Source organism: Corvus moneduloides, chromosome 6 (assembly GCF_009650955.1).
Source record: "Corvus moneduloides isolate bCorMon1 chromosome 6, bCorMon1.pri, whole genome shotgun sequence".
NCBI lineage: Eukaryota > Metazoa > Chordata > Aves > Passeriformes > Corvidae > Corvus > Corvus moneduloides.
Window position 1 is genome coordinate 14,167,876 of NC_045481.1, and position 469,601 is coordinate 14,637,476.

General features: G+C 40.8%; 5 protein-coding genes, 3 long non-coding RNA genes and 1 other non-coding gene across 20 annotated transcripts in view; 3 read left to right on the forward strand and 6 right to left on the reverse strand.

The window, feature by feature from the left end:
• Positions 1-581, reverse strand: part of BDKRB1 (bradykinin receptor B1) — a 3,577-nt gene extending 2,996 nt beyond the window's left edge. Inside the window, exon 1 of the mRNA XM_032113136.1 lies at positions 465-581. The gene's annotated coding sequence lies outside the window, so the exon portion shown is untranslated. The remainder of the gene's footprint in view (positions 1-464) is intronic.
• A 3,749-nt stretch (positions 582-4,330) lies between these two features.
• Positions 4,331-28,852, reverse strand: BDKRB2 (bradykinin receptor B2). Of its 3 annotated transcripts, XM_032113134.1 has the most exons (3): positions 28,774-28,845; positions 19,022-19,212; positions 4,331-7,241 (listed from the first exon to the last, which is right to left on the reverse strand). In XM_032113134.1, exon 3 carries the CDS (start codon positions 7,237-7,239, stop codon positions 6,097-6,099), a length of 1,143 nt encoding a protein of 380 aa, XP_031969025.1. In that variant the 5' UTR covers positions 7,240-7,241; positions 19,022-19,212; positions 28,774-28,845; the 3' UTR covers positions 4,331-6,096. The 3 variants fall into 3 exon arrangements, with proteins under 3 accessions (XP_031969025.1, XP_031969024.1, XP_031969026.1); XM_032113133.1 differs by lacking the exon at positions 19,022-19,212 and having other exon boundaries at positions 28,774-28,852; XM_032113135.1 differs by lacking the exons at positions 19,022-19,212; positions 28,774-28,845 and adding an exon at positions 7,529-7,738.
• A 62,545-nt stretch (positions 28,853-91,397) lies between these two features.
• Positions 91,398-132,619, reverse strand: C6H14orf132 (chromosome 6 C14orf132 homolog). Of its 2 annotated transcripts, none has more exons than XM_032110989.1 (2): positions 132,515-132,619; positions 91,398-99,389 (listed from the first exon to the last, which is right to left on the reverse strand). In XM_032110989.1, exons 1-2 carry the CDS (start codon positions 132,539-132,541, stop codon positions 99,165-99,167), a joined length of 252 nt encoding a protein of 83 aa, XP_031966880.1. In that variant the 5' UTR covers positions 132,542-132,619; the 3' UTR covers positions 91,398-99,164. The 2 variants fall into 2 exon arrangements, with proteins under 2 accessions (XP_031966880.1, XP_031966879.1); XM_032110988.1 differs by having other exon boundaries at positions 132,512-132,619.
• Positions 132,620-146,170: 13,551 nt separating this feature from the next.
• On the reverse strand, positions 146,171-175,890 carry LOC116445015. Its single transcript, XR_004240624.1, has 3 exons — positions 167,486-175,890; positions 160,114-160,289; positions 146,171-146,643 (listed from the first exon to the last, which is right to left on the reverse strand). It is a non-coding gene; the product is annotated as an uncharacterized LOC116445015 (long non-coding RNA).
• Positions 175,891-180,476: 4,586 nt separating this feature from the next.
• LOC116445014 lies at positions 180,477-346,688 on the reverse strand. 6 transcript variants are annotated; one of them, XR_004240619.1, is made up of 6 exons: positions 346,216-346,688; positions 322,799-322,888; positions 270,886-270,942; positions 248,029-248,147; positions 214,494-214,788; positions 180,477-186,692 (listed from the first exon to the last, which is right to left on the reverse strand). It is a non-coding gene; the product is annotated as an uncharacterized LOC116445014 (long non-coding RNA). The 6 variants fall into 6 exon arrangements; XR_004240622.1 differs by lacking the exon at positions 322,799-322,888 and having other exon boundaries at positions 346,216-346,685; XR_004240618.1 differs by lacking the exon at positions 270,886-270,942 and having other exon boundaries at positions 346,216-346,684.
• Positions 346,689-351,922: 5,234 nt separating this feature from the next.
• Positions 351,923-358,731, reverse strand: GLRX5 (glutaredoxin 5). Its single transcript, XM_032111640.1, has 2 exons — positions 358,385-358,731; positions 351,923-353,306 (listed from the first exon to the last, which is right to left on the reverse strand). Exons 1-2 carry the CDS (start codon positions 358,686-358,688, stop codon positions 353,128-353,130), a joined length of 483 nt encoding a protein of 160 aa, XP_031967531.1. The 5' UTR covers positions 358,689-358,731; the 3' UTR covers positions 351,923-353,127.
• Positions 358,732-359,022: 291 nt separating this feature from the next.
• LOC116445240 lies at positions 359,023-364,115 on the forward strand. The gene is made up of 2 exons (XR_004240715.1): positions 359,023-360,031; positions 361,711-364,115. It is a non-coding gene; the product is annotated as an uncharacterized LOC116445240 (long non-coding RNA).
• LOC116446234 lies at positions 361,135-361,408 on the forward strand. Its single transcript, XR_004241100.1, has one exon.
• Positions 364,116-371,617: 7,502 nt separating the features above from the next.
• SYNE3 (spectrin repeat containing nuclear envelope family member 3) lies at positions 371,618-437,160 on the forward strand. Of its 4 annotated transcripts, none has more exons than XM_032110758.1 (18): positions 371,618-371,706; positions 393,271-393,428; positions 396,425-396,597; positions 397,026-397,335; positions 402,364-402,525; positions 403,242-403,586; positions 404,766-404,902; positions 406,812-406,959; positions 407,708-407,890; positions 408,142-408,285; positions 409,259-409,393; positions 410,339-410,500; positions 411,222-411,385; positions 412,282-412,408; positions 412,584-412,739; positions 413,373-413,522; positions 414,761-414,799; positions 426,177-437,160. In XM_032110758.1, the coding sequence occupies exons 2-18, from the start codon at positions 393,285-393,287 to the stop codon at positions 426,372-426,374; spliced, it is 2,877 nt and encodes a 958-aa protein (XP_031966649.1). In that variant the 5' UTR covers positions 371,618-371,706; positions 393,271-393,284; the 3' UTR covers positions 426,375-437,160. The 4 variants fall into 4 exon arrangements, with proteins under 4 accessions (XP_031966649.1, XP_031966648.1, XP_031966646.1 ...); XM_032110757.1 differs by lacking the exon at positions 371,618-371,706 and adding an exon at positions 371,938-372,149; XM_032110755.1 differs by lacking the exon at positions 371,618-371,706 and adding an exon at positions 372,790-373,199.
• The last annotated feature ends 32,441 nt before the right edge of the window (positions 437,161-469,601 follow it).

Sequence of the window (469,601 nt, forward strand, 5' to 3'; positions counted from 1 at the left end):
CCACAAGCCTTTTAATAATTTAGAGCTCAAAATGTTCTCTTGACAGAAAATGCACTTTATTTTCAGTAATTTCTGTAAGTATTTTTAAGTATTTAGTGCTAATGGACAATTAACCACATGAATGGTTTTCAGCTTCTGTACTTAACACATTCCGGTCATCTTTTATACAAATAATGACATATTTTTCTTACTTTGAACTGATTTCTGATGAATTTCCATGCACAGTGCATCTATCACCCTTTTTACTATTAATACTCATCAGCAAGTTAGAGCAATTAGGTAAAATGGATCATGGCTTTATACATAAACTAATACTGACTTTCAGAATTACTTTCAAGGTGAAAAAGAAAGGGTAAGTCTTACTAGACTGCACAGATCAGAACTGAGAGCACAAAAGATTATTTTTTAGATAAAATATAGAAATTATTTTAGTAAAGAAAATACATTTAAAAAGATAGGCATACCTTCTCCTGGTCCTTCCTGGCAATTCAGGCAAAGTTTCAAATTCAGAAACAGTTGACAAACAGCAGTAGAGAGGTTACTGAGAGAATTCAAAGATGCATCCTGAGGCACAACTGAGTGACTGAGGGCTGTCCTGAGTGTTTTGTTGGCCATACACCATGAGCGTGATGTTACATCTTGGAAGAAAGCCCCAGGAATTTTTTTTTAACTTCCCCACATGTCAGCTGTAGTAATTTTCAAGACATGTGAAATATTTCATTCTCATTGTGAAATAATACAGTCCATATGTCATGACTCTTGTCATCCTGTGACCTCTAATGAAAGCTTTCAAATTGTCTTTGGCAATTAAAAGTTCCTTTGTGTGAATAGCTATGTTTGTACCAACAATAACTTCATTAACAGCTCTGAATTGCCTTCTCAGTGTCAATGCACACAGGGAGAAGCTTAGAACTAGGTTTTTGTTGTGGTAGGAGCTCCTTTTCCTGCTAGACTTGAGGGGAAACCATGCCAAAGAGCAGGGGATAAAGCAGGACAGATAGGTGGAATGGCTGCTGAAACATGAACCTAGCTAAACCCCCCTTCCACTGTTTTTGAAAAGCTTTGCTTTTTGCACCCCTCTATAGGTGTCCAGGGCATGAATCTCTGTGAATATGACTTCTCAGTAGTGCATGATGACTCCTGTATTTTCTCAGGCTTGCACCCACATAAGTTTCTTTTTTTTTTTTTTTTTTTTAATTACTTGCTGGTACCATGAAGCCTGAGAGTGATTGTTTATAAATTATTTTTATCTTTTTCATTCTGATTGTCCTCTGATTAGAGGAATATTAGAAAAAGATAATATCTATTGCATCTCAGACTTTAAATGCAAATCTCTTTTAAGTATATCCATGCAAAAAATATGGGTTTTCAATTAAAAAAACCAAAACAATGAGAAATTATCAAGGGACTGGAATGCTATTTACTTATAGGAAAATATTCTTCCCATTGGCTACTTAACCAACACATGCACCATTTCTCTCAATTCTTATGCCATTATGTCCATTCGTTTGATAAGTAAGTTAAAATGAAAAGGCAGGGGAGGCTGAATGGTGATACCTTGTAATGAACTTCCCTATCATGAAAAATACTTTTATTCCAAATTTTTATTAATTAAAAGATAATAGTTATGCAAGCAGTGCTAAAATTGATAAATGAAAAAAGTTCCAGTTAACACCACTACAATGGAGAAAACTCTAAATGGCTCAAGATTTAATATTTGGGGCTTTTTTTAATAACTTGTAAAATTTTTATTGTTGGCAAAGACTTGAATTTTTGAATTACACATTATGTAAGGAATCCTAATAAATCACAGGAGGAAAATCTTGAAACAACCCATCTCACACTGACTCATGAAGGTAAGTGCAATATGTCAGGAGATCTTCGTCACAGACTTTCCAAAGCCTCCTCTTTGCTTACACGACTGCATTTCCGTGTTTAAGTTACTTTTTCCATAATTAAGAACATTTAAGCAATAACAAGAAGCTTGGAATTTTTCCTTGCTTGGACATGCATCTCTAGGAGCTGCCAAGTTCCACATTTACTCACAGACTGAATAAAAAACTGCAGCTGTGTCTAAAATTTATATGATAAATAACATAGTCTTACAAAACTTGTCACATCAAAATGGGATCAAAATTCTCGTTTTGCAAATCCAACTCCTCTTTGTAAATCTAGTTTCTTATTTTCTGTTGTTTTTCATTGCTATATTTGGAACATTTTTCAGTAATGGAGAGAGATTCAAAATTGGAAGTCTATGCATTTAGTAGAAATAGTAAAATGAATAGGCACTGCAGTAGCTCCAGCATTTAAAGATCTTAGAACAAGTCTACAGAAGAAGATGTAACTTTATACAGAAAGGGGATTTAATTTACTACTTCTTTACAACTTCATTCTTCTCAACCTATAGAAAGTATGTAAAAATCTGACAACATTTCACAGTTTGCACAGATGTAATGGACCATGAATTGAAGGAATGTGAAGGATTAGTTGCACAGATGTAATGGACCATGAATTGAAGGAATGTGAAGGATTAGTTTGAAAACATCTATAAGAGTCCATAGTTATAGTAAAAAACTTATCTGTCTATTGGCACCTTTAGATCAGGATACTCACAGCATGTTGGTTTATGTTTTAAGCTTACATGATCTTCAGTCACACTGTCTAGGCAAACTTTCCTGCAGAAAGCAAACATTCTCTAGAGCTGCATAAAAATTTACAAATGCTAACTGAGCCTCTCTGATCATAATGATTAAACAAATATGTTGGTGAACTTGGAGGTAAGACTCTTTGCTTGATTATTACACACATTACAAGGTAGACAAATGTCAAAAATCCCAAAGGTCTCCAGAGTTCTGTCTCTTAGTCCAGTTCAGCCATTAAAAATCATCTTCTTAAGATACCTGGAACCTTTAATGGTTGGGCCAAATTATCTTTTTGGATCAGCATGTTTAAACAGTTTGATTTTCTTTACTGAAATGGTTTGCAAATCAGCTTAGTTATCTGCTATAACTGTTCATCTGTTCTGGAGCAGCAGAAAAAGTTTTTGATATGACCTTTTGATGTAAAACTCTTTGTCCAGCTTAGTTGGATTTCTTCACGTGTTCTATAGTGATTGCTAAGGAGAGCTTAAACTCTGGTGCAGTTATTTAAAATTCCCAAAGAATGATCATGGTACCATCACAGTGTGGTAATAATCAAGCCCTACTAACTACAGTTTACAGAGCTTGAAACAGCAAAGTAGGAAGGAGCCAATATAGGTTGGAAAACCAGCAATGCACTGATGGAAGAAAGGAGTGTAAGGATGGTTCAATGGCTAAAGGCTGCTTAGGGATTTGGGAGACCTGAACCAAGATCCTAACTTCTCCACTGAAACCAATGCCTAAAAAAGAGCAACTTTCTTCTGTCTGCATCAAGAACCAGCTGCTTGTGTAACAGCTTTTAAACTGTTAATTTTTCATTTCAAGTGAAGCCAATAATCCACTTGAAAAAACGAGAGTGGAGAAATGAGAATTATTCCTGCCTGTAGATGCTGATGGCCAGAAATATCATCTGGCCATTCCTCTGGCGATGGTCCCCACTTCTGTCAGGCTGAATCGGGAGTCAGGCATTTGCATGGCAAAAGTCTTGATAACAGTTGTGGCAGTCTCAGGTAAAAGAGAAGATGGGATCATATGTACAATGGGGACAGGATGAAGAGGAATAAAAAGATTATATGATTACTCTTTGGCATCTTCAGCTCTGAAATTCTCAGGACAAAGTCTGACCTAATTTTACCAAAAGTTATTCTCATATTTTGTCATGTTTCTTTGAGAACAGAACCAAGCCAAGTGTGACTGGAAACTGTCAGTAGGTCAGATAGGGCTTGGATGTTACACTTTATTTCTTGGGGGTTTTTTGTTGCCTGTATAAATGATGCATGTGAATACCACAAACATGCCATCACACTGAAAAGTCAGTAAAATGTAAATTAAACAGTCTGTGACAGTCTCTGTTTTGTGATGTGCAGAAGCTGCTGCAGGGGCTTTCCATTGTTGCTGGTGTCTGCATGGGACCTTGAGTTATCAGCAGGCAGAGAAAAGCTTCCGAAAATATTTCGGTACCCTTAGCTGCCTTAATTCAGATTTTAACTTCCAAAGGGACTGAGAATGGTCAGCACCAGTCAGAAATGGGCCCTGAAAAGAAAGATCTCAAAGCAGCTAAAATTCTGTTGTTTCATCTCACTTTCCTTTGGTGTAACAGGAGGTGAAGTAAATAACTGGAACAGTTGAACTTCTGACAAATCATTCCTTAGTAACAGGATACAGGCTGGAGAAGAAAATGCCAGGAAGTCTCATTTCTCAAAGTACTTTATTTTCTTTTGTACATGCTTACTGCATAGCAAAAAATGTCTATGTATTTACATTGTTTAAATTAATGTGATATTAACACAATAACATTTTTGTATTTTACTACTCAGTACCAAATATTCAGAAAAAACTTCTGTTGCCTGAGTAACCTCTGCATGGAATTCCTTTTGTGTAATGGTTGCTTGAACAGCATGCTCATGGATGAGACAATGTGATAACACTGGATATAACAGAAAGCATTGCAGTGTTTTGTCATAGTTGTCCCTCCTGCTTCAGACAATAAAAAGGATGAGCAGTAGAAGTATTTATGACATAAGATTATACTAGGTTATCAAAGAAAAGCTGTGGAAATTGCCTATAAATCACATAGGGTGATCTAAATCCTGTAGTCTTTAAAGCACGTCTGCACACTTCTAATTAGCAGTTCAGTTATTTGAAGGTTTAATACAAATTTCCCATCTTAAATGAACTTTATTTCTCCATTCAAGCTCTAATGAGTAAAGACCATGTAGTTGCAGTCTGAGTTTGCTTATGTCACCAAACTTCATTTCCCTTGGTGGCTTTAAAAGCTGTAACCTTAAGTGCTTTAAAAAGAAAAAAGACTGTTAGTTTCAGCATACACTGGATCATCTTCCACTCCATTTAGATCAAGGTTCCTAGAGGTTAAAGGGCATACAGACAATTCAGTACACTATGAGCTTTCTTATGTGTATAATCAACTTAGATCAAAAATACAGTCCAATTAGGGAAAAGCTATCTTGTATTAAAATCTCACAAATCAACTCTACAAATAAAATGTAGGTATTACTAGAATCTGAAAAGGCCATTCTTGAATACTCTGAACTTTCAAGACCCCAGTTATCTTCAGTTAGATTTCTAATGTAGTTAGGTGATGCTCTCCTTCATATTCTCAGTTTCTTCCGCTTGTGAGATTATACCAATTGTGCTGAGATTTAATATATCCGTTAAAAAACATTAATTATGCTTTGTGAATACTAAAAACCCAAGTGTCTGAACTGAAGTGTAAGCGTGAATGTAAATAGCATTCGCTCACTCAAAAGGAGTAAATTAATGCTTTCACTCCAAGGTAGAAGGGGTAAAGAATCTTCTACAAAGAAAACTCAGCTAACTGCATGCAGCTGGATGCAGCTTCCTTTCCACTACAGCTTTACCTTTTTTCCAGCTACTTTCCATACACACTTGCTCATGTAAATCTGTAACTAACTGGAGCAGTTGCAAAAATGCACTGCTTGTCAATGAAAAAATCGGAGAGTTTTGGATGATTGAAGAGAGAAATTAAAAACCCAAAAGATGGACACATCTAAAAATGGATTCACTTAATGGAACTTACTCAAACACAAGCCCCTCCCAGATCAAAAATCTTATCTAACACACTATTGTGGGTACCATAAGTAGCTGCACAATCCTGACAATAGCTTCTCTACTGGGGCTCTGTTCAGAGAATTGTATGTACACCTTAGAAATGGAAACATTCCAAATGATACATGAGCCAAATATTATTCAGCCACGAAAATGTAAGTAAGCCACAAAACAGGATTCAGTCATGAAAAACATCCAATAACATTAGAAGCAGGTCTCTTTATGGAATTTCCAAAAAGATCAAACCATTGTTTTCCCTCATATAATGAACACTAGTACGTGTTTACTCTGTGGACTTGTAGCAGATGGATAGGAGCAGAGACTGATATGTTAGAAGGCATTCTTCCTGTAAGGATTTCCTAAGATTATGCTATTGGGATAATGGCAAAACAGACATTTTCTTTGGGTATTCGCTTGAAATGGAAGTTCTTAAAGTGTCCAGGGAATTTTCCATCTGCACAGACTGTAATTTTCTGCACCTCCTTGTGAACAAGTCCTTGTAGAATTCCACAGCCTTCTTCTGGAAGTTTTTCCCAACAATCACATACAAGATTGGGTTCAGGCAGCTGTTGCTAAAGGAACAGTACGTGGCTATTTGGGTCAGTATGTCATTGATGTCTTCCAGGCATTTGAGTGTGGGTGAGAAGTAACGGATTGTGTCGGTGAACGTACTGATCTGGAATGGAAGCCAGCAAATGATGAACAGCAAGAGCACAGCAAGGACCAGCATGGTGGCTCTCCTTTCTGTCTGGACTATGTTCATTTTTCGTAGCTCACTGCTTCGTAAGGCTTTGATGATTTGCACAGTGCAATAGGTAATTACACAGAATGGGAACACAAACCCCACAATATTCAGCAAGCAGTTGTTTGTGAGCTCCCAGTAGCTGGATGGGTAAAGAAGAGCGCAGGCTGTGATGTTGTATTCTTTAAAATAACTCAGATTTCGAAACACCATTGTAGGTGAACAAATGAGCAATGCACATGTCCAGATTACAAAACAATACCATTTGGCACAGACAGTTCGTCTCATCCGTCCAAGAGACATGGTTTTCACCAAGGCCAGGTAGCGGTCAATGCTCACTAGTGTCAGGAAATAAATGCTAGAATATAAGTTCATGTAGCTCATAATGTTGATGGCTTTACAGAGAAACAGGCCAAAAGGCCAATGAAAATTATTAGAAATATTAATGGCCCAGAAGGGTAAAGTACAGACTAACATCAGGTCAGCAAATGCCATGTTTGCTAGGTAAATTTCAGCCACTGTGCATCTACCCTTGTGGAAACACAGGACGGTGAGCACAAAGGAATTTTCTATTGATCCCAGAATAAATATAAACCAGAGGAATGCAGGCTGAAAATCCTGTAGCCATTTCCATGCATCTGCACTGACACATTCATTTTGTTTTATCTGATGCACTCCTGAATTATTGCGGAAATCTGGTGTACTGACTCTGAGCTCCTGGGTGATTGTGTTGTACAGCTGTGTAACATTTTCAGTTGTGATGGAAACCATTTCTGTGAAGAGAAAAATAGGTGACATGAGATTGCTACATCTAGCTCATTGCTGCAAAAGACACTATAAGAAGATCTGTCTCTGCTTTTCCTGATGTCCTAGAAGCAGAGCTTTTGAACAGGCTTACACCTCCCTGGTTTGCTTTCTGATAGACACAGGGCATGCCTGTGGAATGTTTCACAGGCAGCATTGCTATGGACTGCCTGGACAAATTTTAGGCAAGTGAAACAGAGGGGATGTAGCAACAACAGACATTGTTGTGAATGGGTTAACAGAAGAAAACATCTACCAGCCTTTATTCACCAGAACTGAGCTGCAGCAAGTCTTTGTTCATTCTTTGAGGATGTTCATCATTAGTTTGTCTTCTTATCTTTTTATTTCATTAGACATGGTCTCCTAAAGGACAGGTGTACCTTGGGTCTCAGGTTGCTCTTGGTAAAGCCGCTAGTTCTGTGTCACATCCTGCAACATTCTACACTCTCCCCTGCAGAGCAAGAATTGAGTGGAATTCAGTGGTGCTTCCTCCCTGAAGAACACCGTATATTTTTCCAAATATTATGACTGTACTATAAACAGACATTTAGTTTGCAGCTCTAGTTTGCATTGAGAATGCTGTGGGATCAGTGTTTGCCAGCAGCATGCCTTTCTCAGCTTCGCACTGAAATTGTCCGTGTATTTCTGTCTCTGCGTTACAGTCTCTTTCTGCAGCCAAGTCACAGAAGAGATAAGTGGTACAACTTCACGAGAGAGCTCAGTTTTAAGAGGTGCACAGTGGGTGGGTTGGCAGTTTGGCAGAGATGGTGGCCATCATATAAGCCAGGACCTGTCTGTAGTCAGGCTGCAGTCAGCCAGCTTGGGTGCAAGAGCACAGTCTGAAAACCAGAATGCTGTAAACATTCTACAGATCAGAACAGCCTGGGATCTTACAGGGAACTATTTACAGGCAGAAATGTCAGATGTGTACTTGAATGCTACTAAAACCAAACAGAAGTTGAGTGTGCAGCATCACTCACTACTGATAAAATGTTAACTGTGTTTTCTTCTTGTGCTCTTGGATAATGAATGCTGAGATATTATTCAAATGAGAGATTGGCTTCCCAGATCAGTACATATAATTCTCTGGACTGAGTGACAGAAAAACTGTCTTTTTCCAGGTCTTTATAATAACCACTGTTTGTATTATCATTTGATCGGAAGATTTTCAAATGTATTTTTAATTAAGACATTTGTCTTAATTAAACGTGACAGTGAAAAGGGACACTTGCCATTCCTGAAAGGATGAGGGTTCTCATTTGTTTTCTGGTTGCTGGAATTGTTGGCTGGTAATTGTGAGTGCTTAATATGCATACAGAAATTTGGCTATTGGTTGCAGAATTGATGAAAAATGGTGGTCATATTTTGCATACTTTGTGTTACAATGTAGTCCTTAAATACCTCAAAGCCCAACGTGTGGCTGTGAGAGATGCCACTAACAAATTGCAAACAGCAGTTTCAAGTCCCTCTTTCTTTCTACGCTGGCACTTTTCATTGCAAAAACACGTGGGAAGTGAAATACTAACGGATGGCCAACAAGAGGTCATCTGGGAATAGAGAAATTCTGTTGCTTGATGAAATTATCAGAAATTGTTTCTTCTGCTGGTAGTAGGCTGTGAACCAGCAAAAAAAAAATTGTAAGTGCATTATTTTATGCTTTGAGGTTGGATGTATGGACACATTTAATAAAATAAGCATTAGTAATTAAGAGAGTGGTCATAAAGGCCATGTTGGCCTTTTCTGTGATTTTCATTTCATTCATTTACAGAATTTAATTTACAACAAATAGCAACTCCAAAACTGCCTATTGATTTATCTGTATTTTCTCTGCAATTAATCTCTTTTAGATTTTGGTTTTAGAAGGGAAAAATCTAGAATGCTTTAAAATAAGTTAATTCTATCATATTACTGTGGTCTAAGAACAGTGTGCAGGGACTAGTTAGGATGCCACCAAGTCCATGACATGGGGCTTCTGGCAGCCTGCCACCTTGGTCTTTAGCTCAAGTCCTTCCATAATGCATTGCTAGAAATGGAGGAGCGAACAAGATAAAATGTGCTAATTATCAATTTACAAACCCTAATGTTTGGGGTTAAAATGATGTGCTTGATGCTATTCTGTATAGCATCTGAAGTATGTGATTGCTGAATAAATTATTGACAAAGCCACAGCTTAGAGAAGGCAGTGATTTGCTGTTTTCTTGTCATATTTCGGTGAAAATAAATGTGATCCTTTCACACATTCTCTACAAATACTTTCTGTGCAATGCAAGACAAGCCTAATATCTCACCAGGGACTTTCAATAAGATTTTATGTGACAGTTTTGATTGAAATACTGCCCAGCTGAAGTTATCTATCATTAGTGGTTCTGAGGGACTCCTGTGGGGGTTGAATTTGAACCTGACGGAGTCCACCTCCTGTTGTGAGTTACCTCCTCCTTGGCAGTCTATAAAACCCACTGTCAGTCATTATCTCGTGTTGTTCTGGAGTATTTTTTGCTAATAGCATTGGGAACAAATGACAAGGTTTTGATGGGAGGGGGCTTCAGGGTGCCCTGTGTGGGAGGCAGTTGTGTCCTGGCCAATGCTGGTGGCAGCCAGCCCTCACCAAGGCTGAAGGCTTTGGAGTCGGGTCATGGGGGATACTTTGGGTGTTGGCCAGATCCTGCCAATGCTGCAAGTGAAGAACCCCTGCAGAGGGACTGGGAAGAAGGGGTTAATCAACTGTTGTATTGTCATTACAAGCAGGTGGAGAAAGACTCCAGAAAGGTGGTGGTCACCCGTGCCATAGCCTGAAACTCTGAGGGCTGGGCAGAGTCACTAGGGCACCTTGGTGTCTCTTGGCAAACTCATGGGATGTCCTGCTGTTCAAGGACTGACCCACACATACTGCACTGGAGGGAGCATGCCAGAAGACAGGCAGGAGTTAGTCAGCAAGCCAAGGATGACACCTGGAGTCCCGCAGAGCGGTTAATCTTAGAATGTGGAAGGAAAGTCCCCTGCTGCAGCCATACATGCTGGGGCCTATGAAAGTTCTTGAAAGAAAAGAAAGGGAATGTGATGAATTGGAACAAAAAGTCCTCTAAGGATCAAGAGATATGAGCTAAGGAATGTAAGGACAGGGGGAAAAAGGTCAGTGATCAGTTAATGCTGCTACTGGATTAATGCAAGCTCCAGCACAGCTTTACTCCCCAAATGGGATATGCTGCTTCAGGTGAATGATTTCACCATCAGTTTGGGTCTGGATGAAGCCCTACAGCTACTGAACTCCTGACTTTATTAGTGATGACACCAGTGTTAATCTTTCCTTGTACTATGCTAAACATTTTCTGTATGGTAAGATACAGTGAATAACTAAATATCTCATGATGGTCTCAGTCATGTCTTATACAAGGACAAGTTCTGAAATGTGTAATAAGAATTCAGGTTATTTCAATGTTACCTGCAGTAATCTACTTCGTGGGAGCAAGAGAGGGACTTTGTAATGCATATTTTACAGCTGTTGTGACTTTGCTGATTACATGTTTTGCAGAAACAAGGTGTGAAATTTGTAATTAGTATATTCTGAGATTGTTGCAATATTAACCTTGCTAATTTAGACCTCAGAGACAAGAGGTGGAGCCTAAAACAGATAAATGCTTTTATGATGTCAACTGCTATAATATGGTTTGCTGGAGCAAAAGAGAGAATATTAAAAAGCATAGGTACACAGTCCTGATGTTTTCCTACACAGTCTGATTTGCAAGGGCAAAGGATAGAGTGGGCCCAGGGCCCCACTAGTCTTCTCCAAATGAGGAATTTCTTTGATGGATGATCATTCATGATGAAAGTTGCCTAGAAAGCAGCTAAATTTTCCATTTATTTCAGGAATTTCTTAGCAAGGCTGAGTGAAGGATAGGTATGACACCCAGTCTGTAGCATCCTTAGCAGAATTTTACAATTATCTAGTTTGCTTTAAGTGCTGTCAGTGGCCAAAAGTGGTTTTGGAAACATACAGTTGGCTTGGCATACATACATACAGCCCCATGTACAGCTGGGTGTCAGTGGCACAGAGGAGAGGAAAAGCTGGGAGAAAAAAAATGGATTTGAAGGAGTGGCTGCAAACTGAGAGAGGCACTGGCTGACTTCTGGCATGGTGATTTTTTAGAAGACGTGTTAGCTACAGAAAGAAACAAGCAAGGGCTGCCCCAGCCTCTCCTGTGACTGTCTGTTTCTGTGCAGAGCCCAGCCTGCTTTAATGCTTTGTATTTTTTGTGTGAGTTTGTCCTGAACATCTCTCAGCCCAGCTTGGGCAGCCAAGTGTCCCCTGGTGGTTCTGATTTGCCAGGCATCCTTGCTTCTTCATGCTAATGCAAAAGCTACAGTAAATGTAACACAGGAGTTGCCAGGGCCGTAAGAGGAAAAAGGGTATCTGCCTGACAGATCTGCTGTGACTGAAATGGGAAACAGCAGGAGTTTAAAAGCTGCTGTAGGTAAGGGAGGCCTTCCACAGTGTGGTCTGTGCAAGGAAGCCTGGAAGTCCTGCTGACTTTGTGTAAGTGCCACTGCTGCCCTCAGGAGCTTCGAGTGTAAACCTGATAGATTCAGCAAGTTGTTAGGAGGCTGTAGGATGTCCCCTAAATTGCCTCATTTGCAACCGTCAGACAGGTATTTGCTGGCCAAGAAAGGTAAGTTTTATTTTAACAGCTTTGGAGGATTTGGTTGCAGAACATCTATTTGCGAGGAAAAAGAGGATTTTTATTTAGTAATAGGTTATAACAAAACAATCTCAGTGCATAATTTCTCCTTCAGCTCCACACCGACAGGTCTAGCAGGCCTGAAGGACATATGATGGAATGGCATAAGCAGAGGCATTGCCCAGCAAGAACCCAAAGGTGTGCTGGAAGATTGAGCTTCAGTGGTGGACTCTAACATTCAGAATTTAGTATCAACAAAAATACAGGTGACCCATCCTCTTTATAAATTCTATATCTCCTCCATAAGGTTTATTTTCAAAGCTTCTATTTCAACCTGGTCTTCTTGCAACCTTTACTCCTGAAAAAAATCACCTTTGTCATCTATCCCCAGTTCATTGAGACTCTTGTTTCCATCTAATCCAAGCCCAATGGGACTGCTCATACCCTTCTCTTTGGCTTCAGAATGGGTTTGTATCTTTGGCTGGATGAATACTGGAAGGCAAAATTGTATCACTCTTGTGGCATCTCTGAAACATGTTCTGAAACGTTCTCTGAATGTCCTTTTAATTCTGCGTTACTGTGGAGGCATTAGTTATTTTGGAGAGGTAGAGGAAGTATGGGAAACATTCCTAAAATGTTCTGCTTTTACGGATCCCACTACATTAATTTTTAATATCCAATCTTTGTATAATGAATCCCTAATGGGCTTTAGCATCTTTGAGGTTGTAGATCAGCGGACACTTTCTGTGGCCGTGTTAACTTAAAGGTTTCTTGCTCTTCATTCACCCTTCACTGTCTCTTTCACCTTACGGCTGCTCTCATGGTTCATGAGGCTTCATGTTGAACCAGATTCAGGAACTTGACTGGGACAAAAATCACCTTGTAAAAGAAAAAATTCTTTTAAACACAAGCTCCATAGTTTGCCAGAAAACTAAGGCAATAAAGAAAATATACAGAGGAGCTACCTCTCAAAAGTGTAATTTTTAGATTTTATTTGTTGTGTAAGCTTGAAGCCCACCATGGAAAGAAATTATTGTTCTGCAGTTACCATTAAAGGCATCTACATCAACTATGTTAGGAAAAAGGTGGGGGGAAAAAAAGTTGCTCTGTGAAAGCAGTTATTTCAATAACAATGAGACCAAGGTGAGAAGAGGCTACTAATTTTTCTCCCTGTGTGGGAGTTGAAGCCACTCAATTCCAACTAAAGAAAGGCGTGGAGAAAGTAGAAATCCAATCAGGTGCAATGAAGCACTTTGCATAATGCTTTTTTTTCTACGTGGAAATCTTGAATGTTCTTACTTTAAACTCTCCAGGGTTATAATTTCCTAAAAATAATATCCTATACATTTTAGCTTTCAAAACCTGGTATGTTATTTTTCAATGGTCTTTAGACAGTCCAGTCAATAACTGTGATGATTCTGGCAAAGGGTATCATCTCTGTGTAAAATAGTTATAACTGAAATGGATAAGAACAGCGTCGTTGGACTGCGGTGAGAACTGGAAGAAAAAGGAAAATATGAATTGGTTCAGAGTACTGTCCTGATCACAGGACCTTTGTATAAGGGAAAGGGCTCATCTCATTATAAAGTTTTGATTTAGTTCAGATTTGGTGATGATGTTTGAGTCAGTCCGTGTTTGATCCCTACTTGCTGCCATCAATATTTTAGAAACTTTTCTACTAAAGATGATCTACTAAAGATGACCTCCAAAATATTGCAAATGTCACCAAAGCTGGATTTTGTTGTCATTCTGAAAGAGTAGATTAGGACAAGAATCCTACTTAATCTGAAGTGAGAAATAATATTTTTAACACTAGAGCCTCTTTCAGGATCAAAACACAGAATCTGCAAGTTTCTCCAGCCACTAAATCATTAAATTTCAGCCTTGTAATCCTCAGAAATTTCGAAGACACAGCTGTAAAAGACCAGGGTAGCATAGTCTGACCCAGCTTTGAGCAAGAGGTTGGCCTACAGACCTTCCAACCCACATTATCCTAAGCTCCTTAATTTGTGCTTCTTGTGCTAATAAATGAAAATTCCAGTTGGATTAAGGCTAAAAAATAAAAAGTAGAATCATAGAATTGGGTTGGGTTGGGTTGTAAGGGACCTTAAAGATCATCCAACTCCAACCCCCCTGCAATGGGCAGGGAACCTCCCCCTAGACCAAGTCCCTGGTTACTTAAAGCTGAATTTCAGCAGCAAGTGCCCTCATTTGTTGGAATTTTCTACCTCACTGAGATGCCCTTGCTCAGCAATGTTCCTTAGGAAGCTGTGTAGATTTTGTTGAGAGTGCTATGGGAACTGGCCTTCCCAAAAGTATTTTTTTTAAAATTATTTTTAATTTTGGAACACAAAACTGGTTCATCTAAGTCACAGAAGGAACCAGAGAAAAGTTTTTCTTGTATTAGTAGATTTTCATCAGGAGGAACAAGACAGCTTGGGTACCAGGAAAGCAGAGCCTGCACAGCCAGGAGTTGAGAGGCCAATATTGGCAACTGAAATGTGCTGTGTTAGTCGTCTGCATCAGGTCTACCATGCGCCACACTGGGCTGCTGGAGCCAGCTTTCAACCTGTATGTACTGTTCTGTTTACCCTTCTGGTCATTAGGGTGCTTCAGTTATGTGGTTAGAAAAGAAAGAATATCCCAGAGGAAAAAGAAGATCTGGAATAATTAAGCAGAGACATTCAGGCAGCGAAGCAGGAGGGATGAACTGGAAATTGAAATAGAAATCTACATTTGTTGACAATTTGGTCTGGCATATTAATGGGGAGTTTTGCCTTTTTTTGCACAGAAAGCCTGAGGAACTGCATTCAGTGTGTATAGAGGCAATTAAAAAATTTGGTGATTCTGAGGGAAAGTGGTAGCCAGGTACCTGGAAGGCAATTCAGGTGCTTGGATATTGGCATTTTGGAAAGTGCAGGCTGTCTGGGATATCTGCATGGGGTTGGTATATGGTACAAGACCTCTGAGAGATCTTCTGGAGACAAGACATCCTGGAGTTTCTGAAGCACCCAAGACCTTGCAGGGGCTCCTTTACCCCTTGATGTTAACACTAAGATTAGAGCATGGGAAGCATAACTCCACTGTGAAAATAGCAAATATTTAGGCTTAATAGAGCATTATAGACACTATAAAATAGAGCATTATAGCTGTGAAATGAAATGCAGAATTATAGCAAAAGAAGATATGGGAAAGTTTCCTGGGAATTAGTCCTTTAAAACAATCCAAGTTTTCAGAGATCAAAAGGATAAGCTGCTGATTTCTCTTGGAAGGAATGGTTAAAATGTTAGTTTCTGATTTTTAAGAATTAAAAAAAGACAATAAAGGAGGCTTAGGTCCATATTTTAAATGAACACAAGTCTGATGTAGTGCTCAATGTATTGGACCTTGACTTAGTACTGGTTTTAAGGAAAATTTCTGCTGGTCTTTTGGGAGTGCAGGAATGCTGTGTAAAGCTCTGTGGTACCTCAACAACAGCTATCGTAGATGAACTGCAGGCAAAGTTTTTGGTTTTATTCTTTTGAGTTTCTTCTGACAAAGTTATTATCTAGGAGAAAAAACCCAAACCTACATCCATACACTACTTTTTGCTTACTTTCTGACCTTTTAAAAATCTGCATGTTCACAGCACCTTTCTCATTCCTGAGACGTCTGTATTCCTCAAAGCTGACATAAAGGCCACCCATATTTTAGTTTTAAATAACTATCTCAAGGGCAGTGTATGCTAAAATTGTTCAGCAAGAAATAACTTTTTAAATTAACCATTTTTCTTGCAGAAATATGTCCTCTTCGTTCTCAGATTTACAGAGAAGAGAAAACACATATTTAATCAGAAATTTGCTACCATACAGCTCTGATCATCTATCATTTCCATTGTAATATTTATAAATGCCATGTATTATTGTAATAAATAAGCAGTAATTTTACTAAGAGTACTTTACAAAAGGGAGTGGATTCAGTATCTCCTGTGAAAATTTCTGATATGGGCTGTCATAAGGCTTCATGGGCACATTCAGTCAGTGGCGAGCACAAGGACGAGGTGGAGGACTCTCGCTACAAAGATTCAGTTGCAGTTTTGTTGCATGTGTAAACTCACTGGGCTATTCTTTGGAGCTATGTCACTCCTCTTGTATGGAAATGTTTCACAGATCCTGGACTGTAGAATATACCCCAGCAAAACTGCTGTTGGCCATACATGGAGTGAGAACATTCCTTTTGCAGAGAAAGTCCTCATCAAAGCATCATTAAATTAAAAAGGGAAGGGTATAAGCAAATAAGTAATAGGAAATGCCAAATCCATTGAACACTGCTCTGGAGTTCTTATGAAGCATATCATATCAAGGCACTGCTTGGATGAAGCAATGAAGTATGAAGATAAATCCCTCAGCTGTCTCTTTTTCAAAAATAAACCTTCTGCTAATATTAGAGAGGGTTTGTCAATAAAAGTAAAGGAGGTCTGCAACTGTGGGGCCATCAGGAAATGCAAATGTGATACATACAAAACGTGCACAGTGACATGCTCGCAGCAACAACTCTCTAAGTTAAATTTAGAGCTGAGTACCTGGTTTAGCATTTTGTTTTCCTGAAGATTTCTATTATGTTAATGCTGTGCAGTTTTCCCCTTCCCTTTTGTACATGATGGATTAGTAAATGCAGTAGAACTACCCTGAAGTAAAACTTCCCGTACTTCTCAGCCGCTTTTATTATTGTAGTTCACAAGCAGAAAAAGAAGTTTAATTCAAAAACTATCCAACTGCTCTGAAAAAACGTATCACTGCCTTCTACCTCCTCTCAGCACACACTTTGATTTCTGCTGTTCAAACATCTTAGAAAGTTTAAGCTGCTCTGATTTACAGAGCTATTTTTCCCTCATCTCCAGCTTTCTCAAGACAGTATATGTCTACAAAGAAATGAAGTATATGAAGGTCTTAAATGTAAATGTTAAAAAAACAAAAGCCAGTTTGTAGTCATTGGGCAGATGGAAGATCTATTTCCAAATCTCTATTCTGTTTAACTTGGAATAAAATCTGGAAATTAGGTGATTCCCACACCTGTATACTAAGAGGCCACAAGCTTATTGAATAACGTTGAATGAGGTATTTAACTTTATGAAGCTATTTCCAGTTAGTATATGTACTTAAATAAATATTGAATCTGAATCTTCCATCTTTGGAAATATCATTAGTTTTGAGGTTTTTAATGTCAATCTCACAACTCCTTCTCCCTCTCCTTGTGAATACTTGCTGCTTTTCTCAAGTCTTTAATTCTTGAGGATTTTGATCTTCTTGGACCTGCCCAACTCCTTCTCCTTTAGACTTAGTGTGACTCTGCTCCACAGCCTGGTGTCAGGAGTCACCAGAAGCCTCGTGTGTCCCTGAACTGAGATGATAACTTTCTGACTAACAGCAAAGCACATAAATCTTACACAACACAAGTAACAGCTGGATCTACATTTTTTCTGTCTGTATTGTGGTGTGTTTGCTCAAAATGTTTTGAAAACTGAGAAGGAAAATACTCAACCAGGAGAAAACTGACCACAAGCTCACTCTGCAAGGCTGGCAGGGTATTTTGGTTTGGTTTTTTTGGCATTTCCCATATGAGAACAGGTAAGGTTAACCATGAGTGCTCATCGTCCAGAGCTCAGCCAACAACTAGCATTTAGGTTAGTGTCAGGAGAGTGAGAAATCTAGGAGCTGCAGTAGGAGTGGGACTGCAAAAGCCCTGCAGGAGTGAAGAACAGTCATCCACATGAATTTATCCTTGAGAACATTTTCATGGGGACCGTGCATGGAGCAAGATTCAGCCCACACCTAGAGTTCAGGTTAGGGCTCAGGGAGTCACAGGCTATGTCTGCTCTTTCAGAGATAGGGTGAGCCCTGTCAGGCTTGTGCATGTGTTTATCACGCTTCTGACACTGAGTCATATCAGCCCTCTGTGTTTTCCCATGTATGTGATATTGGGTCAGCCTACTCTTGTGTACTGCTATCTTGAGCTTTGTTAGCTTTTGCTTTCAGAAAGCTCTGAGCATATCACTGAGCTTAAGGTCTATCTGCTGCCATGTCTGACTTGTGATCTTTTGGGTTTTGTTTACTTGATTTTCATATTTGGTTCAAAACAATGTTTTGTATTTTCTATTGTTACCTGGAAGGCCTCCTGTGAACAGGAGCTATGATCAGATTGTGGTTTGCTTACATTTTTAAGATTTGCAGAGTTTATGCTCGACATTGGATCTGTTGCTGAGATGACCATCTATTAACATAATTTATTCTTGTTCCTAGCTGGTTCACTGCCTATCTTGATAATATCTCCCCCAGCTGAACTGTCTTGCAAGCCAGACTGCAGATTTGTACAGGGAGAGAAACAGTCAAAGCAGTGCTTGGAGTGAAAGCAACATGCCTTGGCCTCAGGAACCTCACAGGGCTCCCTGTTGGGTGTCAGTGACTGCTGGGAAACCCTGTCTTGTCCTGGGGCTGAAATCTTGCATGTTCCTTAACACTCCTGCACTCATGGTGTCAGAATACCAAGATGAATGATCACAATTTGCACAAATTAACTGAAGTACAAAGAAAAATAAGAGACTGTAAACTTCCTGAGTTTTATAATATGACCTGTAGATTTACCAAATTGGAACGAAGCCAAAGGTGGTTGTATCTAGTCCCCTGAGCTCTGCAGGCACCACAGGAATTTTCTGTTGTAGACAAGGGATTTCTGTACTCCATCACCATTACAAAATTCAGTGCTTAACACACTAGCATTGTGAGACCAATTTAATATCCATTGCAGGAGTCTGATACCATGTGAAATGGCAGGTCTGATGGTATCAAACAGTACAATGCACCTCTCAAATGGCAGACAATACCCTGAGCCCAGTGAATAGCTAAGGTATCCAGTGATAAAGAAATAAAATGCTAGTGATCATATCAAGAGTAGCTTGTGCAGCTAGATTATATTTCTTTCTTAAAGCGAGAATTTCCTGCTTTAGAAAACAGCCTTTCCTGAAACCCAGATAGCTCAAACTTACTGCAAGAACCAGGACAAAACCTGCTAAGCTGGAAAATAAAAAGGTGAGTTTTCACCTGGCTGATGACAGCTTTCAGGACATGGGCTGGAGGAGCTGAGCCATTCCTAGGGTGGGTTCTCAGAATTGGTCTTGGGGTTCAATTAATTTAGTTACAGTCTTGATCTCAGTATGAAAGACAGAAGAGCACTGATGAACCATGCCAGTAAATTGCTTGATATCTTCATTACAGAGAACAATGGGAATATCCTGCAGAGAGAAGTGGACGATATTAGTAGAGCCTCAGAGGTGGAATGATAAGAGGAAAAGGCTATGAGTCCTGAGGCATACCAGTTCCCAAGAAGATAAGTGAGTGATGCTCCTTTGTCCTCCCTGCTGTAGTGGAGGCACAGAAGAGCTGCTCAGCAGTGCAGAAACCTCCACTCACGGCTCCCTCACTGACGTGCACACGTATGTCCTCTAAAGCTTTGCTCTTTGATGCATTACTCCCACCAGACCTCTTCAGCTCAGTTTAGCCACACCTTTCTCTTAGCAATTGAAATACTATTCTTTTCCCTGGGTAGCAGCATTAGGTTCTCATGACTAGGAAAAATGTGAAGGTCTAATGGCCAAATAGCATTTGTCAGCATTGGTCCCTCTGAGCATTAAATACTTAATGGAAAGATTTGCCTTTCATATGAACTGGCTCTGTGCCCTGAAAGCACTTTACTTCTAGCACCTTGAGGACATTTTGACAGCCATTTAGGAAAAAATACGAGATTTGCCATCTTGAGTGCCTCCAGTCACTATAATAATTACACTATTGTCATGTATTTGCAATAATGCAGCATTTTCTGCATATTTTTACCACTGGCTGTCACAGGTGTGGACTTTGAGGAAAGCCCAAGTGTCTCCAATAGCAAAGAGCTCCCAAAGAAGCTCACGGTATGTGGGACTGACTGGTTGTTGTCCCAAAGTCTAATACTGATTACTTTGACAGCAACTGCCTTCCTCATTTCTTATCATACAGGTAACTGATTTTTTACTCTGCTGTAGTTACAAAAGCATAGAAAATATTTTAACCTGTCACATTATGTCTGAAAACCACATTTGCAACTCCTCAGTCATCCCTTCCAGCAGCTGGAAATGTTTCAGTCACTATTTTGCTGTTTCCATTGCTGAGACACAGCATGGCTCTGTGCAAGCAGAGGAGTCCTTAGCACAGAAGACGCCACAGGCAGAATCTGTCCTGTAAATTAGTAATAATGCCTTGTGTTTTCTTAATGCCTTTCACCACAGGGATATATGGACAGCTTCGCTGCGTAATGGTGCAGTTTCCAAACAGCACTTCAGGCTCTGACAACAGGATAGGCTAGAAAGTATCTAACTATAACTATATAATGCTTAAGTGAAATTACAGCTTTATTTTTGAGCAGGTGGAATTCAGAAGACATGATATTTACATTCAGGTTACCACCTCTAATGCATGGGTTTCTGAAGATGGTCCTAGTTTAATTTAGATCTTCTGACAACAGCTACACTAAACTATAAACTTAGATTTCAACCTCCTGAATAGGTTTCCTTGTGGATCATCTCAGAGAATGATCCCCAGCATCACTGATTTGTGTCATAGAAGGCAATACAAATGTGACATGATATTCATTGTCTTTACAATGGCAGGTTGTCTTTACTAAAGGATTGGAGGGTTTTGTTTGCTTGTTTATTCAAAATTTCATATTCTTTTAAAAACTAAAATCAGAGTGTGGCAGTGCAAGCAATGGTGAGTTCCCTTCTGAAGGAGAAGACTAGTCTGTAATGTGCTTCACTTCTTAAATTATAAACTTTAGAAAACCATTTTGCCTTGTCCTTCCTCGGTCAAACACTAGGTCCTGCTATGTTGTTGTTATTTCTTGAGCAGCTGGGACAGTAATTTCATATTATTTTTGTGTATCTGCTCCTCACTTAGCCAGTACATGAAGTATTGGCAATTGGAAAGAGGTCAGTTTTCAGACAGCATAGTTAGAAATCACCATATTCTATATATTGTACAGAAAAGCTCAAAACCAGATGTAACTGTTAGAAATGGTGTGTAATTCACACTATAGTGAATTTCAAACCGTATTGCAATTTTCTTGATAGTAACAGCAGATAAAAATTAGATATAATCCAAATGGAGCCCGTTTTTCTACAGAAAACCCGGGGGAACTCTACTGACAACAGTTCTTGAGTGAGAATACACCCTGTTTCTATTGAAAAGACTAAGTATTTGAATACATGCAGAAAGGGATTTGGTGATTAAACTGTATAAACATGGATATGACTTTCAACACTGAGAGATCTGGAAGGTTCAGGACACTTCTCCAGTCGAGAAGTAGTGTGGTTTACAGTGTCGATTTACAACAGTCAGTGTTTGGATGACAATTTTTTTTTGCCTTTGCATGCTTTGCCAGTGTTGAAATTAAATTGTGTGTTAATTTATTGTAATTCCTTTGTTAGCAACAGGAGATGACAGAGCTCTGCTGGAACCTGGTGCAGACAGTTTGTTTTCCACTCTGCATACACAGCTTTTGAGCACTGGTGTTCGCAAAGAAGATATGTCCTATCTGCTCTTTCCAGAATGTCAGACCCAACAAAAAAATACAGGGTAACAATTTAGTTAGAGAGACAGATTCCCTTAGCATATGCTACATTTACTTCAAAGAACTACTGTACCCAAAGCTAACAAAAAGATAAGGTTTAATGTCTTTGTTATTGGCACAGACAGTGGGATCAAGTGTACCCTCAGCAAATTTGCCAATGACCCAAGCTGTGTGAAGCAGTTGACTGACACACTGGAGGGAAGGGATGCCATCCAGAGGGAAGGAATTCCACCCACAGAGAAGGGATGCTTGAGAGGTGGGCCTATGCAAACCTCAGGAGGTTCAACAAGCCAAGTGCAAGGTGCTGCCCCTGGGTTGGGGCAACCCCTGATATCAACACAAGTTGGGGGATGGAGAGCAGCCCCGCCAAGAAGGACTTGGGGTGCTGGTGGATGAGAGGCTGGACATCACCCAGCAAAGTGCACTTGCAGCCCAGAAAGCCAGTTGTGTTTCGGGCTCCATCCAAAGCAGAGTGGCCAGCAGGGTGAGGGAGGGGATTCTGCCCCTCTGCTCTGCTACAGTTAATGGATTATGTTTTCTGGTACCTTAAACTCACATATTACTACAGCTATGTAGGAGATACTTTTTAAAGTGTTGGAGGAGGGGAACTTTCTTTTCCATTAAAATGACTATAAAAATAGAAAGTTTCTGGAGAAACTGATTTTAAAAGAAAGATTTTCACAAAAGATTTGGGTAATTTAACAGAAAATATTTTAAAGATGTAATTTCTTATCTTGAACAAAGGAGAAGATGTACTGATTGCTCACAGTTTAGCAGATGACCCAGACCCACTCTTGCTCTCTCTGGCCAACTAAAGAATTTAATACCTTTACAAAATGGAGTAGTTCCAAAAAAACCCCAGAGACTGCAAGAGCCCAATTCACTACAGTTTATCCCTCAGGCACTTGCTTAAGAAGGAAGATGCCTCTTTCAAAACCCCTTATCAGTGATCCCCATTCCCAGGCAGATTTATCCTCTGTGTGTGCATTTGTTCCGTGGGTTGTTTTCTTGCTTTTGTTAAAAATGTCAAGACCCTTCACCAGTTTGTCTCTAGAACAGAAATGTTGTCTTCTGACCAGCTTTGTTAATTTAAAAAAATATTCTGATTTAAGTTAATCATGTCCCCTTTGAACTTGTGTACCATCACTTTGCCACCACTGTAGAAGAGAAAGCACTGCGTAGAATTGTGTGTGACAGTTTTCTGCAGCAGGCAGCAAAGGCTCATGGCAGGATTTTAGGGCAGGAAGATGTGAAGGGGAAATGAGCGGATGTGAGTTCTGGAAGGCAACATAATGCTTCTAAGTGAAACAGAGGAGAAGCCCTGCTGTTGGGAAGAAAGGAAGGATGAAGAAGGAGAAATGTTAATGTTGAAATGGAAGGAAGGAAAGAAGGGAAAAAGAGGAGTTTAATTTCTCAAGAGGGAAAAGAGTTGCAGACCAAACAATGAATAAGAATTCTTTCCTAAGTCAGGTATATGCCAGGCTTATGAGAGCTTTATCTGGGATTTTGATTTAAAATGTTAGAAAACTTAGGTAGTTTATACAGTTTGGATCCGTATTTTACCCAGCTTCAAAATAGTCCAAAATCTGAAATTGTTTGATTCTTGTATTTAAAGTCAAACTTCTCTTTGATTTTTTAAAGTTAATTAACCAGAGTATATTTATTCTAAGGCAAATTTTATCAATATGTTCCATTGAACCCTTTTTTTAAAACCAGAGACCAGTGTGCAGTGAAAACTTCTTAACCTGTTGGTAGAAATATATGATGTAAGAGTAGAAAAATGGAACTCCAGATATCCCATACTGTATAGTTATTAGCTGTAGTATGATTTAAATGCCAATTTTTAGACTACATTTATTGTAGAAGAAAATTAATTGCTGTCTTCTTACATTTCCAAAAAAGACTGTTTCCAAAGCATTGCTGGAAACACCTACACAAAACTGTCTCCACTTTGTTACTTCTACTTCCTTCTACTTCTGGGAAATGTCCCTTTTGCTGACCCAGCTGACTGGAATTTATGAGCTATAAGGTGACTATTTTAAATTAAAAAAAGTTTCTCAGAAGAAAAATATAATCAGAAGGTGAGGTTGCCTTATGCGACCTGCCTCCACATGCTGTTTTTAAAAAAAGCATGTGTTATAAATTAAAACTTCTGTGACCAATATCCCAGCCATTCATGAACTGCATTCATGTCTGATTCATTATGACTGCTTTATTTAGATTGCACTATTATCATTTTGAAAATGAACTTGCAACTCACAGAGGAGAAAAAATACCAGTATGGAGAAAGCTTGTAAGTTTTAAACTGGTTCTCTTGTTCTGGTAAATTGCTATTCCAAATTCTTTGTCTTATTTGAATTTGCTATTTACTGTAAACCTCTAACAGTTTTCAGGCCTGGAAGCAGATAACTGCTTTTGCTTATTTATCTACCCATGAGTGTTTTGATATTAATAGATGGACACATCAGAAATGTCTGATGAAAATATTTGCTGATTGTTTTGTACAATGTAAAAAATCTGGGAGGAAAGTTACGGAGGTTTGAGGTCCCCCTAGCAATGGGTAGGACAGGACTGCATGAATATGCAAAGGAACATGTATTTTACTTCTCTGACTAGATGTTAATAATTCTAAATATATGTTTGTGTGTATATATATATATATATATATGAATGTCTATGTGTGTACAGGGAGAGAATTTCCACAAAGCAGACATTTCCTGGTCACCTTCAGAGCCTCACACCTTTCATCTACTCTTTTGTTGTTTACTTAGGGAGAACATAGCTTGTGTGCACTCCCAGCACAAGAAGGACCAGGCCAAGAAACCTTTCTAGGTGATGTCAAGGTGAACAGCCATCTGTGAGCTGGTCTGGAACAGGTAAAACAGGATTCTGCACGAGGAGCATGTGGGAGGGCTCCCCAGAGTACAAACAGCGTAAAGTGGGTTTGTTTCAGGTGACTCGATCTGAAGAAATAAAGAAATAAAAATTCATCCTTGAGCTCAGGTGTCAGACAGAGATGAGACTGTTATGATACATAACCTGATGACACTAGGCTGGTTGTAAGATTCATTGGCTGAAGTTCAGTGTTGAACTGAAGCTGTACAGTTACAAAGGCCAAAATGTGACTTGAAGTGTATTATGTGTCCCAGAACCAGGTTTATCTATGTGATAGGTAAAGGAACAGGTATGGCGTACATTTTTTGTAATCTCCTAATTTCACAGCTAGGAAAATCAGCCTTTCACAGACCTTTCCATCTGGAGAATAAGGCCAGAAAAAGAGAATGTGTCAATGATATGTTTGTTAAGCGGGCTACCTGTGAGCAAATTGCTCATTTCTGCTGATACATCCAAAAGACCTCATCTTCTATAATTTGTCATTACTTTGCTGATGCTGACTTGGAGGGCACTGCAAGCAGTCAGTCCAGCTGAGGATCTAGCCTGTGTGCCTACTTGTATGACTTTTTTGCATCCCTCCATCTTGCTGTTTCTTGTTGAGCTGTTTGCTGCTGTCTAGCAGGTAGAACCAGGAGCACAGCTCTGCAGACACTGCCATACCGGCTGTGTTACACTGATTGCCAGAGGCTTTGGGGATAATCAGCGTGCAAAACTCTTGCAAGCTTACAATCTAAGCAGAATCCAAATATAATACAGAGTAGAATATGGCTTATTATAGGGAAAGACTGCTGCAGAAGGAAGTGAGAGGTGCATGCAGAGCTGAGCCGAAATCTAGCAACAGGTAATGCAATATTTCTGTCATCCTACTTACTTGTTTAAGGATCAGGTCTCAGGTTTGAAGTATAAAGGCTTAATAGCTGCTTTTTGTAAAAATGCTCAAGGTACCTGATGAAACATTTCCAGTTTATTGGCCTGCCTGTAGACCTTCCCATTACCCTTCACATCAGGAGAGTGGCATATTGCTGTGCTCCATGTATGTGGGTAGAGGGACCTGCTGTCCTTCTTTTGTAACCCATGACACTTCAGAGCAGCAGCCCTTCAGTCAGTCAGACAGCTGATAGGAAATCTTACAGCCATGGCAAAGGGACAGACCACCTCCGCACTGGGGCACGGTCCCAAAGGGCTTATTCCTTTCTGCCAAGGCAGGAACACGGCAGGAGGAAAAGCACCTATGACCAGTTCTGCCCCTGGGCATGCATGCATAAATCCTGTTAATGTTAAAAAGACCTGGCCCTCTACCATGGATCACTCACATTTTTGTGGCATTTAACTGTAATTTCAGATAACATGAGTGGTTAAAGTGGATTTCTGCATTTTGACAGCTCCATTCTCTGCAAATTAACCATAGTCTGAAGTGTGTTCTTTGCAATACTAACACCATTCTGGCATACCTTATTGTGCAAAGCTACTGAATCTGCAAACCTGGATGATCAGATTTATTTGCAGGGTTCACACAAACCAGCCCAACCTTGCTGAATCAAGATAAGGAGTTAACATGTAGGGGACTTAAATATAGCACAGAAGCAAAAGTAAGTCAAATCCACGCTTTCAGGGAACATCAAAAGTCCTGAAGTATTTTAGTGAAGTTTGATATAGCAGCTTTGCCACAATGTCTGAATGCTTTGGACTTGCCTGTCATCAGACTGAAGATAGGTGCTTTGAGCAGGCAGCTTTGCCCCTTGTGTTTCTCTGGTCTGTATCTCCCACTTGTGCCTGTTCTCCAACATTTAACACTCCTAAGTGGGGTGTTAGACCATGACCAGAGTCCCTCAGTCCCAGTTCATTATCTTTACTTCTAAGCAAACTAGGTGTCACTGCTGTGGTGATCACAAGCAGTTACAACTTGATCTGTGTAAAGCCAACCTGCAGGGCCCAAATTTAAAGTACTGCTCTCATCCTCTGTGCTTCCCCACTGCGGCTGAGCCTACCTGGCTCAGGGCTGGCACAACACTGGGATGCCCTCTCCTCCCTCTATCCCTGCTCAGGGGCACCCAGCCGAGGGGAGAAGCTGGTTCAGCCATGTGCCTCCACCCTTTTGTGAGTCAGCAGCCAAAGACTGCTCTAGGGTGTGATTCCTTAGTAACTACAAGTTACTAAAGCCCAGAAAGAGCTGGCAAAGGATAGCTTTTGCCTCCACTTTAAAGTACCCTGCTCCTGTACAGCTGTGTATCAGCCAGGCAGAGGCACAATTTTCCATCTCGATGTATGAAGTATGTTAAACATAAGAAGGAAGGAAGATAAGCCTTTTGATAAGGTAGGGGGAAACTCATCTGTATGGAGTGCTGAGAGGGAGTTTTAAAAAACCATTAGTGAAAAGAGAACAAGGCTTATGAGTAGTTTTAAAGAAAAGTAGAACTTTTAGCTAAATGGTATTTTTCCCTGTGGGTTTTTTTTTACTTTACACTGATTAGCATTGCTAATAGGTTCAGGTGTACTTTTGCAGTTGATTTGGTTACTGAGAGGGAATTTGTTTTGAAAACAAAGCTCTATTCTTTGATAAATTTTCCTAGACTTGCAATATGAATTTTTTTCCTACTGTGACTTTAAAAACAGTAGAATTTGAGTGTTGAAGGGATTTTTACCCCCTTCTTTTAGTGAAAAACAGATTATCAAATACTGGTTATTCTTAAACAATAAATTTTAGGGTCTTCATAATGAATGTCCTAAAATTCTCCCAAATTCAATTTGTTTTCTGCCTGAGAACATACTTGAGCTATTACACAGCTACAAAGAATTTTTAAAGCTGTTTTCCTGTGCAAGGATGGGATGTATATTTCAGGAAGCTCTAACTCAGTAGGAAAGGCGGTTCTTTTGTTAGTTTGTCAGTACAAAATGTTCAGGTAACACTGAGTAACTCAATTAATCTTGTTCTCACATGTCCTAAAAGGCCCAGAGGAAAACCTGACAAAGATTTTCTGGAGGTGTCCCTGGTCTGCTATTCCAAGGTCTTTATTAACTTAGGTGTATTTATCCCTTCTGTTTGTGTTTTCACTATTCACACTGAAAACAAGAGAAATACATCTGGAAGTCTATAAATGAACCTGGAGTGCAAAGATGCTTCTCTTAATTTTTTCTTAATGATTGCACATTATCAGAGACCAAGTAAAAGTCATATGAGTGATGTTACTCAGTATGCTGATACTTCAATCTTAGAGGGTCATGTGAAGGTAGAGATTTCTGTTACTCAGATAACTGTCTTCTAGTTTCTAAGAAAATATGTACAGCTGTTTAAGATAAAAGTCTGCCCCTATCTTAGGAGACAGCATCTGTAAGATTACATACAGAAGGTTAAAAGAAGAATTCTAATGGCTAACTATTTGAACACTTCTGTCTTTATGGCTATTTGCTATTATTACACTAAGAAGGCTGCTTAGGATACTGAGTAATGGAAAAGGAATAGCTGAAAGTATAGCATTTATTTCAACCTTTGCTCTTTTTGTTACATGATTCTAATTACAATACCACTACTAAGGTCTTTGTTTTCATCAGCAACTTAAAAGTCAATCTCCTACTGAATTTTTCTTTATTTGCATACAGATTTTTAAAAGAACCTAATAATGCAGCTGTCATCCAAATGTCATCCAAAATGTCATCCAAAACCTTTCTTCTTTGTAGTATAAGTTTCAAAGGTTTAGCCTTTGCCGTTCAATCAGTGCAGATGAGACCGGTTAGCAGTGTAAGGTACACACACATGCACTTCCACATCCTGCCCAACAAAGTTTACAATCAAAATAATAAACAGAGACAAAATTATCAGCATGTACAGAAAATAATTGACTCTTTTTTCTCCTTGCTATTTTGTAGGTAATTTCTCAGCCACAAACAAAGTTAGCTGCTTGTACTTCCTGATTATTTTAGTGAAAGAAACGGCATCCATGGTGTGATCACAGACATGAAGTGCAATCTGGATAGGAGAAATCCTTACCCTCCAGTACATGGGACAGTATCTGTGGCAGATGAAATACCCTGTGGCTTTGATACATTGGATACTTTGAAATAAAGCATTTTTCTGTAAATGTTATAGCTCTGCAAAACCCAACAAAAATCACATTAGCAAAATCACATTAGCAAAAGTTATTTTTCTCCTCCATTTTCCTGGAACAATAATAATATCGGCTCTTTAGTCACTGAACCAGAAACATACTAAGAATTCAATAAGTGGTTTCCAAGAAGAACAAACCACACTGAAATTAAATAGTAAGAACTTTTCATATGAAAGAGAAGTGAAAATACATACCTTGACTGAAAATTCACCGCTGAGCAGATGCAAATGAGTTAAGTGCAACACCTCTCTGGGAACAGCTCCTTCTCTAGTATGAATGAGTCTAACTTATGGTTTTGCTGCCCCTCCCTGAACACAGCAGACTCATCCCTCTGTTGATGACATCATATTCCTGGATTTTCTCCCATACTATATTTTAAAAACAATGTTTATCTACTGTATCCAGTATGAGACCACTGATATTTTAATATGGGTGGCAAACAACACAAACACAGCTAAGATACTGATGTTCCCCAGTATGTGTATAAAACAGTCATGTGTTTGTACAACAGCTTCCAGAATTGTGCATGAGCTTGCACGCACAAACATACAGCTCTTATCCTGATTTGGGGTAATGATGAGAGCATTTTTTATTTTACTGGTGTTAGAGCTAAACAAGTCAGCTTTCTGGAGGACTTGGATCTTTAAAACAGAAAAGACATCTTTTTTCTCATGGGAAAAAATTTACTGTTTTTATTCTGGAAGACACTGCTCTTCCTCTCTGACTCCTTGGTCTGCTGAGAGCAAGTACAGAATCCACATACCACTTAAATATTTAAATTGGACCAAAATTTCTTCAAGGTTATGGATGAAGTCTCTATATGAATCAGAATTATAGGCAAACACCAGAACATACCTTTTTACTTACTACATTCATTGACTTTTATTCTGGATGTCAGTTAATTAACAGAGAACTAATTTTAGACTATTTATTAGAGGCATAGCTGGTTTTCCTCTAATATTCATGCAATTAAACTGAAATCTGAAATGGCAACCATAGTTGCAGAATTCCACACAAAGGACACATCTTCATTCAAAGGAGGAATGAACAGAGAAAAGAACGGTCCACTCCCTTAATTTGCCACAAAATTCTAATTCCGAAAGTGAACAATTCAGGAAAGATGCTGGTCTATATAGTGACCAGTGGTATCTACCAGTTAACATATTTGGCTCCCACTCTCCACTGCTTTGTCATTTACAGTTCTAGTGCAATACACTTCCTTGGTGTGTATTCTGACAGGAATCACTGCTTTGCTTTTCAGTCATTTTCCTTTTCTTTTTCTTTCTCTTTCTCAGAATCTGTCATAAGGGCTGCTTGGTACATTTTCAGTCTTTACTGGAACTAGTTGAGTCATGCTCTACTATCAGCAGTACCTCCCCCTGGTCTGTCCCTGATTTCCCTGCACCAGTTCCAGTTTGGCTGGGTAATCTTGAGACTCACAATCACAAAGATCTTCATTCTACATTTTTTTTCCAGTTCTTCTTTTAACTCATTATGGACTTGAATAAAAATTTTAGGACCACCTCTAGATTTTTGGTTTTTGGCTGGTCATGGATTTAATATTAAATATTAACATAATTTTGCAAATACAGTGCCTCAAAACTATGCTTTGATTTTAAGACACATTTTATGTGTATATAGGAGAGACTCTGCTGTCTCATTTGTAATGATGTAATAAAACCCAGCTATAACCAGATCTACTCAGTTGCACCTGAGGAATGTGGATAACTTCTGGAAGAGCAGGAGAGGAGTATTCTACAGCCATTTCAGGAGGCTGAGGCTGGTGTTGCCAGCAGCCAGTCTGCTGTGGAGGCTTACTGAATGGTGAAATAAATGCATGCAGTCATCTCAAAAGCTTTAGAAAGGCAAAGCTCTGCAAAGCAGGAGCTATTAGTCTATACACACAAACAGGGTTGCCCCATCCCAAGTGCAGAATCCAACACTTTCCATTGCTGAATTGGTGATTCTCCCTCTCTCTAATTTGTTGAGGTCTCTCTGCAGGGCCTCTCTCCCCTTGGAGGAGTCAACAGCTCATCCCAATTTAGTGTTGTTGGCAACACTTAGTATCCCTTCCAGTCCTGTGTTCAAGTCATTCATGAAGACGTTGAAGAGCAGAGAGCTGATGATGGAGCCCTGTGGAACCCCGCTAGTGACAGGTCCCCAGTCTGATGTCACCCCATTCACTGTAACCCTTTGTGCCTGACCCATGAGCCAGGTTCTTACCCAGTGCACCACTCAATTATCCAGCTGTGGGATGGACATTTTGTTCAGAAGGATGTTGTGAAAGTAGCAAAAGCTTTTCTGAAGTCCCAAAAGATTACACCTACTGGCTTTTCTAGACCAAGTAGGTGGGTTAACCTGTTGTAGAAGGAAATCAGGTTTGATAAGCAGGACTTTCCTCTCATGAAGTTGTGCTGGCTGTGACCAAGGATTGTATTGTCTTTCAGGTGTTTTTCAACATCTTCCAGAATAATCTTCTCCATAACTTTACCAGGCACTGAAGTGAGACTGACAGGCCTGTAGTTTCTGGAGTCCTCCTTCCTGCCCGCCTTGAAAATCATCACAAAGTTCACCAACTTCCAGTCAGGTCCATATTCCCGAGATCACTTGAAAATCATTGAGAGAGGCTTTGCAATTGCCTCAGCCAGCTCTTTGAGGATTCTAGGATGAACCCCATCAGGCCCCATAGATTTATAGGGACACAGCTGGAGCAGCAGATCCCACACAAGTTCAAGGTTGACTGGGGTTTGATCATTCTCACAGTCGTGGTCCTCCAGCTCAGGACACTGAGACCCCTTTAGTCCATCACTGGTGCTGAAGACAGAGGTAAAGAATGCATTAAACACCTCTGCCTTGTCCTTGTCCCTGTTTTTGAGGTGGCCATCCTCATCCTGGAATGGGCTGCTGTTGTTTTTACACTGTCTGTTGCCATTAATATATTTGGAAAAACTTTTTATTGTCCTCCACATTTCTGGCAGCTTCAACTCCAGCTGAGCTTTGGCCACATGAATTTTCTCCTTACAGTGGTGATCAGCATCTCTGTATTCCTGCTATGTCACCTGACCTTGCTTCCACTGGGCATACACTCTGGGTTATGTGGGAGCATTGCTGCTCGGTTAGCATTTGTCTGGGAGAGATATGTGTGTGAACATTTGACTCTGTTAACTCAAGACAGCAAACAGTGAGTAAAGAGTAAGTATAAGGGGAGAATTGGTTGCCTAGGTAGTTGTTCAGGACTGTTGCAGCACTTTCTATGAGAGGAAATTATTACCATGTGATTTTACTTATTGATTTCTGACCTTTTCCAAGCATGTTTTGCTCTTTTTGGCCTACCAAGTTTGCATTCCAGATTTGGAAGAAGGAAGCAGTCCTTGGCTTTTTGACAGGGACTTAGAACTTTAATTGTTGGTGTTTGAGCAGAAGTCCCCGGCCCCCATGTGAACAGGCGACTTGCACTATTGGCCATGCAAGTTATCTGAAGCTACATTCAGATAAGTGCTGCTCTTCAAATCTCTGTGTGTATATGCACACACTGATCAGTCTCCTAGAAGAAGCTATTTTTGCAGCTAAGTCTGTGTATTACTTCCCCTGCAAACTCAGTGTTTTTCCAAGACTCACTGATTAAAATTAGCAGCTGAAGATGTTTAGGTAACTTTCTCTAAAGAGGATAATGATTAATTTCCTTTTCCTTGCCCTGAACTGATCTGATTCTCCTAAATAAATTGTATCGGCACAGTTTTATAGCAGTTGTAAGGTTTTTGTGTCATCATTGAGCCTTAACTTACTGGGATGTCTTCTGGTTTAAACAACCACCCATTTTGGTCAGTTATATTTTTCTAGAATGAGAACAGCTTTTTTATCTCCTATGTGTTTCTGGCCCTTCAATATGTTGCATTTATTTTAAAACCTCTTTTCAGTAATTTGTAAATACACAGGTTTTTTTCCTTTCTACAATTTAAGAATTATGGTACTTAGGGGGATTGAATTAATCAGGATCTAGAATGTGTATGAGCTACTGAAGGACTGTACAATCAGTTCAGTTCTAAAAGACCTCTAAGGAGATAAAGTTTGACTACAGATGTAGAGAATATCAACAGAGAAGCAAAGACAATGCTGATGGAAGTACTTGCAGCTTACTTACCAGGAGAAAACCACTTTTGTTCAAAAACTGGATCTTCTATACATCGTATTGTAGAGGTACACAGCCAGAATTAAACTTCTTCAGTTCTGTGCAAGGGGCAGCATTCATCTTTGGAAGTAGCCAAGTGGATCTCATGCTATACCTTTGCAAGCATGTACAGAAAACCACTAGGAGCCATGAATGCTCTGGTGCTCTTTTAGCAGTAAAAGTCAGATAAGCAGCCAGAAGTTGAATCTGCACTGGATGAGATGAAGGAAATGACACTGGAATGAACAGAGAAGGCTTTTCTGTAGCTTTTATAGGTCTGCTTAGGCTGCAGCAGGAAATGCTGCTGGAATGAGAATGATTTTTATCTGTACATCCAGAAACATTGGAAGGAATATCATTGTAACCACAACATTTGGCCCAGCTTCTTCTCTAGCATTAATCATGGTTTGGCTGCACATCCAAGGAAGGGGTGATTACCTTCTCAAGGAGCTGTCAGTCCAATGTTATGTACACTTATCCTCGCGGCAATGCCAGGCACATCTCTGCTACTGAGTGGTGACTCTATAGCTCTTCATCAAAGGAACAAACCAACAGAATCAGAATTGCTTCTCTTTCTTGCTTCCTGAACATTTTTATCTCACCAAGCTTCTCCTAAGGGTGCCACTGCATGCTAATGTATGGGATTAGCTCTGACATATTGTGCCACAGGGTGTTACTCTTCAGGTTATTCCTTTTCTGCTGTTTTGCATCAAATTTTTTTCCTTTTTTCCTTTGTAGACATTGGGTGGGATTAATTGCAACCACTTAGCACCAGGAAAAAGATTTAACATCCCCTAAGAACAAACAACAAAAAACCTCCCTAACTGATGTTCCTGGATTGTGCACCTATCCTCACAGTTGCTGAAATCCTGTAAACAATGTTACAGATGTACTTCAAATTAAGTTCCCCCTTCAGGAAGGAAATTTGCTGGTTCTTCTCATTAAAATCAGACTATTTTTCGCTCTTACTGGAAGTGCTCAAATTGCTGAGTTCGTCTGTGTCCTGAGAGAACTTTGCAAAGGAAACCTGCTGCTTTCTGTATTCAGCCCTGCAAACATAGAAGTTATGTTGCACAAGCGAAGCAAACATCCTATTTCTGAAATATCCTTTGGATTGGACATATCCAAGTTAACTGTTGTAGTTCAACACTATGTCACTTTCATCTAGAGATTAAGGAGACTTTTATTTTTTGTGTGCCTCCTCAGTTGCACTGGGCTTTGTTAAATTTGCCAGTGCACACTGTTCCCTTCCTGATCTTCTCAGACAAAATTTCACCAGTTGGTTCATTTTTTAGCTCTTTTGTGCTAGTCCTTTTAGTTCCACTAAGAGAGACATAATGCAAACACAGGAATCAAGGTCTCTCTGGTGCATGAGTATGAAGTGCAGCAATAACCATTTAAGTTAGCTGATGAAAATTGTATCTGTGAGAATGGCTGTGGTAGTAGAGGTTATGAGTGCCCAAATATGAGGGTGGCTGTATGATCTGCCCTTTACTAGCAGAAGGGATAGCAGTGAAGCAGTGTGGCACAGTAGAGACTGTCAGAATTGGGCAACTTGTTAGGGCAAAAATAAGAGAGCCATGTAGCCTGCTTCTTTGTAGCCTGCCTTCCCTGCAGGTGGTGACGGGTGGATGAAAAAGTCTTGTTCTCATATGCATGGAGCATTTTCTGCACAAACTCAAATAACCTGCGCTTTCTGTGAAAATCTGCCAAAAGAAAGACTGCTGTGATTGCAGTTGAGATGCTGTGATGATTGGACTGTTTATATTTTATTTATTATTTTTATTTTGAAAAGCTAATGGATTTTCAGTCAAAAGCAGCCCTATACCTCAGGGAACAATACATTCTGTTTATGTCTGGGTCTTGTATTTATATGAAAACTCTCCTGACTTCCCAGATTTGGTGAACTGCTGCAGTCTTTATAGACATTGAGGTCCATACAGGCTGAACCTAAGGGAAATTAAGGTTTAGGTACAAATATTCTAATGCAAGTTATCTGCACGTTGAAGGCAGTTGATGTTTTTGCAGTATACACCATAAAAGAGCTTATTTTATTGGCAACTTATTTTTGTAACTTTCCATAGGTAATTTTATTCTGATGCTTTTTGTTTTACTCTCATTAGCATGTAGGTACTGTTGTCTCCTTATGGCATTGTTTTGCTGACAGGAGGACACTGCAATGCTGATTGATGCACTCTACTGAACTTTGCAGTGTCACACACTGATCCTTCAGGTGATGAAAAGACACAGCTCCTCTTGTTGTCTCGTTCTTAGGAGCTGCATTTAAATGGCACAGTCTCAAGCTGAAATTTTAAGATATATTGCAGTTCCAGACAAACTGACTATACTCATGAGCTGTTAGCTTTGCGTTCATCCACACACCTACCAAGTGTTAATACAAATCACTTATAGAGGAAGGGATGGGTCTTACTTTTATAACACTTCCAAAGCAGTTTGCTTAGTAGAGGATTTTGAAATTAATCCAGAGGTGTTTTCCTGCAAGGATGGAACTGATTAGTGCTAAAATCAAGTGTGGGAAATGGAACTTTCAACTGGGCACTTTGTTGAGCCAGAAGAGTGACAGGACATTTTGCTTTTGGGAGCAGGGTGGTCATGAGCTGCTCAAGGACTTGAACCACAGGCTGACTCAGGCACCGTATGCAGGGAACAGAGGAATCAGTGGTTTAAACCTTTTCTGTGTCAGTAATGCAATGAAAATTAAACAGATGTGGCCATCATAACTTAGCAATATCCAAATTATCTTTCTAAAGTTACGTAAGGCAAGGATTTGATGATCATAGTAACTAAATCCTAAAGAGGAGTAGCTCCAAGTTGTTCTGGAGCTTCAATATGAAAATTGTTATCTTTGTAAACTTCTTATAGTGACAATGGGCTGGCAGGGACTAATTCCTGCTACAAATAGTGATATGTGTGAATTACTTTCAGCTTTTTCTCAGTGTCCAGTAACAGCCCCTGCAATAGCATGCTTGATTTAATTCTGAGCATTTATTGTTTTCTGGGGGAGGGTGGGGAAAGGGACACAAAACCACTGGATTGCAAGAAAACTCTGTGATACTGGAGAAGGGAGAGGTTATTTTTGTTTCTGGATAATATGACTCTTTGGTTTCATATTCATAACCTCCTAGAAACCTGTGCCCAAGTAGTCTGATGGGGATTATTCGTGTGTGACATTAAGGATGATGAATGCTGTGTTGTCTTCTTGGTTTGGGCATCTTCTGGCTACAGAGCATATTCATGTTTCAATAACAAGAAGAAAAATAGCACTGGGCTATAAACTCATTAAACCCCTCTCTTCTACTAGAGCACAGGCCCACAGCTAGTGAGTCACCCCTGCCATGATCTGGGTATGAGCAGCACATTCTTCAGCGTTTACCAGTTTTACCAGTGTTAATTTTGCCCTGTCTGTTGTTGCATGTCATGCTTAACCCCTGCTCTGTTGTTCCTTTTGCTCCATTTACAAACATGTCTTTGCATTTATATTTATTTCATTCCAACCTTAATAGTGCTGTTGCAACCCTCTCCAGGGCTAAGCTGATGTAAGAGTAAGACTGAACTAATAAAGTGGACCCATACGCTTCTCATTTGGCTGAATATTATAATCCTCTGTCCTGAAGGTGCGTGCCCTAACTCTAGCAGAAAAGTGATTTACTAAATATTCTTTGTAAACAACTGTAGAAAACAATGTGTTTCCACTCCTTACTATAATACCATGGGGCTTGCTTATTTATTTATTTATGAGAATTAATTGGGTACAGAAACCAAATAATTGCTCGTGTGTATTTTTCCACACCAAGTGGTAAGTAGTAATGAGAGATAGGACAGCCAGGAAGAATGCTGGATGAAGCAGTGAGATTAAAGGGATCGTAGGAGCAAGAGAAAATAAGCAAATTCACCTTGATACCATTTTGTTGCCTTTCCCCAGTCTAACCATGGTCTGCTTCACAGCAGTGAAGATCATATTTGCCTGAAGTCAAACAATACATCGTGTATTGTCTATTTATTTTTCACTGCTACCCAGAATGAGTAGACAAGGAAAATTAAGGTTAGCATTTACTCTTATCCCCCTTGATTTTAAGTGAGACCACAATAGATTTAAATTGTTTATTGATTCAACATTCTTTTTTAATGCCTGTAGCTAAATGCTTATTGGGTGGACAATCCATATTAACCATAGCAGAAGAACCAAAGGGAAAGACAGGATCTGATAAATTGCATTCTGCTTATCTTCGCTTTAGTCCTGAGAGTACTGTGGAGAAAACTCAATTGTTTCCAAGCACACAAATGAGAAAGTGGTTGGGAACACTCAACACACATACAGCAAGGTCAAATGATGCCTGATGGTCTGGATTGCCTTCTCTGATGAAATGGCAGCTGACTGGTTGGAAAAGGGAGAGTAGTGAATGTTGTTTATCTTGACTTTATCAGGTTATTTTATCCTAATTCTATGAACTATATTCTTACAAATGAACTGGGTAGGTATGGATTTGTTAAGGGAGCTACAGAGTACATGAAAAACTGGATGAGCCACTGGGCTCAGAAGGTAATGGGCAGTAATTCAATGTCAGTGTTTTGCCACTGCTTAATGTGCTCGTCAACAACCTGAATGATAGAAAAGAGCTCCTGCCAAGCTTAAGGATGACACCAAGCTGTGGGAGGGGGGGAGGGACAGGATACTGATAAAGGGAAGAGAGACCTCAAAAGTCTAGAGGAGCTGGGTGATGGAAAACTTGTCCAATTCAACAAAGATAGGAGCATCTGGGGTGAACAGCCCCATGCTCAGTACAGGCTGTAGGTGGGCTAACCAGGTAACAGCCCTGCAGAAGATCTCGAGCTTCCTAGTGAGCAGCAGGTCCAACACGAATCAGCAGTGTGTCCTTTAACAATGAAGTCTTGCAGCATACTGGTCAGTTATTAAGAGCATAACCAGCAGGTTGATGCAATTTTTCTCCTCTGCCCTGCAATTTTGAGGCTGCCTCTAGAGTCATATCTCCATTTCCACCCACTCCTACCCTCAAGAGAGATTTACAAACTGGAAGCTGAAAGGAGTCCAAAGAAGGCTCACTGAGATGACAAAGGAGCTGAAATATGTGACATTCTAAGAGGAGGCTGACGGAAGTGGTTTTCTTAATACAGAAGAAGAAGAGTTTGAAGGGGAATACTTGCCACGTAAAACAGTGTAGTGGGTGGTTGTTAGAAAATAGAAATCCAGACTCTTCTCAGGTGTCAATGCTAATGGACAAGAAGGAGGGGATAAGAAATGCATCATGGAAAGTTCCTATTTCCTATTGGGAAAAGATTTGTTGAAGAATGGAACATGTCACACAGAGAGATTGCAAAGTTTCTGTCCTTGAAGATACTCAAAACTCATCCAGACAGAGCTCTGAGCAATCTGATCCTCTAACTTTGAAGTTATATTGCCTTGAGCAGAGGGTTGAGCTAGCTGACCTTCAGACTATTTTTAACAAAATTCTGTCCTTCTGTGAAATTCTGGCAGTTCCAGAGATGAGGATCCTATGAAAATGTGAAAAGATTTTTAGGACTGCTTCCTTCGCAGACCTGGTGTCTATGTGCACGTCTTCCAAGCACTGGAAGTTCTTACCCTTTGTCTGCCGTACTGTAGAAACCTTCACTGAAGTTTTGTTCTCTGTGTAGGTAGCTGTATTCTGTGATGCAGTTATTTCTGCACCTTTTCTGCAAGAAGTTATAAAGATAGCGTTATGAAGCAGGTTTCCCACTATTTAACAACTCTTTTCTAAAACTTCTCTGATATACTATTGTTTTCCCCAGCTGGCCCTCAGAACTGGAAAAAACACACTTTTGAAACAGAACTGGACCTCTTTCTTACCACTATCACAGAAGAGCCATACCATTTCCTTTCTTCTTAGCCATCCCTCAATGAAACATTCAAGGACTGCATTAAATAAATGGGCAATAGAAGCTCATAATTTATTTTTGCCCAGGTTATAACAGAAAACCTCCACTTTTTCAATTTAAATCCACTCCCCCTTGTCCTATCTTTACATGTACTTGTTTTGGGAATAAACCTCTCCTTTTTTCATGATTTAATCTGTATGAGTAACAAACTTGGGCATTTTTAAAAATCAAACTCACTATTTTTTTTTTTTTAAAGCTGATTATCAACTGTCCAGCACTTTCACCAGTTTCTTTCTGATCATTCCTCTCTTCCTTAATGAAACACGACTTACCGACTTTGTAATCAGCTGTAATGACAAAAATATGTGCAAACATAAACACGTGCAAGACAATGACAACTGAACTGCAGAAAGGATAGTCTGAAGCATAAAGGTGAGAAGATGAGTTAATCTCTTTACATTTTCCCTTTACAAGTCTCTTTGGAACAAAAGCTGCTTGAGTTGTTTTACTGTTGCTTGTTAGATTTTAACAGAGCTCAGAATGTGAGGAGCCTTTTGACTGTGGTATGAGAGGCATCCTTAGAAGGAATAAATATGCTGGCTGCAGTCTGTCTGGTCTGTCTTGCTGGGTGCTGATATATATAGACACCTTCCCTGTTTGGCCTTCTGGCTGTGGAAGGGCAGGGAAAGGGACTATCCCTTTCTTTCCTCCAATAGTGAGGGGACTTCAGCTCTGAAGGGATGTGTTGGCAAGCAGATACGGGAATACTACACCTAGCTGCTACTACAGCAGTGAGTGGAATGACACATGGTACCTCAGGGGAGGATTGGATTTTCCTTAAAAGAAACATAAATAAAACCCCCACATTTCTGCCTTTTAGATTTCATGGCCTTCATACAAACACAGCAGTATCACCCTAATTCTGTGATATTTGAGAGCTTTAATAATCCACTCCACAAAACTATAGATGATCCAGGGAAATGTCTCAGATCTTCTCAGACCAAATGTGGAGACTCTAGAAGTCTTTTATCTATGGGGGAGTGCGTGTAATATTTCCCTTGTTCTTTTTGCTTTTTACAAGTAACACTTTTTACAAGGGGCCTCATGCCAAATACTAGAATATCTAGTGTGCCTCTGTCTGTGTGTCTGTCTGTACATTTCTAAAGAAATTTTAGCTGATTTTTCACAAGCATAAAGGTGTTATAAAACGCTGGCATATCATATCTCCCTTGATTTTTCATCACTAAATATTGCAGTTTCTCTTTATTAGTCTGGTTTTACCAGAGTTGCAATTCTCCAACCTCCTCTCTAAAGTTTTATTTCTCTTCAGCCATCTCCAGTTCAGCCTTTGCTCAGAGTATTTAGTTTCCTTGATGATCTCCATTCATTTCTTTAGGTTCCTGTCTGTTTATTGTATCCACGTTTTAGCATTTGGATAATTCTGTCAAATAAAAGTTTCCTAACGATTTCCACAGTAGCCTTCTCTGACCCAGTCAAAAAACTTTTACTGAAAATAGTGAGAATACTGGGTCTGTTGATGACTGTGAGATGCTCTTGTGCAGTTTTACAAAGGGGGGAAAAATCAAAATCTTTTATACTGTATCTGAGAAGTATTGGCTGAGTTACATCTTTTTCTTCATGAATCTAAATCAGGATAATTCCAATGATCCAATCTTAGATGCAGAATTAGTCAACAATTTATCTCTAAAGGACTATATAGGTGCAATTGAGCCTTTACATGACTTTGTCACATAGGATTAAGGATGGAAAATCATATATATATTTATGAAAATAAAATTAATTATTTATTTAAATGGATGATGATAGATGATTAGATTAGACTAATGATTAGACTAAAATATATTAATCATTATTATTTACTACACAGTATAGATAGCTATACCTGCTAATACAGGGCACTATTTATTGAAGCAATATCCAAGCCATGATATCAAAGTCAGCAAAATAATTATGAAGTAGAGATTGATGTTACATACCCATACCAATGACCATGAGCAAATCTCTTTTGCCCAACCTCAAGGAGTAACCTGGAGAGGGTTCTCCCCTCAAGGGAGAAATTTCCACACACACTCCAAGAGGTGATATGTTAGAATATCCTATGGTTAAGAAGTGGAGCAGGGGTTTCTTAGTATGAAGTGACTGTCAGTCATATGTCTCTAGGCCAGCTGTGCCAGCTCAGCAGCTTTAGATAAACTATCAGCATTACAACGTTTTGGTTGCTTTATCAGGAGCTTTCTCTGCCACATGCTCAGTGGTGACAGTTTCTGTCAGGAAATGTTGTTCTTCCTCAGAGCATTTAACTTTCAGACTGAGTCAGACTGGTCTCAGCATTCCTCAACACCAAAGCAGTGTGATGCCCCTTCATCCAGCACTCGTAACTTCTGCAAATATTGTACAGTTCCAGCTCTTTTGCCTCCAGTTAGGCAGGGCATCCTGCTACAAAGGCACCATATATGTGTACACATATGTGAAAGAGGAAAAAAAAGGCAAGGCAGGACAGGGAAAGACCCCTCAGTATACTGGAAGAAAGACACCTTATTAAAACTGAATTGCAGACCACCTCACTTCAGCTAGGTAAAGACAAGATATACACAGGTGCTTAGCCAATTATTCCCATCTAAACAGCAGTTTCATGAGATAAAATACAAGACAGAGAGTATAGGGGTTTACAAGAGAAACATAAGACAATCACATTGTTTGAAAGTATGTGACTATACTGCGATTTATTAAGGAAACCATATCTAGCAAGACAAAAGAATCATTCATTGTTGAGGCAGTGGTAAAGCTTGAAGAAAAGTAGTGTCAAGTTTGGGTGGCCTGATCAAAGGCCAAAAATCAGAGATCTGAAAAAATTTCCTATACAGAAGAACAGAAGGAATTTGAGTTCTTCAGTTTTAGGAAGAGAATTCTGATCTCTCGGGTGAGCAAATGGTGTTGCAAAAAGACACAGGAGATTCTCCCAATTTTAGACTATCAACAAATCATGGATGTAAATTGCAGAAAGAGACATCCAGGCTGAATGTCAGAAAAATTCTTCTGGTAAAGACAGTGAAGCACTGACATGTTTTTTGTAGGAAGCTTTCATCGTTTTAGGAACAGCTATGTCTGATTGGCTGTGAGGGAAGAGGATTTTCTAGGTGGTCTCTTGAGGTTCCCTCCAGTCCCCTGACATAGCAGTTTAAAGACATTTGATTAGTTTCCTGTTTTATAGCAACAAAGAGAATGTAGGCTACTTTACCTAAAATCAGAACCATCTTTTAAACACTTTCAGCTGATCCTAGAGTGCTATGCCTCTATTAGCTTATAAAGCTGGGATTAAGGGCAGTGGTAGGAAAATGTGTTTTATTTTTTGAGATGCTTAAAAATATTTTTAAAAAATTAAAACCTCAAGTAGTTGTATTAAAATATAGGGACTAAATGACAATGTAAGTGAATTCTTCAGCATCCTCCTTCAAGTAGAAAATAAGTTTATTCTGAGATACTGCATTTCCCACTTTAGCTCCTGTCTATTCTAGCAGGGTTGAAGCTCTGACTGAGAGATGTGGTCTGACAATTGCTGGGCCTGCAACACACTCTTTTTCAAGCATCTTTCAGTATTGTTAAAACATGAGCATCTCCTCTAACTAGACAAATATTGTCATCTTGCACAATGACTTCTCTGTAAGGCAAAAATAAAATATACCCTGTTGTACCAGCAATTGAAGGAAACACAAACATTTAGATGATAGTGTACATGAGGGCATCTGGAAGCCCTTTTGTAAGTCATGGAAAAGACCTGGATATAAGTGGTAGATGTTAACCAGATTGTCAGCTTTTTAGTAGGGGTAAGGAAAACCTGTAGAAGTAATGTTTTAAAGAGTTGCCATTCCTTCTGTCACTGATGTAATTTGTCCAGATGTATTTTTGTCACTTATTTAAGGAATAAGGAATCCTTTCTATTAAAATTGGAGATCTTACTTTTTTTCCATCAATCATTCATATTCTCTGAGAATGTGGTAATCCCTGTGGAGAAATTAACTGCAAGTAAAAATCAGCTTTGGGAGGTGTCACTGCTGCTGGAAGACCATGCTAAAGGAAACTAGTTTTATCATTGGGGATAGTAAGATTTTCTCAAGTTGCACCCACTGCTGTGATATCTGTGATCTTTTGTGGTTTTCCCCCACAATGGTTAGTATCATGCACCTATTTTGCAATAGAGGATATGTTGCTGATAACTTCTGTAGCTTCGGCTGTGTAAGCAGGTGGAACTAAACAGCAGGGGAGATTGCTCTGAAAATAGAGTGCAGAGTAGCTTGTTTCTTAGGTGAAGTTATATTTGAGCACCCTTATGACCCTCTCTCTGCATTCACTCAAGCTCTGTGATAGCCAGGTCACTCTAGCAATCATGACAAACTATAGAAATCCTCTCTGAGGTCAACTGGTCTGAAACACTCGTGTTTCAGATAGACATCTGCTATGACTGAGATGCTCAAAAAGGCGGCTGCATTTCAAATGAAGATGGTTGTAGTAATAACTGCAGTTCTGGCATACTTACCCTCCTACTTTTGGATGCTAATTAGTGGGAGACAAATAATGCCTGAAAAATAACATCTGTTTAAGGACAAATAAAATACAAGTCAATATATGAGTGCTTCAGAAGGATGCTTGCATCCTTCCTCTACCACCCCAGCAATTTGAGGTCTGAAAGAAGGCACTGCTAGAACATACTTTTAACTGCGCACACACAGGGCTGAACAGATTGTTGTTTCCATTCAGCACACGATGCTCATGCTGTTTGCTCTGCCTGTACCAATCTCAGGGGACTGAACGCGTGCCTTTCTCATTGTTGCACAGATGTGTTTTGAATCTTGCAGGAAGAAGTTATTTTAGGACATGGTAGTTCTCCAGGTGAGACTCAATGAATTTACACATTGGTCATCTTGGCTTCCTCCTTCCCCTAGAAGGTTTTGACTAAATCATTTGTTCTTCTAGTCTACATAGTTTGTAGACTCTCCGTGATAAGGCTGTGATGAATTTGAAAGTTATAAGCAGTCAGTTCTTCTTACATGTAAGAGCAGCTGTATCACTTCAATCTGGGGCACCAAACCACTCTTAAATTGCAGAGTAGGTGTGGTATACTTGAAACCTACCAAGTCTCTCCTAAAAAACAAAAAACAAAAAAAATAGAAGTTCTGTTGGCTTCTGTAGATGTCAGTATTAAACTGGTTCATATTTCTGAGGCTGAATGATTTATAATGACCATAATAGTCCTGAGGGTAGAGATATAGCAATATAGCAATCTCCATCTAAGCTGAAGGCAGAACCTGGTAGAACAGATTGCTTCCTCTAATAAAAAAGGGGTTTAAACAAACCCTAAACAATATAAGATATTAAGGTAGAACAAGATCAACTCTATTTACTTTTCTTCTAGCTGTGTGTGCAAATCTATCCTTCTCACTTCAGAAGCATGTGCTCAGGAGAAGGGTATTAGGTAAAATAAGGACAGAAAAATAACTGTGACAGAGTGAATAGTATTTGGAGATGGATTTAATTATCCAGTGTATAATAACTTCCTTTAAATGCTATCCATTTTGTTGGCTTATTAAGGAATATGTGAGATTTAAAGTGCCCTGTCCTATATCATCATAATTTTAGCCATGTGTTAAGGAAGACAATGAAATTTTGGATCTTTCAGGTTATTGTTTTATGCCTGAGGCCCCACAGGTTTTGGGAACAAAACCCGTTTCAAAGCACAATCCCTTATCAAGGAAGGAAGCACGGGGGTGTGCGGGGGTGGGTTTGTTGGACTAGATGTCCTTCAAAAGTCTCTTCCAACCCAATATATTCTATAATTCTTTGAAATTGAATCCTGATCCAAGTGGCATGATGACCAGACCCAGGACCTGTCTAGCTGGGACATGTCTGCCCCAAGGCTGAGGTTTGACATTCTGCCACTTACAGCTTATCAACTCCTTCAAACATCCTCATGCTTATTTCTGCTCCTGTAACAGACTGTGCTGCCTTCTGTTGTTCAGGAACAGCTGTTTGCAGCAAGTCTGACTGAAATATTTTGGAGAACCGGTCTGGTTGAAGGACTACAAAAACCATACATGGACAATTTATTTTAATTCCCTCTCCACATTGCAGCATGAATGATCCAACAGCATTTGCCATCCCATTGGCTGCCTCAATGCAAGAGTGCAAGGCAACATGAAGACTCTGCCCTTTCTTCCAGTTAGAAAGTTTAGTTATTGCAGATATCTTGGAGGGATGTAAGGACAGATTATTACGAATGTAGATCAGGCTGCTAAAAAGCTATATGAATGCTGCCTACAAGACATTGAAATAAACCATTTGGCTCACCTGTAACCACTGCTGCTATTGACTCCTCTGTTGCAAAAAGCTGTCAGGAGTTTGTCTTAATGCTCTTCTGATGGTTGGGACAACAGCATTAAAAAACAACACCATGACAACCTGTAAACACTGCTTTGGAGCTAACATAGATGGAGTTTATTCACCTCACAAAAGTACTGGCTCTGATATTACAATCTCAAATTACAAGGGCTACTTTTTCACACAGCAGGTATTACCCTGAAAATTTGATAGTCTAAATCTCCGTGTTGCTACAGGATGTGAATTGTTGTTGAAATATCTAACTCATGGTTAACTGCGGTTTGTACTTCTGAATGTACTAAAAATCAAGATACATATGCAGATATATTTGCATGCACTTGCATATGTGTTTGTGTACATATTTTCATAAGCAAAAATACATTAGGTATAGGTTATATCTTTCTGATTTTATAGCCAGAAATCTATGCACACTCTGATTCTTTTGCTCCTATCACTTTTCTTTTACCATTAATCTGATCTTATTCCTGTCCTCTTCTAGTCGGACTTGATGCACAAAATCTAGAAAAACATCCTGAATGTCTTTAAGAAGCAGATCAAACTTCAGCCTCAGAGTCTTCATGGAACGTGATACTTCTGCCCACAGCTTGTTCTGGTGACAAGTCTTAGAGCACAGCTGCAGAAGTTGAAGCTGAATCTGCACCTGCTAACCCAGCTCTCAGCCAGCAAATATGCTTATACTGGTTAAAAAAGTGCTACTGCTCAACTGCTGAGTCCTGCTAAGGCAGGAATTGCATCTGAACTCCCGGTTTGCCTGCATATGTCTTCATTAAACACTGTGGTTTCAGTAGGTCTGAGCTAATAGGTGGGGGCGTTTGCCACAGCTTTTTCTGAGAATAGTGTTATCCACTGGCTTCCTTGTAATACTCTGGATGTGGGGGTCAGAGGTGGGTGAAGATGAATGTTTGAGTGAGAAGGGCTGAGAGGGATTTCTTTTGTTTTTGTTTATATTGCTCATGTTTATACAGATGACATAACCTCCTTTTGAAATTCAAAGAGAGCATTACTGCAACTTGTGTATGTGTATAAATGTTTTCAGCTACCTCCAAACAGTAATTCAGTACTGATGCTCTGAGATAATGGAAAGTTGAGGTATGCAGGCAACAGGAGGTGGTATCCTTGCCTCATCAAGCACTGTTAGGTCACTAAAAGTTCAAGTCCTGAATGCAAAGGAGTGGCTTTCTAAGCAGCCTCCGCATGAGCAAAGAACCACAGCACTTTTGTCTCTCAGAGACAGTGAGTTGCAGTCAGAACTTCTCCTTGCCCTTTGGCAGGGACAGTTACTCAAATATCCTTCATCATGAGTTTTCAAATTTCAGAGCGAAAGAAAGTGTTAGTAAGAATGCTATTGCCATTTTAAAATTTTTTTTTGTTTTTAATTAATGAGATCCTCTTCTGCTGGGAATATATATGTTTTTTTCCTTTGTGTATAGACAAGTAGATAATTATTTTTCCTGGCTTCTATTTTAACGGTACCATTGAAAAGGGAATAAATTCAACAGTGAATCAAAATACATTTTATTTACCCACAGATGGGGTTAAGGAGAAGAAAAATCTGATTTTTTTTCATCTGAAGTGTCTGATTGAGAAGAATTATATTAGTTTGAGTGAGGAACATGTTGTACATCAGCTTTGTCCTGCCCATCCTATGGGGATAGAAAAGTTCCATGTCAGTCACAGCTGGAACTGCTGCAGCTTGTAGCAACTCCAGAGGTTAAACAAAAAAATTGGATTAATAATAGATTGACTACTGGTTAATTAATTGTGGTCAGCTGTTATTTTAACTTTTGTTCCTCCAGTTTTAAAGACAGAGGCAGACAAGAGTTATCTATCACCACTGATGAGCATATCAAACAGAAAACAGGTAATGACTTCTTTCACAGTTTCAAGTGTGCCAGTTGTAAAAACATTAACACTGAAAGGATCATCCTTTCATGTATGGAACCAGAATAAGTGGCCTCCACATGATGAAATGACATTTTGGACAATTTTCACAAGAAAAAGAATCAATTGAATCACAGAATCAATTAGGTTGCAAAAGACCTCTGGTATCATTGAGTCCAACATATTTTAGCCCAGTTTCTGTTGGATGATCTTGGTAGAAGTGCCAGGGTTTTTCCTGGTTCTAGTTGAGGAACTGAATATTAGTAAAGCAATGATGTCTCTTAGACTGAGCTTAGAGAGCTCTGTTAAAGTATTTTTTAAGCTCATCAAAGGTCTGAAAAAAGTTGGTAGGAAAGAGGCCTTTTATGGATTCTCTTGCTTCTCTCATCACAAAAGGCAGCTGATTATTAGAAGTTCATTAAATTAAAAAATCTACTTTTGTTTTTTTTAAGATATGCTCTTTAACACCTGGGCCTCACTTAAAATTTGCAACCATACACTTCATCAGCTGAGGAGCCAGGTGCACCTGACAGTTTCTCACGTGGGGGAAAACTGGGTTAGTATGAAGCTGTTGCACTGAGGAAAATGCAAGGGATTAAGGGAAGCCAAAGGGTGGTCATCTCCCTGTAACGCAGGCTGAAATGTGATGTGTTCTTCATTAAAATCTAATCTCAAATGAAATCTGCAATAGTGCCTATGCTAATTGCTTGTGTTCTGTGCTATTAAAACACATCAGGGACTTGTTTTTCATTGTTTTGCCTCTTCTGTTCGACCTCCATGCAAGTAGTTACAAACAGTAGTAACAAGCCAAAGCAGTAAATTCTGTCCCACAGCTGTTGTTTCTCAGGCTAAAACTCTGAGGTACTCAGTTGTACCAAAACGTTTATCTCAGAAGTTATTACTTCTGTATCATAGGATAAACAAAAGGTGGATTTTATAAAGGGAGAAAATTACCTCCTTTGAGGCTGAACCAATATTTGTGTTCTTAGCACTAACTCACAGACGGAAGTGCATATTTGGTCATACACCTGGATATCATTAAAAATACTAATGTAAATATTCCTCAGAGACATATTGTCAATGTAAAGTAATGAAATGTACTAGCCTGCAGACAGGCACTAAAGCTTGTCTCAGATTTCTAATGCATAGAGTAGTGGTTGCTATAATAAAAACATGAATCTAAGACACAGTTTCACTTAATGTTCACTTATCAGAAGTGAGACTTGTGATAAAGTAAGCAGCAGCTGGACATGAGCACCTTTTTGGGACAGTGGCAACTGTGCTGAGGCCATGCAAAGGCAATGCCAGTGCCAGCTCAGGGTCATGTCTGGGGCTGTGAAGGGCTGCCTCATTTTCTTGGCTTTGTCTCCTAAATAACTGATGCCTCTTCTTAAGACAAGACCTTGAGGAAACTGCTTAGCAAGCCAAGGGGAAGGGGGAACTGCATTTAAATTCATGAGTGCTCTCTTGCCTCAGTTTTCACTGCTCTGGTTTTCTCCCAGTTTACAGTTAGTTTTTAGTACTTTGCAGGGCAGGCAATATTTAACTCATCAGTGGTCGTACAGAAAAGATCAGCTTCTCCATATCACCTCCTTTTAAACTTTGCAGCTTCTGTGGGGGTTCTTGTTTGTTTTGCCTTTCCCCACAGGGCTCTCCTTGCTGCATTTGTGGAGTACTGTGCATTTCTACTGTAGGTGCTGTTTCTGGGGGAGGTAGAATTGCACACCTGGCAAATGCAAGCCAGGTGCTTCAGGTCCCACTTTTGTCTGGGTTAGTTGCGGACAGAAGGTGAGAGGGAAACAGCTGAGGGGGATTTTTATCAAGAACTTTTCTTCTTGAAAAGTGGGAAAATAGTTACTTTGTATAAATGTGTATTTGTATTTTATTATGAATCCATATTCCCACTGCCTTCCACAGGTTCTGTTTAAGCCAGGAGAAAGGAAAACAAATGTGGTTTAAAATTCCCCAAAGATATAAAGACAGTAAAGCAGCACTTTTAGTGACACTTTCAGATTATGTCTATTTTCCAATTGAGTCTGGGGGCAAGTGTCTTATAGAAGCTAAAAATTTATAAACATTTTCAAAATATTGTCCATTTAAAAATCTACCTGATGGTACAGTTAAAAAGAAGAATTTTTCTAGTACTAGCATAAAACCTAGGTCTTCCTGTTTTCAGTCTTGGGACACACTGTCATCCCAGTCATCAAGTTTTTCATGACAACATTCTGTCACTTTAGAAATAAGACACTCACTCTGAAGTCTTTCCAACAGAGAGCAGACTTTTGTCCTGTTTAGCAGTTGATAGAGCTATCTTCTTTCTCACAAATTCTTTTCACTGGCCCCCTTGGGACAGAGATCAACAAGCTTCAGCCACTTGGCACTTACCATGTAACTGTGGCAATGTCCTGTTCCTGAGGGACAGGTGAGTGCCACAGCACCTGGCACACTCAGTCTCTCCAACCCAAAGGACCTCAGGCATTTCTTCACTCTTACTTTTGCAAAAGGCCTGTTGCTTGCACTTAGTACAAACACTTGTATAAAAGCAAGTTTAGCGAAGGCAAATTAGCTTTTTTTGTTTTCTTGCAAATTTATGGTGGAAGAATATAGAGCAGTTTGAAAAGGTGGTATAAGGATGTAATTAATCTTGGATAGAGGCAGAAATGTGAAACTTCTAGCTCTTGTGGTGTTGACCTGTTGCCCTGTTTTCATGATTACTAGTGTTTGCCCAAAAGCCTCAGGTCCTGGAAATAAGAGGAAATCATACACAAACCTGAAATTTCTTAAGGAAAAAAAGTTTCTAGCTCCCCTGGAGACAGACCATATCTAGGATAGATTTTATGATTTAAACTTCAGAAGTGAAACACCTGGAGACAAACAGAAAAGTGGTAACTATTTGTTTTAATCCAGATCTGTGACAGTTGTATTTGACAGCACCATTTTTGTGTGAGAACAAGCAACCACAGATACATGGCCTCTGTGGAGGGAGGAGGCCCATTTTACATGGGAATTGACTCTACCTCCATTTTGGATGTTTTCCGTCTTCTCACTGCCTTAAGCAACAGTCAGAGCAGACTACCATAAGCTGATGATTCTAAGTCAAATGAATTAATTCCTTGGTATTATGTATTTAGCACAGTAGCTCTTTCAAATAAATCTTGGTAAAGCGAGTAAGTACCAAAGTAGCTTTGAAGACCGGGACACCAAGGCAAAAAGAGCTCAGCATGCCAAGAAAGTGCAAAGCTATCCTTATATTCATGCAAAGCAACAGGGAAATTTTTGAACTGGAAAAAAAGTTAACCTAAAATGATATAAAATGTCAGCCTACTTCATGGTAAGTTGCTCAGGATGAGTCACACAGAGCCCTTAGGGAGGGGGAAGTGGAATCCCCTACTCAGTTAAGGTTGTATAAATAGGCTGGTTGATTTTTATTATTTTTTTTCTTCTCACATTGGATTTGTTTGCGATCATATTGGTGAACCACACACGTTTCCTTATTTAGGCCTCTTTTCTTCATTAGTTTGCTGAGCTGCCTGGAACCCAAGATGGTTGTTGTTGTAGAGACAACAATCTGTGCACACCAGGAAAAAATTTAAAAAAGCACAACCAAATGTAAAACACCTCCCCCCCACACACATGAAAAAGAGAAAAAAAGATTAAAAGGTGGTTAAAATGAGTAAGAGACAGGTTGTGAATTCTTGAGTCTGTGTATTGCTTCATAGGCAGTGAAATGGTATTGATGGAATGTGTAAGAGCTAAGAGACAGCATATAAACCAGATTCCTAATGCCATCATAATATTGTTTAGATGCTTCTGCGAAAAGTAAACCTAGGGAATGAGCAAATTGCTTTTGAGAGGTCAATCTGAGCTACATTCGCTGAAAGTTTTTTAATAGTGTAGCCTGTTATTTCTCATTTCCATTCTACATGAGCTTCAGGCTACATGCTGCCAAGGGGGCACCTTAAGTTTCAAAAAGAATCTCAAGGACATAGGTTCTAGCAAAGGCAGGAAGAGGAAATGTCCCTTCTGTTTCCCACTGTTAGGACAGTAGTTTCAGGAGTTGTAGAATTGTGTTTTGTTTTTTCAAGCTAAGGACTTCCCCCCCAGAACTAATCCACTGCACCTCAGCAAAGAAACAGATGAAAATCTGAACTCCTGGATATCAAAAGAAGAGACCCCATTCTCTTCCAGGGAGATTGTACAAGATTTTACATAAAAACTCTGAGCTGGCTGATGCTGGACAGGAGCCAAGAAACATGGGGGCTGAAAACACTCTCTACCTTCTGAAATCAGAGCTGAAAAGTTGCATATTTTACTTCCATTGCAATTCTGATCAGATAATTTAGATGTTTCTCTTCCTCTCTAAACACAGTTTCAACAAAGTGGGCTGGTTTTCAAGGCAACCTTTTTCTGATTATGCGTTGGAAAAGCAGGATCTCAGCTCCTAGAAACTTGTGAGAGATAATGAATGAATTGAGAATACAGAATTGCTCATTAGCAGACGTCGAGTTAGAACAGCAATTTTCATTACTTTTATTTGTCTTGCACCCTCCTTTTGTGCTATTGCCTTACTTTTCAAGGCATACATGAATGAGGACAGTGAAAGGGGATGTGAGGCAAAGAAACAAGCCTCAAAATTTGAGTTGTCCATGCCAAAAATTAGGGACTAGAATTAAAACAGAAAGGAAAAGGGAAATCTGCTGATCTTCCTTTATAATTAATTGGCCTCATGTATGACTTGATCATCTGGTATACATCTCCTTCATAGCAGTTTTCATTTGATTTCTCCCCCCCACCTGCCAGTATGTCAGGTCAGAGAGGAATGATGGCTCACTGCACTGTGACAAGTGTGCTTGAGTCTGTGAATAAAGTTATAGGGAGTCCTGGTAAAAAGATGTGGGGTCTGGAGAGAGTTGCTAATCTGGAAGAAAAGCTAACTGGATTGTTTAGCTATACAGCTAAACAAGTACAAAACCAATTCTACGCAATTTATTCAAAAGGCATAAACAGCGAGAAGAAAGAGAAATTTAAGATGATCTAAAACAACTTTGAAGTAATAGAATGACACAGATATTTTGGATATACTCTGTAGAAGCACCAAACCTGAGATTTGTTGTTGGTGAACAATATTCCCATGGCAAGAGAAGGATGATCTACATATTTGGTTTCAGCTCACAAGTATTTGATCTGGAACTGTTCTGGAGTAGAAGAAATGAACTGGAATGTGCTCAGGGAGAGACAACTGAGATTGTCAACATGAGCAACAGAAGTACACACAGAAGCTACATGTCCTGCTTATTGTCAGACGTTGTCTCCCACAGAACACATCTGAAAGCTTGCAGAGGTTCTTGACCCCAAACACCCATCAGCCATTTGCAGAAGCAAAGGTGGCCCAGCATGAACAACAACTTTCTCCCATCAAAGCCCAGCTGAAACTGTAAACCAGCAAGATTTCAGCTTCATGCTCCTCGAATCTGGCTGAGCTGCCTTTTGTGCCAGCCTGTGCTGACCATTCCCAGCTGATCTAGAATCTCTTTTTCAGCCTCTAACCAAATTGCTTTCAGATGGGTTTGCTGGGTTTTCGATGAACAAAGGGACTGAGTTACTTCCATTAAAGTTGATGATGCCTTAACGATGGTTAAAACAGAAATCTGGTTTTGTGTCAAGTGAGGACATCCTCACCGTGGCCACTCAGTGGCTTTGTTCATGAGCCTATTAATTTTATCCAGACTAGACTGACTTATATTAAATATAGGATCAAGCCAAGTATTCAACATTACTTTTTCTAAGACCTTGTAACTGTGGCTATTAAATGCTCATTAATGCATGACTTCAGTGATGCTTTAAGATTCTGTATCTACTTAATTGTTCCCAATACCAAGACCACAAGGTCCTTAACAGGGCTCCTGGATGGACCCTCAGCAGTCACAAATGGTAATATCATGAGGTTGTTTTAACCTGAAAGGCAGTGTGGCTGCTCACTGTGCTGATTCTTGTGCTCAGTTCTCCCTGAAGAGAGAAGCCACTGGACAGCTTCTGTGCCCAGGGAGATCCAGCTGAAGTGTGAGGGTAATTTCCTGACCTTCTTTGTTTGCCTGTTTTCCTCCATGTGTGATAACTAGCTGATAAAGAAGAGAGGTTCAGATGTCCTATCACATTACAAGGGCTGCAGTTGAAAATGCTGCAATGGCCAAATGATGAGAAGTTAGTACTACTAGGCTAAGCAAGAAAGATGATTGCAGGTGAATATAGTCAAATTTGGAAGGTCGGTAAATAATATTAAGCCTAGAGGGGAAAAGAAAGCTGCTCCTAATAGAAGTCAGTGGAGTGAAATTCCCATCACACCGAGCAGAGATACAGGATGGAAAACAGAGGTTAACAGAGAGCACAAAGCAACTGTGAAATATAATTGCATTTAATCAGACCAAAGTGACTTTAATTAGACCAGCTAACTGCTCAATTTTACTTCACATTCATTTGAACATAAGACCTAGTACTGGAAATTAGCGACTAAATTTTTGCATACTGTCTTGGACTTTTGTCGTTCTTTTGTTAAGGGGAAGAAGGAGAGGGAAGTTGAATTTCTCTCCTAAAACAGGAAGGCACAATCATTAAACCAGCAGTCATTGAGAATAACTGGGTGGAGGAAGGCAGATGAATATATCCTTACAGAATAAACAGCTTTGCAAGTGGAAAAGGTTCTGATGTTTGATTAAGGGGTGGAGGTGAGATGTTTTAAATTATGGGCAAGAGGTGTAGGAAGTAATACCATGACGGTAAAATAAATTGATAGCTGTCTTTGGACTTGTAGGGATATAAAAGTCCCTCGTGTGATGAATATTTTTGTTGTATTTGCTTCACTGGTAGAGTGGGATATAAAAGATGAGTTCTATTGCACCTATGGATTCTCTTCAAACCCTGTGTGGTGGTTGGAAGCTCAGAAAGGCTTTCCAAAGCCTTATCTATTGTCTGAATGGAATCATAATGACACTTGTAATGGTAGTCCCTTATGGATCATTAGAAGGAGCAGTTCTGAACGCTGGAATGAGTGCTATGAGTGCTCCTGTGCTAGGATAGCTGAGGTTCCTAATGGTTCTCCCAACTGCAAGTGGAAGTGAGGACTGTCTAAAAAATTTATATATATATATATATACACACATATATACATACACACATATATATATTTAGAAAGCTAATTATCTCTCTCCAGTGTTTTCAAATGGGCTGCGAAGTTCTGTGTAATCCGTGCAATGACATGGAAGATAAAGATGAGCAATTAGTTGCAAATACGTAGCTAATTAGAGAATAAACTGAAGGAGAGATGAACAGGACCAGTCCCAAACATGGAGCTGTTTGGTGCTCCTGGAATAAGTATCTCATCAGTTGCCTTTACATGGAGCAAAGGACTTCAAACTGCCACTTTTTCTGAGCTACACTGCAAATTAGGATTTGCTGAGAAACATACTGTTTTATCACAAATATGTGCAGCTCAAAATAAATTAATTAAGGAAGGAGGTTATAAGGAAGCTATACTCAATTTCCATGTCATGAAACTGCTTTTGTGGTCATGACACAATCTGACAGGGTCTACTAGCATATGGATAAAAGAAGTGGATCTTGGAGCCTTGCCAGTGCTACATTACAGATTTTATTTCTGTCAAGGGAAATGGTCATTATCACTTGCAGTGTAGTAGCCATCACCATTTATTGTGTTATATTTAAGAGAAAGTAATATTGGAAAAACTTTTGTTCATAGAAAGGTGGGGGTTTGGAAGAAACAGCCATTGCTTTGAGGGAGATTTCTGATCAAAGAAAGAAACGTGGTGGAGGATCCTTGTGTCAGGGCTCCTCTGGTGTTCCAGCTGTTAAAAAGTCAGCTATTGAAAACAACAGACATGGTACTTTTTTCAGCTTGGGGAACCTTGACAGTGCAAGAACACTGTAGTTGGTAGATTGTCAACACCAAAATGCCAATGACCGCAATCAGAAGATGATCCAAGGTGGGAGGTTGAAGTGGATGAAATTCTGAAGGCAGTAAGTCAGAGTTAGAATGAGAACTGCAGTGAGTGTCAGAGATGCTCAGTACAAATGAAGGTGTACGTGGGGAGGAAATTAAATGCCCTGTTAGAGCTGTCAAGGAGTTTCCTTTGGGTAATGATAAGTTGTACTGGCTTTGGTGGCTTTGGTTCCAAGTAATTGATTGGGTCAACTTGTGGATAGTGCTGCAGAAGGCAAAAACAAATGACTTGGACTGAATGAATCAAGTATTTGTTGCCAAGTGTCAGATTAAACAGCTGTTTAAATTACACTGAGCCTCTGTACTTTATTTCTTCAAATACCACCCCTTCAGGGGATACAGCTCAGAGGAATCTTTTTCTTTCTTAAATCTGAAAGGACTGCATGTCTACTGTGTGTATCACACTACTTTGTGGGAAAACAACCTCATCAATCACAGGCCCACCAAAGAGAGGATCGTAAGCAGGATGCCTGGGTGAGTGATCTAATACAAGTGGGGATTAACACAATTCCCACTCCACAGAGCTCAAGGACTAGGCATGAGTGAAGTACTGGGCAAGAAGAGGTGCAGGCTGGAGCAGCCATAAACTTCACTTTTGTTCTATATACTTTCAGGATTGGGCGTGGATCTAGACTGTACCCCACTCAACTAATTTGGGAGGTTATGAGTGCAAGGTGGGGAGGAAGGCGGAGGACTGTCTTTTTGAAGCCAGTGTTAGAAGGCAAGACATGAGAGGAAGTCTGTGAGACTGGGAAATGTGTGTGTTTGTGTGAATGTGTTGGGGAATAGGTGGGCTTGTTTGACCTTTTTTTCTATTTTTTTTTTCAGGATGTATTTTTCTGATTTTGGATCTGTCATACTAGACCACTTGATACATCAAGTATGAGGTGAAACCACTTTGTAACAGACTTATCAAATGAATCAAAAGTTTCCTCTTACCCAGGATTGCTCAAGGATGCTTGTTACCTAACATTTGTAACTATGTTTTAAGAGTCTGCTTGTGGGAGTTCTGACTGTTCTGGCATGTTCTGGCATGTTCTGACTGTTCTGGCATGTCTTAAGTCTTGTCTTGTTAATTCTTTGTCCAGACACAAAACATAGAATATTTCCTTCTAGAAAGATGGAATCAGCTTAAGTCATTGATGCTGAATTCATTGGGAAGGAGAGGAAATGAATTAATACTGTATTTTACCTGAAAGAAAGATACTTATCTGGCTTTGCAGACATTGTAAATATTGATAAAAAGATGCATTTAAAACTCTTGATTATTTTATTGCTCTCCTCCCTTATGCAACAACTGAACCCCAGCCAACAGGGTCTTTGAAGGAGGGTTCACTTGTTGACCAAACCTCTTCACGAGTGTGTTGTCACGATAGACTATCACAGCATGACTCTACCGCAAAGAAGTACATAACTGGTGGTTTGACTTGCAGACAGTCTGGTAAATATTGTTTGCTTTTCCTTAGTTTAGCCTTGCTGTTTCACTGTTCTGTGATACATTGTGCAAAAGGAGGGTTTTCTTCTGGAAACCCAAAGACCTATTAGTGTCCTGTTTGTTACAGCACAGTTTGCTCAGCAGTTTGGCTACCAAGGAACATGCACCTTGAGTAGCTCACTGAAGAGTGTATTTACTCCTAAAGTGAAGCCAAAGCGTTTTCACACACTGTCACAGCAATTGCTCCTGTTCCAAGGCAGGGCTTGATCTCCTGGTGTGTGCATGTGGGGTGGGAGAGCCTGCAAACAACACTGCTCTGGTGGTATGTTGTGGTGGCTAAGGCCACTTTACACCCCTCAAGTTACCTTAAAAGTAGTCTCTCCTTACAACACTGTGCCAGAAAGTTCTCCCTCTGTCTAGATTCTGCTGGTCACTGGCACTCTCCCCCCTCCCCTCCCTTTTCCCATTGGCCTCTGTTCTGTCATTCAACCTTGCCTCTGCCCCCTAGCCCTCAGACTATTGGTTTTGGATGCTCTGCCTGCCTTTGGGAGCTCTCGGGATAAAACGGGCATGAGCTTTCGAGTTGTTCATTCTTGCCTCCGTTCCCTTCGGGTGTGTTGCCATTAAACGCCTCGGAATTGCACGCAGAGAATCCCTCTCGCCTCTCTGTCTCTAGTTTGTGCACAGACTGTGGGTGTGAGCGGCTGTTCACAACCACCTGTGAAGGTGAGACTGTGTGCACCCATAGGTGCTGGGAGAGCGCTGCCTAAGCATGTCCACGAGGGACCCAGCAGGGACAAACACGGCATCGATCCACCGAAACCCTCACTTCTTTAGTGGTACCTGATACTTAGCAAAATACTCATCCTGTGGTGTGTATATAAGGAAAATCCCTGATGTGGAGCCAAGGAGTAAATATATGTCTCAGTTTATTCTCCACGTTTCAAGCCAGTAAATTTAGTAAAGTACCTGCATCATGAGTATTTGAGATGCAGCAATCTACAGTGGTAGAACTTGGAAATTGAATTTTCATTTAGGCTGCATTAGGGTGCAATCAAACCTTTAGATAAGATGCTGTCTGTAGGGTGGTGAAGCAAAAATATGACAGCTACCTATGCTAGATCATAACCAGAACTCAAGGCTACCAAAGTTGTTTAAAGTTGAAGGCTGGTGAATTGCCATCGCTGTGCTTGGCTTTGCCTTTGAGTGAAACAGAAAAGCAATAATGTTCAGTGCTGTGCAGAACCTTACTTTAAGAATTCAGGATGACCTGACATCCAAATAGCTCATACCCTCAAGAAGCATTTACTTATTTTCTTTTTGAGGTTTTATTTTGGACAGAGAATTGCTTTTAAAGGCAGAAAGGACTGTATTTTTTCTCTTATTATTTGGTATAAACTGCAAGTAAATTGTATATGTCCCAGGACTACAGTATAAATGCTTTCAACAGACTGGCTGGTTTGTGATTCTTTTATTTGGCTGGTTTGTTGGGGTTTTTTTGTGTTTGCTTTTCCGTTTTTTAGTTGTTTTTTTTTTTCTTTTCTTTCATTTCTCTTTTAAAATAAATTGAAGTGGGAGCATTGTTTATGTGTATTTATATGATGGTTCCCTTGTTCAGCTCAGTTTATGCAAGCAAATATGAAAAGTTCTCTGTGTAGCACTGATTCCAAGCAGCATCTGAGGATGGTCTGCCTGGATGCAATGGAAATACTTGACACTTGCAGGCACAGAAAGAAATGGGTGCTATTGTTGCTGACTTGATGAGAGAGGTGGTATATGGACTAGTCACATTACTAACAATGTGAAGCATTGCCACAGGCTCTTCAAAATCTTCCTGGACATCCATCACCTTTACAGACAGATGGTACAAAGAAATAAAGGGTTATTTTTTTTATTTTAAGTCATTTTTGGTTTTAAGTCATTGCTAATTTAAGTGATCCTAACAGCTGAGAGCACCACCCAGTACTCTGACTGGTCACCCTCCAGGGGCTGGGGTCTCACAGGGGCAGGTCTAGAAGGTAGGTGGGAGGGTCCAATTCATTCTCTCCATCTACAAGTATCCACTGATGTGTTCTGAAGCTTGGAACACTGATTTGCAACTCAGTGTCTCACAGCTTGCATCTAAACTACTTGGAATTGTTTTCATGGCATACAAAGATCAACTGCAAAACTTCACTTCTGTTATTGAGCGCAAGGCTTTGAGAAATATGAAAGTTTAGCTCGTGGAAGTGAACTAGAAAAGATTTCAGATTGTCCACCCTAGGCTTAGAAACATGAAACCTGCTACAGATAGAAATTGCAAGTGCATTTTACTTCAATTAACTTTTGTCTAAAAACATATGTATAATGAATGCTTTTCAAATGTATTCAAAATACAAACAAATCTTTGCTTACTTCTATTAGGAAAGCAATTTGTTTGCTGGAAGCAAAATGGAAATCCATTTGCCATATAAACAAGAGAAAAAAATCAAAAGCTTTTCACTTTTCAGCCAACATGAAAGAGAACATATTTTCCCAATGCTGTAGTACATGGGTGTTGGCCAAGGGGTATATAAAGTAAAAAGACAAACTGGTCTAAAAATTCTCTAGAGAACAGAAAAAAAAATAGATTGGTATAAATTATTTTCCTTAGCTTTTTTACAGTTAATTTCTTGTCTTATTTGTTCAAACCTCTGTAATGGGAATATTAGTATATTGGCAGAGAGCATCAGATTTGGTATATAGCAGAGAAGTAATGGCAAATGAATCCCTAAGGTTTAATGCAACGGTTCTTGTTGGTGGAAGGCACATCAGCTCTCACCTTTGCTTATGGGGAGAACGGTAGATTTACAGAATGCAGCCTATTTTTTCTTGGCTTCTTGCATAGCACAACAAATGAGGAAACTGCTCTTGGTGGGGCAGTGATGATGAAGCATATATTTAATATGCAGGGAGGAAGTTAATAAGGTGGAATTGTTCCTTCCCATTTGAACCCTGAACAGGGAACATAGTGCTTAAGAAAAAAAATTGACAGACCTTGGTGAAAGTTCTGTTTAGAAAAGGTCCACTGTAGATCAAAGGATGTAATTTCAGAAGTCCCTGGATCTTGCAAACAAAAATTTCTTAAGCAAATAGTTGCATGCTGTAAACTTACCAATGGAAAGCTTTTGACTAAGAAATTATCTTCCCCATTGAAGACTATAACAAAGTGAGAAGACAAAAATTGTGCCAAGTCCCCATGTTTTGGAAAAATCATGCATTTACATTTAGCCTATCTCCTGTATTGGCACTTGGGGTGTTAATCCCCATCAACTCTCTGCTCACTGTGCAAACTTACAAAGTTTCTTTCCCTGGCCCAGGTTGTAAATGTGATCCTAAAGCCACCACAGAAAGGAAGGTTGGGCAAGGCTTCCTTTGTTCATGTGCTATCTCTGGATGTACACAGGCACATCCTATTTGGCATAAAGCAACTCAGGTGTTATGCCAATTTTTAGCATTTTATTAATCCCTGATTTTAAAAGATTGATCTTATTTTAGTGAGAACGGGTTAACCTCTGCCTCACAGTTCTGTTAAGTCTAGAAGCTTCTTGTACCCATTTGGACAACCACAGGAGCTAGAAACCCTTGTGGTGACCAAAACAAATAAGTGCTCTGACTATAACAAATTTCAGAACAAGTGATAAATTAGTGTACTGATTTCTCAGCTATTTTAATACTGTCTGAAGAAGGTGCATAAATAAATAACAGCTGAATATACTTACTTTAACAAATTAAAATTGTCTGTGATATTTTTCCAAGTGCCACTTAATAGAACTTAGGAAATTAATAGCAACAGTAAAACTCTGCTCAGGAAACATCTGGAGAGTCACCTACTCTTTGTTCCTGAGCCCCCTTTCTTTACTTTTGTGACATACAGAGTTAATCAGAGTCAAGAGGGTTCCTTGTGCACTTAAGTCAGGGGCATGATCATTTCCAAAACAGTGCAGACCCCACCTTCTCCTGTGCTGTGCGAGTCTGAGGTTGCCTGGCTCCGTCATTGGATTTCTGTTCCCATTACTACATGTAAATATTAAAATATTGTTAAGCGATCCAATCTCCTAGAGGCTATTCCGTGCCTATATGTTGCTGGATGGAAATGTACCTTCTTGGACAGCTTGGTTTCTGTTTTTCCCTGTCTCTCTCCCATGCTTGCCTTGGGCTGAGCTAGGTGATCTAAAAGCCTATGAGAGAAAAAGAAGTGACATGCGCAAGGTCTGTGAACGGCGCTTGGAGGAACCTGCTCTGCCTGAAGAGGCCCCTGCTCCTTGCAGTGGGGTTGGATCAGCTGACCTTTAAAGGTCCCTTCCAACCCAAATCGTCCCATGATTCTAGGAAAAGCTAAGAAATTTTTATCTCCAGTACAAGCCACTGCAGGTTCCTCAGAGGCTGAAGTAAAGCACAAATCAACAGGAAAAAATGGTTCAGATTTCTGTGAAAACAAAGGGCCCAAATAGAACTGGCCTTTAGTTGACATAATAAAAGCTACTGAAGGTCCTATACTAATTTCTTCTCATAATCAGCTTTTTTATGGGGAGAACCATATGTGTCTGGCTGTTGTGTCTGATAAGCTTGTTTTAGGAAAACTATTATATGATGGAACTACTAGCAACTGAGAAAAAGGTCTCAGGAGGAATTTAGATTCCTGTATTCACTTTGTTTTTCTTCTTCTTCCCTCCACATGTTTATTTATGGAACAGCTGAATCTGGGTAACGCATGAAGTGTCATGGAAGGGCTGGAGACGCTTTGCTATTCTGAAAGAAAATTTAATTTCTTCAGGCAGAGAATCCCTCTTGAGAGCCCTGAAATTATACTGAATGGATTTAACGTCTTATTCTCCCCTGCTTTATGGTTTAGTTTGGGGTTTTTTTTGTTGCCAGTTTTCTTCAAGTAGAATGTGATAAATAAAAAATAATTCCTGTCCTGTTAATAGGAGGGTGATCTCTAGTGCAGAGTTAAACGGAAATATACCCACACTTCTGCATTAATTTAATCTGCTTTCATTAACTCAGAGTAGGTCTGCTTATTTTTTTCTGATTCATGGGGTTTTATTTTTAGCATCCTTCTCTTCCTGTCTTTGGGGCCCAGATCAGATAGATAAAATCAGATTTTTTTTCTTATTTAATAAGCCTTTCCTGTAAAACAGCAAGTCTTGAATGATTTCACCAAACAATTGGAAGAGACTGGAAAGAGAGGATGTAACAAAGCAGGATCAGGGTGTGTGCAGCACAGTCACCAGATGCAGGGATATTGTCTTTATCCCAGCACTTGGAAAGGTACATCTGGAGTGTTGTTTTGGTTCCCACAGTATGATGAAGACGTTCACAAACTTGAGAGAGCTCAGTGGAGGGCCAATAAGCTGTTTAGGGGGCTGGAGCACAAGATGATGATGATAAATTAAAAAAGTAAGCTGGACAAAGCCCTAAGCAATGTGACAGAGTAAGACAATCCCTAAACATGAGTTTGAAGCTGATTTATTATATAATTCTATGATTGATGCAATCCAGATAAACAGGATACTTTTTATATACTCTGTTGTTCAAAGTGTTTACAATAAATGGTGAGGTAGAAGAAATAGGATTAAGGTTTTATTCATTTTAAGGAAACTGGGAGAGACTAGCTAAAATGACTGCCCAGATAAAAAATCAGAGGCTTTGGCTTGATGCCATGTAAAGACAGAAGACAAAAGCTCTTAGAGAAGAACAGCTGTGTTAAGGACATACTTTTGGGATGTTTCAGAGGGGTTTGATGGGTGGAGACGAGTGTCCTGGTCAGTAGAACAGGAGCCTTTGGAAGTTACAAAGAAATTAATTGAAATTTTAAAGTTGTTGGATATCATATTATGTATTCTGATGCCCAAATACAAACATATTACCCAATCATTTGGCTCTTCACCTTTTTAACTGTATGTACATCTATGTACATATATACCTCAAATATATATAAATACATATATATATATATATATACTTATATAACTAGTATTGCTGGTCATAACGCTAATAATTTAACATGATTCAATGTTAAATGTGCCTTTTCTAGGCATGTATTTTATTTTATCCCTGGGTTTGGTTTGCATTTATGCAAACTAGGCCATGAAGAAATTGTGATGAACTACCAGGCCACATTAAATTATCATCAGACATCTTTTACTAGCAAGGTAACCAAATGAAGAAAGCAATATCTAGCAGTGATGACAATTGCCATAACTCTCCATATAAATCTGGGAATGCTAATGATCCCATTAGTCTGGTTCAATAAATCATTGATAGGAAGCAGCTTGAAGTTTGGATTCCAACTTCTATTCCACAACAAGTCATATCTGCTGAGATGAAGCAACCACTGGAACAGCCTGTTCCCTTACATTCTGGAAATGGTCCAGCTCATCTTCAAAGCCCAGTTCTGATCTAAACAAATACCTTAATTTTCCTTAGGAAAGCCTCATCTATGCTTTGCTCATTTTCTTGTCAGGATTTTCTTGTCAAATAATGGATCTTGGCAAAGTTAAGCTTTATTACACATGCTAGACATTTTGTTCCTTTCTTTTTGTCCTTGTTTTGGCAAAAGAATTGGGATATTTCTAAACATTGGAAATCCCTTCATGTCTCATTTTTTTACGAGGTCAAAAAATTAATGAGTAAGGCTGATCTTGGGGCAGCATCAGCATATGTTTCACCCACAAGCTATCTGCAAGTTCAGAGGGGCACTTTTTTTATTTCTTTCTCACCAGACCTTTCTGATACCAAAAACTGCGTAGCCGTTGGAAGGCACCAAACTGCATTAAAAAAACCCAAGCCAAGCCAAAACCTAAACCAAAAAACCACAGCTGGATTTCCAAAATTTCAAGCCATATCCAGGTAGTAGCTCAAGTACAAGTCAGTGAAATCATCATGACTTGCTGCGTGTCACTTGCCTCTGAGCAGGCTGGGTTCAGGCCCTGGGGATGGCACCAGGGCACAGACATCAGAAATACGTGCTGGTTTCCAGTGCAGCAGCCCCTGCCCTGATATGTGTGTGCAGAGACTGCCAGACCTTCAGGAGTGCACATACACGTGCACACACGTGTGCTTAACCAGGATTTATAAGATGACCTTGATCGTATTCCTAGCGCAGGGCAGCTTGCATGGAGTTGGCCCATCTGTGGGGAGAGTCTACTGAGTACCAGGGTGTAGTGGTTTGGCCCAAAATACTCATTACTGTTTATCTTCTGCGAGATAAGAATTAGGAGAAACGCAAAGCAGGCACCAAACTTGAAAGAATATAAAGAAGTTTATTAACAGACCTAAAAGAAGAAAAAAAATCATACCACACCTTCAGAACACTTCTCCTCCCCCCACCTTTCTCCCTTCTCCCACTGACAATGTAAAAAGACAACCCTTGAGATGTTCAGTCTGTTTACCACTTCCATAATAACCTTGTTCAGTCCATTTAGGAAGAGGACTCTTGCCCATGCTATGAACACATTATCACAACGAGATAGCGGCCCACTTCCAAATAACTTTGTTCAGTCCATTTAGGACTGTGAGTCCCTTCCCCCGACTTGCAGCTTTTCCCACAACTGCTTTTGAGGGTCCACTCTTGAAGTTTTTTGGGGTACAATTTTAAGGTTGAGCTGTTCAGAAACAAAAGTTCTCTACAGTCATCTCTAGGAGCATTTCATCTCTAAGAACAGAGGCCCTTCTCCTTCCCTGGCAGCAAAGGGTCTTCCTCATCTTCATCTTTAGGACTATCTCTGGGAGCATCTCTAGGAACTGAGGTTTTCTCCTTTCCCATTTGGAGCAAAAGTCCTCATCGCTTCCATCTCTCCCTGTCCAAACTTCTCATGAAATTACAGCTGTGTCAGCATCTGCCTATCTCAGCGCAGGTGCTTTTGCTCACAAGTACAAGTTGAATGCTCCACCTCCCATGCCTTCATGAAATTACAATGGGTACTCTGATATAGCATAGCTTTACGACAGACTTTCAGCTTTAAGCATTTCCTGTTTCTCTTCCCTCAGGTTTTCAGCTCTTCACAGCACTAAAAGGGTTAATCTCACCTAGGCCTGGCAGCTGGAATGTTGCTTATCGCTGTTGGTCACATGATCTCTGCCGGACATCGGTGCAGCTTCAGCTGAATCTTGGCCGCCCTGGAGGCGGGGGGGAGCCGAGCTGCTCCGGCTGCCCACAGCAGGGCTGGGGGGGCGGGGGTCCGCGGGTGGAACAGGGCCCATCGACTCCAGGATGGCCGTGGCCCGGCCCGGCCTGGCCCAAGCTATAAAGCTTCACCAAACAGCTGTACAAAAAGCATAAATTTTTGGTTCAGACAGAAATCTTGATGTGGGACTTCTTCAGGCTCTTCAATAGGGCTTGATGAAATGCTTCCATTTGTTTTTGGAGATGTGTTCCCAAGGGAATGAAAAGTTGGAAGATGAAAAATGCTCTTCAGCCATACAGATTTTAGTAGAATTCTGAGAGGTGTTGTGTTTAGTGTTTGGACAAGGCACTTTTATGCAAAAAAAATTAAATTTATGGATGTGCTGCTCCCACAGGGAACAATGCTGATGAGACTGGAGTATTAGAAGACTTGAAGGGCCAGGAAAGGGAAGCTGTGACAAACTGAAGGCAGTGCACAGAAAGTAGCCAGCGTCCACTTGTCAGAGCTTTTCTTAATCACATACGTCTTGTTGCTTGCATCTAGGAATGGCAGCTGCCTTACCTGGAGTCTGCAGTCAAGATACCGTTTAGCTACATGATCCTCAGGACTAAAACAGCAATGTCTGAGAATTTTTAACCCCTAAGTTGCACATGGCTGGGTGCTGGTAAAGGACAGCTCCAGGATCTGTGCTTCTCTCACTGGTGTCTTGTGCAACCTCAGGGCAGGAGCTAGTTTTGCTGCTTGTGACTATGCAAGGTTTGGATTAGTGGCTGGTCTGCTCTATGCCAGGTTCCCAGCTGATAACCAGGTCAGCTGTGGATAACATCAGATTTTCTAAACTGTCTCCTTCTGAGAAAAGAATGGGTGTTTCACAGGAATAAACCAGAACATCATCCACTGATGACAATAAATTTCTTTCTTTGGTGGTCATCAAGCTTGCTGGGATATTGGAGCTTGAAATTAGACAAATTGGATATCAGTCAGGCCAGAAAGGCCACCTGAACAGGGTGAAGTGGCAAGTGACTTACAAGAACAAAACTTCATTTACCACTGAAGGTGTGCTGGAGTAGCTCTGGCACTGGTTGTGCTCTGCAGGTACCTGTTGAATGCAGGGCAATTGACTTCCAGGGCTCAACTTCCCAAGAAATAGGCACCAGGCAATGTGCTGTGGTTGCTAAAAAGCAAATCAGGATCCCTGTGGACTGTCATATCCTGTTTATAATTTCTTCTTTTCTATCTGCATAGAAAAATGAAAAATGGGTTGTAAATATGCTGAAGATCTGGGACTGGGGAAAGAGTTTGTCCCTGCTGGTGACTACATGGCAAGATCCTAGATGCAAACAGTGAAAACTGTTCCTGATGTGTGAGAGCTAAAAGGGGCTGAGTACTGCTGCTCCGTGTTTAAGTCAATGAATTTTCAGCCTCTTGGCTATTCCCTGTCTGCATCTGTCATTCCTGCTGAGTGGTCTCTTTCCTGTAGAGAGCTTGTCTGCCTTTGGTTGTGTTTTATTGCTCCCACTGTCCTTCTATTAAAATGGGACAGGTTTCTGTACTGCAAGGGAAAAATAGTGATTGCAGCAAGTGAGGAATAAGCAACAACCATGGCCAATGCTTCATCTTGACTTAATGCAAATATCCAAACAAAAAAATTCTCAGTAAGAAAGAAGGAAAAACTTCACAGCAACAAAGAGCAGAATCTAGAAACCATGAGACTGGATGGGGTAGCAATTCATTTATTATCTTGGTGTGCTTTGAGGGAGTGCTTTTGAAATATGCATAAAAGGAATTAATAGAGTATATAAATGATAAAAAATGTTGTATAGTATTTTAATTTGTATGCAGTCTCTCATCTTTCACTTCAGGGAGCTCTGCAAACAAATTTTCACCTAGCCTCTTCATTTGTGTGTGAGGTGGTGAAGTATTGTCTCTATCTCACACATGAATAAATTATGATGCAACACCAGATTTGAAGAAAGCAGCTTTTGCAGACCTTTGGGGTCCTGTTTCCCTGTGAATTCTGGCACCTTTGTATGCCAACAGCTCAGGTGGCTGCAACTTTAAGGCTGGGAAGGGAGTGCTGCTTCTCTGAATTGCAGAGAAGCCAGAAAGAAGGGAGTAATTGAGGAAAGTTGAAAGAGATCCAACAGTAATGTTACAGCTGGATTTTTGTATTTTTTATTTAATCCTCCTAGGTTTTACTGTTTTGTTTTGTTTTAAAGCATACATTTACATTTTCAGTTTGGAAGCTGAATTCCCCCTCACAGTGTTGTTTTTACAGCAAGACTAGAAATCACGCCCCAGTTCTGGAACTTTCAGAGATTTGGACACACTTTTCTGGTAACACCATTCTTCAGCTCCACAGCAAACACAGGATGTGTATAACATTGCTGACCAGGTCCTGCCATTGGGTGTACAATTTTCCCCAGATTAGTATCTGTCTCAGAGCCCCAGACTCCAGAACTGTCTCAGCAGGGTATGCAGAACTGAATTTCACTACACCAAAGACTATGGTCTGGACACAAGAGGGTGGCAGCTGGTGATTTTTACAGGAGCAGCTAGGTCTACTAGGAGTATCCTTCCTCTTATGCTTCTGGATCTTTGAGTTGCTGAAGGCAACATCCAGCCTTTTTGCAGTTCAGCTGGAGGCAAATGCACATCAGCAGCATTGCTGGTCCACTGCCTGAGGTAACTGCTTACTTTCCCTGTGTCCAGAGTTGGCTTTGGTCTGATCAGAGATGAATAAGAAGGGATGATGCAGACCACTTTCTCCTTCAATAGCATGTGTTGTGAGGGTCTTTCATCTTAGGGATAGAAATAAGGCTGCAAACTTCAACTGAAGTGTATTTGTGAGTACAGATGAGGGCTGTCTGTCTCCCTATGAGTGATGCATAAACCTTTCATTTTCCTTCTTTATGTTGTACTTGAGTTTTTCCATAGCAGAAGTGATGCTGAAAAGGAGGTGAGGACTGAGCTAGCAGTACAGCAGACTTACAGTGTGACTGCAAGCCTGGGAGAAACATCGCAAACATCAGCAGCACCAGAGAAAAATATAGAGCAACTGGTAAATTCAATTTCCACAATACGTTAGATTCTTCAACCCTTTCTACAGTGAGTAGTGATTCTTCATTACATTGAAGAACAGCTGGTAAGGAGAAAATTGATAAGGCTTTAGTGCTCTTGCTTGATTATTGCTCCCAAAGACTCTGTGTCTTGGCACATCATGGTTCAAGAAGATAAAGGAACAAACCACATTGCAATTAATTTGGCTTCAATTTACCATTTACATTAAAGAATATATCCAGCTTCTTTCTCTGCTTTTGCATGGATCTGATGGATGGATGTACTTTGCATGCATGGAACTGATGAGGCTTTTCCCTCTTTCCATGGTAAGACTGTTGGCAGACACTGGCAAGCCTCTTGCCGGATTTCCATTTTCTCTTTCTCTTTATTTTTTTTTCATTTTTTTGTTTTACTTTGTTTCAAATTGGGGTTTCCCATTAGGAGGTCTGGCACCTACTGGCATATTGCCATACAATTCCCACACCTGACTGCTATTCTGCCACTGTACATCACAGCACTGTGGTTTCCCAGAGGTCAGTGGAGCCCATTAACCGTGAAGGGTCACAGTCCAGTAAAATCAAACATGTTTCATGCCAATCTTTTATTCTAACTGCCTAATTTTCCAGTGCTTCTTCATTATTGGAAAAAAAATTGGAATGGAATTGGAAAAATAATTCTTAGTTTTGCCATACAGTAACTTTCAGAAAGATGGGAATGACTTGAAATGAAAATACAAAATAGGGAGTAAGTAAGGTGGAAGAGATTCTGACTATTACTTTCTTAAAAATATTTTGTTATTCACAAAGTTTGGCAAATTTTTTTTTTGTGGAAAATCCCACTGCAGTTTGTCAGCTACTCCTAGCAAAAGAGAAGGGGCCATGTGGGAAGCCACATAAAGGATTCACTGATGATTCCACTGAGCTGGTGGTTTTTGTATGAGGTTTGCCTGCACTGTCCCATCTTGCTTGGAAAATGATTCATTTAGCACTAAAGACAGTTGAAACTAATCACCACATAAAGAAAGGGGAACTGACGGCATATGCCGGTAACAAACTGATCCACGGTGATGAAATTTAAAGGTTAAGCACAGGTTATTATTTAATAACAGATGACCATAGCAAATCATCACTGAAAGTACACCCAGAGTGCTCTGATAAAAGGCTTAACGTTATCTAGTATCTTTTCCATATTTGCAAGTACATTTTAAAAGCTGTACATAAAAAGTGTCTCCATAGTAATAGAGAAATAAATTAAGAAAACTAAATTACAATTCTGAATTTTGCTATGAAGCTATCCTCTGCTTTTCATCAAGATACTGAAATCTGTAATACTCCTTCTTATGATGCACATCTCAAAATCCCCATTGGCCACAGCAAGAAGTTTTGCTGCTGGGCTTTTTGCTGTTGTTTAGTGGGGGGAACAATGACCCTTATTAAACTCCTAAGTTTCCATGCATACATCTGCACCTCCAGTGCAGATGCACAGACATGTCAGCCTGAAGATTTTCAGTAGTGTATCATAAGAGTCACAAAATATATTAAAAGATTTTGTAGCTAAGAAGCATGAGGGTCAAACTTAATCCACGCTTACAGCAAAATTCCCATTACTGTCTGTGGTGCTGTTATAGAAGAGTTCTGAGCTCAGAGGAAATAGCATTTTGCATATTTGTTTCTAAAGGAGAAACAAGCCCAGCCTGTTTTCTGTGTACTTTACAATGCCTGAAGCTGACAACATTGCAAATTCTAAGCAGCTGCAATCATCACCAGTCACATCTGCAAAGAAATCTCTGTTAGTGTGATAATAGATTTTTATTCTAATCTCTTGCCATATAAACCTCAGCTCTAAGTACTTAAGGGGTTTTTACTGAATGTCAGCTGAGTAAAGGAAAGATGTCACCTTGGGAACTTAAGTCCTCAAGAGTTGGTGATGTGATACTTCTGGAGGGACAAGAAGGCTAAGAGGTAATGAAGCAGAAGGGCTGACATGAAGATGAAGTTGGCCTTGGCAGGATTGTTTGTCAGCGTTTGCCTGCACAGCCCACTGGGGAAGGAAAGGGATGAAAAAGAGGATAGTAACAGAGAGACTCAGTCATAGACAGAATTACTAACCAGCTTAACTGTGTTTTCTGTGTGGTTTGTATTTTCTGATGTGCAAGGAAAGGGGAAAGCTCACACATAAAAACTTGTAATGCAAAGTGACTGCTTCCCTTCCTTTTCCTGCCAGTCTTGATTTTCTTGTATGTACTCCACTCCTTTTCTAACCTGTTCACATCTCGTGTCCTCTAGCTCTGTTCTCCCTCCCTCATCCTATCTACTGTGATACCTCTGCTGTTATAACTCCATTCCTCCTCTGGCTTCCACTCTTCTGCCTTTTGGTTCTTCTTCCATACCCCTCCTCTCATACACTGTTTCCTCTGTAGGCACCTGTCCTATTAGACAATTTAAATGGCTAGAAGGGGTCTGCAGCTGAGGGAAAAGGTATTAATGCAGTAAATATAATTATACTGTATTCCACAGCCATAGGGAGGAGGAGAGAAGATCCAGCAGGCAGGAATTGTGCAGCAAGATTGATCTATTTAATTATTTTACAAACTCTTTTATAGACTTTTTCTTCATAGTCTAATTGGACAAAGGATCAGTCACCCCTTAGGGGTGATTGGCTAAAATCCTAAAACATCCATTGTCAAAATATTTTTCTACTGTACTATAAACAAGGCTTTTCCAAGGTTGCAGGTGTTCATGGTTTAGAAACTCTGCAAATATCTTCTGTGAGAGAGAAAAGTCTCTCACGGACTTAGAAAATAGCAGGAAAAATTCTTGCTAACAGCAATATTGTATCCACAAAAAGGAAAGGATGTCTTCCAGCAAGGGCAAAGAGAAGGAAAATTAGGAGTGTTTAATATCTGACACTTCAAAAAATGAAGCCTAATTCCTCTCACAAGCCCTCCCCAATTCCCTGCCTTCTTCTGCCAGTATCCAACTATGGGAGCTGGCTATAAAAGCTGCAGTAATGGAGATATTCAGAAGCAGTGTAAAGTGGGTGAGAGCGAGAGCCTGGCCCTGTGCTGATCAGGATCTCACCCTCTGCACTCCGGGGCATCGCTGCTCTGGTGGTTGGAAAGGTGAGGAAGGGAGAATCTAATGGGTCAGACAATCTGAGTACTCTGAGTACTCAAACATCCTGCCTGTGAGTCTTGCCTCTACCTTTGTTGATGTATATGCTGTCCTGAGATGTTTTAGGAGGAGGGAAGCCAGCCAAGCAGGTACAGGACTGAGTACTAATCCTGGACTTCCATTTCCCTGGTGTGCCCCAGGCTGCAACAAGTTTTTGTGTCTGAGATAGGAGAGTGCTGAAGCCTTCAAACCCACTGGAATACTAGGACTTGAGGGTATTTTCCATTAAGGTTTTGTGTGTTGGCTTTTAAGTCACTGTTACTTTTTCAGTAAATAATGGAAGCCTATACCCTTCCCTGTACTTCAATGCTACAGAGAAAATACAACCCATGCAAGAATCATAACTTCTAATAAGCAGATCTGTTTGGTGGGGAAGGCTCATAAAAGATATATTTTGAGAAAATACACAGTTCTAAATCAAGCTTATTTTTCAGAATGGCATTAAAGTGATGGTTAACAACCTCATGAAGAGATTTTTCTGTAGCACACTGTGAATATTAAATATTTATGGCTAATAGATGTGAAAGGTATGTGCAGAGAAAAAAGCAAGAGAGAGTATGTGTGTTGATGTGGAGGAGAAAAATAGGCTGTTGTTTGTTGTTCATCTCTCAAATAATTTTAACCTTATCATACATGCAAATTACAAAGGAGAGCTCTCTCTTGTGAAGGAGGGTGCTGGAAATGGTAACAAGGGAAGAAGAGCTGTCCACAGCTCTACTTGCCCAGTGACATGAAGGAGATAAGTGATGACTGTGAGGAATGGGGGCTGTCCTGCCTTCTGAGGATCCAAAGGTCACTGAGACTGAATGGGAATATACTCGTATTTTGTCTATGTCCTCTGTGCCTTAATAATCCTAACATGACATTTAGTTCCCATTTAAGGAGGGAAAGAAATAATTAGAGAAAATATTTTAGTCCTAAAAGTTTAAAATTTCAAAGGGGTTTCCTTCCTAATTGATCTGTTTGTGTTTTCTCATAGAACCTGAAGAACAGGGAACTACTGGCAGTTTTGGTCACGTGTGAAAGTTCTGATTTCTGACCAAACTGAGGATAACTGGTGTCTACCTCTTTATGAAATATGACCTGGATTCCAGGATTGTACTTTTGGATTGCTGAGGAGAGCACTTCCATGTGCAAATTCAATCCTGGAAAATCAGCTTCCTGCTGTTTTGATCAGCAGTTCTCCTTGCTGTGTTCAGAGTGGTGTTTGCTGGCTTTTCTGCAATAACTGGGGTGACAGTGAGAGACAAAAACCTCTGTGTGACTTGTGAAGAAGCTAAGGATTACTGGTGTTCTTCTTTAATTTTTTTTTTTTATTGTAAATAATGTCAGGCTTCATTTTCATGTGCATGCTTTATTCGTCTTGTTTTCAAGTTAAATGAAAGAGTCTTTATGTTGTAGGTTTTGTTGCAAAATGGGAATGGTTAAAGGAATAGGTTCCAAATGAATTACATGAGAAATCTGCCCATTCGTCCATCTGTAAATATGTGTGCAAAGTATTTCTGAAACTGAAAGTTAAACTAAATGGTCAGCTGATTTTATTGACATGGCTTTTTTGCTCTTTTTTTCTGAGATGATACAAGTCATCCTTGCTCTCTGTTCCCTTTTCTCCTTCCAAATAACTTTTCTAAGCCAAACCCAGTGTGTATTATTAAATTATGACTATCGAATGAATGAAAGCCTGTGGGCATGTTGAGTGTCTGCCATTTTAGCAGGTGTATCGATCCTTGAAAACATCTACATGAACTGCTTTGGACAAAAAATTTCTCCTCTATTCAGTTGGAACAGTCAGACACTTGTTTAGTTAAAATGCTAGTAATTATCTGCTCAAGAACCTCCAGCAGCAGCAGAAATCCTGGGGAGTCAATAGGCAGCAAGGCATGGCAGGGACTGTGCCTGCTCCCACTTACTGGGAGCTTGTAGCCAGACACCTCTTTCTGCCTCACAGGCTGACACATATGTTTCAGAGTCACTGCCTGGAGAAACCCCCCAAACCAGACGTGTGCGTGCTACATGGGACACCTACACAGTCTGGCTTGCTCAGAACAGCCACAAGTTCAGTTTCAAACTTGAATTCTCTCTGAGTGGGAAGAGTGGCACGCTTCTGTTGGGATTCACTTTTGTTTTAACTTGCTTAATTTGGGTCAATAGATTACAAGGACAAGGAACTAAGCACTTATTCTTGAAACCTTGTGTTATAGTCCTGCTGTGGTTGGCTGGGCTGAAAATGGATCTGGACAATTGGTTCTAAGACAGGTTGTGAAGATTCTCCATGGGATACCCCAAGTAGTGCTTGCATAACTGAAATGGTGAGCATGGAAAGACTGGGGGTCTTAAGGTATCCTCAAATTCCTTGAGTATTGAAAACAGACAAAATATGGAAAAAGATTATATTTACTTTTATTCAAGAGATTATTTCAAAAAATGTTGCTGTATGGATCTTGAGCATACAGGAAATGAACCTGTGCAGGGAAATGTCCTTTGATTTTCTGCAAGTGACATACCAACTTCACTTCCATAACTGCACTGAGGTGTATCCCAACTTCTCTGCTGTGCTTGGATTCCTGGGCCCTCACCAGCTGCTCCCACTCTTTGGCAGTGATGGGATGTAGTGATGTTCAGAGTGTCCAGGACACCAGGCAGGATCTCCAGCTGCCTGAAGGTGCATCCACATTTAATAATAAACTTTCATTTCCACTTTTGGAATTCAGAACACTGCCAGGTTTCATCTGGAGTGAGGTTTGGTAATATAAAAATGGTTCTAGAAAGTCCTCTCTAAGGGAGAACTTTTAAAAGGATCAACAAATTGGAATGTCTTTCAGTGAAGAACCTGAGAAATGAAAATGAATTAAATGTGCTTTAAGGTCCCTTCCAACACACATCATTCTACAATTTTATCATTCTGTCTGATGTGGATCAGCCATTTTAATGCCAAAGCATTTATACCTTGCATGTAATTTATGATCTGAGAAAATAGTTGAAATATTTACAGCCGGGAAGTCAAAGTTATAAAAGCTGCAATTTGTGCCTTGCTACCTCTCACTACTTCCTGGAGAAAAAAAATAATTTCCCTTTTTCTCCAAATATTTTGTTGCCTTGCTGCTTTATATTAGAATGGATTATGTCTTCAGGTTTTTGTTTGATTTGTCTTTTTCATGCTGCCAAAGAGTTTTGCTCAGAAACTGTTCCAGTGCTGCTGATGAGAAAAAAATTATCTCAACCAATAAATGACCATGAAATGAATAATTTATAAAATTTATTTATTTATTTAACATTTAGTGTCAATCTTTTGTGCAGCATAAACAGGTGATGAATACAAGATGAAGATAAGAACAGTCTCATCCAGACTGGTGTAGCCCTTGTTATTTATGCTAACTGCAAAACTAGCTGTGATTATCCACTATGCTTTCTATTAAACTAAACCCTATAGAATACCTACCCTCTGACTGATTCATTATTTCCACCAGTTCAGTATTAATGTGCAAACATGCAGTCTTTATGACCAAGATTTTTCAGGCAATATTTTCCCATGTGAACAAGAAGAATGTTTCTGAAATGATTTATTGTCAGATCTCATGCTAAAGATTATTTCGTGCTTTGCACTTGGGAGTTATTCTGCAGGGCATAGTTACTCATATCAACAAAAGTTAAATCAAAAACATTCTTTACCCATTAGGTGTATTTTCAGTGCTTGTAGCTTCATTAGCTTCTAAACCCATAGATTGTACTTGTTGCTGCATCCTGTTTTCCATCAGCTCAGCACTGTAATAATAGAATTTCCATATTCCAAGGTTTGAATTCATGATACTTGGTTTAATCCAAGGTAATGTAGGCCAAATCTTGGCACCAGCCATGGAGAATTGGTCATAATATCTTGTTTAAATTTGCCCTCAGATTTTGGTGAGATTATTTAAGTCTTACTTGTGACTCCCTCTACAAGCATTAATCCAAGTATCTACTTTGGGTAAGTATTTTCAAGCAAATATAGTATAACCATAGGGAATAATTAGATTATCTGGCAGGTTGCCATGTTCTAAAAGGAATGTGCAAGGCTTGCAAGTGTCTTTCAGTTTCCTGACATTTGACTCTGACAATGTACATCATCTGTTACTGGTAGCAAATTGTGTCTGGAGCTTTCCTCAATGCTCTCTGTGTTCCTTGAGTATATTCCATATAGTAAAACATCAGTATGTTCTTTCTGTACCTTCCACATGGCAAACCAGTATGAAAGCAGAGAGTTAAGTCTTATGAATCGATTTGATAATTTTGGCCCGCTCTATAGTGTTACTTTTTTGTTGTTGTAGATTATCTGTGAAGTACGTTGTGATGGGTATGGTGTTTTATTACATCCTGGGTACTTAGTAAAATATGTAATTTTTACTCCTTTCAGTTGCTTTTCTATTGAAAGTGATTCCTCCTTCTGAGATTAGTTTTGCTCGGGCTGTGTCACTGGGGGGCTGAGCATTAGTGTGCTACACCTGAGCTTTCCTCTGTACTGTGGATACACCTGTATCCATTTTGCAGAAGAACGGTCTCAGTAATCATTTTTAAAGGAGAGCAACGTCAGTGCATGGAGGGGTAGAGTGGTGTGACTCTGTCTGAGGTAACACTCAAAGGCTTCTCTGCTTTCTTACAAGATGAGCACTTGAACTGTGCAGCAGTTTGCTTCAAAAGCAATGCTGAGGATAATCTGCCATAGCACTCTCTTGTCTTGGGAAGGGTAGGTACTGCCACTCCTTCTGAAGATCACTTGAACCAACTTTCTCTTCCTTTCCACCCTCATAAGCAATGAGAAGAATGGGTTTCCACTGTATAATTTAACTTAAAATAAAATCAATTTGCATGTATCAAAGCAGAAGACTGACACAGAATTTCACTGAAATTATTTAACACGCTACAAGCAAATGACATCTATGAAATCATTAATCTTTTAATATTTCCATCAGAAACAAGGAAAAGAAATTCAAAGTTGATAACGATATGCTAGAGCTGAACCTGAGGACAAGGATATTAATTCAGCATAGTTGAGCTAATTCTTCTATTTTCAATCTATCTTTTAGCTTAAAATACTTTTTTTCAGAAATTTCAGTATGAGATAAATGTGATGCACTAAGAACTAAAGCTGTTACAACTCTCTTTGAAAGAATTTGTTTCCTGTCTGCTCCTAGTATTAAAATCTGATGCATTTGGGCTGGACACATGCATGGATTTTGTCAACATGGAATGCAAAGCAAAGGACTTTGACATGCAAATAACAGACTCCTTTGAGGGCTGCTTGTAAAGCTTATAGCACTGAGGTCAACTCCAGTGTAGAACTAGCCAAGGCAATGATTGTCTGTCCTTTGGGATTTCACCAATAAGCATTTATTCATCTGAATGGGAAAATGTAGTGAATAGTCAGTAAATGACCTAAAATGAAAAAATTAAAGCAAAGCTTTATTTATCACACTTCTGATAAAACTATTTCTGCTCTCCCAAATAGCACTTTGTGTGGCTCTGGCCAGTGTTGGTGTCACAGCTGCACTCAGCAGCACTAGAAATCATACATTACACTTCAGAGCTGGAAGTTCAGCAAAGTTCAAACGATTTTGAACAAAGAGATGTGCACCATTGATTTGAGTTCATGAACTTTTTTCTGCTACTTACTCATTTCTTTCTTTGAAGGAAAATCTGATTAAGAGCAAACTGTAAATGCTTTGCAGCTAAAAGGAAATGTGTGTTATATCCACAACTGAGTGCCTGATACAGAAAAGAAAAGCTCATTGGTGTATCTGTGCTAGTAATCCCTCTTACTGTGACATTGCTTGAGAGAAGCAAAAGAGCATGTTAGACTGATTATTTTTCTTGATACCACTTTGGCTGAATAAATTAAATTCTTATAGAAAAACCACTTTTACCACTACAGTTACATATCCACGTGTGCCTTTGCTGATCATGGAAATCACCTTTCTGCAGAACTATTCCTGTCTTAGTAAGAATAATCAGAGTAGAAATATGTCTTTCCTTTTGCCAAGCCTTCCCCCCAAAATTAGGATTTCTGATTTGACTTTCATGCTTTTAAAGAAACATTATTATTTTGCTTTCCTAGTGTCTTTGTGTTTGTTTGCCCAATAGGCTGAGGTGTACTTTTATTTTATGTTAAGTACCCAAGTAGTGCCTGGAATTGTCATATACATATTTAATACCTTCCTTTGAAGATTCACAGCTTTTGATGGCAGGGAGGAAGGCCCTTAACTGCAAGCCCCATCATGTGAACTGTAAGTTCAGAGCATTGCCTCAGTGTTGCTGCTTGCTGAGATGTTCTGCATCAACCTTATCTATTTCCCCCCCCCAACAAAATGAGAAATCCAGGGAAATGATGCTCCCAACTTTAGCACCACCTTAGCACCAAGTTAGGGGTTGCCCTGCCCAGGAGAGAAGAAAATACCTACAGTTTTCCATTTCCCTTTCCAAGTGTTATCTTCTCCCTGCTCCCTTACACACCCAGTTTGTTTTACTAATCCATGCTCCAACACTTAGGGTTTTCATCCAAGCAGAATACTTTTACCCAGGGCTGTTGGAATGAAATAAATTTAGTTGCAGCCTTATCTTGTTTTATTTCAGATATGCCTGGTCATAAGGGCAGATTTGGTATTCTGCAGTTGAAACTTTCTAACTCCCCCATCATGCTGTTGAAAACTGGAGATGGTTCTTGGCCATCTCCTGCACACGTGAGTTTTTCAAAATACTTTGATATCCTCCCATGCAAGCTGCTCTGTATCTGTATTCTGTGAGAAAGGGATGGAGCTGGTGTATCTCATAAGCACGGGGGAGCAGCCAGAACAGGGGGTGCACACAGGAGCAGGAGAAGTGGTGTGCAGCTTCAAAAGTCAGTCTAGACCTTTATTCTGTCCACAGCACTGGCTGATGGTCTGAACTTATGGAATAAAATAAGAACAGTCAACATGTGGAAAATTCTTCCTAACTTCAGCAATTTTAGGTTTTCTTAAACTGATCTCAGTATCTCTACAATCTTACTAAATACCTCTAAATAAATCTGTCCCCATGAATGTGTCTGCTATAGGCACTGGTGGAAAATAAGTATACCCAAGTCAGGTAAATATTTTTTGCTTGAATCTATTTCTAAGTATTGTTTTGGGGTTGTTTTTTCTTTTTATTTACAATTCCAGCAATCAATGTTTAGAGCAGACACTTTAAAAAAAAAAAATTGCTATGTGTTTTATTGTATTTGTGGACAAATCTAAGAAATTTCCACTTAAACTTTATCCTTTATTACTTATTTTCACACAATGTGGACATTTTGTGCTGAGCATTTTGACACTGAGAGGTGTCTGCCGGGGCTGGAAAGCACCCTGCAATCATGGTTCAGGGGCTTAGTTTGAGACCCCTGCTCAGGTCTTTTGTCATGTACTACATTGTGGTGCATTTTGGAAAGCAAAAGACCATTTCTGCAGTTCGCATAGTCAGACTGGGAAGAAAAACCTGTAACAGAGAAGGAGAACAAGAGGGATAAGAATCACAGCCCATGTAGGGTTACTGAGGACATTCAGAGGGACAGAGCTTCAGGAAAGCTGTAATGGAAAGCATTCCTAAGTAATTAGAAGCCTCGAACATGTTTTAAATTATAAAAGGCTTATGTGAAAGTGAGCAGCAAGCAAGAAGCTGCTGGAGGAGTGTCTATCTAAACATCTGTGTTTAAATTTGCCATTTCAAATGAGAACAAGAACCTGTGTCTGTGTTTGTCTGGATCCAAGGCTTTTTTTGCTACCCTGCTGTTTGCAGAGCAGTTAACACACAGTTGGCTCGAAAGAAGGGACTTGTGATGAAGCCACATGTTGCTGACCCCAGAGCAGACTCCTAACCAGGTCGTGTCCCAGTGGGCCACCAAATTACCATCTGAAACTTCCCCTTTTGCCTTAATTGCTATAGAACATAGAATGTAAAGCTGTGTGAGCAGAGATGACTCTGACACCACACAGGCAGGTGTGCTTCCGCTGGATGTTGATGGTTTAGTGGAGATTAGCCCAAGAAGTGGTACAGTTTCTGTCCCATCTCTTCAGGAAACAATGTGACTTCCATCTGGTCCTCTCCAATGGACAGTGGGTAGGAAAGCACATAATTTCACCGTGGTCTTTCAGGTTTCTGTGACAATAATAATCAGATTTAATAAATGTTGTGCTGCTATACTAGGTTGAGGGATATTATAGATAAATTTTCAAAGGGTGTTTCTGGAATTGTGTGGCTTGTGCTTGACATCATCCCTGCAATGTGCAGCACAGACGTGACTGGTCTCGTACCATGGCAGCCTCTTTCAGAGAGACTGCTGGGATGAATTAGCTTGTAGTACTCTTTGTGTCAGTCCTTTGGTATGTATAAACTGTGCTAGGATTAGTTTCTGACATATAAAAATACCCAGTAACCTGGACAAAGAGCTCTGCCTAGGAATTTCTCCTAGGAAATTAGGAGAGGAACCAGCTCACTGTCCTGCCTCCTATTGCTTAGAAAACTGCAGTTGACTTTTCATAGACTCTAGCCAAGAAAAATACTTTGCAGGGCAGCTTCTCTATAAAAGTAAGTAGAGATAGGTGTGCCTCACAACAACCACTCTCATGTGTGACAGGTATTTAGCCTAATCTAGTGGTTCATGCTCTGATTTCTGCTTCTGTTTACAAAGCTCTAAATAAAGCTTAGAAGTATGATAATCTGTGTGTTTGCAGCAACTCCCAGCACATGTATTTATATGCACACAGGTATTCATACAGGCTTCCTGCTAGAAAAGGCCCTTGCGTGCTTTTACCAAGTGCTCCAAGACAAGTGTCCAGGTTTTTACAACTGCTTAGCTCACTGGATGCAAAGACCTTTCAAATATTTATATGAAAATATTTCCATTGGATTGCTGAGAGTTTTGAACACATTTGGAAATGCCCAGAGATGATCTGAGGTCTCTTCAGTTTTGCACCTACTGTTAAATGCTATGGGCGCTTCTTTCTGCTATATTGGTCTCACCTAATTAACAGAGAAAGGGTCCTGACTCCTCTTGAGAGCCACTGTCATTTCATACCTCTTTAGAAAGTACTGGCGTGCAGGTAATATTTTTTTTCACCCTCACTGAATTCAAAACAACTGATGTGAATCACCACAACTCCCCATTTCTGGGGGTTCATACTGGGACCAGTAAACAGGATGGTGTTTGTTAATTACCATGGAAAAGCAGCAGGGGAAGAAATCCAGATGGACTAGCCAGCGTTCGCTACATCCAAGTGAGTATAAACAACATTCAGAGATGAGAGAGACAAATGCAATGTGCTGTTTATGGTCAGATTAAAAGCATGGGACAAGTTCCAACTACTGCTGAAAACAGTTTGGCAGGAAGGGTGTTTCATCCCATGGTGTACCAAGGGATGTACGTTTGTGAGAAAGGTGTGTGCTTCCCCTTGCCTTGCCCAGGACCTGAGGAGTCTTGAGGTGTTTACAGCAACTACGAGGAAGTGTACAGAACTTGTTTCCCCCTGAAGTGGCCTGGTATTTGAGTTTTAATATTTCACCAGCTCTTATTTTGATGTACTATTTCACCAGGTCATATTTTTAAGTATTCTGAATGTTATTTATCACTAAAGTGAACAGTCCAGACCTCTCTGTGCTGCCAGGAAATAGGGGTACTCAGTTATGTTGCAGCACACAGGGAGCAGAGGAAACAACTGACCCCACCTCTTCTTTCCCCAAGCTCTGGCATGGCCCCAGGGCTCTTCTTCTGGGGAAGGAGATATTGTAACAGGAGAGGGGGGTGTTTGTCACTCTCTCTGGCAGCATAGGGTTCTGACCTGAAGCATGTGAGGTGATTTGTGTGACTGTGATGCGGCAGACACAGGAGTGTGACCATCTGCCGATGATAATATGCAGTAGCAGGTTGGACACAGAAGCCAAGCAGCAGGGAGATGATGGCCCCTGGTCCACCCCCTGACTCTCATCACCCCCACAGGGAGGTGAAGTGCAGGTCATCCTTTATGTGTGAGAAAAGAGAACTGCAAACCCTAACTTCCAGTCCACAGTATTTGAAGTAAGAGAATAGCACTGCAAGTGACATTCTTGTTCATAAATTCATCTAAGTATAATTTCTAAAGGAAGAGGCAAATTAGCTGGTAATTTATTTTTCATTTTCATGATGTACTTATGTTTTGAGGGTCAGTGGTGTCCGAAACTAGCACTAAGCAGACACAGATATGTACTGTCAGTGACCACCTTCACGATGGTCAGTGATTATTTTAGTTCACACACCAGAAGGGCTGACCATCCCTTTTCTCAGCATAGTTCAGTACCTCTGCTCCTGGTTGTGAGATATGGTGGTGGCTGTGTGGCTGGGCAGTCCTGTCTCACTTACCCCTCCACTGATCCAGGCTGTTGCTCCATCTTGTCAGCAATGAATCTTGGGGATAAATTTGGCTGTGATGTATGTGCTGTGGCTGTATTGTGCTTGTGTAACTGGCAGAGCTGATGGGACAAAACTTTTCTCTTGTTACCGCAACAGTGTGATTGTGCTGTGTATTTTCTCACCCTTGTGTTACCTCAAAAGAGGAGGATGATGCTGGAGAATAGTTGGATTTGCTCAGTTGAGAATTTCCCTGCTAGAGGAGACCTTTTGGACTATATGCAGTTGTGGCATCCAGTTCCTTTACTTCTTCCTTGTCCAGGTTTAGCATGGAGGATAAGACCAGGTTATGCTGTGACACGTGGCCTGTCGTGAGCTATTTAATCTGCAGATTTTGTCCCCACATGTGAGGTAGTACTCGGCTAACTGGTACTCTGGCCAAATCTTTTCTTTTGACAAGCAATTTATTAAGGAGATAAATAATTGCTCAACAAAGTGAAATGGTTTTTATTAGCATAAAAATTTGCATTAGAAACAATGAAGAAGCCTCAGTATGCACTCGAATTTTATAGCAAGATTTTTAGCTCTGGGATCAGAGTATTAGGGACCCATATGTATCTAAACTCTGTTTCTAAGAAAGTATTTTCATCTCAACTTTCATAGATGAACTTGCTTCTACATGGAAATGCCTAGAAACCTCTCCAAAATAGGTGGGGACCTAAGTAGTCTTTTGGGCAGTTCCATCCATATAATTAGGCACACTCAAAATTCCTTGGGCTGGAGACTTTCCCAGAACATCCATTTCATCTACGCTAACAAAATGTTCTTTTCATTTGGAGAGACCATAATTTAACATGGTCAAATTTTAACTGTATAAGCATGGGGAACTTAAGCAGGGACTTTCTGTGAAATTTGGTGACAAAACAAATCACAGCCTTTTAGCAAAATTTTACAATTCTTTAAGTGTTACCACAGCATTTAAAATGAAAGTGACAGGTGTTCCCTGTTCTTTGATAGCTGTGACCACTACCATCATCACAGAGTGGTCTCTTGGAGCTATTTATTACATCACTATGCTGGCTTTGAAAAACTGTTTGCCAGCTCTCTTCTTGTTTAAAGATGATGAAAACCTTGATAATTTCTTCTTCCCTGGCAGAGGCATGGTTTGGGAAGCAATGTATAAACAGGGGGATTCAAAGTCTGGTTCAGATATGAGGAGTAAACAGGACAGCCAGCAAGGCCAAGGCCTCCCAGCACCGAGACTGTTGCCTCTCTGGCAGACCAAACTTCCTCTCCGTCTGCTTTCAGCACAGACTTAAAGAACAATTGTCATTATTGCTCTCTTCCCTCATATTGCTACACTTTTAAATACAGCATTGCATTGCATGAGTCTCCAATTTCCTCCATGCTATTGAATTCTATTTTCTGTTACAAAGTTGGGACAATACTGAAAATACTGAATGTTTATTTTCAGAAATCCAGCCCCAGAGGAAACAATTCTGGTTTTCCTCTTTTTGGCCATCTGCCTTGCTGATAATTTGTTGTGTTGCAGAGAAATCTTATTTTTAGTTAATTCTGAGCTGCAGCATGTGGCTTTGTTGCCCAGTACTGTTTTCCCTGTTTCATGGTAATTTACCGTTTCCATATAGTCATGTTCCTTACAGTAAACATCTCTCTGAAGAAGTTTGTCTCCCATTTCACTTCTGTTACATTTGGGAATATGCAAAAAGTCTCAGGTTTCTCATTCAGGGTGGAAATTGCAGTCTTGCTGAATCTGAAATTATAAATTTGTATTTATTTTTTTAATGCCCAACATATTTAATCACAGAATCACAGAATTGTTTGGGTTTGTAAGGGACCTTAAAAAAACATTTAGTTCCAACTTTTCTGCCATGGGCAGGGGCACCTTCCACTAGACCAGGTTGCTCAGAGCTCCAGCTTAGCCCTGAGCTTCCAGAGAGTTGGCATCCACAACTTTTTTTGAGCAAGCTGTGCCAGTGCCTGACCATCTTTACAGGAAAACTTTCTTCCTAGTATCTAATTTAAACCTACACTCTTCCAGTTTGGAGCCATTACCTCTTGTCCCCTAACTGCCCTTGTGAAAAGTCCCTCTCCTGCTTTCTTGTAGGTCCTCTTTAGGAAGTGGAAGGTGCTAAAAGGTCACTCTGGAGCCTTCTCTTCTCCAGGCTGAACAAACCCAACTCTGTCAACCTGTCTTCACAGGAGAGGTGATGGAAATTAAAATAATGAAGATGAAAAAAAACCTAACAACCCTGAACCAATAAACAAAAGATCCCCAAGCATACAGTCCTCTTGCTCTTTTCAAAATACTAGAATAGAGTATTTCAGTTGGAAGGGACCTAAAACTTAAAGGTAAGTTGTGGATGCTGTAGGCTTAAGGAAAAAAAATTAAACAAAAAACCCTAAACCCCCCAAAGTGGCTCTCAACATCTATAGTGATCAGTACAAGATTTAAGATAAGAGCTCCCTCTCATTAAGTTAAGATTCTGAGGTTTCGTGAATGGTGACTACCAAACTGTAGAATGAAACCTCACAGTTAGAAAGGGACCAAAATTAAAAGCAAGCATCATGTAAGAAGGTGACAAAAACCCCACACAAACCCCCCTCCCCCCCAAAAAAAAACCCAAAACAGAGGAGAACAAAACAAATATAGTGGCAACACAGAAGATGCACTGAATATATTTTTAAAATAAAATTTATAAAGCAAGGAAAAAGTTTGATCAGAGATATAATTTCCACTAAGGTGGTATTTCTTTTGGAGTGAAACACCAGAAAGAGGAAACCTTTTATTGTTTTTTCTTGCCCTAGTGAGACAGGATATCGCTCATGGAAAAGTGGGAAAGCAGTGTCGAATAGTGGCGACAGGAAACATTACATCATCAAATCTCTTTTAAGGCCCACTGGTCTTGTGGTGGGTTGTTTTAAAATTACAGAGCCACTGAAGAACAATAGGCATCTATTTGTGAGCCAAGCATCCTTATGCAGAGAATTTTCCCCTCATTGCCTTCAGGGATGCAGGCTCCCATACCAAAAGAGGAAAAGTAGTAGCAGGATGTGAGGAACAGATTCACTCTTTTAATATGTTGATTCTAAAGGGGAAAGCTGAGTCACTATTCTGCAAATAGAAACATTGACAGGTATCATGGCAAAGCAATAAAGGAGAATATTCAAATTCCCCTGGGTTTTGAGCTTGCTAAAGAATGATAACTTGGGAGACTTCCTCTCAGTCATGAACTTAGAAATTTTCGGGGCGATATGTGAAATTAAGGGTCTGACTCTGAGCTTACTGTTAGTGGCCTTAATCAAGAAGGACCCTCCTGAAGCCAGCATTTCACTGGGTACAATCATTTGAAATGTGTGTGGAGAAGATGAGTAAGATTATCTTTTGGGCATCTGCTGAAAATACTGCTCAATTTGCTCCAATCAGTAAATTATGATGCTATTTTGAATAATGGAAACCAAATTTTCATGTCCTTACTTTCAATGATTCTCAGCAAACTACACAGGAAGCCACTGAAAATAACTTTTCTGTGTTTCTAAACTGCACAAGAGAGGAAAGCTTCAAGGCTCTGTTACAGACATTCAACAAATCAGAGGAATCCTTAAAAGGATTCCAAAGCCAGAGGACACTTTGATTATTTTACTTGATCTTGTATATAAATAGACCACAGATTTCCAAACAGTGCTGAATCTTTTCCATAAGTGAGTGACATTTATTGAGAAGGGCTTTTCAAAGCAACGCTTTGCTGAAAAATGAATATAGGAGAAGAAATGCACTATATTTTTGTTTCAATATCTATAGTTTGTGAGTCATCTCTACGTAACTAACATGACTGTATCCTATGTGACTTAGGATAAAGCAAGCAGTAAGGGGGTGGTGAGCGCCTTCTGTGAATTCCTCATGTAGTGGTGAACAGATGGGATATAAATAATGTTGTTTTCATAACCTATAAAGAAAAAGACTCATCAGTCACTGCAACTGTGATGTGATATAAGGATTAGTTCATAGTAGATAATGTAGCATTCCAGGAGAAATCTCTAATGCTGTCTCAAGGCTAAACTATTACATTGCACACTATTCATTACTGTTGTAACAGAAGGGAAATACCTTGGTTATGATTATCTCAAACCTACTGGTCTCTCAAACAAGATAGGAAAAAGATCACTTTAGATTTTGATTGTGCAGTTGTAGATGTTTTTCGTGAGGAATAATGTTTCAGTCTCATGTCTCAGCTTTGCAGCTGTCCAGGAAACTCAAGTACTTTTCCAGGGTCAAAGCATCTTTGAAGAATGGAAGGCATTTGTAGTGTGTGCAGCAACATAACTTAAAGAAGACAGGAGAGAAAAAAGAAGGTAAGTAAATATCACTATAGAATAAAAATAATTCTTACAAATTGTATTGTGTTGAGGTAACTTTCTAGGTTAAAGGAGAAAAGGAACTTGGACAGCCTCACATCTGGAAAATTAAGCAATAGAGGCTTAGAGGTCGTTATTTCTTGGAAGCAGGTAATGATTTTACCTCTGATTTAATAGCAAAGAAGAACAGTTCATAATGTGTATCAGTACCTCATATCCAAGCTAACTTGTTTCTAAGACTAAGATACAGACCCTGCAAGGTTTATATGGAATAGCATTTTGCAAATGAAAATCCAGCAATCAGAATTACTTCAGTTCTCATTAGAACAAGACTTTTTAAACAGTTTTCTTTCAGAAATTTCTTTCCCTTTCTTTAAATTCCACTCACAGAAACCATGATGCCATCCTCTGACAGCCTCACAGATTGCACTAAGCCAATTAAATTATACAAACCCTATGGTTTGTGGAACAGACACTAAAATCTGTTACTCCAAAAACATATTGTCTTGAATCTTATTATTAGAAAGGTTTCCACCCTGAAGAGGTAACACAGTTATAAATAATATAGTTTACTGGAAAAAGCATATGGCTGAATATTCTAACAGTGATAGAAATCAAACCAGTTGTGAAGTTGTACTGATTTCTTAATGAATTTCAGGTATAAATCTACTAATAGACAAGACCTAGGCTTCCAAATGGCTTAAAAAGAGTTCCATAATAAAGCTAAGTTTCTGAATTCTGTCATCAGTGTTTCCATGTTTAAAAAATCACAACAAACCAACCAATGAAAAAGAACCCTAAAACTCTGAATTCCCAAAAACCTTCAAATCTCTCCTGGAAGCTGTCTAACCTGGGAACTCTCCAAGTGTCTGTAGGTTCTTAAAGTCTGCTTTGGGACATTACCCAAGGGATAGCTCTTCTGATGGTCCCAAGTGGGCAGCTCGTGTTCCATGAACCATAGATTTCACCTGTGAGATTCAGAGCACCACTAGAACTAACTAACTATGAAAGACTAAGATATTCTATTCTTTCTCCTCCTTCTCCCCCCCAGCAATGTCCAGCATTCATTGGTCAGAGCACTTACCTGGATGTGGAGGAGAGCAGCTCATATTCCCCTTCTGCACGTGGGGAGGCAAACGTGTTTCTGAGGTTAAGGCTACACTCACCGAGCTGTAGAATACTATTGGCCATACTCCCATTTTAGTGCTTAGATACTAAATAAAGATTAATTGGACAAGAGAGCAAGCGTTTTAGCAGTTAGGAAACTCAGCTGGGAGTAGACAAGTCTTAAACTATTTCTCCAATCACCAACTGCTTATTTAAAGAAGGGTAAGATGAAAAGCACCAATATGCAGTTTTGCAAATAGTTTATTAATGCAGCCACTGAGACTGTTTTAAGTTTCCTAGAAAATGCTGTGCAGATTTCCAACTGATGAATAGACATCTGAAGTAATTTAAAGGTTTTCATGTCTTCTCCTAGCCAGTTTTTTTCTATAGTGATGTGGACTGGATGTTAACTCTTAAATACCTTTCCTGAGGTGAATTGAGAATCAAAATCAGAAGTAGGCAGAGAAGGTGAGGCCTCTTTTTGCATGAAAAGAATTATTGCCTTCAAATATCCACAGCCAAGTGATTACGCTTTTTCAAGTTGGTCAAGAGAGGAGAAATCTCAAAATGATACTGCAGTAACCAGTAAGACCAGCTTAGGTATGTAGAACTCTTCAGCTGACTCACCTTGGCATTAAGTTTCAAGACCTGCTTCAGAAATTAGTACATTTTTCATTTAATCTGAGCTGTTAACCATATGGGTCCTACCATTAGCTGAATCTTGGAATCTACGCTACGAAAACCTTCAGCTGCAAAAACTTCAAGGTGATCAAGTAATAATCAGTCTTTAGGTTGCATCAATTTTCACAGTGGAGACTTGAGATATCAATTCTGGCAGGTTTTCAGTGAAATATTAACACAGGTGTTAGCTGAACACATTAGGATAGATTAACATGATTTTAGGTATGCTAAATAAAGTGGGAGAAGAGAACTGTGTGCAATGACATGATACTTAAATAGTTATGAAAATAGAGTCTTATTTTACAATCTCTGTTGTCATGAAAAACTTGCAACATTAAGTGAGAGATGCATGACAAAGGGAAATGAAGTCCCTTGGAAAGTGAAGTCTGTTGATGGTGTCCATAGGATAAGTCAAAGTCACACCCAAGTTGCTTTTGCCATTGAAGTGTCAGTCACACAGCTGCTCCTAGACTTGTCAGAGTTGCTCTTCCAGCAGGCTACAAAAAGTACAATCTATCCTTCAAGGGGACAGTCAGAATAAAGCCTCCAGACAAAATTTGCCTTTCTGTGCTCAGAAGCTGCCTGGGATTTTTTTGTGGTTTTGTGTTTAGTTTTTTTTCCTGTTTGGACTTCTTTTGTTTTGCTTTGTGTTTTGGGTTGGGTTGTTTGTTTGTATTTTCCTTACTAAGTCTTGCTATTTTGCTATAATTTTGTCTCTGGGATGTGCATGGAATAGGCAATTGACACCTGCAGTGCAGGAAAAAAACTCCCGATGTTTGGATTTTTAATTTCCAGTTGTGGAATGGTCCTGCACTCTAGTTCTGATTATCTGATGTGATAGCATTTTCTGTGGCTTGTATTATAGGATAGGGGAAATAGCTAAGTGGTTTGAGAGACATTATCTTCACTTCCCTGGAGTGAGTCATAGGGTTTATCTGAACAGGGAAGATGGGGTAACCTGCAACCAGCTCCCCAGGTCGGCTGTGTGAGGCAGCCCAGTGTCTGCCCTGGCAAGCCCTTGCACACCCCCAGGCAGGAGCTGGCACAGAGCCCTCATTCCCAGCCCCATGCTGCACACAAACCCACAGGAAGCACAGCAATTCCTCATCAGAGCAGCCCTGCTGTGGTTTTTGTTAGCACCCATGACAATTTCCTGTTCTGTTCAGACAATCAGTCAGTTAGAAGAGGAACTGTTTAGATCCCTAAGTAATTTGTTCATGGTGCATCAGGTTTCTGAGACATCTCTTCCCCACTTAGCAAGAATTAATGCATAGGAAGTACAGAAGCACTGAACGAAGCAGGGGACTGCTGTTGAGCTATAAAGTATGGATGGTTCTCATCTAACTGAAATCAGCCTCATTGGGGGAAACATTCTTGACTGGGCACTTGAACACACATTAAAGCACATAGATTAAAAAAAAAAAAATATAGCATAATTGGACACAGTATGCTGTTCATATACTGATAAATTTAAAAATTGCTTCAGTGGCAAGATTATATTGAAAATTTTAGCACATGAACATCCAAAGCTATTTATAGTTAAGCTGTCCCATTGTACCGCACTAAAAACGCTCTGATTCTTGTCATATCAGAGGTCTCAACATCTTATAGGTAAAATCAAAGCTAAAATAAAACTACTCTGAAATAGGACAAAACATCATTGAATTTTATGTTTATTTGGTTTTTTCAAATTTAGAATGGATTTTTTCCCAAAACTGCCTGAAGAACAGAAATTCTAAATTGTGATTGGAAGATGGAAAAATCAAGGTTTCGTCTAGAGTATCCTACAATCAGAAGTGAGGCAACTGAGACAACAACTTTAAGAGTTAAGTCCTACATATCCTTGAACTACAAAAGAAACAGGAAGGTAAGGAAAATTCTTACAAGGTCAAAGTTTGAGTTTGACTTTAGGAGAATCTAGTCAATATGTATTTCAAAAGAGGGGACCTACCTGAAACAAAATTAAGTCAGTAAATAGCAAGCACAAATTATTAGAGAAGGTTGCACAGAGCATAGAAATGGATTTGGTAAGAGCAGCTGGTGTGGTCACAAAAATTATTTTAAAAACACAGAAGTATGAGGGTATGAGGCTTTCAAAGGAATTAATGGGTAATTTAATTTACCAGAAAGTGAAAGAAAAAAGTACTTTAAAGTAATTTGTTTCCATCAGCTGTTATTGCAGAGGACTTTGAGGTATATGTACTCAAAGAATTTTCAAGTAGCAGATATTGATAAAGATCGAAAGATTTTGGGTATTAGCACAAGGTAAGAAATGAAAAAGTAGAGAGATTAAAAAAAAAAGAAATTAAAAACGCCAGGTGCTTGGAAGAAGAGCTGAGCTGCTAAGAAAATAAAATTCTCTGTTTAAAATTGTTTGCTGTGCTGAAGGCCCTGGGAATAATAAATCACTTTACCTATCCTTTAAGGAATCACTTGGGAAATTCAGAGAGCAGTAAACCTTTTTTTCTGTACCCAACTAACACCTGTAGGCATAAAACCTTTGTAATTCAAAACAGAAATGACAAAAAAATCTTCATAAAAGGAGTGTTTTTCTTTCCTGTAATGGGCAAGGATTGTTCGAATATGTAAAGGAAATTTGAGTCAGTTGATCTCATGTATTCAGAATCATAAGGTCCATCTTTACAAAATTTAATACAAACATTGTGGGTGATTTGCTTAGCTCATAATAAGGTCTTTGCAATCAATAGCAAAAGGCAAGCTGCTGTGTGAGTCCAATGTTTCTGTTATGACAGAAGGCAGTGAAATGGATGGCAGGTTGTTTATAGAACTTCACCTACACCCATACAAGATGTGCACATGCTGCAGTCAAAGCTGTGAAGTCACTTGGTCACATTTGAATTGATTATTTTTATCCCAAAGAAAACTGTAATGTAGCATTAGACACAGCAAAATCTGTCAGTTGAAATGCTATAGTGGACATGCTCTCTTGGGCTAAAAACCTGATGTTCTTTGTTAGTCTCACTACAGAACAATTTACATTAGCAGACAGCTTGTTTATATTGATAACGCTGCGCAAAAAACAGTACCAACAATTTCAATTGGCTTTATTATGCTGAGCACACATAGCTGAATTTTTAAATGAGCGTTGAACAGAACATTCTCTTCCATTTCTAGAGTATATTCATTTCCTAATATTGTGCAGAATTTAGAAATGAGCAGAAATGAGATCTGTATGATTCCAAATGTTCAATGGAAAAATGAATTACAATTAGATATTGCTGTAGTGTAGATATTGCACTGCCTTACAATCTGATGGGTAAATTCTGGAATATGCTATGTTGCTAGATTGATAAAGACTGGAACTAGAATAAAACATGCCTTTTTATTTTTTAAAGGAATTTTTGTCAGACTTGCTATCAGCATTGGTTCATGTATCTTCATGATCCGAGTTCGCTGCATTCACAGGTAAGTCAATTTTTTTATTTTAAATTGTGCTTAGGAGGTCCCTTAGCATGTCCTTTTGTCATTCTTTCAGCAGATCTGAACTCAGCTTGCCTCAATGACTCTTTAGGAGAATCATGAGGTAAGGCCCATAACAATCCATATGCTGTATTGCCTTAGCAAAGCCAAATGTTTTCCTTTCTTCCTATTGCCACTTCCTGCCTTGATGAAGCTTGCTGGATATCCTACAGCAAGGTCTGATGCCTCCTTTAGTTCCCCAGAAGCCTTTGGACAGGAGTTTGGGGCCACACCACACAGCTCTGTGAGACAGGATGGCCAAGCTCAGCTGAGGAGAGAACTGGCAGAGAGCAGTGACACAAGGGCTTGTGGTACAAGGGCTTCTGAGCTCATGTTTGAAGAAAATGAGACATTTTATTTGGCTCCCAGGTGTGTTGAGGCACTTCTTGGACTTTGAGAGCTGGTAAATGCATTTCTGCAGAAATAGCCACAGTGTTCTTTCCATGCCATATATTCAATAGAGACGGTTTCCCAAGGCTACCAATCCAAGCAGATTTGTAAATTGCAAGAAATTACTCGTGTCAGAGTATCACTGGAGGTAATAATTAAATAACTGCAATTCCACACTTCTAACTACTCTCAAGTAAACTGAGAACAAAATGAAAAATCACACACCATTATCAATTTGAAGAACTTTATCCAAAACCACAATTTCCATCTGATATTAACAAAACTTGTCATTTTTACCATAGTAAAGGAATGAACCAGTACTAAGTACACACACAGTGAAAGCAGTCAATAACTGGAAAAGAACATAACAGGAGCTTAAAAGAAGCCATATCTCTCAATAAAACTTACTAATTACAGTAAAATTGGAGAAAGCAGAGGGCATTTCAAAGTTGTCTTCCTCTTTACAGATTGAACTCCACAATTCAAGAACGACTACAACAGTAAAGGTTTTTCTAGAAACCAACCCATGTATTACAAAAACAATACACAGAATCCCTGCCAACCTGATAGTGTACAAAACAGGGTAGCAGAGAGAAAGCACAAGAGAATTAAATTGCCCAGGATTATTAAGAAAAAGTAACAGTGCATACTAAAGGGCTCCTGTAAAGCTGCTTTACATGAACTGAAGATGTAATTTCCATATGACTGTGACTTTGTGCGAAGCACAGATGCTTTCAGAAGAGTCATTATTTAGCTTATCTTTGGGAAAAAACTCCCAAATAATTAGGCAGTATTTGAGATAACTGAAAAACAAATGTAACAGACTACCTCACAAAGCCAACTACCAGATTTATTTACATAGGCTTCACATTTCACTGAGACTTTGTACTCCACTCCTTCTAAACTTCTCAACTTCAGAACTGGAAGAAGACTTAGAGAAAAAATATTTCTCAGGTTAGGTACTCATACTAGGAAAAAATAGTGCAACTATTTGCTATATTATATATCCTTCCAACATATCTATCAAAATATTTTGACTTGGTTTTATTACCTTCTCATTTAAAAAAATACAGCATTCTGCTTTCTTTCTTGCTTTTGTTTACGAAATTACAGACATCTTTACATTTAAAATAAAGCCCCAGCAACCCACAGCTAGTCCTGCAAACTGATCCAGTGGAGCAGATGTCAGAAGTATAGAAGTGTTATTAATGCAGTTGACTCCAGGTGGAGGCAAAGGTCCCTCTGGATAGAGCAGCGTGCAGGCTCAGGAACTTTGATCATCCTTATGAAGGCAGCAACTGAGAGTAGTTTTAGGCCTAGACCTGAAACAGTTCAATCTTATTTGTTCATTAGTGGGAGTGAACTCCTCAGGAAATGCGGTATCACCGTAATGGCTGCAGTTCAGGAAGCTCCCAGAACACAAGGCTGCATAGCTCCCTCAGTTCTGGCAAAAGAATGCACTTTCTTCTGGTCACAATGAGATTTCTAAATGCTCAATCTGGCTATTGCAGCTTGGCTGTGCATCCGAGAACTGCAGGTGTGCCTGGATTTGAAACGGCTTAGCACATTGTGGCTGTTTTCTTTATTGAATAGGCTGCTCTTTAATGGCCCTGACCTCACAGTAAATCACATGGAGCTTTTCTATTCTCCTTAGGGCCCACTCCCACTGCCCTCACTTACCCCAAGAGCATTACCACTGACTGCTAAAAAAAAAAAGGACTTTGGGTTGGGAAAAGCTCAGTAAATGCTGGCTGCAGAACAATGCAGTGTATTTATAAAACCCGAATATTTGAAAGGTAACTTCACATTGTATGGATACTGACAACACAGTTATCAAGCTTCATGGCCAAGTCTTGCTCTTCAGCTTAGGGGAAACACTTTGTGGTTTGCTAAGGCAGATAATGATTAAGATTTTCACCCAAGAAGAGATCTTGTGTCACTGTTTTTTGCCCTCACTGTGCAATGTCCTTACTGATCACTAACCTTACCCTCAGAGGTCAATCAAGGAGCTGGCTAACAAGGCCTGAAGAACACTGCTGGCTTCCAAATGCTCATATGCTCTGATACCAGGGAATGAAAAGAATACAGACAAGACAAGGGGAGGAATAAAATGAAGGTATAGAGACAATGTGATGGTAACAGTGAGTTTAAAGAGATGGATGTGAGTTCATATCAGGGTAATATGGGGGGGAATGAGGAATGATACAACATAAAGGATTGGGCAGTGGCTTTGGAGACATTCTGTGATTCTCTAGCTTGTTTCTGTTCTCAGCATCTTTAAAGTCTGGATAATAGTAAGATCTCCTTTGAGACCTACTGGCAAAAAACCTGAAGATTAAAATGAGACAATGCTACTGTACAGATGATACTTGACTCATTAGCATTCCATGCTTAAGAAAATAGGGAGGTTTTTGCTTTTGCAGGAAGACTAAGTAGAGCTTTGAGAGGTAAATCTTATATGCATTCTACCAACACAGGAAGCTTTTTGAGTATTTTCCATAACCAAAAATAGTAGCCTGGGAAAGACAGAATGGGTGGCACAATGGTCCCAAGACTTCCCAAAGAGGAGACTATTTGTGCTCACACAAAAGGGCACTTGCCTTGCTACCAACAGCTCAAGTCTGCCTATGTCACTCAGGAAAACCTGCCTTCAGAGACACGTCCTTGTGATGATTGTGACACGTTTGTGTTATCAGGGTTTCGTTTCCAGTTCCTGGCTGTGTTGGTGTAATTTCCAAACCAGCAAAAGTAGATCTGGTCATGTTGTTTCAGTGTAAATGCTCTGGGAAGGGTCACAATGAGATAAAATTGTCATGCATTTTGTTCTGCAAAGGCAAATATTCCCCTGGAATCGCTTAAGTAGGTAATTGGACAATTTCCTCCTTCTTTGTGCCTGAAGGACCCCAAACTAAAATGGGACATGGCTGGTCCATAGCTATTAGGAGCTCCCTACGTTTCCAGAGAATAGTGGCAACTTCATTTTCCTTGTCTTGAGCTGGAAAGACAAGGTAAAAGGTGAAGATGGGCTGTATGAGAAAACACAAAAAGTTAGTGTCAGATTAAGGGCAGTAGGAGCCTTCAAGGCTCAGGATGCCTTGACTGCTTTAGGATGTTCTCAGATGAGGGGTAAAGGGCTAAATACACATTAAGTCACCCCTATTTTGACCTTATGGTGACTGAACAATGTGCCAGTAACAATATAGCTAACAGAATATTGATCTCTGCCCCTTCTGTGAATGGAACCAATGTGCTTGTTTCCCTGAGGTGAGGAGGGACATGCTGTACCTGGTGGTTTAGGTCACTTACACCCAGCTCTGGCTGTGTGTCCAGGAAGCCAGCAGGGCTCAGAGGGACACAGCAGCAATTAATGAACTGCTCAGCTCTGCCTGTCAGAACCCTCATGTCTGACATTATCACCGGGGACCTCACTGCCCTTTCCTTCCTGCGCATTAACCACATGAAATCCAATTCTCCAGAGCTCTGAATGTTTCAACAGCACAGACACATTTTGATCTGGGATTCTGATCTTTAGTCTGTTTATCTCAAATGGAAATCACCCTTAAAAAGAGCAATTTTCCAGATTCTACTCTGTGATTAGCCACAGGAAACTCAGTCAAATTACACTGGATAAATGGACAGTGCTACATGAAATTAATAACTCTCAGCAGCCTGTAGAGAAATGTGAAGAGGATATTAACAACTGGAATTGCTTGGGAATAGCAAAACGAAAGCTTTTAATAATAGACAAAATACATAACAACCCACAGACTACAGACTCCTGTTTTCATTTGGTCCCAGACACAAAGGTGTATTTTTTCCTTTATTTTCAAATGGGTTTGCAGGGTAAGACTATAATGGCTGGCTGCTTCAATCCACTCTTGATTTGGGGTTGGTTATTACAGGCTGCTCAGCAACTGGGTGGGATGCTGACTGCCCTCAGCATTGGAAGTGAGGATTTTGGAGCGGGGATCTCATTACTTCTGAGATATATATGATCTCCTTTGCCCACTGAAAAGACTAAATACATTGTTTGTAGCAGATGAGTCTCTCTGCTACTATTGCATCAGTTTCAAAATTAGTTTTTCAGTTTTGCAAGTGTGTTGACACAGAAATGCACGGTATTAATGCTGCGGGCAAGCCCAGACTCCTACTTGCAGATAAAAATACAACAGGAATAGCTGTGTGGGCTTGCCCATTCAGTTCTCCTTTCTAATGTGCCGTTGCACCCACCTGAATAATTGTTCAGCCTTTAGTCTCTCTGCTGTAGTGGCTGCACAGCTGCTGTGTTGAGCTGCTGGCTGCTTTGGAAAAAAAGAATTCTTTAGAGGGAGTTTGATTATTTGGTATGTTGCCATAGATCCCTAGAGGCCTTGGCTAAAAGAGAATCATTAGGGCACCTCAGTTTGTCTTCCTGCTTCCCATGGCTCATTGATAACTTTGCAGGGCAAAGTTGCTTCTTGTGTTTGTATGATGATGTTGCAAACAGAGCTGGAGGTTAAACACCTCTAGAGGCAGAGCATGTATAAAATGGTTTGCTTTGCCTACCACAGAATGAATTCCAATCAGGATTTTCTAACTGCTGTCTGTGCTAGACATTTTTAATTGAAGCACTGATGTTCTACAAGAGGAATCCTTTCTCAGGCTGATACACAAAGTGCTCAGCAAAGCACAGAACCCTCTTCTTTTACAGAAAGGCTTCAGAAAACAGCTCTGGGGAATGTGTTTGGGCTTCCTCATCACTCCTCAGTGAGTGACAGCAATTATCCAGCTGCCTGGCTCCAAAGAAAGGAGAAGCTACAGTGCTCCAAGCCAAGCTGTGTTGACAGTTCAAGAGGCAACATATTTCACAGGACCATACCTGTGAAACATCAGCCACTTCTCCATTCCCCTCTGTGGCTTCTCTGAGCTTAATGATGGATTAGTCCCCTTTTTCAATGGTTTAATTTAAACTTTCCCTAACCTCCCAGAAGAGAGACGTGGTTGTAGTGGATGAAGCCAGAACACAACATCCAGAAACATAGCGTGCATATTGTCACTATCAAAGTAGATCAGAACTTGAACCAGCTCTGGCCACTGCAATTTAGGGATCTTCAATACACGTGACAATATTCCACACAGACCCTCACAAGCAGTATCCTTGTACCTGCATCCTAAAACTAACTTTTTCTCCTGACAGAGAAGCTGTACAGTTAGTGGGCAATTTAACTGTGAGGCAGGAAATGCCTGCACTTGCTGCTTGCAGCCAGCTGGCCATGTCACCCTGTCAAGCCAATTACTTAAATTAAAGTTTTGTCCAGCCCTTCTTGACAACACAGCCTCTAACGATGAAAATATGTATGATGATGATCTGGAGGCAGGAGGTAGAACTCATTGTTTTCCAACACTCCTGCTACTACTATCAATTCCACACGAAAGTAGGGCATTTTCTTTAGGAAAAGCAACACAAAAAGTGTCACTTGGTTTCATTAGTAGAATAGTGGTTCTTTGCTGCTCCCACTCTGATGCTTTTCTTCAAGGTTAATGAGTTTAGTCCAGTGCTCTGGGAGAGAGATGCAAACATTGCTAATTGCACTAAGATTAATATTCTAGGCAATACAAGCGAAGAACTCCACTGGCAAATACATTAGGCAGCAGAATAATCCCACTGGGCAAGTACCATTGTGTCAAACTGGTTTTAGTCATGGTGGAAACGTTTTGCTCTTTATGCAAAAACGCTTGCAGGATCTGGCCTAACTAGACAGCCTGCAGGAACAATGAAGAGAAGCCCACGAGCAACTGATACAATTACAAAGGCAACAGAATATCAGAAAATGGTTGGAGACAGTATATTACATTAAACAATATTTTCATGGTCCTGCATGTTCACAACTTCTCCTGCTCAAATCTGCTTTGGAAACTTCTCTGCAGCTTTCCAACAGCTTCCTTTCTGCTTAGCAAGAATAAGCAAAAACAGACAGGGTACACCATTCAAGCTCCCCTGCTTTTCATTGTCCTCTGGCTATGAAGGAATTAATAACTATTTTAGGAAATGAAAATCATAATTTTTCTATCATTCTTAAGACTACAGCTATTTTATTAGACAGAATTACCTTTCTTTCCCTCTGATCTTCCAGAACTGGGTTTCTCAAACTTTTTTCCCAGTACAGGTCTTGTCTGTCCTCAACCATCTTCACAAAATCTTTCCTCCAGAAGGGGAAATAACAACAAACACAGAAGCTCATAATTGTTTTTCTCAGTCTCAAAATAACCGAATTTCTTTTCTCTCCACTGCTAGCTCTGTTTGCATCTTTCCTAGCTTTAAAGGACAGTTCATAGAGAGGGAAAAAGTACACACAGTGACTGCTGAGTGGTTATAAATACTCATTTGGGGCATGCTGCTTTGACTCAAGTAACTGTCCACCAGCCCTACAGGAAAATGGGTTTAAAGAGAAAAGAGGAAAATCCAAACCTCTCTATACACTCAGCAGCTCTTAGCCCAGCCTCAAGCTCAGTGGCAGGCAAGTGTCAAAAATAGTCTCTGCAGACAAGGCTTTCTGGAAGTAGGGTAGTAGCTATATGAGACAGAAAGCCTAGACAGTATATGCAGACATAGAAGAAGAATTTGTCTGCTGCTCTCAAAGTGCATACATTTTATGTATTTACGTTTAATTTTTAAGGGGGAAGAGGAAGATTTCCATTTCTTTTTTTCTTTTCTCAAGATTTTATAATCTCTCAAGCAAAGAAGGCTACAGCTTGTGTTGAAAAGATACAGCTCTTGAAAATGAACTGCCCATGAAAAAAATGCAGTAAAAATGTTGCCTCTCAGTGGAACAAATCCAAAGCATAATCAGAATCATTACCTAAATCCAGCTATAAAAAAATCACTTCCAGGACTCCCACCCAGAGATATATTAATACTGAGATATAAGTACTTGCACATCTGACAGTTACTACTTTTCTTGTGTAGTTCCTATCCCAGGACATATGTGACTCTTGAATTCACCCCCTCATGAGCACAGAAGTGCCCAACCTTTCTTTCCGTTTTATCTTTCTCATACACATATTCACTATTAATTAGGCTTCACAATTTCCCCATCATTCTTTCAATACATTAATAACCTTATGAAAGTACAAAGCTGCTGTAAGAAATTTGGATTGCAGTCAAATGAGATGAAAAGTGTGGTATTAGGCTTTTGTTTCCTGGAAGGGACACATATACAAACCACAGCAATCCAGTACCTCTAGACAGAAATAGGACCTTGTGCTGCTGCTCTGTTCATCATTTCCTCCTCTGAAATGCAGAGGGTCTGCAGAGCAGCAATAGCTATGCCTCCTCCCAAACAGCAGACAGGTTCAGCATCACTTTATTGATTATCAGCTCCAGTAACTGTTACTGGAAGGCAAGTAATAGACAGCCTGCATCTGCCCGTCATGGCTCTAAGACTCAGGATTTTGAACACAGCCCAGGAGTCTATGGCCATGCTGAAGACTCACACATGATGAACTTGGACTTCATCAGAACCAAGCCAATGCCAACCACTTGGTCCATCTAGGAAATTAAGATGTCCAAAAAACATGACCTGGAACAATTCCATACAACATTATACCACAGTAAAAAATGCACAAAAAAACCAAAAGAGCTGACACACTGCAGAAGAGCTGCTAGAAAAATCTACAGTAGAAAATAAGCACTTTCTATATAAATATCTCTCTGTATTTACTATACCCAAGTTGATCTCTCTTTTATTACATTTCTATACAAAACTGGTATTGGCTCTGCTCTCAAATAAAGCTCTCACCTCCACACAACTTGCATCCAAACTTTCTGCCATCAAGACTTAACATGATTAACTTGCATTTCATTCCAATGACCGTGGCAGCACTTAATCAACAAAGTCTCTACTATATGTATTTATATAGCTATACATGTATATATACACACATACATACATACATACACATGACAAATACTGTTGAAGTTTTCCTTTCTTCCAGTGTTTGTAGTGACAGTCATCCTAGAAGGTGAAGGCATACACCACTCCCACAACCACAATATTTCCAATTGTTGCTATTATTGCAATCCATAACAATATGGCATCATTTGAAGAACGGGATGTCTCTTCTGGTGGATTCTGCATGGAAGAGGCTGCATGGACGTTGGCTGATGAGTTAAACAGGGAGTACTCTGTACTAAAGTCCTCGTTGGGTGAGTCCATAAAGGCTCCTCCCATAACAGGAAGCTGTGAAGAAAAACATGGCAAAATCAGACTGAAAGCTATTATCTGCTTTTGCATTGTCCCAAAGTCATTATTAAAGACTAACCATTAAGTAACTTGCAAAATTACGGAGATTTCGTGTACATGGTGCTAACCTGTCAGGAATACCACAGGCTATAAAATTTCTCCCATTTCTGTTAGAATCAGTATTGTTGCAGAAAACCTATATATAATACATGCAATATACAGAAGAGCTAGCATGCAGGCTTCAAGTCAGCCTAAGTAATCATATGCATTTAGAAGAGATACACATATACACAAAGCACTCACATACCAGAATGTGAGTTTATAGCAATAGGATTGTTTTGTGACTACCAGCAAAGCTATCATGTCACTGCAAGACATTGCACACACACAGTGAGGATCTGATGCAGAGAATTTGTTCTCCTTTTATGTATCACTCAGAACTACACTTCATGTAGAGATCATGTAGAAAGTTTTTTATGGTAAAAGAGGTAAAGTGTAGTCAGTGCACTAACTTCACTTGCAAAGCATACCACTGCAACAATCCAGGATACAGTGGAAAACTTCAAAACTTTGAAAGGCTCCATCACAATGCAGTAAATTCTAACAGTTTCTAGCAGTGGCTGATTTCTAACAGTTCTTCCACACCAGACTTCTCCTACTGGGAAGGACAAAGTCACTTTGGTGCTCTTAGTGGATTTCTCAATGGTATTGGGAAATGTTCTGGGTAAGACAGCAGTTACTCAATACAATATGGAAAAGATAAAGGAAGAAGAAACTGTTTAACATTGTCCTTTTACACGTTCCAATTGTCTTCCCAACTTCATCCTAGATCACAACACATATTCTTCATGGTTCAAGAACTATTTTACCTCTACACACTGGTAGTCAAATCATCCTTCTGCAAATGAATGGATTCCTCATTCAGGCAAGAGAAGGATACCTACTGCCGTATAAAGACCATTTACTACTAAAAAAGGTTCATGCAAAAGCTTTTTGCTTCTGTCCTTGTCTCTTGTATGTTTGGGAATGCAGAGCTGGGAGAGTCTCCCCTGACTCACTGAGTGCAGGCTCCAAGTCTCACGTAAGTATATGACATTGTTTCAGAAAAAGCTGCAGAACATCTACTTCCCAAATCTATAAATGCTCAGGACACACATTTCTTAATATCCTGTAAAAGAGCATGAGCAGTGTGGGTATGGTAAAGCCCCAAGTCTCTGCAGAACTCTGTAACTAAACTCTGTGAGGATTGTAGTAGGTTGATAGACCAAACCCACGGATTTATTGGATTAAAAAAACCCCCAGAGTCATATGTCTAAATCTCTCTGCCAGCTTGTCCAGAATGAAAAAATTCAATCAAGGCATCGATGATTGGTTTGATCTTAAGCAATGAGTAAAACCTAGACATCAGTGCATCCTACCTACATTCCCCTTTCAGATCTGGTAGGAGTCCAGGGCTTCAGGGAAAGCTGAAAAAAAGTCTGGGAATGTTGTCCTTAAGAAATACCCTTGCTGCAACACCAGCCAACCTTTCCTTCCTCACAGTGGTTTCCACACTGCTGCTGGCATCCTCCAACCTTTAGACACAATCTCCTGTTTTACACCCTGTCAGTAAGTGCATTTGGGGTTTTGGTACTATTTTTCACCTTTCTCAACAGGGCTCTCTTCTACTCTAACTTCAACACTACTGCCAAAGCCACCATGGCCTATGAATAACAGAGGAACAAGCCTTGCCTTCATTCAGCCATATCACAGAATACATATCACAGAATACCCTCAGCCCTAAGCTCCCCTGTCAAATACTAACTGGGCTGAAAAATCATCTCTTTTAACACTCTGTCCTTCATCTCCTGCATCACGTTTTGATTCTCTGAGTAACCTCTCCCTTTGGAACCAAGCTACACCCATTCCAGCTGTGTGCAGCTGTGCTATGGAGGCTGCTGAACTGGACAGTATGTGAGGATAAACCATCTCTCCTCTCCACACTGGATGTAATCTACAGACTACACCAAAGACTTTAAGAAGTCTGAGAACGAAGTAATTTTTTCTGCTTGCCATGCATAACGTTTTACAGAGATATAAAATTCAGGCTCTTTTTCAAAGCTGACTGCTGAACAAATTTCATTTGTACTAGAAAATATCATGTCACATTCAAAATTAAACAGAGAATGATGAAAGACCACAGTGGATATGTCATGCTACCTAATCCACATTAAATAAAATTATCTTTGATATCAAATATGATTAGACAAAAGCAGTTTACAAGAAACCAAGCAGGAAATTGCAAAACTAAAGTTCGATACGTTCTCCCTTCATCAAAGATTTTTGCTGGCAGTTTCAACACAGTGTGGTTTAAAAGAGAGCAAAAGCTTCCATTTTGAAAGCCCAGATTGATGTTTTAAATCCAATTCCACCAGCCTTTTTTATGTCTTAGGATTTGATAAGGAAAACATTTCTCAGTTTAATCAAAATTTCTTTTTATGTAGAGATTGCCATAAAAGGCAGGTCTGACTTCAAACAGAAGTGTATTTATGCAGCGATGATGCCATTTAACAGCTACGGAGACTCTAATTAAAGATCTCTGCAGCAAGTGACAGGAATACATTTACCATACATTACCAGAAAAATGCTCAACCAGAGGTGCTTGCCTCCTTAGCAAACCATTTAAGGCTCTCAGCATTTAGGATAGTCAATTCTGCAAAATCTTTCAACTGAACAATCATCCCAAGTACAGAGGTACACACACATGTGCATGTGCCCAATATAGTGGGAGGTCATAAGCACTGTTCTGGTGGTTGATACCTGGGGTTTGGGCCACACATTCTGTGCTCTCAATGAGTTATTTGAAATGACAAGCTTCCACCCTGTTAGATCCCCTGGTGCTGTCACAAAGGCAGGGAGCGTCCATGTAGCAGCACAGCTACACAGCACACTGTAAATGATGTCAAATCTAAATCTCCTTGTACTGTCTAAGGCTCAAACAAGCTGTCTGCACCATCTGAGGGGAACACATGGTGAAACAGCTCTGAAATCTGAATCTCTGAAAGGCTTAAGGTGACCTGATGTAAAGCACTGACATTCAGCACCTGGCACAGGCTCTTTCTGTAAGACTGACTCCCAGTTTTTCTGTTTGTAGGTCAGTAGCACTTCACCACAGATCTGGAAATAAACCTTCCTGCCAATTTCCCATTTGCAGAAATCATCTTTTGCTAAATGTGCATTCCCCCTTCTCACTGCTACAGCGGCCTCACATAAGAGCACGAGGAATGGCCATATGGTGTCCCACAGAAAGTCCATCTCCCTTGTGTGTTAGCTCCAACAGTGGCCATAAATAGATGCTTAGGAGAGTAACAGCACAACAGGAGAAACATGTCTGATACTACCCCTTAATAACTCACAGCCTCTGACTGTTTTCAGCTTAGGAAGTTCTTAAGCCAGATACTATTGCTATGGATTTAATAACTTGCAAAGAATTTTGCTACCATGAACTTGTCCAGCCTCTATCTGAGCTCATCTGAAGCTGAGCATCCTTCTCAGTCTGGGCTCTTGGTGCCACTTAATAGTCAGGGCTGCCTAGTGATTAGAGTCATGTAAATCATCCTTGGGAGATATGCCATCTCACCACGGGAGGGAGGGAAGCATGGATGATTAGTATCAATGGCAATCTATCTTTTTGGTAGATTAAATTCAGTGAAATGAATCTCTACCACAGTCTTGATGTCTTCGTTCTCCCAAAAGGTACAGTATCTTCCCTCTGCAGTCTTATTTGAGATTTTACATTAAAGGCTGTGAGACCTCCAGACCTGACACTAATGGGAGTTGTGAAGTGCCTGTAATTAACAGTAGGCTAATGACAGAAACCTGCAGTGCTCTCTGTGACTGCTCTTTTTTTCTGCCTGTGGCTTTACAAAGCAAATATATGCCAATTTACATCATCCAAAACCTTCACCTATGTCACTGCCATTACAGTGACCTGCAGTCTGTTTTAGCCTCAGAGGGTATTTATAGTCCAGGCAAGGCTGCCACTCTCCCCAAGAGCACTGGGCGAGGAGGCCAGGGCAAAGGGTTAACTGGGAAATATGACAGCGAGGGACATGACAGGAGCAGATGGCGAGGGGTAATGCTGTAGCACAGTTTGGAAATGAAACTCCTTTCCTAGTGACTGTGTCGACATTGTTAAGTAGCATTAATAGTACATCGCTTGCTAAATGGCTTCTGGGACTGGCAAAGAAAGAATTGAAACCATTAAACAGCAATAGGCAGAAAACCAAACAGCAAAATGTCAAGTGGTAATGAGAACACCCACTGTGCTGGATACCTCCCACTGGCATGCTTTGGGGTCACGAGGAGAGCAGGCTCTTGAACAGTTCTGTGATACACTTTCTAGTTAGCAGAAAAATCCTATTTTATAACCAAAGTGATTCGTAGGAATGAAAAACAGCGTGTCAGGTACCAGTCACTGATACTGTAAGTATGACAGCATTCTTAGGCAGCATCACATAAAATCCATGCCTTAGCAATAACACTGCTCCATTTCTTTGAGAATCAGGTGTCTGACATTTTTTTCATAGTCAGCTAGAGAATTGTGACACTCAGCAGCTGCTACCTTATTGGGAACCCAGGTTTGGCACAGATATTTGAAAGCATAGCTGAATCTTCTAGTAAGAAACAAAGAAACCTCAGCAGCAGCTTTAGCAGCTCTGCTGTATCTTTGCCCTGGTCTCACCAAGCATCACTCTAAGAATGGGATGCTGAGAAGTGAAATGTCACCACAGCTCAGGCATTGTTCTGTAAAATCCATGTTTTTACTTCCAAATATCTAACTTCCCAGTGTTTCTTTTTTGTTAAATTTTTAAATAGCATATTTTTACATGATGGTATAATTTGAATACATAAAGTGAAATTATTATTTCCTTCTGCCCTGGTAGCATGTGATCACTGCAGTATTTGTGTCTGAAAACATTTCACCTGCAGTCACAAAATAATCTGACACAGTTGCCAAAGGCAGTTGCAATATATAGGTTCACAAATCCATCATAGCATCTTAATTCTTAAGCTCTTTTTAAAGAAATATTCTTTACTAAACAGATACCCCACATGACCAGTATTTTCCCCACACTAATTCTCTTGTGTCTCACAAAAACATGCATATATATATTCTCCTTATCTAAAGCATGCATTGTAAATGAAGATGTCTATTGGCTACTATTAATTTACAGGTAATATCTGGAGAACCAAGTTCTGTTCACTGTTTGCCAGAATATCACCCTACTGCTTACAATGCAAAGAGTGGGTGCACACTGACAATCAGGACACTTGTTCTATGTTCACTGCAAGTGGATTAGCTTGAATGCATTGAACTCACACCCAAAATTAACCACCACCTAAGGCAATCCTCTTTAATTTAATTAAATACATCTAATTCTGAAGAGGAAGAATCCATGTAAATGTTTTATGCAGTTAGCTTCAAATTCTCATTTTAATTAATTCAGATTCCTGCTTCACCCTGAAATAAGTCTTAGGTTGACAAGCTTAGAAAAACAGCTGCTTATTTTCAAAATATAGTTGTCAAAATGTTCACCCTACCAGTGGCAATGGAAAATTTTCACTCTAACATGGAGACATCAGGATTTCACCTGTTATTTTAATCTTGTCTAAAACTTTCCATTTTAACAATCTCTGCTTTTCTTCCAATCCATTATATTCCTAGGACCTGTGCATTACTTCCTCCACTGCTTTCCTGATCCATGCCAGGCTAGATACAATGTCTTTGTCCTTTTAGATGATAGCACTGTTCAAAGTTGTACCGTATCAGCAGTGTCTCAGATGCCAGAGGTTCGAGCCTAGCTGTTGAACCACATACACTGAGTTACCTTCATCAATAGGTGTCTAAACATTCAGGAAGGAACAACCCATCTAAGATGCTGCAGCAAACACTTCAATTCTGAATTTGCTCTTGGCTGTAGAAACCAGTTTCCCCTAACTAAGGTATTCCCACAAGAACTGGGCTCAGCTGGATTGTTGGCCCGAAGCTACCACTTTTATGAGCACAGGTCCTGTGCAGGCTGGAGCACCTCTCTGTGGAAAGTTCCCCTGCTGAATCAGCTGCAAAAAACAGTGTAGATAACTGGCATGAAGGTAAGTGAAAGTTTCATTCTCATATTTCTGCATAGGTAGCATCCAAGATACCCTAATGATAATAAACATGCTGTGATTCCACTCCTGCAATTTACATCTGCCTAGTGCCTCCTTGAAATAGCTTTTCTTACTTCAAAGACCCCACTGCTCTTAAACTGTTATTCTCAACCAACTGCTGTTGGATTTCATCTTCCAAGTGTGTAAGTCTGAGAACAAATAAAAGCCTTTTTAATAAAAAAAGCTTACAGTAGCTGATAAGTCTCAAAAGGATACAGAGAAGTTTCTCATTTCACCTATGGTCCTAAAAATTTCTCCTCTCTTTCCAGCTAATGCCAGCAATGACGCATCAAGGAAAAGAGTAAGTTATGTCAGCACTGAGCGGAAATTCAAATTTCTGTGAAGAAGCCACAACTCTAAGTCACACATAATTTATATTGTGAATCTGTATACCTTACATTGGAGGGAGTGGTGAATATAACAAAAGCGTGCAGGGCAATCCAGCAGACTGTGCTTTAAACTGTCTGAATGCCCATGGAACAACGATTAAAGCAGCACTAGCTGACCTTCTGTAACTAATCCAACTGATGTTAACATCCTATTTTGGACACCACACTGGGAGAGAAGATGTCTGGCCCCCATGTACAGTTACAACTTTCATGCTTCCAGGAGAACATGAATATAAAATGAAAATATAAATAGAGGGACCCAGAAAGACAAGCATTTATCAAAATTGAAAATCTCAGTGGGAGGCTATAAAACTAACCATCAATGTTATCAACAGTAGGAGCTATTAAAATCTGTTTACGATTTCCCAAAATGGCAAAACAGAGGACATTTCAGACCATGTGTAGTCATACTGGGAAACACAGGGAGAACAGGAATTCCTTTAAAGATAAGAGCAATCTGCAGAGCTGGAACAGTTTCATACAGAACGTGATTCTGGAAGAGCTTCAAACAGCAAGCCTGTGAGTTTAAACTCTTCACTAATATGTGAAAAGAAAGAGGTACTGATTATCCCACTTACTGCTTCCAAAATTTTTGGAATTGGTGACTTCAAAGCCAGACTACTGGATTTAACTGGACTTAATTGCCTCCTGTTTTGATGCAGGCTGGCAATTTCTTTCTGGTGTCAAGTTCCTCTATTACAAAAAAACCCCCAAATCAACCAACCAACCAACAAACCAAAAGAAAAAAATAATCTTGGGGTGGGGGGAAAGGAATAGTACCTTGGCATAACGTTTTGACATCTCAAGGGACAGCTTTTCTCTAAGGACACAAGGCTGTATCACTGACAGGAAGCAAGCACATGGCTGCAGGGTATCAGTGGAAGTTTCAGTTCTTGGGCAGAGAGTAAGTGGCTTTCTATGTGTCAGAGGATAAAGAGGAAAATAAGAGTAACACAAGCTGATTGTAATGGCACTCTGTATCCGCTGAGGAAAAGGCATTCTCACCATGAACAGAAAAGCCACATTAGGAGGTGTAAGTGGAAAGCCAAAGAGCAGAACTCAAGAATGAATGTATTGGAAAATAACTGAACAAAGCCTAATCCCACTTCTCAAAGTGAAAAAGGGCTGCTCAGACCCTTCCTCCACCGTAATCTTTGCAGCCCTGTTCACCTCTGACAAAATGGTGATGCCTCATTATCAGTTTGGTGATGTGGCCAACATACCTAGGTAGCAAAGAAAGAGACTGACCTTCATATTCTTTTGATTTTCCTTCTGCTCCCTCTCCCTTAGCCTAACAAGATGCTTAGGCTGTTCTCCAGGGGGGCGTGGGGGGATGTGTGGAGAGATGGGAATTGGCAGCCATGCACAACAAGGGAAGCAATGACACAATTTCAAAAGTAGAACTAATTCCAGATGAAAAATTGTTTAATCATTAGTCTTCAGGCATGGGCAAAGTAAGAGTTTTGTAAATCACTGTATCCTTCAGTATTTCATAATCAGAATGCTTTTCACAAACACTAAAAGAATTTTAAGGGACAGGTTTATGGAGCTAGAACTAGGAGGATGCAAAATTTTGGATATCATCTTATTCCGCTAGAGGAAAAATAACAGCACAGAAATTCCTCTATGCTGCATATGCTGACCCCTGCTCAAACCAAAACCCAGAAGCAATAAAAAAATCTTGCATGCTCCTCCAATCCCTGCTACACAGCCCATGACAAATTAATTGGCTGAGATTTAACTAAGCCACACTAACAGGCTTAGCTCTATTTCATCAGAGAAATTACTTACAATTCTATGCAGACTCAAAAGTTTTCAAACCTTTCAAATTATAGATCTCTTGTATCTTATGTTACACAGTGATGGCTGTACTGCAAAGACAAGCTGGGATATATTTATCTATTGAGAGAAGTAATTCCTACCACTGTAGCTCTGCTGTACCTAATGATGTGATAAATGCCTCATTTTCAGCACCTTTGAGATAGCCACCTTGAACCTATCTTCAAAGATGATAAGAGTTAGGTCACTGTAATAATGCAAACACACTGGGAAAAATATTATTCTATGATGACTTCCAGAGATTAATTCTCTTGTGGAAAATACTTGCAGGCATCCAATAAAAAGCCTCAGAATGGAAATTAAAACAATTTAATAGATTCGACTTATTCCATAAAGATCATTTCCTTAAGCTTACATATTCTATCAGATTCTCTGAAAAAACAGCAGAGAGAGAAAACTGGTAATGATGTGTGCAATGTTATTTTGGCTATGCAGCATTTTTATCCAACATTTTTTTCCTACTTATTTTTTTCTTTCCCTTTCATTCTCATGTTGGATTATATCTTCAGAAACAAAGAAGTGGGGAGGGCTGAGGTATGCTGAGAGAATATTTGAGGTATATCTCTCATGTCTTATTTAAGGCTGTTTTTGTAAACATTTTTGCTTGCATACTTGGCACCTAGTTCAAGACACACAACAAGCCCAAGATGCAAAAAAACAAGGTATTCCAGTTGAGATGGACAAAAAAAGAAGAAAAATCTGACACAATGCTAGTCCTCTTCATGTGTGGAGGTGTTAAGGGTAGCAGCCAGCATAAAGATCAAGTAAAATAGAGAGCTGCTTCCAGAAAGAAAGGAGGACTGCCAAATGTCCCTACTGCATACACTTTGTTTGATAGAATACCAACATGTGTAAGGCTGGCATCCATTGTGATCCCATCAGGCATATCAGCCTCAACATATGGCTTGAACAACCTACAGACTACACATTCCCCTCAACTCATTCTGTAAGTAGCAGTTTATAACTAAAGAGGCACAATTTGCTTAAAAATTAATCCTATTCACTTGCATTTTTGTCTCATGAGTGAGCCAATCACACAATACTCAAGAGAATAAAAATTGGAAGGTGAAATAATGTTGATGGTTTCCTAATTTCTAGTATTTGAAGAGTAGTATTCATTGGGCTAAGAAATGTTCCATCCAACATTAACTATTTGCTGAATATCATGAAGAGAGTAAAAGCTCAATCACATGAAAATCTTGAGTGCTTAAGAACTCAATGCCACCAAGCAAGTATTTCAACCCTAGGATTTACTGTTCCCACAGCAGAGCCCAAGGAAGAGAAGTAACATGTGTTTCTCTTCCCCTTTGGTGCAAGGTCAGCAGGCGTGATGTGAACACAATTCACAAATGGCTTAAAATAAGCCTGGCTCACTTTGCTTTGAAGCAAAAGGGAAGCATCCATACGGGACATTTCACTGTCTCTTTGTGGGGCCTTCATCAAAGTGTGAGAACAGCCAGCATCAGAGCCAAATATTCCATATGTTCTCACAAACCCAGATACTCACAACCCAGGTTTTGCTCATGCCACAAGACCATCAAGGGATGATTAAGTGTGGCTGAACTAGACAGCAGCTGATGACAGCTTTATCACGCCAAACAAACACAGAACAGCCAGGCCATCTGTGTTTGTGTGCTTATGTTTAAGATTATTCAAACAGTTCAGAACACCTGACAGAAAAATATAATAAATTATGCATCAAATCTTTCTCTCTAGATAAGTGTGTCTATATACGTATAGGCAAAATAGCACTCCTCAGTGCCTGACATATACATAGGATGGGTACAAATCAATGTTTAATTTATTATACTTCTATTTGTAATTTGACACTTGTGCTTTGAAAGCTAGGTGCTGCTCAGGATAATTAAAGCCATGTATATGTAACTGTTCCCCTTGGGAAATTGTTGTTTTCCTACCCAAAAGTGATTCCTGCAAAAGCTTGTTCAGTTATTCTTGTGTTATGGAAGGCTGAGCAGGGAACAAAGAAAATAAAGTCAAAATGTATTGTATTTGCATTTTCCTCTCATTTCACTCAGTGGAATAAGAATTATGGAATCACTGCTGGCCTGGAGAACTGGAACAGTTTAGAGAGAAGTGATTTGGTACTCTCCCATGCCTGATGGAAGATGCAAGTTCACATTCCCCTGGCGTCTTAGCATCTCAGGATGTTTGGGGAAAGGTTTTGAAAGTACATAAACAGGAGAGAAATATTATTGTCTTGAACTTATCAGCTGTCCCTGAGTATGCTGCAGTTCAGGTACTGAAGAAATCCCCACAACCAGAAGGGTGCACCAGTTGAAAATCTTTCAGGTAAAAGGTGTTGAAAAGTAATCAGAAAATGGGTTGGCTCCAAGGTCAGGAGCTTCCTCCACAGCCTGAGAGCCAGAGCAAATGCACAGAGTCCTCTGCAAGCTGAAGTTCAGAGCCTTCTGAACTTCAGATGGTCAAAGCTACAAATCAACAAACAGCTAAGGGATACCTTGGTGCTTTAAGAGACAGGTTCACACTGAAGCAAGACACTTACACCCACATGGACTTAGATATTTACACATGATGTAATTTACACAATTTTGTGATGGTATCTTGCACCTACAGAAGCAATCTTAAAATAACCCATCTGGCATAAAGCAGTCTAAGATTGAGAATAATTATTGGCTGCTGGAACACAAAAAGTAAGGTGAAGTATCAAGCAAGTGAACTGCACCAAAATCCAAAACTCTGTTTTCTTATACCCTTAGTACAAGTCCTACAAAACCAGTTGCAAAAATAAATAAATAAATAAATAAATAAATAAATAAATAAGAAAAAAGCCTGGCAGAAGCAGAACACTCTCAAAGACTCTCAGCCCCAGGAGACGTGCACATGCATGGCAGTGCAGTTCCCAGCCCTTGGCTGGGTTCTTCAGTCCAAGCTTATATATTCAGATAATGAACTCCCTGATCTAGATTATAATACTCTTACCCATGCTGAGGTTTTATTTATGATCCCTCTGAACCCAACTTAAATAAAATATCACTGTCTCATTTTATCAAGGCAGCAATGAGCGTACCATAAAAAGATTAAATGATGGAGAAGACAAAAATTGGAGCATTCACGTAGATTCTCACCAAGGAGCCACTGGTTCTGAGACAGGTGCAGCTCAGCTAAAAATAGAGTTTGGTATCCCTGCATCATTCAGTGCAGTCTTAGAACTTGATGGAGCACCTGATAAGGGAGACATTTTAAAGACAGGTAACAGGCAAAGGAAATTTCATTGGAGGTAACACTAAAACACTCTGAAGGTTTTTGCAGCCTGGGAAGAAAGAGTGCTCTCCCTCACCCAGTGGCCTGACAGGCACCCATCTGCCACAGAGGGACCTTCCCCAGCCACATGAAGTCTTCTGAATTGCAGCTCAAGCCTTTTTCAAGATGAGCATCACTCGTCAAAAATCCAACACAGGAATATTAAAAAGCAGCATGGGAGTCGTTCAGTGAAACAGTGCAAATATGTAGTGCTTGCAAAAATGCAAGCATTCCTCTCATCTTTAATAATTTCTATTTTGAAATCCTGGATTGAAGATCTTCGTTTCAAAAATACCTCCAAGAGACTTGTGCATCCCACACCACCATTCTGTGTCTTGCATGGATAAATCCATAACACAGTGAGGCACTGAGAGCTCAGAAAGAAAATTCACAAAGAAAAATTATTACAATGGATGCCCCAAGAAAGAATTAAAACCATCAGCAAAAAAAAAAAACCCACAGAGAGGGCTTAATGCCACCTGGTTTGCCCCCTCAGAGCAGCCTCTTTAAACACATTCTCAAACTCACCATCCAGTTAAAAGGAGGTAAATTTAGGGACTTAAACTGAACATTAAGAGATCCCTTGAGAAGACAGCTATTGATCTCAACTGGCAATATATGGGAAGGTAAGTACCTAATCTTAAGGCAGTGCACACAGTGCTTATTTGAAAATCTGTACAAAACCTCAAAAACTTACCTCATTAGGTTCTGGAATAGGAGCTTATTTCCTACTCCTATTTAAGGTTATTTTCTACGTATTTCCTACTCATTTAAAGTTTCAGAGTTGCAGTAAAAAAATGACACATACATCTAAAATTAACTACATAGACACATCTTAAATGTAACTAAATCAACAAACTAGCAACACAAGGAATAGCAGACAAAAATGAAAGGATTTTTCAAAAGTTATTATAATGTCTTTAAAGCAGTTCTGCATATTGGAAGTGCCCTGCAAGTCATGAGTATAACATGAATGATTGGACTAGGAAAGCATAGTCAGAGGGATAAAGACACATTAGGAAACAAAGAGGTGACCATAATAAACAGATGACCACGTTTACTCAAGATAAAATGAAATCAAGTTAGAAAGTTTAAAACATTAGAAATAAAACAATGTTTTCTATGTATTTGTGGGTAGGGCTGAACTCAAGACGAGCTTTTACACAGAGTTTTTCCAAGGCCTGAGTAAGATCTTTGCACCACGGATGCTAAGCTGAATGTTTTCCTCCTAGCATAATTCAATACCTGATCAATTCTCCCTTGAAAATAAACTAGAAACCATGCTGTGAGACATTTCCTGACTAGGAAGACTACATCATTGATCTCTGCATTACATCCTACCAAGTACCACTTACCAAGTTAAGACATTATATATTTATTGTCAAGTATATCGAATTAATTACAGAATAAAACCACATTTCATCTGTCCTGTTGCTCAAAGAGCATTGTAGAAACATAACTGATAAAATGCAATACATCAGTGCAAGATGACTGTCCAGATTCAGAACAACCTGAAACCAGAAAGTCTTCCCCTTGGGAAAAGCTTGAGCATACTCAAGAGGGTAGAGTTTTATTATCCTGAAGAGAATCTCTGAACAAACTTGTTTGATCCAGCCTGTAATACAAAACACACTTTTATGAAACACATATACAATGACAAAATGCAGCAAGTCAAACCCCTCAGAAGGACCTCAAGAAATGTCACTGTGATCCCTAAGAAGAACTGGGTCCCAGTAAATAAGAGAGCAAATGCAGCACGGTTAAACTTTAATTATATTTGGCTCCCTCAAAACAGATGCTCACAGACAGATTTCTGTTTCACCCACTAATGACTGTCATACACAATCATGTCACTGATTTCAAAGGGCTGCAGGGTTCACACGCTTGTAGGCAAAACCAACAAGACACAGCTAAAGAATATTCACAAAATCCAACACCCAGCTTCATCCAACAGGGATATTCAGACACTGCAAGAGAGGTAGGAGAACCAGACTTTGTCATGCTGTTTCAGGAAGAGGAACAATTGTCAGACTGCTGGTGCCTGTTACAACCTCTGCATGTACGAGCAGTGGCCCTCCTGACTGTGCTTGGGAAGCCACAGTGTGCTCCTGTTCACTCTCTGTTCTGGGTTCCTGGATCATCACATACTGATGAAAGGATAACAAGGTAGTGATATGAAAAGACAAACACAGGTAGGCAGGGGTCAGAAGGAAGAGGTGCATCACAATAAGTGCAGGGGAAGGAAAGCTGTTGGGAAGTCATACCGGCCTTGGGTATTTCACATTGTCCCAGAGTACACCCCCTCCCAAGAAATCTGTTTTTCTGATTACTTCAGATATGACCCTCATAAGATTTTAGAGTGGGCCTTGGTCAACTTCAGCTGTCTGTTGCAAGATCTACAAAGAATACAATGAATGGATGCACTCATTCCCAGTTTGAGGCTGTGTCTCTCAAGCTTGGGTCTTACCAGCTCAGATGAGAACACATCAAAGTGGAGTTTGAGTGTGGAGCTTGAGTCTGGTGTTATGCAGTACTGCTGTCATGGACCTCATTTCATTCATTTTTATTAAAATCAGCTTGTTTTTCTTGCAGCTTAAATAGGGAAGTAAGAGGAACCAGAAACAAACCCTTCTGTCCCACTCCTTCAGTTCCGGGGGTGGACGGAGCCTTAGTGTGACTACACGCCAATTCCTACATACATGTAAGAGTCACCACTGATTTTAAACGTTCTTCAAATACTAAGTAGAGATCAGACTCCATCTGTGTAACTCAGCTCTGCCCACAGCAGCTCTTTTTTCCCCACAAGGCACTAAATTACTCCAGCACTGAGATAACAAAACCAGTGCCACCATCTCCAAGGTGAAAGCAGAGCCTAGATTTTGCAGAAGAGTAAGCTGCCACCTCTCACTTTCCATTATAACCCACTTCCTTCTGTAATTCTGCTGTGCAGGCACCATCTGTTTCCCCAAGGGGAAGGTGCTTGCTCTTTGAGGAATGTAAAAAAAATGTTTTGAGACCACAAGTACTCCTTGTCCATATATTTACACTCTCTGTAAATCTCACCAATACCCATCCTTTCTATTTCAAGCTCCTTACAGTGGTACCACAAGAAAAGAGAGAGAGAAGGACTATTAAAAATTCATCCAATTCTTGCTGATCTGATGGAGAAAAGGAAGAAATAAAATTTCTAGAAAGCATTAGAGTGCACAACTCATTACTGAGGAAATATTATTGGGTCACTCTGGCCTTTAGAATGAACCATTACATTTCAATGAAAAGTATAGTCCATATTGTGTCGAGAAAACCCTTATCTATTACTTGGAACAAAGCCCTGGCTGCCAATTGATTGTGGCCTGTGAAGGCTCCAAACGAGATGGGCTTTGAGCCAGAATCTGTTCACATGCAGAGGAACATCAGCAAAACCAGCCAGTCAGGATTTGTGTCACAACAAGATCCCTGCTACAAATCTGATTATTTGCACAGTGAAGGAGGAAGAAAAAGGAAAAGTGGAACTAATTTTCTTTATGAACTTTAATCTTCCCCTTTTATTCATATTTAAACTTCCTTCTTGCCTTATCTTGTCTGCTTTGATTGTAAGCTCTTCAGGGCTTTTTGCACATTTTCAGTGTCCACCACAAGATCAGCTAATGAGTCTTTAAAGCATTAGTAGGTTTCACCTCACTTCCAATTCCAAAACTGCCTTAATCCTCAATGGACTAGTGATATTCTGATGTTAATTTTTAATCGTTTTCATCTAGAGCTCGTTTCACTAATCCTTATGAATCAATGGCTTCACAACACTGAACAAATTCAAAATACAGCAAGCTGTTCTCCTGCTGGAAGAACAACAGTAAAGTCAAAGGCTGATTTTGAACACTTTTCACCAAGAGGCTAAAATACAAGGGCATGCTCATTCTTCTTTTCTGAAAACACAGTGGCTTTGGTCAAAGCCTGCTTGGCATTCTGGGACTGAAAAGTGCACAGCTGACCCCTGCTGATCTCTAGTTCCGACAGCAGAAAAGCATGAAAATGCAGCATTGGCATCTGCCAACTGTTCTTGGGCATCCACAGACAGAACAAGATGAACCAATATGAGTTGAGAGCCTTAAAATATTATCTGGTCCATATTATTTTCATCTTAGGCCTTCATTTAAGCCTGCAATTTAGATGATGACATGTTTCTTTCCTTTACATAAATGCAGACGATATTTTGCACGTGAAAAGTTTGACATTAGCAGAGTGAATTATAGGGTTATTGATTTACTCTGATTTCTCAAAAGGTTACTGTGATTTTTCGCTGATCAAGAGACATGATGTCACTAAGATAAATGCTTCAGGTGCTATTAACGACATCTCCCAGTGAAACATCAAACATTTTTACACAAAGTGCTGGATGGTTACTTTCCATTTTAAATCCATATTAAATTCCATATTAAGGAAAGGTTACTTCTCATGTCAAAGCAGGAAGTCTGTGACCTTAATGGTTTTGCTTTGCATTATAGTATAAATGTAAATGCTTGACTTAAGCAACACTGATGTGCTACTCTTCACAGCTCAGAAATCAAGCATTAAAAGGCACATGTAAGAAAGCTTTTTCCAGGTGGTAGCCTTTACATCTGCTGGCCATCTTGTTCTTTCAAGGGAAAGAGATATGAAGGAAAAGAAGCTACCAGCAAGACTAAATGCAATTTTAATAAAAAACGAACTGCTATTTTATATCATGATTTCAGATCATTATGATATCATGATACAAAATGATGAATGGCAGATTTGTGATGACTCTGCCACTTTTTCCCATAAAGATACTGAAACTGAAAAGAAATTAATCTAAACCAGACTACTGCTTACTGGACCCAAACCACTCTAAGCATATCTGACATAAAACACAGAGGTGATGACTTCAGTTCAAGACGATAGCCCCCTCTTTTTAGACACCCTCATTCATATGCCACACGATGGCATCTACCCTCTCCAAAGACTTGGAGGCAGCATAGAATGAAATTCTTGTCTTCAGGACTCATGCATTTGTTGAAAACATACAAGACAACCTCATCTTTCACACAGCCAACTACAAACTCCTACTGGGTAACTTGAGCTTGTTGCTCAAAGGACTTGACTAAAACGATGGAGTGAGGGGGTGCAGAAAAGCTACAACCAGTTATCATTTGATCATGGAAGGCCTGGAAAGGGGAAAATACATCTTTAGTCCACCTTGACATACATGTATAAAGACACAATTTTGGTGACAGGGTAAAAAAATCTAAACAAAGATTAACAACCTGCAATGGACTATGCAAATGAAGTCCTTGTAATGCAGTGATGCATGAAATCTGGATCTGAACACATGCTTTGGAAATCCAGATCTGAAAGCAGATGCATGTGTGATGGCACGAGACTGGTTTTATGTCAATTAGTAAAAATGCTGCACTGAGGGAAGAAGAGGGGGATGCTGGCAGACAGCTGAAAACAGATGTGAACAAGCTGCCCTTTCCCACTCACAGGGCTGACCTGGGTGCTCAGGAGGACTGCCCGACCGGTGAATGAAGAAGCATGGGAACTCAGACTGCTTCAGTGAAAGGAAATTTGCACAAATAAGGATATCCACAAAGCAATGATTCCTTTCTGTCAGATTCACTGCATTGCTGCTGAGGTGAGAGCATTAAAACTAAAGGGCTAACAAGATTTACTACCACTGTAAGCAGCTTTCAGAGTTGGGTTATCTCAGTTATTTAAACTAATTAATCTCTGGTTTTTATTGATTGTCATTTTAATTGATTGTTCTTTTATTTTTTTTGGCTTAACCCCTGATATGATAGACATTGAAGAAGGCTGGCGAAAATGAGATACACACAGACTGGTGTTAGGCTCCTCTGTAACCCAATTCATTGCTTAGAAGAAAAGGGTGCTGCTACCTGGAACAGAGTAGCTGGATGATAAACAGCCAGTGACTGTGGACCATTTCTTGGGAGGATCACTGACAGGCTGACAGCTTTCAGATATATATGGATTCATGTATGGGAACAGAAATTTTTTAATCTAGGTACTAACAATTCTAGTAAAATATAAGGATCCCATAGGAACTGTGGAAATAAATAAAAAGGTCTTGATCAAAATCCAAGAATAAAGGAATGGGAGCAGGGCAAAGATGTCAATGAGACAGAAGTCCAACTGGAAGGTTACACGCACCAGCAGTCCAGCCATGGCACAGTATTTCACAAACTTTAAAAAAGGACAGTTTTCAGCTGGTATTGTGGAAAAAACAATAAAGTGGCTTTGCTGTATATGTGAAACTAAATGCAAGGTTGAGGAAACATGGGATATATGGGAAAAGGCAGCCCTGAAATATAAAAAGTGATTAATAGACTAGATCACTGCAGCTGGAATTAGGTGAGATTTCGAAGGGAAATACAGAAGGATGGATGAGATGGTTGACACAAGTGTTTATCTATGGTATAAATGCTCCTCATTTGAAGGCAGATAAAACTAATTGAGACAGATGAAGAAAATGCCTAACACGAACTAAAAAACGATTGCTTGTTTCTTTGGGTAATAATTTCAACTTTCCAAATCTTCATAGCACTTCCAGTTTGCTCTGCATTCAGCAAAGTGCAGAATGCACATCACCCGCTTGTTATTTCCTCAGCTTATATTTTTCCCTCCACAGGTCTGTGCAAAGCTAATTTGCCTTTTACTTACGGATTCTGAGAAGTTTGTGGGCACTGCATTCACACTGCCTGCTCTGCTGCAAAAGCAGCTATCACCAAAACACCCCTGACACTGCCTGCAAGACATATTAGCAAGCGGATTTACATCTGCTTGTGACTCCTGTGTATTTTTTTTTTCAATTCTACTATATGTGTCCCACATACGACAATTTTAACACCATTTTCAGCATTGTTTTCCCTGGATCACATCTGTATCATGCAGGCAAAGCCTGCATTTATTCTCACCAATAATTTACAGCTGCTCTCAGCATCGAGCACTCAATGCACAGAGACATGGACCTGGGAGCAAATATATCAGAAACATCCCTTCTCCTGGATTCCCCTTTTGCTCTTCAGTTAAAGGCACTTCTGCTCTGGCAGAAGGGGCATTCGTGCTGGTGGGCAGTGGCAGATGGGCAGCAGAAGTGCACTCCCACCCCGCACCCACTCCTGCCTCCCCACATGCTCCTTGGAAGGCAGGGACCACTGCTCTGCCCAAGACTCATGAACAGAAGGCTGCCTGCTCCTGCACACTGGTGGCGTGGCCAGGGCTAACCCTGTCCTTAAGTGGCAATAAGGTCAGGTGGCATCCTGTCGCTGTGGGGCTTTCATGGGCAGGGAGGAAGGTGTGGGCTGGCTCCCTCTGGTCAGCATCAGGTTCACATGATGTGAATGTGCATATGCCCTCACTGCGGCTTTTCTTCCTGCTTTTTAACAGCAATTGTTCCCATCAACCTGTCTCTTTGAGAATGTGTCACATTTTCCAGAAAATAGATTTGGAGGCTATCTAGTTGCTCCTGTGAAATAGATTAAAAAGAAAAAAAGTCCAGTTCTGGAGGATTCAGGTTTTTGCTGAAGGTTCTGACAACATAAATCCAGTGCCTGGTTTGGGTAGCACGGCCCACAGTTGAATTTGACTTACAAAAATAAACATAGCCCAGACTGTATATGAAATAAATACTCCTACTGCAGAAACAGTATCACATTTGAAAGATGACTGGGAACTGTGCTGCCTGAAGCACTGGTTCCGGTAATCCCAGGGATCACAAAAGCAAGTCTACTTTATGATTAATTAGAAAAACAGAAGAAAAAAAATAGGTGGGAGGAAAAAAAAAAAAAAGGCCAAACATGCTGACTGCTATGTTTGGAAGCTACAATCAGGTGCCTCCAGGGAAATGCAGAGCTCTCCTAATGATGAACCAGTGAGACTGACATTAGGAGGTACCACATCCAGGTGTGAGATCCTACACAGAATATAAGTTACTGAATGAATAAATAAATACATCCTTAGTGGTTCTCAGAGATAAGCACCCAACTTATTTGATACTAGCTGATGAGGCAGCCAGAAAAGAAACAGCACCATCACACAGAACCATGGCAAAGGAGGGTCAAATGGTGGCAGAGATACTCAAACTCTGCCATGTGTTATTGTGACTCAGGAATTAGGTGCAGTAGCCCATTAAAGCAAGATGGCAGTGAGAAAGATGAAGCCTCCCCAAATGAGAAGAAACAAAGAAGGATAAGATGTTTCATCACAGCTCTGAACTTACGCCCCTGAAAGCGCCATCCATGTTGAGCTTTTAAGTGCACACAGCCATGCTGCTTCCCACACACTTCAGAAACAGATGGATAGGTAAGTCCCAGTTAGGAACACTGACTGCAGGCCAGCCTGATTACAAAGCCCCTCTGTAGCTGCCAAGAGACAGCTGCTAAGGGGCAATTACCAATGATCAGGCCATGTAGCCAATCTGCTGTGCTCAAGGGATGATGGCTCTCAACTCCAAGCCAAAAATACAGCTCCTGCCATGAGATGCTTGTTCTGTGTGGTCCCCTCCGCAGCTTTGAGGAGGAGGAAAGCAGAGACAAAAGGAAAAACAGAGCACAACATCCATGTCCCCAAATGCTGTGTCTGCACGAGATATTACAGACTCACCCTCCTTCTGTTTATCTGGGATTGTTCCACTTCAGCCCCCAAAACAGGTCATAGATTTTAATCCTATCAACTTTCTTGACTTACTGATTTTTTTGCATATTTATTGTCAGCCACTGTTTGACTTTAATAAAGATTTACTGACTAAATACAACAAGTTTCATGCCCACATTTCTGGGGATGCAGTGATGGAAAATATGAGCTTGTGCATTTGTTTCTTGGATAGCCAAGAGAAAATGTTTATATTTTCAATTTCTTTTCCCCTCCACATTTTCAAACAAAACAGGAAATCAATCTCTAATTGTTATTTCTTTAAATGTTTGCTCAACAATGAATTTACTTGGCCTTTTTTACAGTAAATATCACTTGCTTACATGTGAGAATTACTCATCACTGCCGAGCGGGTAATAAAATCAGGGAATTAAATGGCAGCAGTGGAGAGGAATCAGCATGTTCCTGCATTTGGTGAGCTACATCCCATCTTGGTACAACCTCACTCAGAAGACAAATGTGTGCTTTCACCAGGTAAGTATGTGGCCTTGACCTTAACTCTTCTACTAATTTAACAGAAAGAGAGTAAAATTCTCAGGTCAAGCAGTAGGTTGCAAACCACACAGAAAGTGCTGACAGAGCTATTTTACCTGCGCCTCAATATTTTTCAAGTGACTGATTTTAGAAATAAATTGCTAACAATGCAACTGCAGGAATATCATGTTTATTTATTCTCACATCAGTGACTGAGAAGCTGTAAATAGGTGTGACAGCTGCTGCATCTCCTCTGTTGTCATCACTCTGCTCCTCCTGTGAGACAGGCAGTAAACAGGATGACTACTATGACTGACAGGAGCATAGTATGATCCTGAGGCAAAGAGCTGTACATGAGCTCTATTGCTCCTAAACCGATGTCAGGGTTTCTGTCAAAATCAGCACCCAGAAAGACGCTGCTTATTTTTGGGGAAGAGCACACCCTGTTCTGCTTGTTGGCTGAGCCTTACTGAAATGGTGCAGAGTCTGAAAGTCCCAATTTTCCAAGCTTCTGTAAGATCACCTGCCAGATTCATTTTGAAGGAAATGACACCATAGTTAAAAAAACCAAGCAGCAAAACAAAACAACATAAAAATTAGAGCTCCACAGTCATGAATCCAGTACCAAAAGACAGGGCTGTAAGCTTCAAGCTATAACTTCATTAATACCCAGAAGAGGGATGCTCTGGGCATTACCTGCCGCACCACCTGACTGCACATGTGGCCTAAGAAGGATTTGCTGCTTTGCTGCTGCAGCCAATGGCTAGTTTAAACTTCCACACTAAAAAAGCGCCAAACTGGGAATCAGTGCTCACTAAGACACTTATCCCCTCTGTGGCATCGTGGGACAGTCCTGCCTTCCTCTCTGTATCCTTTAATTTCAGGCAAAACTTTACACTCTTCATGAAAAGTTTTGAGGTTTATGAGAAGGAAAATCACATTAGAGGTTGAACTTAGTAAGTTGTAGGTCACTTCTGGATGCAGCAGTTGAACAACAACCCTGAAATACAACAAGCAACAGACACAGCTGTACTGTCTCTGTTTGCCACCCCAGGTGTGCTTGCCCATGCTGGGCCAGCCTGGCCACGCAGCAGCTCTCAGCTATGGTCCCTCAAGACCCTGGTCGTGCCACAGTCCTGCTGGACAGAGCAGAGACACCACAGATCATCACAGTGTTGGGGTGCAAGGTCCCAGTCATGTCTCACCCAAATTGACAGTATATGCCCAATGGCTGCTTATACTGTAGTGTCCCTGAGATCTCTAGAGTAAGTATGGAGATGAACCCATACCTTAAATGTTACATATTTCTCTAAAAAAAAGATATCATGGATGTGGTGGAGCCCAGTTGAATTACCAGCATAACCTATGGGCAATACAAGGTATGGAATATTTTTTTAATAATTAAAAAATCTAACACTAAGAAATTATTGAATCTGTTTGCATTAATGAACTGATATTCTTGATTAGGCAAGGCTAAATTTAGAGTGTAAAACTATATGATTAGTTTTCTAACAGCAAAGACCAGGTGGCTAAACAAGACCTAAGTCTCCTAAGTATATTTATTGTCCTTTAGAACTCAGTTTTAAGATTTTTAGTAACAGTTGACTGCCATTTCCAAAGCCAGCAGTTTTAGAAGTAATGAGCTATCCTCCAGGAGCTGGCCAGCATTCTCTACACCAATTCAAATCAGACCATGTTGTGTCCTCAAGGAAGACAGCAGAGTTTGGCCAAACCTACCTTTGCTTCCTCTTCTCATTTCCCTTCACTTGTCAGCATGACCCATGGCATATGCTGGCACCCGAAGGCTTTAAGGCGCAGCAAGGGATTGTTATCATGGCAGCCCAGACAGCAGCTTACATCAGCACGTTGTCTTCTGCCTTCTCTATGCCCTCCCTTCTGCCAGCCATGAACCGTGCAGACCAGAGGTCAGGAGACAAATGTTTTAGAGGCAGCAATGTTTATTTAGTCATCCAAATACCTGTCTTTAAAGCACTTTAAAGGGTATTATGTACACTAAAGTGATAAGCAAGATATGTACCATGAAAACCACCCATGCTGAAAACTACAGCTGGCTGGGTAAAGAAGGTTACCTGTGAAAGTATAAAGGACAGTTGTAAGAGAAGTCAGGAAGTGCATGTCTCTTCTCACACTTGATAAGATTACAGGAGAAATGAGTTGCAAAACTACCTTGGAGAACAAGGGAGAGAGTGAGCACAGCAATTCAATTTCTTCTGCTTCTGTTTCATGTCCTTGAGAAATGCCAGAGAATGCACCAGGAGAATAAAACATCTGCCACCCTGACAACACATTTCACCGCCTTGCTCATCTGCACAGTTTCACTGCATGTTCCATCAGACGGCTCAGAGACCAGCTCAGAATGAACCATTTCACAGCCTGGATCCTATCACAGAATAACCATTTGGCATGCCTTTATGTTAATAACCACATATTCAATGAAGGTGACCTCTAGGTCTGTGAGGGGAAAGGTATCATAGGACAGGCAAAGAGAGAAGAGTGTTTGTGAATGAATTTGAAATATCTTTCTCACAAGTGACTACTGGGCTCAGCATCTAGAGGAGAATTCAGAACTTTTTAGATTGAGGTTGTAAGCTGCTCTGCTCTAGCTGAAGAACAACCAAAATATAAAACAGAGCAAAGGAGGTGACATTTCCATTCCTGATGTTTAGAATCTACATCAAGTGCCACTCAATTTTTACTAACTTGCAGCCCAGTAAAGACATACTAACAGGCTTCTATCTTTAGTAAGTCAACTGAAAAGTTTCTGCCATGTTGCTTACACTTTCACTGACTGTAGCATTTTAGTTTGCTGCTCTGATGCATTTGCATCTCTTGTCCCTGAACAGGAGAATTGTTTATTCTTTTGTGCCCATCTTCCAGAACTAAATTCAAATTTCTGTAGGACTTGGACTCAAGCTGGTGCAACTATAGCTTCTGAAATAATTTGTAGAAGGTAAGAATGGAGGATATGAGAGATGAAGAAAGAAGATATCCAAAGAGGACAGCATACCTGAGTTGGAAGGAAAACATTTTACATGGGCACATGAGAGAAAAGCCATGAGAAAACTCCTGAGAAAAATCCGTAAAAACGTGTGTGGTGCATCAAGGAGGGTAAGGTAGAAAGACAAAAGGAGTAACCCAATGTATTTCAAGTGGAGCTCACTCTTAAAGAAGAGCTATTATGATACCTCAGAATGCTTTGGCACTTACTGCAGATTATCAAGGTATTTAATTATATATTTCTAATCTACTACTATCATCTAAGCAGAAGGGAATTTTAGAGAATTACATACTTTAGGCATGCACTTAATTAGGGTCTTAGAAATTTAAAGGTGATCAGCTGCTCCAAGTCCTTGGGTTCAGCTGACATCTCAGAAATCCTTTAAAACTTTGAATTTTAATATTTTTTGTTTGTTCCTCAGTCCTGTTGTTACTTTTTCTCTCTGAACATACACCTCAATACCTCTACACATCAGTTGAAGAGACACAGCTGTCTTTTTCCCATCCATGCAGTGACTCTGGTGTTAGTATCTTTTATCAGTCACAGAACCCAGTACACCATCCCACATTTTGCAAGTGCTCTTCCAGCTGTTTTGGCAGGAAAAAAAAAAGAAAGCCACAGTGGAAGTTTGGTTTTGTTTTAGCTATGCGGGCTCATTTCTAGGGTGTTCCTTCTTTTGTAACATTTGAAAGGCTTGCAAACAAAATTACAACAGAACCAGCTGAGGTTAAAAGCTTTTAATACTATTACTTTTAAAAACATTTCCACACTAGAGATAATCACTTTGCAAAACAAAAGGAAATGCCCCTGTATCCAGCAGCCTGCTTCATAGAGGTGCTGAGCTTTTAATAGTAATGCTTTCTAATTAGCTGCTGCTTGGCAGGTTTGGGCTCTGGCAGCTACCAGGAGTGTGCAATTCAGCTTTCAAAATCGGAAGACTAAGGATTCAGTGTAAGAGTAGGTGTCATTTCAAAAGGCTGGTGCTGTGACTGTGACAGACTGAGGGCACTGAGTGGGTGTGTGAGCCACCAGGGGAACAGGCAGGCAGCGAGTACCGCTCACAGCACCAGTTCTGGCTGCTGTGCACTCGTGGTCGTACTCGCAGGGAGAGATCTTCCACCCTGTACTGCCTCTGCTTCCTGTAACCCTGCCAGCACTTCAAAGCACACATTCAGTAAGTGCTCAGTGCTCCTGGTCTTTGTGTCAGAGCTGGCCATGTTTTCTGCTCCTATTCAGAGCCCAGTGTAAGGACAGGCATTCCTTACTGCAGCACCAGAGTGAATAGGACTGCACACCCTGACCATGCAGCACCTTCAAAATAGATGTGAAGGAGTTCACACACTTCATTCTGACCCTTTTTTGTTCCAGTCCCAGTAACTCGCATATGCCATGTCAGGATCCTGTTTGCCAAGGACTTCTTCCATTCCATGGAAATGAAACAATCCCGATGTGTTAACCAGCACAAGTAGATCAAGCCACTGATGAGTAACACAACTATCATCAGTTTACAACCAACTTTCAAGTATGAACTTCCTTTCATACTTGAGCATGTATCTGCTGGAAAGAAAGTGTTTATAACAATCACAGAGAGCCATCAGTATTTCAAAAGACACCATTAAAAATCATCATCCCTATGAGCAGAGGAGGTGGTTAATAGTAATTAAGGATACTATACTGATCAAACCAAGATTTCTGTTGAAACAACAGACAGAGGACTCCAATAAACCTCACTAGCTCAGGTAGAAAATGCAATTCATGACTGAAAACACTTTCAAGGAAACTAAATTCCAGCAGAGAGATGTAGCAAACTAAGAGAGCTGGTCACTGCTGAATTTACTTGGGTTGCTGCTCTAATTTTCTGCTTTCCACATCACTGCACTCCATTTGAACAGTCTAATCTTTGATCAATGATTTAATTTGATGGTGTATGGTCACCAAAGCATCACACTGCTTTACTTAATCCTATACAATGCTTTGAATCATTTGGAGTGTTTTGCTTTTGTCTGTTACGGGAATGAGGTTAGGAAGGTGGTGAAGCCATTCAATTTTCAACAAAACTTAAACCAGAATCTCAACCCCCATGTTTGCAGCTCATCAATGAATTGAGAAATTCATCCTAGATTAGCCAAAACCAAGATAACACCAACAGCACCACCACTGCCACCCCCAATATATAACCAGTTAAGATTTTCTAGCCTATGGATTCTGAGGACCCAATTGGGCTATCCAGCTGCTACCCATTAACTCCATTCTCATCAAGTCTGCCAAGAGGATTATTGCTCAGTACAGGACAGGGTTGGGTTCTTACTGTTCAAGAAAAACCAGGCACCTCAACAAGCAAGATGTTTGGCATGAATGTAGTGCTTCTTCGGTCTTCATTCCTCTTACCTGCCATCTCTAGCTATTCTCTGTGTACAACAGGACCCAAGCTACTGCTGCAATCAACTGTGTTGTGAAATGCTTTATGTCTGTAAAACATGTGAATGTCTATTTGCTATTATATTACAAACCTCCTTTCCACACTCAACAAAGATGGAAATATGTGACATCTGCTGGTTTTGAAGTTTTTAGCATATAACTGCTGAAAATCATGTAAATTATTAAAAAAAAAACCCAAAACACAGAATGTCACAGAATTCATCTCACAGTTAATGGGCACATGAAACACAAATTATTTCCAGTTTCTTCTAACCCTCATTGTGCAAGGGTACACAAACACATGTGCCACATGAGTCACATCCTACTTTCCCTTCCCCACCACCCACTTCCTACCACATCCTTCTCTTCCAACATTCAACAGCTACTATGAGAAATTGGTCGTGCTATTAATTGACGAAAGCACAGTCACTCCAAAACACCTAATCTCAGGGTTCCCTGAATTAATAATATGACCAGTAGTAGGCTTCCTCTTGCTCTCCTGGGATATTTTCCTATGCATTGCAAAGCATTCTCTCCCCATCTGTGCCAGACTTTAAGACCCCTCATTTTAAGCAAGTGGACGGTCCTGCTGATGTTACCGGAACAATATATATGTGTTCCAAGTGCAGTAAATGTTTAAGTGTTTTGCTGGATTGGAATCACTGCTTTTAACATCTTCTGACAGCAATTACAAGCACAATCCCAGAACAACGGCTCCTTCCAAAGTGCAGTAGCAACACTTTATAAAAACAGTATGCCCAAATCTCCAATGAATTTTCAAAAGCTTTGCTGGAACAGAAATTTCTGCTATAGAAGACTTGGCAATGTAGTCTCCAGTGTTACTGCAGCGACAAGAAAAGTGCAGGGATTTTTCTGGTTCCCCACACTAATAAAAATCTAATGCAATTGTGCCAAGCAGCCAGCAGAAAGAAAATGATTCTCACCTCAACTGTTGGCAACATCCTGTATGAGGGCACTGATTTCTCCACACAGAACAGGATTTCTGCAACATCTGGATTACACAGCTGGTCCCTCTGGCTGTGCTATACCACAGCAGGACATTGGGACTTAAGATTGAACCAAAGCATCTGAGAACTCCTTAGTTACACTCAGATCTGCTCTTTCAGCCTCCTGATGCTTTGATTCTATTTATTATAGGTCAAGACATTCTGGAGGAATCAAAGAATTCTAGAGAGAATGACTTTAACCTTTGGAAGAAAGCAGAGCTGGTAAAGTAATGGTCAGTGCCCTATTATGCAGATAAGTGAGCACTGAACTGGTTATGTAAAAGAATGACTACAAGATTCTAGCTAACATTATTACTGTTTAATGCTATAGATCAAAGAGGTTTTGTCTTAGGTCTTAGATTGTAATCAGGACAGCTTTTGACAAGGAGTTGTTCACGCATCTTTAAATCCCAACTCTCCATTGGTTTGGCATAGAGCTTGCTTTTTGGTGATCCCACTTTTTAAAGAAAAAAATCAGTCCTAAGCATACACCAGTAATGTCAAAGCTTCCAAATGGCCACCATTTAGCACTGTCAAGGATGGACTCTCCAAGTGCAAGCATGACTGAAAGGTCTTTCTTTGGAGCTTTCTTGGTGGCACATGTATGGACACAAAGACACATGCAGTTCACGTTGAGCAAGCAGCCTAGATTCTGTTTTGAGCTGGTGGGAATAACCTACCAAAACCACAAATCTAAACTCTCTCTTTTTTAATACCTTCAGATTACCCTGCTGTAAGAAAGAGCACACAGCTAATAAAGGCTTTGAATCCCTCTTGACCCTCAAGATGGAGAAGAGATAAAGAAATAGTGGGAAAACAAATGCAGTATTATCCTGCACTCTGGTTCCTCTATGCTGATACAGCAGAGTACAGCAGATCCTAATTGTGTATTCTCTAACATAGAAATCTCATTAGAAAGGAATTAAAGGATACTGGACCTATGTCTGGCATTTCTGGAAATGCAGCAGCTCTCTTCAAGTGGCCAAGCACACTCTCTATGCACACACCAGCTTTGCAGCATGCACATGGGCTGTCCATGTCAGCTGGAAAATATGAGTATAAAGCTGGTGAAGGGTCTGGAGCACAAGTCTGATAAGGAGTGGCTGAAGGAGCTGGGGTTGTTTAGCCTGGAGAAAAAGGAGGTTCAGGGGGGACCTCATTGCTCTCTACATCCACCTGGAAGAAGGTTGTAGCCAGGTGGCGGGGGTTGGTCTCTTCTCCCAAGCAACAAGTGACAGGGCAAATTTGAAACAGCCTCAAGTTGGGCCAGGGGAGGTTTAGATTGGATATTATTGAAACATTTCTTCATGCGTAGTGTTGCCAAGCATTGGAACAGGCTACCCAGGGAAGTGGTTGAGTCACAAGCCCTGGAGGCAACTAAAAAATGTGTAGATGTGGCAGTTAAGGACATGGTTTAGTGGTGGACTTGGCAGTGCTACATTAATGGCTGAACTAGATCTTAAAAGTGTTTTCCAACCTTTAAGTGACATAATGACAATGATGCTATGATTCCATAAGTCAAAATGAAAGGCTATTTTAAATCAAAGTTTGCAGAATCTGCTATTATAATATTTTCTCGTAACTAACTTGCATGACATTATTGACCCTAAATGAACTCAGTTTATCCTGTGTATTCCAGGGCTTTTCAGAAGTTATATAGCTCTTAATAATGTATCTTTCATGTGGAAGCATGGACTTGTTATTCTGACATGGCAATAGGGAGCTATATGGTTTCTTCAAGATGCACCAGCGCTCACCTCCCTTTTCTGGGGAAGGTGACCTGGATTACTGCCAATGCAATGAAAGGTTTAAAGTGGCTTGAATGATCACTGACCAGACCTGAAGTCCTAGAAGAGTAATAGAGAACACAAAAGGAATGAAATTTAAATGAACTTTATTTTATGATGGTTTTGCTTTCCGTATCAAATTTGTTCATTTGTTTCTCTAGCTCCTGAAGCATGGCATCATTTTTCATATTTAAAACAAATCCCCATCACTCCAATTGAAACAAAAGGTTATAAAAATACAACTTTGAATCATTAAACACAAAAAATTCAACTTCCTGTACTTCAAATACTCAGAAATTGTTTACAAATTGAACATGGAGAATCAACATCGACTAATTATGACTTAGTAAAAAAAAATCCACAGAAACGGCCATATTCCCAAGGCTATTGCTACCTTTTCCCTGTTCTAAACATATAAGAAGAAAAGACCATTTATCTAACAATTAAAATTTTATTTTTACTGTAGGGAGACGTACCCGACCATAAAAACACTGCAAATTAAGGAAATCCAGTCAGTGCTCATTTTCAATATGAAACAGAAAATACAGGAAATACTTCAGGAAAATTAAATTGCAAACATAAATCTTGAAAAACGTATCAGTAACATTTTGACTGCAGGTGCTGCCCAGCTCATATTAATTTTGATCATACTGAAGACCATGACATCATTTTTTATTCTCCGTCTTCCTGGTTTTTTTGCCACTAAAAGCTTCTATTTTTTTCAAGTTGAATACATGTTTCAACCCTGCTCCCACTAACATTTTTTTCATCAGCTGGCTGTTAAATGAATATTAATTTTAGTCTGTCAGAAGCAGGGAGGGGGGCAGCTCACCCCTGGGCATCTGACAGCAACCCCCTAACCCCTCCTAAAAGCATTGAGTGCTCTTAGCCTGGATGCAGCACTCAGCACCTCCCAAAACCGGGCTTTTATGCTGGAAGGAAAAGTCTCTACCTATGAGAAGTGGCTATTTCTGAGGTTACCTAGACTACAAGAGCACTCTGAAATCACTGAACAACACACAGAAATGAGCCAGTCATGCAGCTTAGCAGTGGCTCAACATCTTTGGCACAGCATCTTGAGGTGTACAGCATTAATTAAAATATGGATTTAAAATGGAAACCCACCACTAGCTAATAGGCTTTGACTAGGTCTGAGTCCTGCTCATTAGCACACAAGACCTTAAACCAAAGTCAATTAGAGCACCAGCAGAACAGAGGACACCTAAGCCTACACAATCAACTACTGATGAACACACTGATGCAAAAAGGCTTATTTTAACAACAGATTTAATAGTTACAGTCAAAAGCTGTTCTTCATTGCATAGCTAATAAATACAATACAGCTGAGGTGTTCAGATGTGGTTGCTTTGGCTGCACCTAGGAGGCAGCCAGGTTTTAACTCTCCATAACACACTGTAGAATCACTGAGGCTGCAAGTGGTAACCAAACTTACACGCACCTTCTGCTTCTGTGTTTACATCAGAGGGGCTCTAAGGTACAGGTCATTTATGGTGTCTCACAAGACATCTAGCAAAGCCAACTTGGGTCCACAATGAGCAGTGCAAAGGTGTGATAACACACAAAAGCAGTTTATAGGAACATAAATAGTCTACAGTATCCAGTAAAAAATAAATTAACTTGAGAGGTAACCATTGTTTGTATGCCACTAAGCATCTCAGTTCAGGTATTACCTATTTTTCTACAAAATATTAATGTATCTGGTATTCATCAGTTAAAATGCAATACCTGCTGCAGGTGGATGATAATGAGAGTGATAAAGATGCTAATGAGAGTGACAGCAGAGTATTTTTAAAAGTGATTATGAGCAGGAAGCACAAGTCAATAATTCTCATGTTCTCACACATCTGTTACTGAAGATCTCACTGGACCACACCACCAGAGATGCTACAGAAATGATTAAAAAAAAAGACAAAAAGATATAGCAGTGAAAAGAAAGCTGAAGAAAAGCAATACCTACATTAAAGGAGTGACACACTGGAGGTTAAATGCCATTATGGTGACAGGACTGGAGAGGGCTGACAGTTCAGAAGGGTACAAGAGGCCTGTGATGGGCAGTAACAGAGATAAGTGCAGCATCCATATACATGGTGACCTAACAACTGGATTAATTTCCTTCAGTAGAAAAGGAGCCAGCTCTCCTGCAGCTCATGAAAGATTAATTACACAACTATCCCCTGGAGGAATTCCCCACATGCCCTGTGCTGTGCAGACCCAGTGAGCCCTGTGCCCCACTAGGAGAGACCTGACAGCCCTGACTGGTTCCCACCTTCTCACCAGCCAAAGGGCTTCGTGGCACACAGCTCCAAGGTATTCCATCCTTTCTTCCTGAGGTGTATTGCCTCACCTTCACCTCACACGGAAAAAAACCTATCAGTTGTCACTTCTTGTGACAAAGGAAAATAAATTAACCCCAAAGGATCAGGGAGAAAAGCAAATCTTTCAGTGTAAACTGTTGTACTAATAACCTTAGTAAAATACATTTGCACTGGGAACTGTTCTGAGAAAGCCAAAGAAACAGTGCTTTGTGGCTCTTCCAACACACAGGATTAGCACAGAAGTTATGTGGAATATGGGACAGCAAGCATAAGGGAGAGTACAGAAAGGGAATGGGCAGCACTAGTCCCAGCTTTGGCATGCTCCATTGTGATTATGGGTAAAACCTGCTGCTGTGCTGCACCTGTTTCCATGCTATGAGGGCATTCCACTCGAGCTCAGTGCTTAGGGAACAAAAGATGGACACATGGAGCTCACTAATTGTGCTGAGAAGGACCATAGGAAAATGATCTGACACATACAAAATTTCCTTTTGTATGTGTCAGATACTCCAGTTCCCAGGAAGATCTTGTATCAATAGAAATGATGCTTTCCTCCTCCCCATTGTGGTTTTCCTTAAAAAAAATTCTTAGAAACATGTCCAAAGGGAAGAGATGCTTGGACAGCCAACTGCTACCCTGAGAAAGGCAGAGCCTGACACCCCCTCACAAGTGGACTTTAGGAAGGGAACAAGACAAAACAGCCATTGCATTAATGAAACAGAACAACAGGGCAAGGATTAGATTTGGCTTCCAACAAACACCTCCAGCTGAGGTCAGCACTCAGTGTAGCAACAGTGCAGAAAGGCTTCCCTGGCCCCTACTACACCTCTAAACGGTGAGTTTATTGTTTTTAATGTTTTCTGGCAAAATCACAAACTTGGATCCAAGTCATTCCTGAAAAAAGCCAATCACACTTTGGTACCCATATAACTAGAAAAATATATCCTGGAAAAGGTAATGGATGGTCATTGAGTGTGGCTTTTTCTCAAGTGCAGCACTATCTGTCCGTTTAAAAACCTAATTCACCTGGATTCACCATGATGATTTTTGGCTTTGGGTGGCTTATAGCCCTTATATACTTCTCAGTATATTACGCATGAGTACATTGAACACCAACACCCACGATCATGCCTCGAGCTGGAATCCAGAACTAAGCTGCAATTTAAAAAATTTGTTCATGCAAACAGAGGAGTATTTCTATACACGCCAAGCTGGATTCTGTATGCGTAGACAAAAACTTAAAAAACCCCAAACCACAGATGCACATACAATCGCAGTACGGAATGGAAGAAAAGAACCGAAAAATCGCATCTCCGATTTTCATTTACAGCCTAGCCTCGGAAGATGAAGCGATGATGCCTCGCCTTGTGCAGCCCGAGGCCGCTGGCAGCGCCCCAGGGGCAGGCGGGGGAGCGGCGGAGCCGCGCTGGGCCCGCCGCCGGGCGCTAACAGGTGCTGCGCCCCGAGCTGCGCCGGCAACTTCTCAGCAGCGCTGCCAGCTCCAGCCGCCTTATTTTCTCCCTTTCTTTCCTCCTCCTCGCCCCTTCCCCAAGGAGCGGGGCCGCTCAGGTTTACCCCCCCCCCCGGCGACGCAACTTTGGAGCGGAGAGAAGCCGAGCGGAAAGCAGAGGAAAGGATGCGCGCCCCGCCGCTCCCGCCCCCGGCTCCCGTCCCGTCCCGCCGTCGCGCACCACCTGCGCGGCCATGAAGGAGAGGTCCATGGTGCTGCCGCTGGAGCTGCTGGAGGAGCTGGCGGAGGTGCTGAGGCTGCCGCTGCCGCTGCTGCTGCTGCCGGGGGCGGGCGGGGCGCGGGGGCGCGGCGCGGGCACCGCCTCCCCCAGCAGCGGCGGGCGCGGCCGCGGCAGCGGAGCCGACACCGGTACCAGTTCCAGCTCCGGCGGCTCCCGGCACGGCACGGCACGGCACGGCACGGCACGGCACGGCACGGCACGGCGCGGCTAGCGAGCGGCTCCGGCAGGAGGCGGGGGCGGCGGCGACCCGGCCCCCGCGCTGGGCTGGGCTCGGTCCGCCTCCGCGGCGGGGGGAGGCCGGGGCGGCTGCGCTCCGCCCGCCCGGCAGCACCTGTGGGGCGGCCCCGCCCCGGCCCCGCTCACCCTCCCGGCCGGCAGCGCTTGCGGCTCTGGAGCTGCTCGGGACCTCCGCGGCGGGGCCAGCCCCAGCCGGCACGGAGTCCCTCGGTCCCCGGAGGCTGTTTGCCGACGCGGAATGGCTCCGGAGCCCCGGCCCCGTGCGTGGCATCCCGCTGGCAGCGGGCGAGCCCTGGTGCGCGGGGAGGCTGCGGCAGCGGCACCGCGGAACCCTCAGGCTGGGTCCCGCCGGCCGGAACCGATGACGGGCGAGTGCTTGGGGGGCGAAACCATGAGTGATTAATGCAGCGACGGGCAGATGCGGCTCTGCTCGGCTCTCGCGGTGTGTGCAGGTCCTCTGCATCACACGCGCCTCTGAGATGCGCACCTGGCGGTCACAGTCGATTTCTTGCCCGGCTCGCTAATTCATCAGCCTGGTTTTAAAATACTCGACTAGCTCCCTCTCTCACTACGGCTGAAAAGAACTCCCGACGGCTCAATCTTACACCTTTTCATGGCTGAGCTGTTGGAACTTCTCAACTTCTCCTTGTTCCCAGAATTTACTGTTCAACACTACACAATAAACATATTTTGTCTCTTTTCTTATGCTTTTTCCTGTGCCTCACAGACACTGTTACCACTTTAGCATGAAAATTCAGTGGATTCATTTACTGGTTGGATCTGAAAACCTTTGGCACCAACACAAAAAGTAGGATAATAAAAATGTACATCATAATGCATGGAAAGCTTTTTTGTGTGTTTATTTTTTACCCTTTTGACATGTACATGTTAGTTTCATCTTCAAGGCTGATGTCTTTGACCGTGTTTGTACTACCTCAGCATATTGCAGGGGTTTGAACAAAGGCTGATGAGAATATGAGTGTATGCCAACATTAGAAGTGCATGGAAAAATCAGCTTTGCACTGAGATTTTAAAGTCTGGAGGAAAAAATAAGCCGTGCTTCATCATGTGTACTGTGAACTCCATGCTATTTTGCCTACTGTTGCACTGCTGCAGCAGGAGGTGATGGAAAGAAAATCAACTGTTTTAAATCAGTCCTTTACTTCAGTGACTATTAATGTGTCTGCCAAAAATGCTTTTATGTCAAGAGGCCCATTAAGTAAACAAGTAAAATCCCAAAGAGACAATGTAATGTTAAGATTTTTTAATTCAGCTGTGTAAATAATGGAATTGTCTCTTTGTAGAGTCTCTCCAAAGTTTTGAAAGGATATTGATGTGTGTGTCAGAAGCCATAAATTAACCTCAAAACAGTGTTAATCTTTCATCATCCAGATAAATTTTAAATGCGCTGGGTAAACTTCTCTACATAGTAAATGTGGCCTGGTCAGTCACTGCATCTGCAGCAACAGAGAATAACAAAATAGTTCACAAGAATGAAAATATAGTTACATTTCCAAAACCACAGTGACTTCTGGACTTGTTTAATTCTATGGAGCATGAGAATTGTAAAACAACAGAGCTGGAAAGAATCTCAGGAAACCGTCTAGTCCATGCATCTGCTTAAAATACTACCAGCAACTCTCCAAAGAGGGGGTTTATCTTTACCCAATCTCTTCTTTAAATGTCTAACAAGGAATGTTCCATTCCCTACCAGGCATGTCCATAGATTTATTCCACTGGCCATTTTCTAAGGCTGTGTCAATCAGGGACATTAAGAAGAAATTACTTTCTTTGGAACAACCACTTGCCTTCTGAAAACTGCTCTTTAGTGTTTGTCATTTACCAGTCGTATGGTATTTTGGCCATTTCCTGAAAGTGCTCAAGGAGGATTGCTACTGGTACCAAGATTTTCCAGTCAGGTTTCCAAATATTTTACTGTGATGTTCAACAAGTTTAGGAAACTAATGCTAATGAACATCCATACATTCCTTTAGGTGCCACTAAATATTACTTCCTATTCTTGATCTCAGCTAGGAATTTGGCTAAATTACCTTGGAAGACTGTGTCAATCACCAATCAAAACCAGTCTTTGTAGAAATACTTGCAGAGAAATTGCCCCTTTACCTGTTAGAACTTTTTAACCTTCTTCTCTACTTGGAGGAGTTTTAGGTTCACTAGAACAGCATTTCTATTTGCAAAAGACATCCAAACCATCATTATATTTTGTTCTAGAAAATTACTATTAATCACTGCAATGTCCTCAATCTCCAAGCTACTAATTTATCATTCATATTTCTTAAGCTTGACAGAGGAAAAAAAAGATTACTCTTCAGTTTTCACTTTTGATTTTCCTCTGGTGTACTGCCTTGTTTGTGGAACAGCATGGTTTGTACTGTTTAAGCTGCAAATAATTTCTGAGGAACACTAAATTATTTGTGTTTGTAGAACCATAAACCATTAAGGTTCAAAAGACCTCTAAGATAATCTAGTCCACCTGTTAACCTGACATCACCCTCTTTGCCACCAAACCATGTCCACAAGTGCCACATCCACATGCCTTTTGAATACTTCCAGGGATGGTGATTTCACCAATTCCCTGGGCAGACTGTTCCAATGCCTGACCACCCTTTCAGTGAAGAATATTTTCCTAGTATCCAATCTAAACCTCCCCTGGTGCAAGTTGAGGCCATTTCCTCTTGTCCTGTTACTTGGGAGAAGAGACAGACTCCCACTTCATTAAAACCTCCTTTCAGGTAGTTGTAGAGTACAATAAGGTCCCCCCTGAGCCTCCTTTTCTCCAGCCCAGCTCCTTCAGTTGCTCTTCATAAGGAGCTCCAGACCCTTCCCCAGCTCTGTTGCTCTTCTCTGGACTCGCTCCACTGAACACAGAACTCGAGGTGTGGCCCCACCAGTGCTGAGTACAGGGGGACAATCACTGCCCTGGGCCTGCTGGCCACACTACTGCTGACACAGGATGCCAGGATGCCATTGGACTTCTTGGCCACCTGGGCACAGCTGGCTCATGTTCAGCTGCTGCCAACCAGCACCTCCCAGCCCTTTTCCACTGGGCATCTTCCCAGACACTCTGCCCCCAGCCTGTAGCCTAGCAGGCAGTTGTTGCGACCCAAGGGCGGGACCCAGAACTCGGTCTTAGTGAACCTCATACAATTGGCCTCAGCCCATCAATCCAGCCTGTCCAGATCCATTTGAAGAGTTTTCCCACCCTGCAGTACATCAACACTCCTGCCCAGCTTGGTGTCATCTGCAAACTGACTGAATGTGCCCTCAATCCCCTCAAACCAGATCGTTGATAAAGATGTTAAACAGGACTGGCCCCAACACTGAACCCTGGGGAACATCACTGGTGACCAGCCACCAGCTGGATGTAACTCTATTTGCCACCACTCTTCAAGCTTTTAATTATGATACTAAAAAATACAGAGCTTTGTTTCTTCCTCTTCCCCCAAAATACATTTTGGATATAAATTGCTTTATAATAGCTCTGTAAGTTCTTCTGTGAGACAAATATTTTAAATGTGCTTCTGTCTTTCAGTAATGATAATGCAGAACTTGAATGAGACCTGCCAGCTGTCCTGCCCATCTTGTGTCTGACTTTCTCATCAAAATATCTAGACCACTTAAAAAGATTATGCCATGACTTGCTATTTCTGTGGACAAACATTGTAGCACCCAGCTAAAAATGCAGACACCATTGTATAACATTATTCTTAAAAATAAGCAAAGATGCTCTTTAAAGCTGTTTGCCAAAAAGACCACATTTTTCAGTACAGTGGAACACAACTCAATTAGAGAACAGTTTGGTTTGTCAGTTTTCCTGGGGCATAGTAGGAAATCCTTTCTTGGGTTGCATGTGCACATAAGCTCTGCCTTTGCTTCACAAAACAGACCTAACAAAATATGACAATTGAGTCTTGCTGCCAAAAAAGATTTTAAATGGGCTTGTATCTGTACAGCCCCACTTACCATATGTTGTATTTAGATACCTTAGGCAATGCAGTACCAATTTTTAGCTTTGCATCCTGATACCACATTTAAATCTTTCATCTATGCAAAGGGAAACTAAGTTCCCACTTTAAGGAGAGACAGTAATATTGGTTTCTTGCTGCAATTTAATACACTTATATGCTATTCCCTTTGAGCCCCATTTTAAACCTACTGTTGCCTCATTGCAGCAGGTTGCAATCACACAGGCCAATTCATTCCCTTAATGAAGAATCAGCCACAGTGACATGTGGTATCCAGTCTGAAGACAGAGTTTGCTGTCTCTGATGGACTCTTGCTGTTCAGCATATCATAAAGGAGGCAAAGGATGCTGCAGTCTGTTTCATGTGAACTCTGGCTGGACTGAGTCACCAAAAGGGAATTAATTCAGAAGCATCTTTTTTCTTTCTTTCTTTCTTTCTTTCTTTCTTTCTTTCTTTCTTTCTTTCTTTCTTTCTTTCTTTCTTTCTTTCTTTCTTTCTTTCTTTCTTTCTTTCTTTCTTTCTTTCTTTTCATTCATTCATTCAGGAACTGAATGTTGATTTTTTTTGCACTTGGTCTTTCAGCAAAAAATGTTGACACCTGCAAATTAACGCAGTACAACCCTTAAATTTCAAGCAGCCAGTTTCACTTTGTGGAATGAAACTGCTCCATCTTGCTTCCCAGGTCCCCTGGGCAGTACTGAGACAGTTACTCAGAGAGTCACTGTCAAACTAGGAATGGAGGTGGTTTGAACTGGCCATTAATAAAGAGTAGACACAGATGTGTGCTTAAACAAATACTCCTTTAAAAAGCATGAGTGCTTGTGTCCTTGTGGCAGACTGATGCATCCTCTAGTTCCAGACCCAGCATCCCCTCCTGAGTGAGCATAGCCACTCAGGAAAGAAAGCTTTTCTTTCACAAAGGTGGGCAAGTACTATTCCTCTTTAGAATATATTGGAAGGGGCTCATTGTTTAAAAGGATAAACCCAGAACAGGGAAACTTTGGTTCCCTGACCTGCCAAACCCCATGAACAAAGCAGGTCCTGGTTCCCTGGGTGCATGTCTTTAACAAAAGTCTGGCATTGGGAAACAGACCTGTTTCTCAAACCACGTTGAAGTCAGATGTCTCTGTAGAAGGACATGTAAGCATGTAAGTCACTACAGAGGAGAGAAAGATCTTGGAGGACTCTGCCTGTAGCCCAGTGTTCCAGGCACTCCTGTGCAAGCAAAGCAGTCTGGAGCTCACACTCCTCTGTCAGGACAGCTGGCTTTTATATTAGGTGGTGCTGGGCAAAGAAGTACAGAAATGACTGCAGAAGAAGACAGGCACTACAATGCCATCTGTCCAGCCAGATAGCCACACCTACTGCATGTAAGCTCATACTTTCTTTTCATTTACAGAGGTAAATGGGATTACAATAACAAAGTTTCCTTTTATACACTCTACTCTTTGTTAACTTCCACGTCAACATATTTTAGTCATCGAGAAATGGTCAGGATGAGGCTGGGGTTTTCCTTTCATTTTTTTTTCTCCACGGTGGAAATGGGTCTGGCTGTATCAGCAAGGGAAGCCTGGAGGTCAGATTTATACCTACCAATTTCTACTGCTTGACAAACAAAAATATCTTTGTAAGTCAGGGTTGCATCATCCCTGCTGACCTTCTGATATATCACAGTAATCACAGGAGGCAGCAACACTGCCCAACAAATTTAGTGTGGATTACGTCCCTTTTGATTGCTGTAAATTCCCACTATCAGCAGCTGTAACATACTAAGGGCTCACTCACACAAAACATCATAAAACTAGTTAGTGCCAAATAATTTAGAGACAAATTAAGTTTGTAACTTTCTTTGTGACTCTTGAATTCCCACAGATGCTCACACAAGAATAATAATAGTCAGATATTACCCTCAAATCACTTGTGGGCAAAATATTCTTCACAAAAGAGATTTAGATTTAAAACTCTTCTAAAAGCAGTATCATTAGCACATGGATGAGCCATAATAGTGCTCAAATTCCTAACAACTCAGGCCTTTAACTTCACGTAGGATTTAATTCTAATACGCAAGAAGGCTTCTGAAGTTCAAGGAGTTTCTTCTGGTACTGCTGGCACTGCAGCTTTACAAGCAGACGACCCAAATTGCTGTGATCAGGGGACAAATAAAGAAGTACCTGAACATAAATACAAGAAAAAACATTGCCTCCTACTTCACTTCCAGTCTCCACCTAGGGAAGGATGGGCACTCATCCCTGTTAGGAGTCAGCACTATCCAGAGAGCCCCAGCCAGCTCCTTGGCTAAGTCTTGAAAAAAATGTCATTTTTTGTCTCATTTGTGGGAGCTGAAAATGCAACAGAAGGGGCAGCAAAAGCAAAATCTGGCTCCTCAAACTAGGTCAATCTTCCTGGCCCACCCCTGAGCCAACCCCCTCCCGCAGGGAGGCTGGGGCTGCTGTCTGTGTTTGCAGCCTGGCCTGCACTGGGCACTGCCAGTCTAGAAAGAAGTTGAGAGAGAAGAGGTGACAGAGAGGTGGGAAAGTAATCTCTAGGGAGTTACCTCTCCTCAGTGAAGATACACATTTATCACAGACATCAAAGCATCTCTTGCAGCCCTGGGACTGACCCCTTACTGTTGTAGTGGGTAGATAAGAGTAGGGGATGTATAATATAGCCCTCCTTCTCAATTACAGTCTTCTAGATATTTTGCTACAGAACCATTTGTCTTGGAGATTGCATGTTCAGGTAATGGCTTCAAATCAGTTTATTTCATGTTACATGACAGAAAGATTCATAATGGATCTGGCAATTCGCACTAATTTAAGAAGCACTATTTTTAGAGGAAGGCAAAACAGAAAATGCTTCATACTTATACATTATTAAAAACTCTCAGCCTTTGAAAACATTTATTCCCACCCCAAATTTACATTAGCTGATACAAAGGAATGGATAAAAGAGTGCTGCTAGTAAGGCTAGAATTCCCAATTTGGAGTGCATTTTGCCTGCAGTAGCCTCCTCTAACCCTGAAAGAAAAGCTGTTCTGTTTGTCATTGAGTTCTGTTTGTCATTGAGTTAAGTATCTATAAAAAAGCTTCTAACAGTGTAAAACATTTCTACTGGAAATAAAGGCTACTTTTTTACTCCATTCAAATAGGCTTTTCACCTGTCCTTAGATCATGCAATCTGTTCAAGGAGAGCCATGGGCTCTGCAGTATGTCCCCCGTCACAGCACATTTGATTTCTTGACATTGACACACTCTGGACACATTGAAACAATATATTCACCAACCATAATGTGAATTCAGTTCTGAGTAAGAAATGTCAACATACATTTAAGAACCATACTCCATGACATAATTGCCAAGATGCTAATTAAAAGTATTGGAAAGAGGGCATATGGCCTTTAGAAGGACAATTTTATGGTCCCCATTGGAGTTCTCAAGAAAATTAGTTTGCAAAAGGGATGACCCTGCAAAACTATAAACATGTGTAGACTTTAATTTTTTAAGATAATCAAATATCCAGAAGACGGCACTGCACAGAACCTTAAGAAATTATCTACATCAGTCCTCTGTCTTGAATGGGGATCAGTTGTTATGTGCCAGCCCTGGTGGGCCAGTTCTTTCTCCTTGCTAAAGAGGCCTTCAGCTTCAGGCATAACTCCTGGAAAAGCTGGGCTGACACTCAAATCCCTGGCACCCCACTCACCTTGAAAAATAAAAGCCACAAACAGGCAGTTTCAATCATAAATGCTACAGCTGCTGTTGAGTCCTTTTTGCTGCTGTATTTTCTCCAAATGCTATGGTCTCTATATATTGTCCTACTACACTGTTCCCAAGTGAGTCCTGCCTGTGAAAAGCTGGCTCTGGTGGGCTCTCAAAGAGCAGGAGAGCATAATACATTCTCATTTTCCTGATACACACTTGAAAGAGCCAGTATTCTTTGAATAGGTTTAATTCTTCATCTTATTTCACACATTAGAGAAAAAGAGGTTAAATATATAGTGAGGTTGCCCAGTAGCCCTCTAAAAGGGGCAGAAAGGGCAGAGGAGAAAAGGTAGGGGAATTATCTAAGTGAGGCAGAGGGTTCATAAAATAAGGCCCACTTATAAAAGCACAGCACAAAGGTTAATTGAGCACTCCTTCAACATGCTTTACAAATATAGGTAGGCTGTAATGGAAAAACAAACTAGAACACAGAGGTCGTGAGTGTATCTACAGCACAGGTGCTGATGCTCTCCACAAGCCCATCCAAAATCAGAAATGTTGGTGAGCACTCAATAGTTCAGGGTCAAGAACAAGCCTGTGGAGGTTCTAGTGCAGAGTGGCCATGGCAGCACAGCACCTTGCTGGTTTTATCAGGTTGGGTCTGGCTTGGAGATCTTCACATGTTCTGAAATACTGACCAAAGACCAGGTTCTAAGCTTGTAGCAGAACTCAGATCTCAGGAGTTCTTTGGTTTTAGCATTGAGTTCAAATTACTTGCCCACTGTACAAAATAATAAGAATAGGATTGTTTAATTCTAGAATATTTTAGAGGCAAACAACAACAAGAAAATCCCAGTAATATCCCATGGGCAGAGGTAAAAATGTTGAGACAGCTCTGGCATGGAAAAGGAGGAAAAGGGAGGAAAAGGGAGAAAAAGCAGGAGCTATGCCATGATGAGGTCTGCCACGAATGTGCTATGAAAGGAGCAGTAACTGAAGCATTTTTAGCACCTACTAGACTTAGTAAGGGTAAATAGTGATAATGGGAGAAGGAAATGGATTTTCACTACTCAGATGTGGACTGGAAAACATTACAGGAAGCTAAGAACCATGTTAAATACAAATTTCCATTTCACAAAGCCTTTCTCAGAGCATTTTGTTTAGACTTGGGTCTGGCTGATGGGGAAAACTGACAAAATTAAATACAATTTGGGTGAAAGCTGTAGTTGAACAGAACTGCAGAGATTGTGACATAATAACTGGCATGTTCTGACATGTAACCCGATCTTCTAAGAGATGTAAGCTTTAAAGTGCAGAAGTGCTAAAGTGAACATTTGGAGTGCAGATAGGGCATACTGTCAGATACTGCTGTGCTCTATTGCTGGGTTGAAGGCATAGTGTTCAATCTTCTAAGGAACAGAAAAAGTAAAAATGCTGAATGGAGACCATGAACATCAGTAAAGGAGGTTTCACCAAGCTCAGGGGTCTGTAGGAGGGCTCTGCAGGGAAAGAAATCGGTGAAGGCAGTGAAATCTCACCATACTAATGCAAAATAAAAAAACTACATTAATGAAGAAAAGAGGTAGAAGGTATAGTAAAGAGTTATAATTGCATCAGGAAGTGAAATTTTAAAAATTACCAAATTAAGTGTTATTGCCTTCTGACAGTTTGGTTGATTTTTTTTTTTAATAAGACTTGAGGTGAGAGAATAGGGAAAGGCTCTGTGTTCATTTTATAAAGATCAATAGTTTTTCCCCTCTTTTCCTGGAACACCGACCTCATGAAATACTCAAATTGAATTTCAGTGTTTCTGTCACCTGACAGTTTTCTGATGCAGTCAGAGTTTGTCCATGGTATTCAAAAGTGAGCCAAATTTGGGTCATCATCAGCCATTTAATTTTGCTTACCAGTGAGGCAAAGCTAATGAAGACATCTTTCAGAGCAGTGTAATATGTGTTTAATGTGTCAGCACTTGTGAAATTGAGTTCCCTTCTTTAAAAGACGCAAGGAACTTTTAAATGCAAGGAGGTAACATGACGTGTGAACATTGCCACGTTGAACTTTGTTTTGAACCATTGAAACATTTATACCACATTTCAAACATTCCAGCATGTTACCTTACAGTCAAAGGGTATCACAAGAAAATTCATCTTGCCTCTGATCTCTGTTTGAATGTTGCTGAAGTGAAGCTGATAAAGGAACTTCAAAAGGAGTGTAAATTATTTACAGGTTCTGGGACTTCCACATTGGAAAATACAATTGGGAAAAGATAATGAGATTTCAGTTCTCCAAACACTGAAAGACAAAAATGCTACATCAAAGATTCAGCTTCTTTTATCTTTATATGGCATTATACAAACAGTAATTAAAAATGCAGTGAGAAGTAGACACCTAGGGAGCCAAATAAACTCCTGATGTCTTTCATTAAGTGCCTTAAAATAGTTTTTCTTTTAAATATTGTGAAGCATTATTTTCACCTCTGGGGCATCTACATAGGTTTTTTCTTCTACATATCTTGAAACATTTCACAAATACAGTGACACTGAAAGCTAGAAAAGAGGATCATCTCACTAATCACTCTGGAGAACAGTGCCCAGCATCATATTATGTATATCACACTTTGAGACAATGTTCCATAAGCTAATAGTTTTCAAGAAGCTTTTCTTAAATTTGAACCTGTGAAGATACATAAGAATTTTTTTTTTTTTGTCTACACATTTTCTACCTTTTCCCCACAACTTCAAAGAGTTTTCACTCTTCCAAAATGTAAGGCAGCCCCATATGCCCATGATAAAGCAGAAAACCTTAGAGCTTTATGAGACAAGTGTAGGGACCCCTGTCCAATCCTCATCAGGGACATTCCCACATCACAGAGAACATCAGTACATCTGGCACTGACTGGCAAATGAAGTAGAAAGATCCAGCTCTTATTACCCTGCCTGAAAAACATCTGCAGATAAGAGACAGGTCGATATGTTCTTCCCATCTGAAGGCAAAATCTGTCTGATTTAGGAGCAATAATTGTTCTGGGTTGTGTGGCAGCTATTTTCAGATGCTGATCCTCTTCTGACTTGTCATGATTAAGGTGTTGTTCAGCCTTCCTACTTCAGAGGTTCCACATAAAGGAAAATAACAACTGGGCACCTCTGTGCAGAGGCTTCCATTGGCAGACAGAAGATGCTTGGCAGACAGAAGGTGCTTGGCACCAGTGAGAGGCAGGAAGAGGAATGTTCTCTGTCACTGCCAATGCTGCATCTGTGGAGAGGGTGTCATGGTCTGTGCATTGTAAAGATTTTAGAAACAACCAGAAACTGTTCGTTTGTTTGTTTGTTTAAAAATGAAATTATACAAACAGAAAAAGTGAGGCGATCTCATGTGCAAATGTCACTGTGACAAGTGCCTCAGCTTATTGGAGAACCAGTTACCATTCCTGACACATAAATACCTCCCACTCATTTTATGAGTGAGACACTTCAGTGGTGTTGTCTGTAAATAATACAAAATAACTTGCTTACAAGAGCAGACATCAGTTTTTTCCTTCCTCCCACTTTCCAATGCTTGTCATGCCCAGCTTCATTCACTTCAATTAAAAGACCATGAACTCATTAAAAGGAGATGATAGAGAAGTGCAGAATTCAATGATGGAATTCATGATGTATGTAAGCAATGCTAATAATAATTCCTTGTTGAAAAAGGAAGCTACTATTATGATCAGCAAGGATTACACTTTGTTTGCTGTCCCCAGTATTTTAGGTCACAAAGCATATTGCTCCCTGAATGCCAAAGCTGACCCTAGGGCTAAAACCAATGGAAAATGAATGAAAGAAATTGGTTTGTTGTTTTTTCCTCCCTTCTCTTGGAAGTAAAGTAATGAATGCTGAACAGACAGCAAAACAAATAATTCTTTCCTGGAATGGAGCAACAAGAATCCTCCTTAAAATAGGACAGCAATGAATCTGGAAGAGCCAAATCTCTCTAAAGGCACTGACCAAAGAAAACTGACCAAATTCACACTTTTCTGGTTGCTGCCAGCTGCAGAATCCATGTGAGTGTCCCATGTCCCTTCTTTCCCCATCTGGTCTGTACAAAGAGACGCTGCTGTTCACCCTTCCTGGATTGCACCTCCTTCAGAAGCTGACTTTGCAAGACTGGTAGAAAAGGGTCTGTCATCTTTCAGATAGATTGGGAGATAATGTTTTTCTCTTCCCAAGAAGAATTCATTGCAACTGTATTTATGTCAGTTGAAGAAAGGGAAAAAAAATGTCAGAGGAAACATAGGTATTGAGATTACATACTGATGTATCATTTTGGGAACATGAAAACAAAGGTTCTGAAATAGGAAAATTGTTCCCTTTTTCCTTCTTCCGCTTGCCAGAGCTATGCCACTCTTGCACCTTTGAAGTCCCTGTGAGCTACTGCATCAGACATTATTAGATCTTGTGAGACAGAAATTCTTCATTAATAAGCTGGTGAGGCAGTGGAACAGGTTCCCATAGAAGTTTTACATGTCCCATCCCAGAAAATGTTCAAGACCAGGTTGGATAGGGCCCTGAGCAACTTGGTCTAGTGGAAGCTGTCCCCACCCATGGCAGGGGGGTTGGTACTAGATGATATTCAAGGTCTCTTCCAACCCAAACTATTATATGACTCTACAGAGAGCAACATCTCCAAGAAATGCAAGCTCCTTTTCTGGTGGCATATGTCAGAGCTTTTTGCTTTATAACAATATTAACTTATTTTATTCTCTTTTTTTGGTTGTCATTGTGTTTTACTTTAACAATATACTGAATTTGCCGTGAGCAATTAGACTTGGACTGGTTTTGGGAGAAGTCCCAATTGACTCTTTAATTGGTTTTGGCAGAAGGGTTCCAGTGGACTCATTGCAAATATTTTGTTGAGGTGGTTATGATGCCTTAGGTTTTAACTTTCATATTTTTCAAATCCTATACTGCCTAGTGTGTAACTCTGAAGTTTCTTGTAGCCTGTTAATTTCTGCTCTCTCACGCTAGGTAGACATAACAAAGCCTCTCCAGGCCTGCTCTCCAAGAACACTCAGACTGTCTTAGGCCAAAATGTGTAAACCTAAAGTCTCTGAAAGGAGGTGCAAGCTGAGGGGAATTACATCATTAAACTGAAGCTTTAATTGGGGAATTAACCCTGATATGCAAATGAACCACACCTATAAAAGTGTGAAGAACTCGTGACCCATGGTCCATCTTGGGGTCTATCTTGGCAATAGCCTCTGGCTCCCCAGGGGGTACCTTTGAAGGCCTTTCAAACAAATACCTACCTTATTCCCTTACTCCTGTCTAGTCTCTGTTTTTAGGTGGCCTCTCAAGGCATCAGTTAAGCCGCAGGCAGCTGCTCACTTGCTCCCCCACCAGCAGGACCAGGAAGAGAATCAGAAGGGTAAAAGCTGGAAACCTTGTGGGCTGAGATAAAGATAGTTTAATAGGGAATGCAAAAGACACACACACAAGCAAAGCAAAACAGGGAATTATTTCCCTGCTTCCATGGGCGGGCAGGTGTTCAGCCATCTCCAGGAGAACAGGGCCCCATTACATATAACAGTATCTTGGAAAGACACCACTCCAAATGTCCTCCCTTTCCTCCTTCTTCCCCCCACTTTATATACTGAGCGTGATGCCATATGGTCTGGAATATCTGTTTGGTCAGTTTGGGACACCTGTCCCAGCTCTGTCTCGTCCCAGCTCCACATGCACCCCCAACTTCCTTGCCAGCATGGCAGTACAGAAAGCAGAAAAGGCCTTGGCTCTTCCTAGTTCACATGCTGCTGTCAAGAGTATGTATCCACCAGTTAAGAGTCCAGTGACAAACCCAGATAGATGAATATCCACAAACAATGCTAGCTGTCTAGTTGCAACAGGAATAACACAGAACTGCCACCATGATTAATGTCAATCATTGTTAAAGGAGGTAACATCTGAGGTATACAAAGAGACTTTACTGACCAAGGAGTCAGCTCCAGAGAATGAGATCCAATGTCATCTTACCACGCTCACATCAGAGCTCTTGTATTCAAAAGGGAACTGCTCTTTGATGATCCTAAGGTGTCCCAGGTTCTTCTGCTTTCTGGGAGAAGGAGAGGCTCTGTCTTAGAGTTACACAGCTCGGACCCAAACTGAAACTTATAATGAGAAAGAAACAAAATGCAACAGACCTATCAGGTAGAGGGCTGACCTGTAGGATTTAGTTGTCCCCCAGGCTTTTGTCTGATTTCCCATCCTATTTTTGACAATCTACAATCAGCTTAGTCTGCCTCTTAGTCTATTAGTTACATAATTTCAACAGAATGCTTGAGAAGAGTGTCCTTAGAATAATTTCTTTGTTTGAGAAGCAAAACATTCACAGGTATCACTAAACAGGTTTTCACACTTCACAAGGAAAGGAACTATAGCTCCTAGCAAGCATTTGAGCCATCCCCGTCTGTGGTGGCAGCAAAAACTGCAGTGCACCAATTGTCCCAGAAACATATTTTGTGGGGAACAAGAGTTGTACCTGTAGCTGCACTGATGGAGCTGATGAAGCTACTAGAGACACAGAAGACTAAACAGGACCTGAAGAGACCATTCTGTTAATTTGCCCACATTGGGACAGAATTCAGTGTTCTCCTGAGATGGATTTTAAAGATGAAGACGTGGTGAAGATCTGCAAACTCCTCAGGGACCTATTTCAGTGTTAACTACATTATTTGTTAGAAAGCGTTTCCTAATACCTAATTTAAGGCTTTCTTTTTGCTGTTTAAAGTGATTGCTTTCCTCTCATCCTCAGCTGAAATGAAGTATACTTCATTGCCTTCCTTTTCATAGCAAAAATTCAGAGGTATAAAGACTGCTATCATTTTTCCTTTATTTTTCCTCTTTCCTGTAGCTCAACAACAAATGTGTCAGCCTTTCTACACAGCTCACACTCTCTAGACCTCATGGGCTTTTCCTGACCTCTTTTCATTTTCCTGCATCACTCCTGAAAACAAAGTCTAGAATGGGATATTATGCATCAAGGATGGACTTACAAGTGATACCCCAAAACATTTTTGCTTTAGCTCTACTAATAATGAAAAAAATGTTTGTATTGAAAAAGAGAGTAGACTATCTGTGCCTGTACAGCATCGAGTAAGTGAAAGCTTCTCCTAAAGAGCTCACACACAAACATGGCATAGTGACATGGGCAAGAAACAGTACTAAAAGAAAATTAATAACCAAAAAGAGAAACACAGTACTATAGTCCTTAATAGATGCTACATACTCTACTTCTTAGTAAAGCTAAACCAAAGATAGATAATGAGGAGGACACTTTGTGTCTCCATAGTTCAGAATCTGAGGAAAAAAGCATGTTTGGTTGCATATTGTAAATATACCCTATATTTATTAAAGCATGCAGCCCCTTGGTAAGGGGAATGGTACATGCCTATCCAAAGGGAACATCTCACAGAACAGCTCACAGAAGTATCAATGTTTTTGGCTGAGCTCCAAGCCATGTCACCTGTCCAAACTGATCCATCTTTTGTAGACCCATACATAATACCCATCAAGTCAAATAAACTATGATCTAATCAAACCAGATACAATGCCTCTATAATGAAAGAAATCACCTATGAAGTCAGGACCTGAATGAGCATAAAAATACCTACAAGAGGGACAGAAATTATTTTGCTGTGGCAGGTGTCCTACTCCAAGGTTTAGTATTTTGTTCTAACCTTAAGGAAAGTTTCCCTCACTTTATTGAAAATTTAACAAGGTTAGGCTCAAGTGTGTGAAGAAAAATCCTTTTTTTAATCTCTCGTGCAATGAAAAATGCTTTTCATTCCTTTTGAGAAAGTCTTCCATAAAGCAAGATGGTGAGGTTTATAGTAGAAAGACAATGTTTTTCTATGAGGAGTTGTAGAGAGCAGTAAGATCCCTTCACCTTCTCTTTTCCAGGCTGAGCAACTCCAGGTTGACTCACAGTCTATTTTCATATCTTGTGCTCCATTCCCTCAAGTATCCTACAAACCCTCTGCTGGTCTTGCTCTGCTCCATAATGTTCACATCTGTCTAGCACTGGGGAGGCCCAAACTGGGTGCAGTACTCCACTACAATAAACCCTACAATAAAGGTGTATATTTACAAACATGGATCGCTCAGTGTTATTTGACTCTAATCCACGCCGATGGTTCTAGTAACAAGAACCTGGATTAACCTCTCCTTCTAGGGTGGGTTGTAACAGTGAGCCTGACCTAGTTTTCATGAACCATTTTGAAACACTTGTTCAGATCTCACGTTTTTAGGCATGTTCATTTATATCCAAGGCTTTGACACTCAGCCTGTGCATTCACACTACCCATGTAATTTGCTCTAAACATGGGAAACATTTTTACAGAAGTCAGAGTGTGTTTGCAGATTATTTCTGAAAAATAAATTGTATAGATCAATTCTTCTACTTGCTGTAACTTTGCACACCTCTCCCAGAGTCTGGCAAGTATGTATTTTGACATTTTAAAGGCTGTGGTGGTGAATGGTCAAGTATTTAAATTTAACTATTTACTGATGTAGAAACTGGAGAATGTATCTCTGCCCTCCCTATTTGGCGCTATATCTACTGAGTTTGCTCTGCATCATTTGGTTTTGCAAGGGCAGTGCAGGGACTCCATGAAAATAAAAGGAATAGTCAGGTCCCCAATAAACCAGTCATGGTGATCAGGAGACTCTCCAAGGAGAGGCATAATATGTGCTTACTTGGACACCAGAGGAAGAATGAATATTTTAGGTGGCTTTCAGGGAAAAGAAGGCATTATTGCTGTTTCATACAGTATTTTATCTAGCAGACATGGGCTGAGACGATTATGAGATTGAGCTGTGCCACTGAAAGGGATGGCCACAGAAATATCTGGCTTGTAAGCCTGTGTAGCAACTGGGCAGACATGCACATGCTGTCAAAATGAAGGTGGATCTCCACCTTCCAGAATGAGAGATTCAGGGAATCTGCCAACAGCACGGGCAGACATTGAAGCATTTGTAGAAACTAAGCAGGGTTTTAAAGGTGTAAGTATTACACATAGGATAGCATCAGATAATTCTTTATCCAAGTCTCTCCCTTCCTGTCTTTTTTTAGTGTCTCCTAAATACTAAACTAGCTTATTTTGGATAGTTATTCTCTACTCTTCCTCTTGATCATGATACATGAAATAGGGTAGATATTGGTTAGCTATCAAAAATTCTTTACTGTGAGGGCGGTGAGGGACTGGAACAGGTTGCCCAGAGAAACTGGATGCCCTGTCCCTGGGAGTGTTCAAGGCCACCTTGGATGGGGCTTTGTTATCTTCTGTTTTGTTTTGTTTCTTTTTTCTGTTCTAGTGAAAGGTGTCCCTGCCCATGGAAAGGGGTTGGAACTGGATGAACTGTAAGGTCCCTTCCAACCCAAACCATTCCAAAATTCTATGTAAAAAGAACTCAACACAGAGAGATAGAGAGCCCAATAGGGTGCTTGACCATGGTCAGACAGCAGGAACACGGACTTGCCGGCCATGATTTCTGTTGTCATACTAAGGAATGCTGCTACATTTTATGGGATAGTCCCTCAGATCTGCTGAGTTGGTCACATTTGAAGTCCTCAGAGCAAGACACCAGGGCCTCAGGGCGATGGGTCTCAGGCATTCCTTAAACAGCTGGACCAAGTATTACTGAAGATGAACACACACACCTATTTCAGGTGGAAATTGGGTTGTTATTGTTCTTAGAGTTTTTGAAGGAACAGATTACCATAAATACATTTTTATTAAAGTGACTGGGATGTTGGAATTTTGAAAGGTAGGAGCAGGCAGTCATTCATTCAATGGATATTATATGCACTTCATATTCTCACACAGGTAAAAATTAAAGTTTTGAAATACAGAACCCAAATCAGCTACACTGGAAAATGCAAATTAGATTAAATTCAGAGTTTTCAAAGTGCAAGAACATGAATATATATGCATACATAGCATATTATTTAAAATACAACATTACTATGATATGCTACACATATATATTTTATATTATTTATTTTATGTGCTACTTGGGATGGTGATAAATGATCTTGTGCATTCACCTTCCAAGAATTCAGGTCTGGTTTTGAGTGCCTCTGGCAGATATCTTTAAATCCTTGCTTTCTTTTAGAAAATAGGGCATGATAAACAAGGGGACTTGTTTAATGTGCCAGTGCAATTTTTAAAGTGGTTCTTTTCAAGAAGACCCAAAGCTGAGAGCCTTTTAACAAAAAGTGTCCTGGAGATACAGGCTTGAGATACTGTCAGATTTAACAATCCACCTTTCATCACTTGTCAGATACTGTTGTAGGAAAGCCCATTTAGAAATGTCATGTGGTAGAGCAGCTGTGTAGGTGTACACTGGATGTCAGAACCTGTTTCCATTTGCTGTCTTTCCTCAAAGTGCTCATTAAGGGACCATAGTCACCATCTTCTAGCATTGCACTTCTGGGTATTAAAGGCATTTATGCATCCAAATAAAATATTTTTATACTGTGTCAGATGGCACAGGTTACAAACTGCAATTTAAAACGGTGGTTACTGTAACTTCATTACTGAATCACGTCATCCCAAAAAAAAGCAGTGGACACAAGAAAACTAGTATGAGTGTATATTTTTGTCAGATATGGCATGACTAAATATGCACCATGTAGTCAGTATGTGATCTGATTAAATTTCTTATTTTTCCATGAGACTTGTAGAGAAAGTGTTGTTTTCTGCACCGTCAAAAGCTCAGTCTCACAACTCGGTGCACTGTTCTTGCCCTCACTGATGGTGTTTTCTCTGAATGTTTCCAGTGAAGCAACAACAGCCTAGCAACATGTAAAATGAACTCTTCTACTTCCTGCAGTGGTTTTAATGTGACTGGGGAGGCTGCTCAGTATGCCCTAGTAGGTTGTTAGTAGCAGGATTTAAAGCAGCTGCCTCTCTTTCTCAGATGGCTACAAATTCTTGTGTCTTAGACAGCCTTTTCAATACCATTTCTAAAAGTCAGTGTTGGGTACTGTCAATATGCTAAAAAGTTTTGATGCTGCTTTTCTCGTCCTCCTGCAGAAACGTATTTTAGCAAGCTTGGGATTGGGACTAGCAGGAGTGCCTAAAGACTAGGAATATCTCACTTTTTATAGGCCAAATTCCGTTACATTCTGCTTCCCCTTAAACAAAAAGCAAGTGGCACATACCTTTAGCTTTTCAAACACCAAAAGTTTGATCATTATTAAAACCGAGACATGAAAGATTTTCTCAATCTGCCTAAAGCTAGAGAGTCGTGATGGTTTTCCAGAATATCTTCCTCCCTCCCCTCCCAGTAACGTGGTTTCATTCCCTAATACTAACACGAATGGGAAGTGCACTACCTTCTCTTCATGGCTTGAGGGGGTCATTAGTTTATTACAGATGTTCCAAATTAACCTTCTACCCCAATACAGCCAGCTGTGGTTACACACTGTGCAACTTCAGCATGATAATATTTGCTTTCTAAAACCCAGGATGTTTTCAAAAGTAAATTATCATCTTGTTTGCATCATTGTGTATTGAGAAGCCTTTATGAGTGTTTATGAAAAGGGCAGGAAATGAGAGGTAAAATTGTCTGTGTTTCAGAAAAGTTTATAGTTTATCTAAATTTCCTGGCCTTGAGGAATTTAGTGTCTCTAATTCAGCGCTGCAGTAGAATTAATTGCCTTGGATATTCTTTTTAATGTGAATGTAATGCTCAGACAAATACAGCTATTGAGAGACCTTGTATTGTTTGGTTCACTTGTACAGGCAGAGAGCCTGGAAGTCCTAGGCATGAGCTGGGGCTCCACTTCACTCACCAAGGCTCACACAGGCTATGCACAGGCTGCCAGGTTGGCACTTCCCACATCATGTTCAGCACCCCTGGTTCTCTGCTGCAGATTGGGAACCCTCCCACTTTTTTCCTGTGGACCCAGAGATGACAGGGTAAGGTAAGAGGTAGTGGCTAGTGGAATCTGGTATGTGCCATCTTAGAGGTTTATGTGGGATGCCACAGAGGCACACCAGAACATGGGCAGCAGTAATGCTCCCCCCTCTGACATCACAACACTGCACAGAGAGCAAAATGCCTTCCCTGCTTTGCAAAGCTGACAGCCTGAGTGTCTTGAGAACAGACTTAAATATTTACTTGCTACTACACCATCCACAGATTACTCTTCTCTGGGGAGTTGTCATCAAGCCTTTAATGCAATATTCAGGCTCATTAACAGCCTGTGTTGACAGCCTAAAAGAAAGAGGTCAGAACCCAATATTCAAATGTATGATGTCTGCACCTGAGGAAAAAAGCAATAACCAGAAAATATCCGCTCTCAGAAACAGTCTGTTAACAAGAGCCATGCTGATGGCGCAAACAAAACATAAATGAATATATCCTACATTTTAAAGGGCAAACCCCAAAGCCAAAAAGCAAAAGAAAGCCAAACACTTCATGAAGTCTGATAGAAGCAGCTATTGCTATCAATTACATGCAGTAAAAACTAAACAAGAATGGTAATAGACATGGACAGCACTATAAAAGTTCCAGAGAGACAAATACATAATAGCTTACAGGTAAGGGACTATACAAGGGCAAAAGCCTAGCTTAAAGTAAGAAAGAAGGGGCCAAAAAAACCCCAGAGACATTATAACAAAATACTAAATAAGTAAATATCAGTCAACTAAAGTCACGGATCCTGGCTTTGTTGCTAAAGCAGAATTACCTTATGTGGCATCAATTAACTAATTCTTTCAACCTGACAAGATTACAGAATTAGAAGGATCTCGACCCTCTCTTCTACCCCTACTCTGCAATTTTGGTAGGAACTTTTTCATTCTGTTTTAAACTTGTCCTGTAATCAAAATTCCATATCCTTCCCATGAGATCCTTCTGTTTCTCTGGCCTCACCACATGGATGGCTAATGCTTATCTTCCTTACAACAATTTAATCACATATTCCTCATCCTGTTCAAAACCCACACTGGAGCAGGCTGTTCCTGAAGAACTGCACCCCATGAGAGGGACCCACCCGGGGCTGTACCTGTGGGAAGAACCCTGAAATGGAGCAGGAAAACAAAGTGAGGATTATGGAGCAGCTCAGATGAAAGGTTATGAACTGATCACTTGCCCAATTCCCATCCCCTGTGCAGCTCAGGGGAGAGCAAGCAGAGCCAGTACTGGAGTTGAGCCCAGGCAGAACAAGTGGGAGGGGGCAGAGGAAGGTGATTTTAGTTTGTCTTTTCTTCTTACTATCTAAATCTATTTTTAATTGGCAATAAATTGATATAATCCTCCTCAATCAAGACTTTTTGCCCATGACAGTAATTGCTAAGCAATCTCTCTGTCTCAACTCACAAGCCCTTTCATCATATTTTCTCCTCCATCCCATTGCGAAAGGAGAGTGAGAGAATGGCTTGGTAGGCATCTGGCAGCCAGCCAAAGTCAAACCACCACACCTCCTTGCAGCCATCTCTTGAGCATTTAGAGAACATTATTATGTCATTTTATAGAGCAGATGTACAGTATCTATCCTCTTCGATCTCAAATGAAGGAAATTTTAACTAATGGTAGCTTTAGAGTATAGAAAACAATGAGCAGTAAGAATTATTGCTCACCTGAGCCTTTCCTTGGCATTATTTAGCATAAGTAAAGCTTCTCAGAAAGAGAAGAGCAGGATAAAACTCTTCCGAAATAAGAGGTGAACTGGAATTTTCTAGAAGCATAGTTCATAAAATGAGCTTAATTGCAAATAACAATGTTATTAGACGCACTTATCATACATAACTGTTATGGTAAGCAGGAAGAGCTTCCCTCTGAAACAGCATTCCTTTGGGGATGAATTCATAATCAGATGACTGGCCACAAAAATTATTAGGTCTTCTCAGAAGCTTTAATGTTTGAACATCAGGGAAGCTAGCAAAATTTTCATCTCTAATGTACTAACTATCATTTAGTGATTTCTAAAATACAGTAACATTCCTTGATTTAAATTACTTTCTATCATCCTAATGGGTACACATTTGTTTATTAATTTATTGTATCATACTGTTTTTCCCTTTTTTGTATTGGAGTTTCTCATCAGAATCTTGAGGTTGATGGGGTCTTTTACATTTCACAGTAATTTTTTTACACTTCACAGTCATAAAAACCCAGTTTTGAGGGTGGGTGTCCTTGAATGCTCCTGCTTCCCTCCTTGTAGCAAGGAGTCAATATTCTTTCTTATCTTCAGTTCTTTAAACTAAGCAGATCCCATTGGTCTATTTCTTGTATGGCCACACTCAAAAGTGTATCATGTAGCTGAGCTGAATCTTTGCCACTGGAAGAAATTATTTCACATATTTTACAAGTTTTACCCTTGCCAATGGAGCCTAGGATGGCATTTCCCATTTTTGTAACATGACATGGTTGACCAAAGTCCATACTTGACCAAAGCTTTTTCTTCAAAATTGTTGAAGAAAGTTGCTCCCCATCCTGTATCAACAGGGATGATTCATCCCACTCGTATAGCATGTCTTTGGATAATTTTAATTCTAGCTTCCTTTTAATTTCATCCTATTATTAATTTCATTTTCAAATTTGCCAGGAACATTTTTGAACTCTATTTTTGTCATCAAAAGAATTTCTGTCTTTAGTGACATTTGCAATTTTAATTTAAGAATTAATTACTAGAAACTAGAAACCATCATCTTTAGTGCATTGCAAGATGAATGAGTTTGAAATCCTCAAAAGAATTAAGATTTCATGTCATGCCACCTCTAAATTTTAATGAAGGTCACACAGATGTAACTCAGTCACTTTAGACTGATGAAAGCATAAGTTATTTACTTATCTTGAGATTTTTGGTGTCTCAGGCTACCCAAGGGTCTAGCCTGTACAAGGGTTTATCTCTTAACATCAGGAGAACATGCAAATGACACCAATAGAGAGGGGTTTATTCCTGATTCTGTTCACCCTTCATGCTATTGTCTGGGGGAGGGGGGGTTTAACACTATTATATTATTAGTATTGATATTATTCAATTCCCCCTTAAATTAATTTCCCTGTTAAAAGATGGATTTCATTCAGTTGGCATGCATTACATTAAGCAAGGAATTCAGCTAAGTTCTTTAGGGGTTCTGTCTGTCCTTTTCATTAAACAATAAATGAAATTGTTTCAAAAAATGGTCACTACAAGTTTTGCTCATAATACATATTTCATCTTAGTTATTCAGCACTATGGAAAAAGATCAGTCATTGTTCAGACATCTAAAGTAAAGGCTTATTTTTTCACTGAGATGTTCTGGAACTATTTGGAGTGGCTCAGATTCTGTCCCCAGTCCAACAGAGTTTCTGCTTGACGATGTGGGCTCATCCAGACTGCTGGAACCCATCTGCCAGCAGAGCAGGGCTCATGAGAACATTTCTGTGCACAGGGGGGATGTTGTGTGCCTGTCAGATCCAGAGCTGTTGGCAGGAAGGAACAGATTCAAATTTGGATTTAAGCTTTAAAACCAGAGATTTATGTAATTTGATGGAAAGAGAACAATTTCATCATGCTTCTTTGAAGTAATTAGAAACAATTTTGGAGCTAATTTCTGTGCATAGAGAGATTTCCTGGACTGGTGTTATCTGTGCATTAGGCCATAATCCCAAAATTTCTTGTATTTTTGCTTTACTGTTATGGCCTCAGTGGAATTAGCAAAGATACTTACATAACTAAAGTCAAATACATAAAAACAACCTCTTGGTATCAGAACCAAAAGATGAGTAAACAAACAGTGGCAAAGGGAAGATAATGCTTTAAAGACTGTCGTACCTGAAGAAATTAGCATATTTTCTTCATTTTCTCTTTTCTCGAGTGATAGAACTTGTCTTGCCACTGTGTATTAAGAGAAATGTGTGAGAGGAAGCAAGAATGCTATAAAGATCCTGAAGCCCCCTGTTCCCAAGAAAACTATCTTTCCATCAGACCATAAACAAAAATCAACCCAGGCTTGTTGGGGTTTTTTGTTTGTTTGTTTAGGACTGAGCTAATAATACATCTTGTCATAATTGCATTAAGTCATGTGCTTACATTTTTGTTCAAAGAGTATTTTATGAATTCGAATGTAAAAGAAATCCAGGGGAGGGAAAGCCACCGAGGAGCTGGAGACCTAATCTTGGGATGCTTCTGCCCTCTCGTGGCCATTGTGACACGCGTTCTGCAGCTCTTTACTGTGTAAATACATCGCATTTATTCTTGTTCACACCCTCGACCCTTCTCTAAGCAGGTCCTCAGTGTGCCAGCAGGTGGCTGTGCCTACACAAGCTGAGACCCCCTCCACGCCTGAGCTCTCTGCCCAGAGGAAAGCAGAACTCTTTGGCCCTATAATTTTACTTACAGTGGAAAGAGGGGCAGGACCCAACCAAAAAAAAAACCCCCAATCCACCACATAAACCAGGTTTCTGATAAATTTGTATTTCTCCAGCTGCAAAATGGAGATTTTCCATTATAATAATGAAAATCATTGTTAATGTAATATAACCATAAGTCTTGGAGGAAGGCTAAGCAGAAATTATTATGAGAAATTTTGTTATATTTTTGGGTGCATGCTTTATTTTAGGAGAATTGGCAATTGCGCCCAGTTCTTCTTATTATCATGGTTTAGTATTGGCATCTGTTGCTGGGTGTGGGTAGCTGATGAGTGCAGGTACCTCCTTTGTGTCACTGGCGCTGTTTTTAGCATATTTGGGCAGAACATAAGTGGGTTTTGTTTACTCTGTCTCTGGCAGTGGACCCTTTCCAGAAACTTGGGGAGATTTGTTGGTTATGGTGTGTGACAAGCTTTGGTTATGATTCCAGTAGTGCTGAGTTGTGGTTTGGTGTAGACACTGTTGATAGTGGAGGTATATTTTCTGTGTGATTGGATTTTATTGGTGTAGCTGTGTTCTATCCATGGGGACCAGGGTGGGTTTTGGTTGCAGGTTTGGGGTTGTTGCTAATTTTTTTTGTCTTATAACTTTTATGGGGGCTATTTGGGGAGGGATTTGTGCAGTTTAGGGTAGAGAGAAGTCAAAAAGTAGTTTAATTTAAAATAGCAACTTTGGGAGTTGGAGATAAAGGTTTTCTTTCTGAAGGGAAAGGACTCTAAGAAGAGGTATAATCTTCAATCTTCGGTTTACAAGACCAAAGTTCTTATAAACTATTAGAGTAGTTTTAGAGGTTAAGTAATTTGTTTTCTAAAGCTCCAACAACAGGAATAGGATTAAGGGAATTATGAAGTAGGTGAGGGAGGCAAATTGTCTGATGATAATGAATGGATGTTCTACTGCTTGGCTACCTACTCATCTGAGAATAAAGAAATTGTCTACTAGGGTTTAGGACAGGAGTTGTGATAGGGTTGAAAGGTTATTCTATGTTGTTTTGATTTCTGTATGTGGGGGACAAGGAAAGACTCCTACAGAGGTGGTGAGAGCTAGGACACATTGTGTCACATTACACTGCAAGAGCTGCAGAGCCACCATGGCAGAGACATTGGCTGGCTGTCTGGCTGAAAGCCATTGCCACTGCTCCAAACACCATCTCAGGCCTTGAGAGACACATTTTATGGTGACATAACCCAGAGAGAATCAATTCAGACAAGGGGACTCATTTTAGAAGTAACCTTATAAACTCTTGGGCAACACGGTATTGAGTGGATGTATTATGTGCCTTATCTCCCCCAGCACTCTGGAAAGATGGAGAGGTATAAAGGGCTGCTGAAGACTATGGTAAAAGCATTGGGCATAGAAGCATTGGGATGTAAACTCAGCAGATGCCACTTGGCTGATTAACACTACAGGATCTGCCAACCACTTTAGTCCTGCCCAAAAATACCCCTACACAATGTGAGAGGGGACAACATTCCCATACTACACATAGGGAAGTGCCTGGGGAAGTTGATGTGGATTTTTCCTGCCATGGGAAAAGGCAAACCCATTCATGGGATTGTCTTTACCCAAGGACTCAGGTGTACTTGGTGGGTAATGCAGCAGTTGTATGTTGCAGGAATGGCCTGAACTGGTGAAGAATGAATTTTGAGAGGAGCGAGGAGTGTGATGACAACCCAAGCCGGGCTGGTGACCAACAATCAAGTATGCTGTTTCTCCTGTCCTGACCACTCATCCTGATGGAATGGAGCCCAAGTTATGGATCTGGATGGAAGGAGAAAGGCCATTAAAGAGAATATAGTGTCTCTCTGTGAAAGAACATGGGATAGTAGTTAATGAAAATGAGGATGTATGTGCAGTTTAAGCTGTATGCATGGGAATGCAGCACAGTTTCACCTATATGGGGCTCTTAAAAGGTGAGCAGATCCAGCTCCTTTCCTCTCCAGTCGATGAATCTGTTCATGGGTGGCACTTCAAGAGTCTCCATTGGTGTGATATTACCTCCTGAGGCAGTTGATGCCAAGGATACGAGGGGCCTCTAGGCCAGTCTCACTGGGGTGCTTTTCCCACTTGTCCCCTGTTAAACTCACCTTGGTGTCTAATACAGACAATTCCTGGCAACTCCCTGTCCCTCCAGAGGTCCAGATGGGTTCTGCACTCCTGTGTCTTGATGGCATCAGTGTGCACCAGTATCCACTAAAGCTTTGTACTTCTGTAGATCTGATGTGCCAGGCCATCAATTCCACACAGTCCAGTATGTCTGGTCCTCCCTTTCTTCCTCCTGGCCAAAGGCAGGGACCCTCTATTCCTGTTTCTGGCGGGGAATCTTTGTGATGCCAGACCTAAAGTCCCCTCACCAGCATTAAACATGTGGCAAACAGTCATCCTTTTTCAACTTCTGCAGGTACCTGAACAACCTTGCTCCATGTTTTCTCCTCATGTGTGAAATTATTATAAACAGTATGAAGAATGTTTATTTGACATTGAAATACCAGCTTTATTATCCTGGCTGGTCACAGAAGAATTGTGTACTAATTGTGTTTTTCGTATACATCACTCACTGCAGCTGCAGAAGATTAGGGTCTATATTTTGTCCATGACTTAAGTAAGTACAGTTATCAATTTATAATGAGTTTTCTTAATGATTAAAAATTATAGAAATTAAAATTTTAAATTCATTTCCATAACAAATTGTTATCTTGCCTCTTTGCAAACAAAGAGTAGCCGAGGAGCTGATGATTGCTTCTGGCCATTCTGGCCCCTTCCCTCCTGCCCTGCATCACGGGCTCCCTCATACCCTCCACTGCATCCAGAGGGCACTCTGGCATCAGCTGGATGCTCTGCAGGATTCCTTTAGCACCACCAGGTGTCCCTGCCATTTAAGAAATCACCATCCGAACCCTGCCTTAGAAGACAAAACGCTTTTTTTTTTAATCAACTGGAACAGTGTTTCCAGAATGGGCAAAAATGCGAGGAGCATCCATCCTCCCTGCCTCCCTCGCTCTCTCCCTCCGTCCCCGAGCACAGACTGTGACAGAACCGAGATGACTTTTGTCCATGGGGGTCCAGGCTGTGACAGCCTTCCAGCAATACTGTAGTACGCTTACTGCCTCTGCTCTTGTCGCGTGTCTTCGAACAGAAATGAACACGAGAAAATACCTGACATGACCGTGAGACATTTCGCAAAGACAAGTAGCCTGGTACCATCTGCCCACCTTCCGTGGCAGCTCTGGGAGTGTGTGTAGCTGCTCCACCGGGAATTTCCACGGTTCCTGCACATCTTCCTTTGGTCCTTGACCCTGGGAACGAGCATTCAAGCCCAGACGGACAGGGGCACTGCAGAGGTCCTTCCAGCCTTGTGGGCTGTCTCAGAGTCTCCGGTGGCAAATGTCTGAGGAAGGAATATAATAATAGAGAAATACAAAATGATTTTTTCTCTCTCCTATTGTCCCAGACTCCAACTCTCAGTAAAGTCCTTCCCATGCCTTCAGAGATGCCCTTTCTGTGCCTTATGTTCTTATACTGCAAAAAAACCATTTGAAACTACTGTCTTTAACTGACCTGTACAGTGCCACACCACAAGCACCAATGGATTTTATGAAATAAACTATATTCAGTACCAATTGGATCTATTAAGCTTCCTTTTCTCATCTCTGTGGTTGGACAGAGGTATGCATACAGGTCATGTAAAACTGCCAGAAAATGATGAAAATGAAACGTCAGAATCAGCCAAGAGTTTCCTCACCTGGGTCAGCTGCTGCATCAAACAGCAACCCTCTGGCAGAGGTGGATTTTTCCTCTCAGCCTAGACCCCTCTTGCTCACCTCCCTTTTCCTGCTGGAGCTCTGGGTCTCACAGTTAAAACAGCCACATTCCAATTAATAGGGCAGAAACACCAGCCTTTTCTATCATGAAGAAAAGACTCCTGAATCACTGAGATGTCTCAAGTATGAAATATTGTGCCAGTTTTTTCAACTGTTTACTTCTGTATTCCTGATTTCCACATTAATTTATTTCTATGCCTATCTCAACTCTTCTTTCAAAAGCATTGATAAAACTAATTGCTAACACACATTCTACAAATCAACAGAGATTATTTTCAAAATTTGGATGTAATTTAGCACATCATGTGGCAAATATAAACCTTGCTACTATGAAATTATTATTTTAAGAGCTTTCTGAAATGTATATACCAAAGTATTTACACTTTAAAAACCCTGGTCCAGAGTTGGTATTACCAGACCCTGTTTCAGCATTTTTAGGTGTGAAAGATGCATTAGATCACTCAATCTGGCAGTTAAAAAATAAATTTACTCATGAGAGGGCTTAAAAGGAAAATATTTTCTTAATTTAATACCACACAAGTGAGGCAGAGACATTTATAAATAAATCATAATAAAAAGTTGTCTTCTCTGAAATGATAATTTGAATTTCGTTATAATTTTCTGCCCGAGAATTTCACAGTAAAGGGTAGCTGTAGTTCTGTAGAGACTCACATCAGTGCCAACTGGAGGCATCACTTGGTATTACACAGTTTCTTTTCTTGATAAACAAGTTAATAGCAAATACATATGCACAGGCTATTGATGCATTTACTGAAACATCACCATCTAAATTTCTACCAGCCATTCTCTCCAGTGCTTAAGCAGACAATAATCCCCTGAGTGAATTAGATGCCTCATGGTAAGTGCATCATTTCTTCCATGGACTAAGCCAGAGTTGCTGTGTTTGCAGCCTTTTACACTGCTCCAAGAGAAGAATGAGTCAAGCAGGTTCAAAAATCAGTTGGAACTCATGTCCCAATGTTAAAGGGCTAAAAAACAAGGTAGAGAAAAAAGGAAGATGTGGGATGCTTTCATTAATTCCTCCTTCTCTAGGATTTAACATATTCCTTCTGTTGTTGGGTGTTTAGAAGTGCTTCCAGACCACAGTATTCCTTTGGGTGCTGCAATGGCATTTATGGAAGCCAGAAGGAAGCGATAATGTATAAAACTTTCGGCAAGAGCGTTTTAAAACACAGACCAATTTTGTGCCATTTGAAAAGCGTATAATAGGAAAAATCAAGGCACTTTTCTAAAGAGGACTACATTTGTAAACCAGAAAGTGTCGTCTTTATTTCTTTACATTGATGTATTGCACAGACATTGCCAGAACCAAAGTATCTGCAAACAGGCTAATTCCAAGATACCGTTGTAGTTTAGTATTACTTTTTACATGTAGCAAATCCCCGGACAGAGAAAGGCTTAGCAAGGACACATATGGAAACAAAACCCCTTAAATGTCCTCAATACTCACTCCATAAAGGAATCAGACAGGCAGAAAAATTAAAAATCATAGCAAAAAGAAAATTGGAAAACCAAGGTATTTTTTTAACTGAAGTCATTCTAGAGAAAATTTTCAGTGCGGAATTCCCCTGTCAGACACGCAGATAGCAAAATGCTCACAACTGCAGGTTAATCACAGAAGCACCATGGAGACACATCAGACAGCAGAAAAAGCCCTCTGCTCATGTCAAAGGGAATGTAGGTGTTGGAGAATCCTGCTAAGCAAGCAACAGCCCTGTACATAGCCTTTCAATTTTAGTTAAATTTTGAGTCACAGTGATTTGGATATACAGGAACAAAACTTTTTCTTAATCACAGTTAAGGACCCCAGTGAAACTCAAAGATCTATCAAAGACAAATGCAAAAATAAATTAGGACCTGGGTTTACAATAGATCATTATTATATAATGTTAGGTATTATTATATCATATAGGTAAATTTTGCAATGGCTGTCTGCCAAATGAAGGTCCCCACTGTAGTAAGAGCTCAGCAACAACAGAAGCCAAGAGAATACACATGAGAGAGAGGCATTATTAATGGAACAGCTGCAGGAAACATTTCTGACAGAGCTGGCATCTTATTAACTACTCCTAGTCCTATGAAGAAACAGGAAACTGTAATGTTCATGCAGCTCCTTGTTTTGTGTTGCTGTGGCCAAGGGAAAAGAGAACGCGTGGGTGGATTTTCCGGTGGATGCATAGTGCAAGTGAGATAAAAATTCTGATTAAATATTTAGACTCAGGGAAAACAAAGGTGATTTGGGACATAAACTGAGCTGTGTTCTTGATTAATAAGGAAATGGTAATGCTGCCTTCAGCGAGTAGAGGGCAGCAGTACCATTTGCTGCATAAATATTCTCCTGTAGACTATGCTTTTGTAATAGGTGGACAGAGAAGAATGGGAGTCCGTGTTATGGAACAGGCAGCTGGAGGAAAGGGAAAGAAGGAAAGCAAATAAGTACAGTTCCTCTAGCAAATTCAGTTCAAGGAACTCATAGTATTGCATTTAGCATACAAACCAATATCCATGAAAAATACCCCTATTTTTTTTCCAAATAGGACTTAATTATATTCTGTGCATGAAAAGAATGAATTCTGCCTTAGGTCTGTCAAAAATATTCTGGCCATTATGAATCTATATGGAGCCAAGAGGAAGGCACACAGTGCATGATAGAGGGAATTATCAGGCTGCATGCACACGTGTGCGTACCCTGCCTAGACCAGGGGTAAGAACAAGGCTGGCAGTCATGAGTCTGTGCACAGCGCAGCAACAGCTCTGTGTGTTTATGTGGCAGAGTGATAGTTAGTTATTTGATATTCAACCAGGTTTGAGAGTTTGCCCTGCCATTCTCTCCCCAAAGTTGTCCCTGGTATCTATGTGTGAATGCTTTTTCTGTTTTAACAGCCAGGAAATTAGAAGCCTTCAGGGGTTGGAAGCCTGATTTGTGTCTTCCTCTGAATTTGGATAAGTGAAGCTGTGACTCCTGTCCCCAGCTGTCAGCCCTGCTACACACAGCAGAGAGGAACAGATGACAGCCAAGTACTCAGAACAGCCAAATAACAACTGGAAGGATCTGCCTGTGTTAATCTGGCACAAAGCAGCGATGCTTTTGGTTGTTTAACAAGTTTGGATATCATGGTTTATACCATACTTATGTAGGTTGATAGAGTGCCAGAGGTCTATAGGTATAGATCAGATACATCTTCACCTACAAGTACAGCATTAGCCAGTAGGGGTTTATGGAGAGCCAGTGGGTTGGCTGGGTGAGCAACACCAGGACATCCACTGGGAATGGGAAGGACTCTCTACATGAACAGGGGCATGAGGCACAATGCACTCCACACTTGTTTCCTTTTACTTTTTTCTAGCAAAGAATGACTCATGTAGTTAATCAGGATTGCTCTGAGGTCTGGAAGTGGCGTTTTTCTATTTTATCCCCATGAAATTTTTCTATAATTTTTTTTGAGAAATTTCTGCAGAATAAAACTAAATCTACCAAAGGTTTAGCATATGGACAGCCCAGACATGCCAAAGGATAGAAGCAGATAATTTGTTCATAGATATGTAAGAGGATTCCCATAATTTCTTTCATAATACTTTGCTTGATTTTTTTCTTCCTATGTTTATAACAGAAATGGGGAAAAACCAACCATTGTTTAAATTAAATCTGACAAAAGGATTCTATCACAACTATTCAGCATCCACTGATGCTGGGCTGCTGTTTAAGACTGACCTTAGCTGACCTTTGTAGTGGGATCATCTAATATATTAATCATTAGAAGGGCTGCACTGTTACACAGAAGGAGAGAAGCTGGTCAGCATTTTGCAGAAATCTGTGTTTTCAACCATTGTTTTACCACAGATCAGCATAATCAATTTTATCAGTTTTATATAAGCTTATCCTGGCTCACACACAAGGTAAGTGGTTGCCTCAGGACTGACATGGGACACCTCATCCAAGCTGGACAGAATTCTTTCCTAATACTAAAAGTTTCTGTTGTTGATGAGGCATAGCAGTGACAACTGCAGCCATCTAAGGCTGACCAATGCCTTCTGGTAATTATTGATTAATTCACTTCTGGACTGCACTGTGATTGCTAAGTCATGGAAGTTTCAGCGATCTAGGCAAGATAATGACATTCAAAAAGGAAAAGACGCATAGCTTCCCTTTTGCTCACAAATTAAGACCACTCTGAACTCAGATCAGAAACTACAAAAGACAGAGCTTTTCATTACCTCTTTCCCACAATTTCAGTTTCTTCTTAAAAAACTTTACTTCATCATTTGTTTTATTTCATCTCAATAGAAATTACATCAACAATAAATGACATGCTTACAAACTGTAGCCATGAATTTGGTAGGGCATGATGAGTTGATATTTATACTTAAAGGATATCTACCATATTTACAGAACAGCCTGAACATCACAGGCGTCACTGTGACCTAAAGAAAAACAGAGGAATACATAGAAAGTTGAGCCCAGTGAGTTTCAGATGAGGGATGCTGAGAACCAATGGGTGTAGCAAAAAAGGTTTCAGGCAGGGAGGGGCAGAGAGTTTGGTTTCTGGAGGGACTTAATTTGGTGTGCTACTTGATACTCGGAAATGCAAACTGTTGGAAAATTTGCTACAGTCTTCAAGTTCCTAACAGTGCACTTAACATCCACATAATAAAAACAGACCCTGCATGTCTGCCTGAAACATTACAGCATTTTGGTACCAGCCACCTCTTAATGATCAAATTTAGGTGAGGAAGACACTCATGTTCCTGTTAAGGTCTACCTTTAAAGCCCAGTTGTACTCACTCCTTCCTCCCTTCTTCCACACATTCTTTACACATTTGCATTTACTTCCTTCTGCATAAAACCATACTATTTAAGTACTATTTGCAGTACTCAGAGATTTGAAACACAATGTTGGTAAATTATTTAGCAAACAATTAGAGGAAGGAGTGCAAACAAAACCACTAATTTCCAAAAGTATCTTTAATTGCTTGGTGCAGTCTCAGAACCCCAAGCAAATATTAAGATAATTAATAGCTGTCAACTTGTCAGTCACATGAAAAGCACCTTCAGTCAATTGTCAAACATGTCCCTCATTCTTCAGAAGGTGTGAGCACAGCTACCTGCTGTTTCTTTCAAGGTCACATTGACTTCACAACACTATTCCCATGGTGTAGAAGTTCAAATCTATTTTGATAGTTCCTTTAGAATTTCCAAGCCTTTGTTCAGCAATCGCTATCAATGAATGAAACACTTTATATCTCCAATGAGTACTTCAAACATAACCTTTGAATAACCTCCAATAATTGCATGACAGATGACGTACATATGAGTTTGGATGCAAAAATTGTTCCAACAGAGTCCAGACAAGCACAGAGATGTAGAATCTGTGATCAAAAAGGCAAAACAAGGCACCTGTCCAGAAGACAGCTGTTCCCACGCTTTGTTTTGCAGGAAAGATTTTGGCTTATCGGATTTAGATGTATCCTGTCACTAGCAATATATTCATGCCTTCAATAACTACTTAAAGTATTAAATATAACTGCAAATTGCTAGTGTTGTGGATCTTTGGGATTCTTAACATCCTGTGAGGTGTGCCTTCCCCCACCCCTTTCAAGCAATAACCACTAGTGGAGGATGTGATAGCTGCATCCACCTTACTCTGGACTTTGGGGGCAGATGGCAACATGGCAGCCAAGCGCTGTCTGGAATGGTGACCCAGACGTCTTGCTGGTATTCAAATATGACCATAAGTCACTCATCTTTCTCTATAAATAGCAGGCAGCCCAGGGCCCGTGGAGCTCTCCTGTACAGCAGCGGGCTGCACGCCAGGATCTCTCCTTGAGCAGGGACACCTCTCAAGGTTGCTCCTCCAGGTCGAGAGATCCCTTCCCACAACAGATCCTCACTAAGTGATTAATAGCATGATAAACTTTGACTTCTTATGTAAGTGGTCTAAAGGATTAACCATGCATGTATAATCCTTTCAACCTAAACTGTTGGTAAATCTGGGACTAGGAATGACCAGCTGTGCCTAGGCTGCTCTCTGAGAAGGGTTTTAGAAAGCAGGACAGTCTATTCTGAACCCCATGATTCAGTGGGAGTGGTGTTGTCTGACCCTGTTCTCTATGCAGTAATTAATCAAGTGTACCTTGCCACCAAATCTTGTTAAATCGCTGTCGCATTTACCATTGAACATTAACGCACGTTAGATTGATAGAGTATATGGTGGATTCTGTCTTATGAGTGAAGTGCATCGCACCAAGACACAAAGCTTATCAGTCCACTATCTGAACAAGAAAAAACCAGAAGGAATATTGCTGGAGGTATGCCAACACTTCCACCAAAACAGCACTCTCTGGGAGGAGTGCAACTCCAAAGATCCACTTTCATTTTGGTACATCCCCCTTAACCTCCTAGGAGGCAGAAAGTATCCATACTTTTTTTTTTTTTGTTTACTATTGGTTTTGCTAACTTAAAGCTGTAAATCCCCTTCAGTTCTTTTTCTGAGTATTGTTGAGCATTACATATTTGTACTTAACCATTTCTGCTTTTAAATACAATATAAGTGTGATTTAGTGCGTTTCTGTGAGATTTCATTGCTCTGACTTCTTAGTGAAGGAAAGCAGCATTATCAAGATGGGGCTGGACAGTCTGTCTTCTGGCACAAGACTGTACACAAATCCTGGCATGGTTATTTGCATGTGGAGTGTTTCGTGTATTAGTGCTAAATATAAAGACTGGCACAGAGTGCCTCACTACCTTTCTGAAGGAGAGCATGCCTGTGTGGATGCTGCATTAATCCTGCGACCTGCAAAGGGAGAGTGCAAGGATTAGGCTTCTGAAGAAATTAGGCACCCAAAAGAAGTGTTATTTCAGCTGCTTTTATCACATGAAATCTTACACCTCCAATGCTCAGGCACTGCCTAGCATGCCAATGACCACCTCTGTAAATTCAGACTCCTTGTCTCTGAGCAACTCATTTCTGTCTCTGACAGAAGGAATTAAAGAAAAAAAAAGGGGGGGGAGGGGGGAAGGAAAAAATGGAAAAAAAGCTTAAAGTGTCTAAGTTTAAGTAGCTCAGAGCTATTTCAAAGGGCTCTGAAATGATCCTGTATTTGCCAGCCCTGTAGGAGGAGGCACTGGGAAGCAGAGTATGGCTTCCTCTCACTGCCAGCCCATTGGCCTGGGAAGAGTCAGCAGCACATCAGTGGGCTCCTGCGGCTCAGTTGCTCAGTCCTCTGAAAATGTGCTGGCTTAAGCTTCTGTTTGCTCAGGACTTCTGTATGGCACTGCATGGAAGCCCAGCCCTGGGAGTGCAACTTTGGAGACTGGCTTGTGGTCCATTTGCGTATTCTTGTGAGTCTCACTAGAAAGATTTGCACTTGCATCCTCAGAGTCTGGAGGCAGCCCAAAAGAAATCAGCATTGAACCTAAACTCATTTTTGTCTCTGGAGCTGATGCTGCATTTTGGGACCTAGCTCATGCCATATGCAATATATGGTGATCTTCTACCCCAGAGTAGATTTACTGCAGGATCCCTTTCTCAGGGTGAGAAACAGCCTTGGCTTTAAACAAGGGGACACAGCTTTTCAGCATCTGGAAGCTTGTAACATCAAGTATGGTAAGGGCTCCCTAGAGAGAGTTTTCACTGTCCATTAACTTTTGCAGTGTGTCAGATTTCCAGTGTAGTTGGAGAAGTCACTATGGAGCTTGGGGTGTTAGGACAGAACACACCAATAAGACAATAAAATTCTCTGGACTAGCTAATGTGAGCCAGAAATCTTGGTTGACTCTTCTCTGGTAAAGTCATCCTGCTCGTTTACAGCTAGCAACAACTTAAAAACAACTCACACAGACAGGAAGAAGTGCATTTTGCCCAGAGACGAGTTGGAGTTCCCTGTTGCTGGACAGCAGCAGAGGCAGCAGCTGGGACAGATGGAAAATCATGCTATGAGTGTAATGCTGATCCACGAGAAATGGTTTTGCACATTCTGCAGCATAGTCAAGTACTTTTGCAACTTTCTAAGAGACCGGGGAAAAAATCAAGAACAAAACTTGAGCTGAGGTTTGAGGCTGCCTATGACTGGTACAGTGAGGTGATCTTTTCATTTCTTAGCCTTTGCAGAAGGAAGAAGGCTGTTATCACTGTAGGACCAGGCTACAGACTTGGGCCCTCATCACAGACCTCTAGCAGATAAAGCGGGGTACTGCTTAAACATTGTCTTTGTTTAGGACAATTTAAGGGAGTGGACATTCCAAAATTAATTACCTCCCCTCTTGCTTTAACCCTTCCCTTTGCACCTATGGAGACAAGTGTGAGTAGATATAAGCAGAAAAGTTACTGTTTACTAAAAAAATGAAACAGCAACAGGCAAAATAACAGTAAATAATAACTGGAAACAAAGTTGCTGAATCTCAGGGCAATGCCCCTCAATCTCTCCAGCTTTGGCAGCTTTGTTGACAAGAGCGGCTGAAAGACTCTGGTGGCTGGGAAACTCAGGCGCCGGAGAACTCGGCAAACCTGCAGAGTCAATTCCTCTGCCTCCTCCTCGGCTGGCTGGACCTGGCTGGTGCCAGCACTGCAGTTTCTGAGCCATTCATTGGTGTGTTGTAGGGCACAACTGGTCTCTCCAAGCACCGAAACCAGCACCTCCCAGCCTCGATGGCTCTGGCTCCACACTGTGGCTCTAGACAGGTATTGTGAAATTTTCTTGAAGCAGTTTAGCATTGCAAAATGCTTTCCTTGCAAGCAGACAAGGAGCTCACAGAGAACAAAAGAAGGCTTCTGCCTTGCCCTGTCTCAGCTTCCCCTAAAGAAAGAAAGGAAAAGGGCAAGAGAATTCTGCCTGAGCGACCCTGACCTTAAAAGAACCTGCCACACTGACCTCTGTGGTTCCGTGTCCAGCTGCCGGGTCTTAGAGAGACAGTAATAATTTTGGGAACAGGTAGATAGGGAATACAATAACACTTTGGGTTGCCCAGGACAACGTTGTATAACCTGGTGCTCTGGTAGAAAGATGATCTCCAGTGAAAAGGAGTTACAGCCAGATTACTGTTCAGTAAGACCTCATTCCTCATATATGCTCATAGATGGTTTTTCTATTCACTAAGAATAGAGGGATAGATGATATGGATGAGCCCTCATAAATTGTCTTTGTCCCTATTTTCACTGTCCAGAGAAGTGGAGGATTTTAAAACAAGTGGAACTCAGGAAGTGTTTATTGTAGAACACTACTCTCCAAAACTGCACATGCATCTTTATGCACTATCAAGTGACTACTTCCCACTCTTGTGCGCAGAATTCAACATTCATTTGTGTTTAGGTCTTGTACTTAAATTACATTTACATTGTCGTTTTGAAGGGAAGGGATTTTGTAAGGGCACTGAAATCACTGCACCTGCTCTTTCTTCCTTGAAGAAGCCAGAATGGTATAAGGAACATCAGTGTACACTAAGTTTCATCTGTGTTAAGATGTCCATCTTTCTCAGAGGAGAAGATAGATCGCTCTAATATGCAAGGTTTTGTAATAACAAAATGTCTCGCCTAAAATTGTAGCTTAGTTGGTAGATTAGGGAGAAAGAATTATTCCCATGTAGATTCTAACACTGTATTTTAATAAATGTTTTAAATAAAGGGAAGGCCACTTCCCATGCAGTTTTGCTTTGTTCTAATGAAATATTTACCATGCTGTAATTGCAGTCCATCCCTCAGGCAGAAGAATACTGCCAGCCATGTAATAAATATTCTACCATGCCTAAGCTAGGATTTTTGGAAAAGAAATTTCTCTTAGTAGGTAAGAGTTGTTTGATAATGGTTTCTGAGATGACCACTAAGGAATTTGTTCATTAAATGGATTTCAGAAAGAGCAGAGGTATAAGATTCTTCACACATCATCACATTTAGCTAATCATTTATATATTCAAAAAACTTTACTAACTATGCCTCACAGAGGAGAAACAAACCACATGAGTCAAATCACCAAGTTACTTCTCAATTCCAAAAGCACTTCATAAAATCACCTCCAAAAATACAGGAAGCTCTTTTGAAAAAAGAAAGAACAGGAAAGCTAGAGAGCTTGTGTGCTTGCAATGTGCAGAACCAGGTACTTCCCCACTGCCATAATTCTGCTGCTTGGCTTAAATCAGCTGAGACCCTAGATCTCCCTTCAGTCAATGCCAGAGTACATTTTTTTTCCTTCCAGAACTATTCTAGAGGCAAAAAATCTAGTTTAATCATAACAAAGGACATCAAAACAAGCCTGGATTTATTTCTGCACTACACAAAGTCTGTGGTCAATGTCCAAGGATAAGGATAGTGCCCTCATTTTTGAGTCACATCCACAGGTCTTTCTCACCTCTCTGGCCACCCCTGCCCTTTTGCACTAGTGCTGATATTGGCCCAGTATCTTCAGACTCATGCTGATACTCAATTTCAGTTTGTGAAAGCTAACTGTAAGTACTCCTGTAAAACCAAATTACTTGGAATAGTGGAAGTTCATGCGATGCTGTAGAGAAGACAGAAAATGTCACAGGAACTCTCATACTACTTCCTATCTCTATTACTGTTCACAGCTTCTCTCTTCAGGAAAAAAACAGGATGGGGACAGGCAGGGAGAGAGAATGCAGCAGGAGAAAGAGTGAAGCTGTTCATTTCTCTCAGTTCCCTCTCTCACTCTTTGCCTTTCTTTCCTGGGCTTTGATTTAATACCTTGATCTGAGAAATGGAAAAGAACAGAGGATCGCCAGAAGGTAGCAATAAATATGCAGCAGTACTTTTCTGCCTTTAGTTTTCACCTTCATTCATAGCAGAAAAATTGCCTCAACACATTCTTCCTTACAGAATGGGGAGGAGGACACTTTATGCCAAACAGAGATGTATTTGTTTCCTCTTAAAAGAAAAGATCAGCCTCTTACTTCTGTATTCAGAAGCATGTATTTACAGAGTTGTTATATCGCCTACAACCAGACTTTAAATATTTATTGCTTGTGTGGCTGAAAAATAGTGCAATCAGATTACAAGAAATCCTCCACAGATTCTCCCTCTGACAATATTTCAAGCCATGGGGGAACACACACTACAGCTAGCTGGCAACTTACTCCACAAGCAGCTCTGCAGGGACAGATCCTGCTTAGATGCTGGGTTCCTCCGCAGCTGGGAGGGGAACACAAGCCTAAGGAGCCCAGTGCTTCATATCTCACAGAAAAGATCCACAGACTCTCAAACCAAAACAGAGGGAAAGGATCATCAGATAGTAATGTTCAGTTTTGAATATTCTTGATGCACGACACAAAGGATCACCCTGGGTAGGGCTTTTGGACTGCAGTCTGTACCAGTCAGTCGACAGCCTCCGTGTCTGCCCATATATCCACAGAGGAGACATCCTGACCAGCAATGAAGACAAAAGACACAACGAATGCGAAACATTCATTTGGACAGACTAATACTACAATTCAACAAATATTTTCCTGTTCAGGAGCAGCCACCAGTGTCACTGCAATAGGGAACAATATCCCAGGAAACTGCAGCACATCTCAAAGGACCATCCAAGATTTGCACCTTATGTGCCACCAGTGCTCAACGTTCCTCTCCAGGACACCACTGATGAATTCATCTGTATTGGAAGAACAACTTCTAAATCAGGCTGTCTTAAGGATCAATCAAACCTTTCCTCAAACACACACTCACTGTACAGTGTGGGTTTCCTCCACAGTCAAGCATGATCTGGGGACTGTGGAATACTTTCTGCCCATTCTTAGGGAAGATGGAGTCAAATGCAAAATGCTCTTCAAAGGTTTCAATTAAAAATATTAATGAGATTTTAGATCAAGGCTTCTAGATTTTAGTCATCTTCATGGGAAATGGCAAAGCTTTAACTTTTCCCTGTTTATGGTGTTTCACTACACCTCAAACTTAGCTCTATAAAGGTGTCCAGTCTCTACTTAATTGTCCACAGTGCATGCTGCATTGTACAATTTTTTTCTGAAGTGGAAGCTCTGAACCACACTGTTAAACACAGGAAATTTATCTTTTTTTTTTTTTCTAGAAAGACAAGAAGTACCTGCAGAAAAGTGCAGATGCATAAGTGACATCTTAATACATATGACAAGTCAGGAAACTTTTCTGCTACTTAATTGATCATTTTTCTTATGAGTATAGACAAGAGAAATTTATTTTAGTTTTGCAGTTTCCAATTTTTCTTGTCTGGTCCCTGCAGTTATGAAACTCCTGATTTACTTTCATGCAGAGTGAGAGGGATCTTTTCATGCCAGCACTTGGCTTGTTCCAGGAAAAGTGAAGTCATTACCCGTGATACTCTGTAAATACAGAGAGATGAGAGGAAAGCACACCATTCTTCTCACACATGGGTGGAGATGGACCAGCTGAAGTTACTACGAAGAGTATGAAGAGCTCTGTTAGCACTGATGCAGAACCCACAACTCACATCCCTAGCTGCAAGTATAGGGATTCTGAACTAAATGACAGAATTACTCCTTGCCTCTCCTGCCCTAATATAGGACAGAAAAAATACATTTTCCAGTGCATTTTCACTCTTAGAAAATATGCAAGAATGCAGTGCTATTTATGGCTTTCAAAAGGCTAGAACAAGCAAAATGTTGGCAAGGATTTTGCACAGAAAGGGTCAAACCTGTGTTATGAGGTAGCCATAAAGAAAGGAAATAAAAGCATCATGCCTTTCTTTAAAAGCACAATATCAAAATTTAATTTCCAAATACTGCAAATGAAGAAACTATATAAGAAAATTGTATGCTTCAAAGCACATAGGCTAAACACACACCAAAATTAGAAACACTGAAGAGGATGGCAAAATGTCACGTCTCCTATAAATGAAAGGCTAAACTAGCCAGCAAAAAAGGGTTGATAAAAGCAGTGCAAACGTTGAAATAATGCCAGTGAGATGGTAGAGAGAGAGGACAAGGGGAGGTGGCCGGCAGTGAGCATCCTGTGCTCGGAAGACATGCTGGGAAAATGCCAGAAACAAGTGGCAGACAGGATTTTCATTCTGCTTAAACTAGCTTCATTCCTTGAGAGACTCCACTGTGCTGAACAGGGTTATTTCAGTTTTACTCCTGAGGGTAGGGGCATCCTCAAAAACTCTTTGTGCCTCTGACAGAAGGCTGGTACTCCTTAATTTGCCCAGTTTTGTCAGATGTTGTAGTGGTTTTAATGGCACTGGTATATTATCTGGGTGAGATAAGGGGGTTCACAGCCTTGGCAAGAGGTACCCTCATGCCTTTGCTTCAGCGGTACCCCAGCCTGGGCAGAGAAGACCCCCTCCTATTCGTTACCCACCACGTGCCCAGAGGGCAGCTGTCACAGGGGACTCTAATGGCATGTGGTTATTTAAACAAGGAAAAGCCAAAGATTTTCATGAGTTAAACTCATATGTAACAGCTATAAGTATATTAATAGCTAAAAGCAACACCGATGTTCACTGCAGGAAGATTTCCTCTCTCCTTCTTGTCCCAGGCTCTATTACACAGGGAAGCCATGGGCTGCTTTCACCTTGCATGAGCAAATCAAATCTTCAGGGAACAGCTTTAACAACTTACTTCTCCAGAAAAATCAGAGCCCTTTTCTCATGGGTAATGGGATAAAAAAACCCCATAAAATCAACAAATGTCCAGTGCCCTAAGATACAGCCTTTTTCCTGATGTCAAGGGTGAATCTACTGTCTTTTTCTTCTCTTTGGACAAAACACTTCTCTTTCTTCCTAGCCTAAACCTTTGCCTCAGGTTTATCCCTGTGCAGATGAAGGAACAGGGATAAGCAGGGAAATTGCCCTTGCCCCTTCCTCAGCTGCCTCCACAGACCTCCAGCTACCACATCACACTCGCAGCTCTCCTCCTCTGAGACCACTTCCCTGTGCTTGCACTTGGTAGAAGCTGGCTCTATACATCTTGTTTTCCCAAGCACTCCTTGCTACCTCAGCTTTGGGGTTTCATCAGCGTGTCATCTCTGCCCCAAATGTATCTGCCCTTCTCCAGGATGCCCTGCAGGGCAGGGTGCTCATGTGGCAAGTTTCTGTCTCTCTGAAGCCAGGGGAGGGCCAGGGCCAGCACAGCTGGTCCCAAAGCTGAAGCGGCTCTGCCCTGACCATGACCTTTGGCCTCAGACACAGGTGTAGGACAGAGTTGTGCAACAGAATATATAATTTTCATCACAGAATGCCTTCAGGCTGTTGTCTCAAGCTTGGACTGCTTTTGGGGGCAGCCACAATCACTGCAGTGTTCTTCAAGGGCTTCCCTCTGCCAAAGCAGTCATTGACAGTGTAACAGTATGTTGATATACCCAGCAAGGAGAATGACAAACAAATGTAGTCCCCAGTGAAACACAAAGAAAAATTAATTAAACATGTGTATAAAAATAATTACATGCTACGTAAAGACACATGCAAACTGACATTCCACAGATGACTCATACTTCCCTGCTCTTTTTCCAGTGTTTCCTTGAAGCCTGCTCTTAGCCATCCTGAGCAGCGTGTGTTTGCTCACAGAATCATGCTGCCTCCATTGAGGACACTCGCCTGATCCCAAATCCTCCTCGCCACCAGCATGGCCACATCTGCTGTAACAGAGCACATAAGATCTCAAGACCAACCATAGATCTGCCTTTGTCTTCTAGGGCTTTTCCAATCCCCTGAAACAAAATAAAGCTCAAAACCCATACAGAAGCACAAACAGGCAGATTTTTAGGACATCAGCTTCTTTAAAGACTGCTGCAAAGGTTCAGTTGGATTAGCTGTGACCTTGTGACCATGAAATCAGCTTGATCACCATCACTAGTTCTGTAAGACTAGCGCACCAGGAAGAATGGGACAGTACCAGACAATGAACAAAAGTGATTTCTTTTTTCTAAGCAGCTTTATCAAAAACCTCAGAGGCCTCATTATAAGAGACTCTGACATCTCCACCCCTCAGGTCTTTCTCTATTAACCAAAGTGTGTAAGGAAGGAATTTTAGACAGTCCTTGCAATGCAGCACTGTTTGCAACATTCAGTCAGTTTCCTGTATACTGATCTTCCTTTAGGGCTCAAAGTGTTCCACCACAGGCTCTGATGTTTGTACTTCAGTCCAAGAAGTTCTGGTAGCTTATACCACCCTGCAGAGTCCTCTCTGTATCTGCCCTGATACTGGGTCTCACTCACCAGCCTTTTTTGCTCCCAGCCAGAAAAGCTCTGTTGAGGGGTAGCTGTATTATCACTATGTGGTGGGGATGTATTTTTGGCAAGGTTCAAATGAGCAAAGGAGCAGAGCTGGTAGAAAGGGCAAAGCATGCCAGGTATACAATAGGAACATCCCACAGCTGTTCTGGCTGTGGGAAATGATGATGCTCAGCACAGCTGGTGACACTGGTGGATGAAATGGGATCAGAAAATAAAATAGAGCCTTGGGCGAAGAAGAGGTTTTCAATTTAAATCAGGCACATAAAGCAGAGAGAGTAGCCGTTTAAGCAAGACTGTTTAGCTGTGATGTTTTGTAAGGGATGGACAAGGCCGATGTTATGAGCCAGCAAAAAAGAAGGGAGTTGCAGAAAGGAGAAAAGGGACTGAGAGGGAAGTTAATGAATGCTCTGGGACATTTGTTCCCTTCTATTTCAGAGAAATACTTCTTTTAACCAGTAATAACCTCCCTAAAAAGCGAAATGGACTGAGTGTTTCAACACAGCTGCAGGACACTGCCCTGCTCCAGTGAAGCACTTCAGCACATACTTACTTTCAAGCTTATGGGCAGCCCAGAAAGCCAACAGGACCATGCACTTTTTTGGAGAGAATTATGAATATAAATGGTCTGCTGGATTCAGACCTGGGAGCTAGAGTCTGCCTTCAGCTCCAGTCATGTAACTTCAATAAAGGCTGGACTGACAGCTGGGAAACACCACCCTGCATGTACGTGAATGTAATGAGAAAGATCTTACCAAAGGAAAAACACTGAATTGAACTAATATATTTAACTTTTACATAATAAAGTTATAATTTTCAAGGTAGTTTTCAAAGAGCCCTTGGATATATGCTGTATATCCTTCTCCTTCTACCACTCCTCAGGAAATCATGGCTTCTAAAAAGTACTTATTTCTTACAGGATTCTATATGTTTTGGTCAGTGGAGCTTGAATTGATTGATACAAACAGATATGTTTTATTTTTACAGCTGGATTATTTAATTTCTTGTCTTAAATCTACTTCTCAGCAATAGCATATCAACAATGTTATCACTCAGGACTTGATGAGTAAAAACACATACAGAAGGAGGAAACCATCTGGCTGAAAGGAAGACTATCCATCCTCTGTACAGGGGACAAGACTATAAATAAAAACCTACTGATCTGAAAGGATATTGGAAAGTACCAGCCACCTCCTGTTTTACTGTTAAGCCACACTTCAGTACTTCCTTCTGGAAACTGAGCATGGGCTGGTGGAGGAACACTCTTCATGCCTATTGATTTTTTTTAGTTTCCAGGCAGTGGAATTGCAGCACGAAGATCACTGTTTTCAGACCTTTTACCTTATTCTGCAAAATGACAAAATGGTATACAAAATTTCTGAGCTCATTTGACAATTGCAGAGATGTCTCAGAACTAAAAGTGGGTTTCAGCTGGTATTAATTATGATATTTTAATAACATGCAACTTTTGTCCTCTTCAGGTTTCATGGCATGAAAAGAATCCTACTTTTGCCACTAATTTTGTAAGGACCCTTTATTTTCAGACAAGCAACAGTGTTTGAATCAATTCAAATTATTAACCTCTACTAATGAAGGTCAAAGACAATGTCATCCCTCTGATAAGCAATGCTGGAAAACTGGTAATGGATGAGGAGAAGGCTGAGGTACTCAAAAAGTTTTTCCCTCAGTTTTCAATGGCAACCTCTCTTCCCACACCTCTAGAGTGAATGGACAGCAGGGTGGGGATTGGGGAGCTAAGTGCCTCCACTGAAAACTGAAAAGGGGCAAGTTTTAGATCAGATAGGAAGGAATTCATTACTGTGAGAGTGGTGAATTTCTGGAACAGGTTGCACAGAGAAGCTATGGATGTTCCATCCCTGGATGTGGTCAAGGCCAGGTTGGATGGGGCTCTGAGCAACCTGGTCTAGTGAAAGGTGTCCCTGCCCATGGCAGGGGGAGTTGGAATGAAATGACCTTACAACCCAAACCATTCTGTGATTCTATTCTGATTGTTAGTTTTGTATCTCATTTAGTGTCTGAGATGATGGGAATATCCCAGCAATTCCATGAAGGATTTGTGAGCACTCCAGGCACTGTGGGTGAAACATGCCACTACTGCAATTCTTACACCACCATGTCATGGAAGTGCTCACAAGTCAAATAAGACTCATATAAGTGACTCTTAAAATCTGAGCTGCACTTAAAAATTGTCTTTAAACAATCTGAGAATTTTAAACCAAACAGAGTCAAATTTCAGGGAAGAAGAGGATCAGCCGTATACCCAGGCCTTCCTCTGTGGTCCTCCCACCCACCCTGTCGCATGGAGGTGGCAGGAGTCTGAGAAACACAGATGCAGAAAACTGCTCCCTTTTCAAACTCTATCAAGAAGTGAGGCAGCTCCTATGAGGACTGGATAAGGACTTTAGGATTGTCTAGTTTGCAGAAAAGGAAGCTGAGGGAGGATCTCTACACCTTCCTGAGGAGAGAAAATAGGGAGGAAGGTACTGAACATTTCTCCCTGGGATCCTGTGATATATGGCCTGGGAATGGTGTCCAGCACTTCATCAGGGGAGGTCCAGAGATGGCATTGGGAAACATTTCTTTGCCAAGAAGGTGGCCTAGAATAGATCTGCAACAGGCTTCCTAGAGAGGTGGTTGATGTCCCAAATCTGTCAGTACTTAAGAGGCATTAGGACAGTGCCCTTAGTAATGTGCTCTAGCTTTTGGACAGTCCAGATGGTTGTTGTAGATGCCTTTCAACTAAAGTATTCTATTCTATTCTATTCTATTCTGTTCTTTTCTATCCTATAGGAAAGTACCCATACAGGAGAATATGGAGAGTAGGGATTGCAGCATCACACAACCTTCTCTGGGCAGTTGGCATGGTCCCATTTAGGAAGATGCCTTTTCAGGTAACTTGAGTCAAAGCAGTGGTGACTTCTGGGAATGAGGATGGCACCAGGTGCTCCCAAGGGCCCTTCAAAGCTCCTGAGAGCTTTCTAAAAAGATGTATTTTGAGGAGAGACATTCAGGACCACCTTAAGAAATCACTGACTGCTTTTCTGTTTTATGTTAGGCTACTACTCGGTGATGGTTTTTTTTCTCTGGACCAGTGAAACCAGACAGAAAATGGTGACATTTCAAATTTTGGGATGTTAATTACTTGACTATTATTTCCTTTCATCAGGTGTAGAGGGCATTGAACGCTTGGTCTGTCAGGGTACACCAAGGGCTGCTGCCCCATGGGAGAAGGTCAGCCAGGAGCTGAGCACTGGCTGTGGTCATCAGATTTTTTGCCTTGCTCTGTAAATTGAAACTACAGTGCAATGCACTGCTTCAAGGAGTTTCACAGCTGGACTCTTTTTTTTCTAAAAACAAAAGAATGTAATATTGTATGCAGCACCATATCAGGGTCACTTGGGCCATATGAAGAGTCTCAAGAAATAACACCCGTGTTTTGTGTAAATGGTCATATACTTTCAATCTAAGCTTGTAGTGAGGTTTGCATAATTGTATAGTACTTTAGGATGTGGTCTATTTCTCCTCTTGATCTTTAAAACAGGAGATGGGTATGTACTAGAAAGAGGCTTATAAAACTTAAAAAGCAACAAAGGATGCAAAATCCATTTGCTGGTGTTTGCACAGCTCAGTGAAAGTGGACATAAATATTATTATACAATCAAATAGAAATAGTATGTTGGCTGATGATGAAATATAAAGGAAAATGTAAAACATTCAGCACTGAGATTTTTTTAAAACCCTTTTAGGGAAATGCTTAGTTTCTGATAGACAATGTAGATGTAATATTCCTCCGTGGTGTTTATTCTTTCATCGGTTAGGCAAGCTTTAGCATCATTCTCATCCATCACTCAATCTGAAACAAATCAGCTGACTTAAGGTAAGGTCAATGAGACAAAGAGAAAAAGCTCATTGTACAGGAAATTTCTTATTTTTCCCTGTTTGATTAGCTGCATTTTTGCGGCAGCTGAATTGTCAGCTAACTGTCAACTAATGCCCCAAACCTGCAAATACATATTCATATGCATATTAACTGTGGAGGAACTGAGCCCCTTAGTCTGAGTTATGTACATGAATAGTCTTAGCAGAGTGAGCTTCTAAATTATGTCCTGCTGTGCATTATACAATGTCAGTAGGGGTGTAAGAATGATAGTTGTGAGGTCTCACTTTTGAGTTTGAATCTGCTCAAAATATATGTGTCTGACATTGTTTTCTTTCAGCTAATGCAAACATTTCATATACTTCTCAGTTTGCTGACATTTGTTTGAATATACACAGCTCTAAATGATGGAACTTTGTCCCACAGAATTCCAGAAATAATGGTATCAAATTATAAAAATACTGCTAACTATGTGCACTGGATGCAAAGAAAACCACTATCTTTTCCTGCTCACAAGAACAGAATAATACAACACTGACAATATAATAATTCCTTCCTTTTTCATCCAGTACCAATGCTTTTGTATTAGCCATCATTATTACAGAAACAAGAATAGCATCTGCAAAACTAAAATTGAATTTGTCGGTAAGTGGGAAAAAAAAGCAGCACATTAAAATTTGAAAACATATATAGTAAATTTTAATCCATATTTTAAATTGACAAAGCCAGAATTCTTTATAAAGCCTTTCCCATTAATTTTGCAGGAAGTAAAGGTGAGAAATCACACCCTGCTACACAAACATTTTATTACATTTACCCACCACCAATATCAATCCACCATAACACCACTGCTCCTCAGGAGGGTAAGTGCTGGGGAAAGCAGCCCCTGTGCATTACCTCTGGCTGCCCATGGCTCCCATATGGTGCCCCTTGCTAATGCTTTTCCCTTAACACCTTGTTGGCAGAGATGGACAATGCCCAAGACTTGTTACAATGACACCTTCACGATACCGAGGCCAGATTAAGGTAACACGATATTTGATATGTTCCTGCAGACCTGGCTCCAGGAGCCATTTGAGTTCAACAAAGTCTCAGCATCATGAAAGAAATCTGCCTGAGTCTAAATGGTGACTGAGCCTGTGGAGAAGAACCTGGAGTCCAGGTAATTAACTTGCATTTCCCAGACTATGAAGAATGATGGGTGGGAAAAGGGTTCCCATCAGCACTCTAGACAGGTGGCTTTGTCATTGTCAGCCAGAAATGGATGGTCCTGCTGCTATTTCTGCCGTGCAAAAGTCACTTTGTTCCCTGTTCTAGGAGATCAGGAAAGTCCAGAGCTGTTTACTTCCCTCAGGGGAAGGAAGTTCTGCAGCTGCCACAAGAGGGTCAGCGTGGTGCATGGGTCACCTTCAGCTGAACTGGGACAGGTTGCAGAAGGGTCCCGGTGGACATAGCTATGTGCCTTTCTGTGAACAAGGCAGAATGTCCTTTCACTCCACAGAGCTTGACTTGGGATCCAGGCTTTTGCACAGAACACTCTCTCTTGCACACTTTTTTGGCTATATGGGCCAGTTACAGCCCAGCCCCACCCCCTGGGTGTCACAGAGGCTGGGTCAGTGTGAGACCACACAAGGAGGATGGTGTGTGGTGTGCTATGCACGTGAACAGCCACCCTCCAGGTGACAGCTCCATTATGTACAGCTAGATCATTGGAAACAGTTGGGTGCTTTCAGCTCTACAAATTGCCTTTCACTCTCTGAGTCCCCAGGTGAAATGCAGATAAGCAAACCTAATGCCTAAGACAAGGAAAGTCTTATTGGATACCAGATGGCTCATATGTAGATAAATGCAGATGGAAGCATGTAGCATTTCAGTCTGGTGTGGAGGTTTTCACATTGAATAGGTTTTGTTTCTCTTGGATCAGTGGTGGGGAAAGAAACACTGAGTTTATAAGACCTTTTGGGATGAGCCTCCAAAACACACAGCCAGGCATAGAAGCAGTGCAGGTTCTGCAGAGTGCCTGCAGTGTATCTGCTGGAAATAAAGGTAAACAGATTTCTTCGTTATTGATGTTGCATAATGTGCTATTTCATACACTTGTAAATCTCTGTAAATCTGTGCATTCTGTTCCAAAGACAAAGCCTCTAAGTAAACAAGAGGTGCTTGCATGTATGTGCACTGTGTTCCTGGGCTGCCAAACAGTACTCTTGGGAAGCAAGCCACTCACAGTTCTGGTCAGTGTTTTCTTCAGAAGATTGCTGCTGAAATATTTTCAATGTGGTTCTTTCAATTAGACATATTTCTTCCAGAAACTTTCTAGGGAACAATAACATCTTTTCTCCAGAATACTGGCTATCCAGAAACAAAGTACTCCAGCTAAACCTCAAACTAATTAGTAAATTGTGCAGTGCTGCCTCCCTGGAGTTTTAACTCAGTTAATTTTTATCCTTTCCTTCTATGGACCAAGTTCTCTGCATATGCCGTAATTCACACAGAAATGGTAGTTCTGACTCAGAAGAGATGAGACCTCTTGACACATATTAGATCTTGGGGCATTTGGGGTGAGCTCCAGTGTACAGATTAAGTGGAAATATAAGACACATGGATTTAAGCAACGCTTCATACTGAAGTTCGGTTGTGATGTAACTGAAGCTTTCTTTCATATTTTGATGCCTACTGAACAAAATTTTACCTGTGGGCCAGGGGTGGGATTTTTCTGGGAATTCAACAAGTGATGTATTCCCAAGATTGTCAGACAGTAACATGATGATGATTACTGACTGTCCTTAAAATAATAAATCTCAGGCCCGTAGTAGACTGTTACATCACAGTAAAGCAAAACTACTGCTTCCAGAGGCTGCCAGGCTGAGTTTGTGCTCAAACTCTCCTCAGGCACAATGAGCCACACACTGCTGCAGAGGTGCAGGTGGAAGGAGCAGAAGGTACATAACTGAAAGGACTGCCCTGACAGCCAACACACAGGATGATACATTCCAGTATAAAGATGTGGTTCCTGAGAGTCAAGTTTTCAATATCAGTTGTAGGAACCAGAGAGGAGGGCAGTAGCTTGTTTGTCTTCTTTCTCCCCATGTTGTTGTGTGTAAAATGAATAATTTTATCTTCTCCCTTCTTGAAAGTCTTCTGTACCCACTAGCCAACGCACCAGATACCAGTGGGGACAATGTCACCTTTCTGTCACCTCATGAAAATATTTTTCATTCCCACGACACAAACCATCAAACTACATATCATATGTAATCATATTCTTAGTTGACTGAAGCAAAAGGTGATGCTTTAATATCTTTTTATGATATTGGATATTAATTTCCTTCTACTCAAATGCAAAGATGGAAGTTCCTGTCACTAATGGACTAACATTCCATTTTTTAAAATTTACTTTAGAAACTATTTGCATTATGTACAAGTCAAGCCAAAAATGAGACAGTTGGATTTTTCCTTGCCAAAGTAGATGTGCAATTCAACTCTTGAAGTTTTATTCAACTGTTCATAGAGCAGCTATTGACTATAAGATATTCATGACATATATGTTACCTAGTTGAATAGTTCTTACAGGTGCATTCAAAAAAAAGCATGAGGGTAATTTGGCTCCAGCTGTCACTGAGCGAAGAGCAGGCCTGCCCACAACTTCCTGGGTAGGCACACCTTCAGGTCCTTGTATAAAATATTCCTCTTCCACTGTCATTCTCGAAAAAATACTTTTCCCCTATCAGTGTTCATGAATACCAAATAAAAGGTAAAGAAATTGCCCTCGAAGGAAACTCTTCAGTTTTATTTAAATGAATACTTAATGAATCTACTTAAGAATAACTTGCCCCAGGATATTTCTAGAACTATCTGTGAACAGAAACCTGTAAAGCAAAAATATTAAGTGCTAAACTTTTTATGGAATGGGATAAACCTTTCTTCCTCTTTCAGAGGAATAAAAGTCCTGTGGCAAAGCACACTGCACAGGGCTGCTGCTGGGGTAGGATGATAGTATAACTGGACACACTGCCTACATCATGACTAACAGGCAAAGTACAGCAGAGGAAACATGGAATCCTTAGGCTCTTGATCCACCATTTCAGCTTATTTGGGCTATTTGCAGTGCCTGTCTTGTTGAAGGTGCTGGCCCGTGTCTGAATAAGTGCAACTGCGATGAGCAGCAAAAGTTCCTACTTTACTTTAGTGGGTGAGGTATCCTATGCTGTTTTACAATGCAGAGCTTTAATCTGTAATATTAGTATAAGCCCTTAATGAGATTTGATTCATTAAGCATCTTCATGCCCACAAGAGGATGACAGGTACTACCATTTGATGCAGAGGGAGACAAAGAGGTATCTGGCATGAGAGCTCATCTTTTGACTCAGAGGCTGACCCTCTAGAAGATGAGCACGAGCCTCAGGCAGATTGCTGTGGTGTTTGCTGGAAATGGAGGGGGAGAAATTCAAGAGAAATATCTGCAGAGAAGGTCCTGGCAGGCAGGGGGTGGCCTGAAGTTAGGCTGGTGCCTGGAGCATGTGCAGGTGCTCAGAGCCCCAGGCTGTGAGCAGCAATAGTTTAAACAGAAGAAAAAATGCCTAGTGGAGCAAAATATATTTTAGCCATCAGGATGATCAAAAAGTAGAGTTTTCTGATTCGTTAAAATTATCAATAAGTAACTATAAATTAAAAAACAAGATCACCTTCACTGAGCTACACTATCATGTGCCACTACTCTTTCTTGTCTTCTCTGAGACCTGCAGCTCTACCAGCACCATGCAAACACAAATGTTTCCTCAGCCATGCTGGAGTGCATGGCACTGGCTTTCTGTGCTGTTTTCTGCTTCAAATCTCTGCTCGTTTTCTCACCTCTCTCATCTGTCATGTTTTCATTAACATAAGATTATTTTTGCTCTACTTTCCTTCAGTCTTCATATTGGATTTCATTGTAATTTATTTACTGACCTTTTTTCTACTCTTAATGGTTTTGTTATTGACTGTACGATACCACAAGAGACTGAACACCTCTGTTATAAGAGGTGCCCCTCAGAATTTTCCAGGCTTGGTTTTATATCCTGCAGTGAAAGTCTGTATTTTTGAGACCATTCCTAGAGCCTGGAAAATGGTGAAAAACTCATTCTTGATTCCGGAGGGACAGGTCTGATTGCTAAAATTAATGAGACTCTAGGGTCAAAATTTTCACAGCTCTAGCTGACTTCAATACCAGCTCTCCTTATGCATCTGAGGATGCAATCCAAATCACAAGTCAGTAAACAATTAATTGACCTATTTTTAAGAGGATATGTCAGAGTTAGTGGGCAATGTACTTAGGCAGCTTGAGGCAGAATTGAGGTCTCATATTTTTAATGCTTCGTATAGTTATAGGTACTGAACTCTGAAGAAAAATGATGATCATCATCATTGTACATTCCTGTCAAAAGCACAAGTCAGAGAATTTCACTGCACCAACTCAGTTAAAGCACATGTCAGAGAAGCATAAAGAGTTAACGATCCTCACATTTAAAATACACTCTGTATTTACAATCTGGATTTCACTTAAGCCCCTCACTATAGGCTCTATAAATTTCTCTTTTCAGCTGTATAGACCTCTGCTCACTTCTCTCAGCAAAAGTACTTAGAGAGCGTGACCAGATTTTGAAAGCCACAAATTCTATGAATTTTACAATATTTTGTGAGATGCCTCAATATTCCTTACATTTGCTTTTTCTTTTTTATCTATAAATAGAGCCTTCTTTCTGCAACCAGTCTCCAAAGGTCACCTTACAATGTTTTGCTATTTCCCGTATTAAGCAGCAATGCTTTTCAGCTGACATTCCAACTTCAAGTCATGCATATGAGCATGACGTGAGCTTGCTTCAGACCACAGTGAGAGGGCTGCAAACAAGACTGCTGTATAATTGCCGAGAAAAATAACATCCATTGTCAAAAGGGGCACTTCATCAAACAAAATTTAGCTGCATGAATACAAGTGTCTCCAAATATTTGGTTCATGCTAAAAATATAGCACATTTATTAAAAATATATATTTATAAACATTGGTATGAACAGACACAGATGTTAAGCAAATGAGAAAGGAAAAATAACCATGTAGTGTATTTCTCCCAACATTTTATCAGGTTTAGGCAGACCTTGCTCAATGGGATTGTTTTTTTCATGATTGCACCATATGTTCATTCTAAATAAAAAGCTTGTCAGATTCAATGTAAGTAAAAGCAAAAACCAAGAGAAAAATCCATTTGACCTAACAGACACATGATCTGTGCTATGAAGCTATCTTTGAGTTCAATCTTTGTGGGTATACAGCAGACATTTCTAATTATATATAGTGTACAGTTTCTTTCTTTTCCTTTTTTTTTTCCTTTCTTTTTTTTTTTCTTTTTTTTTTAAATTGTGTTAAAACAACATATCCCTGGTGGATTTCTTCAAAGCTACAACTTATATAACTGCAGTCATTCTCCCCCAAACTGAAAACCAAACCGAAAGGGAGAGGGCAGGAGAGAAGAATTAAGCTTATTACTGTGTGAAAAAGTCTTATTAAATTAATTGTGCTTCAGTCTTCGTTGCCTGCAGGCAGTGCTTTTATGATGTGTTAATATAATACAGAGTCAATTCTGATTAAAGAACTTGTCAATAGTCAGCAATGTTTGTTGTCACTCTTAATGGCCATTTTATCTGGTCTATTTGCATGCCTTCTAGTTTACAACGTTGTGTAAATATACACAAAAATGATCACAATGAGGTTCAGAATTGTCCCAATAATTCCAAGCATTGCCAAGATGGTTTCTTCTTTGCTTTCCTTTTCTTGACTGCCTTTATCTTCTTCATTTCCACTAGTGATTACCATCTTGGTGGCCAGTTTCTTTATCCTTCCCTTCAGGATAACCTAGATTTAGGAACAAAAACATCAAAATCGATTATTAGTTGGAGTATCCAAACTCATATTAATAGTGGAGCCAACTGCAGAATTTATGCCCCACAACACATTATATTAAGAATTCACTTGAAAAGGATTAGTATTTTTATTAGCTTTTTTAGTAAATACTTAATTAAAATGATAGTTCAGCTAGTCTGTGGTTTACTTATAACCCTCTGTTTATGTGCCAGCAATCACTCCTAGCACACATAACTCCTCCACAATGTCATTATAAAACTGCTCAGAAAAGTACCATGAAGTGTGATTCCTCCAGCATCAGTGGGGACTTTTCCTGCACTGGGACTGCAGGAGGTCATCTTGCCATGCTGAAAACCCCAGATTTACACTCCAGTACCAGGAAATGAGTGCGGGAAATAAAACTGGGAAGACCTTGCTTCTTTTTAATAGAAAAAAATCATTAAAGACAAAGGCATTTTGTCTCCCAACAAGAAGGAAGACAGCAGTGACTTCTTAATAAATAATTCAAAATAAAAGCAAAACCAAAATAACATCCATCTTGGCTTTTATTTTCCTCATTCTTAATGTACGATGAGAAGTTACTTGCAGTGCAGTGAGCTGAAATGTATCGATCTGCCTGCAGGGAGAATACAGCCATTTCCCAAGCAACAGCCTGAGTCTGAAAAAAAGAAGATTCTTCAAATGTGGGACAAGCCCTGACTTCCAGCACAGCTGAAGCCACAAGGAAGCTCCTTGGGTCTTCCTGCCATGGGTAAACATCTGATTGTTCAAATTAGAAATGGATAAATTCTTATCTGTGTTTATCTAACACTGCAAATTTTAATCACATGGGCAAACCAGAGTGTCCCAGAAAACTGAAAACGGTTGGCTGGTTTCCCAATGCCAACTGATCTGCCAAAATCTGGGTTCAGGCAATGCCCTGCTGCTGTATCCCAAGCTGCAGACCACATCCCATTGTGTTTTTGCAGCAGAAAGGAGTAGGAGGGTGTAGAAAAAAAAATTCCTCGCCAACAGCTCCCACCTAAAAGAGGGATTTGATTTGGTCCTTTAGTGGACCCTAATTCCTTCCTCCTCTAACTCACCGAGCAAAACCAGTAGCTCCCAGGCAGTGTACATGTTCAGGGTGATGAGGGCTCCCCAGGAATGCACCACCACCTCTTTGGGCATGTCCCCTCCAGCAGGTATCATCAGAGGAGAGTCCTGACCTGCAGCTCCTCTGAGCTGCTCCTGCACTGCACAGCCACAGAGCAGCAGCCAGAGTACTGAAAGGAAGGAGGGGACTGGGAGAGGTAAGGAAATTGTGCAATAGAGAAACTGAAAGGAAAAACTGAGGATCCAGACAAAACAGCCTGTATTTTTGTCATATCTGCATGTTGTTCATATATAAGACAGCGAGTTACTGCTGGCAACTTCCTAGGAAGTGTTTGATTCCCAGCAGGTATAAGTGATTAGTGGCAAGCAAGGCAGAAGTCAGGCTCTGCAGAAGCCTTTGTACTTATACTTGTGTTAGCAGTTATGCGTTTTGTCTTACTATAACCAGTGGATCAGAGGAAAAAATAGCAAGGGAGCCAGTAACCCGAGGGTACCCACAGCAAACAGCAGCCAGCAGGGGCAGGGGGCACCAAGGAGAAGGGCATCAAGCCCCAGGGCATCAAACATCAGAGCATGATCATCCAGAAGATTTTTGGATAACCTGTCCTGGGAAAGCAAATCTTCACAGGCATCAGGTACCTCACAGGGATATGGCTCCTGCCGTCCCTCTCCAGATTCCCTTCCAGCCCTCAGAAACTCTGTCTCCAGAGTTCCTTCAGCCACAGCCATCTCCAACTCTTCCTGCAGGACCTAACACCTTCTAGCATCGGAAAGGTTTTGTCATATTTGCCCCAGCTGGTGTCCAGAGGAGGGTTTGGCTGCACCTGGTGGCTGTCCTCCCTATCTTGTTAATTGCCACCCTGCAGTCAATGGTATCCTAACAAGCAACTTGTCTCTAGGAAATCACAGGAGAATTTCTACCAAAGCCATTTCATTAACGTCACAACCTAAGTTCATCCACTCCATGTGGCACCAGACCACAAACCCACATCCCAGGCTATGACATGCAGCCGTTACTTCACCCAAAGAACCACGAGTCATTTGGATACTGTGTTCTTTTCCCCTTCAGTAACTGGAAGTTTTTCCCTCTGGTCAACTGTTTGCGTTTCACTGTTTATTTGAGAAATCAAGTAGGATTACAAATATAGTCTGATAAAATCCCAGGCCTGGAATGCAAGGATTTGAGGGGAGAGTGAAGTTCTTCTGGCTGGTTCCCACGAGAGCTGAACACTCTTGATTCAGCACTCTGGTTCCCACAGAAATATGATCATACTCAAGCATTTTGTGGGTCAAGCCTTTCTGGCTTGAAAAAAGCCAGAGAAGGTGTAATTTGACTCTGCATCCCGTGGTTTGGGCAGAGTTTTCCATTCACATCAAAAAACCCACAGAGAGTGGTGCAGAGCCCCAGCTGGGGTGGCTTTGCGCTGCAGCCACTGGCACTCTTAACTTTGGTACAGTGACCCTGCACCACATACGCTAGGAAATCCTGATTCCAGCATCTGACCTCCTGTTATTAGCATCCCTATTCTTTTCTTAATAACCTTTGCAGCATGAAGTCAATATCAAATTCTCTCCTGCAGGACGCTAGATCCTAAAATTAACATCAATCTAAAAGGTAGCTAAATAATTCACAAACAAAGGAGACATATCAAAGGCCATTAGCTATAAAGACAAAGCCTCTGGCTTAGCAAATCCTTGAGTAGTGAATTTTTTGTAAGCTAAGAAATTATTCTGGGGAAGTACCACCACATCTTTGCCTTATTATTAAGGTCTCTCCCAGGCACCCATTACTGGCTAATGAGAAAGGCAGAGGTCCTTGGGCTGCACAATCTCTGATCTGACATTATACAATCACTTTTTTCCTCTTTGCAAGTTGTATTTATTAGCAAGGAGAGAGTGAGTGGTTTCAAATCAGGTAACATGAATCAGAGTGCCAGGTTATTTCTGTCCCACTAAGGGGCCTTAACTGAGGGAGAAGTCCTCAGTGTGATGCAATGAAATATGCACAGAGAAACTGGTGTCTGGAATGTGATGAACATGAAGGAACAACAAAGGGGCATCAGCAGTTAAGAGTTTACACATGGGGTGATGCACAGTATGATTTGTTGGAGGTCATCTCTATGTCCCTATGTGCTGTATTTGGCTCATGCTATGGTGTAGCCTGGGACTGCATAAACTGCATCTTTTTTGGATGAAACTACACCCAAAAAAGTGCTGCAGGAGTTCTTTATGTGCTGTAAAAACAATGAAAGAAATTTTCAGCCCATGGCAGTAGAGTTCCAGACAAAAGCTAGTGTGAAGTAAAAACCCCAAAACACACGTGGTGTGGGCACTGGCAGCACTGGTTTCCCTGGAGGGATTGCTCCAGTGGGTCGGCACTGCTCGCTATTTTATACACCACCTAAGCTACAAGAGAGACCACACAATGGCTTGGTATTAAGAGGAATTTCACATTCAACTAGGACATGACTGGGACCAAATACAATTATATTAGTACTTTGCCAAATATAGCACTGTTGAAATCAAGGTAAGCATTGACTTTGTACAGTGGGAGACTAGAATCAAAATTACTTCTCCATATGTAAGGACTGACCTTGGGAGAAGAGTAGCACTCTCCTAATGGCAGACTCAAGCCTTCAACCTTCACAGATCTTATGCCCAGAGCGGTATTTTTGCTGGCTGGGGTTTGTGGGTGTTTTTTGCTGCTGGGGAAAGACTTGCTGTCAGTTTTAGTATAATTACCCCAATTAAGAAAATAGAAAAGTCATCTAGCTTTCTGAGTACCTTTTCTCAGTCTTTATTATTCTCTTCTAGATATTGATTTTATTTATTTGACATTATTTAATATTTTTATGATTCTTATGACACATTTTTCCTTTTATATTTTTCTGGTGGTACTTTGTGCTTGACAGAAACATTCCTTTTCCTTACCCAGAACCGCTGCTAGAACTGCTGAGATACGAGGGAGAGAAAACACTAAATTTACCATTTTTTTAAATAACTATCCTTCTTATTTAATTACTACCTCATTAGGAAAGAACTTTCTTGCCCAATCAAAATTAATTTTTCTACATAAGATTCGTCATTAACCTAACATCAGCCTTTTGAAAGTATATGTATTCTAAAAAGCTATCCATTAAAAGATAAATATTCTGTGTATTCTGCACTGCACATGGGAGACAAGGACAGTTCAGTAGTTAGGACACTCCTTGCACTATTTATCTCCTTGCACTTCTGCTGGCTTCTATATATCTACAGGAAATCCACGTAGTCTCTCTCTGCCTTAGTTTTTCATCCGTGGGATTCTTTGAAGAATAGGTTATTCAGCCTACAGCAGAAAATTGTCCATAACAAAAGTGAGGCCTCACAAATATTTCCAAAAGAGGGACATGCTAACACGAAAAGTTTCAAATCCAGCTGTGTTATGAAATAGACCCACTACCATCTCCCCAAATCTGTGGGACATGCTGCACATCACTGCCACTGCAAACAGTCTGATGAACCAAGAACAGCATTTCTGGCAAAAGATCCTTTTTGCATCTCTTCACTCAACAAGACTGATCTAAAGGTGATGGCTTGAAGGCAGGGCTTTGGAAAAGGCAGCAGCAAGTGCACGTTTGTGAATTTACTGCAGTATGTTTTTGTCACATCAAAGATACAAAGCACATCCCTCACAAAGCACCTGCCCTGACATATCTGACAGCTTTTGAATATGCTGGCACCTTGACTTGATCTTGAAAAAGTTTCATAATCTTAAATCATTTCTCCTCTAAGTCATTATTTATGAGCTCCCCAAAGAGGCTGTGAGTGGAGGGCTCAGCCAGCAGAATCTGAACTCCTGGGAACCCAGAGAAGGGGGAGATCGTCCAGGCTCTCCCAGGGCCCTCAGTGCTCCTCCTGATCAGCCCTGTGCTGTCATGTATTATCTTGAAAACCTTGAAAAACAAGAATGGAAATCTCTGCAAACCTCCCAGGGTCAGATGCTCAGCTGGTACAAAGCAGCCTTCCTTGCCCCGTTCAGCTCAGCCACCTCTGTTTACACCAGCTGAGGATCTGGCTCCTTGTTTTCAATCTACCTTGAATATCAGTGAGCACAAATTTTGTATTCTTAATCCATAATCACAGACAATCACCAGCCAAATTGTTTTGATATTTAAACTTGTTTACAGTCCCCAGGCTATTAGTTGTGATGACACATTAAGAGCTAAGAGAGCTTTAATTTTCTGAGGATAGTTCCACCCTCTGGGGATAAGAAACATGCAGCGGAAACTTGTTTTGATTAGCAAACTGAAGAGGGCACAGAAATCATACAAAGAGGAGTGTGAGTTCCCTTATCTCACAAACAAGTGCTCTAATTATCAAACAGGAAGGAGAAGCTCCTCGAGGATTTAACCCCACCTGAACATCACAGCCAAGTGCATTTTTTTTCCTTTCCTCCTTATAAGAACTTCTAATCTCCTTTTCCTCCAAGGGCAAACTTGGGAAGTTGGGTGATTGGCTCAAGTCCTGGACAGTCCCCAAGCAAGATGCTGAGCAGGGCATTAATTGCTGCTGCTTGTGATGTGCGGGAGGAAGGCACGCTTGGCACACACATTCGTGCTTGTTTGCTGTTCTTTTTCTAGGGGTTACATTGTCACATCCTCACTTCTGTGATGACTTTGTATCTGCTCTTGATCCTTGTGCTGTTTTTACTGGACAGTCCTCTCCTAAACTCCAATAACATAGGATGCTGTCAGCTATCAAGATCCTGCTCAGAGAAGCACTGGTAGGTGCAGGGAAACACATTTGCATTTATTCTTGGAGTTGGATTTCAGGGAACTGAAAGGCATCATGTAAATGCAAGATAAGGCCAAGAAAAGCTCTGGAGTCATCAGAAGCTTGACTAAAAGCTCATTCAGACACAGCAGTGTGCACAGAATATATGAATAGCAGAGGAATTGAAATGGAATGAGCAGAAATTAATAAACAGTAGAAATCAGTATACCTAAGAGAAGCAAAGACCTGCTATAAGAGAAGGGAGAGGGGAAACAAGGAAAGGTGCCCATGGGGAGGTCTTTCATTAGAGGAAAAAAGATCAGAAAGAGCAGGAATGTGAGCCAGGTTCAATAACACTCCCCAGCAGTGAGCAGAGAGACCAGTGCCTAAAGTGAAGGGATGTCTCAGCGGAGAGAGGACACAAGCACTTGTGTAGTCCTCAAGCAGGAAAATAAACCCACATCAGACTGCTGCTATGCTGCAGGTTTTAGTCAGTGGGAAATACTTGCTATTTATAGCACTACAGTCAGGATATTTCCAAAGGTCTCAGCAATGTGAGACCCCCTCTAGAATAAAGGGAAGCACTCGGCAGCAAAGAGGTTATTCTGAGAGGGCAGAATTTAAATAAGTAATGTATTACAGGGCTCATCCTGCTCTCCACCTTGGGTCTGATCCAGTTTGTTTTGGCAGCAGTTTTTGTCCCCCAGGCAGCTTAGAACTCAGGAGTGGGAAAGGACTTGCAGCAATTTTTGCAGTTTTACCTTCCTTCTCCGCATTTATGTTTCTGGGACTACTCACAGCCCTGATATGCTCAGGATACCTAAGCTCTGTCGTAAAGAAACCAAGTATTTTCAATACAGATATCCTTATCTTAGAAACAAAGCTATGCTCCATAGCAGAAAAATAATTCTCAAGCACCAAGCTGTTACTACTGTGCAGGCAGTGCCATCCCCAGACTCGCTGACAGCCTTTGGTTCCTCCACCTACAGCAAGGCTTCCCACGTCAGGATTCATAAGGCTTCATGAGTCCTGGTTTCCTAGATTCTGAAAGGAACAAACCTGACCAAAGGGAGAGCAAGTTACCCTTTAACCCACAGCCCTTTCCCCTTTGGTATGAGATGCACTATGAAGAATGAATTGTCATAGATCAAAATTAACAGTCTATATAAAACACAACCAGAAGAAGCATTTATGATTAAACGTCCAAATTTAACAAGTCCAGAGGTTATTAATTTTCTGTTTCAACCTAAACAGTGGTGAAAATTCAATGTGTTTCTGTTTGGTTTAGACTGGCCTATTTTGTGTTCACAACCCATTTTCCTGATAGCACTTTGCTTGGTTGCTCAGTGCCACTGCTCAGAAGCAGAATTGTTTGACTCTCAGTGGTACTGCAGCACACACTTGCCATTTTCCTCCTTTTACATACTCTTTATTTCTTTTCAGACCTTTAGATTTCCTCAGTAATACTTGGGTAAGCATTGCTCAGTTTTGTAAGAAAAACTCTAGTGGTCCAACTTCTACTTCTATTTGTTGCTCAGTAAAGTGAAAATTAAATCCTGGCTTGTTGGAAGTTAGTGACAATATTCTCTCACATTCACTGAAATCAGAGTTCATGGGTTGTGTTTCACTTTAGGAGGCAACAAGAAAGTCTTTAAGCTAAATAAATATAAGCATTGATTGAATAAATAAAAAGCAATCACTTTATGCCAGGAGTAGTCAGTAGTTAAATTAGTGTATGAATGCAGCTATTTTTAGTAACGTCTTATTCTTTGACTTTGGTACCTGATATTGTTGTCTTTCTGGTTTGGTATTCTGCAATCCAGACTCTTCAGTGAACCTGTCATTACAGTGTCCTCTAGCAACGAGGTCAAAAGATAACTAAGGGACTTCTGAAGAAGTATCCATTTGTTGTTTGAACTTGTTTTTCGTTCCTCATTAGGCAATTCCGGACAAAATGAGTAATTGGCTTTCTTTCTTCAGGCCACCTAGAATGCTGTAAGTCTCTTACCATATCCCTGTAGCCATCTTTTTTCAAGACTGACAAATCCCAGTCTGTCTAGTGGTATCCTCATACAGAAGCTATTCCACACTTTTGATTATTTTTCTTGCCTTTCTCGCTGGCTTTTCTGTTAATATGAAGGAGTTTTAAGCAGCAGATGGCAAAACCTTTCTGTGCTTCAGGTATTCATGTCCAGCCTGTCAGCTGAAGATGTACTGTCCTTACTCCAAATATTTTTTCCTTTACACATATCAAGGTTGGCAGAAAGGACACTTTTCATTCAAAGATTAAAAAAAGAAAAGAAAAGAAAAGAAAAGAAAAGAAAAGAAAAGAAAAGAAAAGAAAAGAAAAGAAAAAAAAGAAAAAAGGCTAACATTTCTCCCTCCCACACAACGGAAGTTATGATAAAGAGTAGAAGTTTGAAGCCAGAGCTCTCTCTTCTAGTCTTTTGCCCATCTTTCCTGAGATTAACAAAGCAGAACAATAAAAATCTATCACGAGCACATTTGGATGCTGAAAAATTCAGATATAAAAAGTAAATAAATGAATAAATAAGCAAATAAATAAAAAGTGTAGAAGTCCTAAAATTTGCAACTTTTTTCTGGATTAAAGTAGTATTAGCTGAAAAATCTTTGTGAAAGAATGAGATGCTGAAGTATCACTATAATTTCAGACCTATTTTTCTGTTTCAAGGGCATCTCCAGGCTTCTCTTTTAGGAGCAAAAATGCATTGAAGCCCTGTACAAGAAAAAATGCAATATCCAAGTCTCAGAGAAAGATAGGTCTCTGTTATCTGCCAGAAGGCACATAACCTCTGTCATAAGCTGTTTGAAGATCTGCCCTCACAACTGCATGTTGGAATGGAAACTGAGCTGCTTCAAAGACATTTAAGAAATATTAAGAGAAGGGAAAGTGATATAAATTTATATTAATTTTTTGCTATATAATATCTCCAAGTTTAGCCAAGGCCAGGAGATAATTTGGCCTGTAATGGATCAAACTACCTTTAGCTCAGATGTGACCCCTCCTTACAAAACATGTGTGCACCAGAAGAGCGTTCAGAAGCTTGAGGGATCGAGAAGAAGAGTTTCTCTAGGAAAGAGCTGTTAGTGTGTGGGTAAAACAACAATCTGTAAAGCCTAAAATCTCTGCTTTTACTTCCATCTGTATTTTTATTCCAAAATTGATTAGTAATTATGGCTACATTAAGGGACACTACAAATAAATCCAACTGATGCTTTCTGATTTAGGGAAGTTGTGTTCAGGGTTTTTTTTATAATTTTAAAATTATAACTGTTTGGTTTGAAATTATACTCACCAGCCATTTATCTCAGGAAAAATATTTTTTTGGAAAAAAATTCACCCACTTTTGCTGTTTATAAGAATGATACTTGTAAACCATTTGTTTTATCCTATAAAAACCTGACAAACATTTCTGTGAAATACTCAAGTATCTTTACTTTGAAGCAAGGACTGCATTCTCAATTTTATTGTGGCTGAGATGGTTTGATATAAGTGCTGAAGAAGGTTTTGTGAGCCTGAAAATATGTTTAAGTGATAAATTTTGTAAAAGAAATTACCTCTCTTGTAATTTCTTTTCCTATGTAATTACTCTGCTAGCTTGGTGCATCCTTGCAGCACTCCAATAGGTTGAAATGACATTGATAGTTTTCAGTAAGAAAATTTGAACAGCAGAAGGTTATCATTTTGCTTTTAAAAATAAATTCTTTGCAGGTTTTTGTAATTAACTTACAAAGACCACCCAGAAATGCCACAATTAAAGGTGATCCAGAATGAATTCAGCCTCCATCTCTTCATGCGTTATCAGGTAGGCTTTAGCAAAGCAGCAAATTTCAGCTTCAGTCAGAGCATCACACGTTTGCCATAGAACAAGAGAAAAAAAAAAGCTTTCTCTTGTAGAATGGTTCGATTTTATTTTTTTTTGGTCAGAATTAAAGGTGTCAAGAGAATCTGAGAAGAGGAACAGCAGTCTTTTGTCTGCAAATGTTAGACACTGCTCTGAGGAACAGGACAAGTTGCTCACACCATGCTTTTCAAACCTGTTCCCTGGTCTGTGTTTCTGGGAGCCTGCCTTGGGCCTGGGGGTTGGAATACATGAAAGTGGAAACTACTGGCCAGTAGTGCAGGGGAAGGTAATAGGAGCTGCAAGATGTGCTGCCAGGTCCTCTGAAAAATTTACATTAGACACCCACAATTATGGATACTTTTAATCTTGCTCTTTTTTTTGCCTTAGGTTACCAGCTGTACTAGGGAGCCATGATATTCAGAATTGCTATTAAGATGCTATAAATGGAAATTAGTCAGTGTTTGCACGTGGCAAGGACTCGCACAGTGGAACACCCCGGAATGCCCCAGCGGGAAATAATTTTGCCTTCACAGCAGAGTCTGAACTATGCCTTGAAAAGAAAATCAAGTATTGAACTCACGAACTGAGTCATTTATTATGCACACCAAGTGAGACTCGGACCCTGTGCAAAAATAGTCTGTGACTGATGCACCTGTGCAAGGTGGCAAATTAATGGAGTAGAGACAATTTTGCTTACAGCATTTCTTAGCTTCAAGTGCTGAGCTGTGCAACCTTGATAATGTTCTTTTCACATACTGTTTAGTGTGTAATTATTACCTGTATCAGCCCAAATTTTAAAATAGAGCACTTCTCTATTGAATGCCTCTTTTAGGACACAGTTGCAGCTGACTTTTAAAGGTTCCAATACCCTGCAACTCATGCTGAAGGCTACTGGCACTGTCACAGCAACACCATCCAAACTTTGAAAATTTCAAAGCCTCTTTCAAAGCCCTTGGACGAGCACTCTAAAATGGAGGCAGCTGAGAATCCCTTGCCACTTGTAAAATATTAGATGTAATAAGATAAAATAGCAGATAATTTGAGGAAGAAGCTAGTTTCTAAAACAAAGTTATCAAAGTAGGGTAACACTCCAGGCAACCAACTCCCACACCTTTTATCATCATCATTAGTCATTTATATTGCAGCAGCATGCAGCAACCCCTGCTGACGTCTGGGCTAGAAACCAGACACAGATAGTGAGAATGATACCTAGCCCAAGCAGCTTGCAAAATTACAACAGTAAGAAGTATAAGAAAGGGAGGGAGGAAGAACAGAAGGTTGAAGTGGGTTGCTGAAGGTCGATTTGCACAAACTGGCACAGCCGGGAGAGTCAGGGCTTCAATCCACGGGAGCAGCTGCCTCTCTGGCTCATCCTCTGAGTGAGCATGGCATGGGAGAGAGATGGTAGCTCAACTTGTGCAGGTCCCCTGCTCCTGGGGAAATGAGCTGGCTGTGCTGGGAGTAACACATTGGGGAAAGCACAAGGGCAAGGTGACACATGTCCTCTTCAGGTCTTGGGGTAGAACTCTGTGGTACAGTAGAGAACTCGGATTTGGGAGTGAAAAGGTCACAATTAACTCACAAAATGGTTTGGCAAGGCCATTGGGATGAGCAGTGAAGAAAATATCATGGGAAGAGCTGGTTTTCCTAACCCCTGTGCGCTGGCACATTGCTTTTGCACTGGCAGCAGCTGTTTGCTGCAGGGAGTTGTGGGTGTCACAGGGTCACAGGCTGAGGTTGGGAGGAACCTCTGCAGGTCACCTGGTCCAACCCCCTGGTCAGGCAGGATCACCTACAGCCAGTTGCACAGGACCATGTCCAGGGAGTTTTTCAATATCTCAAAGATGGAGACTCCACAACCTCTCTGTGCAACCTATTCCCCTGCTTGGTCACCCTCAGGGTTACATGCTTCCTGAGGTGCAGAAGTTTCCATGGTTTAGCAAAAGATTTCACCTCACCTATGAAGCAGAGCCACTTGGATCCATTTCTTTTTTCTTATAGCTTATTCTTATTCTCTTTAAAAAGATACTACTGACGTGGCCATGGATCTGGAGAGATTATTTGCATATGTCTTCCAACTCTGTATAGTATGCCTAACAACCCAAATCTCTGTCTGCAGTGGGTACTGTACTATATAAGGAACATATTTTGATAGCTAATGTAATGCAATGTACACATCATGTGGCCTCAAGGTCATGGTAAATTGTATCTGTTTATATGATGCATCTTAACACACTCTAATGTAGTGCTAGTAATTTAAAACAGTGACCATATAAAATGTGAATAAGACCAAGAACACAGCCACAAATTTCACTGACTTTCTGTATTAGGAGTATTCACTAGCATATTGGTAATTCTTCATTAGGATTTAGAGTAAAGAATGTATATTTTGCCACATTTTTCTTCAATGGACACCAAGTCAAATTCCATTCACAAAACCTTGAGTAAAATTACTGCTAAAAAGAAAGCTAATCTGGATTTATGACCCCAGAACAGAGAGCCAAGTTTAATCCTGATTTTTTTTAACATATAATGGATTCGTTAAAAATATTGCTTGCAATAAAGAGGCTGCTAACATAAATAAAATATTCATAGTATCTGAATTATGCAAAACTGGTCATTGGAAATGATTAAGTCTCAGAATCCTTATAACTCATAGGGAAAGCACTGAGTCCCACTGAACTGGTGTGATAAGTAAATAAATAGCAACTTGCCTGGAAACAGTAGATTGGATAATGTTTATTTTCAAAATAAAGTGTTTATGTGTTATAAATTGTTGCCCAAGGTGTTCTGTGTATTCGCACAGACCTGGATTTTATTCTAGCAGCTGTCATATCATCTCCGTAGGATTGATGCTTTCTCCATTAAGATACTTTGCTCACATTTGTAAAGTATCCATTTGGCTTTACTTGTATTTTTAAAGCCAGATGATCCTCTAGGGATATTTTGATCCATTTCTTTCCCTTTCATGCTCTAAGGCAGCATCAAGGAGTGAGGGGATGAGCTGCCTTGGAGAACTGACCATACCAGTGGAAAAAAAAGCTTATGGTCATGAGCCATCTAAAACCCATGGAAAATGATAGCTCTGTTCTTCAGGCTCTGGTGAGAAAAAGGACTTTCCTCAGGAAACAAATCTGGGAAGTGAGCACTTATCATAGCAGAGACATTCAGGTGTTTTCAGTTCATGACATTTGAAGAAATTCTAACAAATAGAAAAAAATCAAAGATTAAAAAAAACCCCAACCACTTAGGCCAAATTTCTCCCAAGGCTATTTGAAGGCTGAACTAAATATTAATTCAGGTTAACCTGAAAATGCTGATCAGAATCATTCATACTCTAAGTGAAGGTTTGGATTCTCTTCACTATGTAGGAAAGAAATGGAAGGCTGCTTGATGGATAAAAGTCAGTGCTGCTCTGCTGCTGCTTCTGGACTGAGAAACGGCCCCTCCTAGTGAATACTCACACTGGTAAAGATGATTAACCTATTTGAGGACACCATAGTATTTCTAGACATTATGATTTTATAATCTATCTGTAACATAGATTAAGCAGGCAATCATACTGATAAATGTTAGAAAGGAAAAAGATTGCGTGACTGAAAAATTGAATGCGCAAAGTGCTTTAAAATACAGTGTCGCTCTACCACCCATCCAGAAAACCTGAGGCAGACGAAGGTGAAAAATTTTGAGAAGCAAACCCTTTTTCTTGGTTTCCAGATCAGCACCCTGTTCTTTGGACCACATTTTGTCTCTGCACCATCTGGTTTAAACTGATGCAGCTCAGCTTCGGTTTATACTGGTTGAAGACTTGCAGCATAAGCTTTTTAAGAAGTCACTTTGCAGCACCAACAATTTAATTCAGCTTAACAGAAACATAGAAATAGAAACAGTAACATGGCTTTTGACCTTTGCTGTTGGCTACAATCAAACCCATGCAACAAAGAGAGCAGAGAGAAAATGTTGGACATACACTCAAGAGGAAAATAAATGTTTGGTCATGTAACAAAGTACACTGGAGAAAACATTCAAGAACAATTCATCGTGCTGAGAATATTATTCCTATAAGGCTGAAAGGGTCAGTGTCATCTTAGACATTATGTGCTGTACAAGTGCCAGCCAGAGAAGAAGACCTACCCACAGGCCCTACACCCTTGGGCAGGTCACTAAACACTGACAATTGATCTGTGGCTCTAGAGACTCCAAGGAGGGGCACAAAAAACCACCAAATAAAATGTGCAAAATGTCTTTTTGCTATTACACAGACTACCTTGCTGAAGATGATGAACAAAGCCTTAATAATGACACTGTCCTGTCAATCCAGTGTTAATCAATGCCAATGATGAATGAAAATAAATTAACTCAGAAAAACATCCTTAAGTTTCCTCTCTATTTCCTCCTGATACAAGCTTCCAAAGATTTGTCTTTGTTTGAAGTAATTTTTCTCCAAAGAATTCCCAGCTGGTTAATTGCTTTCACACAAGCCTGTCTAACTTAAGAACTCAAGCTAAGTCCTACTTTGCTTGTCCTATCAGTCTTTAGTTCCAAACTTCACTGACACATATGGCACATATGGCACCGACCCTTGTGCTCCTCGCAGGGATTTTGTGTCGCCCTCTAAACCACTCTTTTTTAGCCTGACACCAAAAGCCGTGTTGTGCATGCCGCGGGTCCAATGGGTGATCGCTTTTGTCACCCAGCCACCTTTTCTGTTGAGTTTGGCATGGGTATTGCCTCAGCCAGACCACAGACCTAGCTCTGCATCTCCGTAAGCCTTTCAAGCTGCTGTCTGAGATTTGAACCATACTTCTCATTTCTTAAGAACTCCAGATGTTAAGCACACTCTAATAATTCACATGGAAACACTGCACAGTGACTGGTGATTGAAGTACAGCCAGTTTTGGAGTGCAGTACAGGCAGTGACAAACCAGAGAGCCATGCCAAATGGTCCAGAGGAGAGGAAGGGATGCAGATTTTTTGTGAAGAGAGACTATGGCAAATTTGTACTGAGAAATATCTTATTTCATGAATCCAAAGACGCAACCCTTCTTTGCCAAAAACTGGGGAGCCTAAAAGCTCGTAACTCTACATTAGTGCAGCAATTATACTAGCTTTCCTGTACTTTAAAAACCAGAGATAAAAGTTTAATGTTTCTGGCTTTGCTTCTTAAACAGAAAGTGAGAGTTACACTAGACAAACTCCAATTTAAAATCTCAGCGGGGCTGACAGCTGTGTTGAAGAAGAAAGATTTTCACAGTACTAGCTTGTGGATTGATTTTAATAATGGACATTTTCTTTCCATAGATCCAGTATTTATACTCTTGTTGTTATTTTAAAACCTGCCTGGGGACACATAAATCTGCCTGTATCATAATTACATTTACCTATATTTCATGCCTATAATCAGACTAGGACCTATGGCAGAAGCCATAGGAATATTGGGCAATCTATTCTGTATGGATAAGAAAGACTCCAGGTATTTTTCCAAAAAAGATAACCTATTTTATGGATATTAAATTAACTTTGTCAGTTTTTCAGGAATGTAAGGTTTTGTCAGGAGAAGTTTTTGGCTTATTTCTGAAAGTAAACATTATGGGGACTCCTGAGTCTTTTTTCTTGAGTTCATGTGTCTCTTTCTTCCAGTTGCTCCCAAATTCTTGTTCCTTTCTCCAGTCCTTGCTTCCCTGGAGCTTGCAGCACTGCTGCAGTTCACTCTGTTTGGTAGTAGTGGAAAAGAAGACAGATGCAGACTGGTCAAGTGCTTCCAAGAGAAAGCTTAGGGTTGTACAGCTCATAGCTACACTGGAACCCCCAGAAATAATCCAAGAATCAGGTTTTTTATGGAAACCCACTGGCAGTGTTTTACTTTTCATACTGCTGCTTCTTGAACTACAAATGTCAGAAGCATATCTGTAGTGCTGCACTGCTGCAGGCTGGCTTTGGGAAACCCTTCATAAAAATCTGTCAGTGAGGCTGGGTAAGTTCCCTCCTCTCATGAAGTCATCCATTCTGGTCACAGCTACACTCTGCACTGTCCCTGGGGCTAAAGTAAACATTACTGAAGAGAAAATGTGCATGACTTACAAATCCACAGCACTTTGCCACATGCAGATATTTGCAAATATTTAAGAACAGAACAGCTTTCTCATAGGTACCTGCATGTACACCATGCTTAACCAACAGGTGCCACCTTCTGTACACTGCACAACCAGTTAAGAACAAGTTCTTCTACACTGCGCTTGCTATTACAATTTTGGTGGACACTGTTGCCTATCACAGGAAGGATGTTTGTGTGCCCAGAGCACCAGGTGGGGACTGAGGAATCAGGGTCTCTGGGGTCCAAAGGACACCTTTATGAGCATAGGGACACCCTTTGCTGTTGGGAAGTTGGTCAGCATGAACAATTCTGGCTCTGAGAAATGGTGTCTTTCTCCTCCCTGCACAGCAGCACTCTCTCTCCAGTTTTATGTTGCTTGGACAATGCTGTGCAGAGCTACTAAACATTTTATTAAAGCACGTGATTGCCATCTTGTCAAAGCAGTGTATGGGCTGCTTCTTCCTCACTGTTGCCAGGAAAACAGGGATTTGCAGAAATGACTGTGCTTTATAGATGGCATATTGCCCTTTATCAAAAGCCATAATCCCTCTGTTAGCACAAATCTCTGTTGCCTTCCTTCTGTTTTCTCATTCCTGACTTCTTGTAAATGCTAATTTTGATTTTTTTCCTGTGTCATTTTACTGCCAAAACTGTAAACACTAGAATATTACTAGGCATCACATCAAAGCAAGATTTACAGATGATTGGTCTTCATTGTTCTTTAAAATTTTAGCTTTTTTTTAATAGCACAGTAAACAAGATATTTAAAGCTTCCCAAACAATGCTTATAAATTCATCCTGTTGCAACTTTTCCAACTTGCAGTCACTTATAATTGACATCAGCTATTTCTCTGCTACAGTTACAGGACTGCTGTGCACAGGACTGTGCCTGAGGTAACTCCCACCTAACCAGGTGGGAGCAGAAGTCTCCTAGAAAATAAAAGGCCTGCAACCTCATGAGGAACAGCTATCTCAAACCACAGCCACAGTCCTGCTACACCCTTTAGGTGCACTCTGAAACTCATGCCCTACCCTCTTTCCCCTGCCTGTTGCTTAATCCAACTAGATCAATGCCAGCTGGGTACATTTATACATATTGTTTAGTGCAAGTGTAAACAAAGACCTAAAATGGAGTTGCGCTGTCATTTTACAAGGAGAAAGAAGAAATCAGTTCCTTTCATTATCGATCATTTTCATGGAGTTTTGTGGCTGACAAACAGGCTGGTTGAGAGAAACAAAACAAGAGGTACGTTAAATCTTGGAGATACCTAGCTGCGGAGCAGTAATTCTCATACCAGTGGAGACGTGTGTGCAAAGGCACTGTGCAGAGACACATTTGCTGAAGCCCCAGATATGTGGCAGATAAATATCTGAAACAGGAAAGGAATGGAAAGTAACTTTCAGGTGAAGACACAAAGTGCAAAGTCAAGGTATATTCGTATTTTCTACCACAGCAACTTGTACGAGTGGTGAAGATGAAACCAGCCAATGATGTGATCCAGCTGTGGAAGAAATCAATGGCACAATTCTCACTGACGACCACCAGGTATTGGACTAGGCTTTGAAATCAAAAATTGTCCAGATGAGCAACTGTGAGAGAAAAAATGTAGTTTGTTGTAACCTAGTCACCCAAATTGCTAGTGTATGTACCCTACAGCCCTGTGTTAGTCCCTGCAAATGACCCACCTAGTAAGTTGTCAGCTCCAGTAACCTCAAAGAAGAAGACCATGCAACAATGAAGATTCACAGGAAGTCCCATTCTCTTGTCAGTCCTACTCTTGTTTAGTAACAGCTTATACAGAGAACAGCCCCTGCACCATGCTGCAGCATGGCTTTCTAGCTGAAGTAGTTAAGGAAAAGCACAGATACACCCAGAGAAACATCAGTAAAGATCAGTGGCAAGTGATCCTCTCTGCAAAAGGCTTTAAAGATAATGAAAGTATTAATCATTAATTCCAAAAATCAACATAAAAATCCACATGTAATTCTGCTAACTGGGACCAAGTATGTAGTAAAGCAGACAGTGAAATCAGTTAGTATCTTTTTGGCATTCTGTGCTTGCAGAATTAGTTATGGGAGTTGCATTCACTCAGCATTTAATTCTCTAGAAGAGGCTGTTTCTCTTATCATTTCTTCAATATCTACCCCTGTCAGACCCTGATCTCAGTAACTGATATTAGCTGCAATCTATGTGATAAGCACAGGACAAAAAGGTTCCCAAATTTCAAGTGCATCCTACTCTTGGTAGGATTCACTTTCTCGGATGAGCTTGTGCCAAGCCTCGCAGCCATTCAGAGCTTCTGCAGCTCCTGCAGGTACAGCAGGGCCAAATCCTGCCAGTGGCTCACAAAAGCAGCTGCTGCTGCTGCCTTCTGCCCACAGCCGAGGACAGCACAGAGCTCTGCTCGCCTTCACTGCTTTCCATGTGTCCTTCAGGACATGAATTGCACATGTACTGTAATAGATCCAAGAAGTTTTCTTCGAGTCCATGGTCTGTACAAGCATAAATCAACATCTGTGTTGGATTCTAGGTTATGTGAAAAGCACCAGCTTTGCATATTTGTGCTTTATCACCCAATCAGTAGGCTAGAAGTAGTAAGTCCAAATCCTGAGAGGGTTAAGCCAGTCAAACTACATCAGTGGACACGGTCTGACAGGGTAGGCATTGTTTGGCATGTATCTTAAGCTGTCAGGAAGAGCAGCCAGTGAGCAATGCAGTACTTGACCTGTCAGCATGGTACAGATCATTTACATAGCTTTTCACAAACATTAACAGATTAATCCTCACCTTGGGACGCACAAGCAAGGTTCAGTAGCCCTGACAAACAGATCTGGAAGCTGTCTCCCACTGTGATTGTAACCTGATTTCCAGGAGGATCAGCATCTTTACATCTTGTAAAAGCAAAGAGGATGGGACGTCATACCTCCAGACCAGGAGAAAAAGAAGTGTGAAGCAGATAGCAGCTTTGGCCCAACCTCTTGTGTTTGTGGGGGACTGGGGCTGTGGGGACTTTCTTAAGTGCTCTATCCTGGCTCCTGTTCAGTTCACACCAGCTGTGACAATCACAAGCAGGATGGTATCTCTCACCCTGGCACTGAGGACATGGGCGCGTTCATGTGCAAAGTGCTGTGTTTCATGCCCAAATCGTAAAGCAAACCAAGCAGCTGAAGTGGAAATGTCCTACCTGGTTGCAATTTCCCTACCCAAACAGCTACCCAAAGCATCTTAGCTCATCTCAGTGGGATTGTTTCATAAAAGTAGTAGTCATCATATGAGTGAAAACTGAATTCTGAGCACAGAGCTTGGGCTTTGCATTGAGGAGCAGGGAGGATCTGTGATGGATGCGGCCCACAAGATCTTACTGACATGCCTCATAGACCTAGAGACAAAGTGGCCCATAAGGCCATGCTGGCTGGGTTTTTTTAATTTCCTGAGAGACCTGTGCACACATCACTTATGCAGCTGAGAGGTCTGGTCTTAGCAGTGTTACTGAGGGCTGAGGAGCTGTCTGTAACCCACAGGGGACTGGGAGATCAGGTCCCTGGTGAGGCAGGACAGGGTGTGATCCCACAGGTGTGTCCCCTCACAGGAGGGACATGTGCATGTATGCACTGAGGGGGTGAGAATTTTGGTTTATATCCACATGCAATGCATGGATGTACCCAGATGCACTGTCGTGGAGTTTAGACGTGTGTCCACATGGACTGGGATAGACACAAAAAGGATCAAGGGAAGATGAATCCATACAGGCATCTGATAGAGATGTGGACAAGGAGGACAGGACACCAAATTCTTTAGACATACAGTAATTCATGTGCTGTAACTTGGTAAAAATTTTTAGCTGATTTTAACTGAAGGTCTCTGTTTTATGAAGGAAATTGCTTATTGATCCTGTCTGTCTACATCATATTCACACTGTGCTATTCATATGCTTAACCTGGAGGGACTCGGAAAGGTTGTTTCTCTCTTCACACACAACTTGACTTCTGCAGGGAGACAATGCACCTCCACGTGAGGCTGCAGCAAAAGGTAGGAAGAGTTTGTGAGATAGGGAACATTAGTGTTCCTGATATTGAAATCCCTGTGGTGCCAATTTGGTGTGCCTTCTTCATATACTCAGAATATCTACTGAAAGCCAGATGAGCGGTCACAAATTAATTTGGAGATAGATTCAGCAAAAGCATTGTAGGATTCTCTCTGTACCATTACACATGGTCTGCTTATGGTTTTTTTGGGTTTTTTTAGTGATGCTTTTGATCTCTCTCCTCTTTTGAGACATTGCAGATGTGATTTGTGGTCTTTTACTAGCTGACTGAAATTCAGTGAGGAATGGAGCAGATACTCTGGACCCTTTGGCATTAAACATCCATTGTGTGGTCTTCAGGGTGGAGACAACAACTAGACTGAAAGAGAACAGTGATCCCTTAAAATTCCTTTTGAAAACACATGAAGAGATGCAGAATTTGTGGGGTAACAGTTAGGAACAGAAATAATCGACAAGCCCTTCTTCAACCCCCTCTAAAGCACTTGTGATATTAAAACCATGCAGTGAGGTACATCACATTACACAGTCAGGGTGTTCCCAGTGATACGACACATTAAAACATGCTGAGCATTACATGAAGTAATGTCAAAGATGTCATTACCCTTATGCTGACCCAGTAATACTTCAAAATTTCTCCACAGGAGCAGGTAGAGTGTAGATTGTCATACATTTCCACAGCAGTGTTTTCAGAACACATCCAGCTGTGCCAGGCTTCAAAGCATTTTGGTGCAACATAAAGCATTTGCTATGGAATGAGGCCACAGGAACCCAAACCAAATGGATATGACATCACTGAAACTCTTCCTTATAGGAAAGGTTTGTTTTCTAGCTTTTCTTAATACATATAGAGGACAAGTACTGTGTTCAGCAGCACAGAAACAATACTATCCTAAGGCCATTGTGTTCATCCATTAAGAGCCACTTTCAAGAATGCTTTAAAAGCCCTTCTGAAATCCTACCTTCTCCTGCTAAGTATTTTGTAGTGCTTCTGTATTCAGTGAACAGTTACATTTACTGTGAAAACCTCGACAAACTCCCTTTTACCCAGTGTTTTGTTTAGATGCAAGCTATGGAAAGGAATTCCAACACACAGCTCTTAGACAGGCTTGTCATCAGCTTTCCCATTCAAAAAGTTACATGGTTTTGTTTTCAAACATTAGGCTTGTCTTCCTTAAAGGAAAGTTTCTTGCATTCTTAGTAGTTCAGTAATATCTCACTTTGCAGACAGTATTGCTAGGTTTTGGGATGTGTCAAAATAAAGTCCTAATTTTTTTCATCAAATGTATCACTGTTTCACATGGAGGAGAAAGTGTTGCTTTTCAGTATCTTAAGACATATGCATAAAATGATTAATCTCAAATTTTCAGAAGTTAAGAATATGGACCGCATTAATATTCTCTGGAGCTCTTACAATGAATGAAATTCATTATTTATTTTTCATTATTTATGTTGATGGGCTTAAGTTGTTCTCCAATATTTCTTAGCTGAATAAAAACCACTTTACCTGTCAAAGTTAGGTAATTACTCAACTCCAATAATTAGATTTACTTTCCTGACTCTTAATGTTGTAGAAAATAGGCATATATTATAAATCTCATGGTCAGATCCTCAAAGGTATTTGGATCCCTTACTCCCTCTGATTTTAAAAATAAGTAGAGGCCATGTGATACATTAAGTTCTTAAGCACCAGTATGTGTTTGAACTCAAACATCTTAATGTACTCTAATACCCAAGGTTCCAGGGAAAAAATTGCCAGCTTAGCTAGAAAAGACTTTCAGAACTTCTTTTATGATATTTACAGATAACATTAGGTCTAGTTTAGTATGGAAGGTTGAGGTAGGCTGGGGATGACCCTCTGCACCATCACTGTGGATGAAATTAGATTGCAGGTGATCCTTCTGGCTGCCCTGAGCTCTGTGCACTGGAGAATATTATTTTGAAGCAATTTGTGTAAATCCTTACTATAATGGAGTACGTATTGACAAAAGCATTCCTTTCTAACATTTTTCCATTATAAGCCAGTAAAAATAAAAAAATGTCAGAAAAAATAAAAGAGCATACTTGGTGCAGTAGGGTCCATTCTAAGTTCTCTTCTTAACACTTCTCAGAAATAAAACCAAAGTGAGATGAGATTTCCAGTAAAGTATTGTTTTTAATCAGACTTTCATATTCTTCTCTATTAATAGGTTGTTGAATAATTGGGTAAGTATTGTACTTGTCAACATCCAGAGTCATGGAACACCTGGAGCTGCACAAGGTAAGGCAGATACCACTTAAGCTTCTGGGATATTCTGCTGGAATTCGGTACTGATTCCAAAACTCTGGCACATTTGCAAAAGCTATTTTTCCTTCCTGACGTACAAAATTTTTCTGACTTTGTATTAAGATGAAAAAGTCATATTTTTTTCCCCCAACTTGAAAAGTAATTTTAGCAGCTAAGTACTTTCCATACAAACCATCTTTTCCTTTTTCATAAAGAGGATACAAAACTGAAAGATTACCTTGGACAGAGGAGGCATACCAGGGTTAATAAGAATCCCTGTTAGGTCTTATATTCTCTCTTTCACCTCTTTTCCCCACAAGTGCTGGATTCATAATGACATGTGTGAATCCTAGATAGCAAATCATAGGTCTTTTTATGTTTTAACTGGATTTCTTTTCTGGGCTAAAATTTGATTAATTTACCAAGAGCCTTCAAAACCATTACATAGCCCCACAGCTGTCTCTAAACACTGACAGCATAACCAGGTACATATGTATGGCCCCCAAAACCTGTATGGCATGTTTAGGATGTTTCTATTTAGTTATTTTCTGTTTAATATAGGATCTACTTCCCCTGTGAAGAAAAGCAATTACATAATTAATGGTTACATTCAAACAGAATGGCTCAGGAGAGAAAAAAGGATTTTTAGGACAACTGTGTCAGACTGGAAAGGAAGTACGCATCAGTAATTCCCTTTCACATTTGATACTTCAGCTAGTATTAACTTAAAAGTCCAAATGCAAGTCATTAAGCAAAAAAATGAACAAATGAAGAGCAACCTTGCAGGGACAGTGATGAACTGAGAATAAGGACATTTGGGTTCAATTCCGAACTCTTCCCTTGCCAGTATAGCTTTGGGCAGTTTCTTTGTTCCTCAGTTCCTTATCTATTTAATAAGGATATTAATACTCGATTAATTCTACTCCTTGCCTGCATGCCTTTTGAAGGCCTCTTGAAGGTTTTTGTAGTAAAAAGTACTACTTCTGGTATCTGTAAAACTCAGAAAAATAGAGGCCTGCTTTTTGTTGAAGACACAAGAAGAATTAAAGGAGGGAATCACCATCAGAGATTCTGTTCTACCATAGACCTGGTGAGAACTGCGGCTGAGTTTCAGTAACATGCGGCTATGCAATATGTAGTGCTAAAGATGACCCTTCAGAAAGCTTCTGGTTAAAGAACTGACTTGTGAGAGCCAACAAATATTGGGACAGCTATAAAAGACCTAGTGAAAAAAATCACAACAAAACACTTCTCTGTTAAAAAAAAAAAGTTGTAAAATTTCACTGAGAAAAACAGATAAATAGATAACTGTAGAATTTATTGTAACAAATGGAGGTCTGATTAAAATTAAAGTATTTTCAAACATATTGATTTTTAGAACTTTTCATTTTTTAAAAACATTTCAATATTTTATCCTGGTTTATGAATCTATATCATTCATATATGATCTATAGAAATTACTTGACCAAAAAATATTCTTTCTATGGACATTTACACTTAAAAACCGAAACTTTAAGATTCGTTTGAGCTTTGTTTTGGATTTTTTGCAGGCCTCTCAAAAATCAGGTTTTTGCTGGATCGTGAATCAAGAGAGCTCAAGGCATTCTGAGTACAGGAACTGCATATGTGCCACATTTTTCTTGACTAGAAATAGTTGCTGTAGGTGTGGAAAACATTTCCACTGCTCAGTATAACTTCCCTGACAATGCAGATGGTTCAAGCTTTAATTCACGTTGTTTATCTAAAGAAACCGTTCAAAGGACTGAAATGAAATGCAGGTGTTCCCAGCATTAAACCTTTATTGACTAGAATCTTAAAAGAAAATGAAATTACTAATTTTCCTTGCTTTAGAATTGACGGGGAAAGCCAAATGCAGCTGTTGTGCAAGTTTTTAAATTATTTAAAATGTCACTAAAGAGTCTTAAGTCGCAGCAAATCTTTGACAGAAACGTATGCTGAAGACAATGAACACCCTGTATGATGCAAACCCTTCTCTCTCAAAATAACACACTCTTTAGAAAAGAATCCACTATTCTCACTATGTATATTGTAGGGATAAAATAAACAAATGAACCTATTACTGCATTAGTGTACTGGATACACATTAAGGTGTTATGCTTGCTTTTTTTAAAATATTCTTCTTTCTACCACAATGCATAACCTCATGGAAAAAAAAATCCTATGCAAAAAGGAACTGTTCTTTACAAATGACAGTTAATTAAATATTGCTTGTTATGTAATATATATCTTAATAATACAGACATTTATAAGCATGCAAAATTGCACAGAGAAATAAAATCCAGATGATTTTATCTTTCCTATTTCAATATATATCTATATTCTTTAGGAAGTTTACTAAAATTATGATTTCATATTTTGTTTCTACCATAAAGACAAATGTTCCTGGATCAACTAAAGAGCTCAACATCACGTATTAACTAAAAAATGAACATATTTAATGCAGTAAAATGCTGGGTAAGTATCCTTAAACCTAATAATAGTGAGTATTTTGTAAGATCAGTGATGTTTCAAATGAATCAAGGATGGGTTCCTGGAAAAATTGAAAATACCTAGTAGCAATGTTAATACTGTCAGAAAAATAATAAGGCAATGAATGATTCCAATAAGAATACACTTGTTCAATTCGGAGGCCACTAATAAAGGTAAATTCTTGCATACTCTGATAATTTTTCACTAACAATGTATCTGTACAGTTCCATGATCTTTAAGAATGTAATTAACCTATTTTTCTTTCTCTAATTACAAAGTAAAAGATTCGCATAGGTAAAAAGAAAAAATATTTTCTTTAGAAGGGAAATCCAAGTTATGCATGAAGCCTAATAAATTTGTTGCCATGACAATCAAAGAGCCTGATCTTATAAAATCTTTCAGAATTTATTCACATGAGTAGTTCTTACTCACTGTGCTAGTTTTGACCTCTCCCGTTCTGAGTGACCACTGTAAGAGGTGGAGCCCAAAGTCATGGAATAAATGAACACAATGGACATTTTGTGAACATTTCTAGACATTTTACAAGGGTGGTCCATAGACTAAGGGAATGTTATCTGCATGTTATGTGTAAATATGGGAAGGGGGGTTGATTAATGAGGATGTATTGGATAGTGTGGGACCTGAGTATGATGCAATTGGTATAGAATAAGGGATAGAGAATCTGCTGGGTTTAGCTGGAATAGAGTTAATTTTCTTTCTAGTAATTAGTTTGAGGCTATGTTTGGTGCTAGAAACAGTATTTACAATACAGAGATGTTTTAGCTCTTGCTGAGCAGAGCTTCCACAGTGCAAAGGCATTTCGTGCCTCTCATCCCACCCCACCAGAGAGTGGGCTGGGGGTGCACAAGGAATTGGGGGGGGTCACCTGGGACAGCTGACCCCAACAGAAGGGGTACAGTACAACATTCTGTACTATATGGGATATTCTGTACTATATGGTGTCATATAAAACATGTAAAACAGCATATAAAACAGGGGAAAGACAAAGGAAGAGGGGAGGACTATTCAGAATTATGGCATTTTCTTCCCGAATAACCATTACACAGAATGGAGCCTGGCTTTCCCAGAGATGGGTGAACACCTGCCTGCCCATTGCAAGTGGTGAATGAATTCCTTGCTTTGCTTTGCTTGAGTGCATGTGGCTTTTGCATTACCCATTAAACAGTCTTTGTCTCACCCATGAGTTTTCCCACTTTTACTTCTCTGGTTCTCTCTCCCATCCCACCACGGGAGGGTGAGCAATCAGCCCTGCAGTGTAAACACTGGGTTTTAACTGGGGTTAAACAATAACATTCATGCAAGTTATAGAGCTGCTGATGTGAGGTTTGCAATGGGCAACTTGAATTCAGGATGCAGTCCTTGTTCACATAGAGAGTTGAGGGGATGGCTTCCACAAGTAAGAGGTTCTTTCTGGCAGTGAAGATGACATTCATGGGTTGTGTTGTCCTTCCTTAGTTTTGCTTATTGGTTCTTACACTAGTCACACATTTTCCATAGTAAAATACACAAAAATTCTGCTTCAATGCTCAGATATGTGTGTTTTGAACCTTTATTCCTAAAATCAACGCTGATTCCTCTGTACCCTACTGAAATATTTTCACACTACAATGTGTTTTTTCATCTGTGCTTCCACCTGCTGCAGTGATTTGAAGAAGTTGCATTACTATTTTCTCTTTAAAAACAGCCTTATGGAATCCTTCATCATACAAGAAGGAAATTTATTGGGAACTACCACAAAATTACATCTTTTGAATAGTATTTAAGCTCTGATTCTTGTTCATGAGTCCTGCTGTGGCCTGGCTTTTGTGCTTTGACTTTATTCATCCTTCCCACCCTGAAAACCTGCTGCCAGGAGCCTGTCATCTCCATACCCGGCTGCACAGCCCATGAGAGCTGCCACACAAACCTGCTCCTGATCTTTTTCCAGCTCCATCAAAAGCAGTCAGATTTCCAAGGGGTTGCCCTCAGAGTGGAGGCAGGTCCTTACCACAGTTTACTCAAGAACCACTCAACTTTTCCTCTTCCAAACTCAGTGATCCACCAGGATGTGTAAGAAAATACATATGTTTCACATTGCCAAAAACCTTTTAGTTCTACCCTAATTTCTGAAGCAGAGACCCAAATAATCCAGCCTTCCTGGAAAAGAAACCTGTTCTTCCAACTCAGTACATTCATTGTACAATTCCTGATCTGCTTGACAATTTCTTGACAATGACCCATGCATTTGTAATTCAGGTAGTTAATAACATCTCCTTGCGCTCCCCTAGCACCTTTCACCCAGGAAGATGAAACCACATTACAGCTGTTAACAAAAAGTATCTTGCAATGCCCACTGAAGATATTTCTAATAATTCTCAATACTCCTCTAATACATAGCAAAAATTACTTCATATAAGAACATCCCATACTGGATTTGTTTATTTTATGACCTGGATAATAATTCACTGTGGTCATTTTCGGCTTTCTGATGTGTAAGAGAATCTGTCTCCCACTGTTTCTAAAACACAGCATCCAAGTCTGCACTTGATAGGTGTTTCCCATGGAAACAAAATAAAATAGATCTTTTGTACCTGCCAGTGTTGCAGACATTCAAAACCTTTCTGCAGCTTTCATTTACTAAAATAATATAATTCAGGACCATTCTTGCATTGACATAGGATTTCTTTTACCTCCCATTTTTGCCTTCTAGTGGTCAGTGCACAACTGAGGTGCAGGGAAGGTATAGAACTATGACCCCAGAGAAACAGACAGAGCAAGAGAAAGAGGAGGCAGGAGGAGGGGAATGGAGGGAGGGAGGGAAAAAGAGAGAGAAATGTCAAAGCGAATTCCTAAACATCCTCTTTAGCATGGAAATATGTACAATACATATTTCTGCAGATGTTCCAGCTGCAGATGTTCCAGTCCAAATGCAAATGACAGCACAGGTGTGCACAACACACACACACACACACACACGGAGTCACAAAGCGAGGGAGAAAGGCAGAAATTATCTTACAAAGCTGCTGCAGTAATCAGGACACTTGCTCCTGAAAATAACCATGCAAACAAACATTCTTTGTTACCTTTCTACATTTTTTCAATATTCATTTCACTATTGATATTATTTTATACCTCTCACCATATCGGAAAGATGGTTATTATTAAAAGGAAGGAAAAAGGCCTTACCATGCAGTGCATCAGGAAGAGATGAGAAGCACAGAGCATGCTGCAGAGATTAAGCTCAGCATGGCATTCAGATATCCTTTGGAATTGAAGAAAATTGTCCAACCCATTCTTCCTAACAAAGCGGACAAGTTTTCTCTAGGCTTGAATTTTTCACCAGAAGACAGATCCTTACAGTGCATTATATTTTCTTCTTCAGGAGATATATTTCCTCCAGTTAAGTTTCAGCTCCGCAATGCCATTTCCAATCAGCTCTAAGAAGTTCTTCATTCCCAGATTCGCGGTGTCATCAGAGGGACTCCAAAGAAAATCAAAGAAAGAAAGAAAAAAAGAAAATAATACCTTACCAAAGCCCTGAAATTACTATACTGAAAAGGAGAAGATATAAAAATCCCACAACACCCCCTCATTTATTCTATTATCTAGGTGTTTCACAACAATCAGTACTACCTCTTTGGTCTCATATATGCAGTGCTGATCATTTGTAACATAGGAAGAGGCAAAAACTTTCCCAATTTACACATGATGCATTTTCATTACTGCTGCTCAACTGTGTACTACCAAGCAACCCTTTTCATCCTAAGGCATCTTTAAAACCATGTGACAAAAACACCAGCTCTCCCTTTCCTTTCCCAAAGAACAAGAATATTAGAATTTCCAGAAAAATGTTGGAGAAGGTCTGACAAATAACCCAAAAATACAAATCAGATCTAAAAGCAAAACCCTTGAAGCAGGAGGCTTCTTGAGCAACGAGGTACTTTGCCTGAAGAATTTGGGGACGCACGCATTAAGTACCATAGGGAAGGAGAAAGGGGGAATGAACGGTGGCTAACGGGGTGTTTGGAGAAGATGGGGTGGGACCAAATGGGTGTCAGGCAGGAGTGGGATCCTGAGTCACCCTCAGCCTCCTGCCTGCTTGCTGACAGCAGCTCGGGCTTCCCCTGCACTTTCTGCAAAGCATATTAATTGATTCTGGTTGCTGAGCAACTAACTCTGGGGAGCCACATCGAAGGCTCCGGTTCCAGCGCAGCTTCAGCAGCAGCAGCAGAGAGAGGGGATGGTCTCCCTGCCTCTCTCCTCCTCCCAGGATCAGTCACCCTACCCGGATGTCCTTAGCTGCCCTGCAGAGAAGCTTTGCAAAAAAAAGGAAGAAGCCCCCAGTAGTGCAGCAGGGAGAAGGGGTGGGATGCTCCTCCAGCCTGCACTGCACTGGCAGGACTTGGGAGAGCAGCCCCACTTCACGCTGACAGCAACACCCCTCTGCCACCCTGCTTGGGGTGCCTGGGCCAGTGGGGCTGGTAGCCACGGGAAACCCAACCAGCTATGTCGACAGGTAGGTGAATCAGGGTGGTGCAGCAGCCTTCTGGAAAGCAAATATCATCTTCAAGATGTTAAAATGACAAGTCACACAGTTATCACAGAAATATAGAATATCCTGAATAGGAAGGGACCCACAGGGATCATGCAACTCCAGCTCCTGGCCATGCACAGGACATCCCCAAGAATCCCACCATGTGCCTGAGAACCTTGTTCAAATGTTTCTTGAATTCTGTCACGCTGTGACCACTTTTCTGGGAAGCTTGTTCCAGTGCCCAACCACCCTCTGGGTTAAGGACTCCCTCCAAATATTCAGTCTAAACCTCACCTGACACAGTTTCATGTCATTTGTGAGTTTCTAGTTGAACATGTGGCCACTTAAGCTCAGTCCCTGCCATAACAGTAACTATTGCTCATTCCTGAGCTCTTTATCATGTTGAACTTCAGACAGAGCAGACACTTTTCTGGCTGAAAGAGTGCATTCTAAACCAGAACCACCATGCAGAGGAATTTCCTAGGTATCTTTGACACTTTTTTTTGAGACTGAAAAATGGATCTCTCTGACAAAACCTTATAATTGCTTTAACTGATACATTTAAGTTCCATGGAAGAGTGAAGCAGCAAAGAGGCCATTTAGTTTTGGTCCACAAAAGAGATGGGATAACTGAGTAACTGGAGCTGGCTCAAATGGGTTTCTCCTACAGTACCTCAACTGATGGCCCAGTAGGATCAACGCAGAGGATTGATGCCAAGGGGATGGACCCTGAACAGGGCCTGACCCCTGCAATTTGTGGAGAGCTTTCACTGACTTCTGTGGCTCTAGCGTCTGAAAGAACACCCCAAAACACCACGGTGTCTGAAACAGGACATTTCTCTTGTAGTGTATAAATCCTTAGTCAGATCATGGCATTTGTTCAGCACTGACTAAGCTGAACAGGTTCCACAGGTAAGATTTAAGAAATGAAAAGACCTCAAGATTTCTCTCCCTGTGACCTGGCAGTAAGTGCAACACTAGATCTTGGCCAAACTGCTCATGCATGATTACTGTCAAAGATCTGAGCTAGATCAGCTCCTTATTCTGTTATAGTGATAGGATAAGTTAAAGGGCAAGGCCATGAGAACTGCCTTAGCTTGCAGTCACACAGCATAATTGTCTAATTCTCCCCCTGAAAAAATCCAACCTCTATCTAGTAAGACCTAGCTAAGTGGCAAACACCAGGTGTTTGTGAAAAGGAGAACAGTTATCTTAAGGAAGAGAGTAACATTTCTGACAGTAGCTTAGCTGCACCACACTCTGCTTTCATGCTTTATAAAGAAAGATCTACAGTTTAGCCTCATTTTCTTAGCAAAGCCAGATGCTTCACATATATTCAAAGCTCAGGAAGTATCATTAGATCCTGTTAGCAGACCTGCTGTATGAAGCAGATTACAGAACATATTCAGTTCATCCAACATGTTTATTGATATGAGCATATACTGGGAATTCCTAATCCCCCAAGTACAACACCCAGAGAAATATGGGACCATTTAGACCAAGGGAACAAAGAGAGGTGGAGAGATTTCACAAATTCTTGCAAAGAAATGATTAAGTTGATATGAATGTATTTCACCAAACACATAATAAAGAAAGATTTCTTTCAGCATGATAACTTGTAGTCATTTTATCTTTCCACTATTACTCCTTTACATTCATGCTGATGCCTATTGTTATCCCCAACAGTACAATCTTTAAAAAGTGTGACAACAAAGTATTAATATTTTAATGTGCTTTTTTTTGTACTTTATTTTTACAAGGTAGAATACCAAACAGTGTTGAAGTTCTCTGTATTGGAGAAAATATCATTAGACGTTTCAGGGAAGGGCAGGTGAAGGTCAAAACAATAAAACAAAACAACCATAGAACAAAAGCAAGTCAACAACAGGTGATTTCAAAATGAAAGCAAACTAGTGTGTAAGAAGGAGCTATCAGATTATTAAAAAAATTAGTGAGGTAGGTTTGGAGATGTCGACATTTGGGCAACTTTTTACCTTTTTTTTTAGCAAATATAAAGCTGCTTAGATAAAATTCAGTTTCTTACAGAAAGCAAGTACAGTATCTCTCTTTCACTTACACAAGACTTGAATTTAATCTCATATAAATGCCTTTTATTACTCATTGAAAAGGCTGGCTAATGCATATGTTCTATTCCTATTCCATTTTCTATGTATCTTTTCTCTTTCCACTTTTATATCCTTTCAATAGTAGCATTATCCTCTTTGAGAAAATGGATGTCCTGTGAGCTGAAGGACCAGAGCAAGCTAGGACCCAGTCAGCCCTCATTCCCTGAGGGAATGGTATTGCTGATGTCCCATCAAAACCTGGCAGCACCTTCCATGGTGCCCCCTACTACAGGACCTTGGATACCAAAATAATGGGGACATGAAACAAGCCATGGCACCAGGTTGGGCAAAAGCCCATTTCTGATCTTAGACTGTATTGCCAGCACCTGATAGTGTGAGAAAGTCCCCAGGGAGACAAACAGGAAGAAAAAAGACACTTCTGTCAATATGTTCTAGTCCAGAGTGTAGGTAAGGGCCAAGTGGAAAAATGGCATTTGAAGAAAGCAAGTGGGTGCTGCAGCAAGCACGAAGTGGTGGCCGAGGCCAGGGAAACAGGGCCTTTCTCTGGATGAGTGAATGCCTGTGCTGCAGGGACAGAGGGCAGCCAGGGTGGATGGGCTCCTTACTGTGCTGGGCAATTGTTCTCCTCTAACCTGAAGCAAAGCAAAGGCCCTTGGCAACCTGGAAGATGGGGGCACAGTCTGTCAGACATTTAAGAATTTGAAGCAGAAAAATCTCTTGGGAATCTCCCTGCAAGTCAGGAACAGGGAGACCAGAGAGCTGGAAGCAGAGGTGGACCAGCCTTTCTCCTTGTGTGCTCAGACAGCTTCTGCAGTGCCTGTCAGCAGCAGGTGCCTTCCCGCAGCACAGTGCAGAGGCCATCAAGTGACACAGGAAACCTCCTCCCCAGCTGCCCCAGCTGCCTGCCACAGCATGGCCCACACACTGAAAGCAGATGAAACACCTTGCTTCCCAAAACATTAGCCTTCATCATCAATCACAGCTTAATAATATAAAGACCATCACTTTTTTCCTTGCAAGCCGAACCTTCTCCAGTACCTGTGATTCAAGAAGTGAATTAGGTTTTTAAATGCGGTATTGTATGTAAAGCGTACAGTAATTTAATTAGAAATACAAAGGTGTGTCTGCATAATGAAAATTCTTTAACATATGAAATAAAAGTTGTAATTCAATTATTAACCAAATTTTGATTAAAAACTTGTGAAAATTATTTGCAAGTAAGTGTTCTGAGTATGTTCCTCATTTTGACCTTTCAATATCCTGTGTCATATTTGCTATTCAGTCAATTACAGCACAAACAACTGAATTGATTTCTTGCCTTTTTAGTTTAAATGCCATAATACACGCAGGAGAGTCTGAATCTCAGTGAGTGCATTTCCAGATCATCAGCAATTAATTGAAAAATCTTACCATAAGAAATAGACCTTCATTCAAAAAAATATCCAAAGCATGACAGAGGATATACACATAGTTTCATCTATCTGCAGAATATTTAGCATCCTTAACCTCTATCTTTAACATATTTTAAATATAATGTTATTGTAATAATTATTTTCTATATCCTATATGGCAACTGGTCTCTTTTTTTTTCCTGGATTCCATCAACGCAAATCATACGAGGATACCATAGTTGTCAAAAACTTGCAACACTAAGAAAATAGCACATGGTAAGTAAATGGTAAGTAAAGTCAGTAAAATGAAAAACTTTTAAGATTTGCTATTCTCTTTCTTTCTAAATAAATGCTGCTTTATTACAACTTAACTGCCAGCTGACTAAAGAATAATTAAAGGTTACAGCTTGTGTGTGATAATTGTTGGGTTTGTTCATACTTCCACAAGTTGGTCTGAAACAAATATTAGTGGATCTGACTTGTATTTCATTTATGGAAAAGGAAACCTCTTACATTCACTGATTTCAATGAAGTTACCCTTAATTTACATCGGTGTAGCCAGTACAATTGATTGCAGTACTAATTTTTTGTTCATTGAAGAGTTAGCTTCAGTTTACATTTGTTATGTATCAGCAATATAACACTGCTTCCTTACATCACGCTAGCACTAAAAATAGCATTTCAATACAGCTGTATCAAAAATGTATGCACAAAAATATGACTACCTGGCTAGTAGCGCAGCCACTTCCACTGCAGAAAATATATACACTAAGCATCTTTTTTTCTTTAGAAAAAGAAAACCTGTTTTGAAATAAACTTCTTAGGATGCAAAAGAAATACAAATGAATTTCAACCCATTTAAAAATTGATATCTTGTCCTAGACTTACATTCAGTATATGCAATATACAGTGGCAGTTGTATTTTTGGGGGGAAGTCATTGATATTGAAAACACAAGTTAGATATCAAAATAGAGAGTTTTATCCTAATCCTCTGCAATAGGTAGAAAAATACTTCCTTATATTTGTGGGAAGATGACTGAGCTGTGTTCTTAGGAGATTCCTCCAGTCTCAGACAGAAACTGCTTAGCCTGTTGCACCAAATAGAGGCAGACTTGCCCCTCTAATGCTGCTGAAATGGACTAGTTCTGTGCTTACATTGCCACTCCAGAAGACAAGTACTATTTTCTGAGAGGCAATGATGTGTTTGCAGTGCCCGTGTGCAAAGTGGAATCTCATTAGAAAAACAGTAATCTTGTTGTACAGCCATGTAGTAGGATAGGACATGCAATGCATGAATTCACTGAATCCCACGGGTGATCATCTGCCTGAAATTCTTTTCTAGATAAGTGTGTTCACACGTGGCAAAAAAAGCTCCCAAGCAGCAATAGTTATTACTGCTGAATAAATATTCACATTATTTCTCAACAGGCAGTATACCCACTGGGCAAAAAAATAAGAGTATGCTAATGAGGGATTAGACAGACATGGGCTAAATTAGTCCTACTACAGTTCTGTTAAGCTCTTGGGTGTGTATTACATGACACTACTATTTAATACCCTAGAACAAAAATTTCTCTCTCCCCTCTTTTTTTTTCCTTCTTTTTTCCCCTTTCTTCTCTCTTTTATTGTTTATTTGGGTTTATTCTTTTTTTCCCCTTTAGTAAAAGAGGTGGAGATTTCCTTTCCTGGGTTAACTTCCAAGCATTAAGAAAAGTAACATAACCTGAATATTTATAAGATTCACACCTAAACCTCTTAATTACTACACAGGATGGTGCTGGAATTAATATTGCATAGCAGCAGAAATAGTCCTAAATTATATTCAACTCTCCAAAATATACAGTATCGGTGTTGTCATGATAGTGCATAGTATTTGAATAAATGCACCTTGAGGAATTTGACAGAAGCCAGATTTAAGTAACTGCTGGCGTTTCTATTCTGAATACAGCTGATCTCCAGAATACCAGTTTTCTGACTGGTAAAACCTCTCAAATGCCTGTTCATTCTTTGTTTCACAAAAGATGCAGAAGCCAGTTTGGTTTTCTTTTTGCCACTAGTAGAGGTGTCTTTGTAAGCATCTTTCTGGTGAAAGTCACTGGGAACAGCTCAGAAAGTCTCTCAAGTAACAGAGAATGCCCCTTAGCTAGTGGGGGAAAAATCTCCATCAGCAATCCTCTGCCAGGCTCTTTTAAGTCCTTCCAAAATAGTCACTCCATTGATTGGTATTTTGAAAACTTTACTGATTAATAAGGTCCTGGTATTCAGAAGGATTCCACAGAGCTAAATGATACCAGCAAAATACAGAAATATAGATTCACAAGGCACTCTGAGCTATCGCCTCTTAAAAAGAAAAACCAGCAAAACAAGACAAATCAAAACCAGCCTGAACATGTTAACTCTTTATGATATATCTATTTCTTAAATATCCCAATCGCTTTCAGGCTTTTCCTTGGAGCTGGTGTCTGTTTAATTAATTAATCACAGTATTTGCACATCTTGAATGCTTTGTTTTAATGTCTCACTCCCTTCTGTGGATTTCCCTGCTGTGAGATTTTAATGAGAGCCATTTCTCATGTTTTTATGCAGAATTATGATACGGAGGAGAAAGTGATAATAACTCAGTCTTCTGTTAATTACACTTCTAATTATTCTTAGAAGTTTATTTATAATTGTGTCTGCCAGCAGGATTTGTTTCAATTATCACAGCCAGATTGGAAATGGAGCTTAAGTTAATTCTTTCTGTAAACAACCATATTTTACAACAAGCAAACAAGAAGTATTAATATTTATTTTTAACTCAAAATACTTCCTTCTCTGACAGTCATTCTTGTAAACAAAAATCTTAGAGAATCGTGTAAAATTTTTGCCCTTCAATACTAATAATATATAAGGTAGAAAATGTTCTCAGAGGACACAAAAAAACTTAATTAAGACAAAACCTATTTATGGTCAAAGGTTTTTCTTTTTTTTTCTAAATGGTAATAAGGGCTTTTATGTTAAAAGTCTTCAAATGAAAAGCCTCACCTCTAGAGGCACAGCAGTGCCATTACTCAAAGAGAATAAGTGTTCTTTCAAGGGTGAAAGGGAAAGAAATATCTATTTTTGATGCTTTTAGATTCCCATTTGCAGGCTAGGAAACCCCTTGTTTACCACAGTATTTCTACAACAATGCAGACCTCATCTGAAAAGTAAGCTGCCCAAAGATCTCAGTTCAGGAAATCCTGTTTTCAGGGAAAAACTGTTCAACAAAACTCATCTTTAGAAAGCACAATCCTATACATATTATTTCATTTTTCATATGAAATAACATTGTTTTTACCAGAGCAATCAATCTAGAAGTATTTATAGGATGACTGAAAGAGATTTAGAAATGGACATTTCAGTATGCACAGATGATTGAAATACACATTCTCTTCCAACAGTATTAAGTGTGTAAAAGTTAGGGTTTAATTTGGAGTGAGATTCATATCTTGCCTATGGAAAGAAGTAATAGCTATTGTATAGGTAATGGATTTGTAACCTGACAGACAGAAAACGACAATGTGCAATACTGCATATTTAAAATCTAGAGACAAACAGTTTGCCTTCATATCGAACATGTTTCCCTTCGACACCGGTCCCCTGCAACCCCCTGCTTCCCCACCAAAATGAGCACTGGAAGAGAAGCCTGTGGGACTTACCTGTTTGCCTTCAGAAGATGAAAAAGTTTAAACCATCAAAGTTCTTGTAACAATCAGCCACTAGCACTTAGCTTATGTGAAAATAATGACATTCTTCCATCTTTTAGATTTCTCAGTAAGTGAAAGCTGGTGATGGATGCCAGCAGCCTTGTTAAAATATCACTGTAATCCGTTCTGGAGATTGCTTAGAAAACCAAGTCATAAACATGCAGTGTCTATAGCTTCACAAGCAGCTCAGCATTTTCCAAGCGTGTACACGTCTTCCTTTTCCAACACTGTACTTCACAGAGCACTCTACCTATCTTCATTTGAGTAGAAAGAGCACAGTTGTTAAAAGCAAATCCTGTGTGAACAGAAACATTCTACGTGTTTGTTTTCTCACATCGAAGAGTTATTATTTTAGGAAAGGAGACACCCGTTGCGTTTTTTGGTTGCTGCTGTTTCCTCATCAAGAAAAGAAGAATAAAAAAAGCTTCAAATAGAGTAGCAAGAAGCAAAGAAGAGGATACAGCAGTTCAAGAAGCAGCAGGCAAGGTTGGGTGTCTTGTGATTGCTTTGAGTTAATACTCCTCAGGGGGAGATGAAAAAAGCACGAATACAGCAAAATCTGTCTTACAGAGTAAAAATCTGTTGTATAAGCCAGTCTCTGGAAAAGTAAAACAGCATGTGCATTTACTCCATTAATTTCTAGCATGCCAGCATGCTAAGGAAATTGATAGCTTTCTGTTTATTAACAGCAAACAGGTAGGAAGGAGGAAAGAGAATTCAGTATATGTAACTACTGAAATTGTTTCTGCTCTCCTGAGAAATGTATCAGATGTATTGAGGCTGTGTATGTGAAAGCAGTATTTATCAGTACCACAGAAAATGTTATCGTTTACCAGTATTTTCTGGAGCATATGTGGAGGATGAACAATTAAGAATGCTGCATCCCCTAGATGCAAACAGCACATTCGTGACTGGTCTTTCTATAGCTTAAACATAACAGGTGTTTGGGCTCTCTGGAAAATATGACTATGAAAGCCCTTACAAGAATCATAAGTGCTGAACACTTTGGAGTAACTGACCCAATTACTGGCACGAAGTGATGGGATCTTCAGCCTAAAAGCCCTAGTTTCAAATCTCACTGAAGCCCATGAAAATAGATTTTGAGAGGCTGTGGATGAGGACCTTTGCCAGCTGGCTCCTGTGTCCCTGGGCATCAAAATACAGCTAGATCACAAAGTCACCAAAAACAACTTGGAAGGAGCTGGTTGAAACCCTGCTCTGAAGTTGTCCTGGATGTGACAGTGTGATGCTGGGTCTGAATTTGCTCAGATAATATATGCAGCACAAACACATGCCTGTTTCCTTCAGGGCCAAAAAGAAAACAGTCCTTTTATTTGTCTGATGAGTCCAGTCACAGACCAAAATGCCACTGAGCCAAATGCTATTCAAGCATAAAACAAAGAAACTCCTCAGCTGCATGAATTTACTGTCCAGCTGTCACCTTTCATACTTTCCACACATACCACCCACCTGCAGCACCACCAAATCTTGCAGAACACAGCGTTCTTGACTTTAAAGCTTTCTAGTTATTAACCCTGCCATACTTCGGGTCATCTTTCCCCTTAGCAGAGCTTGATCTAGCCCTTTCCAATCAGTGGAAATACCATATTTTGGAAATAAAAAAAAAAAAATTAACCCCTCTTTCCACTATCCCTGTTGTTAGAGAGGCTGGAGTCAAAGTGTATCTGCATGATACACTGGAAACATGAAAAATGGGGAAAAGAAACAGAGCCATGTTTCATATTTTCTGGGGAACTGCACATGCCAGATACAGCAAATACCACATCCTTGGCACAGAAATCATCAATAGCTCAGGGCTTTGCCTCAAAATGCTGTAGCACTTAGTTTGCATGTTCCTTTCTTTTCCATAGTCACAATTCTGCATTTTTCTGCAATCTTGAGTATTCTAGGCTTACATATTCATAGAAAACTACCTTCCATTTGAGGGAGCTTTGGCTGCTGATCCTGTAGAGGAAGAATTTGCTCTTATCTCCCTAAGCAGTAGATATGCTAACTACTCTGTTTCTATATCTGATACCCAGGTGGAAGGCAAATATTCTTTCTAGATGCACAGCAACCCCACTGACCCTGGAAGAACCATAGATAGGAAGGTGAGAACAAGAGTTTTTTGAGCATTGCAGAGAAAATCCCAGCCCATGGCCCAGTCCAGCAACTTTCAGCGACATCGTGAGTTGTATCAACTCCATTCAGACCCTACTAGGTCCTTAAGAAAATTTCCCTCTTCCTTGTCAGCTTTGCAATTTTATTGGATGTTTGAGCCTTCCCACTGGCACAGGGCTGCTTTCCAGAGCACCACATGCAGCACCCTCGTGACGAAAAGGCAGTAAAGCAGCAATTGCATCATCTAACACAGCACATGCAAGCAAACAGCATTTCCACCCACAGAGAAGCTGCCACTGGTGCAGCATGCAGTGCTTTTTGCATGCCCACCATACACTGGGCTGAAACTACAGAAGAAGGGCTACGCCACTGCAATAAAGTCTCTGGTGTCATATGGCAGAAATCTCAATGCACATCCTGTTTTCAACTCACAGTTGACTTCTAAATATGCTTGCATTGTGTATTTTTAGCTTGCCCAAGGTTCCTATTTTGGGTTACCAGCCTGAGAAATCTTTGAAGAGGTCTGATGTTGAATGAACTTTTGAAAGACTGGTGCATTTTAACATTGGGCAGTAGGAGAAAAAAAATTAGAATGACAGATATAAGATATCAGTAGCTTCTTCCAGAAACAGAGGTCAGTGGCCATGAAATTTGTCACTATCTTGTTAAGCATCAAGGACTTCAGTGTTTTGACACTACAAAGTGCACCTGCCTCTGGTAATTATTTTGAATGTCTGAATTATCCCTCTTCCATCAGATACAATAATCTTTGTGCAAAGATATTTGCCTTATATTCTTTACAAAATACTTCCAGCACTCAAAAATACATTTTGGGAATAGAGGTCAACGTGTGTATGTCCCAAAGGCAGGATATTAATAACACTGGAGGATCTATAGTTTTCCATGAGACATGGCATTTCAGCTACTGACTGTAAAAAATTGAATTTGTTCCAAGGGTTGTTTTTGCATAGGAAGGTGACACTACCCTTGCAGAGGACTTATGGGTATTCCCTTCTCATCCTGGGAGAGTCTGACTGTCCCAGGAAGGACTCTGAGCATCTTCAGTGCCTTTTGAAGGTCAAAAGGGACTGAGTAAGGGTATATAAGCTCCTCAAGGAGACAGGATCCTAACAAGCATAATATAATGCTGTATTGTGTCATCTGGATTTTCTTATGTACTATTCTAGCATGATAAAAGCCTTTGACAGACTGGGATCAATTAATTTTATGAAATACATGCACCAAAGACCTCCAAATATTCTTTTTCTTTGTATCCTGTTCAGAGAATCCTCATCAAAGCAATTCTCTCTCTCCATCTTGGCAAGTTGTTTTCACTAAATAATATATCCCACACATTTTCCTTGGTGAAATGTAATCAAATGGTAAAACAGTCCCAAGACCAAAAAGAAGATACTAAAAAACAACTACTAAAAGTTAGCACTGTCCAGGGTGCAAGGTCTTGTTAGAAGGAACAATAAACAAGAAACACAAAGATAAACAGAGGTGGAAAATGGTGTCTTTAACAATAACATTACTTTTATTTCTAGCCAGAAACATAAATCCTGATGCACTCTGTGCATATCCATATTCATATCTGGAATAAATTTGCTCAAAGAACAAGTCCCAATACAGGAGATTGAGGAAGTTGAGTCTGCAGCCCAGGGTTCAGTTGTGGCTGAAGTTCACCCATATTTTAAAATAAAAATTTGTGATCACTTCTACTCGCAGCAGCAGCAGCAAGAAATTAAAGAACTGTGTTTAATTTTGATTAAGCTCAAACAATTCTTTTATGTCAGATATTAAATCAGTTCTAACACTGCAGAGCTGGACAGGCTGCCATTGGGCTATCTGGTGTTCCCTGTAAGAGAGTAGAGCCTGTATTTAAACATATCTATGTCATGCCAACACATGTGTCAACATGAATCTAAACTAACAACTTTTTATTTACTATCCTGTGCTCAGTATAAGTACCCAAATATCTAAGTCAAGCTTGAGGAAGAGGCAGAATTTTTTTCATGGTTCAGGGACAGAAACCCTTTATCAAAGGAAAATTATTCTGGTCTTTCAGCTGCACTAAGAGAAGGTTACAACACATTCCTTTCAGACATCATGCATGTGATGAATGGGGAAATACGGCAATAAGCTGCCAGGATATATCGATATAATGCCATTTTTTTCCTCAGATTTTCATGAACTCTATAGGGTCCAAAAGTACATTACACTCTGCAGTGAGCTAAGTCCATTAACTCTTAAAAAAAAAGTTCTAAACTGCTCAATCACCCCTCAGAACCCTGAAAACAAAAGATAAATTACAAAATGGAGGTGAAACAGAAAGAGGATGATTGAAGGCCAACTCAAGGATAAAAGTAGTGGTGGAAAGCCTAAGAGCAGGGCTAAAAAATAGGCATGTCGGGGGGAAAAAAAGATCTATAGGAAGAGGGTTGGAGAGAACTGGGGTATAGGTTGAAGAGGGAAATGTATGACAGCATTGAAACTCGTATAGAAAGGACAAAGGTGTGAAGCACACAGCCTGGGATCCTGAATTCAGGTAAGAAGGCAGAGGATTCCCCAAACTGCAATTTGATCATGTCATGGAATTAGCTGCCTAGGTCAAATTCTCTTCTGATTTACTCTCCAAGATCCAATCCTTGGCAAGAATTGGAAAAAAAAAAAAAGAAAGTGAGCATTATTTAGATTGTTCATATTTTTAAACAGGTTTAGCCATCTTTCTGCACTAAGATTTTACTAAGATTTCTTACTGAGGGCAATTCTTTCCATTCTTCTGTGTTTTCTACATGTTGTATAGGTGCCTGGTATCTAGATACCTAGGACCAAACTACTTTCTCACTGAGGACTGGGTTAAGCTCTTGAAATCCGAGCTGGAGCAGCTTCAGAAAATACTGCCTCACCCTTTCAATGCCATTTGCAAACTAAAAGTCACCACCAACAAGCTGTCAAAGCTCAAAAGTATGGAAAAGTTAAGCGTGGTAGCTCTTTGACTTCTTTTGACTCCCCAAACCACACCAGTTTATATTTTTCCTTGCTTCAGTTTTAATATCATGCATTATTTTCCACCAAGTGCTATTCTTTTGAGTCCTCATGAGTGTAAGTACTGTCCAGCTAGAATCCCAAAGGGATTACAACCATGGGTGTAATGGCAACAAGTATGGAACTATTATATTTTACAAATACAAGCTTATAGGTTAATTCAGGTAGGAACAAACCTCAGGAAGTCAATGTTTGACCCAGTTTTGCCTGCTTGTCAGAAGTACCCAACTTGCTCCCAAACTTATCTGTAAGTGAAGATTTTTACTTTTGCACATCTTGAACAGATGGGAAAGAATTTGTTTTATTTCTTCTCAATTTTTCTTTGACTGCATTCCTTCAGGAAAAGACAGTGCTTAAGTATTATGAATGTATTACAATCATTCTCACTGCATGCTAGACTGTAAGGTTCATAAAACAAAAATAAATGAACCACACAATGATTCATGCATTGCATGAGGAAGATTTTTGGAGTTGTGAAGAAAAGATCACATATGGAAGATGCAGCCCAGTCATCCATTCATACAACATTTGCATTATAGAGCACCTGTGACCAGTTCTTTCTCCTGAGCCCTTCAAAGAGTATGTGCAGTGACATTTTTTAAACTTTGTTTGAACAAAAAGAATGTTTGCATCTCATATGACTCATTAACTCTACAGAGCCATAATGTATCAATCGAGCTACATATAAAGAGGAATATAATAGCACAATGAGTCTGTAGTCCTATTTCTAATTAACATGGCTTAACTAGACACAATGAGCAATCTCACTGTGTAAGCACACTCCTGTGACTGTCATTTTAAAAATAATCTGGAAAGGTTCAAAGGATTTCAGTCCAAAAACCTGGTTCATGAAAGATCGTGTGGTTTTTCCCATAAGCTTCAGGTGACAAATGCAGAACCTTGGACAAAATCCAACTCAGGAAATTGCCTTCTAACTACATAAAATAATTTCTACAGTTTGAATTGAGTAATGTATTTTCCTGTGCACTCCATCTTAAGCTCTTGTTGTTGGGCAGCCTTTAGTAACATGAACATTTTACACAAGAGTTGTTTTGAATTCTAAATACTCCTAAACAGTTAAATTTCATGAAATATTTTAGCAACTGGTTTCAAAGGAGCCATAAAAGCTCAAGCTTTTCTATTGCCATTTTATGTTAAAGAATTAACTTCTTGTGCTAACACAGCATCTTCCTAAACTCTGTATTTAACTTCACAGTGGGTAATTTCTTATTCTTTTTATATATTTTTCTCCTACATATGTTGGAAAATAACTTCTTTTATAAGCTGTCTTGTTAGAGTCTGATTGGGAATTCTTAGCATATGGAAAGAAAAAACTTGTTTCTTTGCTTTTAGCATAGCAGATCTAATGAACAGTATGTTTTTTGTTGTTTACCATTAAACTGAATTAGTTAGAGGGGGACAATGGTCAAAGGGTGGATACTTTCAGCTCCTTGAAAATGTAAGCAGAGTCCCTGAATTAGCTTGTAATGCTATTATGAGCCTGAAATTTACAGGAAACATTAGGACTAAGGTTCTTTGAATATTATGGCTGAAGGTTTTGGAAAAGCTTAACTCAGCAAAGACACCAGAGACCATGATCCAAGCTTGCTGTTCCACGATAATTTCCCAGCTGAACATTATCTGCCTCTCTCCAACAGCAGCCTCTGGGCAGTGACCCCTTCTGAGGAGGCCCCACATCTCTGCTGGCTCTGTTCCAGTAGCTTGAACAGGGTGAGGTCTACAGTCAGTGAAGGGGGGGTTGGCTGTCTTGGTGCACAAGGAGTGTCACACTAAATCACTTTTAATAGGTTTTGTTTTGCAGACACATGCCTAGACCTGTTGGAAAACTCAAACAGTTCCATAAATGTTGAATGACTTTGTCCCAGAAGATGTGTGTTTAAAGGCTACACCTTTTTGTAAAAACATAATTCCCACACTTCACTTGTGAGTTTTCCTCTGTACTATAACACCTAATCCTGGATGAAAAATATATTTCTATTATGTGAAGAAAAATTATCTCCTGTGACACCATAGCCTGTAAAGTTCTTCTTCTCTACATAGGCTTATTTCCTTCTAACTGCACATATTTTTTCTGCAGTCAGTTTTAGATAATCATATTATTCTCTGCTAAGTTTTTCAAATTATATATCAAGTGCTTATTTTATTGAACAGCTGCCACCAAATAGTCTTAAAATGGAAGATTAAGATCCTCAAAGTCAGTCAGCGACAGCATTATAATTGTGTATACAATCTTAATACAACCATGAGTGTAGCAGTTTTGAATGCGATTTGCATACACTACTTCATCAGTATGGGATCTCCTTATGATTTTAAAAATATACGTGAAACTCAGCAGAAAATAAAGACCAGGTAGTATTTTCACAGACAAATTATGGTAAATGGAAAAATTTTTGTCCATGTCTTTTGAAATCCCATCTATTTAATAAATTATAGCTTCTAATATGTGCAAGTGAAGTTGGGGAGGTGGGGAGGAAGGACGAACTGGAGGTGTCATGGGATAATAACCATATTTTAGAGAATTGATAATCTATGAGGAAGGTGCAATTTACTAGAAAACTTTAGCCCATAAATGCAACCCTAGTATGATACACAGTAAGTTGCATGCTCAACAGTCTTCTTTAAGGTTTGGGGTTTTTTTTCTTTGCAACTTTAATGGTCTTCTAATGCTCTTTTGTGTTGCTTTGTTTTGTAATTTAATATATTATACACACGCTTATGAAAATAAGAGAACCAACTAGGAATATATTCACAAAAATATATTTTGTTTCATAGAGTGAAGAATAATTTGTATGAACACATACCAAGAACAAATACCTAGTTCTGTAATTTATTTCATCTCTGACATTGTATTTCTCTTTTTAAAATCTGCTGTACAAACTTTTCCCAACCAAATCTCATAAAGTACAATACCATTTCATGGGTGATCATTTTATTTCTGATTTAAACTGTTTCAAGCTGAACAAAATAAACCAAATTCTTTTCTCATTTATACTGTATTGCAAAATTTTCTTAATAAGTTAGTATTTAGCAGAATTCCGCAAAGCTTTTGTGATGAAATCCAGAACAAGGAGAGAACCCTCACTCATATCAAATTTACAGAAATGTTTCTTCCAATACGCCCATTTCTTAGAATGCTGTTCATCTCACAAATCTTACACTTTCAAGTATGTAAATATCAGAAACCACAGTGGTATTCATAACAAATAAAATAGATATTTTTCCACTTTGTTTTGTTATCTTTTTTGTTTCAGCTTTGTCCTTCAGCAAGTTATTTAAAACTTCAACTTTTTCTGCTCTAAGAACTTATTTATTCGTGTCTCTCCTTGGTGAAGTTATAAGGCTAATTTATATGCAGCAAACACATAAAAATTCCGCAAGAATCTGCATAAATATTTTTCTATCCTTTCATACAATATTTCATTGTTACAGTACTTGATTTCTCTATAGTTTTAGCAGAATACATGCTCTATACCTCTTAATAAATCATAAGAGAATACCTCTTAGATAAGAAGAAAGAAAAGTTTGAAATGCTGATATGAGTTTCCTATATAAAAAAAAAAACCTGTTATTTTTCCTATTTAAAAAAAAAAAAAAGGAATAGCTCCTAAAAAAACCCCCTCTATCAATCTAACGGTTTTAGAGTTCATATTATGCATAGCCTAACTCAACACACAGCAGAGATGCCCTGCCCATCAACAACTGGAAAGCTCTATGGTTTTCTATCAGAAGGGCATGTTACAAAGAATAAGGCAACAAGCAAATTTCATCTTAGCAATTCTGTTGGCCTATGCTTGAGGAAATTATAGCAAATAAATCTTTTTTTTTTCCTCTAGTCTGGAATTTCCCATGCTCTCAAAAATGATTATAAAGGGTTTTCTAGGTTTTTGCATTTAAATAAAAAAATAATAATTGATCAATTTCAGGAAATCTATGAACTTCTAAATTACTGTAAAGTAGGGCAGATGCACCAAAAGCACCTTTAGAATGGTGACTTTTAGTTTTCCTGTTTCAGCATTAAAATTTAGAGACAAAATTCTGTTCTATTTCCCTCTAGTGACTACTTTCATTGTAATAGGATTTCATTCAGATTTATTGTGAAGTAGCAGAATGGGAGATGACCCCTTAAGGCAGTCACTCATTTCTCTTGTAGCAAATTATGTAATTCCTGAATTTGATATCCAGTGCACATGGGGCATAAGATATACTTCAGTTAAAAAGAATAGGGATGAGGATCTAACATAGAGAAGGGCTTTACTGAAGTGCTCTAAAATGGAATTTCTGAAGATGTTTTCAGTTACGGTATCTGCTGCTCTGTGAACATGTTTTTTGAGATCAACTTCTGTGAATTCAAGTGAGAATTACCATTTTTCTCCAGTTAGGACAGGTTTTAAATAGTATGAATCAATTACTTCCACATAAAAAGGTAGATGCCTATTTGAGACACACTTCTGCCTATCTGGGGTGATGCTTTTGCAGGCATTGGAAATTTTGCTCCAGTTTTATGACCTTTGGGAAATTTTCCTTATTTTTTCATTCTTTGCTGTTGGGAATTTGTACCTCTGCATAGAAATGTAATAAAACACCAATTCTGAGAATAACATTGCCAGAATTTTCTGCCCCCCCCCCCCCCATTTTTCTTCCTATTATACTCACAAGTTTTATTAAAATAAAAATTAAAATTTAAAAAAACAACAGTGCAGGGAAAAAAATTTACAAGAAAACAAAGGCGTTTTTTTTTCTTTTATGACTGCAAGAAGAAACATTTAGAAATTCCCACAAGGAGTAATACAAGGCAACACGAGTAATTATGTGTTCAGGCCTACTGTCATTACTAAAGATTATCTCTTGTATTCCTTGAGAAATATTTTTGACATCAGATCATTGAATTTAATGAAAGAATCTTCATCTATAATTCTTTGCACAAGATGCTGTGCAAACCCACAAGCCCAGACACCAGCACTGAGTCTGAATACCTTTTTCAAAGCTGTGGTAAGATGTGGCTGATTCCTAGGTCATCCTTTCCATGTGTTTCTGAGATTCCAGTCAACAGATCACTTTAAGCCATAAAATGTTCTCCCTGGCACAATGTTCTCTTTTCCAGAAAATTTATTTGAAATGGTAAAAAGTTAATATAGAACTAAACAAACCTTTGCACAACTTAGTAGACCTTTCCTGATGACATTTGAGACCCAGAAGACACAATTGATTGATCTTTCTGGGTATTATGCCTCTAATCACTGTGGCTGGATAATCTTTCCCCTTTAGCCAAACGTGTTAAATTAGATCTAAAGCATTAGTAAGTCAGTTATGTAGGTTCTTCTTGGTTTCTTTTGGTTTTGTACTAACCAGGAAAGAGTACTCCAGGTTGGACAAAAAATTTTCCGTCCTTCCGACCCTCACTGCATTAGGTTTGCCTACAGCCCTAATACATCTTCAGCTGCCAGTGAACAAAAACATGATCTATCCACATGCATCTTTGCCTGTCTCTCGTCAGGTGCTCCACTGAAAACAGAATTATAGGAAGTACTTAACAGAAGACCCTTTTGTAGTGAACCCATTATCTTCTGAAATGTCTTTATTTCAGTGCAACTGCCTTTCCATTCACTTGATTTGTATTTCCTGTCACAGTCAAAGGAATTTCTATATTATTTTCATTACATAAATCCGTCATATGAGATAGGTTTAATAAAGTCAAAAATATTATATTTTTTTCCCCTTTCATCTTGAGAAAGAATACTTTTTTGAACTTCTACATTGATGATGAAAAATTGACTGCAGTTTTACAGAAGAACTTACTTATTAAAATCTGAATTAATCATATAAAAGGGAAATCCTCATTGCCCTATAATTTAGTAGCCACAAGATCTGAAAAGTGATTTTATTTGTACTGGGTTCTGTCTTTGCTCTCATAGTCTTGTTTATTTTTCTCTGCAATAATACTACTTCTGGTCTATGAACTACCCTGGCTATAACATTTAAAATAATAGTTACATGGGTCAGAAAATATGTCCAAATGTTTCATGATTTCCTAAATTCAAATCAAAACTTAACTTCAGGTTTTAAGAAAATAAATGTATTTTTTGTCCATTTTCAAGGGGAAAATACAGGTCATCTTCTGCTTAAGAAACCATATTGAAGTCATGGGATTTATACCAACAAATAATTTGACTCAGAAGGTACCAGGCTTTGAATGCTTCAGTACTGCCTAATTTAATTATTTAGCAGACATAAGTCTACATATCTTGTTCAGCTCTCAATGAAAAATAAAACCAAGGACATATTCTCTGTGTATCAAAGATAACTGATATTATTCTGAATCCAGGTGATGTAGGAATAAAAACCTGCTAAAATGTTGAAGGTAAAAGGACATTGTCATGTTTTGAGTCTGGTCACAAAGATAAGGTGGACGATGCATTTTCTGGGCCACCAGCAAAAGTATGAAGAACACAGGACAGGTCTGAGGTGGACTCTTTCATCATCCAGACCACTTGGAAAGGAGGGAAACAGGAACACATTGGTAACAAAGTTTTATGGTGACATATCCATTTCTACAAAAGGCAAAGAAAGCAAGTAAAGGAAAGGGCCTCTGATTGTGTTTCTGGCCAGCCTGGAAGAACAGGTTGAGATTGTGCAGACGCAAAGCAACCTGTCAGAGTGACCATGAAATAGATGACAGAATTAACAAGCCTCAGACGGTTCGAAGGGAGAACACAAACATCATAAATCATGGAGCTTAGGACAGCAGAGTGCAATAAACACTTGGAGGTGGCAGTGCTAGATTTTTACATAATGTCAGTAAAAAGGGGAATAGGAATTGGAGAGAGCTGGTAGTGCTATTAAAACAAACAAAAGGAGCAAAAAAGAACAATTCATAGGCACAAAGTATCCTGGACTAGAGTGTCAGCAGTCTGGGAATAATGTGAGAAAGGCGAAACATAGTGACAAGTAGGAGAAAATACTGCATATTTATGTTATTAGTATTAGAATATTTTAAAAAATGCTAGCCTGTTCCTCAACAGGAATCTTGAGAAGGTCACAGTGTTAATGTCATCTTTGCTTCCATTGTCACTAAAAATGTCAACTGTGATCTTACAGCTAAGAAAATGAGCTGCAGAGATAGAGATGAATAATAAAACCAGAACAGTGACAAACAGATTGGAAAATAGGTAAATGAGAGGTTCTAAGATAGCCTCAGTGGAAATTCTCTGTAGGTATTTTCCTTAAGCCTGCCTTTTGTCCCGTGGATGATAAATGATTATGTTTTGAAAACCTGTCAAAAATAAATTAGGCTCCACAAAACTTAGAAACGCTACTCTTACATTTAATTTAAAAAAAAAAAAAAGGAAAAGAGAGGATAGACAGGCTAGAGGAGAGAAAACCACTCAGCTTACTTTCAATTTTAGAAAAATCCTGCAATGAAGAGTCAAGCAAACCATTCAAAAACACCTAAAAGACAGAAAAGTCATGACTGCCTGCATGGACCTTTGAATATCAAATCATAGTAAATTAATCTAATTCTTTGTATGAGATCAGATTTACTAAGGTGTAACAGTGAAAAGACAAAAACAATGGGTCACAAGAAGAGTTGTTGGTCACAAGATAACGTGAAGTTGGGTGGGAGTGTCATGCTGCTGAAGGGTAGGAAGGCTCTGGAGAGGGATCTGGACAGGCTGGATCCATGGGTCAAGGCCAATGAGGTTAACAAGGCCAAGTGCCAGGTCCTGCATTTGGGTCAACAACAACCCCCTGCAGCTCTGCAGGCTGGGGGCAGAGTGGCTGGAAAACTGCCCAGCAGAAAAGGACGGACCTGGGGTGCTGGTTGACAGCAGCTGAACATGAACCAGCTGTGCCCAGGTGGCCAAGAAGGCCAGTGCCATCCTGGTCTGGATCAGCAATAGTGTGGCCAGCAGGCCCAGGGCAGTGATTGTCCCCCTGTACTTGGCACTGATGAGGCCACACCTTAAATCCTGTGTTCAGTTCTGGGCCCCTCACAATGAGAAAGACATTGAGGTGCTGGACCGTGTCCAGAGAAGGGCAATGGAGCAATAGTCCTGTGAGGAGCAGCTGAAGCAGCTGGGGCTGTTTAGTCTGAAGCAAAGGAGGCTCAAGGGCAACCTTATCCCTCTCTACCACCACCTGAAAGGGGGTTCTGGCCAGGTGGGGGTCAGTCTCTTCTCCCAAGTAACAAGCAACAGGATGAGAGGAAATGGCTTCAAGTTGCACTAAGGGAGGTTTAGATTGGATATTAGGAAAAGCTTCTTCACCAAAAGCGTGGTCAAGCATTAGAACAAGCTGTCCAAGGATGTGGTGTAATTACCATTCCTGGAAGTATTTAAAAGACATGTGGAGTGGTGCTATGGATATGGTTTAGGGGATGGCTTGACAGTGCCAGTGATGACTGGACTTAATGATCTCGGGAGCCCTTTCCATTGTAAATGATGCTCTGATTCTATAAGTCAAAATTAAACTTCACTGATTTGAGTATCCTTTCTCTGACAGAAGCCACTAGCAGTTGTCAAGGAAGAAAATAAAAAAAGCATAGTAAGTATATACTTGACTTTTATGTGGTAGGCTGTCCTGATTTCAACAAATATGCAACTTTATGACTTTCAGAGCTGGAAGTTGCATCAACAACTATTTTAGGATATTCCATTCAAAATGAAAGTATATTTAAATACAATATTGCAGAATCTGATATTATAATATACTGTCATAAATCACTTATATGACATTATAGATATAATATAATAGTATATACAGAGATAATACCAAAATTGCAGAAGTTTCAAGCACTGAAAGGTCTAGAAGTCCAAATAATCTTAAAAGGTTAAAGAATATTCCTGCAAAACCAGGATTCATATTAGAGGGAAAAGAAAAGAAGTTCTACACTTAAATTACACTACACAGATAGAGGATAGGAAATGACAGATCTGCTCTGCCATAAGAGATCTAAGGATTAAAATGGATCAGATACGAGCACATGCCAATAACATTGCCAAAAGCAAACCTACTGCCTAAATGAAAGGCTGGCTGTAAGAGCTGGTACAGCATCCACTGGAGTAGGTTCTCAGTTACAAGCACTACTCCTTGAGAATAGTCTAGATCATCTGAAAGGAGTTAAGAGAGCAGAACGAATGACAGAATTCAATAAAATATTGTTCAAGAAGAGTTGAATGGGTCATATAATCTAAAGGAAAGAAATCTGAAAGGAACTTTAACAGTTTTCAGATGTGAAAAAAGTAGCTGTAAGGAAGACACTAAGCAGTTCTCCATGAACACTTGGGATAAAGCAAGAAGTTTCACACATAAATACTAACAAGGAAAATTCAAAGCCAGGCCTTGGAAAACTTTTGCACAACCAAAGTTGTTCACAAAACAGCTCAGTCTCCATCACTGGAGTTTATCAAGGAAAAGATAGACAAACACCTATCAAAAAATGCTTAGGCATAAATGACGCAGCTTCAGATTAAGGGAGTTGGCATCCTGGGTCTCTTCCTGTTTTATTTTCTGTGTCCTTTCAGGTTTTTCTCTCTCTATTTTGCAGAGGCAAATAACTGCTAGAACAAATCATCAATGGATGTTGTAGAGTCTCAATTACTTCTAGCTGCATTTGGAGATACAAGCCCTTCCTATGAAATATACTGTCTTGCAACAGATAATATATGTGGCTTTATGCAGAAATGACTGACAGTGTCTTTGTTTTTTTTTTCTGAAGGAGATTAAACTACAGGGTTCTAATGCTTTCTTCTGGCCTTACCATCTAGACATTATAAACAGATTAATTGAATACTGTTGAATACTGCAACACATTGCCCAGAGATGTTATAGAATCTTCAGCCTTGAGAAATATGCTGCAGTTGACCCTGCTTTGAGCACCGGTTTGGACTGCACAGTCTCCAGAGGCCCCTTCTAGTTTCAGCTCTTGTGATTCTGTGAGATCCTGTGATTTCTAGATTGCAACTACATTAAGTGCATCTTATCACTGTGAATCAAGCGAAAACTCTCAAGCATTCAAGAATGAAAAGAAGAAAATTCCATGTGAAGAGCATTTTCTCTCCTGTAACAGTCCACACGGCTTTTTTTTCTGATGTATCCTAATTATTTTTGTTCCAACTGGATTGCTTTTCAAATGAAAACTAGGCTGTTTTCTGCTGTTACGAGTGTGGAAAATGAATCTGGTGAAAGTTACAGACCTTGGGAGATGCAACCCTGTATGTATGTGATAAGCAGTGATACAAAAAAGTAGAAGGTGGTTTGGTAAAATGGAGAACATGATGAGATGCTCCACGTGAATTGGAAATAAAGACCAATTTAGCACAATAGTTTAGAATGGATAATATTAAATTTAAAATGAGAAAAAGAGAAGTTTCCAATGGAATATGCTAAAAAGAAAAGTAGACAAAATACTGGAAGATGTTCAATGTGCAAAGAAAGACAGGGAATGGAGGCAAAACCAGGAGGAATCAGCTTCCACAGCCCAGTGAGGCTGCTGTCAGATTCTAGGCCCTCACCATTGAAATCTGGAGTTGTGACATATATAGGTCACATCTTTGACTGATATAAACCCAACCATTCTGTGAATAAGAGTTCTTCAGTAATGGTTCTTTTTAAATGCTGAAAAAGAAGGCTTGCCTTTATCCCCAGTGTAGCAGGTTGGGTTTGTAACTGGGTGGAAACACCAATTTAGTGTAGTGGTTTGGTCCAAAATACTCATTACTGTTTATCTTCTGCGAGATAAGAATTTGGAGAAACGCAAAGCAGGCACCAAACTTGAAAGAATATAAAGAAGTTTATTAACAGACCTAAAAGAAGGAAAAAAAATTATACCACACCTTCAGAACACTTCTCCTCCCCCCATCTTCCTCCCTTCTCCCACTGACAATGTAAAAAGACAACCTTTGAGATGTTCAGTCTGTTACCACTTCCATAATAACCTTGTTCAGTCCATTTAGGAAGAGGAGTCTCTCTTGCCCATGCTATGAAAACATTATCACAACGAGACAGCCGCCCAGGTTGGTTCTCTGCTCACATGTGAGTCCCTTCCCCCGACTTGCAGCTTTTCCCACAACTGCTTTCGAGGGTCCACTCTTGAAGTTTTTTGGGGTACAACTTTAAGGTTGAGCCGTTCAGAAACAAAAGTTCTCTTCACCCATCTCTGGGAGCATTTCATCTCTAAGAACAGAGGCCCTTCTCCTTCCCTGGGAGCAAAGGGTCCTCCTCATCTTCATCTTTAGGACTATCTCTGGGAGCATCTCTAGGAACTGAGGTTTTCTCCTTTCCCAGTTGGAGCAAAAGTCCTCATCACTTCCATCTCTCCCTGTTCAAACTTCTTATGAAATTACAGCTGTGTCAGCATCTGCCTATCTCAGCGCAGGTGCTTTTGCTCACAAGTACAAGTTGAATGCTCCACCCCCCATGCCTTCATGAAATTACAATGGGTACTCTGATATAGCATAGCTTTACGACAGACTTTCAGCTTTAAGCATTTCCTGTTTCTCTTCCCTCAGGTTTTCAGCTCTTCACAGCACTAAAAGGGTTAATCTCACCTAGGCCTGGCAGCTGGAATGTTGCTTATCTTTGTTGGTCACATGATCTCTGCCGGACATCGGTGCAGCTTCAGCTGAATCTTGGCTGCACTGGAGAGGGGGGGGAGAGCCGAGCTGCTCCGGCTGCCCACAGCAGGGCTGTGGCGGGGGGGGGGGGTTCCACAGGTGGAACAGGGCCCATCGGCTCCAGGATGGCCGTGGCCCGGCCCGGCCTGGCCCAAGCAGGGCCTGGGCTGGGCCCGCTGGCCCCAGCACGGGGCCCACAGCCGCCTGTCCCAGCACCAGAAATGAGACAGAGTTATGGGGGGAGTTTCCTATTCTTAAGTGTGGATCACAGAGGCGGTCACAACTTTAAGTGGCTTAAAGAATTGTCCATATTCAAACTGGCCAGCTGATAGGTTCTGTCAGGTCACAGAGGAAGCTGTAAGCACCCCTTTGCAAGAACATCACTTCCGGGACTATGCTTGCTAACCCATGACAGCAGAAGCAGGACAACCTAACTAACCCTCTTCTCTGTGAGAGCCTGTATTTTCAGAATAAGATTCACCTCCTTTGATTTATCTGATCCCTCAGAAGAAACCACAGACATAGACAGTACAAACAAACCCTTCTCATGATGCAAGGAAGAGATAGATACTTCTAAATGGGAGTGAGAATCACAAAGCAAGCACTATATTAACCAGAGGTAATAGTAACAAGATGACATGGTGTCCCCTTATCGAAACTTTGAGCTAAAAGCTTGTGCAAGCCTGACAGTTAGAGACTCAAACCATCTCCTGGACATTGGTATTTATATCAAGTACTTTGGATATAATGTACTTGATATAAATGTTTCTGTTCTATAAATGTTCTGAAACAGAACACTCCTTAATTCACTTAAATGGCTGAAAAATGGATGTGGTGATTATAATTTATGTTATAGATTAGAAGTCAAGTGCTCTCACGCAGGTTATAGGAACTCTGAATATGAGATCTTCTCCAGCCTAGTGGCTCAAACTCAAAATTTCCATCTTCCACCAGCATGGCTTATCAATTTTAGAAGCTTTTGATGGGAATCGCTTTCCTGAAGAAGCTCTGTCATCATGCAATAAAGAATTCACTGTTCCCATAAACTAAGGAATTTGCTGCTCAAATTTACTAACAAATTGAGAATGTAATTTCATTTGAAAATGAAAAATAAAGGCAAAGTCACTGTTAAAGAGAATTCATCTGTGAATGGCAAATTGCTTCCCGAAGCAAATGCACTCATTACGCTCAAAGAAAGGATGAGATCTCCCACAGTTAAATAAAACTAGTAGGAAAAATAATTGCTTGATAAATCAGAGTAATTAAATTTTGCACATGTGAATGCTACTGCACCTCTGTCTTCAGTACAACAAGGCCAGCCCTGTAGCAGAGAAACAGCACATAAAGCTCAGCATTTACTACCTGAAAAATCTATTACTGAAAGAAATAGCACACCTCCTCCCTTTTAACTCTTCATTAATGAGGAATGGGAAATCTTGCCCCACAAAGCTTTTGGGATCAGAGCAGACAAAAACTGTGGTGGTGTTATCTAGCTCCAGTTCACCTCTTGCAAACATCCCATCGATCATTAGTGTGTCTTCTAGCATTTAAAAACCACAAAGCGATAGACTCTGCTTTTCTTTGGGAACCTGTCTGACAGGTCATTTGTTAATTGGTCTGCCTTATATGTTAATTTTTGTATACCAGGTAAATAACTGTTTCCCCTTATAAACTGCCATAGGAAAAACACCCATGAGGCCTTTAAACTTTATAGGTACTCTGATTGCTCTGTATTGGTTCTGAAAAGAAGCTTCTGCTGCTATCCTTTCAAATTCCAAAAGTTAATTCCTGACCATTCAAACTATTTTTGTGTTTAGGCTATTTAAACACAGTTATCTACATTTAGGCAGGCACACATCTGCCTGCTGCAGTCAGCAGTAATCCAGCCAATACAACCTAGTGCACAATTCAGTTCACCCCAACCAAGGGAACCAGCAGCTGCAGAGCTGAATCATTCGCTCAGCTCCAGTGAATCCAGCCTTGATCTTTATTGACTCTAATAAGGGCTTTGATACGGAGAGCTCAATCCATTGCCCACACAGAAGGAGCCAGTGCCATTTGAGATGGACAGCATAACCTGTCTGTCCTGTTGGCAATACATCTTGCAGAGCTGTCAAGGTGCCTTGCATACTCCAGGGCATCTGAAATGGCAGCAGTTCCTGTGTGGGGGTGACTGAAGCAAGCCTTTAGGCCACAAACAGACTCCTGCAGGTAGGCATAACAAATTTAGGCAACTCGGTTGTCAGCTGAATCTCTGGAATTTAGGAATTTGAACCGCTTTATCTGGAAAGGCCATGATACTGCCACAGTATACGTAGCACTCATAAGAAGTAGCTTATTATGGTTTCCCTCCTATTCAAGAGACTGACAAGAGAAAAGCGCAGCACAAGCTCATTCATACATGTTCCTTAGGAGTACAAGGATGCATTGCATATTCTGTCTTCAGAACCAGTCAAGCAGAAAGCACCAGCAATTACTTTCACAAGAGTTATAGAAGAGTGATTTTGGGCTTTAGGGTCATTTTAAGGCACAGCTATATAATCAGATTTAGATGGTCATAAGTTAACTCCACGTTTTATGTCACCTCAGGTTCGCAGTGCATTTAGACACATTATCACAGGATAACATTTGAACTAAAAATTCACACCTCTCAGTTTATTCATGCAGGCTCAGTACATGGCAAGCTTGGCTATGATCCAAGCTGGAACTGGCCTGTGCTTCAGATTCTTGGGCAGACATGGTATTAGATACTAACCTTTGAGTCTGTAAGTATATTCAGACCTGTGGTGAGCCCCTCACTGCAAGATCACCACAAATTTGGTACATTGAAACATCAGGCAACAAAAGACACAAGAAGCACTGAGAGAGCATATCTATGTAGAAACACATATTCACGTTTTGACAGTCCATTTTTGACAAAAGAGAAGTTGCCTTTTATTAAGAGATCTAAACAAAAAATGGTAATTTTTCCAACAGCTTAATGTTCTGTAAATATGAGTTTCCTGACCAATTTCCTTAAAAAAGTTCAGACAATCCTATTACTCAAGTGATCTCTGCATTTAGCCTCCTTTTAACTTCTCCACTGCAGCATTTTTGTAGGAATTGACCATAATAAACATGATTATGGATGCAGTTTACACAGGTATAGTTCCTGATATAACTTATCCATTTGCTGGTTAGCTATTCTTTTAGACTAGATACTGCCAGATGACTGAGCGAGTACTTTGAGCTTCTTCCCAACGTGCCTCTTGTGTGTATGCGTCATGTCTGGTAAAAACTGTAGTGTCCACAGAGAAAAGAAGACATGTAGCAGATGCTCGACTGCATTTCTTTTCCTGCTTGACTGCAGTGACTGCTCTGAGAAGTAAACAATCCACTCGGTGAAACAAACTGCTGCAAATGCTCACTAAGGGTTGTATCATTTGATTATTACCTTGCTTATTCTCTTTCCCTAAACAGGTTTATTTAAATTCCCCTACCAATCTATGTACTCCTGAATTTTTATCAGCTATATCTCATCTCTCCAGGCACAGCCCACACTTCCTATTGCTCCAAGACTGTTTTATCTATACATAGGATAGGATTTTTTGTTTGTTTTTGTAAGATACTTATTCTTGGAATTAGTTCCTGCTTTTTTACTAAGGGATGGCATGTTTTATAAAGTATTCAGTCTCTAAATCAGACAGTGAGAGAAAAAAGTATGATGTCTCCCATTTTCAGATTTGAAAGGGCAACTAATGTCAGAAAACAAGATAAAAAAGGGGACCTTAAAACAATCTGATTCATGAAGACACTGCCTTTTAATCTCAATGTCCAATTTATGTCAGTGCACATGCAGGGTGAAGATTGCAAAGTAAGACTAATGAGTATGGCAGAAACATATGCAGTAATTCACCATCATAACAAAGCATAGCACAATTATCAAGAATTTCCTGTAGACTTGCCATGATTACATGGAAACAAATTGTTTCGTCTGCTCAGTTAGAAGTGCAAGAATGCTGAACCAAAACCCAGAACGGGATTGTTGCCACCTACATGCACAAATCATCCTTTTAGCATACAACAAATGTACAGTTCGTCTTTTGTTTTGGGTTTGAACACTGAAATTGTAGTCATTCAGTGCATGGCCAAATGGGTCTCCATGTTCTGCAACAGGACACATCACAAAAACTATGAGAAGAAGAGGCAGTTGGCTGCAGGGTTAAAGGAGTTAATGGATGTAATCACGATACCTTTTTCATGCTTGCCAAAGACTTTATTGAAGCAAAAAATTCAAGTAGGAATGGAAGGAAGGGAAACCTTTAATTAGTTGGAATTTACTTACTTAAAAAAACCTCATCTCTGCTGGGTGTATCTTCCTGAGAAAACACTAACATCAGCATCACTTTGTGAGTAATTGGGTTTGGTCCTGCTCCTGGTGTTCAGCTACCTGGAGTACAGTTTAGGCTGCTGTTTATTTGACTCTCCTCCCTGAGGACCACTCTTCTGTAGGAGAATTAAAGCTATGCAATGCTTACACAGACATTTCTTGCACTTCTGCTGGAGAACAAGACCCATTCTGAGTAAGCACTAATAATAGACAACACTGCAAGTAGCTGCTTGGGGCTCACATGCCTGAGAGACATAATATTAAAGAAGAAGTAAGTCACTGCTGAAAGGAGCAGATAGATTGCATTTGCTATCACAGATCTCTACTGTGTTTCAGTGATCATGCCGCTTAGGTAAAGTGGGACTCTGAGAGCTAAAGTCTAATTAAAATAAGTGGGCGTTACATAACCATGCTCAGAAGGCAAATTTTCTGCAATATTCCTTTGTGACTAGAAGCTGCCTTTCTTTAAAGCATTTATACAGCTCAAGCTCTAACAATTTAATGGTTGGAAGATAATAAGGAGATAAACTAGATTTTGGTACACAGCAGTCAAATTAATTCCAGGGGTATATGTAACTCTTAGCACTTAAGTCCCATAACCACATCATGACCCATATCAATTGTAAGGTCCTAGTTTTTCAGGGAAGGTTGGATAGCACACATCACACAACCCCTTTTTAGAAGATGACATCATGCATCATGACAAAAGTCACATTTCAGGGAATACCTTAGCTCCACCAGGGTATCCACTATGGCCAGGGCTGCATTGCTGAGGCTCCAGGGATGCATCTGGCCCAGGGAGTGAATTTAACCTTCCTGTCCTTTCTTTTGTTTTGTTTTAAGTGGTTTTCCTCTGTTGCTTTCATGTTTTTCTTCCTCACATCATTTCCTTTATTGCTCTTGTTTTTTCTCCTTTTTCTCTCTCTCTCCTGGTTACTTCTAGATTAGCTCCAGGATGGGAGGTCCCATGGGGAGCCCCACTTGGCCCCTTTCTGCTAAATACAGCAGCCAGTCTTGGCAAAGTGAAGACATTCTTATCAGAAGCAATGGCGAACACTGCTGGGAGGGTCTGCTTTGGGTGTCACAGGTTGGTGATAGTTTATCACACTACTGCAGTCCAGGTAACAGTGCAGCCACTGTGCTCTGCCAGCACTTCTCTGAATTACACCCATGAAGGAACCACGTAAGGTACAAAGAGCTAAGTTGACTCACTGTGTCAGAGCCTTGTTTGCCAGCATTGCTTTCTTAAGGAATGCTGCACAAGACTCAGTCTCCAGTGAGGGGGAGCCTGCTGCAATCAACCTTATGGAGGAAAATATGTCAGCCTCAAATTAATTTCACTGTATGAATGAATTCTGCCAAGTTCCTGGAATTTTCACAAACCAGTTTAACCTACCCTTAATTTACTGATCTACTTTTTAAAATGTAAACAACTTTCAAATAAGATTTTATTGCATTTGAATATAATTCTTGTCATGTTCTGTACTTTTCTGCTTCATTTCCAAAGAATGTTGTGATGATTAACTCATGCATTATGTGATGCCATGTGCAATGCTCCCTTGTGACAATAACTCAAATTGTTATTTTCATGCTATCTTCCTGTCTCTCACTCTTATTTTATTTTTACTCTATCCTTTTACTCATTTGAACAGAAATGTTTTCCAGAATATATTTCTGTCTCCTTTTGCCAACTGACTGCCAGCTCACAGTCTAGAACAACGGGTAAGTGAAAGCATCCAGCTACCACAGCTTTGTTTCCAGTTGCTACAGAGCTCACTTTCCCAGGAATTCTCCTGGACCTTCATCTGCAGACCTCAGTCACTCATCAAAACATCAGCAAGTTGTTTGTGAGCTCTTTGAATGCCTGGCTAGCCGATGAGGCATACAGCAAGGGTTTAGTTCAAACAAGCAACGACCAAGCTCCTAGCTTTACAACTTTGTTATATTCAAAATAAGATGCAGCACTTCTTAACCTTCATTCTGGACATCAATAGAGAAAGAGAGCTTCTGGACATTAATTGATCACGTATTGGATTGGAAATTATTTTTTAGAATATCAATTATTCTTAACCTGAATAAAGATGCAGATAGATCCATCTCATTTTACCATTTGAATAGAAGAAATAGGGCTAAAATTTTAAAGTCCCATAATTCTGACAGTGACGTAGGAACTCGTGTAACATGCATGGAGAAGCTACAGCAAGTGAAAATCCTGAAAAATCTAGGAGAGAAGAAGCTGACAGCAGAAGACACGCAATCAAGGGAAATTTGAGGATTTTTTTGAAATCTAGTTGTCCTTGATCACACCAGTAGCAGCCTGTTACTGTTCACAAACTCCATATCCCAAATCTATCTAGAAAATGGTAAGAAAACTGAAGATAGGAAAATTCAGCTGTCAGGAGCAGGCACAGATTAATCACCTATTTTCCACCAAGTGTTCCAACGAAGGAGTAACCAGAATAAAACCTGGAAAGTCTATGCAAATAGATATTTGAGGTTAATAGCTCTTGTAAGCCTATCCAGGGCTGGCACTAGGAAACTCTGTCATCCCATAACAAGAAATACAGTCAAAAATGATTAATTAAGAGTATTAAGTCCCCCCCCCTTGTGAGGGCAGAACTGTTCTCAAAATACTTTAAGCAGTAGTTCTAGTTTAGCTTTAAATACACGAAACAATGGCTTTACTATTCCTTGTCTTGAAATCTATCCAAGTTTAGAATTCAGTATCCAGTCCTCAGTGGCTTTTGCTGTTCTCTACTTTCAGTTGAGATATATACAACAGAAAAGTGTAATTTACATTAGGTGGCCCTATATGAGTGTGCTCAATCAGTAAAAATGTTTTCTTTTCTGCATATAGAGGCTATATGGATGCAGCCTCAACAGTTGCCAGACATTAGGATGGAAAAGGCCTTAGTCTTTCACATCACAACCTGATCACCTGTTCTTTTATCCTATTAATCCCACAGAGAGAACACCCCAAGGAACATCCCCAGTCAGACTGTTCCTCCTTGCTGTCAAGGTCACTTGTGGACGTTAGTAGATATTCATCCTTAGTCAGTAAACTGAAAGACATTTCACTTTCTTTGTACATCCTCATCTAATAATGCTTCTCTCTGAATTGCCTCCAGTTCACTGCACTGTTAATTAACTTTTATGCACTACCAGAGATGAATGCATCTCAGCAGTGACTTAAGTGATTTCCCTACAGCTTGTGTTTCAGTTTCCATTCATAAAACACTTCAACCTATATTAGTCAAATTTTTCTCCCCTTGTAATGCTTTTGCATTTCCATAGTATCTCTATGTATGTAAAGTAAAAAAAGGTCAGAGAAACAGAGGAAGTAAAAATTTAAATACCACTATTTGTCTTTGCCTGAAATACTCAGTTAGGGAAAAAAAAAATTCTCTGTTTGTCAGCTCTGTACTTTCTATGAGTCATTTGCATTATAAACAACAATATCTGAGCCTTGCCTTAAATAACAATATAAGAGGAGCTTAGTTGTTTAGAATATTGTTTTCAGCCAAAGATTCATGTTAAAAAAAACCAAAACAACTCAAACCGTGTAAGCATTACAAAACATGTCACTGTAGCAAGGATTTCTTTAACAGCCTGCAAACAGCACACAGCTTTTCCTGCACATTTTAAGGCCATATTTAGAGTTCACAAACACTTTCAGTTTGTTCACCTTATTATTAGAGAGACCATTTGCAAGAGTAAACAGTTCATACACTGTCTGAACCTCTTAGCATTACAATGAACATGGATATAAAATTATTTAGTTATATAATAGCAGAATATGTCTGACTTACACAAATGTTGAATCATTTAGAGTTTAAAGCAGAGGTTTCCCAAACTGGTGGTCTACAGACTTCTGTCAGTGGTCTGCAGCTGAAGGTTTATGGCTGTCTGGGTACACAGTATTCATTTCCTATGGATATTGGGGAGAGAAGAGATTAATAACAAACAAATTGAATAAGAAAAAATACATCATTTTATCAACAGCAGTAAAACATTTTTTGTTAAAGGAAGTAGCCCTACAATTTCTGTTAATAACTTTTGCATTTTATTACAATTTTGTCAAACAGGTTGTTTATACTGAAATTTTCTTTATCAGACTGTTTCCTCTTTTCCAACCAAGTCATGGGAAAAAGACTGCACAAGATGCTATTTACAGGATATTTGCAACAGGCAAAACACCATGAACTCAAAAAAAGGTAAAAAAGAGAAGTGTCATCTAGCTTAGGAAGCCTGATGACACTCATGATGGCTAAAATGCAAAAAGTGAATGTACAAGAATTTAAGCAAGAAAAGGGAGGTAAACAATTACAACTTAATGTTTTGGGACAAAATCAGGAAAGACATAACCATCTGGTGCTCAAAGACTTCACAAAGAGGGATACTACAGGTCCATGAGCCTGCAAAAGGAAGATCAATGAAAACATGGGTGTGCTGAAGGGCAGAGAACTTGCACTGAAAAGGTTAAATGCCTTTCTTGCCTTTGTCTTCACAGGTAAAAGCTGCTCCTGGACCTTTGTGTTTCTGCAAAGAAGAGGAGCAATCATCAGCAGGGGAGCAGTAGTCCAGGAACTGCCTACAGACTGGACATACTCAGTGTAAGGGGCTCCTTTAGTTGTCCACAGAGATCTCTAGCATGACTGTGAGGTTACTGCCCATCACCTGGGGAAAACTGCAGCAATCAGAGGAGGGACCTAATGAGTGTAAACAAGGCTAACATATGTCCATTTTAGGGAAACGATGGCTACAACAGATACCAAGCCACAATCCAATACATAGGGACCCTAACAAACTCAGGAAACAGGACAGCAGAAACCTCATGAAGTTCATCAAAGTATCACCTTGGAGTTCTAAGCAAAATAAATTATATCTTTTTGGCACATTTTGGGGTAAAAACATGATTGGTTTTAGGATAGGCCCAAGTATGTTTTTTAAACAAATAAAATGTTCAATATTTATGTTTTGTCCTACTCTAGGTAAAACATGTCATATTTCAGTACACATAATTTCCATAAACAGTTGCAATGCTCAAGAATCAGTCCATATATATTTCTTTCCCATGGGCCTCCTTGTTTGACACATCATGTTACAGAATCCCCACTGTAGCAGTTGCTGAATTTGGCACAGTATTATATATAGATACAGAAAACCTTTGGCCATGGTTTTGTTAGACCTGCCTCTGTGACTGTCACAATTCCCCTTTATTCTTCTGTCATTGTCTGCTCATCTTATTTAACGTCATCATTCTAATTTCCATGCTAATAAACTCACATTAAAAGCCACAGATAAAAAGAGGAACCAACATGTACTACTACACAGAAAATATACCTTCAAACTGCTGTCTTGCTGTCTCAAAAACACATTTCAAATTAGGTTTTCTTTCTTTTTTTAAACTAGTGATGGCTAAAATCAAGTTCAGGAATACATTCAAGAATATTTTTTTATTAGAACATAAAAAATTTCCACTGCCACAAAGTGGAGACTCAATTGCTCAACAATCACAACCAATTCCAAACTTTCTCAGGTCTAATGAAATCTCTGCTTTAACTGTATTAGTTATCCAAGTAGTACAACTTGCACTGCAGGATATAAAAGATTCATGTCAGTAGAGATTTAAGCTCAGAGAAGTAGAACAATACTTGATGGTTAGTGAACTGCATTGGAATATTCCTTAAAGCAATTTCTCTTTTTCTATGTCTATGTTACAATATATTTTATTTCATCCAAGCCAAGTGAAAACTTCAAATACTTAAACAAGCTAGGGGTTTACTGCTACTCCAAAACTCAAGAAGAACTTGTGGACATCCACACTTGTTTCATAGAGAAACTGCTTTCAGAAAAGCAAGAAATTTTGATATTTGCTGATTAGCCCTAAACTTATAAGGAATAATGAAAAAGAACAACTCTAATGAAAACAGCGGATTAAGTAGGAAGAACCTTTCCAGAAGTGTAATTTTGGATGCTGAAATACACTGTAGTGAGAAGGAACCTGCATGAAAGATACACTGCATTTCTTTCCAAAGCCTCTGTTTTAGTTTTCACCTAGTGAGACAACAGTGAACAATGGAACAATGGAAACATTAATTATATTGGCGTCCCGTATTTCTATCTTTAAATAGTTTTTCCTCTCAAATATGTAATTCTAATGCTGCATTCTCTGAATATTTTAAGCTTGATTATTGAGCTCCTGCAACCTATTTTATACTGTTTGTGCCAGGCAATAACCCAAAAGAAGGAAAACAAGCTAATACTTGGAGAGGTGCTGTGAGAATAGCTACCTACCCACATGTACATAACCAGAATTCACAGTGCCATCTATGAAATCTAATGCTTAGGAAAGTACAAAAACTTTGATTCAACCATCAGTCTGTTGTCTGAGTTCACCACAAATTTTCAATTTACTCCAGTTACCTTAGTGTCCACAGGAAAAAAAACTTGTATTCTATTGACCCCTCCCATTTTTTACACTCTTCAGATTGTTGCGCAGCTTAGGCTTACATACAGTGAGGTCAGGCAGATCAAACCTGGCAAAATTGGGGCTTTCTGCCAGATTTGATAGACAACATCATTCCTTTCAGAGCAAACAATTCTGTCTTCTCAAGCCTGTGGATTTCCTTTCATTGTCTATCATTTTGCTTTTCACACATATCATACTTACCCATGTATATTTTTACCTAACCATACTTGCTTGGGCTACAAGCACATGTCCTGCTTCAACCTCACTCTATTTTTATCCCTATTCCATGTTGTTAGCAGCTGCCTGTTGGGACTACTGTTCCCACTGTAACTCCAAACCTGTTTTGGTACACACAGCTCCCTGTTTCTCCCACCTTCAAAAATCCAGCATGTTCCAATGATAGTTTATGCTGCCACAAGGATTTGTGCAGCCCCACACCAAACCATGTCAGGGAATCAATGTAAATCAAAGTTTAACAGGCAGAAAAGCAGTGAGACTCTTTCTTCAACAGTGATGGATTATGTCATCTTCAGCTACTTATATTACTATGGCATCAGCATTAAGAACTCTAGCTTCAGGAATTCTGACCAGCTCTGATGCATGAACAATTAATGTTCTAAATATCCCTTAACATACCAATCTTGTTTGAGATCACAATGTCTGGAGCAGGAAAGTTTAATCCTCCCCAGCTTCAGCCTATCTGCAAGCAGTCCAACTTTTTATTCCCAGGACATGTCTGGGAAGCATCACAGCATGTTAGCTCAGAGACAACAACCTCTTCTCTGTCATTGCCTTCTCCAGTGGGGAGTGTGATGTATCCAAGACTTGGGATCCCTGGTTCAGCTTAACCTGAAACACCTCAGGAGCTTCTCCCATGGGTTCTCTTTTCTTATGCATCCCTTATGCTCTCTGTTCTTCTGTGAGCTGCAATTTTTAAACACTGTTGAGACAGACAAGAGTTACAGGCCATTTTATTTTTGAGATTGGTGTGGATGGACAGAAGAGAGACATAAATTTCAATCTTTCTCTAGACTTCATTTTTGTTCTTTAACAGTTTAGTCTCCTAGTTTAAATAGATAGATAGGCAATTTGAACTTGAAGCGTCTGTTGTCTCAGGAAAAGCATGATCATCATCCCTCTAAGTATTCTGCTCATGTGTAGTGATCCATACCAGGCCTTATACTTTGGAGGGTTTGTGGTTCGAAATGTTAATTAACAGTTATAGTCCATTTCCATATGTCTTCCTCTAAAGGTTACTGCAACAACATTTCCTGAATATCCTTTAACAATTTAATGGTAGCCTGGCAGTGGTATCATGACAAATAAATTTAACTGACATACAGGTTGCAGTGGCAGAATACAAAGTATAATAAAGCAATGTACTTATTATAGAAATGTGACATGAAAAACATTGACCTGTGGTCCCAAGTAATTTTCATAAGACAAAAGCTTTCATGGTAATAAAAACAAATCAGTCAATGTTCTGAAAGACTGATATAATAAACCATCAGGAAAGCTATTCATCTGTGTTAACTCCATTTAGCAAAAGAGGAGTCATTATTATTCAAACTTTGTACTTAAAGTTTGGTGATAACTTTAGCTGCACTATGACAAAGTAGCCTTCTTGATTAATAGGAGATACCTCCAGAAATGGCAGTGGGACTCAACATGGAAACATATGCTACCTTTCTGATCATATTGAACAAAACCAGTTTGACATTAGGAACACAGGACTGGACTTAAATGACAGAATATTAATCACAGAGAAGCTACAAATAGTGCAGTGGCCCTGCATGAAACATTGCCATATCCAAGAGTTCATATATTGACAAGCAACTAGAACATGAGGAGGATGGGAGAGGGGTCAGGAGTGCAAATAATTTTTATGGGAAGGAGAAAAAGAAAGGAAAAAAGTTCTTTCAGTCCATGAATCCCAAACTGATTCTCAACAAATGCATACTACACTGCTTTTCGAGAGAAACAAAATTGTGCTTTACAGTTTTATTTTCAAGGTGAAGAAGTTGTATTGCTATAGCCACTGAGAAAGAGAGAAATTAAGTGAATTACAAGCAGTTTGAGGTAAAGGTAGGAAAGAACCACAGGTTATCATTATAAACTGTGCTTTCTAGACGTAAGTTCATCCTTACACACACACTCAGCAGACATCATTTCTTGAGGAGCTGAAATGTCATAATGATTCTCTTCTTTATGAGCCTCACTCATTTGCAAGCATCTTTGTGGTTATAAATGAGACAGTATTTGGAAATATCAGGGTACCAAATAACTAGCTGGAAGTTTTTCAGAATACCAAGAAGATCTCCTTTTTATCCACTCCTTTCCTTACCCTGCACTGAATTTTGGAGACTTTACACACTTAACAAACCAGTTTTGTCTTTATCTATACCACAAGCAACTCCACCTAAACCCAGTCAGGGTTTTTTTCCAATTGCACAAGGTCCACTCAAGTATGCATAAAAGCCAAACACAGACTGTCAGCTGGGATTCTGTGGAATATACCACAAAAAGTTGTGAACTGTTTATTTGAGAAGGGATAAATAGGCATGCAGTGCAGAATAGAAAAGCAGAAAAAAGGAGGTAAATGAAAGGAATGGATTATACAGGCAGAGCTGAAAAAGGCATTACAGATAAAGATGTGCAACATCTCCGCCTGATTAACAAAATATAAGGTAGTCAATCTATGACTGAATCTTGCAAAAAACAAGGGTGTTTGAAAGTTCTTCAGAGGACTTTTTCCTGCTGATGCAACATGAATGGTTAATTATGATGAACATAATACGGAGGGATTCCACTTGAATTCAGATCTACCAGGCACCACACAAGCAAATTGGTAGACAATTTCATGCCCTGTCATCTTAAGATATGAAATGATAGGGGTAGACAATGAAACAGATCTGAGAAAAAAAATTAGACAATACCCGTGTTATTTGATCTGTGTTTAAAACAAGATTGTCAATAAGCCTCCCAAGACTTCCAAGAACAGCAGCAGGTGCCACATTAAAATATATCATAGTAAGAAAATTAAGGACTTCACCCCCCAGAGAAGACAAAGCACTCAGGTATTCTGGACTGCAGGGAAAAATCCAGTCTCAGCAAAGATGAAAAAACTACTATCCATCTTTAACCAAGTGTAATATTTAATAGTGACTGCTCTTTAAAATCTGAATGACTTTTCAAGGGGAAATTTTAAATACTCTAGTATTTTTTCATATAATACATCTTTAAAAAATAAAATTAAACTTCCATTGCAACTGAATTTACATAATCTAGATAACAACTGTAGTTTCAATTCCCTAGGAAGAATGAATATAAAAAAGCATCATCTGATTGCAAAAGAAGTTTCCTTTAAGAACTAGTTACTCATACTATTTATTAAAACATTTTATATACTTATATCAGTTACTACCACTTGGATACAATTAGGAAATCCTGTACTTATTTATGGCCATTATTCAACTTTTCATGAAAAAGGTAATTTATCATAAGCATTACAAGCTTATGATAAATTAACCTTCAAAGGGACTCTTCAGACTTACAAAAATAACATATCATCCTTATTTTTAAGCCTCAAATTGTGCAGCTGATATGAAATAAAAACAAAACACAAAGAAAAACCAAACCAAACATCCCAATATGATATTTTGTCTAACCTTTATAAGAGGCTAGTTGAATGGTTTTTTCTCTTACTGTCACTCTTAGATCAGCTCCTTGTTACAGATTTGAACATGAGCAGTGAACAGAGAACAGCAGAGGGGCATCTGCCATTCCCCAGCCTACATCCCATGCTGTGCCTTTCATGTAAGTTCAGCAGAGAAGCTCCCATCAAGAAAGAGAGAATGCAATGATATTTTTGTATTTCTTTGAAGCCAATTGGCTGAGTTGCTCAGTTGCTTATAGCCTACATAAACTCCAGGGGGCTGGTTCTTGTGGTTTTCTTGCTAAAGAAAAAAGGTGGTGTGCCTTCTTCCCAAAGGTCAGCCCTGCATCCTGTTCCTGGCTCTCCAAACTCATTATCTCTCTGTGCAACATCTTGTCCCGTATTCTTTCTGCTCTCTTTCTTCCCCATAACATAAGCACCCCCAAGCTCAATCTTGTGGGCAGCAGGATCTGGTTTTTTACAGTGCTAAGAAACCTTGAATCAGCTTAATTTAGAAATATTTCTCTGCAGCTTTCTCCAAAGGGAGCAAATAGGGTGTGTGATCAGACACACTCTTTCTCTATTCTCCAAAATGAAAAAAATACATAGAAGGGTGAAGTAGATCTCCTTTATCACTACTGTCACAGCAACTTAGGGAAACTGTATAGACAAACAGAATGTAGACTAACAGTGAATCACTTTGCTCTGGAAGGAATTATTCTCTCTTGATATCACCTGGAAAGAGAGGCAAAAAGGTCTCATAAAGTCAGATAATCAGAAATAAATTTAACAAGATAAAGCAGATGGATGCTTGTCTTGCCATTTTATTGTTTTAGCTTTTAACTTCTGCACAAAGACCTCTGCAAAACCTCAGAAAATTCAGCCAAGGATAGTATGGCTGTTGACCCCATTAAGGGAGTACAAAGATTGTAATGCATTGAAGAGTTTCAAATCCCCAGTCTCCTAGATGTTTTGCAGATAGGGAGAGCAGCAGTGGGACATCCTCTCTCCAGGCAGTAGCTCCTAGAAGGTGATCACAGTACCATGGCCCCAGTCACAGTCATTCTGCAGAGATGACTTTCACTGCTTTTCCAAAAACACTTCTCAAAAAAACCCACTCTTCTTTGCCATAACATAAGCCTTTGTAAGAACTCACAAGTGAGTTAGTCAAAACTACCCACGGTTACAGCATAGGCCCTCTGCACATTTGTGAAGTGCAACGGGAAAGAAGTAGCCACTGCCATAATTAATATGTTTATCTAACATGTGTCCCAACAGCAGGAAAGCTTTACCTTTTCCTCCACAATATTCTCCATGACTAGGACAACAATAGTCTCCTTGTGCCATATAACTTCTTCAGCCCAGCCTAATGTATGCCCAAATTCAAAAGAGACTACTTTATTTTTATTTTTTCCAGTTCAAACACTATGAAAACTTCAAACACACAAACAAACAAACCTTTTACAAATAAATCTTAGCTATTCTACTGAATAATTTGACCTAATACCAGCCTGATTGATTACCATACCAGAGTGTCTGTGACATTGATATATTTTGAATTGCCCTTATAGAGGGGATAACTGTTTACAGGATATTATGTATATAAGCAGTTTTTTCTTTTAGTCTTAGCTCTGTGAACAGGGCTAACCCTAAGGCAAAGCCTAAGGCAGAAAGTGAAATACATTTTTTAAAGTCTGTTTGTTAATTGAGCCTTAAACTGCTTTCCTGTTCCTTGCCAGTTTTATCCTAACATAAGAACAAATCAATGTTAAGGCAGTCTGCCAGATGCTGGCCAACTCAGACTACTCTGAGCCTCCTCTCTTCCTTGGCAGCTGAGATCTCTCAGCACTGTTCAAATTTTGCTCAGCATCTAGCAGCATTCAGCCCTAAATGGACTGCAATCTGCACATGAATATTTTAATTACAGGCTGCTATGCAAAAAGAAAACAACCAGCTATGCACAGGCCAGTCAGCTAAGAACTTGTAAGCTCTGTGATAGCAATGGATTTATAATTTCAGTCTGTTTATTATGCTTTTGGCATCTCCCTCTAAAATGTTGTGTTTAAAGGCACTGCCAGCTAGGTGCCTTGTTTGAAAAAGAAAAGTGCAGTTGTGTTGTTGCCCTCCTGCAGTCAGTGCAGAAACTGATGAGAAAATGAAGGAATTTCTCAGACCACATACCTGAAATTCCCTGTTTTCCTGAAGGCCATCGGACTGAAGGAGGATGATCAGTAGCTTTCAGGAAAGAAAAAGACTGCATCTGGCAGCAAGAGGAGGAGGGCAAAGAAGGGTTGAGTACCAGCCAGGCTGTTTTCAGACCTGGATCAAATGTACTGGAGTGACATGAAGCACCCAACTCCCGCCTACTTTCCACAGTGAGACTGCACAAAAACAGGCTCTGCTAGGGCTGGAGTCATTGCCAAAAGCAGCAACTATCCAGGCACCCTATTTTGGCACTTCACTTCCCCTTTAGGACTCTGTGATTCACTGCCTAGGGATATGGACAACCAGAAGATAAAAGAGGAAGAGCCAGGAGTAAAATAGCAGGGAGGAGTTTTCTTGGAGAGACAAAGCCTAAAGGGATAAAGGTGAGAGACAGGCAGTTATGGGGAGTCTACATGGAGATTTGAGCTGCAGTAGGATACAGGGGGATGGTGAAGCTGTTAGGATGGATGTGAAAATGGAGTGAGGTGACCCTGGCAGAGATATCTTTACACCGTTGCCAAATGGCCTCTAAGAAAGATCTTGATTGAACAGTTACCCAAATACCTGCATTGAAAGGAAAGAAGTTCGTAATCAAAGACGAAACAGCCTAAAAGAAGTTTTCAATATTTTCTCCTTGAGTCTCGCTCTACAAAAGTAATTTTTTCATCTCTTTACCAGCCTACCAAACAGCCAGACAAAGCTGGAAAATAAGCCTGTTTGGAACTACAACAATCAAGGTAATTTAAGAGGAGAGAGAGAACTGCTTGGCTAGTTTTTCTCATCTTTATTTTTAACTTAGCAGTGAAAGGGAGGGAGAGTTTCTTGATAACAAAAATAAAAACATTAATGTCTTTCAGAGCCATCACCATCTCTTGAAAAAGGCTTGGCCAGAGTGTAGGTAAAAGCTGTGAGACACCTCAAAAGATAACGAATCTGACACTTGCATGACATTTCCAGTATAACACTGAACTTCTACTTTCCCACTAGACTGAAAGGTTCATCAGCTACCAGATGCTTTTAAGCGCTTGGGGGAATGAAGAGAAATATTATGTTTTCCTGTCTAGGTGCTCTACTTTAAACTGTCTATGATCACACCTTTTTCCTGTTAAAAGCCACTGTACATTGCTTTAAAAAAACTTCAGGGTTGCCAAAAAAAAAAAAAAAAATCAAAATTCAGTATCATCCTGCTATCAATTCAGACCTAGTCTGCTTTTCATCAAAAAGCTTCTGTATCTCCTAAAAGCTTTGATGAACCTGATGAGAGACAAAGGTTGAGACAGAGACCAAGTGAATCTCAAGCACTTAGTAAAGTTTTGTTCTCACACTGAATAAACTGCGAGAGAATTGCATTGAAGTTTGTTGTAAGTTTGATGCTTGTTCATGTTCCTAAATCAAAGAAAATTTCAGAATGTTTGGTCACAGACTTTTAGAGGCCATTAGTTTTACTAGACTTTATTGCATGCACACGGTCTCTATAAAAATACCTAATAAGACTGAAAGAACTTCCACATCTAACATAAATGTGCTCAAATATAGGAAAACAAAATAGACCTGAATATGAGCATTTCTAATCCAGTGGACAATTCATGAGCTTGGACTGTGTCTTTGTAAATGTATGCCTGATAATATTTACAACTATGAAGAATAATATCATCATCAATTCAATTTTTCCCATCTTTGGATAATACCTTCCTCCTAGCAATGTCTTGGATGTCTTTCTATAAATATACACAACACTTACTAGATCCTCTATACTGTTCAAGACAAAACTTATTAAAACATTTGGTAACAACAACCCCCTGCAGCTCTAGAATGTGGGCAGAGTGGCTAGAAAACTGCCCAGCAGAAAAGGACCTGGGGTGCTGGTTGACAGCAGCTGAACATGAGCCAACTGTGCCCAGGTGGCCAAGAAGGCCAGTGCCATTCTGGAATTCTGTGTCAGCAATAGTGTGGCCAGCAGGCCCAGGGCAGTGAATTGTCCCCCTGTACTTGGCACTGGTGAGGCCACACCTCAAATCCTGTGTTCAGTTCTGGACCCCTCACAATGAGAAAGACATTGAGGTGCTGCAGTGTGTCCAGAGAAGGGCAGCAGAGCTGGGGATGGGTCTGAAGCACAAGTCTTATGAGGAGCAGCTGAGGGAACTGGGGTGTTTAGTCTGAGGAAGAAGAGGCTCAGGGGGGGACTTTATATTCTCACTACAACCACATGAAAAGACATTGTAGCAAGGTGGGGTCAGTCTCTTCTGACATGTGTCAAGTGAAGGGTCAAGAGGAAATAGCCTTAAATTGTGCTTAGATTTCTTTTTTTCTCCCCACTTAGAGGGCTTAGGCATTGAAATTAGTTGCCCAGGGAGGTGGTGAAGTCACTGTCTCTGGAAGTATTCAACGAGGCATCTGGAAGTGGCACTTGGGGATATTGTTTAGGAGTGATTATGGTGGTGCTGTGTAGACAGTTGGACAAGATGGTCTTGAAGGTCTCTTCCAACACTGATGATTTTGTGATTTAAAGAGGTGGGGTTTTGAAGTCATAATAAATAGCAATAGATGGTTCTTACATGAGTGTATGGCTGAATTCAATCCAAAGATTCTCTTTTCAAGGTGTTAGTGTTAAGCCCCTTGAGCAAATTACCTCTTTTATCCTCACTCTATGGCCATTAGTTAAGCCCTTATATTTATCAGCACTAGTAATCAAAAAATCATCAAGTACAGTCAGAGACAAGCAGACTTAATCTCTAGATTCAGAAGTGTTTGCAGTCCTTGCCAAGTAAGGCCTGTCCCTCCTGCTTTAGCATTAAGTTGCAAAATAAACGATCCCACAAAATTGCATTTCTCAGCTTGGGAACTGCAAACAAAGCCCAAGTGAATGAGTATTTATTAGAATAAGCTTGACAAATAATGACTTCCCACTTCCCAGACTATCCATGATATATCTATAGATTGCTATCTGTGAAACCTCCTTAATAATATATTTTGTTACATGGAGATTGTTGACAGGTGATGACATGGATGTTCACTGGAAAGGACTTGAAAATTAGAATTGCGATATATATATTTATTTTCCAAAAATTCCAAATTGTAAAGATTGAGTTAGGCAGATGAGTTATTTTGGTTTTGTTTGAGGGGCTTTTGGCAGAACTATCTGCCTACAGAACAGTTTCTTGAAAATTGGCTTAGACCTGAAGAAAAACAACCTAAAGCTATGTAGCAATAGGCGTGCAGGACTGAAATCCCTCTATCAGCACACACATTCATGACTTTTTGATGATACAGTCAGCATCTTCCAGCGTTCGAAGTGAAGCTTGATCAAGTCTCCTCTTTGCCACAACTTGTCAACAGCTAGTTTATTTCTTTACATTTGGTGATTATTTTGTAAATGTTATGGGTTTCCAAGGCATCCAGCATCTTGCAACGTATCATTGCATTTTCCATTAAAAATGCTGAAAATTAAAACTGCCAGCTAAAATATGTTTTAGAGTCAAGTTAACTGGTCACATCTCACTGATCAATGTCAAGGTCAATTAACTGTGAGTTCACACGGTCCACAAGGAACAAGTCCCTAAACCCAGAACATTCAGAATGCAGATGAACAGCAGATGTGGAGAAGCAAAAAAAGAAAGAATTACATGAATACTAGTTTTTCTATGATTATACTATGCTCAGAGTTTACAAGGGGGAAACTGTTCCAAACACAAAAAATGTAAGAAATTAACTTCAGAAAAGAGGAATAGGTAAAACACACAAAAATCTTCCCAAAAAAAGCTGATCTAACTCCAACTGACTTAGAATGATTCATTCTCTTCACTGAACCTTTTTAGAAAAGCAAAATAGAAGACATGCAAGCTTCCAGACAGATCCTTACAAAACGGCCAGTAACAAAACACTCATTTTCTGGTTATCTCAACAGGACAACAGATTACAATTGAGTGTAATTTCTGTAAATTTTAAAAGAGAAGCCTGAGACAGAGAAGTTGAAGGAGACAGGAGCAGTGTCTATTTCTCACCCTCTATTACCTCCTTCAACGGCTTTTAGAGGTGGGAGATGAACTCTAGAGAGGGATTTATCTTATACAGGTGTCAATGATATGCATGCTTCTCTCTAGAAGTGTATCTTGAGCTAGTTACCTGAAGCTCTCTAGTGTGGAAGGTATCTTTTCAGCTTTATACCGGCTAGCGCTTGTATTTCAATGCCTTAGAAAGCCTTGAGCAGCCTAGAGAGGTAGCACGGGCGATCTAGCACTTTAGTAGCTCTAAAATCGGTACCTGAATCAGCTGCAGAGCAAATACCATCAGCAGAAGCAAAGAGGGAGAAATATAGCTCCCTGCTCACTCAATTCCCTGCAGTTAGAAGCTTTCAAATGAGACAGACAACCAGAGATGTTCACAGGAAAGTAGCTGAGCTGAGAGAGAGGGGGGAGCCTCCCCTCGATCATCTTTTATTAGGAGAAGGGGAAAGGGGAGGACTGGGGGCAGACCCAGGGTGACCGGCCAATCAGACACTGTCTGAGTTACATTTGGCTTTGCCTGCGCTTGGAACAAAGGAGCTCGGAGCGCCTGGGCAGGAGCACGTGCCTTTGGGAGGGGGAGGCGAAGCTCAGAACAGGCAGCAGCACTCTAGAGGAAAGAAATACGTATTTTTAGGCAGGATTCACCCAACCTATTTTGCACATCTGCTTTACAATACAATTAGACTTTGTTCAAGACAGTCCTGTTCCTTATTGTCTATAAAGGGAATCTCAAAGATTCACTCAGAAGCTGAAGTTTACACTAGAGATCTCTAAGATTAGATATGCCAAAGCTTACCCCTAGGGTCTATAGAATAGCATACAAACTTGTCTGGTATAGAGGAAAGTGAAATCTTTGCCAGAGGAAATGGCAGGAGTGTGTCGCAAAAAGAACTATGAAGTTTTCTGTCTGATGTCTGCAATCAAGGTGACGTCTGGCTCACATCATGCAATTTGCCTGTTTGACCTGAAGAACTCAGATCTACTTTTTGCAAAGCCCAGGTATTTGTTCTCTAAGGCATAAATCTATAAAATAAATTTTCAGAAGGCTGAGAAGAGCAAATCTCACTTTCCAGACAAGTCACAACCTCTAAATAATCCTTTAAGATGGTTATGACAGGGACCGATGGTCATGTAAATGGAAAGAGCCAATACTGATCAGATTTTTTGAAAGAACAAAGCAAGGTCCTGGCCCATGAAACATATTAGGATGCTGCCATCAGAACTGAAAGAATAATTTTCAGAGTGTCCTTGCACATACTATTATTACTGGGAGCTCTCCTTTCTGTATTTCAGTTTGGATTGCCATCTCTCCCCAGGAAAGCCACCATGAATCACTCTGCAAGCCATTCATGTCACCATGTATGTTCTCTGAGACCTGAGCCTATTCATGGATGTAGCCTAAACTCCATCTGTGACTTGGACCATCCCTCCACTGAGTTCTGGAAATACATATTTCAAAATTGCATCTTTATACCCGTTATGAAGTTTGGAATTTCTATCAGTAGATAAACAAAGAAATTATTATAAACAAATTTTTATTCCCATCCTCTTTATTCCCACACAGTGTATTTAAAGATTCCCTTAAGTACATTATCAAATACACAATAAAACCATAGCCAATGATAATGATGAGTGATGAGAGAAAAGTGTCCTGGCAGGTGTCTAATAGAACAAAGTCACTCAACAGGAAGTATCTGGTACCATTTAGTATATATATCTCTCAAACCCATTAATTTTTTTTCAGATTTCAATATCCAGAAGTCATCAATTCTATTTTTTTCCGGTGAATAAAATTTTTCTTCCTTTTGTCCACAATTATTGACAAGACTATTATCTAAATGAGTATTAGCTCTTTCTTAATTAGCAGCCAATTCAGCTGTGACTTGCACACAAAACCTTGTCTATTTTAATAAATGGTTACATTGCTTTACCACTGCTGAGCAATTAATTAACTCAGAAACTGCATTTGGTTTTTTATGCATTTTCCTGGCATTTGCATTGTGTACTAACCCATGCCACTGTCACATTGACCAAGAGTTTTATTCCCAATTTAGATTGCTTATGAATATCAAAAAAAAAAAGAGTCAATTAATGGCTTGGAACAGGAATTCTTCTCTGACACCTATTTTTCCTACTCTTCAAGAGCAGCCAGCTGACATCTATCTGCCTAAGTGGAGTCCAGTTACCTGCTCGCATGTCTGGAAACCTGTGCAACTCAAAGTAATATTTTGCTTTCCGATCATTCCCCCTGATTTCCTATGTTTATTTACTATGAATAAACAAGGCCTGGGACCTCAGACCCAATTCCTTGCAGTCATTCACAGCAGTGAATATAACACAGATCTAAGCCTTCACAGAAGCTGCCCGTGATATTTGTCAACTTCAACAAGCTGTACTAACTTAGACCAGCTTCAAACCTTGCTTAGGGTATTTTACATCCACTTTGCCATAGCATGCACGATTACACAAGCTGCAGGGCAGAAAAGTGAATAATTCAGCCCCCTTTCCTCCTCCGCCCACATCTTTCATTTGTATGTAAAGCACCTACTCCATTCCCAGAGATATATAGCTAGGTAACATAAGCAAGCTAATGAGGTATAGCCTTGAGGCGTGTCAGCTCTATGTGCCTTAAAAGTGCCTACCTTTCCAAACATAGAATTGCTATGTAAATACTGTCCCTGGGTTTTTTTTAACTAATAATAAAACCACATGAAAGTATAGTACCATGTTACCCACTGTTTATAAGCTCCATGCAAGATGAATACATAGCTTGAGCAGGCAGCCTGCACACCCTGTCCTGCCTACTAGGGTTTTTAGGATTGGTTTTTTATCATGCATCTCAGGAAATATTTTTCTTATCTATGAGCACTGTGCATAGGCTGTCAGAGCATACTGCAGTCCTTTTTCATGTGGGGTTGTTTTGACTTAATAACTCAAGTAGAAGAATGCAAGTAATTTATATGAGCACTTTGCATTAGAGTATTGAATGCATTCTGGTTTTAATTAGAAGGAACAAGAATTGGTTGCAACAAGATCTAAATGCCTGTTGCAGCCCAAAGGATATCAAGGGTTCTCACATTAAAACTGGTGCATGGTAACTGATTCTGATTCATGTCTGTCCACTCTTCAGTGGACACTTCAGATATTTCATCTGTGAGCTTCTCTTTTATCACTGTGGCCCGTCTTTCTTGTCTCTACATCCATATGCATTCTGTTGGGCTTGAAGCTTGCTCTGAATCATTCTGTTATCTGATTCTAAGGAAATTCACACAGCGCTTCAGAAGATGCTAAGTGCTTACCTTTTTCAAATTAATTTTGAAACTCTGGGCATCAAATAGTTTTGTCTAAGGTGAAAGATTTAACATGGGATGTACCCAGGCAAATGCCAGCATCATCCCACCAGTAAGGACTGTCTGTCTTGTAATGGCACCTGCTCTGTCTTTATCAACATCACACAACAAACCAGTAACAACCCTTCAAAGCATGTCGTTCCACTAAGCATTTAAGGGGCTTCATAAACCACAGTTTATACACAGGCACAGACATGCCTGTGATAGTTACCAATTTTCAGACAACAACTCTATGAGTTAAGAGGTTTCATGAGATATTTAAAGTTACATAGCAAGAGAGCTGGAAATAAAGTTCATGCATTCAACTCCTAGCATGGTGTTTGCTACTTAACAATCTTGTCTTAAACCTAGAACCTGACTGGAACAGCAGCAGGATGCAACTTCAGTGTGTAGACCCAGTTTTGCTCTAATCCATGTTCCCTTTTACTTTTAAGTAAAGTGCTGAGAAATCTAGCTCAAAAAAAAGGATGGGGCTAAATCCTCAGCAGGGATAAACCACCTGAGCTCCATTACAAACAGTAGCTATCTTGGTCCTCAGCATAAGTAAAAGATTATTATTCAATTTTTCTATCAAGCAAGTAAATATAATTTACATTCTTTGTAGCATGCTCTCTTTTAGTGGGATGACAAGGACTCTATGTAGATGAAGTCTCTTTCACTAAACTGTCAGTTTATTAGTTAACAGGCATTCTTATCTGACTGTTAAAACGTTGATTAAATGTTTTTTTCACTTAACCACCCTATTTTTATTCATATGCTAAATACTCTTTCAATGATCATTTATTTTCAAAATCACAGAATCATAGAATATTTTGAGTTGGAAGGGACTCAAAGGATCATCCAAGTCAAACTCCTAGTCCTGGTTCTATTTTACACACAGAGAAACCACTAGAGTACCAGAACAAGCTTTTCTCAAAGATTGATCTACCATACTTCCTGAACTGGTAGGTTTGATTGCTGATAAAGTGAATAACCTTAGAAATTTTATGGCGTTCCTCAGTAAGCCTCACTAAAGTTCTAACATTAGCATGCAGGCACATGTGTGCCTTAACCCCTCAGCTGCCACTCAAATGCAATCCTGCTGAAATAATGATAGCTGCGGTGTTTCATCAAAATGTAAATTCCATGGCAAACGACTGCTGTGATAAATGACACGAGCCAAATAGGAAAGTCCGCATGGGAGCAGGCTAAGGAACCCTGACTCGTTCGTTTGTAGCTATTATCAGTGCCTGAGGAGCAGTGCAGAGGTTCCTTAGTCCTATTGCTGGGATGGGCTGACAGAGACCTAGGAGTCACTTGTCTCACCCGAAGCTAGAGAGGCACTGTGGGTTTAGATTAGCATCCTCAGCTCCTGAGCCTGCATTTAAATAAACATTTCTCTTAATTCGGAGACACGACGTGAAGCCTCTCTCCCTTTCTTCCGTGCCAGCCGCTATTTTGAGCCCTGATTTGCCTGCTGTTGTGAAGGTGGCCAAGAGAGGGCACCCGGCCCTTGGCTACTCCGCTCCCCCTGTGCGGGCCCAGCGGCTCCGCTGTCCGGCAAAGCTTCTCCCCGGCCGGCGGAGAGGACGGACGTGTGCCCTGATGCGCAAGAATCAACCAGCCACCGGGCAGCGAGCGCCCGAACGCTATAGGAGAAGGGAATTTCTGGCCTGGCTGCACAGGTGTCCCTCATGAACTGGGTCCCATGCACGGATGAACGGGCGCACGAATTACTTTCTCCAGAAATACCAGGTTTTGTTGAACAGCGAGATGAATCAGAAACAGACCTGGTGGATTTCATGTCTCAGGTGCTCCGGGAAGCAAGCATGTGTGCTGGTGCTGAGGCTGACAGGACAGGACAGGTTTATTTGCTTGCCCTTCTTGATATAGTAAGTGGCATTTGATAAATCGTTGTCAGACCACTGAAATCTAATAACATAGATCACGACAAGATGATTACAGCCCCTGAACATTACTAGCACTACACGAGTGAATAACAACCTTGCCATTTTTGACAAGGGGATACATAATCCTCAGGGTATTCAGGGACAAGGCGTGATTTCCAAAACTTGGTCAGGAAAGGCATTAAAAATTATAACGTCGTTGGCTGTGAAGCCTTCCCTGTGGATTTTAAAGATTTGTGGCTATGATAAATAAAATCACTCTCTTAATCAACCCTTTCCAGCGTAATTTATGAATGCACTGTTCAAAACAGCGTATCATAACAATACGGAAGAAGGCTGGTGTAGAGACACATTGATGCATATATACATATTAAAATACAGATATTGCCAGTACAAGGATAAGATAAAAGCAAATTGACATAAATAAAATCCTCTTAAGGACATTTTAAAAATACAGTTTCTTAACACAATATACCTGCCAAAGTATTCAATGGATTTTACATCATGTCAGGTAATAGCTAACAACACTTTCAGTTGCCCAGGAAAGCTAGTGATCAATGAGTAGAAACACAATTCACTATGCTTGATAGGTGAGCTAGCAAGGCAGTAATACTTCTGAGAAAATGTCAGGAGTGATATGTGCACACTCTTTCTGTCTTGAGTGCTGAAGCCTGACCTGCTTTCAAAGGCAAACTGACACTATAATTAAAAGCTTTTTCTATTGACATCAGGCAGAAATTATCAATCACCTTCCAGAAGAAGGCAGGTAAGATTGACCAATAAATATACATTTCCTCATATTTTGCAAAAAAAAGGATATTAAAGTTAGACTGGTTTTCATACCTCAAAAAACCTTTTCATCAATTGCAAAGAAGACATACACATATACAGATCTCTCCTTCAAAAGAAGCATACTGAAAGTAGCTACTAGATCCAATTTAATATCCTGTTATTTTTAAATACTCTTCATAGCAGAAGTAATGTAACCACAAAACATTTAAGTAAGACCTGGAATAATCACTAATCTGTACAAGTTCAAGTGCAGAAATCCGTGATGCAAAACCTCATCTGCGAGGCAATACCTGCCAGTAGTCCCACTGAAAACAGAGCACAGTCTCAGAAAAATGCTATTGAGGGAATGACACAGGGAAAAGAAAAGCTTGATCTTTAAAGCATCCAGTTTAAAATTCTCATAATGGCTTTCACGGATAGCCCTGACTGCTGCCCCAAGCTCCCACCACATGTGCCAGCACCTTACACCTGTGTTAGCAATGCCATTTCTCTTCCCCAGGATCGAACATCCACCCAAGTTTTTGCTCCCACCCTGAATCCTCACATCGCTCCCCCTGGAACCAGCCTCAGCACCAGCTGCACAAGCCAAGGGCTAATTGTGCTCACAGAAGCACAGCATCAGGTCCCAGTCAGTGCTCCTTCTAGGACACCGCCTGGCTCTTCCACCATGCCCACGCAGGCTGTCTAAATTAGGAGCTCTGCTTTTGTTCTAGTTGCACTGTTAACACAAAAAAAACCCATGACTACAACAAGGGAAACATCATTTTGACCCGTTCTTGTGTGTCTCAGTACCATCGCAGAGCAGCTCAATGACTAAACTGTGACTCTAGGGAGAGGTCTCACCATAATGCAAAGCCTTCGGCCTGCTGGCCTGAGAAACTCCTCAAGACACAAAGTTTTCCCCAATGCCTGAGGAAGAGGAGACAAAAATGCATTCGTCATCAGCGAGTTGTATTGTCCTCCAGGTCTGTCCTTATCCCAACTCTATCTCCTCCATGTAGAGGCCTACCAAGACGGACAGATGTCCCTGTAACAAAGTTTGGCCCCTGGATGCCTGCAGGTGGCCAGTACGCCATGGTGGCCATTCACGCAGAGAAGGGAGGGAGGCAGGCGCAGGGTGAGGCAGCGGGAGGGCAGACCAGGAGGGAGGCCTGGCAGGGCAGCACAGCAAGGAGACAGAGCCCAGGCAGTGCCCTCCCTCACAGGTACGGTCCCAGCACCTCTCCTGAGGAGAAAGAGCCAGGATGAAGGCATTCATGAGGTTCCTGTCCAGATTCAAACTGGACCTGAGGAGAAAGGCTCTGGGAACTGGTGGAGAGGCAGCAAACCCTTCCTGGCAGTGTTTTCAGGTGCTGGGAGGAGGCAGGTGGAACTCCGAGGAGCCTCTGAAGCTCCAGTGGTGCTTCTTATCAGGGAGGATGCCCTGCTGGCCTGTTGGGCATCAGCTCACTCACTGAGGCAGAAAAAAGGTCCCTGTCTGTTCAAATCAGGTGCCCCCATACTTCTCTCACTCTAATGTGGATGTATCTAAACCCCATCATATAAAAATACCTTGGGTGCTGAAAAAAACCCACCTCAGAACACCTCTATTTTCAGACAGGAGAACAAACCGAGTGACATTCAGCTGCTCAGAGTCAGACATTTATGGCAGGAGGGCAAAAAGACACTATTCTCATAACCAAGTTGAAAACCTAAAAAGAAAAAGGCAGCCACATATGGCACTTATGCAAAGTGATGTCTGAAGTGCACCTACTTTCTCTATAACTATTAACATGGGGCAATTATTACAAAGCAGTTTATCCAGAGGGGCCAAGACTGTGCTAAAATCAGTTATGAAGACTATACAAGCAAGTAAATGGTGAGATCCCCAAGGTCTGGAGTGGAGGTGCTTAGGAATGTAATGGAAAAAGGTCAGAAGCTACAGCTGCAAGAGCAGGATAAACACAGCTATCTACATTTTGCTTTCATGTTTTCCTAGATAAACATATCTGTAGGTATGTGTCAAAAATTGTCTGCAAACTCGTGGCAGGTACATCCTTGTTGTACCCATGTGACATAAACAGGCTTCCTTTGTAAGGTTCTTCATTTTCACTGAGGTTGAGACAAAAGCTGCAACCTGCTTTATTGGGGAGTTGATCATACCCAGGCCTAAAGAGACACCTTCTGCATTGCCACTGACTGACAGGTAGGTATCTAATACATCAGGAAAGGGAAGGAATGCTGGCTGAGAAGCTGAATGTGACCCGACAACTTTCCCCCTCACCTCAGAACTATCAAATGTATCCTGGGCTGCTTCAAAAGAGGTGTGACCAACAGGTGGAGGGAGGTGATTCTGCCCCTCTGCTCTCTTCTTGCAAGACCCAGCCTGAGTGCTGGGACCCTGTTAGAGGCATGGACCTGTTAGAGCAAGTCTAATGGCTTCACATTGAAAGGGAACAGGTTTAGATCAGATAGGAAGAAACTCATTATTGTTAGGATGATGAGACACTGGCACAGGTTTCCCATAGAAACTGTGGCTGCCCCATTCCTGGAAGTGTTCAAGGCTAGGTTGGATGGGGCTTGAAGCAACGTGGTCTAGTGGAAAGTGTCCATGTCCATGGCAGGGGGGTGGACCTAGATGATGTCAAGGCTAAAAATAGCTTTTGTGTAGCCAGGGGCTTTAAATTTTAAGAGTGAAGACTGCTGCTGTATTGGCTACATCCAGCTAGTGATTTACAGTGGTAATTCTGAGTACTTTAAAGGAGAAAGAATATGAGAAAAAAGAAAAAAAAAATATGTTCCTACAGAGATTTTGGTTGTCTGCACAGCACCAGAGCAAGTCATTTGGGTGGAAGCAATAAAAGAGCAAAGTCGTTAATGGGAAAGAGGCAACATGCATAACCATCTCAGAACTCTATCTCTGGGTTTCAAAACTGCTTCCCCCACATGCAGCTGCTTCCCTCCAGCACCTATATGGAAAACATGATGTGGCTAACTCTGCTCTTCAAAACTGCACTGCAGTTTAATGCCTAATAAAAGCAGTGTAAAGTTTCCATATGGAGCTGAACAGATCCTTGCAGACCGCAGAGGATAGGGGTCTATCCACTGGGGCCACTCTAGCTGAGTTACAGAGGAACTTTTAGATTTGTTGCAACTGCTGCTCATCCTAGAGAGAGCAGAATAGCGTCCTCAGGAGAAAATGATTCCATTTTCTTCCAGAGGATTTTACCTTAAAGACCTGCTGCTGTGTATTCTAGGAGTGAAATGAGAGAACCCACAGTGTTCTCTGAAGTTTAATTTGAAGAATGTAAGGGGAAAGGAGAACAGCTTTATGTCTGACTTGAAAAACATCCCCCCACAGTGTTTGTAGCCCAGGTCAGCACAGCACTGGAACATTTTATTCAGGGACTAAACTAAAGAAGTTGATTTCTTGCCCAGGGAAAGAAGAAACAGGAGAGTTTCTGGAGATAAGCAAGGAACAACAACAACAAAAATTTTAAACTCCTTTTGGTTTGAGTCATAGATGAAGTACTTTTGATAACAAAGACAGATGTGTGGGGTGTGTGTCCTGATCCCTTATCGCACCCAGACTTGGCTGGTAGCAGATGGGAGCCCTACTCCAGCAGCTGGTTTGTGTCAGCCTGAGGCTGTCCCAGGGTGGGATCACCCATGTACAGATAGCTGTGCCACATCAAGTCAGAGGCTGTGAGGATCAGAGCAAGATAAAACCCTTCTACTGTGCAGTGAATCTCAGAGAAAAATCTCTCTTCCATTCACCAGACACTGGGAAATAGCAGGGGAAGTGTGTGTTTCGTCTTTTTAGTCTAGCTACACCCACTTTGAAGGCTCTGAAAAAAAGGAGCGAGGAGCCGATTTGTGAACAGACTACCTAATTTGATTCAAATAATAATATAATAAATTCTCCATTTTTGTTTGACCCAAAAGTTACTTCAGCTTAAAAAAGAGACAGAGAGAGTTCTCATGTTATTAAATTTTATATCCATGTCAAGCAAGCCATAGTTTCTGGTTTTCCTTATATCTTTTACTAGTTCTTGAAAGCACTTAAAAAAAAATAGGGTCATACATGTGGAAGGAGGTAATTTGCCATGAACAGGATGGAGCAGTGCTTATGCACAGTAGTGCTATTTATGATGTTCTTTGTTTTCATTGAACAATGCACAAGGACCACTTATATCTCAGTGAGTCAGAGCACACAAATGTTGCCTACCTGTTCTATCATTTCACTTTTCCTTTGTTTCCCTGCAAGCCTCATGCTTCTGGAGGTAAACCGTGGCACAGGAATCCAGACAAGGTTCAGCTCACCTCAGCAATGCAGCTGGGGTTGCACATGTCCTCGGCTGCAGTCTCTGGGTCCCCATTCTTCACGTTTGACCAGAAAAAAAAAATACATTACCCTTAAAGTATATTAACCATACAGGACCGACTATTATTTCTCTAAGCTTGCCTGTAGTTTAAGCATCAGCATCTAAGCTGTGTGAAGTATGAGATTTGTTTCCTCAGAGAATGGGGTTCCATCCATTGCACTGATCTCAACTCCACTTTTAAGATCCTTTTAACCATCTTTTTGTGTCCTTTTGCACAGTTGCATAAGCATGTCTGAGACATGACATACAAGCTAAATAAAGAGGTTTCCATTCACAAATCTGACTTTGGCACAGAAATTTTGTGTTCAGGCAGGCTGTTCCATTTGTCCACAGCATTTTTTCAGAAGCTTTTGCATCTGTTTTGCAGAATAATTCATTAAATGTGAGGCTAAGCAGCAAACAGGAAAAAACCCAAACAAACTAAAAATTTAAAATATGACGGACATATTAGTTCTCAACACAATATTTTAGCTTGTGCTATGAAATCTAAATTCTACTGTGGAGATGTTATGGTGGTACCAGCCACAGATATAGCAAGCATATTCTCTCAGTCTATTAAAATATTATGAAAGCCAGGCATATTTAAAGAAGCTTTTAACATACTAGTTGCTATACATTGCAGGCAACATTTGTAAAATATTAACTGCTTTATTGCTAATTTTGTTTTGAGCCATATATTGTTTAATTAGGATTTTACTCAGGAGCAGATGGTTGTCTTCATTAAATCATAATATATTCTACCCAAATAGAAGCAGCTGTTTTTTTGAATACACTATAATTTATTTCCTGCATGCCAGAAACCACTCTGCAGGGAATCCAGGCTATAATCATTCAGTTTGTTTTCACTGCAGCTTATTTACAATAAACTTTGAAAGTTTTTAGAAAACAGAAGTCAAATGTAGGTGACATTTGTTAGCAATAGCAATTTTCTATTATTGAACTTGGTATTAAATCTATATTCACAGAAGTACTTCCAGCTGTACATAAATGATAGTCCTAGCATGCTATGTGTTGCATACCAACATTGGTACAAGAAAACAGCATGTAAAGAGCTTCCAAAATATATAACAAAACAGACAAAAGAAGTTTAGTCTTTAGTTTTCCCATTTGATGACAAAACCAAAAAAGAAACGTGGATGATAAGAAACATCATCAGAATCCCAAAGACTCTCTCTGGCAGCCAGAATGAATCTCTTACAATTTCACTCAACTGAGCTGCAAATGCCACATGTACCAAAATGGTTTGTAATTCTTTTCAGTGCATTTAACAAAAAGTTTTTCTTAGGAAGGCATTTTCTTAAATTACTGGGTTCCTGTCTTCTCTTTACAAAAGAGAGCAGAGTTGGAGTTCCCAGATTACATTCTTATCGCTTCACTTACCATGCACTGATATGCAGAATCATCAGAGAGCTCAATTGTACAGGTGAGGATCAAGAGCTCCTGCTCTCCTATGCTGACAGATTTCTGGCAGTTTCAGTCACAGAACCTATGATCTCTCGGCACATTGAAAATTTTAGATGTTCCTCAAAGCCTCAGGAATTACTGAGGTAGAGCAGGACTCTAGATGATAACTTCCAAAAATACATTGTTTAAATATGGGTTGACTATTAGGCACCTATCTTAACATTCTTTGTAAAGTATTACTCCTTCTTCTGGATTCTTGTTTGTGCTTCTCTCTTTCCCCTACCTCTACAGGTCAGCTTTTCTGCACCCTATTTCACTTCTCATGATTTTTACCCCCTCCTTCTTTTTTGACTGAGACTCTTTTGACCTTTTTGTCTGAATTCAAACAAATTCTTCTACATGCCATTTCATATTAATTTATATATTATAAAGATGGAAACTAGCCACTAAACACCTAAGCAGGCACTGTGCATGTATGTGTGTGAGCACTGAATTTAAAAATTAGACAGTTACAGCACTTGTAAATATCCTGTACAACCCTTGTTAGAAGAGTGATAGAAGGTCTGGTTTCACTAATGACAAGTTCAATTTAGATTCCACATTCCTTCTTTAGATTTGAAAAGAAAGTAACAGTAGATAACCATATCATATCATATCATATCATATCTTAATTTGTCTAATTTTCCAGAAATATAACTACCTCATTCTAAAAGTCCAGTTTTATTTAGATGAAGCCAGGGCATCTATACACAAGAGCATCTCAGAAAAGTGTATGTTGTGATTCAATGCAGAGACAACCTCTGAAACTAGAGGCATATCGAGATATATTTATCCATCAGAAGTTTTCCCCAAAGAATCCACTACTGAGTTGCCTTAGTGTGCTAGTATTTTCTATTTTCAACTCAAAATCAGTTTAGAGAGAAAATATTATTTCAGCTTGTGTGCTTGTTCGCAAATTGCCTAATCCAAAAGATAGAAATTCAGTGACTGACTTCTAAGACAACATTCAGAAAAAGGCTTTCAAAAGAATTAGATTTTCTTTTGGAAACAAATTTGATTTAGAAAAAGTTATAGGACGGGAAAACCTATTAATCTAAATTAAAGGACACTAATTATTTCAAGAAAAGTGTCGTTCTCAAAACACTGCATGACCATGCCAGAAGTTCACTGAGCCTTTCATCACTTTGTCACTGATTCTGTTAATGTGTACATTTTACCATTCCTTTTCTAGCAAAATCTGAGAACAACATTTTTCAGCCTTGAGTACCTAGCATGTTTCTGTACCAGCCCTTGTAAGGAAGAGAACAGCACAGATAGACCATGGCACCTCACTTTGGTAGGGGTGGGAATAACAGTAAGCAACAGTGAGGACAGAGGATTATGACTGAGAAATACTTCTGGGAAAAGGAGACAAACTGAGTATTCAACAAATGAGCAAGCATCCTATTACACCCTCCTGGTTGTCTGCACCAGGTCTCTGCACAAGCCTTCTCACCCAGTAAGAAAATACTTTCCTCCATTGCTCTTTAAACAGCAGAATTGTCTTTCTATACCTTGCTTTTAAAACAGTTCTTAAAGGAACGGTATTACCTCAGGGAAGGTACCAGGCTCAGGAAATTTCTGTTCCCAAGATGACAGTTTTATATATTTACAAACAATTTAAAAGCAGAGGGCTGCTCTTTGCAACCGTAACCGTAGGAACAGAGACCAGCACCTGCATTGATAGAGGACTGGGATTCCACTCTGCATAAATTACCTCAGCCAAAAAATGCTTACCTACTGAGGCCATACAATTAAATAAACATTATTCCAGTAACTCTTTACGTCAGTGATGTGGAGCAATCTCCTGCTGTCAGGGACAGAACTATAGCATCACAAACTTGTGGCTGTCAAAGCCCCAGATTTGTTTAACTTAACAGAGAAGCCACCTCCCAACTGTTCTTCCCATTTTGTTTTCACTTGTCTTTCTCTTTTTGATGCTTTTCATCTTTTTCAGCCATATTCTTCATACTCCCCTTTCTTGCACTTCTCCTGCTTCTCTGCAAATAATGTCGAGGAGAAACCAACCTTAAGGTCACTGATTGTGGGGAGGGGTTTTTTAAGGTGACTTCCCTGCTCAGAACTGCTGCTGTTCATGTGTCCTGTCCTCTGTTAGAAAACAAAGGATGATACACTGTGCTATATCCTGACATGTATCCCCCATACTTTAAGGTTTTCTATCTCCACTACTGGCTGAGACACCAGACTGCCAATTTTCATGACTAACAGGGAAATGGCACCACATGTCCTAAAGCTAAGGGCTGTATTGATGAGCCATATGCATTATGTGGTGTCTGCAGCACACAGAACAACATTTTGTTCAGTAGAAAAAGTGGTTATTTTGGATTACTCTTTTTAATGTAGGATGGATGTGAAAGTAAATAAGCCCTACTCACTTCTTTCAAAGATAAATTTTCTTGTACTTCATAGTAATAAAAATATAACTGCATTTTCTAATGCATCTGGCAAACACAGATAGAGTGATAGTAAAACTGACATGCTGAAGTAGCAGTGATATGCTAAATTTGACATCTTACTCTTGCTAATGCATCAGGACACCAGAACCAATCATTCATAAAGTCTCCTTTGAGATTTGAGGAGATCAGGTTGAAGCAACAGTCAATGGTTCTTGTTTTACATCTATTGGAATGTAAAGCCAAAAAAAATCCAAGTATGCAAATACAAAGAATCTACTAAGCAAATTGTGTTGTAGTGTTAGGCTAACAAAAGCAAAAAACAATTTAAAATATCATTCATACAATCCTATGTCCAAAAAATCAGAACATTCACAAAATATTCATATTTTGAGCTATTTTTCTTGTAGCCTGGTATAACTTCCAGACATTTGTCATGAAATGATTAGCTGATATAACTCCTTGTATTTTAGATTTCATCTTAGTTCTTACTGCTGGAAAGTCGGAGAGGGGTAGAGAGAAATCCTGCTAAACAGCATTTACTTTCTCAAATAAAAAAATGTTCAGTCTTCAGTCTCAAGGTGCCTGATCACCTTGCTACAATTATATGAATTTACTCCAAGAGTTTCTTTTGAAGTGAACCAACTACTTCCAACCAAGACAAAACTGGAGCATAGTCTGGAGAGCGTTTCACTCCAGGGACTGCTTGCATCAGGCAGGAGGAGCAGGATTGTGCCCAGCTGGGATCTCTCCATCCTAATGAGTCGTTCAGTCATTTCTCACCAGGCTTTGAAACCCCTGTACTTTCCTGCCACCTCTGAGTGTGGGCAGCACACCGTTTGGTTTTAAAACTACAGGAACGTGCCTCTGGCACACTGTGACACTCCTTGGAGTATTTAAGGAACTGCAGAAAAATTACCTCCAACACTCTTATTTCCATCTTCCCTCAAAAAAAAGAGACATTTTGGAACAACAAGGAACATAAAGAAAACTGCTGTGGAATGAACTGCAGCTATTCATACAGTGTCAGGTGCCATTCACCCCCAACACTCTTCTCTAGTTGTCAAATATGTATATGAATAGATGTTTTGAAGTGTGTGTGTATTACTGGGAACAGGATGCAGACTGTGTGCATTATGCTTGCACAGTGCTCAGCACAACAGAGGCTCAGTTCTCCCACAATTTCTGAAAGCTGTCTTTATTAACCCATTCTTCAAGTCTCACAACAGCAACAACACACCCACTGCACAGCAGATGCCCATTCTTCTCTGTATCACGGGCAAAATCTCCCCACATTGAACACATGACACATTTATAAAAGCTGTGCTTCCACACAGAAGCTTCAGACCTTGTGCTTTCGTGGTGGCTCTTAACAGCTCTTTATGAGAAGGTGTTTTTTAGGACTTTTTTTTTTTTTTTGAGAGATGGTAATTTTCTAGTTACCATTGATTACCTTCTATTCTTGTGGAATGACAATTCTTAGAAAGGGATGGTGCTGATTACCCCCTAGTGTCTCCCAAAAGCTCTTGATCCAGATTTAATACAGATTCATAGAATGTTATGGTTTGGAAGGGACCTTAAAGATCATCTAGAGCCAGCCTCCCCTGACATGGGCCGGCAGACCTCCCACTAGACCAGGTTGTTCAAGCACTTATCCAACCTGGCCTTGAACACTGTCAGGGTTGGGGAATCCAGAACTTCCCTGGACAACCTGTTCCAGTGTCTCACCACCCTCTCGGTAAAGAATTTCTTCCTAATACCTAATCTAGACATCCCCTCTTTTAGTTTGTTCCCATTACTCTTGGTCCTATCACTACAGTTCCTGACAAAGAACCAACCCCTCTTTGGCTTCCCTGTAGGTCCCCTTCAGATACTGGAAGGTTGCTGTGAGTTCTCCATGCAGCCTTCTCTTCTCCAGGCTGACCAGCCCAAACTTTCTCAGCCTGTCTCTGTAGGGGAGGTGCTCCAGTCCTCATATCAACTTCGTGACCTCCTCTGGACTTGCTCCAACAGTTTTGTGTCCTTCTTAGATTGGGGACACCAGAACTGTACGCAGCACTCCAGGTGGGGTCTCACAAGAGCAGAGTAGAGGGAAAAATCCCCTCCCTCAGCCTGCTACCCACACTCCTTTGGATGCAACCCAGGCCATGGTTGGGTTGGCTTTTGGTGCTGCATGAGCACATTGCCAGCTCACATTGGGTTTTTCATCAACTACCACTCCCAAGTCTTTCTCCTCAGGGGTGCTCTCAGTCACTTCTCTGCCCAGCCTGTGGGTGTGCCTGGGATTGCCTCAACCCAGGCATAGGACTTTGCACTCTCTTTATTGAATTTCATGAGGTTTGCACTGACCCACCTGCCCAGCCTGTCCAGGTCCCTCTGAATGCTATCCCTTCCCTCCAGCATGTCAACTGCACCACACAGCCTGGTGTTGCCAGCAAATTTGCTAAGGTTCACTCGACCCCACTCTCCATGTCACCAACAAAGATGTTGAATAGTATTGGCCCCAGTGCTAACCCCTGAGGGATACCACTCCACTGGTATTCATGTGGAAAATGACCAGTTGACCACAACTCTTTGCATGTGACCATCCAGCCAGTTCTTTATCCACTGAGTGGTCCATCCACCAAATCCATGTGTCTTCAATTTAGTGACAAGGACGTAATGAGGGACAGTGTCAAATACTTTGCATGTGAAAGACCCCATGCAGGGGCAAACAAAGCAAAAAAAAAAAAAAATCAACTCTGCCTTTATGTTCAAACACTTGCATAGTTGGAGGAAAATTACCAGAAAAAAGACTAGACCAAAAAGACCTCTGAAGCTGACACCATTCTGTTCTTTGGACACACACTGATCTAACTCATATTAAGCAAACTAAAGTAATAAGGAACGACCCGAGCGGGAGAGCGTGATCAGATCAGTAGCAAGAATTTGGGGTTTTTTTTAATTACTATATTTATTACATTGGTTGTCTGAGTTCTCTCCAAGATAATGATGCAAATGCATCGCAGTTCAGTGCAACACAGGGACTATCCCAATTGGAAGGACCTCATTTAAAATACGCTGGCTAAGATCTTGTAGCCCTTGGTTGCATTGGGAATGCACAGCTTCAAATTAGCTCCAAAAATGCTGTACAAGAAAACCAGAGTCATCATGTTTATTACACTTTGCTGAGGCTTGGAGTGACTTTGTGCTTGCTGTTGCATTTCAAAGCATACCTTGTGGTTTTAAGTCCTGTTTCCTGAACTGACTTCCAGGTATTTTCCACACTGTTGGCAAGCTCAAGGATATAAGAATTTAGGGATACTTATTACCTTGTGAAACACCTAACTTTACCTCAGGCTTTTACAGAAAGAAGTTGAGAGCTGAGTTCCTACAAAACATTTCCAAAGGCTGCTGACAATTTGTTGCATATTTCTGCATTGCCTTTTAAAAGGCAGTGCTTGGAAGTAATGTTCTATTTTCCTTGAAATCTCAGCAAAAATTCATAAGAGCAGCAATAACAAAAGAAATGACTGAGCATGATACTGCTTGATGTCTTAACTCCCTGCATCACAAACAAATTTTTAATTAGTGCAAGTTTATTTTGGTATAGAAAGAAGCTACTGCCCTTGCTGATCAGGGTTACAGACTGAGGATCAATGGCGATATACTTTACTGCTTGAAATTAAGGGCAGTGGCCACAAGTAGTCACCTTATCACTTCCTATCCACTTCTACCACTTCCTTAATGTATCAGCTAAACCTTCGTAACTGCCCATCTGAGTGTCTCTCATTTGCCTCAGATGCAAATAAAATGTATTGTGAAGGACTAATTGCATACCACTTGTCACATGAGCTGGTATCTGACCATGTGTGTGATTTTATGTGCACATTAATTGTGAATCAAAGCATATCACTTTAACCCACCACACATCTTCTGAATGCATCAGGCCAGGGAGAGGACCTTGGGGGATTCTGTAGCTCAGCTGATGTAGGGTAAATCATCAAGTCATGGTAACACCAAGTAGTTGTTTTCCATACTCTTGGAGTCTATGAAGGCCCTGTCAGAATAATTTATTCCACATGGAGTATTACATATAATACTCAAGCTGTGCTTCAGCTCAAATTCTGCAAATGAAAATAGTTGTGTGAGAGGCATTGTCAATACAATCCACTCAAATATCATGGACCAGGCTCAAAATAAATTAAAAGATTGCCAAAAAGTTCTGAGTTTTCTTACGTGCCTCCTGGATTTGTTTTGATTGCAGTTTTTTTCTAAATCCCCCTAGAATATTTTCACTTTTTTTCCCCTAAACCCTACATGCTGAAGTCATGCTCTTTAATGAAAGAACACGGAGATGCTTGAATTTTCATTCAAGAACAGGGATTAGCAAAAAGCTATTAATTATCATGAGGCTTTAGGTAAAAGTGTAGAAACTATAAATGCAACAAACAAGGCAACATTTTAGCAGCATGCACTTCACCAAAGTCATATGTGAATAGGCATTAGAAATAGTAGCACTTTAGAATAACAGCAGAGGATGAAAATCCACAACTAAGCATGATATTTTCTTGCCTGGGTTTAAGGGATTAAGAAAATAAAAGCAAGGCTGGTTTTAAAAAGTTGAGATTCTAGTTCACAGAAAATCTCTGAAAAAATTTTGGGTGAACATTATCAATTTGTATTTCCACAGAAATAGATGGCAGATCAGTGATAAAAGACAAACTGCAGTTAGCCAAGGAGAAAAGACAGTCTCGGACTCTGAGACACAACCTGAATTTACATCCACAGACATTCACAAAAGTCAGGTTTAGCATCATGAACTTAACTTCCCAGGCAAGAAGAAACAGAGGCAGGCTCCACCAGCACGATCTAACTTAGCAACTCTTTTCAGGCCCTTGGAAATCTTTTTCTCTCAGGAGGAAGTCTTAAATTACGAGAGAATTAATGACCATCAACTTCTGAGTGGCCTGAGATAACCCTGTTAAAAAAACACCAGCTATTTAACATTGTTGCTTTAATGGTGTCACTGGTTATATGTCAGCATAATTGATGCTCTGTCACTTTAACTTAATAAGTAGTGTAATTGATGCATTATTACTTTAGTTCTTCTTCATTACAAAGGTTATTAAGGTGCACTGTAAGTTAGAGTAATTGGACATTTCAATTGCATGGCTAAGGAGTTGGAAATAAATAGCTCTAGGATCTAGCACTGATGCTTACCTTTGAAATGTGCATCACATTTATATACGTAAAAATGGATTGGTTTTGTCAGGGGTAGAGAGGTGAAAAAATATTAAATTAAGATGGTGTTTAACTTTTTGGATTCTATTTCATATAAGTTTGCAATCCATCTCATTTGCTCTTTTTTAAAGTTCCACAAGTTTCTAAGCACTCTAGAGATCCTGAACCTCTGAAAGAGTCTGGCATAGGGATGTACTTTTCCATTTTTCACAGATGGCTCTGCACTGCAAGAACTAAGTATTGCAGAGATAAGGATCTTTGTTCTGCAAGTAAAGATGACCTTGTCCTGTCCACAGTCTGCCTGACAAAAGCAGTGTGACCATAGGTGCCACACCCAAGGCACCTCACTAATGCAGTCAAAACTAGTTGTGTCCAGACCTGATCGCTTGTAACTCCACACCTACCTACACCAAACTATGGTCTCAAATATTTACCATCCTCTGCAACATGTGGGAGACCAGATCAGTCATGCATTTCAAATTGCATCCTCAAAAAGGCAGCAATCTCTGGTGGGAGAAGAACGAGTGAGTGCTGCACAAACCTGACTGAGCACCACGCGTCAGTCCACCCATAAGGATACCAGCTGCATATTGAAGCCACCAAGTTTCCAAGACTTAGCATAACAACTTTTTTGGCAAACCAGAATGAAGCAGCAGTTGTAGTATGAGAGACTGTCAGTAGCAGTAACCTTACTGAAAATTTTTATGCTAAATCCCATTTCATTTGGAAAAGGAGATTTTACAGGTTGATTCTTATTTGAAGAGACAACCCTGCCATGGGGGATTTCAGTGGCAGCATTGAAGAACTGCAAAGACAGGAAACAATGAAAGAATCTTCTTGATTGAGAGATGAAAGATTTTCAAATTAATCATCTTCTGTTGCTGACATTGAACTAGAAGGACTTTTCTGGCTTCTATGGGGAAGAAAAGCAGTGTGTTTTCTCTGCCCTCTGATTTTTTAGTGCCCCACTAAGTTCCTAGACTTTAAGACAGAACATAGAAGACAGCTTATGCAGCTATAGGGCATAGGTTATTGTGATGAGAGAAGGCTGCCTCTCAAGATGATCTCAAGAAAATGGCTTGGCACAAATAAATAATAGAGTTTGATCCCACAGGTAAGACTTTATGTAAGTTATTTTACAATACTAAGTGATCTATCTCCCTCTATTGCTCTGTGGCGGGAGAATGAAGAAGAGACACAACTATATTACCTGAGGATGCAGTGAGACTGGATGGGATAAACTAGTCTATATCATAATACTAATGAAATCACGAGTCAGGAATTAAGCTGAACAAATGATTATTTTTCATTCTTCATGCTGAAGTAATTGGCATGTTAAATCACATATGCAGAGGAAATATTGCAGACAATGTTCACAGTCATAAATGTGGATCTTGGTAATTAAACTGGCATAAACATTGCTTTTATATATGACTGGACTCACACTTTTGCAAATAGCCAGGCCATCCAACAATTTTAGAACCACCATATAAGTAAATAGGAAGAGTATCTATTGTACAGTATTGCTGTAAACTACAAGAATCAATATTCCTGGTGAAGCAATCATTCATAGGAAGGTACAACACAATGGGCATAGCAGAGCATAAGTGCAAAAGATGGGCTTCATTTAGTATAACCGATGCCTTAAGAGGCCATCTAAAAACAGAGACTAGACAGGACTAAGGGAATAAAGGTAGGTACTGCCAAGATGGACCCCAAGATGGACCATGGGTCACGCGTTCTTCACACTTTTATAGGTTTGGTTCATTTGCATATCAGAGTTAATTCTCCAATTAAAGCTTCAGTTTAATGATGTAATTCTCCTCAGCTTGCCCCCCTCTCAAAGGCTTTTGGTTTATACTTTTTGGGCCTAGGATGGTCTGGGTGTCCTTGAAGAGCAGGCCTGGAGAGGCTTTATTATGTCTACTTAGCACGAGAGAGCAGAAATTAACAGGCTACAAGAAGCTTCAGAGTTACACATTAGGCAGTACAGGATTCGAAAAATATAAAAGTTAAAACCTAAGGCATCGTAACCAGGTCTTCCCCTGAAGCTTGCACATCATTGCTACAAAAGGTTCCATTAGTCTTTTATGTGCTTTTTACATATGATTGTTAATCCTTTACAGACTATAAATATAACTTTTCATCTGCATAGTTTACAGGAACACATCTACTTCTTTAAAATAAATTCTTTGCAAGGTCTTTCATCAACACGTACTTCATCTTTTGCAATTGTGAGTTTACATTAACATGCACTAGTAAAATACATTTTAACACTGATTGACACTAGTTCTTAAGCCTTTTTTTATATTTTGTCCCCTATGCCTATTTTTCTGACAGCCAAAAGAGCTTCCCCTATTCCTGCCCTCTCAGAAACTAATTCCCAAAGACCCCTTTGTGCAAGTGGGGGGGTTGAGAAACACTCCAGTTCAGTTACAAATAACTTTAATCACATCCTTGTATCACGGGTCCCTAAGATTGCCAGAATAATATTTAGTCTAATTGATAAATAGCAGAGACAACTAGTTCTCTCTGGCAATGGCTTAGTTACATGGACAAATTTATTTGAACTGCCTGAAAGAGCCTAACTCAATCTATGTTGGATGGCCAAGCAGACTGCAACAGCTTTCAATCCCCCAATAGTCAGGGCTGAATCTGAAACCTGCTTCAACAGAAAAGATCCTTTTCCAAATTTCTTGGCTTAATATTCGGACTGCATGGTCTAGGTCTTTGCAGCCATCACAGCTGGGGATACAAAGGAACATTCCTACTGCCAAGGTGAAAGACCCCGTTTTCCAAGGTTATCTCAGTACATCTCATTTTATGACTTTATATGGGCAATGCACGTTGGTGACAGATATTGTTGTCCAATGATGACCCTGTAAGGCTGTATTTCAGGAAAACTGTGGGGTTTGGCTTAAAAGGGATATCTGCAGTACTACCATCAAATGACTTTCAGATGATCAAACAGACCTGAAAGTAAGTGTGACTTTCTGAATATTTTGGTGCTTAATTTCTGCAAAAGTAGAACGTAAATGTTGACTGCACCCTGTCAATCTGCTAAGTAATTCAGAGAGGTTGAAATGCCTCTTCCAGCAATGCATGGAGCAATTACAGGTTATAATCATACTGGTATCAGACTGCATAAAACCAAGAATATGTTAACATTGTGAGAGTCTAAGTCAGCCCAAAAACTTATTCATTCTATTCTAGTCAAACTTGTTCCAAGGGCTTTTGAAAACAAGGACCTGGCACTACTTTTTGTTCCCCCAAGCCAAAGCACACCAAGTGGCTATGTAAGTATTTCATTTCATTCTAGAATTAACATCTCCCACTAAGCATTTTGGGAAGAGTCCTACCACAAAAACTAGCACAACAGCAAAAAGAACTGGTGGTTGATTTCAGCTTTTTGTAGTCTCATTGCTCTCCTTACTGGGTCATCTTACATCTTCTGTATGTCACAGGAATATTCAACAAGTGGAAAAAAAAATCAACTTTCCAGGAACAGTGATTTACTATGTGCATATATGATAGGATCTGAACCACTGGATTTATACCACCGGAAAATATTAACCCTAGAGTTACACAAAGCTGGGGTTAGGGAGCTGCCCACTTGCAAAGAGAAGAATGGAGCTGGAGGTATCCTCCCAGTAAAGGCCTCTCGACTTATTTGGATCATCCAGGAAAGATACTTTAAAGTACTGTTTCTAAAATTACTCTACAGATAGTTGTACAAGGAAAGAGAAACAGAGAGACACGAAAGCTGTTAATTGTTCATGTCTAAACCAGACTAATATAACTATTAAAGGGGAAAAAAAATCAGATGGTGATCAACAGAGTATATAACACAACAGTAAAAATATTTCCATCTGTGAAATTATAGACCTACAAGAGCTTTAACTTTTTAGTATGGTGACATTTCCCCCCAATATTTCTACAGCAAGTTTCAGATTTCCCTGAAAACTACATTTGTAAGTTAAACATAGTTTTGGTTTACAGTTAATATGCCTTGAGTTTGTCTCGCTTCACGCCTCAGAGAGGCTTTGGGAACAGTGGAGTCTAAGCACAGACCCAAGCCCTCAGCAAGGCCTTGGCCAGTGTAGGAGGGAGTGGGGAGCACTGGGAGAAGCATTCTCAGAAACACACTCTGCCTTATTTTATAGGGTTATAATTTTCTGTGTATGAGCATTTGAAACCACTTAGTTTTCCAGCATGCACATATAAGCAAAACCCTGTGATTCAAGATAAAATGCTTCAAACAGGACTTCATGTCATTTCCCCTGAAGGGTAAAGGACCAGCAAAACCTTCCAGCATGAGTCAAGTCTGGTTTTATAAATGCAGCTAACAAAGGAGCGAATCCCCTCTGACAAGCGCGTGAGGTGTTTGTGCTAGACAAATTAGAGGTACAAAGCCGTGTGTTTAATTCTGACTGAAAGCAATTGAGAGGTACAAATTGTACCAGAGGAACTTTCTAAATTGAAGGTAATGCGGAAAAGAGACTCAAAAAAACAACACTAAAATGACCTCCACACAATGACAGTTGAGAGATGATAAAAGCTTAGCAATTTGGAAGAGGGAAAAGGAACAAGGCAAGGCAGGAGGACAGGCAGAGAAGTAGTCTGGAAGTTTTTAATGGATAACTTGTTTTTGGGAACACAAAAGCCCTGCTGCCATGCCTTCTTGGATTATTTCCACTGTTACAGATGAACCCACAGCTTAGTGAACACAAAAGCCAGGACTTTTTTCTTTGGTTCCCCTCTTCTTTTTAGCACAAAGAAAGACAGCAGTCATGTCAGGAAAGATTTGGTGGCTTTAATTGAGCTGCAGTTGTATCCTTTTCTGTGTTTTCTATCATGTCAATTTTCCAAGTGGCCATCAAGTTTTTGTCAGCTGAAGCAACCTAAATATACAAGGGTGACATTTAGAATAGCTCCAGGATTTGCCTTCCTCCTGGCAACACTATCAAGAAGGGCTTTAAGCATGCTTAAGTTGACTTTAAATCAAGATGTCAGTTTTGAAATCAGGCTGTCTTTGGTGTTCTTGTCAATAATGCTGAATTTGACTTAAGTCCCATACACCTTCATGCATTAACCAGCCAGTATTTGAAGCTATGTTCCTCTAGTACACATCACAGACTTTTGTCCTTTACTTAGGATTTGGGACATTTACAGTTTGATAGGGTGACATTTTTTTCCCCTTCTCTTTTAATGGGAAAGCCAAATGCTTTGGTAGGACAATGGGGGCTTTATGATGAAAGAGATTAGATTTAGATTTCGACTGGATATTAGGAAGAAATTCTGTACAGTGAGGGTGGTGAACAACCTGTCTGGAACAGGTTGCCCAGAAAAGGTGTGGATGCCCCATCCCCGGAATTTTTCAAGGCCAGGCTGCATGAGGCTCTGAGCAACCTTGTGTAGTGGAATGTGTCCCTGTCCATGGCAGGAGAATTTGAATGAAATGATCTCTACAGTCCTTTCCAAGCCAAATCATTCTATGATTCTATGAAACATTTTTCAGCTTGAATTTTGGGGAGAGTGGGGCAGATGTTGCATCAGAACTAAGTCATAATAAAAAGTGAAGATATACGAGTCTTTGCATAACTGTGTTTATGTATCTTTGGGTCTCTTCTGTGGCAGAGTTGAATGCAAAATGGCTTCCCATGACCAAACACCTTTGGACACTTTATGTGTCTATTGTGAGATGCTCACAATGCATAAAGGCCAAAAAAAACCAAGAGTCCAGGAGCTCTCTGTAGCAAATAGCTGCTATCTGGACAGAGAAGGCAAAGGTACAGGATTATTCCTCTTTCCTCTTTCATTAGTTCTGGGCTATTGCATTATAGAATCACCAAAGTAGTTTGTTATCACAGGAGTTTTGGGAGAAAGTCCAAAACACAACATTAAGGTTCAGCTTTCTAGGTCTTAGCCATAGCTCTGACCACAACTCTCCTTCTGCTTCAACCCATAAGGAATATAGCAGCACCTGTGAAATATGGTTTCTGACTCACATTTCAGAAGTCAGATATGTGAGGACCTCAGCTATCCAACTGAGTATTTTGGCTTGTTTCCATACCTTTTTATACCTTTTGCATTTAACACTATGAAGAAATATTTCAAAGTTTCTCAGTTCTCATAAGCTGGCACTGAAGTCAATGAAACCAAGACAATTCAGCCTGAATATACAAACTGCACTTTTGACTCGGGTATAAGAGACAATTAATCCAGATTAAGGGAGAATAAAGGGGGACAGCACAGTAGCTATTGCAGAATCTCTCCCACAGGGAGACAGGAAGAGCATTTACAGGAGAGCTGTTCTACAACAGTCATCACTCAATACATTTATACTGCAACAACTTTTACAGTTAATTGCATGGTACAGACAAACTTCTAAAGCAAGAAATTAGCAATCATTGTGAACAGAACTTGAAAGCTGTTTCTGTTCTGGATTGAAAACAACGAACTCAGAATATTTGTTTTCTGTACACTTTTCTCATTCCAGAATACCCAGGAGTATTTCAGAATATATGGAACCTTAGGTACAGGCACACTCCGAAAAAACTTTCTTAGAAAGAAAAGAACACCCCAAAAAAAGCATCAAGAGGTAAATTTCATAGAATTAAAATCTGACTATGGAATAGATTTAGTCAAAACTATAAAAACCCATTTTACCCAATCCTGTAAGGAAGAGAAGCTTTAGTCTTTCACTAGCATAAAGCAGGTTACAAATATGAAGAATCTGTAGCCAAATGGAAGCAACTCGGTAATAATATACAAGATGAAACTTTTAAATAGCAAACTCAGCATTGCTGTGACAAAAAAAGTTCATCAAAACTTCATGGAGATATTAGATTACTTCTCCAGTCACTTTATTTAGTGAATTCCCATTAATGTCAGTTTTCTCATCACAACTGTTTATGGCAGTTTCTTCCAAAATGACTTCTCAGTATTCTGCAGGAGTTCTAATCTAAATATAATGCCAAATGAGCCCTGAAATAAGTCATGTGACCAAAAATGACATTATTATTAGGAAAATGCATTTTAAAAAATATTATTTTTCCAACATCCATGAGGACAAAAGCTAAGGCAAAGGAATAAAAGATTAAGCCATCAAGCAACACCACACAACACAAGTCGGCACATCAGCCTGAACTGAGTCCTCCCATACACTCATGTGTATAATAAGCAGAAGGTTAAGTTATCCTACTTGTATTCCTTGCCACAGTGGGACTACCAAAACAAATAAAATAAAGATTTGTTGAACAACTATCAAAACTGGTGTTTGGAGATAGGCAAATTCAGAGTAATGATTGTATTGTGGTGCAATGCTCCACATACAGAAATAGTCTTGGGATGGAGACTTGTACCCAAGGCAGAGTCAAATGGAAAGATTAATTTTCTTGTTGCTTTACTGTGTTCTTGTAATTTGCTTAAGAACTTCAAGTTTTCTATAATGAAGTTCAGTGGAGATGGGAGCCAGGGTAAAATGATGAATGGTTGAATCTTTGGGGAGGCAGAAATGCAGCTGATGTAAGCTATGCTTTTACTTGGCAACAGGTCTAAAGGAAATTCTTCTGTCTCTGTTGCTGCACAGGAAACGCTCTTTTGTAATAGAATGAAGTTTGACAGTAAGAGTAGCTTGTGCCAGGGTAGAGTTTGTGTTCTCCTTGCATCTATCACTCACATGGCAAATAGCACCACACACAAAGATTTTTTTTGTAGTAGTATAAAACCATAAAACTTCGCTAAAGCAGCCCTACATTCTATATTTAAAGCAAAATATCTTTGATTTTACTGAAATGAGGTTTTTTTGGCGGTCAGATAGCTTGTTTAACATGCCACTAAATAAACTGAAATTTTAGCAAGTATACAAATCTGAAAGTTGTCTCTGGCAGTGTGAGGAGAAACAGCACAAAGTCTTCACAGAATCAGAGGCAATTATAGCCCAAAGAAGCATGCATGAAGCAGGCATTCACGTTTCATAAGATCATCAAAAAGTTCGCAGGCAAAGACCCCAAGAGATTGCCAAGCGCACATAAGGATGGGATATAAACTATCAATTATATTTAAACAGACAGAAGTTTGTTTACCTTGTACCTAGAGCTCTCCAGGGATGGAGATTCTGCTGTACGCATCCACCTACTTCACTACCCTGTGTTAGAAGGAGGTTAGACTTAGGAGGAACTTAAATTATCTCATTGTACAATCCAAACCTCTTCCATTTCTTTTATCCCTCATACATAAAGCCTTCTGAAATCTTTAAAGCTCATTCCTATTGTGAGGCAGTCCTCTGCCCACCTTCCAAACAGAAGCCGTCTCTCCTCAGTATGAACTGATGTCCCATCTTACATTCTCTCAAGGGCAGGAGTTTGGCTTTTTTTTTGCTAATTGCAAGGTATCATGTAAGCTGGTCACTCCTTTCCAAGTAATAATAATGCATTCTCTTGCCATTCTCTTTAGCCATTTAAATTTAACAGACTTTCAAAGTGTCTGGTGTCCTTCTGAGCCATGTCACGTACAGCAGAGCGAAAACTCTCCTGACAGAATATAAAGCTGTGTACTTTTCTATTATAAAGTACTGCTCCTGCAAACGCCTCCACATTCTGCCACACTACTGGGAAAAGTATATATATTGCTAATGTGTTTCATTTGGACCAAGTGAGTAGCACTTTTGTAATCTCTTGCATGCATATGAGTCCTTTTAAGTGCATTAACTTGATTTATAATAAGCAATAACATAATAGGGATATGAGATTCTGAAGTTAAATCAAGGTTTCTTAATAAAGTAAATATTAACTCTGATCATAGACGGAGAACTGGAGCACAAGATACCTCATCTGAAATGACATAATCAATGCAAGCACTAGAGAAATGTGTAATTCTCCAGACTCCTCTTTGCGCATCTCCCCTGTGTAGTGTCTGTCCTTTTAAATTAAGAAAATAAGTCTTTTTTAAAAATTGGATTAGGGATTCCTAGCATGCATTTTCATGAGGTAAGAGAAAAAGTTTGGACTTTAAATTTCAAATGCACTTTAAAAATAGCTGAAGTGCTTTCATAGTTTTGCAAAAAAAAAAAGTTTTAAAGCATCCATTTTCATTAGTTGAGATCCATTTTGACTGGAAATAAAATATAGCACTACTACTTGTTTCTTAAGGATTTTTATATGACCCCTCAAAATGCAAAAAGCTCCAAGATCAAGCTATCATTTAATCTCATGATTGTACAGCTGGGACAAGAATATCAGTGTTCTCCCACATAAAGATATAATAAGGAAAAAGTATAGTGCAGAATTATGTATGTCTGGGTAAATAGAAATTATGTTAGTTCTCCAAAACGGTCAAAATATCCCAGCAACAAACACAAAAGTAAAGCAGTGCAGTCCTTAGGGCGTAATCTTATTTACTGGTTCCCACTGGAAGGTACTGCATCCCCTCCCCAGCCCCTTCCTGAGGGGTTTGCAAGGCTGATCCATGCAAAAGGATCTGAGCGGGTTTCTCCACACCTCGAGGTGAATGATTTCCCTGGACAGTAGGCAGACAGCAACCAGTATTCCTGCTAAATTAGTCCCAGAAGGGGCCAACTGGACATCATACAGCATGAATTAACCACTTCTTACTCCTCCCCTAATCCGTCTTTATTATAAGCCAGAAATACCTGAATTGAAATCTTGGTTAGAGCGAGATGAAGTGACCAATGCAGAGCAGGATTGCTAGGAGAGAAACAAGCTGATGTTTTGGAGGAGAGCTCAAATAAGTCAAACAAGCATGGCAATTTAATTCATTCAGAGCTAGAACACAGAGCAGAAGCCATTGCCAGAGGAGGGAGAAATAGTTAAAGGATGCTTACAAAAAATGCCTGGCTATAATACCATGTCTTGGAAAACGTTACTGCCCCAGTAGAATTAAGAAACCAGTCTGTCGCAGGACCAGTTGACACTCAAGTCAGAGAATCCTAGAAAAAAATTAAGGAAGGCCTTGGTTGCAATTAATGGCAGAGGACAGTCTGATAGAGAGGAACTCAGCTGCAATAATGGAGTATTAGGACTGATCATTTAACTCAAAAATACTGAAAAAAAACCAAACCAAAACCAAATATTTTCACTGTGCAAAAATAAAACTTCATTTGAGCTGAGATCATCTAGAAGACCAGATTGCTTCTGACCCACATTACAAACAGCGAAAATATGTTGGGGACCTTTCCCAAGAAACAGACAAAATCCCTGCCCAGGGACAGTTTCCCTGGCAATACCAAAAGGCATGTAACAGATATTTAGAACAAGAAACAGAAAATCTGCCAAATGCCCCCTGCCGGTAACATGTGCCAGGGCTGGGGCAGACACAGGCAGATCAATGCAACTACAATGGTGTAAAGCAACTCAAGATTCCAGGAGCTGGGGAAGGAGCAGATGATCAGTGCTGTGCTCTAAAATGGAATGTGAATAAAAGCTGCTTTTTCTGCAAGATTAGATTCTGTAAATCTCAAGGTGATACTAATGAGAATCTATTTTATGCAAATAGCAAAAAAAAATTCCTCATTTGAATCCCAAGCCAGGATTCTTGTTGAAGGTGGAACTGCCACAGAGGCTCTTTGAGCTGTTGTCTGTCTGCAAACAATAATGTGAAGAAAGCTGGTTCGACTGAACACCTTGGTTGTATCCAAAGCATTCTCATCAGGAATGCAAAGGCTAGAAACACTTTGCTCCTTATACAGCCTGATGTGGGAAATAACTTTGTAAATTCTAAGTGTTAATGAGCATTAAAGGCAGGATATGGTGATCTGTATTCACAGACTTGCAGCAGCAAGTTTCTAGTGATGTATGAAATGAGAAATCCCCGCCTCATGCACAGGGAGAATTATACAGAAATTGCTATTCGGTCGGTGGTGTGCCACACTCAGGCTTGCTTCACACATACTGTTCAACTCATAGGAACGTAGAAACACACAAATACATTGTGCCCAGATGTCTTTGAACATTTAAAAAAGTGTCATTAGAAGACTGTAAAAATAATTACAAATTTTAAACCAAGCCTTATATTCTTTAACATCCATGTGATCCTGTCAAACCATTTTGTTTCTGCTCCTCTAGGATGCCCATACTGCCTTTACAAGCTCAAGAGAGGCACTGGCTCAGGGTAGATTTGAGAAAAAAATTATACGATGGTAAGTTACTTTGAAAAGAAAACTAGTGTTAGAATTAGCTAGAATATTAGAATGTTCCAACTTCATGTTGGAAAGAAATTATTATCACTTGATGCTTCTATATTTCCTCCAGACCCACATGGTCTTTATTAATGAGAAAACAGCCACAGATTCAACTCTGATGCCCTCAGTGTCTGGCTGCTGCACTGGAGCCCAAAAGCCACACATTCTGAGGGCACAGCAAACCTTCTTCCAGAGGCAGGTTCTAAGCAGACAGCCACGTGGGAGCTCCTAGATAATTCCCGGCCAAGGTTTTAATACAGTTGTAATTCTTTTGATGAAACCTTGAAACACAGAAGGTTGCTTTGTGTGGGCATTAGAAGACTTTCTCTTGGATAAATGGGTTACCTCCAGATTCTTGTACATTACTCATATGTGCCCTACAAACAGATACGTTGGCTCTTCTATGCTTGAGGATCTGATACTCAGTTTTCAGTTAATTGTAATTCTTTACATCAGTACAAAGTGGGTGAAAAAAAAATTAGAATAACTGTTTCCCTTGGCCTTCATTTTTCACTATTAGCAGTTAGCCCACACGTGACATTACTGTTTTTTACTCAGGCTGTCTGGTCTTAATTTTTCTCTTCCTATATCTCTATCATGTACCAGAAAGATATTTGTTCCTAATGACAGTCCTTTGTAATGCCTATATTTTTCTTTCTTTTTACATTTCCAAACAGAACTGGATGATATTTTTCACGTCCATGTTTTCCCCACCAAAAGCGTAAATTTATTAATGTCCCTAGAACCTTTAAATTCAAGTTGTCTCCTTAAACTCCATAAAAATAAATTACCAAGATTTCAAAAGTCAACACAGTTTATTTTGACATTTTCAAACTTCCTCGCTGCAACTACTGCTCACTTCAGCATGTCCTTCCATTTTGTACACACTAAAACCCCTTTTCCAATGTTCCCATTCAAATGCTCCATCCACCTCATACACACACGCATACACTTTCGCACAACTCCCAGTGAACTGAAAAATCAATTACTCTGCCCCCTAGTCCTGTGCAGGACCTGGCACCATTGCACTGATACAAGAGGGGTCTAAGGAAGAGGGACTGGTGAAGGCAGGCAGGGTGACAGCAGCGCCAGGGGAGCTGGAGCAGAGGTGCCTGAGCTAGCAGTGATCTGATCACCACAGCCCCATGGTGTCCACTGAGCTACCAAGCCCTGGGTTTGAGCAAGGTTTATCAGCACAGGGAGACCCTGGCACAGCTGTGGCTGTGCCATTTCCCTTCCCTGCATGGCAAGTGCTCTGTGATGACTTTTAAATGACTAGCAAGTCCTTGGCTGAAATCACAGTTTATCAAGGCAGAACTTCGAAGCATGGTGCAGAGGTCTGGTGGCTCTGATGAAGCGAGTGCTGACGGAGCTTTGCTTGCCAGGCAGGGCTCGCTGCTCTGCATGTACCACCCCTATCTGCCTCAAGTCCTTTCCTACAGAGTCTTGTTTCAGATGGAAATCCTGGAACACCAGACGTCGACGTTTTGAATTATACAGCCAGTCTCTGCCTTCCTCAGTGAGGGGTCAGCTCCCTGCCAGCAAACTCATTTGTAACGCTGCACTTGTAAACTCCTGATAAAAGGCTCTAATGGAACCACGCTTTGCTGGGTAGTGGCAATAAAACTGCATGGCCTCCTTTACATTACAAAAAGCTTTCAAAACCCCACCATTTCAGATTGAAGCTTCAGTGAGTCAATGGATATAAACCCGTAGAGGGGAAATTTACTATAAAACCTGCACTATTTTTAGGTGTTATGAGCCTAAAGGAAAAGTCTTTAGAAGTCAATCTACAGGAGAATCTCAGAGATAGAATGAAATGCTAAGGTTATGTTTCTTTCCATGTTTTTCATGGGATTTCAGTGACCACAGGGGTCAAGAATATCAAAAGAACTGTATGAGGGGAAAGAAAAAAAGTTGTCTTATTCCAGGGGCTTGCCTTAAATACATGACAGAAGTTATCACAAATAATTAGGCTGATATTTGCTTCGAGTTACAATTGCCTTTTTAAAATTTCTAGTCTTGTTGTAGACTGTTTAATGGGGTGACGTATACCACAAAAATGCCTCTGGGACATGTGAGATTGTTTACATTCAGGTGCCAATGCCACCCTGGTAACAATCAAATGTAGATAAAAACTGATTTTCTATAGAAAAGAACAAAAAATACAAAAAGCCAAACTCAAACCAATAAAAGAATTCTGACAAAATTTAAAATTAATTGCTGAGATGGTGAAGAATCAATGAGTAAATTATCTGGGAGAACTTCTCTTGAAATTAGTAGGCAGTGGCCACATTGAGTCTCTGTGCTGAGTGCCAAGGGAGACTCTTGATATGTCCTTTGAGATTGGGCACCATTGATCTGTGATCAGAACAGGCTTGGCTACCACAGGAGCAGGGCTCCTGGTCATAGCAAGCACCACCAGAAATGCCCAGAGTTTCTAAGTCAGCTCACAGCAGGTGCCTGCCAGCAGGGCCAGCTCATGCCCAAGAGTGTACATAGTGCTTGGACTTGCACTTAGTGATCATGAAGGCAGGTCTTGGCTTAAGCTTTTGCTTCCTATTTCTCCTAAAAAATAGATTTGGTAATTGTATAGATAGAAAACATATCTCTTCCTTCTAGACACTGTCATCATTTCCCCACCAGACAGTCTGACTCTCTCTTCTGAGCAGTCAAATAATTTTCAGGCAGATCATTGTCCCCTGAGTGCAGGAAACTGGTACAACTGTACACAAAGAAGAAAAAGATAAAAAAAGCACAGCAACACAGCCAGAAGACATTTATAATGCATATATTTTCCTTCAAGAAATGTGTATTATGGAAAAGAAGGGGTAAGAGACAGGCCCTAGAGACATTATCTCCCTATTCCTTCTTTGTAAGCACATGCCCTTAAATAGACCCTGATAAATCTCAGGGTTTGACTACATGGAATTCTGCACTGCATGATCAGATCAAGTGTTTATCTTGTCCTCGAAGCAATATCCCAACGGGAAGACTGCTGCTCCAGCCTAACAAAAAGGTTTCCTCTCATTTCCAGAACTCTGTTAGGACCACTGGCACTCAGATCATCACACACTCACCCAGCTGTCTGCAGGGTAACCCCAGATCCACAAGCCACGTTACCACACATGCACAAAGAGAAAGTAGCTCAGCAGCACAAACAGGTTTATCCTCTGGCTGCCCAGCTCCCATTGCAAGCCCAGGGCAGCTCCTTGTTAAGCTCTGCACACCTGTGGGTGCAATCCAGACTGTCAGCATGGCACAGGGATGCCCATCTGTCTCACCCAGGATGGCAATAAAACTGCATCGCACAAGTAGCTTTCCCATTCAGCTCCAGGTGGCACACAAAGGTCTAGTCTGTGTCAGTGCACTGAGATACATAAAACATTTATAAACACCAGCTGCCTCAAGATCTGCTAAAGATCGTTCTTTTAGGGGTGCTCCTGTGTGTCTGCGTTTACAACTTGTACATTTTTAAAAGATCAGGGTTGGTTTGGAAGATCCCAGCAGGAGAGCAGTACTTGCACAGGGCATACTGGCACACAGCAATGGCTGTGTATTTCAGAAAGTCTTCAAAGCCCTATTTCCTGGGTGTGAACCTGCATCTTGCAGAAGGAAACTCAAGCATGGTTCTCATGGTTCTCTAGGAAAACTTTGTCATAGATGATCCATGCGTGTCCAGACACAATATCACCATAGTAAGCAGTGCTTGTTGTGATGTCTATATCTCAAATGTCCTTTTGTTGAACCTGCTTTGTGGGTCTATTTGGAACATGGAAATTTCCTGATGGATATCTGCCTCAGGGTGAATTTTGGAAAATTCCCAACAAAATCATACAACTTTTTTGTTGTCTATAAAAAAACCAAACCAAACAAACACGACAACAAAAAAAAAACCCACACACCAAAAATCAACAAAACAAAAATAAACAAAAACCCTCAAACAAACAAACAAAAAGAAACAAGAAAACAAAAACCAAACAAAAATCAACCAACCAACCAAAACCTAAAACTCTTTCATGATGACACAGTCATAAGTTTTGCTCTCTAAAAAAAATTTAAAAATAAAGCTGCCCATTTTTAAGAAGGAGTTTGGTTTGGTTTTGGAAGGGTATTGAATTTTCCTGTTTCCAGGAAAATATGCCAAAGTTTACACGATCTCTGAACAGAGAAAATTCCTGTTTTACACATGACCACTAAAGGCTTATTTGAGTTTGGCAGCTGAATGGTTTGTAGATTCCATCTGGACTGAGCATTCCCAGCCTAGAGCTGCAAAGGTTGAGCAAAGCTTCTCCCAAAATCTCTCTCACCAGCTGCTCGGGGTCACTTCTAACACTGGCAAGGATCCTGTATGCATTCAATATGCAGCCTTTTGCCTAAAAAGGGATGGTATTTGATCTAAAAAATTGGCAATATGACACACCATGCTTTGTCATGCCTCCAGCAGTGACTTTAAAGCTCTGTGGAAAAAGCTAATTTGTGCCTAGCTATTAGAACTATTTATTAACACCTCACAAGGCCTTCATGATACTTGGATAGTAAAAATAGGAATCTATACCTAGATTAGGCATGGAAATGAAGAGGAGTTAAAGGAAATGTGGCACAACTTTAGCCTATGATATTGTTTTAATATAGATAAACACCTGCTTAAAAGGATTACTTTAATCGAGCCAATTACTAAACTGAGTCCAAATAAAAGGCTATCCAAATAAAGGCTGAAAATCTTCCGAATGGGACAGGGATGGTAGACAGGTGGACTCCCCCAACAGTCAAGGATGGGAAACAGGGAGTGCTAGACACAGTACACCCCACCTGAGGGCAGGCATGTGAAGCAGAACATGTCAGTGTCTGTTTCCATGGACTCTTTAGAAAGCTTTGGGTGATCAGCTAAGAAATAGCTTGTGATACACACATCGGAATATAGGAAAAAATTCACCAAAGCAGACAAAAGAAAGGTGGTAAAATTAGCAGAAATTTTTAAGACAACTGATGCAGGAATATTTACTCACCTTCAATCAAAAGAAAAATACTGCATTGAATTTCTCAAACAATCAAGACTTTTCCACTTCTGTCCTCTACCCTTTAGGCTTCTTAGTTCAAGTCCTCTTGGAAACTTCTCCATCTGTGCTGCTCAGCAAGTGCTGAGAAGTTTTGACTCAGGGAAGATATTTGTGTTGATTTTTTATTTTGGGGGGGTTTTGTGTGTGCTTGTACATAAACACCTAGCTGAAAGAGCTTGCTCAGGATCCTGTACACGTCTAGTTCCCTCAGGGTATGCTTGGAAGTTCAGCAAGGTATTAACATAATCTTTCTTCATACTGGTAATTTGATATTTTTCCCCTTCACAATTTCTTTAATTCCCTTCAAAAGCATTTGCAGCTTTACAACTTAAACTGTAATCAATCAAATGATTATTTAAAAACTTTTCAGTTATTTTTTTTTTTTTCACATTTGTGTACATGTCTGGCTTTCACCATGATTCACTACTCCATGCCTGGCTATCACCAGGTTTCAACTGATTGATTAACAGACACATCATTGTGCTGCCTGGCAGGGAGCACTCCAGCATTCAGGTTTGGCAAATGGTTGTGATGGAATCTAGGGAAAGTACCAAACCCTAAAAAAAGTATTTCTGAAATTTCTGTTCCCACCTCAGCATTTTCCAAGTTCCCTGAAGCCAATATCACCGCTCTCTCACGTAAGGGTTGAGTCTGCTAGCACACCATAGATGTAAATTAAATTCCTGTTAGTACTCTGGGAAAATTCAGAGCAGGCATCACATTTTGCAAACTGGCCTATTCTGATTTCATCAGCTGACATTCTCACCTTAGAAAAACACTTTTAGCAATCCAGCTAAGAGTAGCATAAAGATTTCTTTTAAAAAAATGTGTCAGTGTAAGTACCAACCATTCTGCCTCTCTAACTTATCCTAGTTTATAAGAGCAAACCTACTGGAGTATATAGTCAATGCAGCGTGTTCAATGCATCTCAAAATGTGTGAATTTGTCACTGAATTTTTTTCTCTTTAATAGTCTTTCCTTTACACACAAATGTTCTTATTGTAGGAGAACATTACATAGCTTATCACACATATTTTCTAGACTTTTTTAGAGTTTCAATAAGGATAAACTAAAAGAACGATATCTGTACAAGATTTCTCACTGAAGCCAGATAAGTGTTTCAGAGATGCCTTAGATTCATAGGACAGGAAGACTACAGACAGGTCTGAAGACTGTGAACCTATTTTCTAATGACCTCTCCATCAAAATCTGATCAGAGTGATAAACAGGCAAGAGCTGGAAGTCCTATTTAACTGATGTGTGCTCTGAGTTGTCAGTGTGGAAGAAAGTGTAGGACATGAAAGCAGGGGCAATATCAGAGACAGTATCTTATCGATACCCTATTAGCAGGAAAGAAAGATACATGGAGAACAGATTCCCCTTATCTATGAGGAAAAAAAAGTTACCAGGAGATAAGAAAGAGGGGTTGGGATAAGGTTCTGAAATTCAGAAAAAGTGACTGAATGCAAAGCCTGTTTGATGTTGACCCCTTCATACTGTAAACACAGAAATGAAAAATAAGAACTTCAAGTTATTGGGGTTGCTTCATCTATGACCCTGAGAAAGAGTTACAATATCTGTGCTTTCCCTTTATAAAAGACAACAGTAATGAAGGAAATTCCTTCCTGGACAGGGATAGCATGAATATTTTAAATTTTCAATAAAGGATTTTAGAACCTTGTCTTGGTCTATATACTGATCTCCATTTTTTCTTAAATCACTGGATTGTATGTCTAAGTTTTTTAAGTCTTAGTTTTATGCATTACTTGATAGGACTAAACATAAATAACTATCTGATATCTAAATCTCTCAGGATTCATGTATTAGTATTCAGAAAAATGCTTGAAAACAAACTATTAATCTACAATATTTCCAGGTAAGTGAAAAATTATGGCATTTTTTCCTAAGAATTTTATTCTTTGAAGGGCACTGAACCACAGATTTAAAGTTAGAACCCTCCCCCCACAGTGGATATATTCTTGAAACTCCACTTACTTCTACTAGAAATCAACATACAGTGTCATAAGTGGCATAATAGCTGAGATACTTACATATCCACTGGACCTGATGAGATCAGACATGCATAAAAGCCCCAGAGCAATATTCTTTAGAAGAAAAGCAATTTCAGACATACCATATCAATTCACCCACTTATATTTGTACTCTGACAAGCTCAGCACCAGCAAAATAGTCATATCAAGAGCTGGGTGTATTCAACAGGTGACTTGATTTATTTGACTCGCTGGGTTTCTTCTTACAACAAGGACTTGGATGTTAACTTTGCAATTCCTGAAAAATTCAGGAGTGTAAGACAAGCTATAACAACGTTTACTAGCAGTAGGCTTCTGAGTAACAATAGACCCTTATTAAAGTGGAGTATAAAACAAATACCTAGAATATTATCTAGAAAATTATCTGGAATATTTCCACATTTCCTCTACAAAAGCCCTCAGAGAATATCAACAAATATAAAGAATTGTGAAATAATTTGGACATGAGGCTTGATTGCTACACAAATCTCAGAGGGATATGAAGACAAAAGTTAGAAGCAGAGATCTGCTGGAGATGAGAAAACTGTTACAAGGATAAAGAGTCACCTTGTCCTTGTCAGATCCCAGGTCCCAGACCAAGCTCAGTGTGCTGATTGGCATCCAGATAGCTATCATAACAGAAAAAAATCAGTGAGGATTTAGTATCTGTCAGGGTCTTGCTTGTTCACCATGGATATGAATGCTCCATGTAATAAGGAAGTTACCTAAAACACAGGTAAAGCATCCTGGCCCATCTACACTCACTGATACATCACAAACCAATGAATATGGTCCTTTATTAGTCTGAAAGAAACAAGTTATGACAAAAATTTGTCTTTGCAATTCAAGGTTAAGTCACTAAATAAAAATAAAAGGTTTTTTTATGAATTTGCCTACATATTTAGCTGGCACATCTTAAAAAAAAAAGTGTAGATCTTATTACAGGACACAACCCATGAGGAAGAACAGGGCCAACACACACCTAAGCACAGCTTAATAGTTTAGGAAGAACAGGGAGAAGACAAAAATGCTGTCAAGCCCAATTTCTAAGTCCATTTTTCCACTTTGTAGGTGATCGTTTCCCAGCTAATAACTGGCTGCTGCTATCCTTCCTTACTTGGGTCAGCTGGATACTGGCTGTTTGGTTTTACCTGGAAAGTTTCTACAGGAACATATGATGAGAGGAAGAAAGTATATTGCAGTCAGGAAAGCGCAAGCATAGCATTCAAGGGTTTAGGGAGTGGGAGATTCCGTGGACACACCAGCAATTTTTTTCCCAAATATGTTGCATCATGCCTCACACTCTGGCCAGAATATCATTTAATAATTCCACTGAACACTAGAAGATCCTTTCTTAGACGAAATTTTCGTGGAATTTCCTAGACTTCAAATGCCACATGATTCATTGGACTGCATATCACAAGTTAACTCAGTGGGCTCTAATGGGCACCAAAAATATTCTGCTCACACCTGAGTAAGAAGCACACAGCTTACCATTATAGCTCAGTGATTATTAACACATATCCCATCACAATGGGTCCATCAAACTTTCTTCTATACTGACTGTACTTGTATTTATTTAAAAGTGACCTCAATTTCCACCCACCCCATACTACACATTGGTGGGTTGGAATCTGCCTACTTTGTACAGCTGAAACTGGAATTCTTCCCCAGTTACATTCAAAACAAGCCACACCAGTGTTAATAAACACCTTTTCTACTACTTGGTCCTTCAGAAGGTTGTTTTATACATATATAAACTTCATCTTTTCATTGAGATTGGAAACATATCTCTTCAGCCACCGAAATTCAGTCAGACTCATCATTGTCTTTGCAGATGCAGCATGTGTATTAAAGTAGAAAAATCCTAATAGACCAGCTGGATTCTGCCTTGCCAGATTAATTCCACTAGTGTCCACATGTGCTGCAGTCCTATTGTGGTAGATGAAGTCAATAATTGGTTTTGTAATCCATTTGTCCCAATTTATCCGACCTTTTGGGTCATTCTCCTTTCTACTGAAGTCAGTGCTGCATCTGCCTTCAAAGAGCAGAGCAAACTTAGGACCTCTGAACACCACTTGTTGAGCACAGATATTCTAGGATAATGTTTCTAAAAGAAGTTCAGTCTCTAGCTACTATTTCTAAGTGGGAATGTAAGGCAGCATGTGACTACACTTAACATACATTTAAATAAAGTGGTTTAGGCATGGAAAAGATCCCTGCAATTTTTACTTGAGTTATAGCTAGAAGAAAACCCCGGGCTGTTGCATGCATGAAGGTTATTCCCTTAGCGATTACTGAACAAGGAAATAAATACTTTAGAACACTTTATTCTTTTCCTGGCACAGGGTATGCTTCAAACAGAAATTCATTTTAACCATTTTTCTATGTGGTGCCTGTTTTTATTAGTCTGCCTTGGTTTTCAGAGAGTAAACTCAGTAGAGATCATTGTCTGTTCAGTATTTCTGCATTGCCTAGTGTAACATCAGCCTTGAGAAAGCCCTTAGCTATATAATAACTTTAAATTATTAACTGCCATGACAATCATTTCAGGAGAAAAATATTTACTGAGAACAGAAAAAGATGACCACAAAAACTGCAAATCATTATCTGGCACTTACATTTATGGGCTTCTGTGTCTTTTCAAATTTTTTTAAGGATTGCATCTGTCAACAGGAGCAGAAGTCTTCCTTAACAGACTAGCTTGTTCTTGATAAAGCTATTTTAACAACTTTATATCGTGCTTCATTCACCTATCCCCATCCTTGAAGTTAATTTTTCATTTTTCCTCTGCTGGGATTGTCAAGATGGGTTCGTCTAGAGTTTAAGAACATAAATGAACTGTGTACTCCTTTTCTACTGGTTTTAACCACTCCTTGGTCTCTTGTGAATGAAGCCTGGAAACTTGTTTGTGTTTGGAATTGTACTCATACATAATAGATGAAGAACCGTGTCCTGGGGCATCAGGCACAGCATCACCAGCTGGGCAAGGGAAGGGATTGTCCCACTCTGCTCTGCACTGGGCAGCCTCACCTTGAGTGCTGGAGGCAGTTTTTGGGTGCCACAATATAAAAAAGATATTAAACTATTAGAGAGTGTCCAAAGGGGGGCAATGAGGACATTGAAGGGCCATGAGGGGAACCCGTATGAGGAGCAGCTGAGGTCACTTGGTCAGTTCAGCCTGGAGAAGAGGGTACTGAGGGGAGACCTCACTGCAGTTACAACTTTCTGTGAGGGGAAGAGGAGGGGCAGGCACTGCTCTCTTCTCTCTGGTGACCAGTGACAGGACTGAGGGAATGGCCTGAAGCTGCGTCAGGGGAGGTTTAGGTTGGGTATCAGGAAAAGGATCTTCACCCAGAGGGTGGTTGGGCACTGGAACAGGCTTCCCAAGGAAATGGTCACAGCACCAAGCCTGACAAAGTTCAAGAAGAGTTTGAACAATGCTCAGACACATGGTGTGATTCTTGTGGGTCCCTTCAAAATCCAGATATTTTATGATTTTTTAAAAATAAGTCCTTTGAGCTTCTGTTTTACTTGAATTTGTAATTCCAAACAGTGGTAGGTCATTAACCGTTCTATTCAAAGCTAACATATGTGCAGACCAAAACAAAGGCCCTATACTTCTTAGGGGTTTAGGCATACAAAAGAAACTTTTCATTTAGCCCAGTGTTAATATGATCTCTTTTTGAACAAAACATGTATGATATTCACTGAACAGCCAAGATCTCTGTTCATTCTCCCATACCTAAAAACAGCAAAGGGGTTGAGGAGACCACAGGGACCACAGTACCAGCACTACTGCTCATGAGCACAAGAATTGGTCCATTAAAAAAAACAGGAGCAGGCACTATCATCCAGAGGATCAGCCTCCTTCCTCTAGCACAACAACATCCCAGAACAACCAGCCCTAAGGGGAATTTCCAGACACAGGAGAACTTATTCAAAAATGGAAAGCACAGAAGATTAAAGATCTTTCATCCAAATTTGGTATTATGACTGTAACAAACAAACAGATAACCCCAATGCCCAACCAAACCAAAATAAAACCAACACAAAGCCTTAAAAAATAAATAGGCAACACATGTTCTGACTGAGAAAGAGTGCAGGAAGTCAAGACCCACACAGTAGAATGATGATGAATGACCAGAAAATACATTCTGATAAGTTTGACCCCATATCATTGTAATGCAAGATATTTTCCATATCAAAATTGAACTCTTAGGTAGAAAACAGGGGAAAAAGTAATTGGCTTTTGTGAAAGTGGCCAATTTTAGCAGACAGCAATTGTTTCTGGTATGTAAATCTGTTTCTGTCTCCAGATAATACGGAAAACAATTACTCACAGAGAGAATGCTTTTAAACATGTATCTTTGGCAGGATCTCTCTCAAGAATAGTTTATTGCATTGAGTCTTGGTGGTGAGAGAAGCTAATTATTTCCATCAAGAATCTGTAGGACAATAAACTAACTCCTCATCTAGCAACAAGCATTAGAAATTCATTTGAGTATTAAAAATAGAAAGCAATTTATGTTTTATTCAATTTCACACAATAATCTTGAGATTTTCCCAACTTTAAGGTTATTTCAAACATAGCTTCTCTGGTTATAAAAGTTGTGCAAAGATACTTGGAGACTGACTTCCACCAGGGAAAAGCTTGGCAAGTACAGAGTAGGTTGGAGCAGAGGCAGGCTCCCCTTCAGTTCATCTTGCTGGTTACAGACAGAAAAATGCATAAGTTCATATCTCAGCTGTTCCAATACTCAAGGTATTTGGGCAAAGGAAAGTCTACCGGGCACTTAATTCAGCTGCTCTGGAAGACTGTTAAGCTCAAAGACAACTGTGAAGGAGTTGCACACAAACTCCAGAATGCAGTTCTCAAACAAGCTTCATGAGGAATAAATTTCATTGCACTAGTGCAATGTGTTTTAACAAATGGAAACCGCTTTGTTCCACCACTTACTTTAAGGATGCTGGCCACCTTTGATGCAGTGAGGTGTGCTATGTGTCCTTAACTTTCACTGCATGGTCACGTAAGGAATTTTTTTCTCCCTTGCTTTCTTTTTTTAAGCTTTACTAACAGAGAAAGAAGAAAAGGCACACCCAAAGACTACAGAGTCAAACAAACACAGGCAGCCAGTCAGGTTTTACAGCTCAAAAAGCATCACTGAAACATGGTTATACTGAGTCCCTGCAGCATTCACCACTGTTGCTGTCACTGTGTTGACCAAAGCACAATGTATTTCTTGCCTTGTGGTCCACTACCCCACATTCCATAATGCATTTATTTGCGGATCAGGACTTTTGACTATCGTAGCAGCTCAGAGGCAAAACTGTGAGATAGCTGCTACATATCAGTGTCCTCGAGTTTCCTCGTTGACTTTTCTTGACTATGTAGTTGTTTTTCATGTAGGAAAAATGCATCGAAGAGTCTGAAAACACAGCCATACCATTTGGTTTTAATGCCTTTCCTGTATTTATCCACAGTTCTTCAGCACTTATGAAAGGGCTATTGAGCCACTTCACTGCAGGAAAGGAGGGCTCATGCTGCAGCCAGACACTGTTAGATATGGGAAAACGTAGCATAAGGAACAGCTTGCTCTTTACCACAAAAAACCCAGTGTTGTTAAGTTCCTAATCTTAGGTTTTCAGTAAAAGAGAATCCCTCATGAGTGTCGTGGAAGAAAAAATCTCTGAATGCACCAGAAAAGTTTGTGTGGTGGGTTTTGGTTTTTAGTTGTTGTTATTTGTTCTGTTTAAAAAGGTGCAAATGCTGTTCCATTATGATTTGTTTTAAACAGTATTTCACTAGATAGCTGGCTGATAAAAAGCATTGCAGCAGCTGTGAACGCTTCTTCTTTTCTTTCCAGTACCAATTTCTTGTGTGGTTAAGAGCAAGTGGTGGTGGAGTGAAGAACATACGAGAACTTGGAGACACATTGAGACATTTCAGACACCTTCTGTCAGTGGATTCAGTCCAAGGAGAGAAGAGGGCAACTAGTTTTTCCTCACCTTTCTATTAAGAATTTCTGCTGATCTGTATGCCCCATTACAAGGCATTTAACAAAAATAAGCCTTGAGTAATTTCACAAAACTTATTCAAATTACTCTAGAAAGTATCCCTTAACACCAGGAGGCTATTAAAGCAATGCTTGATTTCAGATTCTGTCGCATTGCTGAATCCTGGCTTCAATACAGTTACACATTTAAAATGCAGTTTAAATAAACATTGAGGATTCAAAAATCCCACAGCATCCACTTAGCTCATTCAGCCCACCCTTCATACTTATCCATCAGCAATTAAAGACAAGATACCATGGTGACTGAAAGAGGTTTCACAGGTTTTATAAGCAACTGCATCTTCTTTCAGTACTTCTGTGGTTTATCAGGTATTTTCATTTCAAATGAGGGAAATTTGAGACCAAAAGTGTTTCAAGTCCATTCTACTGTACCGGAGCATTTTGTCCTGCTCCTTAAGTAGTATCAAAAACCCTGCAGTTATCACAGTTCCTGGCCACCAATTAAATAACTGCAAAAGTCCAGAATTTGTTGTACATGCTTTGGATTGCAGCCAACACAAGATCCATTTGTTTCTGATGAGCAGCACATATTTAGATCTAGAAGAAAAATATTCTGTGATGAAAAGAGGAGCAGCATTTTCTTGCATTGCTTAGTCTGAATTCTTTTCTGTACTGCAGATAGAAATAAATCTTTGGAACTGGAGGAGAATAAATTTGGATGCAAAGAACAGCCCTCAAAGTAATTAGAAAGCAAATAACACTCCAGATGCAAATGGGGATGCGAGATGCACAGAACTAGAGGCAGGGTGATACCACACAAGACAAAGTTTAGTAAAGGATGTTAGAGCATAGCTGGAAAGATTAAATGGAAAGAAAAAAGAAAGACTTTACTAAAAACTATCCCCTGATAATGCCTCCAATCATGCATATAAACATGCTTTTAATTTGCAACACTATAGCATTTCAAATGTTTCATGAGTTGTGAAATTTAACAAGAGCTATCATGCTTTAGGCTGAATATGTTTTGTTTTTGCCTAGATTACTGAGCCAGACACAATGAGTTTCAACTCAATGCAGCATTCATGCGCTAACATTTTCCCTGGTTAATGTTTTCTTATGTATGGACGGACAATCAATGGGAAGTGATTAAACAAACCAATTATTTATCTGCTACACTTGACTGCTTCTCCTCACCCTTCAGGAACTACACCAAGTCTGATGCCACATCTCCCTTGTGAAACATCTCGGTCATTTCTGCATGCACGCTTCTCCGGTGTGGCTCAGCCAAAGGAGAGTGAATGCCACCAAAATGCTGTCTTCATGTATGGACTTGACAACTGGTGTCTTAAAACCATTTAAAATTTTGGGAAGTGGTATCACAGGGTGCTTGGATTTTACTCAACAGAAGCAACAAGCTTTGCAACAGGAAATCACACCATGTCAAAGTATTTATATGCTTGAATATAAATCATTAAAGTTGGAAAAGACCTTTAAGATCACCAAGTCCAACCGCCAACCCAATACCATCACCATGTTCACCATTAAACCACGGCTCAGGTGCCAGATCCACACTTCTTTTGAACACTTCCAGGAAGGGTGATTCCACCACTTCCATGGGCTGCCTGTTCCAATGCTTGACAACCCTTTCTGTGAAAAAAAATTTCCTAATATCTAATGTTTCTATCAATAGAGTTTCAGAAATATCATTTCAGTCTATAAGAAAAGTAAAGACAAAAACCCTAAAATTTGCTAGTGAAAAATACATTTTAAATCTCTTTCTGTGTATTTTATCACACACTGGAACATGAAACATATAAGAAGAGGGAGTCCTGATAAGTTCAGTTTTACAGCTGAGGCTTTGGACTAATGGCTATTATCAGGCAACTGATATGACCTTCAACTCTTACACAAGATGCTGCTAAAACAAAATATTCTTGCTTAGACAGTCAGAGCAGAAGCCTGCCTGGAAACCCAAAGAGTTCTAGAAATAAATGCTGGTAAAGCAATATTCTTAGCAGATTGGTATAAATATAGTAACCCATCACTCTTCCAAAGAGCACAGAGCAAGCTGGGGACCATAAAATTGCAGACCAGCATCCCTGCCAGAAAGATCAGAGAATGTTGTCCTGTTGGTAACTCTCACTCCCTGGCCTATTTTAAATCATGTCTGAATATTATTCTAACATTAGTGTTACTACTAAAGCCACAAAGATTTAATTTACTGGCATTAGGGAGAAAAAAAAAAAAAAAAGAAAGCTAAAAATATTAAGACAACATAAGGCCAGATTCTGATTGAAGCTATACTGAGCACATGCATTAACCCCAGTGACTTCAGAGTAATTACACAAGGTTGCTAAAATTAGCATCTTGCCCACAGCACTGAGCAAATTAGAAATGCATAGACACAGATGAAAGGAGAGACAGGAACTGAGAGCAGCAAGACACTGCCCCCATGTAGTCTTTGCTGTGCTGCTGACAAGCAAAAGGAATTTGGGAGAAAAAGCCATTCCATCCCAACTTCTCCCCAGGAACCTGAGCAGGAGGGTGCTGTGGGTGGAAGGTACCTTTTAACAAAAGAGAGAGGCGTAGTGGAGAGCTCAGGAAGCCTTTCAAAAGGAAAGACAGCAAGTTTGCCTGCCAGGCAGGTTTTTGCAAGATCTCATCATTCTATTTATAACACCACATGCCATGTTACATTACATCACACCACGGCAGATGCACACCACATGCAACAAAACGCATTAGAAACACTGTGGGTTCTCTCCAGAATAAATGCCCACAGCTCGCTGTAGCAGCTTAAAGGCAAGTTTTCCAGGAAGGATTTGAAATTCCTTGGCAAAAATTTGTAACCTACGGAGTTAACTTTCACATTCTGCCAGCTCAGCGCTTGAGAACTCAGAGTATCTATCAACGCCCCCCTGTGTTACCTCCTCACCATTTTAGTTTGTTCAGGATTTATTCCTGCCTTTTTCTCCAAGAACAAACTGCAGTGTAGTTTTTCTTACATTTAACTGAGTTTAATTCCTCTGTCTATTCAGAAGCTCGTCCAGGAATCCTGTTTACGCCATTAAAGCAAACAGTCACTGGTAACACTGCAGCAAATCTGGGATGGCCCAGATGTTCTGGGGCAAACCACAGGCTTCAATGCACTCAGGATGGTGACTGGACATAACTCTGGACAGCCTTACCTAGTCACACCTCTTTTGAAGTGAGGGTTGTATTGAAGTGGATGACCTCTGGAGGTTCCTTCCAGACTGAATTGTGGGTTTATGATTCTCAATATATTTCCTAGTGATGTAGGTACTGTCTGCCACTAATATAAAAGCCATGTGTATCACTTAAATTATTTACAGTATTTGCTTTGCTTTGATTTATTGGGTTCAGCATTCTCTAAAAGTAGAACAGGCAACACTAGCTGATTGACTTGAACAAGTGCTTGCTCTTCACAGGAACACATTGATAAAAATGAGTCCAATGGTTCATTTCAACTTCTGAAACCTGAAAATAGCAATTGTAAAACAACAAGATGAGAAATTTTATGAAGGCAGGGAAAAATTGAAAAAAAAATGCATCCCATTGCTATAGAAGTGAGATACAATCAGAATCAACAACTGAAGGAGAGAGTTGCCATCTCCTTCTAGGGCCTATCCAGATACAAACAGCTTTGCACTGGTGCCAGTTAAGTCCTTAGAAAAAATGGAAGGTAAACATGCAGTTAAAAAAACCCTATCACTTTGAAATCCCTAGGAGATTATGCATGAAAATCCTTATTAAATACATATTACCATGTTTTGAGAAAAGGACTACGTGAACACACAATTAATTGAAGACTGCATCACAGCAAATGTGCACAGTGGCACTGAAGAAAGATTGCAAGGCACACTCTCAGTTGTTATTCCGCACATTCTGTAAGCTTGATGTTGTAAATGTGTTGCTGTTTGTTTACTACAGCACTTTTTTACAGAAATAATATTTTCTGTAGTGTCAGAGCTCATCCCTAAGCAGGGTTTCCATTTCACTTAAGAGATGGAAAACATGGAAGTAGTAGTTTTGGCATGAATTTAGCAAGTGGCATAAGGTTGCTAATACTGCAACATGAAGGAAATTTTAATGAGAATTAAATAAAAGCAAGCAAGCCAAAAGTTATGCAAGGAAAAACAAACAAAGAGGTTTTAGAGATATTTTGGAAAAAGCAGCCAGCATGATTTCTTTCTGGTATTTTCAGAACATGTGGTATTATCTGTGTTTGCTCTGGTGAGTCAGGTAGCCAACCAGCAGCCTCAGTTCTCGGTGCCTATTTAGTGTCTGAGATAAGCAGTGTTTAGTGAGCAGTGTTTGTTGATTCCAAGCATAAAAGGATCTCATCTCTCCACTCCAGTTAATAGGATTATATATGCCAGGCAATTTGTGGTGTGTCAAATGCCACATTGAAATCTTTACTGAAGTAATTGTTTAGTCTTCAGATTTTGAGTCACAATCACAGACAGTTTTTGCCCAGAGCTTGTCTTATGGAAAAATAATGTCTTAGGCTACCAGCAGAGCAAGTGAAAGTAGGTCTTTAATCAGTTTTTTTTAAATTTAAACCATCTAAAGCTATACCTGCTTATATTTCATCTTGCCCAAAAGTGTATCCAAAGAAAATAAGTGGTATTCCATGACAACAGATGGGATCATGGCAGCTTTTGTGAGGAAATGCCCTGACTCAGTGCCAATTGCCTGGACCTTTACTTCATATCAGTCCTAATACTACCAGTTCACTCGAGTGGAAGAGCCTCAAGGAAGCTATGATTCATTTCTGGGTAAAGCACTAGACAATAGTGGAAATTCAGAAAAGGTTATTGGGTCAAGACTGATGCTTTCCCTTTCTCCAGTTCTCTACACCTTAAAAGTGTTTTGGAAGAAGACAGGGTGTGATCCAGACAAAAGGTTGGTGCTTGATTCTTGCTGTATGTCCCCTGTTTTTTGTGCAACAAATATTGCAGCAATTTTCTGCCATAAAGAGGATATTCAGGATCCTAAATTGCTGCCTGTGTTTGCATTCACGTAGTTCTTAAACCTGACAAAGACTCTTTCAAAAAAATAAATCTATAATCTCCAAGCAGGGATGAAGGAGATTGCATAGGTGCCTGCTGCATTTTCAGAGCTCCACTCTTATTTCACTGACAGGTGGATGAATGCAGATGCCTCCTGCCTCTCCCAGTTTCACCCATAGCACACAGTTCACGATGTGAGCACGAACCAGTGCAGAGATTCTCAGTAAGACTTCTCATCCCTCTTGCTTTCTGTGCTCTTCTCTCTGAAACAGGGTTCTGCAGACAGTGCTGAGCATCCCTGACCTGCTTCCTGCAGGTTGACCCACTGTCACACTAACTCTCTGCTGAAATTTGTAACCAGCTAACGAGACCACCAGCAACACTAGAGTGCTATTTCTTGGCTCACAAAGCTGGGTTTCCTGAAGGACAGTGAAATTCACCTGTAAACAGTCGGGGGGTTCTTGGTTTCAGTATTCAAGGGAAAGGGAAGTGTCCAGCAAAACACAACAGTTCCCTACTGGCTACATTTTTACTTAGTTTAAAAAAAAAATTAAGGAGGATTACTTCACTTTAATCTCATTGCCATCAACGAAAACTTACTTGCAGCAAAATGCCCTACAAATTCATATGTGTTTCTCTGTTTACATTCCCCTTATTCAGCCACATGTAGTCCTTCCACTGACACTTGTCTGGGGATAAATCAGAAGTTTGTTTGCTTCTAAAACACTGGCTGAAACCTCTATCCAGAAATCCCACTTTAAAAAGATAAGTAATTTAGCTTGTCAATCACTATTAAAAAAAAGTACCACTAGCAGTGTACATAAACAAAATTAAATACAATATTTCCTTCTCAAACTATGTTAATTTCACAACCTTTTCACCTCAATAGTTAATTTTAATAGATCCACCAACTTAACTCAATTTTTCATTTTCATAACCCCTCTTAAAATAACACTGAACTCATAGTTTTAGATTGCTGAGTCTTGCAGGGTGGTGATGCCCAAAGTGGATGGCCACCAGCCTGGTGAGAGGAGCCAATTCAGCCCCAGGAGCCATTCCTGGTTCACCAGCAGCCTCTGCTCTGGCACCAAAAGCAGTACAGCCCTAAGGAATGGAAGAAATTCCTGAAGGGCCTCCACAACAAAAGATCTCTGCAGAAAGCCTCCTGTCTCCAACTCTTTTAAGGTTCTAACTATTTTTCCTGATAAAGGCCACTACTGCTGTATGTTTAAATAACAGCTGACCTCACACCATGTGAGCTCACCTAGTCTAGACTTCACATGTTCACCAGCTCCTCACTCCATAGCTCACTGCAGAGTTGCTTCTCAAGCACAATAAAACAGCATACCTAAAATGCACATTTCCAGCCTGCCACACACTCCCTGTCTTCCCTTGTCCCTTCTCCATCACCTCCCTTAGACCATCTCCCACACAGGCTCCTCTGCCACAGGGGGACCTGACAGAGGGAATATTTCTCTTGCTTTTAGCCTGAATCCTCAGGTTTGAACAGGGCTCTGAGACCTTGTACTGCTTGCTTTCATAGCCTTCCTCCACACATGTGAAAGGAGGACAGCATACAGCAGGCTGCCCAAATGCAGGGAGGAATTAACAAACCCAGACTCTTCAGTGAAACTCACCAGCACAACTCTCACATCAGAGTAAGGACCTGGAAGGTGTCTCAGGTACAGGCTCCCGAAAAGCATCCTTCTACTAGGCAAGCCTAAAGCAACCTCCTACTTCACTCTCACACACAGATGTGACACGAGACTGATAAATCTGTTGTTGTTGAGGTCAGTAATTTTGCCTGAGCTCTAACACTCTCACGGGATGCTTGCACAACTGGTAGAAGCCTTCTTACCATTGCCATGTCTGTCTCAGCAGAGATTATCAGGAGAAATTGGACTATTTCTTGTGATGGCAATCCAGTTTGCTAATGCTTGTGTTTAACAGGTGCCAAGATTTGCTTTTCTATCAGACAGCTTTAAGTGACAATGAGTCAGAAATACACAAAAAAAGTCAAAGAATCAACACAGCCTTAATCTACATCTACAAGGTCCTGAAGTGGAGATTAAAAACTTTTGTTCATGTTGCACAACAGAATCTGCTTAGCTGATTCTCACTGGCCACAAATTAATTTATAATATATGTAAGTGAACTCCTATGCTATTTTTAATTATTGCAAATGCCCTGGAAATTTTAATGGCAATAACTGTTTGGGGAAGATGTTGAGACAAATAGGATTTTAAATTTTTTTAGATATCATCCACAGCTGGAGAAAGAATATACCAAATGTTTTAACACATCTTTGCCAGTCAATGAATAAGCTGTGACAAGGTAAGAGTGTTTGAGTTGTTGGAAGGTTTTTTCGTCTGATCAAACCCAGCTACATCTCTGTCAATGGCAATATTTTTCCCCAGCAGCTCCTGCAGGTACAGATGCAATTTAATCCTGAGTCTCCCTTTCACAGTAATTCCTCTTCAGTAACTTGCTGTCTCATGTGCAGTCCAACCAGCAGAGAGTGAAGGCTGGACGTTCAGTGGGAATATCCCTGCAAAGACAGAGCTGAGGGAGAGCTTTGCCTGCCACCATCACAGCATGTTTTGCCTCTGGTCAGGGAGATGTGGCCACAGGCAGAAATCCAGTCAACTGCACAGAGCAGTGACTAATAGCAAGCTGAACTCAAGCTAGAAAACATTTCACATGACTAAGTACTACTTTAATAGGAAAATAAACCTTTATCCAGAACCACCCAAAAACACTTATCTCCAGTACAACGTGGCTCTTCTCTTCAGTACGAAGAGAGAAAGGAATATTATCCCCATTTTGGGACCCAATCAATCTATCACTACTTGACAGAGTCCTGTTTGCCAGCGAAGCTGTGCGCACTGTCAGCACTTGTCACACATGCAAAATAAAAAATACATGAAGTCTGATCTTTTTAATTGAAGCTGATACTATTAACTTCATGCAAGTGTGGAGTAAAAAACCTGCACACACTTGGTTGACAGATGGTAACCTCAGGAAGCAGCAGTTCAGCTGGAACTCCGAGCCAGCATTCGGGAAGATGAGCTACATGGAGACAGACCATTGGTCACATGGAAAATCCACAGGCAAGGAAAGGACCCAGCATAAATTTCTCACACCTTCAGTCATTATTCTAACTATATGGTCTCAGCCTCAGGTTTGAAGGCACCTTTTAAACAATTACAGCATGGGCAGGTTTTATTACATGGTTTATTACTCAGGGGTTTATGTTGCACATTTTACTGAATCAGTGCTTCCAAAAGTTGTTCTTCTGGACAGCAACTGATGTTTTCATAGCCAACAATAGCTTTCAAGGTCTTTTAAGAGCATAAGTATTTATTGATACATAAATTTATAGTAACCTAATATTTTTAAGCAGTCTTTCATGATCCAAATACTTTACAAGATTTTTCTTATTTGCTAAAATACAGAACCACAATATAAACATCAGATATATTTGTAGAATTTTGGAAAAGAAGACATTTTCATTATTTTTATGTTATCTAATTTCAGTGCATTTGTTTTAGATTTAATCCTACTGTAAACATACATGATATGTGCTTGTTCCCTGTGACAAATTATGTTTTGGACTTGGAACAGTCTAGCCCTGCAACCTCTGGCAAAACATTTCCCATTTTTTCACAAGTTCCACTCAAACCTCCTTTTATAAATTATCAACACTTGAAGGCAAAAAGGTTCATAAACTAGGGAAAAAGTATCCTGGATGATTTTCTGCCCTGAAACATTGAAGTGAACATAGCACAGAAAATACTCAGTGTGGTAAAATAAACCTCCCAGAGCAGGGTTAGAGACCCAGATTCCACACACTAAACCCATGGGCATTTGTGTACGTGGACCAAGAAGGCATATTGATAAGCATTTGTGATGGTCCATCTATTACTGGCTTTGTAAAACCTTACAATCCCTATGTGTAGAGATAACTTTCCACTCAGCAAACCTGCTTTGGCATTTTCATTGTCTGACGTCTTTCCCACTTGAGCTTTAACCCAGGCCCCTGGGTATTCAGCCCAATGATCTACCACAGGAGGAATTCCAACTTGCAAAAGGGCAAACAGGCATTTTGGATGGTACATGTCAGGCATTTTCAGAAATGCTCAAAATCACCCTGGATGCATTTTTAATATTAAAATCACTACGTAATCCCACACTGACATTGTCCTCTCTGTTATTTTTAGATCTGGAGCTTTTCAGGTGAAAACAGAGGTTGCATAAGGGCTGGCAAAAGGGGATTCCTGCCTGAGTTTAAAGTGCAATGTAGATTTCTTTGCAAGTGCCAAGATTAACCTCTCACACTCTACAGTCTCTGATATCATAATCCTAGCTGCAGTTTCTGCAGGTAACATCAGAGCAATGGTCAAAGGCCACGTGCTGATGTTTTCCAGACATACACACTGTCCCAAATCTTTGGATCATTAAAGCAAATAGCACCAGTTAGGCAAAAAGATGGCTAAGGACATGAAAGGGAGATCTATGTATACTGCAGCCTTTTGCTGAGGTGCCAAACACAAGGGTGGTGCCCAGCAGAAAGGTGTGGAGGGAGCAATGCTGGGGGAGCACCGTGCTCCCCTTGGCATGCCTTTTGTAGTTGCAATGTCCCTGGAGCTCTGGAATTTGTGGTTTTTTCAAGCCTAACTCAAAGCAGAGCAGTAAAAGCAGCCTTTTGCTGAGCTGCCCAGCACATGGGTGGTGCCAAGAAGAAAGGTGTGGAGGGAGCAATGTTGGGGCAGTGAGGTGTTGTTTCTTTGCAGTGAAATGGACCTAACCCTGCCAAAATGATACTCATTGAAATCCCAAAATCAGAGAACGAAGTGAAATGAAGAGACAGGGGAAGAAATTGATGAAATGAAATGCTAAAAAGAAAAAATTCTGAAACGAAGTGAAAACAGTAAAATGGCATGGGATGGCATGAACTGCTGTGAAATGGACCAAATTTTGCCAAATTGATACTCACTGAAATCACAAGATTTCATTTCATTTCATGAAAGCAAATAAAATCTCAAAGTTAGAGAACAAAGTGAAACAAACTGACTGGGGTTTCCACAATTAGGCACTGGTATAATCCGAATACCAGTGTATTTGCATGTTCTGTTCTAACAAAAGACATTCAGCACATGGAAAATACTGATTATTGACCTTAAGCCATAGCTTCAGCATGAGATAGGTTTATCCTCCTGTCCTGGTTTTCGGGTTCATGCCTTCTTCATGCCCTACTGTTAAGTGAGGAGATATTGTCAGCTGTCCTTGGAATCATTGTGGCTCCTCCCAAGAGGAGACTCAGGTATGTGGGGAGGGAAGGAGCTCCCCCATGGCTGAGGCAGCAGGGATCGTGGGGATCATGGAGGAGAGATGTCCCAGCCACAAACCAACCCATCACGATTGCAAACCTCCTTTGGCTTTACGTGGGCTGATCAAACACAGGACAACCTGATCCACCATGGCACTGAAGGAAGTCCTGTTCAGAGTGACACTTCAGGCACTCATTAATGAAGTGAACACAGGGGTTTTCAACCCAAACAGTCTCCACTTACAGCTTGCTTTTAAGTAGGCTACAAAGACTTCACTACCAGAGTGGTTATGACTGCTAATGTTTTGTTCCACAATCAGATCTTAACAAATTTGTGAAACAAAGTTCCCTGATAAAGAAAGAAACTAAAAAAAAAATTTAAGATTATAAAAAAGCTTTGAATAATTCCTTAAGGAAGGCTCAAAAAAGATTCAGACACTGTAAAAAAAAAACCCTGTGTCAGAGAATAAACTGCAAGGTGAATAATAACTATACTGTGTTCAGAAATTAAAGGTTGGATATCACTCTAGGGCTGTATTTGGAAGTTCAGGCAGAAAGCAAGTGCTGACAGCAAGGAGCTCTAACTCAGATGAGATGGTTTCAAATGGGCCATCTGGCCAGCAAAGCCATTGGCAATTGGAAAACCTGAAGACACCTCATTATATCACATCACAACTGAGACTGTGACTCTGTTTCCAGCTCTCCTTGAGAAAGCTTGCCCAGACACACAGAACCCAGGCAACAGCTTCTCTTGGCAGTTTAAGGAAAGAGGAGGAGGGAGGGAAAAGGGAAGGAATGAAGCTTTTCCATTGTGGAGTCACATAATAAACCATAAAGGACTATACTTAATCTCACAGCATCTAAAGGAGCCTAGAGAAGTGAAATTGTACTGTTCTCAAATATTAAATCTTAAAGAAGATGGAGATAAACTCCTTTTTGTTCAGCACTAAGAACCAGTTTGTAGCACCTGCAAGAGGATGTTTCTAACACCATTTATTCCCCATGTTTAGCGAATACATCGGATCTCTGCCCCCACCCTCACTGCAGTATAAATAAGCTTTTTGAAAAGGTGGATCAGCATGCATTTTAATAATTGCCACTCCTATGTCCTCTTGCACTGGGAATAAGAAAGATGGGAAATCTGTTTCTACTGGGAGTAGCTCACCCCTCCAGCAGCCTCTTCTCTCCCACAGCAGGCAATCTGGTGCAGAGGACATCAGCATTCACGGCCCACTTTGGAAGCCACAATATATACCTTGCTGTTCATCTGTAACAGTGAGGGCTGGAATTACCAAGACACTGGCTCTGTTTCTGGTTTCCTGCAAGTTGATGATTTAGCTTTTACCTTGTGGATTAACTTCAGTCAGTGGGAAAAGTTTATGCTAAATACCTTCGTGCAATCATGTGATGAAATTCCCAGTTGTTCTTTTTTGTAAAGTTTGCTTTGTTTCTACTGTTCTTTCTTTACATGATTTAATCTCCTTGGATGCTCTTCATAATTTATTTTTAAATTCTAGGCATTTTTATGCTTCCATCAATTTTTATTATATGTAGGATTTACACTTTTTTCTGTCCAATTCAGATGCATAATGCATTACTTTGGTTGAAAACTTCTGCAAGTTCTCCAAGACTGCACAATGTTTAAAATAAAATTATTTCCCACACTAGTCAGACCAGCAAATTTAATGCCTCAAGCGCTGTAATAACATGGTTTTAAATAGACTGCTGAAATATTAATCTTAGTGTTCATTTTTCTTTCCTTCTCTATTGTTTGACTTTTCTTCTTTCTGTCTATGTTTCAATATCCTCTGGACATCATCACACCCACAGGATGATTCAGATGTTGGCAGAGCTGTGTGTTTCAAGCTGCACTGTGGAACATATTCCTTATTCTTCACATGGAGCCAGTTCTCTTTGAAACATCCCCCACCTGTCTTTCAAAAATGGCTTCTTCAAGTTTAAGAATCTATTTGTATTAAAGTTTGTAATACTGTAGGTACCTTAGGTGACCAAACTGTAGAATTATCTTTTTCTTTGGGCTTGTTATTCCCCTAGCTGTTCTGCAAAGTCAAAAAAAAAGTAAATGAGTCCCCTAGCAATCCCCTTGGTGCAGGAAAGTCATCAGACTGAAGTGATGTTGTGAAATTGGGTAGCAAGAACCAGCAGCAATTTTGAACCAGTAGCATTAGAAATCAAGAAAGATGCTATTTAAAGAAAGACTCTGTTCAGGCAATCTTCTGGAAAAGTTTTATTTTGTACCCCAAGATGGACTGGCATTCAGACTGAGCTTAAATTGGTTATTTACTTTCAATATGCAATTATTCAATGCATAGAATTTTCAAATGTTAATAGCATAAAAGCATTTCTGTAACTATGATTTTGTGTCATCTACCTGATTTAGTCAAATGGTTATAAACTGCATATGAATGTCTTAAGGCTAGAAATTGGAAGCCTTCAAATCATCCAAGGACACAGGTTCGGGAACAAAGACACAGTTGCAGAAATGGGAAGAAAAAATTTCAATAACTAACTTCTGGGCAAAGACACTTTTGCAAGAGGAATGGCAGTTGCCTCCAGCAGCAGGACCACAGGTCTGGTGGGCAGAAAAGCCCTCCTGTGCCTGCTTTTATCCAGAATATACTCAGTCCAGCAGAGACAGAAGATGCAAGACTGCGTCCCTTTGGATGTAGTATGTACTATCAGGCACACAGGTTTTTAGCATTGTTATTAGCAGAGACAAAGACTCCACTCCTGAGTGCTGAGGGCACATGCCCTTTGGATCAGCAGCTGAGCCTCCACCAACTCATCCAGCACAGGCCCTATGCCCTGCTCCAGGCATGTTTCCTGGGTGTAAGCACACAGTGATCATCCTAGACTTCTTTGAAAGACTGGATTTTATCCAAACTAAGCGTGCAAGGCCTGACCTTGACCTGTGATTTTGATCCCCACAACAAATAAGGCATTTGGTGCTATTTCTTTGGCTGTCTCTCCAGCTGCTTCTCCCTTGTAAGAACAGGCTGTTTGATGATCGCCAATTGAAGAAACACTTTTGGCTACTAAAAGGGATCCTTAAGATTATACCATGCCTTGGTGAGACACATGAAAACATTTCCTTCCTTTCCTTGGGGTTTTATGCCCTACTCTGGAGGGAGAAGATTAACACAGAGATTATTGTAGTAGAATATCACTTTTTACTCAGTTACTCTACAACGCAGTCAGATGCCTGGGAACAGAAAACAAAGATACTAGCCCACAGACAAAAGTATCTTCTAAACTGAGCCACCAAACCTCTGGCATGGCCAGACCAAGTAAGGACAGAGAAGGACTCAGCCAAAGATATTTCCTTTTACTTTTTCTTAGAGACAAAGGAGTAAAGTGACTGCACTGGATTGTTTTGGTCAAAGGGATTCGCATTCATATTCGTCTCAAAGCAATTTTATTACCTCTGCATACAGGTTTCATAATAACCAGCAAAGGAGAAAGGAAAGGCACCAGAAAAGTTCCAGGTCCAAAATAGCCACAACTGGACAACATAAGGGCTCTTTATGTCGTTTTATAGATTCTGCTAATGGGTGGAAGGAAAAAAAGTAAAAGAGTCTTTAAAAACTGTTTTAAAAATTGGAGATAGAAGGGTACACTTAAAATTTCCAGCCACAAGCAGTTCAGTTTTACTTTCAGTCTGCAATTATCTAAGACCTTATCTCATTTATATGGTAATAACTTGTGTCGTGTCAGCTCAACAAGCAGAGAGAGCAGCTCCGCAGCGCCGGCTCCTTGAACGCTCGGGCTGCGGCTCCCGGCGTGGGCTGCCGGTCCCCGCTGGGCTGGCAGTGCCCATCAGAATTGCCAATGAGCGCGGCCTCCGGGCTCTGAGGAGCCTACAAAGGCGGGGAACTTCTCGTCGCTATGCACTTAACGCAGCTCTTCTGGCTGCTACACACACCCGGCGTGAAAACGTTCTGAGAGATAATTGTTAGCCCAAGGAAGAGGAGACTTACTGCAGCAGTTTGGAATGAGCTGCGCATCAGTAAGGAGCAGCAAAACTCATGGCAAGGTTCAGAAATTATTCCTGAATGATTATTACAGCCATAAAGCTGCATTTTCTTTAAAATTCTAATTAAATCTAGACAAGGTGAGAAAAATAAATCAAAACAGATCTGGACACTAATGAGAGGTAAAGGCTTTGGTCTTTTGCAATTTCAAAGGTAATTACTAAGGGATGTCTTATCCCCTCACCACAGCAGAGGAGGAGCACAGAAACCTCTGGATTACAACTAACCCAATGGTTCTCAGATAAAATACTTTAATGTTAGACAGGTAGCAAACTAGCAAACATCAAGACAGAACAAGGAGCTGGAATAAAAGTAGTCCATATAGATAACAAACCCCACCATCACTCTCCTTATTGACAGTTCAGCTACTCTAACAAGGTCTTTCTCAAAGAAATTTTCTACGGGTTGGCCCATAACCCATTATCCATTTTGGAGCACAACAGAACATTTCCTTTTAACAAGTAATATCCCATCACAAACTAGACAGTGAGGTGTGGTGATCATGTCACAGCAGGTTGTGTTTTAGCGACTGCAATCATCGAGTACATACTTCCAGCCGACCCAGGACAGAAAAGGTTTGGTTTAAGGTGAGGAGTTTCATCAAAGTGTATCTTTAATGAAAATCAGGCAGCACATTGTTTGCTGGCATTGCTTTCTAAAAGTGTTCTGTGCTTCTCACTAGAGGAAAGTGTATTTTGAAGGCAATTTAGGAACAAGAGGACAACTAATGTTATTTGTGGAAAAAGAAATCAGAAGGGAAGACCAGGCTTTGGCTTATGCCCCTGTAATATTATTACACATTATGCTGGTCTTTTTCTGTTCCAGATGAGACAGAGGTGGATTTGAGAAGGATCAGGTCTCTGTGCACGCTCTCATTCTTTGCAGGTTATAGGAAGGTGAAGCCTGCTCAGATCACACAGCTGTTGGAGCACTGGGAGTTGCTGTTTTAGAAACACTGATTTAAAATGCTTTGTATTCAGAACATTGAGTTTTATGTGGGGTTTACTTACTGTATTTAAATGCAACAAGCAATTTGTACTGAAATGCCATTATATACCTAGGATTGCCAACGTAAAACAAAAGATTTAACATCAATATGTTTGAGGACTCTGTTATCCTTTTACACAGAGAATGTTTCACACAAATGCCTTAATCCCTACCACTTCAGGGTGAGCCCTGAGCCCCATAGGCTGGAGTCTTTAAGATGCCACTTAAAGTTTCTGACCACCAGGAAGGGTTAGGTCTGCACCACCTAATCTCTAAAAGCATCCCTTTAGCCACAGGTGCTCCAAATGCATGTTAAGAATGTAAAATTAAGGTCAGCAGTTCAGAAAGGCTCTGAAAGGGATCTGGAAGTTTTCCTGGAAAGGAAGCTCTGCCCACCATCACAGCAATTACAAAACCCATCTATTTCCACCCCAGCAAAATCATGATACCCCTAATCCCAGTCATATCACAAGCTACTGGAAGTGCTGGATCATGGAGTACTGTACTGGGGCATAAGGAAGTAAATGGCAGAGGCATAATCAGAGGGGATGGAGGTACTTCTGTGAAACATTGGTATCAAGATGCATGCCATCAAAAGAGAAGTCAGTTCTGGACAATCAGAAGCAGCCTCAAGAGAAGTGTGTGAATAGCAGACTACATAAATTGTTTTGCCTTAGCTGATACAAACAGATCTTAGTTAATAGGCACGGGTCAAGAGATTCAGCTGTTAACCATAAACACAGAGGATTCAGTCTTCTGCCAGCTCAGGAGCCAGAGAAAGATTTTTGATAATGAGCAGTTGTGAGATATGCCACCTCTTAAAAAGTAAAAATAAAACATACAGAAGCATAAAACCTCTTATCAGTTGAGAACAACAGCATCAGTAATGAATTTTCACTATTAATAAATCCTGCCTCCAGAGCTTCTCCAGAAAGCTTAAAAATATTTCATTGTGTTCCATTCTGAGAAGTAATCCAAAAGAAGACTCCGAAAATCTTGAGGAAATGTGAAAGAACTGTTCGAAGTGTAAGATTTTTAAATACTAATAGCTTTGAGGAAGAATTAGCACTGTTTATCTCTGATTGCATCAGGAGTGGAATATCTATGAGAGGGATTTAATGAGCAAAACATCCAGTGTAGTGCTATTAAATGCTTCTCAATCACAGTAGGGTAATACTCCAAAGCCACTGCAATCACGACACTGCAGCCTTAAGCAGAGAGAGCATTGGAATTTCCTCCCCTATCAGTGGAATGCAGTGGAACTCCCCCCCACCCCCACCCACCATCATCCAACATGGACAAATTCAAGCCTAAAATATCACGCACCATGTCCACATAAAGTAATCTCATGTCACAGAAAACATCTTGCTTCTGGTACCTTCAGCACAAAACACGCACTCAGGGCAGAACAAAAAGCCAAGACAAGCATCTGGAAAGTTAAAAAAGTTAGGGCAAACCTCATTTGAAGTTGTAATGAACAACCTAGTCTCTAAAGGCTTTAAATGAATATCCTCAAACTCACTAGTAAACATTTTAAATATGTATTCACAGTCCTGTTGGATTCTAATGCTCCTCTGATGAATAAAGCTGATTCTCCTCCTCAGTAAATAATTCAGTGGCAAAGAATTTCTTGGCCTGGAAAAGAGATGAACAATGGGCCAAGACTTAAGTCTTTTGCTCTTTTGTTGAGTTGCCCTTTTCTAAGAGATTTTGGTCTCAATTTTGACTTTGTGGGTAGAGGTTTCTGCAAAAGAGGAAGTCACAGAAATAAAGTTAGAGTTGTTTGTATTCACAACTGCAGTTTAGTATCCCTTTTTTCTGACCTTTATTCTGTTAGTGGAAGAAGAAAGTGTTGATGGCATGAAAAGAGAATCAAGAAACATTATTTATGTGAGCTCCTGCCACAGGAGAGTAATTTTCATATTCAAGGACAAAGTGCAGTTTTGCTCTACCTGTGGTCAGGGACATTCATCTTGTGATACAGTGTTGCTGGTATTAGATACTTGCGAGTGCAAGACACCCAGAAACTTCACCTAGAGTAGAATCCAGAAAGCAAAATACTGTTCTGTGTTTCCAAGTGGGGGTTTATGTTTATTCAATGCTAGCACAAAGATGCAGCTAAGTACTGAAGAGCAATCTGGTTAGGATTGAGGCTAATCGTAATAAAGCTCTCCTAAAAAATCAGGCAACTCCAGTTTCCTCCCTGCTAGAAGAAGTATTCTTAAACCAGGGACTTTAAAGCAGACTAAAACCTTTCCCAGGTTAATTCCATTAGCCCTATGGGTCAGAACATGCTTAGTCCTAAAACACCACCAGGGCTGATTCAAACCCCATGGGAACCTTTTGGGTCAGATCATAATAAGGAACATAAGGGACAAGAAAAATGTATTCATTCTTGATAGTAAGAAAATGAAGGAATTTGAGCCACACATATTCTCAATATTGCTTTTGTGAGATGGTTATGTAGATCAAGGAAAGACACCAGCGAGTCTGAAACAGTCACAAGGCAGAAACCTCTTGATATGCACCTGAGCCTTCCTTTCCAAGCAGCAAAATTGCAACCCAACGAGCTTCTTTGAAAATTTGAGGTATTCACAGGCGTTTGCAGACTATTAGCAGAAGATCCTGCAAAGTACTAAAGCCACAAAGTACTAACCCACTGCTTAGATACAAACACAGTCAAAAAGAGGAGAGTTCCAACAGAAATGAGATGTACAGAGGCATGTTAAAAGACTGGTAACTTTTAGCAGCCAGGTTGGAGCTCTGCTTAAAATCTTCTGAAAAAAGGAAGTTTTGCGAACCCCTAAAGTTAAGAGGAAACCAAAAGACTAGATATCCCAGAGCCTCACCTCATTCGTCTCACTTTTTTTTCAAGTTTAAGTGTGTTTGGATCCAGCTTGTTTCTAGACAACTATAGGAAAAACCTTATTCCTATACAGTATTCTCCACAAATAACTCTTAAAAAAAAGCAAACAAAACATTTCTTTTTGCATTAATTCACAAAGAATTTTCCTCGTCAGTCAGAAAACTACACATATACAAAATTACATATGTACAACTGACCTTTTTTGTTTAGGACTTTATCCATGAAAGTTTGCTTAGCTGCATGAACAAATCTTCATGGGTGACTCCCTTCTGACTGTGATCTTGGCACTAGAAACAAGGAGTGACACAACAAAATGCTTCAATCTGGAGACATAATGCTAGCATCTTAAAGTCTAAACCAGATCAGTTCACAAACTGTAAGTGGAAAATAAACTTTAGAAAATAAGTAGATCAAAGCAGCTATCACTAGACAGTCTTCCAATGAAACAGTTATAGCTGTTGCATTTTGTAAATAGAGGCCATCCTCAGTTAAATCCCAGGAGTATCAGCCACATGTAAACCCCCCATCTGACAGCTTCTGTCCTTAACATTTCCCCTTTATCCCAGCCCCATATCACTCCAGCAGCAAGGGGGGTCATGCCTGTCTCTTGGGGACTAGAGTTTGCTCCAGACCAGAACTATCAAATGCTGCCCCACTCCTTTTGTGCTGGCCCTTGTGACTGCCAGGATGCCATGAAGGGCTGCTCCTTCCAGCCCTAGGAACCTGGGGTGGTCTAGTTTTGCCTCTGCTGAGCGTGTTCCTGCAGCCAGCAGCTGCAGAATATGGACAGGTGAACAAGGGCAGAGGGGAGAGCAGTACAAAGAAGGTGTCCTATGCTCAACCCACAAAGTGGTTTCAAGCATTTTCTTGCTTAACACTCTTATTAAACAATAGCTATACAGCAACTCACACACATTTTGGCTTGGTTTTGGGTTTTTTGTTTTGTTTTGGTTTTTTCCATATTGTTTGATTTTGTATTTTACTTAGACAGGGTGTGCCCCAAGAAATGCTGACTGTTCAGCTGGACCTTCCTTGTGTGCTGGGGGTAAAGGACAGAGTGACAAACATGGTGCTGGGATACCACAAGCACATGTCCCTGTCCTATGTATTTTTATAAGTGAACAGGCTCAGAAAGATTCCCTTATTTTTGAGGGGACAAACATTTCTTCAAAATTTCTTACTGGAACTTCTTATACAAAACAGAGAGAAATCCCTTCTGGATACTGCACACAAGAGCTCACATCAAAAGAGAGGCATGGAGGGGCTTATGGAGGTGATCAGAGGAGCATTTTCTCATGACAGAAGGCTGGAATTCTTGTCTTGCACAGTAAAACAGACTGAAAGAGGAGACAATTGCAGTCTGTAAGGCATCCAGGAACTAACTACCATGAGAGGAAAATAACTATTTAATTTTGTAGAGATATTTAGATAAGGATACTGTGTGAAAACTTGCCACAATCACATCCATCCTGTAAACTAGAAGAAGAATTCCAGTTATTAGGAGGATGAAGCTGGGGAACTCTCTTCCCAAAAATCATATTTTACAAAAAGGAAAATGAGCCCCAAAAAATTAAGCCCTCATTTTCATACATAAGTTTTGTGTCAGAGAAGGGAATCAGATACTGTAGACTTAAATGCCAGGCCAGGTTCCCTAAAACAAAATCAATATTCTTATTATTGAGGGTCAAATGTGTTGAAAAGATGGTTTGCTGGGCCAAATTTTGCAATCCAATGTAGGTGAAGTGAGAAAAGAAAACTAATGTGAGAAAACAGATTAGATTTTTATAATATTAATAAACAGTTAATAAATAATAAATAAATTGTTAGTGGTAAATCAGTACCACTAACCTTTGGAGTGATTAAAAAAATACTTTCCTTTGAGGAAATTATTTACATTTCTGACACAGAGCAATACCTTAGGATGCTACAGAATTAATCAAGATTTTTTGGCCAGTCTTTTCCTTCTTTTGCATGGCAAGAAAAACAATTTATTGATAACTTAGTGTATATGTTCTTCTGGGTTGGTTTTTTTTTCCTATTAATTTTTGGAATTATCAATACAGTCACGTCCTCAGGGAAAAACATCCATGATTGTAAAGTTCAGTTATAAACAAAAAGACTTAGGCACTTCTCTTTCTTCTGAACTCCTTTTGATTTGGGATTATCACCTGAGTGTAATTTTTTCCCTCACAGAGTGCTTGTCCATATGTAGACCTGCATTTTTCTTTCTCAGTGCCAGAAGAGATCAACGAGGATTTCTATTCTAGGATTCCCAAGGGTGTTTCCCTTATCAGTTTCATTGCCATGCCTATTTTATGTCAAGCCCTATACACTACTTGTTTAGTCAGATTTCTCTAAACCCTAATTCCAATACCAAACTCCCACATTTATCCTTTTCCAGTTAATCCTCAGATGTTCAGTGTATGCAAATAGAGAGATGCATTTGCTATTCAGAAGTAAAAGTGGTGTTTGTTTGGTTCCTCAGGTCCCCATTGCCTCTCCCCACCCTGGGAACAGGGACTGTGTTCCTGCTGTGAACATGTTGTCACCATCTCCAGCAGGGAAACGGTGACACAGGGTCACGCACTCTCCTCACTGTTCCCTCGTGCTCACAAGGATGTGCATCGCCTGTCTTGGGACCCTGGATTCCCAAACAGTATTAAAAATGCAGTCCCAATCTTCTTTTCCCCTTGGCCTTACATGAGGCAGAATCTCCCACAGTTTTGCGTAGCCCTACTTTGTAAAATGTCACCGTTCTTCTTAGTTTCTGATCCACGCTCGAGTTAGAAAGTCACTTTTGGTAAGAGCAAGTGACTCAGTGCTCTCATCTTGAACTCCTACAAATGGAACCAGGGGGTGCACTCAATTTATCCACTCAACAACATGGTGCACAATACTTGAGAGAGAAGCAGGAGGACATGCGGGAATCTTCTACAGGAAAGGCTGAACACACCCACACTATTTACATTCCTGCTTCTCTGCAGGCATTCCTCTTCTCTGGCAATTTCTTTCAGCAACATTTCCTTCTTTTCACAGTAGCTTGGCCTGAATTATGCCATCTTACCACCATTTCTCTGTTGTTTCAAACAACAAAACACTTCATTTTCCCCTTTTCCAGCAAAATTGAAAGACCAGTTGCTCACATTCTGTCAGTGGGATTGGAATGGAAATTCCCCAACACACTGCAGTCTTAAGGAAAGATATGCAGGGATGCAGAGGTAAGAGTTATTCCTTTCTTGAGAGTTGATGTGTTCTCCTGTCGCCCTAGGGAGAGACATGTTACAACTGCTCTCTCTCTCTACTTGTCTATTAAAGTGCTGCCATTAACACCCAAATATTTTGCCTCATCACCTGTGAACTCCAAAGAGTTAATAACCACAGCAGCTTAGCAGAGAAAAGCAGCTGAGAAGAAATACATCAGTAAAATTTAAAGGCTCATTTAATTGGTGTTGGCCATGGAAACATTCCTGTATGACTTTCACAGCACCTCCCTGCATCACTGTAAATGTACATAATTTACGTACATTTCTGCCTAAATATCTTTGGAGAGCTGGGGCAGAAAGGTTTAAGTATGTCTTGCAGTTCTTAAGTTCTTAGGTGATTTGGGGCATTTCCTGACACAACAATGCTGAACTTGAACTTTCCAAATCAACACGTGGCACTGTCAGAGCATCTTTGCACGCTGTGTGTCCCAGCACGTGACAGAAGCCACTGGGAACTGCTTAGGGCCTCCCATGCAGAAGCTGGAGCATCTTCTAGAGAAACAGACTGCACTGGGAGGTACAGTACTTGTGTGCATGTGATGGCAGGAGGGACAGCAGGAGCCTCTTGCCAAGGCACAGAGGTGAGGGAGAGCCCCACAGCCCCTGCTGGCCCCTGGGTCCCACAAGCTGTGAAGGCACCAGGGTGTTGTTCTCACAGGTGCACTGTGCAGGTGTGGAGGCAAATTTCACCTCTCTGCCTGCAAAACCCAGTGTGATGCTGGTGCAGTGCCACAGAGGTAGAGCTCCACTTCTCAGCTTGAACTGAGAATTAAATGCTGTGCTGGGAGCTGCCACTGGGCTTGCTGAGCTGTCACTCTCCAAAGGGCTTGGTTGTGTAAGCGGACCAAGGGAATCACTAAACCACAGACAATGAAAACAATTTTAAATGAGAGACTAAATGAAAAGAAAAAAGTTGTCAAAATGTCAAGGTTAATGTTTTCATAAAACTAACCTGGGAATGGCTAGACAGTATGAGTGTAAACCTTAATTAAAAGTTTTGAAGTGTGAATACAAAACTAACTTCAGTCTAGACAGTCGATAAATCTATCTTCCTTAATGAAATACTGCTCCTTTTGGTATTTCTGGTCAATTTTCATCCTTGCAACTATGAGTAACATTAACACTCGGATCCCTGTCTATCAAAACCAGAGGAGCCATGCAGAACAGGACCACAGCCTTCTACATGGATCCAGCTCCACGTCCTGCTGCACCCCTGGCTGGGCCAGTGGTTCTGCCCCCAGCCTGGCTGCAGCTCTGGGATGGGCAGCAGCCTCTGAACACACACGGCAAGCCAGGGAGTGATACATCTCTGTCCCCACCCCTTCACTAGACCACGATGGTTTCTGCAGAGGATGTCAGAAGCAGTTTCCTCTGTCTGCAGAGCATCCAGCTCTGCCTGGGATCTTGAGGCAGCCTGGAGGAAAAGCACTTCCATGTCTTACAGCCTGGCACTGCTATTTGGACAGCCAGAGAGGGCAGAAATGGAGTCTGCAGTGCCGCGAGAAAGCCTGACCCCAGCATGTCTCCAGCAGATTTTAAGAGATCATTCTGAAGAGCTCTGGCATCTTTTTTCTTGCATTTTGTTAGTGGGCATCATCATCCAGAGGTAGAATTCCCTATAAATTATCTTTCAGTGTTCTTGGAATAAAATTGATTTTTAATTGATTTTAAGAAAGGAAAGAAAAATGGTGAAACTCCCCATGATCTCAAATTGTTTGGTTATTACTGGCTTAGTGCATACCAAAATTTTATATACTGTACCTCCTGGTGAATTTTATATGGAATGTATGTGCTATCTGAAGACACAGGGCAGTTGTTCTTTCTTTCTTCTTTCCTTTCAATTGTTCATATTACTTTTGTGCACAAGCAGAGTTTGGTTAAATTATCAAGATTTTAGTGGAATCACCACACTTTTTCTTAGACACTCTCTTAGCCCATTTTTCTTCATCTTTCTATCATTCATCAAATTTATCATTGCTTTCTTTAAACAAAAATTCATATTTTGTGACCAATGAGTTATCTTTTTTTAAAAATACACCTTATTCAGACACAGTTTGCAGCCTGTGCTGCCAGTGCACTGCAGCTTCCCTCAGGGCAGGATCTGGCCTTGCACTGTGATAAAAAACAACAGAGTTGTGAAAAAGGTGCAGGGACAATCAGCATGTTGATAACAAAGATCAAAATCACTGGCCCTGCCATCTGCTCCACCTTACAGTCTTAAACTTGCACTGAAATTTGCCTTCGTTTGTTGGACTCTACCCCACCATGAACTCCATAGCTGGACTCCTAGTAAGTCCATTAACATCATCTTAGCACATGAATAACAGAATGCTAAACAAGTATTATGGCTCTGTAACAAGATAAGGATATTGGAATCTTACATCAAAACAATTTTGTTAGGGGGCCATAATATTAATTCAGCATTCTGTTATTCATAGTGCTGAAACAAGGCTGTTGCACATGGTCCAATCCACAGGGAGCAAACACAACCAGTACTTCAGCTACCCATGAGCAAATATGGTTCTGGATATTTAGTGAGAATAAGTATAACAAGGAAGGCAGCACTTTTCTTCAGGAAGGTCTCCAATCAAACAGATTAGATCAGAAGCTCCTGTCTTTTCTATACACAAAAGACAATCTGAAGTTTAATTTCATTTTTGTAAGACAAAACAAGAAAATTATCATAGCATATAAAGCCATGAGCATATTGCAAATATTCCAACAGAAGAAAAGCATAAGCTAAGAGTCAGATACTCCAGATGAATGTCAAAATCTTTTTACTTACGTGTAGATCGCAAATTGCCAAAGCTACTCCAATTAAAACAATGTAAGATCTTACTTTCTTCCCAAAGAGATTTCAACACAAGCCTTTTTTTTCTCCAGTACATAAAATAATGGATTTAATGCGAGTAAATCCTTTCTGCCTTTTCTCAGTTACTAGTGAGGAATCTCAGACATGAAACAATGTGTGACGGAAGAGTAGAGAAAAATAATAATCTAAGTCTACAGGAGATATGTCCTAGTAAATCAGCACTGAATGCTCCCAGGGCTGCTGCCTGCATTCATGGTTTTCTTTTATTTATGGTGTTTTGTTAAACTGAAACCTGATGATGTTTTTTAATGAAAACCTTTCCTCAAAAAGCTTTTTTTCTTCCTTCTGGCATTATGGATTTTTTTTTCTAATAAAGGTAACTATATGCTTTTCTTAGCTCTGATGGCAAATCTTTAACTATATAATCTGCCTGGATCTGCAGAGTTGAAAATTTTACCTCTGCCATTGAGACAAATTACTGAAGATAGAGGTTTAGAAATTCAGAGGTGTCTGTGAAGGTGACCTACTCTAGTCCAAGTACACTGGTTCAGGCAAGAGCAGTCTCAGAACTATAGAAATATCAGTAGTTCCTAGAAATTTTGGTCTGGTCAGAAGAAAACAAGATGGAGAGCCTGTACTCCAGTGTGGGACAAGCAGCTAAATGTACGTGCATGTACAGTTTTGGGCAGGAGACAACCTGGAGGGATACAGTCACTGCTTAGTTGCCCTTGGCATGGGGTTGTAGCTCATCCTAGAGAGGAGACTCAAGCACTGATAAGGAAGATCACCACTCCAGGCCTCGGAAGCAGAGGAGATCCCCAGTGCCTGACAGTGCTATTGCAGTGGATGCTCTGCCACCATGTGCAGCAGGACAGATTTCAGGCCCTGCCCCAGCACCCCCATCCCCAAGGCTGTCAGTTTAACAATGGGCTTCAGCCGCTGAAGGCAACTGCAGCTTCCTCAGGAGCTGCTGCTGCAGTAGCACCAGAAAGCAGCACTTTGGACCCAACCTAGTGGGAGCTCGGCTCCCTTGCCAGGAGTGGGAGTGGCAGAGCACTAAAAGACCACTGACACCTGGGGTACTGGAAGCTCCTGACTCCCCATCATTGACACCCCCGCCCCGCAGGACCTGGACACAGAGGTGTCATCAGCTCAGCTTCTGGGAATCGAACATACACAAAGCCATCTCCAGACCTGCCCTGGGGTGTGGGCAGGAACCAGCGTCACCCTCCTGAGGCGGTGGCAAGCCAGCAAGCGAGGGAAAGTGCTGGGGAGCTGCCCCTGGTGCAGCCTGACGCAGGGCAAGGCCCACAAGAGATGCCCCAGCCCACCTGTGCCTCCTGGCACAGCTGAGGCAAGCAGGGCTGTTTCACCATGTTCAGCTTCCTGCCATCCAAAAACCTCCTGTGCTGAGACCCGGCCTGGGATACGTGATCACTTGTTGGACAGAGTTTTGCGTTTGGTTTTACTAAGAATCGCTTGGCTTGGGAGAATTTATACTTGGATATTAGAGAGACATAAACAGCCATAAAAATTCGAGCTCTGCTTGTACAAATGATCCACTGATGTGTGTTAAATGCACTCCATTGCTGCACTGAAGTCAATTTGCAATTGATCATATTGCATTTCTAGTGTCAGCAGATATGAAAACATGTCATTTACCAATGCTTAATGAACCTCTATGCTGACAAGACATAAATAACAATAAGCAGCTCTCCAGTTAAGGAGGTTAACCAGCAAAGTACTCAGTGAAAACATTAAAGAGGTAATCATCTGGCAATTGCTGTATACTTGGAGCAGCTGCCCTCAAGGATGAATAAACCTATGCAAAGGACCATTACAAGAAAAAAAGAGGAAAAAAAAAAAGGGGGGCAATTAACTCCATGTTAGAAGCTGAAAAATTCTATCTGAATGAAAAAAAAAAAAGTAATTGCCTTTCTGGATTGCACTTGTAATCTTTTCCACAAGTAGTTGAAGTAATCTGCTTAATGGGGCTCTTTGACCAACTTTTTCCTTTGGAAAGGAAAAGGCAAAACAGCAAGTTGCTCCATCATTGTTCTTTTTTATTCTTCCTGGTAATGCTGCTCCCTTCTTTCTTTTTTGAACCTTTGCATTTCTTTCATAGGTATTTTGATCCTATTTCTTTTTTTTTTTTTTAGGACAAAGCTTTCAGTTTCCTATAAAGTTAAAAGAACACAATAAAAAGGAACATTAGCAGTGCTTAGAAACCTTTTATGAAAGTAAAACACAGCAGATTAAACTTTGCTTTGTAGTTAATGGAGCAATTTAACAGTAGCTACATTCACCACTGGACTGAACAGAAATTTCAAGTTCAATTCAGATTTTAAGTAGATGCAAATGGTGTTTATATTTCATCTACGAAGTCCAAGGCAGCAAGAATTTTCTGAGCAACCAAAGGAGTCCCAAAGGTTTTAACCTCTCATGGCTCAGATATACCCACTGCTCACAGGTCAAGGTACACACAATACCGAACAAACAAACAAAAAAAAGCAGTCATATATTGCTATTAAATGCAGCTCTGAAGGCCAACCACACCCCCCCCTGCCAGGGGGGATGGAGTTGGATGACCTTTAAGGTCCCTTCCAACCCTACCCATTCTATGACCCTTAACAGCAGCAGGTCAGCTGGCTTTGGCAGTGCATCATTCTGAACCTGCACCTCACAACCTGCTTTAGAAAACCGCCCGGTGGTCACGTTATAAACAATTACCCGAGGCAAAAGGAACGCTCTAGTGGAGATGAACAGAGAAAGGGAATCTTCCCTTCCTGAAGAGGTGTTCAGAGATGGCAGAGACAGTAAGGAAGGTGATGCTTTTTGCATATTCAGTAATGACTGACTATCCTAGTGACAAAAATTCCCTGATATTTCAGTGCTAATGTAATTCTAGCTGTGCAAAATCACCACATGTATGAGACAGGAAAAGGGGGTTGTACATCAGAAGAAAAGCAATTAGCAGGAAATTGCCTGTGCTCTTGTATGGCCTTTGTCATAAATGCTATCAGGTACCACACAAATCCTTCTCATTTCAGGCGTAGTCTCCAGCAAAAACAGCCATCACACAGTCCCAATCCTCCTCTCTCCTGCATGCATCCTATCCTATTTCAATGCAAATATGTTGCCCTTGTTGTCATCCACTCTCATGTCACATTTTTCATCAGTAAATGTAAAAGTAAATGTCAGGCCAAAGGAGGTCACTTCATTAACTCCATTTTGCATCTTCAGAAAGTGGGGAATGGGAGATGTACCTTCTGACATATAGGCCCTAGTACTCCCAAGTGTGCTCAAAGGAGCTTGTCTGCTTTTCCCTGTAGTTACTGACAGTGTCCACAAAAAGTTGCATTGGTTTGCATCTAGTTGCATCTTTCAACATGCAGATGCCAGTTTTTCACACACAATTAAAGTGAAAATCTTCAAAAATTGAGTAGAAACTCAAACCATTAGCATGGCTATTTTTAAACTTCCTCCTTTTTTTTTAAGCATTCTGATCACTCCTTGATGGCCAAGTTCCAAACCCCAAGTGCCAAACACAAGATATTAGGGACACCAAACAGAGATTTCAAACACCATGTACACATTAACTGTTGGTGATGAAAATCAGGAAGGGTATTTGCAGAAACCTTTCTCAAAGGGTGTCAAAACGTGCTGAAGAAGGCAGTATGCAATAAAGCAAGATGTCACAGAAGTCTTGATTTCCATTGCCAACAGTTAAATGGAACCCAGCTGCTGTTTGGCCAACTACAGTTTGAACCAAATGTGAAGGAAAATGGAATTGCAATCAATAACACAACCTTAATACTAAATTAAATATATCCTTCACATCAAGCACAGTTATACACAAATAACTCAGGAGCATTCTGTGTCACACAGCAATACTCTAAAAATACATTTGCTTTCAGATGGGATTATGGATGGCCGAGCAGTTTCTTCATAACTCACACCTGAACTTAGAGGCTTCACCCAGTACTGTAAGCTCTAATCAAATTAAAAATTTGCTCCCAGGTATGATTATATCTCAACCTCATAGAGATATGTTACTATTCTTGCTGCTTTGTGGAGAGAGAGAGAGAGAAAAAAAAGCTTTATGTAACTCTGTGTTTGATTTTTCAGAAATTAAATAAAAGAGGAGGTTTCGTTTGCACTGAAGGATGAGATTTCCCTCTGGATTTGCTGCCCTCTAGATATCTTTCAGTATAAAACTGCTGTGTTTTTTAAATGGATTTTGCAATAATCTGCTTTAGCTGAGGATGCAGTGGGGAGGGGGTGAATGAGTACAAATGCAGGGAAGAAGCGGTGTTTGAAGAGTTTATCAAGATGTTTTTTACAAAGATAAGGTGTTTTCAGATGATGACAGTTGTCCAAAGGAAGGGGGCAGTTATATGTGTCCATGGGGAAGGCAAACCAGTGCTAAAGCGCTGAGTGGTGGCTGTTATGGGACAATGTGCTCCATTTGCTCTGCGGAGGGAGCAGCGAGATTATCACACACCGTTCCCACATACTGCTCCACCAATGAGTGTTAGTGCTGGTGTGAGAAAACCGATGTGGGGGAGGATTTCTTCCCCCAAGCTCCCTCGCTATGTGTCTCTTGGATAATACAGCACTGCAAAGCTTTCCTCGGAGATGCCAAGCTCTGGGTTGGGAGTGCCACTTCACACATTCCAAATCTGTTTGATTTTCTCTGCAGCAGAGAATAAAAATATTTCAGAGACTTTAGCAGAACCTTTTTTGCTAGATTCTGTGTTTCTAGGCCTGCAGTAGTTCTGATCCTTCTGTTAGGGATCTCAGCAGAGGGATATGTGCAAGCAAAAAGACACATAGTACAGCAGGAGTCTAAGAAAAAAATGTCATACAAAACGAGAGCAGTACTGTTGATTCATTATCAGATAATACTAGTAAAATGAGGATTAGGTAAGCAGGGAAGCCTATTAGTAAAAGATAACCATAAATAAATTCTTCAGTTTGTTCAAGGTAATCAGGGAAAAGATGCTGTTCATATTACCTAGAGCAAAAAGATTTCTAAATGTCTCTCCAAATGAGATGAGACAAATAAATTGCTTCAATTATCTCTCTATGTCTTAACCAGGGTGTTTACTTTGGGAGAGGATTTTTTGGGAAAAACAGAAACGCTTTATCATTAGATGGAGAAAAGAACCACTTAATTACTTGATAGAGAAAATAAGGCTAGACTTTTGGAAACCCAAACCTTTGTGCAGGTATCCTACTACAGCTTTCAAGTAGTTCGGTTCATATACAAATATTTGTATAGGCTTCCGCCCAGGCAAAATCCTGTAAAAATAAAAAAGTACTTCTTTTTCTCAGCCTAGACATAAATATTCTTATTGGTCCCAAAGAAACAACCATTGCAGAAAGCACTGTTTGCATTTCAGTGTCTGCAGGATCAGACCCTGTGATCTGACACCTTGACAAAATTATAAGTTGGCATGTACAAAGCACCATTCATCAAGGGAAACTAAAGGAAAAACCAGTTATTAACTCTCAAGGTCAGTGTAGGGTGATCAATATTATTAATTGCATGTGGGTAAGTTGAGACAGCAGTTCAGCACTTCAGCAACTATCTGAGATACAACTATTAAATACTAACAGTATTCAATTATGGGTGGTTAAGAAAAGAAGCTCCCTATTCTACTCACCTTTTGCAGGTGAAAGTAGAGTTCCTGCAGACTACAGTACAGCTGGATACCTTCAACCCTGTGCTCAGACCAAGTGTGTGTGGGTGTCACACAGGTGACATTTTGTTTGTCTTGTCTTTCTTTACACTGGAAACAGAATCCTCCAACTAGCACAGAAAGCCCTGCCTTGGTGACATTTCCGACTTTACCATAGGGTAAAAATTCCCAAGTCCACCCAGACAGCCTGTTACCAAGAGATTGCAGCATGGCTTTATCTGTGTTGGAACAGGAATCAGCACACACATATAAGAATATGAATTTGGGGAAGAGCAGAGTGCTGCAAGCAGATGTGCTTGCTTACACAGCACACAGTACCACAGATATTTCCACCCACGGTCCTACCAATTAGTCAGAAAAAATCCCTGCTGATTTACCTGACTTTATCATATACAAAATCCTAAATCCGGGTTTCATTTAACTGTTCAATGTCATTTCTAAATCCTATTCAAGATGGCAAGAAAACATAAATTCCTATTTTTTAAATGCATGAATATTTTAACTTCTACAATTTCACCATAACTGAAGTGTTATTCCTATCCCGTTGTCACCGCTTCAGCTGATTTATCACTCCAATTTATCTTATTTGATCACTCTGTTCCCAGGCACTGACTTCTGTGGCTAAATACCTGTTATGGACACTCACTCACCCCATGGTTTTGGGGAATGGGAAGGATCCTGAACCTGTTCCCTATACTTGGTTAACCTGGGCCAGCCAAGAGCAGACAAACTCCCAAACAAAAATAATTTGTATTAACATTTGTAAGAGTCCTCAAAAATATCAAAAACTTTTTTAAGTCCTTGGCCAGAATGGCCAGACCTTGGCTGTTCTGATTGAAACTGCTGGGAAGAAAGAATAAGCACTACAAGGTTGTTAGTCATACCACTTGTTGCTTGCCTGAAAAGGCCTAATTTACTATGGTGATGAGCAGAGATGAAGAACCTGAACAGAATAAAAGTCTTGCTCTTGCTTTGGACCAGAATCTCAGGTGGATATTAGTATTTATAAATTCGAAGACTGCCACTGGTTCAGAGCTAAATTTCAGGCATTCATCCAAATTAAACCCAAAGCTTAAACCTTTTGACATGAGCATTGCTCTCCACCAAGCATTTGTGTAATTAATATATCTTTTTTTTAAAAACCTTAAAAAACCCCAACAACCCACAATTCAAAACTGTATCAAATGAGCTGTAAAAGTACAGAGAAAAGGAGGCATTCAGTGAGAGCCCAGAAGCCATAGCTCTGACTTACATAAGCAAAGGACAAGAAGTGTCTTCTATATAGGAGAGTTTCTTTTCCTGTCGTGATCCGAACTAATAGTGAAGGTGGTTTTGCTAGTCAGATGAATTCCAAAAGAGGGACATTTTCTATGACAGCATTAGCCAACCCCAATGTGCACGGGACCATCACTTTCCTCCAATCTCACTGCCAACATCAGCTGTTCTTCCCATCATCCTAACCCAAGTGAAATCTCTCCTTCCAGCAAATAACACCTGCTGAGGCACCTGCTGCCCCGAGGCAGGATGACTGATTGGTGAGGTTGCCTAAGCTTTGTACTGACGTAGTAAAACTGTGACGGCATCTGGAGGAGCAAAGAGAGGGCAAAAATCAACTCAAATGATTACAAGAAGCATTAAAAGAGGATGTGAAGATAGAGGTCCTCGATTTCTGGTTATTTCAATAAAACTCTGCCTATGAAAATTTGCAAGTAAGAGATACTGGTGCTGGTTCAAAGAAAGAAAGAAGTATAGAGGGCTGAGCTGAGGGAGGCACACTCATGGAGGAATTCACTTGAAGTATCACACTTTCAATTACATTGCAAAACCTGCTTAAGTTATCTCCCACTTCAGTTTGTCAAAACTATCCCTGTTGCCTTCCTCTGGGCATTTGCCATCAGCAGCTTCTCTGGAATGCAATACCCTCCCAGGTGGTCCCCCAAAGAACACTGGATACTATTCATCCAGCAAAATAATCTCTGCTCTGTTCCAAGCTCCAGGTCATGACAATTAGAGACAGGGAACACAGCTGGGTCCATCACTAGGTGTGGCTGACCACGGAGTGCCAGGGCCTCTCCCAAGAGCACATGGCATCCGACAGGAGACGATTCCTCAAATGGACACGAGCTCAGCAACTTGCTGGCCCCATTGGAGTGGCGCTCACTTCTGGGCTCATGCTGCAGTCATACCCTATCAACCTAGCAGATCAAGCACTGATGGCGTTGCAGTTTGTTTGCACAAAGCAAACCTTGGTAATGGCTTTGGGCAGCACTCCTGACTGCAGCAGCCAGCATGGGTGAAGGGAAAACTGGAGTGTGTAGGTGACTGCTACAGAGAGCCTTGTCTTTGTGGAGAGACGAGACCCAGGAATCTCAACTCTGTTCCTGTTTTGCCACCAGGCTCCTGTGCAAATCCCCTGCCCATGCTGGACTGCAGCAGCCTGGTACTGTTCCTGGCATCACATGTGTTTTGACCCTCTCTTCATTATGCATTTTAAGGTCATTAAGGATCTTTAGGAACAAGGCATCACATGAAACAGACATCAAATTGTCAGTGTCCTTTTTTTGCTTGATCTTAGAAGTCCAAACAAATACACATGCCCCTCTGCAGGGATCTAAGCATAGAGTAGTGACCATGAGGAAACTGCTCACTGCCAAGATCTGCTTAGCTCTGTCATCCCAATACCTCTATGGACTCTACTTGATATATAAATGTGCACTTTTCCATATATATATATATATATATATATATATATATATATATATATATATATATACATGGAAATCAAGAATAAAGAAGTGGGCTCTTTTCAAAGTTTCAGTCATTCACACCACCTAGATACAGATAAAAAGCTAAATCTAATCAAAACAGCTGCAAAATATTAGATTTTGGACAATTACAGAGGCAAAGTAATATTGTTTAATGATATATCAAGTTGACACTATTACCTTCTCACCAGAGCCATCAGCCCACACTGGTGAGAGTTGGATTCTCATTGATGCAAGTAAAATTAATCCCACTGGAATTAACTTAGTCTACACCCTTTGAAGACTTACCTTTTACTTTTCTACAATTACTTCCACTTTCAAATGTCCCCAGGGTGATGAATTGTGGATTTATACAGTCTCTACTGCACTTCTCAGACATTCACTGTTGCTGCACTTTTTTAGTTGTCCCAGTTTTTCCTCTCACATCTCCTTTTAAAACTTTGACCATATAATTCACTTAAGCTTCTAAATGAGATACCTCTATAAAGAGCATCTGGGTCAGCCAGCCTTAATTTGAGAATGTCATTACTCCCACACTAAACTTCTCCCATCAATCCCACAGCAGCCATCATGGTTTGTATGCCTCCCAGAACAACCCAAGTGAAAGTGTGGTCTTTTCATCTTTCAGAAAGAATGCAAATAGGAGGAAGGGGTAAGAAAATGCCACCCAGGTGGTGAAGACTGAAATTGTCCAGGGAAATAGAGTGAGAAACTATGCTCATTTCCACAGATCTTTTGGGCTGAAAGGTGCAAAGTATTATCTGGTGAAGGGAAAAAACAGTAAGCTTTTAGCTTGTGCACAGCTCAGTTCCAACTATCTTTAAGTCAACATCATTTTGCAAAGTTGAGAAACATTCAAGATGCTCCTGAGGTTCAGAATATCATTACCGTGTCTCCCGTAAGGCCTTTCCTGCAGGTAACTGGAGAAAACAGTTTCTGGGTCAGTGGTGTTAAGAGGATTGCATCTGAACTAAAGGTGGGATGCTTTTCACTTTCTAAACCTGAAAGTTAAATAGCTACATGCCCAGTGTCTCTCTGAAGCCAGTTTGATGAAAGGCATTTTCAGAGGGCACTTCTTTTGCTCCTACAGTAGCCATTAAAAATAGGCCAGATACCTTGCTCTCTGGAGTTGCTTACCTACATAGTTAACTCTAAATGTCTCTGGAAGCCAGACCTGTATCTTCAGCCATAAGGGACTGGATGCAGATGGAGGTGAAGGTGCTTCCATCCAGGTGTCTACATGTGAGTGCTGTGTCCAGGCTGCAATCACTGAGAGAGTTTGCTGATACAGTGAGCAGACCCTAGAGAACATTTCAGGCTACCCTCAAGCAGACAACTAGGTTTGACTGTATAAACTGACTGCTGGAGGTGTCTGGTGTGGCCTATAGCTTCCAGGACAGCAAAAGTCCTGTGGTAAATCTTCAGCTCTCTGGGGATGTCCCACTTACTCCAGGCCATCTCAAATGACACCAGACAAGTCAGTTTAAGTAACTGAGCCCCTGATGCTTGGACACCTCTCTGGACAACTCTGGCAGATCTGACCGACCACCATTGACTACAAACCAAGCACAGACAGCTGTTTCACATGTAGACAACTCCGTGCAGATGCCAGTGTTTGCCTAACTCACATTTAAACCTACCCAGGTTTTACACACTGATTGGGACACAGCAGCACCATAGCAAAGTGCTTTTCAGCATGTGTGTCCCACTGCTTACTCCCCATTTTCCCAAGGAGGACACGCAGACAGCACAAACAAACCTAGTGTCTCTGGTCACTTTTCACTGGCACTGCAGAAACAGGCTCAAGGACAAACCCTACTCTGGGGGTTCATCAGTGATACTCCATTGATTAAAAAAATTAGGTTAAGTCATTGATATAAAGGAAACAGAACCCGAGCCCTGGACTCCAGCAGAGTCATTAACAAAGCTTAAAGAGTCTCATGATTCCTGCTCTGGCATCATGAGCACAGCCCCCTACAAACTACTGTAAAAGGTCAGGGTTTCCTCCCGAACTGTCTGCTCTGCCCTAATTATAAGCAGAAGAGAAATGTAAGTGCCTCTTCAAATTTCATCAGAAACCATATGGACTTGTATTATCATGGTAATAAAAATAATACATATTTGCTGAGCTCCAGTGGGGCATATAAGCAAAAGCAGCACGTTTGGAACAGCATATTTTCTTAACAGCTGCACCAGACTGGATGCTCTCAGCTGTGTATCACTGTGGTAAAGAAAATAAGTACTTTGGGTTCAAACTTAGTATCATTCAACTGCCTGTTTATAAAGAAATGATAGGAGATATTTAAAATATGAGTGCAAGGACGGGCTCTTCAATCTCATGAGCCAATCTAGAGTTAAGTGAGTGAATCGCTCATCTGCTCTGTGAACTATTAGGAGGAGAAAATCAACTCCGAGAAACCAATTATAGTTCAATACCACCATCCTCCAGGATGTGATCTCAAAGTCAAGTAAGTCTCCAGAAATCAATCTCTGGGACTTGCTGGGAAAGTTCTGCATGCCAGAATAGAGTAAACTTGTTTTCAGAAGATCTAAGTGACATCCAAACAAAAAAGCAAGATGGCAACATAGAATGGTCAACTAGAAGCAGACATATAAAAACCAGGAGGTAAAATTACACTGGTCAGATTAGATTTAGCATTTGAAATTCCAATCAAAGCAGGATAGTGAACAGAATGCAGTATTAACCCCACTACACTACAGTGAAACATGGATTTGGCTACCTACTAAACCTCAAACTGAGAGATTCCTGTCATATTCTCAGGATACCAGTACTCTTTAGAAAAGATATTGTTGGGCTCCATCATGCACTCTTTATGATCTCCACAAGAAAAAATAATAGTGTCAGATAATAATCTAGAGTGGGCTCAGATGCAGTGTCCTATTTGTGACTGCATCATTTTGTGCTGAACTTGGAGACTGCACTCCCTGATGGAACACCTCAAAGCAGAAGGGACTTTTAACAGCAAGATTTCAGTACTTATAGTCCCTGAAGTCCTTGAAGTAAGAAGGTCCCTCTGAAAGAGAGAGGCTCTATTTCATCCCCTGTGCCAGAGTTACTATATAAACCACCATGGCCCTTTGCCTGGATTTGAAAGCCCTGGGCATGATTTTCAAAGAGACCAGGCACCTAAAGTTCCAGCTGAACTCAGCAGTTCAGGAAAAACAAACTCACAATAGCTGACCAGACAAAATGATGTGCCTCTTCTGAGAAAAATTTGATTTAATTTTCTTTTAACTTTGGCTTCTCCAAACAAAAAACTATATAATAAATTCTCCTCAACGTGAGATTTGAAGTCTCACTCTCCCTTTACAGCTTTTTTGTGGGGAAAAACAACTTGCCCACCAACCTAAGGACCCTTTAGCCATGGGGGAAGGGGACACGAAGGAAAAAAGTAATCACAAACGGCACAGTTACAATTTGCCTTACTCTGGTAGGATGAGCAGAAAACAGATGTATTTTTCTGCTAGGTGGAGCCCAGCTGAACAGTTACAACTTAGACATCTTAGAGGAGCTCACAAGACATTAATGATAATTAACACAAAGCTTTTCCCCCAGACTGTATCTATAATCTCTATTTCATACTCCATAGTCCTGCAACTGAGAACAATTTTCTTTGTCTTAATGATGAATAAAGTGGTTTTGAGAACTGCCCTGGGCAACCATCACCAAGATCTTATTGTTTTTTCTAGCCCAAAGTACTTTTCGATAAGGGAAGAGATGTCAGAGCTGTCTGCTCTTCTGCTGATGTAGAAATAACAAGATCACTGCATGTTGGTCCGGTTCTCAGACATGAAAACCAGCTCAAAGAAACATTTGCTGATGGCATTGATGTGCAAGTGGTTCAGGTTTTTTGTAGGGTCTTGGTTCTCTTGAGCTTTGACAGTTATGGGTGTTTTCATAAATGGAAAGAAAGGACCCAAACCTACTGACCCTGAAGCTTTAGCGATTCAACTCTGCTGAGGATCTTGCATCTGGAAAAGCCCACAAGCCTGTATATCAGCAAACTGTCACATCAAGCAGCTGAATTACTGTGTGATGACATGAACCACAGCATCCCATGGCATCAGAGAGGGGAGACTTTTCTTGCAGAAAAGAGCATTGGAAAAGCTGAGCAGTGGGACCCTCAGGACTGTTGGGGAGCTGAGTGAATCAGCCATGCTGCTCTGCTCCATGCTGCCACGGCAAAACTGACTTTGCATCTAAATTAGCTAATTTAAAAGTGTCCTGGGCACCTCTGCACCATCCTTTCCTCCCTTATGTGACTGCATAAGAAAACTTAAAGGAAAAGGCAAAATACAGTCTTTCTAAAATCTACAGCCTAGTTTATCATCCATAAATACAGCACTTCTCCAGGCATTTCCTGTCTGATGCTGTTCCCCACAAAATACCCAGTGAAACCCTAGAAGTGCTGTACACTAGAGCTTATTACTATGAAAATAATTGCACAGAACAGAGAAAAGAGAAAACCAGCAGGGTTATTCCAGAAGTCTTTAAACTATTTTTTGTTATAATTTTTGTTACTATAAATCAGTATTTCCTAATCAGCAGAGCATACTGAGATGGTGAGCTGTACAAGTCTCAAGAATGAGGTGCAGCATCTTGTGCCTTCTAATCAGCTCTGCTGGCATAATTGACTCTGGCTGGGCACCAGAGTTGGTACAGCTGTGAGCTGACAAGGCTGTGAGGAGGCAGGAGCAGGTATAGAAGAAGACGAGCAACAGCAGCATTATACACCTGTGAGAGGGAGGCAGGGAAGGGAAGAGCCTAGGACTGAGGGAAGAATACATAGAAAAAGAGATGAGAAGAAATGGAGACAGGCAAAAACAAATGAGAAAGAAGAAGGTGGTAGTTCTGTTGCCTGCCTAAGTGAGCAAAAACCTCTGGTTGAAGTTGATAAAAACCATACATTTGTATTAGTAAGGGTTCTGAACATGAAATACTTGTTAAAGATTTGGTGGTTGGTTTTTTGGGTTTTTTTAAGCTCTTCCACAGAATTCTACTGAAATTTTTTTTCCAGTGATGTTGTCAGTTTGTCAACCTTCACTGACAGCACAGAAGCAGGGAGGTACCTCTGAAGCAGGATGGGGGAACAAAGAACACAATAAGGAGTTCACAAATAGTCCCAATCTGCATAAAATTAAGATAGGAAAAAGCTACATTGTTAAGGGTAAAATTATGGATACTTATGGATCCCCTCTAAGGGAAAAGGTATGGATTTTCCTCTCAGCTCATCCAGAGTATTCATTATAAACATACAGGGTTGTTAAACAATGTTGACATTGACATTGTATTTAATTAATTCATGCATAGCACTGGGAGGGAAAATTAATACATTCCCTCTTGTTTCTTCTTCTGAAATTAGATGCTTTGTCATATTCATTTTCTATTTCGCTATAACCAAATTCATTTTTTTCTTTAAGTAGTACTAGACATGCTTTTAGTGAGTGACAGTGGTAAAAAGCATTCTGCCAGTCAGCTCCTGCCTTTACCTAACAAGCTGGAGGGTCTTAACCTTTTTGTCATATTTTTCTTTCCCCATGAATGACTTCACCACAAAGCTGCTACCTTGGTGCTACCCAAGGAAGAGCTTCCTACCACAGCTGCCACTGATGCTCCTCAGCTCCTAGTTTCTGCCTTCCTGCAGTTCCCCAGAGCAATCTCTCCATCCTCTCTGGGACTTAAAATTTAAAAGCAGTGTGTAAGCTTTCTCAACAGTTATTCATCTTTTCAGACTCATGAGCCTGACAGACGCACTGAAACTACATCTGCTAAGCTTTCTCAGAGGCTGGAAACAGGTCACTCATCCCCTCATTGGTTCCTCACCTCCCAGGGCAGCTGAGAGCAGGGCTTGGCATCACGTGGGTGGGATAACACCATTACAGAGCAGGAACAAGTCACAGGCCTGATGCAGCACGGAAATGTTAAGGATGGCCAGAGCTCTTTGGACATGCAGCCCCGGCACAGTCTCATCAGCCAAGACATTCCCAGCAGGCTCCCCTCTCTTTGTTTCACAGTATCCTGTATGGCCAAAGGTCCTCTGAGGTTTTTCTAAATTACAGTGGTTCCTTCTTGTTTGCCCATGACAAGCCTGCCCTGGTTGGAGTTAAAACAGATCAATGATGAGGCATGACTCTTTCCTGCAGAAACTTGCTCTTTAGCTACTATAATTTTTCTTTTTTTCTTTTCCTACTTTATATTCTGTCTTCAACCAGCTTATAAAACAGAAGTGTATATCTGGGTATAGAGAGTGTGTGCTTCCTCAAATTATCTCAGTCCTACTTTTAACTCTGGGTACAACTGTTACCTTCCACTTCTCCAGAGAAATAGCTGTTTTTAATTAAAGAAGGCATATTTTTGCTGCAGATCAGCTATTTCATACTAAGCTCCTTCAAACTTTTCAATGTACCATCTGGAGCTGATGATTTGCTGCTTTTAAATTATCGATTTGTTCCAGCTCTTCCTTCTGACATATCTTGATTACCAGAAAAGAGCAAGTCCCAGTAGGTATCGCTCTGATATTCTCTGTGCTGAAGAGTGCTGCAAACAAATCATTCAGATTCTCAGCAATGTCTTTATCTTCTTTAATTTCTGCCTTTAATCTTTGGTGATCTTGTTTCTGAACTACTAGTTAATTATTCTTGCTCTTCTGACTGACAAACCTGAAGCGTTTTTATTTTACAATTTTAGTGTTTTGCAGTCCACCATACTTACTTTTTATTTCCCTTTCATCTCATCTTTACACTAATTAATAAACAACTGTATTGGAAAATTAAGGTTAGATTTTCAGATTTGGAAGGGTTTCCTGACACTCAGTTGTACTGACTTCCTCTTTGCTTGCCCAGTATTACTGTTGTTGGCAACATACATGCCCTCCAGACTCTATTATTGTTCTTAAGTGGAATTCATGGCATCTTCTTCCACTCTTCCCTCAGGAGCTTTCTTGACAAATCCTCTCAACACAGCCAAAACCCAGATGCTCTGAAATTTCAGTCACTTTTTTGTACTTTATTTCCCATTAAGCTACAGGATTATATTACATTAATATGTCTGCTAGAAGTCTCAGATGCAGTCTTGTCTTGAATTCCCTCCTGAATATCGATTAAGAACCAAAAATCAGGTTATCAGGATGTAGGCATCTAGAAAAGACAGCATTTTGATCTGAAATTTCATACTGACTTTTGTCTCTGGCCCAAGCTGGTAAAAAAGGCACCTACCCCCTGTTTTAATACTTTCTAGAGGCAGTAATCAGACAGTAGCTGGCAAACCTGGGGTGTGTAATCCATACCAGTGGTGTTGGAAACTGCTTGTCTGCAATAGTGCAGTGACTAGAGCACTTTCCTCCAGACATGGAAAGGCTGCATAGGAGGGAGGTCAAGCCATCATTGCCCATCTCAAACGAAGCACTCGGCCACCTGGCAGGGAACTAGGAGGGAAGAGGGCACACTCTTCCACTTGTTGGGATGGGGTTCCTGTCTCAGAAAGAACTGCAAAGCTTCTGGGGTGAAAGGAGGCCAGACACTATTGCTTGGTTTGGGGCCTCAGAGCAGAGAGGTCTCCTAGGTTTGAGTCAGTGTGCTGATCCTAAGTACTTTATTTTATCCATAAGCTCAGTGCAAAATGGTCCCTAAAACAAAGCATGTAACTTCCTGTCTGGTGCCTGCTGAGACTCCACTATGTAGGAAGAGCTTATCTTTCTGAGACAGAGATGTGCAGGACCACATTAAAGTTGTGGCCTGAGCCCTGAGCCATTTCCTGCTCACAGTACACTCCTCAGGCCCAAGGAACATCCAGCTCCTGCCTGAAAACTTGACACTTGTTCAGCAGAGTGAGCTGAACTGTACCTCAAGTTCACATGAAAAGCAAAGGAATTTGAACAGGCTTGCTTTGGGCTGGTTATACTTCTTCCTGAATTGCTGTTCTTTAGTATTTTCTTCTGGTTTCCTTCTGCTGACATACCTAAGCATGGCTAGACAGCAGAGTTTCTCCATTGCTTCCCTACCCAGCTTATGCCAAATCATTGCTCATGTAGCAAAAGCCCCCACAAAGTGTCAGCTGATCTTTAAAACATTTATTGTTAAGAAAAAAAAAATTAGAATCCTACCACTGGCCACTGAATTGCTGTTCATGACTTTAAAAGACAGGAGAATAAATGCAGCACAACAGACATAATTCTCAAATCCTTATGCCACTGGCCTCCCCAGGGGATCTACTCCAAGGGAGGCTTGGCCATCCTCTCTGTGATGGCTCTTTCCTCACCAGCCACTTCACCTCCACCACTGGCCATGCTCACTTCAGGCACAGAGAGATGGGTTCAATAAACTCAAAATGGCTCATAGCATGATGGTGGCTGCAACTAGGGATACACCCAGATACCTGCAGGAAGTTTGCTTTTGGCCTCTCTGCCTGCATGTAGAAAGATCTTATTTTGGTTATACCCATTCAGATAGAAAAGACCTCAGGCTGAAGAATTGGGGAATTAGATTTATATCACGTATAAAAGCCTGGTCACTGCCTGGTTACACATGCAGAAATACTCAGACACAGAAGCCCTCCTGCAACTTGGGAAAGGCCTTTGATGTTCCCTTCCATTAAATATTCTTCAAGTACCCAGTCTGGTGACTTGATGTTGCTACAGTCGCTCCCAGGGCATCCACTAACCTGTTCCAGTTCTTGCTGATCTTTTCTGGCCAAATTTGAAGCCTCTGAACCAAATGAGATGAGAGGATGCTACTAAAACAGCAAATCGACAGAAAACGTCACCACAACCATTTGACCTCTTGCTCTGCTGAGACACTCTGGACCGAAAGAAACCCAAATTCCCCTTCGCCACCTCAGATATTTCCACCCTGAACTACTCGCAGATCTTCGCACTCGCAGGGCCCACAGGTGCCCAGGTGCCGGCGGGAGGCGAGTGCCCCGTGTGCCGAGACACGGAGAGGGTGCCCGGGAGCTGCGCCCCGCACTCGCCCCGCACTCGCCCCGCACTCGCCCCGCGCCGCCCCGGGCGCGCCCCCGCCGTGCGGCCGCAGAGCCGCCCCTGCGCTTACCTTTGCCAGGCACGTGTGCGCGGGACGGGCCGCCCCGAGGATGGCGCAGGGAAGCTGGCAGGGAAGCTGGCAGGGAAGCTGGCGGGTCGCCGAGGAGCCCCCGGAGCGGGCGTGCTGCTCCCCACGCGAGGCAGCGGGCGCCCGGCGAGCGCCTGGCTGGGGCACAGCGCTGCTCAGGCGGTGGCTCCGGTGAGGGCAGTGAGCTGTGAAGCTGCTCCCCGCCTCGGCGTTACCATCTCGCCAGCCACGCAGTCCCGGCGAAAAACATCGCCTTCAAGCACTGCCGTCATCTCCACCGAGGGCGCAGGGCTGGCTGGCTGGGAATGGCATCGCACACCGGACCGCGATGCGCGCCTGGTTAGCACCGACACCTTCTTCTCCCAAAAGAAAACGAGGACCCCAAAGAGTAACATGCAACACAGATGGAAAACAGGGAGGACCGCATTGAAAGATGCTTCTGGGTCAGGGCTGCGCCGCTTCCCGGTCCAACAGCACCATCTCCTGGGTAACCTCGGCCGCTCGCTCGGCTGCCGGCGGCCCATCCCCGAGCATCTCCCGGAGAAGAGCCCCCACTGCTTTCTTCTGCCATCAACGAAAGGGTTCAGTTTATTTGCTTTCCTTTCAGGCACTATCAATATTTTTGCAATTTTTTCCTTTCACATCCTATTGCTTGCCTCTCATGAAGTATTACAGATGGATGAGTAAATAAATGATATACCGAATAATTCTAGAATCTGTGTATTTTTTTAAATCAGCAGTACAAGACACTCGTGAATACCAGCCCTAAATCTGCTCTCTTCCTGAGCTGTGAAGATTTAAATATGTACCCAGTCTTCATGGAGCACATCCTCTTTGAAGTATTTAAAAAGTGCTTCTTCTCAGAGACTACCTGTATCTCCTTCACAAAAAAAAAAAAAAAAAAAAAAAAAAAAAAAAAAAATCTACTTGAAGGGCTTTTTAGGGTTTAGACAAGAGAAATTATGGGAAAGAGCAGAAACGGTAGATTTCATAGTATTACCATTCAAAGGGGAAATACCGTCTGACAAGTAGTATTTCAAAGATACTCCTTGTAGTGTGTATTTGAAAGCTCTAAAATGCTTGTTGAGATACCCCCCATAAAAGCACGTGGTTTTCACTCACTCAATTATAGGCTTAAGACTAAAGGCTCCAAAACTTTATTCTCTCTATAGCTATTACCATACAAGTAACAAATCACTTCTGTATTTCACTTTCCATTAGTTTGCAAAGTGAAGATTTGTTCCACTGCTTTGAGGTTAAATTGTACATAAAGTCCTTCAGGCTTTGAAAGCTGTACTTATATAACAAGCAAAAAAAGTGTAAGTCAATGATATTTTCTTCGAATTCAACACTCCTCCAAAGCCCCTTTTAACTTAGTTTACCGTTAAATGCCTGGCAAAATTTTACGGAAGCTCATCTTTAAAAAATGCCGAGTAGGTCCCTCGTGCATCCTTTAAGTTAGGAGGGACGACACGTAACTATAAATACAGACACATGCACCTGCACCTGTGCAGGAGTAGTCTCATGGCTTTTTATGTAAAACTACTGCAACAGTGAAAAGAAAAATAGAATTGTCCCTGTTGTTTGCTAAATTAACATCTTTCAGTGGTAAAGTTGTTTCAAAATTCATATTGAACTTGGCCTTTAGATTCTTCTTAGGTAATTATAAACCGTCACCACCTGCACATACTTAAGGTAAACAAGCTCCTTTGGAAATTACAACATGTATTTCTACAGCTAGGAAAAAGTTTCTAGAGACTCCCTCCATCCTCAAGGATGTTTAGTTTGTTTATTTACTTTGATTCTAAAGGTCTTAAAAAATTAATGTCATTTGAGAAGAAAAGTCACCCTTAAAGGGTTTTGTTTCTTCTTGAAAATGGAGTATAAGCCAGCAGCCTGCTGTTCTCTCAGCATTTCTGTTGTCCAATTGAGACGTGATCCTCAAAACTGGGAAGATACAAATGCTTGTTGATTGCATGCAGCACTGTGAATTCATCTCTGTTACACCCTATGACAACCATGGATTTTATGGAGTACCAAGGTCTTTCTAACTAAAACCCTTTGCTCCTGGCCTGCTCCCTTACTTCTAGAGAAACAAGGCATAACAAGAAGCCAGATGATAAAAAATAAATAAATTTGGAAATAAAACTTGAATCCACTTAGCTATTTTAGTCCTATTTTCTGTGTAATTAAAGCCTGCTTTCCCTAGGAGATTCCAGGAAAAACTTCAAGTAGTTAAATCAGTGAGGACTTACTATAGCCATGATCAGGTCACATCAGAGACAGCACTGCTTTGACCAAGCTATGAAACAAAACAAGCAGCATTCCAAAGAGAAAGCCAGAACCAGAAAATGAACCACAGCCCTTTACAGACCAGTGTGTTCCTCTCAACCCTTCAGCCAAAAAGCAAGCTCACCCTGCCACCCAGCACCATTAACACCTTAACACTATAACACCTTAACACCTAACACCATAAACCCTTCCCACTCTCTTAACCTTTGCTTATTGTCTTTCCACCTTTGCTCGCAGACTCCTTACAGGTAACACGTGTCTTGTAACTAATGAGTGGTTTTCTCCTACACAGTCCTGTAATATGGATATTGAACACCCCTGTGTAAGAAGATCTCGTTTCTGCAGAAGGGACATGCAAATCAGATTAGACAGGATTTATTGATCAGGCTGCCAGCTCTGCTTTTTAATATTGCCCTTCTTAGATGCAGGCACTGCCAGGGTCTTACTGGGATTCTTGGTGACAGCTCAGAGATTTTCCTTGGTACAATTCTTTGATTTCATATTCCCAAGCTTGGTTGTTTTCTATGCACATTGATAGGCTCCCAGAAAAGTCCTGTCAAAGATTTCTAGCCCACTTTTTAAAGAGAACTAGAGAACTCAGCGAGAGCACGAAAATAAACCTACATGTTGTCAGACCTAAAATAAAGACACTAAAGTATTTCAGGGCATTTAGATGGTATAATTTTTTTTTTTTGGAGCAGACAAGCAATGGAGAATATTGACCGTGTCCAAACATTCACTAGCAATATTAAAGCAAGGAACTCATCAGGGCTGAGAAACACATTTAATGTGTAACCCATTAATATGCCCTGAGTTGTTAACTGCTGTTTTCTCAGGGAAACAACCTTCGTGTTAACTGATTTCAATGCTCCCAAATCAAAATTAACAGAACAATAGCAAGTGTTTGTAACCTGCCTCCTTCTGCTCCTCACCAGAACCAGTTCAAGAGGAGCAAAGAAACCTTATCCCACTCCACCCCACCCCCCACTTCGGTGAAGGTTTAACACAGTAGATCAGCTTTGGAATACAAACTATCTCATTTGCTTAAACCAAAGCACCTTGTTTTATATCTAAGAGGTGTGAAGTGCTAGCAAATGCAAAAGATTAGCTTAATTTATGATCTGGTGAATAGGTTGGTTCACTCAGTTCAGCCTTTTAGCACAGCAGCAACACCAAGGGCATCCTCAGAATGTAAATAATTAGGGTACTGGTTTCCAGTTTGGCAAATACTCATACTACAACCTGATAATAGAGTAATAATCCTACGTAAGTTTGCATGCATTCACAAGTATCTTATTGTAAGCTCTCAGCAGGGCAATCCAACTAAGATGGATCCAGCAGCATCTCACCAGAGGAGCAGCCAGCCGGAATTCCTGCCCGGCACCACACACAAGAACACAAAGAGCAGGAAAGGGACTGGCAGCTCCACACACCCAACCTTGATCCATAGACGCCCTGCAGGTGGCAACGCTCCTGCACAGCCCTGGCGCCTGTCCCGTCCTTACCACAGCAGACCCAACTCCAGACCAGGCAGTTTTGCCTCTCTCTTCACCAAAGATGGCAAGGGCACGTCCCCATCTTTGCTCTTCGCTGTCCCCAGCAGCTTCAGCCGGCCTTCCCATGGTGTGCTCTTGACCACTACTACCTCTTTGGTCTTCATTTTATGGCAGAGGAATCAGGGAAGAACTAGCAGCAGTACCAGCTACCCCCATCCTCTCCCTCACCTCCCATGACAAGCTGCTCCTCCTGGGGAGAAAAAAAGTCACCCTTTCCTCCACAGAATCTGTCACATCCTCCTGACCAAGAACTCCTCATGGATCCTTCCAGCTGGCACCAGCCCCCCACTATTAGCTCAGCTCGCTCATTGATTGCCACCCCACACTCCAGTACTATCAGTTGCTTTCTCTCACTGCCTAAGAGCATGAGAAAAGCAGGTGTAAATCTCTCAAGAGAGGCATGGGTTTCTTCCTCAAAAAAATCAGTTTACTTGTGCCATCCCTTTGGGATTGGAAGCACATGCTCCCTCTTGCCTCTAGTTTGAGGGACAGCAGAGGATGTTGAGCAGAGCACACAATACTGCCCACCTTCTAAAATGATCCCCTACAACTAGTTCCTGGGGGAAAATACTCCCAGTCAACAAAATAAAGCTCTTTGTGAGCATCTGAAGCTTTACAATTTAAGTAGATGGTCATTTTTTTATTGCAGCTGGATTAAAATGATCATTTTTATAAATGTAGAACAACTGCTCGTGCACAGAGGAAATGTATGGCTTGCAGGGGAATGCAGGCAAAAGCCCCAGTTTCATTCCCCAATCTGTGGCTTTGTCACACACACTTTACAGAACCACTGTTGCTTTTACCTGCTCAATAACATGTTTCAGTCATGCAGAGATTGATATAAACACTACTATATATGTTATGCAAAGGTTTAATCAAGTAATTAAAATCTAAAGAGGAGTAGAAAGCAGAGAAAGTAGAAAAACTTCCATGTTTTGTTAAAAGCACGAACCCATACTGGGAGAAAAATTTTGCTGCATAAAGACTACCTGACAATGCTAAAGTTCCCTTTATCTAAAATTACTAGCAGGTACTACTTAAAATATTCAGCTTGTGCAGAAGACTAAAGATCTATGACACACCAAGTTTGGGGGATTGTTTTTTTAATAGATTTATTTGGTAGCCAGACTAAGAGTTAGCCAGTGAAGCAGAAAATAATTTTCTTCATTACCTTTTTGTTTACTGTGTACATTCATTTCAATAGGTCAACATAAATAATCAAAGACTTTTGAAATTTACTTCTTCTTCTGAACATTGTTTTACATTCAGAATGGCAAAGACTACCTGTGATTAGCCATAAGAAAGTTCATTTAATTTGAATTCAAATGCTCAGAACAAACCTTCATCAATACCTTAAGCTTTGCATGAATGTGATGTGGCACATGAACAGAAGAAAATCTTGCACTCACACCTCCATGCCTTACAGCCACAAGTGACTGCCCCGAGTGGAACTTCCTCCTACACCATGGTCACTCAGGGACCTCCTGTGGTGACCAGTGAATACACACAACACACACACACTGTATCTAATCCTGCTGATACTGACTGCGTTACAACTATACAGCAACTTTACTGTTAACAGTTTGGCAAATCCTGTGCAGAATGTTCTAGTAAAGTTTCTCCACTGCTTGCTCAAGTGAGCAGGAGAGATTTAGAACCAGAACTTGCATCAAATCTATGTTGTCTACAGGTTCCAGTCCTGTTCTCTTTCGCTGACCATTCATAATTTCTTCTTTCTCCAGAACACATTTTCCATCCTATGCAGTGGAAAACATGTTAGGCTTCAAATCAAAAGCAGTATCAGTTGCATTAGTCATTTAAAATAACAAGCAACTACTGTAGACAATCAACATAAAACACAGTTTATTTCCAACCATTTGCCTAATTCACATGCAAACTGGTTTATATTAATTCAACTGCATTTAGAAATAGCTTAGTTAGCTTTTAACCTTAGCAGTATTGCTATAGAGCTGAAGCTACACTGGTTAATAGAATTTGTTTTCATTTAGAGAAATGTGCTTAGGTAGGTACTGAACACTTCAGAGACTTTCCACAAAGAAATATTTATCTATTCAGTAACCTCTGTGCTGCACTCATCTTACCCACACGAACATTTCATCTGTAAATCCCATGTTTAAAGACTATATTCTCCTGAGCACATCAGCCAGGAGAAAACACTTGGAAACACAACAAATACAAAAAGATAACAAGCAAATAATACAAGATTACAGTAATAACTGAAGTGTTCTCCTGTACTGTACTACTGAGGCCTTAAACAATTCCCACATTTTAGCACTGACACAGAACTGCCATACACAAAGTATAGAAGCAGGGGGAAAAGCTGTTTTGCAAGAGGTAGAAAAGGTTTTATAAAATATTTAGGCACAATTCTTAGCAGTTTTAAAAGCCATCAGAAAGTTACAAAGTAATAATGACCATTATAAATGTACTTGTACAAGTTCTGTTTATTTTTATCCTTTGGAATAAAAGTATATTTCATGCACTCTCACATAATCTTTTTTCTCCTATATTGTTGGAAAACTGTTTTTCTCCTACATCGTATGTGATTACACAGGTTTTACAGGCTCTCAGAAGTCTTATCACCAGGAGTTAAACAGAAAAACAGATGCACTATTACCTAACGCTTTTTCAGGAGAAGCAAGGGAATGCAAATGCTGTTTGTATATGTTCATGTATCAAAGAACAGAGAATCACATACGTAAAATCCATAAAAATATTATTAGTTCTTTTGGCTTACTCCCACCTCAATGAAGAAGAGTGCTTTTAGAAGTGAACTTTTTAAAAACACAAATTTTCACAAACGTTTGCTTTACAGTGCAGTGGTTATACTCAAATTTTCACAATACCCATAAATCGAAATACCAAGATCACTACATTTTACATTTACCACGAGCTAAGAGACATTCACTTAGTGTCAGTTCAAACAGATGCCTTCTTCAACCTAGAGTACGTAAGGCTTTATGGGTAACAAGTTCTTATCAAAGATTTGCTTTATTCCTGTCACAGCATTTTTTTTTTGCTCATTTTACTTTTTCTCTTGGTCTTTTTCTGCATCCAGAAGCGCTGAACGGATTCCTAGTTTCTTCAGCTCTTCTACAAGATCTCCATTCTGATGCATCTGGAGGAGTATATCACAGCCGCCAACAAATTCACCATTGAGGTACACTTGTGGGATGGTAGGCCAGTTGGAGTAGTTTTTTATTCCTGAATAAGAAAAAAAAAATTATTAAAGGTTTCCCCCCCCTCTCCTAACAGAATAGTATTTTAAAAGGAATGCATTGCTTCCACCTGACTCTACCATTGATATTTGAATTTCTTTCCCATTAAGGCAAAAAGTTATCTATGTTACATGAGCACTATCAGGAAAAAATTATGTTAGAGTTAGGTTTGGTTCTCACTCCAACTCAAAGATGTGGGTTGAAAGATATGGAGTCAGCTCCTATACTGACTTCAAGCAGGAACTGGAAAAACACAGCATCTTTTTTCACTCCCAACAATAAATGACTCTTTCAATCAATTACAGAAATGAGAAGTACTGAAAAATACTGAGAACTGTTTACTTTCTGTTATATTTCCCAGAGGGACTTTAAAATATTTTATGTTCTTACTGAACTCATACAGTTACACTTATTCCTGCAATTTCCATTGCAAGATACATTTGCCCCTGCAGTGCCCTTATGAATTTTAAATTGCTTTATCTTTCACTGCCAGACCTTACAGCACATGGGAGGGGCACAAAGACTGAAGTCTCTTTAAAAGTACTCATTTAACAAAACACAGCTCAAGTCAATTACTAAGTACAGAATTCAAGTTTAAAACTGTATTTCACAGAAGGCAAATGTAAGACCACCCAAAAATATAAACTGATCAGCTGATACACACTGCAACCAGCTTGCACTTAGATATCACACAAAAAATTACACAGAAGAATCATTGTATCTAACTTGCCACTTTTTAAATGACTCTTCACACAAAGCCGTTATTTCTGTAGCAGAGGAAATAGCTAAAACCTACTGCTACCTAGTTTTATAACACAACCACGAGCATTTGATTGGATGACAAGTTTTGAATTCAACATTTTTATGTACTTTCAAAATGCAGTGCCTGGAATTTTTCTGCCAAAGGCACGAAAGCCCATATAGCAAACTTAAGCCTACAGAGGTACCTTTTCAGAACATCAGAGCCCACTCACCTTGGAAGCCAACCCTCCATCAACAAATATTAGACCTGAATAGCTGACAGCACAAGAAAAAATGTTTTCTAAGAGGAAAACAAGTTAGTCTCTAGAGACTATAAAGGCAAAACCCAGAATACTCAAGCTAAAAAAATAACCATGTAAGGAAATTATGCTTACTTCATTAGAACTTAAACCACTTTCTTTTTTAATAAATATGTCTAAGTGCAAAAATATACAATGGGATTATTACTTTATAAAAGATGCAATATAGCTAATAACTCCCCTTAGCAAAATATAACATGCTTTAAAAATCCACTAAAGTAATAGTAAACTAGAAAAAAAGATTGTTGTGACAAAGTGTTCCTAACCACAAAGTACATCAGCTAAGAGATTTTATTCTGATGTCAGATTTTGTGCATGGGCAACCAATGTTTCGTAAGACCAAAACAGCAAGTTTAGCACATAAATCAAGGTCAAAGGGAACCCATAACCACCCATCCTCCATCATCACCACCTGTAACTTCTTCCTTAGTTTGCAGAACTTTTAAGCTTTGATGTCAACTTGATTTAACAATAATTTTTCTTAAATGCTTTTTGGCCTTTGAGTACCCAAAACTGCTTAAACTGTTCTACGTATCTTTTAAGCCATCAAAGTTTCAATGAAAACCTATGTTCCATGATTAAGACATGCCTAAGGATGACCGTGGTCAAAGAGCCACTGCAGATATGAAATAGTGCCTGTTTTTCTTAAGATACTGCAATGCTAAACATGAATTGAGAACTAAGGGCTCTGCATAATAAACCTATCGCTAACAAGCATTCCAAGGTAACATTTATACATACATACATACAAGCACTGATAGTACTTTTAATGACCTATCCACCTTCAGATAAAAGTAAGAATACAATCAAGCTCAGTTGCTCTGTGTGCTGCATTTCATGTGCTGGACAAGCTGCTTTAAATGCCTCCGTGCTGGGGCTCAAACTGAACACTCCCTCCACTGGCCACCCAAGCCTTACTCGGGGCAGCACTTACTGACACTGCTGCAGTGGTGTTAAAGCAAGTTAGCCTGGCTACACCTGCTGCACTTGGGATGCACATTTGTGATGATTCTTTTGGTACACAACATCCAAAGGGATCTCCATCTCCCTCTCTGCAGATTGGCTCCTTGCTGCGCTTCAGAAGCTGCAGGCTGTGCTCTGAACTACTGTTTGCTTTGGAAAACCACACTCCACAGGTCAGGGGATCAGTCTGACAGCTGTGCTAGCTCACTTAAAGGTAACTATGAAACCAGGATCAGTGCAAAGAGCTACTGAAACGGGTGCCCAGCACACTCCCACCCCTCTCCCCAGCTCCAGCTACCAATTCTCAGCCTCTCTTGCCAGCATTAGCACTAATGAAGGATGGGCACATGCCTCTCTCCAACAGCCTGCCCTTACTACAAATGTATAAGCACATATATATTCAAACATTTAAGTCAGGTTCAGGTGAACACAAAGCTGGTGGCCAGCTCACATACAGCAATCTCCTTGCAGGTCAGTCTTTTGTTCATGTACTTGGTATTTTCACAGCTAAAGGTTCCACACCCCACCCCCCCCGATACATGCAGTGCAGATTATGTTCACAGAGAGGGCCTAAGAAAGGCTCACATGCTGCATATCTAACTTTTTGGCACCTGAGGCCAGATCTGGCCTTCAGTCAGTCACTGCTGAAATACAGTTGGCAACTTAGAGAAATACAATTTCAAGCAGCCCTGTCCTCTCCTCTGTCAGAGATTGCCACCCACAGAAGCACGCACCTCCTGGCTTTTTAGTGTGCAGTAGGTAATACAGCTGAAGCAGTACAAGAATACAAGAATTCTGCTGCCCTTGAGAACACCTGTGTCACTCCCCAAGCCTTCAAGGCTCTGTTCTTCATGCTGGCTCTAGCACTCAGCTCACAGTACAAACTGCTACTTCAACTTGCAGGCCCAGTGACCCAGTTAATAAATTGAGCTAGCCTTCTGCACAGTTGGACAGGTGCCAAAGCTGGTGCATGGAAAGGAACAGAACAACTTCTTTAAGCACCTGAGAACCAGCAGAATATTGTGCAAGGGTACACTCTGTAACTTCATGATATGTAGCTTAGACACTGGAGGGCTGGATCAAAACACTAATTTCAATTTAAAGCTCTGGTAGCCAGGAGGGCAGTAACCTCTCTGATCACCTAGCACAAGCCCAAGTTCATATGGAGGAAAAATTTAAGTGACACAGGAAGAAAACACTACCTATTCACATGGTCAAGTCCTCAGAGACTCTAACTTATAAATGAACTGCCCATTCACAGGCTCACAAAAGCCCCTCAACCAAAAGTGTAATGCTGATGGTTTGATTTCAGGGTTTTGTTTCCTCCTTTTTAGTTTATGAGTTTGTTCTAGTAAACTGTACAATTAATACATTCAGATATGTAAACAGACTTTAGAAAATTACCATGATTTGTTCACTTGCCAATGGCAGAGGAAGATTTATTTGAACAAAACCAGCCTCCATTAACAAAAGATGTCATTACATAGAAATTCAAGTATCTAAGCTTTTATACCATACCAACTGTAGCTGTGAATTGAAAAGCAAACAAGGACTGGAAAAATCAGGCTTTTAGCTAAGAGCTAATGAAAAACAGAATCAGTCAGATGACACCAAAAACAAAGGAGAACAAAGTCACCTGATACATGCCAGCATGTGCCTTTACAGCACATTTTAGTACATTCTGGGCAAGAACTGTTAATGCCATGCACCTGCAAGACTAAATATTATGTACTTGTATATATTTTTTTTGGTTTTAAAACTTTCTCAAATAACTACATAGAACCTCAACAGTCAGATGTGCACGTTGAAGAGGGATAGATGAAAAGCATTACCAGAACAGGTTACTGGCTTTCCACAGCTGGCAAAAGAATCTAATATAGAATAGCTACTACCACTTGAGCTGCAATGGTGAAACTATTACTAAATATTTCTTATGCAAATGACTAGCATAATTTTGTACTTTATCAAGAGAATCCCAGCAGGCAGTACCAGCTGGGAATGAAGTAGTACAAGTCCAAGCCATACATGAAATTTCACCATACTGTTCACAGGAAAGACAAAACCTGATAACAAAGAATTTCAGGGGTCTTTAATGCAGCTCTCTATCTCTGAACCAGGCAAGGCAGCGTGGCACAAAGAGCCTGATCTCCAAGCATCACCCTGCACACACAGCTGTGCTCTGCTGATAACAGACCTCTTGGACACAGGGAGGGTCACAAAAACCAAACCAGGGCGTTCGGGCAGCAACAAACTGATAGCAACCTCAATGGCACATCTCTGCAATAAACTTCCAGTTCGACTAATACCCAAACAGAATCATAGAATTAATTAGGTTAGGAAAGACCTCTGAGATCATCGAGTCCAACCTATGACTGAACACTACCTTGTCAACTGGACCCTGGCACTACATGCCATGTCCAGTCCTTCCTTAAACATCTCCAAGGGTGGTGACTCCAACACCTCCGTGGGCAGCCCATCCCAATGTCTAATCACCCTTTCTGTGAAGAAACTCCTCCTAACATCGAACCTAAAGCTCCCCTGGCACAACTTAAGACTGTCTTCTCATCCTCTCGCTTGTTGCCTTGGAGAAGAGGCCCATCCCCACCTGGCTACAACCTCCTTTCATGTAATTGTAAAAAGTGATAAGGTCACCCGTGAGCCTCCTCTTCTCCAGGTTAAACACCGCCAAACTCCCTCAGCCGCTCCTCACAGAACATGTGCCGCAGACCCTTCCCCAGCTCCGCTGCTCTTCTCCCCACGATGTTGGCCTCCTTAAAAAAACCCAGAGCCCAACCCAGCCCACCCGATAAAGCAAGAAGCAAGTTACAGGTGGGACAAGCAGGCAGGGGCCGCTCCCACAGTGCTCGAGGTCAGCGGCGTTAAGGCGAGCCCGACCTCCCGGCAGCTCCCGAGGGCCCTTCCCACCGGGGAACCGGCCCCGGCTCCGTCCCCCACCAGGAGCAGCCCAGGGCTGCACAGGCCCCGGGGAGGCGGCACCCAGAGGTGACGCCGGCCCGGCCCGGCCCGGCCCGGCGCTGACCTTGGCGGAGGTCGGGGTCCTGTAGCACATCGTGGGCGCGATAATCCTCCACGCCGTGCAGCCGCAGGATCTGCACCACGGCGTTGCTGAAGCCGCAGAGCGGCTGCGCCGGGCTGCCCTTCATGAACACCACCACCGGGTGCTCCCGCACCAACCGCTCCACCGCCTCCCGCGATCCCGAGCCACCGCCGCCCTCAGCCCCGCCGCCCTCCCCGGTCGCCTGGCTGAGCGGGCGCCCGGCCCGGCCCCGCAGAGCGGCGGCGGCGGCCCCGATCCGCCACCCCGCCCGCACCGCCGCGCTCATCGCCCCGCCGCCAGCACCGCCGCACCGCGCCCGCACCGCCCGCCGATTGGCGCACGGCGGAACGGGCCGCCGGGGAGCTTCCCTCGCATAGGTGCACGCACCCGCCAGTCAGAACCGACAGCCAATAGCGCTGAGATACAGCCAGACTTGTCCCGCCCAGCAACCCTGAGGTGCTTCGCCTTCCTAGTGGAGGGAACAGAGCTGCTGCGGTCGCACTGGAAGAGGGACCTGTCAATCTAACGCGAATCTGTTAATCCCGCCCCCCCGGGGATGCGATTGGCCAGGCTGCCGCGGGGCGGGGCTTGCCGCTGGATGTCCGGGCGGGGGGGCCGGCGATTGGCCCGGGCTTCCTTTCGCTTCCGGGTAGCGGCCGCGCTCGTGGGGCTGCTGCTCCTCCTCCCGCCTGGGCCCTGCGCCATCCCCGGGATGGACGGGCCGCGCTTCCCCTCCCGCACCCCCACCGCCGGCTCCGCGGGGCCGTGGGGAGGGCTGCACAGCATGGCGGGGGGGCCCTGCCGGGTGGCCGCTACTGTGCTCAGGCTCTCCCTTCGGGCCTGGGGGGACCCGAACACCCCCGGGCCCTGCCGGCGCTGCCGGCCCTCGGGCGGGATCTGGGTTTTATCCCGCTGGCCCTTTGGTGGTGCAGGCGGTGGTGGAGCTCCCTCGGGCCGGGGCTGTTTAAGAGCCAAGGGAAATCCGTGGAGAAGGGACTGAGGGAGCCGGGCTGCGCTGGAGTGTCGGGCGGCTGTGCGGGGTGAAGCCGCGGTGCTAAAGCGTTTTCAGGTGGCAGCGGGGAAGCTGCTCTCAGAAGAGCAGCGCCGTTCAGTCGGCGCTTTTTGTCTCCGTAGGCAGCGGAGCTGTATGTGGGCAGCTGGTAAAGGGCTGCATGGGTCTGTCTTCCTTCGTGGCTTTGGCTGTGTTCAGGGACCGATTTGTCTGCGTTCAGTTGTCCGGGTTTGGTTGGTTTTTGATGGGATAAAGCAGGCGGTTTATCTCACTGAGAAAGTAGCGGTGCTTTGCATGCTCGGGTTTAGTGCTGGGAGGGGAGACCCGAGTAGCTTTGCACAGCTTGACCTGCCAGCTTGAGCTGGGTAAGGGTGGCAGCGGGATGCAAAGATGGGAGCAAGATTGGGCTGGCTGCCTGCGCAAAAGGATGGTTTAGTCGGTGCTGGAACAAGGGCAGAAGTGCCTGATGTTAGCCAGAGAAGCGCTGGATTTGGAACGTGTCCTGCAGACGGCCGTGCGTGCAGCCAGCTTTGCTTGATCTCCTGGGCAGATGCCGTATGCTTTCCAAGAACCTGGCGCAGAGCGTGGCGGTCTCCTAAAGCAGCAGGGCCTGTCCTGTAAGTAGAAGAAAATGTTGAAGAGTTTTCCTCTGTGCTAAAATGCAGTCTCACAAATAACAAGTCACAGTGTATTTTGAGTGCTAATTTATATTGCGGCTGTAGCATCTGGACTTCTGGTATATTAATGACCATTTGTCTTACTTATATTTGTAATGAAAAGGGCTTTTACCATCCAGTTCCGTTCTTGTGAGAAGTTTGCAAACAAGACCAGCTTGTTTTCAGCATTCAGAAGAGTGCTTGCCTAATTCTTATTTTATGTGGAATCCAGCTGATGCTTGAGAGAGCTTTGTTTTAATTTTTTTGAAGCCACCCTCAGGATAATTTCTGTTGCCTTTTATTTAAATTTATTAACAATTGTTGCAAACTTACCCCTTGCCATCCCGTGTGCATAGGTTATGAATAAGTACAATGTTGCTGCAGTTTTTAAAAGTAGATGTATTTATGAGGAAATACTTTCCATGTTTAATCTGAAGGCAAAGTTCATAGTTGTGTTGCTGATGAACACCCTGTATTTTGTGAGTTGGTATGTTTTGCTTTCAACAGAACATCACAAGTCAGGCTCAGCCATGGTGATCAAGACACAGAGAAGTGTTTGCTTTCTGTGGTTGATATGTTGTGATTAACATGGTGAAGGTTGTGCAGTATGAAAAAAAAAAATGTCCTGTTCATGCTAGATGGAACTGCAGTAACTTATGCAGAGCAAAAGTATGTTTTCCTATTTGTTGAACTGTTTCAATATACAAAGACAAAACAAGTGTTAACTGTAATAGCCCAAATGGTTCTTTTGTCATTTTAATCAAGTATAAAGACTCCTGCCACTTTTAGGTCCTGGGTGGTCAAAGTGGAATTTAATAAAAATTGATTGGCAAGAAAGATACCTTTTTAGTCTTAAAGACAACTAAGTGCGGTTTTTTTCAACAAAATATTGGGCTATGAACAGAACACAGTGGTATTTGCCTTCCTGAATTTTCTTCTAGCTATTTCTGCAAAGGGATGGTTCACTAGAAATAAGTAACATAAAGACATCAGACTCAAGTGTAATAAACCCTTGTGAGGATAATGTTCTTTAAGAAATTGTGTAACCACATTTGTAGTTTAATCCTCTGTAGTCCAAGAGGTGCCCTTGGTTGTTGGTACTCTGGGCATACCAGGCTTGCAGAGAGAGCACCAGTGTGAGGAAGCCGAGGCATGACTGTCAGAGGTGCAGCAGCAACATGCGCAATATTCCTCCAACAGCTGCCATTCTGTTGCCATGGAGATAATGACTTTTCCCGTGTCATTATTGATCTATCAACAGTAAGAGCAATTCTGCAGTCTGATATTGTTTAGCAAATAGAGTAATGTCTGCTGAACACTGAAAAAGCTGCTATAAAATGCTGGAAAATTTCTCAGAAGTCTGTGTACTAGGTTAAGTAGAAGTACTGAATTTGTAGTTACTGTGGTTTTATGAGATTGGCCTATGACATCTAAAGCTTAACAGAATGCTCTTTAATAAAATATTTAGTATGGTCAAATGCTTTTGGATTATGCAATATACAGCACTAAATTAGTGGATAAACACTTTTACCTACTGATTAGACTTAGAACAACTTGTCCATATACGCTGTAGAAACAGATAATTCTGTCACCAGGTCTTGTCTTCCGTTAGTCTAAGTGAAACTTCTTGTGTTTTCCAGATAATGATTTAAATCATCTGTTCAGAAGAAGTATTAATGGGATTCCCATAAGATTCCTGACATTTTGCTGATGTTCCTGTTAGAAGACCTATCACCTCATTTTGAAAACATTAATAAAAGCACCAGTGTTCAAGCTGCGGGGCTTAAATGCTCACAGTTAGTCATAAATTGGGTTACCTTCAGGCATTCTGCTGCAGAACAGAATTATTATTTATAAATTTGTGGTTTATTCTCATATGGTGTACAAGAATGATTCTGTCAGCAGAAAGGTTTTTATTTGTTTTTAAAAGGGGGAGGGTTAAGGTAGTTAGTGAGAAAGAAAGCCTCGTTTCAGCTTATCGGAACAGAACACTTCTTTATGTTCAAGTCCGATATCTCTGTGTCATTCTGGGTTGTGATAGTGACTGGAAATGAAGTCCTTTATTGTGCCCTAACAATTGAGCTCTGTTTAGGTGGGGATTTTTTGTTTATTGAAGTTTTTAAGTGGGATGGCTTGAGGTCCAGCTGTTCTGCGTGGCAGGTAAATCATCTCAGTGCACCATTAGGGTAACATCTGGAGGCACCAACATATCCTCAGTTCTGAGAGCATTACAAATGCTTAACATGTACCTACAGTTCTGGGCTGCCTAAATTGTGAACACTGAAAACACATCTGTGAAAAGTTCCTGGTTATTTTGGAAATGTACTAGTTTGAAAAAGTTGTGCAACAAACAGCAGAAATGTAAAAATGCTGTGGGAGTTTTACTGGGTTTTACTGGGAAATTGACATTTTGGAATCTGAACAGTATCTAACTTCCTGTCCTGGATCTAACCTGGAGATCTGTAAGTGAGTTTGTTTCTGAACTGGATAGGTAATGAAATAATATCTATGGATTTATGGCATATTCCCAAGATGGTGTTTGTGTTAGCCTTAAAGTACAACAGTCCATTTCATAAATGAGAGGGGTGAAAAATATTTACACAATTACCTGTGTCAGTTTAACTGATGGGGATAAACATGACCTAAGGCACTTTTTGGACTTAAATTATCTAAGGATGCCTTTGGCAGAGGAGGGTCATACTAATCGTCAAAGGGAAAATGTCCGAGCCCCACATTTAACAAAAAGAATGTAAGATCACATTCAAGCTTGATTGTAGACCTTTAAATGAGGCACTCTTTAGACTTGAAGCTCACTTCTTAATGACACTGATATCACTGTGTACCTCTTTTCACTCTGCTTTGTTGGTTGTGACACTGTCGTGAAGCAAGGACAAGTAGTACGACCTCTGTAATAGAGAAGCAGAATTATTCTTTGGGATAAGCAAGTTGCTTGCAACTGTTCTGAATGATGAAAATCTTTTAGATCCTTGTTTCTGATTTGCAGGTGGTAGTGGTTCTTGAGTCTTTCAGTATAATGGAGGAAGCATAATTTTATAGGCATCTATTTCCATGCAGAACTGAGAAATACTACCTCTAATGAGAACACCTCTTGCCTCTTTTTACCCAGGAGTTAGGAATGCTAAAGTCTTTCATGGGCCTTAGAAAAAGACTGGCCAAACTCAAGAAAAAAATTGATCTGCTAAATAAAAAGACACCATTATGGTATCAATTCCTGAGCCACAGAAGGCTAGGGAGTGGGGTTGTAACTAAACACATGTCCTGTTCTTTGCTTCCTGTGCACTCACTTGTCCAGTGTCACAGAAACAGAGTCTTAAGCTCTGAGTATGGTAATTTGGACAATTGTAATTTATTTAAAATGCTGGAAGTGTCTCGGCCTTTAGTAAGGCTGGAAGAACCCCAGTGCACTCACTGCCTGTAGGAAAGATTCTTGTGCCCCAGTTAAGGTCTGCCGGCACACTGTCACAGTAGCTTTCATTGGCTTAGTTTGTTTTCAAAACGTGCAGGTGCCGTGAGGCAGCCGAGCATCTGCGATTATCGTGTATGTCGTGACCACGAGGGGGCCCTGGCAGCTCCGGTCTGGGCGAGCCCGGAGTTACACGCAGCGCTGGAAGGGCAGGGCTGATACATTGCTGCCTCAGAGAGTGGTTACATCCCTTCTTGTTCAGCACTTCTGAATTACCTTACCTCTTCTATATATATTTTTTTTTTCTAATTACAGTGTTTTGCTGTGTAATTTTGAGACATGCACCACTTTACCAAAACTCACCTCAGCTTTAATAAATAGCACTGGCCGTTTGATCTCTTCTTGTGGCAGAAGACAGATAGTACCAAGTGTGTCATCACATGTGAGTTTCATCTGTATGAGCTATTATTTCCACAAGTAAAAATTCAAGACTTTTGCACACATCGCTGTATTTGTAAAACAGATGGAATTGCTATGAAGAATCTTAATGATAAGGTGTTTTGTAAAGAGTTTTTAAGCTTGGTACTACAATATTTCAATAAAGATTTTTTTCTCTACACACCCTTTAGTCTTTCTTTTTTTCTAGGAATGTGTGTATACATTTTAGCATATTTTTAAGTTCCTGCAATGTTCCTTTGGAAAGGCACTATACTCTAGCCAATGTTATGACCCTAAATCACATGAATTGCTGTTGCTTACCCTTTACTTGACAAATCTAAAAGTCATTCAGGGAGCCTAGAAACTTTTAATCGAAACCCAGGTCTTTGGTGCAACTGTTCTCAATGTGGTTTTACATTAGATTTGATATAAATAAGCTTTCATTACTGTAAAAATGTTGAGGGTAATTCTTAGCTATGTACTGCATGCTTGTGGAAGTGCAGAGGGGATATTTGAAAGCAGGGATGAAGAAAAGTGAGTAGCTAAACTAAAAGTAGTCTTTGCAACCCATGATACTTGTAAAAGAATGTTCCTCTGGTGTACAAAGTGTTGTGCAAAATAAAATGATCCTCATCTCCCTTGCTTAAATCTTTTTGTGTATACTGAAACTTTCCAGTTTTTATGCCCACTGGAGTTGTTTTAACTAAAATTTCCCACAGGAGGTAGGCAATGGTTTATGCTCTGATAAAGAGAACTGGAATTTGGATGAGGCAGATGTAAAGTGTATTGCCTCTCAGAAGACAGCTGTGCTGTGGAATTTGAGGGCTTGAAACTTTACTGAGAACTGATCTTTGACAGGAATTGTGTATGGAAATCTGCCCATGTTTGGCTGCAGTATGAGCTTCTGCAAAATTATTTGTATATATACAAACAAAATTGAGCTGAAAGTATCTAGGGGTTTTGGGGGGGGGTTGTTTGTTTTTATTTTTGGGGGGTATATTTGTTTTGTTAGGGTTTTTTTGTTTGGTTTGGGTTTTTTTTCCCCCAAGTGTATGTGATATTGTCCCTGTTTTTCTGATTTTGTGTGGGCTGGGCTAAATCCTGTTTCCAGTAGCAAAAGTCGGGGGAGAATGTGCAAAGGTATGGGAGGCTGGGACTCAGGTAGAAGGGAACTGTATTTCGTAGACAGCTGCAGTGGTTACTCCTACAGGTGGATGGGGCAGTGTCTTCTTTCCCAGCCTACTCCAGTCATTGTTTCTGTCCCTTCAGAGCAGGGGCTTTTCAGACCAGATGTGTAATCTTAGATGGGACACTTGAGACAGAGTACGGAGACAGGAGCAGGAGTCAGGCTGACCAGGAGTGTGGATAAGGCTGTAGCAAGTAGGTCTGATTGCACAGATAGCAGAAACCACTAGAGAAAAAACTGGGAGTACAAGTGTTTGGGGTAAAAAAAAATAATGTACCATGAAGAAAATGGAGGGAATAGGAATGAAAGGGCTAAGGTTTAGTGGCACATGCAAAACAGGCTTTCCTAAGAGCATAGAAACAAGTCCTTAAAGCTTTTAGGGGAGAGTTTAGTGGGAGCATGTCTCGGCCTTGTACGTCACCTTGGTGATCACAGTGTGGTGAAGGGCAACAAGCTTGTGATCTTACATTCACGCCCTGCACAAGTTACCGGAGTCACATTCTGATCTGAGGTGGTTTGTGCAAGGATCAATGTGAACTTGAGTTGTGAAGTTTTGTGTTGATTGACTTCTAAGGAACAAGTGTGGATCTAAGTTGTTTAATGAATGTTCTTAGAGTTGCAACACAGGACACTCAAGAAATGTTAGTTTTAGGCTGAACAGCTTTCAAAATTGTGTGCATTGCAGGTCAAATCAAAGTTTTCATTATGACATGAGATTTTTTTTTTTTTTTTCCCCAGAAGCCCTACATGTTCAATGCACAGGCATTAATTCTGATGAGCCCTGAGGTTCAAAAGGAAACTGCTTGCAGGAAGAGAGCATCAAGCCTTTTATATGCCTTCCTTAGATGCATTTTTAGTCTCTACTGTGGAAGGAAACCTGGAAAATTAAAGTACAGTCCTCAACAATGCTCACTGCTGGCGTTTCTCTCTGAGTGTTCATCTTAATGTAGTTAGAAGGCAGACTAGGAAAAGCTCTTGGCTGGCCCTTGCAGTTGTAATTAGAACCAATGAAGCAAAGAGTATGTGAAATTGGAAAATACAAAGTACTGCAAAAATTATTCTGGAAAGTTAGGTGTCTTAAACTGAGTTTGTGAAATCAGCAGGTGCTTTGAACTTGCTGTGGTTTAAACCCCTGCCTGCTGACCACAGACACTGATGTCACAGGTAAACTGTGTATGTTAAAAGTGTCCATGAGTACAGTAGGATCAATTTGATCACTTGGTCTGCAGAGGAGTTTTTATGTGATGTGAAGAAAATTAGACCCAAACACGTAGCAGAAACTTAAAATGGGAGAGGAGGAGTGGGTGTGTTGGGCATACTTGTATTCCTGATGTGTGGACTCAAAAGATCAAGAACAGAGTCAAAGTATCTCTTGTGGGAGGTAAAAATGCAAATTCTTAAAGGGGAGCCCAGAAACTTGAATTTTTAGATTGCTGCAGTTAATTAAAAAGAAAAACTTGTAAAACTGGAAATAATAATATACAGATGAGGGAGGTGTGGGGTTTTTTTGATATTCTAAAATGTTTTTACTCTCTATTTTTGAAGTATGAAAATGTGTATGTTTTGAAAATCTGAGTTTTCAAAGAGTACTTCCAAATGCTCCATATAGATACAGTGATTTTCATTAGTCTCACTGTGCACATGCAGTGGTTTTATTGCTCATAACTGCATCACACAAACAGGTTTTTTTGGAGATGGTTATTAACTATGCACTTTAGAGGGCAAGCAGTTCTTTCGCAGAACAGGCAGCTTCTCCACAAATGCAAGCGTATGCATCTTTCTTAAATTTCCTTTAAAATAATTGCATGCTTTCTAATGCTTCCCTTCAAGTTAATTTCTTGCAATTCAGTGATTGAAGTTTCAATCCTGCAGTACTCTCAGCTTTTCCTCTTAAGTTCATAGTAGCCTTCTTCCCTTGCTAATATCCGTGGCAGCTGAGATTGCTCCCCAGCCTCCTTGACATAGCCAGCAGCTTGCAGGATAAAGAACTTGGACCTGAAAGTTGTGTGTCATTTAATTGTAGCAGTTCGTGGGCTTGTATAAAGGCCTGCTTTATAATCAGCTTGACTTCATTTTAAACAGACAAACAAATGCATTTTCATCCTGGGAAAAGCTCTGAGTTTCAGAACAATCACTTTCCTTGTCACAGTGGCACTCAGATCACTCTGAATCATCCTTGGACTCCCTTTCCTATCAGTAGCCCTTTTGCTCTTTGTTCACATACTAATTTTCCATCCTTGCTAGCCCTGGGAGACAGGAGGAGACAAAAGCACAGCCTCACAGCTGCTTTCTGTCACTGTACTTTAGTTTGAGACAATCAGAGTAAGTAGATCCGTGCTCTGTTGTAGTTTCACGCTTGACTACTGTGGTGAATGATTTAAGGTCTGTGTGCCATGGAAGGAGGAAAGTAAAACTAAAGACTTCCTAGATCGACAGTCTTTTAAACACTGGCATACAACAGTTGTTTGGTGCAGCATGTGTTTCCCATCCCTTAAAAGACTAGATGTAAACAAATTGTTCTACAAACCTGTCATGTCTAGGAAAAGGGAGACTAATAAGGGTGAAAGAGTAACTCCAGACTACTGAGTCTCAGGGAAATCACTATAACAAAACTGGTGGAAGGGAAGCAAGGAATAATTTTAATTATGGAATGTCATATATCAACATTTGTCTTTGCTCTGTATTCAGAGGACTTCAGAGAATATTTTCTTAATTTTAAAAAAAAACCAAAAAAACCCAAAAAAAACCCAAAAACATTTGTGGAGAGTAGTAAGGAAGAAAACCTTAATCCATTGGAACTGGACGCAGGAGATTTGGTTTCAAATCCTGATTTTCATGGAGCTTTGTCTTCCCCTGGCTCATTTGCTGAGTGCTGGTGGGGGCATTGCTGTTAGTTACAAAAGTTACCACTGCCTACTCCTAAACCTACAGCCTTCCATTTTGCTGCTGCTTCCTTCAGCTTGTCAAAGTACATCGAAGAGGCCCCCTTTAGGTACTGGAAGGTGCTATAAGTTCTCCCTGGAGCCTTCTCTTCCAATATGATCCTTCATGTGTGTTGCTCATTAAACTACAGTGTGTTGCACCTCGCTGTGAGAGTAATTGAACAGGACTGGACTTCTAGGCCAGCCTTGAGAGTTCATTGGATATGACCAGACTTAGAGTGTATCACACTATCTGTGAATTTGAAAGTGTGGTAGTTCTTACTGAATGTAATTCAATACAGCATCCCATTTGCCCTGCATTTCTGTTCCTTAGTGTTGAATTGGCTATCACTCAGAATAAGCCCAGCTTTCCCCAGCCCCTCTGATATCTGAGGCCAGTTGGGATACAAGGGGAGTTATTTTTCTGCCAAATTTAATGCAACAAAAAAATTGGCTGTATTCTTAAAGTGACAGGGTGTCAGAACTGATCCAGTAGCACAAAGTCTCACTCCCCTGTGGAGGTACTCAGTCTGTGCTCAGGTGTGGAGCCAAATTAGACAAAAGGTAGAGTCCAACATATGCAGCAGGGAGACTGTGAAATGCTGGGTTAAACCCATGTGGTCTCTGGGTGAATAAAAGACTGGAAGTTAGCCTGGTTTGCCAGTGTGGTCCTTGGCCTAGTGCTCCTGAGAACATGCTGCTTCAGCATCAGCATTTAAGAGTTTATAGTTCTTGATTCCTCACTATCTGAGGAGAGAGTTCTTCTGTAGCAACTCCGACCACCACCCACAAAAGCTTGCTGTCATGAAATGTGCAATGTCTAGTAGCTATTAAAACAACACACAAAAAATGCCAAGAAGCTCCAATATTGAAACCTCTCATGCTGAAGACATGTCACTGGTATGCTGCACAGAAATGTTACTCTGCCAACAAATGCTGTCCCTCCCACCCTGACTGCCATATGACTCATTATTTGAATAACAATTTTGTACTGCTGTACCCAGGCAAACATAAAGGAAAACATCTTACTATCTTGTAATACTTGTTTGTTATTGGTTATGAGCGTGAATAAATGGGTGTGTTGCACTAACAAGAGAGAGCAGCTACCCTGCAGCATTTTAAGTGGTTCTCTGATACCCTACAGACGTCATGCAGGCCCTCCTGTGCAGTAAACCATGCCAACACCATTGTTACTTTTGCAGTATTTGGTGCTTTCCGCCCAGTCTCTTGGGCATTCTGCTCATCACAGGAAATGGCTGAAAATGCTATATATTCACTGACTAAATACTTGTGGTTTGGTTTAGAGGTTGGGCCAGCCGCTTCTAAAAATATATTCCTTTCTTCCAAAGAAAGAGAGCTAGGGCTCCTGTTCTTTCCTTTTCAGAAGCCCCTCCACCCTTCCACACTGCTTGCAGTCATTCTAACCTCTCCTTTGTCGTTTAGGTGTGGTTTGTGGGCAGCTTTGTATTGTTTGGGTAATGCAATGAATGCTCATTTACTTAATGCCTGCTGTTTGCCTATTTGTAGGGATTTTTCTAACTCAGCATGTACAAGCTGTTTGAGGGAGTAAAATCAGAGCAATGAAAGCCTCCACATGGGGAAATGCAGAAAAGGAGCTTAATTCAAGCAATTTTTAGATACAGTGAAGCATTGAACCCCACCAGCAAGCTTTCTGAATGCAAGGAGTTTAAAAGGTCTAGGTATGCACAGTAACTTCCTGGGGGTGGTTTCCTAAGGAGTTAGTAGCTGTCAGTAACAGTAGTTCGTCTACCCACCGTGATAACTGAGCCCGTTTTCCCAAGGCAAATTCACAAGCAAGATTTTATACTCTCTGTCATCTACCTATTCTAGACACATTCCTTTGGATTGAAACCCTTTTGGGTTGTATCCATTTCCTCACACTGTTCCAAAGGTCATTGAGAGATAATCAGCTCTGAATTACCATGAGCAAGAGCAGCTGAATAGGCACAGATTCAATTTTACAGTCTTTATGAACTTCCTCCAAGTAAATAATCTGTCAAAGCCAAGCTAGTGAAAAAATTATTTCCCAAGTTAGATGAAAGGCTTGTCCAGAAACACAAAGAGATTACAGCAGTCAGTTGCCCTCTCAGTGACAATTTAAGGTCATAGTCGCCCCAAATTGTACCACTACAGTACTGTGGGCAGTCGAAGCTTCAATGTCAGAAACATCTGTAAAAGTGCACTCCTTACCATGAAGTTCTGACAAAATTTCCTGTGACCTTTTCCACTGCTGGTGCGGGATAGGGATTCCTGATGCTTTGGGAGCAATATAAATACAGAGCTATTCCAGTTAAGAGTGTGTTGGCACATGGATGGCAGATCACCCTGCTGGCTGTGGGCAGAAGTGAATCCGTGAAGGCTCCCGCGGCTGCTGCAGCCAGGGAACACGGTTGGTGTGAGTTAGCCAACCCATCCAGCATTAGAGAGCTGTCGTCCCCTGCCTCTCGCAGGGTGGGGGAGCTCACCCTTTCTTCACTTCTTAACTATGTATCTCGAGGCTCTTGGCCACAGAACTGTTACGTGTAATCAGAGATTTTTGTCGCAAATAACCCGTTTTTCTGCTCGTTGGGCAGATGAACCGCCCAACTTCCCGGCAGCAGAGGGCAGCAATATAACCCCTGCCAAAGAGGATGGTTTAGTGCTTTATGAAATACAAGCTTTTCACATGCTCATTCAGTTTGTTTACATTGTATAATTGTTCAAATATGAAGAAGCTGTTCATTCTTTCCTCCTTCCCTCCCTGTGGCTCAGCATCCAGGCTCTCATATGTTACAACTTTCTGATGCTGCAGATGGAGCACAAGATGTTGATGACTGGCTTCTCTTGATGGGCTACAGAACCGATGCTGTGGTTGGCAACGCACCTCCACTGCTGCTCCTTTTGCTTCTGATTTTTTCCATAATTGAGCACATGCAATAGACTTTGTGCCTGAATCAGTACTACAGTGGAAACAGGTTTTGTTTCCTAAATTTTCGTTGATTTTTCTCCCCAAAATATCATTTCATGCGTCCAAATGAATGCCTGTTGGCAGTGCCAGTGATGAGCTGGGGTTTTCATGCACGTGTAACTGCTGAGATACCGGCTGCCTGCCGGCTTTGGTGGCCATTCAAAAGAAACATCAAGAGACTTTCCCACGTGTTGGCACGGATCGCCGGAGCTCCCGGCACGTGCAAGGATCGCCCGGGGCTTGTCGCCGGTCGCCTGATGTTGGGTGACTCCCAGAGCTCCGAGTTCCCCAGAACACGATACTGTGAGAAACTCAGCTTCTCCTCTTCCGCTGCATTTTATTCGGCTAAAAATAGCAGAGTGCGGGTGCTCACCTGGTGCCCGCGGCCACGGCCGCCCGCCCGCCGCTGCCGCCGCGCAAGCACAGCCCAGCCCAGCCCCGCTGCCCTCGGCGGGGGCTCCGCGGCCGGCGGCGCTCGCAGGGCGGGCCGGCCCGGGTTACATAACACCGCCCGCCGGGCCGGGCCGCGGCGGTGAGGGCGGGCCGTCCGCGCAGCCCCCGGAGCGGCGGGGCCGGTGCCGCTGCCGGGCCGCCCCAGCGAGGCTGAGCGAGCGCCCGAGCGGCCGCAGCGCGGCGGGGGAGAGACAGCGCGGCCCTGGGGCTGCCCGCGGGGGAAGCGGCGGCGGCGGTGCCGCGGCGGTGAGTGGGACGGGGCCTGCGGCGCTGCTCGGGGCCTGTTGCCGGTGCTGGGGGGCTGCGGGAAGGACCGGCGGCGAGGCGGCGGCGCCTGGGACTGCACCGTCCCGTCCGTCCCGGCGGGCGGGAGCGCGGCGCGCTCAGGGCGGTCGGGCTCGGCGGGGCTCGCTGTCAGCCCGCCCGGCTCCAGACCCGCCTCCTGTTGCTCGGCGCGCCGGGGCAAAACTCCGCCGGGACAGCCCGGTGCCGCTCGGCCCCCGGGCCGGCCGCCCGTGTAACGGGGGTAGCGGCACCGCCGGGGCCGCAGAGCGGGAGCGCCGGCAGGGCTTGTCCTACCAGGACAACTCCCTGGGTACTACGAGAGCTCCCTGTCTACTCCTAATACGCGTAATATCGCAGCTGCAGTAACCGCAGCGTATCTCCCGAAGTAATACACGCTAAACGGGGTAAGCCTTTTATTTAGCTTCTCTCAGAAAATCGCATCTGCGAACGAGTGCCAGCCTGGTTCAGCATTCATCTGCATTCTGCAACTTTTCTTTCTCTGATGGATGGTCAGGCTCTTGCCAAAGCCGGTTGCTCAGCGTTACTGTCACATTTCTTCATCTGTAGGTCCCTACTGCCAGGACTCTACTGCGGTTTGCAAGGTCCTTGTTCCTCTTCTCCCTTCCCACTTCTCTCCCCTTCAAACCTATTAGATATATCCTAGCTTGGCTCTGATTCCCCTTTAGGGGGTCTGACCTTGTCTCACATTTTCTTCCTAAACTGATAGAAAGTTTCATGTTTTTCTATTATAAGAGCAACTTAGATTCTGTGCAACTTCTGTATGTAAAGTTCCCCCACACCCCAATGTATGGTAAGACTGGTTTCTCATACACTCTTTTCTGCCATCTCTTCTTATATTTCCAAATCCTTATTGTTTTGGCCTTGAGTGGGTTTAGATCTTTGTCCAGGAAAATTTAATTTGTAGAAATAGATCTACTCAAATAGGCTAACAGACTGAAATCTGCAGCAATTATGCATGTATATGATGACTAATTGTGAAAATTATGGTTGCAAGACACTGCTTTATTTTGCGAGTTCATCAGAGCAAGGATGCCTGTCTTCTTTGCCTCAAATCTAAGCCTGGCTGTCTTGAACCATTAATGAAAAATAAAATCACTATGCTACTCTTACCACTTCCCTGCTGCTAGTTTTGGATGTTACTTTTCAGCCCTTGGCATGGTGCATGTAATTTGAAAATCTTTGTAAACAGTGCTTGTTTTCTGGGGAAAGAATTTTAAAAATGCCACAAAACTTTAAAAGCTGATTGGTTGCCTTCAAATGTTTTCCTTCTTTTCCTGAAAGTGTCTCAAATCTGCGGTTGTTGAAATGCACATAAGCTTGGCACAGTCTCTGTGGCTGCCAAATGTGTGAGCCAGTTGGATCTCAAGGAAATGTAACTTATTGCAATCAGTCCCGGGGAGTCTTTTTGTTCCACAAGAAACAAACATGTTTTGGTGAGTCACAGTAACTTTGTTCCATACAAACTAGCTGTCAGGAAGTGGAGTCTGACAATGCCGATGGTCCCTCCGTAAAAGCAACTTTCCCCTACACCCAGTGCTGTTTTCATGTTGTTTGTGAATCACAAGATCCAGAGTCCTTTCAAATTCCCAAGGAAGCCAGAATTAGCTACCATTCAGGGTGCAGTACTGTGGTGCTTGCCTCTCTTGTTGTATTCCTTCTGATAGTTCCAGTTCTTCCCTTCAGCCATATTTCACTGCTCCTCCTTTCCCTCTCATCTTGGCTAAGACTTGTACCATACTTCCAAGTCTGTTCCTGGCACATATGTCCTCTGTGTGGCCTTTGTGCACTAACCTCATTGAAAAGATTGTCTAGCTTTTCTTTGGGAGTAAGCCATTTTTTGTGCTCCTCCACTTACCCGTGGCTTACAAAAGATCCTAAAAACTGTTGTATACGCTTGTGGATGCTTGGCCTCAGAATGTGGCTGTACCTGCATCCACATGACTTTGGAGAGCAATTCCACTGCCTGAGGGGATGCTCCACACCTGCATCGCAGCTTCAGAAAGATAACTGGCAGAATTCTGTTGGAAACAAGGTTTTTTGCCATCCCTTAATATGTGTATACGCATGAGTCTTGGTATGTGTCTCTTTTGTAATATTTTTTTGCCGTTTCCCAGTTTCAGCTAAGTATGACGTGAGGAGAACAGCTCCAAGGTAATTAAGCTCCTGCAAATTTTGTAGAAACGGGCCAACAGGGAAAAGCAAGTCTAAAATCAGACACTTGCTAGTTTTCCCAAGTTTTTAGCTCAGTGACTGGGTGATACATTTGTATGTGACAGCCTCCATTTGGCAATAATATATTTGGTGCAAATGAAGCTGTAAAGAGCAAGGGAGAAGGATCTTCTGGGTAAGTGCCCCTGAACTGGCATCTCCCTTAAAACTTCAAAGAATACAAATAACGCTGATACGATACATTGCATTTTGAACATGGAAACAGAAAGTCTTGGTACAGTTCAGTGTATACTTTTAATCAACCAAGGAACACAGCTCTCTAGGAGATCTGTTTTCCTGAGTTGGTCTGGTCACAGAGTGCTTTGTTTTTACATCCCTGCATCTCCAGGGCACAACTCCTGTCTTTGTTCTGCCAGGCACACATTTGTACAAGTACAGAAGGGCTGTGATCTCAGCTAGTGTCTTTAGATTTATTTTGACAAAATTGGCTAACAGTTTCAAGATTGCCATCATATGCATAATGCCCATGAAACCAAGCAAAAGCAGTGGTCATTCATCCTGGCTCAAAATAATGTGTTCTGGTGGGACAAATCCCAGATCATTTGTAATAATGACAAGATACTGGATTTCTGTTTTGATTTGGGTTTTCTTAACTGTTAGTCCCTGTCAGCAGGATTTTTGTGGCACAGCTTTGACCTGTCCTCTCAAACTTGTTTTGCCATATAGACAGGTGCAGTGGTGTCCTTAGAAAGGGTCCCCATATAACTGGATCATGTATGTCCACTTGAGGATTTTGGGCCAAGTGTGAATCCTGGTAATTCAGGCATGTGAAAGGAAAAAGCTACATTGTAACAGGAAAAATTCTTGAGCTCCCAGAATGTTAACAGCGGGTGTTAACTGGCAAGGGAGTTTTTAGCTGGTACATCTCTGTATGAAGACAAAGGTACCAGGCACCTGAGATCAACAGGAATAAATACCAGGTCCTTCAATACCTCTTTGAATCTGGCTGAAAATCTTCTCACTGTCTTTGTAGCGTAGTAAGTGGAATACTCTTATCCCTGAAGGAAAATATCTTTTAGGGTAGTGCTTACTGATGGTCAATAACGTCTCAGCTTCTTCAGGCTGCAATTCTGTGAAATTAAAACATGCAAAACAAGTGGTCAGGGTCCCTTTTGGTCATGCAAGTCTGCTGTGCAAGCAACTGAATGATAGGAATTGTGCCTTTAGTTAATATTGGTTAAAGTAGTCTAAAATGACACAAGGAAAACTGAAAAGTGTCATTGTGTCATCAGTTGCCATCAAGTGCAGTGTTTAAAGTTCAAAACAGCCTGATATTGATTAGTTATAGGCCCCAAATGTCACATCCTTAAATTTTGGTCTGAAATACAATTTCATTGCCTGAGGCTGACATTGGCATATGCAGACTTTTCTTATAATACTTCCATGGCTAGTTGCAGTGTTGTCAGCCTCAACTTAAACACAGTCTTGTTCTTTTGTTTGAAAGTTTACTCTTCCTGTTTGTTCTCTAGTGTTTGTTGAGGGCATAACAGTTAGAGTATTAGGGAAATGGAGTCTTTTAAACTGAAAGTGGAGATCCTTACCTAAGGACCACTCCTTACACACTCTTCTGCAGAGCTGGAGCTTCAACTCAGTCCTTGCCTTCCACAAGGACTGATGGCTTTACAATATGCTGTCTTTGCCATCCATTGCCATGGATTCACTGCTTCACAGACTTAATGTCTCATGAACTGTTGCTTATCATATGTTCCTGTATTGCTGATAAATTGCATCACAGGATGATACTGCCTGAATTACAAAAAAACTACTCAGAGAGTAGAGCCCTGGGTAATTTAACTTCAGGTATCTGAAGTGGCCCCACCTCAATGCTGAGAAAAGGATGGTAGGTCTGACAGGGGCGGTGGTTCTCACTGACACACCATATCAGGTTAATAAGCAATCTTTGACGTCTCTCTCTGTGCACACAGCTTAATTATATTTCAAGGGAAGTGCATTGATTTCAAGGGGGTGTGGAAACATTTCTTTCCCTTAGACAGAACTGACTGTTAATGTCTCTGGTGTTACAAGCTTCTTTTCTATGTTACACTTAAAAGACATGGACTTGATATAAAGCCCTTCATATCAAGGGGTTTCAAGGGAATTTCTGCTTTGACTATAACAGGCTGAGGATTACAGGGCAGTCTCAGCCTTGGGATATCACTGAACAGGTGCATAAAAAAACATACTGGAAGAAATTAAGAGATAGCAGGAAACAGGGAGAACCAGAAGGTTGTAATTTGATTTGAACTCAGGTATCAAGCTGTGGCTTGCTTGTTTTGTTCTTGATTAGTGTTTATTTAGTGGTGTTGAAAGGCGAAATAACTGCTGTTACAGTTGTGCTATGCAGAAAGCCTTTTGAGAAACGTGACAGGAATACTTGGGAGCACAAGCTGAGTGAGAGGCCCACGTGGGATAGCTTGTGCTGTTATACGTAGTAGATACAGTGCCTGTCACCAGGGAATCCTAGACACACTTTACATAAGGTGACATGCTGCTCCCGTTGTGGTTGATAATGATTATAATAACAATAAGAGTAGAAGGGACCTACAACAATCACCTGGTCCACCTGCCTGACCACTTCAAGGCTGAGCAAAAGTTAAAGCACATTATTAAGGGCACTGCACGCCTCAAACACTGACAGGCTTGGGGCATTGGCCGCCTCTCTAAGAAGCCTACTGCAGTGTTTGACCACCCTGTCAGGCAGGAAGGGCTTCCTGACATCCAGTCTAATGCGCCTTTGCTTCCACAAGTTTGCCCTGTGATCTTGAAGGAGCGTGTACAGTCAGAGGTTTGAAATGGGACCAGTGATGTCAGATGCTTTATGTGTGGGGTCTGTCACAGATGCTGCTGAGAGCACCAGTGTCTTCATCTGTGAAATGGGACACTAACATCTTATCTCATAGGGTACACTTGATGTGTGTGGCAGCTGTGTTGCAGGTACCACGTGGGAGGGTGTCACAGGTGCAACAGAGTAAACCACCCACGGTGGATCTGGGTACTTGGTTTTATTTAAAAACCAAGATTGGAGTTTTCACCCTAAAAGATTATCTCACACACTGACTCGCCTACTCACTCATCTGGACTGACACAACAGCAATAATAAATTAAACTGTGAAAAAAGTGTAGGGGGTACTTTTGGCTGTGTTTTCTCTCCACCTCACATAGAAGTGATATGTGATTTAAAGCATTACATGCTTGTGTTATTTTCCTGCCATTATAATGAGGCAATTGTATCACAAAAACATGTGTTGTCTCTGACTGAGGAGCAGTTTGAGAGATGCAACAGCTGGTCTTTATCCAGGCTCTGTACCCCATTGTTGGTGCAGCCTGAAGAAGTTCAGAGGAGCTGAAGGTGAAAAGTGTACAAGCTCTGATGTACCCACTGCATTTTCAAGTCAGCATGTGAGAAAATACACCCCTGCCTTAAAGTTTCTGTGACCAAATAAAAGAAATCATTGAAGCTGTCAGTTCTTCCCCAGGCTGTATATTTCCTTTAGCTTAGATGACTGATTTCTCTTAATGCAAGAGTCTTTGCATGAGCACTTGAGTCTTTGGTAGTGTTTGTATGAATGGCAGATGACAGCAGTTGGCAAATGTAGGTGATGTTTCTTACGTAAGTCAGCAGAATTGGTCTGTAGGTGCAGCAGGGTAAGCACAGGCTTTGTGTGAAGTATAAGACTTTAACACTGGCTAATAACACTGGCTCAGTAGACACCACAGACGTGCCTTAATTTAGATCTCAAGATTAAGAGAGCACCCAAGGAAGAATTTACTTGTTACCTTGTCTTTTAAGTCCACAGGAGTCAAGGTAGAAATCTTGGCTCTGTGACAGTATTGCCCCTGGCTTTACCAGACCCTGGGATTTTCCTTTGTATTCTCAGATTATAAACCTGCTGACTCCATTAGTTGTGCTGTTGGTGTGAAATGCCAATCCATAGAAAGTGTCTGCAGCCTAACAAACAGGAAAAGATTTCAAGCTTCTTTGGGTTGTTTTTCTTGTTTGCTTGCTTGTTTTGGGAGGATGTTCTTTTGATTGGTTAGTTTGGTTTTTTTCTACAAGACAAGTTCCTGTCTGGGATGGAGCTACCAGCAACCCTAAAGGTATTTTCATCTTCAATGTTATTTTATTTCTCCCCTCAGGTGTTTGCTTGTCCAGCTATTGCATATTGTGATAATACAGGTTGCCCAGAGAGGCTGTGGAGTCTCCTCTGGAGATACAAAAAACCATCTGGACACAGTCCTGAGTAACATTCTTTACTAGGGGACCCGAGCTGAGCAGGGAGATTGGATTAGATGAACTCCAGTGGTCCCTTCCAAGCTCAGCTATTCTGTGAATACCTCATGATGGAGGAGAGCTGGTGCTGTCATTCTGGTCTGTGAAATAGTGAAATAGTATTTGCTGTCTGATGAAAGAGCTGAAGGTGTTTATAAAAAACATTTTTATAAGTAATTACATCAACATGTTTAATCCCAATACTTAAAATGTCACAGCCCTTTTTTTTTTTTAAAGTCCTTTTGTTGTTGAATAGTTGTGGTTAGTCAGTGCTGAGCAATCTACCTGGATGTGCTTCAGTGCTCCGCAGGGAATTGTTTTCTGTAGCGCCCTTCCTATGTCAGCTATCACTGGTATTTGTGAAGTCCTGTTCTTGCTACTAGCAGGTTACACCTTAGTTTGGGGATTTGCAAATAGGTGTTTTTCTCAGTTAAGCAACTATATCGCCAGCTAACCCACTTCTTGATTCTTTTAGTCTTGCTCAGATCAGATCTGACATTTCTCAGTTTGGTTTGGTGTGTGGGTTGTTTTTGTTTTTTTCATGCTAACTGGTAAATCAAAATCCTTTTTTTTTTTGTTTTTCCATGCTGAATGGAACAGAGCATAATGATGACCTAAGCCAGACCTTTAAGATGCTCAGCTTGCCAGGTGGGACACTTGAATCATTAGGCTGTGCATAATGATTAGGTTCTGCATAATGATTCCTTATTTACACAGGGTGAAACTGTGTAAAACCAGAAAGAGAGATCAAGAGCTTGACACCTGTCTGTGCTATCCTTGCCAGTACCTCCAAGCCCAGTACTTAGGACAACCTGATTTCTTGATGGGTGTTTCTTTTCTGAAAAGTCCTTTCACAGCAATTCCAAACCAGATTCCTTGGTGAGTAGGAATTGCATAGACAGTCCCTTTATCCAATGTTATTTTAATTCACAACTAAAATATAGTTAGAAATATGATCTTCCCCAGAAAATGGAAATGTTGATTCCCATACAGCCCCAGGCTGCCTTTCCTGTGTAAATGAGAGAGCAGCTTCCACCTCTGGCCTGCCTGTGATACCAACCTCCACCAATGCTCAGCAGACTTTCTTGGGCTCTTTCATGCTTTTCCTCCCAGTCTTGTCCTCACACGTAATCCTTCTCATAGCCATGCCATGACCTTCACTCAGATTCCTCCTTAAAATGTTTTTGCTGCAATGCCTATGAGATTTGGCCATGGTTAGGCAGCTGCTGCTCTGCCTGTGGCTTTTCATGCTAATACTGCCTCAGTGCTCCTATGTGTGTCCCCTCTGTCTATATCCATATTTTGTTTGTATCCATATTCTGTTCTCTTCTGCTTCAGCAGTACCCTCTGAACTGGGGATGCCTGTTCACTCCCTGCAGCATGGTGTAGGGCTGGTTTACACCCAGGACCCAAGCTTCTGCAGAGTAGTAAGAATATATAACACAGTTGCCATGGTTGAAGAGAAATTTTTATCCTGCTGCTCTGTGTCATATCTGAGGGGTTTCATAGCTCTTTGTCAGAGCTGAGACAACACTTTATAATTTATAACCCTTGCAACCCTGCTGCAGTGATGACATCTGTCTCCTGAGCAGTTAGTGGACAAATACATCACTGGCTGCTTGAAGATGCAGACAATTAGTGGGCAATGAGGCCAGTCTGCCCAGAGTATCACTTACAGTAGGTTAATCAGTGGGGCAGTGTAGTCATTTAACTCCTTGGGCTGCACTGGCTTTGCAGAAATGTTTCCTTTGCAGTGCCCATGGCTGCCAGGTAATCTAAGATCATCCAGCAGATGTTACAAGAGTTACAGCTACAACAGATGTTACCACAGTTCCAGATGTAACTGAATCCATGTTTGAGCATAGACATGTCAGCCCAAAGAAGGGGCCATTCAAATGCTTTCCAGTGCCATAACAGAAATAATAGTTGGCCAGAAAAAACACTCTTTCATCCCTTGCTGAAACTGGAAATGGACTTCTTTGTATGGGAAAGAAGAGAATGGCAGGTCAGATGTTGTGGGAACATCTGGAATATTTTGCTGAACCTGGTTTCCTTTAAAACTATGGAAAAATATAAAATCAAGTTTGCTCTAAAAGGAATTATGCCCAAGTGGTAATGTGGTATTTATATATTTTAAATATGTTGTGATACTAACTTACAGAAAGTTTTGTGGGGAATGCTGCATTTTTCACTATTAGTTTGATCCCCTCATTGCTGCCTGTAGCTTGTGGTTGTCTGTACTCACCAGGGGAGATCCTTTGCCTTCTAGATTAGTTATCCAAAGAGACTGATTCTTACCTTGTTTTAGAAGCTGCTGTGCATAGCTGACGTTAGCCACATATGCTCTGCTTCCTCAATACTACTAGTTTCAGTGCTTTTTAAAAATTATTTATTTAATTTTTTTAGCAGGACTGTGGCAAATTTGCAGTGACTATGGATACACCACAAGAGAGAGAGAACAAGGGAAACGTGATGAAGGGGATCACTTACAGGCATTTAAAACTCCCCCATTCAAACAACACAGTTTTAGAATAACCCTGATCTGACTTTCAGATCTGACTTTCAGGTCCAATATCCAGTTTACATCCCCAGCCATGGTATAGTTTAGTCTGCAGGCTGATGTGTTTTGAGATGTTCTTATCGTGATGTGTTTTGAGATATTCATATAGTTCTAAGGATTATTCATGTTAGCAAAAGGCTAACAAGACAGTTGGAAAATAGCTGGTATTTCAGTTCCCTCTCTAGAGGTACCATCAGCATTGCTAACTCTTAAGATGTTCCTCCTCTTCTGTCCCTTGGGGTTTTTTTCACCATTGATGGCAAAATTCTGGTTGAATTCTGTGTTTGGTTGGCTGTGCTGAGGTCACATGGGGGTCACAGCCTCACTGGGGCTTCTGGTCTTCAGTTAATTCTCTGTATTAGCAACTTCACAGGGTTACCTTGATCAACATTTTCTATTCCAGTGTTGTTCTTTCACCTAGATTTTCATCCATCTTTGTTCTTCTCTTCAGTTTTTCCCCATGCTCTTCCCTTTTGCTGCCTGATTCCGAAATGGGTGCAGAGACTCATAGTTTTATCCCTGTTTGTATCTGTAGCTTCTAATTTGGAGGTAGAATTTGAACCAACTTTCCCCCTCATATTTTGTTTTCCCTGATTTCTCCACCTCTCCTCCATATTTTTGTTGTAATTCTAGAAATGCTGTTCAGTGTAGTGTAAGTTATGACACACGGCAACTGGAAAAGTAGAGAGATTGTTGGCCTTATGGACTTGTTTTGGATTTACACCAGCTTGAGTAAGTGGCACCTGTTTTGGTCCTGGAGTGTATTAGATCTACACCATTAGGATGATGCAAATGGCAGTGGGGTGGGTAGACCAAACCAGTGTGTGTTTTATTGAATGTCTAAAAGCAGATGTACCCAGCAGGATCTTAATTAATCAACAGAGAATGCTGCTTTATATTTTCTAATAGTTTTGGGGAATTAGGAAGGAAGAATTCCTCATGTGCTCCGTCATAAGAGACAGCTAGTGTCTACAAAGTGTATTCCATTCAGCCAAATTATGCAGCAGAGGTATTTCCTGAAAATATCAGCTAACCTCCTTTTTGTCTTGCACGATTGTAACTGAGAGCAGAATCTAGATGAGTGTGTCAGTCTGTGAAGGGAATCTCCTGCTAGAGACCTTGGGAGTAAAAAACGAAGTGGAAGATAAAGGAAAATTACTATTATGTTAGAGCATGAGTTAATGATTTCTAAAATCTCAGCTCTAACGTACCTGTCTGCACTTCTACTTCTTGCTGGTCTTCATCCCCTGTATTCTTGACTAATTCCCATTCAGCAAACATCTGTCAGGCATAATAATTTCAAGCATTAATCCTTACAGGTATTAACCAGCTTGTTAGTTGATGACCTGAACTAGATAGTTTCAGGGGATTACTGCTATTTAAATCTCACCTACATTTTAAACAGTGGCAACATGCCCTGCTCTGGGTTTCTCTTCTTTCTTTTTTTTTATTTTTTTTTCTGCACTGATAAATCTTTGGATTGTCATCTCCTCTTTCACTCCCGCTGCATGGGAGGAGGCAGAGAGGAAGTTCTGTGCTTCCTCCTGCATTAGTAAGGAGGAAGCCACTGGTTTCTCTTTGTGCCAGACTTGCTCGTGCTGCCAACTGTGCCAAATTGCTGTTCTAACTCCCAGTGGACGCCAGGCTGGATTGTGGTTGCCATGCTGGCAAACCCCCGGGGAACTTTGATGGAATCACTGCAGACTTTTACCTACCCTTTTTACCAGATTTCCCAGGATTTTGGTAAGGTTTTTACAACATTACTTTTATTTCATAATGTAGTGAGATGGTTGGACCGGCAGTGTGTCTGTATCTTTTGGCTCCTAAGAACTTTTGCACTAATTTTCTGCTTTGCATGAAATTTTCCAGAGACATGGAAGTGTTAAAGATATCAAGTGTCTTGAAATTTCAAGTATTTGAATTCTAGTGAAAGGGGAAATAGAAGTCAGTGGCCTGCTGCAGGAGAGCCATGAGTGAGGGTTCTGGCAGCACCCAGCTGGTGAAGGACGCCAAGATGAGCCCATTCGCGTGCTTTTCTCTGGAGCAGCCCCACACCTCCCCTCCTGCCTGGTGCCAGCACCACAGGGTGCTAGGGGAAAGGATGGGAGGGCCCAAGGGTGAGGGCCCAGTGCAATGAAATAAGGCCTGATAAATTGTTTTGTGAGCAGCAGGCCAGGATGGGGAACTCCTTCATGTAAGGCAGGAGAAAGGAAGCCAAAATATCCCTACTGTGGTGTGCACCAGAAGGGCTGGAGATAAGTGACAGTGGGTGAAGTTAATAGAGAGAGAGTGTCTGTTGGGAGCCGGGAGTGTGGCTGGCACTCAAGACATGCTATCAGCTTTTACAGCCCCAAAATGTTTGCTGAACTGGGACTGCTGAGATCCCTTCCCTGAAGTGTGGGTTTAAGGTTGCATATATAACTGTTGAAACATGACCTGGAGGTATGCAGAAGGTAAAAAAGGGGATTAAAGAAATTCAGAATTATTTTTTTTAAGTAGGGAGTATAGTTTGCACAAACACTGTTGCTTGCATTGTGCTCATTGAACCCAGACAAGGTCATCGAACGCTCTGCTCTGTGGTGGTTCAGCAATTAGAGTCAAACACATTTTTCTTCAGGAGGATAACTGGCTTCTCCTGTTTTATGAATCAACCTTTTTCAAGGTACCTGCTGAGCCCTGATCTGTAAATTGAAAGGGAAATAGTGGAGAAAAATTTCAGCAATATGAAATGCCTATAAAATACAGCAAGTGTTTGTGTTATTTTTAGAAGATGGTTTTGGAGACTAGTGGGGAATTATTTTTATTTCTTTTAGACCAAAGTTGAGTTTGTGCCATGATGTCTATTACTCCTTGTAGAAGAATTATGTGTTACTTGGGTTAAACAAATCTATAGCTTTATACCTTTTCCTTTTTCAAGTGTTTGAGAATAGGTAGTGCTATGACACGTCTGCCAGTGTGTGTGTACAATTCCTTGGCTGATATGGACCCCTGTTGCTGTAAATGTATCTCTGTGTTAGCTCCCCAGCAGCCCCAGGGATATGTCCCATAATATTTAGGGTGGCATTTTCATACTTGCTGAGAAGCAGCACGCCCTGAGGCCCCCTTGGGGTTCGAATAGAACAGGGCTGCCTGATCTCCTCAGACGTTTCCGGGGAAAAAAAGAGCTTTGGTTTCTTGTAGCACTCCATTACTAAAAGGCAGTTGCTAGAGGAGGACGTAAGAGTGAGAAGAAAAAGCATTGGCTTCTCTCATGCTGCTCAGCACGGTAATTATCTGTGATCACAGCTTTAAATAACTCTCTGGTCCTCCTCACTGGAGGATGACTGCTGACAAACGCAGCTCACTGCTGGGCTCTGCCGCCGTTTTACTCTTTGCTTTAGGTTTGATGAGTCTCAGTAGGAGGAGGTTCAGATCCCCTCTGGGTTTATAGACTATAGGACTTCAGTCCCTGCTCAGACTAAAAAGACTGCTAAAAAGGCGTTTTTCATCGCTGTTGTGAAGTCCTGAGCGATCAGAGTGCCGGAGTCTGGCAGTGCTGGGCTGTTCCCAGCCTGCTGGAGGGGTCTGTGCAGCTGAAACCAGAGGTGGCCGTGCTCCTTAACCCACAGTGCCTGGCCAGCACACACTTGGGAGGGTGACGAAGATGTGGAAACTGCAATACTTCAGGCAAAAATGAGTCACAAGAAAGCAGCCTGTTTTATTCAATTCCAAAAATGTTCTCAACCACTCAATATTAATTTATAACCACCATTTTGCAGTGGTCTGCTTTGTTTCTGAGCTTGGGGATGAGGTTGCTGACTGTTCCAATAGTGTATTTTGTTTGAGACATAGGCAGGCCTTGTTTGCCTGTGGGTTTGTCTGAACACAAACCAGTGCTGTTTTGCAATATAAAGCCTGGCATTATCAGATTAATGCAAATATTACTTTTAATTATGTACAGAGTGCTGACTGTTTAGGTATAGCTATTTACTGTTTAGGTACAGCCTCCTGTATGTTCTTGACAGCATTTCAAGTGTTCATCTTTTTCAGGGGTCATTTTTATCTTTCTTTATATAAACAGATCTTTCTGTTCCATGCAAATTAAAATCTGCTAATTTTTCCATAGCCATATGCTTTGATCCCAAGAAAATAACTCTTAATCAACAGCTTTGGTATCTAAAATTAGTATTGTCCTACTTGCTACTCTTTTCTCAATTCCATAAGTCTCACTTTCACCATATAAATATATCATTAGCATAACTGAACTGATAATGTTTTGAAAGACATATCTGAGAAATCTTGTTTTGTAGAGTTAGTCCTTCAGCTGTTCTAAATGGGACAAAGACCTGTGCCCTTAGAGCATACTTATAAAGTACTTGCAAGTGACCTTGTTTCTAAGAAATATTCCCAGTATATACTTAATTTTAAAGATTTATTACTTTAAAAGCCATGTGCTTAGCACTCCAAGTTACACACTATCACTCAGAGGTGAAATAGTTAAATGATAGTCAAATAAGATTTTAACACTGATCTTGTAAGGGAAAAAATTGCACATGTGAAAACTCCTTAGATCCAAATGTGGAAACAGTGATGTGGAATAGGAAAGAATATAGACTTGGAGACAGATTGACATCCTGTACCCTTGAGCACTCATATTACAACTGTAGGCCTCTTGAGAACATGGGATTCCTGAAGGAGGTGAATTATCCCACTTCTGGTATGGTTCCTTGCTTGGAAGTGCCCCTCTCACACACTGACTCCCTGGGGAATCACAGGGCTCCTACCTCAGGGTGTCCCACAAACAGTGTGTGGTTCAGTGCAGTGAATCCCCTCTCCTGGTGTGAGATCCAGCCCGTGCTGAGGCCATGTGTTCCAGCTGGGCTTGAGGATCTCTTTCTAAGTATCTCTGATTCCAAGGGGTGGGCGGAGGACATGGGTGGTGGAAACACTGCCGCTTTCACAGAGCAGTGGCAATGCAGCTGAAGGCTCTGACAGCCCTTTCTTCCTTCCATCACTCCATGTCCCTGAGTACACACTGATGCCTTGCTTTCATTGCCAAACCCCTTCTGAAGTGTCCTCTGTAATCTCTTTGGGACAGAGGTGTTATCCTTGTAACTGTAGGGCACTTCTGCTCACTGAGGGTGCTGTGACGGCACACTCATTGTATGTGGCTTAGCGCTCCAGAGTCCTGATTATGGCACTGGCCCTTGGGAGCTACCATGTGACAAACTGCATACAAACAAGCAGAGCTGTTCCCAGCTAGCCATGGAAGATGGGCAATTTCTCATTAGGGTTGTGATGCCAAACCAAAGCTAAGCAGCACAGCTTAAGAGTATTAAGGATTGCCAAGAAGAATTTCTTGGGAATAGTCTGCAGAGCAAAACTGATTTGCAAAGTGTATTTGGCAAATAGTTAGGGATAACCACACCCTTGAGAAAATGAGGCTGTCTGTACACAATAATATGACCAGCAAAAGAGGAATGATTTATCAGATATGTTATTCACTCTGAATTGTTCACTGATCTCTAGCCAAGGGGCAGATACCACAGAGGTTTATTTCTCAGTATATCAGTGCTGTGACTGGCACCCAGTACTGAGGGATCATACAGTCTGTGGAGGACAAGTGGGAGATAATTAAATACATAAATTCTAGTCTCCAGAGACCATGAAACTAATGCTGTTGGCTTGCAGGGCTTTTTCATTAGCTGACTGATGGTAAAACTCGGGGAGCTGACAAAAGCTGAAACTAAACCTACTTGGGAACTTGTGCCCAGCTGCTCAAGATGTAGTTTGTGGTAAACACACCTGATCTCTTTCAGGGGTAATTTCCCCATCAGATTCTCTGCACCTGAGGAATCTCTGCTGAAGTTGTAGAGCAGAGGTGTTTAACCTGTGATTTCCCAGACTAAAGTGTCTGTGGATGGTAATGAGGAAAATGAAGGCTCTTGTCAGTTTGAAGTCACTAAAAAGATATCTGCATCTCAGCAGAGACAATTGAAGTGGTACAGATTAGAAAAGGCTGAAAATCACCCTCTGCAGCATTTACTAACAGAATCTTCAACTTTGTTCTTGTCCTTTCAAGCATTTTCTTATTGCTTAGAAGCAAGAAACAAAGTGCCTTTGAACCCAAGCTGTCATCTGTAAAAGGGATAGGATAGTCTTACTTCCCAGGAGGGCTGACTGAAATGCTCTGAAGATTGTTTATACCTCAATAGTGTGGGGATAGAGAATCAAAATCTAAACCAGACAGCTAATACAGATACTCTGTCTCCTTGATGGTAAAAAAAATTCTAGCCCAGAACTAAGCCCTGCATTTTACTTATCTAATGGAATCATGGTAGACCAACCCGTCTCCTAGAGTGACCTGGAAATGCAGAAGTTTGTGTGTGGAGTATATGGAATGGGGAGACATTTGTAATTAAGAGTCCTCACTCTTTTTACTTCCAAATGACTTGAAGATTGAAATAAAAAAATAAAAATGCTGTGACCAGATCTATTGATTATCATTCCCTAGAAGGGAAGATGGCCCCGGGACCCCATTCTGCCTCACTTGTATGCTATTGATTGCATTTGGATATAAAGCTGTTTTTAAATTTCAATCCCTTTTTTAAGGAAATGGCTTTTTAGACCTGGGAATTATATGTTGTCCCCAGCAGTCTTAGGAAACAAAAAGATATCCCACTTGTGCTGGCTCTCACTAAAGTCTGAAATTAATTTTTAAACAAACGGCTGAAAAAAATCACGCATTTTTTTGAGAGTTAGCCTGCACAGAACATGTGTCTGCTTTTAGTTTTTTTTGGTAACAAAGAGAATATTGTCAGGTGTGATCATGTTGTGGCAGAATGCCTTGCGTGTGCCATAGGTTTCCTGTGGATTGTTTTGTAAGGGAGAGGAAGTGCTTAGGATATAGATGAGTGCAGTATGTACTCAGAATGCTGCATTCCTTAGTTGAAGGGGATGCTTGTAACAAGGATATGGATGTGTTTATTCCAGAAAACCCTATTCATACTCTAGCTCATTAACTAGAACAAACAATTGCTGACTGTCATAAACATTGACTGCCAGTAACACAGGAGAGGACTGTGTTGGAAAATGGCCAAGGTGATAGGATTAATGTTTTGAGTTTCTAAAACATTATGCTGGAAATAGCTACACCTTGTATTTGAAACCTTGAGAGCTTCTGCACCTACTCGAGCAGTTTAACTGGGTTGTGCATAGGTGCAGCTGCTATCATGGAGGCTTTCAGGAAGGCTGGTAAGGCTGGTTGGATTCAAAGTTCACAGTAGCTCCTCCTGGAATATTCAATTTTGGAAAGACAAGGGTCAGTGCTCTGTGCCTCTGTGGTCTGTGCCAGCTCCTGACCTCTGCTCCGATCTAAAGCAGACAGTCAGAGCTCCCAGCTCTGTGCCTCCTCAGAGCTCTCTTTATAGTATCTAGGGAAGCTGAAAAGTTACTAAATTATCCCAGATACAATTTCCAGAACCAAAATTGCTTCCACACTCATACATTTGTCTAAAATTTGATACAGTTCAGTGGGCTTTTTAAAAATCTTTTTTTTTTTTCCACATTCAATACCAGAACCAAGTGAAAAGGGTTGTGAAAAGTTTGAAGTATTTCAATAATTGGAAAATAGTCTCCCTAATGGTGAGTGGTTTGAATTTTCCTGGAGCATTTTTGTACTTTTATTTTTGTAAGAACTGGGTTCTGGAAACTAGTCAAGTAGTACGTGAATATAAGAATCCAAGACATATTGAAATCATTTAAAAGCCTGTGTCCTATGAATGTAGGGTTTAAAAGAATGTGTAAAATGGGAGTGGTTGTAAGAAACGTTTTAAGAGATTTAAATTAAAAAAAGAAGAGAAACAAAAAACCGAACCCCAGTATGACTGGCAGAGAGAAAACAGTATGTTAGGAAACATTGCAAAATAATAGGATAATCCTAAGAAAAAGACACTGGACTTGGAAAATAACTTTAAAAGCTCTCAGTAGTGTATTACAAATATTAAATAAATAAATCTTGGAGTGTCTCAGAAGAGTTATTAGATGTAGTTAGTTAGTTAGTTAGATTAGTTATTAGGCTCCTGCAGTGGCTGTACTTAGGGAAGAACTGCTCAGAGAAATTTGGCCCTGCGAGTGCCACGTGGGTCGCATGACGGATGACTTCTGCCTGTGTCTGTGTCAGGGTCTGCCATGGAAACCCAGACATGTCCACGCAGTGGCTCCCAGAGCTATGATGCAGAGCAGTTTGCTAATTCATTTATCTGCTCTTTCAGCAAGATGGCTCCAAGACCACAGCTGAAACAAAGCTGCCTCTGCATCTCTTCAGCCCAGCCCAACACAAATGGAACAGATTTTAAAAGCAAAACCCATCTTGCTGTTGCTTTGGATCTCATTAGTTCATGTTGGGGTATTCAGCCTGTGGGCAAGCTGGGGGTACAGCATATGTGTTCCCCAGCATCCTTCCAGCTGCCTCTTCTCCAGGATTTTGGGAAGAGGTGATAGGCTGCCGTTCTCTGACTTCCCTCCTTGCTAATGGTTTTGTGCCTGAATGAGAGAGCGGGAGAGGAGTGATGCTGACAAGTGTGTGCTGTGTCAGGTGTTCACCTTTTCCTCTTCCAAAGGTGCAGATATCCCATGCATGTAACTGAGCCTCAGACAAACCAGTGCAAGCCCTGGTTGTGCTGTGGGTGTGCAGTGAGTCTGGCAGAGCAGCTGGGAAAGGGCTGAGGCATCATCCCTCTGTGGCACTGAAACACATGTGCCTACCCGGACACTGCCAAGCTGTGTTTTGGGGATCATGGAGGGTGATTCAGAGAAGGTAGGAAGACTAGTGTTGTGGGAGAGTTTCAGCTACAGGTTTCTGCACCTAATCTGTCTTACATTTTCCTGTTCCTAAAATGTGGTTTTTATAACCTGTGGATATATTGCAGGAGCTGTCCTGGGTCAGTTCTGTTCAGCGCCCTGAAATATGCTTCTTTGTTACCTCTACCAAGAAACTGTTACTGCATCTGGACAAATAAAACTTGGTTTTGCTCAGCATCTCATTATCTGTGCCAGAATTTCTTATGCATAGTTATTGCCCTCATTTAGTGACATGTATAGAGATGCAAAGTGATTTCTAGAGTGTAAATGCGCTTTCCACAGTATGAATTAATACACTGATTCAAATGGCATTAAATGAAAAGCAGTTTTGAACAGCTGGATGCATTTGAAAATAACTGTGATGAAAACAATTTTGTACAAATTGCTCAGAGGATTGCACCAGTGACTAAGGGAAGACTTTCCCTGGCACAGTGGGTCCCAGAGACTGAGCCTGGCACAGGAGCTGTTGCACCACCGTACAGGTGGCCCTAATGGCCTGCTGCTATTACAGGTTGGTGTGTGGATGATAGCTTTGCACAGCTCTACAGCTTAGGTCTGTTCCAGGAGCTGCTATGTCTCCTTTGCCCTTTTTGTACAGATCAGGGTCCAGAAGTATTGCTCAATTTCATGTCCAGCAGTATTGCTCAGTCATTTAGTTCCAATGATGCAACAGAAATGGGGTGAATGCTGTTGATTGGTTAACTTTTATCCTCTAATCGTTAATCCCAACTTTAGAAGACTTAGGAAAGGAGTTACAGATCTTGCCCTATCTCAAATATTCAGCAGTTGTTCTTCCTCCCAAGCAGACAGTAAGTCAGAAATCATACTTTTACTTTGCAGGTATCAGTCATGCTGTTAGTGACTGGGAAGGGTTCCAGAACAAAAGCTGGCGCTGTCGCTGATTGCTTCAGCCAGCATCTGGCTGCCCTGTGTGGAGAGAGGGCAGGAGGTCTCAAAAGGCGGCCCAAATCCATGTCAGGTATTGGAGGTTGTAAATACTATGAAATCCACCTGGGCATTGAGTCCATGCTAAATTTAATAATCTTTGTGGTCCTAGATACAGGAACTGCTTCGTCAAAATCAGTCAGTGATGTTTTATGTCTTCAGTTGGAGTAGAAAAGTGTTTCTCTTCCTTTGCAAGCTGGTGATCTTAATATTGAAATAACTTTTTTTGTGGTTTCCTGTGTTGACTCCTTACATGGATTGACTGTATGTGGGATGGGGGGAGCTGTGTAATTGTGAGGTTTTTTTGTATTAGTCTTACCCATGTTAGATTGCCCTCAACTTTTTGTAAAAATTAGGACTAGAATAACATTATGTTCTTTATTGGCTACTCCATGGCTGGAGTAGTGAAGCCAATTTTAAATATGATATGGATGTTGCCAGGAATAGAAACCTCTCCTAGGAAATGAATGCCACTTCTCGTCAGTGTCTATCCAGCAAATGCACTGTGAGTTTTTGTTTCACAATACCATAACTTGGGTTCACCACAGCTCATACATGAGCATTCAGAAACTGTTTGCCTAGAAATGTATGTATGTAACAAGGGGAGTTTTAGGGGACAGTCTCTCTACAACTGAGAGATATAATGAGAAATGTTAATGCGAAAATGAGTTATTTTTCAGCTGCAATGAAACATGTACTCTTTTCAGAGAATTGGATTATTGTAGTTCATAATGTCAGTTCTGAACCAGTCATAGTTGGAGAAGGACACAGCTATCTTAGCAATCCACTAAGAATAACATTCCTCCATTAGCTGGCTTCATCTTTAGGACTCTCGTGATGTAAGTCAGTGATTTTAGCTTTAATTATATAGCCTGTCATATTTTTTATATTTGAGAGAGGGAGTAGCTACCCTGTGCCACACCACCCTTATTAAATCCAGTACATCCTGGTTTACTTTTTAAATCTTTTCAAGGTGAGGTCACTCTTTTTAAAGCTGCTCTCAAGTTCTGAGAGCTACAGCCTTAGATTCTGTCCTGTCTGACAGGTCTCACTTAGGGAGAGGTCTCATTGCTCTTTCATGCAGATGCAGCTCTGCTGCTCTGCACATGGATGTCTGACCCTGTCATCTGTCTCCATGGGTAGTGCAGTAGCTGCTCTGCAGTGCAGTTCTTTCGTTCTGGTCTGGGATCTGTTGAGTAGAAAGCCTGCTGATGGCTGGCAAGCAGCAATTCAGACTGTTGTGAATGGGGACATCTTGTCTAATCTGGTCTAATGTGGAAGAAAATACACTGGGAGCTGCAGGGAAGGACCTCTAATATTGCATGAATCCTTTTACCTCATGGAAAGGAACATTGGCAGGATGGTGAGGAGCTTTCTGCTTGTGAGCAGAAGGATGGCTCTCCCTTGAAAAGATTGAGCTACTGAGAGCTCTGGTGGTTGCAAAACAGCATTGGTCCAGCTTCACCAGGAGCCGTGTTCTGCCTCTGGCACTGAGCGCTTTCTTCCACATGAATCGTTCTGTGGGACTGTGGGGCTGCTGTGGAACTGAATTCTGCACAATGAACTTGGGTTCAGTAATTAAGTCTCAAACTTTGTGCCGAAAAAATATTTCAGTGATGAATAACAAAGAGGAAGAATGTTTTATTTTCCACGAGACACTGGCTGCTTGGCTGGTAGTAGTTGTAGGATGTGACCCAAACCCATTGAATGTCAGTGGCTCTTGTTCTGTTCACTTCAGTGGAGCTGACCTACAGGGCGCTTTGTTATGGCTCATCCTTATTAGTCAAGTTTAGTCCAGCAGTCCTAGTGGTGAGCCTAGGATGGCTCTGCTCTATTGTACAGGAACAAAGGAGGCTGTCTGGGCAGTGAAGAGCTTGTGCTCTAAACAGATCTCAAAAGAGCAACCAACCATCATACCTTCTTGCTGATTGGGAATGGGCAACAAGAGAGAGGGAGAGGAAAATTAAAAACTTGGAGCCTGTTAGGGAATAAAAGAGATGGCAAAAGAAGACATCCACCAGTGTTGATATTCCCCTATGAAGGCTTGTTTGTGGTTTGTCTCAGAAGTTGCTGGCCAATTCCTGTTGTCTGTGTATCCCAGGCTCACTGCATGTGCATTCAGATAACTTCTTCTGCTGAGACCATGCAGAGGTTAACTGAGGGCCTAAGCATCTGATCCAGCTCTCAGCAGCTTTAACACCTCTACAAAAGCAGTTTATAAACCTCTAAGTTAAGCATGTGCCAAAATACTTCATTATCTGGTGTCAGCACATGAGCCCAGAAGGGCATTGGGAGCGTTTTATATTGACATGGCTCTGGGAAGAAACAGGAAGTGTTTGTGTTTGGTGTAGCTAATCTGGAATACACCACAAACACCAAATTAACCTAATTTAAAAGCTTTGAATTGAATGTTTACTGTAATGGAGCCTCCCACAGTTCTCCACCTTCTTTTTGTTTCCTGGTATATTTTCATTTGGGAAAGCTGCTGTGCATGTGTTCTCTGTGCCCAACTGAACAGCAATGCTGCAGGTTTTGGTATTATTGTTCAAAAGGAAAGCCACAATATCATTAGCTTTTCTCCCTTGCTCCTTTATATTGCTTTTCATTTCTGTTTAGGTCTTACCCAAAATCTGCTTACCTCTGTTTCCTATCTTTTCAGCTTCTTCCAATGCGATGACTCAGCAGCTACAGGATGAATTTGACAGTAGCGTGGAGAATGCAGAAGCTTGGATGAAGGCCATCCAAGAGAGACTGAGGATCAATGACAACACCAAAGGACCTCGATCTGCCCTAGAAGCCAGACTGAGAGAGACTGAGGTAAGGGAACAGCGATGGAATTCAGAGGTGGCTCTCACTGCTGCCATTGTTACAGCAGTTATTGCTGTAAACTCAAGAGTTTTCCATTAGGAAATAGTCAGCTGCCCCTGCTTGTTGGAGGATTGGGCCTGTATGGAGGGGTTCACATCAGTATTCTTTCTAATTTTTCCATCTGTAAAATGTTTACAGATGTAGAAAAAGAGGATGGGAATTTGATATCACAGGCTTCCAAGCTGTTCAGATTGATTTGGAACACTAGCAGCAGGTTTGGCAGGTTAAAATGTTTACACTCTCTTCAAGCCTGGAACAATTTGGTTGCTGCTTGCAATTACCATAGCAATTTGCAGACCAGCAGCACACAGTATAAGAGAATCAGATCACGTTAGCATTCCATTTCCTCCAGGACTCTGGCACTGATAGAGAAAGATTGCAGTGTCCTGGTAATGAGTGTTCTAGAGTAATAGCTTTTTCCTTTTCCATAAACCCTGATGATAGGAGGGTTTACAGATCCCCTTTATGATCTGTTTAATGAAAAGGTAAAAGTTCTCATTTTTTCCTGGTTTTATTTAATCTGTTGTATAACTCTTCTCACAGAGATCCTGTTGTAGATTGTCACTGCTCTCTTACAGTGATTTCACATTCATTAACTTCAGTTTCATTAGATGTTATCTAGGTCTTGTAATCTCAGAGAAGGAAACACTCCTGTTTATCCCATTTGTACCATTCATGATTGGAGGGAGTGGTGATATTTCTATGACTAATATTGAAAAACTATTTCTATACTTTTACTACCTTTAATTCCAAGTAATCTGTTCCTTAATTTAAATGGCAAAAATCTTTCCCATTGTTATTTACCCCAAAGTCTCTCCTTTTGTGTGTCTACTTGTATTTGGCCTGCCTCTTCTGAAGTTTTAACAAAAAAAGTTGCAGGCTTATATGGATGATGAGGTAGTTTACAGTGATGTCTTCAGCCTTTTTCCTTAACTGGGGTTTGTTGGAGGATGGATTTTGCCTCTGGCATAATACAGAGGCTGTTCATGGAGTGATGGATGGTTGCTAGACATGCATGTCAGTCATAAAAACCTGAAGCATTCTATTTTGGTCTATAGTTTTATTTTTCTGACCTTAAATTATTTTCACTCTTTTGTTTTGTCTGGGAAACTTTGATATGTGCAGTCTCAAAAAACACACAAGAAACACAGGAACTCGAGTAGAAGAGTGGTAGTTTGGCAAAGGGGGAACATTCATGGCAGAGATAACAAGTTTTAAGGTCTGGAGATTTGTGGTGATGTGATATGGCCTGAACTGAAGCCCATTTACTTCTGTGGGCTTTAGAGGAGGTCTGTAACAGGCAAAAAGTCATGTTAAGAGATTCTTTCAACTCAGACTTTGGAAATTCATCATTCTAAAGATTAACAAGTGTCTTTCTTCCTGTGTGTACCTTAACCGCCTCCTGCTCCTTCATCCTGCCTCCTTTTGGGCCTGGCTTCTGTCTCCAGCTCGGATGTCCTCATGATGTGCTCACTGCTTCACCTATTGGCTGTTTTCAAATCCAGTGATCAAGTTTCAGTTCCTTTTTTGCACCTGGCTTGCCAGTTTTTTTCATGCTTCCTTCCTGTGGTTTATTTTCTGTTAATTTGTTAATGAAAATGTCAGCCAATGCTAAAAATCATGTAAAAAACAGATTTGAAAAAGAAAAATGACTGTACAGCAACTCCTTTCTCTCCAGCTGTTGTTTGCTTCTAATTGCTGGAAAAATATCAGGCTCAGAATACAGCTTTACTCTTACATGTTTCCTGTTGGATGATAGCTATGGCTTGTATTTTCTTGCCTTTGCCCTGCTTCCCTGGATTCTATTAGTCCCACCTTTCTTAGGAAATAATTTTCCAAACACCTGTTTGTACATCACATGCAGGTGTGCTGCCTGCATGCCAAAAGAACAGGCTTTCCCCAGAATGTGAGACTGGAAATCCAAAGGCCTTTTATTTGTCTCACCTTTGCAATAACTGACATGATTCTTTTTTAACAAATGCCATAGGCCTAATTCTACTGAAAGTAATCGCTGATTTTGAACATCTTGGTGTTTTCATTGTAGAAGCCTTTTTCTTCAAGCTTGAAAGCCTGCAGTTTGCCAGGAGTTTATGGAAGAGCAGTAAGAAAAGCTAATTTGATAGTATCAGAAGTTTGGATAAAGTAATGTTGAAAGCTGACATCTGAATTGGGGCATAATTAATCTGTTATATTGTACAGAACTTTTGCTGATTTTTCCATCTCTGGATACTTAAAATTAGATGACTCAACTATCAGTTCCTGGCATTCCTATTTGTGTAAGATACATATATTCACCAATTCATAACTTAGCAGTTTAGGGTTGAAGCAAAATTTGGTAGCAGACAGAAAATTCCACTCGTTAATTTCTCTTGGCTTCTTTTCTAAGCCAACTTTTATTTGCGCTAGGAAGCCTTTTTAATATGCTTCATGATTTCTTACAGTAGAGCTTAAAATTGAGAGGTTGCAGTGTACCCTGTGGAGACTGCCTCTTTGTGCTTTGGCAGGTGGGGGAGAACAGCTGGCCTGTGGCAATACAGTGCTGTAACCTTATAACAGCAATGGAAACACAGCCACAGGCATTTCATAGAGGATGGTCTGGTTTTTTGTAGCTAACTTTAATGTTTTTCAACTGCTGTATGGCTTGCAATTAAATTCAGTCCTTTAGGATGTTTAAAAGTAAACATGTCTGAAAAAACATCATATTTTCCTTTCAGGAGAAACTCTGCAGCAGGGAGTTAGATGGGAAGGGTTAATTGTCTGTGTTGTATAGAAACATTTCCATCCCATGGTAGTGTCAGGTTAATGACTGGACTCGATGATCGTGAGGGTCTTTTCCAACCTAAGTGATTCTGGGTTCATGATTTCTGGGTAAAAACAAAGTTTACATTTTGTCAGTTATGCTTGTTTTCTTTCCATGCTTTCAGTACCATTTGTTTTTCTCATAGAAAATACGTGCACTGGAACCAGAAGGCAGCTTGAAAATGGAGTTGGTTCTTGTGAAGGCAGATGCTGCTCTTCGCAGCATCGGTGAGGATAAGAAGCATGAGGTACTCTCTAAACTAAAAGACATTAAAGCCTTGTGGGAAGAGACAGCCATATACATTACTCATTGTCACAGGTAAGACAAACACACTCTTGGTTGTGTTGAGGCAGCTGTTTCCTCCAGTGCTTTCATAAAGTGCTTCCTGCTTCTCTCTGCTGCCTGGATTGTAGATAGCAATTCCCTGCTAATCCCAGTCCCATGAGCGTTTTGGGGACTGTGTGGGGAGAGAGGATCAGTGAGACCTCAGTGCTCTGCCTTCACAACCTGGCCCACCCACCTCATAGTCTGGAATGATGAATTTGGTCAGGCACGGGGATCTTATACAGACTATTTCCTCCCCAAAGCAGAGAGGACTTGGGAAGTGAATCCAGACTCTGTCAAGTCAGAGCAGCTTAAAATTGCTGCGAACCTTGTGCACTGTTTTGAAGGCTTTTTGAGATTGTTGGTCTCCACTGCTCCCATCATCATTTCATCTAACTCTTCTCTCTTGCTCTCCCCAACAGCCGCATTGAGTGGGTCTGGCTGCACTGGAGTGAGTACCTGAAAGCCCAAGATGAGTTTTACACATGGATTCACAATATGAGGGTGACCTTGGAGCCTGACATTGAGTTGCAGCTTGGCTTAAAGGAGAAGCAGTGGCAGCTGGGCCATGCTCAGGTTTTGCAGAATGATGTCCTAAATCAGTCAGTCCTGCTGGAAAGGCTGCTGGATGAAGCTGCTTCATTGTTCAGCAGGATAGGTGACCCCAGCGTTGATGAGGATGCTCAGAAGAAAATGAGTGTGGAATATGAAGGAATCAGACAAGAAGCTCAGGTACACTCATAAAGAGTGGGAGGTGTTCAAATTCTTCTGATCTATGGTATTGTTTGCTACTTGCTCCTTGAGTGATGGGGCTTACCTGGTAGAAGTGCAAAAGGAAACAGAGCTGAGGACACCTGTTCTTTCAGTCACTGGACTGTTTGAAACAATTGTCAAGTCCCAAGATGAGCTGTTAATTGGGATGCTCTTACACAATGCTTTATAGTGTGTTGTTGTAAAGTAACTGCAGGCTGCTTGCTGTGACCTAAGGAATATTGCTTTAGGTCATCTCTATATAAAGTTTGAATTGTTCCTCATCTTTCAGCACATTAGCAGTTCATGTATAACCAGATGCAGAGTACCCATTCCAGGAGCCAGGGAATATTACATGAATACAGCCTTGCTGGAGGAAGTAGCATTAGTTGAGACCCAGAGCTGCACTCCCTGCCTGCAGAACTGGGAAACACAGAGGTGGGAGTCAGCTCTGGCCCAACACTTTGCTCAGTGACCAGTTCCACTATCTGAAAGATTTTCATGCACACAGATACTAATTCTTGCCCAATACTAATCTTCCATCTTGAACAGTTGCTAGATTAGGCTGGTGTAAGGCATCCTGCTTCATCTTTCAGTACCAGTGATTTCCTTTCACCCTATTTCTGAGTAAAGATTTCAGAAAATGCTTGTACTTTTCACTTCTAAAACTCATGCAAAGACAGGATTAGACAATGCGGTATGGCTGAGGGGCAGACATTTGCATGTGGGCAGAAGGATTCAATTTCTTACTGACTAAATCAATAGAAATACTCAAAGGGATATTTTAAATATATACATATAGACACATCTATACCAAACTTACAGAAATTAAAACCTAGTTTTTGCTCATAGTGACTTCCAGGAATTTTATAGGCTGGAATTATGTGGTGCAAATAGACATCATTTTCATTACTTTGATTCTGCTGTCTGCCTCTGTTACAATGCTGCCTTCTATTAATTCCCACACCAGTCCAGAACTGGAGCCTGACAGTGATGGATGCTTTCCCTCTCTGGTGCCATTGTACAAAGCTAACTTCAGATCACACTGGAAGAACTACAACATTAGGATGCTTGTGCCATTGTCCTGCTTGCTCCATAGATACCTTTTCTCTTTTGAAGTAAAATACCCTGAGCCCCAAAAGTGACAAAAAACCTCCTTAACTGACATCTTTTGTGAGCATGTAGTTCAGATACTTTCCTAGCCATAAATATACAACTACTGCTAATGTCTCTCCAAAATCTAGAGTATATTTGGAAATTCCGTAGCTGCAGCTGCCACAGAGAAGCCACCAGCAGACTTGAGCCTCAACACTGATTATTTATTTTTAAAGGTAGATATCTTGATTACAAGGCATCTGGATATACAAATAAGAAGGTTCCTGGGAATTCAGGGGTTTATCTAGACTGGCATTTAAAATTATCATTTGCTCCGTCCTCACCAAAATTGTCTTTGGTTTTGAAGAGAGAGACAGTCATTAGTTATTTTAATAAAGCTGTTCTTTCAAACAAGTAATTTGAATACTCAAAGCCAGAATGTGGCCTCTCTGAGACTGATTTTACATAGTGTGATTTCTCTAACTGACTTGGATATGTGCTGGTGTAAATGAGATCAGGAAGTGGCTCATACTAGTTAGACGAAATATGTCTTTATGTTTCCAGCCAACTGAGACACTAGAAAAAGCTTTTCTTTGGCATTGGTTATAAATACCACATTTAATAGAAAGACTGAGTGAGAGAATCCAGCTAAGAAATCCTTCTTTCTGGAGGTATGGAACAAAGAAGGGAGTTGGGAAGCCTTGGATTTTGCAACTGAAGTAAATGAGGAGTTTATTATCTAATGCCAATGTTACTGGCACCTTGGGAAATTGTGTTGGAAAGTATAGCACTAGTTAGAGAAACCCTGCCACCTCTTCCAACGGGCAGGAGGAATGAATGAAAGAGACACAGGAGCTGTAAGGGGATTGCTCTGGCCCCTCACATGATGAGAGGCCAGACTAAATGTGACTTGCAGATGCCAGCTGAATGCCTGAGCAGAGGAGGCTCGCTGGTGTTTGTAGATTACACTTGTATTTGAAGAGCGTTTTTAGATCCTGTGCAGTTGTCCAGCTCTGTCAGAAGGCAGGCTCTTGGACAGTGCTTCTTAAATGGTTTGCCTGTGATATTGCTTCTCTGGTATGAGCAAATGGTGGGAGGGTTTTTTTTTCTTAGTGCTAACATGTGTCTTTAACATTCTCAAATTTTAAAAGCATATACTTTTTTTTAATTACATCAACAGGAATATCTTTAGATGTGGCAGCCATTTCCTACATACTTTCCTTGTCCAGGAAATTAAAAATACACATAGGTAGATGGTTGTGTCTTTTAGCATAAATGATGACTGAAGATGGTAAGAAAAGTTATGATATACAGTATGCTGATATTTAGGAAGTATTTTAAATACTTCTGAGCACATCAAATTGATTTCAGTCCATGCTGTCTCTGTTAACTGAAACCTAGATAATTACAACAGTTTGCTAAGTTACCCTAGGGCTAAGACTAAAAACACCAGAAATGCCTACAGGAGCTTTCTGTACTCTCCTTGAGACACCGCAGAGGGATTTAAAGCAGGAACTTCCTTTACGTGCTCTAGGTTGCCTTCCAGAGGAGGCTCATTTGCCCTTACTGACTGTGAAGGGAGCTTAGGGGAGAGGGATTCCTAAGCCTCTGTCCGCCTTCCTTGAGTACCCAGGGCTGGGCATATTCTGCCCAGACACATCTCTTTCTCTGCAGCCCATGGCAAACCCATTCTTTTCCTGTCAGTGCTCTCACTCTTTCCAGGGCCATGACCTTGCTTCAGTCTCCTCCAGTGAATGTGGATGTTGAGTTTTGCGCTGTCCTGCTCTCCAAACAGCTAACCTAGCAGGAGCAAGTGATACCTTATTTTTCATCATTGGAAAGTTTTCCTGCTTAACCTCTTGTGGGGGAGAGGGCTCAGCCAGCTCTTTGTAAGCCTTTTGTCTGACAACTGGCACAGTCTGTCCAGATCCATGGCATCTATCCCTTGACCTCACAGACCAGCAGTGTACCCAAACTGCAGATTCCTTTGTTTTAGCTGAATAGCCTTGGCCAAGGGTAGGTTGTTGACTTCCTTTTTAATCCCCTGTATATCAGCCTAAGATTTTTGAGCTTAATAATATCTCTGCTTTGTTATTCTGATTTATGCCCTTTGGAGCTTCTGCCAGTTAAACAAACTAATCTAATTCCGTGGAGTCAATAAGTTTGGCCTGACTTGGCTCACTTTGGTGTGGCCCTTTTACACTGCTGTAAGGTTATCTTCTTCAGGTCCCTGACATGAGGTCGAGGCATGAATTGTTTAGCCTCTGCAGATTTGAGAATTGACACATGGGGATTTAGCAAGTGAAGTGTTCTGCTGGATGCATCTTGGCCACAGAAGTCAGCAGTCATAATTCTACCTTTTGGTTTCATCCAAAGCCATATGTGGCTGGTGCTATTAAAGGTTGTGCTCTAATATGGGCAGCATTTCATCCTCCATGGGAAACAATTGTCCCTTAGATGTCCTTCTTTTGTCCCACAGCAAGTTAACTAACTTTAGGGGAGTCACTCATGAATTGCACAAGTCAGCAGAAACTGCAGTGGCAGTGGAGAAGACAGACTGGTGGTGTGCCACTTGCAGGATGGTGGCTTTGTAGTGCACCATGGGCATAACCTGTCCCAAAGGCGAAGGGCAAAGTCCCAGAGGGACTGCCACCCCAGCACATGGGAGATCCTGGGGTGACTGATGCTTATGCCACCCTCCTGCTGGCCTGGCTGGAGAACAGGCTGACAGAATGGACAGCGCTCACTGCCACCTCAGCCAGGTTGGCAGGTGTGGGGACCTGTCCAGAGCCTCACAGAGACAAGGGAAATGCAAAGAGGACTTTCCAGCTCTGCCCACCATTGCAGCTGTCACTCTACTCGCCCTGGAGGGCAGCTGCTCAGAGGCCAGTGGTGTGTCCTGTGTTACACAGAATGAAACTTGGCCCATTGTCTGTGAGAGCAAAGGGTGCTTTCAAGCGTGCTGCAAGCACTGCATGGATTGAACAGGGAATGATTTATTTTTTATCTAATGTAACCATGGTGTACCTCAACTGCTCTCCATGCCAGCTGGAGAAGGGCAAGAAAAAATCAGTCTGGTTTTGCAGAAAATAATACTTAGGTTGGATATTATACTAGTGAAACAACAGAGCAGGTGATTTGTGTCAAAATCAAACAGGCCTAAACTTGGGCTGGCAAAACAAGGCTAATCTGAGCAAATGTGACTCTGACTTGTGAGGACTGCCAGACTGGATCAGCAGGGAGCAACTCAGGATGTGCAGGCCCCTGTAAATTCAGGGATTGTTACTTACAGGGTGTACAGGCACTAACTTGGAAAATGAAGTCTGCTTTCCATTGGCTTGAATTTGTTTCCAGAGTCTGTGATACCACCACAGAATAGTTTGTGATCTGCTAAGTAGGGAAGTGCCTGGACTACACAATTGCAGGTGATGGTCATTTTCCACACAGTCTGTTTAAATAATGAACAATTTAAAACAATTTTCATGCCTCTAGTGCATTCTCTATTATTTTCATTTTGAGACATATGGAAGGTGTGCTCATCTTCATTTTTAACCCACAAGAGGAACATAACTACTTGTCTCTCAAAGTGAAAACCAGAACCAAACTTCTATCTCTTTTCTTTTCCTAATGAGAGAGTAGGAAGGTTTGGAAAGTCAGAAATTCATCTGACAGTGCCTTGCAGTTTGTGTTCTTGGAGACTTAGACATTGAGAACCTGCAGCACAGTCCAGACAGGAACAAGCCTTTGTGTACTTTTGTGTTCTGTTTCTCAAGGTAAACTTTGAATTCCTGTGGAGGCCAAGTGTTATCGGGGCTCATGAAAAGGGAGTCTTGTTTATAAATTCTGGGTTATAATATAAAGGAAAAAGAGTCAGATAAGCACAGTCCTCACCATTTCTCATGTCTCTTGTTACAGAACAGAGTGAAACTGCTTGAAATGATAACCAAGGAACATGAGCAGTACAGCGCTAATGTCAACCAGTTTCAATCGTGGCTGAATGGTGTCACAGAGAGATTAAACTGCTGCATTGGAGAAGCAACCAAGTCTTCAGCAGAGGACAAGCTAAAGGCACTGAAGGTCCTTGAACAATATAACTCTAACAAGGAGTTAGGACTGTGTATTTTTCATCTCTGTATGTGTTGCTCAAACCATACAAGGGTGTACTTGAGAAAAGAATTACATGTACAAAATAGATGGTGATTTTAGCATGGGCTAGGGCAGAAGATCTGTATGAAGTCCTGAAACTGTTTGTATGTATGGTTCTTCCAGTATGAGTCACAAACTGGTCTGGTTTGTTTTTCTTAAAGCCTGATCTCCAACGATTATGTGATTCTTCGAGAATCTTGTTTAAATAAATCAGATTTGGTAAACATGATCCAAATGGACCCTGAAGGTTCACAGTTTTTGAGAGTTAAGAGCTGGTGATGAAAATACCAGTTTTGAGAACAATATCCTTTGTTTTGGTGCCACTGCTTTAACTGTTTAGCTTAAAATCTCTGAGATCCCAACTATTATCTAGTGCCTGCAGCTTCTGTTTTCTTTGTCAGGGATCTCAGGTGATTACCATTAATGAAAACCAGTATTTTCAGAATCAATGGCAATTAATATTACTCAGAAGGCAGTCAAATGACTAACCCTGGCTTCTGGTCACTTGAAAAAAGACATATTTTGAAATAAGAAGTGAAAACCAAAATACATACAACCAGGAGAGGTGGTCTTTTTTCCTACTGCTTTCAGCTTTTTCCCTAGCTTCCCATTCCTGCAGATAATCTTTATTTAACTTCTTTTTGCAGGAAATTTCCAAAGACATTAGGAGTGGTGGAAAGAAGTGGAAGCACCTTGAAAATCAGTGTGCAGAGGTGATTCAGAATACCTCTCCACTTGGAGCTGCAAGATTGAAAGATGAACTTGAAGAGCTAAGAAAAGCCTTGGAGAAGTTGAAACTGCTGAGCAGTGAGGAGGAGGAGAGATTGCTCAAGATCCAACAGTCTGAAAGTGCCTATGAGTCCCAAGCCAGACAATTAGAAGCAGACATCCAGAAGCTGAGAAAAGATCTACAGAGACTAGAAAATGACCTGGATCCTGGGGAAGGGGAAAAGACTGAAGATGAGTTTGTAACTCTGTGGAGAAAATGCAATGTAAGTTGTTACCCTTTGTGTGGAGGATCAAGTGCAGCCATAGACTGAGCATGCATAGTCACATCAACAGATGCCCGTCCCATTGGTTAAAGATGATAAGGAAAGAGTATGAGTGTGTGTGAAACAGACTGAGGAAAATGTGACTGCCAACAATGGAATCAACTGCCCCAACCTCCATCTTATGCTGCGCAGAAGGAGCAGGGTTGGAGGATGTGCTGGAGTTTGTGTCTAGAGTTCAAAGGGATCATATGCAAAAAGAGCACAATACAGAGCAAACAACACAATTTGCTCCACTTAAAAAGAAGCAGGAAACTAATGCCTCACTGTATATATAAATACACAGACACAAGTGCATACACAGACACAAGTACACATATTTCTGAGGAATTTGGTAAGACCATTGCTATATTGTATCCTTCATCTCTGTAAGGTAGGTACCTCTCTTCCTTTACTAGCAGACACATCATCAGTACTAAGAAGTCCCAAGATTGTAACAATCCAGTATTTACACCAAAACCCATCTGCTGCAAAAATGAGTGCAAAAAATTCATCACACATAAAATAGATAAGAATCTTTGCTGCTCATTTCCTCTCGAGGGCTGGTTTTACATTTATTATCTGTTCTCAAAATGCCTGTCATTGCTGTTTGTATGTCTAGAACCGTGCAGGACTAACTGGGAAAAGTATATGCAAAAAGGATCCAAAAAATTTAGACTGGTTCAATCCAGCTACATTTGCATGGGTTTTAGTTGGTTTTGTTTCCCTGAGTCACCCTAGAATTAACATTCTCTATATGTGAGTCTCTGAGAAAGATCTGTTCATGCAAACAGATGCTGTTAAGACTGCTCCAAAAGTGCAGCTCATGTTATGTACTGCAATCACTGAACTGAAACCGTGCCTGTTTGTGATTCAAACTCTGTTCAAACAGTGAACACTGCAGATCAGATGCAAAGGCTGGGCAGTGTGAGGGGAGGAGAGAGAGCCTGCTGGAACAAAACTGTTCGTGAGAATGTTTTCTGTCTTAGCAAAGACCATATTCCTTATAACCAGGAAAAAAGCCAAAAAAAAAAAAAAATCCCAAAGGGGATTTGTGCATACCCTGAGACACAGCCTTACTTCTTCATTTTGTGTGCCAGATGCTACATAAGGTGTGATCTGTTCATTATTTCTATAATTAAGGCAACCAAAGCAGCTCTGGCTGCAGAAGAGTCAAAGATTGAGAGGCTGAAGGCCCAGCTTAAGGAACTGCTACGGTTTTCCCAAGATGTCCAGCCACACACTGAGAGTGTTGTCTCTGCAATACACCAGTATCAAAGGTACTGGAAAGTCTGATTGTGGTGGGCTGGTGGGGGAAATCTTCTGTCAGACACTGAAGGGATTGTCAGGGGCCTAAGAAAAAAGTGATATGCAGTCCAGTTGTAAGTGATGAGTAGAAAAAAAAGCTTTTGCTAATTACATCCACCTCCATGTTTCAGTGAAGCTGTAATTTTAGCCATTTGCTAGGAGCTGGAGGCTCCTGGTCATTTTCAAGCAATTATCTTACATCATTAATGTTGTGTATGGTTTGAAGAAAATTAGATTGTTGGCAGCTAATTTGATCTTATTAGCATTTTATAATAATAATTTATGTATTTTGCTTGCCTTTCATGCCAGCAACTAGAAAATCAGGACAGGAGTTGTAGTAGTAAACGGTTCAGAAGAATTATGGCCCTCCCTTGTTGAGTTTGTTGCAATGACTCACCAGCCTTAGCAATTACTTGGCAGACTATTCCCCTTCTCCTGGCAGCTTCTATGCATGTTCCTGTTTTCAACTTGCCTTGGTTTGGAAACTCTGAAAGTTTAGCCTCTCCCCAGACTTCAGTGTTTCCGTTTCCAGGCTGCCTGGAATCAGGAAGTAAAGAAGCTGCAGCAAATTTTGCAAACTAGAAGAAAGGATCATTTTTTTAAGGGGAAAAAAGAAGGTCAGTTCTTTTCCTGTATCCCAGCTTATTACCCTCTGTGCTCAGTATGCTGTCCTGGTGGAAGGGTTATAGGTCATTTTGGGAAAGGATTTCAGTTTAAAAACTAGCAAGTAAACAATGTTGAAAGAGGAGCAAAGAAAGCAGGGGACTTGCCTCTGAGTAGGAAATGGTAGCTGCTCCTTTGCCAGCTTCTCTCCAAAGCTGCTTTGGGAAGTCTGGCAGCTTCACACTGAGCCTGCTGGCAGGGGCAGCAGAGCAAATGGCAGTGGACATGTAAAGTCAGAACTTTCTATTTGCAGAGCTTTTGGCCTCTGCAAACTTGCCTTTATTTAGCTCCATCACGGCCCAGTGACACAGGTAAGATTGTTGTTTCTGTTTCTCTAGAAAGGCAGTATTTGATCCTGATTGGCATTCCTCTCATCTGTCTGTCTTGTGAGTTTGCAAGATACTGTTCCCCATGAACATAAAGTTTGGGCTGCATTTTGCCATACCAGGCAGGATTCTGCAAACTGGGAAGGTCAGGCAAGCTGAGAAAAACAGGAGGCAGCTGCATGGGGTGTGTCACTGCTGGGCCTTGTCACTCGGCTGTGTTTGGGATAAGCCTTTTTAAGAGAAGCCTGGATGTTCATTGAAAGTTTGCTGATTTAATTTTTTTTTCCAGTAATAGAGCTGTGTATGTATGTGGATACATATATATAAATAGAAAGCTTTTATCAGAATCACCTGTATGTACTAATATAAATTCAAGTGGTTCTGCAAAATTTAAAAGAATTATATCTGAAATAAAAATGGTTTTTTCACTTTTTGTGCTAACATAAGGTTATCAAAGACTTTTAAATGTAATTTTTTAAAGAAACAAAACCTTGTTTTTTACAGGCAACTGCAGTTACATTCTAGACACTCTTGGCTTGTTCTTCCCATCAGTCAGTGAGACTGCTCCAATAATATGATTTGTTAAATCACACTGGTGACAGCAGCCAAGAAGGATCGTATACAAAGGGAGACTTCTGGCTACTAGAAAAGCAAAGTAGTTCCTGATACAACAGACAAATGTGTCCTACAGCATCTAAATAAAGTTTTTTCAGATGTCTCTGACCGACAGAGCAGCTGATGGTATGCAACACCAGGCTCAGACAGGCAAACAGGCTTTTGTGTTGTACATGATTTACACCAAGTATTGTGTTAATTTGTGCCTTGAAGAATAGAATGTTTGGACTTGGATTTCTTCATAATCCTTCTCTTGGTTGTCACTTTATCCTTACAGTGTGAGAGGCAAGACTTCTAAAATGAGCACTGATACAGAAACCCAACTGAAGAGAATCTTCCAAAATCCCCTGCAAAGTTTTGAACAGTGGAAGCCATCGGTCCAGATGCTCCTGGAGACTCCGGAGCCAGAACTGGCTCACATCGAGGTAGCAAAGCTGTTACTAATTTCAGAAATGTGGGTTTGACCAAGCCTGCAGACAGCTGCCAGGCAGCAGCAGCTGGAAGGTCCTGCCAGTGTGGCAGGAAAACCCACAGTAGGGATGGAGGTCTTTACTTAGCTCCAGCTTTAGCACATTGTCTTACTTTCTGCCCCCCATTTGGTTAACTGGAGTTGTCAGCTGAGTAGGCTGCATTAAAATGTTAGATATCTTTAACAATAATGATAATATTGTTTAGCATTAACCCAGATCTCCCTGGATGGGAAATCTGTGGACTCTGTTAAAGAATTTTGTAGTGATATAGACGTGGGATTAAAATGCATGATTTATGCATGTGCCCAGCAAAGTGTGTTTGTTACTTTTTCATCCCTGTGATCTCCAGAATAAATGTGTCTGTGAACAGGGATGGAATTTATCCTCAGGATGAGCATTCAAGCTGTCCTTTCTGTTGGTTGTTTAGGCCTCTCCTCTGCACAGACAGCTCTTTCCATAGTACAGCTTACTTCTATTTCTGTTCACAAAATGGATGCAGCCCTGGTGCCTCTAACATTATTAGGAAGATTTTTCCTTTAACTGGGCACTGTCCAGGTACCTTCTGTTACCCCTTGTTGGCCCAGCATGCTGTTTTTACCTGAATTTGTCATACTGCTTTGTTTGTGTGATTTGTGTGAGGATAATATGTTTATATGATTATTTTCTTTGGTATGATTTCACTGGAAGAACTTTCTTCCTTTAGGCTGCTCTAGCTGAAAGCTCCCAGTTCAAAGAGATGTTGATGATGTTACAGCTGAAGAAAGATTTGCTAAACAATGTCCTTGGTGAGGAAAAAGCAGAGTCTTTCCTTCAAGAAGCAGCTGAAGCTTCAAAGGAGAGAGAAGTTCTACACAAAAGTCTGCTGCAAAGCAAGAGCAAACTCCAGGTGAGCTACAAAACCCATATACTGACTTTGCCTGTGATAAAGACAAAGATCAAGTCTTTACTAAGGCAGTTTTTATATATATAAATTCAGTACTAATCCCTTTCTCTAGGCTGATCATACATTCAAATAAATTTGTGGTCTTGCATAGTGTAGCTCAGTGTTTGTTCTGAATAAGAAGTGGGTATTGACAAAAGATAATGCCACAGGATATATCTTGAATGCTGGACCTGTTTTCATATTTCTCCATCTAGAATTTGATATTGCAACATAAGAACTTTGATGCTGGTTTTGCACCACTGCAGAAGAAATTATCTGCCATCAAAGCCAAATTAGATCTAGAGAAGGAGCCACGGCCTGATCTCTTGGGTAAAAAGACACAACTCCAGAGACTCCAGGTACATTCCAGTATTGTTTGGCCCTGTTATCCTCAGCTAACTGTGATCCTGTTTGTTCATATTTTATTAGCATTGGGAATTCAGTACCTTTCCCCTCAATTGTGTGTTAGATAATTTCATTTGGTCCAGTTTATAGGATGAGTGAATGAAATTAAAGCAATGCAGATGAAGCACTGGCAAACTGAGCTTGAGGGAAGGAAGAAGCAGCTGGAAGCTCTTGGTGGTACTTCCTTCTTGGGCTAGTTTAATTGCTAAAGAAAATGTATCTTGACACTTCCCACTGGGAGTGAATCTGCGCAAATAACCTGAACCAATCTAACTGCCTCCAGCAGAGTTCCCCTTCCTTTTGTATCCTCCTCTTTCTGCTCTTATCCTTGTCACTTAGCTTTGACACATGCTAGATTTACTCCACAGGGTGATTCAGCTGACCAAGATAAGAAAAAAAAATGAACAGAAAAAGATGATAATTTATTTGGTTAATGTTTTGAACTGGTTCAGCAAAGAGTCCAACATGCAGTAGAGCCTGTTCAAGGCATGCAGTGGGATACCTGGGAGAGGGGAGAGAAGAGCAGGAGGAGAAGGGAGAGGGAATGTGACTGCTGTGGTGAGCTATGATGGTTCAGCTGTACTGTGCCACTTCATCCTCAGTGACCACAGGGATATTTTCACCACAGTTCTTTGCAGTATTTAGCTGGTTATACTATGGCTCCTTTGGCACCTCTCAGTTTATCTGAGCTTATCTCAACTTATCTTCTTTGTTATCTCCCGGTAGCAGGTAAAGTACATCCAACCATTTTTTTAAGAAACATTTACTCCCGGGCATCGAAACAATTCACTTTCTTAATGACAGTGATTGTTGCTGGGACTTTTTGTCCTCACACTGTCAAATGAAGCTACCTTTGGTGTATGTTTTCTGAAAATCCATGCCATACCTAGCACACTACCCATACAGAATCTGTCTTTTCATCTGCAGATGATCCAAGATGACTTGGCAGAGCTTGCAATTCACATGGAGGAGGTAGAGAAGCTTGTTCAGTCAAATACCACACACAGGCATGAAATGAACCAACTTTCATCTGACTCTCAGGCCCTGAAGAGATCACTGGAGGTAACATAACAAAGTTTTTAGTTGCCTGGGGAGTTGTCAGTTGCCTCTATTTAAAAATATTTTAAAAAATCTTTGGGCATATGACATTACATGCTTTGAGTGACAGATATTTTCATTTCAGGGGAAGAAGGCACTGAATTCTTATGACTTTGATAACTCTTCCAGGATTCTCTGATTGTCTCTGATGTGATTTCCCTTGGTGATAGAATACCATCCACACAGATTTTATGTCTATATAAACAATTTCTGGAGTGGGCCTGAGATTTCTGACCAAAAGAACTCATATTATCATGGTCGTGCTTGCACTTCACAGATTACTTGGATAGGGATTTTGTACCAAAGTGTTTGGGGTTTTCATGGCTTTGGGTCCTACAAGTTAATGAGAGAAAAGTGCTGCAATTGCATAAATACTTGTTTTGTCCTGAGGCATTTTGTAGCTTGCAAACATACCTATAAAATGACCTCCAAAGCAATCTCAGAAGAAGAGCTCATAAAGTTACTTTAGTTATGCAGTTCACTATAAAACTATGTGTGTTAAAGTGTTACCTGAACATGCACTGTGGAATTCTAGTTTCGATCTCAATCATCCCATTTATCACTGAACTGGACTTTTGCCAAACAAGTCTGTACAATCTTTTCTGATTCAGGGAGCGTAAGATGTATTTGATATTGACTGGGGTACAAAAGCCCAAGACGTGTATTCTCTATTCCCTTTCAGCTAAGAAAGGGAGCTGTTCTAGTCTTAATACCCCCCCGTGTGGTTGAATACAGGCCTGCAGAAGCTTGGAGGTGTTTTCCACATCACTGATGCTAAAAGGATAGGTTTTTTGTCTCTCATTAACAGCTGCTTTTTTCCTTTTTGCCCATGAGGTTCTGTACCCATCCAGTAAAGAAAGTGCTTTTTTTGTCTGTCTTTAGTTGCTGACATATTTTTATCATTTGTAGATGATGATACAGCAGAGTGAAGACCACGTTCAGAAGCACTGGGCATATAATGACAAACTGTCTGACCTCCAGCAGTGGATCTCAGTAACCAGGGAGAAGATTGACTCCTACCAGGATGCTGATGGAGAGCAGAACACTGAGGGCAGGCTGGAAGACCTGGAGGTGGGAAAAGCATCTTAGTTTAAGATGTTAATTATTTACTTTGCAGCATTCAGACTTTAAGAGTGGGGGTTTCTAGTGAGAATTTCCTGATTTGGGAGAGTAATGATGGCGTGTTTCTCCTTCAATAACTGTTGGTTGCTGTTGCCTTGCTGCTTTGCCCTGTGTTGTGGGATGTGGGGCCACGTAACAGACAAGAGTGGTGAAAAATGACTAAGAAGTTGAGATGGATTAAGTGTTATCCAGGGATAGGTGGTCTGTTCCTGTCAGGGTGATCTCTCTGGACAATACCTGCCTTTGCCTGTCTATGCTCATCAATACATTGAAGATTCCTGCCATGTTAGCTAGCCTTACACTCTGTTGAACTGAGCTGTTCCCAAAGCTGCCAGCTTTTCCCTGGGTAGCAGTACTTTGCATGCTAAATTCACCCTGTAGGTTACTTCAGCTGGCAGCTGTTGCCTTCCTATGGGAGACCAAAATCTTTCATGGGAAGGCTACAGAAGGAGGTGCATTGACAGCTTGCACCCTTTAAGTTTTGCCATCAGCTCTTTGACCTATGTTGGCTCTTTGGAAGAATCCACAGCCTATTTTTTTCCCGCTAGGTGTGTTCTAGCTAGTGCCAACAGAACCAGCATAGTCCTGGACTGAGCATGTCCTTCAGTCTGACATAGCCTCTGCTTTACCCAGGACACCTAGGAGTAATTGTAAGGGCTGTGCGTTTCAGAGATGGCTAGCTGAGTTTCCAGATAAGGAGATCCAACGGCACCTTGTGGAAGCTCATGGCCAGCTGGTCATGGAGAATTCTTCTCCAGAAGAGACTGCCCATGTCCAGGCAGAGCTGGATCAGCTGAAGGAGTCATGGAAATCACTGAAGGAGATGGCAACTGGGTAAGTGTTCATGTAGGTCTTCCTCATGTCCCTTCAAGGGGAGTCTTTTACTGCAATAAGAACAGACACATTTGAGGCTTTATGCTCTGTGCTGTGAAAGTGAACAGCCATACCACAATGCTAGAAGCAAGATGGGATTTTATTTAATTGTTTATAAGCTGAAAATCATTATTTTCAAGAAAACCTTTTTAAGACTCTGCACCAATGCCTGTCAATCTTACTTTACCTCATGTTGGAGCAGGCAGTGTCTTATGACCTGGCTCACTCTTGTACTGCCAGTTTTTGTCAGAAGAAATTTGGCATAGACTGGGTGACTTGTGCTGTTCTGTCTCACCTTCCTGTTCTCCTTGGAGATGCCTCCAAGGAGGGTATATCTGCAATGGGATTTCTGCCTTTTGCAAACCTGTGAAAGTATAAGCAGAGCTAAAAATCTTCTCTTTAGCTAGGGAATGAAGACTTAATTTATTTTGCCTCTGCTGTGTAGTGTCGAATGCTGCTCATATTTGCCAGTCTGTATTAATATTTAATGATGTGCTGCATATATGATTGTATTAATACATAGTGTCAGAATAGGCACAAAAATTAAATTACAAAATCAAGGAAGGCTTGATTGTACTGCCTCCTGGAACCAGAAAGGAAGGTATATTGCCAAGGTAATATTTTTATTCCCCTAAATAAAAGAAAACAAAATACTTGGAAATGTTAGAACTAGAGTCCTGGTGCAGCTTTGAGACATTCCAGTCGGGAATAACTTTAATAGTAATAGTGTTATTAGTAGTTCTAATAATAATATAATAATAACAACAATAGTGCTGTTTCCCCAGTGCTGTCCCCCACAGACCCAGTCAAAATGTGGATGTCTGCTGCACTGATGTCTCTGGTTTTGTGTTTTCAAGCCTCCTCAAAAAGTGGCAGTTAAATAGACCAGTGGCTGATAAGAAGAAGAAAAGAGCATTTGTGGACAGCAGATGGATGTCTAGACCTGCTTTCCGCCTTTTTGATGTAGAGCCCAACCATAAGCAGGTGAGATGGGAACTCTGTGTCTGCCTTCATATCAGCTTCACAAGAACAATTTCATTGCCTTCATCTGATATTGCAGGTTACAAAGTTGGAGGTTAAGATCTTGCAATCAGGCCTTCAGAGGAAACATCTGACATAACAGTAAGAGCTTTTTTGTCCCTGTTGTTCTCTGTCCCAGGAGAAGATGAGAGAAGGGCAAAGTACAAGCAGCCACTTGAAGCTCCTACATGACTTTGAAGAGTGGCTACAAGGAGAAAACACCAAACTGACCAAAGTTCTTGCTGGGACTCCATCTTCCACAGAGGAAATTAAGGCACACCAGAGCAAACTTGAGGTTAGTTTTCAGGGGGTGAATGGAGATACTAATACCGCAATAAGTGCAAATTCTTTCTGAATTAAAAGAAACCCAAACAGCAACAATAAAACACAAACCCACTCCACCAACTAACCAATATCCCACCACCCCAAAAAAACAAAAAAATAAATCCCCAGAGAACAAACAGACAAAAAATTCAAACACTATGCTCTTTGCTTTAGGAGACTCTAGAGTAGCTGAAGCTCAGGAATTTAGGACAAATTTCATCCTTTTTGCTAAGAAGCCCAGAGCCAGAGTGGTAGAAGGGAAGGGAGCACCTGGCATCTAGTTGTTGGGCTGGACATTGGGCTGACATGGTATGGCAAAGGTATTCATTAAAAGAAGCTGATTAAAATCAGTGTCTGGTATTTGGTCTCACTCTTCCTGTTGAATATAGCCAAATGCTGTGGCATTGGATGCTGTTAGAAATTAAATACAGAAATATCTAAGTCTATAGAAGTCCTGCAGGTGAGTTTTATATCCTTTCAAGCCAAAAAAGCAGTATCAAAAATAAATGTGCTATTCCATAACCACTGTTATTTCAAATGCTAATTTAAAAAGTGGGGCCTTCCTGAATCCTGAGTTGCTGCTGACCCTTGTCTTTGCCTGTAGGAGCTGCAGTCTCATGTGCCTGATGGTCAGCGTCTCTTTGAGGACCTCCTTCATCTTCATCCTGTCATTGGTAACTCTGAGGAGCTGGAGGACCTGCGCTACCGATGGATGCTCTACAAATCTAAACTGAGAGAGTCCATGAGTTCTCCGGTAGGTGACAACACACAGTCCCCAGCTGCTGAGCTCTGCCATTGCACTCTCAGGTTGCTTCTCATTGCTGGGCTTAATCCAACTGTGTAGGTGTGTGTGCTTAATGAAGAGTTGTGGGCTTTTCCCTTGGTAAGCTATGCTCAAAATATTTCCTGAAATGGAAGGTTCAAACCCCAATGACAACTGGCAAAGAGGCAGGCAGCTGGGGACTGAGAGGTGTTTGTGTGTGTGAATAGTTTGGATAAATGCCTGGTTCTGGGCACATGGATTTATGGTTTTTGCCCTTTCTCCACACAACATTCTCCATAGAGTTATTTTTTGACTGTTCCTGCAGTAAGAATATGTTCACTGTTCATTATTTGTGTCTCCTGCTGTGGGACAGAATAGTCAGTGACTGAACTGATTCAAAGTAACTGTGCACAGAAGGACCTAGTCACTTTTGAAACTGTCTTTATAGGCTAATGATTTGGAATGAAATAAAGAGGAGGCATTTTAATGCAACAACCAAATTATTAAAGAAGTTACTGGGTTGTTATATGTAAGGCATGCTAAGGATGGCATCATTATATATAAAGTATTCCAGGGCATGCTGAAGCTTTTCCCATGTTCTTAGCATAAACATATATAATTATTAATTAATATTTTTCTAGCTTAACTACTCACATTATCTGAGCAACTCCAAGATACCATAATCAAAGGACTAGAATTTACAGGTTTGCGTTTGGTACTTTCTGTATGCGAGTGCTTTCAAAGGTATCTGAACTTGAACACCTAAAATCTGAGGCATTTTAAAATTTTCTGTATTGGGAAATGTTGACTTGAAATCCAAAGCTTATTTAGAACATGAATCTTTTAAAATGCATGGAAGGTAAGCATGACCTCTGTTAATAAAGAGCATATTTCTATGTTTGCCATTGATTGTAATGACTCATGCTTTGTTAACCAAAACTTTCTGTAGGCATTAGTATAGTCAATAGGTGTCAGTAATGTCAAAGGTATGGCTGGGAGAACTACTCATCTGATTCAAATAGTCAAGAACCTAAAAACATGTCATCTTTCTGCCTAATGTTTGTTAAAAAGCTCATTAAAAAAATCTCCTGCTGGTTCATTCTGTCCAGGTGACCATGAATTGAAAGAGACATCCCCTGTGTGGTGAATACTCATTTATAGGCTCCTCTGGGATGTTAACTTCATGCCTTTTTTTTTTTTTTTTTTAATTTTTTTTTTCTTTTAAACAGAGTGCTGGATCTTTGGAGGAACCAGACAGATTCAGAAAGGTATGACAGTTTCTTATTATTAAAATGTTTGACCAGACATTTTGCAGAAGATTATTTTAAACTTTTCTAAAGATTCTTGAAATTAATTTGCATATTAAGAGCCACTCTTAAGGAAGTTGTTGATTTTCTCCAGATTTTTAAAAGGAAAAATATTAGATAGTTTTTACTCTTGAGCTAGGCTTACTGTATCTCTAGAAGCTAAATATCCATCTCCTGGGAGAGGAGGGGAACTCAGTTTTTGTATATCTACATGCTATATAAACTTAATTAATTTTTCAAAAGAGACTAAGGAAGAGCCAGAATATCTCTGTAAAGGATTTAGTGGTTAAGTGCCTAAAATAATTTTGAAAATGGGACTTCTAATTCTTTAGTCACTTCTGAAAAAAAGTGCTTTGGATCAATCAGCCCATCTTCTTTCTGATGCAGAAAGCCAGAGAAAGTCAAGAGATTTGTCTAATGTTATTAGACTAAATCCTTATTCTAAGCAGCAGAATTCCTCCTGTGATGGATTTTCTTTTTGAAGTGATGACATAAGAAACAGAAGCAGTACAGGAGATGATAAGGAGAAGCTAAAAGAAAACAAAATACTGACAGTTTCTTATTAAACCAAGCAGCACTTCTGATCCTATTTTCACAAAGCCAGCAAATTTTTCTGTCGCAATTTGCTTTGTTTATAGACGCTCTTCTACTTTGTACTGTCGTCTCACTTTCCATTTGTTTTGAGAAGGAACAGAATAAGGCTTTATTTGCCCAACACAAAAGAGACTGGATGAATAATCTGTTGCAGGATCATAATCACGTAGTCATTTTAAGATAAATCAAACCCTTGATTTCTCCTGTTGCAACACCTCTGTACAAGAGACCAATATTTAAAGGGGGCAGTACAGTGCACTTCAAGCATGGCCAGAAATCAAGGCTTTCCTCATTCTGATGAGATATTCCTCTAATACTCATATGTGGAGTAGCAGCTCCAGTATTTATACCCAGAAAAATACTGACCAATTTTAAGGCAGTTTTCACACTTTTCTCAATAGTTTTGGCTGCAGTTCAGCCTTCCTGAAAACCCCCAAAGATTTTCTGTTCTTGCCTGTCTGGCTCAGCATTAATTGTTTCATCCAGTAAGGTCACCAGAATTTTTAAGGCTGGAAAAACAGCATGACATTTTAATACTTGGTGTAGAGGCAGCCAAACATTTAGTAGTGCTGCTTTTCCCTAGAAGAGGCTCAAAGGGATGTTCCAGAAGACTGTCCAAGGCAGTCTCTGGTTTCATGTTGTTTGGTTGGGTCAAGTTGTTTGTAGGGAAAAAAAACCCAAAAGCTTTAGGCATAAGCATGTTTCCACTACAGTTAGATGCCATTTTTAATTCATCTGCCTCACCTGCCTTGGGGAACATGGTATTTATTCACCCTTAAATTCTCCAAATTAGACTAAAGTCTTCAGTTAATTTTCAAAGATACTGGCTTAACGTAACGGCACGCAGCAAACATTTGTCAATTAGGCCTACAGCAAGAGCACAAAAAAAACCTCACTCTGTGAGTTTTTAATAGCTACTGAACACAAACAAAGAGAAACAGCTCAGGGTGGAAAGGAACGAAGAACTGAAATACCTCATAAGCATGAGGTAAATGGCTCCCATTGCACTAACAAGTGATTTGCAGTTTCCCTTCAGCCAGTACAGATGTTGCTGTAATTTACACCCTGCTCACTTCAGTGAGATTTCGCTGACCTCAGGGCTTTCATTCTCTGTTTAAACAGTATCTCTACAACAAGAATCCAAGTGCTGTAAGCAGCAGTGTCTTTTTTTTTCATTCAGGTTTTATCAGGATGTAAGCCAGTGTTGCCACAAGATTTTTGAGCACCACTTAAGAGAGCCAGAAAATAATGTTTATCCCTTTTGGGTGTATCACTGTTTGGACTAAGAAAAGAGGAAAACCAGGCCAACTGCAGAATTCTAGTCTATGCAGTTTACTTTAAATTCAGATTTAACGCATAAAATGTGGCTAGAAATGAAAGAAAGATTAAGCAAAATATTTTTGTATGCATGAATATCTTTCAAAGCTGTGGTAAAGGAAGCCAACTACCTTGAAGAGATCAGCTGATCTCAGGAGTTAGGATCTGCAGGAAATGCAAATGGCTGCATCACTGTGCTTGCAACAACCAGTGAGTTTGCATAAAATAGGATCAGGTTATCTCTGATTTGTCAGCTCCTTCATGCTCTTGAGTCACACAAAATCAGCAGAAGTTGCAGAAGTTGAGGTATTTTTGGACTGATCTCTGCTTTTTGCAGCACGAGGTCCCTAGTGACTCTCCTTGTCTCTCCCGTTTGAGCTGTGAATATTTTGCAGCAGCAGCAGATCAGCAGGGAGAAGGGGAAGGTCCAGCTGCAACCATTCTCATTCCATTGCCTTCTGATTTTATTCCATTTCTAGCCTACATGGCCAAATGCTGGGCAGAATAGAGCCTGCTCCATTCACAGGAATGTGCGTTTTTTTCTGGTCATTCGTCCATTGCTGAGGACATGCCCCTGCCACTTGGTGCCCTTAGGAGCAGAACAGCCTAATGATTGTGATGTGAGCGACTTCTTGTTGATTAACAAAAAACAGTTGCAGGAAATTGCACTGGCTGCAGCAAATTTTTAGCAGGTGCCAGTGATAGCCAATGTAGAGGGATATTTCTGCAGGGTACCTAGCACACTCAAGAACATAATCAAGCAAGTGCTCAATAATAACTATGATAAATGTTACTTTCAAAGGTTGGCTCCCAGCTACCTGAAAATATTCCATGAGTATTCTTAGCATAAATACGAAGTCGAAGCCTCATTATTTACAGGTCTAGGTAGCGCTGTTTGATTTATTTTCTCAAGTGCTCAGAGTAATTACACTTCCTTGCTAAATAAACAATCAGGCTTTATTGTTTGTACAAACAAAATAATTAGAATTCATTACATCAGTGGTCAGCTAATTGCTTCCTTTGAGATTCTGCTGAGAGTAATCTCCTGTAACATGCAGGCAGAAGGAACACGTAATTTAATCTTATTTAGAGACACCATTGATCTGGAGTCAATCAAATTAATGCAGTCATTCAGGAAACTGCAAAGCAAGAGCTGCCACAGCTTGCCAGGAAGAAAACAGTAATGTGGTCTGCTCTGCCCAAGTGCAGATATGATGGGAGTTCCTCATGGCAGAAAAGCACAGCATTGTGTGTTAGTGCCTGTGTTAGTGGTGCCTCTTTATTAAAAGTGTGTGGCCCGTTTGTTTTCCTCAAGTTCTGCTAGGTGTTACCCACTTGAAATCTTCTGTACAATTACAGTCCTAGTAAAATGAAAAAGACTTATTAAAAAGGTACCTTTTCCTCAGTTTTCAATACCCCTTTTATACATAAAGATAATAGCTCTCCATTATATTTTTTCATCACTCTGCCTATAAGCCTGAGCTTACCTGTTTTAGGAATTATACCATGACTCAAACACAAGATGAAGGGCATCTTAGCATTAAAAATTAGTAGATAGACTTATTTTCTCCCAATAGTGATGTTTGCTCAGAAAGGAAACCTAGTCAAAAAAAACCCCAAAAAAATCCCACCTCCAGAAAAATCCTGACTGCCCATTCCTAACTCAGAGCCACTGTTAAATACGCTGAGCCAGGCAGCAGCATCCCCTTCCTTTTCCAGCAGGCTCACTTCGTGTTACTGCACCTGTGAGACTCCCTGCGTGTCTGCTCTTATTTTTGTAGGTTTCATCTGAGGATATCTACAGTGCCCTCAAATGTTAGAAATCTGGGGCTCTTTGTTTGTTGTTTATCTGGTCCTGCCACACCTCTGCCCTGCCAATGCTCTCTGCCTACAGTAGTGCTCGTGCAAGAAGGTGATATCCTGCTTCCCAGGACACCTGGTTCTTACATTCTTTTCATGCTCCTGTGGTATTAGTCAGGCATGTGGTCGGTGCTACCTGCTTTATGTGAAGAGATGATCCTTTAGCTGCCTGCCATGTTGTGAGGTATTTGCAGATTTTCACCAAGAAGACAGCCTAGAATGATTTTCTTAGTAGATATAATTTTATATCCTAACTGAAAGGTAAAGAGAGAGAAAAAGATTTGTTGAGCAATAGCAGAATGCAACCAGTTTTCAGTATATGTCTGAAAAAATGTTTTTAACACAACTGTAAAAGATACTGTAAGAAAAGCTCTTCTAGTCATTACGTCTAATTTTATACCTATTATTTCTTTAAAAGTAAGCCATCACATTTTTAATTATCTAAATAAAATGCAAATAATATTCAAATTATGTATAGTGACTGCTGAAGTTTAAGAAAAGCTTGATCTTGACTTGAGAGAAGTCACTGGCAGAGGAGCTGGAAACATACATTGTTGACATGATAAACCATCTTTTGATGTCAGTAACTTCTTCTACAAGTTCCAGGACGTTCTTTCTTTCAGTTTTTACTCTTACTATGCTTATTTTAATTAGTTTATTTCAACTTGTAAGGATGAGTGGAAGATGGAAATTGGGAAAAGTTGCTTTACTTGTCTGCCTTCCTGAATAATTATAGAAGGCTGAAGTCTTTTTCTGCTTGCTTGCGTCTGGAGAATTATAGAAATCAGTGCTACTTTAACAGGTCAGGCTGTAGCTCTTGTCCTGTGATGTGCTTCTCCTAGAAACATGTCATGCTGTATATGCACACAGAAGCTAACCTTTTTAAATCCATTTGTGTCCCAGTAGCATACGGCACAGTGCTTAGTTCTAAGTGACTTTGCAGCAGAAATTCTGAAATATCCATCATATGTGGCTGCTGAAACCTCAGATACAAACTGCTGGCTCTTCCTTGTTTTCTGTTTCTTGTAAGTGAAACCTCCATCAAAGATTCTAGATTATCCCCCAGCCATCTTGAGGCACTCCAGAATCTTCCCTAAGGAAGAAAACAGTATTTAATTTGCCTGTGTACTTACCTATTTACATGCATATGTTTATGCACTTCAGAATTGAAAGGAACATTAAGGTTGCAAAGTCAAGCAATCTGAAGATGGAAAATGTCAGAGCTAAAATTGCTTGTATGACTGCAGTTAACCTCTCTTCAGCATTGTGGTTCATTCTGGTAGTTCTTTATGCAAAGGAGAATGATAAGTACAGGACTCAATGGGGTCCCAGGCCCTTCCTTACTCGTTCCTCACTGCTGGTTGCCTACCCTGGGCAGTGTTTGCTTTTAGGAAAATACAGTTCTGAGCCCAGTGTCTCACTGTCCTTTTGCGGAGGCCACATAACCTCTGATCAACAGAGGCTGATCTTAGTTCCTGCTGTAGTTTATGGGATTGTGCGTTGCCCAAGAGCATGTTGGATACTCAGTTCTGTGGTGACAGTAGTATCCAACTCCCCTAAATTATTTCCCTCTTGAAAAGACCAGCTGTGATTTGCGATGTGTTGTTTATCTTGGAGAGGGACACTCATGGCTCCTGATGAGAACTGATGAGAAGCCCAGCTCCAAACTATCTCACATTGAGGTAAAAAACCAATCTGCTTTGGTTTGAGAGAGCAGCCCATGATCCCCCTGGAACTGAATTCTTCTTCTTGTCAATAACCTGCCTCTGTGAGTGACAGCTGAATAAGTACACAGTGAGATCTCAAGTGGCAGAAACATGGGGCCTCTCAGAGGCAAAATACCACTGATAAGGCAGCTGCTTCACCAAAACAAGTGGTGGTGCTTAATACTCCTATCTGGGCATACTCCTATGCAGGATGAAAGGAATGTATGGCAAGCTGTTGTTTCAGCCTTCCTGGCAGCTCTGTTTATTCTCAGAGGAATAAGAAAGTGCTAGAATCCATACCTATGTAGGTGATCCTTTCCGAGGCTTATCTGTTCTTCTTGTTAGGAAGTTCTTCCTCTGTCCCTATTGCTATAGTTTAAGCCCAGTATGTTGTGACTTACCCACTGTGGAGGTAGGCCGGGATTCATCCTGCCTGGGCTTGTAACTTAGGGTTTCACATCATCATGAATTTTGCAGAGAGTGTAGATGATGGTTGACTCTCCATCTCTTCTTGTAGAATGAACTAGGAGCTAGGTTCAAAGCTAACACAAGGGACATGTTCTTCATGCCAGCTGGAACTCCTTGCTGAAGAGTATTGAGGACTCAGTATAGTTTGTGTAGGTTCGAGGGGAAACTGGACAAGTATCTGGAAGAAAGATACTGAATGTTAAACAGATGAACAAGCTCCATCAGGCTCAGAAAACTGCCTGAACTGAAAGTAGCTGAAGGGTGAGAATATTAAGGAGAAATTACTTATGCTTGCCTTAATACCTGTGCATCTGTGCCAACTGCTGTAGAATAGAGGAAACTTGGGCTGGGTACAGTCCTGGCACGAAGTGGAATGGCTGCTGGTGTCTGTGTGTAGTGTCTGTAGGACACTAAGTCTTTGGTCGCTTTACCTCTGGGGAGAGCAGGAGTTTTCAGGCAGCAGTGCATTTCTCAGGAAATACTCTGAGGTAAGAGGAATAAATCCAGACTAAATATTTTTTCTCTGCTGGATCACTGATTCAGTGGTGCAGGTATGATTTTTGTCAGGCACGCTGGTGACATACAAGCAGCAGCAAAACCCCACTAATGAGTCTGGTCTAAGATGCTATATTGCTCTGCTCTCTCAAATAGCTAGATTAACTGTGTGTTTTCTTATATCCTGGAATGCGGTCAATAGCAAACCGGGGGGGCACTGATTTTTGGTAAAACACTTCAGCAACTTACACAGGAATATTATGCAGCAAGTTCTAAAGTGCTTTTCTGCTGTTTCCCATCCAAGTGATTTTTCATGGTGCGTTTGGTAAGGAGTTATTAACTGCAAACAGATTTAAGTTCTGAGGACTCCCTAGATCTGAACCGATGCTTGTCATTCAAACGCCCCAACATGAATCAAGTACAAATGTGAATGTTCACAGCCAGTGCAGTTCATTTGGAACAAGCATGCATTTAGCATTACACAAAACACAGCGGTCCACCCCTTGACAATCCTTGCTTGTCCTGGTATTTTGAGGGAGAAGGGGGACGACATTTATTCTTGATGGTGAACTTTAAAAGTATATTTTCTTTTTAAATGCCAACCTATTCCTTTTCCATGTGTGTTTCAAAAATGTCTCTGACACTTTGGCTCAATACCTAGGTATTCCAGCTGTTATTCTAAGATGGTGGAAATTAAAATTCTGTTGACTTCACTGGAGCTTTGCCAGTTTTTCTCAGAGGAAGATTTGATTTCAGAATATTTAGTGGAGCTTAGATCTGACACATGCACTGCAGGCACTGTGGGTGCTGGGTAGTAGCTGTACTGGTGCCAGTAGCTGGAGTGATTGGGGAAGGGAAATTCCACTGTGTAGCAAGGGTTGTGGTTCTGACCTTCTCATCTTTCTCATCATCAACCTTCCATCTCATGAAATTATATACTCAAACTGTCTCTTGCAAAGGTGGAACTATGTTAGACTGTCCTTTTCTAGCCCAGAATGATGTGCTAAAGGGTTGGAAGTATGGTGCTGACTCCAGGACCCTGATCACTTTGAGTCCAGTAGAGCAGAGGTTTGAGCCTTGGCCTCCTGAATTTCCTGTTGGTGTCATAATCTCAGGTCACCACATCCTGAAAGCATCTCTTTTTCACATCACAGATCTAAAAAATATCTTGACTTAGTAAAATTGAAGTGCTGTTTTTTCATACTCAGAAAGGGAGTCAGTGCCTCAAACTTTCCATGCTTTTTGCAGATGTATCATCTTTCTTGTTAAAAGCTACTGTGTCTCCTTCAAATTTCTTTAGCCTTTAACACCTCTCAAAGTACTATCACCCAAAAAAAAAAAAAAAATAAAAGAAGAAATCACCAATTCTTCCAGCACGCACAAAGCAATGGAACTAATGTAGGTTTCATGTCACAACAACTTGGGCATATAAGTAATGAATCTATTTGTAAGATACCTGCTGACTTCCAAAGACAAGTAGTTCCTGATCATGACTTTATTTAGTTGTGCCTGTGCATAATCCCGCTGCAGACACTGAAATTAATGATGAATCTCCTATGGATTTCAGTGTGTGCAGGTTGAGGCCCTCATTTATTAAGGGTTTATCATTGCAAATTTGCTGAAAACACCAAACCTTTAGAGCTCCTGTGGGCCTCATTTTCAGTCCTGCAGAGACATCATAATACCATGTTTGCAATAGCTGAGTCATTCCCATGACAACAAATGGAGTCAGAAATACAAGATTCTGACCTTGCTGTGTGATCAAACAAGACAGAGAAGCTGGGCATCAAAGACAAAAGTTCATCAAACACAAATACCTATAAACCCAGCAAGCAGGTAGGGGAGAAGCAGCAGATAAAGACAAAATATTTCTCATTCTCTGAAGTTCTGCCCCAAGGTAAATGTCCCTTCACAGATATTTCTGATGCTAGGATCTGCTGTGATTAGCCTGAGTGTCTTTCTCTGCAGAAAGCTCCAAGGAGATCAAATGAGAGCTTGTTAATAAATCCATTTTGCATTAATTCTTTCTGGAGGATGAGCTGTGAAAAGCATTACTATTTTACAGCTTCTTCCAGTGTATATAAAAGCAAGGCACTTTGAGAAATGGGATGAGATTGAAATGTTATTTGAGTTACATTAATAGTCTTTGCTACAGAAATCAAGGCAGAGTCAGTGAACTGCTCTGACTCAAATGCTGGATTGGTAAAAGAATTAGGGTAGGAAAAACATTAGTGGTTAATGGGCAGTGTGGTCATCATAGAAAACCAGCGACAGGCTTGAGTGACTATCAGACATCTGCTCCCTGGGCTGTGGCAGGAACAGAGACAAGGCACAACTGGAAAAGCCCACATTTTCCACCAGTTCATAGGCAGAAACACATAGGGAAGAGATGTGTTGCAGCTGGCCTGGCAACGAAACAATAGTTTCAGATTGAAGTAGCTTTCAAAACCAATTCTAAATGATTGACAGCAGTAAAACCAAAAGTTTTAGGTGTTGCTAGGAAGACTGGTGGTCCTCACAACTGTGTCAGTGAGAGGTGGGTTTCTAAGTCCCCGTTTGAGTTTGTGAGAATATTTTTGAGGATTCCAGTTGTAGTGCACTATTGAACAGTCACTCAAAGGTTCCTACCCCTTAACAACATCAGCATTAAGACTTACTGTGCCTTAGTGGTAGGACAAAGAGCATGGTTTGAATTGTCCCAATGCAGAGTTAACTCGAATCGGATCTTCCACTGACAGAACTACACCTGTTAATACATACGAACTGGCTCATGGCTTCTGGAACCTGGCAAGGGTCTTTTTCCTTATAGATGGGGCACTCTGATAAATGTATTTGTCATATTGCTGTATATTTTGGATGCAATGAAGAATTAAGACTAAGAAATCCTTTTCAATGAAAACAGAGCTGTGAATGACAGTGCATTAATTTATGCTGAACGCACCAAGAAGTGGCTGTTTCGTGGCATTACAGAGACAAGCCCAGAGAGCTCACAACCAAGAGTTGTGGCTGCTGCTCTTGTGCATGATGGATTTAGCATTGACTGTTAACATAGAAGACCCTCCAGGTTTTGTTCAGCCCATAGGCAGATGAAATTCAGGGGGGGAAGAAGGATTTCAGGTCTGGACTAGAGAAGGGAAAGTCTCATTAGTACAGCTACTTATGCCTTGTACTTTGAGAACAGGTCACAGTAGGAGATGTCTCCTGCAAGGCAGCCAGGTTGGTGAAGCTTTGATTTTGTGGGTAAAAGACATTGCTGTACCTGAGGAACTTGCCCAGAGTCAGTCCCACTCACACCCTGGCATGTACACTTTATCCACTGACAGTTCCAGGGTCCAGGGATCTGAGTTTTCCTTGGCCATAGCAAGCAAATTACAACCCAGATACTGTGGGCCAGAAATGATAGAGCAAGCAGCTGTTGCTCTGCTGCCTCTACATCTGCCTGACACAATAATTACATCTCATCAGCCATACAATATAATGGAAGCAAACCAACTACAACAGAAGGATTTTGCAGCACAACTGTCTTGCTGTGTATAACTGCAGCTGTATATTTACCTTTGTAATTAATTCTGTAAGCATTTATATGGAGTTACAAGGGATTGAGTAATTTAGAAAGCAGTGGAAGAGACCATTAAAAATAGCAAAAGGCATAATCACTTTCTTCTACCATCAATCTCCTCCTTGTCTTCTCTGCTGATGTTCCCCATGGACTATTCATGGTGGTGCTATAGTGGGGCAAAGTCATTGCCTGTTAAGCACCCTGTAGTGGGCAGAAGCCCTAATTTTGCTGCAGGACTGACATTGCCTGTGACTTGAATAAATTAATTTCCTTTTGTGGAAAATGTGGATCCCACTTCAGTGGAGGTTCTATGCTGACATTTGTGATGTAGGCTGGTGCATTAAGCACTTCATTTATGCTCGTTGTATAAATCCTTGTTTGATGAAATAAGTGGGTAATTGAGCCCTTTTTATCAGAATTCTTTTCAAGAGAGTTGATTTTTTTTTTTTTTTTTTTGGAAACTCACACAGTTCAGCTCGTTGGCAGGAGTTACCCAAGAGTCTTGCCAGTGGAAATCTCCCTTCTTAATTAATCTTTTCTGAATTCTGTAGCCCTAAATATATTCTCTCCTGGTCATGCTAAACCAGATTAAATTTATGAGGTTAACTGAGCTACTCTAGGTTTGCACCAGCATAAAGAAAGGTGTAATGGGACTCCTTTGTGTGTCCCCCACCTGTGCAGAAATAGATGAGACTTTAATGTGTCCTTAACTATCAGTGTTGTGTTTCTCTCGCTCTTTTGCATCACATAAAGTTCTAAGCTGGGCCTGATAAGGTATAAGGTATACTGAGGCAGGCTGCACTGTGGGGCCTTTTTTCTGACCTCTAGTCTTGTAGACCCCAAAGCCAAAGCATGGTGCTGCAGGGCAGATGACTAGAAGCTGGATGAGCGGCAAACAAAGCTCCTTTCTGCTGATGGAGAGCAGAAGCTGTTCCTCTCTTCCAGGCACCAGCACTCTCATTTTACTGACTGGAGAGTAGCAAACACAGGCTTTCTGTGCCACAAGGTGGCTGTGAGGGGACCAGTTGGGCGTGAGCATTTGTAACCACCACTTTGTAACTGGAAATGGACTTGGAGGCAGTCATTTCCTTCTAGAAAGTCAGCAGTGTTTTCCTTCTAGAAGACAACAGTTTGCAGCAGTGAATTCTTGAAACTAGAGAATTCTCTTAAAAGACATAATTTAACTTCAGTCAGTTTCAGTGTGCCCAGCACCCAGGCTGGACCCTAGGCAAAGGACCACAGGGGCTGTTCTGACCCTCTCCGTGCAGTTGGATGTGTTTGAAATAGACATCCCCAGTAATTTATTTTGCTGAGTTGCTCTTTGGTTTGTGTGTTTCAGAAGCGCTCTGGGGGCGTGTGCTCATACCTGCACCGCGTGTGCCGGGCAGCACTGCCACTGCAACTGCTCCTCTTGCTCCTGCTGCTCCTGGCCTTCCTCCTGCCCCTGGCAGAAGAGACCCACAGCTGCACACTGGCCAACAACTTCGCTCGCTCCTTCAAGCTGATGCTGAGATACGAGGGCCCACCTCCAACGTAACTTCTTGGCATGGTACGAGGTGACTGGTGGAAGTGCAGACTCTTTGTTTTTAATTGCAGCTATTGTAGATTGTAGGGCTTCTAACACAGCCATCCTATCAACTGGATAGATCACATAATTGCAACATGACATTAATCCACTTTAATCAGGTATTTGAGCAAAATTAATATTTTTACAATTTTTTTACTATTGTATTTGTAATATGTATATAGAGATTGTGTATGTGTGTACATATATATATATATATATATATATAAAAAAATATGCATATCTGTGGTCAAACTAACAACCGCTATCCACTCATCCACTGTTTAAGGATAATTCTGCAATGTTTCTGCTATCTTTCAGCAAGCAGTACTGAAGGATGGCGTTGTTGTGGGATTTTCTGGGTGATTTTTATCAGATTCTTGTTTGAACCGAAGTCAGAGCAAGTATGACAACATATGGTCATGCACCAGAGTGTAAACTGGAGAGCAGGCACAGCAGAATCATGTTTGAGTAGAGTGGTTGACATTCCACTCAAGGAAGATTTGGACCATTCTCTTTGAAATCTTGAGCTGCTTTTTCAGTATCTGGATACAGGGATTGCAGAAGCTAATAGAAATATTTCTACTGACTTCAGTAGGAGTGGGGGTGGACCTCCTCTTGTTCTTATTTTTTACCAGATTTCTTTTCCAATTACTGTATTCTCCAGCCCACCTGAATCAGGAGAGGTGGAATACAGTAGGAAGAAAGCTAGGAAAAAAAAGAATATATTTTTTTAGCATCTCTCTAGCAGGAGAACTTTTAAAATCAGTTCATAATTTTCTGAACAAAATTGTGAGCACTGAACAAAACCTTGTATCACCAATCTTGTCTATAAAAAAGAGTGGGTTTTTTGTTAGGTTTTTTGTGTTTGTGGGGTTTTATGATTTGGTTTGTTGGGTTTTTTTACTTTATAAAGGGGCATTTGGTGACGGATCATAAAGCCTGAACACTGGGATGCAGCCTGGTTCAGTGTCAGTAAAGCAAAAGTTGGAAGTACTTTAATAATACCACCCTGGAAACAAGATTCCTATCTAGGATGCTTTTATATTAATGGTTTATTGAAATTATGTACACTGATTGTATCAAAGACAGTCAAACATGTAGTATAAACTCTAAAATTATGGCAACTTGTCATTTATTTACCTAACCCTATGCCTGAGTTATCAAATTTTTGAATGTACATTTAAACATTGCCTTTTAATATAAAAGCAATTCTCACTTCAGAGTGATGAAGCCATTCTTAGTGGTGTTTTACATAATTGATTCCTGAGAGAAAAGGTAATTTCTAAAAAATTTGTGCCATTTCTGAGAGCTATCCCTTACTGTCTTATGTTTTTGGCTACAGTAGTAATCATGAAAAAAATTTAACAGAAGGAACAGTTACTTTCCCTCTCCAGGCTATGTTGCAGGAGGAACTTCTCTTCTGCATATCAGTATGAGGTATTTGGTGTTTTCTTCCTAATAAGGTCTAAAATAATAAAGTAGCTGAGAGACTGAAGGAGGAAGTCACTTATTTAACAAAATCATTAAAGTTCTGTTAAAGAAGCAAACTTATGTAGAATTGGGAGGCATAACAGCACAGAGCTCAATTTAGGCACAGGATTAGGAAAACAGGCAGTGTGAAAGAGGAGCAGCTCAACATAGAGAGGAGAGGTGTCCATCAATTTGTAAAACCTTACAAAGGGAGTCACAATTAACACAGAGGACAAGAGTACAGGCTCTACAGAGGAAAAAAATCTCAGAATCTTTTTGGTTCCCCCTCCCTGCTACAGTATTGGTTCTATTGCATATTAAACAGCTTTTCTTCAGTTTTCAAGGTTTAAAATGGGTTGAGAAACAGGGCTTCTACCAGTGTTCTGAGGAGACACTTCCACCACCAGGATTCTGTCACTGTGTTCCTAATAATCCTTCTGACTACACTGGGTTTGCTAGCGTTGGATTAAAATGTCAAAATTCTGTAAGGTGTAAAGAAGAGTGGAAGTTAAAGGGGAGACAGCAGGGATGATGAAGGGATCTGTCAAAGTGCAAGGGGAGCACGAGCAGGAGCTGAGCTGGTGTGGGTTAAAAACCTGACTGTCAGGAGGCAGTAGAAGAGCTCTCAGAGCAGGCAGAAGGGACTGGAAGCAGAAAGGTGAGCAGAGTCCATGTGTGCTGAGCAGTAAGACATTCCAGTGGGGGAAGCGAAGGAAGGCCTGTGATTTCTTTCATGAGGGAGCTAGATGGAGAGCGTGAGAGGGGCTAGAATTTGGCAGAGAATGGGACAAATTAATTCCTTCTTTGCAACCATTCTTTCTGGGGGCAGAGGACATAACTTCTCTTCTCCTGATTAACTGTGTAAGTGCCATGCACATTCCCCTAAAAATTGCTGCCAGCCCTGGGGAAAGAAACCCCTGTGGCTGCCCAGCAAGGAGTTAATCATCACACACATCTCCATCTCAAATTAAATCTTCCTTTAAAAAAGAAGTGTGGGAGAAGAGGGGCAGTAACAAAACCTGCTCTGTGTGGTTGTGGATGTGTGTAGGTGTGCACACACCTTTCTGTGACATAGCTACATTGCAGTTCTCTGGGTTTTGCTGAGCTGTTCCAGGTGATGAATGTAAAATACCAGTGAGAAAGTAAAAATAATGAGGAACAATAAAGCTGCAAATGGAAGTCAATAGGGAGATAAAAAAGCTTTTCTATGAAAGTACAAAATCTCACATAGATTTCTTTCTGCTGAGCCTTTCTGATCTGGGTGGTTTGTATAGGTTCACAAATGCATTTGACACCACGGGAGCGTGTAAAAGAAGTTTCTGGGAGAAAAAATTTCTGCACAGAGGTTCTTAGGAGAACAACTGCATCATCACCTTGATGTTTCAGTGTTGTGGCAGGTTTAAAAGAAACCAAAACAAACAACCTAATTAGAAACACACTTTTGCTGCTGCGTTTGCAATCAATTTATTCTGTAAGTCCCCTGTCTGTAATATTGGAAAGTTTTGCTTTAAATCTCAGTCAATCCATTCTCATTAACTTAAATAATCTGAATATCTCATAGAAGTGATGAATATTTCTACTTCTTTGCAATGAAAACTATCCAAAGCACTGGACTTCAATGTTCCTATCAGTGAAAACAATTTAAGTCTTCCATAATGTCATTTACCTCACCTGTCCAAGGCAGGTGTGGCATTTTTCTGGCAAAGAAAGAAGTAAAAAAACCACAAAAGAACTTGAGATGTAAATGCAAAATTAACTTTCTTTTTTATTCTCTTTTGGGTTTTTTTTCTGAAAAGCTTGTGATACTGATTCCTGGAAGTGTGTGTAAATATTAATCAAGTTAGTAATTGGAATAATGAAAACAAACTGCCCAGGCCAGCTTCCAGGAAACTGTATGAAGCTCAGATTCCTCAAAACACAAACTAAATCATACTGTTTCCAAATCAGTCCTTAAAATCTTGAGCATGGTTCCTCATCTTTGCTCACAGATGATTTGGTGGTTATATGCTCACTTTTGTGCCTATAAAGTCCCCAGCTCATACATCTCTGACATCCAGATGTAACTGAGATGTGTTACAGCTCAGGTTCAGACTGGGGCCACTGCCTTAAGCCTTCCCTTGCCAAAATCTGGGATGCACAGAACCTAGGATGTGTCTGCAGCTGAGGACTTGCACCATTTTGCCCCAGTCCAGATGCAGCCACTGTCAAAGCGTGCTAAAACCCTCTAAAATATATTGAATATGTTTGAGGCTGTGAATTGTTTGTCCACCTGGCCTGTGCTCCATGCAGACACTCAGGCTGTTCACAGCTCTCTGTCCGAGCTCTTGCCTGCTCTCTTGGACCAGGAGCTGGTTGACCACATTAATGACCCTGCAGTGCTGAAGGCAAAATCCTGCACTCCATTGCCCACACATTACAGTAAGACATTGCCCAAAGGCACACTTCAAACCCAACCTTTGGCATGAAAGCAAGCCTCATTTGTAAACTGTAATTGATTTTGAAGCCTGATGCTTTCCAGAGAATTTTCCATGACAGCAATACATTGAGGTAGAAAATTGCTGTTGTGCCCCATGTCTATTAACAGCCCTTCTCTGATTCCAGCCAGCAATTTAAATGGTATTAAATATTACTTATATGTGCCCTCTCCAGAAATCTGTTATGAAAAACATGTTCAGTTCTAAGTACATACATTAAAAATGTTGTATTCCTCTGCTAGCACTGGATCTCCAGAGCAGTCATGATTTCTACCAAGTGCTACTTTATTTGTACTGACCGAGATGCTTAAAAACTGAAATATTTGAGGCTGTAAGTAAAGCTACTAGGCTAACTAATAAAACCACCTAGTGATCACTGAATAATTTGGAGAGCTTTTAGAATGGCTTTATGCTTCTCCTTAATCCCTTTTGTTGGAGTAGTTGTAGATCTCGGAGAGAAGAAATGTCTCCAAAAAATGGCCATTGCTAGATAAGACAAGTGGTGATCTCTGCACATCAGAAGAAATAGTATTTTCCCTTTACTTGCTCTAGACCTCAGGAGTTTGCTACATCTGATCTCCTCTTCAATATTAAATAGAGAATGTTTTACTTTGATGTGTGTGCATACACATCTCATTAGCACTAAAGAGAGTTGAAGAGTGAGTTCATGTACAATAATTTTTTTAACTTGTGTCGACAAGAGAGTACATTGTCCTCTTTTTTTCAGGAAAAAAACCCAAAACTGCTGTGCAACAGGGATTCCCAGAGCAAACAAAGCCTTTTGGAATAACTAAAGATTACAGACTGAAATGAAATTATCCACCATAGGAAACTGGAAAAATAGTTTTGCCTTTCAAGAAAGGCTGGTATAAAACCCCCAATAAACATGTCTTTGCCAGGCATCATAGATGTCTTTCAAGTCATAGGTTGTGTACCCAGCTGGCTGTAAGAGCTGCTTTTGGAGATTTTAGTACCCCTTGGACAGTATCATTTGCTAGTCTGCTGCTGAAAACACGTTTGCCCAGAGAACCTATATCAGCTTCTTCCAGAATTGCTGGGGGCTGTTGAGGATATTCTTAGCAGTTCCCAGATCATTGACCTGCTCTGAGCCATTACAAGTTTATTGCATTAATTTATCTGTCAGCTGTTGACAACTCTCAGAAACCAGTTTATTAAAATACTGAAGATAATATTTCTGGTGCAGACAACATGATTCATTGAGAAACCAGTCTTACTACTTTTGCCATATTTAAAAAAGATATCTATTGGTTATACTGGAATATAAACAGGTTAGTTGTACGTGTTGGGTAACTGCAGCATGTTTTAGGCACAAGGCATTTTGACTTGTACATGTCTTTCTAAGAATTATGGGATCATGTTGCACTTGTTAAATGGCAAAACAAACAAAACAAAGATTCTTGCATTAAAGAAAAAACCAAAACAAAACAACAAAGCAGGCTGGAATAATCTGTCATACAGTTGGATTTTTTTTTCTCTCTTTTCTATCCAATTTAAAATATGAATATGTGTCTTCTAGAGAGGTGTCGTTCGATCTGGAAAACAAGGAATATATATCAGGAATATGCCAGTTCAAACTGTAGCCTAAATGGCACTCCTGTTCCCTAACCTGCTTCAGCAACTGCCAGATTTTACCTCATTGTACCTGTGAGATAACAACCCTTCTCCTAGTCAAGTGTGGGTAAGATGAAACTGCACAGCTTAAGGTGCAGCATCCCAGCGGAAGCAGCAGGAGACATTAGGGCCTCAAAAGGCAGCCTGATATCTCGGTGCAAGAGGGGAGCATGTAGGTCTGGCATTATGAGAGCAGTCCAGGACTAATGACACAGGAACAAGGGCTTGCCATCCTGCTCTGCCAGACAAAATTTTGACAGCGGCCATCAGCACTGTTCAGTTTCATGTCCCTGACTGTGGAAGGAGGCTCCCCTCGGGGTGATTCACTCAAGCTGGGATTTGAACCCTGGAAGTGGTTTGGGTTTTTTTTCTTTTAATTAAATACAGAAGAAACTGCTAAATTAAAACTGCTCAGTGACAGGTTAATGGTAGGTGGTGGGTGCTGATGCTCCAGGAAAAGATACAGGAAATGCTATCACAGATAGAAAGCCAGTTATGATGGTCTCTGTTCAATCCTCAGGAGGCAGAAATGCAATGTAGAACTGAAGTGGGAGTTTTTCTGTTCCTTTTCAAGTAAATGTCAGGTGTTGTCTTTAGTCTTCTGGATTTTGAGGGTGAGCCTATTCAGGGCCTTACTGAAGGCTAGTGGCTTTATGGCTTCAGAGCCATCAGCAAGTTCCACAATATTCCAAGTTGTTTGAAAAAGGTATTCCCCTGAACTGATTTTGGATTAGAAATTTTTTGTTTGGGGAGTGTGGATGGTTTGATTTTCCTTCTTTTGGCCACTTTGTGTTAAATCTAAGGAAGCAGAAAGACCAGCACTACTCTTTCCAGGCCACGTTTTGTCTTTCCTTCTTTTACGAGAGCAGAGGAGATTTGGCTTTATTTCCTTTCCAAAGTAAATTATCCCAGTCTTTTATTCTTATTTTCCTGTTGCAGTTCTTCCACAGCCTAGGTGATTCCTATCACCTTAAGTATTTCCAGTGTCAGTTCTTCGTCAATACCTAGAGCGAAAAATCTGGTCCAGTTTCAGTAAGTTTAAAATTCAGTAATTTCTTCCCCCATTGCAGTTCCTCCTGCAGATGCTCTGTCTGTTTCTGCTGTCCCCTGTGTCAAACCAACCTTCATCACTATCTGGGGGGACTCCAGTCCTGGCCAGCCATTTCTTCCATCTCCTGGCCATGTCCTGCCCTCATCTGCCTTCAGTTTTGGCTCAGAGACTGCCCTTAATATTCACATCCGCAGACAGGAATGTGAGGGTGTCACTTAACAAACAATTATTAATAATGAAAGCCTCGCCATTAGCATTGTTCATAGCCTGCCCAGAGCCTTTTTCTTTTCTCCTCTCTAAGCAGGTTTTGATGTGTAATCCAATTACCGTGTGCAGAAAATTGCCCCTCAGTCAGTGCAGAGGGCTGGTGGTTCAGCTGCAGCTCTGTTATCCTCGCATTGTCACCGCTGGGGTAAGAGCTCCCAGGTGCTGCTCAGCCAGGGTCTGTGCCCTTGAGCTGCCAGGAGTGTTCCACTGTCATTGTTATACACCCTAAATAAGCCAGAACCCTTTTTTCTGACCTGGGGAAAAATAAAAAAAAAAACAAAGAAAGAAAACTAAAATGATTGCTTTTAACAAACTGATTTCACAACTCATTTATCAAGCCCTATAGCAAGCCATTTATTTTAGCTCCTTTTTGCTCCATGAAAAGCTGTGTGTTAAAAGGGAGAGGTGAGTTTGGAGAGCAGTGCCACTGCTCTGAGCAGCTCTTTGCTGGGAGGCCTTCTGCTGGAACTCAGGGGTAGGAGCTGTTATTTCTCCTGAAGTCACTCCCACCTTCAAAATCAAATTATTTCTATTGTCAAGTCTAATAAGCATTGAACACCACAGACTTTGTTTCACTTCAGATATGAATGAATGCCTCTGTATGGTACTTTCCGTTGCCATGAAATATATGTGTATGTATATATATATGTGTGTGTGTGTATATATATGTAATGGGGAGCATAATTATTGTTCTACTTAAAGAAAGGTGGCATTCCACTTCAATGTAACTTTCAAGTGCAGCTTTTAAGAGAAACCGTGTCCTACAGGGAAGCTGGAAGAGTTTAGAAGTACATGTTTTAATGAGCTTTAATGAGATTTAATAAGCTTTGAGTTTGGGTTTCAGTCTTTAGGGCAAAAAGCACCCAAGATGATTTTTCCATCACATTCCGAGATCAAACCCTGTAAGAATTTAACCTAGGAGGCATTGCTTGAGCACTGGCTGTTCCTGAAGGTATGTGGATGTTGCATATCCTAAGTGTGTGTCTGTCCTCAAACACCAGCCTCCATTTTGTACATGGGCTTGGCTGGAAGGCAAAAGACACACCTTTGTCTTGCTCCAAGACCCTGATGGTAATTTTTGCCTCAGTAGATGTTTTCCTTTTGATCAGTGTGACTCTTTCCATTTTTTTTTCTGTTTTGATTTGTGTTAACTGAGTTTATTGGGTGATTCCAGGAGGGCACACTGCAATTGCCCAGCCTCAGAGCTTCCCTTCCAGCACCACACCTTCTTCTCATTTGTTTACTCGACTGTACTGGACCACTGTGAAGCAATTACACAAGCAATAATGTGGGTGTTGCATTTTTCTGTCACTGCCTTTCGTAAGACATAACTCTCCATTGACACTGAAAAGTGGTAGGAGGCCCAGAAGCTGCACTGTTGTTTACTGGCAATATAACCCATGTCCAGTGTTCCTACAGAGGACCTGTCCTCACTCCTCAGAGCAGTGGGCTGTCTCAAGCCCAATTTAATTCACAAGCATGGATTTTAAATAGTTTTGGATCCCTTCACCAGCACTCCATCAATCTTGCTTCCATTAGTTTTTGTGCTTTTGTTTAGTTTCAAGCTAGAAGAAAGTTTAAAGAAATGTGCTAAGACTCCCATATAGGGTGAATAAATATCCCATATATTTCACAAACATTGCAACAAAATGAAGGGATTTGCTCTCACATTGAACAGAATTAATAAGAAGTTCTAACTGATAAATTAAATAGTTATTAAGAACAGCCTGGAGCAAAGTTTCTGCAATCAAGCTGTGCTCTGCTTTTAATTTAAAAATCAGCAAATACTGAGGTACATTTTGCCACCTTCTTTTAGAAGTGACCTGAAACTAAAATGTGTATTCTCCTTAACAGGAGGTTTATTGATGTAAATCTAAATTTCATCAGCATGTCCCATGTTAGATCACCTGCCTCTGGGCACAGGGAAAACCAAAGGCTGTTCACAAGAGAAACTCATGTTATGAATGGTTTTAAAGTTCTTCAGAGCTCTTATCCACTTCTGAATGTCAGTAATGGGGAGGATCAGAAACCTTCCTGTGAACCCTGTCATTTTGCATGTTGAAATCCTGGCTTGAATTCAGGTCTCCACCTCAGCTTCTTGTAAATGTTAATATTCAAGTAGAACAAAAACCTTAGAGGCAATTACAGCATGAACATCTCTTCTTGTTTATGTATAGTAGCTGATAGCAAAGTCTGCAATAATAATCTGTGTTTATACATGTGCTGTTCAATGTAACAGTTGGGTACAAAATGCTTTTTAACTGTCACAAGAAAATAACTGGATTGATGTCATTTTTTGCTTGTATGAATATAATTATTTGCCTTGCGGGGACCAGTTCCACTTTTGTCATGTTATTTATGATTTTTAAATACAATTGTGATAAATTAGGCTCGTTTCTAAGGTAAACAATACTGGAGCCAAGCAGCTGTCTCTGTACATGTGCATGTTATCATAGCTGATATCAAGTCCAAGTCAGACTCCTTGTCTTGCTTGGACCTTTCTTTAACCTTTCAGGCTTATTCAGGGAAATGTAGAACTCTCTATTTTCTTATTAAAGATATGGCTTTGTGAAAAGCTGAACTTATTTTTTAAATCCTTTCTTTTCTGGTTCAGAAAGACTGTAACAATCATATTTTTCTAAACTGCCTATTGCTTGTGTTGGGAAATTATATAGAAATATATATTTTGCTCTACAGATTTCCATGTACTTTTGGAATGCTTTGTTTTCATAGATAAATCCTTCTATTTGCTAGAATTAGCTCAAAAAGCTGTAAGCTTCTGTATACTGACTCTGTGAAATTCTATAAAAATGCAACTGCATAAGAAGACTGACTTTGTTTTTTATGTAAATCGTTAGAGTAAGTCATCCTTAGTGTTATGCCACGCAAGATGTACAGAAAGAAACCAGGTCATTGTTTTGAAAGGCTGGACAGCGTTATGTCACACTTCCTAAAAAGTCCCAACTGAAAGTCAGGAGAGTTTGTGCTAGAAATGGTACCATTTTGGGCCCTGAGTCTGTAGTTTTTCCACACTGTTTAGAATCTTATTTCAAATTAGTCCCATGAAACTTCGTGGGAAATATGAAAAATAAGAGCCTGTGGTGTGTGAATAGCTATGATAGAATAAGGACCTTTTCTAATGAAGAACAGGGCCTTTTAAGTAGTTAAGAGGCTATGTTTTGAGTACTTCAGGACAACTTTTTGTGTTCTTTTCTGAGCTGTGGACTCCTCCTGTGTGTTGTGGATTTATTCCATAGCTGAAATGCCAGATTAAATTGATTGAAGCCCAATGAGCAGATGAACATAATAGAAAGCTGCAGTGAAATATTGCAGAAAATGGCCTGATTTCATTCCTCAGAGCAATAGTTAAAGTAACTCACAGGCTTGGCTTCTTTGCACCTGTGAAGCAGAGGCCCCTGTTTTGTACCTCAGCTGTGGTGTAACATGGAAGGATTTCTGCTCTCTGCTTGGAAAATACTGTCTATTCCTCATTCTTGTCAAAGCATAATATTTTCTCAAGTAAAAAAATCTGATTCTTCAAGACTTGTCCGGAAGTTAAGGGGCAGCTGGAACCTTCTGTGATCCAGCCATGTTATTCCAAAAGTTTATCCCTCGATGACAAATAAAATATGATGTGACTTTGCTGTTTGCAAGTAGGATCAAGAGACTGGAAATTCATCACCCCAAGCCCTTGCCTTGTGACTGTTCTGTGATGCTCCACTGTTACCAATGAACTGTGTTGAATCAGATCATGAAATCAGAATATTTTATTGCATGTGTCCTTTTTTGAAATGAAAATATAGTTGTATTTGATGTTGCAGTTATAATGCAATAAATAAACACGTGCATTTCTTTTTAAGGACTTTTAGATTATTTTTGTGGTGGTTGCACATTTTTGCTATGCTTGTTTCTTACCATCAGAGTATTTGGGCTGACCTAGAAAAAACCAGAACAAGTGAAGCAAGAATAAAATCTGCTGCTGCCTGCCTCTCTGCTCAGGTGTCACTGGAAGATGGCTGTGCTAAATGTAGCTACTTCATGCTAGTCCTTTGAGATTTAACAGAAAATGTCAGCTTTTCTGTAAGTTGTTTAAATAGAATTCTACTGGACCTGAAGAAAATGTGAATTTGCTAAATGATATTATGATTCAGTATGATTTCTTATGGCACTGGCCCCTGACACTCTCTGTGGGGTTCTCCTCAAACCTAAAGCTGGTAAGACAAAGGGGAGTTTTTTTGAGAGCCTCGGGTTGGAAGTTAACACCAATCACATGTAGTGAGCAAGCAGTTTGTTGGTGTAACCAGTGCTGATCTCTCGGAAGAGCAATCACTGCAGCGTGTGTTTGGATGCACAACTCTCATTAGCATCCAGGTAATTGCTGATTTTTTTCCTGAGTCTTTATGAGACAAAGTCTGCCGGTATCCCTCATATCCAAGGGTTCCACAGGCAGTTATTTCTGGACAAGTAGAAAACCACTACAACTTTTTGGTGAATCCGTGGGTTAGGTTCCCTGTTGCTTTATGAACACACTGGGCTTTATGCAGATCTTTGACTTCTCCCAGGTATTTGGACCATGTGATCTTGTGCCTTCCTATGAGCTGTCTCCTGCTAAGCCCCCAAAAGTACAAATGCAGACACTTCAGCTGATCATAGCTGTGTCAAGGTCAGAGCAGCAGCCTGAATCCCTGCCAGGAGGGAACAGGGTAAAACAAGCCCAGGGCTGTAGGAGCAGCAGACTGATGGCAGGACAGTGACATTCCCGTTAGGGCTACAATTGGTGCACAAAAGAAATTTCTGGTTTTACAGGTTTTTGTTTTTCCTTTGCAGTGCATTTTTTCATCTTGCAGTTTGTTTTTTGTGGAGCCAAAAAGTAGTCTGCTTTGGGTATATTTGCTGGTTCTTCTGGAACCAGCAAAAATATTGGGGCTTCATTTTGTCCCAGACACTGTACAGAGACCAGGAAAGACCTTTGTCCAGCAGGGAGGAAAAGTGCCTATGAACAGGTAAAACAGCTTATGCTCGTATGGGGAATGGATATTTTGTTGACCAGGTTCAGCCTGCCAACAGCTCTACAGCCGATTGGTGAGAGTTGGGACAGTCAACAAGAATTATTACGAACACTTTTAGGGGACAATGAAATACTCCAGGCAGTTATAAATCTCTTAAGTCATATATTACTGGAGAAACACCTGTTTTAGATAGCAACCCTGCTGCTAGAGGATGGAAGTTTAGGTTGTAGCAGCAAAAGGTGGGAAGTTCAATAAATAAGAATAGTAGGGTAAGACCCTCAAGTGGAGTAAATCAGTGTAGCTTCATTGAAGCTGTTGGAACTAAGTCAATTTACAGCAGTAAGAATCTGGCTTGTAGTCAACAGGGATTTACCAGAATGTTTAAAACCTCTCCATTTAGAGAGTTCTCTGCCTTATGTCTGTGCACTAAATCGTATCCGCACGAAGTCCTTGCTGGTATAATGAGGTCATTTCGGATGTGAGCATTCATTATATGCTTAGGTAAATTAAGGGGAAAAAAATACATCATTAGCAAAGTCTTAAATAAAGGATGGAGCAAGGTTAGCGAGTGAGAACTATTTAAATAAAATCAATCTCAGCCCTGGAGAGTTAATGGGGAGTGGCTTTTTATGGAAAAAGGCTGATGGTGTGTTGATGCTGCACATAGAAGTTGAGCAATACAGCCATGAGAGACTAAAAGCAGAGACTGAGGTTTTTTTTCTAGGTTAATATTTCAAGCTTTCTAAACTTCGTTCTGTGACATACCATGAGTGCAGCCTAGGTTTCCAACTTCAGAAAAGTGCTCTGATAAACACATATTGCTGGAGCAAATGAAACTGAAGGCTCATCCGGTTTTACTGTAGCACTCGTAGTATTAAGAGGGATTGTAATATAATCCTCTTCAATGAATAACCCTAACAGATGTTATCAGGGTTGCTCTGTACGAGCTGTGGACCTCTTGCTAGAACTCCCTCTGTGGAAGTCCAGTTCATAAATTGTCCTAATGGGCTGCCTGCCTCGTCCTGCTGCTGCTGTGGCATGAAAAGGAGGTGGTTACCAGCGGCCTTGAAAGCCGGCATTATTCCCATCTGCTTTTCATTACAATACTGCTAAATATTTCATGCTTTTTGTTTTACAAACAAATAAGAGCAGAACTAATCTTTTTGTTTAATGTTCCTTGATTGACGTTTCAGGGACGAAAAAAAGTTTGAGGTTTGTTTTGATTTTTTTCTTTACTTCAGATCTCTGCAAAAGCTTTTAATGGAAGATAGAGCAGATTTCCGTTGACTTTTCTGGTGGGCTTTTTATGGCACCATTGATACAGGAAAAGATATGGGGGAAATCCAGATGATGAATGTGCTGTTCAATCAGCTGGGATTTCTTTGCTTGCAAGGAGATAACTCGATGAAGTGCAAACAGAGACAGGGAGCAGACGTTGACTGCTTGTCAGCTATATGCAGAGCTATCTCTGGCTGGGGCTGCTGGAAAACACAGCAGCTATTAGTCCCCCCTTGCCATTTCACAGCGCCCTGTCAGAGGGTCCCCAAGCACTGCAGCCAGAGACATCCATTAAACCTCAGGGCAAAAAGTCTGTTAAATTGCTGCTTCTTTACAAGGAGGGGGATGGCATCCCTGGGAGGATTCAGCTGACATTTTAACCTTCTGATTCCCTCAAGTCCTGCTGAGGTGGATGAGTGAAGGCATTCCTGTGGGTACTCTGCATCTCCAGCAGCAGGTGCTGCCTCTGTCCCAGAGGGATGTAGGTGACCCAGCTCCTCAAAGGGACCTTCATCCCCAGGGCAGAGGTGGGGAGGGGGTCAGGAGTCGCCCTGGGATGTGCAGTCTCCCCCCAGGCCTGTGGACATGCTGGAAGAAGGTTTTGAGCTGTTTCTTTCCAACCCAAAGCATCGCCAGGCACAGAGCGAGGCCTCTTGGCCAATGCTGTTCCACTCGAGTGGCAGCGTTGGCTGGTTTATCTGGTGTTGGGACAAATAGCTCATTAGAGCACCCAGTGGGCTGTGTCAGCTGTGAGACCTAATTGCAGGGTGAGATGAAAGTGTGAAATGTCCCTCAGAAAGAGCTAAATACTCATAGATTCATAGGATGGTTCAGGTTGGAAGGGGCTTTTAAAGATCATCTCGATCCAGGATCCCCGGCTCCTTCCATGTGCAGGCACACTTTCCACTAGACCAGGCTGCTCAAAACCCCACCTGGCCTGGCCTTGAACACCTCTGGGGATGGGACATCTACAATTTCTCTGGAAAACCTCTTCCAGTGCCTTGCCACCCTCAGAGTAAAGAATTTCTTCCTAATATCTAATCTACCCTCATCCAGTTTAAAAACATTACCTTTTATCCTATTGCTATCTATCCATATAAGAAGTCCCTTTCCCTCTTTTCTATAAGCCCCCTTTAGGTACTAGAAAGTGCCAAAGGTCTCCCTAGAGCCTTCTCTTCTCCAGGCTGAACAACCCCAACTCTCTCAGTCTGTCTTCATGGGAGAAGTGCTCCAGCCCTCTGATCATCTTTGCGTCCCTCCTCTGGACTCACTCCAGAAGATCCACATCCTGGGGCCCCAGAGCTGGACACAGGGCTCCAGGTGGGGTCTCACAAGAGCAGAGTAAATATCAAGAAAAAATAAATGGTCCCTTCTTTCAGCCTGTTGCAGCCTGACCCTGCAATGGAGTAGCTGTGTGTCAGTGCAGATGATTAAATCACCATGCTACATTTGACCACATAGTAGTATTTTTATATCATTGCACAAACAGAAATGAGTTTGTCTGATCCACTCTTGAGGCAAATTCTTTGCATTTATTGCAGGATTAATTTTTCCCCGATGGCTGATGCATCAACCACCCCATCCCTTTCTCCCATAATCGCTGGCCTGAATTCAGAGGCAAAAGTGAGTCTTGGGGCCTGACCCTAATGCTCGCCTGCAAATAGGCTTTATGACTTACGCTGAACAAGACACCCAAACAGTAACATTATATACTGCTTCCTATAATATATTTCTTATTCTTCTAGCATTGTCCTTATGAGGATCTCAAGGCCCACTGCAAGGTTTGACTAATTCTCAACAGTCATCTGTGCATTAAGTTCTTTTTGCTGAAATATTATTGCCAGAGCTGAAGATTGCTGTTCTTGAGCATCTCTCTACAACAGAACACAAGAGTTTCACTCAGGACTGTAAAAATAAATTGTAACTTGTAACGGCCACAGTTCCTTGCATTTAATCATTTTCATTGAGGATTTTGATGTTCCTCTTAAAAAATTTCAAATCCAGGAATAGTAAATGCCGAGTCATAAAAGCTTGGGAAATGGGTCAAATCCAGAGTGCAAGGCAGCATTACAGTGTCTGATCTGCTGTCTCTGATAATACCCTCACAAGACAAGGGTCTCTTTTTTTTTTCCTCCATTCCTGAATAAATGAATTGCAGCATGTATGAAATCTCCCGAGGCCATCTGTGACTGTAATTCATTTACCCACCGTATTATGGAACAGATTTTCCAGTGAGTTCAAAACTCAGGAAAGGGGGAAGGGAATAGTGTGATGAGAAGGATCTGTGATCCATATCTAAAAGTAAAAATATTATTCAATTGTCGTACTTGATGGATAAAGTGTCTGACACACCAGGCAAAGCCATAGCAACTAGATAAATGTGTTTAAAACATTTAATTTTGATACATTAAGAATGAGTTGGAGCAGGGGCTTATCGACACTGAAATTAAGCAGACATTTCTAAGTTCCTAAAAGCCTCTGATTTTGTTTAGTTTGGAAGAAAATTTGCTGTAGATAACTTGGAAGTGTAAGGGGAAGTTGGACTTGGTGCACAAAGGAGCGGCTCTGACAGGTCAGGACTGGCAATTACCTTTCTTCTTCATCTGTTATTTTCCAAGTGCCAGCAGCCCCTACTTCATTTGTGTTAGACCACAAGAGGCCTCTCAGCGAACTTACAGACCCTTGGCTTCTGCTTTTAAATTGAAATTAGTACATTCATTTATGACTTTAGCTGCTACAAAAATATTTTTTTATATAGGGCACTCTCAATATTTCTGTAGTGCTGTTAACATTCAGTAACTGTAATTAGTAACACATCCTTATGAACAGCCATTTGGTTATGTGGCTGTAAGCATAAGATTTCCTCCCTGAGTAATTCCAAGGATGTCACCGAAGCTGCAGCAGGAATGAATTTGGTCCATGGCAGCTGGCAGGGTTCTTGTTTACTCTGTAGGTCATGTTGGTACCCATTGAGGGGTTTTCATTCTGCACCAGGTCTTGGGTTTCTTCATAGAGTGATACCGTGCAGAAGAGGGAAATGCTGCAAACTTCTAAAAATTGTTTTCTGTAGATATCTGATCAAGAGCTCTGGCTGAAGGAGGAAAATGTTCTCCTCCATGCAATAACTGGGGGGCTCTGTTGGACCAGAGAGGAGAGGAAAGAAGGCAAGAGAAGGAGCAAGGCTCCAGAGGAGAAGCTTACTTTGCCATCAGTCTGAAATCAATGTAATGTGCTGCACTGAGCCCTTCACCTGCAGCCCCATGCACTTGTAGGAACGAGCACCAACTTTTTCCTCCTAATGCATCAGACCCTCAAATATCTTTCTTCTGAGCCAGTGCAGAAGTGAAGAAGACACACACAACCACTTTCTTTTCCTTCTTCTTCAAAGGATGGCAAACGCACTCACCTTGCCTGACTGACGTGGGCACTGTGGGGCCTGAACTGAGGAAGGGCTGGGGAAGAGCTGAGCATTAACAGTGCAGCTTCCAGCCTCTGGAGAAGGAGTCACAGCTCCTCAGTTGTGCAGAGCAAGCCAAGTGTGCTTGCCTGGGACTGAGTGAGCCAAATACAGCTGCATTACTGCTCTCAACTTGACCATCACAGCTCACTAGGGATAAAGAAATGACGATTGTATTTCTTTTTTGCTCACAGCTTCTCATCTATAGAAGATAAAATATTTTGCAGTGTGCCCACAATGCTGAATGTATTTTTTTAATGCAATACTAGCAAAGCATTCAGTGACAGGACTTGGTACAGCAGAACTGTATCTTTTCAACAAATGTGCATTTTCCAGATGTCAGCAGAAATGTGCTTTTATTAGTGGAATTATATCTATGCAACAGGCTTTTTTTGCGTGCCTGTGTATATATATATATATCATGATACCCATGATCAGCAAAATTTGTAGTGTCAGGCTTGTCTATGCAAGAGATTAGTAAGTGAAACCAGTGTAGGCTCCTCTCTGTCTCGGCCCTTCTTGCTATTCTTCAAAAAACAGGATAATGGGGAGAAATGTGACTGACTGCTTTGGCATTATCACTTAATTTACACAGGGCGGCAATTTGGTCCCAGAAAACTAAAATCAAATTCAAAGATAACCAAAAATCATTCAAAACCCAAATTGTCCAAAGCTAAACCAGAAAATGGAAATAAAGGAAAGATGCAGCAGTAAGGTTAAAAGCAAATAATAATATCATTTATGTATGGAAAAGGAAAACCATAAATGACAAATAAAATGGCAGCTTTCTAAAAAAGAGAAGAGGAAAGCAGGGTGAGCTGCAGATGAAAGTGCTGTTCCAGGAGGAAGAGGAGGGACCTGGCAGGGAGTGGGAGTGGGAGTGGGAGTGGGAGTGGGAGTGAGAGTGGGAGTGGGCAGGAAGGATAGGGCTACACATGACTGAGCACAGGGCTGGTCCAGTGGGAGGGTGATGCAGAGAGAACTGCCTGAAGACACAACTCGCCCTTTGTGTAGGCACTGGACAGGCCTGAGGTTCCTGTCTGCTTCTAGCTGGGTCATGGGTGTCTTCTGGTGACAGGGGAAACCAGGGGCAAATCCTACTCTCCCCAGGAATCACAGCCAGAACTCCCTTTGGCTTGCTTTCATTTCACAATGCAATGGCAGTTTCGCACTTTGGGAATATGGCTTTAAATAAGTGGAGAGGAATTGGGAGAAATTGATGTTTCCATGACCAGCTGTGGGTACCTGACTTGCAGGAGACCCACGAGAGGCAGGGCTGAAGTTAAGGAGCAGTCCCAGGCACAACCATGTGAGCCACTCAGCATGGGAGCTGCATCCTGGTGCTGCTGGGGGATGCTGGTGCCGACTCCCATCCACCCTGTACAGCTGAGGTGAGACCTCCAGGGGCTGATCTGCAAAAAGGAGATAAACAGGGCTCTGCAGTCAGACCTGCCTATGGATCTTATGAAATTCACACCCCAGAAGCCATGCCGGGTTTCCAAAGGGCACAGGAGGCAGCAAGGCAGCATCTCAGGCAGTGAAGACCTAGTCTGGGCACAGCCATCAGCCCGGAGGGGCACAGCCATGCCAGGGATCTGCTGCCCACACCTCAGCTTGTTTCCTTGGTGCTGAGCAGAAAAGCCAAATGCCTTCTGCTAATAATCACATCTAGACATACTCTTTAATAACATTTCCAGTCAAGACTCACGTTGCTTATGGTAAGAAATTCCAAACTTATCTTCTCTCTCTTGCTGTGCTTGGCTCTCCAGCTCTCTTACAGCACCTGGTGGGGAAAAAAATGCTCCTGGCACAGGGGAATGCCCAATCCCCTGCAGAGGAGCCAGAGGCTGCACAGCAGCTGGCCCCAGCCCCTTGTGCAGGCAGGCTGGCAGGGAACCTGTGAGTAGTCAGATCTCCATCAGATGTTTGGCAGAACTAACCCATAGCTAGGCATCCTTACAAGCAGCAGTTACACCCATTTCCCCTCCAAAACCACCTTGATAGTGTTATACTGAAGGCAGAAACCAACCAAAATTGGCTTCTGGTCATGCCCATTGCCACAGAGCACCCACAGGCTGTGTCTCTGCCTCCTGGACTGTCTCCAGCCACCTCTGACAGTGCTGGGCAGCACAGCTGCCTTCCAGCAGCACAGTCCTCTCCAGAGGACACCAGGCAAAGCTTCAGGAAAGCTAGAGGGAAAGGTTTGATGGAGAGTAAGGTAAATTTCTATATGAAAGTAGTTAGTGCCTGCCTGCTGTGCTGGAAGGGCAGCTGGGGAATCTGGGTATCTTATTTCACTTCAGAGCAGTCCCAAAACATGAGGTTTCACCCCAGAATGAGCAATCTTGGCCACAGCTGTCTTCCTGGGGCCAAATTTTGAAAAGAGCTATTCCTGTTCTTGTATGCAGTGCCCTTTCAGACAGTGACAAATGGTCTGTATTTGTCCTTGATAAAAGCCACGCCTTGTCTGAGTTATTTTTACGCATTTTAACCACTAGTCAATCACCTTGGTTTTGCTGTAGGAAGAGCCAAATGCAGCAACTAGAAAGAACCAGACACAGTGGAACAATATTTAGTGGTGTGTTGGTAGTGCTGTCCCATAGTCACCTCACATGGCAGAGTGCATGACCCTGTGAGCTGGCAGATAGGTCATGCAGGAAAGGAACAGCCAATGTGTGCATTGCTGGGTGATTCCTCCAGGTCAGCAAAAATGGTTTCATTTATTATGACAAAAACAGGGTCAAGAGGAAAAAATTTGTGATAAGCTGGAGAAATGTAAGCATTTTCTTTCGTGCCGCTTTTTCCCAGCCTCTGAAAATGGAAGTTGACATCCTGGAGAGCTGTGTTGGATCAAGCTGGTAACTCAAGGTAGCTACCATGAATACAGGTTTCATGTTATTGCTGTCTGGATGTCACATTGCCCTGGATGTCTTTGCCTATATTGAGGAAAACTTCGGTTCCATAAAAATGGACACTAGTTGGGTTAGAGTGCAGAGAGCTCCTGCTTTTGTGCAAATTTATTGATAATGGAGAGAGAAGAAAGCCAGAACTTACCTCCTGGCACCTAAAGCATATCTAAAATCCAACAAAAATCCCAGCCAGACATGCATGCCGTGCTGCTTGCTCCCTGCTCAGATGAGTGCAGGTAGGAGTGCCAGCAGCTGGCAGAAAAAGGATCACTTCTGGTTTTAAACCCATTTGTGTCACATCTCACCCATGAGGAGCCTGCTGGGCAGGCAGCAGTGAGAAAAGCCAGGCAGTTTCACAAGCAGAGAAGTCCCTGAGGTCGGTGTACTGGGGCCACCCGCCTGGGAGCCCAGATCCCTTCCAGAGAGGTGTAATCCCAGAGTGCTGGGCATGCACTCAGTAAAAGGCTGCCAGATGAGAGCAGCTGGGAATGGACTATGACCTGCAGAATAATACATGATCTGATTTTTTAATTATTTTTGCTTGGAGGACTTGTCTGATAGGACCTTCCTTGAAGGCCCCGTGTGCTGACCTTGGATGCAATTGAGTTCCTAGTTTATATCTCTAATTTGCACTGTTGCTATGGGAAGCTCCTTTGGGGCATGTGTGTGTGCATGCACACACGAGGCTGTGCATGCTTCCCAAGGGAAGGTGGCAGACTCCATTTCCTCTGCCCCTTTTATACCACAGCCTGAAACATTTGTGTTTAAATTCCATTACATTGTGAAAAACCTCTTCTGTTTCAACCAGCCAAAACCAGCTGCTATTTCTTCCTTCATTTGAAATAGCAAAGCAAAACAGTGTTTACTTTAATTCTTGAGAGTGTCACAGATAATCTGTGGGATGGAGTCCTCGTTTTCCATGCACTCCAAAACCATGGAGTGTCACGCACAGCTGTCAGTAGTACAAAAAATGAAATCAAGTTGCTTAGCTCAGACAAAAGCAGATAAAAGTTCCGTGTTCATTTCCCTGTAAGAAAAAAGGTGGAAGGGATGAGGAGAAGAATCTTAATATAAAAGAAATGTGAGGATTTTAGGCACTCACATGAGGATAAAAGAATCTGAAATCTGCCAGTAAAGAGGGATCTGTTGCGTTCCTGAAGCGTGGGGATCTAATTACTCTTTTCTTCCCCCTCTTCATTATAAAGCAACTATTGCAGAACATAAATGACCTTGTAGACTCATGAGATATTCCTGCCAAAAAGCGTGTCCATTATCAAGTAATACATTTTCTGCTTGTGCAGTTCCAGTGTGCTCTTTTGAAAAGCAGTAAGTTCTCTTCTGTTTCCCTTATCACATTTCAGGATGCCTTTAGTCATAGGACTCTGCTTGTTCAGTAGTTCAAGTCAAATTTACTTCAGCAAGAAAAACTTAGAGTTCTTTGAGAACTGCTTTCGTGTTCCCCAGTGAGGAAAGTGTTAGGCTTGCTCCTTCTCTCACTAAAATACATTTGAGGTTTGCTGTTGATTTCATGGAGGCCACGAAGGCATGAGACAATAGTTTTTGAGCCTAAGTCTCTCCAGAGCTATTCTAATTCATACCATCTGAAGTGTCTTTTTGCAACAAATCAACAGTGAAAAGAAAGTAAGCTTTTGGGACAAGCACTTCAAGAAGTTAGAAACTAATTTAAAAATTCATCATAGCTCAAGTCCTCCTGGCCAGCTGTACTGCTACACAACTCATACAACATGAAAACCTGCATCTTTGATAGGGAATAACTTTAGGCCAAAGTCAGACAACAATAATTCCTGATAAACAATAACCCCCAAATGCTAGAAGCAATCTGAAAGGGGGTGGCTGCACCCCAGTGCCTTTGGGGACAGTTGTGACCAGCCCTCCCTCTAGCCCAGCTACAAGATGCTGGTTGTCATCAACTGCAGCCAGGCCATGGACCATCCCAACAGGTTATCCATGCACTGGGAAAGGTCACTGTAAAAAGTAATACTATAAATGCACCTCAGAATCCCAAATTCAGGTAAGTATGTTGGCCTCTGATGTCAAAACCTGGATTTGAGGGCTTTGCTTCATAATGCATTTAGTGATACAATAATAGAAGATTATAGTTTTGTTAAGAGTGAGCAAGCATCCACTATTTTGGCTAAGAGAGTGAGCCTTTTTTTTGCTCAAAATAACTCATAAATTGGAGTTGTGCCCTTAATAATACTGCTACTTGCTTTCATTTAAGAAAGAATTAAAATTGCTACTGTTATTGTGTCCCAAATTTTATTCAGTCATAATGGTACTCAGGTTTTTATTGTTGCCGTAAAACATCCAGGCTTTTCAGTCCCATGAATGGAACACCAACCATCCACGTGTGGTGCATTTTCTATCAGACAATTGCAGGTTTGCAACAAAAGAAAATAAAAAAAGAAACAGAGTTTGCAATAAAAGAGTCCAAGAAATGCAGGAATATGTTCTGATTTTTTAAGGAGATGTTTCTTGCTGGGAACAGTGAGTTACAATCACCTCTCCAGCATCATGCTGAAACACTGAGTGCCCCACATTCACACCAGGGTTATTAATGGCTGTCCCACAAGCTCCATGCTCCCAGAGAAAGTCGTATCAGTTACTGCTGTCATTTTGTGGTTTCCCCAAATTCTGGCACAAAGAAAGCTGAGCTTTTGCATGTACTCACATTAGATGTTTCAGGCTTTTGCTGGCCTAAGAAGTCCAGTGTCATCACCAGGCTGAGGTCCATGGCTCTTCCCAGCTCCAGCCTCAACTCCCACCCATCCTTTTGACACATGGAAAGAGGGCAAAATCTGAGCATGTTTTAGTACAAGTCAAGGCTGTTACTCAACACGCTGGACAAATGAAGCTGGATGTGGACGAACAGTCCACTCCAGCAGCAAATAATTTGGCTTTGGCATGATTAAGGCTTCTCTTAACTTCTCATTGCAAATTGGGCCAGAAAGTTCTTTTGCAGGACATGGAGTGACCCATGCCTAGCTCTTTATGTTCCTGGAAATAACCATGAATACTTGAGAGAAGATCTCCTTCAAGGATTGTGTCACTGTCCCCACTTACAGAGGGACAAGGAGAAGCCATGGGCTGCCTTTCAGGGGGTTACCTGGCAGTTCAAGGGCCTCAGAATGACAAGCTGGTGTGATGGGTCCTTCAAAAGAAATCCAGTTTTTGGGGTGGGAGAGCTTTTCCTGAGCCCAGCATCCCTTTGGAGCCAATGTTGCCCCAGGGAGACAGGCCATTCATGCTCTAGGGAGATGCCTGGTACGGCACCTGGATGCCAAATCCTCCTGCCCCCTGTGCCACACTGCAGCCTGCATCTCCCCCAGCCATGGGCAAAACAAACCTGGTTTTGGACAAACCTGGTTTTGGACTCTCTTGAAGGAATTAGAAGGCAATCCCCATGGCTTCTGCAGGAGCAGGGTTTCTGGCAAAATGTTGAAGAACCACTGCACCTCCAACAGCACATCACGAAGTTCTTCCTGTTGATCTGAGAACAGTGGATAAAAAGTAAGAATTTACAGCTTCTGTTTTCATTTATGTTGTTTAGTTCAAGTTTTACTTCTTATGTCCAAAACAGGCAAATAAATGGGTTTTTCTAATGAGCTTCTTCCCTACTAATAATGTCCCAGTAGCTTCGTCTGGGTGGATGTTACTCCCAGGGTCTTTCCAGTCTTACTGCTGACGTGGGAATGGTTCAGTCAGGTCACCTGTAGACTCCAGAAAAGTCAAGGGTATCAGTCTCACAGTGTCCCAGTTTTCCTTTTCTGAGGTAAAATATAGTGTAGCATTAGATAGTTCCACCTTTCTCTATGCCTGGAAAACAGCCTCATGCTGAAGGAGAAATGGTCTTCCAAGGTCAGAAAGGGGACTTGTTTGATATGGACTGTCTTAATTTCTTTGCCATCAATGTCTTACTGTTCTGAGACAAATCCTCTGGTCCCAAAATATAAATACTCCCTCTCAAAAACAAGGCGATTAATGTGTGTGTCACATTAAATGGAAAATATCTATTGATATTTTCTAGAGTACTGATAAAATAAATGCCACAGAACAGCTTTATAACTAGCTCTAAGCAAATATCTATGTCTATCTGTATCATAAGGAGCAGGTCCTGGTTTCAAATTAATTTGAATTAGTTGATTCTCTTTTAAAAACTGCATTAGCCTAAAGCTGCAGCATGTGTTTGTGAGAGAAGACTTTATGAATGTCCATAGCACCAGAAAAAGCTCAATCAGAATTACCTTTTACTACACACAGGATATGGTCTTCATCTGGGAAAGACAATCTGAATGATTGGTAGATTTTTATGTCCAATAAAGCATGGACTGTGATCTAAACTTTTCCTGCAGTTAAAGTATTTAGAATGGCTCTTTCCTGTGTGGATTCTCTGATACTCTGTCCTCTACCCGGCTGTTTATTTAAGACAGAAATTGCAGGAGCATCCTATCTTTGTGATTTCTCCTCAGTCAAATCTGGTTGAAACTGGCCCATAAGTTCAAAAGTTACTATGAGAAGAGCAGTTAGAGATGCACAAACACACACATATATGTTGATCACACAGGCCTTTTCACCCAAGTTAAAAATAGAAAACCATTGATCACATAGGCCTTTTCACCCAAGTTAAAAATAGAAAACCAATGAAATGCACAAAAACTACTTTAAAAGATGAAGGCTTAGGCTTAGGCTGAGAGAGGCTTTTTTTTCCCCCTCTCCAGTATTACCCATCAGTGTTTTGCTGTCTGGGCTCAGCACGCTGATGGGGTGCAAGGTAACCCACCAGCCCTGGCAGTGGTTTCTGAGACGTGAATGCCAGGCAGTTATACCCGAACCCCATTCCTGAAAGGACTAGGACAGGGGTGCAGCTGTTGCCTTTAGGGAGGAAAAGTTGCCAGTCCTGCCCTGTGTATCTAGGCTGCCACATCAGCCTTTCCACACAGTCTCTCCAGGGAATGCCACTGCCCCCTAACTTTTATGTATTGATACCACAAATAACCATGGAAATGGGACAAAACCAAATGTCAGATCAGAATTTCTGTGAAAATTTGGATTAAAATCCTCATGGCAGAGATGACTGGGAGCCTCCAGCTTTAGTACTTTGGTGACATGCCTGAAAGGGTTTGTCAGTCTTTCCTCACAGGAAAACCTCACCAGGACAACACACTCACCATCCTGTAAGACACCAAATCCATCTCTCTTAATGAAGACGATGCACCCTGATGTACCTCAGTGAAGCATGGATTACCCAAGTAAAAACCATCAGGTCAATTTAGCAAAGAGCAGCTTTTTGCAGGAATGTGATCTGCTTGTCTTTGTTTACCCAAAGCCTAGGATTTCTCAGCTTTTCAGAGAACTGTTTTCATTCCACCTGCTGCCTGCCACAAAGGTGTAGTTGTGCTGCCAGGTAAAATGGAGACGGCTGCAGAAAAGCACCCAGACTGCATCAACAAAAGGTCCTAACATGAGGGAAACATCAAAAAAAAAAAAAAGGAAAAAAAAGCAGGAGATGTAGCTCAGCCAATGCAAACATGTAAGAAACTGTGCAAGGGCTCAGAAGAGAAACCAGATTGCTGTTGAAATAGCTGGTTAACATTTTGTCTGGAATCACAGCTTCAATAAAAATAGGTAAGGAAACCAGCTAAGGACCCCCAATGGCAAACATATTTATTGAGAATCCAATAAAAGTCTCAGAACAAATAGCCTGAAGGACCTGTAGACACAGCCTCTGCTGTAATAAAAATGCAATACAAGGCATCAGGGAAATGGTAAGGGAAAAGGGCTGCTCCATGAGAAAACCAAACAAGAATCCCAGAGCGTGAGGCCTGGAGACACAGGCTGGGATGTAATAAAATAACTGCCATTGGGGAAAAAGAAAGAAAAACAAAACATCTAACAAAGGCACAAAGAAGCCCCATATACCCCAGCTAGCCTAGAAAATCACCACAAGTTGCCGTAAAAACACATGGGAAAATAGGAAAAGAGTAATGGCTGCAAAGTGATCAACTCCTGCAGGTACCTAAAGGCAGTGCGTAGGCGAAAGTCCACAGGAAGCCATGTCAGCTGCAGTAAACTCTGAGGGTGCCTAGGAGACAAGGATGTAAAAGGTGACAAAACAGCAGCCTCGGAGGGGCTAAATCTCTGCATGGGAGAAAGATTTACTTTAAATCCAAACCCCACGTTGCACGGTGCTATGGTTTTGTTTTATTTATCTTGGTCAGCAAAACTTCTTGTTAAGTACAAAAAATGCTAGAGAATTTCTATCATAAGTGCACAGGAAAAATTGTTTTCAGAGACATCTGCTAGCTCAAAGGTTTGATCTGTACCCCCTTATTGTGAATTTTCACGTACCACAAAAGCCATAATAGTTTTGCCAGAAAAATGGGTAATTATCGTCAAAGTCATTGTCATGTTAAGTACTGTTAATGAAAATTATATAAAAGAAGGGTTCATAAGAACAAGCACGATTTTTTAAGGCGAGTAAATTGAGAAAAGAAGGTGATTTTCATTTCCTGGCTTCAGTCACATGCTGCAGGTCACAGCCATAAAAGAGCAGTTGCCGTCGAAAGGCGAAGACCTGTGATCTTGGGCTGTGCCGCGGCTGCACTGCTGCCTGGGGAGCACAAAGGACACGACAGGACAGGACAGGATGGGACAGGACAGGATGGGACAGGACAGGGCCAGGCTGGCCTCTCAGCTGCACATCCTCCTGCTGCCAGCAATCCAGCACGCCCTGCTGCAGAGGGGCAGGTCTGCATACACTCCTCTCATCGCTGCCCCTCGTTCTAGCAACAGTGGGTGAGAGCAGCGCTGGACAGTCCTGCCTGGGCTCTGCAGGGATGCCCTCAGGACAACCCAAGGTGCAGACCTCACCTGGTTTTCTCCAGATGAATGCCAGCCTCAGAGGAGCTGTGGCACACGCTCTTGCTACAAATCACACAAGTCTGCAGCTGAGATTTGTGAGTCTCTTCAAAAATGTATTCAATTCACATTTAGGGGTTTTGCTTCTTAAAAAAAAAAGTATATATATATACACACACATATATATATGTCCATACACATACTTCTTCTGGAATATCCACAGAATTAATTTGCTTAGATATGTGTTGGAAGTTGGCAGTAACAAAGTATTTTTTGTTTACAAGCCACCTAAAGCCAACAGTGCTAGACCCTTGAATCCACTTGTCAAGTTTTACTTTCCATTGCTGACAAAGAATTATGTGCTTTTTCAACAACAGTTCTTCCACCTGCTTGTCAGCTCTGCCCCTTGCACCAGTCACTTTAAACCACGCACACTTTTGAAATTGTCCTTCCCAAGCTGCTCTGCCTGGGCTGCACAGTCGTAGGGTTTCCTGGGCAATGGGTTTAATGGTAGAGGATGTGGGGGTTAAGATTTATGAATGAATCCCCAGTCAAGCATGTAGTGGGCTGTTCCTCACAACTTTGATCTCTCCAGTTCCCATCGATACTTTGGGGTAGAATTTGCCCTTCTTGTGTAATTTACAGTGCCACTCCCTCTCAAGGACACTTCAAGTTATAGATGCTTCTTCCAGCCCACCTGAGGTGGATTTATCCATCACTATCCATGCAGCTTCCGTCTGCTGCTATGACACGAAGTGCTCCAAGGACACAGCAGTGTGTGCAGCTCACCAAGCCACACGTGCAGGGGTGCTCTCATCACGCGCAGGTCTGGAAGGAAGAAAACCCAAAAAGACCAGTTACAGCAGAAAGGTTAAGCTCAGAAAGGTTAAGCTGTTATGTCTGTGGTCCAAAAGAGCGGCGAGCTGAGCTCATTCCAGCAAGTCTCTTGCTAATCTGGTGCTCTCATGGGTGTGAAATATTATCAGCTGTTAGAGTTATTAACCAGTGTTAACCAGGTAGTGCGTGCACCGAGCTATGTTTAAGGTTAACTGTGCCATTAAGGGCTTACAAACTCAATTAGAGATTTTAGTGCTCAACAGTTAATGGTTAATTTCTGCAGATGTCCTGTTTCCAATTACTATTCATATATAATGTAAGCAGCATGGCATCACATTTCAACTCAGACCGATTTTTTTAATATATACTTTAGACCAGCAGAAGGTTTCACTTAATTGTGTAATACCAATATTTAGTATTCCAGGAGTGTCTTCGCAATCCCTTTTAAATCCCAACTATTTTCACCTTTCTTTTTCTATCATTATCATCGTTCCCTGCGTCACTTGTGCTCATCTGACCTCACAAGGTTACAGAGATGTTCTCTGCATTGTGCCATGACCCCACTGCCTGACAGGAAAAAGGACTGCTGCAAATTGGTGCTTCTGGTCCCCACAGTCACAGGGAGAGACTCAGAGGTTTTCTTTTTTATCTCTCACTGGAAATGACGTGGGAAGCTCACAGCCTCCAAAGTGTATGGAGGAGCTCAAATGCAGATTTAAAAGCCTACATTTGATCCTGCTGAGTTTCGAAATTTTTAAGCAACAAAAACCCTCTTGTAAGACCAACTCTGATAAGAAAGAGTTTGAGTACATCGGCAGAGGGAGTTAAGTGGAAAGTTCTGTGTCCTGGAGTTACACCCAGGTGGAAGGAAACTTGCTGCTGTCAGTAAAGAGAAAGAGTGAATAAATCAGCTCTCAACTGATGAGCGAAATAAATTCATAACTGGAATCACCCATTAGGAAAAATCAATTACTTTTTTCCATACACGCAATTGTGATATTCCTCCTGAGAAGGACATGAACGCATACCTAACTCTGCACATGCAAGTAAATCTATGCTTATCATTAAATTTAAGTTAAGAATACAATTAAATTGAAATTAAATATGAAATGCCTTGGGAATTACTCATGAGCTTGAAATTCAGTCATTTAACTGCAATGTTCAACTGGGGCCTCTGGGAGAAAAGGACCTCAGGGAGATGCAAACCACACTAGGTTTGCAAAACCCTATGAGATGGTTTCACAAGCCTTTCCAGCCATCTGATGACTGCACTGTTGTTAAAAAGGTACGTCCCACCTTTTTTCCCTGCCATACTGCCCCACCACAGCAACCAGCTAAGTTGTTTGGCCAACTGCATCAGCAGACTGATCTAGACAAAAAACAATCCTCCAAAAAGCCCAATAATTTTCAGATAGGTGTGTTCCTTGACTCATATGACTGCAGGTGCTGGCCCAGAAAATGGAAGGGTGGGAGGACAGGGTGATCCCACCTGTTCTGGTGACTGCAGAGTCATCAGCTGGACAAGCTGGTAAGGAAACAATGTGTGCTCTGAGGGCCTGTTACAAAGTTTGCATCATTTGGCGAGTTTGTGCAGTCACTTCTGACCTGTTTCATTATGTATGAAATGGTGGCTCTTTGAGTCATTCTTTCAGGTACAAGAGCTTTTTGGATGATATCTGAGGTGCTGTTGTTCTTTGACATTTATAGAGGTGCACTGTCAGTGCCTCTTAGAGGTATTCAGGTTAGTGTTAGTCTACAGAAAAGGCATGAGCCACCCAATGATAGAGATCTGCTTTTTTCTGTAAGAAACACCAACTGGAGTAATTAACCCCACTGGTGTAAGTGTGCTCAGCCATTTTAAACTGGGAGAGATTTGAGCAAGAGATTAACAGAAGAGAGATACAACTCCAGCTATTAAATATGAAAGAGACAACGCTAAGTTCATATAATGGTATATCAAAAAATTATCATGGATGGGAATAACAGATGGTTAGGGCTCAGAATTTGTCTAGATGTCTCTGAAGTTTTGGGGCGAGGTCCATCCTTCTCAGGTGTGCAGGGAATTTACATGTGCATAGAGCTACTCTGAGAGGAGTCTCCACTCTGGTGGTTGTTCAGAAGCTGTGGGAGAAACTTCAGCAAGATGTTAGACCCATCCTAATGCTCAGTGCTTCTTGCTCCACATCTCTCACAGCAATACAGACTATTGAGCACCTCTAAATGCCCCCCACCACGTCCCCAAAGGGGAGAGACTCGCCCACACAAGCCTGTAAATGGAAGGCAAGAGAGAGGAGAAATGAGGCATGCATGACAGGTATTCATCATGTTCTTGAAAGCATCACAGGATGAGGTTCACATGGGTTGTGCGAGTATGAGCAGTATGGAACACATCCAAAACTGAAGGATTCATCTATTAAAAGACAAAGTGTGGCTGACTTTTTCTTTCATTTAAATAAGTGAAAATGAAGGAACAGACAATCCTGCTTAAGGAGCAGTTTTCACATAGCGCTTTCACCTTGATGAAGATATTTATTTATATCAGGCATCTATTTTACAATGGCAGTGGCACCTCTAACCAAGACCAGGCCACCAGAGCAGAGAATAACCCCAGCTCCCTACAAAGAGACAAAACCAACTGAGGAGCTGAAAGCATTTCTCAGACCTCATAGGATTTTTCCTTGCTTTTTTTTTCTCTCAGTGGAAACTCAGAAAAGCACTCAAGTGGATGGCAAAGTGTCTCACAAATGTCTTGAATAATTTGGCAACCGCAATGCTTCACATCTAATTTCATTACAGCACATTGGATGTTTTGGGGGGTTTTACAATGGTTTTTGCACCTTTAACAACATGTTGATTATTGCATTTTGAAATAACTCACTTCTTTAAGAATAACTTAAGTGAAAATTTCATTTAGGGTTGCAACACCTGGAGAAAATCAACATCATGTGACTTGCAGGCACTTCTAAACAGGAAATACTCCATTTATTTTTTTAGCTGTGTTTGTGTAATAAAGTCTAGCATCCAAGTGTGAGCAACACATTTTCTCATTTTATTAAACAGCATGAAAGGATTTATTACTTCTCCACTGAATGCACTTCTGGCACCAAATGGAGCTGGACAATAATTGTCAGGCACTGAGTTTAACATTACGAGAAAACACCTTTGGTGGAGTTCAGAGTTTATTGTATAATGAAAAATACACCTAGATGGTGAGGCTTCCTTTGAGAGTTTGTTTGGTGAGTATAATCCCAGGTACTGCTGCTAATAAATTGGATTCTTTGAAACAGAAATTAAAGTACTGGAATAATATCTAAGACAGTTATTTTCTTTTCCTCCTCCAGCTATGCAAAGTTCCCTGAGAAGGAAAATAAAAACAGAGGGAGTGGAGAACATTTCTTTTACCACTCAGCAGGTTAAGGCTGTGAGGTGCATGCAAGAGCCATGTACCTCTTTCGGAATTTTTCTCCCTTTCCTCCTCTGATCTTTCTCGAATGCTCAGGCTGCTCCTGCTCCTGTGGTTCCACCCCTGGCCTGAAAAAGGCTTGAAGGACTTTCCCCTCTCTCTTTGTTTTATTCCCTGTATTGCAAGGGAAAGTTGCCCCAGCCGGGGGAGGAACCTTGAACATGGGTTTGGCTGGAGAGAAAGTCAATGAATGTTTTGCAGGTGTGCAACATTCTTGTACCCTTAAAAGTTCACCAGGAATGGAGACGGATGAGAAAAGGGTAAAAAAGATGTGGAAAAAATTGAAGTCCTGCACTTCAGAGGATGAGCAGAGGAGGCTGATCTGCAGCGCCCTTCTCTGAGTTCCCTGCATCTCATACAGGCAAAGGTGCCTATGCAAAGCGCCTGGAAAACGAGGCAGTTTTACGCTCTCTGGACTCAGTCACAAATGACTGCTCGAAGTTGAAATAATAAAAAGGCCCTGTGTATCTCTAGGGTCCAGGGCTGACAAATTCTCCCCGATGTCTCTGTGGAGCATTGCAACACTCAACATATGATTTGTTTTCCACTGAGACTGGCAGTGCATGTGTTAGAGGTTTCAGGTTAACTACAGGAATGGGAAAAAGCTTTACACAATCCCCAAATTAGGGGCTCTAACTAATGAAAAGCTCTCCCATTTACTGCCTTCCTCGGTGCAGGACAGCAGGCTGCAGGCACCCGGGCATGTCCCGCCGGGGAGTGCAAGGCAGGGAGGGGAGCATGGGTGGGACTGGTCCCCTAAAGCAGAGACGCACTAAAACCATCTTTATTGCCACAGTCTTTCACAACCCCGTATAGCTACCTGTAAATTGGGTTATATCCAGGAAACCTAATTCTATTCTGCCCCGTGCGGCCCTGCGGCGCGGCTGTCACACTCCCACCCATCGCAGAGCGCGCACGGGCCCCCGGCTCATCCCGAGATGCGGGCAGGCGCCAGGAGAGGGCAGCGGTGCCCAGGGCTCGGCGCTGCCCGCCGTGCGCGCACCGCGGGCGGCAGCGGCGGCTGACCCCGCCGAGCCCCGAGCCACGCAGGGCATTAAAGGAGATTTTCTGTATCAGCCATCGGCACTCAAATGTGCTGCTTCGCTGCGGTTCATGTTGCCCGTGACGGTCAGACGGCACATGAGCCACCAGACACACAGGCATTCATCTTCAATCCCCCGCCTGCAGCGCAAGCCATTGCCTAAGGAGTTGCAAGTTTTAAGGCCAAGAAGGACCTTTATGGTGAGGCACAAACTTTTCAGTAGGGCCTGTTGCAATAGGACGGGGAGTAATGGTTTCAAACGAAAAGAAGGTAGGTTTAGACTAGTTATAAGGAAGAAATGAGTGTGGTGAAAAACTGGCACAGGTTGTCCAGAGAGGTGGGTGGATGCCCTGTTTCTGGAAACACTCAAGGCCCAACTGGAACTAGACTCTGAGCAACCTGATCTAGTTGAAGCTGTCCCTACTCATTGCAGAGAGTTTGGACTAGACGACCTTTAAAGGTCACTTCCAACCCAAATTATTCTAAATAACTCTTACTTGGTTACTTTCAGTTGCTTCTTGTGAGTTTAAATTATCCTTTTCATTTGTGGGTACTGCAGATCTCATTGGCAATGCATGAGAACCACAGGTGAAGCAAACTGGCAACGAAAGGAAAACTTGTCTACTGGTGTATGGTTCTCACAGAAGGAAATATAGTAAATCACAATCAGTAAATACATTTAAAAGTAAGATAAATCTTGAAAATTGTTTGTGCTTTTACACATTAATGTCTTGATGCAGAAAACAGTTATGCATGTAATTGATGTTACCACCCCGGTAACCCCATCGTGGCACATTAGCTATAGGTATTTGCATTTTTATAGCCACGATAAGAAACCACAGTAAGGTCTTTCAGATCTTAGTTAGGCGAGTTGCAGGATTTTATGTCCTCATGAACGTGTGGATAAATGACATTTTGAGGAAAATTATTATAATTAATAGATATTATAGGATCAAGACCTGGTTATAAATAACAAGGTCATTGCTAAAATGGGGATACTTTCCAACCAGTTTTAAAGTTTGTCTAGCAAAAATAGGTCAGGCCATACTAAATGGTGTTTCAGGCAATTCTGAAATCAGTTTGGAGGAATTGATTTAGAACTTATATAAGATGTATCATGAAATTTTACAACCTCAGGGAGCTCAGATCACATTTATGTGATTCTGCTCTGAACATGAAACTTTGGTTTCAAAAAGCAGAATAATAAAGTGAACCTTAGAAATCAAATGCAAGAAAGAGGTGGTCAGAAAATGTCCTGAAAACAGTCTTTTTCTTATGGGATAGGTATGTGTGGCATGAATGAATGGCAAACTTCTGAGGGAGATCTTAGGGGCATGTTAATTACCTTCATAATCCTGACTCTTCACAGATCATAGACATCTCCTTGGCAATCAGGCCCTGGAGTCACTGATAAAGGCTTCATTTGGCTGGGAAATGACTCCTTTTGAGTATTCCAGTTGCACACAAAGGTACATACTGTATGAAAGCCTATTCCTATGGAAAAGTGCCGCTGGGATTTGAGCCATTGCTTATATTTGTACTTGGTCTGTTTTTTCATGAAGTCTATCCACTGTGATACTGATGATAATTCTTGCCTGACTAGACAGCTCCGTGCCTGGACACTGTTCCCAGAGACAGAAAAACCTAGCCTGATAACTCATATTGGTGAGACTGAAGTGTGATAGGAGTAAAAATATTGAGTATTTTTAAATGTGTGTCTACTTCCAAGTTTCTGCACACAAATCTAGAGCTGGCACTCCTATAACATTTTGACAGAATGGACATTGTTCCTGTCTGACGATTTCAGCAATGCAGCTGAGCATGTGTTTAGATATGAACGACAGCAGGAATGGAGAGAGAGAAAATCATGATCAAATGTGGCTATTCTTCCTAGGTGGGCCTGGACCCTGGAGATAATTGGGGTGAGGAGGTGATCCTTAGAAATCAGGTAGTTACATTAGGGTTAGCCAGAAAAATGTTACCTCTCAAGAAAAGATGGACTTGGAAAGACCTATCTTGTACTGTCAAAATATATAACAATACATATATAAATACACAGCCAGCCTCCAAATCAAGTCCTCTCCAGCATAATTCCCTTGGAACGCATGCACATGTCAATAATTCCATCATCTCAGTGTCTGGTACTTGTGCAGGAAGAGGTTAATTCTGCCTCAGCCTTTACAAAGTAAAAGCTCTTGTTATTTTTGTTTTGTTTTGTTTTTAAACTGTGTGAAGAAAGAGGCAGGCTTTAAATATTTGCGTAGGCTGCTTGGCAACAGATTGCATGCGATCTTTATAAAAACAATGAGTTCTCATAGAATTTACATTGTTTGAACTGGGTGCTAATGGCTCCTGACCAGTGCTCAATGGCCGGTCTGTAGGAAGAAACAGGGAGAGAGGTGTTACATTGTGCATTGTGTGCTGCTGCTCCAGCTTCCCGAGAAAGCTGCGCTGGCAGAAGTTGAGAACCAGGGCGGGGATAAAGCCGTGGCTTCTACAGCACATAAAATGCATGAGGTGAGAGCTGACACTGGCTGTGGTTGTGCACTCAAGGCCACCGTTGTGGGGTGAAGTCTGCACACACGACATCGTGCTCCCAGATATAACCAATGGCTGCAGGCCTGTCTGTCTCCTTTGGTCTCAGGAAATAGCTGTGTTCCCAATATTTTCCCTTCAGAAATGACGCCTATTTGTCTGCAGCAATGGCACTATTAAGCAGATTGCAATCCTTTCCCTATCAGCTGGGAACTGATTTTAAACTGATATATCATCTGTTTAGGAAAGGCAGAGCATCCCTGTGGCTGCACCTGTTGAAAAATCATTGAAATCAGCTCAGAAATGACGAGATTTCTCAAAGCAATAAGCACTACTTTATTTGTTTGTTTTATTGGCCCTTTCACCTCTAGGATATAACCGGAGCATATTTTCTTAGGTTGCTTCCACTATGCTGGAGCAAAAACATACTTCATCTCTCCCCCAAATTTTCTTCCTGGCAGGCAAAGGGACTTTTAAGCAAATATCTTTTGCAAGAGCAAAAATCTGAGAATTTCTGGTACATGGTTTGTAACCCCTTCCATAATCTGGGGAGATTACACCATTTCCCTGCACTGACAGCCTTAGGTTAAGAACTTTGGAACCATTCCTGGTGAGCATAGAGGGGTTTAGCACATGCAGTACCAACTGAGATGCTCAGAAAGAAGACATAAAAAAGAACTGAACATGGATATATCCTATAGCCTACCTTAAGACATGCACAGAAAAAAACTCTGATCATTGTTGCTTCACTTTTACTAGCCAAAATACAGGCACTGCTTTCTGTTTGTACAGGCAATAATGAAACCACATAGCTTTCCTGAAACTGCCTCCACATGAAGACACACGAATGTAGCAGTTCACAAGAGCTGGGAGAAGTAGGGCATAGTAAACCAAGAGCATCCAGTCCTATAAATAAGATAAATTCAGAGAAATTAAGTGACTTATATATGATCATGTATGCCCTAAGACACAGCCAAAGCCAAACTAATATCCAGACTTCTCAAATTCAGGTGCTCTGAATTGAGTGAATGATCCTGGTAACATTCTGTATGTGTGTCACTATTTGTGTTTTAACTCTCAGAACACACCTGAACGGGGAAGACAGGGTCTTGACAAGTATCACCTGGTAACAGGGCACCCACTGACTCCCTGAGCCTCTCTTGCAGATACCATGTCAACGTTATGAGTCTTCATGAAGATACGTAAGAGGAGCAGGAGGCAGTAGCGTCTTGTGCACAGATGTGTATGACTCACAGAAACAGTACTGAACAAACCAGACATCCACATGCTCATGTTCCACCACCAGCACTCTTCTGTTCACTCCCACATTTATTAATTCCATACATGTGTATGTCCAGGTACATACACAGATAATTTTACACACACCTTTGGCAGAGAGGCCGTTCAGGTTAGGTACACACACAGGTATGAACTGCACTATAACAACCATCTAGCAATATGCATTTCCAAATGTTGTGGCAATGGTTTTGACTATAAATTCAGGATAACCTCGCAAAAAATGGACTGTGTGATTTAGAGACTGTCCTGCTGAATTGATAAAGAGGATTAAATTATGACTATTAAACCATTCACCTTTGTCAGTGGATCTAATCACAATCTGTTTGATAGCGACAAAAAAAATGCCGTCTGACAGCAGCTTTGTAGCTTTGTGAATGAGTGAATTAGTTCCCACTGGCTGAGCACTAACTGCAAACTGTTACCACTTCACAGTTGCTGTTACGACTTCTGCTTTGCTCAATGGCTTCATTTTCCAGGTAGAAATCTGTAAGGAATGGAATTAAAATTCTTTGACCTACTCTGTGCAAGAGCTGGAAAAACTAAAAGAAAAGCAACACCCTTTTAAGATAAACCTCACAAAACTAAAGGCAAAGGACCATTAGGCAGATCCTCTGATACAGCTTTTATTTTACAAGTCATTATACTTCACACAATTAACCCACTTTTGAATAAACTGTACTGTTAGTATGGCACATCTTCTAGAAAGGCACACTCTCTCTCTGAAGACATTAAGAGTTGGCAAATCGTCATTTCTCTGGATGACTGACTCACTATTAAAATCTCCTCATTTGGATTCATCTTGGCTTCGGCTTCTGGCCATTGGTTTTTGTCTTTCTTGTCACCCGTGCATTTAAAACCCCTTAAGAACTGGTGTTTTCTTCTTAAGAAGAAAATTAACTCTGTGTGTGAAGAGCCCTGAACACTTCGCCTCTTCATGAAACACTTCAGGGATGTTTCTCACCAATGTTCATAGGAAAGAGCACCTGGACATATACATATTTTAAAATCAATTGTGCAATAAAATGCAACAAGATTTGTAAGTGCTGGTAAAAATCACTGAATACAAAAGGCAGAGCTCTCCAGCACCACTACATGTGGTCACACTTCTACCTCATCCTGGAATCTCAAAATGCTCCCATAAAAGTTCTCTTGGATCAAATGGGATGAGCCATTGACTTGTATAAAAACACAAGAAAGAAAATCCTTGATTTTTCAAGTTTTGCACATTTTGTCAGCCTTACTAGAACCTAACAAAATTGGGAAATTTGTCAGATTTTTATCTCAACTGTTCTGCAGTACTGGAGACAAATATTGCTGTTGGGACTTCCATTCAAATCCATCACTTGCAACTGTGTTGGTTTTGAGAGGTGGGAGATTGCACCAAATGCCTTTTCTGGGCTCTTCTAAGGGGAAAATTAAAGGGTATTTTCAATCTCCAAAATTTCTTCTCAAATTACACCAGTTGAATTTTGTACTGTGGTATCTATGATCATCTGCTAGTTCAAGTCAAGGGAGTTACAATATAAATAGATGTATTCCTGAGCCTCTCTCAGAAGCAAAGTACAAACATTTCCATCAAAGCTGACTTAAGAATATCTGCCAAGTGAGGATGCCTCATACTTTCGCCTTCCTCCTTAACTGTTGTTCATTTTTGCAAAGCAGTTATTAGAACAGGGAAAACAATGCATAAATACATACAAATCCATCCATTTTTTATCCCCTCAACCCATCTCTGTGATACAGGAGGGACTGGGTGATGCAGAGGGAGGTTGGACATGGAGAAAGGCAACAGTAATGAAATCCCTATACTGAACCACTGGCAAGTTACCACTTCAGCCTGCATTTCCATGCTCATGCACACACCAACACCTACAAACTGAGCATAGAAAGTTCTTTTTGGTACCCCATACCCACAAGATACTGCTGTTTGTCTTCTCTCCAGATTCCAGATTTTTCTGTTTAAAGGATGGGTTTGAAATCCAGAGCTTAATTTGGAAAATGCATTCAGAAAAGAGGACAAGAACAGGTCAGAAGGAAGCAGCCAGCCACCTCTCACTAGAAACATTTCCTGACTGGGGTGCTGATCTCCAAACCAACACTGAGGACCCTGCTGACCACAGCAAAGCAAGGACATCAAAACCTACTTAAGGAAAGGCTCCACTGTGTGTTCTCTAACACGACTTCTAAGGTGATTAGTCTTTAAGGACATATTGGTTAGAGGTTGACAAACCCTGACAGATGCTTGCAGTTAACCGTGCTCAGGTGAAATACCACCAAACATGACTTCTAAACTGCCTCTACAGGCACCACAAGGACGTCTGACATTCCTAGCACTCCTCAAAGTCACGCTTGGAAACATGATAAAGAGAAACTTTCTAAATCATCAACTTCCTTCTGCTAAGGAATGACTGATGGCTTTTAATTCTCCCTATTTTCAGAGGCTTCTGGCAGAACTGTGACATTAAATATTAAGTGAAATATAAGTAAGGTTTGAAAATGCCTGCTCTGAAAGAGCTTGGAAACATTAGTGAGTGCATCTCATACTGCAAAAGCCTCTGTCTGGCTGGTTATGCATCAGAGTCATCCATTTCTTACCTCAAAAAACCATCAGTTTATTTATCAGCTACAAGGTACAGCCCCTACATTTGGAGCATTTATATATTTCTGTTACTTTCAAAGCTAATATTGTTTGGGAAGGTCAGGGAAGGAATCTCTTCTCACATCTCTCACAATCAAACTGACTTGACATTGGATGTAAAATTGAAACCCCTTCTTCAAACAGAAACAAACAAATAGGAAGAGGTTGAATTGCTTTGGAAGGGTGCTGCATTGATAGGCAGTTTAGCTGAATGTTGCATTTGAAGAATATTTGACATCTCCAGTGCTGGGAAAGAGGTCAGGCAGTTCAAAAGAAGCCTTCTTGCTTGCTGGCTTCTAAGAAACCAATTCATTTTGTTACTATGGTGAAGTACGCAGAATAGATCACACATAATTCATTCCTCCACAAATATTTTATTGCAAAAATATACTGGTTGTTTTCTGTAATATCAAATATTATTGCAGGGCTTGTAGATTTTGTTTCAGACAGGTTATGCCAGGAAATTATAGAAAATTGTAATATACAAGAGATTTGAAATCTGCAGATGGAAAGCTATGTATAAAAGTCAGCGATGTTAGCATTGTTTATATAGCAACTGCAACTGCAGTGCTTGAACACTAATAATTACCTGCTGCCCTTCTTCCAATCCTAATATTCATGGGGTAAAAAACAGACCAGGCAATCTCCATTTTCATTTGAAGCATTTACTTCTGGTTGGTGTCAGAGAAGGCTGATTTATAATTTACACTGTATTAAATATTTGTAGTTATGTCCAGAAATAGTCTTTGCCAGTGAGTACTGTTGCAGAGGCCTTGACTTGTATCTCTGGGATATACAATGAATGTACCACAGGTTTCTCTAGCCAAGATCATTCAGGCAGAAGAAGGCAACCAGGAGAGCCAGGGTGACTTGAAGCTGAACATTGTGCAGAGATGGCCACCCCTGAGCAGTGTTCAGGTGGATTGCTTCTTCCTGCACAACTTCACCAGCTTGCACAGCTATATGGGACCCTACTGCCATCATCATCACCCGCAGAGACATCCACACACCAGGCCACTGCTTTTTGTCCCTCTCTCCTTCCATGCAGTAAGCCCTGACTCAGAATTGCTCCCTCTGTTTCCTGGGTTACTGTTTAAGGCGCTGCTGGAACCAGGCTGGCATCTCTACCTTTGCAGGGAGATCAGACAGAATGAAACCGTGAAACTCATGTTATGGGAGCAGGTTCTGAAGAGATGGAAACTTCTTGGAGATGCTCAGATGCTTTAAAGGTAAAAGCTTTGCTTCTTGCGTCTTTTTCCTGGCCTTTAGGGTGCTATACAACATCCAGAGCTGGAAAAATGATCCCTTTGCTGGTAAACATTGCAACCTTTGTTCAGTATCTACTGGGGCAACAAATCTTCATAGCGTGCTGGAGCACACAGACGGGAATCTGAAGGTCCTGAATTCAGCTGGTCACAGACGAATGAGAGCAAATCAGGCTCAAAGGGGCAGAATTACACAATACTGTCACATGGATGAGACAACTGCATCCTGCATCCATCAGAAACAGAAGGAAAATAGAAGCAGAATAAAGGGAAAAAATAACAAACAAGTTTCCAAAAACTAGATGGAACTTTTTCTGTGTCAAGTCCTCTCTGAATCAAGGAAGGGTTTTGCCCTAGTATGGGGGGAGATTTTGAATGAAAGGCTCATGGCAACAGAAAGAAATCAGCTCCACAAGTATGTAACATTCAAATGAGTTTTACATAACTACTCTCCTTTTCTTCCAATTTTCATCTGCATGAAAAAATTACAGAAAACCAAACTGAATGTAAGAAAATAAGAAAACCAGCCTGAAGACCAGAGAACAGCCTTTCCCACCACCTCTGTCAATAAAGCACACATGTTCTCACTAAATCACACCTTAAAATAAACCACACTTACCAAAGAGAATGAAAAACCAACAGAGGGAGGACTTAGAGTGACCCACACAGCCCTGCCCCCACCACACCAGCTGCCCTGATGAAGAATCAGAAGGACCTCACCTCTACACCTCTAGCACGTGAAAGCTGTCCCTGTGGTGCTACCCTGTCATCCCAAAAGACCCAGACTTGAAAATACCCAAGTGCATTTTGTTACTAAGCTGGTCCAAACAAACTTTACCCTGGTAGCAAGCACATAAAACGAATTCACCTTCCAAGTTAGAAGCCACTGTAACTCCTGGCCTTATTCATGGACTGTGTGATGAAAGTTATACTCAGCACATAAAGACCTTCCAGCAAGTTCCATAGTCTATTTATTGCCATTATGTGGCAACAGTTGTTGTGAATAAATGTGGTTCATCAGTGTGGCTTATGTGGTGGATTTCTGGGAGTCAAGGGAGGAGGAGACACAGCAGAGCAGAGGGAGGCTGGTCAATATCCAGAGTTCTAAATATGCTCAGTGGTACACTGAGGAAGGGCCAAGAGTCATCACCCCTCTTCCTCTCTTACCATCTGAAGGGGACTAAGAAGAAGATGGGTCTAGTGGGGCACAACACTCCTATTTCTAAGCTGGTATTCATTTTATTGATTATATACATTTTACAAATTAAATCATTGCTAGTTATCACACTTTGGGTGGAAAAGTAGAACACACATTTTAGTGTACGTTCCTTTGCCTTTAAAGAAATCATAAAGCACTTATATTTCATAGCTTACTTGATTTTTTTTGCTCATGACCTTACTTCCTCCAGTTGCTTAATCCTCTTATTACAATACATTTTTCTCAGTGTCTCCTGTTTACTTGGTGGAATTAGACTGTCTTTTTCTCTCCTGACTTTTTTGGTGTTTTGCTTTGAAAGTCTGTTTTACATGGTACCCCTCCCATTGTTTACATGTGTGTGGGCAGAGGAGCCAGACTAAGGGGTGGCTGCTGTCAGACAGGGTAATAGAAATGAAATCTTCACTTACCTATTCATCTGGGAGAGCTAATGAGTCTTTTCTCCTGGATGGCCCTCCTCAGTATTTCAGATATGGGCTAAGCAAGGAAAATAAAGTGTTGATGAGACCTCCAGGGGCATGATTATTGCCTTGAAATGGAGTGACCACTCAAGCTGGGTTGTAATGTGTCTGAGAGTTAAATAAGAATGTGGATTACTTTTGTGTGTTACAGACTTTAACTTTCCTCCTTTCTTCTCATTCAGCTATAGGGTAAGACAGCATACATTTTCAGTCCTCATCCTGTAAGACTTCAGAAAAAGGATTAAAAATTGAGTGAGATCCTCACATTCTCTGCAGCCCCTTTAACCAGCCAGAAGCACACGCAAAGACTCAAGGACTATGCCAGTAGTTCAAGGGCAGGACCCAAATGCCCACCACCTTTCCGAAAACACTATTTGTTGTGGGCAGAGAAACACCTTGCAGACCTGGGGTATTCAACAAGGATGTTTTGGGAATGTAGGCAGAGGGAGGTCTAGAAAGGATCAGTGGAAAGTTGTTTTTGTAGCTCTTGGGTCGGAGCAGCCATGGATGGCTGAGGCATGGCTGGGTAGGAAGTTACACTCCTCTGAGGTTTGGGTTGAAATGCACGATGTTTTCACCTATTGCAAGATAGACAACACCTTTTTCTGGTCACCACTGGTCTGGAACTATTTTAAACAAAACCAAAAAAAAAAATCCATTCCTAGAATGACTGTTCATATGGAGAACTCTGTTTATAAAGGCAAAGTAAATTAGCTACAATGGCATAAATATCTTCCTTAATTTCAGAAATAGCTTCCTTTGTGTCAGATACCTTCCCTTGCGATTTTAGCAGGAACTACAAGGTACCCTCCATACGGACAGGCACAAAGCTGAGTTGTAGAATTTGATGGCTTTGTTCCTACTATTACACAACCTTCAAGTGTAAATTTTCTTCTCAAACTGAGAATTCAACTCATTAACTCACAGGTAAGATAGGCAAAGGATGGGAAACGAAAAGCTTTTTAACATCTTTATTCTGCATACACTAAAAAAAAAGATAAAGGCTATGCAGAACAGTGGTAGGTTCCCCATGAACTTCCTATCAGACTCCCTGCTTTCTCATGCGTGACCAAACTCTTTTTTTAATAAACCTGCTATTAAAGTTCAGAGTCTTTGCCAAGTGTTTACAGCGTGCCCTAAAGTAACAAGTCTGAGCCAAGGGACTTAATTAAATCTAACCTGCTTTTTCAGTTATAGAATAGTCCTTAAACATCAAAAGGCAAGTGGACTTTGTTAATAAAATATGAAATCACTTTTTGTTAAAGAGAAGTTCTTTACTCCTCACTGCATACAATCAGTTACTTCTTAGAAGGCATATAGTATTTTCACAGATAATTTCCACAAGCCTTTACAGAGTTTACAAGTAACATAACATTTAGTGTTCTAGCTTAATATGAGAGTCCAGATTTCATACTTTCTTACTGAGCTGAATCACAGACCCCAGGTTGCAGGGAAGAACATAAAAACTTAAAAAAATGTTTATACAGGATGCTCTGTTGGATGTCACAATTTTTAAATGTCCTTATGACGTTAGAGGCTTACCTTTCCATTTTAGAGCACTTGGTTCTACATATATTGCAGTGTTTTTTACAATTATCTCAGAGGAGGTTCTACATATGAGGGCTTCTGCTAACCACAAAGCTGATTTGGGGAAGGTGCTGAAGAGCCAGCTGAAAGTCTCAGATGGACAAATGCAGGTGACATGGCTGCTGCCTTCCCCACACAGCTGCACGCCTGCTAAGTAAAACTGGATCAGGGTTTCATTCGCAGCACCTCACGGGCCAACGTATTAATGTATGAGGTTGATGCAGCTCATATTGATGTGCTGGGCTAGAAGCTGGTGTGATCAGACCTGGCGGATGGGCTGAACCTGAGGCTGAAGTTCTGCCTGACTTGTTGGCAAGAGAAGGGCAGGCTGCTGTGCTGATGGTTTTGCCTCCCTCGGCACAGGAAGAGCTGGCAGCCCCAGCCTGAGCCGCTGCTGGACCGCACCAGCCTCTGCTAATGTGCCTTCA

Excerpts from the sequence above, each read along its gene's own strand:
- C6H14orf132 (XM_032110988.1), bottom strand. The coding sequence starts at position 132,541 with ATGGACCTCTCCTTCATGGCCGCGCAGGTG. Across the intron at positions 99,390-132,511 it reads CCTTCATGGCCGCGCAGGTG|CTTCCTGTTATGGGAGGAGC; the intron begins GTGCGCGACGGC and ends TTTTCTTCACAG.
- SYNE3 (XM_032110755.1), top strand. The coding sequence starts at position 373,109 with ATGTGTGAGCCAGTTGGATCTCAAGGAAATGTAACTTATTGCAATCAG. Across the intron at positions 403,587-404,765 it reads CTCTGTGGAGAAAATGCAAT|GCAACCAAAGCAGCTCTGGC; the intron begins GTAAGTTGTTAC and ends TCTATAATTAAG. Across the intron at positions 413,523-414,760 it reads GAGAGTCCATGAGTTCTCCG|AGTGCTGGATCTTTGGAGGA; the intron begins GTAGGTGACAAC and ends TCTTTTAAACAG.
- GLRX5 (XM_032111640.1), bottom strand. The coding sequence starts at position 358,688 with ATGAGCGCGGCGGTGCGGGCGGGGTGGCGGATCGGGGCCGCCGCCGCC. Across the intron at positions 353,307-358,384 it reads GGACCCCGACCTCCGCCAAG|GAATAAAAAACTACTCCAAC; the intron begins GTCAGCGCCGGG and ends TTTCTTATTCAG.
- BDKRB2 (XM_032113133.1), bottom strand. The coding sequence starts at position 7,239 with ATGGTTTCCATCACAACTGAAAATGTTACACAGCTGTACAACACAATC.